Source organism: Sebastes fasciatus, chromosome 1, assembly GCF_043250625.1.
Source record: "Sebastes fasciatus isolate fSebFas1 chromosome 1, fSebFas1.pri, whole genome shotgun sequence".
In the NCBI taxonomy this organism is placed as follows: Eukaryota; Metazoa; Chordata; class Actinopteri; order Perciformes; family Sebastidae; genus Sebastes; species Sebastes fasciatus.
The window spans coordinates 31,984,462-32,392,829 of record NC_133795.1 but is presented as its reverse complement, the minus strand read 5'-3'; the positions used below and the strand labels follow the sequence as shown (position 1 = coordinate 32,392,829).

The 408,368-nt window shown below is 39.8% G+C and overlaps 12 protein-coding genes and 1 long non-coding RNA gene across 22 annotated transcripts; 6 read left to right on the top strand and 7 right to left on the bottom strand.

Annotated features, from left to right (window-relative positions):
- Window positions 1–17,445: 17,445 nt before the first annotated feature.
- LOC141772562 (aflatoxin B1 aldehyde reductase member 2-like) lies at window positions 17,446–25,076 on the top strand. The gene is made up of 7 exons (XM_074643674.1): window positions 17,446–17,754; window positions 19,348–19,535; window positions 19,653–19,757; window positions 20,175–20,271; window positions 21,247–21,346; window positions 21,734–21,863; window positions 23,434–25,076. The coding sequence occupies exons 1-7, from the start codon at window positions 17,475–17,477 to the stop codon at window positions 23,593–23,595; spliced, it is 1,062 nt and encodes a 353-aa protein (XP_074499775.1). The 5' UTR covers window positions 17,446–17,474; the 3' UTR covers window positions 23,596–25,076.
- Window positions 25,077–28,817: 3,741 nt separating this feature from the next.
- On the top strand, window positions 28,818–34,305 carry LOC141772581 (aflatoxin B1 aldehyde reductase member 4-like). Its single transcript, XM_074643711.1, has 7 exons — window positions 28,818–29,347; window positions 31,423–31,610; window positions 31,711–31,815; window positions 32,173–32,269; window positions 32,759–32,858; window positions 33,290–33,419; window positions 33,839–34,305. The coding sequence occupies exons 1-7, from the start codon at window positions 29,044–29,046 to the stop codon at window positions 33,998–34,000; spliced, it is 1,086 nt and encodes a 361-aa protein (XP_074499812.1). The 5' UTR covers window positions 28,818–29,043; the 3' UTR covers window positions 34,001–34,305.
- Window positions 34,163–39,088, bottom strand: mrto4 (MRT4 homolog, ribosome maturation factor). The gene is made up of 8 exons (XM_074643726.1): window positions 38,963–39,088; window positions 37,451–37,509; window positions 37,243–37,346; window positions 37,070–37,151; window positions 36,922–36,989; window positions 36,681–36,832; window positions 34,946–35,022; window positions 34,163–34,856 (listed from the first exon to the last, which is right to left on the bottom strand). Exons 1-8 carry the CDS (start codon window positions 39,075–39,077, stop codon window positions 34,713–34,715), a joined length of 801 nt encoding a protein of 266 aa, XP_074499827.1. The 5' UTR covers window positions 39,078–39,088; the 3' UTR covers window positions 34,163–34,712.
- A 3,173-nt stretch (window positions 39,089–42,261) lies between these two features.
- iffo2b (intermediate filament family orphan 2b) lies at window positions 42,262–77,507 on the top strand. Of its 2 annotated transcripts, none has more exons than XM_074643652.1 (8): window positions 42,262–43,385; window positions 64,653–64,713; window positions 67,062–67,169; window positions 69,441–69,611; window positions 70,744–70,892; window positions 71,406–71,601; window positions 71,747–71,845; window positions 73,199–77,507. In XM_074643652.1, exons 1-8 carry the CDS (start codon window positions 42,895–42,897, stop codon window positions 73,442–73,444), a joined length of 1,521 nt encoding a protein of 506 aa, XP_074499753.1. In that variant the 5' UTR covers window positions 42,262–42,894; the 3' UTR covers window positions 73,445–77,507. The 2 variants fall into 2 exon arrangements, with proteins under 2 accessions (XP_074499753.1, XP_074499762.1); XM_074643661.1 differs by having other exon boundaries at window positions 42,263–43,385; window positions 67,062–67,157.
- Window positions 77,508–78,728: 1,221 nt separating this feature from the next.
- terf2ip (telomeric repeat binding factor 2, interacting protein) lies at window positions 78,729–86,866 on the bottom strand. The gene is made up of 9 exons (XM_074643616.1): window positions 86,744–86,866; window positions 84,742–84,987; window positions 83,917–84,062; window positions 83,489–83,724; window positions 82,338–82,433; window positions 81,543–82,209; window positions 81,313–81,413; window positions 79,451–80,128; window positions 78,729–79,354 (listed from the first exon to the last, which is right to left on the bottom strand). The coding sequence occupies exons 2-9, from the start codon at window positions 84,969–84,971 to the stop codon at window positions 79,133–79,135; spliced, it is 2,376 nt and encodes a 791-aa protein (XP_074499717.1). The 5' UTR covers window positions 84,972–84,987; window positions 86,744–86,866; the 3' UTR covers window positions 78,729–79,132.
- An 8,836-nt stretch (window positions 86,867–95,702) lies between these two features.
- On the bottom strand, window positions 95,703–133,960 carry pparg (peroxisome proliferator-activated receptor gamma). Of its 3 annotated transcripts, none has more exons than XM_074643595.1 (9): window positions 133,698–133,960; window positions 114,036–114,332; window positions 113,505–113,671; window positions 107,807–107,945; window positions 102,102–102,301; window positions 99,064–99,181; window positions 98,727–98,920; window positions 98,395–98,638; window positions 95,703–97,110 (listed from the first exon to the last, which is right to left on the bottom strand). In XM_074643595.1, the coding sequence occupies exons 2-9, from the start codon at window positions 114,325–114,327 to the stop codon at window positions 96,863–96,865; spliced, it is 1,602 nt and encodes a 533-aa protein (XP_074499696.1). In that variant the 5' UTR covers window positions 114,328–114,332; window positions 133,698–133,960; the 3' UTR covers window positions 95,703–96,862. The 3 variants fall into 3 exon arrangements, with proteins under 3 accessions (XP_074499696.1, XP_074499704.1, XP_074499685.1); XM_074643603.1 differs by having other exon boundaries at window positions 114,036–114,329; window positions 133,698–133,952; XM_074643584.1 differs by lacking the exon at window positions 133,698–133,960 and adding an exon at window positions 122,435–122,508.
- An 8,226-nt stretch (window positions 133,961–142,186) lies between these two features.
- On the bottom strand, window positions 142,187–234,680 carry syn2b (synapsin IIb). The gene is made up of 13 exons (XM_074643573.1): window positions 233,538–234,680; window positions 184,378–184,435; window positions 181,962–182,053; window positions 174,250–174,406; window positions 173,874–173,963; window positions 158,576–158,638; window positions 156,041–156,183; window positions 154,467–154,541; window positions 153,529–153,631; window positions 150,460–150,636; window positions 148,819–148,885; window positions 145,230–146,088; window positions 142,187–143,912 (listed from the first exon to the last, which is right to left on the bottom strand). Exons 1-13 carry the CDS (start codon window positions 234,011–234,013, stop codon window positions 143,756–143,758), a joined length of 2,517 nt encoding a protein of 838 aa, XP_074499674.1. The 5' UTR covers window positions 234,014–234,680; the 3' UTR covers window positions 142,187–143,755.
- LOC141772503 (metalloproteinase inhibitor 4-like) lies at window positions 161,026–173,018 on the top strand. Of its 4 annotated transcripts, none has more exons than XM_074643540.1 (6): window positions 161,039–161,148; window positions 161,310–161,608; window positions 169,327–169,424; window positions 169,767–169,881; window positions 170,685–170,809; window positions 171,165–173,018. In XM_074643540.1, exons 2-6 carry the CDS (start codon window positions 161,476–161,478, stop codon window positions 171,360–171,362), a joined length of 669 nt encoding a protein of 222 aa, XP_074499641.1. In that variant the 5' UTR covers window positions 161,039–161,148; window positions 161,310–161,475; the 3' UTR covers window positions 171,363–173,018. The 4 variants fall into 4 exon arrangements, with proteins under 4 accessions (XP_074499660.1, XP_074499641.1, XP_074499631.1 ...); XM_074643530.1 differs by having other exon boundaries at window positions 161,041–161,275; window positions 161,406–161,608; XM_074643549.1 differs by having other exon boundaries at window positions 161,126–161,148; window positions 161,406–161,608.
- A 14,078-nt stretch (window positions 234,681–248,758) lies between the features above and the next one.
- On the top strand, window positions 248,759–257,839 carry tamm41 (TAM41 mitochondrial translocator assembly and maintenance homolog). Its single transcript, XM_074643517.1, has 8 exons — window positions 248,759–249,139; window positions 250,497–250,679; window positions 251,109–251,201; window positions 251,464–251,614; window positions 253,494–253,639; window positions 254,776–254,941; window positions 255,659–255,721; window positions 256,837–257,839. Exons 1-8 carry the CDS (start codon window positions 249,002–249,004, stop codon window positions 256,932–256,934), a joined length of 1,038 nt encoding a protein of 345 aa, XP_074499618.1. The 5' UTR covers window positions 248,759–249,001; the 3' UTR covers window positions 256,935–257,839.
- A 2,793-nt stretch (window positions 257,840–260,632) lies between these two features.
- On the top strand, window positions 260,633–306,760 carry vgll4b (vestigial-like family member 4b). 3 transcript variants are annotated; one of them, XM_074643691.1, is made up of 6 exons: window positions 260,633–260,815; window positions 263,380–263,453; window positions 290,653–290,887; window positions 300,781–301,051; window positions 301,378–301,495; window positions 302,250–306,760. In XM_074643691.1, exons 2-6 carry the CDS (start codon window positions 263,390–263,392, stop codon window positions 302,504–302,506), a joined length of 945 nt encoding a protein of 314 aa, XP_074499792.1. In that variant the 5' UTR covers window positions 260,633–260,815; window positions 263,380–263,389; the 3' UTR covers window positions 302,507–306,760. The 3 variants fall into 3 exon arrangements, with proteins under 3 accessions (XP_074499792.1, XP_074499800.1, XP_074499785.1); XM_074643699.1 differs by having other exon boundaries at window positions 263,358–263,453; XM_074643684.1 differs by lacking the exons at window positions 260,633–260,815; window positions 263,380–263,453 and adding an exon at window positions 282,323–282,774.
- On the bottom strand, window positions 276,863–283,012 carry LOC141772591 (uncharacterized). Its single transcript, XR_012594932.1, has 3 exons — window positions 282,732–283,012; window positions 280,791–280,912; window positions 276,863–277,062 (listed from the first exon to the last, which is right to left on the bottom strand). It is a non-coding gene; the product is annotated as an uncharacterized LOC141772591 (long non-coding RNA).
- Window positions 306,761–306,909: 149 nt separating the features above from the next.
- On the bottom strand, window positions 306,910–381,024 carry atg7 (ATG7 autophagy related 7 homolog (S. cerevisiae)). 2 transcript variants are annotated; one of them, XM_074643639.1, is made up of 19 exons: window positions 380,466–381,022; window positions 378,164–378,375; window positions 377,881–377,935; window positions 377,154–377,271; window positions 376,933–377,010; window positions 376,702–376,818; window positions 375,353–375,499; window positions 374,990–375,078; window positions 371,425–371,546; window positions 369,509–369,599; window positions 369,036–369,180; window positions 366,334–366,492; window positions 361,382–361,576; window positions 359,015–359,260; window positions 356,494–356,609; window positions 354,037–354,112; window positions 347,761–347,841; window positions 340,988–341,110; window positions 306,910–308,363 (listed from the first exon to the last, which is right to left on the bottom strand). In XM_074643639.1, the coding sequence occupies exons 2-19, from the start codon at window positions 378,333–378,335 to the stop codon at window positions 308,331–308,333; spliced, it is 2,163 nt and encodes a 720-aa protein (XP_074499740.1). In that variant the 5' UTR covers window positions 378,336–378,375; window positions 380,466–381,022; the 3' UTR covers window positions 306,910–308,330. The 2 variants fall into 2 exon arrangements, with proteins under 2 accessions (XP_074499740.1, XP_074499730.1); XM_074643629.1 differs by lacking the exon at window positions 306,910–308,363 and adding an exon at window positions 314,963–315,316 and having other exon boundaries at window positions 380,466–381,024.
- A 6,235-nt stretch (window positions 381,025–387,259) lies between these two features.
- Window positions 387,260–393,919, bottom strand: hrh1 (histamine receptor H1). Its single transcript, XM_074643508.1, has 2 exons — window positions 393,654–393,919; window positions 387,260–390,398 (listed from the first exon to the last, which is right to left on the bottom strand). Exon 2 carries the CDS (start codon window positions 390,183–390,185, stop codon window positions 388,533–388,535), a length of 1,653 nt encoding a protein of 550 aa, XP_074499609.1. The 5' UTR covers window positions 390,186–390,398; window positions 393,654–393,919; the 3' UTR covers window positions 387,260–388,532.
- Window positions 393,920–408,368: the final 14,449 nt, after the last annotated feature.

Here is a 408,368-nt window from a genome sequence, read left to right as displayed (position 1 = left end):
CATTACTTAAGAAGAAACTTTAGTAATTAATAAGTATTCTTGGGTGTGTAAGGGTATTATATAATGATATTTATCTGTTAGATCATGATAGATTCAGTCGGAGCCTTTCTATTTCCTTTGTGTTTTTTTGTGTTTTTTTACGTGTATTACAATGTGTTATGTTAGTGTATTATGATGAGTATAGTGTGAATGTGTATTTTTTTATTGTCACTATGTAAACTATGTGGACCCCATGAAGAATAGCTGCTGCTATGCAAAAGCTAATGGGGATCTTAATAAACAAACAAACAAACACCCTGTAGGATGCAAAGTGCACTCGCAAACAAAAAGTTTCATCACATCAAACTTTTCTCTTCACTGGGATTTTGGAGTGTTCTCCTTTTGCCACTGTAAAGAGTCATTTTTACTTCATATTTGTTTTAAAACTCCTGTCAAAATCTATAGCCTAATTATAATATTTACACCTTCTATATACTGATATTCAATCCACCAGTAGGGTGTTTATAGATCTGGTGGAACCGACTGATATATTATCACCCGAGGAGCAACACAGGATGTTTGGTGTTGAGTCTGAAGCAGCTATAGTGGTCACTCTGCAGGGCTAACAGCTGATGGTGCGGTCACAGGGTCAGCCACTATACTGCTGCTCTCCAAACAAAGCTTTCATTGCGCGCATGTGTGTTCATGACCCCAAAGAGTCCAGGGGTCACCGCTGCCCATGCAACCTCAGAGGGTATACCAGCTATACACAGCATGTTGTTTGAATTATAGACCAGGGGCTCTCAAGATATATCAGAGCTCCTCTGAGAAGATATGTGCTCTGCTAATGTTGGGACAAAGAACAAGCCTTTTTTTTATTATATTTTTATTGACACTTTGCAACAAACATACATGACATAATTTACAGATCCTGTATACATACACCACCCAACCATGTCTGTCTAAAGTGCTGTATTTTAAGATTTGCTATAGGGGAGAGTGGGGTAAGATGAGCCAGTGGGTAAATTGACCCACCCCCTGTATCTTGGCAACTGTGATTATGTTTTGTCATGTGACCATAAATTCAGGAAGTACCCATCATTTCTATCTTGCTGTGATGAAGTGAAGCACATGGGAGAAGTAGTAAGCACTTTTTTACACCAAAAACAGTTTTTTCCCTATCAAAGTAAATTTTCTGCATGTCAGGAATAATGAATGTTAGATCAAAGCAAATTTATCCAGGTCTAAAAAAATATATTATACATGTTGGTGATTTACTAAGATATAACACCATGTTAATCCCTTCGCTAAAGATTAGCCTGAATTGCTAAACTTGGCCATTTTTTTCCAAAATGGTAGCTATGGGGCAAAGTGAGCCAAAGGCTATGGGGTAAGTTGAGCCACTGGCTCACTAATATTCTACTGTTATTCCGAGCCACTGGCTCAACTTACCCCACCATAAATTAACCAAATTAATTCTCTGATGTATAAAATGGTATTACCGTTGAGTGTTACACAACTTGGTTTGATTTTTTAATGTGTTAACCTTTATAGAAGAGGGAGATAAAGGAAGTTAAAACAGTTGGTTATAGTGGAACAGCAGAGGCAAAGAGGGTCCTCACAGAGGAGGTAGAGAAGGAGCTTGCAGACCATATCAAGAAGCTGGCTGAACAGTTCATTGGCCTTACTCCAAAGAAATGCTGTGAACTGGCATTGGAATTGGCAGAAAGAACAACCTTCCTGTCCCCAACAACTGGAAAGAGCAGGGTTTAGCAGGTAGGCCTAGGTCAAACCAAAGACCAAGACGAAAATCAAAGCATACAGCAGTTCTGGGGAGAGTGATGTTCCCATCCCATTTGATGACACTTCTGAGCATGAGAGTTCTAATGATGAGAGAAGTGAATCAGACATCACAGATCTGTTAGTTGGTGACTTTGTCATAGTAAACTTTGTATCCAAAGGCAGAAGCTACCATTACATTGGCTTGGTTGAGAGCCTGGAGGGCAACGAAGTGAGTGCAAGATTTCTCAGAAGAATCCGGGGGAACACTTGACGTGAGAAGCCCACCTTTGTATTCAAGGAAAAGGATGAGGCATCTTTTCCACTGAGTGATGTGCTGAAGGAGCTACCTCAACCTCAAAAGGCTGGAGGAACTGCAAGGAGGGAGCAACAGTTCATATTTCACTGCAACCTTGACGACTGGGATATAGTTGAATATTGAATGATATTTTGATTGTTCAATGGTCTTGAAACTCACAGGTGGTTTGTTCTCACAAGTTCATAACTGTGAAACTGTTTGTTAACACACTTATGCTGAGGTTTAAACTTAAAAACTCAGATGTTCAGTTTACCCCACGATGGCTCAACTTACCCACTGACTCGGATCAACTTACCCCTTACCTGGGGCAAGTTGAGCCGCAGGAGCACTTTTTTTGGGAAGGTCATTTTTTCCAGACAGCTTTGTGATGGATGCATGCTGATCATTTCATTTGATAGGAGAGATCCTGAATTTAAGGTTCAAGTTTTCATTCTGCTTCTGTCTCATTTTTCCTAACCTCGAGGACAGCATAAGTAAAAATTGGCTCATCTTACCCCACTCTCCCCTACACATAAAAACAAACATTGAAAACAAAAGTATGAACAGATAGGGAGTGTTCTTTTCATTATCATACAATCATAGATTTGTAACAAATAAAATCTGGCCTGTGGGGTGTTACATAGTTGACCCAATTGTCCCAGCGTGACACAAATGATTTCAGTTTATGGTTAACATATGCTGTTATCCTCTCCATTTTGTAAATGTCCATCCATGTATTCACAGTTGGGCTCTCCTGTGATAACTACTTCCTCGTAAGAGCCTTTTTACCAGCTACCAGCAATATATTTATGAAATATTTGTCTCTTTTCAACCCTTCTTGAGGCATAAGTCCAAAAAATAAAGTCTTGCCCTCCATGGGAACTTGACATCTGAAAATATCTTGTAAGGCATCATGAATCTCTCTCCAATAATCTTGAACGACAGGACAATCCCAAAAAACATTGTAATGATGTACACTCAGATTTACACAATTTCTCCAGCAAGCTGGGGAGTTACCATCATAGTGCAACAAGCCTTTTCACTACTGCAACAACAAAAGTGAGTCTTATGATGATAATCAAATTCATTTGTTTATGTTTATTTGTGGGCCCAAAAAACATATCCATGGCCGAATTAAGCTGTTTGGAAGCCCTGAAGGTAAAAGGGACCCCCATATTCACCCCCCACCTTCTGTGCACTGTTGTCTCCATGTACCCATCAAGTACACATAACAGACTACACATGGTTGGTAATCCATGCATTGCATCCAACACCCCTTAAGGTGCCTGAACAACTATTTCAAGTAGTGGCTTCAACTCCAAGATGCCAGCAGGTTTTCCTTTAATCACAACCATTCCTTAATCACCACCAAATAGTTGCCCAAATTATCTGTGTGGCAATATTATTGATTATTTTTGAATTTATTTGGTAATATGCCCTACTAAAAATCAATATGAATTTTAAACATCATTGGGTGGCTCCAGCATTTTTTATCCCAATCTAATTTTGAGACCCTGTCTTATACAGGGGCCCTGCTTCTAGTGTTAATATCTTTAATATTTCATTCGATAACATGTGGGGCATATTCTTAAACAAACTTGTGTTTAATCAAATTATCAATTTACAGAAAACCCTTGATAGAGTTTTATTAGAGTAGAAACACGTGTTGGTTTCTGAGACTGGTGGCTCACAAAAACCTGGTTCTGTAGCCAGTAAAAAGCTACACATTTTAATGTTCACCATTCTGTATTAGCTTATGGTGTCTACAGTATATCTGAACTGCACATTGCTGGATGTAGGAGAAACCCATGAGCATCTTTGGTAAAAAATGGATGGTCATTTGCTGACACTTTGTGGTTACAAATGAGAACTACATCTAATTAAAAATGAGAACTACATCTAATGTGACTTCTCCACAGATGTTGCAATGAACAGAAAGAACAAATACGTAATAAAAAAACAGGAAGTGCTCACAGAAAACAAACTTTGCTCTGCCTGATCTACAGCCAAATGAGGGCACCAAATATCTCTTCAGTATAAATACTGAAGAGATACTACATCACCACTTCTATTGACATCAGTAGTATAGGACTGGTGGCTTTGCGCGTGCATGTGAAATGCGCGTGCACGTGAACATGCGCGTGTGTGTGTGTGGGGATACAGGTGAACCCTTGGTGACCCTGGTGTCCTTTTTGTAACCCTAGGGCTGATGTTAATTATTGGTAGTTGTCCAAAGGTGTCTGCTGTAAGGTGTTATCAGTTGCTCCACAACAAAAAAAGAAAGACCCCATCCTGTGGATCCTGATGCAGATAAAAAATACAGTTGTATCCCAATATGTGTCTTTTATTACAGTATCATTAAAAGTTCAAACAAACCCCTGGTCCCTGTGACCAAATGTTTTTGCTTTTTGGTGTTTCCACAGAAGACCCATACTGTTGATCCTGAGTCAGATAAAAAAAAAAGTAGGTTGTATCCAAGATGTTATCAGTTGCTCAGTAAACAAAAGAAGACCCCCTCCTGTTGATACTGGTTCAGTGAACAAAACACAGTTGTATCCCTATATGTGAACTCCGTTGTATCCAAGAGGTGTCTTTTTTTTATTACAGTGCCCATAAAAGATCAAGCAAACCCTAGTGTGCTGTGGTCAAAATGTTTTATGGCTTTTGATGATGTGGTGGTTGGTACTGTTTGCAGGCTATATCAGCATGGATCCTGTAACCATATGTTTGTTTGTGAGAGGGTGTATGGATTAGCGTTGTTCGTAGTCGATATTAACATGTATCCAGGACAAATGGTGTGAAAAGGGAAGTATGTCATCTCCTTCATGTCATCTCCTAAAATTCTTTATGAGATGTATCTGTGAGAGGGGGTGGGGTATGGGGGGGTATTGTTTGTAATAGATATCAGCATGTATCCAGGGACAAATGGGGTGGATGTGAGCGGGATGGGGGTCATCTCTTGTATGCCATCTCCTAAAATTCTTTAGGAGATGTATCTGTGATGTAATGATTTGTTAACATTTTAAATTGGTAGATGTGTGTTAGTACACCACTAATTTTGCTTGTAGTCATCTCCCAAAAAAAAAAAGCGGTGCAAGGTCAGTAGAGTTACAATATAGTGGGTTTTTAAAAAAAAAAAAAAAAAAAATGTATGTAGTGTGAATGGGGCAACCTCAAGGCCTGTCAACCATGCGTATTCATGAGATGTCACTAGCTCCATCTTTTACCTACACTTTGTGTATATAGTCAGCATTCAGCTGAGGTCGTGTTTACCAAACTTCACAACTTTTGAAGAGGACGCTTTTCCTAACGCCACTCTTGCATTTTGCACATTAGGTACAGTGTTCTTTTCTTTGGATGCTTCATTTTTGGCGTCTGTGAACATAGAGCTGATGTGACTTGCCAAAAAGCCCCAGTTTTGTCTCATCTGTCCAAAAGACATTCTCCAAGAAGCTTTGTGGCTTGTCAATATGTATTTTGGCATATTCCAGTCTCACTTTTTTATGATTTGGTGTCCTCCGGGGTTGTCTGCCATTAAGTCCACTTTGGCTCAAACAGGAGAAAATGGCTCATGGACTACTACTAAAACACTATGAATACTATAGAACTAACTAGCATTGTTAGAAAAATAATTATTAATGGGACAAATTTCTTGGGTATTTTAGCGTGCGATCAACTGCCTAAACACATCAGGCTGCTTGGAGATGGTCTTATAGCTTTTACCTTTAACATGCTTGTCTATAAGTTTCTTTCTAATCTCCTGAGACAACTCTCTCCTTAGCTTTCTGTGGTCCATGTTCAGTGTGGTACACACCATGATACCAATGTTTAATGTGTCCCTATGGACAAATTATTTTCAATCTTTTCTAGGGGTACCATCATTTTTGTCCAGGCCAGCTTCATTAGTTTGTTTTTTTAAATGATTCTGAACCAAAATTCAAAAACATTAGCTGATTTTCATTAGTTAATTTTCAATACATTTTTATTTATTATTACTTTTTTGTCAGTTTCAAGTTATTTCAGTGACCATTGTTTTTTTTTATTCTTTCTTTAACGGAAGGGTACCAACAATTTTGACTATGTGTGTAGATACACACACACACACACACACACACACACACACACATACAGTATATACATATGTCTATATCCACACCCGCTTACATATAGATATCCACTTAGACACAGCCAATGTTTAATGTGCCCCTATGGTCAAATTATTTTCAATCTTTTCTAGGGGTACCATCATTTTTGTCCAGGCCAGCTTCATTAGTTTGTTTTTTTAAATGATTCTGAACCAAAATTCAAAAACATTAGCTGATTTTCATTAGTTCATTTTCAATACATTTTTATTATTACTTTTTGTCAGTTTCAAGTTATTTCAGTGACCATTGTTTTTTTTTATTCTTTCTTTAACGGAAGGGTACCAACAATTTTGACTATGTGTGTAGATACACACACACACACACATACAGTATATACATATGTCTATATCCACACCCGCTTACATATAGATATCCACTTAGACACATTCGCTTACACAGTTATCTATTCTATTTTACAGACAAAAAAAAAAAAAAGGACATATTTACATCCCTTTAGTTGACCTTTTTGTCGACATTACTTATTAATTAATTTTGTTTAACTCCAATCCTCACCCTGACTCAAAGTAGCCCACCCATGATCAAAAATGATATTCTGTTCTTTTATTTCTATTAACATCCCTCTCAAGAACCCACTGATGTTTCAAAAACATTTTGAAATGTTCAGTGTTTAACTGTTGTCTTTTTATAGCTTTAAATATAAATGCTTTCCCCATCGTAATGATGATGTTGTTCAGGTCTTTTCCTTTTTTTTTTTCATCACCCCTTAAATCACCAAACATTATAGATAAAGGACAACTATAGAAATTTGATTTGTAGACTGAGATCCACTTTTTTCAACGTTAATCCAAAATAATGCAACTTCCTTACAATACCAAAAATAAATGAATGTCTGACTCCTCTTCCTCCTCACACAATCTACATATGTCACCTTGTTGGATGCCCCATTTTAATTTTTTTTAGCATTCTCTTAGTAGGCAAGAATTTGTAGATTAGTTTTAGTTGTAAAATTCTAATGGAGACATCAAAAGAAGTTGTGTAAATACATGCATATACTTTCCTCCATGGGATACATTTGTCTAACAAATACCCCCATTTTTGACTGGATAGCTACTGGTGTAGCAGAAATGTGTTTAAGTTGCATGTATAACTGATATATTTTCTTGTTTATTTTCGTCTTATTCATCCATGTTGTGTCCTTAATGTAGGGGTAACATGCCACTTGTTTTGTACATAATAATAGCTTCCTTTTCCAGATCTGAGGTATAGCTGCACAGAGTTGATTAAATGTAAAAAGGTCACAAACATTACCGTATACTATTTTAAATTCATCATAAGTCTTGATTTCGCCCCCACTATTCAAGAGGTCATTTATAAATAATATTCCTTTTTTCAAACATTGATTCAATAAAGATACGGTGATCATTAATCAAAATATTTCTATTATACCACAACACTTGGCTCTGGATTTCATAACTTCACTCTGGTTGATGATATTGGTATTGAAACCAACTGACTATGGCCTCTTCCAAAAAGCCGGATAAGTATGGAAATGACTTTCTCTTTAATATAGTGAACTGAAAAGCAGTTAACTGGAGGTAAGGATAGAGTTCTTTGTGGAACAGAGGATGAGCAGACCTCAATCATTTTGCTGAAAACCACTGCGGATTTAAGATACATTTTGGTATAAGGGATGCTTTTAGTGCAAAGTTGAGTGCCTTAAGGTTTAACAATTTAAGTCCACAGTGTTTGTAATCATTATACAGATAAGCTCTTTTAATTTTGTCAGGCTTCCAACCCCATATGAAATTGAACACATTTTGCTCATATTTTTTAAACAGCTCCTCTCCTGGGGTAGGTAATGACATGAGGATATAGATAAACTGAGGAATCACTAAGGAATTTATCACGGTTATTTTTTTCCATATAAAGTTAAGTTAGTCATTCCCCAAACTTTTTAATTTTCTGTCTACTGTATGTAGCTTTCTATCAAAGTTTTCCTTCGTGATAAGGTCCATGTCTTTAGGGATATGTATACCAATGACATCTATTGGGCCATCTGACCATTTTAGTGGGCAGATTACTATAGATATTAAAATTTGTACCTTTCAGAGATCCAATTCGCAGCACAGTACATTTATCATAGTTAGGTTTTAGTCAGGAAATTACTGAGAAGTTATTCAACTCTTTAACTAATGCAGTAAAGGATGCAACATTTGGTTGATTTTGAAAGTTTACATCGTCCGCATACATTGATATTTTTGATTCCAAACTATTTATTCTCAAACCTTCTATGTTGTTATTCATTCTTACTTTTTGTGCTAAGATTTCTATAGCTATAATAAATAGATACGCAGACAGTGGACATCCTTCTTTCAATCTTCTATATTGCTTAATTGTTTCAGAAAAAAAACATTGTTTATTATTTTACACTTTGGATTACTATACATTACTTTTTATCCAACTAATTAAAGAGTCTCCAAAGTTAAAATATTCTAAACATTTATAAATAAAATCCAAACGTACTTTATCGAAAGCTTTCTCAAAGGCAGCAAAAAAAAAAAAAAAATGAAAGCAGAGGTTTTTGTTGAGTCATAATATTCAATTATTTCAATTATTTGTCTAATACTGTCACTGATAGATCGACCCTGTAAGAAGCCACACTGATCTGGATGAATAATATTGGGCAGTACTAGTTTTAATCTGTTTGCAAGACATTTGGCTAATATTTTAGCATCGTTACATGGTAGTGCGATTGGTCTCCAATTCTTTAGAGTAGTGGGATCTTTATACCTTCCACCTGAATCTTGTTTCAATAATAGTGAGATTAAACCTTCCTGTTGAGTTTCTGTAAGTTGTTTTTTGCTATATGACCAGTTGAAGGTGTTCAGCAAAGGTGTTTTAACAGACTCATAGAAGGTTTGATAAAAGTTTACAGGTATGCCATCGGCTCCTGGACTTTTTACCTTTTTCAAAGGAGTTAATAGCTGGATGTAATTCCATCCAGCGTAATAAGTCCCTCACAAGATTTTTTTCTTTCTCTGTTAACTTTACGGTATTATCGTCTTGAGAATTGGGGCTAGTATTTTGAGGCAATAAATCCTCTGGTGGGCTCTGTAAGGAGTACAATTTTGAAAAATAATTATGTTGTACCAGCAAAATTTCCCTTGGTTTTTTCAATGATTTTATTTCCTACTACAAGCTTCAAAACATTTTTCTTTACAGTGTTTTTATACTGCAGATTTAAAAAATATTTGGTTGATCTCTCCCGATTTTTCCAGCCATTCTATTCTATTTCTCAAATATGATACGTTGGCTTTCTCTGCACATAGTCTTTCTAACTCTCTTTCCTTGTGCTCAAGATTGTCCAGTAGAGCTTGTGACACATTTGTATTATTGTCTACCCGTTCTGTTAAATCTTCTATCTCAGCTATCAATATTTTTTCTGTCTCCAAACGATTTTTATTTTTCCTTGAGCTGTATTGAATGCAGTGTCCCCTTAAGGTGTATTTTAAAAGCATCCCATATAATCAAAGGATCCGCTGTATCATTATTCACTACAAAGAAATCTTTTATGAATTTGTTTGTTGTATCTATAAACTCTTTATCCTTCAATAGCTTCTGATTTAATTTCCAGTATCCTGGACCCCTATGAAACGTTGTGGTACAAATGCTCAAGGTTATAAGATGATGATCTGACCTAAATCTCTCTTTAATCTCGACTTTATTCATTTTTGGAGTCAAAGAAAATGATGTTAAGAAATAATCTATTCTGCTAGCCTGATTTCCTCGTCTCCATGTATATCTTGTTTGTTTTGGATTTTGCAATCGCCATATGTCAATTAAATCTAGTGAGGTCATGAGGCCAGAAATAGCATTATATGCTCTAGAATGATAATTCTTAGTTTGTATGCCTTTTCGATCCAGATCTACATCCAACACAGTGTTGTAGTCTCCTGTCATTATCAAATTTTTTATCATGTAGTTTTTCTTTTCTTGCAACATGTTGAATATATCTTGAAAGAAGAGTGGATCATCAGAATGAGGTGCATACAGATTTACTAATACAAATTCTAGGCTATCCACCAATATATCTTGTATAATATATCTACCTGCTTGATGTATTATTGTATCTTTGACCACAATATCTACTTCCTTTTTATACATTATCATTACAACTTTAGAATTTGAGCATCCGTGTGAAAAGTATATGTTATCCCCTCCACTCTGTTTTCCATTTAATCTCATACAGTTGGGTAGAGTGAGTCGCTTGTAAACAAAATATATCATCGTTTTTATCCGTAAGCCAACTAATAAAGTGTCCCCTTTTCTTCCTATCAGCTAAACCGTTACAGTTGAAGCTTGATATTACTAACTTAGACATATTTGATCTTCAGTGGATTCTATACTTTCATGATTCTTGAAAAAAAAAAAAAAAAAAAAAAAAAAAAAAAAAAAAAAAAAAGGATGGAAATAATAATAGTGACACCAAAACAACGGGAAGGGGCTGAAAATATTTCCTGTTTCTTCCATCCTCTGATGATATATTTTCTATTGTCATATTTCTCTCCCTTTTTAAATATGCAGAAAATAAAAAAATGATGATCTTTTGTTCTTAGTTTTGCGCTCATAAATTGGGATTGGATGTTTTGTTATAGTAAAATGTTTCTCTTAGACGCTATTTAAAAAGGGAGAGAAATATGACAATAGAAAATATATCATCAGAGGATGGAAGAAACAGGAAATATTTTCAGCCCCTTCCCGTTGTTTTGGTGTCACTATTATTATTTCCATCCTTTTTTTTTTTTCAAGAATCATGAAAGTATAGAATCCACTGAAGATCAAATATGTCTAAGTTAGTAATATCAAGCTTCAACTGTAACGGTTTAGCTGATAGGAAGAAAAGGGGACACTTTATTAGTTGGCTTACGGATAAAAACGATGATATATTTTGTTTACAAGCGACTCACTCTACCCAACTGTATGAGATTAAATGGAAAACAGAGTGGAGGGGATAACATATACTTTTCACACGGATGCTCAAATTCTAAAGTTGTAATGATAATGTATAAAAAGGAAGTAGATATTGTGGTCAAAGATACAATAATACATCAAGCAGGTAGATATATTATACAAGATATATTGGTGGATAGCCTAGAATTTGTATTAGTAAATCTGTATGCACCTCATTCTGATGATCCACTCTTCTTTCAAGATATATTCAACATGTTGCAAGAAAAGAAAAACTACATGATAAAAAATTTGATAATGACAGGAGACTACAACACTGTGTTGGATGTAGATCTGGATCGAAAAGGCATACAAACTAAGAATTATCATTCTAGAGCATATAATGCTATTTCTGGCCTCATGACCTCACTAGATTTAATTGACATATGGCGATTGCAAAATCCAAAACAAACAAGATATACATGGAGACGAGGAAATCAGGCTAGCAGAATAGATTATTTCTTAACATCATTTTCTTTGACTCCAAAAATGAATAAAGTCGAGATTAAAGAGAGATTTAGGTCAGATCATCATCTTATAACCTTGAGCATTTGTACCACAACGTTTCATAGGGGTCCAGGATACTGGAAATTAAATCAGAAGCTATTGAAGGATAAAGAGTTTATAGATACAACAAACAAATTCATAAAAGATTTCTTTGTAGTGAATAATGATACAGCGGATCCTTTGATTATATGGGATGCTTTTAAAATACACCTTAAGGGGACACTGCATTCAATACAGCTCAAGGAAAAATAAAAATCGTTTGGAGACAGAAAAAATATTGATAGCTGAGATAGAAGATTTAACAGAACGGGTAGACAATAATACAAATGTGTCACAAGCTCTACTGGACAATCTTGAGCACAAGGAAAGAGAGTTAGAAAGACTATGTGCAGAGAAAGCCAACGTATCATATTTGAGAAATAGAATAGAATGGCTGGAAAAATCGGGAGAGATCAACCAAATATTTTTTAAATCTGCAGTATAAAAACACTGTAAAGAAAAATGTTTTGAAGCTTGTAGTAGGAAATAAAATCATTGAAAAAACCAAGGGAAATTTTGCTGGTACAACATAATTATTTTTCAAAATTGTACTCCTTACAGAGCCCACCAGAGGATTTATTGCCTCAAAATACTAGCCCCAATTCTCAAGACGATAATACCGTAAAGTTAACAGAGAAAGAAAAAAATCTTGTGAGGGACTTATTACGCTGGATGGAATTACATCCAGCTATTAACTCCTTTGAAAAAGGTAAAAAGTCCAGGAGCCGATGGCATACCTGTAAACTTTTATCAAACCTTCTATGAGTCTGTTAAAACACCTTTGCTGAACACCTTCAACTGGTCATATAGCAAAAAACAACTTACAGAAACTCAACAGGAAGGTTTAATCTCACTATTATTGAAACAAGATTCAGGTGGAAGGTATAAAGATCCCACTACTCTAAAGAATTGGAGACCAATCGCACTACCATGTAACGATGCTAAAATATTAGCCAAATGTCTTGCAAACAGATTAAAACTAGTACTGCCCAATATTATTCATCCAGATCAGTGTGGCTTCTTACAGGGTCGATCTATCAGTGACAGTATTAGACAAATAATTGAAATAATTGAATATTATGACTCAACAAAAACCTCTGCTTTCATTTTTTTTTTTTTTTTGCTGCCTTTGAGAAAGCTTTCGATAAAGTACGTTTGGATTTTATTTATAAATGTTTAGAATATTTTAACTTTGGAGACTCTTTAATTAGTTGGATAAAAAGTAATGTATAGTAATCCAAAGTGTAAAATAATAAACAATGTTTTTTTTCTGAAACAATTAAGCAATATAGAAGATTGAAAGAAGGATGTCCACTGTCTGCGTATCTATTTATTATAGCTATAGAAATCTTAGCACAAAAAGTAAGAATGAATAACAACATAGAAGGTTTGAGAATAAATAGTTTGGAATCAAAAATATCAATGTATGCGGACGATGTAAACTTTCAAAATCAACCAAATGTTGCATCCTTTACTGCATTAGTTAAAGAGTTGAATAACTTCTCAGTAATTTCCTGACTAAAACCTAACTATGATAAAATGTACTGTGCTGCGAATTGGATCTCTGAAAGGTACAAATTTTAATATCTATAGTAATCTGCCCACTAAAATGGTCAGATGGCCCAATAGATGTCATTGGTATACATATCCCTAAAGACATGGACCTTATCACGAAGGAAAACTTTGATAGAAAGCTACATACAGTAGACAGAAAATTAAAAAGTTTGGGGAATGACTAACTTAACTTTATATGGAAAAAAATAACCGTGATAAATTCCTTAGTGATTCCTCAGTTTATCTATATCCTCATGTCATTACCTACCCCAGGAGAGGAGCTGTTTAAAAAATATGAGCAAAATGTGTTCAATTTCATATGGGGTTGGAAGCCTGACAAAATTAAAAGAGCTTATCTGTATAATGATTACAAACACTGTGGACTTAAATTGTTAAACCTTAAGGCACTCAACTTTGCACTAAAAGCATCCCTTATACCAAAATGTATTTTAAATCCGCAGTGGTTTTCAGCAAAATGATTGAGGTCTGCTCATCCTCTGTTCCACAAAGAACTCTATCCTTACCTCCAGTTAACTGCTTTTCAGTTCACTATATTAAAGAGAAAGTCATTTCCATACTTATCCGGCTTTTTGGAAGAGGCCATAGTCAGTTGGTTTCAATACCAATATCATCAACCAGAGTGAAGTTATGAAATCCAGAGCCAAGTGTTGTGGTATAATAGAAATATTTTGATTAATGATCACCGTATCTTTATTGAATCAATGTTTGAAAAAAGGAATATTATTTATAAATGACCTCTTGAATAGTGGGGGCGAAATCAAGACTTATGATGAATTTAAAATAGTATACGGTAATGTTTGTGACCTTTTTACATTTAATCAACTCTGTGCAGCTATACCTCAGATCTGGAAAAGGAAGCTATTATTATGTACAAAACAAGTGGCATGTTACCCCTACATTAAGGACACAACATGGATGAATAAGACAAAAATAAACAAGAAAATATATCAGTTATACATGCAACTTAAACACATTTCTGCTACACCAGTAGCTATCCAGTCAAAAATGGGGGTATTTGTTAGACAAATGTATCCCATGGAGGAAAGTATATGCATGTATTTACACAACTTCTTTTGATGTCTCCATTAGAATTTTACAACTAAAACTAATCTACAAATTCTTGCCTACTAAGAGAATGCTAAAAAAAATTAAAATGGGGCATCCAACAAGGTGACATATGTAGATTGTGTGAGGAGGAAGAGGAGTCAGACATTCATTTATTTTTGGTATTGTAAGGAAGTTGCATTATTTTGGATTAACGTTGAAAAAAGTGGATCTCAGTCTACAAATCAAATTTCTATAGTTGTCCTTTATCTATAATGTTTGGTGATTTAAGGGGTGATGAAAAAAAAAAAGGAAAAGACCTGAACAACATCATCATTACGATGGGGAAAGCATTTATATTTAAAGCTATAAAAAGACAACAGTTAAACACTGAACATTTCAAAATGTTTTTGAAACATCAGTGGGTTCTTGAGAGGGATGTTAATAGAAATAAAAGAACAGAATATCATTTTTGATCATGGGTGGGCTACTTTGAGTCAGGGTGAGGATTGGAGTTAAACAAAATTAATTAATAAGTAATGTCGACAAAAAGGTCAACTAAAGGGATGTAAATATGTCCTTTTTTTTTTTTTTGTCTGTAAAATAGAATAGATAACTGTGTAAGCGAATGTGTCTAAGTGGATATCTATATGTAAGCGGGTGTGGATATAGACATATGTATATACTGTATGTGTGTGTGTGTGTGTATCTACACACATAGTCAAAATTGTTGGTACCCTTCCGTTAAAGAAAGAATAAAAAAAAACAATGGTCACTGAAATAACTTGAAACTGACAAAAAGTAATAATAAAAATGTATTGAAAATGAACTAATGAAAATCAGCTAATGTTTTTGAATTTTGGTTCAGAATCATTTAAAAAAACAAACTAATGAAGCTGGCCTGGACAAAAATGATGGTACCCCTAGAAAAGATTGAAAATAATTTGACCATAGGGGCACATTAAACATTGGCTGTGTCTAAGTGGATATCTATATGTAAGCGGGTGTGGATATAGACATATGTATATACTGTATGTGTGTGTGTGTGTGTGTGTGTGTGTGTGTGTGTATCTACACACATAGTCAAAATTGTTGGTACCCTTCCGTTAAAGAAAGAATAAAAAAAAACAATGGTCACTGAAATAACTTGAAACTGACAAAAAAGTAATAATAAATAAAAATGTATTGAAAATTAACTAATGAAAATCAGCTAATGTTTTTGAATTTTGGTTCAGAATCATTTAAAAAAACAAACTAATGAAGCTGGCCTGGACAAAAATGATGGTACCCCTAGAAAAGATTGAAAATAATTTGTCCATAGGGACACATTAAACATTGGTATCATGGTGTGTACCACACTGAACATGGACCACAGAAAGCTAAGGAGAGAGTTGTCTCAGGAGATTAGAAAGAAACTTATAGACAAGCATGTTAAAGGTAAAAGCTATAAGACCATCTCCAAGCAGCCTGATGTGTTTAGGCAGTTGATCGCACGCTAAAATACCCAAGAAATTTGTCCCATTAATAATTATTTTTCTAACAATGCTAGTTAGTTCTATAGTATTCATAGTGTTTTAGTAGTAGTCCATGAGCCATTTTCTCCTGTTTGAGCCAAAGTGGACTTAATGGCAGACAACCCCGGAGGACACCAAATCATAAAAAAGTGAGACTGGAATATGCCAAAATACATATTGACAAGCCACAAAGCTTCTTGGAGAATGTCTTTTGGACAGATGAGACAAAACTGGGGCTTTTTGGCAAGTCACATCAGCTCTATGTTCACAGACGCCAAAAATGAAGCATCCAAAGAAAAGAACACTGTACCTAATGTGCAAAATGCAAGAGTGGCGTTAGGAAAAGCGTCCTCTTCAAAAGTTGTGAAGTTTGGTAAACACGACCTCAGCTGAATGCTGACTATATACACAAAGTGTAGGTAAAAGATGGAGCTAGTGACATCTCATGAATACGCATGGTTGACAGGCCTTGAGGTTGCCCCATTCACACTACATACATTTTTTTTTTTTTTTTTTTTAAAAACCCACTATATTGTAACTCTACTGACCTTGCACCGCTTTTTTTTTTTGGGAGATGACTACAAGCAAAATTAGTGGTGTACTAACACACATCTACCAATTTAAAATGTTAACAAATCATTACATCACAGATACATCTCCTAAAGAATTTTAGGAGATGGCATACAAGAGATGACCCCCATCCCGCTCACATCCACCCCATTTGTCCCTGGATACATGCTGATATCTATTACAAACAATACCCCCCCATACCCCACCCCCTCTCACAGATACATCTCATAAAGAATTTTAGGAGATGACATGAAGGAGATGACATACTTCCCTTTTCACACCATTTGTCCTGGATACATGTTAATATCGACTACGAACAACGCTAATCCATACACCCTCTCACAAACAAACATATGGTTACAGGATCCATGCTGATATAGCCTGCAAACAGTACCAACCACCACATCATCAAAAGCCATAAAACATTTTGACCACAGCACACTAGGGTTTGCTTGATCTTTTATGGGCACTGTAATAAAAAAAAGACACCTCTTGGATACAACGGAGTTCACATATAGGGATACAACTGTGTTTTGTTCACTGAACCAGTATCAACAGGAGGGGGTCTTCTTTTGTTTACTGAGCAACTGATAACATCTTGGATACAACCTACTTTTTTTTTTATCTGACTCAGGATCAACAGTATGGGTCTTCTGTGGAAACACCAAAAAGCAAAAACATTTGGTCACAGGGACCAGGGGTTTGTTTGAACTTTTAATGATACTGTAATAAAAGACACATATTGGGATACAACTGTATTTTTTATCTGCATCAGGATCCACAGGATGGGGTCTTTCTTTTTTTGTTGTGGAGCAACTGATAACACCTTACAGCAGACACCTTTGGACAACTACCAATAATTAACATCAGCCCTAGGGTTACAAAAAGGACACCAGGGTCACCAAGGGTTCACCTGTATCCCCACACACACACACACGCGCGCGCGCGCGCACGCGCACACACGCACGCGCATGTTCACGTGCACGCGTATTTCACATGCACGCGCAAAGCCACCAGTCCTATACTACTGACATCTGCTAGCTGCTGGACTTCAGGATGCAGGGGATAATAACAGGAAGACTGTGCTCACTTAGAAATAGTCATACTATTAAAGATGTGCTCGGGTTTGTTGCTCATAGAAACATGTCATCTCAGACTAAACGACCGGTTACTTTAATGGGAACTATGGCAGTCGGTGGACTGGCCAACGCCAAGCAGAGTCTGGAGATGGTGAAGACTTTCCTGGACAGAGGACACAACCAGGTGGACACAGCCCTCATGTACATGGATGGAAATTCAGAGACGGTCATAGGAGGCATGAATCTTCCTAAAACAGGTAACTATAAGGAGCATCCACACTCTTACTGACTGTGTACTGACCTTACTGAGTTTCTCAAGTGGACTAACCAAGCTGTTGCTCATTAGACAAAGAACCTACCTGCCAGTTGGCACCAGCCATACTAGAGAAGTGATGTAAATTAACTAAGTTGGCTCGTTTACTCAGGTAGCCTACATTTAACAAATACTGTTTATTTTTGAGGTAACTGTAGGCTACTTTACTTGAGTATTTCCATTTTCTACTACTTTATACTTCTACTCCACTATGTAACATCTCAGAGGGAAATATCATGCTTTTTACTCAACTATGGTACATTTCAGAGAAAAGATCATACTTTTTACTCAACTATGTTACATCTCTGAGAGAATATCATACTTTTTAATCCACTATGTAACATTTCAGAGGGAATATCATACTTTTTACTCAACTATGTTACATTTCAGAGGGAATATCATACTTTTTACTCAAGTATGTTACATCTCTGACAGAAATATCATACGTTTTACTCCACTACATTTATCTGACAATTCAGTTACTTTACAGATTCAGATTATGAATACAAAATATAATTATCAGATAAATTATAATGTAGGTTAAGATAAAACTTTATTGATCCCTGGGGGGCAATTCCACAAGATACCCATCAGATAAAGTATATAAAGTAGATGAAATGAGCTCCACCTTTACCTGCTGCAACATTAAAGTGATGAACATTACAATCCAATAATATTCTGAAATTGGCCGGTCTGCATAATGTGTACTTTTTCTTTTGGTACTTTAAGTATATTTTGAAGCTAATACTTTTGAACTTTTAATAAAGTAAAACTTTGAATGCATGACTTTTACTTATAACAGAGTATTTCTACACTGTGGTATTACTACTTTCACTTAAATGAGCACTTCTTCCACCTATGTACTAGAGTAAGATAGGAGCTAGTTTTCATCTGCAGTCACTTGCCATGATAAAAACACTTCCCAGAGCCTGCTGGAGGCCGGATAAAGTAAGTGGTACAATAAGAACAGGGATGGAAGTCTTTTATGACAGTGATATTATCACTGTACTTTAATGATTGTCATTGTCATAAAAGACACCCATAGGGTATTATGTGTTCTTTGAGATAAGAAAGTGCCTGACCGTTTAGGGCTTTGTAGGTGATAAGGATGATTTCAAATTCTATTGTGGATTTTACAGGGAGTCATTCCAGGGAAGCTTAAACGGGGGGAAATATGATCTCTTGTTCTAGTTATTGTCAGTACATGTGCTGCAGCATTCTGGATTAACTGGAGAGTCTTAAGAGACTATTGGGGCTATTGGGGCAGCCTGATAATAAGGAGTTGCAATAATCTAGTCTAGAAGAAACAAATGCATGGACTTATTTTTCTGCATAGTTTTTGAGACAGGATGTGCCTGATTTCTGCAATGTTACGTAGTTGTCATGATTTGGTCTTCTGACCATTGACTGGACTAAAGACCCTTTAGGCAAGTCCTCTTAACCCACCAGAGAATCAAGGGTCATAAAGATTGCAGTTTTCTGAAAGTACCCTGTAAATGATATACTGTACTTATAGTTCATTGTTTCTGTGTGACAGTAAGCATAGCTACCAAGGCCAACCCCTGGGACGGGAAGACGCTGAAGCCAGAGAGTGTGCGCTCTCAGCTGGAAAGCTCCCTTCAGAGGCTGCGGACCAATTGTGTGGATCTTTTCTACCTCCATTCCCCTGACCACGAAAACCCCATCAAGGATACCCTTAGGACCTGCAATGAACTCCACAAAGAGGTCAAGAGACCAGATACCTCATTTTCTATTTTCTATTCTATTATAAGTTATTTAAAACATACTTAACGTAATAATATTTCAATCAATTCTAATTCAATGTTAAAATGTCACCCTCAGGGAAAATTCAAGGAGTTTGGCCTGTCAAACTATGCATCATGGGAAGTGGTTGAAATTCTCAACATCTGCAGACACAACAACTGGATTGTTCCCATTGTGTATCAGGTATTCTGGCACAGCCTTGTAGTTTAATCTCCAATCAATTACATCATCTTAGAATAAGAAAGCTACTCATTTATATGTCTGTGTTGCTTCCCTCCATATGAGTGGCTGTGTGTTAGAAGAAATCCCATTCTTTTAATGTTAATGTGAGCATATCTGGGCTAGAAATTCCTGTTTTCAGAGTGAGCTGCTAAATCGTTAGTGCAACTGCTTATAAAGAATTGCAGTAGTTTTCGTTACAGAGAGAAAACAATGGTTAAGCATCCTTCATAGTTAGAGGAACTCAAGGTGCCCCCTATGCTTTTTCCATCTCACTTTAATCCCCCATGTTGTTTCTTTCTTTGCTTCAAATGCTTTCACTTGAATTGAACCTCTTTGACTATTTTCTGTACCCTAACTTACTCTTACAACCTTTCACAGGGGATGTACAACGCCACTACAAGACAGGTTGAGTCTGAGTTGCTGCCATGTCTGAGATACTACGGAATTAAATTCTACGCATACAATCCTCTAGCAGGTGTTGTACAGTATATCTTCCTTCTTTGGTTTCCTTGCAGTCACCATTTGAATTGTTTTATTCAAAAGGAGAAAGTCACAGTTGGTGTTAATTGGTGTCCAGAAGATGAATCCTAATGATTTTGGTGATCCCCTGAGTTTGACTCTAGCGCCACCATGAGGTTGACATTTGTGGTTTGAGTCAAATGTCTCAGCAACTATTGGATGGATTTCAATAAAATTTAGTACATACATCCATGTGGCCCTCAGGATGAATTGTAGTCACTCTGGTGATTCTTTAACTTTTTATCTAGCAACATGTTAGCATACTGACATAAGCTCTGACTGTAACTCAAAGCACCACTGTATCTAAGTCCAGCCTAACAGATCTGCTACTATGACCCTTAGTCTTGTTTTGACATTACCTAGCATATGATTGTCCATAGTTAATCGCGATTAATTGCAAATTAATTGCACTTTTTTTCTGTTCAAAATGTACCTTAAAGGGATATTTGAGATTTAATACTCTTATCAGCATGGGAGTGGGCAAATATGTCTGCTTTATCCAAATGTATGTACAAATTTATTATTGGAAATCAATTAACGCAAAAACAGGTACAGCATTTAGCATAAAAATATGCTCAAATCATAACATGGCAACAGGCAACAACAGCTGTCAGTGTGCTGACTTGATTATAACTTCCCCCAAACTGCATGTGATTATCATAAAGTGGGCATGTCTGTAACGGGGAGACTCGTGGGTACCCATAGAACTCATTTTCATTCAAATATCTTGAGGTCAGAGGTCAAAGGCCCCCTTTGAAAATGGCTATGACAGTTTTTCCTCACCAAAATTTAGCATACGCTTGGACCGTTATTTGACCTCCTTTGCGACAACCCAATATGACATGGTCATGGTCATTTTGAGTGAGTGACTAATTGAGTACCTAAATAGAACCCTAGATAATTTCAGCTTGAATTCTGCCATCCTCTGCAGGTGGCCTTCTGACAGGAAAGCACCATTACCAAGACAAAGATGCTTCCAAGCCTGAAGGACGATTCTTTGGTAACGAGTTGGCTGTCCGATACAGAGAGAGGTGAACGACCAGCCGGTTGCCTTCGAGATTTTCCCAAGAAGTAACTTGTTTTATGTTGCATGTTAGGTATTTCTGCGTGTCTGTCACTCATGTAACCGGTCAAACCGGTCGAGGCAGATGGCTGCCTACCCACAGCCTGGTTCTGCAAAGGTTTCTACCCATTAAATGGGATTTTTTTCTTGCCACTGTCGCACCAAGTGCATGCTCATGGGGGATCTCTTGTTGGGTCTCTAAGTTATAGTTATGGTCTAGACCTGCTCTATATGAAAAGCATCTTGAGGTAACTTCTGTAATGATTTGACACTATATAAAATTAAATTGAATTGAATGTACATTGTCAACTGATAAAGCACAGAAAGTAATTGTGCTTGTCCTCTTCTGTGTCAGATACTGGAAGCAGAGTCATTTCGAGGCAATAAATGTGGTTCTGAAGGCTTTGGAGACGACGTACGGCTCAAAGAAACCCACCCTGACTTCTGCTGCTATGCGCTGGATGTACCATCACTCTCAACTTAAGGTAACTATTGTGCACGAGGTTATGTTTTGTCATCATCATGGGGAGATTATGTCACAAGAGTTTGTGGTTCTTAGTTAAATACCAACAATGAAAAGTGTTTCCAGAATGACCCAAAGCACCATAAAGAGTTTAAATGATTTATTTAAACTGCTAAACTATCACAACAAAACAGATAGATAAGATCAGATAAAACCGGGATGTGGCAAGAGATAAAACTACAATGAATGCCCTTAAAATGGGGGTGCTAAAGTCCAAGGGCACAGCGGGCAATAAACAGTTCAAAGAAAGGGGAGTGGTTAAGTCTCAGTCTATCATGAGGTCTGGCTCGTCCCGCAGCAGTTTGTCTGGTACCTCGTCCGTGTCAAGCTTTTTTACTGGACAAAGATTGATCCTGCCCTGGCAAACTTTTCGGAATTTCTAAATGCCATTGCCAACACTGAAAACCTGATAAGATGTGAGCTAAAAGGGGCCTCCACCTCATTTAAAATGCTTTTTTATAGTGCAGCATTTATTCTTTCAGGAATTTAAACACGTTTTTGTAAGTACTGTATCAATAATCAGTAGGCAGGCATATCACTTTACATCACCAAACCAGGGTTGGCTAATCAACTTTTTTGGCTGGTGGATTCAAAATCTACCAGCCACTCAATAGATTACCATTGTGGTTTTTTTGGCTGGTGAGCAAAGCAAATTTAGCCGCTTGCATATTTTAGCAACATTTAGCTGGTGGCTGGTGCTAATGTCCAACTCTGCACTAAACACATTAAGTGATGATACTGCACCTACTGAGAACTAGGCCTGCAACCAGCACTTCTGTTCAATATTGATTAATCTGTAAACCATTTTCTCAATTAATCATTTGTTCTATGAAATGTCAGAAAATAGGGACAAATGCCCGTCACATTTCCCCAGAGTCCTTGCTGACATCATCAAATGTCAACAGTCATAAACCCAGCCAGAGAATTTTGGGCATTTTTACTCGAAAAATTACTCAACCAAATAATTATCAGAATAATTTAATTTTCTGCCATAGACCAATTTCTGCAGCTCAGTCTTCATAGTAAGTAAATTATTTTGTCTGTCATACACATTCAAAGGCCTAATTGGCACTTTTTGACCATAAAGTTTACTACGGTTGTATTCACATAAATATCTACCGGCACACTTTCTAAATAAACTTCGATCCCCATGAAATAAACTATCCAATCATTTCATTTGGGCCAAAATGAAATGATTGGACGGGTTTATTACGGTCCTGCGACAGCCACAGATACAGGATTTTTTCCTTTTTTTGTCAGAGCTTTTGATTTATTGATTGTAATGAGAATTTCAACTAATATAACAAAAATGTTTTTAAAATCTTTACCAACCCTACCTTTAACTGGCCAATTGTAGAATTATAGCTCGTCATGACTTGTGTATACTGACCATTTGTTAATACCAAAATCCTAGCTCTTTTTTTCATCTGAAAGTGCCTGAACAGTTGTTGTATATTTACCACAGAGTCAAATTGGACAGTAGCTGGACATTATTATAAAACTCTTTGACATTAAACTGTCTGCTGTTCCAGGGTGATCTTGGTGATGGAGTCATCATTGGCATGTCAAGCATGGAGCAACTTCTGCAAAACTTGGCTGCTACAGAGGAGGGTCCTCTGGATCAGAGAGTGGTCGCCGCCTTCAATGAGGCCTGGAATCTCGTAGCCCACGAGTGTCCAAACTACTTCCGCTAAAGAGCCTAAATCTCCATAACAGTCCAATCAAATTTCATTCAAGTTAATACAGAAAAGAGATCTGCTAAAGCCCCTTTCTTACTTGTACCTTTAATACCTGAAAATCACACTTGAAATTTTTCTTATGAATGAATCAATTGGAGACAAGTATGTATGCATGTGAACAGTATTAATGTGCAGTTCATAGTTAATGTACAAATGTAAAAATGAAAACGTAAGATATTTTTTTCAGGATGTAGCAGATGATGAAAGAAAGATGAAGAATATTGAGACATGAAAATGATAATGAATGTTTATCTTAATTCTTGAAACTTCTTACAGAAACTGTTTACATGACCAAAGGGCACTAACCCCAGTTCACACCAGGCCGCTGCAATAATTACATTTTATCTGCTGCTGGGAAGCATGAGGCACATGAGTTACAGGATCTGTTTACTTATTGGCTGCGGTTACTCAATGTTCGCACTCTGCTGCTTAAAGTTAACCTTTTGCCGACTTTTAGTTTGGCCGCAGAATCAAGTGGCCACAGCTTGCTGAGCTTAGGACCAGCCACCACAGCTTTTCACAGACATTGCATGGCAGCTCGCCACAGGCCGCACTTCACAGTTGCTCTGGTGTGAATTCGGCGTAATGGTGCTGAGTGGCTGACCCTCAATTTACCACTTCTCTGCATAAACTAACAGAGAAGAGACAACACATCTGAGGGTCAATCTTGACCAAACTGATTTTTCAAGTTATGTCAAGTTAAGTCTCCTGGAGATTTTATGACCCCCATCCACCTTAATTACGACCTACCCAGCATTACTGTGTGAGGCTCTCAAAATAACACGAATACACACACTAAGGCACATCTAACTGTGAATAAATACTAAAGGAAACTGATGTTTAACGCAAATTAACATGCACTTTAATTGATATGTTGTGCTGAGGTAGCATATGTTTTAATAACAGGAAGTTTGCTTAACATGTACAGTACATGTTTGTAACATTAAGGAAAATTTCAATTAATAGGAGCGGTTGGCCTTCTCTTCCTCCGCTACAGAGACGAACACAAATCTATATCAGTCATTTTCAATTTATATAGCTCGAATACTCATGCTAATAAATAAATAATCAGTAAGTTGTTCGTGAAACAATAACAAGGCTGTAGATTGAAGCATTAAGTACTCTGTTCTATTAATCATTTGGTAGGGTCCTGCTATATAGGTATTTTTATATAATATTATACGTCCTCAGGGATCTTAAACAGAAATTTGGGTGCGCACTAATGTCCATGTCTCAGTTAATCCTTGTATTTTCAATATCTGTTTTTAATCTACTTAGAGTATTACACCTTTTAACTTTGTTTATGAACCATTCACAAATTGACTCCTTTGACTGCTAATAGTCTTTGTTTTGCATCTGTTCTAATCTTTGCTGTGTAATCCGACGATAATCCCTTGTGGTTTACTGTCTCATTAAACATATTTTTGGGCTTTATACATTAATTGTGTAAACTTGAGGTTTAAAACGTGTTTAGAAACAATTAAGTTTACGATGATCATTTCTTTTAGTTTTCTGTTTAGTAGTTCAGTTATGTAGATCATCTGATCATCATCAACCTTGATCATCTGATTAGTGTGCATATGAAACAAGTTACATCCCTGTACACTATGCCAAGAACACCATAGCAACGCTGAGATTCCGAGACTCGGGCCTTGTCCACACGTACACGGGTATTTTTGTAAACAGAGCTTTTTCTATGCGTTTTGGCCATTCCACACCCTAACGCTGTTTTAGGTCACTGAAAATTAAGCTTTTGTAAAACTCCAGCCAGGGTGAAGATTTTCAGAAACGTTTTCAGTGTTGACCTGTAGACAGGGAGTGTGCGCTGTTATCTCCTTTGTGAGGTGTCACTTATGAGGCGACATGTTGTGCAACGGCGACACAAATACATCCATGAACAGCGGACGTGGCCAAATAAACTTGCTAACAGGATTTTTCACATGTTTACACATAAATGTACAGTTACTCTTCCACTATATTGAGGAATACAGATGTCAGAATGAGCTACGTTGGTCACTGCTATTTATCCAATGCAACACTCCCACAATATAGCCCTTGTCGCTAGTGTGTGTGTATGTCCCAACATGCCCACTGGCCTTGACAGTGCTTCAATTGGGTTTTTGTCTGGACAGAGTTTCTAAGGACCCCTGCAGGTGAAGATGGGAGTGTTTGTTTGAGAACAGAGTCAGAGGTTTTGAATACAAAGAGGGAAGAGTCGACAGATAACAAATGAGGTGTATTACTCACCTATTTTCGTATCTTATGACTGTTACACGCAACCTTGCTTCTACACTTTACCCATGCGTGCGAAGGCCTGCACACACGGCTGCCTCTGGGCAACCAGCGTCACCTTCCTCTCCACACACACACATTGGGCCTGAAACAAAAACAGTGATGAAAATACTTAAGGTGTCAAAATGTCTTTACAGATGTATGATAAATGGACAAAGCTTCCAAGGCGTTTTCTAGTGGACTACGACCTAATGCCTGTGAGGGCATTATACCTGTGATGAGGTGTCAGGCTGCTTATGATGTCTGGTTTTTGGTCTTTTTTTAAGACTTAAGGGGAATTCCTCATACATCACATTTGAACACGTTGAGCTGCAAAAAATAGTTTCAAGTTCAGGTTTCTTTATTTATCATATGCACAACAATTACAACAAAGCAGTCATTGGCAGTGAAAAACTTGGATCTCAGGTTCCCTTCAACAATGCTCGTTAAATATGTAAATAAAAAAGGAAAATCACACAAGTAAAAGCAAAATGAGAATCTAAGACATAAAATAGTGCAACTTAAAAATTAATATAAGGCTTAAATATAACACAACACAAATAAATATAAAATAAATAGGGCTGTCAATAGATTAAAAGATTAAAATATTTCATCACGATTAATCGCACATTTTTTATCTGTTCAAAATGCACCTTAAACGGAGATTAGTCATGTATTGAATACTCTTATCAACACGGGAGTAGGCAAATATGCTGCATTATACAAATGTCTATATATAATAATATTATTATTATTATTATTATTGGAAATCAATTAACAAAACAAAACAATGACAAATATTGACCAGAAACGCTCACAGGTGCTACATTTAGCATACAAAATATGCTCAAATCATAACATGACAAACTGAAGTGTCACTGTCAGTGTGTCAGTGTGCTGACTTGACTATGATTTGCCCCAAACTGCATGTGATTATCATAAAGTGGGCATGTTTGTAAAGGGGAGACTCGTGGGTACCCAGAGAACCCATTTACATTCACATATCTTTAGGTCAAAGGTCAAGGGACCCATTTGAAAATGGCTTTGACAGTTTTTCCCCACAAAAATTTAGTGCAAGTGTGAAGCGTTATTTAGCCTCCTTCCCTGCAAGCTAGTATGACATGGTTGGTACGATGGATTCCTTAGGTTTTCTAGTTTCATATGATATCAGGTGCCATGCTGCTAGCTTTACAACAAAATGTATGTATGTAAATAGTGTTAATGCGTTAAAAAAATGTGTGCCGTTAAAACTAATTTGTGTTAGTACGTTATTAGCGCGTTAACTTTGACAGCCCTAAAAATAAGTAATGTAAATTGGTGGTAGACAGTTTTTCTAATGGATAAATTGAATGTAAACAGAAATGTACTAAGTATATGCATGATGAGAAGTAATAAATATATACTGTATACACAGAGGTGTAAACAGTTCGTAAAACAGTAAGTAGAGTATATAGAGCTATGGTGACAGTATAATGGTAAAGTGTCAAGTGATGAGCTCAGGAGTTCAGCATTCTTATAGCCTGCGGGATGAAGTTGTCCCTGAGCCTGGCTGTGCGGAACAGTTTGGGGCTGGGGTGGTTAGGGTCTGTAATAATCCTGTTGGCCTTCTTCCTACACCGTTGGGTGTAGAGGTCCTCCATGGATGGCAGCTCCGTCCTGCTGAGCAGTTTTCAGCACCCTCCGTAGAGTCTTACGGTTGAGGGTGGTGAAAATGCCTAACCAGGCGATGATGCATCCGGTCAGGATACTCTCGATGGTGCACCTGTACAAGTTACAGAGTATCTGGAGACCATGTTGAACCTCAGTGATGTGAACCCCGAGGAACCTGAAGCTGACTCTCTGGATTTTGTTGTCCTGGCACCAAGATGTCAGGACTCTGACCAACTCTCTGTTGGCCGTCTGTGATCAGGTCGATGACGGTTGTGTTGTCAGCAAACTGATAGTGTTTGAGCTGTGTGTGTCCACACACTCATACGTGAACATGGAGTAGAGGAGAGGGCTGAGCATGCAGCCCTGAAGAGCTCCGGTTTTGATAGTGAGGGACCGGGTGGAGGATATGGTGGTGCCTAGCCGCCCTGTCTGGGGTCTGCCCGTCAGGAAGCTGAGGATCCAATCACAGTGGGCGGTGTTGAGCTCTAGGTCTCTGGGCTTGAAGGGCACAATGATGTTGAATGCTGAGCTATTAGTCTACAAACAGCTTTCTCCCATGTGTTCCTCTGGTCCAGGTGGGAGAGGGCAGAAGGGCGATGGTGTCGTCGTTGATCTATTTGGTCTGTGTGCAAACTGAAGTGGGTCCAGTGAGTCAGGGAGGGAGGAGGTGATGAATGATTTGACTAACCACTCAGAGCACTTCATGATGGTGGAGGGGAGGGCTGCCTGAGTCTAGTTCTAATAACTTTAATATTTCAGTTGATATTATGGCTACATGGTGCATATTTTTAACAAACGTGTGTTTAAATCAAATTATCAAACTAACAGAAAACCTTTGATAGGAGAGAGAGGAGGATGATGGCTAAGCTGTCATCCATGATGGAGAATGACTCCCACCCCATGCAGGACACCATCTCAGCACTGGAGAGCTCCTTCAGCAACAGGCTGCTCCACCCAAAGTGTGTGAAGGACTAATAAAGGAATATCTTATCTTATAGGGTTTTATTCCAGTATAGAAACACTTGTTGGTTTCTGAGACTAATATGAATGGTTCTGTAGCCAGTAAAAAAAAACTACACATTTTAATATTTGCATACTGTATTAGCTTATCGTGTCTACAGTATATCTGGACTGCACATTGCTGGATGCAGGAGAAACCCAAGAGCATCTTTTGTGACAAAGGATGGTCATTTGCTGACACCTTGTGAATAAACATATGAACTACATCTAGTATGACAGCTCCACAAGATGATGCAACAGAAGAGACTTGAACAAATATTATCTAACTTACATGTCCAAAACAACCGGAAATAGTCACAGAAAACGAACTTTACACTGCCTCAAGCAAAGAAGCCGAATAGCTCTTCAGTAAATCTAACACATGTTTCGTTTTTAAACCGGTTAAGTAACTTTGCGACGCTCCCTAAACACCACTTTCAACGACCTTCGACCTTAGTCGTAAGCAAGCTGCTGGACTGTAGCATGCAGCGGGTAATAACAGTCACAACAGGAAGACTGTGCACACTGAGAAACAGTCACACTATTAAAGACGTGCTCACACATTCACCGAGGTTCGTCGCTCGTAGAAACATGTCGTCGTCTCAGACTAAACGACCAGTTTCCTTACTGGGGACGATGGCGTTTGGTGGCCGAGCCGACGCCGAGCAGAGCCTGGAGATGGTGAAGACTTTCCTGGACAGAGGACACAACCATGTGGACACAGCCTTCATGTATGTGGATGGGCAGTCAGAGACGGTCATAGGGGGCATGAATCTACCTAAAACAGGTATACTATTTATTTTATTTTTATTTTATTTTATTTATTTATTTTGTATGTGTTTATTGTATTTGTAAGGCGCCGTGTACATTATTAAACATACATGTTATTATTTGATATATACTAGATTAGTGGTGGTAAGTAACCAAGTACATTTAGCATACTCAAGTAACCTAAGGCTACTCTACTTAAGTACACATTGTAGGTACTTGTTTCTATTTCCTGCTACTTTATAGTAGTTACTCTGCAGATTCAGATTATTAATACAAAATATAGTCATCAAATAAATTAGGATGTATTATTATAGGTTAATTCTGGGGGATCACATAAATACATCAATAATTATAATCCAGTAATATTCTGAAATGGGCCGTTCTGCATAATGTGTACTTTTACTTTTGGTAATTTAAGTATATTTTGTTGCTAATACTTTTTTTCTTTTACTTAAGTAAAAAAATTGAACCTGTAGGCAAGTCCTCTTAAAGGTCCCATATTATAAAAAAGTGAGATTTTCATGTTTTTTTTTAATTATAAAACAGGCTTAAGTCATATAAATACTGTGAAAGTATCGAAACACTCAATCCACAGGGCAATACACACAGCCCGTATTCAGAAACTCTGCATTTGAAACAAGCTGTCAGGATTTCTGCCCATTTGTGATGTCACGAATATACAATATTTAGACCCTTGACACAATTTTAAACGTAAACATTCTAAATGTGTCCCAGTTTATTCCTGAGGCCTGTACTACGAAGCGAGTTCAACATACCCAGAGTATCTTCTCTTTATCTGGCTTCACTTATCCTAACAAACGAGATCTCGCTAAACTGTACTACGAAACTGGTTATCAACTCGGTAAATCAACCCAGAGTTTTCCAATCTCGTTATGAGCACGTTCACATGAACGAGGAGGTGTTTACAGCATCTGACCAATCACAGACATGAACAAGACTACTGACAGACAGGCAGAGCGGCATATTTAACAAAGGAAGAGCAAACTATATTAGACAAATACGAAGAAATTAAACACTTAATCCAGGCTAAAAGTAACACAGTTGAAGCTGCCAAATGCTTGAAGGACAGCTGGTAAAAGAAAAAACTCCAGATGTGTGAATGATTAAATTAACAGATTTCTTAATTTAACGGAACACTCAAAAGTAAAGTGTACTAAATATAAATAGCGTTTACAAGAATTATAAATGAATGGAATACACTTAATTTTACCCTACAAATAATAAATGGCGTCTATGAGTTTTTAAACATCCTTTCAGCTGGTTCCCCCTCTCTGACGGTGTGAAACTGACTCAAGAGCAAGTAAAAAATAAATAAATATAAAAACATAATTCAAAGCGGTAAACACCCACAGCATAAAGTCAGCTGTCCTTCCTGTATTTGTCAGTTTAAACTGGGTTGTTTTTAGTCTGGATTATGACTGTAACTTCTTCACATGTATGTAATATTATCATACAATCACTGCACTGAGCTCTGATTGGTCAGTAGGAGGTGTTTTCATAGGAGTTGATCTCTTATCTGGAACATAACCTGCTCCAAAGCAGGTTAGCCATTCAACATCAGTTACCATGGAGATCTACCTCGATAAGAAGTGAACCAGCTTCGTAGTACAGAAAACCCTGAGTTAACCCTGAAGTTACCTCGATAACCGCAAATCCTGCTTCGTAGTACAGGTCTCCGGTTGCAGTGTATGTTAATGACATCAGCAGACAGGAAGTAAACATGGACCCAAATTGTTGCCTAGCAACGCAATTATGTTGCAATTCCATTGAAATGCACTAAAACGGAGCGTTTCAGACAGAGGGTGAATACAGGCATATTCAGGCTGACCGTATGAGGAAAATAAAGTTTTTTTTTAACATTACAGCATGTAAACATGTTCTAGTAGAAACACAAAATACAAGTATGAAACTGAAAATGAGCATAATATGGGACCTTTAATATCACTTGATAACAACACCACCAGAGAATCAAGGGTCATAAAGTTTGCTGAAAATATCCTGTAAATGACATACTTAACACATAAGTAATAAGTGCATACTTAATACTAATTCATTTTTTCTGTGTGAAAGTAAGCATAGCTACCAAGGCCAACCCCTGGGATGGGAAGACGCTGAAGCCAGAGAGTGTGCGCTCTCAGCTGGACACCTCCCTTCAGAGGCTAAAGACCGATAGTGTGGACCTTTTCTACCTCCATGCCCCTGACCACGAAAACCCCATCCAGGATACCCTTAGGACCTGCAATGAACTCCACAAAGAGGTCAAGAGACCAGACAACTCATTTTCTATGAGTTATAATTTCAAACATACTTGATAATATTTAATTAAATTCTGATTCAATGTTAAAATTTCACCATCAGGGAAAGTTCAAGGAGTTTGGCCTGTCAAACTATGCATCGTGGGAAGTGGCTGAAATTGCCACCATCTGCAGACACAACAACTGGATTGTTCCCACTGTGTATCAGGTATTCTGGCACTTTTAGTCGTTAAACCTTGTAGTTTCATCACCAATCAATTGCATCTTCTTAGAATAAGAAAGCTACTCAATTATATATCTGTGTTGCATCCCTCCATAGGAGTGGCTGTGCTGCTAAAACTTTAGTGCAACTGCTTATAAAGAATTGCAGTAGTTTTCATTACAGAGAGAAAACAATGGTTAAGCATCCTTCATAGTTAGAGGAACTCAAGGTGGCCCAAATGCTTTTTCCATCTCATTTTAATCCCCCATGTTGTTTTTTTCTTTGCTTAAAATGCTTTCACTTGAATATAACCTCTTTGACTATTTTCTGCACCTTAACTTAGACTCTTACAACCTTTCACAGGGGATGTACAACGCCACTACAAGACAGGTTGAGACTGAGTTGCTGCCATGTCTGAGAAACTACGGAATTAAATTCTACGCATACAATCCTCTAGCAGGTGTTGTATATCTTCCTTCTTTGGTTTCCTTGCAGTCACCATTTTAATTGTTTTATTCAAAAGGAGAAAGTCACAGTTGGTGTTAATTGGTGTCCAGAAGATGAATCCCTAATGATTTTGGTGATCCCCTGAGTTTGACTCTACCATAAGGTTGATATTTGTGCTTTTGATTGAAATGTCTCAGCAACTATTGGATGGATTGCAACAAAATTTGGTACATACCTCCATGTGGCCCTCATGCCCTTCATCTAGCAACATGTTAGCATTCTGACATTAGCATTAACTGTAGCTCAAAGCACCACTGTGTCTATTTCAGCCTCACAGAGCTGCTACCATGGCCGTAGACCATTAGTCTTGTTTTGACATGAACTATAACCTTTTTTTTTTTTGTATTAATGTAGCATGAAAAAACTAAATTTTGAGTGAATGACAGTATTGGGAACCGTAGATAATTTTAGCTTGAATTCTGACATTACTCCTCCTCTGCAGGTGGCCTTCTGACAGGAAAGTACCATTATCAAGACAAAGATGGTTCCCAGCCTGCAGGACGATTCTTCGGTAACAACTGGGCTACAGCATACAGAAACAGGTGAACGACCAGCCGTTTGCTTTCGAGAATGCACCGATACTGATATCAGATATTGTGCCGATACTGACTGAAATAGCTGGATTGAGTTTCAGTGACAATGGGTCCTATTTATTCAATTACATTTTATGTTTATATACTATATACATTATATACTGGAATTTGAATTCCTGTTTACATTTCGACCAATTAGTTGCTGCATTAAAAGGTTTACACTTGAACTGTAACTCCTGTTAATTATTAAGATTTTTTTTTTACCAAGTTGCTAGTTCTGATTTATTATTTTAATAAAAACAATTAAGTAAATTTATATGTATTAGTTACATTTTGTTTTACAAAGTTAGGAAACAATGTTTAAGTCAAGCCTGATATTGCTTAAACTGATCAACTTGTATATCTCAAAAAGTAATTGTGCCTGTCCTCTTCTGTGTCAGATACTGGAAGCAGAGTCAATTCGAGGCAATAGAAGTGGTTCTGAAGGCCTTGGAGACGACATACGGCTCAGAGAAACCCACCATGACTTCTGCTGCTATGCGCTGGATGTACCATCACTCTCAACTTAAGGTAACTATTGTGTTTGGATCACTGCAATGATACAACATAATGTTTAGTCATCATCATGGTGAGCGTACAACATGATTATTAGAAATTTAAACTCTTTGGAAAAAGTAGGTATCTTACTCTGCACAATATGGTATATTTTTTTTTACTGAACAAAGATTGGTCCTGCCCTCAGAGTTTCAAGAGGCCATTGCTAACACTGTAATCCTGAGAAGAGAGCTAAAAGGGGCCTTCAACTCATTTAAATCAACTGGCCAATTGTAGAATTATAGCTGGTCATTACTTGTGTATACTGACAACTTTATAATACCAAAATCCTAGCTCTTTTATCATCTGAAAGTGCCTTGTCAATTGTTATACCATGAAACAACTTTGAATGAAACTTATTTTTCTCTTTGACATTAAACTGTCTGCTGTTCCAGGGTGATCTTGGTGATGGAGTCATCATTGGCATGTCAACTATGGAGCAACTTCAGCAAAACTTGGCTGCTGCAGAGGAGGGTCCTCTGGATCAGAGAGTGGTCGCCGCCTTCAATGAGGCCTGGAATCTCGTAGCCCACGAGTGTCCAAACTACTTCCGCTAAAGAGCCTAAATCTCCATAACAGTCCAATTAAATTCCATTCAAGTTAATACAAAAAAGAGATCTGCTAAAGCCCATTTCCATTAGTTACTTACTTGTACTTTTTTCCTGAAATCACACTTGAAATTAGTTTTTTCTTTTGAATGAATCAATTGGAAACCAGTATGTATTCATGAGAAGAGCACTTCATTGTTAATGTACAAATGTAAAAAATGAAGATATTTTTTCAGGGAAAAATAGCCTTTTCTGGAGTCTGCCTTAATCAAACTGTTACATTAAAAAGAACCAATTTTCTCACTTCAACAAAATGTTTTTTCTTTACATAAAACGGGTTGGTTTAACACATGAAAAGACATGTGCCTTTTTGTTTTGGCTGAATGGCAAAATAATTTCATGCGATACTTTTCTCATTATGTTGACCAAAACAACTTGCATCAACATCATTATATGTAAGACATCATTAAGTCTATTGACTCCAGTCACCAGTGTTTACTGAACAACAAATCAGTCCAAAGCTAAAGGTGAAGGCTTCAAGGTGAAGGACAGAAGTTCATGTTTTGGGGTGAAAAAAGGAAAGGAGAGAGAGATTACAGACTCCAGGGGCAGCACTGGCAATCATGGTGAATGGTTTCAATGTCCCTCTACTGTTGAAGGCCGGCAAAAAAATTACTTAAAAAAAAACAGATGTGTACAAGCTTCTGCCCTTGCAGATGTTTCATTCTGCATCTCCGTCGTCTTCCTCTTCAACATCCTGCATAGGCTCTTCCTCTCCAGCAACGTTCTCAAACTCGCCTGTTTCTGAGTTCCACATACATTTGATCTGCACCTTGAATTCGGCCATCTCGATGCCAAAGAGTTTCTGTGGACACAAATGTGAACAGATCAGTTAGTCAAATGCAACACAGTACTGTACTGTATGTCAGGGGCAACATTTAGTCAAGAACTCACCAGAATACGAGCCTGCTCAGGAGTAAGCACGTCTCCCTCTTTACAGACTTCATGGTCCTTCAGCAGTGTCACCACCCCTTTAATAACATATGATATAAAATGTTACTATTATGTGTCATAACCAACTAACTGATATGAAAAATGACTCTTGTTAAAGTGGCAATGGTTATTGTTCAGAGAAGAAAGGGGTGTCACATGTTGCACTCAAACATGTTTTAAGAATACAGCCTTCTAACTAGCACTGTCTGTGTAACCAAGGCATGATAAAGCCTATTCATTACTCTGTGGTATAGATTTCCATTGTTGTCCAAAACTATTAAAAACACATCAGTGCGCTACACCGTTGCACTAGTAGATATTAAGATCACGATAATGTGGCACAATAATCTTTTTATGTTGATTATCCTGTTTTTATAATCGTTGGAGGCCAAAATCGTAATTGAAATTTGATTAACTACACAGCCCTAATGGGCAATGTAGTTTATTTTGAGTAAAGTAAGTGCCTTAAATACTCACTAGAACAACAAATGTGCTATGAATCCGTGACTGAAAATAGTCCCCAACAAATGCAATTACTCTTACAAACTACATCAAGAATCTGCTTTAAAAAATGACTGCGTTCCTAAACTCATACTACCATACTATTTAGTATGTCAGAAAAATATTTAGTATGTCACAATAAATAGTTTGTCAAATGCAGTATGCCAAAAATAACAGGATGTCCGACCTACTGCATCTGGTCGTATTTTGCAGTATGCAAGCCAGCACGCTTTTCTGGCTGTTCTGAACCACAATCCTCGGCGCATCGGAAGATGCATCACATCGACTGAGCCGCCCAAGGGCACAGACAGATTACCGCCTGATGACAGCTGATTGACAGCTTCAAATTTCCTAGTACGGACTGCATCAAATATATGAGCAAGAGGGTTAAAGTTCAAAGCGCAATGTTATGTCAAAATAGTATGTCCCAACTGTATGCATACTGCAGGCAACAGTACATACAGTACTTTGTAAGGGCAGCTGCAGTACGTACTAAAAGTAAGAAGAAACAGTTTGCTATTTGGAACGCAGCCTACAGTATATATTTGTGATCAGATATTAAAGATGCGGGTCTTCAGTAAGAACCAATGGGATTGGGGCTGAGTGCCAGACAGGGTGGGGAAGTCAGAATTAGGTCTGTCAAGATAATTACATTATAGATGCACCATACGATATATGGATATGATCTTGATCATTTTTGCTGACCTCGATATTTCCTGTTGTGTTTACACTCGTGTTTGTTTACGTGAGAATGTCACCAACATTTTAGCTAACATGATGCCAGAATAAACTAATGGTTTTATCATTATAAGACTTGAGCATTGAGGAGAAATTGCGCATTTTTGTTAACAGAGCCTGAGAGTCCATCCATTTTATTTACTGTTTTAGTTGTGTGGTTTTATATTATTTGTTTTACTTATTTAGAACATTCTAATATTTTTCAAATTCCAATTCCAATGTCTGAATATTCTTTAATTAAAAATTAATTGGGTGTACTTGCATTATTATGCTATTATATTATCATTACATCAGTGGCATACAACGGTCTTAAAATGACAATAATATAATTTATCGCAATCAATTCTGGGACAATTTAACGTCCGACAAAAATAGTTATTGTGACAGGCCTAGTCAGAAAACACTGAGAAATTGACTATAACATTATTGGTTTGCCAGCCTTATCCTGTAATCTTACCTTTCTTGAGAACAGTTGGAAGTCCTAATTGCCTCAACTGGGGCTCCATTGAGTGAGGAAACTGTTCAAGGGGTCCCTCATCCAGAGTTGTGTCCATCAGTGCACGGTTGCCTGACCGAGCATAATCCATCTCTTTGAAATGATTGAAATACCTGTGGATAGAGAACACCATTTTGTTAACTAATGAACAATATTTGGAGAGTAACTGCAATTGTAGAGCATCACGTGAAGCCTTACTTACTCTTGTACCTCATCCTTTGTTTTGTTAGTGAATAGTACTCCCACTTCTCCTCGTAGATATTTGCTGACCTGCACAATACAAATGTAAGTCTTTGCAAATAGAGTATTATATTTTCCAGCTTAACATAAATACATAGGATCTCACCTACCTTGTGCAAATTATCTTTGTATTCGTCTGTTTGTCCTTTACCCAGGGCAACCACCATGACTTTATTTTTGCCGAAGAAGAATCTGTGGAAGAGGAGAGGAGAGTCAAGCATCTTATCTGAGACACTTATTAAATTAAATTCCTATGAAAAACAAAATCAGTAGGCTTTATTACCTGCTGTGTTTCCATGCTGTCCTGATGTCTTTCAGTTTGGTATTCCTCATATTGGCCACAGAGAATATGAACAAGTTTCTGTATGTGTCCACACATTTCCGTAACTAAAAACACACAAACAGGTGGATCATTTAGTGTTTAACATGTCAGCAGCATCAGCAGCTAGCCCTGGTTAGTATAGCATACTGTTAGCTGACAACACACTCACCTCCTCGATTAACTTCTGTTTAGACTGCAGTCCTTTCTTGGCTGTTTTCGTTAAGGAAACTGAGGAGAAGATTAAACAGTCAGTTAGCTGTGAGTTTAACTGATATCAGCGAGCAGTCACTGTTACAACACCTAGACCAGGGGTCAGCAACCTTTACTATCAAAAGAGACATTTTAGGCAAAATTAAAAATAAATGATCTGTCTGGAGCCGCAAAACATTTGAGCATTGTGATGAAGGTAACACAGTTTATAGTCTAAGTATATAGTATATAAGTCTAATGCAGTGAGGACCAAAGTGCCCTCGGAGCATTAGGCTCACATTGAGGGGAAAAACATCTGAGATTTCCAGAATAAAGTCATAATAGTATGAGAACAAAGTTGTAATATTATGAGAATAAAGTCATAATATAACAAGAATAAAGTCATAATATTAAGAGAATAAAGTCGTAATATTACGAGAATAAAGTAATAATATTAAGAGAATAAAGTCATAATATAACGAGAATAAAGTCATAATATTAAGAGAATAAAGCCATAATATTAAAGAATAAAGTCGTAATATAAAGAGAATAAAGTCGTAATATTACGAGAATAAAGTTGTTATAATGTGAGAATAAAGTAATAATATTAAGAGAATAAAGTCATAATATTACGAGAATAAAGTCATAATATAACGAGAATAAAGTCATAATATTAAGAGAATAAAGCCATAATATTAAAGAATAAAGTAATAATATTAAGAGAATAAAGTCATAATATTAAGAGAATAAAGCCATAATATTAAAGAATAAAGTCATAATATTACGAGAATAAAGTCATAATATAACAAGAATAAAGTCATAATATTAAGAGAATAAAGTCGTAATATTACGAGAATAAAGTAATAATATTAAGAGAATAAAGTCATAATATTACGAGAATAAAGTCATAATATAACGAGAATAAAGTCATAATATTAAGAGAATAAAGCCATAATATTAAAGAATAAAGTCGTAATATAAAGAGAATAAAGTTGTTATAATGTGAGAATAAAGTAATAATATTAAGAGAATAAAGTCATAATATTACGAGAATAAAGTCATAATATTAAGAGAATAAAGCCATAATATTAAAGAATAAAGTCATAATATTACGAGAATAAAGAAATAATATGAAGAGAATATGTCATAACTTTACAAGAATAAAGTCGTAATATTACGAGAAATAAAGAAAATAACATGTAAAATTACTACTTTATAATATTATGACTTTATTCTCATAATATCACAACTTTTTTTCCTCATAATCTTGTGACTTTATTCTGTAAATCTCAGATTGGCAGACCTGTGATCTAACTACATGTGTGTTAACTGCTAGCTAGTCCCAGCAGGAGGAGAAGCTAACATGAGCCTGTTAACTAACTTTACGTTCATGTTCTGTCGTCGCAGTCAGTTGTTACGTACAAGCAGCCCGTTAACACGCTTAGTCGTTTATGTGTTAGTACATATTGTAATTTAAAGGCTATATACTCACTCTTCTTGTCCCTCTTTGACTTCGGCATGGTTGTTTCTGTCACGATGGAGGAGCAGCAAGACGCACACGTGAAGTGAAAGGACCCCAGATGTTTCTGTCTGGTGAAGCCGACCATGTGGTGCCTGACTACAAAGAGGAGAAGAAGAACTTTTATTTTTGGAAAATTATTTGTATTCCTTTTTTTTTTTAACCAAACATAGCATAGCAAACATAACAAAACATAACACCGGTGCCATAATACAAAAAAAATAATAATTATTATATCTTACATTTAACATTTAACACTGGCGCACTTTACACTTACTTTACACTATACATCCTATATACCACTTTATAGGCTGCACATATGTACATATTACATTTATTTATTGTACATACTACATTTATTTATTTACGGACTGCACACACTATGTTCACCCATTCACTCTGTATCTTTTATATCTCTATTTATTGTTTTTAGAATTTTTGGATACCTTTACCTCTCCTGTGTTTCACTCTGTTTGCTGATGTTGCTGCTTTGACATTAATAAAAGTTCATCTTATCTTATCTTAATCTTATTTTATCTTATATGTACATACATAAATACACACATACACATCGCCTCCCACTCCCACACAGAGACAGGTCCAGTCTTCTTCCCATCCCAAGAGGTAAAGTTACAGAAAAAAATAACATAGAAATAATTTTTAAAATAATTTAATTATTTAGTTAGAATTAAAAGTAATAAGTACTACAGTAGTATAGTTCATGGTGGTAGGATAGAAACCTTTAATTAATTAATTAATTAATTAATTAAATAAATGTAGAAAAGAAAACAGCGCTTAGAAAATAATAATTAATAATTAAGTAGAGAAGAAGAACTTTTCAATAAAATATGAATAACTTGTTGGTGTTGCCGTTAAGCAGAAATGTACAGCTGGTCCTAAGTAGACATACATTGAGCTAAGAGCTTTATTTCACACTAATGTTCCTCATAAATCGGGCAAAATCATTTCAAATGGTTTTGGTAGGCTCTCCTGTATGTGTGCAATGCATAAAGGTAAAGCTAAAATAGCAATAGGTTAAATATGGGCAGCATATTACCATGGGACCGCATGATTAAATTGCATACTAGTATTATAATATGGCATTTCACCTATCTTAGTGAATAACATTTTCATTAAAAACAAAAACAATTTATTGTCTTGCCGAGCCGTCACAAATTAATTTGACATCTATAGGCTACTTTACATCTAAGTGTAACATGACAAGGTCAAGATCATCTAAATAATGTGGATTATAATTGGATTAACCCACTAGGGGGCACTGAGTCAAAGCAACAACATGCAAGTACAGAGAGCATGACATCACTCATAAAACTAGGCCTACAACTCTCTCATAGAGCCATGTATAGTGATGATAGGCGTATTGTGGGTCTGTGCAATGCATGTCCCTTTTTCCATTAAGATTCTACCTACAGATTTCCAATTGATATTAGAAAGATGTTGTAGACTCACTTGGTACATTTGCAAAATGTTGTCATTATAATCAGGAGTTAAATTAAGACATGTCCCTCTCTTGCCCGGCTGTGAGTCAGCATGGCATGAGTGACATCATAACACTTTCAGAGAGGCAGCATTAAGTGACATCAGAACAGTTACTTATTTGCCTTAGTTCTGATAACACAGCTTTAAGAAAAAGAGCTAACTCATCCACGGTGATCATCTTTTAGAATGACCTTATTGGCTCTATACATGATATAAAGTAGACTCCATGTCCCTATGAAAAAAGCGATGATACCGAAGCACGTATACCCTAAATATGAAATAAGATAACACTTTGATCATCAGGGGAACGGGGAGTATATGTCAGAGAATGAAACAGACATACAGCATACATCACTGTGCATATGTGCTTATCAATGCATTTATGCAAAAAGATTTACCAATACTGCAGCTTCCTTATATTTCTGAGAAAAGTGACTGTGTGTAGCCTACAGTAAATGACACGTAGATACACACAGTATATGCATTGTTTTTATAATAGTATATAAAATATAGGCTATAATATGTAATATATGCATATCAACATCTGAAAAACTTTATTGTCCATTGCAAGGCAATGGAAACTTGTCTCTGAAGTAAAAACAACACACAGTAGCCCTATAGTAGCCTATACACATATATGAATATATGATACCCCACAATAGGCTATATAGTCATTAAATGGAGTAGAATACACTGATACAGTCATTAAGTGAGTCCCAACATACATTTTGTATTATTATTGTGGTGAAAGTTTGTCAGTGATGACTTTTTATTTTGAGAAATGATTCAGTTGTAAACTGGTTACATGTAAACCTCAGATCAGATCGGCTCCCTCTACGGAGTCTTTCAAAGCACAGCTCAAGACCCCCCTCTTTTCTTTGGCTTTTGAATATACCTGAATTGTGATTACTAATTGGCCTTTTATAATGCTCATTATAACAGTCGTTTACTCATGGATTTTATCTCGGTCTTTGTCTGTGGATATGTGTGGGATTTTGTTGTCTGCTCTGTTGACCTGTTTTTTTATTCTGCCTATGTCTGTAAAGCACTTTGGTCAGCTCATGTTGTTTTACATGTGCTATAGAAATACATTTGACTTGACTTGACTTGACTAAACAATAAATCTGTGCAATATTAATACACTGAATGTGAATACATTTATCTGTGCAATATATCCTTGATGCAATATACACCTCAAGTGCAACGTTGTTTACATTTTATTTATTACATCTACCTATTTTACAAGTGCAATTACCTCTGTTTACATTACATCTATTTTTATATTTTATACTTCTAGTGTAACACTTCTGTTTATATGTATTTATTACATCTACTTTACCTGTTTTATTTGCTTTATAACTGTGCGTGTTTTACCTGTTATATGTTTTATATACCTCGTTTAGTCTTGTCAAGTATTTGTTATAAAGCACAGACCAGAAGTGGCAAACTGTGAATCTCGTTGTATTTGATACAATGACAATAAAGCTTTCTATTCTATTCTAATAAAACCTTAATATAATGCCTGAACACTATGCGTATAGTAAATGAATTGAAAATGCATTGTTGTTATAGTCTACTTTATCCTATTAATTAGGCTTATTATGTTTATGCCTTTAGCCAGGATGTGATCCCTCTCAACCCCCCTGTCAGAGAGAGAGAGAAGGAGGGAGGAGGGAGAGAGAGAGAGAGGGAGAGAGAGAGAGAGAGGGAGGGAGGAGGGAGAGAGGTGGGAGTGGCTGATGTTGGCCATAGTGCCGAGTTTAGCACTTTGCAACATGATCCTCGCTCACCAGCAGCTCGGAGAGGCCGGGCTCTGCGGTCCCGCATCCTGCCATCATCATCATCCTCATTCTCATCCTCCCACCGCGGCACCACATGGAGACGGACTGGATAGAGCCGCACACTGAACCAACTGGGAATGAACAAAAGAAAGAAGGTGGACCATCTTCTTTTCCTTCTGTCGGCTGCTGGCTATATGAACCCGCGCAGCATCATCAGCGACTGACAAAGCAAAAGGGATGATGACGGTGACTGGAGAAGCTGCTGCTGCTGCTGCTGCTGCTGCTGGTGTCTATTATTATTATTACTGCTGCGCCCTGCGTCAAACCTCCCTCAGAAGATAATGCCCTCGGTGCCTCTTTTAAAGGACTTTCTGGGTTTATCATCAGCTTGCTGCAGCAGGAGGTCCATGTCAGTATCTCTGGGTAAACATCCAGTGATGGTCAGCTCGTCTGCAACCTCTCAGACACTCTCAGCATCTGCATTGTGAGGAGTCCTGTGGGGCTTGTGAGGGAATATGCAGAGATAATAAGACATTTTGTTGTTGTTGTTGTTGTTGCGTATACAAACTAGACAGAGCCATAGTTGGATTGCTGTTGTTGTTGTTGTTGTTGTTGTTGTTGAACATGAACTCGCTGTTCTTCTCCTCCGCGCCGCCCGGCTCGGTCCCCGGTGGGTCTGGGTCCGGGTCCGGGTCTGGCCCCGTGGTGACCGGCAGCGCGCTCCGGAACGACCTGGGCTCCAACATCCACGTGCTGAAAACACTCAACCTGCGCTTCCGCTGCTTCCTCGCTAAAGTCCACGAGCTGGAGAGGAGGAACAAGCTGCTGGAGAGCCAGCTGCAGCAGGCTCTGCTCAAGACGCAGTACCGACACTTGTACGCCCGGGAGGTCGCCGTGCAGACCGACGGTCCGGACTCGAGGTTACCGGGCACCATCTGGAGTTACACCCACGTGAGGAGGCACGGGGAGCGGTACGAGACGCTGAGAGGACCCGGGGTGTCGTGGACGCATCCGGACGGAGTCGGGGTCCAGATAGACACCATCACCCCAGAGCTGAGGGCTCTGTACAACGTGCTGGCCAAAGTCAAGAGGGAGAGGGACGAGTACAGGAGAAGGCGAGTAGAAAAGGCTGATGCATGTTTATGTATGTGCTGTTTTCTCCACAAAGTAATCTAGGCAATCTTTATACCTGGATATACTCTGATATATTGACCAGATATGAATCATCTGCAGGGGAGTAGCAAAAAGCCCTGCAAGAATGTTGCTATGGGCCTCCTTTTCTTTCATGGGCCCCTATCATCACCACCCTCAGTGGCCTGGTGGTTTACAGTATACCCACCTATCAGACAAGAAGCCATGATGGGAATATATAGGAGGAGTATACCCACTTCCTCTTTGGTAACCTACTATCCATCTACCTAGTAGCACAGTACACCCACCTCATCAACGACCACCACACCACTGACTATCTTCACACTATAGCTATCCCCACCAAAATTAAGCCCGACTTTAGAGTGTTTCTCCTCCTTCCTGACAAGCTAACATGACATGATTGGTATAATGGAGTCCTTATTGTAGGTTTTCTATTTTCAAATGATGCCACTATCTTCTAACCATAAACCCGAGCCTGGTACGGCCTCCAAAAGACAGTAAAGTCAGTTGGGTCTTTTAATAAAAAATTTAAAAAAAGAATTTGCTAACATCTGGCGGGCCAACTTTGGGCAGCCCTGCTCTAATATATTGACCAGATATTAATCATTTGCAGGGGAGTAGCAAAAAGCCCTGCAAGAATGTTGCTGTGGGCCTCCTTTTCTTTCATGGGCCCCTATCATCATCCCCGCCCTCAGTGGCCTCTTATTCTGGTGGTTTACAGTATACCAGCCTATCAGCCAAGAAGCCATGGGAATATATAGGAGAGTATTCCCACTAGGGATGTCACAGTACCAGAAATCTAGTAGTTGATACCAATACCAGTGAATTTACACGATTCTCGATACCAATTCGATACCACGGTAAAAAAAACAAAAAAAACAATAAATCACGTGGAATTCAACACGCATTCCTTTATTAAAACATTTGAACATTACAAAAAACAGAGACATGTAGCCTTTAAGTAATAAATAAAAAGAAACGTCTATTAACATTGCAAAACAGAACAGTGGCATGTAGCCTTCAAGTATTTAAAACAAACAATATTGTCTGTCTTTGAGGTGCTTTGCTAAATTGGAAGTATTTCCTCTTTTGGAAAGAAAAGTACGACGGCACCGTTACTGCACCGCAGACTGGTTTTTGCAAATCTATTATTACTCCTTGTAAATCAGCCTCGAATGCAAATTACTTTCATACCCGACTCTTGCTATTTGTTTTCTCAACGAGTTGAGGCAGAGGTAGCGCTGCAGCAGCTGCCATCTTTCACGTCTTGTGTTGTTGTTTTTTTCCGTGCTGTTACGGCGTTCTTCTTCTTCCTTAAGTTCACGGCAAATGAGAACACTTGTAAGCGTATACTGCCCCCATTAGAACCGGAAGAATCGCATCTCCAGTACCTCCGCTCCGGTACCTAATGACCATTATAGGCATCGGTCGGTACCTTTGGTACCGAAGAAAACAATTCCGTCACATTTTTAGAATTTTGGTACCGAGTTGGTACCGAAGTATCGGTTCTCGTGACATCCCTAATTCCCACTTCCTCTTTGGTAACCTACTATCCATCTACCTAGTACCACTGTACACCCACCTCATCAATGACCACTACACCAACTGACTGTCTTTGCACTATAGCTACACAGAAATAAGAATGAAACTGAAATCATGGACACGATTAAAGCTCCTGTGGTAGTTTTACAGGAATATTCAAGCGATTTCTCGTCAAGCCTACATCACAGCCCACACTGCAGTCATTCAACTGCCACAAATTGCAAGGGTTGACTCATTCGATGTAGATGTATAAGCCGAGAAGTTGTTCTAATGTGGTGCTATATTAAATCAAGACACATAATCAATATTGCTCCTAAAGATAGAGCTTCTTTTTAGCACGTTAAAATGTTCACATTAGATGTGATTAGCTGTGATAGACAGAAAAAACTAAATGTTCTCCAACGTCATCTTTAAGACGTCACCTTGGGCGGAGGGAAGCCATCGCAGGCATTCTTCACAGTTTAGGACATTTCATAGACCAAGCGATTAATTACTTAAGAATCTGCAGAATTGATCAACTCTGAGAAATTATGTCTGAGTTGGATGGATCGATTGAGATTGAGTTAGATCTGAACGGTTTTCATCTACATCACCGTGTGACTTTTTGCTTCCCATGTGGTTCACCAATGTCATCAGACTGTCTCATCTGACAGCGTAGTGTGGGGGCGAGATGACAGGCATCACAGTGATGGAGTTACACTTGAGGTAGTATTTCACATGAAGGAGCTGAGCTCAGCATTTCACACAGATGTTTATGGTGATTTGACATGATCCTGTTTCTCACAGTCCTCTGAGGAAATTCCTTTGCATGGCTCAGTCTCCACCAATTGTTCTTCTTTAGTCACATAAATTGTGTTTCCTTGAGGACTCACTGCAGAGTCCCTGGCTGACCTACGTCACCGCTGGCCCGCTTGGCTGGCCGGCTACTGGGTGGGGGGAGACATGCCAAGCAACCGCCTGCTTCTGTTTGCTGCCGTGATTTAAGCAGAGAGGCATTTAAACGGGCCTCTGTCTGCTCGGCGAGGTCGGCTATGACGAACGCCGGCCTCCCTGCGAGAGCACTGACTCAGTGACACAGAATGTGTGTGCAGTCCCACTCTTCTGGGAAACTGGATATCCTGTCCAGTCATTCTCTGGAACACCAGCATATCCTTTTTTGTGCATTTCTGCTTGAGGAGACAGACGGCAGCAGTGACTGGGACGGCAGCCAAATTAAAAACTGCTGCAGCTGAGGTCCAAAATTTTGGAGCTCTTGACTCTATGAGTCATTGAAACAGCCATCTCAGTTGCTTTTCAATCAGGGTTTTAGCTCGCAAAATATAGAAAACGACTGCATGTAGCACATTCACATGAAACCTATATTATGCCTCCAAATATTGTCTGTTGAGCCGACTGCTTTTCAATACATTTTATTCATTATTTTTACACCAGTGTAGGTATTCTAGGTCTTATTTATGTTTTTCTTTAATGACACTCACAAGTACCAAAGTGTCAAACATGTTCTTTACATTCTTTTCACGTCTATACGTGAGGTACAAGACACATTCCAGCCTCTTTTTATTACCCAATAATCATCAATCTCTCTCCCTGCCTCTCACGTTCCTTCTCTGCTCTGAGCTCAATAATTGCATCACTGCTGCTTAGTTCACCTCCTCCCGGTTGTTTTCTCTCCGTCTCCCGGTCTAAATCCTCTTTACTACCGTCACGTTTCAGCATTCAGTCCCCGAGCCCCATCCTGCCATGCCTTTTCTGTTCTGTGCTCTTTGTGTTCGGCCATTCCTTCGTCCGTCACTCCACCCCTCTGCAGCCCCTCCACCCCTCCACCCCTCCACCCCTCCACCCCTCCCTGTCTCAGACATTCAGCCTGCTTTGTAAGGCATCCTCAATCCCGATGGAGCCCCCCCGCCCCCTCCCTGTACTCCCACACTGCCCACCCAGAGATTTATTAAAGCTTTACGAGAGTGGACACACACAAGTATAGATGGATAGCCAGCTGGACCAATTCTGATTTGGTCACTTGCATTTATACCACGATGCACTCGGTTGTTTATTTTCTGTCGTGTTACAGCGCGCCTCTTTCTGATAAAGAGACTATTATCTAAGAGCTTGAGGAAAAAACGGTGTGATTTGCCATACGTTGTCACTTACGAAGTTCAGAGGCTGCTTGAATACAAGAAAAGGCTCAAATATAGGCCTAACAGAAAACATATTAATCAGGACAATAAAGAGGTGCAATATGGGGAAGAAATGTGAAAGAACTGGAGGCAAGATGGCAAATCTGAAGACGTTTTTAACATCTTGAACTCTGATTTTCCCCTTAAGTAACTTTAAAGTAAAACCTATACACTGTTGTAAACAATTGTTGTGTAAACAAGCATAAACCTGCCTGCAGACATTATAGCAACATATGAGTGTCATTTAAACCTGCAGTAGGCAGAATGTTTTCGGCATCATTGGGCAAAAATTCCATAATAACCTTTCAGCATATTGTAATTCAAGTGTTCTGAGAGAAAACTAGACTTCTGCACCTCCTCATGGCTCTGTTTTCAGGCTTTAGAAAATCTAGCGTTCCTATTAGCTGTTCATTCAACGGAGGCAGCTGAAACTAGGCAGCGCTGATCAAATATGAATCAATATTCTGTTACTGTAATGCCTATTTCTCTTCTCACATGTTTTCAGAAACTAAAGTGTACTGTTTGTAAAGCGCTGCCTAGTTTGACCGTTTGATCTGAGTTTGCGAGTGATTGACAGCTGCTCAGAGGCGGCAGGCTCCAGCTCTGCTCTGATTGGTTGTTTTCCTTCAGTCTGTGAAATCTTGCGGATGCCATTAGGAGTACTGGAGGACACAGATGATGACACATGATTTTTTTTCAGATTACCTGTCTCATGCACTACTGTCAGGATATATATTTTATAAAAATCACTTTCTTTAATCATATTTTCTCCAATTCTACCCAAGTTACAAAATCACATTTGAGACCTTTTTTGAGTCGTTTTTTGGTGGAAAAAGTGCAATTTTGACATATAGACAAAGATTCACATTGAAATATAACGTCGCAAAATAGTAGAAATAAGGTTATAGCATGAAGCTTATTTCCATTAATATATTTCCATATATATCTCCATATATTTCCATCTACAGGTAGTAGTCTTTTCTCTGAGCTGAAAAGTTCATTGCTCCAAAAACATCTATTGACCTTAATTATATTTCCAAATGATACAGCATGCTTTTGGTGGAGAACAGTCTTGTTCTTTGGATGTATTCGTGGATCGGGAAAAGCTCTTTAACCGATTTAGTCCACATTCTTAACTAATTCATCTGATTTTTTGGCCTATCAAATGCAAAACTGTGCTTTATCACACACACACAGTCCCTCTCTGTCTCTCACACACAGACATACACAAACAGTTGTCCAAGCATAGGCTTCATAAATTAGACAGCTAGCTTATATTAGAGTCCACTCAGTGCCACCGTGTCTACCTCTCACCCTGACAAACGACCGAGCAAAGAAAGGAAAATGGGGGTAAGGTCAATGCCAGTGAACCTCCTTCACACTGTTTTCCTCCCTCTGTCTTGCATCACTGTGAAATATATCACTTGGGAGTTAATGAGGCTCTGCCAGTCATTGCCACTAGCGTGCGATAGTGCTTAAAATGACGTGAAAACTGTAGCTGACATTGACGAACACATTTGACAGTCGACACCAAACTAAGAATAGAAACTGTGTTTATCTGCCTGTGACAGCTATACCTTTATGTGGCCAAGAAGGCAAAGTGCACATTTGTTTAGTATTTACATGTGATACTGTTGGTGCAGACAGCTTTATCTATTATGCAGATTACTGCACACAGAATAAAAGACAGCAGTTATGCCTGTGCTCATATGCAAATACATTTTCAAAGAGCTGTATGAATAAAGATATGGGTATTTGCTTTTTCCAAAGAACTCAGAGCACAGTGTACAATTGACTAGTTTGCATGCATTTCTGTAGAATAGAGGTGCTGTAGGAGGCAGCTATGGAGATGGTTGCACAGACAGAAAGAAAGAAATGCAGATTATTATACCATTTTTTAAGGTGCAATGCAGTGTTTTAACACATCATATACGAGCTGTGCCCCAGTTGGGACTTGAACCAGAGATCAGTGTGCTGTGGCCTCTCCTAATTGGATGTTTATTCCATCAGTGAATGGAGGCCAAACAACTGTCCTGCTGGATGACAATGTGGGCGATTACAGGACGTATAGAGAAAAGTCTCTGGGCCTCCCGGGCATGTTCTTCCTGCATGAATAATTCACGCACAGCTGAATTTAGCCGTGTGTGGATCAATGCAATGAGAATTCACTGAAGACTTTCTTTTTTGGAGGCTTTGATCGTTCTTCCTGTGATTAAGAGAAGTGAAAGGCAGAGCTGAGCATCTCTTTTGAACGAAGGGTTCCGGGTAGTCAGTACTAAGGAACTGACTAATTACAGGGCGAGGTAGACCGCGATTCCAAAGCTGAAAGCTGCATTGTGTTTCAAATATCATATTTCCCCCACGAAGAGCAAGCGTGCTGCGCTGATGGGCTCTTCAACCCGTCTCTTGTGTGTCTGATGCTGACCTGCCCTGCGTATAATCCAGGCCGTCTATTCAGGAGAGGGATTTTCTCTAAGCCGTCACCTAGCACCGAGGCTCCAACCTCCAGCCAGCCCTGCACCACATCCTGGCACGCAGCCGCCGAGCTGAACTGGGGCCTCTCGAAGTGGAAGACTCCCTGCTGCTGAGAGAGAGAGAGAGAGAGAGAGAGAGAGAGAGACAGAGAGAGAGAGAGAGAGAGAGAGAGAGAGAGAGAGAGAGAGAGAGAGAGAGATAGAGATAGAGAGATCTCAGTTCACTAAAACCACTGAGCTCCAGATTAGAGCCTATATTGTTTACTCCCTCTTCCCGTCTGTGTGGCGTGTTTTGCTTAAGCTCACGACATGCTTTTGAACTTGCAGTCTCTTGTACTGTTATGGGTCATCTTTATTACTTAGACAAAGTATTCATTTTGTAGATATCATCATCATCATTACAAACCTGGATTGTTGCCATTGGAATTGTTTAAGGATATATCTTATTCATCTGTGCCATAGACCTACATTGTCCTCCAGAAACACATCAAGGAGCCACACTGTTGCACTGTTTCTTCATTACGACGGACATGTACGGGCACTGTACTTTATTTTGAGTGAATCCCACATACCAGCCGATTCGATTGTTGTCAGGCTATTAAAATAGGCGTTATAAGTGACTATAAGCCCCATAGATGTGGGTCAGTAGGGGCCTTCTACACCCACTAGTAGGTTTTTATCATCTATTATCATGGTAGAAAGAAGGTACAAAAGAACACGACACATATACACACACAAATACGCTGCTGGTTTTCACCCAGGAGTCAAACCCATGTGAGACTAATGGCTATTTAATGGCCTGATAACAGTCAAATCGGGTGCACATACGCTGTAATGTTGCTGTAAAGAGCCATGGTTACCAACCTGGGGATCAGGACGCCCCAAGGGGGTCGCAATATAAATCTGAGGGGTCTGGAGATGATTAATAAGTTAGAAGAGAAGAAAAGAAGCACATTTCTGCAACACAAAATTGTAATCTTTTCTGGCTTTCCTCAAATCTTTATCTTTTTTATTGTGAAATATTAGAAAATTTTAACTTTTCAATCAATCTGTGAAAGGCAACGTCACGCTGGTTGAACTGCTCACAGCTCATAGAATTATGCAACTTGTGATGAGAGGTCATGAGTAGGCGTTGTTTGGCGATTAAGAGTCTTGTGATTCTTGTGACGCCAAAAAGGTTTGGTGCACTAGAACACCAAATGTGTGTTAATCCGCAGCTGAAAATAGCCCCCAACAAATGCACTTACTGCCTCTGTTTGAGGAACGTTTGCTAAAAACTACAGTGCTGCTTTAGAAAATGACTGATGCTTTGAATCTATACATTTGTGATTATGTGTTTTTCAGGATTTACATCTTCAGGTGGGCTTGGGCCACAGACAGAGCAGGAAAGGTGGAAAGACATACTAACACGTTAATGGGTTTTCTGTTTTCATGGGATTTGTAGACAATCAGAAAAATATAGAACAACGCCAGCCTCATCCTTTAAGGAACACAGTTGTCCATGGACACAGACAATTATTAAGACATTATTAAAACAGAAATGTGGTCTGTCTCTGTGTCCGTATTGATCTAACTGGAAAAACCTAGGTGACACCATGATATGTGTGTTTCCCTCTCTGCTTCGTCGTGCTTGTGCTCTCTCTGTTCTTGCCTCTGGAGCTGCTCTGTTGTGCAGCTGTGGTTGATTATTCATGGGTATCGATACATCTGAGAGCAGTGGCGCATTGCCATATTTAAAAGTGCAGGAATGCACCTGTCTTTCGTTAAGCACCGACTGCATAGGGAGAGTGTTGCTGTACAGTATACTGTAGGTTTAGTTGGTGGATTGTTTTGGAAAAGCATCGCTATGCCTTGCAGCAGTGGTGGCCTGAGGCAGAGACAGTTTGGTAGGTAAATCTCACCACTAAGTCCATAATCATCACACTTAATCCTTATTTACACCATATAATTGTATCTCACCGTTCAGACCTGCTCAGTTTTTAAGAGCTTTTGCACCTTTTCTAAAGGAGTGGATGTGCTGACACAGCATCCGGACTTAATAACCATTGTATTTCAAAAGCTTGTTATTCCAGAGGAAATGCTGTTTTGCCAGGTACCGTAAAGACAAACACATACACGTCACTGAGCAGTATATAATGTTGTACATGTGCCAGATAGACAGATGGTGTGCGGGAGTCTTGACAGGGTCTTAAATCTCTGCCTTCTCGCATGCTTGACCTTAAGGTAGACCAGATGAGTCTCCTCAGAGCTCCTTGGAACTCTTAATGTAGCGCGAGATAAAGTGCTTTAACCTTCTGTGGCAGCGTTTTCATTATGGCTCAAAATGTTATCTTGCTAAAGACACAATTCGTGATCTATATGTAAACAAAGTCGTCGTGCCAACACAGGATTGTAACTTAGTTATCACTACCAAAAATGATTGACAGGTCTTTTAAACGCCAGGTTACAAGTTAAGATTTACAGATTGGGTCTTAAATGGATAGATCAGCTGTTTTGAAGTGGGGTTGTATGAGGTACTTATCCATAGTGGGTGTATTACTTACAGTAGATGACGGTCAGAGACGCTCCCAGCATCGAGAAACAGACAGGTATACCGACACCAGAGCAAAGCAATACAGTGCTATGGACAAGGACAGCAGAAAAACATATTTTAGCCACCTAAAAGAAAATCAATATATATTTAAGTGTACGCTATATTGTTTTCAGTGTACATTTTTATCACACATACTGCATTGCCTTTATCGGTTTAGGGCCTTCTTTACTAAACCTGAAGTAGCCTTTTATCCATCACCTTCACATCCCTCAAAGCTTTGATTTTTTTGAGCGGAAGAAAATATAAGAATTATTGTACAGTAAGGGTCTCAAAATCAAATTTCCCAGGGTAGGGGAAGCTGAGTAACTTGTCATTCCCTCTTCTCCCTTGTACCCTGCATACTGCTCCAGTAAATGTCATGGCATTGTATTCCTCGAGAACAGCATCATTCTTACAGGTGACATTTCTAACAGCCACATTAAACTCAACATGAAAAAATTATCAGTTGTCCACCTCAACATTTCTTTTGGGTTTAGAAAGAGACATTTTGGTGTTTGGTGTGAGGTGGTAAATCAAATTGCTGGTTACAGCTTACGTGTTTGTGCTGACAAGTTGTGTAGTTAAAGGACCAGTGTGTAACATTTCGGGGGATCTATTAGCAGAAATGGAATATAATATCCATAACTATGTTTTCATTAGTGTATTATCGCCTGACACTAAGAATCGTTGTGTTTTCGTTAGCTTAGAATGAGCCCTTCATATCTACATAGGGAGCGGGTCCTCTTCACGGAGTCCGCCACGTTGCTCCGCCATGTTTCTACAGTAGCCCAGAACGGACAAATCAAACACTGGCTCTAGAGAGAGACTTTCCCGTTTTTACATTACCTGAAGGCCACCGTATTTCTCCGACATGCTTGTGAAACTGCAGTAACGTGAGACGCAGAGTGCAAAACCGTGGTACCGCCAGCTGCCGTCTGACTACTGTTGCTCCTAAAGTAGTGTTATTATAATACGGATGGCCTCTGAGCGAGGCGAACGGCGTTACCACGGTTTTGTACTCAGCGTCTCACGTTTACCACAGTCTTTGAAAGGGAGGAGTGAGCGGAGGGGTACTCAGTTGGTTGCAATCTGCAACCACACCACTAGATTCCGCCAAATGCTACACACTGTACCTTTAAGTTTGCTAAATGTGAAATAGAAAGCCTAAATCTGTATAATTTTTAAAAACAAATTTCCAAAGCCCAAGGTGCCGTCTTCAGATGCATTTGAGTGGCTGGAACATGAGAATTTGATGACTCAAAACAATCAATCGACTAGTTGATTATTAATTTACAATTGGCTGTGGTTCAGGAGGTACAGTGGGTCAGATCCGCTTATCGCGGGGTTGGTTCCCTCAAGTCCTTGAGCAAGACACTGAACCCTGAAGGTCAATGCCTTGCGTGGTAGCTCGCTGTGCCCAGTATTGTGAGTGTGTATGAATTGGTGAATGAGTGCCATATTGTGAAGCACCTTGTTATCCAAGGTCCTATATGCAGTCTATTTACTAAAACTCAAAATGGGACAAAAACAATTCACTCTAAACATGCGGAGGATGTTATAAAACTGGATGTGGCCCCCAGGCAGGTAGTTTCGGTTCACTGCACCACATTAATTGAAACATAATTATGGTGAAGAAACCAGATTTCCTCTGAATAGAGCGGTTGCAGTTTTTATCGTCACTCCTGGGGTCATCCTACAGGTGTGTGTACCCAGAGGCTCAAAAGACATTTGTCTAGTGGTGATGTCTCATAGCTCTATTATGTCCCACATAATTTCACTGAACACACCCTAGCTGGTGAACTGAACATCTTTTTCTCCTTTTCAACCGCAGCTCCACCCTAACGTGGCCTGGGCATGCCAGCCGTTGTTTGCACTCTCACAAATCCATGTCATCATTTGTCAACGAGAACTTCCAACTCAAAGCCCCCGCATTACAGGATTGTTAAGAAGGCTCTATTTAGTGTTTTTACAAGTTAAGTCTTTAGAGTTTTTGTGCAGTTCAACATCTCATACTTGTCCTGTATGTTAAGTCAACAGCCAGGGGCTCAGACCTGTAATGGCACTACATAATGTAGACAGCAGTGAATAAAATCAGTGGGAAAATAACTACTTAACAGCACAGTAGTGTGCTTTGTAGGACGTAAGGTGGGGTCGGTTTGCAGTGAAGACTGCAGGGGAAACTGATTTTCTGTCACAATGATTTGCCACCCCCTCCCCCCTCCCCCCCCACCCCCAACCCCCTGCAGACCATATTTATTATGCGTGGTAATATATCAATAATTTGTATGTAATGAGTCTTTCTCTAGGAAATCTCACTTCCCAGGTGCTTGCCTGTCATTCTTAGTAAGCAGCTCTTGTTGACAGAAACTTTTTTGATTTCTTGCCAGTTCTGCCAGCAAAGACATTCAAATGTCAACCATTGTGAACATGAACAAACCATTAAGGGTTAGGGTGGTTTCGCAGACAAGCAACACCTTTGCATGTCCCTACAAAGATTTATCAGTAATTATTGCCATTATAAACACACTTACACAAGTCCCTGAGAGCAATTATCCAATTTTTTTCAGATTCCTCTGAGGTCACACCTATTAGTTGGAAACTGGTGGTAATTACACGTGAACACCACCTATGCATTTGCCTCCCCTCTAAAGGCTTTACAGCTAACTGACATCAGCATCCCTCGACCAGAGGAAAGAGGGCTAGGACAGGCTTTGGGAGTTAAGCAATTAGATAATGCACAGAGCAAACAAGTCCAGCTCACGCCCATAGTGTCTGGAAAAAAGTCAGTGTAGCAACGTTGTGGGGCCGGGAACAGGACGGAGGATTAGACATGTTACAACATTGGCTCCCAATTATCTATCAGTCCATCAAGGGAGGATCTACCGGTGTTGCACCAAACCCTCTATTCAGATGGATGTTTTGATCAGTGGGAAAAGAGTACGTTATAGTCTCACCTCGTTCCAAGAACGTCAGGAACATAATTCATGTCCAGGCTATATTTAATTTTTTAATATCGCCTTGTTGTGTTGAAGCTGGTCTATGTTTTACAAGACTTTATTCTGCCTGAACTTGCTTCTCAGAGCTCATTCATCAATGCTGAAAAGCTGTTCCATTGAGCGAGCATTTACATCAGATTACATATGAAGTTTTAATCTGCTAATGACGCATGAAGATCCCCTGATACAAACGAAGCTTATAGAAGCTTCATCCCCTTTTGAAGGGCGTGCAAACATACTGCCGTTGCAAGAACTTTTATTAAGAAGCAGACGTCTGGTTTAAGACAGAACATTCATCAATCTTACAGATTACATTTCCCAATGCATACAACCTCTCATCCTCAACGTTAATGCTTTTTTAACCAATCTGTTCCGAACATGCATTTACATCCCAGTATTTGACAAGTGCGTACCAATTGATATTATGCTGCCGGAACATGTACCAGCTTGTCTAAATGTAATGAAATGCTGCACTTAGTTGTAAAATTATTCATGCAAATAATTGCAAGATAACATAATAACATCATGCAAAGCTATAATTGTCTAAAGATAATTCCAATATTTGTCAATTAACATAATTCGATGGAAATAGGTACGGTGTAGTAATAATTATCAGTAGGGCTGTCAATCGATTAAAATATTGAATCAGGATTAATCGCATGATTGTCCAGAGTTAATAATGATTAATCACAAATTATCGCACATTTTTTATATGTTTTAATGTACCGTAACGGGAGATTTGTCAAGTATTTAATACTTCTATCAACATGGGAGTGGACAAATATGCTGATTTATGTAAACATATATTTATTATTGGAAATCAATTATCAACACAAAACAATGACAGATATTGTCCAGAAACCCTCACAGGCACTGCATTTAGCATTAAAAAATATGCTCATATCATAACATGGCAAACTGCAGCCCAACAGGCAACAACAGCTGTCAGTGTGTAAAATACGTAAGTGATATTTAAAATGCCATTAAATGTGGTACAGACATGTTGAAAATACTCAAAATTTCCAAATATGCAGAGACAAAAGTACAACATTATATTAAAAGAAACATGTATAAATATATATGTGTGCCAGCAGTTTACCATCCTCAAGATGAATAACCTTGAGGAATGTTGTTCCCTGATTTCGAAGCTGTCTGTGTTTCCTCCCTAAAGGAACTATCTCATAAAGGGAAAATACTCAGCGAGAAATATCTCTAACAGCTTCCAAAGCCTTTGAGATAAAGACGAGCATTGCAGGCCGATAAGGAGAGACGGGAGGGAATGACCAGTAGTTTAGGATGCAGTCCTCATATTTCACAGCAAAGCTGACAGTTTTTTGGTCGCTGTAGTCATATTTCACAACCTGAAGGTCTGAAGATCAGCTGGTTTATTGGAAGAGACATATGACAGTCGGTTCTTAGGAAGAGGCATGGTATCATTTATCATCCTTCTGTTCATTTCACCCCACCCACGCATGTAGTTACTGGGAATTTGCCTAAGGCAAGCATATTTGTCCACTCCCATGTTAATAAGAGTATTAAATACTTGACAAATCTCCCTTTAAGATACATTTTGAACAGATAAAAAATGTGCGAATATATCAGTAACTTGAATATTTTATAAAAAAGTACCACTTTTTTGATCCCCTGACTTTTCCTCTAGCGCCACCATTGACTTGTTTGATTTTATAGCATGGATTGCCATGAAATTTGGTACACATTCATATTTTATGACCAAAAAAAAAGCTAAACTAATGATGTTCAGCTGTACTTCGTGTTTAGTGCTAATTTACAAATGTTGGCATGCTACCATGCTAAACTAAGACGATAAACATTATCCTGCTAAACATCAACATGCTAGCATTGTCACTGTGAACATGTTAGCATGCTGACGTTAGCATTGAGCTCAAAGCACCGCTGGTCCCAAATACAGACTCACTACATACTGTAGTACTGTAATACTGTCAGACATGTAACATACACATGATTCAATGTAATCATAATAAATTAAGTAGAGAGACACCATTCACACAGTACGACAGTTGGGAAACAACTAGAGCTGAAATGATTAATCAATTAGTTGTCAACAATTAAATTAATCAGCAACTATTTTGATAATCGATTAATCAGTTTGAGTAATTTTTGAAGAAATAAAGTCTAAATTCTCTGATTCCAGCTTCTTAATTGTGAATATTTTCTAGTTTCTTTATTCCTCTATGAAAGTAAACTGAATATCTTTGAGGACAAAACAAGACATTTGAGGACGTCATCTTTGACTTTGGGAAACACTGATTGACATTTTTCACCATTTTCTGACATTTTATAGACCAAACAACTAATCAATTAATCGAGAAAATAATCAACAGATTATTCAACAATGAAAATAATCGTCAGCCCTAGAAACAAAGACTATTCTCACATATTCCGATATAACATTACATACTGCATATCCACGCCTCTTTCAGGAGTAGAGTATTTAAAATGCTTTTGTAAACATTACCAAAAAAATAAAAATCTCTCCTCATGGAAAACAAGATTTAGAGGAATCAATCAAACACGCACAAATATTGTCCCCTGTATTAGCTACGAGCACGATGAACTCACTCCCTAAGAGCCGGTGATCATGGTGGCTTGGGAAAATGTGTGCGGTCACTTAGCAACACCGACATTCCTCCTGCTCGGCCTGGTGGTGTCTGTGTCCTGTCTGGGTTAGGACGGAGGGCTATATTTAAGTCTGGCCATGCTGGTAGGACATAAAGCTGATGAATCGTCCGTCAGTGAGCGATGATCCTGCCTCACATCTCACAGTGCACAGTTTACATGATTGAGCGAGCCAGGAATTAATCTGCACGCACTTCCGATGGTTTCCATGGGCACAAAATGGCTATGGACGATGGGGTGATGGAGGACAAATGTGTGTATGTGTGTGTTTGGTTGTGTTATGGATATGGATTGAGGTAAGGGAAGGAGGTGGAGCAGAGCAATGAAATGAGCTTTGACCTTGGTGCGTCGTCTCGTCAGCAGAGACCCTCGAGCAGCCGGACGGCGGTCTCCTGAGCTTCTTTACCTGAGGCATTTCACATCGCTGCATCATTAGCACTCCACACATGTGTCTCTGTGGTGTCTGGGGACGCTATATAGCTTACAGAGCATTATGGCATTCAATCGATGACCTACTACAGAGTCATACCTCCCCCTTTTCTCTCTCTCAGGAACGCCTTACTATTTCACATCCCTGTGCCACAGATGCTTCTTCCAATCACGCTTCTCCACACCCAACATTATCAATCTGCTCTGACAGTATGGCCCCTGTTGTGCTCCGTGTAATTGCACATAGAGGGTGGGGAATGCTGGTGTCATGGCGAAGATATTATATAGGCGCCTATAGGGTTCCATAGGGGGAATCACGTGACTCTCAGTTGTGATTTGTCAAAGCCGTCAGTGGTCTCATTTCATACGAGCAGCTGAGCTGAATGGGTGTTTGTCCTGCATGTAGCCAGATGTATTGATCCTTCAATCAGTTATCATATAACACTTCCTGTCTTACTATCGCCTGCCCTCATGAGAATGAATTGTAATGGCCCTATTAAAATCTCTTTATAGTGTTCAGATTCTGTTTTGCTTTAGAAAACGCACACTACAATTTGTGTCCTCACAAAAAAAAGAATAAATGAAGGCTCTACTGACAAACATTATTATTGTTATTTAACACATCAGGTGTAGGAAGGCTGAGCAATAGCATTAGGAATACTCAATAATACGATTATTATGGTTATAGTGATAGTGTATTGCTAACATAGACTGATAATAATTTGTTTCCAGTTACCTCTAGTAACTCATACATGCTCTGGTTTTGCCCAAATATTCCCATATCTCCTTATACACCCTTAGACTTATACAACACAGATTAATATATACATTAAAATGATATTACTTGTAACATTAGAACAATAATAAACCCCAAAATTTACCATATTTCTATTTCAAGTATTTATTTGTGTATGTAGGTATTTATTAGGGCTGCAACTACCTACTACTTCCATTGTTGTTGTCTATAAATTGTGCTAGTAGCTAATATAGGGGACAGTATTTGTCAGTGTTTGATTGATTCCTCTAAATTTTGTTTTCCAAGAGGAGAGATTTTTATTTTTTGGTAAGGATTACAAAAGCATTTTAAATACTCTATTCCTGAAATAGGTAGGTTTGGATATATGTAATGCAATTGTTTCTATGGCTGCAACTAACAATAATTTTCATTGTTGATTAATCTGTCGATTACTTTCTCAATTAATCGATTAGTTGTTTGGTCTATAAAATGTCAGAAAATTGTGAAAAATGTCGATCAGTGTTTCCCAAAACCCAAGATGACGTCCTCAAATGTCTTGTTTTGTCCACAACTCTAAGATATTCAGTTTACTGTTATAGAGGAGGAAAGAAACCAGAAAATATTCACATTTAAGAAGCTGGAATCAGAGAATTTGGACTTTTTAAAAAAAGATTATTACTCAAACCGATTAATCAATTATCAAAATAGTTGGCAATTAAGTATTTATTTATGATGTTTGTCGGGGATATACACACCAGCTAAAACTAAGGCAGTCTAGGCAATGTTTATCCAACTGTATAATCATTTGGGAGGATGTAGTATGTGGTATTGCATTATACAGAGAGTGGTTTCTATTATCTAGCTTACCCTCATTGATTTAAATGGCTGCCTAAATAGCTGTTGGAAAAAAAACACAAGTTAAATGAGGACACAAGATCACTACCGCATTTTGGCACCAGAACATTGTTAAAATCAACTGAGGAGTAGCAGGAATATTGAATACACTGACTTAATCAGAAGGGGTGTAATAAAGTCTCTAAGGGTATAAGCTTAAGGGTTAATCTGCTCTAATACATAGGTTCAGTTTTTGAGCTTTTAATTTGATGTCTAGTTTCTGAGAATTTCCACCCATTAAGTAACGCTTTCCAGTACATCGTATAGTTTAAACAGGGTGTTGTCTCACTCAAACTTTTATTTGCAATGAGCCACAGCGGCTTTGTGGAATGAAACGCAACCACACCTCAAAGTTTTCCCTGCGCTCCTTTTGATATTTACTGCACATCCCATGCCCCTTTGGTATTTACCGCCTGTTGCACAACAGAATCATTTCACCTCCAGGAAATATTTTTTCTTCTTTTTACTTCTGGCAGAGATAAATCAACCCCTCCAGATTAAATCATTATGGATCCTGCCATAAAGATATCACCATGAACGCTGTCATTAAAAACAAAACTATCACGCACAGGAACGTTAGTGCAACAGATTTGGATGTGTGCATGCGTTCTCCTCTGGCACGGTGATGGGAAAACATCGAGGCAGCTCGCGTGCAAACTCCCAGACATACCGCACAAGGCAGGGAGTGTTAGTTGGCAGGCGCTGCAGGAATGCTATTGTTCATCAGATAAAAAATTGTATGAGAAACTGTCTGTTTGATGTGAGACACATCATCTTTCTCCCTCAGTGATGCACCGCAGTATCCTCTTAAATCAGTTTTTCATGAATCACAGAATATGTAGTTGTGTTTTTTTTTTGCATCCATTGAAATGTGAAATTTTGTCTCTTTTTTTCCTTCATTAATTCCATTTGAACAATTTGTGTTATTTTAGTTAATGATGCATTTCTGATTTAAAGCAGCAGTGGGTAGAATTGAAGCAAATATGATTAAAAAAAGTTGTTTTTATAAAACGATCACTATATCCTGACAGTAGTGCACGAGACAGGTAATCTGAAAAAATCATGTGCCTCTGTGTCCTCCGGTGCTACTAACGGCATCTGCAAGATTTCACAGACCTGAGGAAAACAACCAATCAGAGCTGAGCTGGAGCCTTGTCGTCTCTGAGCAGCTGTCAATCACTCGCTAGCTCCGATCAAACGGTCAAACTAGGCAACGCTGATCGAATATGAATCAATATTCTGTTACTGTAATGTCTATTTATCGCCTCAAATGTTTTCAGAATCATCTTGTAGTGTACTGTTTAGCTGTAAAATGAGAAAGTTTGTGACCCGGCAGCCATGTTGAGATCAGTTGAGGAAATACCAAGCACCACCCACCAGCCGGAGCAAACTTTCTAATTTTACAGCTAAACAGTTCACTACAAGATGTTTCTGAAAACATTTGAGGAGAGAAATAGGCATTACAGTAACAGAATATTGATTCATATTTGATCAGTGCTGCCTAGTTTGATCATCTGATTGGAGTTTGCGAGTGATGATTGACAGCTGCCTCCGTTGAATGAACAGCCAATAGGAACGCTCTCTCTCTGAAATTGACCTGTGATTGGCCAAAGTCTCCCGTCACGGGCTAGATTTTCTAAAGCCTGAAAACAGAGCCATGAGGAAGTGCAGAAGTCTAGTTTTCTCTCAGGACACTTGAATTACAATATACTGAAAGGTTATTATGGAATTTTTGCCCAATGATGCCAAAAACATTCTTCCTACTGCCGCTTTAAGAAAACACTTACCCTATGTTCATTGCCAGATTGGAATGGAGGAAACATTTCTAAAATAGCTCAAAAACAAAAAACAGATGGTTCTTTCTTTACGGGGCTTTTCATTTTCTCGTGTGTCTTTATGTGGCTCATAAAAAATGTGCATAATTGAATTTTTGCTTTGCCTTCTATCTATTTTAGTTTATTTTTGCCTCCCAAACATGCCAAAGAAACCACTGAATTTATTGCAGCAATTTCAGTTGGCTTTGCAGGATGAACTAACACATCTGTAACACCGCACAGTTAGCGAGAGTACAAAGGCCGTGCCTGGTGGTGAGCAGTCGACTATGAGTTGACACAGGCTCCAACCCTCCTGCCGTCTTTGTCCTTGTAAGGAGACGGCGGGTGTGTTCGTTTGACTGAGTCACGCCAAAGGTACAGGAAGAACCACAGATATGGCAGACCGGCCAGACAGAATACTTTCTCTCTGCGGTGGTGTCATCTTTGTTTGGATTAGCCATTTTTATCTGGATGCTTGAAAACAGTCGGTGGTTTTCCATTAAGGCTTTTATGGATCTCTGAATTTATAGCTGCTCCAAATAATGTGGAAGCAGTTGCTACTTCGTTCTGACAATGACTCCATTACCTTTGATGGATGACATAAATGGCCTTGACACATTGTTGACACAGGGAGGCTTTCCCTCCATCAGTAAGTCGATTTAATCACGTTGTCCAGTTATCACCCGCGGTTATTAAAGCAAAGGACGCGGCGTGGTTCCTTCAGGAAGTGACAACACTACTGATGCGGAGGATGTGATGCAGTTGCGAACCCCATCGACCTTAGCCAGAGTCCTGCGGCAGACAGGCGGGGTGTTGTGTGGACACAGTAAAGCAGCTCTGCCAGCATTTTTAGAACAAGGCTTCAATCACTGTGCGAGCTGGCACGCCCTGCCAAGGAATACTTCTCCCTAATTAGACAGTGTACATTCAGTGGCTTCTGAATGAAAACAAGGCTGCATTTAGTTAAGAAAGTGAATCTCTAGTGACGCATGTTGTGATACCAGAGTGACTTCAGGCTGTGTAAAGGCTACACTGATGATGTCATCTATCTATCTATCTATCTATCTATCTATCTATCTATCTATCTATCTATCTATCTATCTATCTATCTATATCAGCTTTCTCCCTTACAGTAAACATATATGGTCAGGCATGCGCTACAGTACACACAAATGTTCCCACTGACACGCCCTAACACACGCACAGAAAACCCCTCTCATTACATCCTCCACTGTCGTCGTCCCAGAGTGGCTCATCCTCACATGGGTGTCTGTCACTGTGCGTTTACTTCATATTACTGAATGGGCTCCTTATCCATTCGGAACCTCGACTTCTCTTTTGGGAAGCGTCCGTGACTCAGCAATGCCTGCTGTCTCATATCTCAGGGAACAGGACGAGAGTGTATTAGGAGCACACAGCTGAACTGACTGATGCAGAGCGCTCTGTGACTTGTGGCAAAATAAAGAGGCTCCTAATTTTGGTTTTACATAGCTGCCATGGCGCAGATGACTGATATGACCTGTCATGAGACGGATGAGTGGAACTGTGCTGCTAATGATAGCCTGCAGCTTATGGGGGGCGTCTGGCACTTTATTTTTAGCCATGCTAGCGGTATATGGCTGTGGGGATGGTTTGTCAGACGGTCGGTTGGTTGGTTGGCACACCACTTTGATCCAGACTGAAATATCTCAACAACTATTGGATTGATTGCCGTGACATTTGGTTCACACATTCACGTCCCCCTCAGGATGAAATGTCACCATATTTATGATCCCTTGACATTCATGCTAAGCATGCATGCTAAAATTATCATACCTCCGTAACATCAGCGTTTGAGCATTGTCATTGTGACTTTAGCATTTAGCTCAAAGCCCCGCTGTGCCCGGCCTCACAGAGTGGCTAGCATGGCGATAGACTCTTAGTCTGAGTCATCTTATTGCTTGCACATTGACTAAAACAATAATATGAGCTGGGTGTTTTAGTTTGATTCATCTGCACAACTGGTGACTATGATGTACCTTGATATCAATATGGAGACAATATTTAAAGGTTGACTATTGGTGCTTTCACAAAATATTTACAAAATCTGATTTTTGATAGATAATCATCAGTAATGTGGATATGATGACTAAATGGGTAAAGCCAAATAATAGAACAGCTAGAACAGTTTGGCAAGTTCAGAAAATGACATCCCTTTACTGTAATACGGCCTTTAAAACCAGGAAAAGACAACACTTATGCCATATTACGATATCCAAAATCTACGACGATATCTAGTCTCATATCAGGCCCTATTATGATGTGATGAATAATTCAGTCATCTTCAGTAAATATTGGAATAACTATTAATGGCTATGCAAAAGGGCCGCTAGTGTTAGCACATGTTAAACTCTATAGGTTTTATCTCTTTCAATAGCACCACTAAAGATGTGTGTGAAGGTTCTCAGTCATCCAGGTCATGGATGCACCACTAAAGATTTGCATTTGCTTTGAATTGTCATCAGTGATATGATATCTTGTAACTCACTCCTGAGACCTCATGAGGAAAGAAGCATACAGTTAGCATGAAGGAATTCAGGCTGCAGCAGCAGAGATACTCCACCCTTTTGGGTGTGTTAAAGCTCAAATGTCACTCTGTTAGTCACTCAAAGGTTTGAAAACTATTCATGAGTAATGTTTGTTGTGTTTGGAGAAGGATAACTTCATTCTCTATAGTTTTTACTGAGGCGGTGGGATTGTAAAGATGACTGTACAAAGGAAGGAAGGAGACAAAAGACTGGAAACAGGGAGGGGAGGTTGGCGTGTGAACACACACTGTCAAGGGCATTTTGTAATCAGAGATGGGAGTATTATCCCCACAAAAGTACCATTAACCTGTCTAGTGGCCCTCAGGGGACCGGGCCCAGCAGTAACTGACCCACCTCTGTGTTCTGTGTTGCAGATGGGAGGAGGAGGTGTCCAAGCGAGAGCAGCTGGAGTTCACGGTGGAATCCATGCGACAGGTTGGGAAACATCAACAATGAAATATATTCCACTAACATGCACGGATTTTTGAAGTCCTGCCAAGGGCCGTTTACCACCTGCAGACAAGGAGCATGAATACGATCAGAGGAAAAAGCGTGTGTACGCATACATTTTAAAAAACTGCTACTACAGCATATGTATAAACATTTATATATAGCTCAGTTCTTCGTGGTGTTTCATTGCGTGTGGACTCAGCAGAGCTGGACGAGAAGCAGCAGAAGGATGTGTGTCAGATTATAAAAACCACATTACAAACCCATCAGGAGGAGCCTTCTGGCCTGGATAAAGATATAAACATCAAATATCACCAGCAGACGACCATTATGTTTCTGTTCAGAGCAGGACGTGGAAATAGATGTAGAGGCAAAATCAATTTACAGTGTGACACCTTGAGGCTATATCACAAAACATACACCATCACAGCTGGTGAGAGTACCTCATCTCGTCGGCATCCTCTCCTCTCTACTTTTGCGCAAATCGATCAGTGACAGCATGCGTGTATGTCTTGGATTCTGGGTCAGCAAAACCCCAGATAGAGAGGTGGAGTGCCATCCCACGGGGGTTTTAACCTTTTAGAGCACACAGGCCGATGCCGCTGTGTATGGAAGTCCTGGAAATCTGTTGAGAGATAGAAAATTCAGTGCAAACAGCCATTTATTGTCAAGGGCTCAAAGCCAAAGGGCTGTTACCGTGCGCGGACTTAATACAGAAACAAAAAGTGGCACTCCTCTAATGACAGAAGAAAGTCAATAGGGTTATCTTTTAGTGTTTGTCAGTTCAGTCTTAAAACTGCTGAGCACATGTTTACTAGCTAAATAGGAAAGCCACGCATTTAGTGGGAAATTAGATGTGATGTTCTAAAAACAGATTTGAGTACCAGTTGAGAGTTTTAAAGTTTTTGAATGTAGTGTAGCTAGCTTAGGAGGGTCAAGATGTTTTGGTAGACAGGATTTTAGTTGAACCATAAACGATAAGTTTGACAACTTGGTAAACACGTTTATTCGATTTCTTTCGCTTTCCACTCTCATGTCTGTACGGTAAATGTGGAGCTACAGCCAGAGGCTTGTTAGCTTAGCTTAGCATAAAGACTGGCTCTGTCAAATGGAAACAATATCCACCTACCAGCCTGTGTACAAACAACACGTTGTGGTTTACTGGGGGTTATGCTATTGATGTATGAAGAGAACTGGATACAGCGTTGTAGGAGGGCTCCCGATCATTCCTATGAGAGTTGCTCAGTGGCGCATGAAGCCAAAATGGCTCAACTGCCGAGAGATAAATTATCCGGATCTTCCGGCGATCTTCTGCATCCATGTGGCCCATAGAGCAGGCGCAGTAGCGTTTCCTTTGACTCCGTCTCCCAGCCCTCGCTCCAGCCGCGGTCTGGGTCTCATTCACATGAACAAAGGAAGGAAAATCATTTGGCTATTAGTGCATTTTACAACTTTTAGGCCCTAATGATTTAAATAGTTCGTACTGGAAAGTTGTTTCAACTAAAAAAAAATATCTGCTGATTTACAGACGTCTCTTTCCCAATGTAAGTCTATGGGAAAAAGTCTATTTGGCCCCAATGGCATCACGTGACGGACACATAAGTTATAATTCAACTGTTTAGACACTACGAAAATGTGTTTCTTTATTTCTCGCCAGTACCTTCTGACAGTCTCTGCTGGTTACCTGAATCACTGTGTCTTGCTAACACATAGTCTGGCACACAACTGCCTGTAAAACCCCAATATGACTATTTTCCACTTTGTTTTTGGTCAAATTAAACAATCAAGATATAATGTCTTCATTTTTTTACAGGCATTTAAGTGGTATCGATTGTCACACCTAACTCTTGACAACAAAGAGAATTAGCATATTTCCCATTCTCTAATTTACCAAAACCTCTGTGTCCTGCCTTCTTGTATGTTCAGTTAACACACACATGCAAGAATACCTTCCCTTACACGGCTACAGCTCCTGTTTTAAAACACTTTATGAGTATCGCTAAATGCTTTCAGCAGAGGCTCACATTTGCATCATCTCAGTTATGTAAATATGAAATGGAAAGGAAACTATGACCTCTGGGTACTGATCATAAAAAGCTAAACAGTAACCAGTATAAAACTGTATAACAGTACAAAAGCTCTATTTGATTTGAAGGGCCTTATCTGAATGCAAGTCTTTTATCTACCCGAATGCCTGTTATAAACATTTATTGAGTTATGGAATGTTATTTTGCGAGTTTATTGTTGTTAAGCATTCTTCACTAACCCTAATAGTATCTGTGTTTACCCGTTGTGTGTCTTATTTGAACCCTTTCCCTGTGGCGTCCTCTCAGAGCGCCGAGGAGTCCACCGAGGTCCAGGATGAGCTGAGTGAGAAAGTGGACAGACTGAAGGCTGAACTCGTGGTCTTCAAGAGTCTGATGTCCGATGTAAGTGCAAGGGTGAGGTCAAGAACAGTCTGATGAGTGATGTGACTATTTGTTCAGTGCTAGGGTGAGGTCAAGAAGAGTCTGATGAGTGATGTGACTATTTGTTCAGTGCTAGGTCGAGGTCAAGAAGAGTCAGATGAGTGATGTTACGTATTTGTTCATTGCTAAGGTGATGTCACCATCACTTCCCTGAGTCTGACAGAGCTTTCACACCATAGAAAGAGAGCTGTGTTAACTCCCATACTCAATCATGTTAAGCATGCCAACAGTGTCTGAAGAATTGTTTTCCTAAGCGTCATTGTGATAAAGGCTGTCATTCATACAGGTCTAGATAACAAAACTAAACACCCACATCCACCCTTCCTTCCTTCCTTCCTTCCTTCCTTCCTTCCTTATTTGGGAATAATATATAATGCAAGAAAAGCCTCTAAGACAAGCATCCATTGAAAAAAGCTCAAATAGCAGCTGTAGATCAAGAGCACTTCCTGTTCTGTACAACCGTGTATTGTTCTCTGGCAGGTCTGCTCTAGTGTGATATACAGTTATAATATACTGCAGCGGGCCCAGTCACAGCTACTGCTTGCTCAGGGATAAATAAAGTCGGATGCTGTTTTGGTTGTTTTTGGAAAGCTTTGTTGTTTATCCTGCCTCTCTTCACTTTTGGCATCTGTACATTGTACATTTTTCATATTATTTTCTGTGCTTGACTTCGTCCCCTATGTGTGAATCCAGAGACGGGTAAGTGATGCAGAAGTAGTGGATCTCTTAGGTTAGACTTAGTGGTTAGGCATCTTTTTTTGTGCTCTAGATGTGGTGACCCTCTTGTCGTTGCTCCTATTGTTAAAACTTTCACTGTAGCAGGAAGAATCAAAATATATACGACCTATTTGTATAATCTATATCTGCCTACCAAATCTTACCCAAACAGAATAGAGTGCTACAGGAGGAAATGAGTTAGCATTTTAGCTCTTCTGGTTCCCTCGTCTGGAGGTCAATGGGTTTTTAATGGGTTTTTGGTTAGATGCCTGAAATAAGGCCTGTGGTTAACACAAGCTTAAGAGAACTTAACGTTTTGTTTTACGACATTAAATAAATCAATAATACCCCACTCATGCATTTTGAAGCTTTTAAGTGTCTTAAAAAAGGCGGTTGCTAACAGGTAGCTAAATCAGACTACTAAACGTCATCTCGCTGACATGTCCACCTTTACAGCCTCGTTGTGTATACTCACGTTCACGCGTACGTTTATAACCTAACGTTAGATTTTTACTTCCGGTGATTGCATTTATGCTTCAAAAATCATAGAAGTGGTGTTCATTTGTGGAGATTATTTTACGGAACAAAGTGTGTGTAAGTATCATAAACGTGTGTTTGCCACAGAGCTTATTTTCTGCAATAATCCAAAACCCAATGGAAACATCCTATTGGCTATTTGTTGAGGGAACAATGGTGATGCTAACTAATAGTTTTAGTACTCTATATAGACTGATGTTTTATTATTATTTGTTATATTATCAAGAGTGTCTTGGCTAAGAAAGGCAGCAGTGACCGTGAATTAAAGATAACACAAAATAATAACACAAGATCAGAATTAAACAAAAAGGCCATTATAATAGAACATTTTGTGCATCATAAACGGTAATTTAAACTGTCATCGTAAAAGAGCTGTCAAGATCCATAAAGTAAATATGACATGAATGGTAAACATCAGATACTACAAATATGACATCAATCAATTGACGTCAAAAACCATTAACAGTAGAGCTGCAATGATTAATCGATTAGTTGTCAACAATTAAATTAATCGGCAACTATTTTGAAGATCGATTAATCGGTTCAAGTACTTTTTTTTGTTAAAATTCTCTGATTCCAGGTACTTAAATGAAAAAAAAAAAGTGGTTTCTTTACCATGACAGTAAACTCAATATCTTTGAGTTGTAGAAAAAACAAGACATTTCAGGACATCATCTTGGGCTTTGGGAAACACTGATCGACATTTTCTCACATTTTATAGACCAAACAACTAATCGATTAAGAGAAAATAATCAACAGATTAATCGACAATTAAAATGATCTATAGTTGCAGCCCTAATTAAAAGTGCAAAAGACAAACTGGTATGGAGATGATTTTACCAACAGTGACTTTGTTAATTCCTGGAACTGATGTAATATGACCAGAGTGGCAGTCAACTCAAATTATTCTCCTGCCTCAGTGAATCAACTTCACGTACTGTATGTTTGGACTGCACATGACATCTAAAACCACTATCATCACCCTTGCAGCAAATGTCTGACCTGGACACCAAGATCCAGGAGAAAGCCAGGCGGGTGGACATGGACATCTGCAGGCGGATCGACATCACGGCCAAACTTTGCGATGTGGCTCAGCAACGCAACTCCGAGGACATGTCGAAGATGTTCAGCATCAGTCCGGCCCGGTCGCTCCCAGACAGGGTGGGTACCCATCTGCTGTTTCACTGTTGGACAGTAACTGCAGAAAGAAAAATGAATTATTCTGTGAAGGAAACAGTCAGCACTCTGGATATGAAATCAGAGCTGCCAGTGGCTGAATGTGTGTAGTGACTGTTTTGTTTCTCACCGGCTGATCATGCACTCAGTGACCCTTCTAAAAGGTGCAGCAGGAACGCACGTCTGCATGTTCGCAAACACTCAAACAAACATATAAACATACAGAACACTTACAGTAGTGACTCTTGCATATTCACACACACATATACATGCAGAAAAGTGAAATGCTGATGTGGTAACTCTTAGCTGTACACAAGGTTATCATATTGCGCCGACAGTGCTGGTTGAAGCCCGAGTATAAATCAAGCTGGTGGCTTCTCCTCAGTGTTTATGAAGGAGATTCCACACAAAAAGAGTCTCATCAGGAGACAAATTTAAGAAGCAGGCAGAAAGTAGAAATGCTCTTTGCCAGGGGCGATCTAGGGTCAGACCTTTAGGGAGAATGTGATATGTACAGTCAAGGGCGTAGGTTTCGTTTCAACATTGGGGGGACACATAATAAGCGGGTCTGAGGGTCCCCTCCCAAGGAAATTTTGAGTGTCAACCACTTCTTTTTCTGCATTTTGGTGAATTTTTTGCACCAATTTATGCCTTTTCTGCATCAAATTATGGTGTCTTTATGTCTTGAGGTGGGACCCCTTTGAAAAATTGCCACGCCAGTTTTCCCGCGCCAAAACTAAGCCTCAATTTGGAATGTTATTTTTTTTTTTAACATGACATGGTTTTTACAATGTATTCATTAGGTTTTCTAGTTTCATATGATACCAATATCTTCACTCTAGCTTTATGACTGCTACAACCTCTTAAAGACAGTAATGTCAGCCGTGATCCCGCGGGTCTCAGAGGGTTTGACAATCATTTTTTAGGGGTACCGAGATGAAATTTAGGTGTGCTGTAGCACTCCTAAAAAGAGTCTAAAATTGTCAGTGCTCCTCGCAAACCATTCAGGAATACTACCTTATTGGAAGCTTATGATCAAACAGCATTAGTTTTCAGGTTTCATCAGGTTTGCCTTGGATCGTGTGTGTTTATAATTCTTTGGTTGTGTGTTTTGCAGGGTGCCATGGCCTGCTGCAGGAGAAAAGAGCGTAAAGTGGTGTCTGATGAGGAGAGCTCAGAGATGGATGCCGAGCCCAGCCCTTCAGAGGAAGACGTACCCGGGTCGCTCAACATCACGGACGAAATGAAACGCATGCTCAACCAGCTGTAAGCGACACACTCAGACACGCATACATAATGCACCAACAAAGCACACACACACACACACACACACACCAGTATCAAGTCCTCTCTGATTTGAATGAGCCTAAATATTATCTGCAGTTACACCAAACGAGTACAGTTTTGATGGAACTATGTATTCCTTCATCTCCCTCTAGTGTTTATATGGAGGGTTGCAACTAACATGCTCATTCAGCAAAACTCTGCAGATACTGTAAATACTGTGGGCATTAATTGCTCCTCTAATTATTTTCACTAATCACTAACCCCTAAAATATAAAAAAAAAAGAAAGTTTTCAGTGCCTGCTCTTTTCCATAAACTCTTCCTTCCATCTATTTGTCTTCTTCGTAAGCTCATCTTCCTCTGTGCTTGTGACCTTTTGCTGGATCTGCTGGCTGTCATACTTGTTCTTCCTCTTCTCTCTCTCTCTCCTGTTCTTTCCGTTCTCTGTCCTTGTCCCTACGCAGACATTGTTCAGATAACTCCTTTGTTGCCAGGCGCGAGACGTTTGAAATAGACGACGACTGCGACAGTCTGACGTGGGAGGAGAACGAGGAGACTCTGTTGCTGTGGGAGGACTTCACAAACTACAACATCCCGGGCAACATCCCGGGCAACATCCCGGGCAGCATCGCCGCGGCGTCCGGCACGGTCGCCGGCCCAACCTATGGTAACGGTGCAGCTTCTGATCCGGTGAGTCCCGTCTGCATTTATGGTCCTTTTGCACAGTATATGGTTTTTAAACTCACGCAAGGCAGCCAGTAGATCATTGCTATGGCTGCTGTGTCAGATGTTTACTCATGCATGATGAATGAGACTTGTGTCTGTGCTCTCTAAGGACTCCCAGGATGGAAGTCTTGGCAGCCTCATTGATGAAACAGAGTCGCTATTTAAGACCAGAGAGCAGGAGTACCAGGAGTCCATCGGCGAGATCGAGGTAGACAACGTAGACTTGCAAGCACAAAGCAAACACATTAAAGCATATTAAAAACATAAACAACAAGAAACATTAGCTGTGATTGATGGATACTATTCTCCCACAATGCATTGCACAAAGGTAACGGAGGAAATCCTCACAGCTGGACAAAATTGAAATACATTTTGGGTGGTGGTGAAACAGCTCCAAGGAAATATTGGAAAATGTTTGGAAAAACATTTTGAGGTCTATTTATGCAGTTTAATTGGCAGTTACCTCAAACGTCGCAGTTTGATTGACTGATTCCTGTTAGTATAATATGGTATGTTGGTATTTTTGTACAATAACTGCTATATTATGACGTTTAATATGTTGTACATAGAATTAGTTTGTAGTATTGATTTGGGACAATGCGGCTGAATCCAGGAAATAGTCCATCTTTTGATCTGGTTTTCTTGGGGACTGTATGAAAATCATTAAGAAAGGAGAGACAGAGCAAGGGACTTACACCAGATTTATATTTTATTTCAGTCTTTTCTTTAGGTGTACAGAGATGTCGCCTGTGCCTAAACCAAAATGTTGACTTACCAAGTGCATTTTTTTATATCATCATCATGATTAACTTCTCATCTTTTTACTGTATTTTTACTGGTGTAAATAGGCTTCCATAGCATTTTCTAGATCAGTGGATCCTAACCTTTTTTTACATGTGACCCTGTAAAAAGAACCAATGTCTTGCAACCCTTTATCACTGGTTGCATTATGTCTACCATTTGATCAGTTTAATCAATTTTCTTGTTCTATTTAGATAACTTTCAGAGGTCTGAGGAGATGGAATTATTCAGTAATTCGCATGAAAAAAATTAGAGGAAAAAGTAGAAGAAAAAAAAAAATTTAGGAGGCAGAAATGTTTTGTTGGGTTTTGTTTGTTCTATCATTTTAATTATCTGGTGACCCCTTAGATTCATCCTGCAACCCCTTGTGGGAAGATGATTGACAGAATATTAGACACTGACAGTAGTCAGTTAATAGCCATTGGTTTAAAAAAGAAAGGAGTGGCTGTAGTGCCATAGTTTCTAATGTGCAGTGTGGTCGATATTGTGAAAATGATTGTTCCATTAACTAATTAAGTTTAAAGTGGTGTGCCGTTTTAAATTCTTCATGGACTTTGAGTTTTCATGATTAAATAAGTTCAACCAATTCAGCACTGTTATATTATCTTGAGATATTGGGATGTTTCAGGGGAGAGTCCATCTAAAACGTTAATAAAGCTACGCAGAGCCTCGCTCCAGTTAGTCCGCCTCCTAAACCCCAGTCATTTTCAACCCAATCTCTTACATCCTCTCTCTGTTTAATCCGTTTCCCTTCTCTTAGATGGAATTGGCCACAGCAAAGAGCGACATGAACCGACATCTGCACGAGTACATGGAGATGTGCAGCATGAAGAGAGGTTTGGACGTGCAGATGGAGACCTGCCGGCGGATGATTAAAGGCGGCAGGAACTCTCCCTCCGTCAGCTCCGTGGCCAGCAGCGACTCAGGGAACACGGACGAGATCCAGGACGAGATCTCGGAAAAGGACGCAGAAGCTGAAGTCCCTTCAGTTGTCCCCATTAGTTGATGGCTGCATTACCAGGCGTTGTCCCACCTCTTCCTGAACGCCCCTCATCGTCAGGGGTCAAATGTGTACATGTGTCCACCCTGCTAGAGAGGTGGAGCAACCTAAAACTGGGCCCGTTTAACCTGTTGAAGTTCTGATGGTCGTGCTCACGGATGCAGGCCCACAACTGGTGCTTTTATACTATTTCTGTTGTTTAGGAAGTGGTGGTGGCGGTCTTTGCTTCACGAAGAGAACCGGTGCAAGTAGAGTCCGAGCTGTGCTCTCTTCCTCACTGCTGCCTCGCTGGATCCTTGTCCAGAGCTTCACATCATTTTAGGGGAGAGAAAAAATAATTCTCTAATATTTTAAACTGGCTGAGAAGTATTTTGTACATATTCTTACCCTATTAATGTCCTTTTATTCTAAAGGAATTGAAAATAGTACATATTGTGCTCCTCCACAAAAAAAAAAGTACATCCATCTTTACATATATTTTTTAATATTTCATTTAGATAGAAAAACGTCTCTGCACATGAATTGGAACACTATTTTGTTTTTGTTTTTGTTTGCGGTTCAAATTAAACTGTTGGGGGGTGTAAGTGTCTTCTGCCAAGGAGACAAAACAAGGAGTGGAGACAAATGGTGTTGGAGTTCTGGTGGTTTCTGAGGGAACTCTGCAGAGTTGCCAAAGTCGACAGAGGAAAGGAGCACAGCCTTTTGATGCATCAGTGCACTACTGACGTTCTATGCAACTTAGCTGGCCTTATTTTTGGACTGGCTTTCACCCTCCCTCGTTTCTCTTCAAACCAATACAATTAGCCTTTTAAGCAAAGCAGGTGTTTTCTATGTATCATTTTGAGAACTCTTTTTTTTGTGTGTGTGTTTGAGCGTGAAATAATCTTAGTATGGGACGTTAAAAAAAACTGGAACAGTGCCCCCTCAATAAGCGCCTAATATCTTCATTTATGACTATAATCGTCAGCATCTGCCAGATGCTACTGAAACAGGAAGTGCATTGTTCTGATTCTGATCTACTTAATTGAGGAAACATTGTTTTCCTCTTGTGCAGTTCACTTTGTGCACATCAAGACATGTTATTTTAAAGAACCAGTGTGTAACAATTAGGGGGATCTATTTGCATAAATAGAATAGAATTAGGGCTGTCAATCGATTAAAATGTACCTTAAAGGGAGATTAGTCAACTATTTAATACTTTTATCAACATGGGAGTGGGCAAATATGCTACTTTATGCAAATGTATGTATATATTTATTATTGGAAATCAATGAAAAACACAAAACAATGACAAATATTGTCCAGAAACCCTCACAGTTTCTGCATTTAGCATAACAAATATGCTCAAATCATAACATTGCAAACTCAAGCCCAACAACAGCTGTCAGTGTGTCAGTGTGCTGACTTGACTATGACTTGCCCCAAACTGCATGTGATTATCATAAAGTGGGCATGTCTGTAGAGGGGAGACTCGTGGGTACCCAGAGAACCCATTTACATTCACATATCTGGAGGTCAAAGGTCAAGAGACCCCTTTGAAAATGGCCATGACAGTTTTTTCTCGCCAGAATTTAGCACAAGTTTGGAGCGTTATTTAACCTCCTTCGCAACAAGCTAATATGACATGGTTGGTACCAATGGATTCCTTAGGTTCTCTAGTTTCATATGATGCTAGTATGCTAGTGAGCCCGCCACAGCCTCCAAAAGATCAACTGCATTAATGCAAAACTTTGTTGCATTAAAACAATTTAGCATTAACACGTTATTAATGCGTTAACTTTGACAGCCCTAAATATAACATTAATAAATATTTTTTCACTAGTGTATAATCACCTGAAAATACGAATCATTGTGTTTTCATTAGCTTAGAATGAGCCGTTTATATCTACGTAGGGAGCGGGTCCTCTTCACGGAGTCCGCCGTGTTGCACCGCCATGTTTCTACAGTAGCCCAGAAACCAAATACACCAAACACTGTTAACTTTGTCTGCTTGGACTGGAGTCGATAACGTTACTCACCCACATACAAACACACTGTATGCACTCTACTCTTACAACTGGCTCGAGAGAGGGCGTAGTTCGTAGTTCTTCTACTTCACAACCTGACCACTAGATACCGCCAGATCCTACACACTGCTCCTTTAAATGGCTAAAATACAATAGGTTTTATAAAAGAAATCAAATTAAAGTTATCACAGCCAAACCATGCCCTCTAACATCTTATGTAAAACCAAAGGATACATTTCTAAAAGCTTCCCTTCCACATAATCTTCATTGATGAAAATCTTATGTTGTTTTTTTTTGTTGGGAGAACCTTTATGTTTGTTTGTGTGTGGTTTCATTATGAGCTGTCCTGCTAGGGGACTCTGTTCCAGACGGGTTGCACATCCTGCTTTGTCTCTTCTGAATCGGGGCTAAAAGTGACAGACTGTACATAGAAGGCTGTAGGCATGTGATCGTATACCCCAGAGGCCTTTTTGTTCATATTATGTCTCATTGCAACAGATTGAGATGTCGATTTCTCGCTTTCCACTGGATTCACGTGGAAACCGATCGGCGCATGGGGACAGAAGTGATCTTTTTATCACCTCTTTGTATTATAATGTACGTACGGTTTGCTGGATCAAAGATTAAGTGCTACTTCAATCTTGAAGTTTTATAGAAGCAGAATGTTAAAACACAGCCTTTTGTTATTTCAGCATGTTTGTGGGGGGAAAAGAGCTATGGTTTTCTTTAGTTTTTTTTACAACATTATTTTTTGAACTAAATAGCTGCAATGCAGACTGTGCGTCAAACTTAATCATTAATTCATTGTATTTGTGGCATAAAATGTATTTTTCACTGTTTTGTAATCATTCTACGTTAACCAAAAAAGTGTGTTATTGTCGCCATATTCTGCTTTTTCCAGACGTTTCGGTCACTTATTGACCAAATCAGATCACCCATAATAAAAACTAATTATCCAAGACAAGAGTGAGGAACCGTCTTACTCACAGATATCCTTCATATCATTTGATGTTTGAGTTGATGTAAAACCAGCCTGATAAGAAACAAAGAGCCATTGTTTTATTAGTACTGTACTTTATATCGCCATCAAACGCTTTATTTATTGGTTGAAACAGCAGGCGTAACACAGCCCGCTCTTCCTTGTTTAGATCGTAGCCCACACCACCATCACACTAACCAGCCAACCAAAGCAAAGTGTACAGTGACAACATGACAAAGATGTAAATCAAGCTATGAATCCTAATAACTCTGGAAAGATGTCAGTCTCAGTGTTTGTTCATGCCCACCACCGCGTGTTTAGTTTGCAGACACTTACAGGATTTTTCAAAATTCGTGCAAACTACGAGACTTTACGTTAAGTGTATTATCTCCATTCTCTTCTCTCGAAGCAGGTCAAAGTCAAACGACATCCGGTTGATAAAACTGTAGCAACGCTCCTTAATGAATGTAGCGTGATTGGAGGCTTCCTCTATGTAGCTGTTTAAATCCAGGGATATATGGTGTGCTGTTTTTGGAGACCTTGGTATGTTTTGCTTTACTAAACGGGTTCTTACCTGAACAAACTTACAGTATGTGTGACCTAGATGTATGTAAATTAGGTCCGGGTTGGATGTGAATGTTTCATACTAAAAAGGGTTTTATAGGATTGGTTTTTATCAGTGTGGTACTGGGATTAAATGGTTAACTGTCACGTCAACATACAGTTTTAGACATCCATTGGCATACACGTTTGCTGTTAAATGTCATTATTTCTTGTATTTCATTTCATGACGGGGGAGATAAAAGGTGCAGCAATACTCGTGGCCATATTTGGGTGAAATCTTCTGCGTTGGATGCTGGTCTTTGTGTTTCATTTGCATCACAGGAAGTATCCTGTTGGTTTCATTTGAAGTGGTTGATCTGTCTGCTTTAATTTAATTGCTTTTCTCTTAGATTTGTTTTTATTTTTGTTTAAACTCTTGATAGTGTATTCATGTGGGTCTGGGGCAGAATGTTTAAAAATTATGAATGTACTCTATTGATATTGGGGGGAAAATGAAATAAAATGGTGGATTGGATAAAAATCAAGGCTAATTTGTTTCTTTTGTTTTATACTTTACACTCACAAAAAACTCTTCTAATTTAAAGAGTAGGATTTATGTGTTCAGAAAATGTTTTTTTTAAATTGTAGTTTTTTTGTTAATATAATATACTTTAATGCTCTGTTTACAACCATTAGTAAAAGTGACATTTTATTATTATTAATATGTACAGTATGCTGTAGTCAAAGCGATTTATATAGTAGTGGTTATTTAGTGTTACTGTAAATCCGGGCTGCCCAAAGTTGGCCCGCTATAAGGTTTGATTTGGTCCCCCAGATGTTTTCTAGCAAAACAATTTTTTTTAATTGTAATATAAATCACTGTTTATGCGGTTTTATTTTTTGTGAGGTAAAAATGCTCTTTGAATATGTAGGGTTCTCTAATCATCAATTATTTTTCATAACCTGAGCACGGCGGGCAGAGTGATACTTTGCACTGGAAGTCAGTTTGGCGGGAGTGACGTAAGAAAAAAAATGAAAAAGCAGAGACCGTGACACAAGGACAAAAGGCATATCAATTAGAGCAACTTAGGATCCTAGTACCATTTTGCATCTTAACAATACAATACAATACAATACAATAGGTGTTTTCATTTGGCCCGTCGCCCACCATTAAGTTTCAATTTTGGCGAAAGGACAAAGTTGGGGCACTTTTGTAAACAATAGTGTCTTAGTCATCAGAAGTCCATTTTGTATTGCAGTTTACTACAGTTTATTACAGCCATGGATATACAATTATAATTGTATAATTGTTGGAAAGTGTGATTTACATAATCCAATCATTACCATCTATTTCAGTGATGAAGCGCTTTACTCAAACTGGTGATTGTTGGTATTAATTAAAAAATGGACCTCTTTTATCTCTACGCACTATTTCCTGTTAACGACAAAGTGGATATAAATTGCTCTCATACCTAAATCTGAGCTTTTTACTTCCACTTGGAAATCCAGAAAATTGTGACAGTGTGTGTATGAAACAATGCAAGAACTTGGTTGCAGTAATATTTATAATACGAGTAGTCGAGGCACATTTTGTTACACTAAAAGCAGCAACTCTTTTTAGTTAAAGGGTGCAAGTTTAGCTTATTTTCTTGTTTTCATTAATCTGTGACCACTAGAGGTCCTCCTCTCACAGATTTCATACAAGGCCAAAGTGTCACTCAGATGCAATTTGTTCAAAGTAAGTGGTGAAACACAACACATATAAAACAAGAACATTCATTTATTTATTTATAATGTTAAGCAAGTGTTTTAAATGGTATAAAGCTACTTTATATGCAATTTAATGTATACAAACAAATTTAAAAACACCTAAAATAGTATTTTTATGATGAATGCATTAAAAGATTCTGCTCCTAAACAAAGGTATAGAGCATGGCACAAATATTAGCCTCTTCTTAACCTACCTAAAAATGTTTAATAGTTAAAGCCTCTGCTTTAATTTTCTGATTTTATCACTTCAAAGTTAGTCAGGAGGAGCAGCAATTAAAGAGAGGGCCACAAAATGTATAGTTTTCATGCTGAAATAATCAAATGTCAGCTAGTTTACTCCTTATGTCCAGATCTGCTTTCTCCTCTGTTCTGTTTATACTAAACTGTCTTTCATTTTCATCCCTCTACCTCGAGGAACATGATTCTTTTTGCCACGCCCTCCTCGCTGTATTTTTCTAGCAGCTGCTGTCGGACCGCCGGATCAGCCGAGATCAAAAGAGCGTTGTCACAGCGACTCCAAAATGGTCCTGAAATGGAGGAGGGGTTCAAAAGCTGCTCCCGGGCAGCAGAGAAGTCTCCGCTGGTCCTCAACAGGGCTTTGGTCACACTGACTAAGTCCTAAAACAAAAATAGTTAGGAGAAATTAGAAAAGCCAAACAGAATATAACCAAGAATGCATTTTTTAGGATGCATCTACTGCACCATGGTGCTCACCTGGTTTGTCTGCTTCATCAGCTCTTTGATTCGCTGCTTGTCCTCTTCCAACTGGACCTGGGTCAGTGAAAATGCAGCGTCTTTGTTCACTGTTGGCTGTGGCTTAGATGAAGCTACTCGATGGTCACCAATAATGGACTGAGAGTCTTCCTCCTGAGATTCCCTGTCGAATATGAACAGATGGGCCTTTGAGGTTGCATTGACAGCCTCGGTGGTTGCAGGTTCAGTTGCTGCAGGTTTAGTTGTTGCAGGTTCAGTGGCTGCAGGTTCAGTTGTTGCAGGTTCAGTGGCTGCAGGTTCAGTTGTTGCAGGTTCATTTGTCACAGGTTTAGTTGTTGCAGGTTCAGTTGTTGCAGGTTCATTTGTCACAGGTTTAGTTGTTGCAGGTTCAGTTGTTGCAGGTTCAGTTGTTACAGGTTCAGTTGTTGCAGGTTCAGTGGTTGCAGGTTCAGTGGTTGCAGGTTCGGGGCCGCCTGTCTTTGGCAGGCAGTTGCTACTGGAGGTCTGGGGCTCTTGCTTGTCCTCCTGGAGGCGGGGTTCATGTTCAGGTTTGGACTGTGTGGAAGTATGTGTGTCTGCAGCTGTGCCTGAAGTGGGGATTGGAGGTTTTGTGGATGTTGGTCGTGTCGTCACTGTTTCAGTTGGGTTTTGGAGATCTGGAGCTCCGTCCTCATCGGACTGAAAGACGGGAACATGACAGTTTAAATATTTAAAAGAGAAACTCAGGATTTTTCCATGTGAAAATAATATGGTCCTTTGACACTGCCTTTATGTTCAGCGCACATACGAGAAGTATGCCTTCGGGGCTTTCTGCCAGAAAGGGTTTATTCTAACCCAAACCACGACCTTTTCCTAAACATAACCAAGTAGGCTTGTTGCCTAAACCTAAAAAGATTTCTGCCAGAAAGACAAACTTCTCCCATGTGGGTGTTCAGCCGCATAATAGGGTTTTATTTGTGGAGGGGAACATTTGAGCAACATTTTTTGTGTGATGAAGTGATGAAGCAAAAGATAATAGCAACTAGAGCTGAAACCATTTGTTGATTAAAGGTATAATATGCAACAATTTCCTAAAATATTATGTATAAACTGATTAATCCCTCTTAATCATCACTTATGCCACACTAGAAGTGTGCGGTGGTGTCTGTTTCGGCAGAGCCCCTGTCCTCTGTCTGTATTTCCTCTTTTCTTCTTATTTTGCTTAACCCGGGACGCTTCTGGCCGTCTGTAAGCTAACCTTTGGGCCCCGCGTGGGGTTGTAACCCCCAGCCAATAACAGCGCTCAGTGTGGGCAGCCCGTTCAGGAGGTTAAACATCGCCACTGTGTCACGCCCCTCGGCTTCGGATACCAAGCAGAAGTATTATACATCGATGGGCACAAGTCCCCCTTTAGATGCTTTGCGGCTGTATTTGATGGATGAGAACAGGTTTGTTACATCGCTGTGAGTTCCCCTGTTCCTCTGTCTCTCCTCTGCTGTGTCAGTTTGAGCGAGGCGCAGACACACCAGGTAGAGAGGACAGCTTGCCTTTCGGCTGAATTCATTCAAAATCCGTAAACTCGTCATCTTCCCGCAGGGTTGTGCGGAGTTAGTCGTGTGTTTATTTGTGTTTTAGAACATAACCGCAGTGAAACCATCAAAAAATAACATTTTATTTCTCTGATTCACTGCTTTGTTCCCACTAACAGCGCGCTCTCTCCCTCTCGCTAGTTGAGCTGTGGTGGAGGGGCCAACTTTGAATGCGGTGTGTATAAAATCACCAACCAACAACTGTTGCATATTATACCTCAAACTGACAAATCTAAAACCGTTTGACAAGCAATCATTTATTTTTTTAGTGTGCTATTCTCTGCTGTGTCTTACCTCACTTTCATCTTCAAACTCCTTTGTAGCCAACTCTAAAATCCCCAACTTTCTCTTTTCTTTCTTCTTTCCTTCCTGTGGCTCTGAATTAGACTCAGTATCTGCAAAACAGTGATGGAGGTAGAAAGAGGAGAGGAGAGATCATCCACTCTGCACAATTGAACATTTTACTCAAGTCTTCAGTATAAAAGCTGTGTTTTGTGTCCCACCCTGATGCAGGTATAACAAACCTGCTTGTGCTGTTTCAGAGACGACAGCTTTTTCAGTCTCCTCCTGTTGACTCTCCTCCACTGCTGCTAGACTCTTTCCTCTGGCTCTCTTAGAAGGCGGCTGGTCTACTGTTGTGTCAGTTTGAAGAGGAGACTTAACGGCTGATTTAGTTTTCTTTGAGGGCTGGAGAGATGAAGACGATAGCACTGGAGAAGGTGTTGAAGATCTGAGTTTTTTGGCATACGGTTCAGGCGATGACATCATTTCGACGACAAGCTGCCTGCGTGTTGAGCGACGCTGCGGTTGTTCCGGCTCGAGGGAGGCTTTCTGCTTCTCTTTGGGCTTTTTCTGAGGAGAGCTGTCGGGCAGGGACTCAGGCTGATCTGGAGGAGAGTCCTCTGGCACACTTTCTGTTTGTGGAGAGATGATTGTTTGTGATTCATCCATTTCTGGTTCTGCACTATCAGCTGGAATGGGGCGAGCATCGGTCTGTGTGTCCAAACATGGTCCCTCAGGTTGGGGGGAGTTAGATGCTTCAGCTTCTACAGTCTCTACCTGTGAGCTCTCAGCTGGCTGTTTATCTGTCTGTGAGTTCACATGTTGCTCTTCTTCTTGGGGAGGGATGGATGTTTGAGCTTCCACAATCTCTGGTTGTGTGTTTTCAGATGGTTCGGACAGGGCGTCTATCTGTGGAGACACCAAATCTGTTGTGTTCAGTTCCGCTCATTTGAATGTATTATTTAAATCACATACAAACTTACTATTCAATACTTAAACTGTGGTGTTTGTCTTAGGCAGTGAGTTCTGGTTACTACCTGTGTGAGGTCTGTGTCCGCTGAGTGTATCTGAGGTGGAGCAGCATCTTCTGCACTGGAGGTTTTCTGAACATCTGTCTCTTTATTTCCTTCTACCTAGGAGGAGACAGAGGAGAAACTTCAGGCTTCATGCCTATAAAAGATGTGACTACGAGTAATCTGGAAGTATTCCAAAGCTGTTGCATTATACTGTATGTGTTTTCATGATCACTATGTTAATTAGAAAGATTTAAGCAAAAATGTGTACAATTGATTTCTTTTTTTGGCACCACCCAGTGGTTGAATAAAAAAAATACACTCCATAGACATGATCTTGCAATATTAACATCATCTTGATTTTTTTTTTACCGTATAGAGAATTTTTGTATATCTAGACAGCCCTCATCTGACACATAGAGACAACTTGGATGACCTGCAGAAGGTGGCATGTCCAATGAACACTCCATTGTTTCTCTGGTATTACTTGGATATACTGATTGCTGGCTACCTGTGAGAACTGCACTAGATTGAAAGGTGTCTCATATTTCGTACACATGCATTTACATCCATGAGGGGGACAAAATACAATAATATAAAAACAGCTTTCAATATATTGTAGCACAATACAGCACCAAATAAATAAACATGTCTCTTAACACCCTCCCAACAAAACCTGAACATTATAAAGCCGAGTTTCCATCAGGAAGTCCAGTTCAGTTCAGTTTGTTACACATTAGTAGGGATGCCAAAATACCAGAGATTTAACAGTCAATACCAGTAGCCTACCAGTGAAATGCCACGATTCTCAATACCAATTCTATACCACGGTAAAAAACAAAAGTGAAACAATAAATCCATGCACTTCAACATACACTCCTTTATTACTGTTTACATACTGTTTTTCGTTAGGAAGTTAAACAGGTCATAATTCCCTCTCTATTATCTATTTTATATTGCTGTGAAAACATCTCCTTCAAATATTAATTAATATTTTTGTATTTCCATTAGCAAAAGTTGTGTCTATTACCAACAGCAGCTTCCAAAACTACGCCAGACACACTACATAGGCTACACTACGCCGTATAATTGATAAAGTGCAGACGTTCCTCTGTTTGGTTGCCGTTGAAATTATTCTGCGAGTGTTCTGTTGAAGATGATTCCAGGTAAATTACCTTGATCTCTCCCTCTGCTGCCTTGGTGTCCTTCTCTGTTGTTGTCACCTCCACAACCTCTGACTTTTTCTTTGCCAGCTGCGCTCTATAACGGTATTTCATGGACTGCCAGCTGTGACTAGTCACACGCTGCTTCTCCATCTCTTGCCAAAGCCGGTTTCCCCCAATCGTTGTCTTGTGCTTGCTGACATGACTCAAAATGGCAGCATCCTCCTCAGCGGTGTAGGCAACCCTGCCTAATCATAATGAAAGTATGACAGAAAGTATATTCATCAGTAGATTTAAAACAAATAAACACAGTAACATGAATTCCCAATGTCATAATCAATTGTAGCTAATACAAAACCAGTGCACATTTCTTTTTATTTGACAGGATTTCAACAGCTTTTTATGATTAAACTTTGGTTTGTTAGGTCTTCACATCATACCTTCTAAGACTCTAGTTGAGGTCTCTTTGCTATTGTTGAGTTTAGCAGACTGTCTCGGGACCACTTCAGGATTTAACCTGTAGTCCTCTAAATTCAGCTGTTCACCCTTCTCAACACAGTCGTGAATGTACTGGGTGGACACGTACCTGAGGAGAAAACAAACGGCACCTTCATTTCCATGTTTTGAATATTTTAAAGTTATTCACACAGTAAAAACTTTTGATGAATTAAATTATCCAGCTGATCACACACATACAGTATACATGACAATGCTTCAGCTCACTGTGCTAAAACTTAAAAGTGCTTTGTCATCAGACAGGAGGAATAAAAGTTCATATAGTAAACCATGTTAATATATAGACATTTTTTCCATTAACAGTATTAAAGCTCCCCTTTACAGAGCAAAATTCAATTTAATTGTCTACCAAGGGAAGTAGGAAGTATTTTCAATGAGGTTTAGAGGACTGGCCGTGAACAAACAGCAGCTACTGTAAATGTTGTAACAGTGTGGTAAAGGTAAATTACAAAATGTACATTCCTTCTACCCAGTGTGTGTGATGAGACAGACTTTAGCTAACCAAGTGTAAGGCTGAGAAGTGATGTATTTACTGTCATTATATATAATAATTAAGCTGTATATGTGAATGTGCTGAGCAGACTAAATGTCAAAATATGACATAAAAATTGGCTGAAAAAAAACATGAACACCAAATAATAGTCTTTCATGGTGCAGCCATGTAGTTTCCTTTTTTATCAACTGAATAGGCTAGACAGTATTCTTCCTGACATAAACACTTTCTAATGGTGTCCCAGTCCAGCACCTACCAGTGAGCACTAGTTTCAAGAATAGAGCCTCTTTCCTCTGGATCAATCAGCAGGATTGCCCCTGGCTGCTGCACATTGCACAACGTCCCTGATCCAGCTGTGATGAGCGGCTGGAGCTGGCGTTTAACAGGACCCGGTCGCAGAAAGAAAGACATGGGTTCACCATCCACGGTCATGAACAGAACTGGGGAGATGTTAGATTTGGCCACATCCTGCTGTTTGGACGGCATGGTCAAAATGTGTCACCTGGTGGAAGAGGGGGGATTACAGAGTAGACAGTACTTAAAGTAAGGGTAGGCAGAATGTTCTTTGCATCATTGGGCACAAAATTTATAATAACCTTTCAGTATATTGTAATTCAAGTGTTCTGAGAGAAAACTAGACTTCTGCACCTCCTCATTAATCTGTTTTCAGGCTTTAAAGCCTGTGACGGAAGACTTTGGCCAATCACAGGTCATTTCAGAGAGAGAGCGTTCCTATTGGCTGTTCATTCAACGGACGCAGCTGTCAATCATTCGTGAACTCTGATCAAATGGTCAAATTAGGCAGGGGTGATCAAATATGAATCAATATTCTGTTACTGTAATGCCTATTTCTCTCCTCAAATGTTTTCAGAGGCATCTTGTAGTGTACTGTTTAGCTGTAAAATGAGAAAGTTTGCTCTAGCTGGTGGGTGGTGCTTGGTATTTCTTCAACTGATCTCAACATGGCTGCCGGGTCACAAACGTTCTCAGATACAGAAAACAGTGAGCCAACACTATTGCTTCATGGTGATTCAGTGCTTTAGAAAGCGTTGTTTCCCCCATCACTATTTGCAGCTTTTCAGTGCCAGTGGATTAGTTGGATACAGCTTAAAGTAATGCAGTCTAATAAAACAGCACTGTAAAGCCTATACATACATTAAAGGTCCCTCATTGTAAAAAGTGAGATTTTCATGTCTTTTATATTATAAAGCAGGCTTAAGTGATAAATAAATACTGTGAAAGTATCAAAACACTCAATCCATGGAGAAATACACACAGCCCGTGTTAAGAAACTGTGTGTTTGAAACAAGCCGTCAGGATTTCTGTCCATTTGTGATGTCACAAATCTACAATATTTAGACCATTTCACAGTTTTAAACGTAAACATTCTAAATGGGTCCCAGTTTATTTCCTGTTGCAGTGTATGTTAATGACATCAGCTGTTGGATTACAGGATGTAAACATGGACCCAAACTGTTTCCTAGCAACGCAGTTTTGTTGCCATTCCGTTGAAATGCACTAAAACGGAGCGTTTCAGACAGAGGGTGAATACAGGTGTATTCAGACAGACAGTATGAGAGAAATAATGTGTTTTTTGAAAGTTAAATCATGTAAACATGTTCTAGTAGAAACCCTAAATACAAGTATGAACCTGAAAATGAGCACGATATGGGACCTTTAAGGTTAAGATAATCAGAGTTTGTTAAACTGTTTTAAACTGGTCATTTGGGAGGATGTAACGTTAGACTTTGAATTTCATTGTATTATTCTGAGAGTTGCTTGTAATATGTTGTCCAAACCATATCAACGAGTGTATGAATATATATATTATAGCTTTAAGGCTTGTTAGTTCACCCAAATGACGTAATGACGTATTACGTTTTGACTAAGAGCCCTCACGTTCACAGCAGTTGGTTGTTGGTTTACTGTACTGTGACTAAACAAAAACCCCAATATCAAGTTAACGTATTGGGAAACATTGTCAACACGATTGAGAGCCACATGGCTGCAATGAACCGATGATAAAAGGCATTATTGGTCATTAGAGGTATCTAACTGCCGTCTTTAGCCACCTTTTCCTCGGCAGCTCTCGCAGCTTGGCAACGGTTTCCGTTGGTTACAGTAGCTAAGTCCTGTTAGCACGGTTAGCTTCACAGTATCCCGTTTAATGGCAGAGTTTAGAGAGACTAACGTTAATTAGCTGGTGTTATGACTACATAGAAACACTGCTTGGATCAGATAGTGAACTCAAAACGTACCCTGTAGCGTTCATGGAGGTATAAAGAGGAGTGTAGTTTGTTTACTTCCTCGGTGAGCTTTCCCGCCCTGACAAAACAAAACACAGCCTACTTCCGGGTTTTCTTCTTCGTCGGCACATTGCATGCAGTTAGTGACGCATTAACGCCCCCTACTGTTTGTTTCAATTATTATTATATTATTATTATTATATTATAATATATATATATATATATATATATATATAATGTATATTATTATTATTATATTATAATAAATATATATATATAATGTATATTATTATTATTATATTATATTATATTAGTTATTATTATTATATTATATTATATTAGTTATTATTAGTATTAGTATTATAATTATACACTATAATTGAATTCCATAAAAAAAACTAGGGTTAATACATTAACTAGCTACTACCACACTACTAGATTGCAGAGTCACAATTTCCTTTATTCACGTTTGATTTTCAACTTCTTCTTTTTTTTTTTTTACATTTGTTTAAAGTCACTTTGTATTTTTTTAACCCTGTCTCATGAAGATATGGATATAACTAAAGGCCAGCACTTCACAATGACCTTGACTATTTGAAATAGGGCTGGAGAACTAACTGTAAAGAAAGTTGAGGTGAAAAATATTATCCAGAATATATAATAATATATATAATATCCTGAACTGAAATCTACCTATCACACACTTTAATACTTTATCAAACCACTCTATCAAAAAGTAAGCACAACTACAAGCCAAGTATACCTTTCTGTAGCCTATAAGGCAAGAATACTTAATTATACTTTTCTTAAGTATATCTCGATCAAAAGATTAAGTACAAGTAGGCCTTTATGGCAAGTACGTATACTTAGACTTTCCTGTATACCTGTCAGCATGAGCCAAGTATACTTAGACTTTTCTGTATACCTGTCAGTATGAGCCAAGTATACTTTACTTACTGTATACTTTTGTATAGTAAAGTATATCTCTGATAAGTACAAAAAAAGTAAACTGAAAGTATACTCTCTTATTTTAAGTTTAAAAGAAGTATACTAATAGCACACTTGAATACATTTCTTTTTGGTAAGGGTACGCATAAGATATAATATAATATTTACGAGATATAAAGGAATCACTTTGAATTGAAGTCCACGCTCCAACATGGTGTGAAAGGGCCTTTTCACAGCAGACATTTTGACTTGTCATAGTAGGACTAATACTATAGTGACATTAATGATGGTGACTATGTTCTATTATGTTCTATCTGCATGGCAATGAGCACAATACCGGACCCTGAATTCAGCCATCATTCATTTTACTTTTTGCACCTGTGCTTTTTCTACTGTGACATGTCAAATGTCTTCCGTGAAAAAGGTTTATTGTTTTAAACATAAATCTGAAATTCTTTTGTTTAATTTCTTCTTTTCTAGCTGTTCCTCTAAACTGCTGCCTCCTCTGGACTGCAGCATTTGCATATATCAAAATCTTGGACTTTTTTGTGCCATCTTTGAAATATGTAGATGTGTGTTATTTGATGTATGTCCTCTCATAATATCAAATAAACTTGTCTAAACTGAAAGCAGTGATGATAGGTAGGATGATCTCCCTCTTTTGGAAAAGCATATGATTAGCAGATTAATTGCTAAAATGTGTCTTAAAACTGGTCTGAATTTATTAGGTTATGTTTACACATTCAGAATACAACATATTGTGTACTGTAATGTGAGCAAAACTCGAAATCAAACTGAGTTCCAGGCAGCGTTGATAATGTACGGGGTCAGGAGGACCACACACAGTCAGAGAAGTGGTGATGTTGTGTTCACAGAGCAGTAGACTAACAACCCAACTGAGCTTTGAGCTTCCTTCAGTGGAGAAAAATGATATCGCCAGAATCAAACACATAAACACGGACAGTCCAGCGGGAGATATTACTGCTGGTCAGTTGATTGTCCCCCTGAGGCAGGTGTGTGTTTGTGTGTGTGTGTTTGTGTGAAAGGCATGATGGATAACTGCTGCACTGATTTCAGCACCTCATTATGAAAACCATAGCGGTCACAGAAAATTAAACCTGACGTGTTCCTCTATAAGCAGGGAGTCAGCCAAAAACTGTAGCACAAAATGAACAACATGCACACATATTTTTGTAATGTAAGCAAAATTTGACAACTTTGAGCATATATAGTTTGCATTTAAACAAATATAGTTAGTTAGCATTTATACAAAAGTGTTTTTTGCATAAATATATATATTTCTGGGGTTACATATCGTTACTTTCCACCTCTGGAGACAATGGATCTTTTTCCAAACAAATGTTCCAAAATCCTTCCTAAAATCCTAAATGAAGGTTAAAAAGCTAAATGTCAACAATAAATCATCTTTTGAGACATACTCACAGGTGATGTAGTAGCCTACTGTACATCACACAAATTGACTGTTTATATGTGTCCACTTTTACTTTGGTGGTAAATTCACTGAAATGTTTAGCCCACGTCTTCCCTGCAGCTCTCTACTAACTCATTACCAAAGTTACCAGAGAAAGTGTTACTTTTGCCAAACACATCAGTTAGCCCTCATCCTAAAAGCTCCTGTAACATTAAAAGTGAAATTCCTGTTTGATACTAGCCTACAAAGATGTATGTCAGCTAAACAGCCAAACACGGATATGTTAGAACTAGGGCTGTCAAAGTTAACACGATAATAACGCGTTAACGCAAATTCGTTTCAATTCGTCAACTTGCGATTTTTAGGTTGTAGTGGGCTCAGTTTTAAGCTAGAGTGAATCATATGAAACTAGAAAACCTAAGGGACCCATTGGTACCAACCATGCTTGTCACGGAGGAGGTTAAAATACGCTCCAAATTTACGCTAAATTTTGACGAGGAAAAACTGGCATGGCGATTTTCAAAGGGCAAGTCATAGTCAAGTCAGCACACTGACACACTGACAGCTGTTGTTGCCTGTTGGGCTGCAGTTTGCCATGTTATGATTTGAACATATTATTTATGCTAATAATAAATAAATACATATATTTGCATAAAGCAGCATATTTGTTGATAGAGTGTTAAATACTTGACAAATCTCCCTTTAAGGTACGTTTTGAAAAGATATAAAAATGTGTGATTAATTTGCAATTAATCGCAATAATCGTGAACAATCATGCGATTAATCGCAATTAAGTATTTTAATCGATTGCCAGCCCTAATTATAATACTTAATTTTAATTTTATCCTGTGTTGATCCAATTCCCTCTTAAAGGCCAAAAGCTGATCAACCTTTCCTAACAATATTAGTTACTCATTATTACTTTAAGTCCAACTTTAACTTCTTCTTCATTCACTTAAGGAATTAAGGAAGGCATTGGGCTGGCCTGTTTACTGTATCACCTCAGCGACCTTGCCTCCCTCACAGTCCTGACAGCTACATTATTGTTATTGGCCTCTATTGTTCCTCTCCCTCTTTAGCCCAAACCAGCTGAAACAATACAACAGCCACAGAGGAAGTGCTGCAACTCCTCCGAGTCGATGTATGTTTGTGGACAATCTGTAATATTCTCAGATTGATGTGTAGATATTCACTCCTGCATGCTGATTGCGATCCATCCTCGACCTGAACCTCCGCCCTCCAAATGATCAACTCATTCCTGAGCCGTCATCACACCTCAGGAGGACTGATCTGCTGGGTTCATATCAGTAAGTCAGAGGATGTGAGGCCAGGTCACCGCAGCGTGACACAGTGTGGTTTGGTTTGGCTCAGGCAGAGGAAAATGTCCCTGTTGTGAGGTACAGTAGTTGTTTCCATGCTGCAGAGGGAGATGTTACACTATTTTACAGAACACCAGGGCGGTCTATCTAACAATATATATTACTGATCACTTTAGTCCAGAATAATGGATTGATATTCTTACTGTGTCCCAAATAAAATGTATTGTAATCTGATCTGCTAAACAGTGTGCAGTCAAGTGCATCTGTTTGCAGGAAACAGACTTCACAAATAAAGCTTGATCAACACGCAAGTGCCAATGTGTGTTTTTTTCCACCTCGTCACTAACGTCGAGAAACAAAACAGAAAATAGATGAAGCTCTGTCCCTTTTTACTCTAAAACTAGTGTCGAATCTTTGGTCTACTTTTACCAGTCTACTGCCAGGCTCTCCCTAAAGACACATTTTAGCCATTCTTCCCAGATTGAAACTTAGGGCAGAGTCCATTCAGTTTCTACATATTTGGGAAAGTAGGCTACATAGGACCGATGATCAGCATACATTCTCTGTGAGAAAGGCTTTAAGACTCCTCCAGAGTGACACAGAAAGGCATCATCAATCTGAGCACAACAGGCAAACTGGCAGTTACCGGTTAGAGCTGAGTTTGTGAGAAAAAAATGCATGAGACTGTGATTCATATGAGATAGTGACAATGTTGTGCAGGCAGCATTATAAACTTTTTTGTCGAGATATAGATGAGAAGATCGATGTCCTCTCACATTTGTCCTTTAAATACAGGTCTGGAGACAGGAGATGGTTAGTTAGAAATCCACCTACCTGCACCTCTTAAGGTCACTAACTGTTAACTGATTTATATCTTCATATGTAGGTACAGACCATAGACTGTATATAAGAAGTGGACGTAGTCACCATGACGTCACCCATTGGTTTGTGGACTGCTGTTTTGAAGCCTCAAGTTCATCATTTTGGCCGTCGCCATCTTGGTTTCTGGCTGTTGCCAGAAGTGAGACGAGAGGGTGGAGCTAAGTACAACCGAACGCTGAATAAGACAGTTTTAGGTGACAAAAAAGGTTATAATTAACTCTCATGAACTGAAAACACACTGTGAAAGGGCTAAAGACAAAAACACAGACAACTCCCATACTGGAAAACACTGTGGTAGCAACCTGTTAATCACAAGGTAGCCCCGCCCTAAAGCATCCCCTGCTTTATGGTCTATTTGACTCTAAATGGGACCATAATTTACTAAATGAACATCATTCTGTATTGAAGAAGACTTGAAACTAGCGATTGAGACCATAAACTCATGTTACAATGTTTACTGAGGTAATAAATCAAGTGAGAAGTAGGCTCATTTTCTCATAGACTTCTATACAATCAGACTTCTTTTTGCAACCAGAGGAGTCGCCCCCTGCTGGTTTAAGGCACATCTGCATTGGCTTCACTTCTCAGACCTGGAGTTTGCACGCTGGTGCAGACATGATGTTTTAAAATGTTTTAAAATGTTGTCGTCTCTAGGCAGTGTGTGTGTCTGTAGGCATAGGAACAATTATTGAGAGACTAAAAATAAAAATCCTTTCACTTGACCAAACAAATCAGGAATGATGTGCCGTATGTTCACCAGCAATGGCCTCATTTCAGTCATATGACAGAACAGCTTAAGAAATTAGGTCACATTGCAACATATTGCACTTACTCAATTAACGGTGTTAAAGAGCGAGTGAATGAGTGAATCACCTGGAAAATATCCACCTGTCAAAAGTGACGGGATGCCAGTTACACACAATGTCTGAAAAATGTTGGTGGGTGGGTGGAAAAATGTGGCGACACATTATGTCACAAGAACATTTGTACAGTGTACAGAACAGAAGGTTCGTTATTTTTACACCTACTCATGTTCATATTAAGACTACTAGTTGTATTCATGTTGGGTTCTATCAGTTACCCATAAATCCAATCCAGTGAATTAGCACCTGTTAAAGAAGACCTATTATGTTTATTTTGAGGTGCATATTTGTATTTGGGGTTTCTACCAGAACATGATTACATGATTTAATCTTCAAAAAACGCTTTATTTTTCTCACACCGGCTGTGCTGAAGCACCTCTTTTCACCCTCTGTTTGAAACGCTCCGTTTGAGCGCCTGCCCCGCAAAGCCCAGTCTGCTCTGATTGGTCAGCTGGTCCACTGTTGTGACTGAACCAAACTCTTTGGACTCCACTCCAGCTCCGCTCGGACTAGCTTTGTTTATATATATATATATATATATATATATATTTATAGTGAAAAAGCACAAAAGCATAATAAATCCCCTTTGAATAATCTCAGTTAAACAAAGCCAATTTAATTCTGTACTTAAAGAGGAGGTGTGTAAAATGTGGTGAATTGATGCTCTACTTACATGTTCAAATTGTAAAATTCACACTTCCTGTAGCCTATGTATTTATGCAAGTTGACTTTATACCATAGGCGTTATCATTATTGTAGGATTAGAGGAAGAAAGAAGACACTTTCACCTTTCCGTGCCAATGAATAATCCACAATTTACAACATCAATTCTCAGTGACATGCTGAAAATCTGGTACATCGAGCCACACTTATTTTTGCTTGATAGTTTTATCGTGTAAAATATATCCCTGGCCAGCACTAAACCTGAGTATCTACATTATTTCTTCTAAGTCGGAAATGTTTTCCTGTAGATCTCACTAGAACATGAAGTGCCATGATATAAATTCCCCATGTGTTTTCTATATAAACACCAGATTAAACACAACTATTTCCCCAGAACTATATTGGTCTTATAACGGCAGGTGTATCACTTCAGAAACAAGGCTTGTTCAAGGACAAACACACACACATCTCAGATTTCACACCCCGGTGGGAGTAAAATTCCTTTCCGATACTAAAACAAAAGAGAATAAAAAAAGTTTCTTAAAGGAGCTCAAACTAAAACAATACTTCCTTGTGTAAATCACAGTCGCTATCTTTGGACTTGGCTCTGTGCGGATGGACAACTGCAGAAATATACTTTATGAATATTATTTGGCAGATTAGCTCGGGAATCTTGGCAGGGTTTGGTCAGCAGAGACCGGCCGTAACAAAGTGAGGATATGCTGACTCGACATAAAGAACACATTTAATTACCATCATCATCAACCATCCAAGAGGACCATCCGGGTCAGAGCCAGAAACCCCCCTCCCCATCCACCCCGCCATCATCCGCCAACTCAAAGGCTTATTTTTAGGGGCCAAACTTCTCCTTAATCTGCTACATTCTCACGGCCTGGTTCCTTCCTTCTCTCATATTTTCTCCTTTTTACTTTTTTGCTACATCCCTCTTATTCCCCATCAGATCTTATTGTTACCATCATTTTTGTTTGTCCTTTTAACCCGAGAAAAAGACCCCGACAGATATATAAAGAAAGGGGAACACAAAGAACACCTCATCACTGCCCTGAGGCAACCAGGCGTCTTTTACCCTCCCATTTCAAAACATTTGAATTCTTACATGTTGTAATATCAGATGACTTGTTTCTGATGAATCGAATGAGGAGCAGAAGTGGGTATAATGTGGCATCTTTATTAAGACAACCTGTGTGATGTAAGTATGAGTCACCAAAGAAGGAAAAATTATGATTTAAAGTGGCTATATTTCTTGTATTAAAGGTGCAATGTGTAGGATCTGGTGATGGTATCTAGTGGTGAGGTTACAGATTGCAATCAACTGAAATGTGTCCTAAGTAAGGGATAATGTACAGCGAGCCGGTCATTGTTGTGAAATAAACCCCAACAGGGCGATGCCACAATGCATCTTGCATCGCCCTGAGGGGGTTTATTTCACGATAATGACCGGCTCGCTGTACATTATCCCGCTTATTACACGGCTATTTCCTTAAAACAGCGGTAGGTAGAATTGGAACAAATATGATTTAAAAAGTTATTTTTATAAAACATGGCATCTGCAAGATTTCACAGACCAGAGGAAAACAACCAATCAGAGCCAACCTGGAGCCTGCCGTCTCTGAGCAGCCGTCAGTCACTCACAAACTCCGATCAAAAGTTTGTGGCCCGACAGCCATGTTGAGATCAGTTGAGGAAATACCAAGCACCGCCCACCAGCCGGAGCAAACGTTCTCATTTTACAGCTAAACAGTGCACTACAAGATGTTTCTGAAAACATTTGAGGAGAGAAATAGGCATTACAGTAACAGAATATTGATTCATATTTGATCAGCGCTGCCTAGTTTGACCATTTGATCGGAGTTGGCGAGTGATTGACAGCTGCCTCCTTTGAATGAACAGCCAATAGGAACGCTCTCTCTCTCTGAAATGACCTGTGATTGGTCAAAGTCTCCCGTCACAGGCTAGATTTTTTAAAGCCTGAAAACAGAGTCATGAGGAGGTGCAGAAGTCTAGTTTTCTCTCGGAACACTTGAATTACAATATGCTGAAAGGTTATTGTGGAATTTTTGCCAAATGATGCCAAAAATATTTTGCCTACTGCAGGTTTAATAAATCAATAATTTGACATAAAAATGGTCCTAGTGTCCGACATCAGAACTGCGTCCCTAGCAGCGGTCAGCTATAAAGAAATAACAGACTGTAGAACGCTGCAATTGACCTATCAGAATTGAGTATTCAACAAAGCCATGAAACAATGACTAATATCAAATTTCCACTGATCCTAACATTTGTAGAGTTTGATCCTAATGGTGGATTTTATTGAGCGTACAGTATATCCCTCATACGAAGCCGAGCATCTACTGTGAGTTTGTGCACTGAAAGACTTGTAACTTGGCAAAAAGCCTGACACCATGGCTCAGTGTCAACGAACCTGCGCCGTGTGTTGAGGTGACCTGATGTCTCAGTGGGCTACATTGTGATGTCCTGAGTTTTACTCTGACCTTGTTAATACATGCTTTCTCCTCTCTATCCTGTTTCCTCTCAGGTCTCTCTGTAAATGATCACAAAAGCTAGTGCCCCCTTAAAAAAAAAGCCCCAAAAAAATGTAAACTCTTAAAATAATAAAACCACCTCCCCGCTTGCTGACAGACTTGATCCACAGACTTTGGTTTTCTGGCACGGTTCACCAGAGTTCAGATGTTGCAATCGTTCCAACAGGGTGTGTGTGTTTGGTAAGAGACGCTGAGGACAGCTGATGTAATGACTGCAAAACACATTTCCAGAGTCAGGGTGACTGGAATGCTTTCAAGAAAGACATTATTAGGAAATGTTTTTTTCACACAAGAGACAGATTTCGAATAAAAAGTTAGAAAATATTTTATTTACAGCAAATTTCTTTTTACCCCCCCACTGGTATTAATCCAATCCCTATGCCCCCCCACCCCCCCCAAAAAAACTACAACATCTGATTGATCAGACACTTTGCATAGATAAAAAATAATTTCATAGTAAAAATTATAACTCAACCACTTTTTAAGAATTTGAAAAGTGTGTTTGACAGACAATTTCATCCATACAAAAATAATACACATGAATATATATTATACATATGTAAAATATATATATATATTTTTAAATGGCATTAATTCAACAAAAAAAAAGTCAAACAGCAATTCTTAAAAGGCACAATATGGCATATATTTTTTCATTTTTTTTACACAAACATTGTCATGGTAATGTGCCTTTCGTTGGCTTCACACTTTCTCACAGTTTCTGCAGGTGGCCGAGTCTAAAATATGTTACAGGCAATAATCTGATTTGGATAAAGCTGATTAAAAAGAGATAGCACCCTGATGCCAAAACAGAAAATGACTGTCTGTGCATTGTTTCGTGCGTGTGCGCGTCAGCATTCATGCATTTGTGTGCCTTCACAGAGGTATTGAAGCACGTACACGCTGCTGGTGCTGCTGCTGCTGCTGCTGCTGCTGCTGCTGCTGCCTGTGACGGTTGTAACGCAACATGTAGATAAGCTGCACATGAACAACACACTGTGTTAGAATATTCACAGTGATTTCTCCTGAAGGCACTTGAGGCAGGCTGTGTTGAGCACTCGCCATTTTAAGCTTCAGCTTGCCAATAAGAACACGCTCTTTCAGTTAGTCACAGACGCTCGTCCCGATCGCTGCAATAGGTGGTAGTTTCGTGTTTAAGTTGGCAGCCCACTCGTTCGCAAAACGTCCACGCTCAGCAGTGGCTAAATGACTGTGCGCCACAAGTTATTCACATGCTGCTGTCTAGACAAGATCAAATACTCAGATTCTGTCTCTTTCCTTGATTTCTCTTTTCCTGTTCTTCCTCATCTCTTTCTCAATTTCAGTCAGCCAGTCTGGCAACCTCCCTTTATTTCAACACACCGGCAGCACAAAGTGCTTCATCATTATAATTTCACAAGTCGTGATTTTAAAAATAAAATCTCTGTTCTCTGCTTGTCTTTTTTTTCTCCTGCCGAATTCTAATACAAGTCCTTCATGATCTCCTGCAGCAGTGGGTGCAAGCACATGTCCACCTCCGTCTTCTTCAGCAGCTGTATGAGGTGGACGTGGTCGGTGACGATCTGACGCAGGTCAGTCATTTTCTGGAGCAGCTTGGCGAACAGTTGCAGAGAGTCCGGGTGATTTAGCTTCAGCTGCAGCTCCAGCGAATGGAGCACCGTCTCCTGAAGCTGCTCGATGGGCTTCACGTTCAGCAGGCCGGGGCGGTCTGGACGGGTCACAGAGACAGGGAGGATACATCAGTGACATTTCTCTGGTGACACATTAAAGGACCAGTGTGTAGGATTTAGTGGCATCTAGCGGTGGGGTTGCTAATTGAAACCAACTGAATGACCCTGCGTTCATTCATCCCTTTACAAGCTTGTCTACGGTGGCCTTCACGTAATGTAAAAACGTGAAAGTCTCTCTAAAGCCAGTGTTTGGTTTGTGCGCTCTGGGCTACTGTAGAAACATGGCGGAGCAACATAGTGGACTCGGTGAAGAGGACCCGCTCCATATGTAGATATGAAGGGCTCATTCTAAGCTAAACACAACAATTCTTAGTTTCAGGTGATTATACACTAATGAAAACACAGTTATGAATATTGTATTCCATTTCCGCTAATAGATCCCTGATATCCTACACACCGGACCTTTAAGTATCTATTAGTTCAACATTTCTGTTTGCTGAAAAGCATTTAATTTAGCCGTCCCCGAGCTGTTACCCGACCGAGCTGTATTATTGTTATTTACAAAAGCCTTCTTATCTTTATTTCAAGCTATAATCTGAGTCATTTACGTTAATAATTGACTTAAATGTTTGATTTTGCATCCTCATCAGGTTCAAGGACAGACTTTTATCAAGTGGCCACACGCTAACCAATATAGAGCTGAGTGAGGTTGGTCTGGTTTGCTGTTACACAGGCATTCAACGATTAGATTTTAAACCACTAGTTCCTAAAAAAAATACTATTTAAGACATTAGAGTGATGACAAGTACAAACACCTTTATTCCTCTTTCTCCAGTGCTTTTCTTTTTAATATATATATATAATATAAATCATCAATAACAATGGAAAAACATGAAGAAACAAGCAAAGTTTAGTGACTCTCAATCACCCGTGTGATTGTGAAACCTCACCTACTTTATCTTTTACTTATCTCACCTGCACCTTTCTGAAGTTCAGAGATTTCAACTGGACGCGCTCAGAAAAAAGCTCAGTGTAGTGCCTTTTTCTCTCCTCATTGAGAACAATTGAACGACTGGAGGAGCCGGGGATCGAACCGCCGACCTTCCGATTGGTGGACGACCTGCTCTACCTCTGAGCATAGCGACTCTAAAGCTAACACGTAACTTAAGCTAACTCTCTCGTGGCTGCAGCTTCATATTAATGGACAGAGTGTAATAGAATTATTCCTTTAAGACTACGAAGACAAGGCTACTATGATCTATGACACCAACAGCATATCCTGTGGGAAAAAAAAAAACCAAAACAAAACTAAAAACACTCACCCCCGCTGAGGATAATGACAGCCAGAAACAGCGCCATGTCGCTGTCGTCCAGCTCCAGCGTGTTGAACTTGACTGAGAACTCAAACTTTGGTTCCATCATTTGACAGAAAGGTTTCCTGAGACTCTTGAGGAACTCCCGCGTCATGAAGATCTGTCCGTAGGAGATCAGGGTCCCGTCTTTGTTCATCAGAGGCGACATCATGATGATTAAGACCTCGATCACACCGTACTTCAGCAAAGTTACCTGGGAGAAGGGTAAAGGGTTGATGGTACAAGTATGTACGGATTTGAGTGACAGAATGGACAAGCAGCAGTATTCATGCGAGTCTCACCTGATCATTGAGATCCAGATCGATGAATCCCGGGATATTCTTGGCGAACTCTGTCACTTCTCTCACTGCTTCGGCCGAACGTGATTGACAGCTGTGGAAGAAACGCAGCTCCAAAGCGTCTGACGGTGCCTGTCCGCTGATGCTCGTCATTCCCAAAAAGCCATACTCTGACCCCGGATGAGCTCCTGTGATACCTAAACCGGTAACATTGTGAGATGATAATTTAATTATCGGGTTATATTGATTGATGAATAGACAATGATAGGAAAGAAAACGATTTGCAAACAGGCTTGATAGCATCTCCACATCATGACAATGAGTATTTTGTATTTCTAACCTCCAAATCCAGCTGTTAGGGCGGATGTCTGCTGCTGTTGCTCCTGGATGGGTATCTGCCTACAATTAATAAACTGCTCTCCTTCCATTAGAGACTTCATGTCATGGATGACAAAAGGCTGTAGGTAGAGAAGAAAGAATATGGATGAAGAGGAATTTGTGGGAAGAAGAAAAGGAAGAAACAAAGAAAAAGAAACAGCATCAGCTCCCCATAGGTCTTCTGAGGACATGTGAGCTACAGATGTAATCACATATACTGCTTATGCACTTTGGTCATGGCTCATTCATCAGACCTGCAAAGCAAACAGCGCATATCTCATACGTCTGATGGACAAAGTAAATAAATCTTTGCTGCAGGCAGAGGCAGACAAAAACACCATTTCCAGGTAAATGAAGCATAACTAAGTTAAAGTCGCTCTTAAAACACTGGCAAAGACATGCACCGGCCTGAATGATGAATGGTACCATTCATATGCTTAAATCTTCCTTTTTCATAGCGGTGAAATGAATAACGGGACATCTTTACAGGGAATTACAGCCAACAATCCTCACAAAACATTATGAAATGACGTTCTTATGTGAGTGATGGAAATAGATGTATATGTGCTGCCTGTGCATTAATCTATTGGTTTACAGTATGTGCAGCGTTTGTATGGAAGTTCAGGGCTGCCAGTTTTGAAATGAAATCATTTAAAGCATGACTATGTAACTTTTGAAAGAAAAAATAGCATATTCATTCTCTTATACATGAAAAGTTGAATTCATAAGGATTAAAACACCCTTGCTCTATTCAGTACACTCAGGGGGTTTTGGTGCCACAGACATAATTGGTGAACAGTAGTCAAAGATAGCTAATGTTAGCTAACTTTAGCTAGATGTTGCTCTATAACAGACATTTGCTGACATTTGCTATAGCCCTTTTCTGCGGTCGTGTCTAGAAGGTAACCCCCAAGTTGCGTAAACATGCAAAAATTCTCACGAGACTCGCTGCCCAACGACCTATCCTAACCTTAATCATTCGAGATCAATGCTTAACCTTAACTATTCAGGGTCAATGCCTAACCTTAACTATTCAGGGTCAATGCCTAACCTTAACTATTTAAGGTCAATGCCTAACCTTAACTATTTAAGGTCAATGCCTAACCTTAACTATTCAGGGTCAATGCCTAACCTTAACTATTTAAGGTCAATGCCTAACCTTAACTATTCAGGGTCAATGCCTAACCTTTCAAGATCAATGTTTAAGCTTAACTATTTAAGGTCAATGCCTAACCTTAACCTTAAATGTTTAAAGTCAATGCTTAACCTATACTATTTAAGGTCAATGCCCAACCATAACCATTCAATGTCAATACCTAACCTTAACTGTTTAAGGTCAATGCCTAAACTTAACTATTCGTGGTCAATGCCACTGCTTGTGCTATTGTTAAGCTACATTTTCATCACTTGTCATTACTCAGTAATTGCTACTTGTAGCCAAGATGGTCCATCACAGCTATTCACATTTACTGTCTAATCCATTGTACAAAGTGTTCTCTGTCAAACTAATTTAGCAGAAAAAGAGCCTTCTTCCTTCACCTCTGATGGTGGGTCTGGAGTGCTGGTGGAGTTAAACGTTGATTACAACAACTCATATCAAGGCCCCACATGTTAAAACATGTAAATATTCTACAAAAGATAAAATCATTGACTCCCAATTTGTTTCAGGATGTTCGCTGGGGTTTAGTAAATAACCCAAGACTTCCTAAAACCAACAGATAATTCAGGGTTATTTGGCTGCTATCGCTATGATGAACAGTCAAAACAACAGACGAAAGAGAGGCGGAGTGGCCTTGAACTCATCTGACTTTACAGAGAGAGAGAGAGAAGCAACAGAAAAGGTTTGCTCATCAGTTGTAGAGCCAATAATAACAACAATGATAGTAATCATTATAATTACCATGGAGGACAGGAGCTGTAATTAGTGCATTTTGGCTAATTTGCACCCTCATTTTCATTGTTCATCGCACACTATTCACATCAGAACAATAATTTAATTAAATGTAAATTTATTTTTAAGTGCTTGATCCGTGTGTTTGGTTCTAACTGTCAGTTGGTCAGATTGGGCCATTATTTAGTACTGTAATATTAAAATAGATTTATTTCAACCAGACTTAAGTTATCAAAACATATTGAAAATATGGAGGAAGATGAATCTTCAGTGATTTTGATGATGATGCCTTTAATAACAGTATGATGTCGGTTATTTTGAGATAGGCCACAATACTGAAGTCATCACCAGAAACACACTGTCCATCATTATTAAAGTTTTCTTTTGTCTGCCACTTGCAATTCAGTTGATGTGGACTTCCTGATTAGGTCTCTTTTGAATACTGAGATTCAATATCTCAAAACCTTACATACAAAAACACATTTTCATGCTTTTGGCCAACACATTTTCCTACAGTCCACTTGTGTAAATTACCAAATGTCTTAATAAATTAGTTTGACTTGTTGAGTAGCAGTGTTGAAGGCTTTACTGTATATATCACGTTGCATAGCTTGACCACTGTAATCTGAGGTGTTTTATAACAGCCAAGACACGCAGAAACCAGAAAATCCACTTTTCCTGTTGGAGCTGAAATAATAACCTGAAAAGACCTCAACTGAACTAAACTGAGCGTGGCAAAACAAATGTTGACACGTGCAGTGAGTTGAAAAGTTTGAACCATTTAGGTTTTAAGCTTCTAAACTCCTCCTTCACTTCAAACTTGTATTGCCATCGTTTTTCCCTGAGAAACTGCTTGTTTCATTTAAAACTCAAGGCTGCACATGGGAGAAAAATTTTGGTAATTCTGTGATATAATGCATGTGTAAGTGAAGATACATGTTTCATTGCCAAGAAGGCTTTTTTGTGTCAATGAGTCATGACAAAAATGAACACAATCTCATGTCATGAGATAATATGCTTATGCAGGCAATATGCAGCACTCCCCCACCATTATACTGTATATACACAAATAAATAGAGGTAAAGTAGAATTAAGGCAGTGCTGCTTACCACGTTGTCTCCGGTCTTCCCAGAGAGGATGGCCCTGGCCTTGGCCTTGGTGAGGGGGAAGTTTTTCAGATAGGCCTCGTACAGATGCCGGGCCAAAGCCCTCAGATCTGCCGCCTCCGGGTGCATGTGCACCGCGTCAGATGAGAACTCAGCCAGCAGTTTCTCCTTCTCAGCCTGGGGCATTCGGCCAAAGCGAATGGCTGGGAAAGGAAACAGACAGACAGACAGGAACACACGTTAGAGCACAAATGGACACACAAGAGCCAGGGGTTGGCAGGCAGATACTGTATTTAAGAGCACATAAAGAAACATACTTTAAGCAAGAATAACCACACAGATAAACACATGCATGCACATGACATACACAAAACATTAAATGTACAGTCCCTCTGTTGTGGAAGATATTTCTTGACATTTTCAAGGTAATCAACAAATCCTCAGTGTAATCTTCCTCACATCCAAAACCCCAAAAATCTAAAACATCAGTGAAGACTAACACCTGTGTACATTTTACCTTCAAGTCACAACCCTGATGTTACCCCATGCTCCCAAAACCCTATTTTTTATCAAACCGTTGACAAAATATATAATTTCAAAGCCATTTTATATGACCTCTAAAATTCAGAATTAAACTCCTGCAACGCAAAGCTGATAAGCTTGTTTATGCTAACGTGATGTTGCAATGAATGCATATATACATAGGCCTATGTGATTTTCACAATAAGAAATAAAACAGCCCTAGTAGTATTGTTTTTTATTGTGACCTCTTGCTGCCAAAATGTTACAAAACTATTCACTTTATTTCTACTCTGACGCTGGTGAGTGAGCAACTGACGCCATGATTGTTTCATTTCTTTATCACATCTCTAATATTTGGACAGGGATCAATGAATCAGATCGACCTGCTATCTAAAGTAAACAAACACCGTATCACTGAATACAGAAGCAAAAAACATGAAGAATAAATGACATTCAAATATGGGAGAATTCAGTTCAGAACAAATGTTTGTTTTGCTCAAGAATATTTTTGGGACTCACTAAAGAAATCAAAGATTTCTGAATTTTAAAGGACATGTAATCACTGCTTAGACAACTTCTACAAATGAGTCACAGCTCATGCCATCATTCAGATCCACTGGCAACAACACACAACAATTGTTCTTGATGTTATTTTATGAGGCGTGTCTCATCAAGCAATTACAAAATGTAGTTCTCTTTAATAATACGTTTATGTATTTTTATTGGTAATTATGTTTTTATTGCTCACTGCCAAACCTGAAAAACTATCTCATACATTTACACAAGTCTCCGTTCTCCTCCCTTCTCCACCTGTCGCTGCAGGTTATATTACAACGTGCATTTACATATACCCAACAAAGGTTTGCCAAATCTACGGATGCTGTTTGAAATTTAATTGTATTCATAACTTTACATTGTATTAATGGCACTTTTTACTGGAATGTCTAACATTTTTCTTCCCCGGAGTCTTTGTGCTTCCTCGTCTCGCAGGTATCCATGGATCGGGGTTACACCTGGATCGTGGATGCATCTGCTGGCTGCTTGACACCCACTGCTACCATCATTATTATCAGCCTTTTTATTATTAGTAGTATTTCTATTATTATTACAGCTATTAATTCCTGTATTATCACTCTTTTACATCCACTGCAATTGATTTTTGTTAGTAGTTCTATTTGTATTAGTTCTTACAGCTGCTGTGCTATTATTGTGGTTGCTTTGCAACTCTCCCTCTCTCCTTCTCCCACCCCTTCTCTCTCTCTCTCTCTCTCTCTCAAAACCCAACCGGTCGAGGGAACGGGGAGTTTTCCTGGCCACAGTGCATTACCATAACAATGCAATGCTCATGGGGGATCTCTTGTTGGGTCTCTAAACCATAGATTACGGTCTAGACCTGCTATATATAAAAAGCGTCTCGAAATAACTTCTGTTATGATTCGACGCTATATAAAAATAAAATTAATTAAATAGAATTTTCTATTTAGCTTCCTTATTGATTATAAAAACAGGTACACCACTTTTTCAAAAGTGGATCTATTTCTTTCGATGAAAGACTGAACTTATTTTCCAATTGATTTTCCATTACTAAAGTTATAAATGATTAGATTATCATATATTAATGGCATAACACTTGACAAAGGTATGATTGTAATCTAGGTTTGATGATAAATGTGGGGAAAATGTTCTTTGTAGTCTAACTGAAAGTTGATGCTAAGTTTCAAAATGGCTAAACCCTCTTTTTTTTCTGTTAGTGGAAGTCATTAATTATCCTCCATTCAAGCCTGTGCTCAGCCTCTACTGAGCATTGTATAGTGAGCGTATAGTATAGCAGTGTATGTGATTGTGTAATGCTGACCGTGTGATGAATGCACACCGTAAGCAAATGAAGACAAACTAAAGTGGCCCTACCACATACTGGCAACGAGCCAACAGTGGTGACACAGCAGGTTAGAGAAATCAGTTGTGGTCTGTGTGCTCTGAAATGTCAATCATTGATAAATTAAAAAACCCACCGAGAGCAAACTTTCAAAGAACCGGCTGTACCTCATAAAATAACATCAGAGTGATATAAAGGAAGGAGGAGGCAGGAAGAGGGGGAGAGAGAGAAAGTGGCAGGAGACGAGAAAAAAACAATATAGTTTTGTATTAACTAAGTGTAGTGCTGTAGATGCTAGTATCATACTGTAAATATAAAGCAGTTATGCTGTTGAGACAGTTTAACTCATCCATGTTTGAAAAACAATGAAGACATTTAGAAACTATAAAAGGCAAAAATCTTCTGAGAAAAGAAAAATTGGTATGCTCACTTTAGCTGAAAGACTTCAGTGCATATCACAGGGCCTTAAAGTCCCTCAGCCAACTCAAATTGCAATGCTGCGTCTTAAAGGCAGAGGTTGTAGTATTTGTAATCGACCAACATGCATTTCAACTAGAATGGACGTCTTAAGCTGGGCAGACACTGTGCAGATTAAGCCCCATTTTTGCCGTGCCCTAAAGATTCCCACAATGAAACAAAAAAGTAGTGTCCAGTGCATGTAGACTACTTTCTACAAACAATCCCACAATGCAATGCTCTTTTATAGATGCAAAAATCAACAGTGATGTGACTCTACACCTGTCAGTGAAGACGCGAAATGATGATGTTTCATAAGCGTCCTGAATCTCAGTCCATGCTCACCATAAAGTAAACTGCTGAGCGTATATTACAACAGTTCAGTTCAGTTTTAATTGTCATATGAAGGTTAACACAGGATCAACGGAACAATGAAATGCATATGATAATATAATGATAAGATAAAATGACAATAAGTTGTAAGATAAAAAGTGATGACATAAATAAAATTAAATTTAGTACCATATACATATGAAAATGAGGATTGTGTGTAAACGTAAGTGACAGTATCTCCAACAGCAGTGCACAAACATAATGAGAAAGAGGAGTGATATATGGGTTATGAGAATGGAATGAGATAAATAGATATATAAATAAAAAAAAAAAAAAATATATAGCACCATATAAATACTGTATATGATTGAGTAGATGGGGACTAGAGGTCTTGTGTACACTCTGGGTTTTTCAGTGCAGACTGAGAAGCACGTTTGTTGTGACTCAAGTGGTGCGAAACTATGCTGAGAATTTTCATGGATCACTAAAGTTCATATATCAAAAGAGTGAACGCTGCAAGTTGTCCCACCCTAACAGGTGCAACAAAATGAACAGGAGAGTCAGGGAGATGTCAATCAAGCACAACCTGTGCACGCCCGAACATTCATCAGGTCCACGCTGAAACTCACCTGGGTGAGGGGGCGGCGTCAGCACGTCATATAAAAACGGACTACAGATGTGCCCATTGATGCGCTCCAGTGGCCAACAAAGGCTAAAAAAACAAAATAATTTTACAGCTGAACAGACACGGGCGAGGGCAAAGAACAAATGGCACTATCATACCATACCGTACCGTACTTAACTACATATTTTACATGTGAGCTTATGGGGCGCTGTCTGTCTGATAGCTTTTAGCATGGCATGAACTATACGGAGGCCAACGTTCAAATAAGTTAAAACAAATAAACTATGTTACCACTACGTAGTCTCTACCACAGACTATACAAGAAGTGGACGTAGTCACCTTGACGTCACCCATTGGTTTGTGGACAGCCGTTTTGAAGTCTCGAGTTTGGCATTTTGGCAATGTTATAATTAACTTTCATGAACTGAAAACACATAGTGAAAGGGTTAAAGTTGTAAGGTGAAAACACGGACAACTCCCAGACTGGACAAGTGGCTGGACCTGTCAATCACAAGGTAGCCGCGCCCTAAAGCATCCCCTGCTTTATGGTCTATTTAACTCTAAATGGGACCATAATTTACTAAATGAACATCATGCTGTATTGAAGAAGACTTGAACTCATGTTTACAATGCTTACTGAGGTATTAAATCAAGTGAGAAGTAGGCTCATTTTCTCATAGACTTCTATACAATCAGACTTCTTTTTGCAACCAGAGGAGTCGCCCCCTGCTGGCTGTTAGAAAGAACGCAAGTTTAAGGCACTTCCACAATGGTTTCCGCCTGATCTCTACCCTGATCTGGCCTGTACTGTATAGGTGAAACCTACAGTATGTGGGTGTACCACTGCTGAGCAAGGCGTGTACTTGTGGAGTTGCTACTTTCATTTGATTGTTTTTTTTAAACAAAGTTTAAATTTGAACATTTTATTTAATGCTATATTAACAGTGTGTGCACAAAGGGCGTTGTGTAATCACTAAAAAACTATAATAGCAATTATTTGTAAATTGTATGTATCATAATGATGTTCTGAATTATATCTTTACTGCATGCTTATAATGTATTTCAGTGACTGTTTTCATTTTAATCTTATTGTATTTTTAAAGATTTTTTTTTTTTCTTTTAGCTTTTATGCCTGAATTTATAGTGACAAAGATAGTATAGAAAGGGGGAGAGAGAGAGGTGATGACATGCAGCAAAGGGCCACAGGTCAGATTCAAACCCCGGGCCGCTGCGGTAAGAACTCAGCCTTGGTACATGGAGCGTCCTCTCTACCAGGTGAGCTACAGCGGCACCCCTAATCTTATTGTATTTTTAACGTGACTATGAAATATTTGGCGAGCGACCACAGATGAAAAAAGGGTGTTTGTCTATCTCTGGCACATTTATAACAATGCTTATTAATGTGCCGATAAAAAGATAAAGCTGTAAATAATCTGGTTAAAGTTATCCTTCGACCAAATCCATTTTTGAATCATGCTGTTGGGGTTGCAGGTACATTGCACGAGCGATGGGAACTGAAACATATGATACAGGTTGAACACCACAGAGGAAGTAACTGGCAACATATAAGGCAGTTGTGTCGAGTCCCTGCATACCACGCCCCAAAAGACCGAATTGGCAGCAGTGTGGTGAAAATGTGACTGCTGTTCTCAGAGGGCATCAGAGGCAGAAGACTTGGCCTGCAAGGAGGTGTTTCCTGAGCCACAATATCAAAGAAGAATCAACCTTTTAAACCCTGCTGCTTATTTATAGTGAGCGTAAATGGAGTGCTCATTCGTGTCTGAAGGCATGAAAACAAAAACATCTGTTCATTTCACACGCAAGTTTAACCTAAAAAAGAAGAAGAATCAAGCAAATAATACATACTGTGATTATAAAAGGCGCACAGTATCTTACCGTTGTGTGACATGCCGACATTGAGACACTTCTGGAAGCGACAGTATTGGCATTTGTTGCGGGACTTCTTGTGAATGCGACAGTGAAGATCACAGTGATCGTACACCAACTTTAACCTGATTGTGCGTCTGAAGAAACCCTACGAGAAAGAAAGAGAAACAATAACGTCACTACATTATCCCACTTTGTTACATTTGCTCTACACTGCTAATTCTGATCCTTTTCTAAGAATTGAGAGAGTTATGCATTTACTTATTTATTTATATAAGACAATAAAAGTATGATAAGACACAAGTAAAGAAGAAATCTTTTTCTAGCACTGTATGTGCCTTATAAATGCAGATAAGAAACTTGTATCTGTATTATAGTTGGGACAAGACAGGAGAAGGTGCGACAGAAAAGAGAAAAGATGAAATGACAATTGATTATGTTCAGAAGAGATCCACTTTTTCTTTAGTTTTTACTGTCAAAGTTAATGCGATAAAAACGCGTTAACGCAAATTAGTTTTAACGCCACAAATTTCTTTAACACATTAACACAACTTGCTCAGTTTTAAAGCTAGAGTGAAGATACTGGTATCATGAAACTAGAAAACCTGAGGAATCCATTGGTACCAACAATGTCATACTAGCTTGTTGCGAATGAGGTTAAATAACGCTCCAAATTTACGCTAAATTCTGGCGGAAAAAACTGTCATAGCCATTTTCAAAGGGGTGCCTTGACCTCTGACCTCAAGATATGTGAATGAAAATGGGTTCTCTGGGTACCCACGAGTCTCCCCTTTACAGACATGCCCACTTTATGATAATCACATGCAGTTTGGGGCAAGTCTTAGTCAAGTCAGCACACTGACACACTGACAGCTGTTGTTGTCTGTTGGGCTGCAGTTTGCCATGTTATGATTTAAGCATATGTTTTTATGCTAAATGCAGTACCTGTGAGGGTTTCTGATTAATATTTGTCATTATTTTGTGTTGTTAATTGATTTCCAATAATAAATATATACATACATTTGCATAAAGCAGCATATTTGCCCACTCCCATGTTGATAAGAGTATTAAATAATTGACAAATCTCCTTTTAATGTACATTTTGAACAGAAAAAAATGTGCGATTAATCACGATTAAATATTTTAATCTATTGACAGTCCTAGTTTTTACATTTTCTACTTCAATATTTATCATCTGATTAAAGTTTCTGGTTGGTGGAGTAGCTCCACAGAGCATCTATTGACTGATAGATGCAGATTAGATTCATGGTTCATTCTAATCTGATGAAGTCAATCATACTGCCTACGAGTGTGTTTAAAAGCAGATTGTGATTCAGGGTGGATTTGTGCTTTGATGTTTTCAACCTTAGGACCAAAGGAGCCATAAGACTTGTGCTTATCTCAGCAAGTAACTATGTAGCCCGTCAAACTGCCGGCAAACACTCCTACACGCAGTCACAGGATTGTTGATGGTTGTGGTGGTTGACTCTGCTGCTGACTAAGACAGCTAATGGAAAAATGAATTGAATAGACACAAAGAGACAAACCTGAGGGCGTTTTACAATGGAGAATAGCATTTGAGTTTTGTTTTTTTTGTAAGCACACAAATCCACATCTGGACTTGTACTACGTGAAGGCCGGTGTGTTTGGCATCTGCATTCCTGTGATCCACAGATGTTCCTTTTTTAATCGTAGGTTATTTAAAGAAGGAGGAAGTTAAAGGGGGTCAAGGCTCCACCTCAATAAAGAATGTTTTCTGTTATGAAACAATTAAGTGTTTGCCTGCTTGGCTGACCCCCTCTTCTGGTGAGTCTCCCCTGAGACTTTAGCAGAACAATGACTACTGTACTTTACCTTCATTCAGCCTCTGAAGGTACAGTATGACTTGAACTAAACGCCTTGTGCCTTGTAGTAAATCCAACACAACAGTCCTGACGGTGTCAGAGAGGTGCTGATTCAACCCTGTGGTCATGATCAAGGCTGTAGTTAGTGGTCGTGTTGTATTATAATAAGGGATATGGCTGGTGATATTCTGTATTTTACTTATGTCAACAAATTCCATGAAAAACCAAAACCAACAATGAGTTAGTCCATGTCTCAATACTTTCTGACTTCCCTGCCGTGTCTGTGGCTCTAAGATGGTTCATTCCTACGAAACATGAAAATCTTACTGTAGTTTTTTAAAGATTATTTTTTAGGGTTTTGTATTGCCTTTATTCGAGCAGCTGGAGAATGACAGGAAAGGGGAGAGAGAGGTGGTGACATGCAGCAAATGGCGGCGGGTCGGAATCAAACCCGGGTCACTGCCAAGGACTCAGCCTATATACCGGTTGAGCTAGAGGTTGCCCTGATCTAACTGTAGTTTTAAGAAACAGTTTACTCAAACAGGAGTAAATACTGTATTTGTTGGATACTACATTTAGCCAATACATATGTATACTGGATATATTTATTACTTTTCATTACATATACATACATTTACTACATTCCTGTTTACATTACAGTTTATTCATTTTGCAATTACTGTTCACCTATCTACCACAAGTACAGTATATATTATTCTATATATTTATATATATATGTTATATTTTATACCTTTATTTTAACTTCTGCATTATTTTATGTCTTAGATTCTTCTCTTTTACTTCTGTGATTTTCTTTTTACATACATATTTAAAGACGACTTATTATGCTTTTGTGCTTTTCTCCCTTTCCTTTGGTGTGTTATACATGTATAGTTTTTTGTGCATGTAAAAGGTCTGCAAAGTTACAAAGCCCAAAGTCCACGCCAAAGGAGTTACTCCCACAGAAACACTTCTCCTGAAATGCCTTGCTTGAAGTCCCGCCTTTTCTTCTGTGACGTGGTGATGTCACCAAGTAACATAGTTTGCCTAGCGGCTAGTTTGGCACGCCCTCAAAGGAAGCTAGTTAGAGTGGAGGTGAAGCGGAGTCAAAAGAGTTTGGTTCGGTTGACCAATCACAACAGAGTAGGCCAGCTGACCAAGGAGCTCAAACAGAGCGTTTCAGACAAGAGGGTGAAAAGAGGTGCTGCAGCACAGCCGGTATGAGAAAAAGAAAGCGTTTTTTGAACATTAAATCAAGTAAACGTGTTCCAGAAGAAAACCCCAAATACAAGTAGGAACCTGAATATAAGCATAATAGGTCCTCTTTAATGAGCATTGTTGGAGGGAGCCTGAGATTTCAGATTTTTATTGGCAACCACTGCTTCTCTGTAATTGTTGTGCATTATAACAATAAATTACTTGAAACTTGGGCTTTGGTTTGCTGGCAGGTACTGTATTTATGGCAGCAGGCTGGTGTATGTGAGGTAGAGCCAAAATAAACCACAGTGCCCACATTCATGGTAGTAAAGAAACATGTCATCCAGTGTAACCGTGTGGCTCACTGGTGTGTTAACTTTTTTTGGAGGAATAAGAAACATCAAGCTTTGACTACACAGGAAGTACTTGTTAGTAAGATCAATACATTTGTTGACAATAAGAAAAATGGAGAGAATATCACCAGACTTATCCTTTAAGTAATGTTGTCTGTTGTATTGCATTGAGTTGCATCATACAGGTGGATTATATTTTTATGGTCGTTCAGTGCAGGTCAAGGTTTCTTTTTTCTTTGATGGTATCAGAGTGAAGGTTTTGATTTATATAATGTCAATAAATAAAAACATATAAGATTATGTTGTATCTATTTTCAAAAGGTAGATGAGTCTTAAGTCTCTAAGTAACTTCTTGAAACCAAATTGGAAAAAAACATACGTAGTACTGCTGCTGTTTCTGGAAATCCATCTCACATGTCTTTGAAGGACAATGTCACAATTTAAAGCATCTCTTCTTATAATACATCAATGTTTCAAAGAAAATGGAAATATGTGTAAACCCTCCCCCACACCCTATTAGTTATTTATACTCTATACTGACAGGCAAACAGAGTGGCTGGGTGTGCGTGTCTAGAAGCGCAAGCCCGTGTTGAGCCCTCGCTAAGCGGAAAATGTATGGGGCTTGTGGTTAACGTGACAGACATCAAAAAGATGAACAAATGCATAATAGAATTATTTATTCCACCAACATGTCTCACCTGAGAGTGACACATGGTGATAGAAAAAGGAAAACTGGCAGAGAAACAAAACTTAACACTTCACAGCATTAGTTGTTAGACGCATTACCGTTTCCTGAACAGACTCTCGGGTGGTATGACTGTCAATTTTTTTTCTTTTAATCTTGAGCATTACTTTTTGAGAGCAGCATTCATTTCATCATCCACTGCTGTCACTGCAATTTAAGCCATAATATGAATCTCTCAAATAATTGGTGGCCAGTATATATATATAAAAAAAATAATAATAATAATAATAAAGAGAAAAAAAATGATTTTGTCCAAACAATTCCTCTTTTAAACTGAACAATAATATGACAGCAGAGCCCTGCTGGTTGTAAAGCAATTTCAAGTTTGAGATGTCTGAAGCCCCACAGCGCAGAAGGCAGTCTGCTCAGTGTGATGTGCACATGTAGAGCTGAAATCCACAGAAAATTAATCTGCAACTATTTTGATAACTGATTGCAACATAAGTTAGTTCCAGCCTCATAATTGTGGGGATTTTCTGCTTTTCATTGACTTTTGGGATAGTAAATTGCACTTCTTTGGGTTTTGAACTGTTGGTCGTACAAAACAAGCCAAGTTACCTGAATTAATAGGAAATAATCAGCAGATTATTTGATAATCAAATTATTTGTTAATTGCAGGCAAAAGTAGTCTGATGCAATCTACTGTTTTAACCCTTTAACACTGTGACGGCCCGTCGGCAGGCCCAGCCACTATTCTGTCTTTCAGAGGTTTCAGAGGCTCAGTTTTCAAGCTAGAGTGAAGATACTGGTATCATATGAAACTAGCTTGTCTGGAAGAATGCTAAGTAACGCTACGAAATTACGATAAATATTGGCGAGGAAAAACTGGCATGGCCATTTTCAAAGGGGTCCCTTGACCTCTGACCTCAAGATATGTGAATGAAAATGGGTTCTATGGGTACCCATGAGTCTCCCCTTTAAAGACATGCCCACTTTATGATAACCACATGCAATTTGGGGCAAAAACCATGCAGTTTCTTGCATGCAGTGGTGTATTTGAATATTTCTGAATTCTGGGGTCTCTAAACAATGTTGGAATTACATAAATTATCAGTGTAAAGCTGAGACTCTTGTGGATCCAATGAGCCCAACTGTATTCATGTGTGATGATGACGTTAGTCCCCATAGTAGCCATTTCACTTAGTGAGACCATTTTTTTTAAACTTGACCTCACTGTATAAAATGACCTGTGGTGACCTCTAGGATAATCACAGACTCATGAAACTTTACAACAACAAACTACAGACCTAGAGCATTCAGAGGATGGATGGCTTTCCTCTTTAGATTAACAATTAGGGGTTTTTTGAGCAGTTTCCAGAACAGAAGTACTCCCCATCCAATCACCGAAGAATGCATGGTTCCCAGCTTTCAGATGATGTACACCGCTTCTACAGTATGTGACATATACTGCTGACTTTTTCTCTACCCCTGAACATCCCCTGTCCCCCGTCCCCTTCCCCTCTAAAAAAAGAGGGCAGAATGATAAGGGATTAAACCCTCGTAAAACTTCCCCAGTTTGTTCATACATCTTATTTTCATCTTTACTCATGATAATCTTTCGGTCCTACCTTACAGCCCTCACAGGCGTGGACGCCATAGTGAAACCCCGAAGCTTTGTCTCCACACACGCGACACTCGATGTTTAGCGCTGCCGGCGACGTGTCGTCTTGGAGCTTGGAGAACACGGGACTGTCAGAGTACTGTGGGGGCGACTCCGGCTCCAGCTTGATCAAATCTGATAGCAAAAAACATCATCAGGCAGGTATATTAGGACACCAAGCAGGCACTTTCTTACTTCACCTCTTTAATACTCAGTTGGTTAAACCTGGTTTCTTCAGATATGCATCCTGTAATCTCTAACTGGCTAACTGTTCTCATGTTTTACACACAAGTACAAATCAATACATTTTCTCCTTTAAATGTGGCACCTTTGATGTATTTTCACATTTTCACACTCTCTTATGTGAGAACTTGAGCAAATGATTCAGTTCCTCCTGCAAGGTAATGTTGCTGCTGAGCTTTGTGTACATTTACAGTAATCAGCATAACTAGATAATAGGTTTTATCTCTGGTTAACCCATTACACAGACTGGACTTACTGTGTGCGTCCGGCTCCATCCTGTAGCTGTGCATGTTTGTGTAGTCCATGTTGGTCAGTTGTTCTTCGTTCTGCGGCGGACTGGGGTCATAGGCCATGCCAGCAGAGGAGACGGAGGATACGAGTGGGGGAGACAGGGAGGACGGGATGGAGGAGGAGGAGATGGAGGCGTAGTCTAACGTGGACAAATGCTTCATGTCGAGGGAGTGGGAGCTGTCGTCCAGCTCTGACAGGTCCACGGCGTTCAGGCTGAATCCAACAGGCCAGGCTAGGAGCTGCTGGGTGTCCACCATGTCTACTGTGGAGAGAGAGAGATGAAGCAGTGACGCGACAGCTGATGCAATATCCTTTGTTGACTCTAAGTGGCCTTGTTAAAAGAAAACAACACGAGAAGAACCAGAGAGAGGAGGGGAGGAAGAGGAAAAGTTGGAGAGAGGGGATGAGATAAAAAAGAGTAGAGAAACTGAGGAAGGGAGAAAGAAAGATGACAATGAAAATATATATAGACAAACTCACATGCTGCGTTGCACATAATGTTAATGATTAAATACGTCCGTTCAGAAAAGCCCAAAACATAACAATGCACTCCACTCCACGATGAGTACCCGCGGTCCTCCAGCTCATTCCTACAGCCTGCCTGTTATCTGGTAAACAGGGAGGCAGATTGTGTCACAGCGAGTACAAGACGAACTCTGGCACTGAGGAGCGTCTCTTCTGCTCAAAACACCGTCTTCCTCTGTTGCTGTTTGGGTGGCTCGCTGTGTGATTGCCCAACCAAAGGACACAGAGAGCAGGACTGTTTGAGCCTCAGTCTGTCTGCAGCCAAGGATGTAGCATTTTAGCTTGTGGGGTGGAAAAGAACGGACTGCTCCTTCTGAGTGTAATAATGTGTTACTGATTGTTAATTAAGAACTGTGCTGCCAAAAATAATTACTGTAACATTGGAGCCCTTTTCAGCCTCTAGCGATTTCATTCTTATCTGTAAGCAGCCACTCAGAAAATGTATCTGCCACTTTTGAAATCTCTGCGCTAAATGAAGGAATAACATTTCAGATCTGATGTCATTCAATGTTCAATATATTTTACATAAAAAACATTATATTCATGGTAAATGACATGTTCAAAATTACACCTTGGCTTTCGGGGGAGCCTATTTTCCGGGGCAGAGAGGGTACTGTACTCAGAACTGTACTGTACTTTGTTATTGTCATCTATAGTGGTTATTTGCATAAAAACACACAATTCAAATGATTATTTAAATATTTGCTTTTATTAAAGAAATCTTGGCAAGCTGCTTAGAGCTAGTGTTGGGAGTTTAAACAGGTCATATTTTCTCTCTAATATCTATTTTATATTACTGTGAAAACATCTCCTTCAAACAACTGGATTTACTCAAGTTTCTCACCAAAAACATAATTTTACAAGATTACAATACATTTACCTTCGCCTAATGGTCCTTTTTCCTGAGCAGAGTTTGAACGCCTCATAATAATAACTCATTGGCACCTCAGTTAACGTTAGTAGCTCTGTTATTTAACTAAGCAGGACTGTGCTGCCCACCTGCTGCTAACAGCTAACGTTACTAACTCTCCTTTTGCTGATTTCAACACAGGGTTGTTGTTCACAGTGTAGCACTATCAGGGAAAATATAGGGTGCGTCCCTCAGGTTTAGTAGCGCCATGCTGTTGATCGCTTTTTTTCCCTTAGCTCCGGTCCAAAACAAACTGAAACATGATACAGCGTGTGTATGCATCATTGTGCATGCGTAACTGGGAAACAATCAATACAGAGGAATAGATAGTCACAGAGGCATGAGATACCAAGGAATCGAACAACTAGGAACCGGTTCTCTATTCCCATCCCTAGCGTTTTCCCTGTCTGCCAAAGTTGCAGATGGCCTGCCAATTTTACCCACCACTGCCAACAATTTACACGCATTTGGCGGGTGCTAATTTCAGACCCTGTCTGTAAGTCTATAAAACCAGGTCACACGTTTATAGTTTTTATTTATAGTTTTTATTTAATTCAAAAGAAGCTAAATAATTATAAATAAAACATTGGGGACTATTTTCAGCTGGGGATTCGGAGCACAACCAAGTATTTACAGCAGCAGGATGGTGCATGTGGGATTGACTCAAAATAAATGACAGTACCCAAAGTTTATCATAATGAAGGAACATGTCAGCAAGCACAGTTTTGTGGTTCATTGATGTGTTGACAATACTCGTCAGTAGGATCATTCATTGTTGGTTTTAGTATTTTCATGGGATTTGCTGACAATAAGAATAATATAGTATATCAACAGCATCAATTATCCTTTAATGAACTCTGCTACTTACAGAAAAATGAATAAATGTACCTGAATAATGTATGAAAAATGAGCTTAATCCTCGTCTTGGAAACAGATTTCTACCACACAGCTCCCTCTAGATATTCAGCTATTTAAATGAATGAAAGCTCTTCAGTCATTCTACTATCTAACTCAGATTGTCAGACATTGTTGAAGAGAAGTGAGCCAAAATGGTCAAAGTCCAGTCATCAGAAGTTAATAGCAGTCCACATGAAAGCAAGCCACATACACGGCTATATAATCAGGGGCAAGTTTTTACAAGGTTGTTTGGTGATGCATAAATTAGTAGAATGTGTTGTTTATTTGATGTATTTAATTGTTAAAGTGTCTTTTTCTAAACTAGAGGTTCTCAATCTTTTTTAGCCAAACACCCCTTACAAGACAGAGAATATACCGGGGTCCTCCTTGCATATGTCCCTTGGAATAATTTGATGCAGCCTATTTTTTACACTTCTATAGTTTTAGTTATGTAAGAACAACTCATTTATTAAACTTATACTAGACATGTATTAAACTTATTTACAGATTCTAAGAGTTTTTCAATTCAGTTTTTCAATTTTGTCAAAAAAGTATAAAAAATATAAAGTAAAAAAACAACAACATAATAATAATAAAAAAGAAATATATATATATATATATATACATATATATATATATATATATATATATATATATATTTTAGGGCTGTCAATTGATTAAAATATTGAATTGCGATTAATCGCATGATTGTCTATGATTAATCAAGACATCATATATACTAGTGTATATAGATATATATTGAACTTTTCACAGACCCCCTGGTCCATGGACTTTGGGAATCACTGTTCTAAACTACAGGCCCTACAGCTAGTAAATAGTTTGAATTGGTTTCAATACACCACAAGAAAAACAGTTACAAATATTTATAAAACACTAAGACCAGACAGAAAATGTGCTTATTCTTAGCTGTAGCTCTAAACTCCAAACCCCTTTGTTCCTACTGAAAACGTGATGGAAAGAAAAATGATAACAAATATAGTTTATTTTTTTAAATAGCTGGGCACTTATCTTGAAATAGTAACAGTACTTAACAGTAGTAATAAGTGTATTTGTTGTATTTCATGCTGTGAATTAATACATAATTGATGCACTAATGAGTATTTACTTCAGCAGGACTGTGTATGTGGGGTTAACTGAAATAAACTACAGCGCCCATGTACATCGTAATGAAGGAACACGTCACCCAGTGCAACGGTGTGGTTCATTTATGTGTTTTTAACAGATCGTGGACAACAATGGAGCTCTACGGCACAGAGGAATAAGATATATCAGGTTCTGGATACCTACTCACGATTTGTGTTTGTAGGATTTCATGAAATTTGTTGACAGAAAGAACAATATACATCACCAGACTTATCCTTAAATATATTATGATTTATGTTCTTGTTAAATTAAAAATCCTTTCACGTAAAATCTGAAGGCAGAATACTTCTTTCTGGGAGGGAAAGTTCTGATCCATGTGTTTTTCTGAATATCAATACTGGAAACTATTAAGTTTTTTGTTTGTCTTTTTTTAGAAGGAGGAAGCTATGCTTGAATTCTGACCTTGATTTAAACTTTAGAAACTCTGAAAAGGAAAAGACACACCAGCAACAGTTTATAAATAATCAATAGAGCAAAAGGTCTCCGCACTGAGCCACCCTGCCTGCCAAACAACCTTTTTTAACCAACACGGGTCTCAAAATAAACCTCCGCTAATCAACCTCGAGTGCCTGATTTGGGAGAAAAAAAAAATGTAACAAAGAACGCAATGAATTATGCAACAGTACAAAACTAAAATAGCAATACTCGGATGGCACAGCAGCACCAGGTATAGAAATGGCTTGAAATGGCTCCAAATTACTTGGCAAAACATCCCTGTGCAGCAAACATCCTCTTCTCTCAACTACTTATTGTTTCCTTTCCACTTGTTTGGACCGTGGCAAAGAAAATCAGCGGGGGACCCACTTAAAATTCACATCGTCTCTGACATTGTTTCAGAACAAGAGAAAGAAAGTGTGTGTGTGAGTGTGTGTGCGTGTGTGTGTGTGTGTGTGTGTGTATGTCCGCAGGCAGCAGCTTCCACTGTGTTGGAAGCTGCTGCAGGGGAAAATGCTGACTATTAATAACCAGAGAAACCTGGATATTTTTCCATTTCTTGGCCAGTTGCCAGCCGATCCAAACCTGAAATAGATGCAGCATTGGAGCGACTTGTGTCGTCGTTGGCATCAAGTTATCATATGGAGACAGGAATAGTGGGAGAAAGAGCTCTAGAGATGAAGAGAGATAAAGTGAAAGGGGTGACAGAGAGCGAGTCCCCAGACCACTTCAAGAAATCAAACTGCACCCAAGAGGTTTCAAGAAAACCCCCCTTATGTTAGGAAATGAATACTCTGTACTCAGCAAGCTCTTGAACACAACTTAGAAAGTAAAAAAAGGAAGACGGCTGCAGCCTGGCAGTTAAACCAAGGTGCTTAAATCATGTCGTAATTGGAGGTAAAAAACAAGTTTGTACTGTAACTCCTCTCATGAGAGTGTTCACGGAAACACTGTAGAAAATCCATTGATTTCAACATGTTTGTAACTGTGAGCGCTGTGTGGGCAAACACCCTGTCAGACATTATAAAGGGTGACAGATGATAGTACGGTTTGTGCAGTGTGTATTGTGTTTGCAAAGGTGTGTTTGTGTGTGTGTGTGTGTGTGTGTGTGTGAGCACGTGCGTGACATTTATGCCGGTGTTTCCTACCAGTTCTCAGATTTCCACATGCCAGAACTTGTCTTCCAAGAAAGAGTACAGCGTGTAGGAGTACTTTCTATCAGCTATTGCCTCAGTCATGACATAATGACAAAAGGCCCAACGGCAAACTGGCAGGCAGGTCTGGCAAGCTACTGTACTGACGAGGCGGACTGGCGATGTGTGTGTCTGTATATGTGTGTGTGTGTATGTGTGTGTGTGGCAACACATAAAGCATCAACCTGTTAAGGATTTCTTTGTTTGGACAAAGACATTAATTGAGGCAGGAGTGAAATTAATGAAATTTGGGACTGACCTAAAACATCTGGATCATTAAACAAATGTATAATACTATAATGTAAACTTCAGGAGAGGGAATGATGTAGTAAAAAGGGTGAACCAAGAGGCCAAACGGAAAGATGTGAAATCTTTCCTTCGGGGACAAAATTGCAAAACGAATGAAATATTTGTTAACTTTCATATTCCTTCACAACAGTAACGATTTGGTCCAAAGCAGACTGAAGCAAAGGCTGGGGATCAGATTACTGCACAGAAAGTGTCCCTTTTGTACCTTTGAAAGTGCCGTTTTATTGAATTTAATGAATGAGCTTTTAATCAGAATACATATACAAACAGTCCAAAGAAGGAAAACACTTAGAGCTCAACAAAAACTCAACAAAAAGACTAAGAGAATGCACAAAGCTCACAATGAATAAGCCCCGCTGCAGACAGAAAATATCCAGTAACATCATAATTTCTTCCGAGTGTGTAGAAGCCTCCTACACTCCTACACGGTAACTCATTTAACAGTCAAGCTAAGAAAATGCACAAGGCGAGGAGTAGCTTAAGACACGAGAGAAGCCAACAGAGAAGCCGGTCTGGTATATTTAGAAAAGTGAAAGACAAAAGGCAAAACCTGCCACGCTGCATTCAGAGGCATTAACACTCTTATCTTTTCTGTTTGAATAAAAACTATGCTCCCTCTCTGAGGGTGGAACTAGCAGACACTCACTCGATCAAAACCGCTGTTGGAAACATGTTTTGATATTTGAATGCATTTTGTTGGAGGATAATTGGATACAAAGTAAAACATGTTTATGATGGTGTTTGAATTCTGTTGGTTTTTCATACATAAAGTAAGTGAAGTAAACTGGAAGCAGGTCAATATAAATATGTATATGCTTAATTTAGCTCAGTCTAACACTTGACACGTGTTCTTGCTGTTGTCTTTATAACACCCTGATAACAAAATGACATGTTGCATAGTATTTCCCTTTAGAGGAAAGCGTGTTTTTTTCTGTGAAGTAATCCATTTGTGTTATCGAGGTAGTCCTGTGTATATGAACGTGTATGTGTGACAGTTAGTGCACAGAGCTCCGTGACTTCCTGACCTCTTCATGTAAAACAGCATGTGGTTCAGTGACTAAAACAAAGATAAGCCCGACTGCACGTCTGCCTCAATATTTCTTTTAAAAGACAGAGCGTGTTTGATTTTTTTTAGTTTGTCGTGCATTAGGAAACTGTGGGATGCAGTGGAAAGATCACGTGTTGTGATAATGCTGTGCTTTATTTGTAAGTAGCTGATTTTTACCAAATTAGTTATTCAGCAGACGCTCTGTGTCAGCAGCTGACTGCCTCACTCTTCAGGAAATTGGCACTTTTTTTCACTCTGGTGGTGTGAAGCCACTTACGGGCTGAGTTACCTGAAAGGGCCTTCCCCTTCTGCACCTAGACGATCAAACAGGAGAGTAATGGAAAACCAAGTGCACACAAGGTGTCAGCCAAAGGTCTGGTACTGCCCTCACGACCAAAACGAGAGTCTCTGAAAACCCACTTGCGTGGTTGGTGCTGAATTTACTCATGAAACTTCAAAGCTTGGCGCAGTGGGAGGTTATAAACCATAATCTCTGTCTGCTTGGCACAGCTCTGAGTAAAACAGTACCCACTCTCTGATATCTATATGATTTTTTGTCAATTTTTTGTGTTTCAACTTCCAAAGCTAAGAAAGTGGAGCACTGATAAACATCAAGTCAAACGGAGGTCAGATTGAGGGGGAGGCAACACTCCTTACAAATGGGCACAAATTTAAAAAAATGTACTTCTCTGCATTTTAAAAAGCACAACCATGCACATATTTGACAAACATGCACAAACACGTTTGAATTATTATACAGTTGAGGATATTCTTTAACCTTAAAATATTACAAATACTTAATGTATAATTCTTACGTAAAGGGACAGCGTCTAACATTTCAGGGGATCTATTCGCACAAATGGAATAAAGTATTCACAACTATGTTTTCATTAGTGTATAATCACCTGAAACTAAGAATCGTTGTGTTTTCGTTAGCTTAGAATGAGTCCTTCATATCTACATAGGGAGCGGGTCCTCTTCACGGAGTCCGCCATGTTTCTACAGTAGCCCAGAACGGACAAACATAACACTGGCTCTAGAGAGAGACTTGCGTTACTTGAAGGCCACCGAGGTTCTCCAACACGCTTGTGAAACTGCAGAAACGTGAGCTGCAGAGTGCAAAGCCGTGGTACCGCCAGTCTGTCGTCTGACTTCCGTTGCTCCTGTAGTAGTGTTATTATGGTAAGGATGGCCTCTGAGGCGAACGGCGTTACCACGGTTTTGCACTCAGCGACTCACGTTACCACAGTCTTGAAAAGGGAGGAGTGAGCGGAGGGGAACTCAATTGGTTGGTTGCAATCTGCAACCACACCACTAGATGCCGCTAAATCCTACACACTGTACCTTTAAACCTCTTTAGCACCTGGTTCGTGCAATTACACAAAAAGACTCAAGAACACGTCTTTGGAGAATATGGAGCCGCCTCACGCGACCTAGTTACAGTTATTTGTTTTGGTTGTTTGGCTCTTTTGGGGGAAAAAGTGAAAAAAATCTATGAATTGCAGGTTTTTGAGCTCACTGGTGCTATCAAATATCACCAAAATCTTGCACACAAACCCAAGCAAGCTTACGAGGCGAGGAACCGTCTGACAGAAGGCATACTCCGTATAAAAACTGGCTGACTTACAGTATCTCAGTGATAGGCACTGATGCTCCTAAAAGACTAAAAGTGGAAATCCACTCACCACACACCACGCTTAAAAGCACAGATGTATCCATTGCAGCTATCTGAGAGCCTAAAGCCTTTATCAGATGTAGCGGTAGACTGGTCTTTGCATCCATTGTAGCTATCCACAGCTCATACATTGATTCAACATCATGAACTGATTGACAATGACCCACGCACACACATACATACACACACTGCCGGATCGTCCACTCACCCTGTTTCTCCCTGTGTTGAGTGGAATGCATTGACCAGCAACCGAGTGACAGTAACGGGAGAAGAGACTGGTGTGTGTGTGTGTGTGTGTGTGTGTGTGTGTGTGTGTGTGTGTGTGTGTGTGTGTGTGTGTGTGTGTTTGTGTGTGTGGTCATGCTTTTCCTCAGGAAGTGATGACCGGTAGAAAGGGAACTACACACACATACACATGTTCTCTCTCTGACAGAGTCTGGGCTCAGCAGAAGTTCAGACAGCTAACTATCATGTGGTCTGTGTGTGTGTGTCTGTGTGTGTGTGTCTTTCATTCCTCATGTTTTTATGTGTGCATGTCTCAGCATAATCATACAAAATATACTTTGTGTATGTATGCCCATTTGCTGTGTGCTCTCCTGTGTAAGTGCTTCAGTGTGTGTGTATTGTGTGTGTGTGTGTGTGTGTGTGTGTGTGTGTGTGTGTGTGTGTGTGTGTGTGTAGAGTGGTAGACATCAGATGCAGATGATTTCCTGTTGCTTCACTCTGACGGGCGACCTCATCATGCCTCTCTGGTTGCACTTCTCTCTCCCTCCGCTCAGTCACTCACTGTAGATGTGACAGCGGTGACGCACTCACTTCTGCCTCCTCATGCAATACCAACACAATGCAACGCTGCAAGTTCTCTGATTTCTTTTAAAAAAGTTCATCAAATTCTAACCAGAACATGTGATATCGCATAAACTGGAGTCAGACAGGCACCCCCCGCGTCCTTTATTATTCAGATTCTATCTGAGGGTCGATTCAATCTATTGATCGTAACTGTCGTTGCTTTTAATTTAATTTTTTATTTAATCTTGATGTTGCCTTAATTGATATAGCCATGTATTTTTCTTTATTTCTCTTTGATTTTAGCTGTGCCTCCATTTATTGTATGTGTGCCTCGGCACCATTGAAAGAGAGGGTTCTCTGAGGCTTTAAATAAAATGTAATTAAATTAAATGAAAATGGGTGAACTGTTTTCAGCAGTATAGCAGAAACCTCAAGTCGTTCTTAATTTCATTTAAATACAATCTGTGAATACAGCACTATGATAATAATGATGGAAAGTTTAAAAGAAAATAAAAAAATGTACCTGCTTTTGTGTCTTGTGTCTTTCTTATTTTCAAGGGCTAACTGAACATCTGGCTGTGGGACAACACTGACTTGTTAACAATGATGTTGATCAATGTGCATTGTCCTTTCAAAATATAAATGAATAAAAAAACAAAGACCACACAGGATCCAGTAAAGCAATTTGTCTCTTACTGTAAATGTGTTCAAATGATACTAAATACAAGACGCAGTGATGCTCACACACGTTCCCAGACCAAACAAGAGAGAAGTGGTTTCTTCTTATTGGTTGTGACAATGGGAAATGTCTGCCTTTATATCCATTTGTACACACGTTACGTGACTATACGGGGATGTACAGAAAATTACAAAGCAAAACTTATGTAACAAACGGTGATCCTGAAAAAAAACAAAAAATACCAATAACTAAAAATAATAATAAGATACGGACCGACTGAACAACTCAGAGACTTGTCTGCCACCATCAATCATTCACTCACCACTGTGTTATTTTACCCAGAAGGGTCGAGGTTAGACAGGTAGGGTCAAGTAGTCTCACATTAGCTTAACAGTAGCTTTCACTACTCTCATAACACAAGTGTGCACTGGGACAATAATCCTCCCAGCAATACAGAGACAATAGAAAGAATGTTGAACTGCACGTTTTCCAAGAGGGAAAGTCATCATTTCTTTGAAAGATTACGACACAAAATTTTTATGATGACGTTTAGATGAACTGACTGGTTAGATGAGGTGACTGCAAGGTATCTGTTACGTTATCCTGATGATCATGAAACTAAATTTGATCACCGTTGTAAAGATTTAGGAACAGCATTTGTATCTGTAGATGTAACTCTTCTCACAAAATTGCTTTGGGGCCATTTCAAGGTCATGCAAATGGTAACCTGAAGGCTCACACAAAGTGGCTGCCCACAACGCGACAGATCTACCACCTTGTTTGAAAGTTTTAAAAAGATGCAGTACTGTAGGTTGAAACATCAACCTCAGGTACTAGTTGAAACTCCATCTGAAAACACTCATGTGTGGGAACAAACTGTTCAAAATGACTCATCAGATCACATCATATCATTGTTTTTCCATCTAACAAGAGACTTGTGTTTCTGTATCGAGTTTTGCATTATTAATTTTTAAATCATGTACCAAAGAGAATCCATTATCAATGTAACCATAATATTAGTAGACTCCAATATCCAACACAAGTTTACACAACACCCTGTGCCAAGTGCCAAGATCCAGTTTTCAGTAAGTCAAAGTGATCAAAAAAGCATTTGTACTCTCAGTTGTAAACATAGACGAACGCCACCAAGACTTCCCCTCTGATGAGCTTCACCAACCGAGCTAAACTCGTTCAGTGTGTTCACACTGAAAGATTCATAAGTGGGAGCAGGCACCGTGGTTGTTGCCTGCTTGCTGCTAACAACAGTGTTCAACGTTACTGTTTTTTTCACTTGCCCGGTCAGAAATCTACTTGCCCTCAGTTCATTTGTACTTGCCCTATAGAAATAGTTTTATTTATTTATTAACGATTATAAAATAACATTTAGCTGCCGTGCAAGCGAGATGCTATCGGCTCTTGTTATGGCACTCCAGTGATGTTTTTCGGAAACTTGCCCTCAAACTGCGCAATACCAAGTTTGTTGTTTTGCCCACATCCTCTAATGCCAGCCAATTAAACTCCTGTTTCCAGGATGATTGAAAAGCTAACATGCGCTTCAGCTCAGAAACTTTGTCATTATCCTCTGGCATTTTCTGGTGAGTGCCTGATCGGTATTGTGCAACTCTCAACGGAGATGAGAAGGAAGCGAGACGGCTCACTACTTACTGTGGCTATTTCCATCAGCAGCTCTGGAAAAATCATGCATGTGAGCTGCTAGATTTACTAGCCTGATGTGGCTTTTTACTTGCACCGGGCAATCAGGCAATCCTCATTGTTGAGCCATCTAGTCGTTGTCGCCGAGCGGCTGCATCATGTGTGTGTTTTTTTTTTTGGTTAGCTAGTGGAAAGGTGAAACTAGAGCACTGAACACTGGGTAGAGTTGGGGACAGACCTAAACACACATGACGACTCTTTTCACTAATGTGCACAGTTTTTTAAGTCTTGACAGAAAGAAACATATACTACTGAACGAGAAAATAGAGACAACACTTTGGGAAATAAGTAGGCTATGTGAACTTAAAGGAATAGTTCAACATTTAAGGAAATGTGCTTTTTCACTTTTTTGCTGAGACTTAGATGAGAGAATCAATGCCCCTCTTGTGTCTGCGCATTAACTATGGAGCTACAGCCAAGAGGCGATTAGCTTAGCTTAGCATAAAAAGTGGGCAAAACAGCTAGCCTGGTCAGTACATCTAAAGCTCATCAAATAACATGCGGAATCTCATTTGTTTATTTCAAACAAAAACAGATACGTAAAAAGGATGTTATGCTTTTATGGGAATTTAGAGCTCCAGCTCAAGAGTTAGTGCTCACGCATCAGAGGGGTTCTGTTCTTCTCATCTAACTCTTGCCAAGAAAGCAAATAAGCATATCACCCAAAATGATAATCAACATGAAGTGGATCATAAATCAGGAATCAAATATTTATGATCATTTACTCATTAATCACCACACACGTTTTGATCTCTCCGACTGTCAACACCAACTGCCCCAGATTTGAACAGACTCGGTTGGACTTGGCCTGTTCAGTCGTCACGCCCAAATCACGTTTATAATCAGCTATACAATCGTAACGCATGTCCCTGTCCTTAAAAACACCAAATGTTTTAGCTATAACACACGTAACTACAACAGTTTTTAAACAAAAAAAACGTTAATCTAACTCTTCAATCTGTCGGCCCAGCTTTTGATCTTTGTCACGTAATTTAATTACCCCATTGTGATGGGAAGACTGGGCTTGCCAGATCTACACACATACGCTCATGTTCAGGATATGTTCTACATTGCTGTCAGAAACATAATGTGAGGGGGGGGGGAGACGTGAGGTGAGGCTTGTATTATCAGACGACAGGGCGACTGAACTCCAATGAACAGCACTCTGGGGGATTGTAAAGAAACATATTGAACCCTTTCACGCAAACAAACAATTAAGGACAAACACACATTATGCTGCATATATCTGCACATACAAGGGCATGTAAGCATATATACAGTATATGTATATATATATATATATCTGTGTCTGCTCCATATGTTGCTCTCTGGGAATCTGCAGTTTTATCAATAATCTGAGGACATGAACTTTCCCCCGATTCCTTTAAATAGTTATGTGTTAATGGTTGATGAGTCTCTTGAGCCTCAAGAGCTTCCTCAGTGGATAAGGGGAAGGAGTGGTGCACACTGCCAAGGCCTCACATACATACACCACACAAATACATGTATGTGCCATGCTGTCAAGCTGAAAGACAAATGTGTACGACACATGAGCACAGAATAAACAAAGCGTAGCTCGGGGCACTCCTTCCATTTATGACAAGTCAAGAAGTCAAAATCTATCTATTTTTGTCTCACACACATTGACACATTTCTGAGCCTGAGAGGTGTTGCATTGAAAACGAGTATTATGGTCAGGAAGAAAAGGAGGATGAAAGAGAAAGGCAGACATGGCAAAAAAACTAAACTGATTCAATCTATGCAATTGTCATTTATGATGATGTCACATAGGTTAACGATCACTTTACGTTGAGTGCGATTTCAGTGGCCGGAGTCGTGTGAGAAATCGCAGCGGTGAAGATTTATAGCCAAACTTGTGTTTTGACACAGACAGGGAGTGAGAGGAGGGCAACACGGTGGGAAGAGGGAGAGGTGCAATGTGGGGAAGGGTCATACGTTGTTCCTCGAAGTGGAGAGGAAAAGACGGGAGTGTGCTGCCCGCAGCTGCTGTTTCTGCTGGACAATAACAAAACAACACATGACGTGAATGTACTGTACGATATGTGCGCACAAAAGAAACTGATTTAGAATTGTCTGTCAAACAGAAAGGTTCAAGGAAGGTTTGCTGTAGGGAGAGGGATACTCGACATTTAAAGAGTTTCGAGGGTGGTGTCTTTTTATTTTTGCCTTTTCAAGACATTGGCAAAAGAGTAAGGAACGGATTAAAAAGTGTCTTTGTCTGCTGAGGTGTAAGCTGAAATATATAGTAAATGACAAAGACAAATTAAATGTTTCCAGCGAGAGGTGAAAGTTATTAACAGTCTTAGTTCCTGTTTCATTTCCATGATCCTTTGGCATTTAAACATTATTAGCCAATTTTAAATTGAGGGGGCAGATTGCATACATCATCCCTAGCAAGACTAGAGAACTAGTGATGTCTCAAGCAGTAGCCACATCCAGTGAACCCACGTAGAGTCTTGTGCACAGAGAGTCTGAGTCAGTCCCTAAGTTCCCACTAGAGACCGAGGGTTTGACCAGAGGAGCTGCTGTTTGCTCCCACATCTTTCTTAAAAGGAAATTAGGACAAAGGTTGCCAGATATCCCTACTGTCTGTTGACTAATATCTATGTGAAAGTGCATTGGCAAGAATAAACTCTTCTTTTTAGTGTATGAGTGTATATTTGTGTGTTGACGTCGGTTGACGTGGGTCTGTGTGCGCACGGGTGGATTACCAAATGCCTCAAAACCTCCAGTTTCACTGCGTGTCAGTTGTTTTATATGCAATTCAATTAATTGAGAATATGTTTGAGAGGACTACTGGGGTCCTAAGTGTGGCCATAATTTATTTTTGTTATGATATAATTGTACTTGCTAAAGTAATTGCAAAAATCTGCAGCACAGTGACATTGTTACAGCAAAGTCTGACAGGACAACTAACAGACCATCACACTGGCTGTAAAAAAGCCAACAGTTTAGCTAGATTATGTGAACCACTTTATTTAAAGGTAACGCCAAGGGGACGACCCGACAGCCGCTGCTCTGAGCAGCGAGTCCCCGGTTTGATTCCCGGCTGGCCTGACCATTTGCTGCATGTCATTTCCCGACTCTCGCTCCCCACATTTCCTGTTTCTCTCCACTATCACTTTCAAATAAAGGCATGCAATGCCCCAAAAATAATTTAAAAAACAAGGTAAAACCAAAAGTAGTTGTAAAATGAAATGACAAGTACTGCGCAGGGAAACAGTTTGCATGCACTACTACAGAGAGTACAATAGTTCACAATTGGACCAGCAGTCAGTCTGTAAATTGTGATGCATGTTTACAATGTCATCTGATTACCAGATGATTGTCTGACTCCTAGCGTTTCTTGTCTCATCTGACTTCTTTTAATGATGTTTCCAGATCTCAGGAGTGATCTTGGTGAGTGAAATATTACTATATGATGGCCAAAAAAATTATTATATCTCAGTTGTCATAAACCAGAATGATCCTTCTGCTATTTTACCTCCAGTATACCCATACTGTCTTGTCTAATCAGGTCCTCGTCTCTTATTTATAACTTTTTTTACTCTCTTGCACTCTAACTTGCATTCTGTATCCTTAACCATGATGCAGTTGCAGTACACCTAAGGTTCATTTCTGAGTCAATAACGAAAATAATTGTTAGTTTCAGTCCTAATAGACTGAGAACAGACATAACTTTCAATGTTCACAATCCAAAGCATGCTACTAGTCGGGGGGGGTAGTTACTAAACAGATTGCACACATGTTTTATTCGCTGAAGAAAAGGCCAACAGAACAGAAATTTTACTTTTGTTGTTGTAATTTCTTTACTAATAAAGAAAGCAACGGAAAATTGGCTTCTTAACATTACTGCTACACAACATCCAACCAGTCTTCAGCAGGCAAACGGCATCGTTTTGAGAAAGCATGTGAAAAATAACACTAACTACAGTATAAGTGTGGATGTGAGACAATATTAAAGAAATATATGTTTTTAAATTGATAACGTGTAGATATGGCCCAAGAGCCACACCTTGCGTCACAATGCGTTCATGCCCCATACAAACTAATAGACTGCATTTACGTACTATGAAGTGTAAAGAGGTGAGAACTGAAAAACTTGCTTTGACTTTGTCCTGAACATGAGTCACTTCTCAGACGGCAAGTGTTGAGAGAGAGAAAATGTCAACAGGTGTAACAGTTACAACTGATTTATTTAGAAAAATCTCTATTGGCAGAAAGAAGAAAGAAGGAAAAAGAAGGAATAAAAACTGTAAATACATGCAGTATACTCAACTTTTGAATCAAACAAATTTAAACATATTTACCCAGAAAAGAATTGCTAAATGGTTAAGACAGAATTAGGTCACTTTGTTCAACTCCATCTCCTGTTTATAGACCTTTTCAACTGCTAAATAAATACCACTGATCTAAATCCCGATCATCATAAATTACAATAAAATCAGTAGATAGATCCAGAAAGAAGACACGACATTATGGTTTGACAGAGTACGATGGAGACATAAAAGATTTACTAATAGAGCTGAATTTTACATCGGCAAACAACCTGCTTGTGTGCCAAATATAGTTTGATGTCAAAAGAATTCCAATTCTGCAGCTAAGAAATGTTGCTAAGAAGACAGTAAATGAAAGTAAACAGTAAATGGTGAAATGATTGGGCTTGAAGTTAATAATTACACCTAATTAAAAAACAACTAATTGATAACCTTAAGGCTAATCTCATTCACCATGGTTTCAATGTCATCTGATAAAATGTAATCAAAGATTTGCTTTTTGAAAACATTCACAATAACAATAAGAAAAAGCTGAGTTATAGTAAACAAACCAGGATGTCGGCGGTGTGGAGGAAAAAGTGGTTAACTGTCTGTGGGCTGAACCGTAGCGTGTCGCTCTCTTTTTATCTGTTTATTTATACAGATACAAATGTGCAATTGAACATCTTCCTTCCTTTCATACAGGGATTATGTTTAGCTCTCACAGAGGTTTTTTAATATATAACCTTTTAAAGCCACTGTAAACAACTAGAAGATTCAGCTTCAGGTATTTTAAATGAACACAGATTTTCAAAAACCAAGACGAATCTTAGAGTGTAGGCGTCTTTACAAGCCTGAATTTGGTCTTTACACCAACTCAAACAAAGTCTGTTGTCTGCAGAGAGGTAAATGTAACTTTCATGCCGTGTGAGGGACAACATAAACATAGCGTGGTATCTCGAGACACTCCTTTCATTTACGACGACAGAGCAAAGTCCATATCTGTCTCAGTCATTCACACACACATATACACACACACAGACACACACCTCTCTTTAGGAATTATATAACTTGATAAGCAATAATTTTACTGACTGGCGCTGTATCAATACAATCAGTCGGGTAGTCAGATTTAAAGCAACTCACGCACAGGTTGGACACAACTTTCTACATTCGGTACATAGAGGATCCAAAACTCATGCTTGAAACACAAAGACAGATAAGACAAAACTATTATGCCACATAATTTCCTTATTAACATGAAAGTTATGCAAATGATTGTGTTAAAATGAGAAAAGTATATGATGAAATTAATCCGGATCAGCATTGTTAATCAGAGAAATGACCTTTTATAACTTCTCTAAAATAGAGACTATTTCTCAACCACAAATGTATCATATGTTCTCCTACTTTAAAATAGCCAAGTCACATCAGTGATGACATGTTAACCTTTAATAAACTTAAAACGCATTTTAACATTCTGATATAGCCCTAATAGTTTATAGCATGTGATGATGAATAGTTTGATGGGTAATGTCCTTGTTACTTAATCATTATTGGATTATTTGTAAAAAAAAAAAAAAAAAAACTGTAACTCTTTAAGTATTCAGTTTTTCAGGAAGTATGACTTTCTCTCTTTTTCTGTCATTTACTTTCAACCATCTGGCTGGCTTTTAAGGAAAGAGGGCATCTTACTTCTGGACAACTACTTGCCTATTGTTTAGCTGACGTTTTGTCAATGTTTTATGTTTTCTTTTATAATACATGTTCCTATTTTTTACAGAGCTGTTGATTTCCACAAACTTTATTATCACTGAGTATTAAAGACCACACAGATGGTTTGGCATGTTTTAGCTACTGTGTTACCAACAACATGTACTCTGGCAGCTATTTTCTAAAGGTGCAGCAATAGATTGACTTCCTTTCAGGCAGCGATTGTTTTTCATTGCTGTCAATACACTGTTAAAATGAACTTGCTTAAACTTGCTAAACAGATAATATATCACAGTAAACTTTGCCAATAGATTTATTATTGTGTGATAATGTAGTGCCGTCTGCACTTTCAGCTGCATCACCACAATAACATAAAATGTTACTAAAATAATAGCGGACATAATGATGAAGAATATATATCTCAAGCAAATTTATAATCTCTGCAAGATATTTTTTGAATAGTATAGTGAGACTATTGTAAACGAATGGCTGCCTAGAAGGCAGACTTTCAATGGTCTTCAGTAATGTTAAAGGAATACTTTACCCACAAAATGACTATTTGTATATAAATTAGAAAAGAAAACTTTGTTTTTCTGGCATGCCTCCACGGTGAACGAAGAATCAAAAACTGAGAAAATTCTTGAAGAATTGAAGTAAATGGGGGCCGCATTTAACAACAGCAAAACTAAATCAAAACATCAGTTTACAAACTCTCATACAACTTGTGGACGAGTGGCATGAATAGGCAAGCATGAGACTATTTATGCGTAAGTGTTTTAAATAGTAATGTTTTAGAGAAGGTGAATATGTTTGGGAAGTAGTGGGCACACGACTAGATAAATAAGACTTGGATTATACTGCACCGTTTGTGTGAGAGTTTGATATAGTCTTGCTGTATTTTTCATCAAGACTTTTTTCCTGGAAAGCATGCAAGAAAAAAAACGTTTTCTTCAAGAATTCAAGGTAACACGGGGGGATTAATTGATATATAAATGGTCATTTTGTGAATGAAGTATTCTTTTAAGTAAGTAGACCAAACAGGCAAAAAAACAGCATGATTAAACTTGTCTGAATTGTCCTGTTAGACCTATGAATATCAAGAGAAAATGTTTGCGTAAATTGCCTTAAATATGTAAAAAAAACAAAATAAACATTAGTTTTCAATAGCAAAATTCTGTAAACCCCAACCTAAACCTCACTCTATCTAAATCTAATCTGTAAATTTTGCTCACTGTGTTGTCAGATTATTGACATGAAGATCATACACAATGATGAAGGAAGACTTCCACAGATGTGGTGAACAACTACACTCACTGTTGGCACTGACAGTCAAACCGATAAAGTTCTCTTTCCGTGTGCCATTATCACATCATGATAAAAACAACATTAGGCCAGTTCACATCAGCTACCGTGGAGCCACACGGCAAAACCTCAGAGAGAAATCAGTGTTGGCCCCTGAGCATGTGTCTACATTATTGCTGAGTCACAACCAAGGACTTTCCAGTCAATTAAAAAAACACAGAACTGCCTGTGAGTGCTATATCTACAAAATCCCTCACATGACCCAGAGAATAAAGACATGATAGAAGAATATATAGAATATGTAAAAAAGTTGAGAGGAAGGTAAATGAAAAATTGCTCAGCATTAACCATAAATATATGGATATGCTTATATAATAAGAGGGAGTGAGACACAAACAGTCTGTTGTACTCACCTGAGAAGTTTTGACCACTTTGATGATTAAAATATCTGCCTGGTGTTTGCATGACAAACTCAAAACTCACACTGTGGCCGCCAGACACACTATGGACCAACACCTGACTGTGGTGCCAGTTGTCAGTCCTGTGACCCCACCCCCAAACCACCACCCCACCAACCCATCTATTTGCCTCTGGTAGTCTGTCACACTGCAAAATATAGGGTCCACCATCACAAGATATTACATCCGGCACAGTTAGTGCTCCTTAAACAAGAGGATATTTTAGATAAGGATGGCTTTGTAGATGTAAAGCAATTGCCTTTGTGTATGACATGTGCTATATAAATAAACTTGCCTTGCCTAACTCAAGAGGTTTCCTGTTTGAATATCTATGTTCAACAACAGAAAACAATCTGAATTATTTGATATCAGTAACAGATTGTGTAATATCTTATATGCTTTTAATGCAGACTCAGTGTTGACGGATTAACTTGCTTTTTTAAGTTGGTTGTTCAGTGTGTTAACATCAAAACCAGCAGCCACAACACTCACACAGCACAGCACAGCAGCAAACTGTGAACCGAGAGGAAGGTGACTGACCTGATCAGTGTGTGGAAGCGCAGAGCAGAGACACGCAGCCTGAGTTGCTTTTCTTGAAGCTTGAATCGTCTTATAGTTGCGTGAATTTGCGTGTCTCAGCCTGTGGAAACCGTGGCCGTCGTGTCGTCGCAGTGTGTCAGTGTGATCAGGTCTGCTTGCTGTGGAGGTTTCTGGTCATGCTGCTGCTGTTTCTGCTGCTGTTTGCTGCGGTCTGTGTCTGCTTGCCTGCTGCCTGCCTCTCTCTCTCTCTCTCTCTCTCTCCCTCCACGACTCGCCCGGGATCCCGAGGACACACGCAGAGGCATCACATTACCATTCAGCCAGCTGGAGCTATTATTTACTGCAGTTCATTCACTGCTTTACTTCACACCTCTCAGTCGTTGAAGCCGTGACAGACAGGATACTTCAGATTAAATAGACATATGTATTTTTTGTTTGAACACTGAGTTTTTTAGTTTTAAGCCAAATTAATTAATTTGTTTTACACTTCAGTTTGTAAGGTTGTTGGATAAAAGAAATGAGATGTATGGGTCAGTATCAATTGGTGATACCAATTGATAGATTTTGCCACTGTTGTACAGGGGCTAGGCTAACGTTAGCTGTTCCCCCTAGTTTAAAGCCTTAGTGCTGAACTAGCTTCATATTGAGACTCACCTGAACAGTGGCGGCTGGTGGAGATGTTCCCAGGTAGGGCTGTGGTGCCACATCCAGTCAATGTCAGCAAACATCCAGGTATGATTTTTAATGCAAAAAAATGAAGGTATCAAAAACACATTACTACTTTTCAGTTAAATAATTAACAATTATTTTATTCCAACAGGAAGAGTGAATAATGCTTTTAAAAAACACAACAGTATAACATGTACTCAGTGGTGGAATGTAACTAATTACTTAAATACAATTTTGTGGTACTTCTACTTTACTAGAGTATTTCCATGTTCTGCTACTTTCTACTCCACTACATCTCAGAGGGAAATATTAGACTTTCTACTCCACTACATCTCAGAGGGAAATATTAGACTTTCTACTCCACTACATCTCAGAGGGGAATATTAGACTTTTTAATCCACTACATTTATCTGACAACTTTAGTTACTTTACAGATTCAGATTATTAATACAAAATATAATCACATTACAATCAAATTACACATATTACTGGGTGCATTCCATATTTAAAACACACAAATATTGACAATTTGTATAATTTTTATTATATTATTATTATTATTACTATTAGTAGTAGTAGTAGTAATGTTTTTTTGTGTGAGACTCAGGGAGTGCGGCGCCCTAGCGCCCTCTATTTGCCGGCCGCCACTGCACCTAATGTTAGCCAGGCTAGCTGTTTCCCCTAGTTTCAAGTCTTAGAGTGTGTTCAAATCCGCGTACTTCTGTACTTACACTTACTATTTTGAGTACATAAGCGCGTTCACACTGGGAAGTAGGCTACGGCAAAATGCAGTGCACTCAAAGTGCCCGGATGTTGTACTCGAAATGTTCAAATCGTTGAGTGTGGAACGCTGGACATTTTTCACACTCAATTGTCGCCATCTTGGCTACGTAGCGGAAAGGGCGGGACCACGACCTCAATTCAAACATACGTAGATAACAGAATAAAACAATACAATACGTAAACATACCGGTGCATTTTCAGCCAACAGGAGGACACATCGTTGGCGACGACGTTGGAAACGTCATTTCCACTCTGCTTTCATTTTTTCTTCAACAAAGCAGGCAGATATTTTGGCGGGTAGCGAGCCGTGGTGAAATGTTTCGATCGTCATTTCCGGTAAGCGCGCCGCAGAGTATTCGATTTGAGACGACCCTACCCCGTTGAAATTTACTCACTACTCAAGTAAGTACAGAGTGCACACAGTACACTACATTGAAGTGTACTTCAGGAAGTACGTGGATTGGAACACACACTTAGTGCTAAACTAGCTTCATATTGAGACACACCTAGCCAGACTAGCTGTTCCCCCTAGTTTTTAGTCTTTGTGCTAAGCCAGCTTCATATTTAGGCACAGTGTTTCACAGAATGTCGACCTATTCCTAAGACCTAACGTTCAATGAATGACTGCTTGTTTTCTCTGCTGACTGACTGTGTAGGGTTTCCCCCTTCTTAGTCAATAAGCTAGTGGACTAATGCTGACCTTACAGTCACATCTCTGGCATCACAATCATGTCTACACACATGGTTTGGCCTCATCAGACGTGACTGAATTCACCTGCTGAAAAACAGTAATAGTGGAGAGACAATTTGACATTTAAATCAGCCCAAAGTCAGTCAAGGAAACCCTATGAGTGTTCATTGACTAACAGTTTGTTTAGTAGAGGACAGACGGTTCATTCTTGCATTCATTTTCTAAGTGGTAAAGTCTAAAATAAAAAAAGTCACGATTACAAGTTGACCTTACTGATTTTTTAATAAACTTTAATCTGGACTGTCAACCATTGAAACTCTATCAGGTGCATAAATAGATGCACAACTAGCCCAATAGTCACTACGTGCTGCATCTCTGTAGCCTCTGTAAGTTTGTTGATGATAGACTGACCCCGACCTAAACCTCACTCTATTTTTAACCCTAAACTATACACTGAAATCTACATTACTCGGTTGGCTGAAAGCAGACATAGTCTTTCACTATTTTTTTTTAAAACCCACTGATCTTGAGGTCACATCTTGTTATCTTTAGGGTGTTAGATGTTTTAATGTAATAATATCCACATGAGCTTTGATCACAAATTAAAATGTTCAGCCTTCAACCCTACTCATAGCATTTGAGGTGTAAATATCATTAAATATCCATTGACGCATGAAACTGCGAGGATGTTCACAGGGCCGACTCTAGCCCTTTTGGTGCTCTAGGCGAAATTCAGATTTAATTTAGTTAATTTTTTTAGAGGGCGACCAGAAGATGGTGCCCTAGGCGACCGCCTATGTGGTCGATGCCTTATGCCGGCACTAGATGTTCACACTCAAATGTGGCATCACATGAGATCCGCTGGGTAAATGTTCACCTGACAAGCTGACACATTCTGGTTCGATTTGGTTTGACACTTCTAGTAGCACACCGAGACACACAACAGGCGCCAGAGCAGCCTGGTGAGTAAACGTTTCCACTACCATGAAGAAATAAATGTTCCTGTTTTTTGTCAGTGTCACTTGACCAGCCTCTGACCTCCCGTCTGCTCCACGGATGCAGCTCCCTAAATGACACTGCAATGTGGCTGATGAAAGGACTCAATTATTACTCTATTCAGTTAGAGATTTTGTATGCGTGATTTGCATTTCAGCCCAAAGAATTCAGCCAAAAATAGAAAACAAGTGACTGTCTGTGAAGCAGAAATCAGTGTAAACAAAGCCGGAAGCAAAACAGGTGAACAGGTAGTTGACATGACAGTGATGCTTTTCTAAAATCAAGGTGAAGTTTAACTCCTGTGTCTTTTCAACCTGTTTTCAAACACAAAAGACATGAAACCCTGCTGCGCACACAGACTTGTGGGATCACTGTTTTAAAAGCAGGAAGTTCAATTATTGTAGTTTCGCTGCCAGCTTGATTTCAGCTGCCTTTGATCTATCATAATTCAATACTGTGAACTAAGACAGCTGGCACACTTTGCTTATTTACAGACCTACACACATTCTCTCTCTCTTATGTATAACTGTCCTCCCCACGCAGAATTTATTTCTGCTGAACTGGAAAAAAAAAAAAAAGACACCCTTGAGATTTTCGCTGTCACAAAAAAACAGCAAGCAATAATTTCTGATTGTTTATAGGGTGGAGTCCCAGGGGACTGGAGCTCTGGTATCTGAAGATGTTCATCATGAGTGCTTGTGTATCTTTACAAGACTCTCCTACTACTGCCACGACACTCTAATTATTATAAAGTGGAACTGACATGTTTTCAGGCCGAGGAAGGGAGCTCGCTGTTCAAAATCCAACTGTGGTGACAAAAATTAAACCATTGAAATCAGCGATGGTGCTTGACACAAAGACATATGCTAAAGTGGATTGATTTTCCCACTGGATGACATAATACTTAATCTTGATGTTATAATGTTCAACCAATGTACTGATTGGTTCATACTCCCTCACTCTCAGCAGTTGGTTGGGATGAGCACCAAGACAAACAGGGTTTGGCTAGTATAGGCTTGCTTTGGTGCGTTAGCCGCCCACGTCCACGTCCCCATGAGCAGTGTGATGGAGACGTTCCCACAGATCTCTGCTGACTGGTCGTCCCATGGCCCGAGAACCGAAAGCAGAGCGTGTTTCCGCTGTCCTGGTTGTACATCGATGTGTACAGTGAGAGGATCAGTGAATGTGTTTCTCATCATCCACGTACAGTATACTTTTTGCCAGTTTCACATGTAAATGGTGCGGTTTATGTTAACGATGTAACACTGTTAGTGTGGCACATATTGAAAGGGCCCTTTTTCCCTTTAGCTCTATGTAATAGAGAAAAGCGTGACATCAAAGGTAGGACATGAAAGAGCTTGATAAGAAACACATGAGAAAAAATGTAGGAATGAAAAAACACGTAGGCATCAGGAGAAAGACCGGGGTGTTATTGATGCAATATCGTAGATGTGTGTTTGTATGTAGTAGCTTTAATTACTTGTGTGTAATTAACGTAATCGTGATCTAGAAAATATAAAGAGCGGCGAATGCTGCATATGGGAGGAGGTCGGGGTGGATGGGTGGGTCTAATTATAAAACCAGATATCAATGTTGATTTATGTGTCACATAACTTACATACTTAAGAGTTATTTTAACACCAAACCACAACCTTTTCCTAAACCTAACTAAGTAGTTTTGTTGCCTAATCCTACGGAAGTTGTTTCCTGTGAGGACGGAAGTTTTGTTTAGAAAAGACTGTATGCATGTAATGAGTGTAAACTGACACGTGTTGCTGGATATTTGTTGACAACAAAAAAGGAGGAATAACTTTTTTGTAAGATATCATACGAACCATTGTATGAGGATACGTTGCATATGAGAGCCGAGCAGTAAGATGAAAAAACAAAAAGTACTAATAAACCATTATTACAGTCATTACTGTTGCCACCTTATAACCTTTTCTATAAACACGTTATAATAATAATAATAATAATAATAGGGTCCATATTGACATCAGTGATGGTTTTCAACTCACATGTGCAAGGTAATTTAAAGAGTGTTATAGATCTTGCTGTCATGACCGGCTCAAAGGGCCACGGCATTTAAAGAGAGAGAGACACCAAAAATGCACTTAAATTCACTGATTTATTTACAGAATTATAAATGAAATTGCAAAAAGAGATTTAGCATCCAGACAAATTGCATTGAGTCCCTCTGAGAGATCTAAGGTGGCAGCTTTTATAGTGTCTTGGAACATTGGTGCTCCCAGTTAGCCCAAGTGCAAGGCCCCACCACACCTCACGGCCCGCTTTCCAATTGCATGAACCTGCAGGAGAAGAGCAAACAGGGCCAAATATACTCATATAAAATATTTCCACATGCATGTAGTGCCATCTGCTGGCTCAGCACAGGTAGTTCAACCCATTGAAAGGCAGTCTCTGTAATGACAGGTCTTTAAGCCTCACTGATTTCTTACTTGTGACACACTGTATCTTCCTGATACCTTCATGACACTTTAAGATGTATACTGGTCCAGGACTGGCATGGAGAGGCAGCTGCAGTCCTCACCTCTAATCAATCTGAGCTTAGCAGACACATAGTTGAATTATCCTTTTTTTTGTGACTCACTTTTTAGTAGTTCCTGTAAGAGGTCTCGTATATCTAAATTTCTAATTAGTCTCAACATGCTAGTTGTTAGCATTAAAAGCAGGTACATGTATTTGCTGTATACATTAATAAGGTACTCCAGTGATTTAGTATTGCACTTCCATTGAAAATGAAGCAGCAGAGGCCAGGATATCCTGACTCCCAAAACCACTGAATCCTACATTTCCCATAATGCAACTCAAGAGCTTCTTTTCCTTAGACCCTCCCTACTTTGTTAAGTACTCATATCATTCAGTGCCCACAGTTTGTAACACATTGTGCACCACAAATGGAACTTGTGAGCTCTTGTTTACAACATGGGAAGTCACACATATTGTTCACACAATATGCCTTCAAGTGGTTAAGACGTGAGAACACCACTGCTAAGCAACGGCAATATTAACGTGACTGTCGGTGTCTAGAGGCCACAAGGTCTTGGTGTCTCAATGTGGTATTTTGGAGGTAGTTTTGATCATTTTTGTCAATTCACGAGTGGTAAAAAAATGGTTACATTTAGAATCAAATCTGTGTAACAAATGGTATCACCCCAAAAATTGCTGCTTAACTTATGAGACATAATTGAGAATGGGAATGACCATCATATATTTTGATCATAATGTTGTAAGCCCTTATACACTTTCAAAATGTATGTAATTAATTATTATTTGACATAACATAGGGTCATTTTACATGTCTGAGTTTTTTATTTTTTATTTAACTGTTAGCGTGTCACCACTTTATACTACTTTTGTAATCTTAAAGGAGAAGTTCAACATTTTGGAAATGCTCTAAGGGTCGGCGCATACAGGATTCAAATGTCCCAAATCATAAAAAATAAATATGATATAATGGAACTTCCTATATGATAATGTATGATGATAGTGAAGATGAAGACGAAGATGGTTAGAAGTTGAGTCGATTAACTAGATTCACACAATTAGAGTTAAGTGATTCACATGTTTTGTTATTTCAGAGTTCCTTTTGCCATATGTTTATTTAATAAATAGTTTAATTTGAAATCAATACATAGGCTTGATAAGACCTGGGATTAAAAACATGTTCCCCCTTAAAATAACATTGTTTATTTCCATTGAATAAGAGTGCATTTATACATTAAATCTGTTAAATCGTACAATGAAGGTATAAATAAATAATAAGGTGTATGATTCTTAATTACAAAAGTTGTGATCAGTCAGGAATAGATGGTTTTAAATATGAATAGCTATATTTACACACTGTGGGCAAAAACGCACTAGAAGCTTAATTCTCCTTTACAATAATTCACTACATGTTTACAGTCAGGCAGGCAAACTCATTAAAATACGCAATAATTAAGATCAGTGCATATGATGGCATAGTGGCATTAGAATGGGCCAGAGGAACCAAATATGGGCTTTTATAATTTTTTTTATATAATTTTTCAAAAAATAAAAGCCAAGGTACTGAGAGAACAAGAAAATGAAAGGCAAAGAAAAGTATGATGAAGCAGCAGATAGGCAAAGCTGTACGTACAAAGGCGAGGAGCTAGGCAGACTAGCAAATAAAACCAGCTGGCTCAGTTTTAAAGCAAGAGTGAAGATACTGGTATCAAATGAAACTAGACGACCTGGAGTCGGGGTGGATGAGGGGCCCAATTTGGAAAGTCTGTCCCCCTGCCCATAATTCCTAATGGATGGCCTACACATTCATCCATTATCTGTAACCGCTTATCCTGTTCAGGGTCGCGGGGGCGCTGGAGAGGGCTGACATTGGGCGAAGGCGGGGACGGGGTACACACTGGACAGGTCGCCAGACTATCACAGGGCTGACACATAGAGACAGACAACCATTCACGCTCACATTCACACCTACGGGCAATTTAGAGTCAACAATTAACCTGCATGTCTTTGAGACATGCCGGAGAAAACCCACACTAACACGGGGAGAACACACAGAAGGGCCACAAGCGTGCGACCCTCTTGCTACGAGGTGGAAGTGCTAGCCACTACACCACCGTGGCCTGCACAGAGGATAACAATTTACAAAGTTAGGAATATCAACATTCTCCTCAGACATATTATGAAATTACAAAGAAACACAATATACGATTAAAATTACAATATATTAACTTATTATGCACCGGAAAATTAACTTCCATGGCATCCGCCATTTCTGATGTCAACAAACACGTCACAACTCGTGAACTCTGAGCTTTCAGAAACTTACTATGCCGTGAATACCACAAGAGGGGGGCATTCATATGGACTCTTCTCGTGAACACGGTAAACATGACCCCTCTTGAAGGCACCAGCAGTCTTTCCTCTAATGATGAATAAACTGATATATATATATATGTGGCTCTTTAAAGAAATCTTTGTCCCTCAAACAAACGACGCAAACATCAGCATGAATGTTACTTGGTGAATCAGTGGAATGATGGAACCACATCTTTATTAACTTTTATCTGTACAGGAAAAAAAACATCATCAGTCACCAGATCATGCAAAGCAGTATTGCGTTACAAATAAAAACACAATACAAAACAAACAATATATACTGTACCATAAATATGGAGCCTCAAAAAAATCAATCAATCAATCAATATATTACAAAAAATAAACTCCTGAGATGACACTTACATACATACATACATACAAATACAATATGTCATAATCTACTTGCAACATAGTACTGGAAATGGATAAGCAGACAGGTTGATATGCGGGTTCTTACGTGTTGAGATTGTTTTTTTTTGTTTTTTTTAACACATATGAACTTGAAATGCAGCAGCTCAACTGAAAATGACCAGTCAAGGTACTGGGTTCATTCCAGGTTGCCTTAAATTCAGCCCACAACACAAACAGGATAAACCAACAGTTTAATATGGCCTATTAATCTGAAACCCGGCGTCTGACTGCAGTAAAAAGCAACCTGGAAAGTCGCGACTGAAAGGAATCTTAAAGGGAATGTAAGAGTACGGTATTCAACAGATACACAGGTCCTGTATGTATGATCATATTCATATTTATAATAGGGTGACAGCGCTCAACAGTCACGTCGAGGTGTTATTGCACTACTGTCTCAATGTCTTTTCATGAGAATAATCAACAAATTACAATACTGTTGATAGATCTACACAGAGGTGAAACAAGAAATCACCAGTCACAGCTACAGACGTGAGTCTTTTTTACTCTTTGAAATGCATTCAGTTACTATTGAGGATTGATTTATTCACTCTGGTGCACTTGGCTCAATCCCAGTGCTCCCACAACTACAACAGCTGCAATCAATCTTGCCCCCAACAGTTTGCTTAATCAAACGCGTGAAGTAAATGAATGAATTTCGAGTTGTAATCGACCCAGGTCCGCACAGCTAACGAACGTAGCTGAATTGAAAACATGTTCACAATAAGGCTACAACATCTAGAGAGAGAGAGAGTAGAGAGAGAGAGAGTAGAGAGAGGCAACGGAGGGCAAAACTCAACACTGATAGAGCTCCCTTCTGCTCCAAACGTCACACCGAGCCACTTGGAGGAGCCATGCATAACAACTGAACACAGATGAACATACACAGATTTCCGACTCCCTCACACGACAATGAACTTCAAGGCTTGGAGACAAAAAGAAGGGGCAGCGATGATGAGCCCAGTGGTCAGTAGCCAAGGACCAGAGACACAACGGCTGGATTTACACAGGAACAAATCCATAAAGACGTTTTTACTCACATACTTTCACATACTTTCACTTACTGACCAAAACTGATTCACTGTGGAGGAAACCATCAAATGTCTGATTCGTTTTTAAAATATGTATAAATCCAGCCAGTGAATGAAAGAGTTATGTCACTGACAAAGTGCTATTTTTTTCTATTATTGGCTTATCTCCCTTTATAGTTATATATGTTTGTATTCATATAATGTATATATATAGTATATATAAATATATATATACTGTATGTACATTCCATCTGTAGTTTTGTACTTTTTTATATACTTCAGAAAGAGTTTGCTCTGGGAAAAATAAATATTTTTGTTATTTCTATATCAATGACGTAACTCCTTCAGTCCAATTATTCTGGCGCGGCATCATTCGCTGAACATCCTACCCAGCAGGCCTCACTGTTACTCACACAGAGAAGCTGAAAGTGGAGGAGTAGGGGGACCGGGACGGAGGGAATACAGTACAGTTAACACACAAAGTTTAATCTCAGACTGGTTCACATTTAATGTCAATCAAGTCATCACTGGCCAGCGGTAAAAGGGGGTGGGGGTTGGGGGGGATCAATAAGGGGCTGACTACGGTTGGGTTATGTCTAGTCAGAGAAAAGGCTGGCGAAGGACTTTCGGAGGTTGCGAATGGTCTCGGCCTTGGCCTCGTCTTGGCCGTCGCCTCCGGTGCTTGTTGAGACCCCGCGGAAGAATGAGGAGTCGCTGAAGGCGTTGAAGGCATTGGTCAGAGACTGGGACTTACTGGGGAGGGAGGAGGAGGAAGGGATAAAGAGAGGGAGGGGAGCAAGTGGGCAAGGAGGGAGGGAAGGAAGGAGGGAAGGAAGGACAGGATTCGGGGAAATGAAGGAGGAGGATTATGTGAATGTTAGTAGAGGAAGTTAGAGGGAAAGGTATAAGGATGGAAGACAAACAGGGAAATGTGTAAGAGGGCCAAAAAGTCACAAACACAATATTTGTACAATGATCTTTGAAAAAAATTACAAAAATGTTAACATTGTACGTTAATCCCCCCCCTCTCCTATTTATCATATATAAGCAGTATATGAACATGTAATAGATTGTTTATAATGTAGTTATATGTAGATATAAGGACAATTTTAGACATATTTGATATAATTACAACTATCAAATTTTCATTTATTATCTGTTTATACCAACATGTAGTTATGGATGCTTCACGGGAGGAGTTAAAGTTGTGACAAATACATCAATAAACACTACAAAGACATTATATCTGCTTAAAACTACATTATAGTCAACGTATTTTCATAAAAAACGGTTCGTATGATAGCTTACGAAAAAGTTATTCCTCCTTTTTCATTATTTTTCCTACGAATGTCCAGCAACACGTTTCATCTTCCACTCGGTACATGCATACAGTCTTTTCAAAATTAACTTCCGTCTTCACAGGAAAACCACTTCTTTAGGTTTAGGCAACAAAACGACTTAGTTAGATTTAGGAAAAAATTGTAGTTTGGCTTAAAATAACTCCGGAAGTGGCGTTACTTAAGTACGTAAGTTACGTGACAAATAAATCAACATTGATTTCTGGTTTCACCCGAGGTATGAACGTCGGTCTCCTTGGCGAAAGTCTGGTGTTTTTTGACCCACCCGTCCACCCTGACCTCCTCGCTATGCGGCGTTTGTCGCTCTTTATATTTCCTGGTTCATGATTACATGAAATACACACAAATTGATTTTTTGGGGATAAACACAAATTACAGTGCATAACTTGAACGGTGTATGAGACCAGCCTGTTGTAGTAAACCACCAATTAATTGTTTATATACTGCTTATAAATGCTAAATAGGGAGGGTTAAAATAAAGCTTTAATGTATTCATTTCAGCAGATTACCACTTGGGACTGACACGCTAACACACACTTTAAAAACAAAAACTTGTATTGATAAGTTTAGTGTTTGCAAATGACTGGAATTACATATATTATCTTTCTACAGAGGAATGGATTTTTAACTCTGTATCCTGAACACAAAGTGTGGCCCATTGAAATGCATGTCTTTGCATTATCAACAGTGTGTTGATAGTATTGGCTCTTACTTCAGCAGAGGATGGGCCTTTTGCTGGGATCCTGGCTGCTCATCCACAGGGCCCTCTGCCTCAGCCGCGGCAGCTTCAGCTTCAGCTTCACCTTCAGGCTCAGGGTTTTGGGAAGGAGAGGCCGGCTTGGCCTGGGGCTGAGCCTTAGCTGGAGACTGGACGTTTGGCGGGGACTGGCTGACCTTGGCTGGGGACTGAACCTGTGCTGGGGCGGGGGCTGAGGCAGTATCCGAGGCCTGAGTGGGTGCTGGGGCGGGGGGCTGGGGTTTAGGTGAAGCTTTGAGAGAAGGCGGGGTTTGTGGCTTTGGCTGGAGCTGAGGCTTTGAATTCCTGCGTACAGGAGGGATGGGCTTTGCAGGGGGTGCGGGTTTGGGGGGCAGCTCTTTTGGTTTGCCAGGAGCTGGGGATGGGGAGCCCTGAGGCTGGGGCTTGGGCTGCTCTGTGGTAGGAGCTGAGGCTGAGGCTGAGGGCGAGGCTGGGGCTGGGGCCGAGGCTGGAGCTAGAGCCGGAGCCGGAGCCATGGGTGCTGCTGCTTTGGTTGGGGGAGAGCGTGGAGCAGCAGCTGCGGCGGCGGCTGCTGTTTTAGCCGGGGATGATGGTGAAGCTCTGGCCGGGGCGGAAGCAGAATCTGGGGCTGACTTTGCGACAGATGTGGCTCTCGTCATTGGCGGCGGAGGCCTCGGCACTGGAGGCTTTGAGACTGAGGCGGCCCTCTGGACCGGGCCCTTCTGAGCCTGAGCTGGTTTCTGAACTGGACCTGGACCAGGTTTCTGGACCTGGCTGGGCTTTGGTACCGGTTCAGATGCTCTCTTAGCTGACTCTGATGATGCATCCACACTCATTGATTTCACTGGTGCACCTAAAAAAGAGGAAAATATAAATATATCACATTATAGTTCTATGGCTTTATAACACTTACAGGCAAGAGAAGCAAAAAAAAGCAAAATGACAAGGAAATAAATAAGCATCATTATTTCTCAGATCCAGCACCTGTTGTTTTTTTAGTGCAGCAGTTAGAAAACCAGGCGCCTGCTGTAACACTCACCAAAGACCAAAGCAGAACATGATACAGATAATGAGCTTGAGTCTGGACATGCCCATTCACATAACGACCTCTCACATTCATGGAAACCCCTGACCAACTCATCTGTCAACAGCAGACTGGGGCAAAGCAAGGCTCTGAGTGTTTGGACTGCAATGACCAGCAGGGAGCGGCAGATCAACGCTTAAGAGAAAGAGTGGCGACTATAGCCTGTCATGCCAAGTCTTGGTTGCTTTTATGCACAACAACTTCACGTGACCGTTAGGAAGGAGTGTGGTGAAAAAAAAGAGACAACGAATGGGGAAGGAGAGAGTGGGAGATGAGAATGAAAGAACAACAAAGGAGAGATGATACAACCACGACTGGCATCTGACAAACACGTGCAGCAAAGCAACCTATCATGCAGCACAAAAGAAACACATGATTACACATGCAGAACAGGAAGTGACTGGGTAGGGATGAGTTTCCAATGGCTGATAATTCATTTTCCAGGAGGCAGGATTATATCTGAATATGTAAATTATATGCTAAAACCTCTATAAAAAAGGTTTCTTTGAAGACAGTTTGGAAAGGGTATATTCATTTATGTGTACTGTATACATTTAGATTTTGTATTTTAATGACATTATATATACATGATCACGACCAAACCTTCATGAAAAGTCATCCCACACATTCTCAGAGAGTCGTCACTGTGAGGCAGCTACAGTAAATCTTACGTTTTTACGAGTTTGTGATAAAGCATCCCAATGGTTGCTTGGGACTCACGACGCATAAAAACCAAAGAAAATACCATTTGTACAAACATAATTTGTACAAACATAATTTGTAAAGGGTGACACAATAACAATTTGCTTGGATACAGACCTTGAATTAATTAAATTGTACATTATATTTGTTGACTGCTTTATCTGAAGAGGCAGTTCAGTCCGAGTTAACAAACTGGTAAAGCCTAAACTAAATCTCTTTTATATCAATCAGGAAAGATTACGACGGAGGAGAACAGACTAATATCTGTAGCCAGATGGTGGATGAAGATCAAATATATAAAGTAATTCAGTGATCCGGATCCAAGCAATTTAGGAAATGAACATGCAAAGATAATTATAATTGCCAAGAAAGATATGTGTTGTGTACCATATAAAGCCACTTTGTCTTGTCTCAAGGTATTTTAACACAGAACAATTAAAGTTATTTTACAACCAAAGACAACACCGAGCATTTATTCACAAAACAATCAGGTCTTGCAAATGGGCGCTTTGTTGCTTGACAGAAGGAAAAATCTTTGTGTATACCTTAAAACTAATTTGCACCAAACAATGTACAGAATTTAAAGGTACAAAGGTTTTTAAAAAAAAAAAAAGGACAGACACGCAACTGAGCTGACCAGAACTCGCACAATGATCATGAGCAGCACATTTAAGAAGTGATCTCACTTCCCATATACAAAATAAACAGAACACCCATCTATAAATAAACTCGTCTGCCACTGTGCAATCATTTTCACAGCGTTAGATGATTGTCTTTGAGCAGCAAATGTAATCCGGTTTGCACATCTTAACACCTCAATGCTGTATAGGCACATGTTTATCTCTAATAAATCCTGTAAACCGTAAAAATCTGGCACTCCTAAAACAACCAGCACAAACATATTAAACACGACATGGAATACCAGCATTTGCCACATTCATGCAAAAATGAGGAAAAAAAGGAATTCAAGATAATGAACAAACATGCAAACACACACACACATTAACAGCACGACTCCGATAATAATGGCTTTGTTAATTTACCACGTTGTACGCTGTTTACCACTGCTTTTAGTAGGCACATTACGTTTTAACAGATCAGCCCTGAGCACACACATCAACACACTAACACAGACTCTATGGCTGCGATTAAACTCAACAGGCTGGCTGAATGCACAGCACTGGACATTTGCTTCATAATTCAAGTTAAACAGAGACCAGTAGGTCAAACAGACAGCAGATGTCTTTTTCTTCTTTTCTTGGACAATGTTATCTTCAAGGAACAGCAGATAAAATACAAACTGCTCCTATTCTTGAAGGAATAGTTTGACATTTTGGGAAATACACATTCATTTTCTTGCAAAGAATAAGATGGGAAGATTGATACCACTGACACATCTGTACGTTATCTATGAAGCTACAGCACATCAGATGGTTAGCTTAGCACAAAGACTGGAAACAGGGGTAAACAGCTAGCCTGGCTGTGTGAAAGGTAACAAAATCCGCCTAATTAACAGGTTATATCTTGGTCGTTAAGTTTCATTTCCGTTTTAATTTTTTAAATTTTTTCTAGTTACCAACAGTAGAATTTTTTTCCCCAATGAGTTTTTTTCTCTAATGGCAGTGCTTATTTTGACAGAGCATTTTTTCAAATACTAGTTACTTCATTTCAGAAAACATCTCTTAAGATGTCTGAGAGTGAGCGCTCCCATGACTGATTCAGACAGTGTATCCTAGACATGCTTTGGCCCTACAGTGGCAGCACTTGTATTACAATGGAGAACAGTGTTCAGACAACCTTGAGGTTGAGGGCGCTGGCCGGAGGTCCTGTTTGGATCTGCCAGTCCTTCCTTAAGGGCAGCACTCTGAGGGAGAGTGAGGGGGTGGGAGAGAGACAGAAAGAAAGAAAAACAAGAGAGAGAGAGAGAGAGAGAGAGAGAGAGTGGGAAAGAAAGGCAAACATGGTTAAGCAGGTTCTGGTAAAGAATCAGCAGTGAACTGTGAAGGGCTACAACTAAGTGATTTTCCTGCAGGGAAGGAGAGATTAATTTCACACAAGAATCATTGGTTGTACGTATGAGCTCATAATTCATATTCATATTAAATGTTTTGGCAGTACAGAAAGACCTGTGGCTATAGTCCAATATCCAGGCCCTAAACAAACACTATCGTTACCTGGCTGCCTGTCACCAGTGAAGGCAGGTCAGGGAGAATTGGATGCTGCTCCGCAGGGCGCTTGATTTGCGTGCGTTAACTGTAGCGGCTGTGACAAGGGAGGTCGAAGAGGAAGGGATGGTCTCGCATAATTAGAGCTCAACTGCAGTTGTCGGGCATTACAACACTCTTTTCATGGGTAACATACATTTACATTACCAAGCAACTGTGAATTAATACAAAAATCTGGTCCTCTCTCTAGGTTCCATGGTGGAGAGAAGGTCGTGTTGCTCTGGCTCTATATTTGGCGTGGAGATGAGGTTGTGTTGCTCTGGCTCTATCTGTTTGGAGTGGAGAGGAGGTTGTGTTGCTCTGGCTCTATCTATTTGGCGTGGAGAGGAGGTTGTGTTGCTCTGGCTCTATCTATTTGGCGTGGAGAGGAGGTTGTGTTGCTCTGGCTCTATCTGTTTGGCGTGGAGAGGAGGTTGTGTTGCTCTAGCTCTATCTGTTTGGCGTGGAGAGGTTGTGTTGCTCTGGCTCTATCTATTTGGCGTGAAGTGGAGTTTGTGTTGCTCTAGCTGTATCTGTTTGGAGTGAAGAGGAGGTTGTGTTGCTCTGGCTCTGTTTGGCGACGCCGGGAAGCTGCTTGACATTCACCTGGATCCACATTCTCACATATGTTCACAGTATATGTATTAATTTTTGTCATATGGATTGTCTATGTTGTATTTTCATTATGTTGTTACTCTGTACACACAACATCTATTGCACGTCTGTCCATCCTGGAAGGGGGATCCCTCCTCTGTTGCTCTTTCTTCCATTTTTTCTTTTTTCTCCCTGTTAAAAGGTTTTTTTTGGGGTGAGTTTTTCCTTCTCCGATGGGAGGGTCGTACTGTAAAATGACAGAGGGTGTCGTATCCTGTACAGATTGTAAAGCCCCTTGAGGCAAATTTGTGATTTGGGGCTATACAAATAAAATTGACTTGACTTAATTGGGAATGTTTTCAAATTGAAAACCTAAAATGTAAAATCAGAAAAAAAAATGTTGTCGAAAAAAGTGCACTTATCTAGTCAGAGGCCAAAGGGGCAGGTGCTTGAGTGGGTCAATCTGTGCACTTGCCTGACTGCAGACATTAACCTCTTGGATTTCTGAACCTGCCTCTCCTTATACTCACTAGGAGAATTGAAGCAAATGTTGTATGAACATGTGCCATTGTAGCTATTTATTTTGGGTCATCCATTACAAATACACTGGTTTCATTTCATATACTTCAGTAGCCTGTACCTGTTGGGGCTGCACAGTAGTTGGCTTCTGGCCTTGAGGGGAGCGAGCAGGTGAGCGTGAAGCACTAGATGTCCTGGCAGCCAGCGCTTGGCTCAGCTTAGCCAACACCACCTCTGAGATGAGCTGGCGGTCTTCTGCCTGGTGATCACCAATCAGCTGCATAGACGAACCCACGACCTGGACAAAGAGGACACAGACATCCGAAAACGTGTGCCCTTTTTAATTGAGAAGATTACATGACTGAAATGTTGTTGACCCAGACAGGACAGACCCAACAAAAGGAGATTAAACAGCAGAGTGGTCAACACTTCATGTGTGGGAATAACTCTCTGCTGTGCTTATAGAACTGTAAATTAAAGGGCATTTCCACTCAACAATTTTAGTGCATCATTATAAAAACCAAAACACTTTTCCAGTGGAGATGACTCATGGGGAGACATGTTTTTCACTTTTTTCCCACTTTAGTATCTAATCTACCTTCCACCAAACTACTGAATATTTCATTCTGACAGGCAGCCTACTTCAGAGTGTAAGTGGGATGTTTAGAAACATTGCTTGGATACCGCAGTGACTGGGTGTGGGTGTCATTTTGTGGCTCCTATATCATCTCCCTCTTCAGCCTCAGACTGTCCCACTGGGATTTGTAATCATAATGGTCCAGGCTTCGTCGTGCCTCACTTCTCCACTCATTGTCCTCCTTCAGTTTCATGCTCCTGCCAGTCGTCTGATCCCCTCAGCTACTGGTTTACATAAACATGTCGGCTGTCTTGCCTCAGCACCATTGGATGCCTGTATTGACGGCCAACCCATGACCAACTGTGAGCTTGTTTATTGACTGTCTTTAACCATATGTGCAGTATCACTGTCTACATTTTGGTCCAGCTACTCTTTGCCAGCTGCCAGAATTTTTAAAAAAAAAAAAAAACTGACCCGGCTGACCCAGCTTTTTTCCATGGATGAGGGGGCTGAGTTGACCCACACCACTAAGTGGCTCTGTACTTACTGCCAAAATGCATCCAGATAGAAGCAGCTCTCTCTATAGCACTCCATCTTGTGTCCTACAAACCCTGGCTTGTCAAGTTGCTCCCCCGAGCTGGCAGAAGTCTTGGCCACTCAACAGCTCAATCCTGTGGCCAAATTAGTCCCTGCTGCAGATCTCCAAATTATTCTCCAATGTCTTTCAGTTCCTGTTTGGTTATTTCCAGAGCTTTAAATCAGCTTACTGCTTACTTACTACCTTGTAGGCTAGCCTTCCACCTGCTTGGTGGCCTTCTAGTCCTGTGACTTAGTCCCCTTTGGGTAGCTCTTCCTGCCGATGCCCTCTCATCATCTGCAGTCTTGTTCCCAGGTGCCTCAGTGGAGAGACAACCTGAGTCCCAGCAAGGATCATTTATAAGCTTTTCCTGGGGGTCATTCTCCTGTAATGCCACTGCCCATCACTCTAGTGCCTTGACTGCCCAGCACTCTTCAAGTACAGAGTCCCTGTTCCTCTATCAGAGTCTCTGTTTGTTCTTTTCTTTTGGTTATCGGTCTGACCACTGACCCCACGGGGGGTTCAGGTGTAGTCAGCGGATATCCGGGCCAAGACTTCCTTTTCTGTGTGCTGCTCATTGTTAACAGTCCAATTAGCAACCGGAGACGCGAGACTGTAGTTGGATTTGAGAGACAACATGTACGATTGGATTGTTTCACAAGTAGCCAGTTTACAAGCTAATTTTAAACCAATAAAAAGCTAATTCATCGTCAGACAATAGCCGATGGGTTCCCAGATTGCATTTCAGCCAATGCGCTCCGCCTCTTTTGCTCTCCACATGTTTACCTGCATTCAACCAAAGCCTGCTTGAAAGTGATTGGTCAATACTACTCGGACTACAAATGGAAACCAGAAAGCTTCCGATGCCAAAAACTTGTCCCGTTACCTACAGATACTGCTTTCACAGAATCTGTAGGCAACTGATTATAGAGATTAGTTTAAGTCTGAATCTGTCTCTTCTCCTGTGCATGAACCTGTCTCTCAATGTGATCCTAATACTGAATCTGTCTGAGTCTGAACCTGTCTTTCTTTCTAATCCTGAACCTAAATCTCAGTGTGAGCCTGAGCTATTCTCTTTGTCTGGGTCTGACTTTCTATCTGAACCCGAGCCTCTCTCTCTCTCTCAATCTGAGCCTGAGCCCTAGCCTGAGCAGGCCATGAATCTCTGTCTGATCCTGAACCTGAAACTGAATCTCTGTCAGAGCCTGAACTTGTTACAATCTTGGGCGTTGTGCTTGGTTGTCCGCCTCATGACTTGCCTCTTCAGAATGAACTCTACCTGCTGTGTCACACTGCATTTGGGTCCTGCTTGTTGTTGCCTAAGGCCAAAAATGCTATGTGTGGGTAGGAGCTACCCCACTGAGCAGTGACATACTCTCAATCTTAACATCATCATACGCTGTGTGTAATCTCCCACTTGCCCTTGAAAGCTCCCTTGTAAACTGTTTTTTTTTCAGAGGCGATAATGGGATCAGAGTATTTAGTGATTTTCCATACTGAGACGTAACCACTTGACTTCTAGGAAAGGTATGATTACAGCAAAGCACATTCCTACATTAATGTGTTCAACTTCAAGACTATGAAACATGAAACCAATATGCTGAAAATTTACTGCAAAGTGAAAGACAAGAGGGCAGACATGAATGTAGCTGAAAAGAACAAATCCTGAGATAGAGTGCAGCCATACTTACCCTTGAAATATCACCAGATGTTAGTTATGATGTGTATTCAGGTTAAGTTCAATCAGTTTATTCCCAGCCAGACAATCTAAGGTCCCAGCAGTGTAAATTAGGCCAGACATGCTAAATTTAACACTCAAAGACCTTATTAGTATTCTTGTGAAACATAACTCCCACAGGCTGATGTCAACATGGTGAATGAGTCAATAAATACAGTGATAACGAGGAAGCTGTGAAATAAGAGTTTGATTATGTGACTTATTTGATTCAGTGCCTTGTCAACTGTTTGACCGATCTAAAGATCTCTTTTTGAGTTCACATCCATCCCTCCCTCCCTTCTGTGTGTGTTTTCCTCACCTCAATAATGTAGTCATTACCATCCTTGCCACAGATGGCTTTGACGGCACAGATATCCAGCCCTCCGAAGATCTCTGAGCAGGTATCCACCCACAGCTTATACCTGTCACAGAGAGAAGCTGGATTAGATCTACAAACAGAATCTGTTTACAGGAAAACACATATAGGGTACCCCTACTGTAAGTACAATAACTGTTTTGCTGAGTTTCAAAGTTGCCACTTGAGGTCAAGGAGAGTTGCAGGTATTTGTATAAAGCAAAACTGGGAATGAAAAGAGAACTTGCTTATCTTAGTAAAAAAACAAAATGTGTTCTTGCACACTACTTTGCCATTAATATTGACTTATGTATCACTTCGGTACAGTAAATCACAGCAAATGTGGCTCTGCAGGGCCTTTATCCAGACAGTAAACCTGTTACAGAAGCTCTCTAGCTCGAGGCTGGGTCGGCTGCAGCCCATAAAGGTGCTGTTGCTGCGTTGCTGCCTTGGGTGTAAAGAGCTCCATTGACTTACTGTCTGGAAAACTGAACACAATCACTAGAGCACATATAGACACATCAATACTGACCTAAAGTACAATGGAGCTGTACTAAGGCAGGTATCCTACTCTTCCTACAGAGAAAGATTCACTAAATCATATTAAGCTCACATTTGTAAAGTTTAAAGTCTCTGTACTGTACTAATTAAAGAAGGATTTGTTGATTTTAAAGGTATAATATATAACCGTTGTCGGTTGCTGTGCATTCAAATTTGCCCTCTCCTCCTCGACTCAACCAAAGGAAAAAATGCAGCCTCAGTCCACTACAAACATCAGACATGTTTACCAATGTGAACTGGTTTAAGCTCAGTGAATCTGCTGTGTGAGCACGTTGTGACTAACTGTGACATGTGCGACACATGGGCAGCCTGAGCATCACTAATGTGGAGGCGGTGCTCACTTGTCAGTCATGGCTACTTGTTCCAACATGGCAGATCCGGTGTTGCTCTTCCAATTACCAGAGATGGATGTTCGCCTGGAAAACAAGAGGAAATTGTGCGTTAAATCATTACAGACGCCAGCCTTCACTTGTAGAAATACAAGGCAAGATAGATTTAGGCAACCTTGTAGAAGGAAGGGTGTGGTTAAAAAGCCAGTGTATGCAGGCAACATGCACAGCTGCAGCTTATCAGGCTGATTAGCATCTGGATAAATTGAGTTACCATGGGCTCTTTGTTTTACTGGAGATGCACAGGTTGACACACAACAAATAGCTAAAGATACAAGACTATAATACACCCTGACTAATTCATTCAATTAAGCTCTCAACTCCCCGGTATTCCTCAGACTATTTGTTTATTAACATGGTTTTGGTGTCAAAATGTCAATAATGCTAAATTGTTTTTCTCTAAAAGGTGTATAGGGTCGCTAAAGACACAAGGTATGTATTACATTTTTTATGATGGCGCTTTTGCTCACTGTTTCTAGGAATAAATACAGACACAATGATGAAAAAAGGTGTTTAAATCAGCGTACTGTCACAGTAACATGATGGCGCAGCACCTGGAGGTCAGGCAGTGCAGAGCAATGCAGCATTTATATTTCAGGGTTTTGGTGATTGGAAATGAAGATCCTGAGGCTACAGATGTGCTATGAATCAATTTAAAAGCAGAAATGGAGCAGGAGAAAGACGAAACTAGCTCAGATGACAAGAGCTCTGAATGGGAAAATAATCAAAATACCGTCCAAATAGTGGTCATAAGTGAAATTAGTACTGATGAGGGAACCTTACATAGTTACTGCACCTCAACTGCCTCGAGCGTACTGCTACAAACATACAAGTAGAAGTTCTGGCCAAATTTCCAACTTAGGACGCCAGAAGATCTCGCAAGCTTAAAAAGCTTGGCTTTCACCTGTTGTGGCCATGGCTGGGGAAAAGGAAAGAGGTGCCACGACTTCCCCAACGCTGATGGATGCTCTAAAAGTCTTTGTATGTTCCAGAAACAGAACCGCTTCAGTTAGGAAACTCCAAAAACACTGGAGATGCCACATCTGTCCATCTACGTGCCACTTCAAAAATATGGAGAGGTGCGTGTTGCAATGACCATAAGCTAACTGTGATTTGTGATTACTGTGCTGACTAATTAGGGTTTGGTAGATGCCAGTCTATGCAGGCTACACTTGAATATATAAACGACTTGTAAAAAACGGTTGTAAAAATTTGATCTCAAACAAAAAAGTTTACAAGCAATATGATTTAAAAATATAGCATCATTTGTATTACACAAGTGCTGAGTCGCTAAAAACAAAAGGAATGCTTAAAAAATCACCCACACTTTAAAGGGTAAGGGTTTACTTTGCCTCTCACTTTGCTCAGTTTACGCTCTATTTTATGTACTGTATGTCACTGTTCCCCTGTCTAGTGTCCTGAGCCCAGAATACAATGTGTTACAAACACAAAATGTGCATATTGTATTGTATACACATGAACACACAATACATGAAAGAAAACTCTTCCCTGAACCCAACACTCACATGTATGCTTTGTAGTCAGCGCCGATTTTCTGGACCCTGATGTCGTACTTGGCGTCTACAAATGGCTCTGTGGTGCAGTAGGTCTGAGTGATGGCCACCACGCTGGCAATGTCCTGGAAGTCGCTCACATTGTCCACTTTGACCTATAGAGGAAGAACACACAAAGAAACGAAGTAAGGATAGGCTATATGCCTTATTTTCCACTATAGATATTTGGATGTAAATATTATCATTTTTGCAATAAGCTCATCAACAGTATTGTATCATTGCATTAAATACAATATTAGAATCATCAAATACCAACACGTTCTCATCCCAACTCGTCACATACTGCCGCTTTGTCACTTTAGGTTTAGGCATCAAAACAACTTAGTTAGGTTTAGGAAAGAACTACGTGGTTGGGCTTCAAACTACTAGGTTTGTAAAGTGAAAATGAAACTTGAACGAACAGCTGATTTTAAAGTGAAAGTGAAGTTTCCTGGATGAAAGCCTTGTGTTTGTTGGACCCATCCAGCTCCCCTTCCTCCCGCCCGATGTGTCTCTTTTGCTCTTTAAACTACGTCACCACACTCCCGGCGCACTCTTTCTGAGCATTTACTGTTGCCATGGATGGGTTTACATTGTAGTTAATGGAAAGCCTGGTGCGTCTCATACAGATGTGAAAGGGTGCCTTGTGCAGTGGTATCAAACGCTGACGGCCGTGACAAAGCGTTGGTATTTGACACCCTGGAAATGAGAATGGGCTGCATATTCATACAGGTACATACATGAAATCTGACCTCTGCATTTAACCTAAAATAAGCCTGCTTCCCAAATGTCAAACTATTTCTTAAAGCATGAACAAAGAGTCAATAGTCTGAAATATATAAACGCTTAGGTTGCATTTCTAGTGTCGACAGTGAATTAAATAGTGTCATATCATCAATAATGCAGACCTAATTAAAGACCTGGATCGATATTGAGTACGGAGATTAATGATGATGTGATGGTCTCTGCAGTAGCCACAGTTAGTGTCCTAGAAGTGACACAATCCACTTTAATCAAAAAAGCGGAAACTATTGTACCGGTGCCCTGCCCCTGTACTTATCATAAAGGATGATGGTTTCCTTAGATTCTTTTAGATTGTATTTGTTTACACATATAAAAAAGGTACAAGTTGATATTACATAACAAATGTGATGGAGAGTTGCAAAAAACCCTCAGAGGGGCTTGATCAGGGCACTCTCCAATGTATACCTTAATACATTTTAAAAAGAGAATAAATTATTAAAAAGGATGGTAAAGAGAAAGAAAAAATATTAGATTACACACTAGCAGACATCCATATATGTAAATAGACAAAGTTGTGAAATAGAATTAAGATTCACATTATAATATCATCAATAAAAACTCATTATTAGTAAGAAATTTACAGAGATAATCCATAAGGAAAACATTGGGGAGATAAAAACAAACCTTTAACGGCTTTCTTAAATTGTTCTGGTGACAACTTTTTAATATATGAGATGGCAGAACGTTCCATATCACTGAACCTGGGTAAACTAAACCAAACTGTAGCTGAGATGTTCGACACGTAGGAGGTCTGAGTTTGGAGTTATTTTGAGTCAAATAATGTGAAATTGTTGATTATAGGAATACAGTTCATGGAAATATGAGGGAAGGGTCCTGTTCAAAGAGCCGTACACAAATAAAGCGATCTAAAGTTGGTTAACTTGATAAACACTGAGGATGCCGAACTGGAAAAACAAAGGATGAACACAGTTAATAATTCTTAATGCTCGTTTCTGAAGACGAAAAATAAACTACAGCAGTGAAACAGACAAAAGCTCCATCTGTAGCACAATACAGATGTGTAAGAGATGAGATGGGAGGATAAAGGAAGGAAAAAAGGTTCTGGCTGATAAGAGGCCCAGTTAGACAGAGCGAGAGGACAATTGCACGATATCAGATTGAGCAGTCCAGGGGAATGATGTGTAGAGGATCGATGAGGAGTGCTGGAGAGAGGATAAACACTTCACACTGATTTCACCCAGAAAATATTAACACAGTTGTCAATCAATACCAGCACACTGAGAGGAGAAAATAAGGACTGAGGGAGCTTAAGGAAAAAACGATGTGCTGCAGTCATGAAAAGAAGAAGAGATAAAGAAAGACTGATAGGATGGATGGATATTTAGTGGTACGTCAGAGAAAACATTACACAGTACAAACGATGTGATTCCAGATGTGACAGTGCTTAGTGTAAACCATTCGACTATCTCTAGGCACACAGAGGGATTTTAAAGCACTTCCTGTTGTGGAATTTCTGATACTCAGGTTAACTCGGTCAACAGGAAGGAAGAGGCCCCCGGAGCTGTTGATGTCTTACACAGAAAGTTTATTGAAGCTTGATCAAGGATTAATTGTCTGCTCTCTGCGTGAAGGCCTCACAACTCTGCCCTTTCTCCTATTGCAGGAGGTCAAATCTGTCATGTAGTTAGATGATCCTCCAATTTAGCATTTTCAATTTGGCTAAATGAAATGAATCAACATTACCTTTCCCATTCCAGAGTGGGCGTGTCCGATCTTCACCACCACTGGGAAACTTGGTGATGTAATCTGAAAAAATAACATAAGAAATAGAATAATTAAAGGATGAATAATGATGAACAATACAGAATGACTATCAACATATAAACACGCTGGAACGACCCCGCAGTGAAGAATTAGTGACTGTTTCGAGCAACTGTCACCATTCACAGATCTATGAAAGTAAGTAGGCCTTTATGGGTCTAACATTGCAATGACAATCTCATCAAATCATATACAGTAACTTGAAAGTACAGTGTGCAGGATTTGGCAACATCTAGTGATGTGGTTGCAGTTTGCAACCAACTGAGCACCCCTCCGCTCACTCCTCCCTTTCCAAGATCGCGGTAATGTGAGTGCAAAACCTTGGTAACACCGTTCGCATCGCTCAGAGGCCATTCATACCATAATAACACTACTTTAGGAGCAACGAAAGTCAGACGGCGGCACCACAGTTTTGCAAGTTTTACAAGCGTGTCGGAGAACTACGGTGGCCTTCAGGTAACGTAAAAACATGAAATGCTCTCTCTAGAAACAGTGTTTGGTTTGTCCGTTCTGGGCTACTGTAGAAACATCCTGGAGCAACATGGTGAACTCCGTGAAGAGGACCCGCTCCATATGTAGATATGAAGGGCTCGTTCTAAGCTAACGAAAACACAGCGATTCTTAGTTTCAGTTGATTATACACTAATGAAAACATAGTTATGAATATTATATTCCATTTCTGCCAATAGATCCCCAAAATGTTACACACTGGACCTTTAATTCTTTATATTTTACAATAAAACTAATTATATAGATCTGCCAGGAGGGGATAGCACTGGAGTTACTGTCTGCCATATTTTGCCATGTTTCACTAAACAATTATTTCTAGAAAAAACAAAAATGCACAAGGAAGCTGTTAATACAGCATACATATGATCACATACTACCATATTATATACATATATTATTAGATGCACATTATCACCTTATGACAACGGGTAAGCAAACAGTTGCCTTTTTACACAACCAGCGGACAAAGAGCAGCATTAGCGTGAATGGAATTGTGTTTCTGTCCACTTGACAGATGAAAGTCCAATATTATCGCTTTGCTCTGGTTTAGACCAAGTCCTGAGAGGAATAGCTGTCTCTTTAGCTACTAAATGCTCCACTATGTAAACCAGCTATTTGCTAACTTTGTCCGTAAGGCATGTACACGTTGTGTACAGTGGGTTTATATTTTACTGAAAACAGCTGCCTACTGCTCCTCAAAATGCTATGAGAGCGATGAGAGTGAACCAAAACAGTAAAGTGATCTTAGTCAGTAAATGAGCTGAAAGTAGCTAAAATGCTCATATTACAAGTTGTTCATTGTATCATTGTTAAAGTTGCTAAATGTGAGATTGGGAGCAATTCTATTGCCCCCGCATGGCTCTCAACATGGCAACGGCTGAGCCGACGGCTTGCAGCTAACGGCAGAAACAAGTCAAAAGCTAACAGAGCTAACAGAGGGAACCAGAAAGTGGGTGGTACAATTCCACGACGATGTCGTCGGTTGGGACGGCGTTATCAGCTGTAACCACCGTATGAGAGCAGTGCAGAGCGGAGCGGTCAGTGCCGACCCAACTATGTCAACAAAGCACGGAAAAGCTCTACAACAAACACACAGAGGGAGAGTGACTTCATTCTCTGCTCAGGTAGACATCACTCCACTATATCTTTACATAGCAAATAGTTGTTAACTGCTTTATTAATGCTCTCGATATCGTATAGAGAACCTTTAATAATACAAATATTGATTAGTGCAGCTTTAAAATGTGATACAAAAGGACTGATGACGACAGATGTGTCCTGCAATGCACATATTGACACAATAAAACAAATATGTAGTTCAAACATGGAAACGGATGCAGAAAAAGGATATTTGTATAGCCTCTGTTCGGTACAGATTCCCAAATGAACACAATCTACATCTCTCTCAAAAACAAGCGTGTATCTATGATCATTTTCGTTTACAAGCATTCTCAACGTTATAACTGTATTCTTTCATTTAAATCTGTTTCTTTCAGTCTTTACTGATGTTTGTTTTCAGATGTGCTGACATGCGCTCAGATGTCTTTTTTTTTATTAAAAATGAATCATGAAGCCATTAGTCATTTCCCACCCATACAGCAATACTTGTACTCTACAACTGAACACTAATCAACAGTTATGATTATATTGTTTGCTTTATGACTCAGATGCTGCACTGATGATCACACAAGCTGCATCTGAAAAGAAGAACACTAAACTCATTTATAATTACGCTTCACAAACCGGTCTAACAATACTTTACTAATCGGTCATCATTTTCATGACTGACTGCATGAATGCCCCTACGGTAGCCAATGGGAGAAGAGGGAGGACATCAAAAGAGGGTGCAGGAAGAGGCAAAGGATGGTAGTTTTTTTTCCCCCTGTGTTTGAGGAGGCTGTCCCTAAATTGTTGAGTACATAAGAGGCTCCCTGTGTGCGACCCTCTCAGCATTCAAGACCAGAGTGTGAGGGGATCCAACTATTGTAAGTTCTCTGTGTGTTGTCTACAGAGAGGGAGAGAGAGAGACAGAGAGAGAGAGAGAGAGGAGCAGTGGCAGCAGCAGCAGGCTTCCCTTCGACTCAAGTTATTTGCTCCAGCTTGAATTCAGAGGTGTACTTTAAACTTCAAACATTTCTATCCACAGCCGCCTTTTCAGCTCAGCATCTTACTCCTTCGACTCTACTGTCTTATCCTTCCCCCGCGTTGCTGCCCAATTTGCTTTTCCCGTGGAACTTAACAGGATCAGAAGAGGTTTGCCGAGCGTTCGTCGAGCGGTGGAGCGGTCAGAGGCAGCCAGAGTCATCATAGCCATGTCCCAGGAGCGGAGTGCGTATCTGGGGCTCTGGGTGCTCCTTTTGCTCGGTGCAGGCATGGAGGAAGTTGTGGAGGGATGTAGCTGCCACCCAGCACACCCACAGCAGCTATTCTGCAGCGCTGAGATCGGTGAGTTAATAACTGGAGACCTATTTCGTTTTCTGTTTTCTGTATAGTGGAAAAACTGTGAAAAACTTCTTAACTGACTCATTGATGATTTGGCTTATTGATCAACTTAATTGGATTTTATGAGACAAGAACTAATCAATAGAGCCTCATGGCTGATCTTTTTATGGTAGTTAATTGAATAATAGTAATATTTATAATAATTTTGGCTTTTTCCAATGGTATTTATAGAAATGATCTGTTTTATGCAGATGACAGTGTAAGTTATTTAAGCACTATATAGCATGGCTTCAAAACAATATTTGTGTGGTGGACTGTCAGTGCACTGATTATTGATCAATATCAGTTATAAGTGAACGATATTTTACATGAACACACATAGTTGTTTCTCTGACTGGCCTTTCTTTTTCTCATATACCAAGATGAAAACACTACCAGCCCTGTTATTATTTGACAACAGGGCAGCCTGTTTTTCGTTGTTACATAATTGAGTTTACTTGCTCTCTATCACAAAAACAAACCCTAAAAAAACAGCCAGTGCCAAGAGGCCCCGGCCTACTTTCTGTCTGTCTGTCTGTCTGTCTGTCTGTCTGTTGGGGTGTCTGTCGGGTTGTCTGCCTGTCTCCCCATCATCCAGTTCTTTCTTGTTTAAGCACAGGCCAAAACCAACACTCTGCTCTGACTTTGAGTACTTGGCTCCAGACTGTGGAAAGCTGGAGTATGTGCTCCTGTCAAAGGTGACACTCCAGCAGAGGAGAGAGACACACAGAGAAAGAGAAAGTAGACAAAGAAATTGCTTTTAGTCTTGTTTTTCTAATTGGTTTGTTTCTCCCTTCAGGGTTTAGGGAGGGTAAGCTCCCTCAAAGTAAAATGTGTCTCAAAATGATAGTCAGTCTGAAATGGAGGCTGAGACCTGTTTTCAAAACCGCCATAACCCCCAAATTAGATCTGGGTTATGAGAACACAATGAGAGTATTTGGGGCAGTGTTTTTAGGACAGAGTTTTCTGTATGAAGTGTGTCATCAAAGAGCGGGATGGAGGTCCCGTATGATTATTCTGTTTTCTTCAACTGAACGATTTCAGGTTTTCATACAGGCCTCACTTTACAAAGTCCCGATGAGTTAGAACAGACCGAGACTTTCCAGTCTACGCTGGTATAGCACTGGGTCCAGTTTTTGGTCTCATTGGTTCTCATTTGAACAAGACACACAAGCAGTGCATGCATGGTATTCTCACATAAATTGTGTGGCCAACATTCAAAAACGGAAACTATAGAAAAAAACACGGTATAAAGTAATGCAGGGCATAAGCAAACATTACATGTTGAACCAATTTTTCTCTGTTTCTGTCCGCACATGGGAGAAGTTTGCCTTCAGGGCAGAAATCTCTTAGGTTTAAGGAACAAACCTACTTGGGTTAGGTTTAGGAGAAGATCATGGTTTGGGTTAAAATGAACCCTTTCTGGCTGAAAGCCCTGAAGGAAAACTTATCCCATGTGCGTTTGCACCACTGGACCCAAACAAAATGGATTCCAATTGACCGTTTGCTAAACTCCCCCTCCAACTGTCCAATCATAGCATAGCAACTGTAAGTAGTTACAGTAGGTCTGTCGAGCTTGTGATTTCTCCACATGTTGAAGAGTGCATGGGGGTTGTAGAGTATGGAAGGTTGTGTCTTTTTATTTCATCCTTTCCGAAACCAAAAACACGAGAGCAACAGAGCAAAGAGTGGATTGTGCAGTGAGGGGAAATGCAAACATTAGCATGTTTGGTTGATTAACTCACAAGCATTACCTCCAAAACTGAGCAGCATATCATGAACTAACTGCATCATTTTGCGGGATTACAGGTTGGGTTCGAAAAAGCCTCCATCAGGACTGAGACATCTGCTGTCTAGTATTTAGCCCCTGTGTGGGAGTCAGTTTTTAGATGCTGCTATCAGAGTTATGTTAGTAGCTTTGTCCTGGTCTGGGGAAGTAAACACTCCAGCAAACAAATCTTTTCTCTTGTAATGTTAAAAGTGAAACATACACCTTGAAAATACAAACAATAAAGCAAAAAATCTCATAACCGTCATAACTTCTGTCTTGCCCAAGTGTATTTTTTTCTGCATCTAAATGTCAGAATAAATAACAGTTTGTAGTTAAATACCCCCCATCATATTGTACTGCATGTAAAACTAGGGCTAAATATTTCTACTTCGCAGTACAAAAACAACATTTCAATTGGCAAAATTAGCGTTTACTAGCTAGAATTGTTAAGCTCTTTCTGTCTACCTCTGTGTGAAATCAAGGTTGTTCTACTGTTTCAAAAATGACTACGACTTTCTAGCAGTAATTCTGCCACCGTTATCGTTGTAAACTGTGCTGAAGCAGAAAGTTGACATAGCAACAGTAACTATGAGGGGTGGGACTTCACAAATAGTCAATTAACCAAAGGTTTCCTTTGTAATTGGATCCCATTTCCTCGGGATATGCTCAGGGCTCGGGTCTGTGTTTAAATGTATGAGTTGACGTCTGAATGGATACAAGAGTCAGTGGCCCCTTTCAGGTAGGATGCAACTTTTTGGACCCATGAATAACAAATAAGGAAAATCCTTCGTTTACAACTATGCGTGTTGAAGAAAACCTTTCATTTGGTGGCATCTGCTGTTACTCTGTCCTGGTTGTTTTCTAAGCATAGGCTGGTGGTGGCCTTTAGTTGACCTGACAGTGCTGTCAGAGTCGATGAGTCCTTTGAATAAAGCTGTACATCTGAGTAATATCCCATCTGGACAAACCTTGGACGATTCCCGGGCCATGTTTGTGTATTTGAGATTGTGTGCATGAGTGTGTGTGTGTGTGTGAGTGTGTTGGATGGAGGCCAAGCCATGCCAACACAGCCTACTCCATCTCTCTCTCTTTCTTTCCCTCTCTCTCCCCACTTCATTTCCATGTCTATAGGCTTGGCCTAATGGTCTGCATACTAACAATATCAGTGTGAAAGCCCGCTGACAGTCCAGCTTTGTGAGCATGACAAGGGTGCCGATTCATCAGGGAGGGGGGAAGTTAGTTACTACATCAGTTCTCATGGTACAAGTTTGCAATATTTCTCTTTGGATATGTAGCTGTGAAGCAGATGCACGGCCACTTTCACTCTGCAGGCGTGCCTGTCCTTATTCCTGCTCATAACACAGCTGCAGCAACTGAATTGAGCGGGTAACCTAGCCTGTGCAGTTCAAAGATGTCTAGGTGGGGGGTAAACATTTCAGAGAATCTGGGCCAAGAGAATCATTTTAGGAAGAGACAACAAACTTGGAATGAAATGAGTTTTGCTGTTCAGTTGTTACATGTAATCTCTACAATAAGTGCCATTCAAATGCACAATCACTGCCCCAAAACGACTGTGTCTGGAAGGTGATCCAACTAAAACCACTGATCTGCTGTAATGATTGTACTATTCTTGATTAATTGGCTATAGCATTTCTGTCCTCTTCCATGTTGCACTGATTCACGGCCAATGCTCAGACCGCCAACTATTTGATCCTTACACAGAGCATAGTAATGCCATAGTGTATTACTTACCATTAATAGGCTACATAGACCCATTATTCTGCTCAGAATGGAAGATTTAAATGGGCTAATTTGCCAAAGCACTTCATCTACTTTCAGATATATTTCTTCTTGCCAAAGAAAGTGCAGATCAAAGAGCTGACCAGAACAAAGAGGGCAATATTATGATAGTCATCATTGGTACACTGTATTTCTGTGTAGTGAGCGTGACAGTCTTAGTCAGTGGTGTAATTGTACGTGCTGATGGTTTAATAGAAGATGTGATATTGGCCTATAAAAACAATACTTGCTGCATTTTTTTAATACCATTAACTAGTGGTGGAAGTATTCAAATACTTTTTTACAAGTAGAGCTAGACTGATAAATCTGCTGGGCCGATATATGGGAAAGTATCAGGGCCGGGTTATGCTCGAACGGAACTAGTTTGTATGACGTGTTGTTCAAACCCTGATGGCCAATTAAGGTGTGAAGTGGGAGTGAATGTCGGATTGTCGGTTTCGGAAAGTTACAGAAAGGTCCGCGACAGCCTTCACTAACCGGATGTTAAAAAGGTGTGGGGGGGTTTCCAAAGCTAGTTGACCATCCAATATGAGTTCTTACGGAGCAGCTTTGGCCTATCACAGATAAATCATATTGGTTTATTTGTCAGCCAATAAGTACCAAGAAATTATAGTCCAAATACCTAAAATATGTTTGAGGTAATTTAGGAACTATGTCTCCATTACAAAGTTTGTCCACCAGAGACAAAGTTTATTTTTCAGTTGTAAAATGTCCTCCTCAGTACATTTTTTGGTCACAGTTGTTTAATAACCAATGTCTCCTTATCAAACGTATTTATATACGTTGTGCATTTATATGATACAAATATTGCCTGATATATCGTTTTCAGTATTATCCAGTATTGGTTATTACAAGTAATAGTCCAGCATGCAAAATTTAGCTTGAGCGGACGTACAAAAGTATAGGCAGCAAGTATCAAAATTACTTATTATGCTATAAATTATTGATACATTGACCTTTAAGCTGCATTTTAATGTATAATATAGTAGTTTGGTATTAAATCAAACTACTATACTACTTCAACCTATTATACTAGTACTATTCAATATTTACCAGCAAAATGTTGTAGTGGAGTAAAAATACATTTAACTCAAATATACTATAGTAGAAGTATAGAGCTGCATAAAATGAAATACTCAAGTACAAGCACCTCTAAATTCTACTTAAGTACAGTACTTTATGGATACAGCCATACCAATACCAATACCTAGTTAACTGAACTTGACGATGATAGATGAAAATGTATCCATGACACTCCAATGTAATAACCCATTAATCAAACTGAGCTCTAATTTGTTGCATGTAGTTTTTAGGTCACAGCTGCACATGTGTGTGTAGGTGAGTTTAGAGGCAGGTGTGTCCTTGTGAGGTCAGACACTGTAAAGTGTATTGTAAATATTATAGAGCATCAATGTGCTTGTTACAATGGATATCTACTTGTTTCTAACAAGACATAGGTCAGGAGAAAAGTTACCCTTTAACATCTTTTCACCTACAACTGTATTAATCTACTGACGGATGCAGGTCTAATGTTTTCAGATGAACTGCCATGCTCTATTTGAGCCTCATGAATTATACATTATTAGATTTAGGTATAATAAAGTTATAATGAGCTAGCATCTTGTGCTCTCTGACATTTCCTATAAAGTGGACGTCCTTGGACCAGCTGCTCGCCGTGGGCGATGCAGTGCACTCTGATTAAACTGTAACACCTCACACAAGTTTCTATTAACTTTCTGTCTGGCCGTTTGTTTGTCTGCTGTTTTTTTTATCTTTTTGTGTGTTCGACTGAGAAAAAAAGTCTCCTTTTCTCCTGAACCAATTTCACAGAACACACTGAGCTCCGTGGTGTCGTTATGGGATGAGGCGAAAAGCCCAAACAAGTGGGGGAGGGGTTGCGAAGTTGAGGGTTAGGAGGGGTGATAGATCACACTTTCTCTCCCTCTCTTATTTTCACAGTTGTAAACATAAACAATCCAAACGTGTCCCAGTTTAATTCCTGTTGCATTGTATGGGAATGACATAAGCTGACAGAAAGTAAATATGGACCCAAGCTGTTGCCTAGCAATGCAATTATGTTGAAACGGTCTATAGTGTAGCTTTTCTCTTTCTTTCATGGTTATACCAAGGTCACTTGAGCCTCTGTTTCTCCCCTTCTCTTTTTCCATCTCACTCTGGAGCATCTTCATCATCGCTCAGCAGGTCAAACAATAAAGATATTGAAGTACATTACATCTATGTTGTTGGTTACACACATAATCAACTGTACAAATCAATCATCTTAGCTAAGCCCCGCCCTTCTTAAGCTGTGTTCACACCAGGAACAACACTGCAACGCCCTACAAATAGAGTTGAGCTGATCTCAACTTTTATCAGCGCTCTAATCACGCAGTGAAGCGTCAACCAATCACGTTTTTGTTTCACCCTGTTCCGTTCCATCTAAAAAATACCGTTAGCCAGTCCCCAGGAGGCAACTGCATGGCTCAAGGACTTTGCATTCTTTTGCTTCCGTCACTGGTAGTGTGAATGTATCATAAATTACTGTTGCTACACCTGTCAAGCTGTATCGTCTTGCACAGCGCATAATGCAGTTTACAACAGTCATTTTTAAAATAATGGGTCCATGATTTCATACAGCGGTAGACAAAAGCAGGCTGATCATTTCTAGCCGACAGCAGTTGATTTTGTTGGCTGAAATGACGACTGTCACTAACAGATTCATCACTTGAAGGCTATATACATGACATCGTGCTAAAACACTGAGGCTAAAGCTACACGTCTGAGGCAAAAAATCAGCATCCTCACCAATTATTGATCCTTGTGGATGACATAAATAATAATAATAAGTGTTGTTCTTGTATTTCAGTGTAGAGCTAGTTAGACATTGTATTACAAAGTATGATTAGGAAAAGGTAAGATCAGACTGGTTTATTCTAACACACTGTTTAGTTGCTTAGCTTACATACTTTCACGAGCAACACAGAGGTTAGATTTATGCTTTAATGCTCATATTTCCAAACAGAATGTTTACATTTTAACCATATTAGAGAAAAGGCATTTAGGTTGAGGACTGAGGAATTTTTGGTTTTACTACAGCCTTACTACAGTTTTCTGATAAGCACTGTAAGCATTGTTCTACTGTGTTGTTAATGTTTAATGCAGCTGTCATTCAAAGTCACTGTGTGGTACCTTTGATAACCTGAGAGAAAGCTACAATTGTTAACTTAATTATGTTTGATTGATTAAGCCTATTGGTTATGCCCCAGCATGCAGCCTATAGGAAATGTTTGACAGTGAAATTAATTTGGCGGTTAACATAATGAGTCATGCAGATGTCTAAAAGTGCAGAATTTATGGGTTTGATGGAAGGAAGAAAAGTGGTTCTGTAGCAAAGTCTGGAATAACAACTGTTTGATTTGGCACAGTGTGAACTGCATGTTGTGGTCTGTGTGAGTTAAACGTGCAACATTAGTAATATTTGAAGCGTAATGAGTGTTTTATCTCTAAATGAGACGTTGTAAAATTATACGACTTCACTGTTACCTTCCTGTTGAAAAACCACAGGCTAATTATCCTGCTACTTTACCCCTGTACTTGATTTACAGTACGGGATCAAATAATGTGAAGTCACTTCTGTGCCAAACATGGTTTGGCGTGAGTACGTATGCGTGTGGTATATACTATATACATAAATGTGTGTGTGTGTGTGTGTGTGTGGAGTCAGTTAATGAGAGTGTGCAAGCAGAGAGCTACTTGTTATTCCATGTGGGTTTTGATTTCCCTCCCAGAGGAGAGGAGGGACACATCCTGTATCACTACTGAGAGGGATTGCTTCACTGTCTGTGTGTGGAGAAAGACGAGCGACGAGAAAAATGATAGAAAAGGACATAGGAGGAGAAAAATGAAGAAAAAAAAAACACATCTGTCTGTTTATCTAACAACTAGAGAGAAGGAAAAACCCTCCAACTTATTGATAATAAACAAGATAATTCAGAATGTTTTCCGTTGTCTCCGGCATGTAAATCACGTTCTTATCTTGCCTCCTGCACTTATTTGGCATTTCAATTAATCTTAATCCTCCTTTACTTCTGCCATTTCCTCTTCCTGACAGTGATAAGGGCAAAGATCTCCGGAGAGAAGATTGTATCGCCTAGCAACAGCTCCTCACCTTACATGAAGATGATCCAATATGAAATCAAAATGATCAAGGTGAGATCTCTGGACAGCAGTAGCAGCTGCTGCCGGTGCAGACGTACATCATCTTTACGGTTCATGCTGCTGTCTGTAGCTGTATAATTTATGTGGGTAATGGCTACAGATAGTCTGTCAGGAAAAGTAAACACGTTCTGTTTGGCTGTCTCCACTTGGCTGTATGGTGTTCATAATGAATACTGAGCAGGACTATATTCTGGGGACATATACAAGTTGTTCTAGTCCTGTTATTATTCCTGCTTACATTGCTGCCACATGCGTAGGGTGTATTTAATTCCCATTAGGCCATGCTTATACCTTCCCTTTTTCCTCTCCACTCTCTTCACCCTGTATGTTCAGATGTTCAAAGGTTTTGACAAGGCCAAGGACATCCAGTACGTGTACACTCCGGTCTTCTCCTCACTGTGTGGAGTCAAACTAGACTCCAACAATAAAGCAGGGTATTTGCTCTCAGGTACAGTATGCACTGCTCAGTTTTTATATCGCACTTTTAGTAGGAAAAAGCAACAGAAAGTTAGACATTTTTGGGAACTAATGTTTATTCGCTTTCTATTCTGCTGAGAGTTAGATGAGAAGGTCGATATGACAACTACCAGCACCTCTAAAGCTCACCAATTAACACGTTATACTGTATCTTGTTTGTTTAATCTGCACAAAATCCAAGAAACAGGCTGTTTCCCCCTCTTTCAAGTTTTTTGCTAAACTAAGAAAACCGTACACATAGGAGACTGGTATCCATGTTCTCATGCAACTCTTGGCAAGAAAGCAAATATGTGTATTTCTAAAAATGTCTTCTAACAAGTATGTTGTAAACATTATAAAATATTGACCACATTTTCGGCAGTCACGGTTATATTACTCAACCGGAACTCTATTGAACAGCTGTAAACTAATGATTGCTAATACAGTAAATAATAATCCTTAAGGCTGTTAAATACAGCAGGGAATATTGGCAAGAGTCTGGCGATACAATATGTATCACGATACAGGGGTTATGATTCAATATATTGCGATACTGTAAGCAAGGCCATATTTAAATCTAATGTTAGGAAAACTGTCACAGTATTGACTGAGTTAATCTGTGCATGTAAACTATTAATTAAAAATCGATGCAGTGTTTTCAAGAATCGATACAGTACCACTAAACATATCGTGATACTCGATATTTTCTTATATCCCTAAAATACAGCAACATAACTTGATTTGCTGAATGCAAGATGACATTTTCAATGACGGTGTTGTGATGTCACTAAACAGGAAGTATGTGGAGTGATGGGAGGATTTCTATTGGCCAATGCGACCTAGTGGAGTCTTGGGACAACTTGTCACTGTCGCAGAAGAAGAATCTCAACTACAGATACCAGATGGGCTGTGAATGCAGAGTGAGTAAGGACTGTTTGTTCTCTATTCATACATATTAATATTTGTCCCACTCATCTATCAGCCTTAGAGATGCCTCAAGAAACAAAGCAACAGATCACAAAAAAGATCACGTTTCTCATCTCTCACTCTGGCTCAAACTTGCTTTCCATTTCAGTACAAATATAAGACTTTCAAGTGTGTTCTTTTTCCAATCAACACTTGTTCCTAGCATCATGCGTTTATAGAGACACTCCAGTTTTCTTCCAAAATCCACCCCAACAAAACTCTTATTCATAACACAGGGGAACTTCAGGAACAAATAATGAGAAGCAGTGAGTGAGTAAACGGATGACTCAAAAACTCTTCTATCCACAGATCAACACTTGTTACACGGTCCCGTGTGCGTCTACAGGAGAAAACGAGTGCTTGTGGACTGACTGGCTGCTGGATAACAGCCTAAATGGGGAGCAGGCTCGGCAGTACGCCTGCATCCGCCGCTCCGACACGACCTGTAGCTGGTACCGGGGCGGACCCCCACCTGAGAAAGACTTCCTGGACATGGCTGACCCTTGACCTGTAATTCTGATTTCAGAATTACTTCTGAATTTGCTTCTGATCTCATTTTACTCCATTTCACTCCTGCAAAGTCCTGAGAAACATTTCCTGCTTTTGCTTATGTAGCTCAAATTTGGCGTGCAAAGTAGCAACTGATTTCAGTGAAAAAATTGGCTCATTTTTTTTTTTACACTTGAGGGAGTTTAACCCAACGCTGAGCTTCTGTTAGCAGAGTTGAGGTGGTTGCTACAGCAATGCTAGGAAAATCTTTGTAAACTGCAGGAGCTTTCAGCATTCCTCTGACTCATTTTCTCGCTCTCACACATTCCACTTCACTCGCTGTTTTCCACAATAAGAATAGCAGCAGAGCGTCCACTGCAAATTATATTCTCCCCGAAGTCAATAGTCGCCTGATGGTAAATGCATAATCTTGACGAATACTTAATACTTGTGTTTTTTTATGCATAACTTGATAAGGTTATGTAGTCATTTAAGATATGCATTTACTGAGAGTACAAGGAAGTTGGACATTTACCGAAAATAGTAGAAAAAAGCTGCTAACTTCCGCCACAATCTTGCATTGCAAAGTTTATTTTACAACTGTAAACAAATCTTCTGCGCACTAAATTTTTGCAGGTAGACTGTAGCACGGCCATCTTTTCCCCACGTATTCTGGTGTTGAATTATTACCTATATATTACTGAATAACTGCCCCATGCAAATGAAAATGTTTTCATTGCACCAGACGTCCCCCAATTAATTCTATTTTGACAAAATCTGACACATTCATTATATAATTTTTGTACATCTAAATCATCACAGTTTATACTCTCAAATTGCTGAGAATGTAAATATTGTACTTGAGTGAGAATTAACATTTAAAGGCTAACCAGATCTTGTCTTATAGCATAGAAGTTGTTATCTTGTGGTTTCGTGTGTTTAGTTTCCTCGGTTGAACTCTACTATTTCCTGTGCCAAAAATCTAATCCAGCGCTTTAACAACAGCACTGCCACCCCGTAGACGCCAAGCCACCTCTCCTTTGAGGAAATGATGTAACAGGACAAGGTTCAATTCACTGTTTTTAAACTTAAAAACAGGAAGTGGATTCTCCTCAATGTTCAAGTTCAAGAAAAGATAGTTAAAAACTTTGGCACAAGACGTTAACCGATAAAAAGAGAAATAATATTTGTGAATTAGTGATTTAATTGTTGTTTTATAGACATTATTTAATGTAACGACTCAACATTTATTAAAAGACCCAAATCTGAATTGACCCCTGTCTTGTTACTGGATTACTTCACTGAAGTCATACAGATTAAAATGCATTATCAACTGCTACCTTCATGCATGAACCACTATTCAAAGATAATATTAGAGTCACGTTGAACAACAAAATATTTAAATTTAAGCTGCACAATGCAGTAATTTGGATGACACGTTTGAAACATACCATTTTGAAATATGTTAATAATCAAATTTAGACTTTCATGTCATGAGTAATAATGCATAATAACTGTGTGGCTTTAGTGAAGCGTTGTCAAACAATTTCATGTTTGTTTTATACTGAAAGAATTGTTTGGGTTTGTATTTATGTCTCTGTTTCTGTCTATATAGAGTTTTCTATTTCCATGTACCAAAAAATATTGTATATAAAATGTCTCAATGGAATAGTGTGACACTGACTCTTCTTTTCTTCGCTTCAGTAACCAAAATGTTAGAACATAAGACTCCTTACAGTACTTCAAAGAAAGCTCAGAGGTGACAGGATTTTTCCTTTTCCAGGGGTTGCTGCTGTTACAGAATATCTCTAACAAGCCAGAGCAGTAGTGAAAAAGCACTCTGGTGCCTTCAGAGCAAAGTGTGTTTTTCTTATACTCAACCTTAAACGCTCTAGTGAATACAGTAAGTAAAATGCATAACGAAAATAAGCGAGGTCAGCTTCCTCATGAGTGTTATATACAGTTAGTTACTATATTTTATATTTGTCTTATTTTGTAATCATTCTGTGACCTCAACACATGTTTGTGTAAAAAATAATAATACTTACCTCAGGGCATTTCAGACATTAAAACATGAAAGTACCAAGCAGTAACTGCATTGAATTGAATTTAGGGAATTGGGGCTTCAACAGTAGCTAAATAGAAACGTATCTCAACTTGTGCTTTTACAGTTTAATGCATATTCTCAGCTATGTGGTAAACACTTGTATATACCAAATGTTAAAGTATTTATGCTAGAAATATAGTAAATTGCATTTTTGAGTAAGTAATTCAAAATAAAATATGAATTTTCATTTTACCAGTGATATCCTAAAATGTACAGTATTTGGCAGCCAACATTATCTCCTGCTTTTAGAGAATGCCTCATCGCCCTGAGACAAATAGTTAAAGTACTAAAAACACATTCATATAAATATCTAAATCTCAAGATCATTAATGGAGACATTTTACCATTTGTTGTGAAGCTGGTGTTTTGGAGGTGTGAGTTTGCTGAAGGGTTACTGACAATATACAACATGTAAATCTTACCATGTCTTTGTAGTTGGGGTAGAAAGTCTGATCGATGAGAGGGATCTTATCTGAACCCAGCCTCTTCTGATTATTGATCAGCTGGGAAAACTGGTGGAGACGAGGAAAATGGAGAGAGAGAGAAAAACAACGAGAAAGTTAACACAGGTAGTTGACAGTATATAAAGTATACTGTGTATTATAACAGTACAGAACAGTGACATTATTCATATGGCAATACTCAATGTCATAGTGTTTTTTTAAACTGTGCTTGGAGCCACAAATAATCCAGAGAAAAAATCCTCCACTAAAAACATCTTTCCATGTCTATGTAATGTACAGTGTAGTAAATGAAATGCTTTGTAGGTTGTAAATTAGTTTTGCTGAAAGTGCTTACAGCCCAGGGTTTGTCGCAGAGGTTGTAGATGGAGTCCAGAGAGTTGACTGAGGGGACGCCCGCGTACTGCAGACCGATGATCAAGTTCCTAAAATCCTCGTTCTGGGCCATGCTGAAGGCGTGCTGGCGCACCAAGACGAAGTCAGGCTTAAAAGACCTGGTGTGAGGGCAAAGATATGAGGAAGGTTGAATTAGGAATAAATGTATATTTTTACTTTTACTGTACTTCACTTGCATGAGTAGACTATCTCCCCACACAGCCAATCCAAATGATTGATTTTGTGACTATGTGAATCTGGTATGAGTCACTTCACAGGGTCAAAGCCTGGTTATTTATGGACGGCAGATGCCACTGACCTGCATTGTTGCATGGAAGAAAGAGAAGGGATGGCATTAAATAAAGGTCATGGTACGGAGGAAAACCCAACAAAGCCACAACTGAAAGGTAGTACATTTGTGTTTTCCACTGAGGATGCCGTGGCAGTGAGAGAATAAGTCTGTCTGACCACATAAATAACTAAAATTGGACTAAGAAAGACGACGGAGTGGTGATATGTCTCGTCTTAGAATAGATCATCATCTGTGAAGGATTCTTACTAAGCTCTCTGTTTTGGATCGCTAAATGAAGGAATAGAGGATCTTATTTTCCTGGCATATTAAGCACATGAAGAAATCTGATGATAAATGAAGCCTGAAGTGGTAATTGATGCTTCATTTATTTTCACATTATCTATAATTTAAATGACACAACTATTTAAATTATAGGACTTTATTATGTGCGATTTTACAAGCCTCTCTATATCAGTGGCAAATCTGTCTATGACATGATCATTATCATTCATAAAAGAAATGTAATAAACAAGTGCAACCTGCATGTTTAAAGCTGTTTCTCTCTAACCTGCTTTCTGCCAATATGTCACAACGTTATCTCCTATTTTCACATGGAGGTTTGTTTTGTCTAAAATGTTTTGCTTCAGTTGGATCATCACCTTGGATGATGTCAGATATTTCTAAATTGAATTTACCTTTGAATTTCAAACAGTGAGAGTGGGCAGAAACCTGGGGATCTGGGGTACTTGTACAACATTAAACAGTGAATCCTGAGCAAAATGATTGATGAGCCTTCATGTTTTAATGCATAGTAAGACAGTTAGCCGATAACTGGGAGAGGCTGTTGTGTCAACACAAAATCTCTAGTAAACAGACGCTGCTCATATTGTGTTTTTCCAGAGAGGATGTTAAAGTTAGTCCTAAAAAGGATTTTGGAGAACTGGTTTCAAGTTGTTCACTCTTGTCACAGTCCTTCATAATTATATTGATGTCAGATAAACACACAAAAAAGGCTATATTGGGGTAAATGGCTTTGGCAAAAGTAAAGCTCCTCCCTTCACCACCACCACTTCGTTCCAACAAACACACCTGGCCGTGTTAGTCATTGTTGCTAGTGACTCGTTCTGATTGGTCCGGGTGCCTGCACCGCGTGATGTAGGGACGAGCAGATCGACCCCTAAAGTATCAATACTATGTATGTATTGACACGAGTATCGATAGAATCGATACAAACAAATTTACCAGTCTCACATTAGATCACATTCTGGTTTTCTGCAGCATGTGATGAAGTAATTAACGGAGAACAGACGACCCATCAGTTGGTGGTCATAAAAATGTATCCAGAAGTAGTCTGTTAATGATGCATTCACCCCTCTCCTCTACATGATGGAACATTAGGAGACTGTTCTCAGTGGCAAAGCTCTCTAGCAGCCGCAGTAATTATGACGAGGAAGTCGGGGTGAATATGTCAACAAAACACGGGAGGCAGTTGTTCATTTCCTGTATCTAACCTACAGTCAATTTTTTTTTTTACAGCATGACCACGAATGTTCCACAATCTTAACCGCGTGTTTATTATTGTAAGCATGACGACAAAGCTCCCCTAACCTTAAAGGTGCTACATTTTAAAATTCAAAGCATATCTATGATTAATGGATTGCCTTCACACGGCTCTCAACATGGCGACGGCTGACCCGGCGGTTCGCAGCTAACGGTGCTAACAGCATGAACAGTGCGAACAACGACCACAGTGCTGACAGAGATAACAGTGTTAGGTTGGGAAACGGAAGGTGGGTGTTACGCTTCCGCAACGTTGGCATGGGTTGGGACGGCGTTATCAGCGGTAACCGGCGTATAAGAGCAGTGCAGAGTGCCAGCGATTAGCGGCCGGCCTGGCTACGTAAACAAAGTACAGAGAAGCTCGGATTTCAACACAGAGAGGGAATTCATTCTCTGCTCGGGTAGACATTACTCCTCTATATATTTACATAGACAACAGTTGTTTGATGCTGTATTAATGCTCTGAAGTTCGAATTTAGCACCTTTAACCCAAACCACAATGTTTCCCTTTAACCTTAACAATGTACTTTTTTTTTTAACCCAGAGCATGATCTTTTCCTAAACTTAACCAAGTCCTTCTTGTGCCTAAACCTAACCAAATCTTAACTATACCACGGTACGTTGATGTCTTCCTGCCGATAGGAGTGTCAGGTTAGAAAAGGCTTCTATGTGTTGTTCTAGAGAGCACAGACAAACAACGTATTTTGTTGTGTAATTTGGAGGACTTGTACATTAGCCACTTTTAATAATAAAAAAAGTCTATCTGTATTGTTATTTATGATTCTAACCCCGGTATTACTTAGTATGAGATGAGATTGAAACCACCCTAGCTGGAGGTGGAACTGGGTGGGGAGGAAGTGTGTGAACCTCCCACACATTTTGACCTCCTGGTGAAATGAAGCTGCAGGTGACAGGTGTGTGTGTGTCACAGAGGTGTCTGTCTGCAGCCCTCCCCAGGGCAAAGGTAGAGGTAATGGTGACGAGGACCGCAGTACAGAGGACATCTGGCATTCAAAACTCGAGAGAAAATGGGGGATGGATCTACACAAGTGAATAGAAAACAAATGCTAAATGGCAGACAGTAATGGGTTCCAAGTTTGGGGTTTTATAATCTATTATGTATGATTTTGTAATGTTTTATTATAAAATATGTCTGTCTCTTTAGTGAAAACCCACGACTTTAGAGCTCACAGAGACAATTAGTGTCCGGCAGGTTAAGGGCAAAAACAATATTTTGTGCCGTTCAGCTCAGTGAAAGGTTGACGGTGATAGGGCATGACTCCTGTTATTTTTCCTTTTGTCTCTGAATGTGTGTGTGAGAGAGAGGGGGAATGTGAGGAAAGGCATGAGAGAGAGAGAGAGAGGGGAGGTGTGAGAGAAAGAGACAGAGAGGAAACAAAATACAGAGTAAAAGAGATGTAGAGAGGAGTGAGAGAAAACTCTGGCACAGTGTGACCACCACCAGCTCTTCATGCACCGAGAATACTAATCAGATTCTCCAAGAAACTAAAGAAGACTCTGGTGGAGAGGACTCAGCAACTGATGTGACTGTAATCTCCTCATTGCTGACAGTAGTCTGTAAAAATCCACATGGTCATGACTCTCAATCTAATAGTCAGCTTTGCCAGCAGGGTCATCCAAACTAGCATTCACCTAGCATTTGTCACTGTGCACTTTTTTAACCCAATGCTCTAAACCAGAGGTGTCAAACATACGTCCTGAGGGCCAGAACCGGCCCACCGAAGGGTCTGATCCGTCCCTGTGAAGTGGGAAAATTTGCTAATAAGTCATTAATTCCAATTTGTCAATAAAGTGCTCTGCTTTTCCTATTTGTCCACTGGGGGTCGTGTGTTCATTATAGATCCCATGTGCTTACGTATAGGCCCTACAGGCTACGTGACACAACACTGTCAAGCATAGCGCAGGAGCCGCCCGGTGGAAAATGTTTTTGGCAAAAAGGAGAAAAGTGGACACAGAGTGTCGGGTTTATAAGAAATATGGTCCAGTTCATATCTTCACATATTCTTCACAGAGCTAAATGGGAAGCCAGTGTGCTTGATGTGTTCACAGCACCTTTCAGTGCTCAAGGAATATAATATTCGGCGCCACTATCAGACTCCTCATGGCGGAAAATAAAATAACTTGCAAGGACAACTAAGAGCAGAGAAAATAAATAAGTTGTTGGCAGGTTTGAGGAAAGAGCAGTCTGTTTTTTTAGTCGTAGCCGAGAGATCAGCGAGGCATCTCAAGGTCTTCATCATCTGTTTTGTAGATGGATTGTACATTAATTGTGAACATTTTTCAGAATGTACTTCTTTGCACTAAAAGAAAGTTGGAGGCGTTGTTATTTTTAGGTTATTATGCAGTGGTTTTATTGGTCCGGTCCACTTGAGATCAGATTGGGCTGGCCCATGAACTAAAATGAGTTTGACACCCCCTCGCTAAACCAAATATGAAGCACAACTAAGGCTGGTTAGTTTTGCAGATATTTGATCATAAACCAAAGTATTAGACCAATTGAACATTTGACCTGACAATGGCGCTACATGAAAAGTCAGGGGATTGCTGCAGATGCTGTCAATGCCTACAATTCCTCTGTGCCATATACTTCCATCAGTGACGTGTTCCTTCATTACGATGAACATGGGCACTGTAGTTTATTTAGTGTCAATCCCACATACACCGTCCTGCTGCCTAAATACTCACTAGCGCACAGCTGAAAATAATCCCCAACAAAGGCACCATTTACTCTTGAGTTGTTGAGTAATGTTTGCAAAAAACTGCAGCTGTTTTGAGAAATGATTTAGCCTTAAAAAAATTACACTATGCTGTAAATTTGTTACCAGTTTCTTAAATGTTTTCAACAAATGGGTTTAGGATAGGGAACTGTTGAGAGACGGACATTTGGATGTTTTCATTGGATTTGTTAACAAGAGGAAAATAAATAGAGTAACAACAGACTTATCCTTTAAATGACTTTAATTTATTTAGTTTTGTGTTGCTGTGTGCTGAAGTATGACAGCTAATACAATATAATCCTTGTAATGATTCACAGCCTCTTCGTCTCCTTGTATACACCAAATCTGCTGACTGTTCGGGCTTCGACTGCAACTATTACACAAACTTAGTGTATATTTTACGTTGTAAATATTTCTCATAAATCGTAGGGTCATAGTAGATTTTTTTTTTTTTTTATGTTTGTACTCTAATATTTGTTCTTTCAATTGTCAAAATGAAAGACGTAAAGCCCAACAGAAGAAATAGAGAGAAGAGGAGCTGAAGATGGCATAGTGACATGTTCAGTCTGGAAAACATTACATCTTCTTCGGGGTGAGGGTTACTTAGCAACACACAGACTCAGAGCAGTTAACGAAATCACTGCTTTGACTTGAAATCGATGGACACAGTGTAATTACAGAGACAAATGTAGATTGTTAAAAAGGGCCGAGTCTAAAAAGCCTGCAATGAGCTCAGACAGGCAGACAACAAGACAGACTGACAATTATGTTGTAAACACATTCATTTTCTCCACAGCAAGTCCATGTTTGGGTGAGGTCTGGACGTCTACGAGGAGCTCAGATGTTGTAACAGAATAATGCCTCTGTGGACATGATATGGTCAGGACAGGTGAATGTGAATCATTCTGTCTACCACCATGAATCAAAGTTTCCCTGAACCCACACTATCTCAGGCAATGGTCAGTGTTTGCGTGTGTGAGCATGTGCGGACCAGTCCCTCATAAAGCACAATTACAGGGCGGAGATGCTGATAATCAGACTGAGGTTGCTGTCTTCATTTCCTGTTAGTTTCGTTGGTTAGTGAGCAGTGGGAGTTATAGTCTCTCTTAATCACTGGGACACTGGTGTCTGTTTCAGTGCGGTTTGTGGTGTGTGATTGTGCTGAGTTACAGTACGTTCACATGTTTGTATTGGGCCAGTCTGTGGGTAATGACTGCAGTTATACGCCTCTGCTCTTTTTCCACTGATCAGACCTCGCTGTAAAGAAATCTGTTCATTATTTCCAAGAGTTATTTCTGTCTGATCTCACAGAAAAGTCTTTGGATCATCTTTTTAATTGATGCATAAACATGATACAGCAGCACTGTGCTGCAGGCTGAAGATTGATGTAAGTATGTTTGTTCTTATTCTTTTTCTGTGGGGACCAAATGTCTTCCAAAGTAGGGACGTTATTTCACGGGTAGGTTTTGGATTCAGATTCAGATTAATGGTTGAGGTTAAGTTTTTATTTCTTGGTTGTGTTTGGGGATTGCAAGGCCATTTCAATTAAGCTCTAAGAGTAGAACAATTTATTTAATACATAGTCAGTGCGGGGTTCACGATTATGGCCAAAATGGTATTCTTGATTATTTTGATCAATATTGAGATCACGATTATTCATTGATTTTAGCGACAACATATTTTTATTGCAATTTCAAATTAAAATAAACAGAGCACTCCTTTCACTTCCATGCTGTGCTACATTCCAGCTAATGTACATTTAGGGCTGCACAATGTTTTTTGTCTGCTATACTGTATATATTGCAATATGGAAAAATACAGGAATATTCACGCTACCCTTTTGTTAGCTACATTTTAAAGTTAATTGCGTCAATCTGGTGCACTTTGAGAGCAAAATTAGCAACATTAAGAGCTAGATAAACAATTTTATTCTCTCAAGTTAATCATAAACACATTGGTTTCATAGATAATATCTATACCCAAAAGTGAAGCCAAACCATCTCGATCACCGGCTGGTGGCTAGCTATTTAGGAAACGCTTGATTTGATATGCAGCAGCATTTCCTATGAGCAGACTGCACATTTGAAACATCAATATCCCAGGCGATCAAGTTCATTTAATTGTGGGAAGCCAAAATTGTGATCGTGATTCATACAGTATTTGATTAATTGTGCAGCCATAGTCAAAGGCCTTGAAAATTGATGTGTGCCTTATAGTTCTTTGTGAGGACCAAATGACCTTCAAAGAAAAGGGTCAGGGGTTCATGTCCAGGTTTGTATTTCTTGGTTGCATCCTGGGATTGTAGATTATGATTACATTACATTAATTTAGTCCTGAGAGTAAAACAAGTATACCCAATTAGGGGCACTACACTGTGTTCTTATACTTTCTTGTGGGGAACAAATGTCCTCCCAAAAACATTTAATTCAATTTAAAATACTTCATTTATCCCTCAAGGGGCAATTTGAGGCAATGCAAATATACACACACAAAAAGAAAAATCATTCACACACACAAAAATAATCTAAAAATACACAATATATATGAAGAAATAAGGAGCATTAAAAAGTGTATTTATCAATCTAAAATAATCAAATTAACATTTATTTAGTGTGGACTGTGGCGATATTTCTGAGGTAGGTTTTATTAGGTCCAGTGACGAAATTAATAGTTAGTTTGGTATTTTTTGGTTGTATTGTGAATTGTAGTTTAGCTCTTGAGGTTTGAACCATCAAGGCCATTCTGCTTTCATATCTTTTTGTGAGGACCAAATATGTTTGCTAAAATAGTAAAATTCATCTCCAAAGCAGGGACAATGTTATAAAAACAGAGGGTTATTCTGTGGTGGGTTTTAGGTGTCATGGGATGAGGTTAACGGGTAAAGGTTAGGATTGTATTTTTTAATTGTATTTTGGTATTAATCTTACTGTCAAAGTCAGGATAATGGTTAGGGTTAAATGTAGGTATAACATTAGGATTTGGGGTTTGGGAAGAAGGATTTGACTCCAAAAATGAACACATTTTGATCTTCTCTGAATCACAGAAGAACCAATGTGTGAGTGTGTATCTGTGTGCGGTGCTGACCTGACCACTTTGGTCCCGCTCCTGATGACCTGCATGTCCACGTTACAGGTTCCATTTGAATGTGAGACGAGGTTCACCTCCGAGAACTCAGCCTACGAGGACGTAAAGAAAGAGGACATGAGACAGTGTCATCAGCTGCACACGTTAAGTCTTGATACAGAAGAGATGAAATACACATGAACCCCTTTAAATGGTAAATGTTGCACAATCATACACGTCAATTGTGTAAATGGTTCCTAGTGCTTTAAATAAACAACTGTAGAATCTGATATACAAGAAGCAGAATATCAGATGATTATATTCTTAATAGTAATATACTTTGTATTTATTGGTATATTAACACATCTATATTATTGTATGCATAAACCTTAGAGTTATCCTAGTAAAATAACGCGTGAGTGCTTGTCTTTGGTGTGGTTGCAAACATAGTGAGGATTTCTCTGTGACTCATAGCTGCCGACTCTTATCTCCTCTTGTGAGTATTTTTGTTTCTGTGGCGAGGCGTGAGGTTGTAACTTCACTGACAACATCTATTAGGTGTGAAACTGTCCAGTGTGAAACCTCACAGAATATCAATTTCAGATGCAGTAACCAAATATTGCAAAAATCAAAACGGCTTGCTGGTTAGAGCGGTTCAAACAATATGAAACCAAAATGTCACATACTGTTAATATATGATATGTAGAATAACTTAAATATGTGCGTTAACTACAACATGAACTAGTGTAATTTTACATATGAAGTACTGGTGGTTTTTAAAGTGTGATTATACTACTGTATATATAAAAAGTCATTTTTGCTTTATTTGATTGTGTTGATGTTTTGTTTTTTACTGTTGTGTGATTGGGTTTATGCTTTACTGTATTCTTATAGTTATGTAGTTTATGCTGATATGTTCTTATGGTTATGTCTACATGTTTATATTTTGTCTTTAAATGTAAAGCAGTTTGAGTTTACTTGTAATGATATGTGCTATATAAATAAAAATGCCACAGCCATAATGGCGGCTCTAATGTGCTTTGAGCTAAATGCTTTATTATTAGCATGCTAATATGTTCACAGTGACAATGTTAACATGTTGATGTTCAGCAGGTTATATTTACCAGGTGATTTGTGAACAACATTTTAATGTTGCTGGTATTTTTTCATAAACAGAAGTATTGAGCAAATGACGATGTTGATGATGGCGCTAGAAGAAAAAGTCTGGGGAAGTCAAGTTTTAACTGAACTTTACCATCTAGAAACCTTGAAGATTTGGTAGGTTTGGCTTGTCATGGAACCTTGATTTCATGACAAGTCACCCAGTAGTTGTCCAGATATTTCAGTCAAAACCAAAAATGTAAAAAAATGTAAGTGCTAGAAGAAATGTCAGGGGTTCACTAAAGTCATTAGGATTCATCCACTGTGGACCATGAATGCCAACTTTTGTGGTGCCAACACATCTTGTAGATGTTGAGATGTTTTACTGAATAAGTTAAAACTGAAAGATAAAAAGTGAGGAGTTCATTAAAAATTCATCCTGTGGAGAGCAGGAATATCTGTACAAAATTGAATGGGAATCCATCCAATAGTTGTTGAGATGTTTCAGTCTAGTTCAGGGGTCAGCAACCTCTACTATCAAAAGAGCCATTTTAGGCAAAAAAATAAATATAAAATCTGTCTGGAGCCGCAAAACATTTGAGCATTGTGATGAAGGTAACACAGTTTATAGTCTAAGTATATAGTATATTAATCTAATGCAGTGAGGGTCCAAGTGCAAATGTACTAAGGAGTATTAAGAGATTTCCATAATAAAGTCATAATATTATGAGAATAAAATCATTACTTTCCGAGAAAAAAAGAAAATAACGTAAAATTACTACTATAAACTTCTGACTTTATTCTCGTAATATTACGACTTTTTTCTTGAAATCTCAGATTTTTTTTTTCTTCCTAAACATGGCCCTCATACTCCGTCGTATCGTCGTACCATAGACCTACAACAATGATAAATGAAAATTAAAATGTAAACAAAAAACAGTTATTCATTTCCATTTTTAAAAATCCACAGGGAGCCACTGGAGAGGAGCTAAAGAGCCGCAGGTTGCTGACCCCTGCTCTAGACCAAAGTGGTGGACCCACATTGGAGAACTTGTTGCACACACAGGCAGAAACACTTTGCTGAATCTGTGACCTCCAATCTCTGCAACCACCAGAGAGCAAGGTTGCATGCTATTTTTAGTTCTTTCTACGAACGTATAACCTGCTGTACAAATCAACAGCAAACACCTCAGTTTGTGTTGAGTCAGTAGGAACCTCTGCATTTCCATATCAAACGTGAATATGATGTCAGTTCACTTTCATCTCTGTTCTGATCCGTATCAACCTTTAATGAATGACTCTACAGCACCATAGGTCCATCAAATCAATACCATACCTGCTCCACTTTGATGTCGTAATCTCCATGGACCTTCTTTCCCCGAAACACTTTGGACCTGAAAGAGAGGAGAAGAGATTTAGTTTGGCATTGTACGCTCTGTGCTGCCCTCTACTGGACATCACACTCCCTGTGGAGCAAATGAGAAGAGAGGAAATGGACGCCTCCTTGTTGCACTTTTAATGGCCAAACTTTCTGAAAATTGTTTATTCTAATGAGCTTTTTGAACGGCTTAAAAAAAAAAAAAAGATGCAGCAGATCAGATCAGCGTGGCCGTACTGCAATTAATGTCATCTCGATGGCTGCTAACATTAAATTCAGATTGGGAATCTGCTGCAATATTAAATGGCGTCTTGACGGTTTGAATGATGAATATATCCAATAACAGCGCGGTCTGATGTTGACTTCTTATTAATGTCTCGGCTGCCACTTGCCTCGAGATTGATGTAGAAATGGATTACAAGCAAGCAAACACACAGGCTGGCAGATGGAGAGCAGACAGACAAAGACAGACCGACAGGGAGGATGAGTCAAGCAGGGAGGCGCAGGCTGCCAGCCAACACACTAACGTCTCATTTTACACAACATTGTAAACGGATCACAGATGGTTTGCACTGCGTCCATCACCGTCACATACACTGAAGCTAAATACAACAAGAACCGAGAGCAAGAACCAGATAGGGAGGTTATATGTTTTAGAAGTCCTGGCTCATAATGAAATCTTGTTTCCCTTTCCTTGTCGTCATGTTTTTCTTCATGCACCGGCTACAATGTAGAATAGTTTGTGAAATGTAATGTCTTCTTCAACACGTCCCTGAACACCCCTTGAAACTCCAATCAAAGCCATTTATCCCCTCCAAACAGCATGCCAGCTTGTGTACCATAACATCACTTTAAATCAAATCGTACGTGCCCTCACGGCTCCTCTCTGTGTCGTCAACTAAAAATGGAAGTGAGATTCTTTCCACATCACCTCACAGGACCTGGTGTAGTGCAGCACGGAGGCATCTGGCTCGTGTCTGGTTCATTAGGATCAGACCATCTGTGAGAGAAACACTCCGAGGATAGGACGCCACAACTTCCACCAATCAATAGCCACGCCAGCAAAATTGGTGGCCTCCGAATTACAGCAATATATCTTTTTTTGAGTCCCTCTAGAAGGTGCAATTCTGTTAGTGTGTGGGTTTGTTTTTCAGCACGGGCAGCTGCTTGAACATGCTGCGATGTTGCTATGATGACGCCCGAACATTATTATTAAAAACAAACAACACACACCGAGAGAAAAACATCTCTCTGACGGAAAAATGCAATCACTCTCTGCAGCTTTAATTGAAAAGTTACTCAGAGGAATATATTCAAAAATCAACTATATCTCTAATCCCATTGCCACTGGGTCTAAAGAGGCTCCACATTCAGCATGTGTTCAGTATCTGCAGGGCACGATGCAAAACAACACACACAAAGACATGGGATGTCAGGCCAGCACGGTAATGGACAATTATCGCTGAGGCTGCTGATGTAGCTTCCCTTATTTAATTCCATCAAGCAGCATAATGTAGCTGCCACATAGCAAAACACACCATGTGCAAATAAGACTCCTCCTAACAGAGCTGCAAGTAAATGCCCGAGAGACGTCTTTTAGGGGACGTACATGCTTGTCACAATAACAAAAAAAGACAAGCTTTATATTTCATTTTGTGGGGTTTTAGCAGATGCTAAGCTAAGCTATGCTTTAAAGCTGCATTACTCATTTATTTGTCTACTCAGGGGGGAGAAGAACAAGACACAAACACAATTCTGACATAATATCATAAATATAAAGTTGTTATAGCAAACAAGGGAGCAACAAATACTGATTATTGCAGCTTTAACAGAGATTTGAAGTACATTGCACTGACTATACAGATTGAAAAGCTCCCTGAGGTAAATTTGTGATTCGTGATATTGGGCTATACAAATAAAATTGACTTGACCTGCGGAGCACAGTGCTTCATGTAACCTGTAACATGGTCTGTTACATCTAATTGGCACTTCTACCATCCTGCTCGGCATTCAAACTATTCAAGACAAAACAATCTTTGTTTGATCCATTTCAGACTGTAGAAGAGAAATGTTTAAACTTGGAAAGCAGTTTACACAAAAAAGCCTGTTTACCACACTTGTCTCTGAATCGATTAAAACAAGCTTGCATTTGGCAACAAGCTCTGCCAAGTGCCAATACAGATTTACAACTACTTTTACCCTTAGGCCAAACTTTCACCCCACACACAGTGATGAGGAGGATGTGGTAATTGAAAGTTTTCTCTCTATTTCATCCGTTCGTCGGTTCTGTTTTCTGGTGTGTAATGATCATTAAAGCCTCACCGGGCAGCTAACATTGCCATAGATTTTAGTTTATCCTGTTAGGATGAAGTTATAAGTAATAAATCATCTCTGACAGGTCATCCCTACAGTTTCCTGTATTCAATTTCTAGCAACCCACTAGTGTCTTATAATAAGACTCGAAAACTTCAAGGAATGCAAGTCAGCAATAGTTTTGGTGCATGATCTGATAAAGAGGTGATCCACTGTCTTGAACTCTTGACTTTAATTTGATTTTTGAACTTTCACAAAGGCAGAAAAACTGGAAAATAAGGAAAAACAAGTACTTTAATAAGGAGAGAATTGCTACATCCTCAGAGAAAGAAACCCACATGCTTTGTAATAGTATACTTGTGTAGTGTTACATATCGTAAAAGTGCTAAATGTGAGATTGGGAGCGTTTCTATTGCCTCCGCACGGCTCTCAACATGGCAATGGCTGAGCCAGCAGCTCACAGCTATTGGTGCTAACAGCGTTAACAGTGAAAACAAAGGCAACGCTGCTGACAGAGCTAACAGTGTTAACCTGTGGGGGAACCGAACATGCATTAAAAGATACGCACGGTCAGCCCGGCTATGTCAACAAAGCAAGGAGAAGCTCTGATTACAACACACACAGAGAAAGAGAGTGACTTCATTCTCTGCTCAGGTAGACAATACTCCTCTATATCTTTACATGGCAAATAGTTGTTTGCTGTTATATTAATGCTCTGGATATGTATGGAGAATCCTTAAAGTATGTTATCTAATGCATCAGAAATGTAAGAGTACACACCACCGAAGAAATGTTTTCCGTGTAATTCCCTTGAAATGAACTCCCTGGTATTCCAATCATAGGTGTTAAGAATGGAGTATAAATAGATATGCTGTAGATGCACCCATGAGTTCAATAGCGGTTTAAATGGAGCAAGTTGAATTGCTCCATCACCATCCCAAACCATGCAGCGAATACCCAGAATACCCTTGCATTATGGCACAAAGTGGAAAGTTTCTATGGTAACTGCAGCAGATCTGTTTATTTACTCGGGCATTGTGTGGGTGATATTAAGATTAAGATCTCACTCCAGCTATTATCCAAATGCAGCGGAAAAAAGACTAACTGAGAGTGCAGGGTGGCGAGCTCGCCTGAGAGACGGATATAAAGGTGAATTTAAATCTCTTTGATTCAGCAGCTCAAGCACAAAACACATCTGGAGTAAACAACCGAGGAATGGAGATCGGAGTTTTCAGGATGAGACATACTAACTTGTATACAGACATCTAGGAATAATAGAGTGACGAGTGCAAATTACAATATCAGAAAATCACATCAAATAAGTACACAGTAATTCTGGCTGGTTCTGGTTAAAGTGAACCTAAAATAAGTTATTGAACAGGCTGGTGTGGAGCTATAGGACTAGAATACATTTTTTATGTTTTGCCTGTAAAAGCTGCCTCATCATGACATTACATCATATGGATGTTAAGGACAAATTAGATGGACATGTCACTTAGTAATAGCTGTGATGCGGGTTTGTGGAGCTAACAAGGCTGCCACTGAAAACAACCCGACCAAATGCTCTGTGCTGGGCTAAATTCAACAGCTGAGCTATGTTGACTCCATTTATTTTCAGGGTCATTTGATACGATCCCATTTTCATTATCGATCTGTGGAGTCCGAGAGTCTGAGACCCGCCACACAGTCCCGTCGAAATGAAGCCTTTCAAATCAATGCACGGTAATGACAGAAAGACAGACACACGGAGAATAAGATGTCAAAGAGACAGAAAAGAGAGCGGAGTACGTATTGCAAAATATGGAGATAGAACAAAACAATATGTACATGCAGTGTGGACTTATTGTGTGGTATTAGCAGCCATCGCCTTATAATGATTTCTGCATAATTATCAAGATATTACATTCTTGATGTTAAGTTTTTGCAACTTACTTTATCAATCAAGCATAAAGGTGTATTTTGGTAAAGTTATTTTCTTACAAAGTCTCTCTCTTCAACAATGTAATAGCTTGATAATTATGCAGAAATCGTTATTAGGCAATGACTGCTAACACCACAAAATAAGTCCACACTGCAGCTATTACACAACATCTTTTTTTTATGTTTAATATTTCCATGTTTGTGCAATGATATATGCTCATTTCACTATTTTCTCTGTTGATACTTTGCAAGATAATAACTTCACCAAAATACACATGGATGCTTGATTGCTCAATGTGTTTTTCAAATGATCAGAAATATTCTCTCCAGGCTATGTTTTACATGAATTGAAGTCCTGTATCATATAGTGAGTCACAGTTGACAAGAATAGACACCATAATCAGGGTATAATGACATGATGAAGCGTGATACATATCACAATATGACAGGTGACGTTCTTTGTCACTCTTGCCCACACTTCTTTGCTATTTTTCCTCTTCATTCTCTCTCCTGTCATAGCTGAAGTTGATCCCCACTTTCCCTCTAAGTGCATAATTTTTTCCACCCATCTCGCGTCTGTGGTTATCATGATCGAAGATTAATGGAATAAATGAACCGTACGCGATAAGCGGCTGCATTTTAATGGGTTTAGTGAGACGAGAGTGATTGAGCAAGGCACATTGTGTTGCTCTGGTGTTTTAAAGCATAGAGAATACATCAGTCCCTGTGAACAGCATGTCGACATAGTAGTCTATCAATGGAAATAAGCATCGGCAAGATTGAAGAAGTCAAGGAATAAAGCACAGCAGCATTTGCAGACTGTTTCAAACTCACTTGATAATAAGAAAGCTGTCATTATAATTTACCAGCAGCACAGTTGAGCTACAGTATTGGAGTCTGATTGGTGTAAAACATTCACATAACTTTCACTCCCTTTCTGGCATAGCACAATGGCTCTGGCAAAGGCAAGACTATACAAGCCTCGGCCTTCTCATCGCTTGATCCACAAGTGGAGTGCAAATTGTGTAAAACATGACTCTGACTATTGGGATGAAAGGGCACGAAAAGTGTGAGCGCCGTCCTCTCAGCTCTAGCGTGGTGAGAGACAGCAGGAGTGTAATTATTTGGTTAGCTGGCATAACAATGTGGGGGCATGAATATGAGAGTAGAGTGGGAGGAATAACACGGGGGCAGAGGACGGTGCTGGCTGTAGACCAGGACTTCATCTTCAGTCTCTATGGACACTCTCTGACTGTATGCAACAGTACATGTATCAAGGCATCCTTGTTTTTGAATGCCATAGGCAGTGGTGGAAGAAGTACCAATATCATTCACTTTTAAGTAAAAGTAGCAGTAGTGCAATGCAGATATACTCATACATTTACTCAAGTAAAACTACAAAAGTGTTAGCATCAAAATAAACTTTAAGTACCAAAAGTAAAAGTGCTCATTATATTCAGAATAATGTGTATCATTGGATTATAATTTTTGATTGATTAATGTACAAATTAATGTTGCAGCAGGTAAAGGTGGGGTTAAGTTTAATTACAATATATATATTTAGTATATTATATACAGTATCTATAATATACTGCTGGGTAGCTTAAAGGAATAGTGTGTAACATTTTGGGGGATCCATTAGCAGAAATATAATATAATATTCATAACTATGTTTTCATTAGGGTATTATCACCTGAAACTAAGAATCGTTGTGTTTTCGTTAGCTTAGAATGAGTCCTTCATATCTACATAGGGAGCAGGTCCTCTTCATGGAGTCCAAAAATGTTTCTACAGTAGCCCAGAATGGACAAACCAATCACTAGCTCTTGAGAGAGCATTTTTACGTTACCTGACGGCCACCGTAGTTCTCCGACGCACTTGTGAAACTGCAGTAACGTGAGCCGCAGAGTGCAAAACCGTGGTACCGCCAGCTGCCGTCTGACTTCCGTTGCTCCTAAATTGTGTTATTATGGTAAGGATGGGCTCTGAGCGAGGCGAACGGCGTTACCACGGTTTTTGACTCGGTGGCTCACGTTAACGCAGTCTTGGAAAGGGAGGAGTGAGCGGAGGGATACTCAGTTGGTTGCAATCTGCAACCTCACCACTAGATGCCGCCAAATCCTACACACTGCACCTTTAATGTAAAAGAATGTCTCTTATTATATTTGTGGATAATATTTTGTATTAATAATCTTAATCCGTGAAGTAACTAGCAACTAAATGTGTCATATAAATGTAGTGGAGTAATACAATATTCCTCTCTAAAACATAGTGGAGTAGAAGTATAACGTAACATACGGTGGAAATACTCTAATAAGTACAAATACCTCAAAAAAAGTACCTACAGGTGGAAACACCTCTCCTGAAATCCCTGGTTTGAATATGGCCAGAAATACAATAAACTTGAACATTTCCATTACCATTCAGTGATGAATTACTATAAAATGACTAATGGCTAAATACGACTCAGAGAGAAGTGAGGAGGAAGGAAAGCTGAGAGTCAGACAGCATGCTGCATACTGAAGAGGGCTGGCTGGATTTTACCCAGTAACAGTAATATTGTACATTTTAATGGCCAACTGATTTAGCAGCACGCCACAAGCTCACAGGTTCATCAATCATGTTGGACTAAAGAAGAAAGGGCTGAGAAAACACAAGAAACACAAGCAATTAATACAAAAGATCATGTTAATTTTGTAAGTAGTCAACAGGAACTATAATAGTTTAATCATTTTTACTATCATAACCTTTACTTGACTTTACTGTTCATAATGCATGTTTCCGACCTTGTTCTGACCTAGACCTTGTTCTGTCTAGACCAAAACCAGTTGACCAAGACCACCTGATGACACAGTAGTAGTGTGGAGGACCACAGTAAATCCCTCATCGGACACACAGACACTCGATGCTCACAAAAAGACAAATTTCGATCTACAACTTCTTCTCTCCAAGCAGAGAATCGGTGTTCAGTCTGACATTTGTCCTTGAGTGTCGGCGAGTGTTTGAGTGTGCCCCTGAGCAATTTTCATGTAAAGAAAAAAATCTGCCAGAAGAGCCGGAGCTCTGATTGGCTGCGCTGACTGAACATGAGCAGCATACAAAGCTTTAAATCTGTGGTATTCGTTCGTTTATTCTGCTGCACTGAGGTGAAGGTGTCGTTTGAATTATTCAGCTGCAGCACAAGATCCTTCTTCTCCTGCCCTGCAGGGATGCAGGTACACTAGAGACTGCACCCCCGATTGTGTGTGTGTGTGTGTGTGTGTGAGAAAATCACGTTCAGGTTGTGACAAATACCTATATAACTATACAAGGTGTCACGAGTCTCTCCTTTCATATCTTCTACACAATCAGAAATCTAACTGAGCACGATAAACATTATAGCTTAAACAACTAGTTAGTTAACTACTGGCTTTACTTTGCTTTATAGATCAGTTATAAGTACTGTAGGGCTGTCAATCGATTCAAATATTTAATCGGGATCAATCGCATGATTGTCCATAGTTAATTGTGATTAATCGCAAATTAATCGCAAAATTTGTATCTGTTCAAAATGTACCTTAAAGGGAGATTTGTCAAGTATTTAATACTCTTATCAACATGGGAGTGGGCAAATATGCTGCTTTATGCAAATGTATGTATATATTTATTATTGGAAATCAATTAACAACACAAAACAATGACAGATATTGTCCAGAAACCCTCACAGGTACTGCATTTAGAATAAAAAATATGCTCAAATCATAACATGGCAAACTGAAGCCCAACAGGCAACAACAGCTGTCAGTGTGTCAGTGTGCTGACTTGACTATGACTTGCCCAAAACTGCATGTGATTATCATAAAGTGGGCATGTCTGTAAAGGGGAGACTCGTGGGTACCCATAGAACCCATTTACATTCACATATCTTGAGGTCAGAGGTCAAGGGACCCCTTTGAAAATGGCCATAACAGTTTTTTCTCGCCAATATTTAGCGCAAGTTTGGAGCGTTATTTAGCCTCCTTAGCGACAAGCTAGTATACAAATGGTTGGTACTAATGGGTTTTCTAGTTTCATATGATACCAGAATCTTCACTCCAGCTTTAAAACTGAGTCTGCTTCAACCTCCGAAAAATCGATTGCATTAATGGGCTGAAAAAATTTGTGGTGTTCTAACGAATTTGCGTTAATGCGTTATCTCCGTGTTACTTTTGACAACCCGTTAGAAGTTTTGTTGTTTATCCTGTGATGCTACTGATAACTTAAAGGTGCTAAATGCGAGATTGAGAGCATTTCTATTGCCTCCGCACAGCTCTCAACATGGCGACACAGCTAACGGTGTTAACAGTGCTCAGAGTGCAAACAATGGCAACAGTGCTGACAGAGCTAACAGTGTTTACCTGAGGGTGAACCGTTGGCTGGGACGCCGTTGTCAGCTGTAACTGCCGTATGACAGCAGTGCAGAGGGGCGGCCGTGAGCGAGCCAGTGGGGCACGCTCACATGCACTAAAAGTCGCGTGTGGCCGGCCTGGCTATGTAAACTCGGATTACAATACACACAGAGGGAGAGTGACTTCATTCTCTGCTCAGGTAGACATTACTCCTCTATATACATAGCAAATAGTTGTTTGCTGCTATGTTAATGCTCTGGATATCGTATTGAGAACCTTTAAAGAGTGCTTGTCTTAAGAAATGAATAATGTCTCAAGATGATTAACAACGGACACATCTTGCTTGTACACTTGCACATTACTAGACAAAAATACATGAGACATTCATTTTCTGGTTGTACAATTCTCATCAGTTTTCCTGCATCGTTTAACAAATGAGTGTTAGAGATGAAAGTGTGTGTGTGTGTGTGTGTGTGTCTGCGGTTTGTTTGTGTGGTTTGTTATTACATTACTGTGATAAATGATGACCTACAGGGCCGGCTGTTCTCTGATGTCGACACACATGATGCACATTTAGACGTCAGTGCGTGTGCGTGTGGGGGGGGGGTGTGTGGGTGTCAGAGCACCCACTGATAACACATCTGCCTCACTGAAAAAGGCTCGTCTAGGGAACATCTGGTAACTAACAGCAGAGTTGATTGTTTTCTTAAGGTTTCACTGAATCCAGCCTGCAGATACACAGAGATGTGTGACTGAACTCTCTGTGTGTGTGTGAGTGTGTGTGTGTATGTGTGCTAAGAGTTGGTTGGTTTTGTGTCTGCACAAGTGTTTATGACAGCGTGGTTAATGTGCTTCTTGTCCTTGGACAGCAGGCGGGAGTCTATTTTATCTTGTCACTGCAATCTGAGAGCTTAGTTTGTACTTCATGCTGCAGCTTTCTCTCCCTCTCCCTCCCATTGATGTTTTTTGGTTCCATCGTGCCTTTACACAGTGTTGGAAAGTAACTAAGTACATTTACTCAAATACTTTACCTTAGTATACTAAAATATACATTACATGTATTTTACAGCTGTATTTTCTAGCTTCTTTTCAGAGTAAGGCTGTAAACATATCCGTTTTTAAAAATGTAATATGTTAAAATTTGCTCCACATTGTCAACATTAAAATGCTGCTCAGCGCTCACATAAATGGAGCTATTAGCATAATGACTACTTTTACTTTTGAAAATTCAGTATAATTTGATTCAAATGCTTAACTTCTTATTACTGAAGTACAATTTTGAATGTAAGACTTTATAAAGTGGTATTACTTAAGAAAAACAAGACACGTTTTCAAAGAGGAGTTTTGCATTTACCACATTCAAGTTGTCACCAGACATCAATCTGTCCATTGATGTCAAACTGGCAAAACATGACATCTTGGGCAGAAACCATCTCTAATTTCAACTCCACTAAAGACATTTGAGGCGTAAAAAAGCAGCCTTGCATTTGCTGAATCTGTGATTGATTTGTAATTACAATGGCTCGATTAAAAGTTTGTTCACAACATTTGGGAGGCAAGCTGGGCAGGGATTGTTAAATTGATCATTAGTGTCATACGATCATAGCTTTCAGTCATTAATATGAAGCATTGGAATTAAAAGCCTATTAGAGTAACTGTAAACAGCATTATTAGCCTTTTGGACATGCACAACTATTTTCTGTGCGCTTGTTATCTGCTATGATGCCACAGTGTCAATATTCTGCCATATCCCTCCCATCAGCGTGTGACCGGCACGGCCACTTAACCAGTATTGTTTTCATTCTGACTGAATGCAATGGTATTTGGTTTTCAGTTCACTAAATTAGCGAGAGTGACACAGCCAAACAATTACAGGCAAATATGGGGCATGATTGCTTCAAAATAAGGTTCTCCAGGCAGAAGAAAACCAACCTCCTCATTACTGCAAATTGTTGGCTGTCAGAAACGCCGCTATGACTGTGGTAAAACAGTCTGATTACTCCTGTTGTATTTCTGTATAGGCCAGGATCTGTCCTCATCTCTAATTAAGGCAGCAATAGAGTGCTAGTTAAAGTGAGTCCTAAATCGTGGAAACGAGTTAGCATTTTAGCACTTCTGGTTCCCTCGTCTGGAAGTCAATGGGTTTCTAGTTAGATGCCTGAAATAAAGTCTGTGGTTAACACAAGCTTAAGAGATTTCAACGTTTTGTTCTACGATATAAAATACGTCAGTAAATATCCCACTCATGAATTTTGAAGCTTTTATATGTCTTAAAAAAGGCGGTTGCTAACAAGCGGCTAAATGAGACTACAGTACGAAACGTCCTCCCGCCGACTCGTCCTCCTTCACAGCCTCGTTGTGCTCATGTGACCCTGGTGCAGTTCCTTTATAGCCTAACGTTAGCTTTTTACAATCGTGCCGATTGCATTCACAATTCAAAAATCATAGAGTGGTGTTCATTTTTGAAGATTATCTTGCTGAACAAAATGTGTAAGTATCATAAAAGTTTGTTAGCCAGAGAGATTATTGTCTGCAATAATCCAAAATCCAATGAAAACATCCCATTGGCTTTTTGTGGAGGTAACCCAGGGTGATGCTAACTTCCTGGTTGACCTAAAAAAATACGTCATCCCTGCACCACTCTACACTGGCCATTGAATTTCTAGTGGATTTTTATTAAAGCTCTATAAAAGTCTATAAAATGTCAGAAAATATGTTCATTATAGTTTCATTATTAAGAGCCCAGGTGGTGTTTTCATAGTCCTTGTTGTATCTGATCAATAGTCAGTTTTTCCTGATCAAGACTAAAGCTGCATTCAAACTATACGAGCGACACAGCGACAGGCTACAAGTCATTAACAATGGAAGTCGGTGACATGAAGCTACAAACTGACGCCAACACTTGTCGCTGTTTGACCAGCGTGACTCGCTACAAATCAAACTGAGCTGGTCTCAACTTTTTCCAGCGCTCCGATGACATGGTGAAGTGTCAACCAATCATATGTTTTTGTGTCACCCTGTTCTTTTCCGCCGTAAAAATTATGTTAGCCCGATGCCAGTGATATTTAACGGCATAACTACGTCAACAAGCGCTTGAGAAACACTTCAACAGCAACGCGGTCGACAATGTAACTGCCTACGTTTGGCTGTTTGGTTGCTTTTGTCACTCGTAGAGTGAACATAGCCTTAGCGTTTACAGCCATGCTGGCTCTGAATTTATTTAGACACAGGAGTGCTTTGAGCTATATGCTAACATCGGTATGCTAACATGCTGATGTTTAGCAGGTATAATGTTTACCTTGTTCACCATCTTATTTTAGTGCGTTAGTGTGTTAATTAGCAGTAAACACAAAGTACAGCTGAGGCTGATGGGAATGTCATTAATTGGGCAGTTATTTGGTCACAAACCAAAGTATTGGACAAATCAAAATTTTATCCTGATGATGACTTTATTACAATTCATCCATAAGGGCACATGAATGTGTACTGTGTACCAAATTTCATGGTTATCCATCTAATCGTTCTTGAGATATTTTAGTCTGGACCAAAGTGGTGGACCGACTAACCTTGCCTTCCCTATGGAGCCTAGAAATTACTGTAACGATTGATCAATTATCACAATAGTTGGGGGATTTTCTGTTTATGGACTAATTCATTTATTGGCTAATTGTTTCAGCTCTACAGGAGATTACTCTTGAGTAAAGCACACACAACAGAGGAAATGCAGGTGCCACACCGTGTCATAGCACAACATTTGAATAATATATCACTTTGAGGGGGCTTGAGAGGGTTTTTGAATTTATACCAGCGACTCAACAATAACTTCACCAGGTGTTGACATCTCTGCCTTTTAATACTCATTGTCTGTCTGCCAGTCCCCAGAGGGTATCTCTTCTGCGTCTGACATTTCTGCTGTAATTAGATATTTCACTTGTCTCTATTGCAAGAAAACATGATTATTTGCGTCAATCCCCAAAGTTACTATAAGTTGTGCCAGAGGCTCTGCTGATGTGTGCCTGACGTTTGTTTTTAACATCAAGAGAAACAACAACACAAAGGATTTGACAGAAGTGATCATGCACGGCAGGATATGCTCAAGAGAAAGCTTGACTACAAGGGGTTAAAAGTTCACAGGCTAAACTCAAATTCAAGACTAGTCTGTCTTTTTATCTGTTTCTTTACAAAAGTAAGATATGCACTGCCAGGATACATGCCCTGTAGTCACTGTGGGCTTTTAAGATTAAGAGGGTTGTGTCCTCAGTTTGAAAGATTGGGCCTTCCACTCCCGCTGGATGTTTTATTCATTGACTGAAAGGCTGAGATGGACACAGAGCTGAGGAGACTGGGGCTGTAATGGTTTGTGTATTCGTCCCGAATGGTCACGATACGGAGGTCACGGTCTGGTGCACGCTGCTGCATGCAGAATACAGTTTGCAGGTTGATGCACATAATGCAGAATCAAAGTTCACAAGTGCGAGTCTCGCCCGGAAACTTTTAGCCATACGCCAACAAGCAGATTGGCGTTCGATTCAATTGATACGCCTGCGGGTTCCCGGTCAACTGCAACAGCAATGGAGAGAGAATTGTATATAAGGGGAGGAACGTTGCTCCACCGTAGTAGGGTATGTCAATGGACACACATCGAACATGCCAATGCACATTCAACGGCATCACCCGATGTCCTAATTACCAAGACGGGGAAAAAAACAACCCATATTTTGTATTTTCAATTTCATATCACAAGAGATGTTTTTCAGTTTTATAGCCTATTGTGACCTGTTGCCTTTAGGAAAGTTTTTGTTCAGTGTTCGTACAGTGTAATACAGAAATGTTTGAAATGTTCCTTATTTTTATAATGAAGATAGTTTACCCAAGTTGCCAGTGGGCAAAATGCTTTTGAGGATTTTGTCTGTCTTTGACACTTGCACCACTGTTTGTTCAAGAAACAAATCCTTATGCATTTGGGTTTTTTTCCACTGTACCGAACTCGTATCGAACCATGACTTTTGTGCACATTTACACCCCTAGACAGCAACTTATTTGTGTTGGAAAAGTGGTACTTCAGTCTACTTCAGGTTTTCTTGTGATGAAAGAACTGTGAAACAGGGCATCTAAAAAGTAAAAATGTTCTCTCTTGCACAGACGCCATTATATTCCTCAACAACTGTACTAGGTGGAAACTTTGATCCCACTGTAGCAGAGATATGTGTAAAGTCATAAGAGTTATATATCTCCAAGCACAAAATTGTTGCCTCTGATCTTATCTGTGATAAGATGACCGGTCACGAAAGTCTGATTCATCTCTCAGAGAAGTGAAACTGAGGTGAGTGCCGTTCCTGGTTTGATGGTGGGTTAAGACGGATTGTCTGTCTGCAGCAAGATGGAGAGAAGATAAATTATTGCAGACAACCCGGCCGTGGCTTGGCACAAATGAGACTTTATGTGCACTTTATCCTGATGTCTGTCTAGCTATGGTCTTTTTTTTGTCCTGCTCTTCTGCCTGGACACACCTGCTCACAAAAATACAGTCAGGATGACTAGTTCAAAGATGAGTGAGGTTTTGAAAAAGTCGGCCACAAAATGGTGTCAGTGAAGCAGCACTCGAGTTCGTCACTCGGCAACAAGTTCAGGTTCATAGTCTCTGTTCAGGTTTCATGTTTGTCATTTGTCAGGTTGATGATAATATAAGGCAGGCCCTCTCAGGGAACACTCAGGCGGTGTAGCAGGAGCACTGGAGCATGTCTTTCTATACAAAGAGACAGTTGGTGGTCGTTTTTCAGTCGAAAAAAATAGTTCTTAAAGAAAACCGTTATCAGTGAAGAGTCTGGTGGTATCCTGACTAGAGCTGCAATCATTTATCAATTAGTTGTTAATTATTGAATTAATCGCCAACTATTTTGATAATCGGTTTGAGTAATTTTTTAAGAAAAAAAAGTCTAAATTCTCTGATTCCAGCTTCTTAAATGTGAATATTTTCTGGTTTCTTTACTCCTCTTTGATAGTAAACTGAATATCTTTGAGTTGTGGACAAAACAAGACATTTTTAGGACGTCATCTTGGGCTTTGGGAAACACTGATCGACATTTTTCACCATTTTCTGACATTTTATAGACCAAACAACTAATCGATTAATTGAGGAAATAATCAACAGATTAATCGACTACGAAAATAATCGTTAGTTGCAGCCCTTAGTTTTAGTGTTTTGTTTGTGTAAAACAGTAACAGTAAAACATCTATAACCAAATGCCATAACATAACTCTTTAAACAAAGGTTGTTAAATTATGCACAAGACCCCTATGGTTCTTTGTTGATTTAAGATTAATCGATGAGTCAATTGACAGAAAAATAATCTGCAATGATTTTGAAAACCGAGGAATTATGTAGGTGATTTTTAAGCAAAAATGTGAAATATTCTCTGGTTTCAGAGAGGATTTGCTGCTTTTCTCTGTCCAACATGAAAATAAACAGAATATCTTTTGGTTTGGACGTGTAGGGTGGAAAATAACAAGCAATTTAATGACGTCAGCTTTGGCTTTAGGATATTATGATTATTTTAGCAGCTCGACAATGAAAATAATTGTTTTTTACAGCCTTATTCCTGCACCACAAACTAGATACCCTTCTGTTTCATTTATGGGAGTGGTAGCTTAAGTTGTAAACAATCTGCAGAGCAGAATAACACTAGTCGAAAGGGACAAAGTTGGGTCAACTGACCAATTAAAGTTACAATCCTTATTTATATTCAATCAAACTCCGCTTTTGATGCAGTTTATAGACCGCATTTAGCCATTCAATGTAGTTTTCATTACTGCCAGCGTAGGTTTAAAATAGCCTCCCTATGCACGAGGAACTCTCAGGGAAAAATGCACAAATGTAATCCAGAGTTATACCGTTTGTGATTTCATCTCACTAACGTCAGCCTCGCTGTTTTCTGTTCACTCTTCCACAGCCATATCACCGCTGTATTAAGTTAGTGCTAACACCAATCATGGCTTTTCTTGTCATATGAAGCAGTCAGAGGAAATCAAATGCATTTGTCACTGTGGTTAGCTCTAACCACGATCGATCGTAGGTAAAAAAAGAGTCTGCAAAACAAGATAACAATTATTTTCAGCATTTTTTGACAGTGGATCAGTTTTAAAAATTGCAGGGAGTAATGAAAGAAGAAAGAGCCGCAGATTGGTTTTACTTTGCCCTGCTCTTGCTACTTGCGCCGTGGGCGACCTGAAATCAGATTGGGGTTGCTCATGGCATGACGGAAACAGCCGACTTCTTTATCAAGACAACATGAGTTTGTTTGGCTGCAATGCAAACAGATACACCTGTTGCTCCTCGGTTGTATTTCTGACAAAATAGCTACTCGATGAGTCTTTGTTGCTCCCTGTAGAATAAACTGCACCAAGGTAACCACAGGTGTCGAATATATATACTATATAGGAATATATTTTTAAGGGCTTTGAGTCAAGCCGCACAGAAAAAAGCTGCAACAAATACACTGGCAACTCTCCAAGCACTGAAAACTGAAGTGTCTCAGACAAATTCACCTGGTGGACATACAAAGAAGTTCTCCACCTTCTGATCTGCATCTAATTTCAGCATCATGAAGATTGTTCAATCGTCATGACAGATTATACAACAACTGCCTTGTGAGGTGAAACGTCCTCCCCCGTCTTTATCTCACAAACACATTAACACGTACAAATTAATACAGCATACACCTACAAACTACTCCGCACACACTCATCACTATCTAATTGACACGATCTAACTGCCATCATCACTTCACTTATTGTTCTGCTTTTGTTGAGAACGTGTGCGATGCACCGCTGTGTGTGGTTTCACGTGTGTGCGCGCATGTTCGTCCATCGCCCACACTGCCTATTTGTCGTGACAACGCTTGCAGCATAGTGTTTAATTTTAGAGAGGAGACAGAGACAGAGGGGGACAGAGAGAGGACACAGGAACTGCTAATCTACCTATTGGCACTGTGACTCATAGGAAGAGTCACAAACACAAGTTTCAGGTTACGACGTCCAGCTGGATGAAAAAGGCAAACACAGAGGAGACACATAGTAAATGATGCATTTACAGAGTTAGCCATCACTCCATTTAAAGCATTACAGCAAGTGCTTTTTGCAATGATCTGACAAATATTAATTTACTTAGACACTGAGAGGCACATGAAATAGCAACCATGTGTGTCAGGGATGATTTTGCTGTGTGACTTGAGTTAATTCTAGGAGTTGTAGTTAAAGTTAAAGAGACAGATATTTCCCTCAGGAGTTGGTGGACACCAAAATGCCAGAGACACGACTCCAAATGATTGATAATGTTGCTGATGTATCTAATCAACTGCTTGCTTATGCGTTACCGTTGTCAACTTTATAAGGCCAACCAAATTATGTCAAACATGTGAGTGATGTTGCAGTTCAGCTTGTTTCTGAAGTAGCTGAAAAAAACAAAAACAAACATCAGCGTATCCTCACTCAACGGTTCATATGATATCTTACAAAAAGTTATTTCAAAGTTTTCATGTGCTTTCCTACAAATATCCAGCAACATGTGGCGTACGTGTCAATATAAACCTCAGTCTTTTCAAAATAAACTTCCATCTTCACAGGAAACAACTTAGGTTTAGGCAACAAACCTACTTAGTTGGGTTTAGGAAACGATTGTGGTTTGGGTTAAAATAACTCCAGAAGTGGTGTACGGAAGTTACATGACAAATAAATCAACGTTGACTTCTGGCTTCACACAAGGTAGGAACAGCGGCTCCGTATCCATTTTGGTTATTTTAGTATTTTTTTAAGGTTAGTTTGTGTTCTTAGGCCAGTTTTAGGTTATTTTGTTAAGTTTTTGCTAGTTTTAGGTTTCTTGATAGTTTCAGGCTCTATAGCGCCAAGTTAAGTCAAGCAACGTCTGGAATGGACGACGGCGACAACAACAACAACAACAACACTCTTTATATATATATATATATATATGTTCTTAATATGCCTTTGTCTTGCCTTTAGTATTTCCTTTTATTTATTATATATAACTTACTTTTTTTAATGGAGCTTCCCAGCAAAAAGTATTTCACACGATTGTACTTGTATAACCGGTGTGACAATAAATGTCTTGAATCTTGAATCTTGAAAATAGGCGGTTTTGCTCTACGTTTTGACACCAAATCCTTCGCCATCGTCTTGTCTGTCAACTCTCTCTCGTCCCGTGTGTGTGAAATCTGTGCTGAGACTCCATATGGAGCAGACACTTTCAGATTGTAGCGTCCGTCGTCCGACTATGTATTGATAACACGCTGCTGATATGCCAAAATGAACTATATGGGTTTCTATTTCTATAAAAAAGCAAAACGACGGTGGGGGCGGTGGGCAAGTAATGTAATCGGTGTATGCTCGACCACCGTCTAACACCAGTAACACCGACTACCACGACAAGCCTAGTGGGATATACAAATTACAGTACATTACTTTTCGTAGGTATAGCTACAAGCAGTGTATGAAAACAGCCTGCAAACTTTAATGCAGTTTTATTTGTTTTCCTTCCTAAATGGATGAGAGGGACCTGTGGCTCTGCACAACATGAACATATTGGGCTCTATTTTTATGGAAATGGGCATACATTTTTTATTTTCAATTTTGCTGATCATGGACAGAAGAGCATTGTTGGCACGGTATGGTGCAATCTGAAGAAGTGGCTGGAGCGAGATGAATACTTCACATTGTTCATAGGAGGAAATACATTATCAGCAAAGTGGTGCTGGGACAGGCACCAACAATGCCCGATGACGCTGGCTCCATCTTTAGACGCAGCAGACATTTTTCTAATGGGCCGTGTGGGGAGTCCAGCTGGCTTTGCCTCAGAGAAAACTGTTTTTGTCAAGAAGGTGCCCAAAGCACAAATATACAGCACTCCAAATATGCCTCCAAGGACAGATAACGTTGCTTTTATAAGGTATATGTTCGTAGTATTACACACTGAATCACTCCTCAATCACATTAAAACATGCAGTCTCACATAAACATATTAGATTAAAAAACATTAAATCAAGTGGAAGGAAACAAAACTCAACATTCACGAAAAGGATTTATGTGATTTTTGAGTGGTCAGCGTGTGCGTCACCACCAACCAAATTCACATGAATTGCTTAATGTGCCATTAAGTGGTTTTTGATGCAGCAGAAAGCACAATTTCATATCAAAATGGGAACCAAAAACTGCACTTCACCACCTGATCTACATAAACACATTCAGCTGAAGCACTACACCTAGCTTGGCACACTAAGTTAATTTGGAGCAAGAGTACAAAATAACCCAAACCAAACAAAATTACCAAAATGAGAAGCGTTATTGCTCATTCATTTGCATCCCCAGCTTTGCACCTGCACTGAAATGGTGCCCACTGTGTCCCTGTTGTTGCAATTTGAAGTTATTACCTTCGTTATCTCCCTGTCTTGTTTTTCATCTCTCCCTCTCTATCAGACAGAATCACAACTACAAGACTAAAACAAATGCTCTCAAATATCCTCTGCTGCTGAGTACAACATTATATTGCAGTAAAAGTTATTGATATACTACTAAAAGAAAATACAGTGATGAAAGCTTTGGCCATTTACTGCTCCGCTGCACAGGGCGCTATCAATCCTACGTCGTTCCTGGGTGTTGGCAGTGAACCAGGCCTTTAACTAGCCTGCTCATTTTTCACTTGGTTCCTCAAACCCTAAGTAGGCATACATTAGCATGACATTTTATGCAAAAATTAGTTAATTCTGAAGTTTAATTAAAAAGTGTTTATGTAGTGTGAGCTTAGTGAGTACTGATAAAGAGAGAAGGCATGAATCAGCTGCACGCATTAATAACTAAAATTACTTTTTCTGTTAGTGAATCAGTCCACATCCTGCTAATCTGTGACATAGTCATCATACGTAATGTTTGAAATTATGAAATATATTTGGAAATTTTGTACAGGGATAAGATAATTGATCAGAAAAATAATATAGTGCATGCAGCTGTCTATGTATTATTCATTCTATTTAAGATATTTTTCCACTGTTTCATTTAAGACTGACAAGAAAGACATTTTAAAGCTGCACAAAATAATGTAATGCAAACACTCTGGAGCACGAGGTACCTCAAAGGCAGTGGTCACCAACCTTTTTGATTTGCGACGCCTCAAAACAAAGCAATGTCTACTTGCGGCCTCTCATCAACGGTTGCATATGCCTACCAGTTGAGACGAGTTCAACCAAGGATTGATTTTTTTCCTTGTTTAAAGTAGTAAAATGCGCCGGCTATTTACAAGAGTCTGAAAGTCTGAAAAATAAACCTAAATTTGAGTAGCAGAAATATGTTTTTTTCTCCGTTCCTCCTCTGTTAATCATCTCACGACCACTTAGAACTAGGGCTGCACAATATTTCGTTTTTTAATCATCATTGAGATGTCAACCTGCGCAATAAACACATCACAAAGGACTGCAATATCGCACTCAAGGATTTTTTGAGTTTCTGTCTTCTTTTGTGTTCAATTCAGTGTTCAATAAGACAATGTTGGAAATAATCTTTTTTATTTTTTTAATTCAACAATGAATGTGTTGTATTTTAGCTGTGTACTGAAAGCAGCAGAAAGGCAGGACTGAGTACACTTTAATATCTGTTTGTTTATCGCAAGTAATGTCGTTATTACGATTTTCAACAACGTTATTGCATATTTTCCTAATGTACTGCAGCCCTACTCAGAACTATTGTGACCCTTGTTGGGGTCCCGACCCTCAGGTTGGGAAACACTGCCACTAGGTGCCACCAGTTTAAACAAAACATTTTAGTATTTTAAGTGTGAAAATGATTAAGTGTCTGTTGTCTTTCTACCAATAAACCCCTTAAAAATGATTATATAATATGTTCTATCCATGATTAAATTAAAGACTGACAGACTGGTATGTATAATGAAAAGGGAATTTGGCTGCAGGGCTGTTGGGACTGGGATTAATAAGTGTTGGTGCCACTTGGCATCGCAGAGGTTTACATCAGCAATGTGGAGCTCATATGAAAGCCATCTAAAGAGCCCTGCTATCTAAATTTACCATATTATCATCAGAGAAGTCCCTAAAGAAGAAGCTGATACTTCTGCACCGCTAAGCATACAAAATACACCCTCGACTACCATTAGTGTTGTGATTACTTAGTACACTGCACGGTAATCAATGTGCACAGAGTTTTATCCCAAATATAAATCAGCTGGAGCTCAGGTACTGTCTGTGCTTACTTAATGTGGCAACCGTCTCCCAAATGCAATTTGCATTTGGCTTAGCAGTCTGCCCTGTATGTGCCAGGATAAAATGTACTGATGGATTATTCCTTGAGGCTACAGATAGCTCATCCATCTCATGATGGCAAGATAATCCTGTCTAAAATGATAGGAAAAACTGATAAAAAAAGACTCTATAATCCATTTGTAAATGTGTCTCTCTTCCGCAGAGAACACCTCCTGATCCAGTTCAGACACGTAATGCATTTTATAATGCAGATGAATGGAAGAAGTGGAGCAGTGCTCTTTCATCAGTTATTATTATTAGTGAATGTCACTCCTAAATCACACAAATCACAAAAAGTTTAGACCTCAGGGATATTATTAATTTAGTTTAGATATTATTTAAATTTCAGAAGTAGCAACAAACTCATTTTAATCAGTTCACCTTCCTGAGATCTTGGTAAAATATGAGGATAATATCAACAGGCAATAAACACACCAGTTTATTACTTATACCTATAGCTAAAACTATTGCAGTCTAACACATCAGTCCTGCAATAAATCCTTCCTTAAGAGGAGTATTATGTGTAGATGAATGCATTGCAGGTCATCGGTGTATAGCTGCTGTTAGTGATAACATCTTTAAAACAGCACTACAGGGCATCTGCAGCTATTCATACAGTTTAAATCCAGTGTGGAACATTGAGAGCTTTATAGCTTATATAGACTCCAAACTGCTGATTAAGTAACTGAACAGATGAATCTGTTCCCTTCACTGGTGCGTTTTAAGTTTCAAACTCTCCAACAGAGAGACAAAGAGGACAAGAGGAAGGTGTTAAAACAGTGAGAGGGAGGGAGATGAAAAGAAACCATGAAAGAGCCGTCTGACAATTTCTAATGGATTTATCAGTTGAGTCTGTTGAACCGGTGAGAGGTGGAAGTGGCTTGTGTCGGGGTTAATTGAGATTAAACCTGAACTGAAGTTACCATTTATCACTGCATGATAATTAAAATATTACACCCACACACACAAACACAAATAGGCACACACATTAGAAGACATTATAAGGAGGCTTGTATTCAGATGCCTACTATCGTTTATCTTTATAAAGAGGCAACACACACACACACTGACCCGCAGATGTGACCTGAGAGGCCACAACAAGCTGACCTTCCATACTGTAGCAGAGCACAGATTCCAGTCATGATAAATGTGTCGGTTTGTGTGTTTGCAAGGCTCTACGGAGAGATTAATCTGGCTCGATCGAAAGCAACTGGCGGTGTTCGTGGGTGGGAAGACTTAGTAGTAAATCCTGCTAGTTTATCAGGTGTCTGTGCAGAGTGGGCTGGGGGGGTATAGTGTAAACTACTGATAAAACTACAGGTGAAAAGAAGTGACTGTGTGTATCAGAGAAGGAAGTGGCAGATTGTACTCTCTCTGTGCGAGACAACCACAAAAACGGTATCAACTGTTTGTTCAAACACTGATAACTGACTTCTTGTGGTCAAGCAAATATGAAATCTCGGGTTTTGACACCAGAGACTCTGGTTTGCATCCCATCTCCTACCAGCAGTTAAAGTTGGTTTACTTTAACCACGACCACTATCTTTCCCTAGCCTTAAGCAAGTAACTTCAGTAGCCTTAACTTAACCAAACAGGTGGCGGATCAGAAAAGGCATCCTGTCATCACTGTGTTTACCAGGTTACCAGGCAACAAGCGCAGATGTGTCAATTTTACACATCGGGTTTTTTGTACGAATTAAACAAACAAGATATAACATGTTAATTAGTGAGCTTTAGAAATGCTGTTAGGTGGATTTTGTTACCTTTGGACAAATCCAGGCAAGCTGAATGAAAGTGAATAACGGTATTTCTCAAAATGTCAAACTACTGCTTTAAGGCATGTAGCTATTAGCTTGTTAGTTGACCCGAAAAATGTAGAATATCTAAAGGGGGAAAATCCTACCAGCATTCTGCTATGCCATTTTGATCATGTCATAGCAGGGTAAACACAGGTGTAATTGATCAAATGAATTATGGTCCGGTTATATTCAGTGTGTCACAGCCACTCCAGTGAGCCAGCATGCACAATACCAGAGCCCCGGCACAGGTAGATGGAACAGGGCCATAATTATTAGTGTTATTAATTACACCTGTGTTTACCCTGCGATGACACGTCAAGATGGCTGCTGTGAAAAGGGCCTACTGTCTGCGTCATCGCAGTGTGTGCAGATGAACAGCGTTTGGCTTCCTTCTGTGTTGGCAGTGCCCGGAACGGCCGGCGGCACGGCGGGGAGGCCAGGCGCTCTTTGTCTTCACACACTGCGATGACGCAGAGCTGGATGAAAATCAGCAAAGTTTCTCTTTAAAAAAAGAAGATGAGCTTTTTTTTTCATGCTGAGACAAAACAAAATAAATTCAGTTGTCTTGGAGTCACATCACGCAGGAACTTTTGCCATATGGAAACATCAAAAACAACCCAAGGTCCTCCTGATCCATTGTGCAGGGAGGTCGCGGGATAACTCAGCTAAATAAAATAGACATTTAGCGACACCCACAGTCTGTTGTACATCAGCAATTAAGCAAAGATCCAAAGCAGAAGTCTCACTGGGGTTGTTCAGCTCTTCATGTACGCACAGCGCATGCCCAAAGACACGAGTCCCTTAATGTGGTTTCCCTCTTTCATTGTTCTGCATAATGGCTTGTCACATAATGACAATACCAAGGACCTCTGCTTCTTTATGGTTCACTGCAACTTATCAATTGCAATGCACCCGACATTGTTGTTGTGTGGGTGTGATTGTGTGTGTCAGAGATCGAGAGAAAGAGTTCAAAAGAAGAGAAAGTATCACACTGACTGTACAGAATATCAATGAGATGTTGTTTGTGTCCGTCACTCTGAAAATGTTCTTATATAGCATTATTACAAAGAGAGTTGCATGTTGTATGATTCAGGAGAGTTTTGGGGCATTAGGATCGGCACATAAGATCAAATAGAGTGCACAAAAATTGCACTTAAGTTACATATTAGTGTGTGCCGGCATAGAAGAGGCTAAAAAATTGAAGGCACACTAGCGAGACAATGACAGCAGAGGTCCTCCTGTTCCACATCAGCTAAGGAAATTTATTAAAACACATTTGTTGGAGCTCAAGGACACATATAGTAAAATGTATTTTGGTGAGTAATACTGAATGTAATTATAAGTTAAACTCCACAGGGCACCTTTATGAGATATAAAAGCTGAGACAGTGTCTCAGAGCCAAGAAACCAGCTTGATCATCCACAGTTTTTAACCTGGACTTGGGAACAGTTAAAATTTATATCAGCAGGACTGACAGATCTGTGGGGCCTCGCAGGACGATAAGGAGTCAGAAGATCAGCTATAGACTCCGGCACCAGACCAGGCAAAGCCTTGTATGTGATTAACAGGACATTAAAATGAATTGTAAAAGAGATGAAGCCAAGATTGGGGTGAAAAACATGACTCATCACAACTCAAATCTAATCTAGCTGTCACAATGGTGACTCTCTGAAGGGTGCCCTCGTCCGGTAGGCTCAAAGACTGTGATGGTGGAACAGGGAGCAATTTGAGCAAAATTTTACCATTTTAATAACTTCTGTTCTAATACCTTAATAACATTGAATTAAATGTAGCCATGTCCTTTTCCTAAAACGTCCTAAAAAAGGACTTTAGCTCATAAAGGATACATTTTTCTCAGACAAATTCTTTTTTTATTATTAAGTTAATTTTCTTTTTGCATGAGAACAAACAAAAAACATCCCGTCTTTTTGCTAAAAATATAAAATAAACAACACAAGAAGGCAACAGCCGTGGAAATACAAGAGTCTAAGTGCACTGCTAGAGCACCGCTATGTTGACTGCGGGGACACCAGTATTTCCGTATGAGCACAACAGTTTGATGTACTTATCTCATATTCTCTAAAGCTCCATGCTACACTGCAGGCTTTGAAATTCACATTGTACAAAAGGTATCGAACACATATAGGATGATAAATGTTGAGTCTTTTGTAGCCCAATAAGCTGCAGGCAGTAACATCCCCCCTGGGACTCAGTGGCCTCACAGTAGCTTCACGTACTCACATTGCTGAACCAGCAAGCTGTCTGTTAGCTGATTTAATCGACAGATCTATAAAACTGAGTTTCTACACAATAAATCACACAAAAGCACCACTTTAAATCTTCTGTTTACCAGAGATGTGCTCATAAATTTCTTAGAAATAAGTCATTCAGCATGAAAAAAGCATAAAAAAACAACTAATCGACTAAAGAAATCTGAATCGACTAAGACCAAAACGACCGGTTAGTCGACTAATATTACCTAATATTACCCTAATATTACAAATAATACATGAGCCAAGCAATAGCTCAACACAGCTGCAGCATTTGGTGCACACATACAGTACACCGGATGTATTTTCCACTCTGATTTTCCTCCGTTTGAACGTCTGTATCTGAATCTGAAGGGGCCTCCGCCTCGCTGCCGTGACATTCGTTCTTTCACTCGCTGCCCCTCCTCCTCCGCCTTATCTTACTTCCTCACTTGACATCTCTTCCTCTCTCTTTCACCCTCTCATCCTCCTGCCAGTCTCTCATACTGCGTTTACATGTGTGTACGACGTGTATGTGTGTGTACAGTACAGCATGTGTGTGAGATTTGTCGAGCCGTGGCATGGCTGAGTGCAGCGGCCCTGAGGCAGTCATGTGCCATGGTGCACAGTCGGACGATGGAGACACGTGTCAGAGATCTTTCCGGTTACTATTCAGCACTAACCTGTCTCTCTCTCTTAAAATCGTACACACACACACACAATTCCTCTCCATTTGCTTATCCTTTACGTCCTCCTGAGCCTTTTTAATGCTCTTTGTTGCTTTCTCAGCATCTCTTTTCCCCTGTCTCCCTCCATTTATTTCTATCTTTCTGTTTTAGTCCACCATTTCCATCATTAAACATATTTTTTCCAAACACCTCAGTTCTACACTTCAAACCTCTCTAATGTCCTCCGTTCACTTTCGATCACCCTCTGCTCTATTTCACTAACACCTAGTGACATCACAGACCCAGCCTTCCCTCCAGTCTACCCTTTTTTTATTTTTGTCTCTCAAATCCTTTCCTCTGCACACCGGTTATCATCCCTCTGCCTGTGCTCTCCCCAGTCTCCTCTCTTCTCTCTGCTAAAGGTTGAAATGTAATTATTCTTCTTGCATACTTATGGCCACAAGACATTGATGCTAAATATTCTGTGCTCACTTCTGTTTAGAAGCCAAGGGCTTCAACAAATAAATTGCATTTTCCCATTTCAGCATCTATTTCCTCTGGGTTGTTTGTCGCTTATGAGGAATCACCACACAATAACAAAGCCGAGAACCATATCTATCTAGCCAAGGTAAAAATGGTCACACTTTCATTTAAAGAGTGCAAAAAATAGACTGAAAATACAGTTTTGTCAAAAATCACGCCTTTGTGTGTTAGTATTTGAATTACACCAATGGGAGAAAAATGACTCCAGACAACTCCCCTGAGAGCGTTATGTTTTACACGATTAAAAATGTACTTCGAAAAAAATAGAGTATAAAATTCAGTGTCCATTTTGTCAACAAGAAGAAATCAACTGTAATATTTTTATGGTATTCCTTTAAAAGGGACTATTTGTAACTTTCAGAAATGCTTCTTAACAGCGACACCTGTGGCCGTGAAATCAACTAAAGTCAGCGTCGGGCTTGCGCTTGCTCGCTCTAAATATACCTGAACGAGCATCGCTCTAAACAGTGAGGCGACACACGTCAGCTAAAACCACAATATCACTCTATATTTCAGCTGCTTGGCAGCAATGTTAGCTGACCAGACGAAGGTCTCTCCATGAATCACTGCTGATACTGTGTTTGCTTTTCGAGCCTCAGCGCAGGCTGAGGCAGCGGGGCTCCACAGCGAGAAACTTGTCTCCCTCCGCCTGCACAAATGTCCACTGTACATTCACTAGATATTCTCAGAGCTAAACTAACTCTTCTGCAGTGTGGAGTGAGCGCGCGTTCACGTCTAGAGGTGGAGCGAGTACGCGAGAACGCGCACGCTGTCTGAGTGAAGGCAAGCAGGCAGCGGAGCAGGGACGCCGGCCACACGCGAGCGCGCATATGCGAGCGCGCATGTGTCCCGACCCGGTACATTTATACGCTTAAAAATGTAATGGTTGACATTTTTTTTTTTTTTTTACAATTTTGAAATAGAATTTTTTTTGCCAGAATCAATATATTTGCTTCATTTGAATCAATGAGGAGGTAGAAGGAAGTTACCGCTTTTAGCTTTTATTGATGTAGTCAGAGTAACGTGACGTCATATCCGTTCCGTGTCCGTCAACCAAAACAAACCACAGCTGGCCGCAACGAGGACATACAAAACAGCGAAGGGTCCGCGTGGATACGACTTGAACGCTCACATATTTTAATCCAAAGTGGTAAACACTAGACATACAGTAAAGTATGGAAATACTATATTTAGTTTAAGATGTATAATCTTAATTAGCAAAATATTCTAATTGTTGACCAAATAATCTCACCATAAAGTCTAATAATAGCTATTGTGGAGATTTTGAACCTGTCACACATGGATCAAATTTTTTGCTTTTTATGATAAGCTTCCTACAGCTGCTAACTGGAAGGCTTGTAAATGTAGATTTTATTTGTAGGGTGAGAGATTAATGATGAACTTTATTAATATGCATTTATAAAAATCAATGGAGAATAAATACAGATTATGTGCATGACGGATAGCTTCAAAATATGTCAGTCAGTCAGTATAAACATGTCTGCCTCTTGAGAGGGAATACCTAATAGTGCAATATGATGCTGAGCAGATTCCACTGGCCTTAATAAATTAACACTAATAAAACAAAATCATGTAATGTCCCAGGGGATAAAACAAGAATAATTCTCCCCAACCTCTGCTATCTGTGGGACTTGCAGCTCTTTTAATTGCCTTGACTGAAAACGTATTATCTTACTTTTTGACTTATATAACGACTTTGCATGTTTTATCGATTTGAGTACCTCTATACTGTATGTCTTAATGAATTTTATGCTTTTTTCCCTTTGTGAAGCACTTTTAGCTGCATTTTATATATGAATGGTACTATATAAATACAATTTATTATTATAGTATTATTATTAAAGGAACAGTGTGTAACATTTAGGGGGATCTATTGGCAGAAATGGAATATAATATAAATTAAGTATGTTTTCTTTAGTGTATAATCACCTGAAAATAAGGATCATTGTGTCTTCGTTACCTTAGAATGAGCATTTTATATCTACATAGAGTCACAGAGTCTGCCATGTTTCTACAGTAGCCCAGAAGAGACAAACCAAACAATGGCTCTAGATAGGGCCTTTTGCATTTTCACGTCGGCCACCGTAGTTCTCCTACACGCTTGGCACACGGTCAAAGTTTCAATCGGTTGCAATCTTTCAAAATCAATTGAGCACCGGAAGGTGGATCCTAAAGGGTTCAACAACATTTTGAGATACATAATACACTACCCTGCAGTTGACAAAAAATTATTTAGCTTGAAGATGATTTCCCCCTCTGGGCTGCCGCTTTTCTCTTTTATTTTTATTAAAGCTCACCGGGAGATGAATGGTGTAACAACGGGTGACACTTCATAGCCACTGGGCTGAGAAGGATCAAGATGTGTACGATGATTAGAAAAGGACAAACCGAACAGGTTGAGTAGGGAAGCTGATGAGAGAAATTATATATGAGGCACAGTATACAGGTCTTGTCTTGCGGCCAAAAGTCAATGAAGTCAAATGTGGATCTTTGATCAGGCGGAGGGTTTAAACCAGAAGGCAACATCACTCCAGAAAGCCGAACCTCCACAGCCGCTACACCACCTGCTAGGAACAAGCTGGAAGCAGATGATGGGGCCAATCAAGCCTCTTCACTGCTGCCTTAAGAGTCCCAGTTTGAAGTTCGATGATTTGAGGATTCCTGCCGTGTTGCAGATTTAACCGCTATTTCACCGCAGCCTCTTCTCTGCCCTTTACTCTCAAAGGCAAGCAAATACATGCACAGCACAGTATATACTGCAGCTCCCCGTCGGCAGAAGCAAAACCTCAATGTGGGTGTTTGAGACGAGCTCAGGAAGGAGGATATTTTCTGGTCACGACTCAGGCAGCGCACTCTGCATATGCAAACACACACACACACAAACACGCGCACGCACACACACACGTTTAGCTAAATATCGACGTGTTGCTGCCATAATTCTTTAAGCCATTTAAGAAAAGTGCTTGCTGACAGGTCATGTGACTGCCCCTGATGTTAAAGGCAAGCATGTGAATGTTGGATATAGTGTATATGCAGAAGGCAGCCTTCAGCACACACAGTCAGTTGCTGCACCCACACCTACAGTGCATGCACATATGGAAACACACACACACACACACACACGTACACACGCTTATCTACAGAGAACAGAAAACAGCCCCCGCAATTAGTTTTCAGGTTCAAAAAAAGCATCTTTGTTGTGTCCCTTCTTCTCTCCTAATCTGTTTAGCGCAGCGGTAATTATTCCTTTAGAGGACGGATGAGGTGTAGTGACCTCCGCTCCCTGCTATCACATACAGTAGTTCAATTACATATCCATTTATTTATAAGGCCTCTGTTTGCAGACAGGATGAATAACTGAAACAATGTTGTGATGTAATATATATATATATATATATATATATTGCTCTTATTATAAGTATGTATACCTATATTTATACAATATATTAGGGCTGTCAAATTGAACACGATAATAACGCGTTAACGCAAAATCGTTTTAATGCCACTAACACAAACAATCTTTCGGAGGTTGTAGCGGGCTCAGTTTTAAAGCTTGAGCAAAGATACTGGCATCATATGAAACTAGAGAAACCCAAGTAAGCCATTGGTACCAACCATGTCACACTAGCTTTTCGAGGCTAGATAACGTTCCAAACTTAAGCAAAATTTTGGCGAGGAAAAACTGCCATGGTGATTTTCAAAGGGTCCCTTGACCTCTGACCTCAAGTTATGTGAATGAAAATGGGTTCTATGGGTACCCACGAGTCTCCCCTTTACAGACATGCCCACTTTATGATAATCACATGCAGTTTGGGGCAAGTCATAGTCAAGTCAGCACACTGACACACTGACAGCTGTTGTTGTCTGTTGGGCTGCAGTTTGCCATGTTATGATTTGAGCATATTGTTTTATGCTAAATGCAGTACCTGTGAGGGTTTCTGGACAATATCTGTCATTGTTTTGTGTTGTTAATTGATTTCCAATAATACATATATACATACATTTGCATAAAGCAGCGTATTTGTCAACTCCCATGTTGTTAAGAGTAATTATCTTCCTTTAAGGTACATTTTGAACAGATAGAAATAGTGCAATTAATTTGCGATTAATCATGGACAATCATGCAATTAATCGAGATTAAATATTTTAATCGATTGACAGCCCCACTATATATACGGTAGTTCACACATCATTGCTGCCGGAGTCGCACTGCTGGACTTAATGGTACGTGTCCACAGGGGCGTCTTTTATCGCAAGGGATCGCTTGCTTCCCAGCATTGGACGCTTGATGGGTTGCCACTAGATACTAAGCCCCAGGCACCTGATTGAACGAACGCTGTCTTTATTTTTGATCAACAACGGTTAGTTTAAAAGTTTCTTGGGAGTTTCCAGGGTCGCGTCAGACGCCCCCTGATTTGCATAAAGAAGCCTAGACCTCAAGTTTATGCAAATGAGGAGCAGCCAATGTGACGCCCCGTCTCTCGAATCAAGCCTTCCGCTACCAGAATGTATTGCATGGTTGCTTACATAGCTTTGGAAAGTACGAAGCCCGAGGACACGTACCATTAGAGTGTGTGAGTATTTAGTGGGTATGTGCATTTAAGTGTGTGTACTGTTTGTTTGTAGGGAGAATCGAGAGGAAGCGATCTCCCGCTTAGCCTTTGCAGTTTGTCGTGTCTCCATATTGACGGTTTGACACTTACACCTACTACAGTGCTGCACGTGAAGAGCAAGCTATGCACCATATGTGGTGTGTGTATGTATGTGAGGGAGAGAGACACACACACACTGAATAAAAGAGGGTTATTATACCGTATGTCTTTGTGTGCTGTTGAGGCCCAATTTACAGAGTCAGGACATTTTGGGAAAGGGAGGACATTTCAGCCAGTTCGCTTCTGTAAAGGGTGATTTGGGATTAAATCAAATGATTTCAATAGAATTGCAGCGGTCAGTGAATTCGCTTGTGGAGGTAAAGTCAATTTCTCATGCCTCGTAGCTTTTCATTATATCCTACGAGGCATGTAGTTGCAGTGGTTAAGATTATGATTTGGTGCTATAGGGCGTGCGTTATGTCAAAGGACCTCACAAGTGTAGAAGTGCAAATATGTGTGCGAGTATGTGTTTGTGTTAACTGTGCTGTATTTCCTGCCAAAATGCACCACTGCACCTTACACCATATGGTCAAGTGAGCTATTTAAGACCTCATCAGATCCATTTGACGCTTTGCTGCAGCTGGCTGAAACCCTGAAAGCCTGGCGGGTGAATTAGGCCTTGCTGAATTTAAAACTAGTCCCACTTTCCACCTACTGTCTTAAATGCTGCTGTAAAAATAATATTTTCTCTTGATTCTAAGAAACAGCTTCTTTACAATGTGGTGTTTCAGTTTTGAGAGAGGGACAGGTTTTTGCAGACACTAAATTTGGCAGACGCTGCAGAACTAGTGGTAGACAGATGCCGCCTCTGTATTGTATAACAGTATATGTCTGCGGTTTCCTTATTGCTGTGTGGTACCCCGCTGCAGAGAGTGATGACAAAACGCTGTAGAACCAAGGTCAGAGCTGTCTCATTATCTAAACCACTTCATCTTCCACAAAACACTTTATCTGATTAATATTACAGCGTAAGAGAGTGGCCTCTGCAGAATCTCGTCTTGCAAACACTGACAAAGCGTATAATTTCATAACACTGATGTCACTGAGGTTTGAGGTTTCGGTGGTATAGGTTGGACTAATGTGAGTCAACCTGCAGAGATTTTATGACAACATTGGAGATAGTGATTTTGCTTGGAGAAGTTCTGTGTGGAGTTTACATGTTCTCCCCGTGTTAGCGTGGGTTTTCTCCGGGTTCTCTGGTTTCCTCCCACAGTCCAGAGACATGCAGGTTAATTGTTGACTCTAAATTGCCCGTAGGTGTGAATGTGAGCTTGTATCATTGTCTGTCTCTATGTGTCAGTGTGTACTCCGCCTTCGCCCAATGTCAGCTGGGATTGGCTTCAGCCCACCAGCAACCCTGAACAGGATAAGCGGTTGCAGATAATGGATGGATGCACCTCCATTCACTGGATTAGCTGAAAGCAGACATTCCCATATTGCTAGTTCAATAATTCAGTCTTGTAAAAAATTGCCATATTTCCATTTATAGTATCTCTATAATAATCTAAATTAAATATACAGTGGCAGAGGAGTTTATCCAATGCCCCTAATTCTGTATCACCAATCTAAAGTTAAACAGATTTTAGATAAAGATAAAGTTGGATGGATAAAACATGCTTTCTCTTGTGTGTTAGCTGATATCGTACAAGATAACTGAGATGGATAATCTCCATCATCCCCAAAGTTTGTTCTGAACTTGACAAAACTGCCTCTTTGTGCTATGCACACATAATTTACAAGATTAAATTTGAAAACACTGCCTTCATGTTAGACATTCAAATACCACATAAAAAAAATGTTTCCAGAGGAACACAAATGTTTTAAATAGGGCTGTCAATCGATTAAAATATGTAATCGCGATTAATCGCATGATTGTCCATGATTAATCGCAAAATAATCGCACATTTTTTATCTGTTCAAAATGTATCTTAAAGGAAGATTTTTCAAGTATTTAATACTCTTATCAACATGGGTGTGGGCAAATATGTTGCTTTATGCAGATGTATGTATATATGTATTATAACAACACAAAACAATGACAAATATTGTCCAGAAACCCTCACAGGTACTGCATTTAGTATAAAAAATATGCTCAAATCACAACACGGCAAACTGAAGCCCAACAGGCAACAACAGATAAAAGCTATCATGTATTTTCGAGACGCGCCTTGGTGATGTGCATAAATAAATAATAGGCAGAGAAAACGTCTTGTACTGTATCCGACTTTTTGTTGTAAATCAAGGTCCCGCCTGGTAGCTAATGTTGTGTGGGCAACACCAAGCCAGCGGCTCAGACGGGCTTTAAGCCTATCTGATCCTTTGATGGATTGGAGCCTCTCATTATGTGGCTTGAACTGAGACAGCAAGAGGAAGCAAGATGGGGAGAGAGAGTAACAGACACTGAGAGATAGTTACCAGGGGAGAATAAGCCTGGAGCCCTATTTGATGCAGCTTCTTGTTATAGCCCACACCATAAGAAGCTAATGGTTATGGATGGAAAACAGGAATCGCTCCTTCTGCTGAACTCATTTTCCCTGCATCTTCTTTCTCTCATGTCTGTCTCCCTCTTTCTAACCAGCTTTCTCTGTCACTACTTCTGTTATCCTGTCTGGTTTCTCCTTTCTCTCTATTTTCCCCCATTATTCCTGACTTCCTCTCTCTCCATCAGATACCCCTGAATCCCTGCTGACTTCCAAAACTAACAGTGCTTCACATCGACCCGCGCCTAATGGAGGCAAACAAAGGCGGGCTGAACCTACTCCTCTCTCAGCTCAGACAAAAGGGATACACCGAGGAACAGAAATGGCTCTCCATCTCAATTGTGCTAGAGGGAATTCACAAAACCTCAGAATTAACTTGGGGAGCCCTCAGCCCCGTGTTTAATCACACAGCGGACTTATATATGCCATTAGGTAGGTGCTTCTTTCCGTACAGCGCTCTGGGTACATACAGGGTTGGCTCAAGGGGAAAAACCCTCGCCCAGTCATCTTATTGCATTGCACTGCTCCTGAGCTGATCAAATTATGTGTACTTTCAGTGCAATTAGAGTGTAACTTAATGGGATAATCTGCAAGACACAAGGAACACTGGGCCTCATCTAAGAACCACTCGTACCAACAGATGTGTGGCACATATTAGGGATTTAAGAGAATTTGTGACATTCACCAAATTTCTTGTACTTTTTTTCTTGGGTACGAAAGAAATTCACGACTGTATATAAAGATGGACAGCGTGTCTCCACATCCTCTCACTGTACAGAAGTGAGGCCAAAATATCCCAGATTCGGGAGCTGCCATCTTGAGATTTTGACGTCATTTGGAGCCAGAGTCTGCACAGTAGTGATCGGGCGGTGGAGCTGCAGGATCGAGGTCACCCGCTCCACCCAATCACAAGCCGAGCACGGCCGCAGCTTGTCAGCAAGAGAGACTCACAGCTGTCAGTCATGACGTCTCACCCCCCTCTTTATCGCATTAACATTTAAGTTAATTGGACGTGTACTTTGACTTTTTAGTTTGGCCCATGTTCCATCCGCTAACATAGAGGAGGCTGGATTTATGAGCTATACTGCAGCCAGCCACCAGGGGGCGATTGAGATGTTTTGACTTCACTTTTGTGGAGCTGTTATGTCGTCCATCTTTATATACAGTCTTTGATCCAGACCTGTCAAACTGTCTGTTGTATTTCGATAGATGGGAAAATAACTGATTTGACCTGAAATCATAATGCATTCATTAATTTGAATTATTTTAGGGTTTAAATATGATATGAGAAACTCACTAAAATAACATATTTAACTGAGAGAAACTTAATAAAAGATTATTATTGTGTTCACATCATCCTCATCATGGCTTGCCAATTTACTGAGGGTTGTTTTTAGATCTGAATATATTTATAGGCATATTTCAATACAGAAAATGTTCTCACTTCGACAGCTGTCTCAAGGACAAGCTGGTCTATTTAAGAGAGTTTAGTGAATCTGAGCAAACCTCACAGAAAACAGTCATGGTACGTGTCCACAGGCTCCGTCCTTTCCACGCTTCCCATTAATAATAATAATAATAATAATAATAATATCTTGGATTTATATAGCGCCTTTCATGAAACCCAAGGACGCTTAACAAAGACATAAATAAATACAACAAATGTAACAGTAGCTAGAGGCCATAGGCCTTGGTGAAGAGGTGGGTTTTGAGGAGTCTTTTGAAGGTGTCCAGAGATGGTGCATTGCGGAGCTCTATGGGGAGAGAGTTCCAGAGGGTGGGGGCTGTCACACTGAAAGCTCTGTCCCCAAAAGTTCTCATTCTTGTGTGAGGGATGGAGAGCTGACCCGTGCCTGAGGATCTAAGGTTCCGGGGCTGTGTGTATGGGTGGAGGAGGTCAGATAGGTACTGAGGAGCCAGGGCGTTGAGGGATTTGTAGGTGAGGAGGAGGATTTTGTAGGTGATGCGGGACTTGACCGGGAGCCAGTGGAGGTGGATGAGGGTGGGGGTGATGTGCTGCCAGGGCTTGGTGCGGGTGAGAACCCTGGCAGCCGAGTTTTGCACATACTGGAGCCTGTCCAGGGCTTTGCTGGGAACCCCGGACAGAACTCCATTGCAGTAGTCCAAACGGGAGGTGACGAAAGCGTGGATGAGGGTTTCTGAGTGATTGCCGGAGACGTGAGATGTTTTTGAGGTGGAAGAAGGCGGATTTGGTGATGAACCTGATATGAGATTGGAATGATAGTGTTGGGTCCAGGATGACACCCAGGTTGCGGACTTCCGAGGATGGGGAGAAGGAACAGCCATCAACATCCAGGTGGAGATTCATTGTCTATGTAAGCAGGTCATTTTCTATGAGGTCCAGGACACTTTATGTGAATCAGGGGCATTAGGCGTGACTCGCTGCCTCTGGAAACTCCCGAGGAACTTTTAAACGAAGCGTTGTCGATCCAAAATAAAGACAAAAAACGTTTTCTATTTTCGTGAAAAAGGAGAAGAAAGTTTCCAAACAAGCCGCCATGTTGTTTCCGGTTTGACAGCTGGGAGCAGGAGCCCATGAGGGAAAGCTTTCGTCCAATCAGGTGCCTCGTGTCTAGTGGCAGCCAATCAAGCGCCCAATGCTAGGAAGCACCATAAGAGAAGTGAGATCATTTTAGGATAACAATATGAAAATGTTCTTGCATAAGGCCCATTGAGTCTCTTTACATACACAAAATGTGAAGTGGGTAACTACAGTACAGCGAATATTAAGGTATTATAGGGGAAATTTCACCATGTCATAGATATCGTTGAATACATTTCCCTGTCAATCCTCTGAGAAGAGTCAAGCACTGACTTCGGTGAGGCTCATGGAAAGTGTGCTGCTCTATGATCACTTTTAATAGGCTGCAACTGTCTACTGAAGATGACAATACAGCATATAGCATATCAGCCTCTAAAACGCAAAATTAGTATGTTTCCATGGCAACTCGGACAGAATAGACAGAACATGGGTGTCTTTGTGTTGCTATTAGATCAGAGATGAACACAATTTTTGGGAAGAAGTTATGAAAACAGTGCAAAACCATTGTTTTTTTATTTGTGTGTATGTGAGAGAAAAAAAGTACACAAAATGCAGTCCCTCAAGACTTGTGCTCAATTTGGTAAAAAAAAAAACAGGCCAAATAATAAGGAGGTCAAGTAGTGTGTCCCCTCACTTGGACCACAACTGTCCAGATACTAAGGAGACAGGACAATAATAGCATCATGTTTTGTGTGTGATGTCAATTATGCCTCCTCCTCCACTGTCATATTGTGCAGGAAATTAGTCAGAAATGTGATTAATGAGATGGTATAACTATGCCTATAAGTCTGGGCACAGTTTTATAGCAAGCCATCCATCTTATGAATCCCATTAGGTTAGAAATAAATCATTAACACAAGTCAATATTGAAACGGAGGAGTGTTGTGAGGAGAGGGGTAGCTACAGCCTCTACCCGAGCTTGTTCCATAGTGACAGGAGCAATTTAAAACTTCCATATCCTAAGAAGTTTATTTCTTATTTGTTGGAAATGTAATCAATTACCTACAGTACAGTAGTTCTCACCACACAATATATCATTATTTTACACAGAACACCTACAGTATGCATGTGGTCCACTGCGGCTATTAAAAACTGTACTGGATGTAATTGCTGGCGACTCTGCTCAGCTGTAATTAGAGTCAAGGAATTAGTTAAATATTTGCGTTTGCTTAATAACTCCCAGTCCTCTGATGGTGATATTACCACAGCAAGTGCCAACACTGCTCTCTCTCTCTCTCTCTCACACACACACACACATGCACACACACACACACACACACACACACACACACACACACACACACACACACACACACACACACACACACACACACACACACACACACACACACACACACAGGCTGCTTCTCTTTATTCAGAAGCAAAAGGAAAGTCATGTCAGACTCAAACTAAAGGATTATTATTATAGGACGACATAGTCCACACTAACTAGGGTAGTAAATATGTACAGTAATAGAATACAACAACAACATAACAATATAACAGACGTGCTTAAGCGAGATTTGATCGACAACTTAGTTATTGCTAATTGTCCCACCGCTGCAGTTACAGTTGCTATTGGCTTTAATGCTATATAATGCTGGTCATAATATTTAGCAGGTCAGTTTATATATTAAGGAATTAAGTAATCATCAGCAGGAGCACGTACGAGGTTGCTCTTTTTTTAAACACAATTTGTGACTGCAAACATGCATTTTAGCTACTGATTCATTCACAGCTAACAACTCAACCTTGTGGAGAACCAACAGCCCGTCAAATGTGTGGTGAATGAGTTGCAGGTTCAATTAGGTGCTTTGCAAAATCTTAAGCGTGATTTATGGTTGCCGTATCCAAGAGGGTCGCGAGTGTCCGCACGGCCAAAGTGACGTCACACCATCAAATCCGTCCGTGTACATCCAATATTTTCTAACTACATGGACAGTCGGTGAATATGGAGAACTTTGAGGAGCTTTGGGAATGTTGGTTTGCCGCAAGGAGAAACCCGCATGGAGAATAAAAGATCCAAACGTTTCCTAGTCACGAGTCCTCGTCAGCTCATGTCCACAGGACCGTCCTTGTGGAAAGTATAACTGGAGAAAATGACAGAGGTGGATATTCAAAACAATCCAATTTGACGCCCTGCCTCCTGCATTGTAGCAACTGATAAAAAGAAACAATCCCAGCTCAAGGTCAAGGACTTGCTTGTGGGCTTTCAACCGTATTACATGGTCCTCATGAGCAAGAAGGTTACCCAGTTGTCATGGAGATAGATATATTGTGTTACTAGCAGTCGGTTTCTGTTGGGTGATCTGTTGCCAGTAGCAACCCCTACTGGCACAGTCCTATAGCAGTTTAACTGACACGGTTTCATCCTCCGTTTTATTAGATCTCCGTCCTAGAAAACACCGACAGGCTTCTTTTATCTACTCCCCAAATGCTCTTGTTGGAGCTTCATTTATAGAGACTCTTTTTATTACAACTGGTTTATGATTGTTGATTTTACTTTAGAAGAATTGTTTTTTTTTTCTATGATCAGATTACTGCTAACCAAGATATCCATTATACAAGCTGTTTGGAGCTAATGTGTTGCTATGCAATTATTGGTATTGGGTTGTGTATTTTACTCTTTCTACTATTTTTTTATGTGTATATTTAAAAAAAACTGGCAAAAGTTGTCAGGGTTTGAACTTCCATAAACCCTCTTTCATTCTTCTTCTCCTTCAAGGAGAGGCTGTCTGAAAACGTGCCCCGTTATCCCCATATCTAAATGATTATCACGTCTCTCCTCCTCTCCATGATGGCAGGCTTTTCACTGCACCTGTGAGTGTGGCCGTTTGGAACAGCTACAGTACAAACACCTCTGGCGTGGCTGAACAGCACCTCGTACAAGATCCCGTAAAATCCCCATTTATCCACAGTCACATGGCGTCTACTGGCCCCCCAAAAAACACAATCATTACAAACAAGAGAAGAAGAAATGAGCCTCATAAACACTATAATTTGAGCCATTTGGTCCAATGAAAATGTAAAAGTATCAGTATATTATTGTCTTTCCATTCACATTTGCGCTGCTGAAAGCCCTTTAATAACGTAAGAAATCAAAGAGATGTGCTTAATTCTGTAAATACATCAGCTTATCGATTAATTGATTAATCGTTTGCATTTTGTCACGGCTCCTAACTGAATTTGTTAATATTTGTTACACTTTGTATTTCATGCTGATAAATAATGTCTACAGAATTCAAAGTGAGATGGAGAGACACGTCAAGAAGGAAATTTTACGAGTGAATGTATAACTTTCTTAATTAGCCTTAATTGTTACATCTATTCGTGCAACTTTGTGCAGAGAAACTACATGTAAACCGCAAACAGTTCTTTGTGGTAAAAATCACATCAATGCCTCTTTTCAAACCAAACATTTTCACGATTATTGAGGGGGATTACCTCTGTTGCCATAGCAACAGTGGGCTATTTCAACAGAGGCTGTGATGCTGATTGGTCTCTTTTATGGCCCTCTTAGGTATCTGTGTGTGTGTGTGAATGCCTCATCCGTAGTAACGGGTTTATCACTGGAATACTGCAGAGGACTCAGAGTAGCACCCGACACCAAAACAATCATCACTACTAATGGCACAACCAATACAACCCCTGCTGCTTTGTGTTATTGTATTTTCTCTGTTGACCTTTTCTATGTGTTTTTCGTTGCAAACAGCAGATGCAGTAAAGGTTACTCCGTTGGTTCAATCAGTACAACGTAACACACACAGCTACAGAAGGACACAATGAGCCTGACTGCCTCATCATTTCTAGTTTATCTTGGTTGATAAAAGAGAAGGTTTCCTATTATAAAAGTCAAGAGTTCTACCAAACTCTACCTTGCTCGAGTCTCCTAAAATTGAATTATAGATTAAATGGAAATATCTTGTATTATGACGGAGTAAAAAGATGATGTAAAGTAGCTCCAATACAGTAGATGCATCTGTACAGAACTGCCCTTGTTTGTTACTAGTGGCCTCTCATCCTACTGAAGAGGCCATTTAGAATTGAAGAGGTCTGTTTGTACATTGTGCACATGCTACAATCAGACTGAAGGGCAAAATGCAAGATTAGATTAAAAAAGAAATAAATTGAAATATCTGGCCTGCCTCCTCGGGCATTGGCATTTCATCTGATGCCCTTATCATTGGAGACAAGTTGATTTGTACATCATTAGTGATTACTAATGTGAATAAAATGCACTTTGAAGTGCAGCGCTTCCATATACTTTACAGTGTTTACTCTGCAATATATTCAATTAGCAGCATGTGAGGGTACTACAATATCCTCGAGTAAAATATTCATCCTGACCGCTGCCTTAAATAGTGGTGTGTGGTAAGTACAGTATACTACTGTCACAATATCTGCCTCACTTTTTCCGCAATCAATATAAGACATATTGGATATATAGAGCATACATATTTACAAAACATACATGGGAAAAATGTTTCTATCCAAGGAAAGAGATGGTTAGATTAGATCTAGATTATTGAATAGAGCGTCTCAAGCGGTTTGTCTCTTTCAGTTTAATGAGGTGTAAAATGTATGGAGCTAGTAATGGCTCTAAGTGCTGTGTGCTTATCTAGTTGTCTTTACAAAATGTCTGCCACAGTTGAGAGCATGAAAAAAACAGCAACGTCATGAAAAAGTAAAGGGAAACAAAGTGGGGTATATTTACTTCCTATCGCATTTAAATTAGCTAAAAGGCTAACTGCTCTTCTTGACATAAATGTAATGGGTGATCTTTAGTCCTAACAGGCCTTAGGGATACGTCTTAAGACTCTTAATGCTGGTTATTTGTCAGTCGGCATTGACATTGCCAGTGCTACAAATTTGCATTCACATTAGTCTGTTCTCCTGGGAGCGAACACAAGCCTCTGTTTATCTTGGTACTCCTCACAGAGACCGTATGGAATACATAGGCTATCAATTAAAATGCTAATTATGAAAACTGCACTATAAAACCAGCGTATGTTTTACCATTCAATAAAACATGACTAAATATATATATATATGAGTTTTCAAAGACTCTGAAGAAAATGACAAATAAATTATTGAATAGATTTTATACATATTTTATTTTTTTTAAATAATAACTTTGTCAATGGGTCTTAATTTACGATGCCAATTATTGTGTTTAAAATTTGACACCTAAGAGTTTTTCGTTTTTTTACATAGACGAGCCCCAAAAATCACAAGTTTAAACTGAAACTCATCCAAAATACAAAACAACATGTGTTGTTTTTCATTGCAAAACAGCTTATATGAGGGTTTTCTGATCTGACCCCACTAGAGGCAGGATAACATCTCTTCTCAGTGCCTTCCAAAATAGTGAAACATGTTAAAGATATTATTAATATGACTGCTTCCTGATCAGCCACCGTGACAGTTAAGGTTAGGCTCAAAAACTACTTGGTTAAGGTTAGGAAAAGATTCTGGCTTTCTAGGATCGGTTGTGGCCATGATTAGAGCTGCGTTGTCGATTGATCTGTATATCGTTTTTTTCAAAAAATCAATTTATCATAAAGGGCATGAAAAGTCCCAAAATGTTAAAAAATTTTCATTCCAGTGGACATAACTGGAGACATAACCAGTGGTGGGTAGTAGCACATTACATTTACTCCGTTACATGTATTTTTTTAATAAAGAGTAGTTGTTTTGCAGAATACTTTTTACTCTTACGCGAGTACATTTGCCAAATAATAATTACTTCTACTCCATTACATTGGAGTACACACTTCTCACTACTTTTACTGATGCATTTAGCTATAAATCATTTTTGTATTCAGCTGAGCTCACACACAACAGCGACTGTCCAACAGCGAGAGATAAGATAGCTCACTAGCCAATAACAGCACTGCAGATAGAATGGTTACGGAGGTGTGGCCCGACCGACCGCCTCCACGACCCACCTTCAAATGACTACAGTTCAAGATCATCGTCTCCTTCAGAAGAGGCACAAGCTCATCCCTCGCCAAACATCCAGAACCTGTTTGCCTTTCAAATGACAGGGAACAACAGTCATATTATATGCTGCCTACTTTGTCAGCCCAAAACGGCGGACATCTCAACCTTCAAGAGCTACACATCGAATCTGAGAAAACATGCGAGGACCTATTTGACCGTAACACATTGATGCAATAAATTGCATCTAAAGCAGTTGCTCACTTTTTGAATAGTTTTCACTCTTACTCAAGTAGTCATTTTTATGAGTAGCTACTTTTACTACTACTTGAGTCAATATAATTATTAAAGGGACAGTTTGTAACTTTTCACACGTATAAATCTACCGGGTCAGTTTCCCATGCGCGCTCGCGTGTGGCTACGCTGTTCAGACTCAGACTCCAACACAAACTACACGGAAGCACCAAAACCTCAAAGTTATATCTAGAGAAGCCCGTCTTGTTAAACAGGGTTGGCCGCGGTCGGAGGACGCGGGGGAGACCGTAGCTTTGGTCTCCATGGCCGGAGTCTCTACTGTACTCTGCTCCTCTGCCTGCCTTCACTCACACACTGCGCTCGTTCTCGCTCCACTTCACGTTCATGTGCGCACACTACACACTGTAGAAGACTTCGTAGCTCTGAGAATATCTAGTGAATGTACAGTGGACATTTGTGCCGAACTAACTGCTGCAGCTCCTCCAGACCAACAGAGGTTTTCCATGTCTTGTGAAGTGACAGGGCTCCTAGCCAACACTAGGATCAGCATTGATTCATGGAGAGACCTCCGTCTGGTCAGCTAACATTACTGCCAAGCAGGTGAAATATAGAGTGATATTGTGGTTTTAGCTGACGTGTGTTGCCTCACTGTTTTGAGCGATGCTCGTTCATGTCTATTTAGAGCGAGCAAGCGCGAGCCCGACGCTGACTTTTGTTGACTTAACGGCCACAGGTGTCGCTGTTAACAAGCATTTCTGATTCTTACAAACAGTCCCTTTAAGTAAAGTTTTTGTTTACTCTACCCACCACTGGACATAACACACAAGGCCGCTAGAAGTCCTTGTCAGGTAAAGGTAAACATACTGTATTAGCCATCTGAACAAATGATAAATGCTTTAGTTTTTCTTGTGAGGACAGCCGCAGTTGAACCCCAAAACAGGCCTAAAAACATACATACAAACGATCACGTCCTAATTTGGAAGTTACAAGGTTACAAATTTTACCTTGGAGTTGTTTCTGTATCATTCCTTGGGCTGAAAATGCCACTGGTCTAGTAACAGCCGAGAGGTACAAGACAACAGGAGGTCAAAACCAAGACGACCTTATAAAGTCGACCAGTCAGCCAGCGGGCTGTAATAAGGTCAGTTGCCAGCGTGTGTGCGAGTGGACCTGCAGCTGAGCACCATAATGCCACAGATAATTCCTAATAACTGCCAGGAAGTCAAAACTACATCCGGCTGAAGTCACAAGCATCCTTACGTGACTTGTTTGCTGTTTATAGTTAGATGCACTGTACTGTGTGTGGGTGTGTTGTGAAAAGGTGTATTTAGAGTGCATATTTTTAGCAAATAACCTTTAACAATGAACTGCTTTATTCCCAAACCACAGTTCTATAGTAAACTCAGAAAGCAGAAAAACGAGAAAAAGCACATCACCGAAAAAAAGCTGAACTCTCTGTGAAATCTTTGTTTTCCCATCGTGTATAATTATATGACTGAAAAATATAACAGAGCATGCAGGTGCTTGTAAATTTATGTGTGGTGTGTGTGTTAGACGTTGATGGAGATGTACGCGGCTCCACCTCGCCACCTGCTCTCACTGTGTACTCCTGTCTCCACCGGCGATCGAGAAAATTAAAATGATGCGCATGCATGAATGCAAGCACACAGTCGCGCACAAACGTAATGCTCTTGTTTAAATTCAATGCACGTTGTTGTCATCATACTGAAAATGTGAATGATTAAAAACAGTGCCTTTTCTGCTCGGCAACCACAGGAAACAAAATGACCCCAATCCAAACATGGTGCATTTTTTTCTTGTATTTTGTAGTTTTTATGCGTGTGGAAAAGTCAGTTTGTGGAAAAATGACGCAAGAGAATAACGGTTATGCCTCCAGCACTTCTGTGAAGCAGTTTCAAATGTTTTTACTTGTTGGCTAATCAGTATGCTCTCAAATAACCAACCAGTCAAAGCTAGAGCTTTAACTGCAGGGCAATTGGGTGACAGTCATCATCAACCCCTGCGTGTCGCACAACTGTGCGTCAACCTGCAGTCAAACCAACAAAACCCTTCGCCATGAGTCACATCGAAAAGTCGACGACCCAAAATAATCTCCTCTGATAGGTGCTTATGCAATATAGGTGGTAAATAAGCTCGCTGGTACTTAGGCATAAACTGCAGAGCGCATACTCAATAGAATAACAGAGAGATAAAGAAAGGGAGAGCAAAGAGAGGCAGCGAGAGAGATGCGGACGGATATAGAGAGCAAAAGGAAAGAGAGCAGATGTGGCCTTTGGGCTGAAACTGCTGAATCACCATGTCTCTTCTCATTACGTCATCACATCAGGAACCCGGAGCACTTTCTCTGGAGCCGCGCACGGAGAGACTGTCATGATAAAAGGCAGAGAGAGGGAAGCAAAGAGGGGGAGAAACGCACACACACACACACACACACACACAGAGGGCGAGACAAACAGGAAAGAGCGTCACATGGACATCCGATAAAAGGAGATTCCCAGATCATCTCCCTCCATCTTCCTTAATCCGCCCCTCTGTGCCGATATCACCTTGAAAGGCCCTGGAGGACACTGTCTCTTCCTTCAGCCACCTCAATGGGCTCCAGCTCTGTTACATAAGGACTACACGAGGCTACTCAAACACAAACACACTCGCATTCTGAATCGCCTGCAAAATACACTCACTCTTTCATCTCGCAGCTTTATTGCTGGACTCCCATTGTGGCCTCTTTCTGTGGCACAGTCAGAGTAAGCCATCACAGAAGCACAGTCGATATTTGAGAGCTCCGAGAATGAGCAGTCAGACGCAGAGAGAATCATGATACCTGCGGTCGCTTATATAACTGCCTGCCAGTACTTTAAAAGGGGATGCTATAGCATTATCTAGATTTATAGCACATTTGTAACTGCGTGTTTAATTTCCCTGTCTATTTCAAGATGCAAAGTTTAGATGAATTTAGAAGGAGAAGCTTAAATTAGGGAATAGAAGGAGTTTAATTTTGGGAAAAGGCGAATGAGGGTAAACAGGACTAAAATAAGACAACCAGAGCAGGAGACAATAAACGCTGCATTGCTTCTTATTACCATCATCCTCTTATTATTGTAACTGACAGGCGGAAATGACCAATACTAATTGCATGTCTTTCCCTTTTAGACTTCCTATCAATCTATTCATCAAACTTTGCTTGTGTAGGTAGGGATGGGAACTGATTTCAGTGAAACCAGTGTCATTATCAATTCAGTTTATCCGTCTAATTCTTTTTTTCGATTCCCTTAATGATTCTGCCTAATAACATTTGAACATATTAAAATAAAGGAAGCAGTCCCGAGTCAAGACCGCCAAACAAAGTCATTTTTGAACAATTTTGAGGTAAATATTGGGGTAAATTGGCAGTAATTCCAAAGAAATTTCTAATGGGTTTCTTGCTAATTATCACCTAATTACCATGAAATTTGCGGACCTATAAAATGAAGTGTTACCACTGATCCTACTATAATGAAGGCATGACCTGCCTTACTGTTCCTCTGATTGGCTTACGATGATATTCTTACCCTAACCCTAACCAATCTCACTCCTCATGCCTAAACCTAAGCAATCCAACCAACGAAGGCAGGGAGTAATAGCCAATCAGAGGCAGAGTAGGGCGGGCCATGCCTTTGCTATGGCAGGATTCGTATTTTAGCCCCCCGGGCCTTTCCACTCTACCTAGAGCTGGTTGTGGCGCACCGCCACGGAGGAAAAGCACCCGGCGTGGGCCAGCCAGCGCCGGGGAGAGGTATGACGGGATTTTCTCATATAAACGTCATGATGCATGAGTTTTTGCAACGCGCAACTGTCAGAAAAACATGCCAGCATACTATTATGATGGATTGGACAATTTGGAACTGGTTCTCAACTGGAAGCGTTTCTCGATTCCCATCCGTCTATGTTTAGGTGTAAGATGGCCCTGTTTGTATTAGATTCTTAGATTAGTGGTCTGGTACTCAGCGGTATTACGGTAAACTGGGATGATTCATAGAAACTTCGTATACGCCAAAATGAAACGTATATTTATATTTGGTTTATAAAGCCAAACACAGATACACATCCATTTCACGAGGGGCTGTTTCTAAATCATGCCAGGAAGTTATAGTAGTATTGAACGTAATGTAATATAAAGAAGTAATGTTCCCTCAAACTGATCTTAAATATCAGAAAAACATGCGCTCATTTTGAATGACCTTTGTGATTTAATTCAAAATGACATGAAGGATAGAAGTTTCACGATGATGAAGATCACCAAGTAAAAGTCTGGCTTCAGGCCGATGCTATGAGTGTGTGCAGATATCAGCAGTGTCAAACAGACAATTATGTCTCATTTCTGACTGATCGGAGTTCAGTCTTGATGAGAACGACATGCAGAATCATTACAGAAGAAGAATTTCTATTTTGCAAGTTATATCGCTGAGAGTCTCTCGCCCTTTACCGAGTGGAAAATCGATAACATTTAGCAGAATGCCTCTCTGGCCCCGATGCGTTAAGGGAAGCTCTGCCCCCCAACCCCCCAAAGAATCAACATTAATATTATATTTATGTTGAGCTCTTTGGATGACGTGTTGTTTACAAACTAAAACGGAGGACTTCTGGAAATAAGTTGCAAATTCCTTGCATTACATTTCTTAAATGTTACATTACATTACTTACTTGGCACACTTTGTCCTGCAACAAGCTTGCATTTGTATAACAGGATTTTCTGGTGTGGACCAGGACTAAAATGTAGCAGACAATTTGCAAGAACCTGAAAACGTCTACATTGTCTACATCTATACATCTATTTTACAGCATTCACTTAGCACACATTTGTATTGTAACATGAATTAGCAGTCACCGCAAAGTCACTTAATACCTATCTCTATGCAGACTGTCTCACAAATGTAACGTAATTAGATCTCCCCTTTGTAAAACCACAGCACATCATATAAGTCAAACCACATTGTTAGTGGCAGTTACAAGTCCTACTGTTGTAGGCCTTATGGGGTTTTAGTAACAACAGGCTACAGTGATTTTAAAAGGCAACAATATGGTTGTAAAAGGCAGCTAACTATGGAGGAATAAACGCTCTAATGTTTTCTTTGGCTGTGTAAAGTAGTTGGCACTTGCTCATGTGTTCAGCAGGTGCAAAGAGAAACACAAACCTCTCTTCATCTGTTTCCACTCGGATTTGGCAGTTTACAATTCAAATGAGCAGAGTCTGAAAAAAAGCACATTATATCCAGATGTACAGCATATGCAATTCTGACGTGTTGTCATTACATATTTTGTAAAAAGCAAGACTTCATTAAGTAAAGCCATGCATTCAAACACCTCTTCTCTGAATGTAAGCTGCCGCGTCTCACATTCAGACCTCACCACATCATGATGGTGGCAGCCATCCAATCATAAGCCACCAAAAACACTCACAGCAAGAGACACAGGATTACCATAATGCAGAGCTGCCAGTCACATTCAGTAAGTTCTGTGTGGTGGAACCTCAGCACTCATGCATGTATCCACACACATGCATAATGCACCACTAAGAGAGATAATCCTGCTCCGATTGTGTTGGACATAATATCCACTACACTAAACAGGGAAAACCATACAGTCAGTGTGTCTGTAACTCAGACATTACTTAACCTCAGGGTTAATATCTCCAGTTCAGTTAAAAGCAAAAGCCAATAATACAGATAGGATTAAAGAGAATGGAATTCATGCCAAAGTGGGTAATAGTGGCAATGCATTTTACATTTTGCAGACACTTAAATCTCAGTATTAGACACCTAGAGTGGCAAGATCCCAAAGAGGGATGCATTCTGGGCACTAAAACACTTAAATATATTCATATGTTAAAGATTTACTGAACTAGAACTTTCCAATTAAGATGCATTTTCAAACAGAACAGAGTCACCTTCCAAAATCATTATATATAGCCAATATCCCCAAACACCAAACTCATTGATGTCCAAACTCTTAATGATTGTGAGTCTGTCTGGGACTTCTTGCCCTTGTCGGCTTAAAAGCAACTTCATTCAAACAGCAACAATCTCAACTCAAGGCCCGCTTATTCTTTTCTTTCTGCCATGCTTTTGACCATAATTACGTGCTTTTTGTTTGTAATAGTAAACACAATCAGTTTTGTGTAGGACAATAAACAATAATTGCTACATGACAACACTCCAGGACATCCATTACATTGCGAAAAGGTCAAACGCGTCGCCACTTTATGACATCGCCATCCAAAAGCTGAGAAGATGGAACTGCACTGAGATAATGACACCGATGAATGGCTGTAAAATCCATCATCAACAACATCCACACAGCAAATCTTTATAGCCTGAAAATGTGATTTGCAGGAACCGAAAGCAGCGAGCGGGATAGCGACATTATTACACAGCCGAGGGCTTTCATTTCACTTGCTTGTGATGTTTTATTCAGAGTTACACACTTTTTTATGACAGTGTATGATATATGAGTTGATAGCATATCCTGTTAGCCAACTTGTGCTGTCAAGGGATGAAGAAAAATACTTACTCATAGCACGCACACACATTAGCATAAGCATGCACGCACACGGCGTCATAAAGGTTCACATAAACACACAAAAACAGAGGCAGGTGACAGGGCTGGGTGGTGGGATGTGTGAATCCGAACCCGAGAGAAAAGCTCTCCTGTCTGTTTAGATTAACGGAGCGGTTTCTATTTTGGGATCAGCTTAGTCACAGAACACAAACAAAAAAAGGATGTAAGAATTCATTTTAGGATTCATGAAAGATTAAAATCAATCACACGTGTCAGTCAGCGTTAGGCCAATGCACCCACACTGAAGTTTTTCCAAATCAAGAGTAAATCATATTCCATCTGGCTGACTATAACCCAAACATTTTCTTACACGAAATTTGTAGAGCGTCCCAAAAATTCAGAAACAACGTGCCAGCTCACACAACCACCCAACTTCCCATCCATCAATCAACTGGCCAACCCATCATTGAAACACTTACCACTCATGCTGTGGCTCATCAATGACCAACAGGATCTTGAACCTCTTGGAGAGCGAGGGAGACGGAGCAGACTGCTCCACGAACCCGGCGGCGGTCGCGGCCGTCTGTTTGACCACATTGGTGATGGAGCTGATGGAGCTGAAGGAGCTGAAGAAGCCAGAGGAGCCACTGGAGGAGGAGGAGGTGGTCTGGGCCTGTTGAGGTTGCTGAACCGGCTGGTTCGCACGCCGCTCCTGAGCTGCGGGGGAGCTGGCGGGCGCCTGGGACGGTGCTGGAGCTTTGGTCGGGGACAGGGCAGGTGCGAGCGCCGTGGCTGGGGGTGCACCTTGCTGGGAAGGGGAGGTGGCGGTGGCGGTGGCGGTGGCGGTGGCGGGAGGAGGAGCAGCTGGGTCCGGCCTCTGGAGGTCTGTCATGTAGCCGTTGGGCAGGTTGGACATGAAGCTGCTGTCGGAGAGACGGCGTCGGAGGAAGTTCATGATTGCGGTTGAAAGGTCGGTCTCTCAGTCGTTCGGTTAGTTGCTCTCTTAAGTGTGTCTCTTGGCTGAATGGAGTGAAAGCAGAGACAGACAGAGATGGACACACTGATCAGAGGTTAGATGAATGACAAATCAGTCCAAATGATCGAGGGGCGGGTGACAGAGAGCTGCTTCTGAGTTGGAGGAATGGAAAGCAGGCAGGAAGGAAGGAAAGGATGGATGAAGCGATGGAGACAGCTCTGGTCCAGTCTTCAAGAGACAGCTCTCCAAAGCGCAGCTAAGCCAGCGGAAACAGCGTGCGTGTATGTGGTGTTCCTCTTCCTGAGCCTCACGCCTCCTCACAAATACGAAAGTGTGTGTGTGTGTCCGAGAGAGAGAGAGAGGTGTGGTGTCGCCCCCTTCGGTGAGGTGCAGGTGCTCTCACCCCTCTGCTCTGCTGTCCTGCCTCCTGAGCTGCTGCGAGATGAATGCGCTCAAGAGATGCTGCTCTCCTCTCTGCTCTCCTCTCTGCTTATCTCACCCTTTCACTCTGCCCTTTTTCCTCCTCGCTCACTCACACTCTCACTCCGGCACGCTCACTGGCTGTCTCTCCCCCTCCCCCCGCCCGCCTCCTCCTCCTCCTCCTCTCTCCTGTCTTCATCCTCCTACATCATAGGCTACGTGTGCGTGTCGTGCTGCAGCCTCGTAGCCCTGCGTGCCGTGTGCAGCCACTGGAAGGGGTTTCCTGCGAGCGCGCATAAGGTGGAGTTCAGAATTGGAAACACCATCCACCGTGCTCTGCAAGCCCCACCTCCATCTCCCCACCATCCTTCCATCCCTCCATCTTTATACCCTCCTTCTACAACCTGTCTTTACCCTCATCCCTTTTTCCCGCCATTGTGTGTGTCTCATGGATGTGACAGTGCTGAGACATTTTCTAGTTGATTCATTCTCATAGAGCTGAAAAAAACAACAGCCCCCCTCTGAGAATGTGCTTATGCCAATAATTTGCCATTAAAAGCATGTGGCATAATGGAGGGCAGGGTTGATTTGTAATTCAAACTATTATGGTTGAAGAAGCCTACAGAGGACAGCAGGAAAAAAAGAGAGAGGAGGAGAAGACAAGGACAGAGATTCATTCCTGTGCCATGGTTTCTATCGACTCATTTAATCAGTCAAATGATTTCCTCCAGTGGAACGTGTTGCTCCTCAATAATCAATGTGTGCTGTTCTGCAGCTTAAAGCTGCCTTCACATTATGAGCGACACAGCAACAGGCTGCAAGTCATTTTCAAAGGAAGCCGGTGACATGAAGCTACAAACTGACGCCTGACGCAGGCGTGACGCACTACACATCAAAGTTGAGCTGGTCTCAACATTTGTCAGCGCTCTCATGACGCGGGGAAGCGTCAACCAATCATATGTTTTTGTTTCATCCTGTTCCGTTCCGTCTACAAAAATGCAGTTAGCCAGTTCCCAGTGCTATTTAACGACATAATTATGTCAATGAGCGCTTGAGCAACACTTCAACGGCGACTCAGCAACAACAAAGTAAAACCCAGAAATGAGTTAGCATTTTTGCACTTCCTCAAAGTCAATGTTTTTTTAGTTATATGCCTGAAATACGGTCTGTGGTTAACACAAGCTGAAGAGATTTTAATGTTTAGTTCTACGATATAAAATATGTCAGTAAATATTCCACTCCTGAATTTTGAAGCTTTTACGTTTTCTTAAAAAAGGTGGTTGCTAACAAATGGCTAAATGAAACTACGAAACTTCATCATGACAACTCGTCCGCCTCTACAGCCTCGTTGTGTTTACTCGCGCTCATGTGACCGTGGTGTAGTTTGTTTATAGCCTAACGTTAGCTTTTTAATTCTGGCGATTGCATTCACACTTCAAAAATCATAAAAGTGGTGTTCATTTGTGAAGATTATCTTGCTGAACAAATCCTGCAAGTATCATAAACGTTTGTTTGCCCCACATCTTATTTTCTGCAATAATCCAAAATCCAACGGTAAAATCCCATTGGCTTTTTGTCGAGGGAACCAGTGCGATGCTATGAAATATGATTTTAGAGTAATCATCCTTTGATCTCTGTAAAAGGATCATTATTATTGCAGTAAGATTTTCCTAATGATTTCACTTAAGGGCATGTAAAGTAGCAGCAATCAAAGGATACCAAAATAGTAGGTTTCTATAATGAATACATCCGTTTAGCCAGTGAATCCCAGCTGTGCCAAAATTCAACCTCCTAGCAGAACACTCAAAGACATGGACGAGGAATCGCATACTTAAATACACTTCATGCTTCAGACTATTTGTTTCTGTGTCTCTTTCATTTCTTATTCCTAAACAAACATCTCCTCCCCATGCCTTGCTTCATTATGCAGACACTATTTAAGGGAATGAGAAGAGCTCTTCTCCTAAATGCCAGTAGCAGCAGCAGCAGCGTCTGCACTGTTTGCTGCTCCAAGCTTTACTTAAAAAAAAAAAAAAAAGCCAGAAGATGACAGGACAAAAGAGGGAGAAAGGAGATTATTCAAGCGGGAAGAAAATCCCACACACGTCTGATCCGCACGAAGACGAACAGAAAGACTGCAGTAGAATAAACCTACAGTACCTCCATCTTGTCTTCAATGGGCAATTATTCCTTAAAGGAATAGAAGAAGTGTTTACTAATTTAGAAATATGATGCGACCCATTTGTCAGATTCGACTCCTCATTGAGCGTCAAGCATTGAGATTTTTGGAAGCGAACAGCTTTCTAGCACCAATACTATTATCTCAATTGATGGAAATGTATTCCTTGACCTTTATGCCATTGAAGGGCTGCTTTCCAGCTGTACTCTAAAACACTCAGTCATATGGCCAGATCTCTTTTGGAGCTCAGTTATTTTGGAGTGATCATAATTTGTGGTATTTTACACAGGCGAGGAGTATAGGCATATAGATTACTGCACATTATTGCACCGTATTCCATCAGCCACCGGCACTCACTTTCTATTCACCCTTCACATTTAGGGTTTAACAGCTGAACATCAAACTGCTACAGCGATGTGGACGGTGCTTTTAAATCCCTCTGGGGCGCATCCAAATTCATATGATGTGACACAAAATGTGCCGATGACAGAAAAAATGGGAACCCACTTCTCTTGTCATAAATAAAACGACACGTCCAAAGAGACATGACAGAACATAAAAACGACCTTTGTAGTAAAGTAAAATATAGTGCTGTCATAGACTGACCTGTTTTCAGTGCTCAAAAGAGACTTTTTTTTGCATAACATGCAGGATGCACATTTGTGGTCACGATGAGCCGAGCCCAGTGATGGAGGGAAGGGGGGGGGGGCTGTGTGTTTAGTCAACCAGAAGAGAGCTGAGTGAGTCACAGAGCTGCAGTGTGAACTGTAGCGACATCCTAAGCTCATCCTGGCCTACATGTTTCATGACACACATACAAAAAACATTCCCAAAAACAGCCATTATATAATACGTGTGTGCATGAAATCATGCAGGGGGACGGAGTCAAAAATTAAAGGGGAGAATCAACCGTTTTGTTTTTTCTCTCTTTTTTACAACCATTGACAAAGACACACTGCAGCATTTATAGCATAAATGATTAGCGTTGACCATCATCTACTTGGAAAAAATACTAGGGCTGTCAAAGTTAACGTGATTACGCGGTAATGCAAATTCGTTTTACCGGCACTAATTTCTTTAACGCATTTACGCTATCGATCTTTCGGAGGTTCTAGCAGGCTCAGTTTTGAAGCTAGTGTGAGGGTACTGATGTCATATGAAACGAGAAAAACCTAAGAAATCCATTGGCCCAACCATGTCATACTAGCTTGTCAGTAAGAAGGTTAAATAACACTGCAAACGTACGCTAAATTTTGTCAAGAAAACACTGTCATGACCATTCTCAAAAGGGGTCCCTTGACTTCTGACCTCAAGTTATGTGAATGTAAATGGGTTCTATGGGTACCCACGAGTCTCCCCTTTACAGACATGCCCACTTTATGATAATCACAAGCAGTTTGGGTTAAGTCACAGTCAAGTCAGCACACTGACACACTGACAGCTGTTGTTGCCTGTTGGGCTTGAGTTTGCCATGTTATGATTTGAGCTATTTTTATGCTAAATGCAGTACCTGTGAGGGTTTCTGGACAATATTTGTCATTGTTTTGTGTTGTTAATTGATTTCCAATAATAAATGTATACATATATTAGCATAAAGCAGCATATCTGCCCACTCCCATGTTGATAAGAGTATTAAATACTGATAAATCTCATTTTAAGGTACTTTTTGAACAGATATGCGATTCATTTGTAATTAATCATGATTAATCATGGACAATCATGATTAATCGGGATTACATTTTTTAATCGATTGAAATCCCTAAAAAAGTCTAAAAAAGATTATGGCAACCCCTGACCTTCCTCATCTTTCCTCCCCTCTACAGAATATCTATGCTGTAGCTTAGAGAGTAGACGATGATGTTGATATGATCTGGCTTGTGCTGCTGAGTTGCAAAAAACACAGTAAGAATACGCACACAGATCCACAATGCCAGGAGCATCACTCATCTGTCAACACACATGCTACTAGACTCAAATACACATGTGCATACACATCCTCACAAACACTCTGGAGTGTCATGACTGTTCAGGCCAGTAATCATGCATTCACACACACATACAGAGGAAGTCAACATTAAATCTGCAGTAGGCAGAATGTTTTTGGCAAAAAATCCATAATAAACTTTCAGCATATTGTAATTCAAGTGTTTAGCCACTGTTTAGCTGTAAAATGAGAAAGTTTGTTCCGGCTGGTGGGCGGTGTTTTGTATTTCCTCAACTGATTTCAACATTGCTGCCGTGTCACAAACTTTCTAATTTTACAACTAAACAGTACACTACAGGATGTTTCTGAAAACATTTTAGAAAAAGTCATTACAGTAACAGAATATTGATTCATATTTGATCAGAGCTGCCTAGTTTGACCGTTTGATCAGAGTTTGTGAGTGATTCACAGCTGCTCAGAGACAGCAAGGCTCCAGCTCGGCTCTGATTGGTTGTTTTCCTCCGGTACATGAAATCCTGCATTTGTCATTAGGATCATCGGAGGACACAGAGGGACATCATTATTTTCAGATTACCGATCTCATGCACTACTCTCAGGATATAGGGACCGTTTTATAAAAATATTTTTTTTTTAAATCATATTTTCTCCAATTCTACCCACTGCTGCTTTAAGTGTGGGTAAATTAATTCATTATTTTGCGCAAATTAATGAAATGAATCATTAAAAAAAAGTAATTCATTCAGTAATAAAAATCTGAATGTGATCCTTCTTCATCAGCAGAACGGATGAGAATCTTAGTTTTGTGGAGGTAGAATATTTACACGTTTCATGATTTTTACAGTTGATGTGTGCGTGTCTGTTTGTGTCTGTGTATGTGCACGGGCCTGGCTAAATGCTGCTTTGGGGGATTTGCTGCAGATATGCCAGTGTGTGTGGGTGCGTATGCCAGGATCAAACCTCCTGTGGCTTCACTGGCTCAATTTAGATAATCCATGAGAAATCTCAACAGCTCAGCGCACATCTGGCATCGAGGGTAGGTGCTCATGACATGGTGTAAGACATGCTACAACCTCAGTAGGGCACGGATGTGATTGCAAATTCCAATATTTTGATGAATTATTCAATTCAATTTCAACTAAATCCAAATTTGATTCAATTGATGAATAACTTTTTAATGACTAAATGTAATGGGGCAGCTAATACGGACGCATAACAGTGAATAACTGGAAGTTTTCCTTGCAGGGAGTAATCTCAGCTGCACCGGCAGGTTAATTGAAAACACAAGGGGCTCAACCCAGGAAAAAACAGGGTTATAAAATAATATAAAGTTACAGTCTAGACCTGTCTCAACACAAGGTTTTACAACCCTAGTCCTTCACAGAGGTCGCCTCACTGTGCCTCTTGCATTAGAAATACGTCTTGATGCTCTGACTCAGTTGGAAACAGGAAAAAACAAAAAGTCTACCCTATAGCTCTGAAGCTGCTTTAGGGAATAATGTAGATTCAGCTGAGCTATTATAAAAGATAACGCTCTGAATGAACTTTAAAAGCGCTGTGCGGATGGATGGATGGAGCTACAAGATTAAAACACCCACACACACGACACAGATATCTGCAGCATATCCCCCAAAACACCATTTAACTAGGCGTGTGCACAGTGCACCACACATACATGCACATGTACACATACACGCTGCAAAACGTGTTCTGCAGAGTGTTTTTTGCAGTGCTGAAGAGATTGATGTTGATATTTTTGCAATAGGCCTAGTTGTACTGTACATTTTTAGGCACAACACAAAATTCAAGATTCAAAACTGCCATGGCAACAAGTAGAACAAAAGTTGGCTTGGGAAGCACAACAATAAAATCACTACAGGGAGGATAAATGAGCATACAGATGAGCAGTTCAAGCAAGGACAAGTAGAAGCAAAGTACCTCCATGGATTATAAACATTGTAGTCACCAAACTAACTTGGAGAGTAATATTATATGATTGCAGAATACTTACAGTTGATATTTGGTGTTTAGGCTCATACCTTGTCGCTCACCATAAAAATACAATACACAAAGCTCAGCACAGCAGGGATAGTTATTAATTATTCAGCCATCATTAATTTCATTATGTACACCTGGGCTTTTCCTACTGTGACATGTCAAAATGTCAGTTTGTCAATTGTTTAAAACACACATGAATTAGCACAGCAGGAATTGTGCATGGTCTGCCCTATTATGACTATTATTTATATAGAAAGAAAGAAAGAAAGAAAGAAAGAAAGAAGGGTGGATGTAGCCTACATGTCAATCTAGTGGAACTACTTATTTAGTCCATAATGGATAAGAAGGCATTGATGTGGTGCTCATGGAAAACATCATTTTTAACAGGACCCAGACACTGTACAGCCTGAAAGCCATCCTGGCAACATAGTGAGTGTTACGTGTAGGACATCCACACCATGCAGAATTAATAACTCATATGTGTTTTACAGAATTCACAAAGTGTCAGATGTCTGTGCAGCACACACACATAACAACACAAACTGAAGGGATTAGAAAGAGAAGTAAGTGATCATTTCAACGTACACTGTAAGTATACACAGTCGCCGCTATGCATAGTTGTTTATCATTTCGTGGCACTACATGGTTAAAAAACTACCAGCCATAATTCACGTAGGCTAATTTTTCGGGATGTCTGGTCACCCTAGTCCCCGTCCACAGCAGTACATTGCTTTGCCCGTACTCCCGTCTGTTTCTCCAAACTGGAGGCGTGCCGACCGCCATCTACTGTAGGTAATACACTGACTATGAAGAAGTACTTCATACAACCCCACTTCAAAAAATCCGAACTATCCCTTTAACTCTTTCACTAAAACATACACTGTTTACCTACATAATATTTTATACATAATCTACATAACAATTTAAGCATTTGTGCTATTACAAATCAACTGAAGCTATTACAAACTAAATATCAACATTGTCACTAACCAGTGTCTCATTTTACCCCCCAGTGTGCATTTCAGCCTGGCTTGCTGGCTTATTCGCTGCTCGGTGACACTGTAACCCTTCAGTGGAGTAAGATGAAAGTGGCTGCTTCCGTTCGTCTCTTCTTGTGGGGGCCTGGAGCAGCTGTGCATCTACAGAAGTGTGTCTGTGTGTGTTTGTGTGGTTAATGGTGCATTTTCTCTTTTGATGTTCCTTCACTAGGCATGGGCAGCAATGAAAATCTCCATGGCAACAGGCGTGCAAAAGCTGAAAAGATTCCTCTTGTTAGTGCATGTGTGCGTGTGTGTGTGTGTGTGTGTGTGTGTGTGCATGTTTGTATCTCTGCAAGCTGCTGTATTACCATCAGGTGAGCTTTAAATTGCCTCAGAGGATTTGCACCATTCACTATAATCTGTATTCCTCTTCTTGTAGGTTTATTTGAATACGCCTGCTGAAATTCCTGTTAAACTAAAACCCCATTTACACCTGGCATTAAAATGTGTTTTGGGTGATTGGATGGCAATCGGATAGAGTTTGACCACATGAAAGTAGAGGTGTAAATGCACCAAAAACTCCGGAGGTGGTCGGGGATGTATTGTGACCATAATGTACACAAGTGCAAATGTAATTGCGTTTTCAATCCACGTACAACAACTACATTGGCGGAAACAGGTAACACTAGGGCTTCGGAGCTTCGGTAGTAATCACCAGCGAATATTGGAAGCTTTGTGTGGAGGAGCTCAACCTGCAGCACGCTCCTAGCATCTGCTCCAGTCACTGGACCGCCATGATCTCAGAGAGATCACCGCTACCGCTCAGCGACTCCTCTCCTCACCCCTCTGCGTGTGCAAGTGTAGACGTACCTCATAGTCCGGTTTTCCGGGCCCCCGAAACTGTGAAATTTTGAAGTTGATGTGTCCACGCATTACGCACCGCCTCTCCGCAGCGCCCATGCATAGTACAGCCTCTGGAGGCTTCCTCTCAGCCCTTCAGACAGAGCAATCCGATGTTAATGCGAACACTGGAGAGACACATATTAATACCAGATGTAAATGTAATCAGGTTAAATCATATCTAAATACGATCTGAATACAAGACGCTGTTAGGTGTAAAGGGGGTCTTTGAGACTGACTGATGTTTATGTTTTAACAGCAGCAGTTAACTGCAGTCTGAGTCTTTGCCAAGCCATACTGTTAAAGCTGCTGACATCCAAATTAGCGGCTCCTGAGGCGGCCACTCAAACTCAAGGAGCGGTACCGTGAACTGTAAATCATGTGCCACTTTCAGACTAATCCACAGGATAGAAACATGGGCCAAATCACTTCAAATTAGAAAATCAATGTGCAATCAACACAAACATTGATTCAGTTTAATTAGTTGTTCTGGCTCCCCAAAAAAAGTCACAAAGGCAATCCTCTCTTTCATTCCAGTCACTTCAGTTTTCATTTTCACACTGGCCCACACATACACTGTGAGGAGAGATTGAGGTGTCATGGGAGGATTCTCACTATATATATTTACAAGCATTTGTTCTTATCTACTTGCTTGCAACCAGTTGATTCACAAGCTTTACAAAATTAGACGAGTGGTGGACTCTGCTTTAAAGACTGCAAAAGCTGTGAAAATCAGTGACGATAGTATTCTTCTTTTTCTACTTCTTTGCCTGCGTCGTGCCCTTAGCATGAAAGGTGTTTAAAACTCAAAATATTTCATTTCTTAATGGTCACATACAGTTAGACTATACTGTGTGGTTTCCTTAAAGCGGTAATAATCAACAATGTGAAAACATTGTGACAATGTAAGAAGGGTCGCTTGTACTGATGAACCTACAGAGCATTATCACCCAAATCTGCAGCTCCGGCTTTATGGAGCTTTATAGCACGTTGAAGCTCAATGTTTACAGTAGCTGTTTTGGTTCACACTAACCACTCTGATAGCAGTGTATGCAGGCAGCTGTTTTCAGTGAAAAGCCCTTAAAAACTCACGGTACACCACCTGTTCAGCACCAAACAGCAGCCAGACACAGTTAGTGACTAGTTGGTGAACATAGTGGAGCATTTAGCAGCTAAAGAGCCAGATATTTTTCTCAGCAGATGGTAGAGACTAAAAACAGAACAAAAAGGAGAATGAACATTGAACGTGACCCGAAATTAATGTCAATGTTGCTCCGTATCTGCTGGATGTGTAAATAAGCAACTGTCTGCCAACGTCATCATATCAACTTAAAGGGACTATTTGTAACTTTCAGAAATGCTTGTTAACAGCGACACCTGTGGCCGTTAAGTCAACGAAAGTCAGCGTCGGGCTCGCGCTCGCTCGCTCTAAATAGACATGAACGAGCATCGCTCAAAACAGTGAGGTGACACACGTCAGCTAAAACCACAATATCACTCTATATTTCAGCTGCTTGGCAGTAATGTTAGCTGACCAGACGGAGGTCTCTCCATGAATCAATGCTAATCCTAGTGTTGGCTTTTCCTGCTTCAGCCCTGCTGTTTCAGCCCCGGAGGCTGAAGCATTATTAGAGAAACATTATCGTCTACGACTGCAGCCGGATTGAACAGGGGAGACACCCGCACCCGGTCGGAGACGACAACGTTTCTCGCTGCGGAGCCCCGTCACTTCACAAGACACAGGAAACCTCTGTTGGTCTGGAGGAGCTGCAGCATTTATTTCTGCACAAACGTCCACTGAACATTCACTAGATATTCTCAGAGCTACTAACTCTTCTGCAGTGTGTAGTGTGCGCGCATGAACGTGAGGTGGCGCGAGAACGCGCGCGTTGTGTGAGTGAAGGCAAGCAGGCAGAGGAGAGGTCTGAACAGCGTAGCCACACACAAGTGCGCATGGCATCCCGACCCGGTAGATTTATACCTGTAAAAAGTTACAAACAGTCCCTTTAAAAGGAGATGATATGTCCATGTTGTGTTCACAACTTGTTTCCATCAAACAGCAACCTCCGGTGCTGAGAAATTAAACCAATGCCAAAAACTGCAGTGCATCAAATAGCCACTCCAAAAGCGAGTCAATCCTCATAGACCGCCATGCTAAAATGCAGAAACAGAAATAAACATGTTTACAGCCTTGTACAAAAAACGGTTTTCGGTCTCTAGAACTAATTTCCTTGTTCATGACAACAGTAAGGGGTGTGAATTATTATACAACTCACCCGTTTAAATTATATTATGGCTCAAAGTTAGGCATGGGGGAGTTTAGGCCGCTTTGAGTGACAGGTGGGTGCCGTACCAGGTCGCTAGCCACTAGCTGTCTGCTGCGTCACCCAGGCCCGCCTCAGCTCCACCAACGATCCACCTCTGTCCCCATTTTTGGATTAGCCGGGAGTTGGCCAAGCCCGGAGACGCCCACTTTGAGCTTCACAACGGCTCTTCAAAAACCTATGGATGACATCAGGGAGACTACTTCCATATTTTACACAGTCTATGGTTTCCACCCAGTAGACAAAAAGTATTTGCAGGTTTAAAACTGCACTACAGTATGTTTTTACATTAACAATAGAAAAAATGAATGTGTCATGTGACAAGTGTTGCTCATAGAAATTTATCATCCTATCATTTTGGTGTCTTACAGCTGTTTTTTTTTGTTTTACGGCCTGCAACTTCACTGTTTTGGTTGACTCTGAACAGCCTTTATCAACCTTGTTTTAACCCGCCATGCACACCGAAATCTGTGACCACTGAAATCTGTGACCGCAGAGAGCCAGAAACCCATGAGGTCACCATTTCTGATGGCTGTCATCAGAAAATGTGGCCCCACTGTACCTATCTTTTACTTTTCTTTTAAAGTTTTATGAATATATCTTTAAATTAAAAAATATTAAAATACATTTGTGTTTTTTAACAATTTAGTTTTGTGTGTTTGTCTGTCACGAACAGTATTTGCCTCATTTATCATACAGGTAGAGCGGGGTAAGAGTAGGGTTTTCTCATGATAGCCATCAGAAAATGGTGACCTTATGCGTTGCTGGCTCTCTGCGGTCACAGATTTCGGTGGTCACAGATTTCGGTGCAACACCGGCACCAAATGGCGGACACACAAAGTTAGCCACTAGCTGAAGATCACAATCGCTAAAGAGTCAGATATCTCCCTCGAGAGGAAAGAGCGCAGAGCTAACAGGAGAGTGAACATTGGAGTTACAGTACGTTCGTTGAGTGGCCAGAAAAACAACTCAAAATAAGTACTAAATGTTTGCTATCACATTCCCTGTATCAACTTAATAACAGGATATATCAGCGTTGTGTTTACCTCTCATTATGCTGCCCCCAAGCGGCAAATAAATAAATAAATAAATCAGTTAATGCAGCTTTAATCAGCCATTTCAGTTTACCTTCAATGTTACTTCACAAAAAACACTGAACCTGCTCTTAAACTATAACTGAATAAGAATAATGAATTATATGAGGATGATTATATACAGTAGATTCACAAAGTAATGCAGCCACACTGATTATACAAGGAACAAATAGCTGGAGGCTAGCAGAAAGCATATAGTGTACTTCTCTAGGGTCAAGCATTAATTCAATATGAACATGATGTACTATAAAATGAACAAATTGAAAATATCTTTTTGTTCCAACTGGTGCCTCGCTGCCCCTGAATTAAGGCACTTTCACAGAGTGAGTGAGCTTGATAGTCAGGATTCAGTGACCTTATCAATATTCATTTGACTGAAAAGATGGCTCATGGCTCAAATTAGTAAGAAGATAATATTTGCTCTACTCTTGACAATCCCCATAATGAGTTGCAGACATATCACCGACTGTCATGAGTCCACATTCAATATTAATTTATTCAAATAGATGTGAGCATTGGGCCCATAAGACCAGCGACTAATGCAGGGGAGAAGACTGATGATGGCCTCGGAAGCTTTTTGGCTTTTACTGCTGCAGTATTTTCACATGAATCTCACAGTCTATTAATTATAGTGTTTCACGGATGTGCCTGGAGTCTTTTGATTTTTGGTTTAAGCAAAGTGAGAGTTTTCAAGCTGTCAAAAACAGGAGAAGGCAGGTTTAAATACAGTATTTGCTTTCATTTTTTTTAATTAAATATCTCCAGTATAGTTCAAGCCCAAAACTCTACTGCCAAATATAAAAGTCTGGATCCTGACAGAAGCAATCACTATTATCATGTCAGGATGATTCAATTATCATAGATTTTTTTTTTTTTCAAGATACGTGATGCAATACAATATTTAAACACCACAGAAAATGAAACTCGAGACTATAGAGAAAACTATCTAATCTGAATCACCAGCCCAAACACAAATTGGCTTTTATGATGGTCCAGGTTAGCACTTCACATGCAGCCAGGATCTGAAATTAACCGTTGTCCTCACTAGCCACTGTGGCAGGTCACTGAACATTTCTACCGGCCACTCGTTTTTTTTGTCTGCCACTTCTGAAATCTAAGTACAACACTGAGTCAGTGGTACCAGATGGTAGAATTATGGAATATATCATGTAACCTTAATCCATGACAATATTTGGTAACGCTTCATTTTACAGGTCCGCACATTTCATGGTAATTAGGTGATAATTAGCAAGTTACCTATTTGAAATTTCTTTGGAATTACTGACAAATTACCCCAATATTTACCAAATACTTACCTCCAAAACCAAAACTAATAGAAGACACTTCTGATCAGGCACAAATCTCACCATTGGTAACCAACCTGGTAGCTGATGTAATGATTCATGGAGTTTTTTAAAGAAATTTCAAAGAAGTTATTTGCTAATTATTATCTATTTACCAGCAGACATGGAAATAAATCATATCAATTATTTTTGTATTCTTTTCCTGGAAATGTATTAAATAAATTATCACCTATTGGGAAATAGCGGAATATAATTATTAAATAATGTTTATGGTTAAGTCATTTTCAATAAATGTATAGGTAAACATTGGGGGTAATTTGTCAGTAGTTCCAAAGAAATTTCAAATAGGTAACTTGCTAATTATCACCTTATTACCATGACATTTGTGGACCTGTAAAATGAAGTGTTACCATATTTTTAATTTAGGCTTTAGAATTGCTTTGTAAAAATAATATTTCTTAATATAAGGAAAACCTGTCTGCCATGGTGGCAGGTGACCTGAAATGTTCACCTGCCACAACTAACATTTACCCTGTTATACCAATTTCATTCCCTGCAAGCAGCTATAATGTTACTTATGAAAAAAAAAACTTCAGACATCAAATGTAAGCAAAGTATGTGTATTGAAACTAATGTTAAATACTCTCACAATTAACATTAATATGGGAAGTCAAAGGAATGAGTTGTTTCATGATAACTACATGTCATTTTTTTTAATAATTTACCTTTTGATAGGACGTTCACACTACATAATACAGACTTGTATTACAGGTAGCTTCTGTGTACACAACTACTCATACAACATCAGTGGAGTCTGATGCAGCCACCCAGCTAGCTAAACTTGGTCAAAAACCACCCTCTGCTGGCTACATTTATAGCTGTTAGAAATTAAATTGAAAAAGTACTGAAAAAATGAAGGAAAAATATAGTTAGATGAGTTAACACATATGCACATATACATATGCTTGGAGGTGACATGACGTTAAGGAGGATGCATGTAAATTATATTACTGTATATTTGCGCTCCCCCCCTTTTTATTTTCTATTAATTTATTTGTTTATTTAATTTATTATTACTCTCGTATTTTTGTATTATTATTGCTTTTTTAAACTCTATTCTTTCTTTTTATTATTATTATTATTATCATTATTATTATTATTATTATTATTATTATTTATTTTCTTAATTTTATTTCAATTTTGAATTTTGAAGTTGTTTTCTCTAGTGTACTTATTAATGAGTTTGTCTATAAGCCCATCTACTTAAAAATTGGTTTATAAACTATTGTAATTAAGAACTGTAAATTGCATATATGAAAACAAACTTGAAAAAGGGAAACAATAAAGTTTAAAAAAATTTAAAAACTACAAAAATGCTGCAGTGTGTCGCCTAGTTTACATTTCACGACTGTATTCAATCATAAAACGAGGATACATGTAAAATAACTCACACAATAGTTGTTATTTTGGCTCAATTTGCTCACCTTCCATCTCTGAAGGAGACTCTTGCATCTCTGACTCCATTTCCCATGAGCCTCCGGGGCCCGCGGCGCACTCCGTGACGTCAATTTTAGTCGACTGTCAAGCGCACAGCTGACCCAAAACAAACTGACCTGATGAAACGACTTTAAACGATAAAAACTCTACATTTTAGTGCTCCTCGGTGATCTCAGTCGTGTTTAGTGGATCTGAGCCTCTCAGACTGAAATGTATCTCTTATTTTATGCGGCCAGAACTCCGTTTTTACACTTTATTTAGTGGTTTATTCCTCTCATTAACGAGCCTGTAGTGCTGCTGGAGAGCTCTCCTCCTGTAGCTGGCTCAACATGACTCTTCCAGCTCTGCACAACACCGGCGTGATCTACAGACGGATCCTGGCACACTTTCCTCAGGACATCAGTTTAGCTTTTGCTTATGGATCTGGTGTGTTCAAACAACACGGGACCAACCAAGGTCAGATGGAGGTAAGAGACAGCAGTCCCTGTGCTGTCAGTGTCACACGTGGGCACAGTGACATTGTAGTAGTTTGGCCTTTTAGACTAAATAAAGTCACACTAATGGGTCATTTTCCTAAAAGGAGACACGCATCATGTATGTCCTGTACTTTTCCTTTTTTTCTTGCAGTGTGCAATGTTACAGGGGATTCAAACAATGACAATCGCATATTGTTAGGAGATAGGTTCAGTATTAGTGCATGAAGGGGTAGCCAATGTGGTTTAAGTCAATATCACCATATTGATATGGATATTGGAAATCAGTATCACACTCTGCATCACAGTATTATGTAAATATCTATTCCAAAAATCTAACATTAACACAATAAACATGTTTTCAGTGCCAGTGTATGTGTGTGTTAATAACTTATTTTCTTATTTATGTTTTTTTGTATTAAAATATAATCATTTTCATTCATTTTAGACAACATAACTTAAAGGGACTGTTTGTAAGAATCAGAAATGCTTGTTAACAGCGATACCTGTGGCCGTTAAGTCAACGAAAGTCAGCGTCAGGCTCGCTCTTGTGCTCGCTCTAAAAAGACATGAACGAGCATCGCTAAACACAGTGAGGCGACACACGTCAGCTAAAACCACAATATCACTCTATATTTCACCTGCTTGGCAGTAATGTTAGCTGACCAGACGAAGGTCTCTCCATGAATCACTGCTGATCCTAGTGTTGGCTTTTCCTGCTTCAGCCTCCCGACCGCGGCCGGAGGGAGACACCGGCACCCGGTCGGAGACCATAACGTAACTCGCTGCGGAGCCCCGTCACTTCACAAGACACGGGAAACCTCTGCTGGTCTGGAGGAGATGCAGCATTTATTTCTGCACAAACGTCCACTGTACATTCACTAGATATTCTCAGAGCTAAAGTAACTCTTCTGCAGTGTGTAGTGTGCGCGCATGCACGTAAGAGTGGAGCAAGCTGTGAGTGAAGGCAAGCAGGCAGGCAGAGGAGCAGAAGAGCAGAGACTCCGGCCCTGGAGAGCAAAGCTACGGTCTCCCCCGCGTACTCCGACCGCGGCAAACACTGTTTTGCAAGACGGGCTTCACTAGATATAACTTTGCAGTTTCGGTGCTTCCGTGTAGTTTGTGTTGCAGTCTGAGTCTGAACAGCGTAGCCACACGCGAGCGCGCATATGCGAGCACTCATGGGACACAAACCCGGGTGATTTATAGGTGTAAGAAGTTAAAAAACAGTCCCTTTAATTAACACAATGTGATCGCCTCATCACAATATTACTCCAATGAAAGTTGATACACAACAATATTGAATGTTGTAAATGTGATGCTATTGTGTTTTACCTTTTGTTGTATACAGAAGAACATGCTGGACTTTGTGTTTGCGGTGGACGACCCAGTGACGTGGCACACCATGAATCTGCTGCAGAATCGCAAACACTACTCCATCCTCAAGCTGCTGGGGCCCAAGATAATCAGCTCCATACAAAATGACCACGGGGCTTCGGTGTACTACAACACACTGGTGCCGGTGGACGGGAGGGTAAATTACTTATCTCTAGTTTTCAATGTTTCAGCATCTTTTTCTACACCGACCTCCTGAGTTCACCATGACTACTTTTTTTGTGTCAAGTTGTCCAGTTTTCACTTTTACTGAAATCTCCTCATGTGTTTCTTAAGCAGTCATAGTTTGCTGAGTTTGCATCTCACAAAAAGTCAATCTTGTTATTGGTTTGATTTCAGTGTTTGTTTTGACCAACAATAATTATTATTAGCAGAAATAATGTACAATTAGTTTAAAGTAGGACAGACTCTGTTTTTAAATCATAATGCATATCAGTAAAAATATACATAGAACTTATGGTTAGTAATTCACTTCATCTCTGGCTCCTAAAACTTTATCTTTTTATTGTTTTTGTCTGGCTAGACTTGGTTAATACATACTTTAATGACCTGCTCCTCTTCTTTTCAGACAATCAAATATGGCGTGATCAGTACAGAGTCTCTCATTGATGACCTGATGCACTGGAAGACCATGTATGTTGCTGGACGCCTTCACAAACCAGTCAGTACTTAACTGATTTTATTGTGCAATTATTAATTTGACAAACTTTTTTATTGTCAAACCACTCAAATGTTTCCCTAGATTTTGACAAAGTTATGTGGAATGTATTTGTCAATAAGTGTACGGGACAGTCTTGTTGCACATTTTACTCTTCCAAAATGACTACCTATTCAGGTAAATCTTCAGGTTTTGCTTAAATGTATGTGCACAAATGTTCGCATCCATGCTTATGTGTATTCATACAGTATGTGTTTCCACGCAGGTGAGAATGCTGGCGCAGAATGAGAATGGAAAGCTACGTGCTGCTCTGGTGGCTAACCTGAAGAGTGCTGTGACAGCCTCCTTCCTCATGCTGCCAGAGAGCTTCACTGAGGAAGACCTTTTCCTGCAGATAGCTGGACTTTCTTATGCCGGTAACTAGCCTGCACAACTACAAAAGCTGGAAGATAAGATGCATGCATGCTTGGGACACAAATTCACCAAATCAGTTGTATTAATTACATCGAGATGAGCATAGATTTAGTAAAGTTTCACTCAACAGGGTTCCTAGTTAGCTGTCTGATGACGCACCACTAATCTGGTTGATTTGCATGCTAAGAATTAGGGACATGCCGATCCGTCCGATACTGGCCAAAATCACTGCATCGGATATCGGGGGAAAAAAAGTAGACTCCGATAAGATCCATTAGCCTAAACTATCTACCAACAACTGTCATTGAGGTATAGGCTACGTTGAGTGTTGAGTTCAGTATTTTAAACTGGAATCACAATTCCTTTGTTATTCTAAATACTCAGATTTAAACTTTTGTTAAAGTTACACTTTAAAGGGACTGTTTGTAACTTCTTATATGTATAAATCAATCCGGGTCGGTGTCCCATGCGCGCTCGCGTGTGACTACACTGTTCAGACAAGACTCCAACACAAACTACACGGAAGCATCAAAACCACAAAGTTCTATCTAGTGAAGCCCGTCTTGCAAAACAGAGTTTGCCGCGGTCGGAGGACGCGGGGGAGACCGTAGCTTTGGTCTCCAGGGCCGGAGTCTCTGCTGTACTCTGCTCCTCTGCTCCTCTGCCTGCTTACCTTCACTCACACACCGCGCTCGTTCTCGCTATTTCGCTCCACTCTCACGTTTATGCGCGCTCACTACACACTGCAGAAGAGTTACTTTAGCTCTGAGAATATCTAGTGAATGTACAGTGGACGTTTGTGCAGAAATAAATGCTGCAGCTCCTCCAGACCAGCAGAGGTTTCGCGTGTCTTGTGAAGTGACGGGGCTCCACAGCGAGAAACTTTATCGTCTCCGACCAAAACTCCGGTGTCTCCCCTGTTCCTTCTGACCGCGGTCGGGAGGCTGAAGCAGGAAAAGCCAACACTAGGATCAGCATTGATTCATGGAGAGACCTTCGTCTGGTCAGCTAACATTACTGCCAAGCAGCTGAAATATAGAGTGATATTGTGGTTTTAGCTGACGTGTGTCGCCTCACAGTGTTGAGGGATGCTCGTTCATGTCTATGTAGAGCGAGCACAAGCGCGAACCCGAAGCTGACTTTCGTTGACTTAACGGCCACAGGTGTCGCTGTTAACAAGCATTTCTGATTCTTACAAAAAGTCCTTTTAAATTTCACTTTGAATGGTGCTGACTATTCAAAAATGCTGCTGAAAGGTCTTTGAGTGGACAATTTTTAATAAAAAGAATCAGCAGTTTTGCATAACATAGTCATGTTCTGGGCTAAATCTTTCTTCCTTTAGGGGAGAAGAATATTTCGTTCACAGTTTTAGCATGATGCTTTTTAGATGGCTAGGTTAAACCAAGTGCATCCATACAAATGTATTATTAACAGCTTGGTTGTTTAAAAGAGGGAAAAATACTGTGTTGGGATATTATCAGTATCGGCAGATTCTGTAAGGTTGCGGTATCAGTATCGGACTTCAAAAAGTGGTATCGAGCCATCCCTACTCAGAATGCGCCACTGTGAACGAGGGTAGTGTTACCATGTAGGTTCCCGAGCTACAGAAGCAGAAGATAAAGTCACGAATAATGAGCTAATGAGTGTCGTATCACTACCAAACCTTTTACACTGGAAACTGAACACCAGAAGGAGTATAATATCTCTGACGTTGTTACTGCTATGGCACTATTTATATCCTTGAGCTACTGCAACACCTGAATTTCATCTCTTGGGATCAATAAAGGCTTATCTTATTTCATCTTATTACAGCAAAGATGGAAAAACTGTAAAGCAAATATATTACACCTAAGGGAAAACATGTTGTCTGTGCCTCTTCAGGGGATTTTCGAATGGTGATCGGAGAAGATAAATCCAAGGTGGCCAATATCGTCAAAGACAACATTCAGCACTTCAGGATTCTGTACAGCAACATCCTTCGGGACTGTCCTCACGTGGTCTACAAATCTCAACAAGGGAAGCTGGAGGTAAAACATGCTCCAAATACAACACAGTTTTTATTATCTCACTTGACATGTTAGCAACAAAAGAGTACATTGTGTGCTGTACATACACATTTTCCTTGTTTAACTTGTCACTCGTGTTTCATTACCTGTGGGCCAAACGTGCGTCACAAAAAATCCATGGGTGAAAAACGACTCTTGAGTTTCATTCCTCAGAAGCAAAGTTTGTGGATTTACAAGGTGTCTGCTGCATAAACTGAGACTCTACTACTAACTTTGACCAGATATATATGAAATAAAAAATGTAATATTTTGAAACTCTTATAGAAAAACGGTGACAGAGATATTTCCCAAAACATACGGATTGCCAAAACTGCCATAAAAAATGCTCACCTGTACTGCTTTAAAACAATATTATCCATGTGTCATGCCGATTCAGTGAAACTGGCAAACACTTGTTTAAACTAACAGGAACATAGCGTTGACCTGAATAGTACAGAGTGTCCTCACAGCCTCGGTAGTAAACTTTAAATGGGGTGTGACTGACCTGGCACGCTGCCCTGTTACCTGCGTTACATACAGTATTAACTAGTACAGCGTGTGTCTGTGTTTGCACATTTAAATGGCACAAATACATCCCTCTCTTATATCGGTGTAAGGTTTCATCTTATTATTATTATTATTGTTAAATGTTACCACCAGTCTCTGTTATGCCAAAATAAATATTCACCGCGTCATCCTGGAATAACAGGAATAAGTGGTTTTATGTGTGTGAGTAACACATTTTGCAGTGAACAGTGCTCTGGGGAATTGTACGTCATTAAGTCCCACATGCACGAAGCAGGTTTCCAACTTTAGTGGCCTTTTCAATGCGTTAACTAAATATTTTCTTCAGTCGTGCTCATCGTTGCAAGGCTGTGATTGGTGTTTTAAATGTGAGTTTTTAAAGTCAACATTGTTTCACCCACTCCAATCATTCCTACTAAACATCATAGTTATATTATCTTGAGATGCATTTTTACAGGTTACTAACAACAATGCACTTATTAGACTACATTACTGTCTGACCTCTCGTGAGACCTGTGGATGTGATAGTTGGTGCTGCTGCTGGTATTCAGTTGACTGTATGTATTCATAGTTTCTTGTCTATTTGCTTGTAGGTTGATAAAAGCCCCGAGGGCCAGTTTATCCAGCTGATGGCGTTGCCTCGGACCCTCCAGCAAAGGATCACAAAGCTAGTCGACCCTCCTGGGAAAAACCGAGACGTGGAGGAGATCCTGCTGCAGGTCGCTCAGGACCCAGACTGCGGAGCGGTCGTACAACAAGGTTCGGACTAAAGAACGGGTGTGGGGATGTAGAACAGAGGGAGAGCGAGAGAGAGGGATAGATGGACAGGAAAAAAGTCATCACTGTCGGATGTTTCATTAAAATACAGTCAATGCGATCGGAGATACGGTGCACGTTGGTTGTACAGAATACAGATAAAGGCTGATATTGTGTGTGGTGAATATTAAATAAGGTAGGATTATGCTACAGATAAATACTGCTAGGAATCCATTACACCAACATATTAACAAGGCTAATGTATTGTCAAAACATGCCCGGAACAAATATGCGGATGGATAGGCAAAGTAAACAAGTAGCTAATCAAATAAACATGTCATCCCTTGGCACCAAAAAGGTCCATCAGTTCCAAGATGCGCCGTCTCTCCTGGCTTCATCAAATCAGACCTGTAGTGTAGCATACCGGGTTGCCAGTAAACGTTATTGTAATTGCTGAAATGTGTGACACCTTTGTTAGATTGCTAAGTGTAATTTCTTTATGGACAATTTGAGTGTGTAGCTGTTTAATGTCATGTCATGCTGATTCAGGGTTTGAGATTTTTATTCTTAAAGTGATAAAGTAAATGCCAAACAATTCATCCTTAATTGATTCCTAATTATCTGGCCTCTACCCTTAAGTAGCATATCATGAAATCATATTTCAGAGGGATGAGATATTAGTTGCTGTATAATCGCTGTTATGTTTTTGTTCCTCCTCAGGTATTTCGTCTATTGTGAAATCCTCCAGTATAACGCAGAGCATCAAGGGCATTGCTACAGCTGGTAAGCACTCTCTTTACTTCTTTGCTAGATATTGTGGGGAAAATCCTACTTTCTACATTGTCAGGTTTTGTTAGTAAAGGCTGATTTTTGGTGCTCCAGATCCCTTAAAAGGAATAGTTTGACATTTGGGAAATGCACTTATTCGCTTTCTTGCAGAGAGTTGCATAAGAAGATTGATACCACTCTCACGTCTGTGTGCTAACTTTGGAGCTGCAACCGCTTAGATTAGCATATAGACTGGAAGTGGGAGGAAACAGCTAGCCTGGCTCTGTCCAAAAGTAATGAACTCAGCCTACCAGCACCTCTAAAGCTCACAAAATAAAATGCTATATCTAATTTGTTTAATCCGTACAAAAAACATGTACTTGTACAAATGACAATTTATGGTATTATGGGGTGTTTAGTTTAGGGTTCAGTGCCGGAAAGTGGATTTTATTCCCTTTGGACAGTCAGGCTAGCTCTTTCCCCCCGTTTCCAGTCTTTGTGCTAAGCTAAGCTCAGCTAACTGGTTGCTGGCTGTAGCTTCATGTCTACAGTACACCGTGGTGGAAGAAGTACTCAGAGTATTTCTACATTGTTGTATTGCTTACTTAAGTAGAAGATCTGATCAAATTTCACGTAAGTAAAAGTGCAAAAGTATCAGAATCAAAAGCACTAAAAGTACTCGTCATGTATGGAATGACCCTTTTCAGAATAATATATATTACTGGATTATGATTATTGATGCATTCATGTGTTCATCACTTTAATGTTGCAGCAGGTAAAGGTGGAGCTAATTTATTACTTTAATTGAATTACTTTATATACTGCTTGGAAGATTGTGAAGTTCCACCCAGGATCAATGAACACGTATCTTAACCTTTAATAATACATCCTAACTTATTTGTTGATTATATTTTTTATTATTAATCTGAATCTGCAAAGTAATTCAAAAGTAAAATAATCAAATAAATGTAGTGGAGTAAAAAGTACAATATTTGTGTATTTTGGACAAACTAGACATCTTCTAATGTCTGTTCTTAAACCTTCCACTGTGTATTAACAACTGCTCTTCTAATGTAGAAATACTGTTCTTCTGTTAATGTTCAGTATACTGTGTGTGTCCTCCCCCTCAGGCTTGTGGAAGACGGTGTCGTACAGCTCCAAGAAACTGCTGAAGATGTGGAAGGGTTGGAGGAGGAAGAAGAAGCCGTCTGTCTCACAGATGTCCTGATCCTGTCTGTTCACCAGGAACCTGTGTTGCTCTATAAACTTGTTAGCCAGACAGTCGACGTCCATTCTTTGTGTTTTTTACCCTGACAAACTTGTGGCTGGAAGAATCACACCCTCACCTCCCTGGTTATATATCACTGCGTAGCCTCTACGAAGGGGATCACTGAGCAGGTGGAAGTCTGTGTTTGAATAGCGTAGAGCTGTACAACTGCCCTTTATCACGCACTTCATAAAAAAAAGTTGCAGAAAAAAGGATGGCATTTCACGAGCCTGACTGAATTATGGCTGACATTTAATGGTACTACAGATTGGACCTTTCCGCATGATGATGACTGGCGGCGAGCAGCTCAATCGGCTATCTCTAGAGCCACAGCACTAAATCAATGTGAGCACAGCATGCACAAAATATCACATAGACTGTATACTACCAAGTATAATGAAGAAATTACTTTGGTGTCTTCTGTCATTTTTTGAATTATGGGATGGTCAGATCTGTGCATTTCCCATGTGAACGGTCAGATAACGGGCAGCTAAGAGATTGAGAATGATATTTCGTCTTTGTGCTGAGAGAGGGCTTTGTTGAACTCTTCAGATGTGGACTGCTGCTGTATGTTACACACACACACACACACACACACTTCTTATGCCCCTCTCAGCTCACCAAAGATCTCAAATCTTTCATCTCTTTACGTTTTTAACAGCAATTTAATGTTTGTATCATAAATTAAAAGATGGGATCACATTTGTTTTATGATAAAAATGTTCCTCATTGTTTAACAGTTTACCTCTCATACCCGTCTTGTTGTTATGAGCAGGTCATATTGACAGCTGGAGGTCTTCGATACTTGCTGTAGTCTAATTCAGTTATAAGATCTGGGTTTAATAAACATTTTAATACAACAGCAACTGTGATAACATTGTTTTTTTTACATCATTTAAGGCCACAAAAAATCCTAAATGAGTCCACAATGTATGGAAATAATTAGAAAAGTGTCTGTTTTTAAACATCACCATCTAAAGTCACAAATCAAACTTTTCCTCTAAGTTTAGTTACTATTTTGCTTTGCTGACTGTTAGAATACAAGAGGATACGGTTTGTGTCACTTTATTTGAACTGTTTTTTTCTTTTGTTTTCACTGTTAGGTTACTTAATTAGGATTGCCTATCAACTTCACTCCACACCTCACTTTTTCACAAAATAATATAACAAAATGTACCTAGAATTATTTTTACACAATAGATATTAGATTATCTCTCTTCCTCAGTTTTTCTGCTGCTCTACTACCCAGGGGGATTAATGAAGAGCAAACTTAATTAAGTTATTCTCATATTTTCATAGCAGGAAAAGCACAGGTGTAATTAATGACATTACTGATGAGTGCTTTGTGGCATGAAGAACTGGGATACCAAACTGTAACAAAGCCATCATCAATGTTTTTACTTACACCTGTGCATTTCCTGCTACAACTACTCAAAATGTCTGCTCTGATAAAGCAGCAAAACAAACCCAATACAGAGTAAAACAAGCATCTTTAAAATACAAGAGAGGGGTCTAAATGTTTGTAGAATTTGGCCATTCAAATTAAGGCTAATCATATAATTAAACAAATTATTAATAATAATAATAATAATAATAATGATAATGATAAAAACGTATACATTTGAATGTAGCCAGTGCTGCCATAAAGATATACTGGTCCTTCATTCCAGTGCAGTCAGTAGTGAAATTACCTTTTACTTCCTGGTACTGACACTTGTTTTTGTTCGCCACTACATCATGAGTCATAGTTGACAATGACTTCACTTATGGACACATGAATCATCTCAAGGTAGTCTCACGTTACCTCATACGATTTGTTGTGTACGCCTCTTTTTCACTGCGTGATCATCTACTGCATTTTTAATCATCTCTATTTTCTCACAAGGACAGTTTCAGGTCGATGTTTGTGCAATCCACACATAATCCAACCACTGCTAGTGGTGGAAAATACATTTACACTCCTACTTCACTACATTTCAGAGGGAAATCTTGTATTTTTACTCATCCCACAGCTATAGTTAATAGTCACTTTGCAGATTAAGGTTTTATATAAACAAACGATAATTTTATAAAACAATGTGTTGGTGTACATTAAACTACCTACCAGTATAAATTAGCTTTACTGAAACAAGCCACAACATAAAATGCTGCATACACAGTGATGCATCAGTAACAAATCCAGTCATTCTGGCTGCATTATAAGTACTTTTCCTCAGTGGTGGAAGAAGTGAAATGTATAGGCCTATAGTTACTTATTTTATAGCACACTATAATGTAGCCTAGTTGTAAGTAGATATAACTGTTTATTAATGTATTATGAATATATAAACACTTAGAAATTACTGTATAACTGCGTACAACTACATTATAGTATGTTATTACTCACTCATTATAAATGCTATATATTTAATATGGACCTTTTAATAAGAGTAACAACTAATAGGGATGTAAATGAACAATAAACTGAGAAGGCACTTATAAAGTAGCTGTTAAGGGCGGGAGCTCTCCTCTTTTTTAATAGACTTTATTTTAAATTTGTGAACGATGAGATTTGAGATCCAGGTAAACAATACATATAAAGGAAAAGAAGGGATAAATAGAAACAAAACACAAAAAATTTAACAAAAGTAACATAAAACCCAAACATGCCAGGGGTTGATATAAATAAATAGTAGTAACTTAAGTAAAAACATTAAAATGGGAGCACAAACTAACCAGTTTACTAGCTCTTTTTGTTTTTTGCAGAATATATTGTTTTAATACAGTATATAGTTCCATTTCTTTCTTCAAACATTAAAGTGAGGTTTAACTCTCGCAAATTTGCATTTATGAATGTAAAACTTTGCGACAACGATAATGAGATCGATTAGAAAAAATATTCTCTCTCATATATTGTGTTGAACCTTAAAAACAAAAAAAATACATTTTCCAGTAGAAGTTCAAATTCACAGATAATATTTTCCAAGATAAATCTACAAATATCTTTCCACAATTTACGGGTATGTGTACATTTCCAGAACAGATGGACAATATAGTCTCATGATGGGAATCACATAAGGCACAGCTTTAATCAATTAAATAATTTTTTTATTTAACAAAAAAACTCGGTAACATCGATGAATGATTTTAAATGACACTTCTTTTGGCCTTATTTAACAAAAAGTTTTTTGTGGGAGAGTCCAAACCTTTTCCCAACATAAATTGTTGACATGAATATTCCAAAAAGATATTCCAGGTGAAACAGAAACAATATTACATTGAAATAGAGCACACATCTTACGGTTGTTCTTACAACCAGATAAGTTAAAGCACACTTCTCCAATAGGTGAGTCAGCTACATCAGTAAAAGGAACATCAGGATCAGAAGCTGATATCATATAGCCTCTGAAACAGCATAGACATCCTCCTAAATGTCACAGAAGCAGCAGCAGCAGCAGCAGCAGCTGTAGTAAACACAATGACAGCAGCCTCACCTCCAGAGGACGTGATGCAATGGCTCATTATCATAATATATGCTGATGTCATCGCTCCAGCGCTCAGCCAATCAGCGCGCTTCACTTTCACCACCTGCTAGGAACTGAATTCCATCATTCCAGGCATTCCTCCTCTTCCTCCTCCTCCTCCTCCTTCTCCTCCTCCTCCTCCTCTTCCTCGTTTAGCCTACAACCAAGTTTGTCCCGACAGCTCTGTATTGTCTTCCCTCGTACAGCACCAGTTTAACCGCCGCTTTTTGTTGTCGTGTGTCTCTGTGGGATATATAAATATACATCTTGTTTTTGTTTATTTCTCTGTGTGGATATATATCATCATACTGGAAGATACCAAAGTGGCGCTTGAAGGAGGTATGTTGATGCTATAAACACCAAGTTGTTGACATTGTTTCGGGTTTGTAGGATGAGAGTGCGCTCTTTTTGTATTAGTCTTTGGCTGCAAATTGAGAATATTGTGAAATATTCAGCCTGTAAATGAAGACAGAGTTGTTAACACACATAATATAAGATAGGGCTGAAATAATATGCGCGTAGGTTGACATTTCATTCACGACATGAAGCCTTACTGGCTCGTTGCCAAACTTTCCCATGTCAAGAAATCCCCTTCAGCCACATGCTGTCCTCCAGGGGCATCTGGGACATTTAGTTGTGTCTCTTGTGAGTGTAAATCAAGTAGCGTGTTTTGCCTGACCTCTCTATAAATACAGCAAAGTGGACGCACTTGCTTCTACTACCAATAATAATCGGTTTCATTCTGGCTCGAGTTGATCGTATGAAAAGTTGGTCGCTTTTACGCGCACCACGTACACAGTGTGGTGTTGTGTTGTTGTTGTGACGCGCTACAGGACAACAAACTAGTATAGTCTGAAGCTGCACGAGGGAGTTTTTAATGATAATCTTCCTCAAAACGCATGTTTTCCTCGAGAAACGAGGGAAAGGTATCTCAGGAATGCAGAAAGAGGGAAGAGAAGAGAAGCGCGCCGGAGCGTTTTTCCTCCACAAATACCTCTCATAGCTCGGCCACACACTGAAGGCTCCACACTGGAGGACACGATGACCCAACACATGATAAAACAAAAGTATCACAGGAAGGTCATAATTAATACAATGAACTACAGGACAATAACAGTGAAGAAGTGTTCATGCCCTTTTAAATACTATAGGCTTCAATTTAGAATGACTGCAATACAAGTAAAAGTCCTGCATTCAAACTTAAACTTAAAGGTCCCATATTATAAAAAAAGTGAGTCATTTTTTTTTTATTATAAAGCATGCTTAAGTCCTATATAAATACTGTGAAAGTATCAAAACACTCAATCCACAGGGAAATACACACAGCCCGTATTCAGAAACTCTGCATTTGAAACAAGCTGTCAGGATTTCTGTCCATTTGTGATGTCACAAATATACAATATTTAGACCCTTTACACAGATTTAAACGTAAATATTCTAAATGTGTCCCAGTTTATTTCCTGGTTGCAGTTTGTATGTGAATGACATCAGCTGACAGGAAGTACACATGGACCCTAGCTGTTGCCTAGCAACGCAATTCTGTTGCAATTCCGTTGCAATTCCGTCAAAATGCGCTAAAACGGAGCGTTTAAGACAGAGGGTAATACAGGTATATTCAGGCTGACAGTATGAGGAAAATAAAGTTTTTTTGAACATTACAGCATGTAAACATGTTCTATTAGAAACACAAAATACAAGTGTGAACCTGAAAATGAGAATGATATGGGACCTTTAAAGGACCAGCGTATAACATTTCAGGGGATCTATTAGCAGGAATTTAATATAATATTCATAACTATGTTTTCATCAGTGTATAATCATCTGAATCTAAGAATCGTTGTGTTTTCGTTAGCTTAGAATGTGCCCTTCATATCTATATATAGGGAGCGGGTTCACAGAGTCCACCATGTTTCTACAGTAGCCCAGAACGAACAAACCAAACACTCTAGAGAGAGCCTTTCACGTTTTTACGTTACCTGAAGGCCACCGTAGTTCTCCGGCATGCTTGTGAAACTGCGGTAACGTGAGCTGTGGAGAGCCAAACCGCGGTACCGCCAGTTTTGCAGCTGGCGGCTCACGTTACCGCAGTCTTGGAAAGAGAGGAGTTAGCGGAGGGGTACTCGGCTGGTTGCAATCTGCAACCACACCAATAGATGTTGCCAAATCCGACACGTACCTTTAAGTAAAAGTACAGAAGTATTATCGGCAAAGTGCAATAGGTATCAAAAGTACTCATGCAGAATGGCCCCTACTAGAGTCGTATTATATGCTCTATATTTGAAATGCAATGATTCATCAATTAATTGATTAATCGGTTGACAGAAATTGGATTATTAGTTAATTGTTTGTCTTCTTTTGTTTTAAAGCATATAATGTACTGCTTCCAGCCTCTTGTCACCTTGGGTTATGGGAAATTATGAAGGACATTTTTCACTGTTTTCTGACATTTTATAGACTAAATGAGAAACATAATCTGCCGATTAATCAATCGTGAAAATAATTGTTAGTTACAGCCCCAAAGTCATATCTGAAATCGAAATGAGGGAAGACTGAATTCTGCTAAGGCAAAGTTCATGTTTAGCTGCTTGAGTTAAGACAACATTAAACACTAATGCGCTGAGAAGTTTGGCATATTTTGTTTTGTGGAAAAACACATTTATAATATAACTATGCCACAGAAAAAAATCTCAATTTGGTGTCTCGTATTGGTTCTGCTGTTGGCAGTGTTATGGCTTTATAGAAATAGAAATAATAGTGATTTTCTTTGTGATTGTGCTGACAGACCTGTGGAGGTCTTAATGACTTGGCATCTATGAAATATTAACCCAGTCGTTGTGTTAAATGCTACGTAGAGATGAAACAGCTCTCATGTTCAGCACAGTGCCCTCCCCTCTGTCCCGCAGGCATCCGAGCATGGAGACACCACTGGATGTTCTGTCAAGAGCAGCGTCATTTGTTCATGCCAATGAAGAAGAGAGTAAGTTTTTTATCGCACTGTGTTTGTGTGTCAGCAGTTTTGCTCCCACTCTGTCTGTCTGGCTGTTAAAAGTTGCCCTGTGGACAAATGATTTTGTGCGATTAGAGTTGTGTTACATATCGATGAAGTGCAACATTATGTTCGGCCATGAGCCTCGGCCCTGTTCTCTGCTATAAGACAATAGGCGTCTTTGTGCTGTGCGAGCTCGCAGTTGCAGATACACAGGCAAATGAGACCAACCGCACTCAACCGCCATCAGCACTGCTTTTTAACTCAGCTGCTTGCTTGTGTTAACCTGCTTTCACTGGAGTCAGGGTGGGTCTCTGTCTCATTATCTGTCTATACCTTTCTGTCTCAGTCTATATTACTGTCTGTCTCTAACTTTGTGTCTGTGTGTCGCTGCCTCGTTGATCCCTCTCTCATCTTCTCTTTCATTCTCCTCTCTGTCTTCTTCTTTCTTCTTCTTCTTTCTCCTCTCATAATCATGTCTGAGGACTTGCTGAAAAAAGAATTCCTTCCGAGATTAAGGAGAAATGGCCAATCCTTGTCAGCAGGCCTCTCCACCGCCAGCAGAGTGAAATCTACGAGGGCACTTAACATTCAGTGCTGATAATTGATCTGCACTGTTTGGAGCTGCAAGTTTAATTTGTTGTTTTAATAGTATTCCCTTTGACAGCTTAGCAGATTGTGCGTCATGTATTTAATAATCGCTCTCTGGCTGTGCAGCACTTAAACTTAATTTGCTGTTGTGGAGGAGTGACAAGCAGGTGGATTTATGATTTCTTTTTAATGAATTTGTTTGTGTTGTGAAGGAATTTTGAAGCTCCTGACACGTCAGGGAGCATGATTTGAGCTTTTAAAGGAAAGCCACATGATGTACTGAACTCCATTAAGATAAAATAATATTATAATTTGGTAGAAGTGCAAACTAGCTGTTCATATTCTGCAAGATGCATGATAATTCATCAATTTTGAATATTCAGTACATACTAGGGCTGACCCGAATGCTTCGAAGCTTCGACCGATATGAATTATTATTAGTTATTCTCAGATGGGTGTCACTGTTTATGTGTAGAGGTGCGTGTGTGTACAGTAAGGGTGTAAGAAAAGATATTATGTTTTGTGATATCAATTTTTAATTAATAGTTAACATGCAAGGAGGTACTCAGTCAAAACTTTATATCATTTCCAAAGAGATGCGACCTCTTAGTGTATGTGCCCTCTCAAAGTAGTGCTATGATGGATGTTACAGGGATTGTGATAAATGCAAATTTAGATCCCACTGTTCTGGCTGCATAAAAAAAGTCAACTTTTTTCATTCAGATTTTATGCATATGCTGATGAGTTTTCCTAAAATTAGATAAAAAAATTGCAATACATCGCCTCGCTTACAGTATCACAATATATCGCAATACATTGAGTCGTAACCCCTGTATCATGATACGTATTGTATCGCCAGATTCTTGCCAATACACAGCCCTTGTGTGCAGTATTGCGGCAGCCCAAAAAATGGTATTGGGGACAGCCCTAGTATACACACAGGAATGTTTTAGATAATCACTTGTGTTCATTGGTGTATTGAGAGACTAGGAACATTTAGAAAGAGCTTCAGCTGTAACGTCTCCCATGTCACCGGTTTGTTCCAGGCTTAAATGAGCTGAATATCAGCTTCCTTGCACTTGTGAGTGAAATGGCCTGGGAGCCCTCCTCCCCTCCTCCCTCCTCCTCCTCTGCTCCCTCGCTCCCCTGCAGTGTTTTTGTTTTTTCCCCTCTGCGCTGATGTCACTTTTTGTTGTGGGTCGTGCATGGCCTCTTTGTCCAAAAGACAATGCACTCGACCTGTTTCCACAATAGTGCAGGAGAAATGGGTGAGCCACCAACCTACTACTAGTTTACCAAACTAGCTATGAGTCAGTTCGGCCAACCAGGCCAGCAGGCAGTTGAGCAAGTCAATAACCTCTGCCCACTTGTTTGCATTTATGACCAGCCTTTGTAAGGCCGGAGCAGCACCTGATAGCAGAGCACAGAACAGGGAGAGGCTCGGCCTGCCTGCCTTTCCTTCACAACAGCAGGGTTAACTCATGAGGACCGAGTGGGGTTTGTCAGGGCCGGGCACTGCAGTTCACAACATTTAGAGCTTGAAATGAAAAGCATTGTTCAATTTATTTAAATGACACTGCCGCAGATAATCCATCTCTGTTGGAAATGAATTTCTCAGAAAATTACATAAATGCTGTCTTGAGAGAAATGGAATTACAGTCCATGAATAATGTATTGGTCCGAGGTCGCTCTGCTTGGCTTCAAAGTGGAAAATATACTACAGTAATAATATCTCAAAATAGAATAGTTGGCCTTGGCCCGGATTAATTAAGGCTGCTTGAATATGAGTGCCTGTTAGTTTTTATTCAAATTTGGACACCTTGGGGTGTTTTCTGCTTTCAAATTTCAAATTGCTGTTTGGACACATAATGATTATATCCCTCCTGACTTTTACTGTTCAGTCTGATACACTTACTAAACTCTTTAAACCGTGTCATCTAACCAACCATCATAATCCAGATGAGGGACGAGAGGAGGTGATAGAATTGTTTATTAATATTATCATTATTATTATTGTGATTATTACCATGTGCTCACAGGAATTAAGCTTTATCAGAGAGCAGCAGTGAGTGCTTTGCAGACTTTTTTGCCCTAAGTTTATTTACAATTTAATATTCTCCTAAAAAGAATTAAACACATATCAAAGATAAGGCAGTAAAGGACTAACATTGCACGGCAGCTGGATTCTCGTGATGTCACGAGATCATGCGAGAATCGCAGGATCACATCTCACACAAAACCCCATCTTTTCAGGCTTCAAGTAATGCGTTTGTGTCCGGCTTACCAATCAGCATCCTGTGAGGAGCTACTGGCAGCTATGGATGTGGCTTAGGTTTGTGAGGCGACACTGAGAGGCGACCGTTTGGTCTAAACAACTATAGTGGCTCCTGAAGAGGTTAGCGTAGATGCTGCAGTCGCATCAGTCATATCAGAACTGGAGAGTATTTCTTCATTGAAAGAAGAGCAAAAAATAGCACCGAAGGCTTTTCTCGATGGAAAAGATGTTTTCGCTCCTCTCCCGAGTTTGACTGGCCAAGTTTGATTGACAGATGATTCATCCAATTACCTGGCAAGTATTTTTTTTGAAAGTGCCTGCCCTTTTCCAGTTTCCGAAGACGGCTTCTCAGATGGTTCTGTGTAACAAACCATCTGGCGGGTCAGATTAGTAAAGGACAGTCCTGAGTGACAAAATGTCATCATAATTTTGTATGTTAATATGAATGTATACAAATAAGTTAAGTCCCCTGAAACCAAACCAACGGCATTACTGACACACACACACACACACACACACATGCACACACTCCAGCAGGGCTGATCCTTGCTGTCAGTGAGTTTGAAACAACAACACTAATCACAGGTCCTGACCTTGAATATACAGTAATTACACACGCACTAAAAAAGCAGTGAAGTAATCTGTGCCTTATATTTAATGGTGAATGTGGGGGGAATGCTTAATACTTGCCGTCACCCCTCCATAGCAATTTTGGTGGCTACTTGGAAGATGTAGCAGTGCGCTCCACCCTTCCTGGAAGCAAACCTGTATTTGAGATCAACCTTAAACAGTCTGGATTGCACTACATGCCCAGCTCAAAAGACAGACTGAAATATTGTTTGTAGCTCAGTGTTTTCTAGAATATAGCAAATTTTCAGAGTCATTTCTTTGGTTTTAGTGTGAATTTAAAGACACTGCCAGTCAGTAGGCCCTGACTATGCTTGTTGGGTCTTGGATGTTAGATCAAAGAGGACCGGTGGTTTAATGCCCGACTGAAGAGATGGAATACGGACCTTTTGTTTCTGACAGGAACCACAACAAAAGAAGAACTCGTGCCAAGAGAAGGTGGTTGGCTGAGATCTGTACAGTGCCCTCTGCTCTACTTCTGCACACGCATAGATACACATGCTGTACTCTGAAATACCACTTGTTTGTTTGGAGAAAACTTACACAGACACACACACACACGCACACACTTTAACAGAATCCCCCGTCATTGTTATAGTTTCCATGGTTTTGTTCAAGCACCCCCAGTCTTTTCCCAGCTCTTGGTGAAGGGAAGCAGTCCGTTATAACAGACACTTCTATAATGTTCTGTCTAATTCTTGTGCTGAATAACATTGAAAGTGGGTATTATATACTGTAGATTGTGGACAAAATAATAGGAACACCTTACAGTAGGCTATAATACATTCTGATACTACAACAACAACAACATTGCAGCAGTATAAAATCCACATAGAGCTGATTAAGCATCAGTCTCAACAAAGACGGAACATTTTGATCGTGAATGTACTGAATTCATTGCCAGGCTGTATTGGATTGTGTGATTTTGCCAGTTGTTCCTGTTATTTTGTCCATATGCAGTTTAAATGTGCAGTCTTGGGTGGGTATAAGTAAATTTGGTCATTGCTTACTAGTAAATACTTGATCCCCGCTGTCTAAATCTGCTCAACACCATGTTGAAATTGAGTTAAATTGTCTTCCTTTAGCAATAGACAGGTGGGTAATGTGATTTACAATTTCACATGCTATGGTAGTTATTGGCCCAAAGTGAACCTTATTTTTTTTAGCCATGCTAGTGGCATGGATGAATCCTATTGACTTTGGTGATCCCTGATTTTTAATCTGGTGACATCATGGGGATTTTTTGTTGTCCAATACTTTTGTTTATGACAAAATAGCCATTAAAGATCAACCTCAACTGTACTTTTGTGTGTTGCAAATGTCAGCGTGCTAACAATCTAAACTCAGATGGTGTATATGGTGAGCATTATGCCTGCTAATCATTTAGCATTGTCATTGTGAGCAAGCCCCCAGGAAGAGCGCCGGTTGTTGAGCCCAATTTTCATAGTGGCCAAACGGCGGTACTACAACTTCAATGTCCGTCACGTGATGCCATTGGGCCCAAAAAGACTTTTTCCCATTGACTTACATTGGGAAAGAGACATCTGTAACTCAGCAGTTAATTCTTTTTGAGGTAAATCAACTTCCCAATACGAACTCTTTAATAGCCCTTATTTAAATCATTAGGTCCTCAAAGTTGTAAAATGCCCCAATAGCTTAATCCAGAGTTACTTCCCTTCCTCCGTTCATATGAATGAGACCCAGACTGTGGCTGGAGCGAGGGCTGGGAGGCGGATGTTGCGGAAGATCCGGTTACTCTCCAGTCGGAAGTCGAGACATTTTGGCAACATGCGCCACTGAGCAACTTTCATAGGAACCATTTCTAATGTGTTTGAACTCCAAATATATAAATAGATTGATAGATTGATAGTAATGAATGATATTTCTATTATTCTTTATTATATGAAGCAATAACACAGATTTTATACATTAAATAAGGCCTATGTTTTGCCTCTTCTGTGTCTCTGGCACCACATCAAATAATTAGCAGGCCTGTATTTAATAGTGGTGCAACGGTCGGTTTGTACGTCGGTTTGTTTTTTTGCCGTTTGGTTTTGCATCCCTAATAGGAACCTACTGTAAATTCAAACATGCGACAGGTCCTGAGCAGATTCACAAAGCTCTTATACCCTGCTTACTGGAAGCACCGGTTATGACTAAGCTATTTCACTGTTATACACAATTGAACTGAATGTGATACTTGCAGGATTTCCTTCCCTTTCATCTACATTTTGTTGGATGGCCTACTTAGGGCAAAATTTGGACAGCGTTGTACCGTCTGTGTTCATAGCTTTTATGTTCATACTAGATTTTATGAAATCTGATTTTGACATCGGGCAGTCAGGCAAACTGTAATTCAATCTGGTCAATGTGATCCTTTAGTGCAGGTCCACACTGAGGTGGACCAGACTATCTGATGTAATCTCATCCAGTCATAGTCCTAGTCTAGATTGTGCTCACATAAAGCATGAACAACTGCAAGCTTGGTTAATCAGACATTTAAAAGGTTTTAAGGGTGGCGTTGTAGTCTCAGTAAGTGAGCAGTCGAAACTAGTCAGAGCTTGTCGATGATCAGAAAGTGTAATCGGAGAGCTTGCATCATGACAATTTGTCTAAACCTTGCTGGAGGCAAACAGTATTCTTGTTGGGAGGTAATTTGACCGAGGACTCATGCCAGTGAGAGGGATGGGATGGGTTTTGGGGTGTGTGTTTGGAGCTTTTTCAGCTTTTTGCCCTCCAGCCTGTCCACGTTTCTGACTGATATTACTCAGTGCTTCCTGTGTAACACGACACAGGTGTTAAACAACTGGACGTAATTGTGTAAGCATACAGATGGTGAGCAGCCATCTCTGTAACTCATCTTCCCTGCAGTGTAATAGAACTTAAACTTGAACACATGATGTGGTCTTTGGGTGTTTTAGTAACCCAGCTAGTCACAAGAAAAAGAAGGTGAACTCTGATGCTATTTAGACTGCCAATGATAGCATGATAAATGTGTAGGGTAAATAAACAACGTTGTTAGAATAGTTTGATAGTTCCAGGCGTATCTGCAGGTTGATTGCCAACCTCACGACCACTTATGATTCAATTATTGGACATGTCTACTCAGTGTTTTTTATATTTATATATAATTTATGACTAAAAATTAATGGTATGCATGCTGTAGTTTTTGTGTATGCATGCCATAAAAGTTGAAAGCGGAGTTGTACGCATGAAAGACTGCATGGTCTATTGTCTCAAACACAAGCAGTGTTTTATTGCCTATTTTCCTATCAGTTCCCCAGTCAGTGCCCGTTGCCGTGTTATTGTTAAATGGGTTACTGTCTATGATGTCATTAACTGTTAACAGTGTTTGAGTTATCGCCTGCTATCAGTGTGTGTGTGTGTGGGTCAAGGAGTCTGTAGCAGATAATACTGCATGGTTATCAGCACATTTTTTATGAGTGCTTTAACGATGTCATGGATGACTCGGTCAAAGTGATGTACAGACGATGTGCAGGGTAACACTTGTCCCTCTTTAATGCTGACCTCATTGTTACACTCCTGCTCTTGTTCTCTCACACCTGTCTTATCTCTTTTTTTCGTCATCACAGAAGACATTTACAGTATGTGAGGTATTACTGGAGGAATCCTGCCCGTGCCCTTGACTGAGGCTCTGGCCTCAAAACAGGAGTCGGTGCGCTGTGGGTGCTCCTAAATGGTTGGAGTGGGTCAAATGATAAAGTATAACACTGTAATTAATCATAGTCCAGCACTGTGATGGACAGAGTTGAAAAATGTCTGTAATAGTGTATTAAAAAAAACAAGGGAAGAATACTGTGTCCACAACTCTGGGAGTGGACTTTCCCCCCCAAAAACAAGGCACACTTTTTTATTATCATGACGTCATGACATTTTGCTCACTGATCTTCCTCGGGATCAAACTTTTTTTACTTTAACAAAGCAGTATCTTTCTTAGTGTGTTTATCTTTATGATGTTAGCAAGAACTTATCAAATTCAGCAGAAGCTTTTCCCAGACTTGAGCAGTTGATCATTAGTCAATCTGCTCATTTTATGGACTCTTGACTGTTCTACTGTACTGTGTTGTTACATAAAGTATCTTATTATCGGTAGGCTAAGTGTTTTTCCAATTTGGCAAATGACCGAACATTTTCGCCCTTGCCTCGTCCTGGTCTGAACTAGGGATGTGACGGTGAGGACATTTTCCCACCGGTTAATAAACCGGTGACAACACCGGTGTTATCGATTACATCGGATATTTTACAAGAAAAGGTGACGGTCAATTTGTGTAGCGTGCTTACTTTGATCTCTACCGTCGGGTGGCGGTGTGTCTGCCTCTACGGTAGAGCTTTCGCTGCGAGGCCGCAGGGGTCTAATGGCGTCGCTACGCCCTGCACACCGGCTGTGACCACTCCGTTCTCCTCGCGACAATTTTCCCATTAACGTTGTGGTTCCCTTATAGCATTGGGTATATTTCTGAAATATTGCCAAATAGGCGCTTTTGCTTTTCGCTTCGACACCAAATCCTCCGCCATCTCTCGGTCTGTCAACGCTCTCTAATCCAGTGTGTGTGAAATAGGCTATGACACCTGCTACTCTGAGCTGAGACTCCGTATGTTGAAGACACATTCACTGTCAGTTTGTAGCGTCCGTCATCCGACTATCGATTGATAACATGCTGCTGATACGCCAAAATGAACTAAAATGGATTTTATTTCTGTAAAAAAAAGCAAAGCGACGGTGGCTGCGTTGTGTACTTAATGTAATCGGTGTATGCCCGACCACCGTGTAACACCGGTAACACCGACTACTGCGGCAAGCATAGTCTGAACATAGTGAAACTGTAAGAGTTTGACACTTTTGGGGTAAAAACACTTAGAAACTTTCTTGCAGGAAGATGAAATAATGATGAGCCAGTTAGCTTAGCTTAGCACAAAGACTGTAAACAGGAGGAAACAGCTGGCCTGGCTCCTTCATGGAGTCTCTGCTGGTTGCCTGGCAACCTCACACTGATGACAAGACTCCAGGAAGTCCCTGCGAAGAAACACTTTGATTACACTTTGGTTTTTGTGCAGAAAGTTAAAAATGAATTATTAAAATGAATTATCAATTAGCTAGCTGTTTCCCCCTGTTTCCTGTTTTTATATTAAGCTCAGCTAAGCTAACTGGCTGATAGCTGTAGCTTCACATTGAGCGGACAGAGAGAGGTATCAATCTCCTCATCTCACTCTTGGCAAGAAAATTAATAAGTTAATTTCTCAAAATGTCGATATATTGCTTTAACAAACTGAACTTCTATAACAGCTGTATATTTATTTTTAAATGAATGTGAATAAGGGTTGTTGCGCGGGTCACTTTAGAGGTGGGTCATTGTCTGTGCTGCTCAAAGAGAGCTTGGTTTAAATGTAAACTGTGTATAAATAAATCTATTCAGTGCTTCTTATTCAAGATAAATGAAAAGCTGGTTGTGGGAAGTGAGGGCTTCCCAGTAACTCCTCCTTACCATCAGTCTATCTCTTGTTGTCTTACCCTCCTCCCACATTCATCTCTCTGTGCCTCTAGATACACTCCCCTCTGCAGTTCAATTTACTAGTCTGTTGACCGCAGCACACACACACACACACACACAGACACACAGACACACACACACACACACACACACACACACACACACACACACACAGACACACAGACACACACACACACACACACACACACACACAGGCACTTACGTCATTGTCACTGCTTTGTTAACGTCGTGATTCAGTGGGCGCCCATTAAGAATAGAGGGGCAAGGGGCCACCATGGTCACAGGGTCAAAGGTCAAGTGTCAAAGGGTCACAGTTGCAAGTCACAAGGTTAAATACAATCGACCGTTGTTTTTCAAGCATTTCTGTTTTGCACTTCGACTTAACAAATGTAGGATTTTTGAAAGACATTTATATACCAGTAATTGTTTTTGCTGTTTTTCTTTCTAAACAGCTTTTTTTCCACTTATGGAAAGATTTTTGTCTCTTCTCTTAAATAGTTGTGTGTAGCTAGAAAAGATGTGGTTTAAGTGATTTACTTGTTGTTCCATGTATTTTGTGATATAAATGGTAAGGGATTTGATTTCTTAAATTCCCTTGTAATGCCATCCTCCTTTATTAGTCTTGGGAGGGTGCAGGAATCCATTAAATGTCTTCTCTGGTACACTTTCTGCCCCTAGCTGATGCTTTTCACCTGCTTGCAAGATCTTTCACTGTTAGGCATTGAGGTGGATAGTCTAGATTGATTGTATGAAGAGTCATCCACCTCACAGAACAGGTCAAGTTGTACATACTTTTTTGTAGCCACCACCTTTCACAGGTGGAGCTTCTCACTCCCACCTGTACATCAACATGTCCTAAATAATTGCCTGAGTGATAAGATGAATTTGGGGCGGCCCTGGCTGCTTTTACTTCAAATTGGCTAAAATGTTAAAGAACTCATGTCCTACATTTGCTCTCAGTAAATGCCACGCTTGCTGGTCCCACTCCAGCTCTGCTGTCTAAGCGAGGGAACTTTTTCTCAGGGCTCGTGCTGACCACACATACTTTACATTCCTCTCTTTTTGATAGCATTCACCATAGTTACTGAGAATGAAATGAAACAGGATTGCAAAGCCTCTCACAAAGAAAAGGTTAACCTTTTTTTATAGTGCTAAAAAAGTATTCCTGCTGAGCGTTCTTTGTGGTTAGTGAAGTCAGTTGATTTGATTAATGACTCTGAGTGTTGTAATTATCCCATACATGCAGGTATTCAGAAAGAAAAGAGTTAGAGTATTACTTTCCAAGGTGATTTTGTGCAAGAATATAAATTCCTTTACAGAAGATAGGAAGGGTGGCACATGGTAATACCTGATAGTCTATAGAAATACTCCTCTCAGAAAAGTATGTATTGTATTTGTAGTCCCGGCATCCAGTGATAAGGTTGTGTTGACGACATGTGAGCATGCCGAGGCTGTAATCCAGGCGCAGATGCACAACATGAGTGGTAATGGCACAGAGCCTGCTGTCCCACGTAGGAGCTGTCTTGGCCAATGCATGATAAGCTCCTGGGGTCAGTTTGTTACCAGCTAATTGTTAGCACGGCAAGAATGTTGTCATGGGTCCCATTGGCATATGAAAGCACAGATCATTTTCCAATCCCAGAAATAAGATGTGTTTGGTGTTATATGTATATTTGTATAAATGTTTGATCTTCATTTAATTAGCAACAAAACAGACATTGACCAGCCTCAATTTTTATTTATGTCAAAGTTGGAGAACATATTTTAGTTTGAAAGAGAGAATGTTGAAAACAGGTGTCACTGATGTTAACAAGATATCCTTTACACCCTTCCTGTTACCATACGAGTCATCTGAGTCTCAGCTTGCTGCTCAGAAAAAATGTGCATCTCACAGTCAGATCTGATTCGTGTTCCAGGCAGTTGCATACTTGTAATAACACACAGTAGTAGATATCTACCCCTGCACCGCCCGAGTGTGAGAACGCAGCCACCGTCTGCCTCGTGTTTGTTTTGTTTGTGTTGTAAACAAAATGTTGGCATGCAAGCTATAGGAGGGAGGAGGAGGAGGAGGTGGGAGAGCACTTATGATTAGAGACGGAGAGAGGAAAAACAGATTTGGAGGGAAAGAAGAGGTTCAGGATTCACATTTAACAAACGCTGCCAAAGGCCTGATGTTGCATTGTGAGAGGAGAGCAGACCGAAAAAGATCAGATAGACAGCATGTCAGTTTGAGAGAAGAGTGAGACAGTTTACTCAACAGACAGATGGGCTATAAGGAAGAATAGGACACGGATGACTTGGATGTCTTCGCTGCGAGAGAACACATTGCCGTGTGTCCATGATGTGGTTCATATTCCAGCTGGATAAAATGTGTGGACTCCGATGGCTGAAAACTGCTGTACACTGATCACTGCTTGGGACTTTAATAAGACTTAGATAAATGATATAATGACATCAATATTTATATGAACAGCTCTCAGAGGCTGAACCAGGCGGCTACCTCTGGGTCTGAAAAGTGAAGCCAATGCGGAAACTTGCATTCTTTCTAATAGCCAGCAGGGGGCGACTCCTCTGGTTGCAAAAAGAAGTCTGATTGTTTAGAAGTCTATGAGAAAATGAGCTTACTTCTCACTTGATTTATTACCTCAGTAAACATTATAAACATGAGTTTATGGTCTCAATCGCTAGTTTCAAGTCTTCTTCAATACAGCATGAAGTTCATTTAGTAAATTATGGTCCTATTTAGAGTCAAATAGACCATAAAGCAGGGGATGCTTTAGGGCGTGGTTACCTTGTGATTGACAGGTCGCTACCACGGCGTTGTCCGGTCTGGGAGTTGTCCGTGTTTTCGTTTTACAACTTTAACCCTTTCACAGAGTGTTTATAGTTCATGAAAGTTAATTGTAATACTTTGGTCGCCTAAAAAAGTGTCACTTCTGGTTGCAAAAAAACAAGATGGCGACAGCCAAAATGCTGAACTCGAGGCTTCAAGCGGTAGTCACCAAACCAATGGGTGACGTCACGGTGACTATGTCCATTTCTTATATACAGTCTATGGTTGCAACTAACACTAAGATGTTGTACCAACGTACAGCATTGAGCTACTCCATTGACAATTACATGGAGGGTCACTAATACAGACCAAACTCACACAAGACATAGAAACACTTGATCCCGTGGCCTACTGGTTAATTCATTAGTTAGTTTTAGATTAAATTCAGATTTTCCCTTTTTGAACAGGAAAGTCAGAATTATAAAGCATCTTTACGCTCTGAAAACAACAACTAGTACATGTAACTGATGTTTGATGAGATACAACAGATCTAAAGCACTGCAGTATCTTGTGTCTGCCAAACTGGTTATGTGTCATACTAGTAGAAACCTTCATATTCTTGAATGAAAAATAAATATTTCAGTGTATAGGCTTTAACAGTGTTAGAATTTGACCACTCATGTAACTCAGAAGGCATCTAGTAATCTGCACCTAGTTTGACAAGAAACAATATAAATATCCCAATGAAATAATGGTTAATATTAAATAAAACCTTAGATATGTTAACGTTTGGCAGGGTTTCTACCTTTAACCATCTGCCACACACACACATACACACACACATAGACAACACAAAGGTGGGAAATAACGAACAGCTTCACCTCCAAACAATCACCTGTTGTTATCTTTGTTTCGGTGTAGCAACCTGATATTTCCTCTTCTGTGAGTGTGTGTTGAGGAACGTTTTTACCCAAACACTCCCAGGAACCTTGTGTAATGGCATCTCGTTGCTTGTGCTGTGTAATTCTGCCTCTGAATACTATGAAGATGATGTAAATATCTTCACAGAAAGCTGTACTTTTTTTGGTTTGCCTGGTGGCATTTGAGAAGCGGGGACATTTAAAGATACAAATCTGATTTAATCTGTATATTATTTGTATAAAGTTTGACTTGTAGACGGTTAAAAATGGTGGAAAACCATCCTATAGCATCATGACTTACAATACAGGTCTGTCCTACTCAGGTGTTTGTGTACATTATATTTGTAACCAAACACTTTACAGCCTCAAGGTTTGTTTAAAACAGTTAACAGTTAAGTAACTGATACCAAGAGCTGAGACAACAAATATCCGACAGGATAAACGTCTTCAATGCATTATGTCACCATGTAAACAAAGCCTGTAATGCTGTGGTTGTATTTCAACAGAGAGGTAAACGCAATCGAGGATTTGACCTTTGATCTATGCCAGCGTGAAAGTTGTTCTTCCACCCTGGATACTAAAGATCGTGTTCATAATAACGTTTGAACAAGTTTTTCCTCTTTCATTCATTATCAACAAATGGCAGAAAGGTAGTTAAGTAAACAAATAAAAAAGACTGAATTCAAGGAAGGAAACAGGAAATGTGAGGAAGGCAGTTTTTTTTTTTTTTACACTCTACATTCATCCCGCAGTCTTTTATTCCACCCGTGTTTGTGTGACAACAGCGGAGCGTGTTAATAAAGCATTAGTATGAATCACCACCTGGCCTGCCTGTGTGCGGTGTTGTTATCCGGACACACCCACTCCCCGGAGAAGCCCAGACCTGTTCAGAGAGACACACAACACCGCAGGGGATTAAGTAGGTGTGGTAGCACCTTGGCATGATAGATTAGATAAATAAATAGACAGACAGAAAGGCAGGCAGGAAGTGAGGGGGATAATGACAGGAAGACAGGAGTTCTCCACTGGAGATGAAGGGCAGTTGTATAGCCACACCGCTAAATGATTAGTGGGTACACTGATAGATCTTATATCCATTATTTAGAAACTTAAGTTAACTTAAGTGCCCCAAATCTGATTAACGAGGCCCAACTCTAAGCAGAATCTATTGTGTAAAGACAGAGAATATTATAAACCAGCTCATGTCTGTAGTAGTTGAATTATTCATTGGTAAAATGAGGTTTAGTTTGCATTCAGTGACGCGGATACTTGAGTTTTTCTAGCGACGCCACAGCCTGCCTTTTCCTACAGCTGACATCACTACAGGTCATCAGCCCCGCGGCGAGCTCTTCGCTTCTGAGTCATGCTGAAGAAGGCGAGTTGTGGAAACAGTGAAGAGAAAAGGTTATTTACCACAGTAGGCTAAGTTATGTGTAACAACTTGTCCGTATGGAAGAAAGAAGTGGAATTTCACCAACCTGTTGTGTAACCATTAATCTCCTTAGTATACTTAACCAATCTTACAGCATGCAAGCCAGAACAAAGCCACTGTGTTCGAGGCCGTTTCCCTTTTTGAGTACATTTGAAGTCAAGTGTTTGCGATAACTGCAAGACAAATGAGTCCGTTGAAGCAAATGCAGCCTCAGGGAAACATCTACTGTAATAACCAGCAGAAAGACTGAGTTAACCGATGTACAAAGGTTCCCAAAAGTAAGCGTCAATTTATTGTTAATTGAGACATGAAGCACTTTGTCAAACAATTTTATAAGCGTGTTCTTTGTTGTAAATATAGAGGAAAGGGTCATAGTTGGTTGAGTCCTGAGTTTTCTAATTCACTGCACGAGAGACACAAAGTCTGGGCAAAAGTGAAAAAGACAGATTGGGTCCATTTTGGGCAATTAGGTGGTCAACAGTTCAGAATCAAGAAGGTACATTTTAGCTGTCTTTAATAGTCTTAATAGTCCCAAGACGATTTTGGAGAGCTATTAAGTCTTATCTGCTGGTGGGAGCTCCAGTGAGCTGCCTCGTTGCTCCGCCGAGGACAGATCTTCTATGTTGAATTGTGTCCTTTGCTCTCTGTTTTAGATTCTTCTAAAAGTTGCTTCAGATTAAATTATTTGATCACTTAGAAAACATTTTAACCGTACCCTCTTTACTAATGAAATTTGTAAGGAATGGATCATCTGACGTTAAAAGGTGGAGATGTCACCTCTCTGAATATATTCGGGCCTCTTTGTTGTATTATATCGATTTATCGATATATTGAGCGGCTGTGGCTCAGAGGTAGAGCACGTCGTCCCCTAATCGGAAGGTCATCGGTCACCGGTCACATGTCAAAGTGTCCTTGAGCAAGACACTAAACCCCAAATTGCTCCTGAAGGCATAGCCATCGGTGTGTGAATGAGTATTTAGATTAGATCCTGATGGGCAGGTTGGAAACCTTGTATGGCAGCCTCTGCCATCAGTGTATGAATGTGTGTGTGAATGGGTGAATGCTGACATGTAGCGTAGAGCACTTTGAGTGGTCAAAAGAATAGAACAGCGATAGTTAGCGATAGCGACCCGATAGTTACGAAGCTTAGAAGCTTTGACCATTGCCATGGTAATCGACCTCCAAATCACTATTTGAATTTGAATATATCTAAGTATGCAATAATAATGTATAAATCCCCAAATAGCCCATGAAATAAGGAATCTAAAGGTTGAATTATATTATTATTATTATGGATAGAGCTGCCCTCTCTTAGTCGATTAGTCGGCTAATCTGTCGTTTTGGTCTTAGTCGACTAAGATTTCTTTAGTCGATTAGTCTTTTTATTCTTTCTTCATGCTGAATGACTTATTTCTTAGAAACTTACGAGCACATATCTGGTAAGCACAAGATTTAAAGTGGTGCTTTTGTGATTCTTTGTGGAGAAACTCAGTTTCGCAGATCTGTCAATTAGTCAACAAAATCGTATGGGTATTAATCGACCAAGAATTTCTTTGGTCGAGCACAGCCCTAACAGTTTATTTGTAATTGATATGATTATAATTGTAATATTAATATTACACTTTTTCTGTGAGAAACTATTTTTAATTGCACTGTTTTGTCTGAATAAAGCAGAACTCTATTGATTCAAAGTTGCTTCAGTTTTTGCCATTTTTATTAGTCAAGTTTGAAAATCCAACACCTCCATTATCTGTCATCAAATTGATCTGAAGGCCATAAAGTATGGGAGCACTAGTCTGTTACTGTCTTTCTGTCATTCTCCACTCCAGTGAAATGAATGACTTTTGACTAATGATGTTTCCAACAGTTTGAAAATGTGTGAACATGTTTACATGATGATATTGCCACCTGAACCTGTTGAGCAGTTTAATCAAAGTTTTGTGGTTTACACTTCCTGAAAAGTTCCGACCAATCAGGAACTTCATAAAGCCTTCAATGATTAAATTTTGACTTCCTGCTAGAACCTTTTTGTTGCCACACACAATATGAGTTGAGCAACTTACTTTTTAGGTGCACTGCTTTGAGATTGAACCTCTTGAGTTGGTTGTAACCTGCAGCTGTTAGAAGCAGCACCACTGAATGGACTCTCTGTCTGCACTGAGCCTTGTTGTGTGTGTGAACTGGAAACAATGGGTATCCAATGAGACAAGAGCCATGTTCCTTATAGTTGTGAACCACCGTTAGAGGGGGAGGAGGGGAGAGGCCTTTTGTGTGCATTTGAGTGAATGAGAAAGAAAGGGGGATGTGTTAGTGGTAGGTAGTGTGTTTGTGTAGATGCACACTATCTTCCTGTTTGTTTTGTGGCTTGTGTGTACGAGAGAGAGGGGATGAGAGACGGGAGGTAAAGTCCTCTGTATAATTAGTCTGTTAATCCAGTTTTTAGCCATGTTAGAAGTTAGGAGTGAAAAAGTTAGGAGAGGCCTGTTTTAGTGAGACAAAGGTCAGCGAAGCAGCCATAACTTTCCCTGTTACTTTGTCTGATAAATGTAATGTCTACAGTGATTTTAACCTGCATTGATCCCAGGATATAAAAGTAAATCCACCTGCCTGAAAGCTTTATCTCCTCCTTTAGGTTTCTCATAATGTATCATCTCTCTTGCTGTCTTTCCTTGTTGTATTTGATCACGACTGGATGAGGACAAGGCAATACACATTTTTCTTTACATTTTCTTTCTTTCTGAGTCATTTCTATTGCTTTGAGAATGTACAGTATTTAATTTGGACTTCAAAACTGGGTCTTATACCTATTGAGTTTGCTCTGACACCGCAGGTATTTAGTATGTTGCCTAAGCTTTACATGACGCCTCTCATTTCCCGGTCTGTGTGTTTTGCGGGTATGTGTCACACGGAAACACGCACATGGCAAATGTGGGTTTGTGCATAAACTCACGATAAAGCGCAGCCACACCCTGCTCATTATGCTCTCACTCAAATACCCAGAGGAAACTACTCTTTCCACACAAACCATGTAATATGATTACAGTCATATTCACATCCTATTCATCTATGACGAAGATGCCTTTGTTCTCTTTTCATCCCATTGGCCTCCTGCTTTTTCCACATCAGTCCCCTTTATTGAAGACAAAACTTAGTATACTTGGGGCGGCCCAGTAGCTCACCTGGCAGAGCGGGTGCCCCATGTACCAAGGCTGAGTCCTTACAGCAGCAGCCTAGGGTTTGAATCTGTCTTGTGGCCCTTTGCTGCATGTCCTCCCCTCTCTCTCTCTCCTCCCTTTGATCACTGTCATTATAAATAAAGGCACAAAAGGTAAAAAAATATTCTTAAAAAAATCCAAATTAGTATACTTACTATAGTCCATCTTAAGCACCAGGGGGCAGGAGAGAGCCACACTGAAACTGAGGCAACTTTACTGGGCCTGGGTAACCTTTTTATATCCAGCAACATCAACATGGAAGTTTTACCTCTTTTTATAAGAAAATTTAAACATATTCGTTGTCATGTTGCACAAAAAATATAAAGATATGCTCTTTCTTTTTCTTTTTACATTTATAACTATGTCGGTATACCTACTACAGGGGTCATTTTGGTATAAAGAAAAATCCTCAATCTATTATATTATGTTCTGTTATTATGTTCTGTTCGGTTGTAGGGAGCCAGAGGGGAAACCACCATCTTTGTAAAAAAAAGAAAAAAACTTTCAAGCAAAACCTCATAAAGAGAAGCACAGTTTCCTTGTTATTTACCCTCCTGGCTTTTTTTGTCACTTTTCTTCTGCCCTTTTATTTTTTCTCACCTCCCTGTTTCCATATACTGTATAAAACAATCATTATTCCCATACAGACAAGTTTACACTTAATTAGGCTATCAAACTTTATAGCTTCCATGCTATCACTATAATATTCCTGCAGGTACTCACTGTCATAAGGTTATAGAAATCTCACTTTAAAGGTCCCATATTATAAAAAAAAGTGAGATTTCCATGTTTTTTATTATAAAGTAGGCTTAAGTCCTATATAAATACTGTGAAAGTATCGAAACATTCAATCCACAGGGAAATACACACGGCCCGTATTCAGAAACTCTGCATTTGAAACAAGCAGTCAGGATTTCTGCCCATTTGTGATGTCACGAATATACAATATTTAGACCCTTGACACAATTTTAAATGTAAACATTCTAAATGTGTCACAGTTTATATCCTGGTTGCAGTGTTTATGTGAATGTCATCAGCTGACAGGAAGTACACATGGACCCAAACTGTTGCCTAGCAACGCAATTCTGTTGCAATTCCGTCAAAATGCGCTAAAACGGAGCGTTTCAGACAGAGGGTAAATACGGGTATATTCAGGCTGACAGTATGAGGAAAATAAAGTGTTTTTTTAACATTAAAGTATGTAAACATGATCTAGTAGAAACACAAAATACAAGTATGAACCTGAAAAAGAGCACGATATGGGACCTTTAATGGCACTTTTTAATCTCCTCAATTATCTATATTCCTACGAGGACATCATGCTCAACTATTTAATATTCATTGGGAAAAAAAACTCCAGCTACTTTGTTATACTTTTTATACCTCCCTACAAATGTTAATATGGGATTACTGCAGCTCTTTGGGTGTCTGCATGTGTTTGCAGAGGCTGATCTTGCACGTAAAACATCCGTGATATTTGAGGCGCTCCAGGGATTTAGCGAGCATGCCCAGTGAGAGCCCCTCTCAGCAGCAGCAGCAGCAGCAGCAGAGGAAACCACTGGTGCAGCTCAGCGCTCATACCAAGCATAGCCTGCGTGTCAGTGCAGTCGACTTACAGCTGGCTGTGAGGACAACTGACGCTACTCTCTTTTTTTTGTTGCTCTTTATCACCGCGATACATTATAACCCATAACTCAAACAAAGTGTCCTAAACTCGGTGTCAGTCCTCTCTAAAGGGGGTTTATTTTATTAAAAAGAGGGTTTATAGAAACTAAAGTTGGAGGCTGGGCCTTTAGCTGTCTAGACCGTCGCTTGAGAGAAGAAGAAGAAAGAAGCTGGTCTTTTTTTGGGGTAAAAACTCGATAAATGCTACTAACTAAGATGGACCTGTTGAACTACCAGTACCTGGACAAGATGAACAACAACATCGGCATCCTCTGCTACGAAGGTAAACTGCTGTTGGTGGCTGGTTTCTCCTCGAAGCGGCCGTCGGCGAGTTAACGCTGCAGTTAGTTCACGTTATAGCGACGCTGTCGGTCCAAGTTTACTACACTCAATTTACTTTAGCAAACTTTGTTGTAGCTTTCAAACACACGTTTATTGACTGACTTTCTACCCGACATATGAATATATTGACTTATAGCAGGTTATAACCGATATAACACTTCTTCAACGGTTTCAACTTCATACCAACGGAAGTTATTTTGTCCAATAGAACGTATAACGTCAGTTTTAACCGTTAATTAGCAACGTAGTTAATCGACGTTTTCACTCAGTTTACGTTAGCTAACGTTAACTGTGTTAACTTTGTTGTAGCTTTTCAGCGCAATGTTGATTAATTGGATTTCTACACGACGTATGAATATCGACTAAACGTGTAATAGACTAACATGTCAACATTTCAACGGTTTAAACTTCATACCAACGGAGGTTATTTTATTTTCTTCCATGGAACGTAGTTGTAACCGTTTGGAACGTAGTTTTAACCGTTTGGAACGTAGTTGTAACCATTTGGAACGTAGTTTTAACCGTTTGGAACGTAGTTGTAACCGTTTGAAACGTAGTTTTAACCGTTTGGAACGTAGTTTTAACCGTTTGGAACGTAGTTTTAACCGTTAGCAACGTGGTTAACGCGGGCTTCAAATGTCACTAAAGTAACGTTATTTGCTCTTTATCTGAAAAACTGTCAGTGTTTACAAGTCTATTGAGTTAGTATTGACTGCTTCTTTAAAGGGAGACCTGACTAATAATTGAGATCAACGGCTGACTAATAGACTTGTAACTTTAACTGTGTGGATTGCATTGCTCTCCTCTGTCTATGGCTGACTCACTCTATATATTACTAGTTGCTCAGTTATTCTGACTTCCTGCTCTCTATTATTCACATCAACCTTTTGCATTCCTAACATGTAAAGTCTCAGAGATTGGTACACTGTTTTGACCCTTTTGATAAGGGCTGGTGTTTCTCTTTGCTCTTGTCTTCTCAGTGTTGGACTGCAAGTTCTGTTTTTTAGCATGAGCAGTGTCTGATTTCATGTTATGTCATGAACACACAGAACAACAGCTTCCATATATTAGCCATATGACTGACTTTGAAGTGGTGTAACTCAAGTGGTTTTCTAAGTGGGGTCCGGGGACCTCCATGGGTCCTTGAGGAGGTTCCAGGGGGTCCCCAGCAAAAAGGGAAATTATTTATTTTGATCTATAATGACAGAATGTATGACTATTTTGGTCATGGGTTTCATACACTTGCTGTAATAACATATCTAATCCTATCAAATGTGGTACCCTGAAACAAAATCTTATCAATTGGGGGTCCATGATCTGATTTGTGTCGGTTTTAGGGGTCCTTGACGTGAAAAGGTTTGGGAACCACTGTTGTAACTATAACTCCTGTCCTGTGCTCTGCAGTTAGTGCTCACATGTCAGACGTTTTGATATCATCCAGGGTTTCGAGGGGGCACAATACAAGTTCCTTCTCTGCACCCTGATTTCTATTGCGACATGCAAATTCAACTCCAGCATTAAGAAGTCAGACTTTGATATGAACTGCAACTAAGATATCTTTTTAAGCAAGGAATTACAACACAGGACTTCGTAGAAAAAACATTAGGATTCCTAGATAGGATTATTGTTGAAGGTGGTGACTAATGATTAATCTCCTTCCAAGGTTGATTTATACAAACTCTCCAGCATCACAAAGGGAAACATTTTCATGATAAACCGATCAGAAGGCTTTCTTTTCATCTCCTCCATCGCTCTCTGCTGTGCTACTTTTCCCCTACTGCTGCTGTGCCACAGTTAGCAGCTCCTCTCTACATGCAACATATAATAAACTTTTAATAGCGCTCCTATTAAGACTGTGCGACTGAAAACCGTTTTGCAGATTTGCAGGGAGGGTCAACGAGGGAATTCGGCAGGTGGCCAAGGGGCATTTTTATAGGAGCAGGTAGAGGAAACATGTTTTTTTAAGTGGTTGAGTATGATGTGATTATGGTCTCTGTCAACAGAGTTGTACTTTTGTGTGTTTCAGTGCTTTGTGGGAAAATAGTTTGTTGCTGTAATTCCTGTTTGACCCCAAATTCTTGCCTTTAGGCATGTGGCTTTTCAAGTTTTGCTCAGGAGTTTGGACACACATGCCATTTTTGTGGCATTTCAGTGACGGTAAAGCTCACACCTCAGTGCACATAAAACTGCCCCTGGCCTGGGATTGAAGTCAATCAGAAGGGTTCTCTGTGTCATTGCAAATCTTCATCTTTCTCAGGTTTCATCCTGTCTATCTCACTGAAGAAAATTACAGGAGTAAAGAGGGACGGAGACTACTTTTTAGTGGTGTTTTTTGCCTCTGGGTGTATCCTCTGGGTGTCTCTTGTACTAGATGAGTTTAGACACAATGTTTTATTTCTATCTCTGGAAGCACATCTCTGCAGGATTAGCCTTTCCATTGGCTTTTCTGTTTTGTTTTTTTGTGTGTGTTGTTTTTAGCAGACCGAGCTAAAATCTGACTCCGTCATGTGCCTCATGATAAGAAAACAAAGATAAAAGAAGAGGGGAAAAGAGCCAACCAGTGAAAAAAGTGAAAGAAAAGCCCCTCATGTTCAGACATGTTGAGCAAAGAAGAAGGGGTTGGAGGAGCTTTGTGATATCGTGGGTGTGCTGACTTGTTATTGTGTGCTTGAGCTCTCATACTCAAATACATTCACCGAAAAACGCACACATAAATGCTCGCTGGTACTCTGCCCTACGATCTTCATTTGTATTCTGGAGCTTTCACAATGTTATCAACATTTATTAGCAATGTGACAGTTATCTCTTACCTGTACCCTGATTAAGACAAGTGTTAGGCGTGTTAATACAGTATGTGACATAATCAAACATACACTACACTATCTGATGCCTTTTAATAACCATATTAATGTAATAGTTGTTTGGTTTAGTGATGTATTTGAGGATTTTTTTGGAAAGATGTGAAGTGGCATAGAGCAAGCATCTTGTCTGTGCCATTAAAAAAAGCCGGAAACCAGATAAATGGAACCATTTCGTTGATGTCTGTTGTTTTCGGGCTGATTCATCGTCAGATAGTCAATTTCAGTCAGGTAGTATAAAGACATCGATTTTCATCCAGTTCCCTCTGTGACTTTTCTGGTGCATGAATGTAAAACGAAATGACAAAAAGAATCAGACTGTATGTGCTATAGTAAAAACAAAGGTAGATAGTAATTCCAGGTGTGTTAATCTAGTGATGGTCCCACTGATTCTGACCTTAATTTGACTGACAAAGTTTAGTTAAAATCATAGAAAAGTGACATTCATCTACAGTATCTATTCTTTCTTATTATATTTGTCTGGCCTCTATTACCTTAACTGTCTGTATCCCCTTAACTCATCACAATTCTGGGTTTAGAAAAATTGTATCTAGCATTGCCGTCTTGTGTTGCAGTCCTTATAGTGCATGGATGGATGTAGTTTGCATATTGAAAATCAGTTTTTAATGGTAACCAGTTTTGGGAATTAAGTTAATGAAGTCATGTATTGTAGTTGGCTTTGAGGTGCTGGCAATTGGTGCTCGTGATGCCAGGTAGCATGGCAGGAAAGGAGGACTGGAGTCACACCATGTTTATGTTGTCATGCTGAAGTGTAGAACAAAAAAAAATCTCAACCTTTCGCCGTGTGCCCTTTAGTGCACAGTTTATCATACATTATTACATTAACATTGTGGTTATAGTAACAGATGAAAGGAAGTCCATTGATTTGCTAATCAGCAATGCTGAGTTGCCACCATGTGCAGCATTGTAAACAACTGCTCCAATCTCCTGCAATACCACTCCAGCTGATTGCTCTCATTTAATTTTTAAATCACTTTATTTCCCAACCATATTTAAGTGTGCTGTTGATTATGTTTTTGGAAACGATTGTTTTTAGCCAGCCGTGTGATTGATTTGGAGGACATGTGCTATATGCAGTGTTTTATCACTCTGTCCCTCTCTTTCTCTGTTTGTCCGTCCGTTCATCGGTCTCTCCCTTTCTCTTTCTGTAAAGCTGCTATCAGTTGTAGGCCTGGCAGGGAGGGTAGCAGCAGGGGAATGCTGACTGTCCCCTTTTTGCTGCTGAGCAGTAGGAAATAAACAAGGTTGAAAACCTCCTCAAAGCCTTGTTACTGTTGTCAACTTCTCTCCCTCTTTGTCTGTCCGTCTTGCTCTCCCTTCCTCTCTCTGTCAGAGATCAAACCAATCTAACATCCGGTTTAAAAGTTCAGCTCTCACAGACAAGAACTTCTGTTGGAACAGCTTTTTTATATGTCCTTTTAAGTATTTAAAGCCTAAAACCTCCATGGACTTAGAAAATAAAGACAACCCAGAGGGCCAAGTTCAGGTTACAGAGGAACTCAGCCAAAAATAATCACTTTGCTGCTGCTTTGCAGAGAGAGAAAAGGGCATGCTCAGACTCATCCTTTTTAAAGTATCTTGAGGGGGAAAGGAGAGAGGGAGAAAGCGAGAGGGAAGTGAAGAGATAGAGGGGTTCACCTCTGTTTGTAATCCAATCTCATCCTGATTCCAAGCTGTTTGAAGTTCTGTCAAGAGAAATAGGCTTTGATCATGTGGACCTAATGAACTGAGAGACCAGAGAGGGGAAAGGACAGAGTGGAGTTTTACTTCTGTACTACAGCCCTCCTTCCACTGATTGTCTGCTGGTTGAACTAAACACAGAGCATTGTCTCGCAATATTGCAATTTTCTTTATCTACTGAACAAATATAGATAGACAGGATGGTAAAGATTAGAGTGCTTCTGCCTATTCCTGCATTTTATTTTGTCTGCTGCTGTGCAAATATAATTTGGTTAAATTTTTTTACTACAGAAACACCAATACACACATTTTACTATTTCAAGTCTGTAGTGGTGAAAGAGGCATGCCTCACACAGGTTAGTTTTGAGGTAAATTTATACACCCAGTTGCCAGTTTATTAGGTACCCCTAGTTAGAACTAATGCAGTCTCTAAAGCTGGGCATACACTGTACGATTTTAGAAATGTTGTGTAACTCCTACTCCTACTGAACGAGTAGATTGTTTGCGATTTAAAGCCAAAGCTCACGATTTATGTGCCCACACTGTACGGTCCGATCTTCAGCCACGACCTGGGTGCCCACACACTGTATGTGTAAAATAGAGGAAAAAAATGACCGAACGATTTCTGACATGTCAGAAATTCATCCGACGGCTCGTATTCTGCACGGAAAACAACGGTCCGAAATTCGGTCCGACTGTAAAATGAGTTGTGTGGCTAAAAATTCGGGCCAGGAACGAGCTAAAATCGTACAGTATATGCTCAGCTTAACTCAGTGTTCAGTTTTTGTTGAAACTACTTCGCTCCAAAATGACTTCAGTTGAATCATCATCTCTCTAAACCACTGTCAACAAAAACCAAACACCATAACCTTCATGAATGTAGGATGTATTGCATGGCTGCAGTAGTTTTAGACAGGTGTACCTCACTAGTAACTGTGTGTAATGTTGAGCAGCAGTTAGGTCAACAGTGTTTGACTCTATACGGTCAAATGTCTTATTTGTTCGCAGGGGAAACACTCGACGCTTCACTACTGAACCTCTAACAAGCTATTATGTGTCCTGGATCCTGATTGGACAGTGTGGTGTCACAGTCGCCCTTCTTTTATTGCCATCCCCCTTGTCCTGCCAAAAACAATGATGTCACCCTTGTTGCCATGGTACACAGTGGGGCGAGCAGGAACATGCCAGAGAGAGAGAGGGAGAAAGGAGGAGGAGCTGCTGCTGAGTTTGGGAGGCCATGCTAAAACTAAACATACGTGGAGGAAGAGTGGAGGAATAGAGCACACATTTCATTACAGTACAAAGCCTTTGCTGTGTCTGTGTGTGTGCCCTACGGCCTTCTGAATGACTTAATGATAAACTGGTTTTCACCCAGATTTTACGACCTCATGCAACCAACAGTAACCGTGTTTCCTCCTCCAAAAGAACACAAGTTTCCACTGTAGTTTACAGGAAACTTCCTCGAGCAATAAACACCGCTCAGAATATGTTTGCAGTGAACAAACGGCACAGTATTATGCTGCTAACATTATTTAGTCCAATTTCCATCCATATTATTGAGTTTCTTTTCATTTGTAAAATCTTATTGTCACTTTTGTACTATTTTAAAATAAACACAATTTATTTAGATCCTCAGAATCAATAATACAAAAATGAACAATATCCAGAGTTGACCACGTTCCAGTACAACAAGTCGGAAAACCTAATGGGGTTTGCTCCTGTCGGATTAGCCATTGTGAACTATTGTTAGCAATACCAGTTAATAACAATGCATTATGTCGATATTTTGCACATACAAACACCGTAGCAACATGTCTACAGTTGTACAGTACTGTGTGTATGACTATTTTATTGAGACACAAATAAGACAAAAGTACTAATAAATAGTATATTACTACAGTTCTTTTTACTGTTGATGCATGGAGCAGCCATCTTGGATTTTGAGGTTGGGGTTGGTGAGGTTCGTCCCGACTTTCCGAGTTGGAAATCTGATTTCAGGGGGCGTTCCAATTGAAATTTCCGCCTGGGAACTCGGAAATTCTGACTTGGATCACAGCATTTGTGCCTTTGGCTTATTTATAACTGCCTGTCTTAAACTGTAAGTCGTGTAATTTGTAAGCATAGCAGAATAGGCAGAAACATTTAAAAACAATACTGTTTGAATGATTCAGTCTCTACTGTGCTGCTAATCAGCACTGATGTGGGTTTTTATTTAATTCTGCAACGCCAATACCAGAAAAATAGTCTCCAAAACACAATCAACAATGCAGTTTATTATTGTTTGTAATATAAAATTGTTTGAAATGAAACTGGAGCGACCAATTGGTGTTGCGTTGCAAGGGGATAGTGTTAGCAACTAACAGTTTCTTCTCAGAGTATGGGAGTAGTTTCTGGAGGAAGCTGCACGTAGGAATGGGACTTTTAGTCTGGGCTTTATGTTTTGTTTGGGAAAAGTCAGACAGATACACAAGGCCGAAGCAGTGGAAAGTCCCCGTGCTGAGACAGAGCCAGTGGTAGTTTTCCTGATTCTCTTTTGCTCTTACTCCCACTCACTGATGACTCTGTAGGCCTCCTGTACCGGGACAAGACTGGAGGTTCGCAGAGAGCGTCAGACACACAGAAAGAAATAGTTCACACCACACACACACACACACACACACACACACACACACACACACAAACGTATGCAGAACCCATCCACAACTATTTCTTCCAAAACATTCCTAACCAGATACTCCTCTGCTTATGCCAGAGGTTTGTGCCTCACTCAGCAAACTGTATAAGTCAACAAAATCCAAAGTTTGAGCTGGAACACAGCATGTATAGTAGCACTGTCATGGAGTAGTTTTTGTGGTCAGCTTGTTTAAAGTGGCAATAAAACAGTTGCCTTCTAGTTGAAAACACCATCATTTCGACTTATTACCATAATTTACATCCACGGCTGTTAAGCGCCCCTTTGGGAGTGTCGGCACGTCAGTTGACAGCAACAGCACAATAATTACATAGTCACGTTTGAAATGACCAAAAGTATAGTCAATTGTTGTCTTGCAAACTTCTATGAAACTTAATTGTACAGTTTAACCGTTTTTTTTTTTTAACTGTGCACGTTCTATGCTTTCAATTTTGTCTGGTTTTTATCTTCTTTTCCTCTTCACAGTTTGTGTAAAGCTGATCTCTGCCCCATATTGAAACTTTGGAATAGAGGTTCAACATCACTAATAACTCTCTACCTCTCCTTTTATCTTGTCTCGTCTCCGCAGGTGAAGCAGCTTTGAGGGGGGACCCCAGACTCCAGTCCCTGTCTCTGTCCTCGTCTTCTTCCTCGTCGTCCTCCTCTTCGTCGTCGTCGTCCTCATCTTCCTCCATCTCCAATCACAGGACGGGTCCTCCTCCCATCAGCCCCACCAAGAGGAAGCTGAGCGGGGACCAGGGGGACAGCGACATGGACGACAACGAGCATGTGGCGAAGATGAGCCGGCTGTTTGCCACACAGCTGTGAGTACACATACTGAGAATGAATGAACAGGCACACTTTGACACTTTCTAATCAAATCCATTATGAAGACCTTGAAATGCATTATTTTTTCTAGATACTCATTTCCTGAGGTGCTAGTGAAACATATTTATCTCCAATTTTCTATCACTGCACCTTTCTCTTCACACTTCTGTCAAACACACATAGCCAACTTGCTGCCGAGAAGCAACACACATACAAGACTCAGTGTTTTTAAAAGAAGTCATTTTTTACTCGTGTATGCCAGTGTTTTCTGTTAGCCATGTGTTTTTGCGGGCTCCTCGCTTGGCGAAGCTGTGCACAGGCAGGCTTTCTCAGAAGTCCCAGTTTGGACTCCAGGGTGCTATGCCAGGTTTAGCTGGCTCCACAGTGTTCTCCTTATAGCCGCAGATCTCTGGAAGCTTGGAAACAGGGACTGCACAACAGAAAGATTACTCACATCTCCAGCGTTCCCACATTCCCACTTCCAGAGATTCCAGAGATTCTGGAGCGTTGATTGGCTGTGAAGGACTGCTGGGGCCGGGGGGCAATGGAGTCAGAAACACCCCCCTTCTTTCTCACTTTGACTGAGTCAGTCATGGGACTCCAGCCATTGCTATTTATTGCATAGGCAGTCAGGGAGATGTTAGGTGGAGCTGTGCAGTTTTGCATGCATGTTAAGTCTTGCAATATGTCCTGTTGCTGAAAATACAAGTAATATGATGAATTAACGACAGGACAGCTGTTGTTTTTATGTCACTTATTTCATTGCAGTTATGCTTGTCAGTCAACATGGCTGTGAGGTGACACAATGGAACACAGTAGATGATATGCTGGATATACTGGAAGCCCTGGTATTAAGAGTAGAGCACAGTTACTGGTAGTGGATTTGTGTGGTTATTGAGCAAGTGCAAACACACACGTTGAGCATGGGTGCACACATAGCACATACTGTCACATGTGCACGCTTGCACAAACACCTGCTGCACATTTGCACAGTTGAATTGAAATCACTGTTGTAGGAACACTCAACATGATTTTTTTTCAATCAAACACTTCGCCACATTTAGACTCAAAAGGTAACTCTGGAAAGTTTGCAGCTGTAGTCGGCTTGTTATCGTAGCAATTACAGTGAATTACAATGGCGAACCAGGAGTCGTAGGAAATGATCAAAGTCACTGCAGTATAATCCACTCCAGACAAAATAATCTGTGTGTTCAGTAAGTTTCAAACACTTCACAACGTAGCTAAATAAACTACTTTAATGGGGCATTCTCATAACTCAAAAGCTATGCTGGTTGCAAGGTATTAGCAGTTTATTGCTGAAGCAGAGATAATAAATAAATCACCAATGAATGAGAGGATCCCGTTTACCTTGTGAGTCTCACCACTACAAAACTGATTGAGAAAGCTGTATATATTCACTCCCCTGTGTGACAGGGCAGTGGTATTTTGGCGCAGCTTGTGTGTTACAGGTAGGAAATCTATGATCGAGTCTTCTAGTGGCACATGGAGAAGGGTCTTTGTTCCTTCATCTTGTGACCGACTGGGCTCACATAACAAAGGATTAGCTTGTGTGTCTTGACATTTGTGCAGCGTCATCTTGTTTTCTGTAATGGATGTGTCAGTGGTCGGAGACTCGACATTATACTCTTTAACCAGGCTGTAAATCCATCTTCCCACTCGGTGTTTCACTCTGTTGTCTCAGTTGTTTTTCACTCTCTGCGAGATACTTTTCATGCACGATGCGGTTGACTCCTGCATACACTGACAAGCAAATGCTCCTACTCGCGTATCACGAGTTGGATTTTATTTTGTAAGTCGGCATGACAAAGTACAATGGGACTTATTGTCATATCAGCTTTCGGTTGGTGTCGCAACTCCTCACCGCAGCCTCTGAATGCAGCCATTTTGTGGTGTTAAACTTAGGTTCTGTGAACGCAAAACTGATCTTAAAAAGTCTTTCTAACTGCTCATTGTGCCATGATTATTTCTTAGAAGTAACCCGTGATAAGCCATAATCCCTCTATTTAATCTTCACTTTAATTATGACCTTGAAGTCCTTTGGCTCTAGGTGCTGTAGGTTAATCTCTACCCAACAAAAGTCAATTGCTAGTTGACTTGCTGCAACTTGAAGTTAAATCCGGGGCTTTCTCCGAAGCTTCATCGAGATATCATTTATTTGAAACCCCAATTGCCTCGGGGCCATCCTAAATGTGTCTTTATTTTTAGTCTTTTAATTTGAGGTTTTCTCTGAGGGCATTCTTTCCCTGGCAAAAGGTAATAACTGCACAGCGACTTGTTGAAACCTGCAGTCAGAGTCAGTCTCTGAAAAGTTTTCCTCCTCGTTTGAACTGTTGTGCCTGTCCAAAGAACAGTGATTACACTAAAGTGGAGAATGATGGGGTTGTTGTTACAGAAAAAGTCAAGCTAAAAATAGCGGGTAAAAACAACATCCATAGAAAACATCGAAGGGTACTTCACAGCCTACTCGTCCTTATTTCACATGCATGAGCTTTCTGCTTCATTTAACTCATCTGTCCATTGTAGGAACAGTGATTAGGTTTAATTTGAAAATGATGGACTTGGTTCTTGAGGGGAAAAACTAGACAGAAAACCAGAAAATGAACCCCTGCAACCTCTCACCGCACACACACACAGACATGTACTACACACACACACACACACACACACTCAGTTCAAATGTCCAGAGATGGTTATCTGACACCATTCTAGCTGTTGGATTTTGCTGGCTGCTTCTGTCTGTGTGGCTTGTTTTTTTTTTGTCTGCACTGATTACTCTACCCAGTGTTGTCCCTGCATGTTTAAGAGCCTTTGTGTTCAAAACTTTTTCACTGCTTTGCTTGACTGGCACTTTTTCCCTGTGTGCTGACTATATTAGTTGCTAAAAAAATTGTGTTTTTGTCGAGCTGCTTGTCGAGTTGGCGTTCTTTTGTCTGTAGGTTCAGTCATATTTTAGGTGAGTGTACACACAGACAAAACACCTGACACCTCAGACATGAGGCGGGGCAATGAAGGAGGAAGCTCAGGTTTCTTTTGTTGTCGAATCCCAACAAGCTGAAGTCAGGGGGGGAGAGAGAAAGAAAACTTTCCGAACCAACTCAAGCTTTTTTTTTTTTTAATGTGGGACTATATTAACAGGCATGATAAATTAGTGGATTTTGTTATTGTCAACAGCCTGTGTATTTATAATGTGGTTGTGAGTGTATTTTCTTAGTGTTTTAATAGTGACGTTACCATTGCAATACTGAAAAGTTTATGGCGTGGTAATTCTGCATATAAAAGAAGTGAAGTGAAAACCTTGGCAGTCCTAGCGGCAGGCTGATATGTGGATGTGATCTCTGAGTCATGCGTTTGTGCAGGTATGCGCATGTGTCGTCCTGCGTACTGTCCATACATGCATGTGAGCTTGCCCATCTGTGATCATCTGAGTGTGTCTGTGTCTGTGTGTGTGTGTGTGTGTGTGTGTGTGTGTGTGTGGTGAGAGGGCTCCTTGTCAAGCAGCGGGGGCTACTTTCTCATTTTCTCTGAGGAGTAGGAGGAGTCTCGAACAAAGAAGCCTTATCCTGTCCACTGGAGCCTGCGGGCTGGAAGCTTGCTGCTGCCTGCTCGCCTACCCGCCACTCTGCAGTTGTAGACCCGCCAGTATAAAAAGTCCTCTTGCTCAGCTGTTTCATTCCTCCTTAAGAATTAAGAGCCAGTCACCAAGCAGGGTTTTGTATAGGCTTTTAATTGGGGGAATATAACTGCAGGAAAGTGTATTTTGCAGTGGCCTGGTTACATGTGACTCAGTTGGCTCTAGGTTTGTTGATTTCCTCAGGGAAGTATATCAAAATTAAGGATTTCTTGTCTTTCATTGTCAAGTTGACCTGGTAGTCATTGCTTTGGAGCAGATGTTCCTTTTTTTGTTGTGTTCCTCTTGTTCTTGGTCATGCTCTTTAGCCTCATAATCAGGCCATTTCTTTTCACTTCATTATTTGAATCGCTGAAAAAAAAATCGCACATATGGATAATAACTCAGAGGTTTGAAATCAAGCTGTTGTTTTTTCACAGTAGTATGTAATCTTTCTTTCGCATTCATGCAATGCTACTCTGAAAGGCAAATTCTGTAGGAGCTAAAAGCAAAAATCCAATTAATGAGTTTGCTGCAGTACAGTAAGTACTGCAGCATACAGAAAGTGCAGCTGCTTTCTACTGGGAACTTCAACAGCAAGTTGTTCTCATGGAAGTTTCCCCCCATAGGCCAAAATGGGGAGAAAATAAGAGAGGAGGAGTCAGTGTGGCCAAGCCAGGTGAAGTCATTGTTACCCTCTTGTTTTACATGGGACTGGACTATTTGTGTAGTGTGTGTGTGTGTGTGTGTGTGTGTGTGTGTGTGTGTGTGTGTGTGAGCATGTGAGAAAAGGAAGGAGAGAGCATGTGGGAGTTTTTTCTCTGTGTGTGTGCTCTCATGCTGTTTTCTTTGCCTTCTTGTTGCGGCTGTTCCCATATCCGATCTGTCCCAGGTTTAATAACAAAGGATTTTCTTCAGTTCTCTTTCTCTGCAGTCAGTTAATGTGCTTGATTTCTATCAGTATTTCTGCTTGAGTGGAAATCTGAATGATTTAAAACAGCTTTGTAAAGAGATGTTTGGAATTAGTGCAGAAGTTGATATTACTCGCTTTAGGTATTAAAGCATAATACATGTTTTAACATGGCATTTTGATTAACTCTATGTAATGTTTTATATTGCGTGTTGTATATCAAGGACGATTAATAGTCTAAATGGCATCTGTTAAGGTGTATTTCCTCCGGGTTTTGACTTTTCTATTTTAAAGGATACAAATATTATTGCTAACTTCCGCTCTGTCCCGCTACTAAAGCCTGGACTGAGCAGAGTAAACTGTGTTGAGATGTTTGTATACTTTATATACATAGCCTGGGTACGCCCTGTGGCTCACTTTCTGTGTGTGTGTGTGTGTGTGGATGTGTGTGTGTGTATATATCCATTTTGTGGGTTTGTGCAGACCTCGCAGAGCTTGGGCCTGGTTGTAACCTGTGGTTGAGCCTTCATCCTTTTTTTTCTTTTTTGTCGTCTTCTCCCCTCTACGCCCTGATTCTTCCCAGATGTTTCCTGTGTGTATCTCTCTCTCTCTCTGTGTTCTCGCTCTTTATTTATTTCTTAAAGGAGTAGGATATGAATCTCTGCCCAGCCAAAGATTTATAGTGAGGTTTTCTCTGAAGACTTTGGAGCACAATTGTGAGAAAAGGCGTAGGAACTTTTATAGCTTCTGTATCTTTGCCTCAAAGTATAATATAGCAAACTCACCAAATTGGCAGTCTACTATAGAGCTAAACCTGGAAAACTAAACCATATTTTTAAGTTTTTATGTTTATATTTGTTCTATTTAGCTTTCCATTGTGACAATTAGGCAAGTTAACTCGTACAAAGCTGCTTGTTAAGCCGGCAAGAACAAATTACAAGTTTGCAGATTTTACATGAATACAGGCCTGCAACTGTCTTCTTTTTTTTCTTTTTAAATCATTCAAACACATGATCACAGTCTTGATCTTCAACTTGAGGTTAACTTGAAGACAGGGTGTCATGTGAATGGTTACTTAAAAGGCTGTACTTAATGACAGATGTGAGTGGTGTAATATTGTTCAAGATATATGACTATATCATTTCTGTATTGAGGGTTGGACTCTCTGGGTTTTAAATGAAGGGATCTTCCAGTGAATGCCCACCACAATGACTACCACTAATGCCAGGCTACACATAAGCCAGGCTCTAGTAAAATAGAATCAAATAGATATCTGCTCGCTTTTTCATTGTGTCAAGATGTCCACGCTGATGGCAGTCACATGGTCCTCACTTTGAAAAATGAACCGGAAAAAAAAGCCTGAGATAAAGTATCAACCTTCTCCACTCTTTGTACCTACTGTTTTGAAATTGTTAGAATTGTGTGTTGATGCCTGAAATCAATATAAAATAGGATGAGTAAAACAAAATGCACTCCTTGTTTTACCACTTAAACAAGGTCCAAAAATAACGTGTGGAAAATGCCAGCCGCTTTCATCCTTTTATCCAAGGTGCTTGGGAAGTTGCACTCCTGTCGCGCCTGCCGTTACTAAACAACCAAAATCTGCGTGCTGCTATCATGATGATGATGATGATGAAGTTGTGGTAATTTATCACTTTCTGCTCAATTTGTCTTTTTTTTTTTTTTAAAGTCTTCAGTTTGGTTGACCTTTCAACTGGATGTTGTGATATCCTGATTGGTTCATTCTTGTCACATGACCTGTATTGCGCTTGCTGCATTCGAACATGGAGGTATGAAGAGAACTGGATACAGCGTTGTAGGCGGGCTTCCGATCATTCCTATGACAGTTGCTCAGTGGCGCATGAAGCCAAAATGGCTCAACTGCCGAGTGATAAAGTACCCGGATCATCCGGCGATCTTCCGCATCCATTGGGCCCATAGAGCAGGCGCAGTAGCGTTTCCTCCTCTGCCACCCAGCTCTTGGTCTCGGTCTCATTCACATGAACGGAGGAAGGAAAACAACTCTGGATTTGGCTTTTAGTGCACTTTAAAACTTTTAGGACCTAATGATTTAAATAAGGGCTATTCAAGTGTTCATACTGGGAAGTGTCTATTATATAGAAAGTAGTGAATTAGTAGTGATATTTAGCCACAGCTGGTAATACCTGCCGGGATAGTCAGGAGGTTCCTTTCTATAAATGCCTGCAGTCAAAATGCTGGTAATGAGAGCTCACTTGGTTTTCATATAATTGAGTGCTTTCTCTCACATCCATACGTACACTATTAGATCTTTTTTTTTTTTCTCTCTGTCTGTCCTGTGGTGTTAACTCCATATTGATGCTTGATCCAAGAGCGATAAGTAACGCAGTGAACATTTATTATGAAATCAGATTAGGCTGCGTCCCCAACCTCTTCCCCCGTCTCCACTCCTCTTGCCTCTTTTTTCTTCACGTAGTCTCCCCATACCTCTTGTAAGTGCCAAGTCCCAGAGTTTTCTACTTTTCAAAGTCTCTCTATATCCCCCACTTTTAGCTGTCATCCTCTCCTCCAGCCCCAGACCTGGCAACCCCCTCTCTTCAGCTCTAGCCCTTGTTACCACCCCCGTGCCCGTGTCTCATGTGTAGCCCCTTCCATCCGCCCTCTGCATCCTCTCCCTCTCTCCCCAGCTGCGACCCTAACGATAATTGAGAGGTGAGTAAGAGAGACAAAGACAACAGGGTTCGGTTTTGAATGCCTGATCCCTGGCATGAAATGCGGTCCCGGGTTTGGTGGGCAATCAGGCGAGTGGAAGGCGGGGGCGGCGGTGGTGGATTCGACAGCCACGCCATTCATTGGTCGGATTTGTTGATCCCGTTCACTGGCTCCTGCGACGGCCCCTCTTGTGCGAGGATGTGGGCATGCCTGCTCTTTGGCAGCGATTAAAGTTTGGAACAACTTCCACAACCTAACTCCAGACCCAGCTGCTGGGAGGGGATGAGAGAGAGGGAGAGCTGTATTATCTGTTTGCCTCTGAGCTAATCTGCGGCTGATTGTTTATATTTGAAGATAACCCAGTTATACAGGAGGACTTTGCTTTGGAGATTAAAAGTTGATGTCTCCTGTAGAAATTATTCAAACAATATATTCATTATTATTATAGATATTTATGTGATTAACTCCACAATGCAGTTATTTTTTTGACTATTTGATAAGGAATGAAACACTATGAGAAAACATAAAAGCTTGTTGGTGAGCTGTCGGCCAGGGTTTATAATAGCGCTGCCAAGTCTCTCCCTCTTTAACCCTCAGGAAGTTTGCTGCCGATTGTGAGGAAAAAAGAGAAAGAAAGACAAAGAGAGAAAAACGAAAAGGGGGGTCTCTGCTAATGTAAGCTCTCGGCACAAACGAAGGAAACTACTGACCTCACTCTTTCTTATAGTAGAGGTCCGGACCATTCACATGCAGCTCCCCCCCTTCCCCACCTCTCCTCAGCTCTTCCTCTCTCCCTCTCTGTATTCTGTGGAGACTATTTATTTGTGGAGGACGCTGCTGTGGGCTCCAGATGCCTGACCCAGCAGTCAGGTTGCCTGGTCACATGGATCTACAACTGTTTGCCTGAACTTGTTGTTTTGCATCCAAACAAAAACCTTAAAGGGGCTGCTGCAGCCCTTTTTCACTCTTGAGTCTGTTTTGTATTCTCATTCAGACTTTTTCAGGAGAAATAAATAAAGACGAAAAGGGGATTTCATATTATAGTGTCCACCGAGGTTTGAGTGCAACTTAATTATAATACATTTGATTGTTTTTCCCCCCAAATTGATGCTTCAGTGTATATATCAGCATAGGAAGGAGGACGTCAGTGTTGTGGCTATGGAGTTGGAGAGAAAAGAAGAGATTGCCACAGTACAGTAAATCTTGCTCCCTGTAACTGGGCCTCAAATAGTAGGAGGAGAGTGGAGCTGCAGTGAGGCTGTAGTTGAACACACACACACACAAAGAACACACAGACCACATTTGAGTCACTGAGCAAAATAATTGCTACCTGTTAAACTGCAAGCAAGTGTGCACAGTATCAGACACCGCCACTTCACTACATATCAAACAAAGTCATTATCATCAGAGCTGGAAAAAGCAGCCAAACCTGTGTTGTGTCAACCTGTCGTTACACTAAGCCCTTATCCCTATCACTGCTTTTTCAATGATTAAAATATGAGCTCACAGTTTGGAGAGAACAGAGGGATTTTGTTGCGGTGGGAAGTAATTCTCTTTCACATGGAAAGTGTGGTCAGCCTGCCTTCTTTCACCTTCATAGTATTCAGCTCATGGTTGTGAGCGTGTTGCAGAATAGAAGAGTGAATAAAAAACATACAAACAGACACAACTTTAACAGATTAAATCAAGTGATGAGATGCAGTTTGAGACGACTCCTCAGCTTGTTTTCTACGCTGCATTAGCCCCCGGAGGATTTCCCAAGTTTTCATCAGACCGCAGTGAGTGCAGCTGGCTTGAGGCTCACTGGAGAGATAAAGTTGATTCGCTGTACTGAGGGGAACCGCTTTACAGCTTTGAACTTTGTGCCCGTTTGCCCCTCTGTACAGCGATAAGTTTGGAGTCCATCCATGTTGGATAAAGTTAGGAGAGTGGTCCTTCCTCCCTCCTAGTCTTAACAGCAAAGAGAGAGAGTTTGTGAGAGCAGTGCTTGTACCAAACGGTCTCATCAAACCCTCCAGCAATATGAGATATAAGAGTGTGTGTTTGTGTGTGTGTGTGAGGTCAGTATTAATAGCTTCTGCTGGTCCTGCAGTGTTTGACACTGAGTCCCATTTACAATTGTTCCTTTGTTTATCTTCCCTCTTTTCTCCCTCATCTCAACTCTCTCTCTCTGAGCCCCTTTCTACCTCTCTCTTTATTCGTCTCTCCACTGCTTATTTTTTATTTTTTTTCTGTCCATTTTCTACCACGACACACCATCTGCCATCAGTCTTTCCTCATCTTTCTTTTGCGCTCATCCCTCACACCGAGGGTTGGGTTTTCGATAACTTTGGATCAGTTGCCATGTTAGTAAAAATGCAAAGATTTGTTTCAGCTCCAAATTTCTTGTCATATCCTCCTGTTTTTCTTTTCTTTTTTTTAGTAGTAAAGATCAAAAACACTATTAAACATTGGGGTAGTAGTAATTTAGCTAAATATGTTATCTATCTGTGAGTTTGAGTTTTCTTTTTTAGTTGGAAGCTAAACCAAATAGATTCAATAGGTCTTGTTACTGGATTCAGAGAAGGTATATCGCTATTGGACCCCAGCCCCTAAAATAAACACACAACCCAATGTGCAGGTTAAATGAATGTGCCCCTCTCTTTCCATCTGTTCCCCAGCAAACCTAATGGAGACTACCGCAGCTCTCCCATGTCCAAGGACCGGAGCCGGAGCCCCATCGAGCGCGTGGTGGTGCCCAGCGCTCTGGGAATCCACAGCAACCACCTGTACAGCCATGCCCACCACCACCACCATCACCACCTTGCCAACTTAGCCGGCATGGACCAGCCGCTGGCGCTCACCAAAAACAGCATGGTGGAATCTGCGCGCAGCAGCACGGCAGCTATGGCCACAGTGCAGCACGCAGTCAGCGCCGTGGAACGCCAGCAGGTAACACTGCACTGCTCACATCTTTTGCAAATTGTTGGGTTAAAACCACAACTTGGTAGGTCCCCCCCACATGATGTGACTAATGTGCTTTCATTAGCCAGTCTCCTTGGATGGTGGAGAGTATGAATTTCCTATTTGGCTTGTTAGCCAAGAAGGGTTTAAAACCCTGGTGGTCACTAAATCATTCTCTCTCCCTCAAGCTTTAAACCTCCCTTTAGTCTGTATTCTTTCACTTGAATATTTCCCACTTTTTAAAATTCTTTCACTCTTGACACAATTGTTTATGTTGTTTCTGGTGATCCCTAAATGTTGAATTTGTGTTTCAGAATCGTCCTTCAGTGATCACATGCGCCCCAGCCAACAACCGCAACTGCAACCTGTCTCACTGTCCGGTATCCCACAACGGCTGCGCGAGCCTCACCAACAACTTCAGGAGAATCAACAGTGAGTGCACTCATGCAAGTTGCATCGACAGACACATGACATCCTAGTTCTTTATATTCTAGTATATTTGCAGTCAGTGACGGTGAACATACAGTATCTATGTAATTAATTGACAACGATTGTTACCAAGTAAACTTTACTTGGCACATTTGTCCCTAAAAATGGATATAATTTTGGGAAAAATGATTTTCCCATACAGTGCAGTTTGTGGGAAACCTCTCCGCGAGTGCAGATCACCCTCCAGAGAAAACGCAACCGCTCATACTCTCCACATGCAGACTGACTTATATAACTAGTGGTGCTGTCAGTTTTCTGTCAGGGAGTCTCAGAGGCCTCAATGTGCTTTATTTACTACCTTGTCTGTTATCTCTGTACTGTAAAAGTCACTTTGAGGCCGCAGCCAAACACATGTCTGTATTATTCGGCCCTGTCTGTGAGTGTCGGTCATGTTTTCTGTGGGTTGGTAACTTAACTGTGGCTGTTTTTTATGATCCCAGTGAAATCCCTATGATCTCATTGAGGTTAACAGTGAAACTTAAAACGGTGATTTAATATAAAAAACGACAATGAAAAAGTGAAGTAGATGTCGGAGTTAGTATTTTTCCATTGAGCTCAAATGCACATTACCAATGTTTAAGCTGATGCTAGGCAATAAATTGCCCACTGAACTTTATATGAGTGAGTTTTAGAGATGTTTCTGTTTTTCATTGTGGGAACTAAAAAACTCTCTTTCTCCATCTCCTCCCTGTTGTAGCCAATACAGCCTGCGACCCGGTGATTGAGGAGCATTTCCGCCGCAGCCTCGGGAAGAACTACAAGGAGCCCGAGCCCACCGCCACCAACTCGGTGTCCATCACGGGCTCGGTGGACGACCACTTCGCCAAGGCGCTGGGCGAGACCTGGCTGCAGATCAAAAACAAGGGGAGTCCCTCGTCGTCCGGCAGCAGCCCAAACTCCTCCCCTGACAGTCACATGGTCAATCACAACCACTCCCCTTCCGTGGTCTCCTGAAGGAGGAGGGGTTTAAGAGGGAATCACCCCTCTTTTCCTCAGCCCTCCCAATCATCCCGGCTCCAACACCCACGCCTTTGTCACTTTGGTCTGTCACCAGCATCCCAGAGGGAATGCCTGCCTGCTGGTCTGCTAAAAACATCTAAAAAACCCTCAAGCCTGCTCTCTCTCTCTCTATGCACTCTTAGAGGATCAATCAAGCAATAATAACATGGCCGTTTTTTCCCCCCTTCTGTCCTCTGGCATGGTAATGCAAGACAATAATCAGCAAAGAGTGATGAGGGACTTTTTGACTTTTTTGGGACTCGACTGGAGCGTCAAGCAGCTCCTTCCAATCATTCATCATCCCTGCATGTCAAGCTTGGAGCAAAGTGTCTGTAGTAATATGTACATAAAAAGAGAGAGAGGAGAGGCGGTGTTTTAATTATTAATTTTCTTCTTTGTTTCTTTAACAGTAGTTTTGTGTACTGCTTTTGCATTATGAGATGCCCGATATTTGAAAGAAAAGTTAAGCGAGAAACACTTTGGAGGAAAATAATCACAAACCACCTGACTGTGCTACCAAAGAAACCTCAGACACCGATGTTTATCAGCGCCCACCCTCGAAAACAAAACAACAAAAATCCATCCTTATAATCTCCCTCTGTTTTCATCTCTTTTCCTTCTCTCTCTCTCTCTCTCTCTCTCTCTCTTTCGCTCCTGTGTATGTGTTCTGGTGGTTTTGTTACTGTATGTGTATACTGGCCGACTCGGTGTGATTTGCACTACTGCCGTAGAGGTTAAAGGGCGGCACTGCACACACTGGGACTGATGAAGCTGATTTTGACACAGCCTGGTATTATCCAGCTTTTGTTGGATCCTCTATTTGATCCCATTGACTGTTATTTATAATCTATTTGGGCATAATTTCATCCCGGCCCTGACAGAAAAGTACAAGCCACATTATTATGCATTAATCTACCAGTATAAAATGTCAGAGATGTGCAAAGTAATACGGATTTGGATACCACGTGCTCCAATATACAGTGAACTTTGTCTCATCACTGCATGTGGATTAGTGCAGCTGTTGGCTACAAACAAACACATGCATTGCATGGTAGGCGGAAAAAAAAGGTTGCTTACATTGCCACCTCGTGCATACACCATTCGGTCTACTACAACTCCTTAAATAGTGCCAAATTATTGCATTTCATTTCACAAGCACAGTCAGGTGATCAAATCAGCCGACTGGTGGATGGTCCATGGACATCCCAGCCATTATGAGAGGAGATCAGGGGCTGAAAACGCAGCTGTACGACCTGCAGTGTGCTGCTGAACAATGTGCTTTGATGTGTTTCACAGGCTTAACTGCTGACAGTGATGAGGAGAGAGATGACGCTGCATGTCACTTTGTGGTTGTAAAAAAGTCTAGTTTCTCGACCGGGGGAGAGAAGATTATTCCGATCTCTTCAAACACGCCTTTGTTTTTGTATCTCTTTGAACACAGACAGGTGTTGTAATTATATTTGGCTTACGCCCTACTACCCCTCCCCTCTCCTACACACTGTGGTTTGGTAGATTTCTACAAGGTTTGAAGGGTAAACTAATGCTTTTTACAGATGCATGTTTGTTTTTTTGTTTGTTTTGTTTTTAATAGCTGGTATCTATTAATGTTTTTAAGCAGCATTTCAATCTTAACTATTAGCCTTTTTTTCATTCGGACGTTAGTTGTTACTTCTTTCGTTGTCAGTAACAGACATAGACACTATACACTCACTGCTGGGTCAGTCGTACTCCATATTATTATTGTTATTGTTATTGTTACAATTTTGTATTTTTTTGTTTTCCATTAATATCAGTATGGTAACAAACATCTATAGCGGGACAGCCTCCGGACAGGCTCTGTTTTAACGATGAGAGCTGCGTTTCTCCAAACCATCTCGCCACGCTGACCGACTGGCTCATTCCCCCTAGCAGAGAAGAGCGGTGGTCGCTTTAGTGTCGAGTTGGCTTCGGGATGCGCAGCCTGTAAAGGTTTTCTTAAGATGTTGATCCATCGGTGGTACAGGATGCTACAACCTTCAGCATGACCGAGCTGAGACACCAGGTTGGCACAAAGTAGTCAACAGGGCCTTGTTTTCCCTCAAAAGCATCTCAAATGGCTAGCACGCCATGATGCTTTTGGGAAAAAAGGTATTGTTTATGGTTAAGAGCCAGTGATGACATCCAGAGCTGTGGAAAACATAGCAAAAAGATAGCAGCAAACAAAACACTTGCTGATAATTAGGGGCTTATCTGAATTTATGGTGTGATGTCACAGCTCTCAGTTGACTCTTTGTGCCCTGACTTGGTGTCCAGACATTTTTTTTGTTTGTACTTCAATGCTTTTCTGAACAACATTGTATTGTTTGCTGCAGTCTGAGAAAATGAATTTTACTCTGTTAAAGAGCCTGCGCCAAGGCGGCATACATTCCTCCTATAGGGAACTTTGTACAGGCCTCACACACACACTCAGTATCTCCATATCAACAGACAGAGCTAATAACCAGCCAGGGCCACAACGGTCCCATAGTTTGTTTTTGTGTCTTTTCTGGATTTACAAGGTGTCATCTTTTGCTTTTCTTTGCATCAGGCAAATTGGCCATTCATTCATACCGTATGATAAAGGAACAAACAAGCATTTATGCCATAAATACATACCGTGTAACACTTTTAAGGACATTCGGAGCGTAGAATATAGAGAACTGGGGCTGTACTCTCAGTCTAAATGTGCTTTCTGTGGCAGAGTGGTTTGGATGGTGATTTTCAGCAGGCAGGTTTGGGGGGAGGGGAGCAGAGCTTCAGGAGCTGAGCTTCTGTAAGCACGACCTGTGAGCTAGGATTTGTTCAGCTGACACTGAAAGTCTTCTGATGGTCTCACAGACCCCCCCTCTTCCTCCTCCTCTCAGATACAGTTAACCCTGATTTAGATTTGATGTAATATGCGACGTGCTAGAAAACACGAGGAAAAAGGGCTCAGTGTCCAGAGGATTTTTGTTTTTCTATTATTATTCTTTCTCATTATCTTTCACTACCACCCTGTAGGTAGTAGGCTCTCTTTCTGCTTCGGCAACACACTCCCTACACACTGTAGGAAAATCACTTATTAAAAAAAAAATACTTTTTTATAATAGGTAACTATAAGACCATCATTACGCTGTGCGTAACGAATGTACAGAGAAAAAAATCGTAGGTATTTTTTGAGGAACAATTAATTTGTTAATGATATGTAGCTATTTAATTGTTGTTTTTTCCCTGTCCTTATATTGTAATCATTGCATTTTCTTTTTTTTTTTGTGAAAAAGTTGATCTTTTTTTGTTTATAGAGTTTGTCTTGTTAGAGTAAAAGGTTCAAGTGCAGGAACACAGTAAACGTATGAAACCACAATAAGCCACTGGTGTGTCGGTGACAATCGCTACTTCCATTGGTCCCCACCCACTTGTGTTCGATCATGTGACTTCTGAGAAAAAGGAGGTTGTCCTTTCAGAAGCCTTTTTTGAGCAAGTTGCAAGTTTTGCATTGATGGAACATGATCATTTTGCCACTAGCCCAATGAGTCCTGCCAGCCTTTCCCAAAACATTTCCATGTAACTATTAAAAATAAAATAAAAATCAACATTAGTCATGGGCTAGCAGGCAGGTAAAATCTCCACCACTGCATGTAAGAAGTATAAATTCTGGGTTTTGATGACTGTTCTTGGTCTACAGATGAGAACTGAGCTACAAGTAAAAACCATCAGTCCATTTGAGAACACTTGTCGGGTTGGTTTAACTTCATTGAAATCAAAACTAAAAGCTGAACTGATGAAAACTTGGCAGCATTTTCGTTAATTTTTTTGTTGCTCAAGTTCATCTGCTTCATCTCCGTCACCCAGACAGTGAGGCGGAGATCTAAAGCAGCAAATGAGCTTTGGGTCGTCACCCTTTGTATGTGATGTCCCATCTGTGGAGGCTATTTTGCATCTGTAATCGAGTAAACAACATGAAAATTGTGCAGATAAATCAAAGAGGAGTTGGTCTTTACTCTGACTGTACCACATTTTACAGGTCCGTTTTGAAGTGGAAGTAGCATGTACTTAGTGGTAGTAATACTCTGAACTGTAAGAAAAAAAAAATTGTATCAAGAAAACAGTCAATTTGTGGCTCTGTGTCTCCTCCTACTAAAAAGGTTTTGGCAGGCCACCTTTTTTGTACGTAAAGTAGCCTTGATGAACAATAAAGTGCTTTTAAACCACTGTCTGACTGTGTGGGCCTCTGTAACTGCTTTATTCTGTGTTATGGTTAAGACAGATGCTGGAAAAGGGTTAATGGGTTTTTGGAAAGATGCAGCTACATTGAGTGTATATTTTCATGACAATATAAAGCTCACAGATGTAAACAGAAATAATAAAGAGAAATTTTATTCCAGTTTTTTGGTTAAATACTTACAGAAGAGTAAAAGCGTGACAAAAACAGCTGAGAATAGTCAGAATTATGAAAACAAAAAGCCTATTTAATCTCAATTTTGATTATAAAATATGAGGAAAAAGTCTGACTTCTGGCCTTTAGTTTGGTAGGATGTATTTTGACTTAACGTTTTAACTTCAATCTCAAATTCTGAAATGAATCTCAGCTTTCTTTTTCATGTTGCATTTACTGTCTTCCATAATTATCCAAGCGGCTGTTTGAAATATACATTTCATTACACTGAAAATATTGTACATGTTAGCAGTTCAGACAAATAGCACATGGTAGAGTAAGAAAAGGTGATATGAATTGCTCAGACAAACACGTGCATGCGTCAACACAAACAAACAAACCATAAAGACTTTCAGTTTGTCCGTAGGCTCTCCTTAAGATCTAACCGGGCAGGTTCCAGGTTGTCAACAGTCACAATAAATCGTTTCCATATCAGAAGCCACAGTAACATCTGTGTGCATGTTTCCTGCTTTCAAAGGAACAAAGCTGGTTTAAGTATTAGCTGTACTGTATGTATCGCAGTCTCCAGTAAACAGAAAAGGGAGATGGATGGGTTTGCTGAGTTGTCAACTGTGTTTTTGTAATTTCATAATTTATCTGAAGCCAACTGAATGAGCGAGCAGATGTAGTTAGTCAATGTCTTGCCAATGGACTCAGCAACCCCATTAAATGTGTTGATGGAGAGACTGTGGGAGGGATTGAACCTGTGACCATTCAGTGAGGCCCTTAATATAAATGCAGAGTGTTTTGTCTCAGGGAATTGGACAGACTCCAAACACTGAGTGAACATGACTGATTACACATCATGAAGTGATAGGGACAGGTACATTCTCCCTTGAATACAACAGCTTCATACAAACTGTGGAAAATTAACTTGTTGCATCTCTGATTTTGTTTCTAACGTAACAGTGAAAACCAGACACTAAATATTTTGGCAGTAAAAGAAATCTGATTATTTCTTTGCTTATTATTATTACTGCTGAATATTTAAGACTAATTGACATTTTCCAACTTGACATTACCATTTTAAAATGTATTATAATTGTATTTCCTGTTGCATTGTTTGTTAATATAGTAGCTGACAGGAAGTAAACTTGGACCAAAGCTGTTGCCTTGGCAACAGAATGGATGTGAAACAGTCTACAGGAATTTTAAAGCTTTTTTTTTCAGCTACTTTTCTGAAGAACGTTTTGTAATGTGCTTGGTTTTTATTACTTGATCAGTGTGTCTTCTGTCGTCTACAAAGCCCTTGTCCTTTCTAAATTTGAGATTTAAAAAAACCCAAAGCAGACAGAAACACAAGGATTGAGGAGTGTGAAGTCCGTCAGGGTTTGTTCTTCCAGTCCTTCAGATGCTCTCATCATCGCTCATATCCCAAATCTAATGAGAAAAAAGACAACAGAAAAATACATCATTAACACGGAAGTCATTATTTTGTCTACAAAACAATGTTTGATTAAAAAGTCTCAACTCGAGGTCCAATTATTCAGTTTTTTTTTGGGGCTTTTAGCTGCATGCTACATGCTACAGCCTCCAGTGGGTTGCTGTCCAGAAAAAGCTAGAAAGTGGAACTTGAAGGTGACCCGCGTGTATGTTAACAAACTTAAGTTATGTTTACGTTCAGTGTTTCTCATCACAACGCATCGTGAGAATCCTTGAGTTCTAACAAATGTGTTGAGTGCATTTCCTTCTTCATAAAACATCTGCAAAGCCAATTTTTAAAACACTTTAAAGAGGACCTATTACGCTTATTTTCAGGTTCATATTTGTATTTTGTGTTTCTACTAGAACATGTTTACACATGCTATAATGCTCAAAAAACACTCCAGAAAAGCCCAGTCTGCTCTGATTGGTCAGCTGGCCCACTCTGTTGTGATTGGTCAACCGAACCAAACTCTTCAGACTCCGCTCCAGCTCCGCTCTAACTAGCTTTGTTTTTTTTTGAGGGCGTGCCAAACTAGCCGCTAGGCAGATATTATGCAAATGTGTTACTTGGTGACATCACAACATTACGGAAGAAAAGGCAGGACTTCAAGGCAGGCGTTTCAGGGAGTTCAGGAGTTACTCCCTTTGGGCTTTGTAACTTTGCAGACCTTTTACATGCACAAAAAAATATATAACACACTAAAGGAAAGAATAATAGGTCCTCTTTAAAACATGCATTGTTTACATATACAGACGTAGGCAAAGTTGTTGGTAACGTTCCGTTAAAGAGAGAAAAACCCACAATGGTCACTGAAATAACTTGAAACTGACAAAAGTAATAATAAATAAAAATTTACTGAAAATGAACTAATGAAAATCAGATATTGTTTTTGAATTGTGGTTCAACAGAATCATTTTAAAAAACAAACTAATGAAACTGGCCAGGACAAAAATGATGGTACCCCTAGAAAAGATGTAAAATAATGTGACCATAGGGACATATTAAACTAAGGTGTGTCCTGTAATTAGCATCACAGGTATCTTCAAACTTGTAATCAGTCAGTCTGCCTATTTAAAGGGTGAAAAGTAGTCACTGTGCTGTTTGGCATCATGGTGTGTACCACACTGAACATGGACCACAGAAAGCTAAGGAGAGAGTTGTCTCAGGAGATCAGAAAGAACATTATAGACCTTCATGTTAAAGGTAAAGGCTATAAGACCATCTCCAAGCAGCTTGATGTTCCTGTGACTACAGCTGCACATATTATTCAGAAGTTTAAGGTCCATGGGACTGTAGCCAACCTCCCTGGACGTGGCCGCAAGGGGAAAATTGATGACATATTGAAGAGACGGATAATACGAATGGTAACCAAAGAGCCCAGAACAACTTCCAAAGAGATTAGAGGTGAACTCCAAGGTCAAGGTACATCAGTGTCAGATCGCACCATCCGTCACTGTTTGAGCCAAAGTGGACTTAATGGAAGACAACCAAGGAGGACACCAAATCATAAAAAAGCGAGACTGGAATTTTCCAAAATGCATATTGACAAGCCACAAAGCTTCTGGGAGAATGTCCTTTGGACAGATGAGACAAAACTGGAGCTTTTTGGCAAGTCACATCAGCTCTATGTTCACAGATGCAAAAATTAAGCATCCAAAGAAAAGAACACTGTACCTAATGTGAAACATGGAGGAGGCTCGGTTATGTTATGGGGCTGCTTTGTTGCATCTGGCACAGGGTGTCTTGAATCTGTGCAGGGTGCAATGAAATCTCAAGACTATCAAGGCATTCTGGAGCGAAATGTGCTGCCCAGTGTCAGAAAGCTTGGTCTCAGTTGCAGGTCACGGGTCCTCAAACAGGATAATGACCCAAGACACATCTAAAAACACCCAAGAATGGCTAAGAACAAAACATTGGACTATTCTGAAGTGGCCTTCTATGAGCCCTGATCTAAATCCTATTGAACATCTGTGGAAGGAGCTGAAACATGCAATCTGGAGAAGGCACCCTTCAAACCTGAGACAGCTGGAGCAGTTTGCTCACGAGGAGTGGGCCAACATACCTGTCAACAGGTGCAGAAGTCTCATTGAGAGTTACAGAAATCACTTGATTGCAGTGATTGCCTCAAAAGGTTGTGCAACAAAATATTAAGTTAATGTTACCATCATTTTTGTCCTGGCCAGTTTCATTAGTTTGTTTTTTAAAATGATTCTGCTGAACCACAATTCAAAAACAATATCTGATTTTCATTAGTTAATTTTCAGTGAATTTTTATTTATTATTACTTTTGTCAGTTTCAAGTTATTTCAGTGACCATTGTGGGTTTTTCTCTCTTTAACGGAAGGGTACCAACAACTTTGCCTACGTCTGTATGTTAGCTTGCAGTCTTCTTCACTGCCTTTCAAGCCACATTGCAGCAATTCTTTGAACATTACCACCACCAACTGTCCATCAGTGGAATAGCTTGAAACTGGCGGCAGGAATGAGTATTGCGTTATGTGTGTCTTCGTACGCAATACAGACAAAATATGGACCCACTTGGAAAAACACAGGTCCATAGTGCTAGCAGTTTTCAAAAAATCCACAGGGCACCTTTAAAATTATTTTCTCGAACTACTATTTCCAAGGTCAAGAATGAACTTAACAACATGCTAAATGTCCAAGTGTACTCATGTCTATGGACAGTATGTACAGTACACAGAGTCATCAATAATTTACTGGACTTGAAGATGCATGTAAACATACATTGAGTAACCAGAATTACACAGTACAAACCCCGGTGCATTGTAATACAATCCAACACAGAGCAATAAGGGCTCTGATTGTGGCTAGCCACTGAATTAGGTCAAATAGTTCGAACCACAGAGGCTGCTCTGATTTAATTGACTTCTACTAATAGGCATGAATGTTTGATCCAATTCTAAAAGCAGGACACAGATAAAACAGGATAAACAGAAATCCGTCTCAACAAGTGACTTATAAGTCACAACAGAATGCACTTATAGGAGAACATACAGCGCTCAATACTTGGCTACATGCACCAGTAATATTGTATAAAAGCTTTGATAATAATTACTCACAATCACTGCTAAGAAGTTTCTTACCAGGAAGTGACAGCGGCATGTGACTCATACACACACACACACGCGCACACACACACACACACACACACACACACACACGCACACACACACACACACACGCACACACGCAGGAACCTCCTTTTCACTACTGTGTCAGTAAACAACAGCGGCCTTCTCATGGCAGCAGATTCTTCACATTCTCTCTGTGTAAGACGTAATTCACATACCTCTAACACTGTCTGGTATGCTACACACACACACATGGCTCCTAATGTGTACACACAGACCCCCGCCCCACACACACACACACTATCACACACACCCCACACACACTATCACACACACAGTTTGACACATGCATGCTGCATTCCTGTGAATGTGCTGCCCCTTCTTCTTCTTTTTGTGCAGTGAGTACCAACAGGGAATATTGTGTGCACATATCCAACCTATTGTATTATTAGGAGCATGAAGAAATCATATCTTCAATAAACTGAGACAAAGTGGTCATCATTTGGTGAGTGAAATGTCACAAACTAATGAAAATGCCCATCACAATTTTCCAGGGCACAAGGTGATGATTTCAAATGTTTTGTCCAACCAACAGTCCAGAACCAAAATATATCCAATTAACAATGACATAAACAGCAAAACTGTCATATTTGGGAACATAGTTGTTATTTTTGTTGGAAAATTGATCAAAATAGATGCTGATTCATTTTCAATTACTCGGCTAACTGATTAACTAACTGAGGTTGAACTTCAATGAAAATCAAATGTTTACTGTGAGGTTTCCAAAACTATTTATTTTATTAGATTTATTTATAGGGTCTGTAATTAAAACATTATTTCCAATGGAGGTTTCCTGGGGCTAGTTGCATAAACGTGGTTTAAGACTAGACATAATTTGAGGTAGGAAAATCCCCTCTCTCCCTGGCTAAGCCTGAGGTGAGAGTTTTGTAGTTAAGGCAACAATCTCTTAGAAGGTCTGTTAGCTAATTATTTCAACTGTTTATCCATTATTTTTAACTATTTTTTAACTAACTATTTCAACTGTTTATCCATTATTTAGCTATTTCTTAGCCAACGATTTCATCTGTTTATCCATTAGTTTCAGCTAACTTTCCAAAGTTTCCAATAATAAATTGATTTTTAATGAATATTTACATGGTTTCCATGGACCCGTTCTTTCATGGACATTCTCTAAAATTAGAACTAAATGACATTTTTTCCTGGAGACTTCACAGGAAATTATCAGTAAATAACCGACCTGTGAAACAAAACATGACCCTGTTTTTCTGACTGATTTTGCTAACACTTTAACGCCCCTGTTTGTGAAGAGGGGTGAGAGTACCGGGAAAAGAGACGATAACTATACACATCGGTACAGTATGTGCTGTGTGCCGAGGCCCCGCAGTAAATTAAAAAGTAATCTGCTCAGAGTACAGCACATGGCGTCATCAGCACACAACAAGAGCCCTCAGTAATTTATAATGTGGATCCAGATTTGGCAGGTTCATGTGAAACAATCAGTGTAAAACATTAATTCAACATAAACACTACAACTGAATGTCTGCCTCATTGAAACAGAGATGAACCTATGTGTGATCTGGGATGATGCATTAAGGCAAAACATCTTTCACAGAAAAGGCTACAAATACTAAACTCATCACTGATGCGTCTGGGCTGAACCTGGTCCTTAAATTGGAATAAAAAAAACATGCCAGTACTCTGAAGCAGCAGCTGCACTGCTAGTGTTTTTTTTTATCTTAGACTACAGTACATCCCATGTGAAATCTTTCTGTATGAAAATATGCGTAAATCCACGTGAAACATACAAGAAAAGTGCAAATAACAGTTTTTGAAATAATGAAATACAGTCAATTTCCTTTAAAGTTGGAACTTTAATGTTCAACGTATGGTTTTAGGAACAGTTTTGGGAAAAACGCTCATTTGCTTTCTTTCCAAAAGTGAAATGAGCAGATAGATGACACTCTTATTTGTATGTTAACTACGGAGCTAAAGCCAGGAGTTGATGAGCCTAGCTTAGCATAAAGACTGGAAGCAGGTGTAACAACTAGCATAGTCCTTTCCAAAGTTAAAAAATACGCCTTCTGACACTTCTAAAGCTGTATCTCATTTGTTTAAAGGTGCTAAATGCGAGATTGGGAGCATTTCTATTGCCCCCGCATGTCTCTCAACATGGTGACGGCTGAGCTGGCGGCTCGTAGCTAACGGTGCTAACAGCGCTAACAGTGAAAACAAAGGCAACACTGCTGACAGAGCTAACAGTGGGGGGAACCGGAGGGTGCTATGCTTCCGCTATGACACCGTCGGTTGGGCTGGCGTTATCAGCTGTAACCACCGTATGAGAGCAGTGCAGAGCGGCGGTCGTGAGCTAGCCAGTGGGGCACGCTCACATGCGGCCGGCCGGCTATGTCAACAAAGCACAGAGAAGCTCTGATTACAACACAAACAGAATGAGAGTGACTTCATTCTCTGCTCAGGTAGACATTACGCCTCCATATCTTTGAATAGCAAATAGTTGTTTGCTGCCGTATTAATACTCTGGATATCAGACCTTTAAAATAGGTACAAAAAGATGGCGTGTCGTTTAAGAGTAACGTGCTGTCAACTGTTTCTTGCAGAACAACAATTCATCCTTTTGTTATTTGGATTCCATTTTAACAAGGATGCTTTTGGACCTGTTTTGTTTTGGGTTTATTAATGGCTGTAGTCAGAAGCTTACATATAGTATGTCCATCTGTGTTCGACCAGGGCGGTAGCAGCACGCAAAAAAGAAGTACGGGTACCCATGTGGCCAAAAATCATCTGTGCCAGTACTTCAGCCTAAAAAGTTGTCTAACCAGTTCTGCAGCACGTCAACCTGAACAGTCGACTGTGTACAGGCTAAAAAGTGTTGTTCTGTCTTATTGTTTTTCATTATTGTAACTTCAGTGGACCTTTTTCAGAGTGTGGTTGGAGAGCTGAAGGGCAGTGTGGAGAATGAGAGGACAAATTCATATCAAAGCTGGACGCTCGGCATTTCTGCTCCACTGCTGCTGGGGAGCGAGCATCAAAAGGACAGCAAGCAAAGAGCTCTTTGAAACGGAGCGACACTGGAGCCCCTCTCTGGACGGCTGCCATACCGCGCTGATGGCGTGTGTGTGTTTTGAGAAATCTTTTGTGCAAAAATGAAAGGGGGGATGGAGAGAGGGCGATCTAAAGGGGGAGGGGGGAGACCTTATGTAACCTGAATAGCTCCAGCAAACTGAAGCCAACAACTTTACTACACTCTTTCAAGCACGGCTGAGTACTTGGGATGTTTCTCAACCATTTACTTCTGTTGCTGCAATGCATAAGCAGATTTCTGTAAAGCCCAGATCAAAATAAATTACTTCTCAGTTCGGTCCAATTAGGAAACTTATTGAAATCACTAACTTCTTTTATTGTTATCTTTTTTATCGTATTTATTTCATTATTATTTCATTCTATTCTAACTATATTCATGTGTTCACTGTACATACTATGATGATTTAAGAGAGTTAATGTTCCTGAAATGACTCTACTGAAATATTCTTGTGTACAGATGAGCAAAAATTGCAATGGTGGACATTTTATATGTTATACTACACTATGACTGGACGGCACGGTGGAGCAGCGGGTTAGCACAGCAAGAAGCTCCCGGGTTTGGAGTTAGCAAGTTCTCCCCGTGTCCGTTTGGGTTTCCTCCAGGGTCTCCGCTTTCCTCCAACCACCATAACATGCATCTCCCACTGGGCACTGTGAGTGGGGGGTTGCGTCAGGAAGGGCATCCGGTGTAAAACCTATGCCAAATCAAATATGCGGATCATAAAATCAGATCTCAGATCAGTTGCTGTGGCAACTCCTAACGGGACGGGACGAACAAGACGAACAAAATGAACAATACCATGAGTTTTTAATGTGATTTTTTAATACATACTATACTATGACTTTTTATGCCATTTCTTATGACATATTTTATGATATTTTTTATGACATGCTATACTATGACTTTTCATGACATTTTATTTATTACATATTATACTATGACTTTTTATTTGTTTTTTTATGACATACAATATTTTGACTTTTTATGAATTTTTTTATGATAAACCATGACTTTTTATTGATATTTCATATAACATACTATACTATGACTTTTTATATGATATAGTAAATGTTTCTGAGAGTGATTTATGAATTTTGATGTACTCAATGAGGGTCTGAAGATTGGACCGTGAAAGATGATGTTTCTATAGTTAGTATAGATAAAACATATAAAAATGAGTATGAAGAAGTAAAGCCTACATCTAACGTCTGTATTGTCTAAATATGTAAGCTTGTTTCTACATGGATAGGGGTTTTCATTATTCCAAAAACAAAACAATAATAAACAAATTCAGCAACAATGAATCTAATAGATAGCTGCAACCCTCGCTTGAATTATATCCTAACTGGCTTGACCCCCACACCGCACATACATAAACAACCAAACACACACACACACACACACACACACACACCATGACAGCATCTCAAAGGGATTGGCAGCAACACAATCGACGACACACATCTTTAACTTTGAAGCAGCCTTATCGCTTCAGGACCTTGAGTCACTGCAGGTTAAAAAAGAGGATTTGTTGGATGTTTCATAAAAGTCCTACAGTAAGCTGCATGTAATCATTGTGTGAATGTGTTTGTGTTTGTAATCAGTTGGGCGCTGGCTGATATGACAACTCTAATCCAGGCTAGTTGTTGAAACAAGGCTGGGATCTGATCAGATAGAGGAGGTTTTAGCTGGGAGCTGAGGCCGGTGCAGTCAGCCAACTCTCTGCTGCCGCTGATTATTGTTCCCCCACAAATACAACACAAGCCTCAGCATGAGGGTCCTTAGCAGTATTTATCATTCTGCAGGACCCGGTCAAAGCTTCTGGAAAAGTAACGCCACACCTACAATATATATTTGCTGTCTGGCATCACAGTTTATCAAGAAGCAGCATTTCAGGTGATTTCAATGACATCACCTTTTTCCAGGCAGATGGCTCAGGAGTGTTTTTTCTTCAGGCGAGCGGATTCAACATACTGAGCCTACTTACAGGAATACATCCTAAGTGCGGGTGGCCCCAGCGGGAATCTAACCTCTAAAGCTATTCAAACTAGGCAGCGCTACACAACCACTGATGGGCTTTGATATTAAACACACATCTGCTTTACATATTAGAAGAACTAACACCAAAGCACAAAGCGCAAAGTCAAGCTTTCATCATGGAGACTGACTCCAACTGATGTGCAATTAGTGGACCACACAGACTGACGTGGTTTATGGCTGCTGGATGCAACAGTGACTGTGTGCTGCTGGTTGAGGAAGAAGAGGGAGAAATCCAGTCCAACTACACTTCTGTTTCATTCTTGTGATTTTTGGGTAGTTTATGTGTGTTTTTACAAAGCTTAAGAGACTAAACCAAAAACCCCACTTAAAGCACATTTTCAGACATGGAAACGTGACCTTTCTGGCTCCGTCTGTCTGTTAAAGGGATGGATTTTTGACATTCAGATGTGTGTACATTACGTAGATGTTTTTATTCAGACATGATAGGGCATTTACGGAAAGAGCCACAATGCTCGGGTAAAATGTGGCACCTACTGCCAAGTAGTGAGTACAATAACACAAAGAAGAGTGTTTTCAGTTCTCACAGGCTGCATCACTGATGGATTTTTAAACCTATTTTGCGGTTGAAGCCTTAATTAATGACCATTGTAGCCCAAGTTACACAGGTCTTTTTGCACTGAATCTTCTATTACACTTTCTCATCAATTTCATGCGTTATTAGAGCATTTTTTACTGCTTATTTTATAAAGTCCAACATGTGACAAGTACAGGATGAACAGATTTTAAGTTGAGAAGACATTTAATTCATATTTGTTTTATGCTGTATGTAAAGTGTGTTGCTAGATAGTCATTCATTCATCCATTTAGTTGCCATGAATGAAAACAGAGAATATATTGTAAGGAGGGAGTGTTGGTTTGACGATCATTATGAGTGTATCAGGGTTGTTTTCTTTGTCTTTACAGCACTGCAAGGGTAAAACATAACTGTAACAAACCGCTTACATGAAAAGAATCCCCTCAACAACTTTAACTAACTCTCATTTTAGGAAAAGAAAACAAGATGCACATTTATTCTCTCTTTCAGCTACTGTGGCTTTTACGGTATAATATGGTGGTTCACTTGTACCGCATTGGAAATCTTACCAGGTGGGAGGTATAGTGAGACTGCCATCACATTCACGGTGCATTATGAGCTGCATGTCTGAAAATGGTTTAATCAGCACTACAGTGAATTAAAACGCACACGGAGGTAAAGGCTCAAACACTCACTGTGTGTTTGGAGCAAGTCCAGAAACTGTCGATTCTTAATATCACAAATTGAAGTTTTGGCAGAAAGCTGTTCGTAGTCAGTATTAATAAATGTGTTCAAGACTCAAGAAATAATGCATGAAAATGAGGGGGCTTAGTAAATAGTTTATATATATATATATTAGTTTATTTATATATCATAAATATATGATCTTGCCTTCTTCTTTACCATCATCGTTTAGCAACTTCTTTAAATCTTATTCTCAAATTCATTCACATAATACTAGACAGGTTAATCATCTTCACCTGCCTTTCTACAAAACAAAACATGGCCAGTACTCCCTCAGATATCGATGGTGTACAAATATAGAACACCAAAATACACGTTATCAAGAGCTCGTTATCCTTAGAACATTTTAAAAGGAAATTATCATCACATTTAATTCATGATGTCTAATTATCTTTTGATATGTTTAGATATATTTTCTTTTCTTCTGTACTGTTTTTTGTATGTATTTCATTGTTTTTATTGGATTGTTTTCCACTGTTTGGTTGGTTTTTCTGCACATTCTATGTACTTCTTGTTGTTGTTTAACTTTTGTTGTATTTTTAAAATTATGTTAGTTAAGATCTTTCTTCCTTTTTTGTTATTGTTTTTTTTCTCCTGGGGTTGGGAGGAGGTCCTTTGTAGAAGCCTGTAAGGTTTCTTGACCTCTCCTGACACATTTCTTTCTTTTTTTTTTTTTCATTGACTGGATTTTGTGCAGTTTTATATATGTGCAAATAAATAAATAAAATAAATAGTTTCAGACTACAGCTTTACTGTTTGATCCTTTAAAAATCCTCGCCTGCAGAGGAGCCCAAACTGTGTTAACTCTTTCTTTCTGATCTACAAATCAAACCTGATGAATCTATCAGCGTGTAGGAACGTCAGCACCGGGCAATTACTTCAAACTTCACAAGGGGTGTCAGCTATGGAAATTCTTGTTTCCTCTAACAAATGATCCAACATCTGTTAGCCAGGGGGATGCATTTGATGATTTATGTTAATGAGGGGGGATACTTCCCTTTCATCCCTCCTCATAAGGCCCCCTGAGGGCAGCTTTTACACCCAGAAGGGGGGAGGAAGACCCACACAGCGACAATCAAAGAGAGATGAACTTGTCCGGAAGTCAATACAAAAAGTCGATACACTAAATTGTTTTCTGCTCAGAGCAGTTTGGTGGTTGCAAAACCCTTTCACACTTCAGATCTTGTGTCCCTTTACATCACTGACCATACAAGTGTGGAAAGAAGTTTCCTTCTACATCTATTTTTCCTCCACAGCTTGCTCCTTTCTTTCCCCTCTCCTCTTTCTCTCTCTGCCCTGTCTAACCACAATCCACTCATCATGGAGACTCTCACAATACCCAACACACTGAACTGGAAACTACCTAAACAGGTACAACAATAGCAGGTGTTTGTGCGTTGACCTCATAATGCTAAACTGATGACCGCTCATCCACATGTGCGCACCACATACACAGTGACAATACACATGAATCTCCCACTCCCACAGATGAACTGTCGGTTCAGGATGGTTGATGACGTAAATAAATAATATAGTTTGGGTGTAGTCTTTCTGAGGATTCGGTTTCCGGTAAGGAGGAGTATTCAGCTGTGAAACGGCACCACTTTGAAGTACAAAGATGTGATAAGGTCTGCAATCACCTGAGGGGCTACCGAGGGAACAACCTTTATCTGGTTTAGCTGGAATCTGAGCCTTTATCTGGGAAAAAAGAAGAAAGAAACTATTCTTTCGAATCTTAACATTGGGCTGGATTCAAGGAAAATGGTGTGTGAAATTAAGGTAGATAAAAAAGACGAGAGCTTAAGTTTTATCTATTGGATGTGAGCTCTGAGGATTTCCGAGTCTCTTCACTTGAGATTGGATTTATTGAGAATCTCGCCACCTTTTTGTCATTTCCATGTGGCAGACAATCTTTCCATGGCCTTTCCACTGCCATTCTATGTTGAATACTTTTAATTAGTTCTGTTTATCAAATACTAGGTTTGTGACCAAATACCTGCAAAAACTAGGCGCAGTAGGGTTTCCTTTAACTGAGCTGAGCTCTTACATGGCATGGCTGTAGACTCTTAATCTTATATGACTAACACATAGGCTAGAGCAAATTCATATTATGATCTGTTTGTTACCAAGAATAACTGTTGAGTTATTACAAGGCAGCAGGACGGAGCTGCCGGAGATATAACGCATCCCGCTGAAACAGCACCTGTCACCAGGATGGAAGTGCTGCATGTTATCTAGAGTAACGCAGTAGGCCTGTCAGGGTTACTGCGTGTGGCTCCACAAAACTGCAGGTCCATTTTTATTCTAGTACGTGTGCAAACGCTATCTGTGTCGGGCCTCCAAGCTCAGCAGATTTTACTAATTTATATAATATCTTGGCATCCTCCTTGTGCCCTGGTGCTGTCATCTCTACTGATCTCTTAAACATATTACATAATCTGTGAGATGGATCTTTGGTTATTATCAATATGTAGATTATTTTTATTCATTATCTGAAGTGCATGTCTTGCAGGAGGCTGTGCAGTAAAGAAGAGAGTATACTGTGTAAAGGGTTTAAAGCATTAAAACTGACACTGTTCTTAAGCCAGTAACTGTATCAGGATGATACAACAAGTGTTAAGTAAACACGATAAGACAATCAGCCATCTGTGGAAAATAGAGAATCACAACTTTCTGGGTCATGAGAGAACAGACAAGTCTTTTTTTTGTCTTTGTGGGTTGCACAACAGGCTGGCAACAAGTCTATTTAAAGTCCCTAATTATTCAGTAGCCTTTCATTTCTGATCTATTATGGTTATTGCACAATTTATAGGAAAACGCTGCGGGAAATGTAATTGGATAAGTAAATATTCATCTTGGTCTGGGAAGACAGTGTGTCATGTTCCTGTAAAAAAGATCAAGTAGGATTAAGAGTGTTAAACCCGATTTTGTCTTCCAGTAACACACTTAAATAACACACACACACTTGCAAGCACATGCAGCAAATGTACACAGATGCTGACGAGTGCATGTGCATTATCCACTTTAAGCAGAGAAAAATGACCTCATGCGGCCCAACGTAACTCCAACTGCTGCTGCAGCACGCTGCATTCCCAACTACATTCCTGAATTCCCCTCAGACATTCCTGCACAATGTGGCGGGAATCTGCAGCATGGTGGTTTCACTCGTAGGAGAGGCGGTTTAAAGGAGGGTGAAAGGGTAAAAGGTCAAATCGCTTACAAAAGTCAGGAAATAAGAGTCTCAGACTATCGGGTGCCTCGTGGTGGAGGTGAGAGAGAAACAACAGAGTGGCACATAGCAAGAGAGAGAGAGACAATGAGAGAATAAAATACTAAAACAAATCCTTTGGCCCCCGCATGGAGGCGTCTACATTTGTTGTTTCTCTGCTCTCTCCCTTTAATTTGTCACTTGTCTTGTCTTTGTGTTGCCAAAATAAGCACAGAGCATTCATAAATTTAGAGCACAAAAACAATCTATATATAATTTATATGCAGTGTGACAGCAGGATACTATACGGGTCACACATTTAGAGCGGGTTGTTTAAGTACAATGGGGGAAAGTTTGCCTGTGCAAGCACTTGACTCGGTTCCTGGGTGGTACATTCAAATGATTGAAATCAGCCGCATCCAGTCTGCGCCTCTTGCGGTTAGGCGGGGTCGTCTTAAATTGAGCTTCTTAAAGTTGTAAATGTGTCTCGCTCATCTCTTGAAAATGAACACATGCCTTTAATCCCAAACAAATCAAGCAGATTAAAATAGCAGATGCTAATCTTAGGTGTGAAATGTTTACTGCAGTACAAAAAGTATACTCGAGTAAAGTAAAGGGCATGGTACAGTAATATAAAAATAGGACAAAATTAAAATAAGAAGATGCAAATTGCACCAACAAAGCGCATCAACCAGCTTTATTGCAACCCTTGTGTCGTGTGTTGCATGTGGAGTCTGAACATACACACTGCTCATTAGGGATGGAGTTCAGAATAGAGCATGACCAAACTGATGCGACTTTATTTGATGCCAATTTCAATGCATGCCTCACAGAAGCAGATCGTACCAGACACCCAGCCAGGGGCGATGGTCTATCATAAATGACAAGCACCCCAAGACGCCAATTTGACTTACACCTTGTGTTTTTGATGACTACCACAAAAACTGTGTTTAAAACAAACATTTCATCTCACTTTATCATCTAAAATATGACTGATCTGATGATCGACACTATTTAAATCACACATGTCAGAGCACCATGTGAGGAAGACCGTCATGTTCTCTGTATGCTGCTTTTTCAAGCCTTCATGTTCTACTCATGACCACTTCAGGCCATCCAGCAGTAAAAACATACTACTGAAGGACTCTGATGCTCCTTAATGCCTTCTGTTTAATAAAGTAATGTCTCCAGGCAGCGTATACACAATTCCACACAATAAGCAGAGCTTTGGCTGATATTGCTTGGCGGTAAAAAACTCTCATTTGATAAAGTAGTTCCAGATGCCTCAGTGGATACAAGATGTTGGGACTGTGTGATCCGGATCCGGTGCTGTAGGTGTGTTCTGTTTTGGACGTAGAGGTAACAGACCTTCAGATTGTCTAGACATTAGAGATGAATCAATTAATTGGATTAGTTGTCACCTATTCAATTAATTGATTAATCAATTTGAGTCATTTTTTTAAGAAAAAAAAGGAAAGATTCTCTGATTCCAGCTTCTTAAATGTGAATATTTTCTGGTTTCTTTACTGCTCTATGACAGTAAACTGAATATATTTCGGTTGTGGACAAAACAAGACATTTGAAGACGTCATCTTGGGCTTTGGGAAACACTGATTGACATTTTTAGACATTTTATAGATCAAACAACTAATCAACAAGTAATCAACAGATTAATCAACACTGAAAATAATGGTTAGTTGCAGCTCTACTAGAGATCCCTCACACAACAACTATTTCTACCAACATATACTGATTGTTTTTTCAAGCAAAGGTTTGACATTTTGGGAAATACTCATAAATTTGGAACAGACTCCGTCCATCTTGGTCCAATCAGTCATGACGCCCAAAACATAATAAATGATCGGTTTGACAATAGTAATGTGTGGCCTCGCCTGAAGGACAGTGTCTTACTATACAAGCGATCCTATAGAGCCTACAATTGCACTTTATGTTCCCTTTCCTGCCAAAAACCATTATAACTCAAGGCCTCAATAACTCAAACCTCTACATGACACAGTCACGTCGCACCACACTAGCTATTTCCTTGTGTTGAGGAAAACTAAGCGAGCCAAATCTAAATTTTTTCCACATTGAACGTCTCCCTTCGCACTACAATATGTCTGGACTGACATCACACAGATCTAGGTAGTATGTTTCCCCTCCTGTGTTTTAAATAATCATTTTGTGCTCTTCCATTTCCTCTGCGTTCTCTCCGATGTCCTCTTTGTTCCAGGCATACAGCTCTCAGGGGGGAACATGGTGAAACAGGCCACAGGCTGGATGTGTCCATGTGTTTGTGCATGAGTACACGCTGTATTCACTGAGACTGGAGGCAGGAAGAGGAAGACGAGATGGGTGGAAACAGGAAGAGGAGGGTCACCCACTAACCTAACCTGCCCTCTCAACTCAACAGCACATGTCCGGTCCAAAGATGACCCACACACCCACATTTAACACTAAATGTACTATGACTTCATTATGGCACTACGTACTTGTGTTCCACATAATACACACCTGTTTAGTTTGTTTTCTGAAGTTAAAATAACGAAACCATCGCTTTCTTATTCAAACCTTCCTCCTAAATACACAAATACTACAGTTATCGATTGCTCTGTTGAATAAAGTGCTACATGAATAGCAAATGTAAATTGATAATTACTTTATTATAAACATTATTTAATAATTATATGTTGAAATAGCATATAGTTGTTAAAATAGGGCCCTAAGGCTTGAGATGCGGCAGTGTGCTGCTCTTCATCGGAAACCAAAACTAATAGAAGATACTTCTGATCAGGCACAAATATCACCATTGTGTGACTTATTGTCTACACAAATTACACTAACCTGGTAGTTAATGTAATGATTCAGGGAGATTTTTAAGAAATTTCAAATAAGTTATTTGCTAATAAATTATATTTATTATTATATTATTAAATGTATTAAATAATATTATTATTATTTCTTCTTCTTCTTCTTCTTCTTCTTCTTCTTCTTTTTCTTCTATATAATTATCAGCTATTGGGGAATAGCGGAATATCATTATTAAATAATGTTTATAATAAAGTAATTTTCGGTACATTTTGGGGTAAATATTGGAGTAATTTGGCAGTAATTCCAAATAAATTTCCAAATAGGTGACTTGCTTATTATCACCTAATTACCATGAAATTTGCTGACCAGTAAAATAAAGTGTTACCTAAAGTGCTACCACTGTGGTTCACCTGTGGGCCAAGAATTCATTAAATGTGACTCATCAGCTGAAAAGGGTACAAACACAGCCACATACCGTATAGTGCTGATCTGACACTAAAAAACACCATTCAAAAGTTTTAGTTCTTCAATTTAAGTTGACCTATTTCAAATTAGGATGCAGAGGGCAGGTGAGAGAGTGAGATAAGTGTGATAGAGGAGAGGGGAGATGACGCTTGAGAGGGGCAGAGGGGTTGAAGATCAGAGGGGAAAGTGAAGGATAGCATTGGCTGGGAGTGAAAGTGGTTTGATAAAGGAGGAAAGAGATGGTTTAGAGGAGCTCTGGTGTGGGAACGAAGTTAGTTTGTAGGTCCCAGCTGAGGTCACGTCCCCTGGCTGTGTTTTCATAAACTCCTGAGTCTCGGGGTAATCAAACAAAAGCACCGGCGCTCGCAACACTCGACCCAGATAGCAAAACCCTGGAACCAAACCTCATAACAGAGACACGCCGAACAGGAAGTGATGCGGCATCCTCCTTTCTCTTCCTCGTTCTTCCCATTTCAAGGGCAAACACTCCTCTTCCCTACTTTTGGAAAACTAATAAGTCAGTCAGACTCTGCTACCACCACCACCACCTCCCCTTTCTCCCTCTTTTCTCTCAGAGTCATAAAGGCCAGCTACAACAACAAACGGAGTCTCTCTCGGCTGGGTGTGGCGGCCTGCAGAGCAACAGCTGGGTCCTGTTGTTTCTCCTGAGACACACTCGCCCTCGTTTTCAGGACAGCTCTCCCTCCGCGTCCTTAACTTTTTCTCAAATATTTAGTCTTTTTTCAGGATTGCTGTCGTTTCTAGGTACTCTTATCTGCCACGTTCTACTGCTTTTCTCAGAATGAATCCCTCACTTTCCAGGAACTGCTCATGTCTTTGTCAAACAAACTGACATATCCCCCTCACTCCTCTTCTCTCTTAAACGTTTGGATTTTCTCTTGTTCGGCTTTTCTGCTGTTTCTCTCACTTAATCTGTCGCTCCCGATCTCCCTCTTCCTCTCTCCCGCCGTATCTGCGTCTGGCCCTCATTTCCCTCTGACACACTTCCTGTATACTAGAGGAGATTATCAACACATTTTCTGAGTCATACACGTGTTGCATAACACAAAGCAAGAGTTTCTAATACTTGTTAAAAATGTAAATTAACACTGAAACATAGCGTAGGCATTTGAATTATTTTAAAGTATGACATTATAAAAGCTTTTATCATCTATTCTAAATTATGACCATGATGAGGATGACATTTCTTCATATAACAGTTGCTGTGAAGAATAAAATAAAAGTCTTTAACAAGTTGAAGCCTCCGTTTAATTCACTTCTCTGGTGACGCATTAGCGTGCGTGTGTGCAACCAGTATAAACTCTACCTAATGAACCGTTTTAAGCGTGCAACTAACCAAATGGCAATAACAGATCAACTTCAGAGGATGTGTGTGTGTGTGTGTGTGTGTGTGTGTGTGTGTGTGTGTGTTACCAGTTCAGACCTGCCCTAGGTTTAATTAGAACTGTGAGTCAAAGCCAGCTCACGTGTGGTCAGAGGAGCAATCAAACACTAGGGCCCCATTGGGAGCACGCACACACACACACACACACACACACACACACACACACACAGACACTCTGTCACATGTAACAAACACCCTTCAGGAGAATAAAAATTACAAAATCAAAACAGTGTCTCGCTTTTTTTTTAAAAAGATCTCAGTTCTCGAAAGGACTGAGAGCACAAATAGCATTCAAATTAGCCAATCTTAGCCCAGCAACAAGCCCCGACACAAACACACACAAACACACAAACACAGGAGAAAAGTGGCTAGTAAACCACAGCGGAGGCAATCTTTTGATCTGATGCTAAGAGCAGCAGACAGTCACAGTCTTTCATTATAAAGACTTCTTCAAATCACTGGCAACAACTTCTTCTTTCTTTACAGAACCAACCAAACTTATAACACTTCAGAGAGTGTTATAACTGTGACGGATCATTTTGGAAAATGTAACCCTTGTTCATCAGGTGATCGAACGAACTAAAACTATCTTCAACACTTGGAGGGGGGTGGGGGGGGGAGCATACTGGGCACCATGAGGCAACAGTCAATAATAATAGTGGCTTTTTTGTTTTTTTTAGAGCTTGATTGAAATGCGTCATTACAGTGATTTTGCTTTCACATGAAAATTAGGTCAGAGGAAATGATGCCACCCACGGACGTGTGTGTTCACGAACAAAAGTGTTAGTTAGGCAGAGAAATGGGGGCACACACACACACAAACACACATGTGTGTACATGTACACGTATTGTTTCTCTGTGTGTGTGTGTGTGTGTGTGTGTGTGTGTGTGTGTGTGATTAATTATTTGAACCAGAGGCCTGATGCTATCGCCGTCTTCCATGTGCTGGACAGAAAAGCATCGGGGGAAAAAGATAAGAACTGGCATTGTGGCCAGATCTGCATAGATGTGTGCATGAGTGTGTGTGTGTGTGTGTGTGTGTGTGTGTGTGTGTTGTTTTCAGGCCAGAGCTCCAGGGCAGATTACCTGTGAGCAGTCAGGCAGGCTATCAGGCTATACAAGATTCAGACATGCACGTGCAGGCTCTGACGCATGCATACACACACACTCTTATCTCAGTCTTTGATGCAGCTGTTTCTGTATCAAAGAACCAGGGTCAGAGGAATAAACAGCCCTGCACTCAGATAGGATTCATGAAAATACTTTGACTAAGTTTAACTTTGCATGCACATACTTATGCTTATTTAACCATTATTAAAAGGAAAGACATTTTAAGATGAAATAGCTGTAATAAATTGTCTTATACAGTGTTATAGTTAAGAGTGAAATACCATTATGCTACTTTATATTCAGACTTCATATTTAGGGCTGCTGAGAGGGGGTCCTGGGCTTATTGTCACTTATTATTAGACGTGCTCAGCTGACAGTCTTCAATATATCAAGTGAATGTTAGTTTGCAGAGTGTGTGCAACAACAGAGCATTAACCGGACACAATGCGTGGTTCACATGCTGATAAAATTCACTTCCTGAGATTTCAATGAAATGATTTATCAACTCCCCAACAGTATACAGTACAGAGGGATACAGGTGCCACACTTGAGCTTCACGATAAAGCCAGCCAGGTAAAACGTCCTTCAAATTCAGCATTGGTATCTTCAAACTATCTTTAAACTTCCTAGCAGTGTTGTTATTTTTTTTCTTTTCAGTAAAACTCCAACCTGAAATTACATCTGTTCATAAAATATACATTTCCAGAGATGTCACGAGAGCAGATACTTCAGTATCAAGTCGAAGCCCAAATTCTGAAAATGTGAAGGTACTCGTTTTTCTACAATACCGCAGGTACTGTAGGTACCGTCAAGGCTCGAGACTAATGGCGTCCCGTCATCCCGGGGATGTTAGCTAAGGCATTTGGGACTTTTTTTCCCCTGATATTGCTACATTGGAAACAACAAATCCATGTTGAAATCGTAAGGATGAGAGCTAGTTAACGTTAACGTTAGCTCCGTGCAGGACTGAGCTGCTTACCGGCTGCTAACAGATAACATTAACCAGCTCTCCTCTTGACAATTTCAACACAGGAGGTGCCATTGATATGTATTATGATGCGTTCAGGCTCTATTCAGTAAAAATGAGTATTGAGCGAAGGTAAATTCTAACATTATCATGATGCATTCAAATGTAATCTTGTAAAATGTAGGTTTTGGTGAGAAACTTATAGAAATCCAGTTGTTTGAAGGAGATGTTTTCACAGCAATATAAAATAGATAATAGAGGGAATTATGACCTGTTTAACTTCCTAACAAAAAACAGTATGCAAACGGTAATAAAGGAGTGGATGTTGAAGTACATGGGATTTATTGTTTCACTTTTACTTTAATTTAGAATCGTGGCATTTCACTGGTATTGGTATCGACTACTACATTTCTGGTATTGTGACATTTCTACACATTTCAATTAGTTCAAGATCTTTATGAAATTGTATCCTACAGGATTACATTCCATCCTATGTGTAATGGACATTTACATATGTGTAAGTGCACATTATTGGTAGATTGCTTTGTAACATGGAGATTTACCTGGATATCGTTGCGGTGGAGGCTAAAATGATTGGCAGCATAATAACAGTTATTCTTGTAAATTGTTGTCCAGTGTTTTGGCGGCTGATAACCTTCAAAATCCTTTATTTCTCAGACTGGGCTCCCTGGATCACTTTTCACACCTGTAAACAACTATTCCCTCAACAACGTGCAACAAGGCCGATTTGGCTGAACACCCAGTAAGTCATGAGAAATAGGTTGCTAGGCAATTTGAGTAACAAAATAGATGTTGTCTTGTTCTCTTTTCAAAAATAGTGAATGATTTTTTTTTTTCTTCTGCATTTCAATGTCATGCTAAGTAGACAACAAACGTAATTAAAAAAGAAATTAAAAACAAAAACAACATCCATGGGCTCACACAATCAGAACAAAATTGGACTTAGAAAGTTTGGGATATCAGTGAGGCGTTCAAAGGGGTAAACAAGGTTAACATGACCCCGTTTGAAGGCATCATTAAATTGGGACGAATATTTAATTTTTTTAATATTATTTTTCAACATAAAGGTGGAGAGGCATACAGTATATAAAACGTGGATTATAAAATGTATTGATCTTTTTATCTTTTCTTTTTATCTAATATCAAAATGTCCATGTTAAAGAATGTATTTTCATAGGGAGTGAGTGAGTGAGTGAGTGAGTGAGTGAGTGAGTGAGTGAGTGAGTGAGTGAGTGAGTGAGTGATTGAGGTGTGGAGTGGAAGTCAACTGTAAAAGTGCAAAGCCGACATACAGAAATAGTCGTTGAAAGCTACCGAAGAGGTAGAAGAGTGGGAGCTAAACAGGGACGGCTAGACTACTACTCATCTGTCTGTCTGTCTGTCTGTCCGGCACGCTGCCAGCTGCCAGGCCAGAAGAAGGCATCAATCTGGACTGACTGGCGCCAGAGAGGAGAGACCATGTATAGGAGCAGGCCCGCTGTAAGTTTTCCCACATAGTGAAGGAAAAGTTGACTTTATTGGTCCTATTTATGACTTGTGAAAATAACTCCCCTGTGATTAATGATTGGTAATTCTGAATGGGCCCCTTTGGGCTCCAGACAGCTGTCCAGGGTGCCATGCGTACCCTTTGCCCCCCCCCCACCCCCACCCCCCACCTACAGTACACCTCCTCACCGGCTCCATCCCTGTGTACAAGTGTATTAATAAGATACAGCCCACCAAAGTAGTATCCCTCTGTAGTGGAGCAATGTGCTGGCCAAAGAGGTTCAGATCTTATCACCTGCTATTTTTCACACTACCCTCTTCATCTATTTAATCTCTCTTACCTCCATACCATATGGAAAAGTATTGAATATGATGAATATGATGCAAAAGAGAGTTATATACAGTGTGTATATATATATATATGGTAAGATTTTGGCTTCTTATGGTGCCAAAATGAGACAAAAGAACAAAATACATCACTGACTGTATATCTAAATAATTTGAATATGTTCTGTATGTATCCTAGGTATTTATATTTGACTGGTATTTTGCTTAAGATAGCACCCTGCAATAAGGGAAACACTGAGCGGCTACGCTAGACTCATATTACCTCAGCTACAGAAACGGAGAAGGGAGGAGGGGGATTAAAGGAATGATGACATACTGTAGCTGGCCCACCTGATGAGTATCTGCCCCGACACAGAAGGTGTATTATTTAAAGGCTGGCCCACACTAAAAGATTTTTCAAATCTTGAAAGATATTTAAAATGTGAGAGACCCCACACATAACAACATGTTATGATAAATTTAACTGTTTTGTTCCTATAGTATGTGGTGTGCAAGGATTTGGCCAGAACAGCACACCACACACTAACAGATTCGTGAACAACAAAACTCCCGACTCGCAAAATCTCTTGCAATCAAATGTGACTTTAGTGTAAACAAACAAGCATTCGCAATGTTAGTTTTTGCACTACTTTGTACTGAAAATTCACAAAGAAAAAAGAAAAAAATAAGGGATGAAGTCATGGAGACATGATAAATAAACACTTGTGTTGTTGCCACAAATCAACACGTTGGTCCTCTGTTTCTGAGGTCCATGTTACTACTACTTTATGCTTTGCGTTTTGAATTAGCTGCGGCCGCCACGACTTCGGTTGTCACCCCTCCTTCTTCAGTTAGTTTGGTTCCCAATTGGCTGTCGTTCTTTCCCACATGACTGTGTCATTGGCTGTCCTCGGGTTTCCCCACACAACAGGATATAGGATCATAAATACTGAACATGTTTAATAGGAGAAATCGGCTTGATCCTCGTGTAGTGTGTTCCTGGCATAACAGATGGTTCTTCCCCTCTGATGTCCAGGAAAAATTTGAACTAAGTAGGATTCTTATAAAAAGGTGAACGAATGGAGTAAAATTAGTATGAGTATATTTTATTATTATTATTTATTTGTATCTCTGTTCTGATCATACACTGCAGCTGGCGCACCGCTGCATGCGAGGCAAAAGGCAAAAAGTCAGTTAACGGTTAATGAGTGTCGGTTATCGGTTAAGGACATTTTTAAAAATTAGAATCCCTAGACAGTTGTCAAGTTAAGAATTATTCACAAATATAGCCACCCAGGAATCTGTACTACCAAATATAATCGCATCCGTAGGGGAGAAAAAACCTTCAAACATTCCGGAGACGGTTAGGAAAGGTTAGCAAGCGAGGTTATAAGTCAAGCCAAAGACTGACATAAAGCTTCTGAGTTTAGCCTGTAAAGAACGATGGAAATTTAGACCAACTATGTATAGTACTGAAAATATGTGTGCATGTGTGTGTGAGAGAGAGCCTGCGATCCAGAGGGAGAAAAAGCGAGAAACTATGTACAGAAAGGAAGCACAGGAGGTGTGATGTGTCTGCACATGACTGACATGCATCCCTGCAAGTAGAGCACACATTTATAATTAGCAGCGCAATAGATGTCAGGCAGGCATAGCTGGCATACATACAGGACATGAATACACACCTGCTTAGTACCACTGATACATGATGACACTGGCATACGCGTGTGCGTGTGTGCGTGCGTGTGCGTGTGCGTGTGTGTATTTTACGTTTGCTATATATAGATAAAACGCATGCAGGATGAATGTGAGAAGAAATGATAGAAGGTGTTTCCCCGGTCCGTAATGTCAAAATATTTTTCTAATAATTTCCTTGTAGGTTTTCTGGAAAGAACTCTGTGGTTTGGTAGTAATTATGAAAAGTCCAAATAATTCCTTCCAAGTAATTGCTGGCTTTACCGGCTACACGGCTCTCAACATGGCAACGTCTGAGCTGGCAGCTCGCAGCTAACGGTGCTAACAATGCAAACATGAGCTAGCCAACGGGGCACACTCACATGCACTAAAAGAACACGCGACCGGACCGACGATGTCAACAAAGCACAGAGAAGCTCTAATTACAACACACACAGAGGGAGAGTGACTTCATTCTCTGCTCAGGTAGACATTACTCCTCTAATATGATAACCATTCAGCATGTTTTAATTCAAGTGCTCTGAGAGAAAACTAGACTTCTGCACCTCCTCATAGCTCTGTTTTCAGGCTTTAAAAAATCTAGCACATGACGGGAGACTTTGGTCAATCACAGTTCATTTCAAAGAGAGAGAGCGTTCCTATTGGCCGTGCTCCGGCTGGTGGGCGGTGCTTGGTATTTCCTCAACTGATCTCAACATGGCTGCCGGGTCACAAACTTTCTCATTTCACAGTTAAACAGTACACTACAAGATGATGCAATATGCTGAAAGGTTATTATGGAAGTTTTGCCCAATGATGCCAAGAACGTGTTGCCTTCTGAAGCTTTAACTAAGTAACTTTTTGCAGCATTTCCAATACATGTAACTGCTGCTTGTTTTAGTGACGAAGGTAAAGTTGTAGTTTTGGTGTGGTGGGGTTAGCCTTTGATATAAACAGACATCAAACTGGATGTTTTGAAAACATAGCAACACAAAAAAACCTTGAAATAAATGGGAAAAAATGGAAATTAAAATATAAAACCATTCAGGGACAATGGTCGACGAGGGTCAATTGCGCATGATTTGAAATTTCTAATAACACTTCTTGTCTCCCCTCACTCTCCTTCCACCGTTCTCTCTCTCTCTCTCTCTCTCTCTCTCTCTCTCCATCTCTCAGTCTCACAGGAGGTTGTGCAGTGTGCTAATGAAAAAGCAGACTTAATATGTTTTCCCCGAGTCCATCTGGTAATAATTGTAGCATGTAGCAACCGTAGCTGTGTTTGGATAAAGCTCTGACATACATGGGGCCCTCTGACGCTCAACTGTGTGTTTATGTGGGGGTGAGAAAGAGAGAGAGAGAGGGAGAAAGGAGGAAAGGAGCATGTGACTGGTGAGAGTCTGTGTTACTGTGTGTGTGTGTGTGTGTGTGTGTGTGTGTGTTTGGATACATGCTCACACTTGTGTTTTTTCCAAGCTGCTGGGTGACGAGCCAACATAACTAAATCAACTTTATCGTCAGCACACTGTTTTACGTAGAGAAGCACAGAGCGGAGCGGGGCCGAGCGTGGGTGGTTGGGTAACCTCCGCTCCTTCGGGCCATTAGCATGACTCAAGGTGATGATTAGTGGCATCTGATGGCGCACAGACAAACGCACAGATCTGGAGTAACAGAGGTGTCTATATATTTTACTGCCTCTGTTTACTGGAATCGGGCCAAAAAGAGGAAAGTGTCAAGACCTGGGATTTTTATCAAGACACAGGTTATCTTAAAAATGTTATTAAAAGTTCAAACTCAGTGCATCGTCTTTGAAAACCAAATGATTTAGTTTGGAATTGGCAGAGAGATTGCCCTGAAATTAAATCACTATGTATTCGATACTCCCAACTGTTAATGTGTCTTGTTGAACTGTTCTTGAGCAAGACACTGATCTCATGATAAGTTGCCCTGGATATCTGGAGTATCGGCTACAAAACAAATTGGGGGCCTCAAACCCCCAAGGAGTCTTGGACCTGGACACTTCCAGGAAGGTCTTGTATTATTAAGAAGGGATTGAGGTAATGTGACAATGATTTCATTTCAAAATACGATAGTGATATGATGAGGTTGTACAAAGATGGGTTACACCCTCAACAACTCTCTGTGTTACCCAATTCCGTACTGAATCCTAACGGGACAAAAAATCATACCAAGTAGATCCGTTACTCCATAAAGGGTTTCGTTGGTCACGTTTTAGGAGTTGGAGCTGTCATTTTATTCAAATGAGACTTAAAAACCGTGTCACAAGATCAAACCAAAAAAGGAAAAAAAAAGTGTGACAAGTGACACATTCTTCTCGAAGTTCAACGCAAACGTCTTTATCTTGTGACTTACTGGCAGCGCTCACAGTTGAAGTAGGTGGAAGGGAGTGGAGCATGAACTCTGTAGAAAGACTCTTTGTGCTGAGAGGGTCACACATCCTCTGTATTCACATTCAGACAGATTAATGTGTGCGGGAACACACGCATACACGCAAGCTTACTGAAAATGATGCTAGGAATATATAATATGAAGAATGACCAGTGATTGTGAGAGGCTTCCTCTCATATCACATGAATATGGCTGCACTGGGAAGATACAGTTACACGTTATTTTTCAATGGTAGGGGGATTTCTGAAGGCTGAAAACTCACAGTTGCATTTTAACTACTACAACTGTTCTCCCTAACAGAACTGGGAAGAACAAATACAAAACCTGACCTATTACTTTGTTTTAGGGCTGCAAACAACAATTATTTTCACGGTCGATTAATCTGTCGATTATTTTCTCGATTAGTTGTTCGGTCTATAAAATGTCAGAAAATGGTGAGAAATGTCGATCAGTGTTTCTCAAAGCACTATAATAGCTTGTTTTGTGCACAACTCAAAAGATATTCAGTTTACTGTCATAGAAGAGTAAATAAACCAAAAATATTCACATTTAAGAAGCTGGAATCAGAGAATTTTGACTTTTTTTTCTTAAAAAATGACTCAAACCGATTAATCGCTAAACAAAATAGTTGGGGATTAATTTTCTAGTTAACAACTAATTGATTAATCATGCAGCTCTACTTTGTTTACAATTGAATGTGAGAAAGTGCAATAAAGAGTCACTAAATACTATTTTACCTTAAAAGGTGCTATTGATAACATTCAGCCACTAGATATCACATTCTCCCTCCCCTGTTCCATTGCATTTACTTCACAACAAGTCGTTGCCAGGCATTTACCGTCAATCTCAGCCATTTATTTGTTTTTTATCCGTGTCTAACTGACGACACAGAGGTACCAACGTGATACCAACGTGATACCAACGTCGTTTTACTATTGGCTTACAAGCCTTGTTAGAAGTGGGAACCAAATGTCAGATATCTTCCACAGAGATTAACAAAACATTCATTTTGGACCCGCACATTTTTTTAAAATGATAAATTCACAATCATAATCATTTTTTTCAGGAAAAGTCATACTTTTATTCTACACCTTTCGAAAGGCTTTGTGGATGTATTTTATTTTTTATTTTTTTTAATATGTCTACATAAAAATGTTATCAATTAGACCTTTAAATAACATTTCCCTCTCTACAATTACTGTATGATTCTATAACATTCACCTCATTTGTACAGAAGCAAAGGCACCACATCATCATTATGTGTAGGTTTTCATACTGTGTTTAGCCCTTTTATATTGGGCTAATATTATAAAAGGGCTATAATAACACTAGCTTTTATATGGAGAAAATCCATCTCCTCTGTTTTCTTACATTGTAAGGATTAGCCTGACCTCTTTATGTGTCTGTATGGATGAATATATACAGTATTTTATATAATTTAATCTGCCAAGCCAAAGACAGCGGATGGGTGCGTCGGAGGAGAGCTACAACATCCTGTACAGAAACTCACTTCCTCTCAGGCTCTTTGAGTGTTGTGCGTGTGTTGATTTGTCCGACCCAGCCCTTTACAGTACAGGGAGGTTACACTCACGAAAGCTAATCAGCCAACACAACACCCTGTTCTGACACGCCAACACGTATCTGCACTACGACACAGATACCTGGTCTAACATTTGTTTAAATGGGCTGAGTACAGTTCAGGTGACCCCTCTAACACCCCTTTTAGATTAGCTTGAACATGCATTGGGGGGGATCGATCTTATTTGTCCAACGTGTGCCATCTCACCTGTGTTAGCTGACTGCAGATCGGACACTTCTTAGCTTTGGTGAACAGGTGTTTCTATTATGGTTGGTCAATTTGTTAAATGTTAATCATGCTTTACTACATTTAACCAACTAAATGACTTGTCAAAAGTATGTGGCAGTCTAAAGGCCTCAGTATCCTTCAAACAAACTGGGTCGTACGACGGGTTTATACCATAGACTGTCTATAAAGATGGACGACGCGTCTCCACTTCCTCCCACTGTACAAAATTGAAGCCAAAATATCCCGGATACGTGGACTGCCATCTTGAGATTTTGACGTCATTTGGCCCCAGAGTCTGAGCAGTACTGAACGGGGGGTGGAGCCGCTCTATTGAAGTCCCGCCCACACACCCAACCGGGCCAATCACGAGCCGAGCACGGCCGCAGCTTGCTAGCGTGAGCCAACTAGCTGCTACGTTAGCACCATGGTAGATGTTTGGCTAGAAAGACACAACAACTAATGGTAAATGGACTTGCATTTATATAGCGCTTTAATAGTCTTCCGACCACTCAAAGTGCTTTACGCTACATGTCAGTATTCACCCATTCACACACACACATTCATACACTGATGGCAGAGGCTGCTAAGGTGCCAACTTTGCCCATCAGGATCTAATCTAAACACTCATTCACACACCGATGGCTATGCCTTCGGGAGCAATTTAGGGTTAATTGTCTTGCTCAAGGACACATCGGCATGTGACTGGAGCAGCCGGGGATCAAACCACCGACCTTCCGATTGGTGGACGACCTGCTCTACCCTCTGAGCCACAGCCGCCCCAACTAATCATAATACTGTATGACTTATGATCAAATTGACATAATGTTCTATTACACAGACTTGTGACGGTTATGGAAAGTTAAAGTTACATCTCTTCTCGAGCCTCCAGCTCTGCGAATACTTCACTCAGAGAAGCTGTCAATCATGACCTTACACCCCCTTTTTATAGCATCGAATAACTAATTAAAACCAAACTTATCAGAAAAATTAACAATTGAACAAACATCAGTATGGTAAGAACTACCTAAAATGACAGAAATCAAAATGTATTTGACGTGTACCATGTGCCATCCGCTAACATGGAGGGAGCGGGATTCATGACCTATACTGCAGCCAGCCACCAGGGGGCGATAGAGATGTTTTGGCTTCTCTTTTGGGGAGCTGTTATGTCTTCCATCTTTATATTCAGTCTATGATTTATACCGGGCAAAAGTTTTTGTACTTATTCCAAATGGCCACGCTCGGAGCCTGCCGTCATAACCTCTTCCTGGCTGCATCACACTGCCTCCCTGATCTCTTTCCCAAGAATTCAGCCAAATTAAACGACGATTGGGAGGACGACATCATTTTTGTCTGAGCTTTCCAAAACCGTTACAAATCTCTGATTCCTGCAGCCACTAGAGGGCTTTGTCAATGGAGCGTTGACATATGTCATTTTGGGGCGTTTGTGGATACGAACTGAAACAAGCTTGTTTTTCTGGAAAGGTCTCAGATTGTCTTGTTTATGAAAGCAATTGCCGCCAATAAGGAGGCTTCAGACTTGTTAGACAATCTGACAGGCACTTTGTTTTACAGTTTTAAGTATACTGAGGCCTCTGGGGAGTGACAGTGGAGGCAATGGTTACAAGGACTGCAGTATATAAGGAAACAGGCCATACCAAATTGTAGAGTAAAAAAATCCAGTACAAGTACAGATCATGCCATGAATATTTAAAAATGGTTTGTCATGTTTATTTTTCCTCACCGCTCAACTAAAGATACAGCATGTTGCATACTAAACTTTAAAATACATGTAACTAATCTGCCAGACGTCAAATTCATAGTACACTTTCCACTCTGCAATGCTCCCACCAGAGTTAGAAAATCCCAATCGGGCTGATCTCACAAAGGAGCCATTCACACTGATTTGTGCACGCTCACACACACACACACACACACACCAACACACACACATACACAGCTTTCAGTCAGTCTTAACTTTTACCGAACTTGAACTCCCCCAAAAACCCTGTGGTGACCACATAAAAAGTACTTCTCAGGTTACAAACTCGCCCGAAATAGGCCATAAGTACATAGTACTGCTATCTGGTGACGTAGATTATAGTTTAGACTGGTTACACACACTTGAACGCGCAAAAAACACACACAGATACACACATGGGTTGTGATGAATTCAGTACCACGCTTTAGGGAAAGAAGAGAGTATTGTAAAAGAATAACAACAACATGCCAATTCATTTAAATCTATGCACGAGCATTTTGGAGTATAAAACCAACACAACAAACCAGCACCAAACCAACACAGACCTACAGTACGTCAAACTTCGGAAGAAAGTACTCAGGAAAAACCTTCTAGAAGCAACGAGTTGGTGAATAAGCCACTGGAAGCGATAGTCGTCATCCAATGATGACTCATAGCTGTATACAATTCCAACACATAAAAAAAAGGTATCCCGCAAGTACCCTTTAAACCCCTAATTTTTACATTGAGAATTATTATTATTTTGGGCCGCTACTTCTTAAAATATGGGACAAGATCTGAAATGAGCCACAGGCCTGTTTCTAGTGGGTTCCCGCATGAAATAAGTAATAATATGCTTTCAGGAGCGGGAGAACTTCTGTCCCTTCCTGGAAAAGGAAAAAAAAAAACTTGAAGGGACGTCCTCCAAGTGCAGTAGTTTTTGGAATAGCTAATCTGTGTACAGGAAACAGGCGCTAAGACTTCTGGCGCTAGTGGGCTGAGCAATCAAAACAATCTCTCCATGTTCTGATTGAGGAGGATGGGACCTACGCCAGACTCTTCAACACACTTCATCAACGGAGAGAGAGGAAAGGGGGGTGAATAGAGAGGGAAGGAACAATCGTAAGAGATAGAGAGAATGATGAGTGGATGAGGTGAAGATGGATAGCAGGAGAGGGAATGAGGGATGGAAAGAGTGAGAGAAAAGATATATATATTCTTATTCACTAGCTCCTACTCTCTTTTATTGCTTTCCACTCTTTCTCCTCTTCTTCTCTCCCTCCACTCTTTCTCTTATCTACGCTCCTTTTTCCCCCTCCTTTCCCTCGTGCGTCCTTGCTTTCCTCTTCTCCCCTCCTCCATCTGTGTTATGAGTAGGAGTTGGGGAGAAAGTACGTGGGATTTTCCCACAGCTCGCCATGACCAGACCCTCCTCCTCCTCCTCCTCCTCCTCCTCTCCCTCTCTGTCTCATGTCAGAGGGGAGTCTTGAGGAAAACCACCCATATTCCACCACCGAGTCTTCTGGATGTTTGCTGGAACTTTTTGATGCTCGTTGTTCCATAGACATCAACTGTGTGCTGCCACGGCAACAGAGTAATTACAACAAGGTTACGGGACAAAAATATCTCTCTGCCTTTGAGTTCGCTCCTATTAAACATTTAATGTGAGAAATCCTACTAATGAAACTCCTACAATAGTTTCCACAAGAGGACACAGATGTTTTTGAAACTGTAGGAAGGATTCTGTATGTACTTCTTCTCAGGGTCATAAAAGCTCAGCTCCGTGGTAAACTCTATCTACCATTCATGTACTGCCCCTTATTCAGGTCCACCATGGTTATTGAATCCCTTTAATGTACATTGCAGATGCTGCACCGTTTCACCTGTCATACTCTGTCTTACCCTGGCTGCCTGCGTCTGAAATCACTACATCCCCAATATGTGTACTGTCGTTCAACATGCTTTTGTGTGAATGAACAGTAGTATGTATCTTTTTGAACACACTGAGCAGTGATTTACGTCCTGAGAGCCTGCTTGCCGGTTGGAGACGAGTAACCATGGTAACCCCGTGCCAACCTCATGTGACCAAAACAACGATTTGTGAGAATCAAAGTCTTAATTTATAATATATATTACGCCAAGCAAAGCAAAATCTTATACTCACACTTAAATTGAAGCGTATTGATGTTACAGAGCTGTCCGTTAACACCTGCTATGAACGGTGTCGTCACTACCGCATTGCATTTTGGGATATTTATGCCGCCGTAATGTCCAGCGTTGCATACTGTAATATTTCACCAGGAATAGTATGCAATTCACGTTCTATTGGTTTCATACTAAGGTTTCGGACATACTAAAACATATCACATACTGTTTTAATGTACTAAATAGCATGTTAGTATGGGCTTTTGGAAGCAACCCCTCACTTGTGAAGAAATCCAAGAACTGTATAAGGGCTGGGAGCAAGTTGCTACCCCATTAAAAGGATTTCCACCATTATCTCCACTATTTTCTGAAGACAACCGTCTGAGACTTTGAGGTGGACCCACCTACTTGGTCTCGCACCATCCCTACATCCTACTAACCTGACCCTGTCAGACGGTTCATTTCACGGAACCATCTGAGAAGCCGTCGTTGGAAACTGTTTGCACTTTCAAAAAGGACTTGGCAGGTGATTGGATGAACCATCTGTCAATCAAACCAACAGAAACAAAATAACTAATCTCGTGTGATCCTGTGACATTGCGAGAATCAAGCTGCCGTGCAAGGTAAACATCTACATCATCTGCAAAAAGCAGAGATACAATCCTGAGATGACCAAAGTGGACGCTCTCTATTCCTCAGTTTTGCCGAAAGATCTTGCCCTATTAAAAAAAAAGGAATTGGTGACAAGGGACCACTTCGGTGAAGCACAATGCCCACTGAGGACGTGCTTATTGCCTAGAATACGAACACAGCACTCACTACCAGATTCGGTGTAGTTATGGCCGCGACACCACATATTCTTACAGTACCCCCCCACAAGTCACCCCAAAGAACACCATCATGAGCCATCCACAGCAATACATGTAGACTGTGTGGCCAAGGATCCATACAGGACGCTTGCATCATCTCCAACATAAAGATTTCCGAAGGCTCAGCAGCGTGATACTCCGATAACTGGAGCACAACCTTCAGCCTCTCAGAGCAAATTCCATCCGCTCCTGGCGCCTCGCCTCTGCAGTGCTTTTAACGTTTATTAGTGACCTCTGCCAGAAAGATGGGCAAGGCTTCCACCGAGTCCTGCGTCTCCTTTACAAAGTGCACGTCGGTCAGGTTTAGAAGTTGCTCAAAGCGTTTCCTCCCACTCAAGGTCAGCAGCTCCTGACCTCCTGAGCTGACCATCAAATACATAACATTGCAAGATAGATAAATATGATTTTCTCTCGTAAAACTTGGTTGAGAGAAAAAAAAATAAAAAATGCACTTAACCAAACAGTGTTGTGCGTGCATTGAGAACGACATGGTGTTTTTATCCATGTACATGTTGACACAGCGGCCTGTGTCTCTTAGTGCAGCAGGTTCTGTGTGCGTGTCTGTACCTGTTTGTGAAGGTGTATACAGTATGAGTGTGATTTACCTCTGCAGCCTGCGTCTCCTGATGCAGCAGCGTCAGCCCCGTCAGGTCTTCCAGGAATGAGTGGGAAGAATTAAAAACGTTGGACAGGAAGTTGAAACCTTCCCTCTCATAGCTTTCCAGGACCTGGACAAAAAACACACGTAAAAAAGAACAATCTTATGTGATTTAACAGGAAAAGCATAAGAGTAACAATTAGGGCTTCCAAAGTTAACGTGATAATAACATGTCAACGCAAATTTCTTTTAACGTCACTAATTTCTTTAAGGCATTAACGTAACTTGCGATTTTTAGGTTGTAGCGGGCTCAGAAACTCTATCTATCATGTGAAACTAGAAAACCTAAGAAATTGATGTCATACTAGCTTGTCGTGAAGGAGGTTAAATATCGCTCCAAACTTACGCTAAATTAAATCTTGGTGAAGAAAAACTGGCACGGGTCCCTTGACCTCTTACCTCTAGTTATGTGAATGAAAATGGGTTCTATGGGTACCCACGAGTTTCCCATTTACAGACATGCCCACTTTATGATAATCACATGCAGTTTTGGGGCAAGTCATAGTCAAGTCAGCACACTGACACACTGACAGCTGTTGTTACCTGTTGGGCTGCAGTTTGCCATGTTATGATTTGAGCATATGTTTTATGCTAAATGCAGTACCTGTGAGGGTTTCTGGACAATATTTGTCATTGTTTTGTGTTGTTAATTGATTTCCAATAATAAATATATACATATATTTGCATAAAGCAGCATATTTGTCCACTCCCATGTTGATAAGAATATTAAATACAGGACAAATCTCCCTTTAAGGTACATTTTGAACAGATAAAAAAATGTGTGATTAATTTGCGATTAATCACGATTAACAATGGACAATCATGCGATTAATCTTGATTAAATATTTTAATAGATTGGCAGCCCTAGTAACAATGCATCCATTCTAACTGAAACATTTCCACTACAGGCAATTACTATACTGTATTAGTCCAAGGTGCATATTGAGTACCATATTTTGGAGCCTATATGTTTTACACTTCTGCTCTCTATTTAAATCAATGTGTAAACAACAGTTGACCAGCATTAACACCACTTTTGTAATGATTTGGAACCAACAGAGTACTTGACAAAATTGACAAAAACAGAGAAAAAGAAGTACCTGTGTTTTGTGTGTGTTACTGAGGCGACTACCTATAAATGCTATACATTAACACTACAGCAAGTTATAGACTTTGATGGAGGATGGTTGAAAGATGTAGAAGTAATTTCCCTTGAAAGGTCTGATTCAAGTCACAAGGGTAGAAAAGGTAAGCTTAAATAAATGTACTTCTTCACCTTTCACTGCACTTTCAAGTAAAACATTACAGACATTTCTGAAAGTTACATGCCTGCTTAAAATCATTTTTTGAGTCTGATGTGTACACTTTGTGGAGGTCTGAGTCACGCTAATGCATCACGACTTGTCCACTTAAATCCAAAACATTATGAGATGGCAAAGAGCAACTTTCTCTCAAAAGCAGATGATAATAATCTTTTAATGGTATAAAATAAAAAATGCACCCTTGTCGCTCTGGTCCATTTAGGCTCAACCTGTTAAACACCACATTTCAGCACCTCTGCAATCCCGCTGGCATGTTTACCTTGATCTCCCACCAGTACTGACTTCAAATACACACACCTTCTTTCCAAAACACACCACACACACAGATATCCTCTGCCCTCTCGACTACCTTCCTAAGCTTGGCCGAGCCTTTCATGGACGCCCACAGACCCTCCTCTGCAGGTGTAGGGTTACCTCTACCTCAGACATCAACACAATGTGTGCACCAGTGTCTGTGTGAGTGTGTGTGTGTTCGCAGACTGACCTGGCGTCTAGTCTTGGAGCCAGACACGCCACACACAATACACACTGACGTGTCCCTCGTTCATCTTTTCAACCTCTCTTTTCTTTCCTTCCTCCTCTTTTATTTCTTTGATTCTCCACTTCCATCCACGGGATCCGTTACATGAGACGCTAACGGCTGAAATCCACTTTGTTGAAATATAGATGCTCATGACACAGAAAGCAACTTGATAACTGTGATGATGATCTTGTGATAAAGTTAATAAAGTCACTCAAAGCAACACACAGTTACACACACACTTACATCCTTCACTGATGTCTAGGGGTGGGGGAAGAAATTGATACAGAAAAGTATCGCGATAATTTGCGTGACAATATTGTATCGATACACAGACGTCAAGTATCAATATTTTTTTAAATAAACTATTAATGTGATACTGGTATCACATGAAACTAAAAACTCTAAATCCATTGGTACCAACCAGGTCATGTTAGCTTGTCAGGAAGAACGCTAAATAACGTTCCAAACTTACGCTAAATTTTGGCAAAGAAAAACTGGCATGGCCATTTTTAAAGGGGTCCCTTGACCTCTGACCTCAAGATATGTGATTTAAAACTCTCAGATGAACAGAATGAAAACTGTATCTTATGAGATAAATCAGATGTTGACAAACTGCATAATTTACAATTGAAAAAAGGGAATAAATCGCAATATATCTTATCACAATATCGCAAAATGTTTAAAACCGCAGTAAGATCGTAACGTGCCTTAAGTATCGTGATAATATATCTTATCGTGGGGCTTCAGGTGATTCTCACCTCTACTTATGTCCATATGAATAGTAGACAAAATGATGATCAATGACTTCTACAGTATCCAGTCCCATGGCACAGTTTTGGAAGTTTCAGATTTAAAAAAAAAAAAGCTTTAAAAGACAGGAACTCGCCGACTCAAATCAGATCGGTTGTGAATTATGACCATAAATTGTACCTACATCTGTATGTATTTAAAGATCCTCAATTTTTTACAAAATTAAGTGCTTGGCACTTTTACTTTCTTGTACAGTTGATGCAGCTTGATAAAGAACAGAAATAATTTATAGAACAATTTTCTAAAGAGGGTTAGAAAACTGTGCTGTGCCAAAAGCATTGTGGGAAATATGCAATAAAAACATGAACATAATGAAGACGCAGCAGAACGGAAGGGACTTGAAACGTTTACTAGACTTTGCGGTGTTAATCAGGCGCTGATGGGTTACAGTAGTGATTGCGGGCTGTTGACGGATAGCACCAATTAAGCCGAGCTACAAACACACGGAACGCCGTCAACATCTGGATTAGATGGTGTGCTACACATCTGTATACACACATGTACATGTGCACTTGTCCTAAAGCTTCCTGTCTCGTGGAGCCACATAAACGTCTACCCTCTGGCTTTATTTGACAGTGATGATGACTTCTTTTTGAAGTTGTTTGTGGATCTATGCTAACTGAAAGCATCACACACTATAGGATGTGTATGTGCGTGCTTGCATGTGTGTAGCATCCTTAAACAGATCAAACATACATTGGGTGGTCCCAGTGGCTCAGAGGGGCTTTAACTTTAGTTGTAAACATGAAGAACACATATTTAAAAGTATATAGACGCGTTGCACTGACACACAATTAAATTATGTGACTGTCGGTGCAAATCAGTGACTGCTGTGTAACGATCAATGAAATGCTTAGATGTTGGTCAGTGGTTTTGCCATGATGCCCTACAGTTACTGAACACTATGAGTAAACACTTCCTTGTGACTCAACGGCTTTGACTTCCCGTGTTATGATGCATGGTCAACACGTCAGGTTAGACACTTGGCTTAAAAAATCCATACTGACTCATGGAGTAACCACTTACGGTATTCTGGAGAACCGCCACACTTTACAGGAAGCACAGCTCATAAAGAATGTGTAGTTAACGCTCTGTGGTTGCTGTACAACACACACGTGTCTACAGTATATACGTAAAAACAGCACATAGTGAAATAACCTATAGAGTTATTTATTGTAAAATTAGTTATGACATTAGTTATGCAGAGATTGCAGCTAGTGTGGAAGTGATTGCTGGTATAAAAACATCAGAAAATATTGTCCACAGCCCAAGAAAAGCTCTTTAAATCGCTTGTTTCGTCCTCAAAACTGGCAATTTCCCCCAGGTCCGTGTGGTTCTTTCTTTGGAATAAACGCAGTTTCTTGCACAATATTTTCTGATATTTATGATAATGTGGTGCTGATGTGCCAAAAGATGAAGTATTTCATTATTTGTGAAACTTATACTAAAGTATAACTTCACAAGATGCTCCACGTTCCTCATTTTTACACAGGCGGCACGCTGCTCTATTTCCCCTCTAAAATAACACGTAAAATCACTACTTTATAATATTATAACTTTATTCTCAATAATACTACAACCTTTTTTCTTGTAAACCTACGACTTTATTCTCGTAATATTATGACTTTATTCTCAAAATGTCACATTTATTTTTTTTCCCTCAATGTGGCCCTAATACTCCGTCGTAAAACTTAAACCAAACTACAATAGAAAGTTTTAATCTTTATTATCTGTGATATTTGGACATTTTATTTCAAGTATAAGTATTGTAGCGACTTCAGGAAACTAAAAGGCGCTGAGAGGCTGAGATCGGGCCCGGTTCGCTTGACCGACGCGCTATCAAAATGATACACTGAGATTAAAAAAATACTTTGAACAAAATCTTATTTCATGGAAATGATCAACTTATCATAATGTGCACAAACTCAGAACAATCAACAGCGATGAAAAGAAAAAAGCGGTCAACAAAAAATACGGAGACCCACTCGACCTCTCTTCCACCTGGCACCAGGTGAACAGCTGATTATATTAACTATGAGAGCCGCCCATATCCATGTGACCCAAATCTCCCAAATCATCACGATCACATGATCAAAAACACACTAACGAATACCAACACCAAAAAATATAAACCATCATAACCCAAATTAACATTACTACAAACATGACTTCTTTCTGAAATCGTTCATGGCTCCTACAAGTATAAAGCAGCTCTAGTTATTAAAGGTACCTCAGCAGAGAAACACTGATCTGTGTTAGTGACCAGTTCAGGGTCTTTTCAACACTTTGCACTAGAAAAGTAAAATATGTTTTTACTTATTAATAGTGTGAGCGTACTTATAGTGTTAATACAAGTAGTTGTAGTAAGAGGTGTCTGGCAAGGTTTAAGACAAAGCCACGTCAGCTGAGATTTGGTGTGTAGTTTTATTGGCTTGCAGTGTTGAGAGTTAGGAAACACACATACACACACACACACACACACACACACACACTCACACACACGAACACACACGAACACACACAGAGAGTAAAAAGCCCCAACTCTACAGGAACTGCTCCAGCCCAGACAGGGGCTGAATTGTTTTGTTTCCATAGTGACCTGGCAGCACACAGCTGACTGCGGCAGGGATACACACAGACAGACACACACACACAGAAGACAAAGACAGACACACAGACACACACACACACACACATGTTACAGTGAACGGACTGATGGATGGACAGAGGGACACACAAAAGGGAGGGGAGATATGGGGGGACAGGAAGGGAGAGAGAGAGAGGGTAAGACCGAGGAGAGGGAAAAGAGGGGAGGTGAAATGGGAGTGGGCTGGTTAGAAAAGAAAAAGAGTGAAAGGCAGATAAGCAAATGCAAAACAGAGAGGGAAAATGTGTGTGGGTGGGACTAACAGAATCAAAACATATTCACCAATTTCACTACATGACCTTTATCCCTGCCTCGGCAGAGGATCGTCTTTCCCAACTCATGTTGTTCATTGTTCCCGACTACACGGGCTTTACCCCCCAAATCCCTATCAAACCTTATGAACCCTCCGCACAGACCGAATAATCTCATCAGTCACACGGACAGAAACATGACACCTTAAGAGGGAGGGGAACTTTATACTTTCAGAAGCAGCGTAGGTGGAGAAAAACTTTAAACTTTTTAGAGTACAAGCAAGCCAGCTCCCTCCCTCTCTCCCCCGCCCCTCCTCTGCCTCTCCTTCTGTGTCTCTCTGGCTCTGTCTTCACATGAAAGTGATAGATCTGGGGCTTTATGACCTCTTTATAGACACAAAGACTGCATTGAGATCAGGGGAGAAAGAGAGAGAGAACCAGCCCTCCACTCATCACAACAACACCCTTTCTTCAGCCCTGCACTTCCTCTCACTACCCCCCTCTCTTTTTACTTTCTCCCTCTCTAACTACTGCCCCCCTCCTGGTTTTACACTAATGTACACCAACCAATCCCATCGCTGGACGCCGCTAACCACAGGGCCACCTGGGGCAATGATTGGCCAGTTGGCTGTGGACCAATGAGACACGAAGGCAATTTCTCCCACCCTGCTTGGCTGATTTGGGATATGTGGACCCTTCAACAACCCATCTTTACGTGCACACACACACACACACACACACACACTGCAGCGGTGGGAGCTAATTCCACTCATACGACAGTCACTGACATCAATGAGCAACTGCTGCCTGATTGTTACCATATGGTTTTACCAGCTTTTCCCTGCACGTGTGTGCACGTGTGTGTGCGTGCGTGTGTGTGTGTGTGTGTGTGCAGTATTCCTCAAGGAGCGACATTTCAACACAGCTCTAGTGACTTAATGATGTGGAAATGGGAGAGATGGGAATCCCCTGATTTCTGCTAAGGCTGCAATTTGTGTTTCAAAACAGTGTTGTTACATAGAAACAGAATCTAATCTGATAAGTAATTCAGAACGGGTTTATCTGCGTCTACATGTCAATCTTTCTGTCCAAACACTGTCTTGTTAGCAAACTGGATTTGAAAAGACATGATTTGAACTATTCAGTGACAATACATGCTATACTTACAACGGGTGAGCAGGCAGTGCATTTGTCAAAGGCCAGGCTCGCAGGCAGGACGTTGTCGAACCTTGAAAGAAAGCCTCGGATCTGTGGGAGAGAAATCAACACGTCAAAAACTGACATGAAACAGAGGAGCCAAATAGCACAGCGGCAATCCTTTCAAAACCATATCACAGCACTTAAATGATGTGAACACAAAAAAGGTCTCTAACCATAAAGAAATGAAAACACAAGATACCTCAGGAGAAAAATGTGGAAAGAAAGTATTCAGTTTGTGAGAATAAAGTACCCTTGGTACCTTTATTCTTTGTAAGCAAAAGTAAATGTAATAGTAGTACAGCAGTAAACATTAAAGCTGGTGCTTGAAATATTTGGAGGCAGTTTGACTTTTTATGTTTTCCACATTTTAAACTCATGCCGAGAGCGCCCTCTGGTGCCACAGAGGCCGCAGTCTTTTTTCACTGAAACATTTTCATCACATCTCTCACTGCTGAAAGCTTTCACTCCTATTTATGGCTGCAATAATTATGGCTAATTACCTTGATTACTGTCTAAAGAGCCCCCTCCACACACACACACACATACGTCAACAACTCTTTAGCGACACATGTTGAAACCCCACTCGTCGTCACCACTATATTCCTTTCATTGCTTACCTCCTCCTCTCTTATACCCACATCCTCCTGTTTCTTTTTTTTGTAATAAAAGCTTCACCCATTATGTTTTCTGATGACGCACGCAGACCGCGGCACGAAATGACTTCCTGACTGTAATTATCGGGTAGTGAAGAACTGACAAATATTTCGAACATTTGTGAAAAAGTAGTGCGTGATGCAGAGCAAGTGAGTGAGCAGGGGTGGAAATAAAAAAGCTCTCAAGTCTTGGATGGGATATTTGGGTGCAAACCTTGTGACATCTTCATGCACCCTTATTTCAATTACTCTTCACAGGGTCAAATGTGCACTGGCACCAGGCTCTGTGGTGACCTCAGGCTATCGGGGTTAAGATGTACGTCTCTAACTCTGTGACTGATAATCAAATTGAATGTGGTAAAATGCTTCACCTCGCAAGACATTTTAATTTAATCAAACAGCTTTAAGCCAGAGGCTCATTTCATTTCTTCATGTCTTTTATATCTTCCCATCTAGGTGCTGATTATCTCCACTTAAATGGAGCATTCAAGGAAGTACAAAGAGAGGAGTAAAAAGGCACGCAGGGATTGAAAGATTAACTGCAGTACAAATATAACATATAATGTGAGAAGACAATTGGCTGCACAAACATGTCCAGTGGATGAATTAACCAACGGAGTCAGGTGAGTCAGACCAATGGGTGAGCGTGGGCAGGGCAAGTGAGATGGACTTGAACAGACTATTAGCTCTTCATAAAACTGCACGCAACTGCATATGTTCACATTTTCATGTTGTATTTTCATTATGTTGTTACTCTGTACACACAACATCTATTGCACATCTGTCCATCCTGGAAGAGGGATCCCTCCTCTGTTTCTTACATTTTTTTCCCTGTTAAAAGGTTTTTTTGGGGAGAGTTTGTCCTTATCTGATGAGAGGGTTGCACTGTAAAGGACAGAAGGTGTCGTATCCTGTACAGATTGTGAAGCCCCCTGAGGCAAATTTGTGATTTTGGGCTATACAGATAAAATTGACTTGACACAGCCTTTATAGACAGTATGTTTTGAGTAAAGGATTCCAGGTATGCATGTTTTTATGAATAAATAAAATGTGTTTCTGGCTAGTGTCTGCTGCTTACGGTAATTATTCAGACAGCCATTGGCAGTAGCTATCATTTTTTACAGTGTATAATAATAATAATACATGAAAAATGAATAACAGTTGTTGAGGCGCTGAATGTCAGAAATGCAAGAAAGCAAAATCAGTAACTTTTTTATAGAGTCTACTGCCGCCTTACTGATTTAGAGCACTGGAATAAAGACCTGTTATTGTCGTTGTTGTAGCCTGAGCATCTGACAAGGAGCATTTACAGCTTTGAAAGAAGTATACTGTATATGTGTGTGTTTGTCGACACCTGGAAGTTGCTCAATGTGCTCCCGAAATAATATTCTTCACACACGTCATTACAATCTTTATCTATAATTCTGTCAACCTGATTTTCCATATTGTAATTTTGATATTATGGTTTACTCTGTATAACACGGATATTGCATGTCTGCCTGTCCTGCTGCCATTTTTTACCCACTAAGGTTTTTTTGGGGGGAGTTTTTCCTTATCCAAATTGAGGGTCTAAGGATAGAGGGTGTTGTAATTTGACTTGTGTTAGGGACATGAAAACTGTTTTATCAGCTGTTCTTGACAGGCTCTTTTTGACATAAAATAACAGCACAATGTAGATTATTTGTTCTGGTTTGGGCTCAGACACTAATTTATCCCTAAAACAAGCATAGAGCATGTCTTTTTGCAGATGGTCAGGGAAAACATTGCTTTGAGAGTTTTAGGCTTGGAGCTTGAAAAGTTTTAAGACTACACAACAAATGTCAGAGTCAAAGGTTGAAGGTGGTGACATCTATACAAGAAAAAGGGTAACAGCTCCTGTATTGGCACTTAAATACGATATCATGTAGTTTCTGTAAAGCACCACAAGCTGTCACTGTAGCAACACGGAAAAGACAGCCTGCTGCTCCAAACTACTCATCTGCAGTGTGTTTGTGTTGGCAGTAGATAGCTGGAGGGACACACGTTCCAGGCTGGACACACAAACACACACACACACATGCAAGCATTTACACCCTCATGCATATTATCTACCCTGCATTTTTCTCCGGTCATAATTAACGTATTCCCTCCCCTCGTCTTCACCCTCCCTCTCTCTCTCTCTCTCTCTCTCTCTACACAAACACACACACACACGACAACCCATTTGCATGCCACTTTTCTCTGGATTATTTGGTTGAAATACCACGAGCAGCGGAGGTGTCAAGCAAATGGCAGAAATCCAGATTCTCAGGGTGATGAATACTGATGATGATGCAAATGGAGGTGGGGAGATACTTGAGTATGTGACAACAGTCAGTAAACTAAAGGGCACAGCTCCGATAGCTGCAGATACTCTTCTTCTATTTGGTGTATGCAGAGAAGCATTCTTGGAAAAATATTCATTTAAATACAGGCTTTTTCAAACTAAGATTGTACTAATTGTTTTTAGTAGGACTGCCCTGCAGGTAATGGTCAAATAAGAAAATTATTTTTTTAATATTATGATTTTTTGTCACACGTCTCTGACCTCATATTCACACTTATGTTTGGACATATTTTTTCCATCAAAACAACTAATAGATTAGTGAAAGAAATCCACTGACTATTAGAAATGTGCAGAGTTAATTTACTTTTAAAAGATTCACTAAATGTATAAATCTAATCTCATCCAAAAGACAGACCATAGAAAAGTGGCTACACAAGGACACACATTCAAACAAGCACAGGTACACACACACACAAAGCACACACACGCGAATGAAGTTCTCTTTCTTCCTTCAGGAAGTATTAGCTCGTCAACTCGCTGACTATCACTATGCATCATGTTTATGTATTGGGCTCCAACGTTCCCCCAGTAAAGAGCTGAATGACCCAGTGCTTCCAGCTAATTCCGGTCTGACCTCAACTCCAGAGCTCGTCTGAAACTGAATTAATTTTGTTCTCCGCAACAGCAGCACTTCAACTCTAGTTACAGTCTGTTACGGTGAGCCACAGGGCTTTATCCTTGGCCCACTTCTACTTTTGCACATCCAGATTCATGAAAAAAGACAGAATAAGATTCATTCCAATAGATAATAAACATAAAAATGCATAGCTGCAGTGCATATTTTAAAATGTCTTCCAATCACAGTTAATGAGATTCACGTTTCTGGTCAGACAATGCAAAGAGCTCTATCTTCTCCTAATTGTGAAGGTTTTAGGGTACGTGGAGTCTCTTCATTAAGAATCTTGTCCGTTTGCGTCTGATTTTTCAATTTAAACACATCGAGTGACCATTAAAATGACAAAAATAGGAACCCCTGTGCATTGTAATGTACTACCAAACAACAATTGTGAAATTAATATTACATTTGTGAATCATTACTGTTGATAACACTGTCAGAAAGGTGTTGATTCTGCTAAAAGGATGCAGTACAAACACAGTCAAAGTACATTAGCATTGCACAGTCTAGTTCATCATATTAGGACGTTTCACCATCCCCTTTTGTTAGACAACTTTTTAACACATCACATTTCTAACTTTAATTTGCCCTTTCAACTGGTATGTACGACAGCCAATCAGAATGTGGCATGAGTGGGGTCACCGGGGGTCGCTTAGGCTTGTTTTACTTTTGCTAATAACTCCGAAGTGTTAACTATGGATGGATTCAGAAAAATCAGGGACTTTGACCTCTGAAATCAGAAAACACAAAAAAAACAAAAAAACAGATATAGGACGTCAACAGCTGGAACTTCAGATTCACCGCCAGCTGCTAATGTTAGGCTACCTGTAAACTGAAGCTGAACGATGCTAATGATACAGATAAAGTGGGTATTTAGAACCTTTACTTACGTAAGAGTAGCAATATACCACACTAAAGTAAAACTAATGTAGTGGAGTAGAAGTATAAAGCCATATACATTTACTTTACTCACTAGTACAAGTACCGTACTTGTGTGAATGTAGTTGAATCATGTACTCAATGTAGATTTTTCATTTTCAGTGGTGTTGTTCTGAGTACGTATGGTATGGTACGGAGGTAATATTTCGCTACTCCTCAAATGAGGTAGACAAAATATTAGAAATACACTTCAATATAACACAGGCCAAATAATAAAGCATCACTGCTAAGTGCTGCATGTATTGCAGGGCTGTTATTACATTCTGTTTATTCGGTGTACACAATAACTGACCTTGCAGAGCGTAACTAAAACATAATGCATACATACAGTACATACTGCACATGCCAGTCTTGGTGGAATGGAGCTTGTTCGTAATGCTTCATAAAGCTAGATATGTAACCAAGGCCAGAACATTCCTGCCTCCTTCACCAAGATCTGCTCGAATAGTTCATGGGCTTGGAATATGTACCTCTTAACCACTTGTTATCCTATATATATATATATATATATATATATATATATATATATGTACGTATATACATACGTCATTGAGGGCTTCGCAATCTCAGGATGCACACTCTTGTGTGTTCCAATTATACACAAAGCAACAAGCAGCAGCTCTCAGCATTCCTCAGGAACCCTTTCAGTATCCATCAGAGATGCTAACCTTGTGGCTAATTAAAAAAAATCTGCATTTAAATGTACCTGTTTTCTTGTATGCCGTGAAATGATGCCATTGCTTTATGCAGTCATTTATCTATAAGTGTGTTATTGTTTAAAATTACTTTAATTTGTTATTATTTGCTAAATAGTGCATTGTAAACACACACATATACACTCAGTGGTCACTTTATTAGGTACACCAGTAAAATCTAATGCAATCCAATACAACAGCTCAGCTACCTGTATAATTTGTACCTTTACAAAGATAATAATGTTCAGATTGGATTGACACTGTCAGAGAGATATCTTCATAAATGTAGAATTTGTAGCAGATCGGTTGTGTTAGATTAGAGGTGTTCCGATAAAATTGTTTCCTTCCCGATGCCGATTACGACACTTGAACTTTCGGTTTTTGGCCAATACCAAGTACCGATCCGATACCAGCGTGATAAAACAAATATCTAGTTATTATTATCATTATTTAACAGCTGTTTACTACTGACCGCATATGGATGTGATACGATTACTATCTTTGTTGTATGGCCTGGCTCAGGTTAAACCCTTTAAAAACATGAACAAATGCATACAGAGAATGAATGCAATAGAACTGTCTTTTATTATTCAGTTTGCCAATTACAAAAAACATAAATTAACGATATCAAAATTATAAAATATTCCGGTTAAACAAGTTGATTTTTTTCTGGGTTCATAGATTATGGTATCGGATCGGTGCATAGACTGGCGTACTCGCCGATACCCGATCCCAAATCTTGAGCAATATCGGACGCATTTCCGATACTGGTATCTGTATCGGAACAACTCTATATTAGATTGTATTAAATTGTATCGGTGTACCTAAAAAGTCACCTGGTATGTTTGGCACTATTTTTGAAGATGCACTACATTACATTCACTCCCTGGATACTATAACCTCATCAATAACACACACAGTATAAAACACAGTATAAAACATGTGGATGCATGTGAGCGAGAGTGAGCGTCTGACCTGATGTGGCACCAGACCCAGAGAGGTGGGAGGTTCATTCATTCTGTCGTCACTGCTGCTGGCGATTGCATAGCCTCTGAGGGTGGACAAAGAGAGGTAAGAGAAAATTATATACTTGACACCTTTTTTCCTCATTTCTTTTGTACATGAATGAAAGCAGAACTTCTGCAACAGTTTCCCTGTGATGCCTTTTAAAACTTGTATTTAAATTTTGACTGAAAGAGAGAACAATGGCAGAAAATCTCCCTAAACATCCCACTATATTACACATTATATGACAGGTATGAACAGAACAAAATAATGTACGATGATGCATCTTATTATACAGAATCTACACGGAAAATGTAACGTCACAAAAAAATCTGATCGCCTACACATTGAGAACTAAGAGATCCCATTTGCTTGAACATTAAAAAAAAAAAGTTTGACATTTTCTATGAGATCTGAGAGCTCCTGCTCGCCAGTAAATCTAACCAGGTTTAAAAGATTTGACTCTCCGTGGATAACAATAACGGAAATATCAAGTTTTACACTGAGCTCAGAGTGGTTTTGCAAAGTAAGTCTGTCAAACTGCTGCAACATTAATCCTTATGTGACAATTTCCTAAAGCCTGTGGTTGTTCATATGAACGCTGGCGTCAGGGCCTTTAAAAGGATGGAGAGATGGAGGAAAGGGGGTTAAAAAGAAAGGTATAAACACAGCTATGGAGTGAAAAACAAGGACGCAGAGAGGGCACCTGCAAGAGAGGGAGATCTTGTTGTAAAGAAGGGAGTTACACAACCATAGAGGTACAGAGTGTACAGAAAAACTCCTTCTCTTCTTTGCTCTCTAAGCTTTTTATCCAGGATAGGCAGAGCAGCTCTGTAACGGCTTATAACATCTCAAAAAACACACAGAGAGAAAATGGCTGTCTTATCAGGCCCGGCCTGTACCCACTTCAGTACGACTTTCACTAAAACAGGCACACACAATTACATTTCCACAAAGACACATCTGCGCACACTTAATAAGCGTGAAAACATCCCCATCAGTGAAATACGCACATTTAAGAGTCGAAAATATCGAGCGAGCGCAGATTGCCGAGTGAACTTGAGAGCTGACTGAATCACAGTGTTCCAGCTTTTGAGGCATAAATGTGAGAGATATAAATTGCATCAAAGCTTCAGTGAACAAGAGTTTTGGGGCTCAAGTAAATTTGGGGAGCTGTGCAACAGCCAAATTAAGGATACTACCTGCAGTGTAGCAGGACCCCAGCTGCAGTGTTGCTCCATCTAAAAGCAAAAGTAAGGAGCCACAACCTCAAAGGCGCAATCTCCTTTAGTTTTAAGCCTGGTCGGAGGTACCAGTACAAAGCTCTGATGAGAGGACGTCATCCTACTGGTGATCAGGGCGGCTCACTAAGGCAGACGAGTGTCTGACCTGGCAGACCTCTACAAATGTTCTTTTATTGGATTCTGACGTGTTTTCGTTGGAAAATATCAAGATGACAAAGGCGTGACAGGAAATCTTTTGAGCTGGCATTTTCAGCACCGTGCTGAGTGAATGGTGTGCATCCTGGGTTTGCAACAGGAGAGCCTGAGGCAAGATGCGCAAGAGACGTGGACTTGATAGGCTGCACAGGTAAACTCAAGCTGCTATCAGATAGAGGCGAGAACAACAGGTCAGAAGCAAGAGTATCTGCCGCTGTCAACCACAGAACATCAGGGTCAATCCTCACAGCAACAGGATGAGTCAGGCTGAGAGGCTCACCATAAACGATCAGCACTGCTTTTAGGGCTGGGCGATATGGCCATATAGGTAATTTCATATCTCGATATAGATATATATCACGATATAGCATAGTTTCCGGTAATTCAATAAACAAATATTCAATATGAAATTGTATTTTTGTATACTCCTGTGTAAATTAAATAGTTGAATAATGAAAAGTACTGAGTATTTTTTTTTATTTCATTAAGAACTTGATTCAATTGTGTATCACGATATGATTCACGATACGATTCCATTGAAAGACGATAAATTATCATATTGAATCATCGCCCAGCCCTAACTGTTTTCCTGATAACTTCATACTGTTTATTTTGTGCACAACATTAAATTTAACAACGGAACCGTTGATGTTGATGTTAAATAGGAGAAACTTCAATCAAAGTGCAACATTTACATTTATTCAATCAACCAAAAAGGGCATGATAAATTATGTTTCTGTGTATCCTTCAACTTTTATTTTGGATCTTTGTAAATCTTTTGTGAGCTGTTGGACATAAGGCAGCACTTCTTTCATTTGTTTTAAAAAGTCTATTATCCCTTTCTTACCTTTCCTTCTTTGTTAATTGCTGAATCAAATCAAGTACGCAGTACAACTCAAGACTCCATACTATGAATGAATAGCCAGACCAGTTCTACTACTACTACTAATACCACTAACATAATTCCTAATAATTTGCCTGTGCTTACCCTTCAGTGTGCTGCAGAATGGACACCATCATCTCCACAGCCAGGGCTCCAGCGATCATGGCCAGGCCTGGTCTGCTCACTGTGCACTGCTGATCCAGAGTCCGATCCCTGGTTGACTGTTTAAGATAAGATAAGATAAGATAAGATATACTTTAATGTCCCACAGGGATATTTGTCTTGGGCTCCAAGCCACTGCACCACACAACATACCAAAGTCACAATGTACATACAGGCATAAAACATGGATCATACATACACTCATGCATGAACGTGCTTAAATTCAGATGTTGAGTGTGAGACAGTAGTTCTTTAAAATACTAAAAAGCAATAAAAGACAGTGGTTTCAAATACTAAAACCAGTAGATCTTTAAAATTATAAATATTAATAAAAGACAGTGTTTTAAATACTAAAACCAGGATTAATCATACCAGAAAATAAATAATCAATTTACAATATATTAGCTCTCAATAAAATCATATCATATAATACTAGACCTACTTTTTTTACGACAAAAACAACAACAATAATATAAAGTAAACAATGGGCAATATACAATTAGAACAACAATAACATCAGGTTTATTCCCCTAATCCTGAGAGAGTTTTTTCTGAAAGAAGGAACGGAAAGAAGATGAGCAATTTGGGCAATTATGTTGGCATTAATCAAATATGTTTTGGAAGATAGAACATTTTTGCATTTCATTTCTAACAGGTTAAGATGGTGCTGTTATCCAAAGTGACTTAGGTTGAGTGAGCAATTATTGGCTAAATGTCTTGGTCGCACAATGACTCGCACGGGAGTCCTTTTAGTTAAGTAGCCTTTTAATTATGCCATACTATTTTCATAATTGGGCCCATTAATGTCTGTACTAAATTGCATGACACTTCATCTAATCGCTGTCTGGATCAAAGGGCTAGATCAACAAACCGGCAGATGGAAACACGGAGGGATGGACCAACTAACCGAGATCCATAGAGCTACACCACGACCACGCCTACAAACACTGAAGTATAAGCATTACAGTCAAACAAAAAAAGTTTGACAACATGTTACATTACATTATCTACAACTTTCTATTCATTCATTCATTCATTCATTCATTCAACAAACTCAGCTTTAGTGAGAGCTGTCTGTGCCTCTAATTCAAATGTTAACACTACTATAACCTGTGACAGCAGGCTGGAGCCATATGGCATTTACAGGACAAGTCAGAGCTGAATAGCACAGTTTCCAACAATTGGCTGTGGCCTTCAATAGCTGATGAACTGCTTTCATAAAACACTCATATCAAAAGGTCACGAAGGAGCGAAAGACCAGCGGGAGAAACAAAGAGTGTCACAAGTACAAAAAAATGGACACAGGAAGAATGTGGGTGGCGAGAAAAAAGAGAAGGCTGCGTCAGACATCTCCCCCCTTTCTTTTTCACATCACGATTAAACATAGCATTTTAAAATGCCACAATTTTTGCTGCTTTTGACATAACATAACATAAAAATTCAAACTTTATTCCTAGAAGATTTACAAAAGAATCACAAAAGTCATGCAATTTAAACCTGCATCAATGTCAGGGTTCCTACTCTTTTCTAGAGATCATTTTGCAGGACTTTTCCAGGAGATTTTCAGTGATGATCTAGCTGGTATGACAGACGGGGATCGCGCCGTACACTAATATGTTCCTCTCTGTGGAAGTCTGATTTAAAAGACATGCAGTCTATGGCTATAACTAATCTATGAAATCATTTCTTAAGCGCGTAGAAATTATGACAAATTGATCATAGAATATATAATAATATAAAGCTAACACAGTTACCAGCCAGCGGTGACTAATATTTACATTTGAAGGATAATGTTACTCTATTTGGAGTTTCGTCCACTTAAGTTATAATGTCATCCAACCTGCATGTGCTACCATGTGTTTTCCATGACTGGAAAATTGGTCAACTTCTTTCCAGGTTTTCCAGGAGGCGTGGTATCACTGAATATTTTGATAGTTTTTTTTTATCAATTGGGGGCAACGGAACAAGCTTTAAACACAACAGTGACATATTATCATCTTCTAAAGTTGATATGGCAAAAGTGGTGGCACAGGGCAGCATTAGCATTCATTTGGAGTTTCTGGGCAACTGAAAAATGTAAGTCCAATATTCACTCTCCTTTGAGCTCAGTTTTGGTCTCCACCAACTCCTGAAGAAAATATCTGACTCCTCAGCTGCTAAATGCTCCACTATGTTTACAAGCTAGTAAACTGTAAACCATTTGGTGCTGGTCAGGTAGCGTTCAGTTGGTTTATCAAAGCTGCCTGCCGTGACTGTCAACAAGGTTGCTGAGAGAGATGTCTGCGTGCTGAAAACCCAAAATGAGGATCCAATACAGACTAAAAAGCTCCACAGAGCTGAGGGGAACTGCTGAGTTGGGTTTTAATTTTCTGTTGCGTTGAGTATTGGTTGAAAAGAACGTGTTTATTCTTAAATGTTTTAACTTATTGCCTGTGTGCACGCTTGTGATCTGTGTTTTCCTCACATCTCCTGGTGCCACAACATCATTGCAGAAGTAGCAGCCCAGCTTGTGCCCTGGGATGTTGGAGAACAGAGAGGATCCTGGGACAGAGGGCGCAGCGCCGGCTGGTGTGGAGGACGCAGAGGAAGCAGAGGAACAGGAAGTGGAGGAGTCTGCCCCTGCAGAAACACTCTGACAGACGGGGGGTTTCTTCAGGCCGTGGCGCATCACCACAAATGTGTCGAAGCCCAGAGCGGCGTTCATCACAAGCTGGAGAGTGAAAGACGACAATCATGATAAACGAAAGTTTTTTTACAAAGCAGTGGCAAAGAAATTAAATAGCTTTCCATTCCTCCTAAACACAAACACGGCACATTTCAACCAAATCAAATTAACTAAATGGCTTGTTTTACACAAAGAATAAGGTTGCAATGTGGCGAGTCATTTCAAAAGGCAATGACACAAAACATTAATAGGCTCTTTACCATGTTGAAAGCGTCTAGACTTTCGGAGAAGCAATGGAAATAAATTGCGAAGCCAATTTGCGGTGAAGTCTGAAACAGCCCCGCACAGCGCAAATGGCCAAATAACCTCTCAGCTGAGCCGGCCATGAAGAAAACCTAATCAGCAGTCCAAAAACACTCAACTGCATACAACAATATAGGAGTTGCATCAGTGGCACCACCGGAGGCATTATAAATTAAATGGCACAATGTTCAACAATCTGACGTTGCTGGGCAACTAATAGAATTCCAAATGGTAAACAGAAAATTTGGCCGACGTTATCGAGCTCTTTCAATTTCCTGGAAGATAAGTGAAACGGTTTCCAAATTTAAAGTTCCAGCTTAAAGTAAGTAAAACAAGAACAATGGTACAAAGTCATAGATGTCTCCTGCCACAGTGCTGACTCTGCAGGGTCCATTGGATCCTTAGAACAAACAGATCTGTGGAAAGTCTCCATTCCTTTTGGTGGAAACTATCATTAAAATAATATACATAAAACATGTTCCTTATGTGTATATTTGTGATCACAATGCAACATCAGTTGCATCAATTAAAGGGGACATATCATGCTAATTTTCAGGTTCATACTTGTATTCTGGGTTTCTACTTGAACATGTTTACAAATGTTTAAAAATGTTCTTAACCGATAACTGACCCTTGTTAACCGATTATTAACAGTTAACTGTGTGTGTTGGCGGTGAGTGTGAGGTTGTTGGTGGCGTTCTAGCTGTGAATGTAGGTGTAGCAGTGTGTGTACAGTTTATTTGTCAGTGAATAAATGCTACGAAACTACAACTCCTCTCCACTCCGCTCAAGCGAGTTGGAGAGACATCCATGGAGAGACCGGAGCCGACTTCCTGTATCCTGCAACTCCGGCTCGGCCTCTTAAGGTGGGCTGTTAAGGTGGACCAGCTTTTCTCCTTAAAGAGATGAGCTGCTCCTCTGAGCCGCTCAGCTTTTTGGTTAATTATAAATATTTCTTTTTAACCGTTTTTATCCGATAACGTTAATCGGTTAAAATGCTTAATGTCGGTTAACGGTTAAAAGGTTAATTATTACCACATCGCTAGTCTGAATATATCTGTATTCACCCTCTGTCTGAAATGCTCCGTTTTAGCGCCTGTCTCTTTAAGCCTGCGCCTGTCTCCCAGTCTGCTCTGATTGGTCAGCGTTTTCAGGTCTTTCGCATCTGCGCTGTCGGCGTCTTCAAAGCTTTCACTGCAGCCGGGGACTCACTTTGTGTGTCAACTACGTAGAGTTTAGCGGCACTTCTACCATAATTGTGACATCACCACCTTACGGAAGTCCTGACAGCTCGTTGAAAAGGCACCGTTTCTGAATATAGGCTGTGTGCATTTCTCCATGATTGAGCTTTTTGATACTTTCAAAGTATTTATACAGCACCTAGATCTGCTTTATAATAAAAAAAGAAAGGAAATCTCACCTTCTACAATATGGGTTCTTTAATGACTTTTCTTTACCACTTCAGAAGAACTTCGTTATAAAGTGGTATTGTCTAGTGGTACAATTACCCATTTAAACATCCAGTAAACAACATAACATTCATTTGACATCATGTTTCTGGCCACTTGGTGAGTGTAAATTGAATATTCTTCGGTCTTCAGGTGCTATATGCTCCACATTGTTCACCAGCTAGTTGCTAACTTTGTCTATCAAAGCGCTGGACCGTAGGTTTAACAGAGCTTTTTGCTGAAATCAGCTAGAAAAGTGGTGCAAACCAAATCCGCAAACCATGACAATGTGCTAAAAGAGGCTAAAAAGCTCCACAGATGTGCAGAGTTGAGTGATACTGTAACTCTCTGTGCATTCATCAGTGCAAGAGCATACTTTACTTTCACATTACACGTTGTCATTTGTTCTTCCTACCTTCCTCTTGCTGCCAGCGATCACCGTGGGCAGCCAGCGGCTCTCCCTCGTATCCATTAGTAAGAAGACCACATCGTGCTCTGAGATGAGCTTCTCCAGCTGCTCGACATCCCTCTGGGCCTGTGAAAGAGTGGCCTCAGAGAAATTGACCGGGTGCCCGGGCATGGGGATGCTCATATTGTAACCCTCGGCATTCTGCAGGAGGAGACAGAGACAAAGCGACACTGCTGACAAACCGATCCCATACATACAGTAATAAGCATTGCTGCTACACATTTCTTTTGTGTTTTCAACTTTCTTTTCTAGGGACAAAGTTGTTTTCTTTTTGGTTTGAATTTTGCAATATCTGTACATCTGCAAACATAAAAATGTCATTAGGGAATCTTGATTATGATGTGCATCATACATACATTTCAACTTGACTGGACAATTTCAAATGAACAATGTTGGGAGGTCACTTTTATTGAAGAATAAAAACCCTACACCTCATCACCTGTAGGTGACACAAGTGACTGTGATCTTGTATATGATTGCTCCTGCTTTCTTTTATTTGTCTTTGTTTGTGAAGCACTTTGTAACAGTAGTTTTAAAAGGTGCTGTTATGGCTGTATGTGTATTCTGTCCTGCTGGTTCTGCTGCCTCTCAGTTGATGACTTTATATTGTCTTTTTTTTTATATGTCTTTGCTAATAAGTCCTATGGATTTTGAGAATTTTAAAAAGGTGTCTTTTGCGGTTGGGCTGGGTCAGTGTTGCAGTGTTGTTCGCCCCAATAGGGCTGCCCAAGAGTGGGGCGTAACAGGTGCTATATAAATACATTTATTATTATTATTTTTATTATTATTATTTAAAGTCATTAAGCGTCAAAGAGCTTTTATTTTCCTTGCCTCTAGATGGTGCACATCAGCTGCTGCTGCTTATTTGCAGATGCCATATGGGTATATGCAAGAAACCCCTAATGCAACACTGTCTAAATCAAGCCTTCAAGTAAAATGTATAACAGTATATAAGATGCAATGAGACGTGTTTCAGAGTTATCATAACATATTTACACACTGCAGAAAAAGCTTGAAAATGGAAAACTTATTCTAATACATTTCTCAAACATCAAGATCTGATGAGCTGCTGTACAGTATGAGAAGCCAGAAGCAAAAAAACTTAACAAAACTTAACTTTTTTGTTGTGCTTTCTGCTGAGTGACGTACTACTCTAGACAGATAAGTAAGGGCATGATCACAAAAACAGTCCCTCTGTGGAATGTGTCATCACATCATCGCCACAGCTGACCTGAGGCCAGTGTGTATCTGACGCTCCTGCACAAGTTGTTGGTAGAGTATTAAAAAGAAACTTTGAATCATCATTCCCGATTCCACAAAAAGTCTTCATTGTCCATTACCGGAACTTGTATTACTGTGACTATCTCCGGGGATTGCAGGCTTCACAGCGAGGCAAATGGAAATGTCAGGAGTAATTTCATAGTCAAGAGAAGGACAGAAAAGGGCAACGACGAGGTGCGAGATCTTAACAAGAAGAAATGCCACTTTTACCAAATCACCAGATCTACTTCCAGCGCTCTCCACGCTTCAAGAGTGGGAGCTGTTAACCAAGTCTTGAATTTACATTTCACTTTGACGCAAGTGTTGCTAAGCATTGAGGAGGTGATTTCAGGCTGCAGAGATGGTAATTCCGATTTCCACAGCAAACACTCGCAGACAAGAAAGACAAGAGATTGTGGAAAAAACCTTTCCTAAAAAGATAAACAGCATTTCATGACAACCCAACGATGCCACTGTTGACGTCTTCAACCAGCTCTGACTTCACTGTTGACAAAATTTAAAGAGAAAAAAAAGAAGTTGGTGTAAATGTCAGGTGACTGTATTTGTCCACAGACAAAATATGATATCTGCTTGTGACCTTTTCAACATTGTGACCTTGCGTGAACCGACTCTTCTCGCGCCAACTGAAGCATTTCTGTGCTCTTTGCTCTCTGTGTTCATGTTTCTTTCTGTCTTTCACTCTTGGCACCTGGTGCCCCATTGTTTGCAGGAAAACATGCAGGGAAGACAGAGAAGCAGGCACACACCCACACACTGATAAAAATAGGAGGTCGGTCAGGTATGGATGCAGCTAGTATACGGGGTTGACAAACAAAGTGTCTAGACAGACACCAGACGTTAAGACAGCACAGGGGCCATCAATCAAGTGTTAAGCCTTTGTTCAACTTTCTATTTCATTCCCAGAAGAATAACGGAGAAGCAGAAAATGACAGGGGGCATACAGAGAGACTGGGATATAACGCTGAGGACATGATGGGATGCCAATTATTTCTGTGTTTGAGTGTATGTGTTTGATTGAAGGAAACATCACAGGTCCTCTCGTCTGTGACACTATAATCTCGGCCCATTGTGTCGCGTTTCAGGAACAAGCTATTACCGAGTCGTGATTGCAAGCTCTGCGAGGTCAATAATACCAAGTTCAGGACAAATGAGATTACAGCTCACCAGTCAGACAGTGAGTGAGTCTTAGTTTAGTCAAAACTCACAAGTCGCCTCGAAGCCCAGAGGGTAAAAAACATTTAATTAAAGAGACTGTGCTTTACTTTCCTGATACAGGACTCTCGATATGCATTTAAAAATGAATATCTGTAATCTTAAAAAAAAAATTAAAAAAATCATAGGTTCATAAGACTTCAAAGTTACGCTTCAAAAGATTCACAAGATCAAAAAATCTGTATTACTGCTGACTGCACGGTTAGCAACCACCTCCTGGTATCACAGCAGGGGAAGAAGTACTCAGATCATTTAGTAAATTAGCAATATCCTCCGTTAGAAACACTCTATGACAGATGAAATGTCTACATTTTAAAATGTACTCAAGTAAAAGTACAGAAGTATTAGTCAACAAAATGCACTTCAAGTATCAAAAGAAAAAAAAGTCTTTCATTCTGCCGAAATGTCCCTGCCAATGTTATATTATTAAATCATTATCATTGATGCATTAAAGCTGAGTTAGGCAGTTTATTTTTGGCATTATTGGGCAAAAATTCCACAATAACTTTTCAGCATAATGTAACTCAAGTGGAAAATGGCAAAAAAACAAAAACGCCACAATTTGGAAATACAGCCTGCAGCTCTCCCCTATCCCCTCTCTGCCCTAAGCCCCTCCCACCAGACGAGCACGCCGAACATGTGCAGGCGCTTCATACAGTAGCGTTACGAGTACTAGTCATTCATTTCAAACATCATCCCGATTGGGATTAGGATTGTGATCCTGATGCCCTTACATAGCGGCAATTCTATGACAATTACCGTCCTGTTTTCGTTGGAGACTTGTGGGCCTGTACAGCCCTTTGAGATGACATACTGTGATTCGAAGCTTTAGCGAGCTACAATATCGGCGAAGCGTTTCAGAGATGGAGAACAAATATTGCTAATAGTTTAGCCTTCTACTAACCATAGCTGTCATGGGGAGCTCACGCTGAAGGCTAAACTATCAGATAGTTGGAGAGAAAACATTTTCTCTCCATCTCTGAAACGCTTTGCTGATATTGTCACTCTCTTTTTGATAAGTCTGACTTCCTTATTTGGGTTGCTCTGCAGTCTAGGCAGCTGTTGCTAATGCTGCAACAGAAACTTTTCCTGCAGGATGTTCTGCTGTTGAATCATGTTTTCACCATGAAGGGACGTGCACACGCATCTGTATTTCTAGAATAGCCAATAGGAACGCTCTCTCTCTGAAATGACCTGTGATTGGCCAAAGTCTCCCGTCACGGGCTAGATTTTTTAAAGCCTGAAAACAGAGCCATGAGGAGGTGCAGAAGTCTAGTTTTCTCTCAGAACACTTGAATTACAATATGCCGAAAGATTATTATGGGATTTTTGCCCAATGATGCAAAAAAAAACTGCCTACTCAAGCTTTAATATGTAAGCAATATTTTAATGTTGTAGTAGGCCAAGGTGGAGCCAATTTGAACTGCTTTATTTGGGTGGTTTAATCGATAATAATGCAGCATAGTCTATAAACTGATTAAATGTGCCGAATGTAAAATCTTAATTTTAAAAGTTATGAGTAAATACAGCTGTTAATTAAATGTAGAATAAGAGAACAATATTTAAATGTAGTAGAGTAGAAGTGTAAAGAATCAGAAAATGTAGTGCGAGTACCTAAAAATTGTAATTGCGTACATGAACTGCTCAATTTAAGGGGTCGCAAAAAGGTTTGGAACCACTGAGCTAGAGGACGTAATAACTGCTATCCACATACAAAAGAATGCAACTTTACACAAATAGGAAACAACTTAGTAAACAGGTTTCATGACCCCATGAATCCCAGCATTATATGACATTTGAGGGCAGGCCAAACGAAAGTGAATCATCGTCCTATGAACTGCCTACATCTTCTTGCAGAACTAAGCATGCATCAGCACAAAGAAGCGGACATGATTCACATCATAAATATGCATTCGGTCTGTGTTTTTCCAAGTAGCTTAATAAGAGATTTCGCTCCAAAACAGAGCCCTGCTGTGAGTGTTTGGCTGCTGTTTCATTTAGTGATAGAACGAAATCTCACCCCCAGAGAATCCACTCATTAATTAACAAAGTAATGAAACCGCCAGCATTAATATGCAAGTAACACAGCTCTTCATTTTCTGCATGGTTTGGCCATCATATCTCAGACATTACCAATCAAACAGGAATATGATTATGCTGGAATATGATTATGTGCATAAACAAAATTCAGATTATAATGTCAATGCAGTTGTACAGCAGTGGAATCTGCTGTACAAAGGTAAAAAAAAAATCGACAGAACCACTTGTCAACTTTAGGAATAAAAATTTAAAACAGAGGACAGATTCCTGGATGATACCATCTCAGATTTCCAGAGAGATCCTCACATACGAAGCGAGATCATATTCCACAGTTTGGGCATTACTGTGTGACTTTAAGTACTCACCACACCAGGAAAGATTTTGGTGAGTCGATCAACAGCGGCCATAGCTTTGAACTTCCCTCCTCCGAGACAGTCTTCAAACTCATAGAGCGGCTGCCGGACTGGATTGGAGTAGGAGATCTTCGCATTGTCCACAAACGTGATGTGTCTCACTCCCCATCCCTGGAGAACAAAGGACAAAACATTATTCAGATTTTTTTTAATCACATTGTTTTGAAATACTTAACTTCAATTCATTAACAAGAACATTGTCCTGAGCAGCACTTTGTAAACAGCGTCCGTGACAACGAGTGGGAGGTTGTGTATCCGGTGTGTATTTCAACATTAATATTCACTTTCATTTAGAAATAATGGACGCATCAGTGTGCAAATAGCACAACATTAACTTATTCTGGCTGTTTCTCATTAATATCACTCTCAGCTAACACATCTACCCACACTATCAATTATCTTATATTCATGTCTGCACTAACTAACTGTTTAAAATGCCCTCAGAACAGTGAATGACGAGCACAAAAAGAAGCATAGACGTGCATCAAAAAGAACATTATAACTGCAGACAGCAATACACTGACAGCGCTCGGATGTAGTCAAAGTTCGATTTATTTCAAAAGGACAAAACATTGTATTCTAGCTTTTGCATAGGGCTGAACAATTTTGAAAAAAATCTCTAATTGCCATTATTTTGACTGATATAGCAATTGCGATATGATTAGCGATATTAGAGGGAATGATACTCTTTACGCTATTATTTTCATTTTCATTATAAAGCATATCAAAATGATTATGGTATGATTTTTGCGGGGATCTGAACCAAACAAAGACATTTTCTTGAGTCTGTAGAATATGATGTGTGTCAGGACATCTCTGCAGCACATTATTTAATTTAAAATGGTATTTTGACACATTTCACCTTTAACAAATATTGCGCCTCCTGTAATATGAAAATTGCAGTGGGCCATATTGCGATTTTGATAAAATTTACTAGTAATTGTGCAGCCCTAATGAAAACACATGCTTAATTACTATGAAGCTCTGCAATTTACAATGGTATTTTGACACATATTTCGCCTTTAATAAATATGGTGATTTTAACAAATGCTGTGATTTGAAAATTGGAGTAGGCCATATTGTGATTTTGATGCATTTTTTATTAATTGTGCAGCCCTAGTTTTGCATTATACTAGCTTAGCCACATAAAATGGATGTTTGTCCACGTCTAAAGATGGTGTGAAGCAGTCATGGTGAGATTTAAACAAACTACAGTGAAGCTGAACGACTGAAGTAGTTTTTGAAAAAGAAAATAACTAGCAGGTTGTGGTATATGAAAAATATTTGGAACCCCTACAGGGTACCAGCCTTTTGGATCTGGTCACTGAACATTCACTTGATGCTGGGGGAACAGACTTACAGTAAACACAGAGAATGAAAGTAGGTTCTTATGTGAATCAGCATTATGTTATTCCTAGTGTTATTGGATAAACTTATGGGATCCTGAATTATGTGGTTATGAAGCCAAACAAATATTCATGCCATGAGAAAACAAAGTGTGTTGGCAAGTTAATAATTTAGGGTTATCACAGAAATCAAGGTTGTTGGAGAGCATTGCATTATAACAAACACTAGAGGAGACACACTTTTGTGTTTCTGCTCTGTAGATGGAAATAAATTCCAATCTTTGAGAATCTGAGGCAAATTAATTTACATTATAAAGAAAATTTCATGGTTCATTTTTGTTCCTAGTTCAGCCAGTGAAAGTTGGGCAGGGAGAAGACGGGTTGTAATAAATCATTAGTGGTTGGACTGCAGATCAATGTGGTTGGAGGCTTTCTGTCTGTGCTGGAAAGGTGCTGCTTACATCCTCAGAACAGACAATCAATGAAGTTGATCGGCTACATGTTTTGCAGAGCCTGTGCAACATGTTTATTACTCTGTCGACAGTTGGTGGCGGTTCACTGATAATCAGCTTTTATTTGCCAAGACATTAAATAGTTCATCAAAACCCTGACTTAGCAGTTACCGATTGCTCTCTGTGAATGTCAGAGGTACCCATAAGTGCAATAATATGACAATTTAACCAGAATAACATTAAGATATCTGTTGAGATATTCTTTTCTTTAACGTCACAGACTGCAGCAGTTGGAAAGCAACACGTTTTCATTGTCTTAACATTTATATTTTTGATAGTGGAGTCTGTCCCCTAAGATGTCCATATAGCAACAGTTGATTGAACTAAATCTATAGATGTTTTAGGGAGTACAGTTTTGATCTTATCTTTAGGTTTGCACCAACAAGTTGAGCTCTCACCTAAATCAGGACACTTTGTATGTTCAGTTTTATAGAATGTGTCACTCAGAGGTAGCTATCCATTTAAATAGAAAGTTGTGTCATGTTGAGCTAGTTCACTGACAGGAGACACTGGACGAGCATTGTGGAGAACAGAATATTTCTCCAGTGTTAATATCCTTTTTTTCCCACTAATCTTCTGTAACAATATATGGCGCTTCATTTGTGACACATCATAAATTCTGATGAGTGTGGGGGCACATTGCTGTCACAAGTCTGGTGCTACAGCAGAAACAAAACAGGAACAGAGATTTAAAGGAAATGATTTATATTACACTCCTAAAACCTTTTTGGTCATGTACAATTTGACACTATTTGCTAAGCCCTAAAAACACAGTGTCAAATCCTTCCACCCTTACCATGAGAGTCCTGGCTACATTGCAGCCCAGCGTCCCAGCTCCCAGTAAGAGACACTTTGTGGAGACCACCTTGTCCAGGTCCAGGGAGGGAACCAGCCTCCATCTCATTAGCTTCAGGTTCAGGTCCACTGATGACTCTGCAAGTCTGCAGACAGTCGATGGAGGTTGTTCACAAAGTGCTAAACTTAGGGTAACAATTTGTTTTACAGCAACAGTTGACACAGTATAGAGGAGTGCAGTAAGATAAATTACATTAGTCTCCACTATGGAGGTATAGTGGAACATCTGTAAGAGATCCCAAACCAGCCCGTTAACATTAAGCACAAAAGGTTAAGACTTTACCGTAGATTATCTACTTTGTCCAATACAGTTTAATAATTTCCTTTTTTATATTTATTAATTGTTGAAATGCGTTTTGGGCTGTAGACCAGTTACACCCTTACACCTAAACACATCTGCGTTGTGTTTCTTACCTTTTAGGGTCCATGCATTCGCTGAGGTTGACCATCCTGGGTCCCATGGCACCCTTAGGGTTCTTCTCCCAACCTACACTCTTAGGACAGGCTGTGGAAAAAAAAAACATTTAGAGTGTAAAATAAGCATAGCATAGCAAAGCATTTTATTTTATCTGCTCAAGTTTTGCTATGTCCACCTCTGACATTTCTGCCTCCATTCCCAACACAATGGAGGTAAATGGAATTCCACAATATCAACAGCATTGAACACACATTTAGAAAATGTGACAGCTATGTGTCTTTTCAGGGACAATGTCCTAGTTATTCTGGATCATACACAGACCTCATTTTCAACAGTTTTCATTGTAGCTACTTTCTCGAGAAGTGAAAAGTGTTGACAGTATGTCAAACAGTAGAAAATGGATGAGAAAAATGAGTTTTTCTTTATCTTATTTAAACATACACTGACTGGTGCTATGACATAAACACAAAAAGACCACCAACCATTGCCCACTCTCCCTCTCTCTTTAATACTTCATCTTCCCAGATGTATTAACTAAAGATACTGATCAATAGTTTTTTTAATTTGTACACATGAATTCCTGATTCCATCAAACGTCTTATTAATAGAAATCATGCCCTTAAAATGACTTGATTCATTTCAATTCAGATTAGATTAACTGCAATAAATCAAAGAACTAGCAGCGACAAAGGCCGCCTGTTGCGTCACCTCACGTCGCCTGTGTCTTGACCAAAAACGTCCGACTACCACATATGTTCTGCACCTGCGTGAGAGAAAATGACTCTCTCCATACCAACAAGTAACAGTAGTCTGTATTATTCATACAAAAAGGGAAACCGAAAGACTTGGGACGGCAGATATCCAAGCAGTTGTTATGATACGTACATGAACCATCAACCATTTTCACACCACTCTCACTCACCACTTAGCTTCTTACCAGATGGCCATGTTGTTGTGAAAATATTTGTGTATTGGAATGATCAGATGAAGATGAAAAAATTAAAAGAAAAAGAGATTTTACAGATTGTTGTGGCCAGAACCGGTGATTCAGAGAGGAGCACAGTGTTAGTCAGTCAACTGCTGTATTTTAGTGTAGAGCTGCGCTCAAAGTATTAAAATGTATTTGCTCAAATTAACACCATGAAAAGTAAAACTTTTTTTCTTGTCCACTCAGCCCTCTCTTTCTCAAACAGTTCTGATGCTACATTGGACGCTGCTTCACATTTTTTATTCCTTATTCCTCAGCTTTGGCTGCTAGATGCACAAATGCCGCTGAGTATTGCAGAGCAAAAAAAACAGTGAAGGTTGTCTGGACGTGGACAATTGAAATAAACTGTGTGGGTTAAACACAGTTTGATATTGATTCTGGGCTGAGATACAGTATGTGAATGTCAATTATCATGAAGTTTATTTCACCTTGCTGAAGAGTAAAACACTTTTTGTGTGTTGTGGCAAGAACTGAGCCTGGCGTATCTGAAAAGTTGATTAATCCATTTCAAAACAATACCAAATTTGTCCATGCAAAACTAAACAGAATAGCAGAATCAATTTTTATTGCATGAATACATCCTCTGGGACATAATTAAAAGCCACGAAGTGCTGAAGAGGTAGACTGAGGTAAACAAAGAGACACCCCGCCTGAACTCAACAAAAACCTTCACCCCGTGTCCCGTCCTGCTATTACCATTTAAATGACTTTCATCCCTTATTCAGCAGATAAAGGAATAATGGAGGAGCTGTGTGAGATTAGTGTGGCTTGAAAAGGAGGCAGAAAGTCTCGGTGGAAAGAGAGCAAAAGACTGATGGTTCAGTCACAATATACAGACACACATGGGCATACCAACACACATACATGTCACGTACGTACACAGATACAACCACACACAGAAACACATAAAGGAAAGGCAATGACCTGAGTTGAGGGGAAGCTCAGGTAGTTTTATCTGGAAGATGACGCTGTGTTGAATGGAGCGGCTTCCCTGCAGAGTTCTGTCCCTGAAACACAGCACCTCCACCGTGTCCAGCTTAGAGCCCCTGACACACACACACAAAGAAAAGGAGATGCACAAGTCAAACAATGAAAATAACACACATGTCATGCACAGATTACATGCTATAAAAAAATACGACTGTTAAAATCTCAATTTTAATATCTCAAATACAATTTAACATACTTTCTCTCCTTCTCTAATACAAGAAACAACACACACATAAATGAGCACTCACAACAATATGATCAGCACATTTCCCTAATATGGTACTAAATGACCACAGTCACATCATTACACAACCAAAGTCCAGTGAAACAACTGAATAAGCGAGACATCGCGGCTACATTGTAATTCTATCTTCACCCGTATCAGCCAGCATCAACAGTTTGTGTTTAACACTCAAAGTCTAATCAAGCACAAGATTGATGAGGTTTGTGTTGGATAAAAACTGCCTCTGACTACAGAGCATGAGGGCTAAACTGTCTTAAGGTATTTGCTGCTGATAAGCCACTGGTATCACAGGATAATGTTGCTAAAAAGGCCCCGAGGGGAGTTCCTTGTTTTAATAATTATGCAATAAAAAAATTTCCTGAAATAGCAAGACAAGTGCCAGGAAAAGCTACGCTCTCTGGGGAAGAGTGTGGCAAAAAAAAGACTGATTGTAGACCTGAACTCAAGAGGTGAATACCTCCAAACTGAACTGTAACTGCAGCAGTGAAACGTGCAGCACAAAAACGCAGCTGACGTTCGGATAATGATGCGATACAATAATGTCATGTAACAATGTTTTTATTCATTTTCAGACATTATTATGGTCATTCTGAAAAGATTGGTAGTGGTTTGTCCTTGTTTAACATCAGTAATCCATCATCGTGTCTGGTGTTATCTTCGTCAGAATCGTGTTACTGTTCTGTAATAAATCAATCTGCACTTCACGCTTCATTAACGTACAACTATGACTTTGCAGAACAACCAATCAATTCAAAATCTGGCAATAGAACATTCAGTTTTTATGCTGTAAAAAAAGTATAGCACAGCCACCTGCACCATCTATCTACTTTTCAATGAATACATTAAAGACAAATGTGTTTATTTAAGCTGGTACTTCACTGTTCCTCCCCTTGTCTGTGGTGTGCATATTTATATGTGTTGTCTGTCAGTGTGAATGTTTAAACTTTTCAATTGTTTTATCACTCCGTAAAGCACATAAAACACTTCTTTAAGATGTTATGGTCTACTAATAAACCTGATGGAAATAAACAATGTCTAACTGGAATGTAGGAAAATTAGGAAAACACATGCTTAATAACTATAAAGCTCTGCAGCATGCTTTGTAAATGATCTGCACTAATAGTTAATACTATTAGTTATTATTAGTGATTTGTCATAAATGGTAAGAACATGCAAAAACTCTGGTATGGTCAGACTGGACACAGGAGCTGAAATAAAGACTTTATGGTTATGTATTCGAGGGAAACATCCCCTAATCTGCAACAAGACAAGGAACTGGCTACAATGGTAACATGACATGTGGATTGCAATAAACTCTCTAAGAATAAATGATATCTGTAAGTAGGAGGCTAAGTTTGTTACGGTCAGAAACTATTTATAGGTATTGTCGATAGCCAAGTTCTTCCATCATTGGATATAACAGTATCGTTTCTTTTATACTTTCCTAATATTGCCTCAGTCTTTTCAAGTGGTTTCCCACATGTAAGCTTAAAGCTACAGTGTACGATTGTGACAACGTTGCACAAGACAAACTCTTGATTGCAAAGTTACGAGCCGACATGGGATTAAAATGTCTGAGTGACACCTGCAGAGTATGTTTTTAACTTTGTGTAAATATTTGAATGGGCTCAGACCTTGATTCTCAGATTTATTACTACACATTTAATCCAACGACTTGCATCAATTCCCCACTGGTGTGCGGAAATATTTCCTCTGTAAATATTCCAGTAAAATATCTCTCTGCAAAGCTCATACGAGCTTCCACATACCGCCAACATTTCTGCAACAACTTGAGCCAGTAAACACTTATGAGCTGTATCTGCTGTATCTTATCGATTAGCTGATTTAATCGACAGATCTGCAAAGAATCACACAAAAGCACCACTTTGAATCTTGTGTTTACCAGAGATGTGCTCATAAGTTTCTTGGAAATAAATAGTTCAGCATGAAGAACGAAAGAAATCTTAGTCAAATAAGACCAAAACGACAGATTAGTCGACCGAGAGGGGGTTGCCCTCGCTGTAACATTATAATGCTGTGAAATCGGTTATTCTTATTCACAAAACAAGAAGTCTCATGTGTGTTCTTCTTCACTTACTAACATTTAATACTGAGTTTTATATAATTCCCTCCCATTTCCCTGCTACCAGACTGCTCCTTCCACGGAGGAACAGAGCCGAGTCCTGCTTTTCAAACCAGTTACGTGGTGGCTTGGACAGAAACTTTCAAACTTATTACATCAATGGCCACCTAAAGTATCATCAAATATTATCATTGAAAATATACAATAGGTGAGAAATAGAGCATTCAGTGGCTAGCTAAAACTTTGCTTACACGTTTCAGGAGTTTCAAGACGCCCCAAATACGTTGCATTGCAAAGCCCATGTTGTCCACAGACAGCAGCCACTGTATGTGTCATAGATGGGTCTGGCATGGGTTAACAAACCATCCATTGTAGTTCACTTAGATTGAGCGACTGCATCGTCCTATTCATAAATAATAACACCCATCCATTTTGAAGAGGTGACACAATCACAAGCACAGTGCCCTGATAACTCACATACATGCACACGACACGTCTGTGCTGTAATGTTCTGGGAAAATGTCCCTTTTTGAGGAATTTGGGATAATACTGGAAATCTTTAGGTGGATGAAATATTCTTGGCAGCCAGCAATGAAGTCCTCTTATACTAAAATAACTCCAGACAAGGATGACTAGATCACAAAATAAATTGTGCAGAATGTCTGACTTTTACTTTAACACCATGACGTTTGCAACATGTAAGATATTGAGAAAAATGGACCTTATTTATCAGGAACATTTACAGCTTTGTTGACAAGTGGCGCAATCTTAACAGCAGCAGTCATGTTGTGCAAGGCAGCGTTGCCATCTAGGAACGATTCATCAAGTTAACTCATCCTCGCTAAACTTGTGCAACACCACTGTGGCTAAGCAACAGCCAAACGGTTATTTTTCACTCTAAATGTGTATTTTTTTTGTAATGATACAAAGCTATCCAAGCAACGGCGTCAACTTTGGATCTGCATCTTTAATCAAAGCGATACTTATGACCGGCTCCCTACACTTCAGAGTCAGGAAATTAGTTAAGCAGAGATTTCCTTTCTTTTGCTGTGTGGCTTTGTGCCTAAATAAAGTCGTCAGTGTGAGCTGAAAAACATTCATAGTGAAACTCACAAAGACAACATGTGTTTTAAGGAACCTACAATGAGTGACACACACACGTACACACTTACCATCGGTTAGCTAAGAGGACCAGCAGATTTCTCAGAGGCCAGCCCGGATGTTGAGACAGAGTACACGGATCATAGACACCCACAGTAACCTAGAAAAACCAAACAAGGCATGTTTACATTACTAAAGTGTGAGAGTGTGTGTGCGCGCGTGTGTTTGTGTGATACAATAGAATCTAATCTGATGGCTAGAGATGAGCCACAAAAAGTACTGCACAGTACTTTGTGTATTTGAAAAGTTGGACAAAAAAAACTTCCCTCCATGCATTTTATTGGACTCTATCAAACTAATCTCACAGAAAATATTTTTCCTCTGTTGCTTTCAAAGACATTTTTTTTAAAACACAAAATCAACTGAAGTAGTACCTTCTTAGTATCGGTGAAGAACGTGTCCCAGTCCCCCAGTGGAGCCATCTGAACAGTGTCCTCTGTGTACTTCATTATGAAGTAAGGCACTGCAGTGGTCTCCCTTTTGATACACAGGCCATCGTAGGCCTCCTGCAAGGCTGCGATCTGAAAAAGAAATAATTAGGAGTCAGCAATAATTATAGAATGCTCTATGTCTGTACATTAACCATAAATATATATATACAGTATATATAGAGATCTTTTAAAGGGCAGTTATAAATAATATCCATCCAGCCCAGAAAAACAAGGCAGGAGACATCCTGATCAGATGCCGAAACCACCTCAACTGTCTCCTTTTGATGTGAAGGAGCAGCGGCTCCCTCCGGATGTCTGAGCTCCTTATCCTCTCCCTATGGGTGAGCCCAACCACCCTACAGAGGAAACTTATTTCGGCTGCTTGTAAGCATCTCATTCTTTCGGTCACAGCTGCCGCCCTGTGGGCCCACCACCCACAGGGGTATAGGCATTGAGGTCGGGGTCATTGTCAGCCAAGCGGCAGAAAAAGGCGGGAACCTATGCATGCTGACACCCGGCATTGCAGTTCTAGGGATGTGGGGTGTCATAAATAACATATAAATAACATGTATATATATATATATATATATATATATACACACACAATAACTTATAATGTATTACTGTATGAAAATACAAGAGGTTTTCTGAAGCATAATATCAGCAATAGCTAAAATATTTTACTGTGAATAAAATATAACATAGAGCATGGATGAAAGGATATTATGTCGCTCATTACACGGATAACTCTAGCTGAAAAAAAAGTAATTTAGTGATAATGAACACACACACTGTAGCTGTTGAGTGTGTCTACTCATTTCTACTCTTGTCAGACTCTTGCAGTTGGCGTCACGCTGTTCGTGAGTCATTCTAACTCTCTCTTAATGAGGATTTGTCTCTCCTTGGAGCCACTGAGCCGAGAAATAATAATTCACCTTACTTCATTGTATTATTCTATAACGTAAACAGTCTTAGACAGAACGGGCAGATCTAAAGAACACTGTTAGGATATGCATCCATCTCATTTTCTTAGGAAAGAGGATAATAACATTTGAATATTTAGGCCTACATTTGTCATAGAAAATCTTCGGAAAACAACTAACAGAATTAACTATTAACATCATACAGTAGTTCAACTGTTCATTTTATGTCTACAATTTATAATGAGCATCATAATTTGGGGAACCCAAGTGTATTGTGTAGAACACCACCTGAAAAATTTGAAAAAAGGAAGAAGTAATACGGGAAAATATTCATTCCAGTGGTTGTATAATGAGCTTTAAACAGCCAACCTGTTTTGCTGAGAAAATTTTCTCTAGGGCAGACGGCTGTTTGACGATCTTTATTCCTTCTGGGAAACAGAGAGCAGGGAAGCAGAACCAGTAGTAGAAATGGTACTTCTTCAAATCCTGAAAAAAGATTGGTCAGAAAAAGGAATTTAAAAAAATGGAAAAATAGAAAGTCACACATGAAGTCATTAATATACAAAACTAACACATTCATAAGATGCTGTTTATACGCACTGCAAAGGTCAGCAGAATGAATTTGCAGAGGATGGAGGGGTCCTTCAACGCAGCCCCAGACTGTATAGAATCCCATATCTACAAAACAACAGGAGAGGAAAGAGTGCATTCATTAAATCATTTAATTCTCAGCTGCACAACTTAGTGACTTTGTGTCTATTTTTACAGAAATCCCCTACCAGATGTCTGTATGTGAATATGTCCTATTGTATGTCTTTTACCTCCTTGGCCTCTTTCTCCAGCAGAGCCTTCTTATCGGTGGTCTTAAAGGCATCCAGTGTGTTGGTGTTATACAGCGTTCCAGTAGCTGGACAGCAGCGGGCTGGCGTCGGTCCATCCCTGACGGCAAAACACAGCAGACATTTGCATTTAAATTATTATTTTATTGAACGGCTTCCAAATGACAGGAAAGTGAGAGCTGATCCAAATTTAGTTCAGCCCTAAACTGAACTGGCTGATAAACTTTTAAAGGAAGTTCACCACCAATTCATTATTCCAAAACAATGAAAACTTCACTCAACTTTCATAAACACGGTTCAAAAGTTTACAAAACGGAAACCACCAGTGACTGCATCCTGACCACAGCGTTTTGAGACGTATTTGAACATATAATTTGAGTCAAATTTGATTTTGACTTATACATTAAAAGTCTAATGCGGATTTGTTTCTTGACAATTTGCAGAGTTCAAAATTAATTTAGTAAAATAAGCCTTTTACAGCATGAGAAACCATCCATAACTTAGATTACTCGTTGTCTATTGTATTAAAAGACTTCTCAATCAATTTGAGAGTGGTAGCAGGTTCCTAATTGTGTTTTTGTTGGTGGTTTTGTTGGCGATGTACTGTACATCTGTATTATTCATTGCAAGACTTATTAAAACTAGATAAACTTGCTGTACAGTATATATAGATATGGTTTATATAGGCAATATACTGCATCATACTTACGCTTCAAATGCACTGAACTCCAACGTTAGGCGAGTGGGCAAGCTCAGTGGGTCACCTATAGGACAGAAAAGTGAATGAAACAGTTTTAAAAATGTCAAAGTTGTTATTTAAAATATACTGATCTAGATGAGCAAATTGGCCTCCACTGTGCAACAGATTTTCATGTATGTGACACTGAATGATTAAAATGTATATTATATAATGTCTAGAATTGTCAAAAGTGAGAATAAACAGCAACTGAATAGTCATCGCTTTAATAACACCATCTGATCTCAGCACTCACCATTGTAGTAATATCCTTTGATACATTTGGGGCTTTCGTCCAATCTGTAGTCATTGAGTTTCTTCTGAGTGAGCTGGTGCCAGAAGCCGGCCTCCAGGGCGCTGCTGAAGGGAGCAAACTGCAGCTTGAGGTCAGGAGTGGAGGACGCCGCCTCACCGGTGTCAGATGCCATCACAACGTCACTAACAGCACACGCAGCCAACTACTACAAGCTGTGAAATTAAACAGTTGTAGGTTACAAAAAGAGTTGCAGGCCCCATAATCTGTCATTACTTATTAGCTGCTGAGCTTGTGACCTCTGATGGTCACCCAGACGCAACCCAGAGGAGTATTAGTGAGCTAATTCAGTCAGTTCACCGATCAGTCAATTGGTAAATCACAAAACACATAATAGATGTATCAACCAGTACATTCATTGGTCATGGGAAAGTGAGCCTACTAATGGCGTGCATCTCTAACCATCAGCATTAGTCTGTGGCAAAACAAAATAAATGTTTAAATCATTCACAAAATGATAAAGATAGAGGGTGTCTTATGTTGTAAAGATTGGAAATACTTTTGTTGCAAATTTGTGATTTGGGGCTATACAAATAAAGCTGACTTGATTTGACAAACTGTATTATGACATGAGTCGACCCTACGCATGGCTATCTTTATACTGTAGTTATGCTGGTAATATGGATTGAAATCAACTGACGGCACATAAAAGAAACCAAATTCTGACCATGAAATAAACGTTATTTATTATTATATGGAAATTAAAATACAACCTGGCCTGAAAACGTTTAATGAAAAGGTGAAACACTGGCTGAAACTAAACCAAACCTGTGATTGGGAACATGCATTGTAAATTGATTGTAATATACGATTTCGTATTATGTTTTTATGTATGATGTTGTATGTGTTTTATTTTTTTCTTAAAACCTAACCAGGGACACGGTCTGCAAATTAGCTACGGCTAGAAGTCCTGTATACATTGCCTCTGTTGCACTTTAATTAAGTGTAACAATGCCTACATGTATTGTCCCGGTCAAATAAATAAAATATACTAAAATAATTGCTGCTTGCTTTTCCATATCCTCAACAAGATATATATATATATATATTTGCTAATAGTGCATATTTGCTATATATATATATATATATATATATATATATATATATATATATATATATATATATATTTGCTGCTTTATATATATTATTGAGGATATGGAAAAGCAAGCAGCAAATATATGTATTGTCCCGGTCAAATAAATAAATAAAATATACAAAAATAATGAATTTGCTGCTTGCTTTTCCATATCCTCAATAATATATATATATATATATATATATATATATATATATATATATATATGATATAACAGCAATAAATAATACTTTGGGTTTTGTGACTATTGGTCAGACTACATGAACAAATCTGGGCTCTGTGGTAACTAGTGATAAGATAAGATAAGATAAGAGATATTCCTTTATAAGTCCTGCAGTGGGTATATGTGCAGTGTACAGCAGCAAAGGGGATAGTGCAAAAAACAAGATGCATCAGCTAACACAGTAAAAAAGAGCTAAACAAAGTGTAACAAAATATGAACCATTTAAATAGAAGGAAGTATAAAAATAGGAGCAGTATATACAGTATTGACAATAAACAGACTATTAACTAAATTGCACAAGTGGGAAATGATATTGCACAGTGAGAATGAATGAAATCCCACCTGAAAATATCAGGTTATTATCAGTTTTTGGTGTGTAAGTGTGATGGGAATTTATTAACTTATTTCTGCATAAATTACTAATCAGTCTGATCTACAATGGATACTATATGTGCACATCCAATACTTACACCACGGTGATGTCAAAATGTTGATAACATTTTGGCAAATGCTGCTGTTGATATGAACAAAACATGCAAACTGAAGCCCTGCCAGTCTTGTGTTATTTGGATTATTTCTTATTTTTTTGGCAAACATGTAGCACCACGACACATAGGGATCTAGTTTAGGACTTTGAAGCTTCACATGTCACTTAATGTGTGTTTAAATTGCATATGATCAGGACTGTTACCCTGGCGACACACTCAGTGACACACAGTGAAAGCAGAAGCTCTGACACATTAAGCTGCCCTAATGGCTTTTACAGTTATCAATACAATGACAACAACAATATCTCCGAGGAAACACATCACAATATCACCACATAACTGTATTTAACACCAGATACATGTGTGGTCACGTTAAACCCCGGATCAGCTGTGAAACTGTGATATAAACTGAGCTTTGAGTTGTAACGTTACACTCACCAGAGATCCTTCACTTCCTGGTCAGGCTGATCATGTGATCACGGGACTTTGTCAACACAGCAATGCACTCTGGGTAAGTAGCCTAGCTGCTACAGGAAGAGTCTCTCTGTTGTTGTTGTTGTTGTCTTTATGGAGCTTTTGTCATCGAGTAAACTACGAAGAACCAGAATAAAAACAAGAAGAAGCTAATGACGAAGCAGGAGAAGACTGTCAACAACCTGTAGGCGCCGTTTCTTTTCATGTCGGACTGATAACAGAGAGTCAGACGGTGTGAGAGCAGCCGGAGTGTCAGTCAGTCTGTGAACGAGCATCCGGACAACCGGTTCTCCAGCAGGGAAGCACGTTATGAGCAGGTTATAAACAGGTTGTGTCACTACCGAGACATGGTGTTGTTTAAACAGGAAGAAGTCCACAGTGTGGGACATGTAGGTAAAGAAGCTAAGAGCTCATTTTCATCAGAATAGTTGCTGGACAAACAGAAACTACTGGGTTAATGAGTTAGCTAGTTAGGGACCGTCTGTAAACTACCCTACTGCTGCTTGCTGCTGCTGCTTGCTTGCTGCTGCTGCTGCTGCTTGCTGCTTGCTTGCTGCTTGCTGCTGCTGCTGCTGCTTGCTGCTGCTGCTGCTGCTTGCTGCTGCTGCTTGCTGCTTGCTGCTTGCTGCTGCTTGCTTGCTTGCTGCTGCTGCTGCTTGCTGCTGCTGCTGCTTGCTGGATAGAAACGGTTCAAGGTCAGAAATGCAAGAGATGAGGACATCAGTGTTAATGATGCCTCTTCTGGGCAATTGGTTTGTTTAAAAAGAATATTTTTATTGCACATTATTGTTGTATACAGTCCACATTGGCGAATAAAAGTTATATTTTTCCATTTTTCTTCCAATAACAGCAGCTGAAAAGATAGATAGATAGATAGATAGATAGTAACTTTATTGATCCCGAGGGAAATTCAAGTTTCCAGCATCACAGTTCCATAGTGCAAAACATGTTAGTAAAAAGGCAGTAAAAAAGTTAGTAGTGCAAAGTACAAAAAAATATACCAGATATAAAAATACAAGGAGATGAAGAAAACTGTTAAAACTGAATATAGTGCAGGGTAACAGCTGTGATACACGACTATTAAAAAAGTGAATATAGTTTAGAAGAGACTGTTAAAAAAGTGAATATAGTTTAGAAGAGACTATTAAAAAAGTGAATATAGTTTAGAAGAGACTATTAAAAAAGTGAATATAGTTTAGAAGAGACTATTAAAAAAGTGAATATAGTGCAGAAGAGACTGTTAAAAATGGATATAGTGCATTATTATCTGTCCTGCAGACCGTCCTCCTTTGACCCGCCCCCCCACCCAGGCTCAGGAAAAAGGATTTCCTGAGTCTGTCGGTGGGGCACTTGGGGAGCAGCAACCTGTCGCTAAACGAGCTCCTCTGTTTGGTGATGACGGCGTGCAGAGGATGGCTGGCGTTGTCCAGTATGGCCAGCAGTCTGTTGAGTGTTCTTTCCTCTGCCACCGTCACCAGAGAGTCGAGCTCCATGCCGACCACAGAGCCGGCCCGCTTGATCAGCTTGTCCAGCCTTGAGGTGTCCCTCTTAGTTGTGCTGCCCACAAGAACATACAATGGGGCGTGGTAGGTAAAAGGCAAAACTCATGTAAGAAAACAAAACAGTGTTTAAAACATACAGATTACAGGATTGATGTGGTCGATCCTTCATCCCACACCGTCATCTTCCCTCAGACCCCTCAACACTGGTACCCCACCTCCTACACCTTATATACTATACCATACCATGCTATACTGCATTTTATACACTGCTATGCTGATGCACTATATTCTATTATATTATTAATGATACTACTTCTAACACATTGCTCCTTATACTATACCTTGTGCCTCATATACTGTGTACCATAGTAGGGCTGACCCGAATGCTTCGAAGCTTCGACCATTGCCATGGTATTCCACCTCTAAATAACCATTCGAATGCTCCGTTTTTAAATAAAAAAATATATTATATATAAGTATGAAATAATAAAGTATAAATCCCAAACTAATAATAGGAACCCACAACATTATTCATTAACTAATAATAATTAATATTGAATATGAGTATTCTCAGACGGATGGCACTGTTTGTTCTGTGTAGAGGTGCGTGTGTGTGTACAGTAGTGTGGCGGTGGCACTGTCTCTTGCACTGAAACAGAGGGGAGTGTACAACAATGAAATATGAATCACTTCAATGAAATCCCCTCAGAGCAGCACCAGCTTCTCATTTAGAGCAATCTGTGCTTGGGTGAGGTTAGACAGGTAGGTCACTATCAACAGGTCATTGATGTTGGAATTGAGCATGTTCTCAAAGTCCTCAGCTGAGATGGTGGGCACCTTGATTACCAAGGCATTCAGGAAGCAGCCCACGCTGTTATGTGCCGCCAGTTTGCCAGACGGCACATCATCAATGTATGCAAGCATGGTGGTCAGCATGTCCTGTACCGTGGCTGCAGAGCCAGCCACCTGGGACAGTAGTAAGGGTGACGGGACAGAAGTAAACGTGTCCTCTGCGAAATGTCCATGCCTATCCTCTCAGTGTCATAGTAGACATACTTGTAAACAAAAGAACATGTCAGCCTGCTGCACCGTGCTGCTCCGTAAAGCTTTGAATACCTTTGAATATTTCACACCAAAGCTGCGAAGCCCAAAAAATGGTACTCGGGACAGCCCTATACTATAGCCTACTGTTCTATATCATACTATTATACTATGTTAATATGTTATACAGATACTGTCTTATACCACAACATACACTATATTATATTTTTATTTTGCTATATTTAGACAACACTAAGTAATATATATTTAATCACAGTATATATTATTCTGGTGTACACTGTTTACGTATATACTAGACTCACCGTTATATCACTTTACCTTGTAACTCGTCACTTTAACTTGTCACTCACCTCGTAACTTTGTCTTTAATTGCTCTTGTATAGTTCTTGTATAGTTTCTACTCTTATACTAGTTGTATATATTGTATTATTTTTACTTCTCTATTTGTCTACTAATTTCTATTTTTGTGCTGCTGCAACACCTGAATTTCCACCTCTGTGCATCAATAAATGATCATCTCATCTTCCTGCAATCTTGAATCTATAAGCTTCTCGAAATGGAGGATCTCACCCAGCTCTACCAGCCACGTCTCAAAAGAAGGCACAGCATCAGACTTCTATAAATGCAAAATACCTTTACGTTTTTAGCCAATACAGAACCAAGATATTTGTTTTATAGGTATAGGGATAAGGGCACAAACAAACTCCAAGGGCTAGGGTTGAAACAATTTGTTTTAGAAATACAGAGGTCATGAAATCTCTAACATATATAATGTTTTCATTATTTCATCCTTACTGTTCAGTTATATTTTCTGTACATTTTATTTCCCAGCATGAATGTCTGAATGCTGTTTCAAAGCCCTCTCCACACTAGAATATATAATTCTGATAGAGAAGTCAAAATAAAAAGTACTCAAATGCAAATATAGTATTAAAGTATTGAGTCTAAAAATACTGAAATCACCTTATAAAATCCCCACCATGTTGAGAAAAAAAACAAATTATCATTGGGATTTTGGCTATGATTTTTTTTAAACAGCCTTTTAAGTCCCAGGATGGGAATTTGTAATGTAACCACTGTTATCACTACAAAAACTATTTGGCTTTTGGGTGCAGCTAGCTTTGAACAACAAAACACTTCAACAATTGCAAATGTTTTTTCATAGACGTCCAAACTAACTTTGCATCTTACAAGCATAGGAATACTTTCTAGTATAAGTAGCAGGTGGAATTATGGACTATTGCTTTGAAATGACAGAATAGTGAATTAATAAATTTGCTTAGAAGTGTATCACTCAGTTTGTTAGTGAACTTATTGAACCTAACCTCGGCTGGGTCATTTTAAGTTCAGTGACACTCTGTGAGCGATATTAACTGGTTGAGTGAAACAGCAACAGATCCGACAGTGAGGTTCATGCAGGCGTTCACTGTGAACTGCTGGTCAAACAAGCTTGATTGTGTTGCTCCTGTTTGAAATGCTGGACTGGATTTAAGTTGCACTCATAAATCGACTACACCAAATCAATTAATTCATTTAATTTCAAAATTGTTTTCCTCAGTAACTAATACTCAATGTTTTTTTTTAGGTTTAAGAAAGGGTCAAATTATTATAGGTAAATTATTGTGGTTAATATAAGGGAGTCTGAAAAGTTCCCGAGGCAGAAAATCCTGTTGGTCAAATCCTCAAAGACATAAATCAAATAAATTGACATAATTTTAATTGAGTTAATGTAATTATTAATATCTGCAGCTAATGCAGCATTTGTCATATGAATTCCAAAAAAATATGTTCTACTTTTTTTGAGCCTCTCATCATACAGTTGATTGTCAGTCTCTGCTTTATACTTACCTTTGTCCTGTTTTAATTTCTCTACATTTCACTGCCAGTAGAATAACTCCTTTTCATTTGATTGAATCGAGATGAATTCTTCAAAACAAACTTGCACAAGTCACGGTGGAAGTCATCAGAATAAAATATGACCCCTTCAGGATGGTTTAAGGAATGGTCTAATGGAGCAGCAGTACAAGGAAGGGCTCGATATATCGAGATATTGTTGTTAATGTGGTGTCAAGGCAGTTAGCTGCAGTCCAATCCTACATATCACATGAAATACATTATTATTCTACAATTAAATATCCTGTGCGAGATCAAGTAACTGTACATATACATTCAGTACACACCTCAGACATTGACCATACAGGGACGTAAAGAGTTCATTTTGAGAAGTCGTGGGAAAATGTTAATAAACGTCCTCTTTACAGTTCACAAGAGTTCAGACAGCCTCAATGTGGCTGATTAATGAGCACCATAGTTTTTGGCAAACATGAAAACTATAATTCACCAACATCCTGCTCATCCTTAAAGAAAGAAGGGAAAATGCAGAGTGGAAAGGACTAAAGGTTCTCTCTAAATCACTGAAGGTGATGAGGTTATCACTCATTGGATCGGAGCTTGGCAGGCTTTCTTTAACAGAAACAATAGTATGAATTATTATTTTGTTTGTTTGGTAAACAACAGTAGAGTATCTATTATGTTTATGAGAATAAACTGTCACTGTGCTTGTAATGTTTTTACCGTTCCCGTAGTTACAACCAGCTCAAGGCTGAAAACACAGAATTGTGCCCACAGAAATAGGATAAGAGTAGAACAGACATTGAACTGTTTGCCGTGGTCATTTGAAGAGGTCAAAAGAAAATGTCGGTTGTTGTTGGTTGTTATAGTGACAACACACGTCAGTGGGGCCATAAAGTGTGTTGCTAAGCCGGCAGCGGAGGTAGTCGCAGAGTCGAAACAACGTCTGTTAAAGGTGGGGTGTGTAGGATTTGGCGGCATCTGGCGGTGAGGCTTCCGATTGCTACCAACTGAAACTTCTCCCATGTGCTACGGTGGCCGATGCGAAAACGCAAATGGCCCTATCTAGAGCCAGCGTTTGGTTTGTCCATTCTGGGCTACTGTAGAAACATGGCGGACTCCGTGAAGAGGACCCGCTCCATATGTCGATATAAACGTCTCATTCTGATGTAACGAAAACACAACAATTCTTATTTTTAGGTGATTATACACTAAAGAAGTAATACTTACACATTGTTCCTTTGAGAGTCATTAGCAAACAACCTATTCTGTCGTTTCGGTATGAGGAATGTGTTGCGTTTCGTATCTATTAGCAGAACTTGGCAGCTTTGGTCTGTGAAAAATCTAAAAAAAACATCTGAAACAGCATTGTTTTTCCTGAATACCAGCCTGACACTGGCTCTACGATGTTGACTGAGATGTACTGTAGAGATGACAGAGTGCAATCACACCTCTTCCAGCTCAGTTCCACCCCCCACTGATTTGTTTGATTTGGCTAAGTAGTGACTCACAACCCGTCTGTGTTCGCTGGACACAGGAAACATTATGCATCTCTTGATCTGGATTCTAGATTTGGTTGGAGTCATGGCAGGTTAACGTATTACAACCCTATTGCAGAAACTATAATTCGCATAATAGAATTTGATGTACATGGGGTTCTGACTTGAGAAACTTTTTGAAAATCCGAACACAACAATTTGACATTATGGGAGTGATAACATGTCAATTGTGGCACCATTTAACTTTGTTTTTCACAACAGGATTACCAAGAATTACTTTTTCTAATGGCAGACAGTTGCGCTGTCATGCTTTGTCTCTAGAGCCTGATGGAAGCACTTTGTGTGCTTTTTCCCAATATTTAATCAATATAAATGCATTACTCAAGGCTCAAATTTACAATTGTTTTTCCACATCATTGTGAAATGATGGTGCTCTTTGGCTAATGACACAATTGGTGTATCAGGTTGTAAAGGGCAGTTTTGTTAATAGAAAAACAAAATCCCTTGACAGAAGGATTTAAGTGGTTGCTGTGCAGACACATCACTGTTTTTGTGTGAAAATGTGTGATTCACACATACAGCCATTGTTTAGCAGGTGCTCGGGTATATACAGTTTTATATTTATACAGTATACAGTATGTGCTACTTGATCTGTTAACAGTTTTTCTTCACATTATGTATTTACTGATAATAGTGAAGGCAAACAGTTAAAAAAAGACCAGAACATTTCTACAAATTATAATTAAGATGGTAATTTTAATGTGTTAAAACACAATGAAATAAGTTAAAGCTTGCACGTTTAAAAACTCTAAGATTAAGGGTGAAATAAACAAACAACTGAGCAGATCCCAAATCAGCCCTCCCTGGAGTAAGAGCTCAGCAGCTACTTGGCAAGATTTGTGTTTTTCCTGGACTGACATTAGAGAGGACAACTAATGTCCCATATCCTGGTTTTATGATGAGAAAACAATGTGACAAACGCATGTTTGTAAAATGTTAGATTTATTGTGTCATGTTACATTTCTCTGGTTCTGTACATTAATAGTGCAAAAAAAGAAAAATAAATAAAAATATTTTTTTTAAAAACACATAAAGACGTAGTTTTGCGCCGCTCTGGACCAGAGCCACACTACATTCATGTTCCTGTTTATATCGAGGGTGAGAGATCAAAATCTTTTCAGTTTAAAGACCTCTGGTCTGAGACACACTATCATTAGCATAACATAGACAAAATAAATAACATTAAAGTCAGACACATTATCCTCAACTGTTGCCATGAGTCGGAATCAGAGCACGGAGGACAGTAAGTTACCGAAATAAGATTTAGAACAAACTGAAATAAGTGACGCTCAAAATACATTTACAGTTTCATCTACACTTAAAAATCTCACCCATGCAAGGGTGTTTAAAGGGACAGTTTAGGTGTTTTGAAGTGGGGTTGTATGAGGTACTTATATATCCATAGTAGGTGTAATACTTACAGTAGATAACGGTCGGCACACCCCCAGCATCGAGAAACAGACAGGAGCACTGTCACTAGAGCAAAGCAATGTAATGCTGTGGACGGGGACGGCAGAAAAATATAATTTAGCCACCAAAAAGAAAGGCTCACCTAAAAAATTAATATACGTTTAAGTGTACGCTATCTAAAATATTTTCCGATGGCAAACTGAACTGAAAGTGAAACTTATCTATACTGTTTTTGTCATTTGAGCCTGCTGGCTTTGGAGAGAGCATAGATAAGTTTCACTTTCAGTTCAGTTCACCGTCGGAAAGGGCTGTCTGACGGCAAGATAAAGTGGTGAAAATATTTTAAATATAGCGTACACTTAAACTGATACCGATTTTTTTAGAAATCTTTCTTTTAGTCCCCCTCCACAGCAGCGTATTGCTTTGCTCCAGTGTTGGTACCCGTGTCTGTTTCTCGATGCTGGGGGCGAACCGAGCGTCATCTACTAGAAGTAATACACCTACTTTGGATAAGTACCTCATACAACCCCACTTCAAAACACCCGAACTATCCCTTTAAGACAATGAATTGATGCAACAGATGTCCCCTCCTTATCTGTGAGTATCAGCAGCATTTATGATTTTGTTCTGCCTCTTCGCTCTGCCCCTCACAAACGAATGTTGAGAATATTTTTGAAGACTCGTTTGAAGTTCCCGTTGCAGAGCGGGTATATAAAAGGGTTGAGGGTGGAGTTGATGTAGCCTAACCATATGGTGAACATGTGAAGGTCATGGTGCACGCACTCTCTGCAGAACGCCATGACCATGAAAGTTATGAAGTACGGTATCCAACACAACAAGAAAGCAGCGATTATGAAGCCCAACTGCTTGGCTGCCTTGTGCTCTTTATGGATCCGCAGGCTTTGGATACGCTGACGTGATTGGTCGATAAACCTCTGCCACGTCTGTCTCAGAGTCATCGCGTTAGCCGGGTCCAATTTGCCGTCTTCGACCCCTTCCTCAGTCCAGGGCAGAGCGTGACTGGGGTCGTAGTCGCTGTAGAGAACAGAGGTGTATCTCTGCACGTCTGAAACCTGACCGATGTCACAGACGCCGCTCACTGACTTTGGCACCGTGACGTGACATTCATTTAAAGACGCTTGAAGTTTGTTCTGATTGTTCCCCTCGGAGCATATTACGTCCTGCGGCACCGACGGTCGACTCAGGGGAATCTCAATGTCTGGCTGCTTCTCCTCAGGAGACAACGAGCACCTTTTGACCTTTTTTGCCATTCTGAGTCGTTTTGTTGTCATGGCGAGCAATGACGTCTGCTGGCACTTTACACCAATTTTCCTGTGAGATCTGGATGAGGCGGTTTTAGATTTATAGGGATCCTCGAGGGAATATCGCTGATCTAGAGTGTTCTGGTCTAACAAGCGTTGTTTTTTCGAGAGTTTCATTGGAACGCCACATTCCCTCTTGGGTGATTTGGAGTCATTTTTCACCGACGTTTGGGCATTTTGTCCGTTCTCATTTTCCCCAAACGAGTCGGTCGGATGAATGATCCTCTCCCTCTCCCTGAGATGTTGCCTCACTGCCAAGTAGATGTGCGTGTAAAACCAGAGCATCAAAATTGAGGGTACGTAGAAGTTGAAGACGGCCGTAATGACCTTGAACCACGTGACAAAGCGGAAATCCGTGTCACACTTGTTCTCCTCCTCAGGTTTAAGGTCCACATGAGTGAAAGACCTCCATCCTAAAATTGGAATAATCCACATCATCGACAGCAGCCAGGCTCCAGAAATCATCACGCTGGCTTTTCCCCGTGTTCGATATTTCAGGTACTTGAGCGGCTGTCTGACGGAGCGGTACCGATCCAAACACAGGATAAACAAGCTGAAAATGGAGGCTGTGCTCGCAACGTAGTCCATAATAAGCCAAAACTGGCAGACGGCCCGTCCCAGCTTCCATTCGTCCTCCAACAAATACACCAGGTTCAGAGGCATGACCGTGGTCCCCACGATCAGATCCGCCACAGACAGGCTGACGATGTAGAGGTTCCCGACGGTGTGGAGGCTCTTCTCTCTCTTCACGGCGTAGAGGACGAGCAAGTTCATCATGATGGTGAGGAGAGAGAGAAATCCCAGGCAGACCCCCAGCAGGGCGTTGTGGAAGCGGCCATGGAGGGTCAGTGTGTGATTGCTCCGCAGTGAGTCAGCGTCGAGGAGGCCACTCCAGCTGTTGTTGCTGTTATTGTTGACGTAGTTGCTGGTGTTGAGGTGAAAAGGGTCTGTGGAAGGTGACAGACCAGGTTCCATCATGGTAGGTGCGATGGTCACCTCTAGGTCCAGTCATATCATGGACGGTGTGTCTTAAACAGCTAAAACATGTATGGAGCAGTAGGTTTTAATGAGGTGTATTTACTCAGTTTGGATCCAACACCAGTGCACCTTGATGTTAAAAAGGTAATCCTTTAGATACTGGAAAAGGTGTTGTCTTGATATGTAGTCCATTTGCTTTATATATCCAAACACCTGGAAAACATAAAGGACAAAAAAAAAACATTAATATTTGTCACAGTTTTTGTGTTTCACTTATTGTTACTTCACTTTAATGTCTGACCTTCACTGTGCAGAATGATGTAGGTGCAGAGTTTGACACTAGAAGACTGTTTTCACATTCATCTGCTGACGGAGGAAAGTTTCTCTGTTCTCACCTTAAATCTGAGTTTAACGGTCCAGTGTGTAACATTTCAGGGGATCTATTAGCAGAAATGGAATATAAAATTCATAACTATGTTTTCATTAGTGTATAATCACCTTAAACTAAGAATCGTTGTGTTTGCGTTAGCTTAGAATGAGCCCTTCATATCTACATAGGAAGCGGGTCCTCTTCATGGAGTCCGCCATGTTTCTACAGTAGAACAGACAAACCAAACACTGATTCTAGAGAGAGCTTTTCGTGTTTTTACGTTAGCTGCCGGTCACCATAGTTCTCCAACACACTTGTGAAACTGCAGTAACATAGAGTGCAAAACTGTGTGTTCCGCTAGCCACCGTCTGACTTCCGTTGCTCCTAAAGTAGTATTATTATGGTAAGGATGGCCTCTGAGCAAGGTGAACGGCGTTACCACGGTTTTACACTCAGCGGCTCACGTTACCACAAATCTTGGAAAAGGAGGAGTGAGCGGAGGGGTACTCAGTTGGTTGCAATCTACAACCACACCACTAGATGCCACCAAAGCCTACACACTGTACCTTTAAGCATAAACCTGCTAAATTCAATATCGAGAGCATTAATAAAGCAGCAAACAACTATTTGCTATGTAAAGATATAGTAGAGTAATGTCTACCTGAGCAGTGTTTACATAGCCGGGTTGGCCACGCCATGTTCATGCATGTGAGCATGTACCTCTGGCCAGCTCACGGCCGCTGCTCTGCACTGCTCTCATACAGCGGTTACAGCTGATAATGCCGCCCCTACTGACGCCGGCGTTGCGGAAGTGTAGCAACCACCCTTGTATCACCTCAGGTTAACACTGTTAGCACTGTTAACACCCTTAGCTGCGAGCTGCTGGCTTGCTCCCAATCCCGTATTTAGCACCTTTTAGACAGGCTAGTGAGCATGATTTTGTGACATATTTACTAGTTTGGAGGCCAATTATGGTCCAATATTCAACTCACACAAGTGTGACGTGGAAACAGGAAGCCTCCAGTGGAGAAAAGATACTTAAATACAACTCGACACTTACTGTAATCTTTTCACTTTTGGGGTTTTCGATGTACAACATGGCTAAAATCTCTCTGGTCTTTCTCTTTCGCTGTCCAGCTGGCTTTCTTTAACACTCACACAAAGGGGGGAGGGTGGCCAATCTCTTCAATGACAGCAGTAGAAAAAGTGATTGGAGGAAAGGAGGCAATAAATGTAAATAATAAATGTTTTAGGATTTATAAAACCTGCACCATGTTTGATTCAACATGTTTAAATCTGCAAAGCACAGAAAGACATCTCATATTAAAACATATCAATATACTGCTGGAAAATCTGATCACTTATCTAGACAGTTTGAGGTATTGATTTTTTAAAAGAGTAGACTGAAATAAACCCGTTGCCATGGAGGCAGGTGGAAGTTTCTTTATATTTCTTATGTGGACTTGTCTTTCTGTGATAAACCTGTGAATTCAAATACGTCATTTGGCCTTTTCAGGATCCTCTGATTCACACCTAAACATAAAACATTATTTGTCCAACAAAAGAGAATCAGCATGCGTGTTATTTTGCCAATAAGATCATCACATCCCACTCATATTGAATCATTCCTCACAAAAAATACGGAAAGAAACTCATGTCTGTGTAAAGCCAACCTGCTAAATGAATAAATAAATGAATAAAACAATAAAAACTTTAAGAATGTGGACGTGAGGTTTGGTGTGTCCTCAATAAGAAAACATACTTATATGTAAAACAAAATCTAAATCATAATAATTCAAGAGGGAGGAAGGAAACATGTTGCTTATTGACTAAGCAGAAACATCGGTTTTCAAACCCATCCATCTATTTTCTTCCCTATTTATCTAACGGATATGACTACATAATTTTTTTGTCTGTATCTCTGTATTTCTGTGCCTGCATGCTTACTCACAGATGACACACTCATGAGGAGGAAAAAGAAAAAAAAAACTCACACTTAGTGTTTAGTGCTCACACCAGCTGAGAGGTTTTTTAGGAGAGCATCCTCACAAAATCACTCATTATAACTGGTTTTGATGTCTTTCTTTAATATTAAAATGGAGCAACATTAGTAGAATAAAGATGTCTTTGCTCACATCAGTTTACATCTCGTTGCCTCCACCAATTCAATAAATAAATAACTAAGCAGAGAGAAGTATTGGAAGCAGTTAATAAACTATGGCACTATCCTGTGGATGCTGTATGATGGATGTAATATATATATATAAAATGAGATGGAGATACTGACAGGAGCTTGATCCAACAGTCAAAGCTTCAAATTGGTGATAAGGTCAGTTTTATGCCACATTTGAAACCAATTCAGACTCACATTGTACATCTATATGCTTCATATTTGAGCCTCACATAGGCTAAAAAAATAATAATTGAAGCCTCTCAATTAATAATTAACTTCATAGATGATGTATCATAAATCTCTTTGGCTTTGAATCTGAGCTGAAATGTGTGACTGTAAACATTTTGTCCATATCCTCTGTGTTTATACGATAACTGCCTCCGCAACACAAATATTTAGGAACCATATTACTCACCGAATTCGCAAAGAATAACAAGATAAAAAAAAGGGATGAATGTCAGAGAAAATAAGCCCACAACTGGTGCATATTTGCGCAGCTCACTCTCACTTCTTATCGCACTAGAAAAGGACAGGAAGATTTATCCAACGCGTAATTGTTCAATACGATTATCTTATAATGACCACTGCCTGTCTGTCTGATGTCATTAGAAAAGAGCCGGGACACAGATTAATGTGTTGTTGAGACCTGATGGAGCCTATCTATCTATCCAAATGAATAATGTCTCTCTTGTGTGAAATACTACATACAGGTCGGTGCGCACAGAGAGAGACACCTGTTGAGCGTCTGCGCGCAAAACTTTTAAGGCTTTTTCAGTGCAAAACACACAAACACATGAATGTTTTATAATAGTCTCATAATGAATTGGCTTTTGCCATTAAAAAAAAAGTTGGATCAGTTCACAAATGTAAGTTAATGCAGCCTGTATGTGTCTGTCCAGTAAGTGGAGACAGTTTATAGACTTACCAATAATAATAATAATGGATTTCCAGGAAAGTCCGTTTAATTCCAGCTTGTATTCCGGATGAAAATCAGAAAACGAGTGAAGGACAGAGGTTGGATTTACAAAGAAAAAGCCTCTCTCTCTCTCTCTCTCTCTGTGTCTCTCTCTCTCTCTCTCTCTCTCTCTCTCTTTCTCTGTGTGTCTCTCTCTCTTTCTCTGTGTGTGTCTCTCTCTCTCTCTCTCTCTGTCTCTCTCTCTCTCTCTCTGTGTGTGTGTCTCTCTCTCTCTCTCTCTCCAGACTTTACATGATATCTAGTTTAATTGCAGCCATAAAAATTACCTTGTCACTGGAATGGGTTTTCACCTGATGGAGTGGCGCATTATGATTGGTGTGTTCTGTTGCAGACTTTGAGCAGGAGGGGGATGTAACTTCCTCCATGTCATGAACCCAGTGTTATCTACACATTACTGTAATGGAAAAAAATGCTATTCATCACACATCCTTAAATACTAAAACATCTGTATTTAATCTTTTCACTTTTATTTACCGCTGAGCCATTTTATGGAAATCCTGCATCAGAGAGAGAGAGGTGAAGGTGGGAGCTGTTTGGATTATTAGCAGGGGCAAATAAGGACACTGCTGTTATAGTGTCATCAAGTCCACACTCTGCAAGCATCATGTTAAAGCATATCAATTTGGGTTGCTGACTGGGTTTTGAGCAATCTCTCCAGCTATATGGCTCACCAGGGCAGCATGTCCACCCACGCCGAGTGTGTCTCACTGTCTCCACTGAGGATTTACGTACATAAGCATGACTAGTTTGTCTTGGGTGCATGCCACCAGTCTGTTTAGAACTTAAGTCATAGCTCATCTAAAAAAAGAAGATATTTTGTGAGGTGTGAATCAGATGTGTTCCCTTGAGAAGGATCCAAGGAAGTAGCCAAATAGAAATGGACATTTAATGTGTCAAAGTAGTAGTGTTAAAGGGAAAGTGAAAGTTTGGGTATGGTTGTAAATGCTACAACATTTTTATTGCTGCTTGTTTTTGTGTATATTCAATTTCATGCCTCTCACCACAGGGTTTTGATTACAATCTCATATTAAGAAGCTATATTTCATGATTGTTAATTACATTGAATTGAAACACCTGTTTATGCAAAATCTATTATGAACAGCTTGAAATACTTCGTACCGCAGCTTTCAAGAAATGTAAAGTCTCAGGTTGGTCCTGAAACAATACAAATGCACTCATCTACAAAGAAGACTAATAATGCCAAGTATCAGCTGTTACTTTCACAGTCAACATGGATGATGTTGCAGATGAACAGTTGACCAATCAGAGGATGTTTTGTCTGAACTGATGATATTTGACGACTATAAATTCAGATTTTTCTGTTGGAACAATGTGCACTCTCGAAAGGCACTGGCTTTCACACTGGGGAGAGCTTTCTGACAAAAAATCAAGCATGTTCGATAACATTTAGCACATCTCACAGTAGTGGGGTGATGTGGCTCCTATGATGCTGCTAATGTGCTGATTCTGAGAATTAGTCTGATCATAACGGGTAACATCCAATGTCATGTTTCTTCCAGCTGGGTGTGTGAACTATGATATGATTTGTTGGTTTGTATGCAAGCAAGCAACAGCTCAAGAAAATACAGACATTGGGAAATAAAAACGTTGGCCTAATGGTGGTGTGATAAGAAAGGTCACAGAGACACTAAAGTCAATAGATTTTACCCTCTTGGGAGGGAGTGTGTTTTCTGGATTTTATGCCACTCTGGTCATAGTTAATATCTGAACAAACCTCCTCTATTTGACAGAGCCTGAGGTTCATACCCAGGTCATTATAATAGAACATTAATTTGCCCCATTGTTTCATACATAGCAATTCTTCATTAATTTTGTAAAGATTTACTTAAAATACATTTATCTATAGGAGCATTATTAGAATAACCGGCAGTGGCTCAGTTTGTGTGGACTTGGTTTGGAAACCGTGGCCGGTTCAAGTCCAGCACCTACCAGTAGGTATGGAGTGTGGATTGGTAGCTGGAGAGGTGCCAGTTCACCTCTTGGGCAGTTGCTGAGGTGCCCTTGAGCAAGGCACCAAATCCATAACTGCTCGTGTGGGTCCTGTGTGTGCATGCATGTATTTTGGGCCTATGTGTGTGTGTAAAACAACAATGAGTGAGTGAAAACATTTAATTTCCCCCATGGAGATTAATAAAATGTGTCTTCTTCTTCTGTGTAATAGAAGACTCTTCTTCTTCTTCTTCTTCTTCTTCTTCTTCTTCTTCTTCTTCTTCTTCTTCTTCTTCTTCTTCTTCTTCTTCTTCTTCTTCTTCTTCTTCTTCTTCTTCTTCTTCTTCTTCTTCTTCTTCTTATTTTACACACCTACAGTAGATGCCTTCATAATCATTAAAATTTTAGGAAAATGTAGATGCCATAGCCAAATTTTCTTTCAGGTTTTTGAAACATGCAAAAAAAACATAAAGTAGTATATGCAAAGCAAATACCATCTTATCTTTGTTGTATATAGAGTATTATCTCTGTTTTATATATCGTAATGTTATATACAGTATATTGTATTTATATTTATATTTCAAGCACAGGAGGCAAACAACCATTTCACTGCAATATAAAGATATGTTGAATATGAGATAAATAAAAATCTTGAAACCAAATAATGCAGAGCGGGAAGCTGAAGGCAGCTGTGGTTTGTCATAATTCTGTCTTAAGAGACTTAATTTTCCATTATCTTGAGATAACAATCACACCACCATTTTAAACATCATATAAAATGAGAATATTTGAGCACACTGAGCATCATAATTGAATGAAGATATAAAGATAAATCAATTAGAAATACAGTATAGCCTACATACAGTATAAATGTTGTCTAATTATTCACATGAGCTGATTGGTCCAGCTACTGTATGAAAGAATCTTTATATCCCGGTGACAATATAAATGATGATATTAATGTTTTGTTGTTCTTGTAAGTACAGTGAAAATGTCTCTCACTCATTTAAAGTGTAACTTAAAGCTGTTTCACACAAAGCACGTTTTTCGTCCAAAATATTCGCATGGAAATTTATAAAAACTGATTTTGTGGGTTCATATTAATGATGGCAAACTCCTGCGGAACATTCATGCGGGAGAAGAAATATTTGGACAGACCTCGATTTCAGCAGATATCTGCCTTCATATATGTTTGACTAATGAAATCCTTTAATCCAACTGAACACAGTCATTTTGCATAATAATTAGCCACCATGTGCTCCTGTTTGCTGCATGGAGGATGTGTATTTTCGGAGAAATGGGCCTTTGAAAAATGTGCGTTTGTTTTCGAGGTACCGGACTGTCTGACAAATGGGCTTTTTTTTCGGTCCAATGGGATATTTTTCGGACTATTGGTGTTTCGGAGTAGCAATGGGCCGTACCTTTCTCAACACCAAGGCCTATAGAAAGGAGGCTGGGTCACGCGTCATATCTTTGGAGGTAAAAACACATGCGCAGTAAAATCCGGTCTGCTCTCGCCGAAATTGAGCCAATCGCAACGCACGGCCGCAGCTTCAGTTACACTGCGCATGTGTTATACCCCATACCCCAAGAGCCATGTCCGCCTGTGACCCAGCCTCCTTTCCATAGGCCTTGCTCAACACCTTGTAATGTACGACAAACACTACCACCTCAACAACTAAATAGAGGACAATATATGGCTTGAGATCGCCCAGCAGCTGGGATACGATAAAGATGATAATGTAGCTGATATGCACTTGCTAATGTTATATGTTGGTATGTTGGCTAGCTACAACAGCTAGCATTAGCATCAAAGTTTGGGTCCAATTAGCTTATTTATTGTATAGTTAATGTTAGCCCCTTAGACATTCTCTGTCTGGATAGGTTTAATCAATTTATTAAATTTTTAATTTTAATTTTAAATAAAATTGATTGAACTTTTGTGGTAGATAACGGCCAGGAAGTTATATAATGCTAACAGGAAGTTAACATGTGTGCATTAATAAACTGATTGATGCATGTAATACAGCTCTATCTATTTAGCAGTTTTGTTAACTATTTTGTTAAAAGACGTATGAACCACAAGGCTATATTACACTCTATGTTACACAGCTAGAATGCTACCAATGATAGCTAAATATGCCTTCAAACTTTTTCTCTTAGAAAAAAAATTTAACGTTTTAAATGTGACTCCTCTAACGTTAGACTGGACGGTGAAAAACAGACAGTAACTCATAGATATAAAACCCTGTTTTCCCCCATGTCTGCGATGGTATTTCTATCCATCCATAAAGAGATGCATTTCCTCTTGTTGGCCACTAGAGGGCGTATTCCGTATACTATACCGTTTCACAGACACAAAACAAAAACCTGCGGAAATGGGGCGTTTCAGTAAAGTCTTTTATAGTATGTAACTTTAATCCGTCTCATAATGCTGTCACAATTAAAAATTTCCACACTCGACTTTAATCAAATTTTGCAAACTGTTATTTGTTATGTTAGGCGAACATGCAGTAACAAGAATTTTCCAAATGAACAATTAGCACAACTTGTGATATTTTTTTGTTTTACCACTTATAGGCCATACGACGACACCAGATCCAGTATCATTGGCTGAAGAAGACTGTGATATGAGGTTGAAAGCAAAGTAAGTGAACATATGAGCCTACAATATTTTGTTACTCATACTATTCTCAAAGGTAAAGAATGAATTTATGTGCTCAGTTTATTAGTTTTACCTATGATTTCTGGTATGTAATGTGGTCATGTTTTGATTGCTTGTGCCGATTGTCTGCTCAACATTGTTTTGTATTAACTGCTTGCATTGTACATGTCCTAATTTGCATGTTGCTTGCCTTACTCCTGTGAGCTTTTTATCCCGTCCAACATGTTTTCGGCTGCTTTCTCCTGCTCTAATTTTACATGTAGGGTGTTGTTGTTTTAATTGCAAATTTACCCTCTGACCTTTTGGCTAAGGCTGGCTCATTTACAGCATATACTCTATACTTATATGTGTATATACAGTATGAAAAAAATAAAATTCTCCCTCTCACCCTTGTGGGGTGGTATCTGTGTCTTCCTCAAGCTCGGGTCCTCTACCAAAGGCCTGGGAGTTTGAGGTTTCTGCGCAGTATCTTAGCTGTTCCTAGGACTGTGCTCTTCTGGACTGAGGCTTCAGATATCGTTCCTGGAATCTGCTGGAGCCACTCTCCCAGTTTGGGGGTCACAGCCCAGAGTGCTTCTACTACCATGGGGACCACGTTGGCTTTGACCTTCCACATTTGTTCCAGCTGTTCTTTCAACCCTTGATACTTTTCAACCTTTTCATGTTCCTTCTTCCTGATGTTGCTGTCAGCTGGTATCACCACATCTATCACCACTGCCCTCTTTTGCTGTTTGTCACCCACCACTATGTCCGGTTGGTTAGCCAGCAGCTGCTTGTCAATCTGGAATCTGAAGTCCTACAGGACCTTAGCCCTGTTGTTCTCAACCACCTTCGGTGGTATGTCCCATTGGGATTTGGGTACTTCTAGTCCATACTGGGTACAGATGTTCCTGTACACTATCCCAGCCACTTGGTTGTGCCTCCCATGTACGCTGATCCAGCTTGCATCTTACACCCTGCTACTATGTGCTGGACCGTCTCAGGGGCATCTTTGCACAGCCTGCACCTTGGTTCTGATCTACTTTGGTAGATCCTGGCCTCTATGGCCCTTGTGCTTAGAGCCTGTTGTTGTGCTGCCATGATTAGTGCTTCTGTGCTGTCTGTCAGTCCAGCATTTTCCAGCCATTGGTAGGTCTTCTTGATATCAGCCACTTCTTCTATCTGACGGTGGTACATGCCATGTAGGGGCTTGTCCTTCCATGTTGTCTGCTCCTCTTCCTCTTCACTATCATCAGGTTTCTGCTGTCTGAGGTATTCACTTAGCAGCTCATCATCTGGGGCCATCTTCTTGACATACTCCTGGATTTTCGATGTTTTATCCTGGACAGTGGCTCTGACGCTCGCTAGTCCTCGGCCTCCCTCTTTCTGCTTAGTGTATAGCCTTAGGGTGCTGGACTTGGGGTGAAACCCTCCATGCATGATAAGGAGCTTTTTTTGTCTTGATATCTATGCCTTCTATCTCCTCCTTTGACCAGTTTATGATCCCAGCTGGGTATCTGATGACTGGCAGTGCTTAGATATTGATGGCTTGGACCTTGTTCTTGCCATTCAGCTGACTTCTCAGGACTGGTGGTTGACTTCCTTGCGGCCTCCTCATGGTTTCCATTAGCCTGTGGGATCCCAAGGTACTTGTAGCTGTCCTGGATGTCTCCTATGTTGCCCTCTGGTAGTTCAACCCCTTCAGTTCTGATCCTCTTGCCTCTCTTTGATACCATCCGACCACATTTGTCCAATCCAAATGACATATATGTCATTGCTGTAGATCCTGGTGGTGTGGATCAGTGAGTCGATTTCTCGCTCATTCTTGGCGTACAGCTTAATGTCATCCATGTAGAGGAGGTGGCTGATTGTTACCCCGCTTCGGAATCGGTATCCGTAGCCACTCTTTGTGATGGACAGAGCATCTCCTTGGTATATGCTGCACTTGATGTTAACTTGGGCAATCGGCTTTGAGTTGGCCTCTAGGGTCGTCTTCCACAGTCCCATTGAGTTCTTGATGAAGGTTCTTAGTGTTCTGTTGATGTGTGTATATGTGTGTATATATATATATATATATATATATATATAAACACAGGTGTGAAAAGTGTGTGGGCATGTACAGGCTGCTGCGCTTCGTTGACTTCTCCGTCCTCGCTCTCCAGCGTGTTTTGATGCACCTGTGATACAAATTAACCCTTCATGAGTCTAAAGTTTGGTGATCATAGCAAAACGACGTCACTCTGCCCAACTTCAACCTGAGAAGAGATCAAAATTATTCAGAATAACACCTTTTCTACATACAGACTGTGCTGTGAAAGCACAACAGTACAACAGCACAACAGCGGCCACTGTGAGTCCTCTATTACAGAGGCTCTGGGTAACTGTTACGTTCATAAAATGTGACGTGTGAATCGGTTCATTCCACAGCTGCTGTAGACGGCTGCATTGATTACGTAAAAGGGAAACGTAGCTGTCGTACGACTGAAAATCACAGTTGACAGATTTCTGGTGAAGACACGGTCTAGTAGAAAACAGGACCTTGCCAGGTATATTTTGTTGTCACACCTGCTCCTGTTCAAGCAGGAGAGTCGTAAACAATGAATTCTTGACGTTTATGTCAGTCGCAGCAAAACACTGGATGCACTAACAAAATTATTTTTGGATTACTGGGGAAAATGGATAAAGTGTACTACCACCCCAGCTCTCCCCTGTACAGGAAAAGCTGCGGGTGAAGAGGTGATGAAAAGAAAGAGAGGAAGGAAGGAAGGGAGGGAGGGAGGGGAGAGTGAGAGGGAGAAATGAAGGATGAGATGAAAAGGGGAAGGAAGGTTTGAAGAAAGGGAGCAGGAGTTTGAGTGTGTGTGTATTGAGGAGAGGATAAGACGAGGAGGAAATGGTAACCTAAATCAAAAGATTTGTCTAGAAAGGAACAGAAGGTGGTGACAGAAGTGTCCTTATGACCACAAGATCTCCAGATATCGAACTCCTGCATCCCTTTGGGAAAATCCCCTTTTCAACAAACACCATCAAGGTAGTCGAGTGGAGCTGCTCTGTGGCCCAAAACTGGAGTATTCATGAAAACAGGAAGCCAGCCATTGTTTACAAACAGCCTGAATTCTCCTCTGGATAAAAATGAGTGATTCCTATGAGGAGAAGGACAACAGCAGGGTAGCTGTGGGATAAATGAGCAGCCAGAGATTTTATATGCGTTAATCCACATTTATATTCCATAATTCATACAATAATGTGTGTAAAATGAAGTCACCATGATCCAAACCATACATAAATGAAGATTTAAACTGATTTAGACTGTGCAGCAGTAGTGACAAGGTTTTCTATTTCTGCTCCACAGCTGTGTGTGAGTAATCTGATTTCTTTCGTGGGTGTGTGTGTGTGTGTGCGCACCTGTTTGTGGTGCCAGACCGTGCATGCACAGTGCACATGGATGTGAGAATGTGTGTTTGTGTGAATGAGTGCGTCACAGGTCTTCCTAATTCCATTAAGGTCAATCTGTAGCCCGTAATTACAGAGTTTAAGGAAAGAAACAGGCCAGTTACCGTGCATTGTTTAGTGGGGTGATTATATCTTTTAAATTACGCCAGATGCTTCTAATGGAAGTCAATCGCTGGTCACAGACATCACGTTTACCATTATTATGATTTGCCCAAACTGAACATCTATGTCCCTCTTAGGCCACAGTTATGGGATTTGATCATAAACATTTATTGTGAACATCAACATGCACAACAAAAAGCAATATCCTATTTCTCCTTTGTGGCTCCTTTCCATAGCAATGCTGGAAACGCCATGCAACCATGTCTGTGTTTTGTAGGCCAACAGTGACATCTGCTGGTCAGGTCTGTACCTGCTGAAATAATCCATAAAATGGCCTGGCAATGTAGCAATCATCTTGTGTGTGGCAATATGTGGGGGGATTAAAACAAATCAAAGCTCCCTTTAGTAGCTGAAATCAGCATAACCTTCAGTAAAGCCTTTGTAAACTCAAGACCAGTCATATAATCTCCGCTATTAATCGCACTCGCCAGTAGATCAGTGTCTCCGAAAATAATAAGAGGAGAAAATCTCTGGCTAATCCCCTTCACATGTGGGATTTAGTCTCCTGTTGGCGATGGGAGTTGACTTTGTAACCCTTTGTTCAGCCTCTGTAAACAAACCCATCAAATGTCAACGCTCTACGGTGAACATAACAGTAGTGAAGTAGACTATAGGACATCCTCTTCATTTTACAATATATACTGCATAAGGAGGAGTTGACCTTCATTTCTGTTCCCATCCTTTACTCCTCCTCATATGTTCTCCCCTCCAGCCATCTCTTCTTCTTCTTCTCTCTTTTCTCTTGCCAATTTCGACACCTCCTTTCACTGCAGCTGCTCCTTCCTGTCCAACTCTGTCACTTTCTTCATGATGCTCTCGCACATTCTTTCCGAGACTCTTCATTTCATTCAAAATACAGATTGTCGGGTTGTTTCAGCCAGTGTGCAACCAAACCTAACGACACTGAGACAGCAGAGTGAGGCGGTAATGGAGGAAGTATTCAGTACTAACACCACAAAATACTCCCATTACAAGTCTTACTGCATTGGAATTGTTACTTAAATTCATCCTCTCTATGTGCTCGTCACTGCTTAATTCAGATCAAAGTGGTGCATAGGGCTCATATTTCAAAAGCCAAACTATCTTGCATGTATTCTGAGATTAGTGCAAAAGTGCTGAAGCCTCCCTTACTCACATGTACTGGTCATGCCCTACAGTCTTACCAAGTATTGGATGGAGATTTGTCACACTTTATCTCTGGTGTTTAACATCAAATTGGAACTAACTGGTGGCTCTGTTTTGGGGTCACCGGAGATGAGACGCAATTAACTGCAGAAAAATTATTTACCTTATCCTTTGTTTCCCTTCTGGCTCGGTGAGCAATCCTGCTTAGGTGGAAGGGTGCTGCCCCGCCCACTCACACACAGTGGTTGGCGGACATCATGTCTTGCTTAAAACTTGAGAAAATCAGATGCTCATTACAGTATTCACATGGGAAACTCCTTAAAGCATGGGGGCCTTTTTTATAGATATATTCCAGAGCCTGTAGATACTTGATTATTAAGTGCAGCGTGACTATATCACACACTATTAACTCATTCATCGTCCTTGGCATGACAGTTAGCTTTCAGTATGGCTTGCTGGCAGTGACTGGAGAGGGAATGTTTTATTGTTGAGACAAACAGATTATATAAGACCTTTGTCTTGATTTATTGCTGTTAATATATACTCATACCTGTCATTTCTCATTGGTGACCAAACAGTGCTGCACTTGCAAAACCTCAATAAAAAGATTTATATGTAAAAGTATCTAAGTATGATTGAGAAAAATGGTCATTTATTATATCATTAGCAATTATGTGTGAGCAGCATTTTTTTCTGTTGTGGTTGGTCGAGATAGAGCTATTTTTTGTACAGGGCTACAATTTATGATTACTTTCATTATAGATTAAACTGATCATTATTTTGTTAATTAATTGTGTGCTTTGTAAAACATCCAGAAATAGTGAGAAATGTCTGTCAGAATTACCCAGAGCCCAATGTGACATCTTCAAAATCACTTGCCTTGTCCAATCAATAATCCAAATCTCCAAACACTTCAGTTTACTGTAATTTTAAACAAGAAAAACCATCAAATTCTCACATTTGTGAAGCTGAAATCAGAGAATGTTTGACATTTTTTGCATGACAAATTACTTGATTAATAACATAACAACATAGTTCCAGATTAATTTTCTGTTGATTGACTAATTGATTAAATTACTAATTGTTTCAACTCTAATTTGATGTACTTTTGGATTGTTTAGTCTGTAAAAATGCATCATATTATATTTGCTCCTCACATGTTTTCTTATGCAAAATTTTAAATTAATAAAATAATTATAGCTGTAATTGTATTAATTGTTGTGGAGTACCTGTACGAGTATAAAGTGGCATGAAATGGAAATGTTTAAGTACAAGCGAGCATTTAACTTGCATTTGCGACTAAAAATAAATGTGTGTGATGGGGTGGGCGATGTATCGAATATATCTGATATATTCTAATATCGTACTACAGTACTTGAGTAAATGCACTTGGCGGTGAGTTTGCTATTTAACAAGAGGAATTGAAAAAGAGCATCTGTCCTTCTGAAGTGTCCCTTGAGCAACACACTTAATCCTCAGCAGCTGCAGTGATGTGGATTCGTAGCAGTGTTTGTGTAGCTGTGCAGCATGAACCCAATCTCTTTAAAAAGAGAACTGCGTTAACATGTAATTTCAGGACTTAGTCATGTTATTTTGATGATGCATTTATCTTCCGCATAAAAAAACACTTCAGAACATAAAAGGAAATGTGAGTTTTCTTTTTAAACAGAAACTGTATTTCTTCACATCATTAAAATGTTTTTTTTAATTAAAATGTGCAGGATGAATGCAGCAATTTCCAAAATGAGTAAAAAATGATTACAAAACATATTCCCTGACACATTGCGTCAGCCAGACAATTTGAATAAGGTCATCAATCTGTCTTCCAGTTGACTTGATTTTCCAACATTTTGTCTGAACGTCAGCATTTTTCAAGCCGTGCTGGATCTGATAAGTGCTTTTGTCAGGCTGCATATCGGAGCCCTCTTCAGCGGCAGTCTTTTTGCCGTCGTTGAGGCGAGGCGACTGGCATTAACTAGAATGACAGAGGCCCACTTCATACGCCCTCTACATCATCTTCACTTTCCTTTTTATAAACCTCTCATCAGCCTCTCTCTCTCTCTCGCTCGTTCTCCCTCTCGCTCACCCCGTCTCTCTCTCAAATCCCTCTTCTCTCCCCTCTTCCACTTAATTTTCTCCAATTTACTCCGCTTCCCCCACCTCCTCTCCTCTCGCTGCCTTCCTCCATCCCTCAGTCTCTTGGGCATTTTGCAGTCACATAGTCAAGCATGTGAGGTGAAGGACTTATGTAATCTGCTCTCTCCATACAGTCTCTCTTCTCTTTTTCCTGTCTGTCTTCTCTGTCTGTCTTTCTCTCTACAGTGGGGCTAATTGGACAATAACATGGAGGCTATACAGAAGCCAAATTCACCGCTTGTCTTTATGTCTTTATGTAAATGCATGCAGCCTGTAATGCACACAGCTGGATATACTGTCAACTGGTCGTGTCGTTTTCCTGTAATTAGGTACATATTACCTGTTTTAAATGACAAATAGATTTTTTTTTTAATTATACACACATGCAGTCTCATTTCCTCTTATCCTTGTATAAGATATTATGCTGAAATTAATTTTTACAGTTGAAAAATTCCTCAATATTGGGGAAAGAAACCCAAACAATTGCAAAAGCTTTATCCGTCCTGAGTAAGCAGAAATAGTGAGGTGTTAGCATACTGGATAATTCCATCCCACCAAGTAGCCGGTGATGTGGAGGTAGGCAATATTCAGTCAAAGCCGCCTGATAGATAGCAGAGAGGCTCATCATGCAAGTCTATCCATACTGAAATTCAATTTATATTCCTCCAGTTACACCTCAGAGAAACTTGGTCTGAATGACAACCGGCTGGGGACTTAAAGTATTTCAGCACATGAGCTCCCAAATAAGGAATTATTTATATTAAAGATAGTGTGAATGTGATATTCTGAATTGTAAGTCAATAAATAAGTAATTGCAAAAATGTACAGATTGCATTTACCTTATATATTTTTTCTGCCAGAAGCACATTTTTGTTAGATTTGCCATTAAGACTCATTAAAAGACCAAATGTGATGAGGATGTTAAAGTTACACCTTAAATATGATAAATAAAAACCAAAATAATGTTCAAACTTCAATGACCTATGGGGCTTCTTAATGCAAATCTACTCACATCAGGAAACACAACTTATTTGCACTTTATGTTTAACTATTTTTATCGTATGATGTTTTCATTCTGACAAAGTTGAACATTTAAAGATAGGATTTGTCGTGATTTTAGATTTTTTTTTGTAGGGCTGTCAAAGTTAACGCGATAATAACGCGTTAACGCAAAATTGTTTAAACGCCACTACTTTTTTTTAACGCATTAACACAATCGATCTTTCGGAGGTTGTAGCTGGTTCAATCTTAAAGCTAGAGAGAAGATGGATTCGCTTGTCACGAAGGAGGCTAAATAATGTTCCAAACTTGCGCTACATTTTGGAGAGGAAACACTGTCATGGCCATTTTCAAAGGGTTCCTTGACCTCTGACCTCAAGATATGTGAATGAAAATGGATTCTGTGGGTACCCACGAGTCTCCCCTTTACAGACATGCCCACTTTATGATAATCACATGCAGTTTGGGGGCAAGTCATAGCCAAGTCAGCACACTGACATGTTATGATTTGAACATATTTATGCTAAATGCAGTACCTGTGAGGGTTTTTGGACAATATTTGTCATTGTTTTGTGTTAATTGATTTCCAATAATAAATATATACATACATTTGCATAAAGCAAGCATATTTGCCCACTCCCATGTTGATAAGAGTATTAAATACTTGATAAATCTCCCTTTAAGGTACATTTTGAACAGATAAAAAACCTGTGATTAATTTGCAATTAATCGCGCTTAACTATGGACAGTCGTGCGATTAATTGCAATGAAATATTTTAATCAATTGAAAGCCCAAATTTTTTGTTATATTTGTTGAAATTCTCATTACAGCAATCAATAAATCAAATGCTCTGACAAAAAAAAAGGAAGAAATCCTGAAAAAAAAAGCCTGAATTGTGAGTGTTGCCGACTTGGCGACTTTCTCTCTAGAATTAGGGACTTTTGGAGCTATAGTGCTGCTAGCTACTTTCATTGGAAAAGAGTTGGCAACACTGGGTTTGGTTTTTCGGTTTGCATCATTTTTAAAAATCTAGTGTACTCTTGCTACTTCATCAAGATCGCCCGCCCTGCCTTTAATTCCCTCCATTATTCATTAAAATATAATAATATGATAAAAAAGGAGTTCACTGAAACGTTGATGTACCTCACTACATTCGTTGTCTGTACGTGTCTGTATTCATATGCAGAGATGAATCTGCTCTGTTGGCTGAGATACAACCCCAAAATGCAAATTTCTACTGAGCATCTGACTCACTACTCGTTGTCCAAGACAGACACTGTGCATAATGTGAATGTGTTTGTTAGTGCATGTGTGTCTGTGTGTGGGTGCCTGGGTGGTGGATTGACTTGAACCCAGGGGCAGTCCTGGAATAGACAGAGTCACTCATCTGTTTCTAATGAAGAATAATGCACGGCACCGGACACAGACAAAAGCCCTCACACAAACACACACACACACTGACATGCTTGCACACGCACGTATGCACGTGATACACATGCACCTATGACACATGCCCAAGACCCTGCAGGTCCCATTAACAATTTTCTGGGCTTTAATAGCTCTCACACAGCCTTCCAGACACACACACACGTACTGTACATGCATACAAAGAGTACACACAAAGCATATGCGCACACACATCTACGGGGAGAGTAGCATCATTGTTTGATGTTTTTGAGATCCTCTCCATGTATGTAAAACGATCAAACTTAGCTGGGGCCACATATTAGCTGCAGCTGGAAAAATAAAAATTAAGTAAATACTGAAAAAAAATCCTCTGGGTCTGCAGACTTTAGTATGGTTGTGGCTTTATGTATATACTGTAGGCTATATACGATTTAGGACTGCAACTAATGATTATTTTCAATGTCGATTAATCTGTTAATTATTTTCTTGATTTAATCAATTAGTTGTTTGGTCTAAAAAATTTCAGAAAATGTTGAAAAATGTCGATCATTGTCTCCCAAAACCCAAGATGATGATGAAACATTTAAGAAGCTGCAATCAGAGAACTTATTTTTCTTAAAAAAAATACTCAAACCGATTTATTGATTGTCAAACTGGTTGGCGAATTAAATTAGTAGTTGACAACTAATTGCTTAATCGATGCAGCTCTAATATGATTCCATTTTAAATAAGAGTTAAGAGTTGAACATTATCACACTGCAGAGAGGGTGTCGGGGGGGATTATAAA

Coding starts and splice junctions, on each gene's coding strand:
- atg7 (XM_074643629.1), bottom strand. CDS start 378,335: ATGGCATCTGACACCGGTGAGGCGGCGTCCTCCACTCCTGACCTCAAG. Junction 377,011..377,153: donor TGGAGAAAGAGGCCAAGGAG/GTAAAAGACATA, acceptor GTTGTTTTGTAG/ATATGGGATTCTATACAGTC. Junction 375,079..375,352: donor TCTTCACCGATACTAAGAAG/GTACTACTTCAG, acceptor TGGTTTTTCTAG/GTTACTGTGGGTGTCTATGA.
- tamm41 (XM_074643517.1), top strand. CDS start 249,002: ATGACTCTTCCAGCTCTGCACAACACCGGCGTGATCTACAGACGGATC. Junction 251,615..253,493: donor AGCTGGACTTTCTTATGCCG/GTAACTAGCCTG, acceptor GTGCCTCTTCAG/GGGATTTTCGAATGGTGATC. Junction 254,942..255,658: donor CGGAGCGGTCGTACAACAAG/GTTCGGACTAAA, acceptor GTTCCTCCTCAG/GTATTTCGTCTATTGTGAAA.
- hrh1 (XM_074643508.1), bottom strand. CDS start 390,185: ATGATGGAACCTGGTCTGTCACCTTCCACAGACCCTTTTCACCTCAAC.
- mrto4 (XM_074643726.1), bottom strand. CDS start 39,077: ATGGTCGGCTTCACCAGACAGAAACATCTGGGGTCCTTTCACTTCACG. Junction 37,510..38,962: donor GTCAAAGAGGGACAAGAAGA/GTGAGTATATAG, acceptor TCTTCTCCTCAG/TTTCCTTAACGAAAACAGCC. Junction 36,833..36,921: donor ACAAAGGATGAGGTACAAGA/GTAAGTAAGGCT, acceptor CTCTATCCACAG/GTATTTCAATCATTTCAAAG.
- iffo2b (XM_074643652.1), top strand. CDS start 42,895: ATGAACTCGCTGTTCTTCTCCTCCGCGCCGCCCGGCTCGGTCCCCGGT. Junction 69,612..70,743: donor CCCGGTCGCTCCCAGACAGG/GTGGGTACCCAT, acceptor TGTGTTTTGCAG/GGTGCCATGGCCTGCTGCAG. Junction 70,893..71,405: donor AAACGCATGCTCAACCAGCT/GTAAGCGACACA, acceptor CTTTGTTGCCAG/GCGCGAGACGTTTGAAATAG.
- pparg (XM_074643584.1), bottom strand. CDS start 122,465: ATGCATTCCACTCAACACAGGGAGAAACAGG. Junction 114,333..122,434: donor TCAACACAGGGAGAAACAGG/GTGAGTGGACGA, acceptor CTCTCTCCACAG/TAGACATGGTGGACACCCAG. Junction 113,672..114,035: donor GATGGAGCCGGACGCACACA/GTAAGTCCAGTC, acceptor TTTTGCTATCAG/ATTTGATCAAGCTGGAGCCG.
- LOC141772562 (XM_074643674.1), top strand. CDS start 17,475: ATGCAGGGGATAATAACAGGAAGACTGTGCTCACTTAGAAATAGTCAT. Junction 17,755..19,347: donor CATGAATCTTCCTAAAACAG/GTAACTATAAGG, acceptor TCTGTGTGACAG/TAAGCATAGCTACCAAGGCC. Junction 19,536..19,652: donor GCAATGAACTCCACAAAGAG/GTCAAGAGACCA, acceptor TGTCACCCTCAG/GGAAAATTCAAGGAGTTTGG.
- syn2b (XM_074643573.1), bottom strand. CDS start 234,013: ATGAACTTCCTCCGACGCCGTCTCTCCGACAGCAGCTTCATGTCCAAC. Junction 156,184..158,575: donor CCCACTCTGGAATGGGAAAG/GTAATGTTGATT, acceptor CTTCCTCTATAG/GTCAAAGTGGACAATGTGAG. Junction 150,637..153,528: donor GTAATGACTACATTATTGAG/GTGAGGAAAACA, acceptor CTCTTTGTCCAG/GTCGTGGGTTCGTCTATGCA.
- LOC141772581 (XM_074643711.1), top strand. CDS start 29,044: ATGCAGCGGGTAATAACAGTCACAACAGGAAGACTGTGCACACTGAGA. Junction 31,611..31,710: donor GCAATGAACTCCACAAAGAG/GTCAAGAGACCA, acceptor TTTCACCATCAG/GGAAAGTTCAAGGAGTTTGG. Junction 31,816..32,172: donor TTGTTCCCACTGTGTATCAG/GTATTCTGGCAC, acceptor AACCTTTCACAG/GGGATGTACAACGCCACTAC.
- vgll4b (XM_074643684.1), top strand. CDS start 282,693: ATGCTACTAACTAAGATGGACCTGTTGAACTACCAGTACCTGGACAAG. Junction 290,888..300,780: donor CGGCTGTTTGCCACACAGCT/GTGAGTACACAT, acceptor TCTGTTCCCCAG/CAAACCTAATGGAGACTACC. Junction 301,496..302,249: donor CAACTTCAGGAGAATCAACA/GTGAGTGCACTC, acceptor TCCCTGTTGTAG/CCAATACAGCCTGCGACCCG.
- terf2ip (XM_074643616.1), bottom strand. CDS start 84,971: ATGCCGTCCAAACAGCAGGATGTGGCCAAATCTAACATCTCCCCAGTT. Junction 84,063..84,741: donor CTTGAAACTAGTGCTCACTG/GTAGGTGCTGGA, acceptor TTTTCTCCTCAG/GTACGTGTCCACCCAGTACA. Junction 81,414..81,542: donor CTCTGAAACAGCACAAGCAG/GTTTGTTATACC, acceptor ACTGTTTTGCAG/ATACTGAGTCTAATTCAGAG.
- LOC141772503 (XM_074643540.1), top strand. CDS start 161,476: ATGTCCCAGGAGCGGAGTGCGTATCTGGGGCTCTGGGTGCTCCTTTTG. Junction 161,609..169,326: donor ATTCTGCAGCGCTGAGATCG/GTGAGTTAATAA, acceptor TCTTCCTGACAG/TGATAAGGGCAAAGATCTCC. Junction 169,882..170,684: donor AGCAGGGTATTTGCTCTCAG/GTACAGTATGCA, acceptor GTCACTAAACAG/GAAGTATGTGGAGTGATGGG.